Raw genomic sequence first — 576,716 nt, forward strand, 5'->3', positions numbered from 1 at the left:
AGAGTATCCAACTTCTCTGACATCAGTGGTGTGTATGAGGGAGTTGGTTTGAGGGGAAGGGACAGAATACAGCAGAGCTGAAGGCTCCCCAAACGACAAAGAAGGTCTCATACATATCAGCTCTCATATGAAAATAACTTCTCTAATCCTCGCCCATCATTTTCATCCCTCTCCCAACATAACATCCTCTGACATCTCCCGGGAGAAGGTCAGTAGTGAGAGGATGGGACCTGGTAGGACCAAAGGGCTCCCTGCTATCACTTTAGCTCTTCATTTAGTAGGAATAACAGGGAAAATGGGGGTGCTTTCAGGAGCTGCAGGTAAAGACTGGGGCTTCTCCAGGGTTTCTCAGTCTCAGCACTGCTGACAGTTTGGACTAGACTGTTCTTCGCTGTGGGGGCTGTCCTGTGCACTGTAGGTTGTTTAGCAGCACCTCCAACCTCCACCCACTAGGTGCCAGGAGCAGTATCCCCTGACGGCCACTGCTGAATGTCTATGGGCATCCTCCAGGGAGAAAGCACATCCCTGATGAAAATCCACTGCTCGAGACCTGACTGGAATCACATGGGGCGCCTCCACTTACCAAGTGCTTGACATTTGCTTTGTAGTGTATTTCTAGCGTCATTTATTTTGGGCTGTGCTGGATCTTCGTTGCTGCGAGAGCTTCTCTCTAGCTACGGCCAGTGGGGGCTTCTCACTGCAGCGCCTTCTCTTGTTGCAGAGCACAGACTCTAGGGCGTGCGGGCTTCAGTAGCTGCAGTTACCAGGCTCAGTAGTTGTGGCCTGCGGCCTTGGTTGCTCCCTAGCGGGTGGGATCTTCCCGGATCAGGGACTGAACTAGTGTTTACCCCATTGGCAGGCAGGTTCTTTACCAACTGAGCCATCAGGGAAACCTTCTCACTTTTTGAAGCTACTGAATGTTTTTGAAACCATGACATGAAAGAATTTCACAGACATTGTATCGGGCGAAAGAAACCAAACAACTGATGCCATTGATGTGAAATTCAAGACCAGGCAAACAAACTAAAGGTTATAGAAATCAGAGTAGTGATCACCCATGTGGTGGGGTGCATGTTAACTGGGTTGGGGTTAAGGAAACCTTCTGTCCTTTATCTCGATCTGGGTGGTGATGACTCGAATGTGTGATGTCAAAATTTATCAAGCTGAGGACTTAGTTTTGTGTACTTATCCTATATAAGCTCACCTCAACATATAATGTAAAAACAACAGTTTTCAAATATTTAGTCCTTTAAGTCTTATTATTATTTGGATTTCGCATCATCTAAAATCCCTCCACACTTGAGTTTCTTTTTTGAGGTTTTAAATATCTTTCTGTCTACAACTCATAGCAGGTGGGATCTTAGTTCCCCGACCAGGGATCGAACCTGTGTCCCCTGCATTGGAAGCATGGACAGAACCTTAACCACTGGACTGCCAGGGAAGTCCCCAGACTTGAATTTCATACTATTTCAAGGACCCTGCAGTAAACTTGTTTTCTGTGTCTCCACCCAGAAAATCCTTTGAGCCGTGGTGACAGCTCTCATTCTCCCACGGACAAAATGAGCATGGATTTGGTGCCACAGAACCTGCTGGACAGGCAGGCAGGGAAAGCCTGCAAGACTGGTGTCAGTTTGCAAAGGTAATACAGAGCCCTGTGTCCCTGGGAAAAGGGTGACTTCTGCAGAAATGCTTAGGCATTCTCATGACATGTGACGAACGTGTTCCAGGAGTTCAGTTCCAGGAGAACAGCCATAAATGAGGCCTGCCTTCTCACTGATCTCCATTATGTATGTGAAGCTATGTCCCTGGGAGAAAAATATTCCATGGTTTACACTATTTTGGAGCACAAGTCAAGTTATTGTTAGGTACCTGACCCTGGGCAACAGGACTCCGAGGGCAGAAATTGTCCCCTTGGACCTCACCTCTGTGAGGTTAATGTATCACCAAAAAACCCCTTTAACATTGCCTCATTCATGAATTTAAGCTCCAGTGTGCGTTTATCAGCAGACATAGCATTGCCAGCCCTACACAGTCCATCAGCCAATGTCTCCTGAGGGAATTAGGTGAGCTACACATGTGTAACAGAATTAGATTGTAGTTCTCTCTGTGTCAGGAGGCATTGCTGCCTAACGTAGGATGCATGCATACTCAGCCATTCAGTCATGTCCGACTCTGTGACCTTATAGACTGTAGCCCACCAGGCTCCTCTGTCCATGGCAACCCACTCTAGTATTCTTGCCTGGAGAATCCCATGGACAGAGGAGTCTGGTGGGCTGCAGTCCACAGGATGCCAAAGAGTTGGACACAACTCAGTGACTAACACTTTCACGTTCCATCTGGGCTTCTGCTTCCACCCCAGAAAAGTAAAGGAGGAAGCTTAGATTTTCCTCAGGGCTCCTTCCGGCTCTGATATCCTCCTGTGGGCCAGGGAATCCCTGTCCTCATCTGGCCTCCTCAGCTCGCCCTGAAGGAGTTGCACCCAGGACCCTGAGCTTGAGGAAAGCACCTGAGGGAGCAGGCTTTCCTCCTCACCCCTCAGACTGCTCTCCCATGAAGGCCACATCGGCCGAGCCGGTGAAGATCCCTTGGTACTGCCTAAGGACACGGAGAGGATGGGGGAGGGGGAGGGGTCCTCTTGTCCCTGACTCCTTCCGTGAAGAATCAATCTACTTAAGAGAGGGAGGAAAGTCAACCAAGTGCCAAGGAGAACACTCGGAACATTAGCGATCATTACCTCAGCCCTCTCAGTGGGCGGCTCCTGAGGGAAACAAAGGCACAGCAGAGCAACCGAGCTCAAGGTCATCAAAGTGAAGGATGCCCTGTACAACAAGGCGCCTCTTCCTGCTGACTCACCGCTCCCTGTACAGGGCTCCCAACCTCCCGCCCAGCACCTGATCTCCTCTTCCCCCCACTTTCCTCAGACCTTTCCCTGCCCCCAGTTAGTCCCAGGTTCCTGATCGTGACTAGGATCTTAGCGTCTCCCACTGCCCCACTTCAGTTACATTTTCACAGCCTCTTTGAACAAGGTGGAAAAACTCCCTTGGCGCTAATCCGTTTCCTCCATCTCTTTGGCCAAGGCTCCATTTCTCTCATTTCCCTCCAGATGCCCCTCTTACGTGTTTCTTCTCTGAAGCAAATTAGCAGCTGCTAACGATGCTCTGGGACTTTTCTTATTAATAGTTGGGTTAGAGGTAACAGAGATGCTAGGAAGATGAAGGGACAATGTAAAGTCTGGAGTGGCAAGAAGACCCAGAAACCACATGGGCTTGGCTAAGAATTTGGCTTTCCCATCTGGGGGACTGGAAATCTTTATTTCACTCATCCACAGGGACGCGGATGACATTCTTCCATGTGACGATGTGAAGCCGCAAGATAGTGACCTATCAGCTGAAGAGAGAATATTTTTGGAAGAGTTTCCCAACCTGAAAGGGGAGCTGGAACTGGACATCCAGAAGCTCCATGCCCTTGCAGACTACATTGACTCAACACACAAAACACTCACCAAGACCAGCGTGGTGGCCAATTCTATCACCGTGGTCTCCAGAGCCATGAGCATCCTGGGCTTAGTCCTTGCTCCGGCGACAGCAGGGGGAAGCCTGGTGCTCTCCACTGCAGGTAGAGTTTTGGGGACAGCCGGGGAGGTCACCAGTATCTTGACCAACGTTTTGGAACGTTTTCGCAGTCAAAAAGCCCAAGCTCAGATCGGTAGCCTAATGCCCTCCCATGGCCGAAAACTCAGGCCAGCCGGGGTGGACTACATCATGGCCGCTGGAAAGGTGATTCAGAATTGTAGAAGCGCCATTGAGGGTGTTCAGAAGAGCATCCGTGCCTTTCAGATCACCAAGGCCCACCCACGCCTGGCCACTGCTGCCAAACGTCTCCTGACCATTGGCCAGGTCTCAGCCCAAAGGAGCAGGCAGGTGCAAAGGGCCTTTGAAGGTACCACACTGGTGATGAAAATCAAGGCTCGCTTGCTGGGCAGTGCGATGGCTGGCTTTTCCCTCAGCGTGGACTTGGCCTCCCTCCTTAAGTACTGGAAGCAGCTGAAGGAGGGAGCCAGAACAGAGCTTGCAGAAGAGCTAAGGGCCCAGGCTCGGGAGCTGGAAAGGCAGCTGACACAACTCACCCAGCGCTATGAGAGCCTGCAGCAGAGGGTGAGGCTGTGCGGTCCCTCGTGGGTGGCACAGAGCAGGGGAAGCTTTAACTGGGCACTGGGGTCTATGGGAAGGGTGATGAGGAAGCCAGTGTGTGTACAGTTTGTCTACCTATTCCCGAGGATGTAGGGTGTCTGGTGGCCCTGGAGGTCCAAATGGTATCAAATACATCTTGATACTGTTCTGGACAGACCTGTCATGCCTTCTGTTTTCCCATCAATGATGCTTCTTTTTGTTTTTTAACTTTTCTTTATTTAGAAAAACAGCTTTGTATTTTGTATTGGAGTATAGCCGATTAACTACGTGATAGTTTCAGGTGGACAGCAAAGGGCCTCGGCCGTACATACACATGGACCTGTTCTCTCCCAAATTCCTCTCCCATCCAAGCTGCTACATAGCACCCATCAATGCTTCTTGACTTCCATGTGCTGGGAAGAGTGTCTTCTCAGTGGTACAGAAGACCCTGAGTCCCAGGGAGCATTAGGGATTGAAATGTATCCCCCTAACCTGTATACATGGAAGTGCTAAGCCCAAAAGTGGCTTTTTGTTGCTGGGGTCTTTGTGGGGGGCGGTGACTGGTGTTGAATGAGGTTGTAGGACTGGGGCTGTAATCCTTGGGGACTGGTGTCCTTATAAGAGGAGGAGGGAACACAGGGGGCTCTCTCTTTCTCTGTCTACACTGGCACAGAGGAAAGGCCATGTCTACAAGCCAGGAGGAGTCCTCACCAGGAACCCAACCAACCAGCACCTGAGTGTAGGGCTTGCAGCCTCCACAACTATGAGAAAATACATTTCTGCTGTTTAACCTCCCAGGCTGCGGTGTTCATAAGGAGCTTATGTAACTTGCCAAATGCTTGCAGCAACGTGGAGGGAGAGTCAGAATGACAGCCGGGGAGCCTGACCTAGGAGCCTGGGCGTGTATCTCCACGCTGAGCTGCCCTGGTAGCTTCACTCTGATTGGTGTTTTTATGGCTTTTTTGTTTTTTTTCCCAGAAACTCTTGCAAGAAAAAAAGCCTATGAGCTCCCCTTTGGAGGGAACCGTAGGGACTGTGCCTCTGCCACCAGCCAGGCGTGGGGAAGCCAGATCCCAGGTGACAGGGGAAGAGGAAGGCAATTGAACACGGGGTCTCTGAGTGGAATCAAAGGGGATCAGGGAGGGGGCGGGCAGGGTTGGCAGAAGCAATGCCCGGAGACTTACTAGCTGGCAGGCCCACGAGGGTCCCCAGGGCACTGGCAGCTGGTGGGAGTCAGTTGGTCCCCCTCTTCCCACATGTAACTCCCTGGACTCCAGCGTCTCCTCCCCTCACACTTACTCTCTTGCATTGTTGACGCCAGGCTCTAGGTTAAGTGCTGATGTCAGACACAAGGGCTCCTGGGACTGAGGGGATGTTGTGTTCTCTCTGCGTACAGGTCGGGTTGCCCTTCTCTGTCCTTCCCCTCCCCCGCCTGGGCAGTAACTGCCAGAGAAGTTCCTGGAGGTTTGCACAAAAAAAGGATGTCACTGGAACCTGCTCAACCAGATTCGCCTTAGAAAGGGGCCCCTCTATCCTCCTCACCAATCCCAAGTTCTTGGAGCTCCTCAGGACCTCGGAACCTGTAAGGACTCTTCTCAATTCCCAGTTCACCCATCTTACATCTTTTTTCTTTTCTGTGTTTCAGTTGCTATTTTAGAAGTCATGCGTGGATGTTCAGCACAACTTTTTAAAATTCGGGAAAGTAATAAGGGAAGAAAATAGTGTCTCAGTCAAGGCTGACAACTGCTGGTTATTTTGCTGGAGAATTTTCTTTCTGTGCTTTTCTTGTTTTGGGTGTTACTGCCTGCTGGAGACCCTTCTTCAAGGTTGCATTGTGAAATCGATTTTTCCTATAACCCACTGAGCTTTCTTTTTCATTCTCAATTCCCTCATTTGCCTGCAGAGCTATAACCTTCCATTTTGCTGTTTCCACTTAGGAATATTTTCTACCATTCCATGTTTCCCTGCGTTTTTATAGACATTTTTTTGTTGTTGTTGTTTTTACAAACTATTCTTTTGACTGTACCTATAACCTTTTAAGATATATATTAGTCATCACTGTTAAGTGGCCAAAACCAATTTAAACAGTCTTATACAAAAGAAAAGAATTTATTGGCTCATGTACTTTAAAACCTTAAGGGAATAGTGAGCTTCAGGTGTGTGTGTGGACCCAGGGGATTAAAATGATGGCATCAGGCATCTGTCTTTCCATTTCTCAGAAAGATTTCTGTCAGGTTCAGCCACCGTGGCCTTGTCACCCCCAGGTGTGCCTGCTGCTGGCTGGGGGCTCCCACGTGGAAAGGGGCGGGGCAGTCTAGAGACCCACTCTGATTGATCAGGACTGGTTCATGTGCCTGTGCAGGCGCCGGTTGCTAAGATGGGCTATGGGAACTCTCTTATGAGCCACGGTTTTTAAATAGTTGTCTCCCAGGCTATGGTTCCTGCTTTTGTTGCTGTCATCCCCTTTTTATAATTTTTTCATGAGCCTGACAGTAAGTAAACAGCTTTTACCCCATTTAATATTGTTCTGTAAGTGTGCATGAACATTGTTCAAGTTCTGAATAAATATTATCAATAATAATCCTGCATAAAATACTGCTTTCACAAAACCTGGGGTTTTGTTTGCTTTGTGGAAAGCTTGGAATGAAAGAAAAGTAAGAATCAGACAATGGAGACTGGAGATTCACCTCTGAGGCTTATTGGCCTGGTCACATTTCTGAGCTTTGGTTTGTTGAGCCACAAAATAAGCGTCACCTGAATAAAATCCAGGACTCCATCTGGGTGCAGATATGCAGCATCCAGCTCAGTGCAATCTGGGAGAAAACACCTTGAGATAAGCTTGAATCCTTACTAGTACTCTGAGTCAGCATGCAGAGAGGATGGGGGTGCAGGCTGGGAAAGGGAGAGGTTCTCTGGTTCCTCCGCTGGGGCAGAAGCTTCTGGAAAGATTTTCCTCTTCCCTCCTGCCCCTTTCTCGATCTCTTCCTTCCTTCCTCATAGCCCAAGCAGCTTCTGCGCCATCTTCTTCCCTGAAATACCTTCAGCAGGCAGCACCCCCACTACACACACACTTCCCTATCAGGGTCTATGTCCCGAAAACATGCTCGTCTACATCACCTGGAATTCTGGTGAACAAATGCCTTCCTGTCATTTTATCTCCCCACTGGTTACGTCTTTGTCCTCTTTGTCAAGAGAAGCCCATCGACTCCTCCCGTTACTTAGGGCAACCCCCCCGCCACTGTCCTCCTCTCCCTTCTGGACTGAGTGGGGTTCTTCACGGGTGCCCCGGAGATGGCACATGGCCCTCCATCACAGCCAGGAGCCCTGAGGCACCTCTCAGTTCTGAGGCATTCTCTGTAAGATGAGGAAGGTGCAGTTACATGCCCCACTGAGATTGGAGCCATCCACAGATGTCCCTTGGATGCCTACCCCTCTCCTCAGGGTCCTCTGCCTGCCTCTGGTCTGTAGAAAAACGTTAGCCTCCTACGCCTTTCCTGAGTTCCAAAGAATAAATTAGAGAAGTGAGAAAATGCAGAAAGACAGGAAAACAGCCAAGCAAGACAAAATAATAACAGTCTAGCCCACTAAACGAAGTCAAGAACCTTTAGTTCTCCCTCCAGGGCTATCGAGAATACTCTCAGCCCATCCTGAGTTGTTTTGCAGATACTGAAACCCCCACTAGGGGAGGAAGTTAACTGTTTGCTGCCCGCAAGCCCACAAGTGCATGAATCCCAGGCCGGTCGGCACCAGATGGTTGACGATGTTGACAGTTGATTACCTCACCACCTGCCAATCAGAAGACTGTCCATGAGCTGGTCATGCACCCCACAATCCCCCTCCCTCACCCTGTCTTTGAAAACCTTTCCCTGAAAGCCATCGAGGAGTCGGGGTCTTTGAGCACTAGCTTCCTGGACTCCTTGCTTGAAGCCCTGCAATACCCTGAACTTTCTGTGGTGTCTGTACATTGTCTTTATTGCATGCAGGTGAGTGGACCCAAGTTTGGTTCCTTCCATTACTTCCTAACCTTCTTTTAGAAAAATTAAAAGAGGGACTTCTCTGGCGGTCCCGTGGTTGAGAATCCACCTGCCAATGCAGGGGACTCAGGTTTGATCCCTGGTTGGGGAACTAAGATCCCGTATGCCACAAGGTGAATAAACCAGCATACTGCAACTAGAGAGAGCCCTCGACCTTCAACTAGAGCAGCTTGAATGCTATAATAAAGGCCTAGCACAGAGAAGAAATATAAAAATTTTTAAATTAAAAGAAATAAAAATCTTTTAAAGCTCAGAAGAATCAAAGACCAAAATCAAATTCTCTTCTAGAGTCCAGTGGAATTTTTTAAATCAAGAAAGCATCCTCCCCAACATCTTATTTTGACCAATTTCAGCTAATGGCGTTCTCCTAGTATAGTTTTTAAATTTAGGAGTAATTTCAAACATATAGAAGTGTTCAAGAGTAGTGTAAAGAACTCCCGATTCATGACCATTATTTGCCCCTGTGCCAGTTTTCAACGTATTGCCTCTCCGCTCCAAATCCAGCCTTGAGTGCACAGCCTGTGAGTGCAATACTAGACCCTCTTGATGGTTCTCTGCTGCCAGCTGGCTCCAGTTAAGCTTTGTCAAGGGTGCCCCGCAGGGGAAGGGGTGTGGGCTCGTGTCCTTGTCCCCCTGCAGCTCAGTCATTAGGTGGACCAGTGAATTTAAGATCAGCCCCAAGGCAACTTTCTGTGGGTTCTATGGATGCAACTTCCCACCTGAGGCTTCCCCGGAAGGTGGCTTCTGCCCAGTTGGATTGAGAAGGTCAACAACAGCCCCTCCACCTTGTAGTTTTTGTCTGCCCCTCAAATGGCAAGCATAAGATGCCTAGTCCAGTTTCATATTCATTTTTCTATTGGACTGTTTGTAGTTTTTTTAGTGGACTTGCTGGAGTTCTTTAAATTTTCTGGATATGGGTCTTCTGAGGATCAGGGGACCATGCAGTAATGAAGATGGAAATGGGGGTCGAGTCAAGCAGACCATAGGAGCCGCTGTAAAAAGCTTGGACTTGGACTTGAAAGCCAGGGGCATCCTGAGAAGGGTTTCTTGTCACTGAGTTTCTTGCCTAGTTTGGTCTAGGACTGGGGGCAGTAGTGCTTCCTGGGAGTTTGGTTAGAAATGCAGAATTTCAGCCATCTGAAACCTAGTCAGCCATCGGACAAGACCCCAGGGGACTTGTGTGCATGTTATGAGAAGTGCTGCCCCATGAGGAACCCTCAGCATCTCTGCAGCATCCTCTCTCAATGGCCGAAAAGGAGGAAGTGAGCAGAGTTGTCCTCAGACATGGTTTCTGGTCCGAGGTAAATGCCCTCATTTCTGTGAGCTGTTCACTAGCTGAGCACTTTTCCTGACCAGAGGGCTGAAGTATGTTGATAAGCAGCTCCTCAGTTCCCGAGAGCTTTGTTTGCTGCCCAGGCAGCACTGAGACAGCAGTCAGCCGTGGTCCAGACCCTTGGAAACCCAGCTCAGAGCTGCCTCATCTCATCTGCCTCTTTCCAAAGCGAGAGATGTGCCTTCAAGTTGTGGGGACCCAGCATAGAAGCAAGAAGTGGGCCAATCTGTGTCCACATGCTGCACATACCAGGAGAGACGCCAGGAGAGCACACTTCCTACTGAGCCGGCCTTCCCTTGGCTATAAGATGCGAGGAACATAAATGCACTGACCTTATGTGTTATGTGGAGCAATGTGGGAGAAAAACGGATGTAAAGTCCTTTATTAAATAATACACCCTTCAAAATACTCGTTTGTACGGTGGCTGTCATGGGTGGTGGAAGCAAAAGAGATTCGTGTCTTCCCTCTTGCTTATCTGAGGGGTTGGCATCTTTTATAAAAAACAGGTAAAAGGTAAATCGGTTCTGAACACAAAGCTGAAAAGATGCATCCTTTGTCAGTTTCCAGATGATTTCTGAGTAGACCTAAGCTATCGTGAGTCAAAACATCTTTTCTTCTATAATCCTAAGAGCTAATAGCATACCAAAAATTATCCTGGAAAATGAGAATTACAGAATTGTCACATGCACCCCCACCCACTTGCAGAACCTCTGAAGATTTCTATGTGTTCCGTTCCTGTAGCTGCTGCTTGGTTGTTCTTGTAATGGGGGTTATTATGGAAAGATTTTTTTTTTTTGCATTTTATCTTTAGATGGGGTTTTCCTGGTGGCTCTGATGGTTAAGAATCTGCCTGCAATGAGGGAGACCTGGGTTCAATCCCTAGGTCTGGAAGATCCACTGGAGAAGGAAATGGCAACCCACTCCAGTATTCTTGCCTGGAGATTTTCACAGAGAGTTGGATACCACTGAGTGACTAACAACACCATATCTTTACATATTTTTTCTGTTCACACTTCTCGGTTTCCTTCTTCGGGGATTCCAATGAGCATAGGTTGGAGTTTTGCCTTTATTTCATATATTTTTGCCAAATCTTTTCAGCATTTCATTTTCACTTCATTTTGCTCAGTATTTTCATCTCTGTCTTTTGTGTGGCTTTTTTTTTTTAAAGTAGTGTCTCTTCCCCCTTGTATGAATTCCAATAAGCATTTGCTTCTGTGACAGATTTCTTTTTCTTTTCGTTTTTTGGGGGGTTGCATCAAGAGGCATGTGGGATTGTAGTTCTCAGACCATGGATCTAATTCAGGTCCCCTGCAGTGGAAGTGCAGAGTCTTAACCACAGGGCCATGGGGGAAATCTCTTATTTTTCTCTTCTTTTCCTTCCCAAGTTCTACCAGTTGCCAGTGAATTTCCTCCAGCTGTCTGGCAATGCCCTCCCTCAGCCCTCAGATCTCTGTTTACAACCTTGCATCGTAGAGGAAATTGCTTCAGTAATTTTTTAAAAAATTAATTGCAAAATAATTGTTGACAATTTTCATCAGCTTTTGGCTTTTCTGGTGGAGGATTCTTTATCTGTCATCTGCTTTTGTTGTTGCTGTTTACTATCTTCCTTTTTATCATCAATTTTTTTATTGTGGTAAAATATATAATACCACAAAAAATCGATCATTTCATCAGTGGCATTAAGCAAATCTACATGGTTGTACAACCATCACCACCATCCATCTTCAGAACTTTTTCATCTTCTCAAATGGAAACTCTGCTCCCAGTAAACACTAGCTTCCCATTTTTCCTGCCCCTCAGCCCCTGGTAACCACCCTTGAATTTTATTTTTTTAAAAAATTGCATTGTGTAACTTGCGGCATCTTAGCTCCCTGACAAGGGATCAAACCCAGGCCCCCTGCAGTGGGAGCACAGAGACTTAACCACTGGACCGCCAGGGAGGTCTCCGAATGGGACTCTCCTAGGTACCTCAGATAAATGGAATCACACAGTATTTGGCTTTTGAAAGTGAAAATCAAAGTGTCAGTCGTATCTGACTCTTTGCGACTCCATGGACTATAGCCTGCCAGCCTCCTCTGTCCATGGGACTTTCCAGGCAAGAATACTGGAGTGGGTTGCCATTCCCTTCTCCAGAGGATCTTCCAGACCCAGGGATTGAACCCAGGTCTCCTGCATGGCAGGTAGATTCTTTGCTGTCTGAACCACCAGGGATTTGTGACTGGTTTATATTCAATTAGTTTTGTTAAAATAACTTTCTAGGCTGAAGTTGCTTCTGCCTAGTGTGCCATGTCAGTAAACCTAAACTTAGACAATTTCCCTGTGTCTGTAAATGGTCTGCTGACCAGAAACATAGTGTATCCAGTCAGCTGAACCCTAAACACCAAGCCATTCTGGGCCTTCTCATCCCAAATAAGGTTGATTATATGGCCAAATAAGGTTGATTATATCTTCCCTGGTGGCTCAGAGGTTAAAGCGTCTGCCTCCAATGTGGGAGACCCGGGTTCGATCCCTGGGTCGGGAAGATCCCCTGGAGAAGGAAATGGTAACCCACTCCAGTATTCTTGCCTGGAGAATCCCATGGACGGAGAAGCCTGGTAGGCTACAGTCCACGGGGTCGCAAAGAGTTGGACACGACTGAGCGACTGAACGGAACGGAATATGGCCCCAGCCAATCAGATAGTTTGCTTTTCTCATCCTTGTTCTTTATTCTATAAAATCTTCTTGCCTCCCACCCTGTTTTACACTCCTCCAAAAGGACACTGTCTGCTTCATGAAGTGTTAAAGCTTATTTGTATCACCTAAAATTTTTTCATTAATCATTTTTTAAACAGTATCAATACAATGTCCTCAGTGTTCATCCATGTAGTTGCCTTGTCAGAAAATCATTTCTTCTTATGTCTGAATGATATTTCATGCTACGGATACACCACTTTTTATTCAGCCATTCATCCATTAACAGACATTTGGGTTGTTTCCACTTGTTAGCTATCGTGGGTAGTGCTAATATGAATATGCATATTCAAATATCTGTTCTAAACCGTACTTTCAATTCTTTAGGATATATAACAGTCAGAACTGTACATGGAACAACAGACTGGTTCCAGATAGGAAAAGGTGTACGTCAAGGTTGTATATTGTCACCTTGCTTATTTAACTTATATGCAGAGTACATCATGAGGAACGCTGGGCTGGAAGAAGCACAAGCCGGAATCAAGATTGCTGGGAGAAATATCAATAACCTCAGATATGCAGATGACACTACCCTTATGGCAGAAAGTGAAGAGGAACTCAAAAGCCTCTTGATGAAAGTGAAAGAGGAGAGTGAAAAGGTTGGCTTGAAGCTCAACATTCAGAAAACAAAGATCATGACATCTGGTCCCATCACGTCATGGGAAATAGATGGAAAAACAGTGGAAACAGTGTCAGACTTTATTTTTTTGGGCTCCAAAATCACTGCGGATGCTGATTGCAGCCATGAAATTAAAAGACGCTTGCTCCTTGGAAGGAAAGTTATGACCAACCTTGATAGTATATTAAAAAGCAGAGACATTACTTTGCCAACCAAGGTCCGTCTAGTCAAGGCAATGGTTTTTCCCGTGGTCATGTATGGATGTGAGAGTTGGACTGTGAAGAAAGCTGATCGCCGAAGAATCGATGCTTTTGAACTGTGGTGTTGGAGAAGACTCTTGAGAGTCCCTTATACTGCAAGGAGATCCAACCAGTCCATTCTAAAGGAGATCAATCCTGGATGTTCATTGGAGGGACTGATGCTAAAGCTGAAACTGCAATACTTTGGCCACCTCATGCGACGAGTTGACTCACTGGAAAAGACTCTGATGCTGGGAAAGGTTGGGGGCGGGAGGAGAAGGGGACGACGGAGAATGAGATGGCTGGATGGCATCACCGACTCTGTGGACATGAGTTTGAGTGTACTCCGGGAGTTGGTGATGGACAGGGAGGCCTGGCGTGCTGTGATTCATGGGGTCGCGGAAAGTCGGACACGACTGAGCGACTGAACTGAACTGAACCCAGAAATGGAATTTTGGGATCATATGGCCATTATAAATTTTAATTTTTCAAGTCACTGATGTACCGTTAGCAGTGGATGCACCATTTTATATTCCTGCCAACAATGCACAAGTGTTCCAGTTTCTTCACAGTCTTGACAATATTTGTTGTCCTCTGGAATTTTTGCTTTTTGTTTTCATTTTTTCTGAATCATATTGTGGGTATGAGATGCTATCTCATTGTGGTTTTACTTGGCCTTAATGATTAGTGATGTTGAGCATCTTTTCATGTGCTTGTTGGCCATTTGTGTATCTTCTTTTCATCTATTTATTCATGTTTGGTTTTGCTGGGTCTTCATGGTTGCTTGTGGGCTTTCTCTAGTTACGGTGAGCTGGGGCTACTCTCTAGTCGTGATGTGTGGACTTAGTATAGTGGCTTCTCGTGTCGAACAGCGCAGGTTCTAGGGCATGAGGACTTCAGTAATTATGGCCCGCTGGCTTAGTTGGCTTATGGCATGTGGACCCATCCCGGATCAGGGATGGAACTCACATCCCTGCATTGGCAGGTGGATTCTTAACCACTGGACCACCAGGGAAGCTCTCTATATCTGCTTTTGAGAAATGTCTATTTAAGTCCTTTGCCCATTTTTTAATTCGATTGGTTGTTTTTTGTTGTTCTTGGCTTAATATTTTTTGTGTAGACTTTGTGTTTGGTTGCTTTTTTTCCTGAGCCAGCTTTTTGTGAGACATCCAAATAGAGACGAAGCCTGGGCTGTGTGCTCAGAACTGTTTTTTCTAATCTAGGACCTTCTACATTTCTGATCTGAAAGTGAAAGTGTTCATTGTTCATTTGTGTCCGACTCTTTGCCACCCCATGAACTGTAGCCTGCCAGGCTCCTCTGTCCATGAAATTCTCCAGGAAAGAATACTGGAGTGGGTTGCCATTCCCTTCTCCAGGAGAGCTAACCAATCCAGGATCGAACTTGGGTCTCCTGCATTGCAGGCAGATTCATTAACATCTGAGCCACCAGGAAAGCCCATATTTCTGATCTAGGGCCTTCTATTAATACCTTCTACCTTCTGTTTCTCCTCAGGCAATGGAGTTGGCCAGTTTTCAGACCGTTCACAATGCGGATTCTTTTTCTCCTTCCTGTCTTGAGGACAAACTGCTTCTAAATAGAGCTTCTCTTACTGTTTCCTCACTTAGTCATTTAAAATTTTTAATTGGAGGATAATTGCTTTGCAGTGTTGTGTTGGTCTCTGCCATACAACAACGTGAATTGCTTGTAAGTATCTTCAATGCTTCTTGGAACCAATTCAGATTTACTGAAAACCTTATTCTTACTATTTTTTTAAAAGGGATTTTTTTTTTTTTTTGTAGTTTTGTACTTTGGGAATGCCCTCCCCTTGAAGAGGCACATTTTTCCTGAAATCTTCAGTCATCACCCACTTTTTCTGCAATCTGCAGTTATCGGCATCTTCTCCCCTTTCCTCTCAAAGCCCTGCTCCTTCCCATTGCTTTTGGCTTCCATTTTACCTAGTTTCCCTATTTTCTAATAGATGGTGCCTAAATCCTTTCCTTGCTGCTTTGGATAATTGCCAAGAAAACAGACACCAATAGTTTAATCCATTCTTCTTTACACAGAACCAGTTGTGGAGCATTATGTCAAAATGGAGATAGGAAAGACTTGACATCAGAGGAAACACCCTTCCCCCTACTTCTCCTGCTTCTTGGGCAACTTCCTCTGAGTCTTTAAAGGGTTCCTTTCATTCCTGATTTCCCTCCCTAGGGTTTCACCCCAAGCTTTCTTCCCTCACAGTTATGAACTTCCAGGCCTGAGTCACTGGGTCTCAGCACTGGAGGAAGTCACCGCCTCTCTGAATGACTGTCAAGTCCGTTTTCTCCTCTCTGGGGTGAAGCCACATCTCTGGTCCAGGACCCACTGCCATCTGTAGAAAGAGAAGCATCCAGCAACCTCAGAGGCTCCATGACTGCAGCCTCGACTGGACTCCACGCAGGAAACCCTCTCCTTTTCCTGGCACGTTCTTTTCAACACAGTGCACTGTCTTGGCCGACAGGGGATGACCTGGAAACGGGAGTGACCAGGCCCTCAGTGTGGGTGATCCCAACTCCTCAAGTGAAGGTGAGGGTCTGACGTCCCGCTTCTGCCCTATTTCCCTGAGACCCAGCTCCCACTCCTCCTACAGTTACAGACATCTCCTCCTGGGTCCTTTAGCTACAGGGACTGTGTTTTACAAACTGAATCAGAAGGTATCAGAGCAGGACACAACATCTGTATTACTCCCTCTGGGCCCTGCCACTCTCAGCTGGCAGGCTTCTGTGGTCAATTTGGGGGTCATCTCCTGGTTATGCAATCAGAACCCCCAAGAAGTACCTGAACTTGGCCTTGGTCCAGCCATGCTTCCTTACTCGGTGGTCCTTGATGGAGGTATTAGCAGAAGTACATTGGTGGCGGGAAGGCAGAAAACACATCCTCTTCTGGTTTGGACCTGAGCTTCCAGAGCAGAGTCTCTGGCAAAATGGATTTAGTGGTGAGGCTTTCAGTCCAAGAGAGCCTCTCCTTTGCTTTAAATCCAAACCCAGGTCTCAGGAGCATGCTGGCCTCCAGCTAGTGAACAGATATGGAAGGGAGGAGAGACGAGGGCGCGAGGCAGAGGAGCTCAGCCAGGGACCACATCCTGGCTGAGGATGGAGGAGGAAGCAGAGAGAGCTAGGGTTCTGAGCATTTGTGAGTGGGTCTTGAAAAGAGTGGCCGTGGTTGGGGCTAGATGTGGCCCCTCGGTGTCAGGGAATCTAAGCCAGAGGACTATGATGCCGTTCTTGGGGGAAGTGAGAAAAAGCAAGCTTCTTCCTAGGTAGTGGAGTATTCTGAGCTTTCTCAGCAGAAGATACACTGTAACTGCAGAAAAGGTATGGAATACAAAATAGGATGACTCCTGAAACCAGCTGGGAAAGTGATGAAACACGGTCAGGGTTCTATCTCATCTCTAATTCTATGTGTCAGTCACAAACCTCTCAGAGAGTGTTTACTAAAATAGGGAAGGAAACAGCCTGGCCTGTCTCCTGGAGACCGGAACCCCACCCCTACCATTTGACTTGACTCTGCCTTTTCTCTGCTGTAGTCCTGTTCATTCCCCCATCACCCCTTCCCCAAAACAAAGCAGAGTTCTCTCTCCCCAAGGCCTCTTCTAGGCCAGGACAGGGGAGACTGTCAACCATGCTAGCACCATGAACTATGAGCCCTTATTCTAACGTCTCCCCAGTAGCTGTCATTTGCCAGAGGAGGAGATGGTTGGATGGCATCACTGACTAAACGGACGTGAGTCTGAAAAAACTCCTGGAGATAGTGGAGGACAGGGAGGCCTGGCTGCCGCAGCCCATGGGGTCACAAAGAGTTGGACATGACTTAGCAACTGAACACCACCACCACCAGGTACATGTAGATAAGAAGGCAGAGAGAACGTCTTTGGTAGTCCAGTGATTAAGAATCTGCCTGCCAACGCAGGGGATGCGGGTTCGATCCCTGGTCAGGGAACTAAGATCCCGCGTGCCACGAGGCAACTAAGCCTATGTGCTGCAGTTACTGAGCTCTCACCAGTGCTCTGCAACTAGAAACCCCAGTGCAGTCAAAATTTAAATAAACAAACAAGAAAACAGAGCCATTTCTACCTTCCAGAAGCTGTTCTGGGCAGCATGCTAAACCATTCACTACATCAGTTGAAACCTACTCACCATGTGCCTCTGTGAAGCATATAAAAACCAAAGAAATAAAAAGCAGGATTCTTAAAATAGGGTGACTTGAATCAAAGTGGAAGAATTATGACCATCAGTTCAGTTCAGTTCAGTCACTCTGTTGTGTCTGACTCCTTGTGACCCCATGAACCTCAGCATGCCGGGCCTCCCTGTCCATCACCAACTCCCAGAGTCCACCCAAACCCATGTCCATTGAGTCGGTGATGCCATCCAACCATCTCATCTCTGTAATCCCCTTTTCCATCAGGGTCTTTTCCAATGAGTCAGCTCTTCGCATCAGGCAGCCAAAGTACTGGAGTTTCAGCTTCAACATCAGTCCTTCCAATGAACACCCAGGACTGATCTCCTTTAGGATGGACTGGTTGGATCTCCTTGCAGTCCAAGGGACTCTCAAGAGTCTTTCCCAATACCACAGTTCAAAAGCATCAATTCTTCAGTGCTCACCTTTCTTTATAGTCCAACTCTCACATCCATACATGACCACTGGAAAAACCATTTTTTTATGACCATATGTAATAATAATAATATTAATAGCACTAATAAGTAAAGGGTATCAAATTGGGTGAAAAGCAGATTGGAATAATTTTCTGCCTACAAGAGATATCCTGAAATAAAATGCCACAAAAGTCTAATAGGAAAACATCACAATGTAAATTTTCAAAAAGATGACAATATTAATATTTAACAACAATTTATCCAAACTTTGTCTTACTAGGTGCTCAGTTGTGTTCCTTGCACTAAATGCCTTTTATCGAAGTTGGAGACTTTCTAGTGATAAAAGAATGAGTCATACAGATGTCACATTACTGTTTTTACTTTACTGGTTTTTATTATGAAAGCAGGACATGATTCTTGAGTGAAAGTTACAGGTGTGTGTCCCCCTCCCCCCAACCTCAACACCTCTCTCCCAAGCTGAGCCTGCTCAGCTGTATCTCCTTCCAGAATTTTCCCTTAGTCCTATACCACACATTCAATACTTAAAAAAAACGGAGATTATATTCAACTTTTTTTCATTTCTTAATATATTCTGGGTCTTTTTCCAGGTCACTTTATGTAGATTTGCCTTTTTCTTTCTGTGTCTGTGTAAGCCTTTATTATTATTATTTTTAACAATATATTTATTTGGCTATGCCGAGCCCTAGTTGCAGCACCTGGGATCTTCAGTGGATCTTCAGGCTTCCTTTTGGTATACAGGATCTAGTACCCTGACCAGGGATAGAACCCAGGCCGCCTGCACGGGGAGAGTGGAACCTTATCCACTGGACCACCAGGGAAGTCCCAAGCCTTTATTTTATATTGTTGTCTTTTAATGTAAAGAGTTCCCTGCTGCATGCATATTTCAGATTGCTTCTATTTCTTTTTACCAACTCAAGAAACTGGTGGACATCCTTATATGTGTTTCTCTGTGTACATACCATTGCAGGATGAATTTCTAGAGGGAGGGTGTTGACTTGCAGGCATACGTACTTTCTATGCTATGATCACCATTCCAGAAATCACATCATTTTATGCTCCCACAAGTGTTTAAGAAGGGACACTCTGCTCTTTCTTTCTCAGCAATATAGGTCACTTTCATTCTTTTTACTTTTGCCAAAGTGATCAAAAAGATGGGGTCTTGCTGAGGTCTAAATTGCATTTTTGGGCAGACTCATGATGTTAAGTATCTTTTCATATATTTATCGGGCATTGTATTTCTTCGGTAAAACACCTTTTCAGTGGGCATGATAAATACCTATTTACAGAAAATGAGAACCAAGTGCAGTTTGAAATGTCAACGGTTTTGTTATTACTTCTTAAGTCTTTAAAAAAGAACAAGCGTGGAGACAGGGTGGGAGAGCCAGGTTTCAGGAGAGGGGAAGAGAAATGGAGTCACATTTATGAATCACACTAAAATCATAAAAAATAAAAAGTTTCCCATGAAGATGTGGTGAACCTAAGCAAGTCTGTAAGTTTTTTTAAGCTTTCAGAAAATAAGCAGTTTTCATGTTAGGAAAATTGTCCCAGAAACAGAAAACACAATATGCTATTGAGTTTGTTTTTATGAAGCAAATATAACAGTAATAATAAACCTTGATTACCAAGAAAGACAACTTATTATCATTTGTGGCTCTAAGATGAACATATTAAACACACTGCTAGAAAATAAAATCTATAACATACTGAGGCAAAATTCTGCAATAACAAAGTTGAGGTTTTCATGAACTATAAGGAAAATTTGATATATGGAAATTTAAGCACATAATATACCATATTCACGGGCTAAATAGGAAAGGAAAATTATGGTCATCTCATTGGAGTCTGAAAATTAAGCACCTAAACCTAATACAAATCTAGGAATAAAACATAATGCCTTTTCATGAAGAAAAGTAGTTTTGTAAACCACCTGCCAATCAATTTCATAAAATTAAATAGTTTAGGAATCAAGCTAACCCAATAAGGTATGGAACCAAAATAAGAAAAATAAATATTAAAAAATAGAAAAGAAAACCAGTATTATGTATTCATGGAATATTCATTTCATAGTTATTATAATTAGTAAAAATTCAGCAAAGCACAAGGGAGGTATTTAAAATGAATATTTCTACAGAGTAACAAAACAAGTTAGAAAACATGACCTTATAAGATATTACTCATAGTAGCCTCAAAACAATTCAAAGTACCAAGGAAATAACATTAGCACAAATGCAAAAAAGCAACAAATCTTAAATGAAAAATTTAAATGAGAAGCCCTGGGGAGGCCATACCAAGAGACTATTGTTAATCACACTATATACAGAAATTAAAAGATGACTGCTCCTTGGAAGAAAAGCTATGACCAATCTAGACAGCATATTAAAAAGCAGAGACATTACTTTGGTGACAAAGGTCCGTCTAGTCAAAGCTATGGTTTTTCCAGTAGTCATATATGGATGTGAGAGTTGGGACGATAAAGAAAGCTGAGTGCCAAAGAATTGATGCTTTTGAAACTATGGTGTTGGAGAAGACTCTTGAGAGTCCCTTGGACTGCAAGATCAAACCAGTCAATCTTAAAGGAAATCAGTCCTGAATATTCATTGGAAGGACTGATGCTGAAGCTGAAGCTCTGATACTTTGGCCACCTGATATGAAGAATTGACTCATTGGAAAAGACCCTGATGCTGGGAAAGATTGAAGGCAGGAGGCGAAGGGGATGCCAGAGGATGAGATGGTTGGATGGCATCACCGACTCTATGGACATGAGTTTAAGCTGGCTCTGGGAACTGGTGATGGACAGGGAAGCCTGGTGTGCTGCAGTCCATGGGGTTGCAATGAGTCAGACACGACTGAACGACTGAACCGAACTGAACTGATATACTGAAATCTTCCCAATGGCCCACATTTGCAAATACAACAGTAAATAACTTCCTGCATCAAGTTTAAGTAGAAAGATAAGCTGTCCCCAGCCCCTGCATGGGTGTCATTGTCCACAGAAGTGCATGAAGCCAGAAAACAGAGGGGGACGAGGAGCTGACCACTGGCCTGGCCACTGGTCAGAGTGGAGACATCAACCAGGACAGAATCAGTGCCATTTTATAAAAAACCTGAATACCCCAATGGGCCACAATAAAGGAGTGTTTCTATAAACACAAAGGTACATCCTCTCCTGTTGAAACTGCATAGAGTCATCAAAAATATCCTCATGATAATTGTGTAGCAATATGAAAAACACTTGTCTTACAATATTACTACACTTAAAAAATAAGACATACAGGGACTTCCCTGGAGGTCTGGTGGTTAGGACTTGGAACTTTCACTGCTGGGGCTCAGATTCGATCCCTGGTCAGGGAACTAAGATCCCACAAGATATGCAGCATGGCAAAATAAAATAAAGACACAAAATGATAAGTCTGTAATAAAAGTCATGAGGAAAAGAATATGCACTGGAAAAACAGGTTAATAAATAAAATCAAGAGTTATGTTGTGGTCTTAGGAGTGGATCTTTAATTACATTGAAAATATATTTAAAGTGATTTCTGAGCAACAAAAGGTGCAACAGAAGAGTCTTTAAACAAGGATGACTATGCAACCCTGCCTGTGTTGGGGAGGAAAAATAATTTGCCCTCTACCATTCAGCATTTTGGAGTGAAATCCCTGTAATAAGAGACAGGTTAACCAGAGAGAAACAGACAGAAGTTAAGGAGGGGGAGGCTTCTGGGAAGCTGGAATCCTAGGTTCTTAGGCTAATTCCATTACTACTTGGTTTATAATCTGGGGAAGTCACCCTGCAATTGGGACCAGTTTTTTCCTCTGTGATGAGGAAGGTGGAATTCACTGATGGTACGAATGTGGTAGATAAGCACTTATCTTAAGTTTTGGGCCTGCAGAAAGCATCACAGGCCAGCCACAACATTCTTTCTCAAACAGCCTGGATGCAGTATCCCAGTTCTCCTCGTGAAAGTGGTCCAGATACCCTCACCAACAGTGGCAGGGGAGTTCATGGCTCTTTGCTATCTATGTGCAGATGAGATCTATGATGGAGCCTGGAAAGGAGCTGAACTCCTAGGTGTATGGAGATGTCCAAAAGAAAATGCTAACTTAGCCTTTTTTAAAATTTGAAGTATAGCCAATGGATCAATCTTAAGGGAGATCAACCCTGAATACTCACTGGAAAGACTAATGCTGAAGCTGAAGCTCCAGTATTTTGATCATCTGATGTGAACAGCCGACTCATTGGAAAAGTCTCTGATGCTGGGAAAGATTGAGGGCAGAAGGAGAAGAGGGTGTCAGAGCATGAGATGGCTGGATGGCATCACCGAGGCAATGAACATGAACTTGGGCAAACTCTGGGAGATAGTGAGGGACAGGGAGGTCTGCCATGCTGCAGTCCATGGGGTCGCAAAGAGTCAGACATGACTGGGCGGCTGAACGTAGCCAATGGACAATAGAATGTTAGCTGCACAAATACAATACACTGATTCACAATTTTTAAAGATTCTATTCCATTTATAGTTATTATAACATATTGGCTATATTCCCTGTACTGTACAATATTCCATGTATGTTATTTATACATAGTAGTTTGTTCTCCTCAATCCCCTCTGTTTCTTGCCCCTTCCCCTTTCCTCATTTATTTGTTCATTTAACAGATTTTAATTAAATGAGGACTGTGACTGGACATGGAACAACAGACTGGTTCCAAATCGGGAAAGGAGTACGGCAAGGCTGTATACTGTCACCCTGCTTATTTAACTTATATGCAGAGTACATCACGAGAAACGCCGGGCTGGATGAAGCACCAGCTGGAATCAAGATTGCCTGGAGAAATATCAATAACCTCAGATATGCAGATGACACAACCCTTAGGGCAGAAAGTGAAGAACTAAAGAGCCTCTCGATAAAAGTGAAAGAGGAGAGTGAAAAAGTTGGCTTAAAACTCAACATTCAAAAAACCAAGATCATGACATCCGGTCCCATCACTTCATAGCAAATAGATGGGGAAACAATGGAAACAATGACAGACTTTATTTTTTTGGGCTCCAAAATCACTGCAGATGGTGACTGCAGCCATGAAATTAAAAGACGCTTGCTCCTTGGAAGAAAAGCTATGACCAACCTAGATGGCATGCTAAAAAGCAAAGACATTACTTTGCCAACAAAGGTCTGTGTAGTCAAAGCTATGGTTTTTCCAGTAGTCATATATGGATGTGGGAGTTGGACTATAAAGAAAGCGGGGCGCCGAAGAATTGCTTTTGAACTGTAGTGTTGGAGAAGAGTCTTGAGAGTTCCTTGGACTGCAAGGATATCCAACCAGTCCATCCTAAAGGAAATCAGTCCTGGATATTCACTGAAAGGACGGATACTGAAGCTGAAACTCCAATACTTTGGCCACCTGATGCAAAGAACTGACTCACCGGAAAAGACCCTGATATTAGGAAAGATTGAAGGCAGGAGGAGAACGGGATGACAAAGGATGAGACGGTTGGATGGCATCACCAACACGATGGACATCAGTTTTGGTAAGCTCCAGGAGTTGGTGATGGACAGGGAAGTTTTGCGTGCTGCAGTCCATGGGGTCGCAAAGAGTTAGACACAACTGAGTGACTGAGCTGAACTGTGAGAGGGCCCAAGGATTTGTGGCTCAGAGGATGAAGAGTCTGCCTGCAATGCAGGAGTCCCAGGTTTGATCCCTGGGTTGGGAAGACCCCCTGGAGAAGGAAATGGCAACCCACTCCAGTATTCTTGCCTGGAGAATCCCATGGACAGTCCATGGGGTTGCGAAGAGTCAGAGACGACTGAGCGACTTCACTCACTCACTCACTCCCAAATGTTGGAATCACCTGGCAAGGCTTTAAGAAAAAAAAAAAAGGAAAAAAAGAAATACTGACGAGTGGGTGGGTCTTACTTCCAGTGATGGGGATTTCATTGATATGCAACATGACTCAGTGAGGGAAGTTTTCAAAGATCTGCAAGTAATTCTGTTGAGTTTGGGAATGGCTGCATTAAGGCGTGAGGTCTTTTTTCTGACTCTACTACGTAATATACTTTTACTCTGTGGATACATGTTCTAGCTTCTTAATAACCAGGGGGCAGATTTGGGGGGTAAACCATGAGACACAGCATTCATCTTCTGAAGGGTCTTGCCAGTCTCTTCCTTTGCCTGTCACGGAGCACAAGTTTAGGGTAGGTCCCACAGGGCACTGAAGACATTATGGGAGAAAATACAGTCTCTGTTCTACTGGCGCTGGAGGCTCAGCAGGGGTACGTACCCCAGAAAAGCTTTTAACAGGAGAGGTCAGTGGTAGGAACAAGGGGAGGCCAAGGGGGATGGGGTACCGTGGGAGCCCCTCAAGGGGCATCTTCTCCTGGGATGGGCGGGCTCTGCGGGAAGGGGAGGGAGTACCTGAGGGTGAGAAGCTGGTGCCTCGCCATTCTGTTTTCACCACATGGAATCCTGGGCCTGGGCCTTTGCCAATCGCCTCACTGAGCACTCTCTACCCATTACCTACATGCATTTCCAGCCAGAGAGGCCATTCATTAAGTTATTTGATGCAGTGTTACTTTAATTGAGTACCTCTGTGCTGGGCATCACACCAGATCCAGCTGTGAACTAGGCAGGCAAGGACAGGGTGCGTGAAGGGAGAGCATTCCCTCACCCAGCCCTGTCATCTCTGGGCGAGCAGGCGAACCTTGAAGGAGACGGCAGTGATGCTGCAGAGGTGAGCACACTACTTCCTTCTCCTTTATGTCAGTCACCCTGTCCCAGGAAAACCTTGTGTGCCAGAGGCAGAATGACAGTTTTTGACTATGCCCGCAGAGACCCTCCCAGCAATGGCAACACAGGCAGATCTGCCATAGTTCCTGACTGCCCCTGGGGACACCAGGAACACCTGGGATGGAAGGAAAGTTTGTCAGAGACCAGATTTTCAGTGTGTACAAGAGGGGCTGGAGACCAAGACGACCTAAATATTCATGTGAATTTCAACTGACATTGGGACATATTCAGAACACATTTTCCAAATTGTATAAAACCACACAGTATACTTATGACTAAAATGAAAAAAAAAAATCTTTTAAAATCAACTATGTTCTGCAACTGGTCTACATCCTTCCTTGCCCTGCCCCCGCCCCAACTCTCATCACAGCCCGCAGCACTGCTGAGATCTGATCTACTTTCCTGGTACCCTGAGAGGAAAAGTCAGCAATTTGAGAGAAGCCATTACTGAGAGACAGTTATCCCTTTATCTCAGCGGAATTTAGAAAAATTGGACACAGTTGAAACATTTCAACACGAGGAGTCAAGACTTGTTAAATACAAACCATTCGTCCACTGGAGAGAACATAGTGTAGTGATCAAGAGGATGTTCATGAGAGCCATTAACTGAATTCACATGGAAAATGTTTATTTTAGTAAGTATGGTGGACAAAGCAGGGTGAACATTGCATATGCACTTTCTCACTTAGAACCTAACCAGGGGAAACACATCTTTCAAACCTGGGAGTAGAGAAAAGAAAACAAAACCTTGCAAGGAAGGTGAACAAGGTCACACTACAGCTATGGTGGTGGCTGTTTAGTTGCTAAGTTGTGTCTGACTCTTGTGACCCCGTGGACTGTAGTCTGCCAGGCTCCTCTATCCATGGGATTTCCCAGACAAGAATACTGGAGTGGGCTGCCATTTCCTTCTCCAGGGGATCTTCCTGACCCAGGGATTGAATCCGCATCTCCTGCATTGCAGGCCAATTCTTTACCACTAAAGGGAAGCAGGGAAGCTATGGTTACTTAGAGGTCATTCGGTTCCTTTTTCCCTTTGATGTGATTCCTATGGTGTGAATTAGTTTTATGAATTGGAAATAGATAATACATCAAAAATACTTTTCTAAAAAAAGAGGAGCAACTCAGGGTCTGCTGGTCTTAACTCAGCTTCCTCCATCAGTTGAACAGTCTCACCCTCACTAGTGTTGGAGGTCACAGTGGGAGAAGCACGAGTGTGTCTTCTTGGGAGGCCACGCCCACAATGCTCACCTTGGCTGAAAACCATGAAGCCGAGTCTCTCGGGTTTCTGGATCGAATTCTAAGGAAGGGTGGCTGAGGAAGCCCAGGGAAGAAGGAAAAGGCTCCGGAGCTTGCGTGGCAGCCAGGGTGCCAGGGGAGAGGGGGCAGAGGGACACCACCTGGTGGCAGCGAGGACACTTGGAGAGGATGGAAGAGCAAGAAGGGAAGGGGAAGATTTCAGAGGGAGGAACAGGAAGGCAGCTCCTGAGGGGCTGGAGAGCAGGTCTCTCATTCAGGGAGCATTGCATTTGCTGCCTGCCTTTTTCCATCTTAGAATTTCAATCCAACCTCTATCTCTGGAGCCTCAGGGGGAGGCAACAGCAGGATCACTGAGGATCAACACACGCAGGCCGAAGAATGGTGTTTCTTTCTTTTATTTAAAAACAGTGCTTCATTACCATTTGCAAAGGCAGAGGCAGTGCTCTTCCTCCGCTTAGAGTTTATAAAAGCCAGCAACATGATCAATAATTTATACACATGGATAGTAATACAAAAAAAAAATATAAGGAATCAAAGCTAAAGATCTAACTACTCCGACCTTCACAATTCCAGCTACTTGATAATAATAGGAGTAACCCAATGAATACTGTATGGTCTAAAAGCTACTATACAATATGATTCTTAACGAGAGGGGAGGGATTAGAGACTGTCACAAAGCCCTGGGTGCTTCTCTGGAGTTGGCAGGGAAACAGGACCCTGGGCAAGCAGCTCGGGTGTCCTAGGAAGTGCTTCCGGGGGGCGGGGAGGGGAGGGAGAAGAGGCGAGGTGGTGGATTATACAGGTATCCCATGGGAGGCCCCATGCCCTGCAGGCACCCGTTTTGCCATGGCAACAGGAGGGGGCCTGAGAAACTGCAAGTAGGGATGGTTCCGTCCCTGCCAAGGGGAGCGGGGAGAAGAGGGGAGGTTTGCTGGCGATTTTAGCCTTGCAGAGATTTGGACTGAAAAGCTCAGAGATTCAGGTGGGTCGGCCTGTCGGGGACAAGCCAACCTGCTCTGCTCTCTCAGCACTTTGCAGCCCTAGCTTAGTGTGTCAGCCCCAGGTTTGCTCCAGCTGTTCACAAGCAGGATTATAACACAAGGAGAAAACAATTCATATCCCTTAGGGGGAAAAAAAGGATCAATTCATCACTCGATATATAATACAGCCAAAATGAGCTGCCAAAACTTTGCACACACACACACAAAATACTGTGAACAGAAAAATACAAGAAAAATGAAGAAGCTGGGGGCCTGGCAGGGTACTGATGTCGCTTAAAGCACTCATCGGTCCCCAGAAAAACCAAACCAAAAAACATTTTTTAAAAAATTCAAAAACATATGTACCCCCTGGGAATCTGGCATTGGTAACAGGGGCAGGGAGCAGGGGTGCGGGGTTGGGGGGAGAAAAAGAGAATCGCTGTTCCCTTTTTGCTGGCGGGTGTGAGTTGAGCCCTCACCACACCGGCTGGTGTGTGAGTCACTGCCAGGCGGGGCCCTTCCAGCTGGCGGTCCCCTTCAAGGCCAGGTCTGAGTGGTGGCCGATGAGCAGTTCTCTCTGTTACCAAGCCCTGCCAACCAGCACTACCATGGCTGAAGTGATCGACCGTTTTCCTGAGTAAACTGTAACTGGCTACAGTTCTGGTAACTTGGAGAACTCAGCTGCTGCGGCCATAGGCCCACGGGCCCCCTTGGCTCCTTCTTCTTAGTGTATTGGAGTTGGGAATTGGAGAATTTGCTGTGGCCTGGTCTGTAAGCCTTATTTTAAAGATGGGGGCCAGGGACTTGACGGCAGCCGCTGGACCAGAGGGCACCCCCCGGTTGAGGACACCCAGAGTCTACTTGGAAAGGGCCCTGCTCCTCGCTCCAGCTCCTGGATGGCTACTGCCTGGTTGATCAGTCAGGTGAGGATGAAGGAAGAACACAGGAGAGGGGAAAGGGAGGGAAGAGGCTTTCAGACAGTAACATTTCCAAAAAAATAGTGTTTTATGCAACAGAGCATCAGGCTTCACCGGTGGATTCTACAAACGGTCAAACATTTTCAAGAGCATGACAAAAGAAAAACACACAAGCTTACGTTGGATGTTCACCTTGCCCACTATATATTTTTTTCCTATCTTAAAACAGTGCAAACAGTAACTTATGCTTTTAAAACACCACTACCCCTTCCCCACCCACCAAAGTCCCTTTCCTCCTATCTTCTGGGGGAAACAAGTCTGTGATTTTGCACATGTTACTGTGCTATAGGGGGTTGCAAGCAGCAGAGGGTTTGGTGGAAGGGGGGCGGTCCCCAGGGCTCCCCCTTGCCCTCCCCACGGCTCTGCCCTGTCCTCTGTCCTCACCCTCCTGCCAGAGAGAAGGGGGCTGTCCAGCCCTTCCTGCAGATAGATCTGGAGGGTGCTCCTGCCCCGAGTTCACACCTCCCTCCTATCTGGAAGTTATGTGACTAGTTAGAAGGTGACTCAAACTTCTCTGCCAGAACTCTCGGAAAGTAGAACCTAAACTAAGAGCAGTTCAGCCCCTGAGGAGTCACTGGCAGGAAAAGCTGCTATCATTGATTTCTACTGAATAGAGCCCCACTAGCTCCCCTGAAACTAACAGCTAAGCCCCAGTTCCCTTCTTTTTCAAGGAAAGACAATATTGGCTCAATTCCACCCATGGCTGCTAGAGGAGGATGGTGCCGGTAGGTTTTAAAAAACCTGAGAGCCTTAAAAATGAGAATCACAACAGCTGATCAGGGTCAGTGGGAGCTGAATTATGTAATATAATGGAGTCTGGAGAAGCTCTGAGGACAGCTTTCTGGGCTGAAAGACAGATATTCAGATAAAGGTGTTTACTAGAGGATTCCTGGAAGGAGCCCGGCTTCTAAGAGTAAGAAGCATGATATAGAAGTCTACGTGGTGACCTACAGTAAAGCTGTCAAAGTCATTCACGTGACTCAGCATGCGTAAGTTTTCTAGACTTATCCACCAGCATCCTCTAACAAACTCACGAGATGCTGACTCTCTTCTGACTTTATTTCTGAGTCCACTGGGAATGAGAGTTAGGAAGAAACAAGCACTGATGGTTCGAGGAACCTGCCTCTGATGAAGTTGCCTGTGTGGAGTCTCAAAGTTCAGAAGCTGATGGGGTAGGTTGATGCTAGTAAACTGACGTGCTTCAAGAGCCCCAGTCAGTGTTGACACTGAAAACCAAAGACCCTTTAATAACTATTTAGTCTTTCTTAGTAAAGGGAGCTGAAGGAAGCAGTGTTAACACCATCCCTGGAAGTACAGCAGAGGCCCGCTGGGAAACACAGAGCTTGCCTACTGAGTCCTCAGCCAGAGCCAGCTGAACTGAAATATACGAAAGCTCAGGCCTCTGCCTCCTTTAAAAAGGGCTGTGGAAGCTGCCTTCCCTGCCTTTCCCATCACCCTTCCCTCTTTCTGGAAAAAAGAAAAGAAAATCCTTGAACTCACTGCCCTGTTCTCTTCTGTCACGGATACGCCTTGTCTCCACTGAAGCAGTGGCTCACCATTTTAAGAATGGCCCCTGTGTGAACAGGACACAACATTTCTCTCAGATTCTTTAGTCAGTAAAAGCTCTCCCTCAAAACAAAAGCGAAAGAAAGAAAAATCCTCTCTGCCCCCAGTCCCTTGGACTGTGAAAGCCCCACATCCCATTCCCCCCACCCCAAACTGAAATATTTATATACACACAAGAAAAACTGTCTTAACAGCAACAAACCAAACTTTGGCTTGGGGAGGAGAACCCTTAGAAAATGGCCAATGGACTGGGCAGTCTGGCGTACTCTAATCGTGCATTCCTCCCCAGAATCAGTAAGATTGCATCGAGGCCTCTAGCTTCCTTGATGTCTCCCCTAGCTTCAGGGTAGCCTCTCTTCCAATTAGGAGAGAAAGGATTCTGAAGGGGGAGAAGATATGTATTACACATAACAGGTCAGCCCCCCGACCCCCACCCCAAGACAGATCCCTCTGCTTACAAAGAATGCTTGATGCTGTCATACGTCAGTCATTTTAATTCAGGGACAAGAATCGGGATCAGGCAAGAACATGTGTGGAGGCAGGAGTAAAAAAAAAAAAAAATTAAAACAACAACAAAAAAACAACAAACCAAAACAAACCCATAACAAACCAGAAGCTCCATGTCTCTGAATTGCTCCCTTTAGCAGCTATCCATGGGTGAAAAGTCACCCTAGTACCAATGTGAATAGACCAGGGAGCCAAATGGACCGTGCTTTTCCATTTGCTAATGCCTTCATTTTGGAAATACTGCAGGACCCTTGCCTTTAACAGCTAATAGCTAGAAGAGAAGCACAGCCCCAGTGCCCTGATAACAGACAGAACTGAAGCCGGGTAGTGTAGCAGGGACTCACTGTGTGGCCACATGAGTGGCTCTTTCTGGCAACATGTGAGGTCCTGGCCATTTCAGACCCTCCTTCCTATACAGAAGGGAGGGGAGCAGCCTCAGGGGCTTCAGTTTCACGTCCTGTAGTGTTCACGAATACCAAGTGGTCCAGGTGCTCAGCTGGCTGTCTTTGGAGGATAATGAGAAGCTGGGTGAAATGGCCATGAGGGCTCCAGACTGTGGACAGAGAAGTGACTTGTACAGGCTCTGGAAGATGAAAAGTCCTATGGCTTTGGAGCTTGTACAAAGTGCCTTTGCCTGCCCTTACATGCCCTGCTCACCAAACCTCCAGGGACAGTTGATCTTGGGCTCGGTGCTTTATCTTTTGTCAACAGAGCCTATATTACATGTTTTACACTCTGTGCTGACTTTCTGATGCAAGAGAAAGACTGGGAATACCAGGGCACCTTGTCAGACATCATCTAACACCCTTTTTCTTGCCCTCATCCTCTTCGCTGGCACTCGACAATTTGGACTTCTAGCCCGCAAGCCGTGCCCAGACCTCTGGGGAAATCTGGCCACTGGCTATTTATTCTTTTATCCCTGGGTCCTAAATTCTTGAATCTTGAAGACATGGGAGCAGGGTGTTAGTAAACGGAGAGATGAGCTAAATGGTGGTTCAAAGAAAGGGAAGAAGCCCAGCAGGAATGCTAGGGTTTATAGGAAAGAAAAGAATGATCTTTCTCAGACTCCAGAGTTCATTCTGAGACCGGATGCCTAATGAGGTGTTTATTATCCACAGTCTGAGTGCATGTTTGGAAATATTAATACTATAATTCCAAAAACCATGCCAACTATCTCAGGCTGTGCATGTTAAGATGATTATAAAAAGAATGGAGAAGACAGGAGGGAAGAGGAGAGGAAAGTGTCTTTGTGATTCTCCTGCTTTGCAAGCACACATTCCTATCATTTATTAGCATGTGGATTCCAGCCACAGCCAATCAGAATGGCCTGCCAAAGACCAGAAACTCAGAAGACTAGAAGGATATCCTGTTGCAGAGAGGTCTCATCTACTTCTGCTTGTCCCCCAGCCAGTCAGCACCAGATTCACTTTGGTAATCCTGTCTGCTGATTTCTGATCAGATGCATTTATCAGCTCCTAATGTCTCTCCTTCCTCATTAACTGCCTCTTCCGTGATTGATAGAATAAGCTAAGCACGGACATACAGACATGGAAATGCATTTTTTTTTTTTTACCACAGTTAAAAAAAAAAGAAAAAAAAAAAAGAAAAAAATGCACAATCTTTGGAACAAAAGAATTAAAGGCAGAAATTTAAAGGAAAAATACATATTCAAAGAACATAGTGAGGTATAAAAAAGTATTCTCTCTTTTTTTGTGTTTTTTTTTTTGTTTGTTTGTTTTTCCTCTTCATCTTGCTATAGAGTTCCTCTACTAGTAAATATTGCAATAGCCAGGCCTCATGAACTGGGGGGCTGTCCCACTTGCAGGGGTCTCACGTCACTTCAGTAGGGGGCAAATCGGCTGTAGCCACCTCGGTATAAACTCGCCTGCAGTAATTAAAGACACAAAAATTATTAAAAGGTTGATGAGAGAAGCATTATGAAAGAAGACATATGTCCTGAGAAGAGATTTGGAAAAACAGCTTACTTAGAAGCTTCAAAGCAACTGGTTAGATAGTGTCTAGTGCATGAGGTCAGGAAACCAACTTCTGTCTCTAAAATGCCCAAATCGGGACCCAAATATTTATTGCCGACCTGATATTTTCAAGGGGAGGGGATCATAACAATTCATTTCATTATTCACATGAATTAGCACAGAAGAGAAACTGCAGTTTAAAACCAGGTCTGTAAATAGGTGGATTTTGAAAAGCAAAATCTTGTTTACTTGTCTTGTTTCCTTTGATTATTTCAACATAATCACGGCCTAAAGCAGATTGCTGACTTTACCTTCCTACCCATTATCTGACAAGGAGAACATGGTACTTCCGATCACTATCACTGTCATATCCTATGCTTAAGATGGTGCTGGATTTAAACCTGAGTTAATCTTTCAATGAATAAAGCCTATTGCCTCAGTAATTTATAAAAAAAACAACAACCAGGTTGTTTCTTGACATACCGATTTTTATCTTTAGCTGGGGTTTTAGCTGGACTTTATTCCTTTAATCATTATCAAAAAATTTATCTTTTTCAATCAAAAGTTCCTCAGGACCATACCACTCCTCGGGTCATTCTTTTAGTATAGGATTTATAATATGTGGGCACTAAATAAAACCTTTGGAATTCCCATCCCTTTCTTTATATTTTATGTTTCTACCTCAATTCTGACACCTCCCACCGCTCCCACCCAGACCCTATTACTTCCTCCTACAGATCCTCATCAGTAGATGCAGTGTAGAAAATGACAGGCTCTCGAACATCCTTTATGTCTTAACTGGGACCCATCATCTGCGTCCCTCTCAGACATGGTCACCCATGTTCCCAGGCCCTTGCCTGGTGGCACTGAAGATGGCAAGAGAAACTCTGGCACAAGGTGGCATCTCTGTGGACTGGAAACTGCTGAACCCAGTAAGTCCTGGTCACTGGACCTGGAGGTGTCCTGGGGGATTATTCTAGATGAGCTCTATGGATGTTTTGTATACTTCTAAGAAAATACTGTATTTTGCCAAAATGTTACTAATAAAATATCTTTGGAAGGCAATTGCTTGGTTATTTCAAGTACTATCTACTGGAAGGCTTAAGAATAGGGACATCTTTCGGCATCTGCATTTGAAACAGGTAAAGTTTTCTGAAAACTTTATTGTGAAAACTAGAGTCCTACGTCCCCAAGTCTTAGCTAACACCGATTAGTAAAACTCTGCTCAGGCATGCATCTAACATCTGAGGCAACATAAAACAGCAGACTTGTTTCTGCTGTCTTTACCCAGGCTGGGGTTCACAGGAGCACACAAAGGAGGCATATGAAATTTATAGGTAGTCCGACTGGATTTAATACTTTGGCAATGGAAACAGGGCTGAATTTATCACCTCCCTAGATCTTCTATAATCTGTAGGTAAAAGTCAGAAGAAGTAAAATGTTTAAAGAAAAAAAAAAAAGGCACATCTACTTACCACAGCGCCAACTCCATAGCTAGCGGCAGGGGCAAGGGCATGGTAGGGGTCGGCTGTGTACACCCTGCCATAACTGGAAAAAGAAATCCAATCAGGGATAAAGAGAAAGGAAAGACAGTAATAAAAAAAAACCCAAAAAACAAAAGAATTTAAAAGTGTGTTTGACTGTCTAAGGATTTGTGAGTAACTTGGTCTTGGAATCCTATTAGGAAACTAGCAGAATGGAAAAAAAATCTCTGTCTGCTCCTAAAAGCAGTAACTGAAAATTTCTGAAGTACATCTATAAAACGGAAAAGAAGGGCGTTGGTGATGAGGAAGTGGGAAACCGGGGTCAGAGCCAGAATGGCCCAAGAACAAGAGGGAGGGAAGGGTCTGAGCTGGTGGGTTTCTGGCAGGGCAGGGTCTGGGGAGAAGGCCTGCAGAAAACCCAGGTCAGCAGCAGCGCCATGGCCCAAGTGCCCTTCTGGAAAGGGTGCATGCAGGGAAGGGGTGGCGCAAGGCGGCAGGGCTCGCCCTCCCTCAGTACCTACCCGTCGCTGTAAGCGGCTGCAGCGGCGGCAGCGGCGGTGGCTGCGGTCGCAGTGGCGGGCTGTGCGTATCTGTAGGCTGCGTACCCACCCTACAGGAGAGAAGAGAACTCACTTTACAGACACCTCTCCCCCCGGGGGACAGGTGAACACACACCCGCCCACACGCAGACAGACGGGACGCAGAGACAGACATGGACACAGACACACACGTGGGGAGAGAGTGTTTCAAACTGCATCAGTCTGCATGTTGCTCCTCAGTGCAAAATTAAGCTCCGTGCGAGACAGGGATTTGTTCTGCAATTTGTAGTAGTAACATAAGTAAACTACACTGGGGTACCTGTTCTCAAATTTAAGAGGTGAAGATATGATTTAAAATACTTTTTTAAAATTAAAATATAGTTGATGTACAATGTGGTGTTAGTTTCAGGTATAACATAATTCAGTTATATATCTAAGTATCTATTCTTTTTAGGATTCCTCCCTATTATAGGTTGGTTATCTATTTTTATATATAATAGTGTGTATGTTTTAATCCCAAGCTCCTAATTTATCCCTCTTTCCCCCAAATGAAGATATATGATTTTGGATCTAATTTTGTTGGAACTTTCAGCAAGTAAAATATTTACAGTAAGTTGGGAGAACTTTATCTGACAGGAAATGGAAACTTTAGAATTAAAACATGTAAGTTTATATGTGCTATCTTCAGATTCTCTGATGATGTGTACTCAAACTGATCTACTGCTAAAAGACAGCAGTTTATAGAGAAAGGGCCCATACAAGTGCTTTGCTCCATGTGACCTAGCATGTTTGCTAAGAGGCTAGGACAACCAAATGACATTTAGAAAGCAGAACCAGTGTAGACCAGGGGTTGGCAAACCTCCATATGTGGGCCAGTGTGGTTTGCCACCTGTTTCTGAAACTAGCTGTAACACAGACCGTATGGCCAATGAAGATGAAAGGCTTGGCCCCCTACAGAAAAAGTATGCCAACTTCAGTCTATATTTCAGACTCAGGCACATCAGATTACAAAGGGCTGGGGGCTCCTTGGGCTAAGTTCAAATAGATCAGGAAGCCCTTCCCACCTCCCCCAAGCATTTAACCGCATTTGCTTTTCTTTCCTAAAAGGTTTTGGGATCCTTACATCCCAATCTCACAGAAGGCTCTGGAGCTTTTCTTCCATGAGTTCAAATATCCTCTTAGTCCCAAAGAGCTTCCAGCTCCCCTGTCCTGCTACTTTACCTCTGTTTAGATGAATCGAATACTCAAAAGGTTTTTACTGCCAGGGGGAAGCATGTGTATTTCTTCACAAAGTATTTCAAAGATAATCACAACAACAAATGGCACATGAGACAGGCTACTGGAAAAAGTAGAAAGCCCTATTTTCCTTTTTTTTCTTTACCTTTTTAGAATTCATCTATTTTGCCTAAACCTAATTCAGTTGTGTACTTATATTACTGTCTTAGCTCCATCAGATATAGCAAAATATAACTATGTCCACTTGGAGGGCTTCTCAGCAGTGAGCCACAGCCCATTTCATTTCCGTAGATTAGTATGTCTGTTTCTCATGGACATCTGAAGCTTTCTGCCCTGTGCTTTCTACTTTCAATCTCTTCAAATGTTCAATTTTTGCTAAGTCTACAAAAAAATTTTGAATTTTTCTGTATCGTTTCTTAGGATTGAAAACAAGCATTTTCTAATGGGACCTCTGGTCTTCTTAACCACCTTACTGGGCAGCTTCTAGCTTGCTGCTTTTATTTCTGTCCAAATCTTCTGGAAATACCTGTAATTTCTTCTTATGACTTTCTGCTTCTTTCTTATATAATTTATGCTTTCTCTAACTGAAGACACTGTACTGTGGGGTAAAGTATACTCCTGCTCTTTAAATTTATGCTCCTCAAATTCATCAGAAGTAGCTGCAAATGTACATTGAAAAAAAAAAAATCCCTGATTGGTTTTCAAGGCTTTTGTATTATTCCTTCCTTGTTCAAGTGAATGATTTGAACATTGCTTCAATTATAGATCTTTCCGTAGATATAAATAAGAAAATTCTCATTAATATTACCAACACTGGTAATGGGATGGGGCCATGGCAGGAGTACCCTCTGGGGCTAGCTGTGATCCACAAGCTTCCTCTGAGTTGTAGCCAGGTCTATCAGGACAGGCAGGGCAGACTGATTTGTGTAAAGCCCTATATCCAGGCTGCAACATACACCCTGTCATACATACATGCCTAAGTATCTACATTATATATAAATTAACTAAAGTATCTCCTTCCTTCACTTTTTAAAAAAACTTCTAAAGAAGAAATGAAATAGTGAAAGCAATTGTTAAATAAAATAAGATGTTAATCATTGTAGTTGAGATTTTAAGCTTTGTATGAATCTTGAAGGTTCACTTTTTCCATATCATTATAAATGGTTCCACTTATTTAGAATTAAAGTTTGCTAGTGCGAAGTCTAGAGCAGGGCCATGTTTAGGAAAACCTTTTTGTAAATGAGGATGATGTGGTAAACAAGACATCAGGAAGTCTGTCCCTTCAGCAGGTCTTCAAAATCCGAAATAATCTCTAAAAATGGAAAAAGTCAAGGTAATAAAAGCAATTAAAGCCCAATGTATACTACACCTGGGTAAAACAACTAAAAACTTAAAGTTCCATGCCACAGGGCAGAGGTATACGTTCCCATAAAAATACTAACTAGATTCTCAGAAAGTCCTGGTATGTCAGATATACTGGGGATTGTATTCAATCATTAAATTTGAGTGGCAGTGCACTAATTCTGGAAAGAAAGAGGTTCTGAATGAGGTTACTGATAGACATTTCCTCTTGGTTTCCTCAGCCTGCAAGAAACCAGGGGAACCTCAGTGGTTTGGGAGCAATGCTATTGTTTTATTTATTTATTTTTTAACTTTTTATTTTGTATTGGGGTATAGCCAATTAACAATGTTGCGACAATTTCAGGTGAACAGCGAAGTGATTCAGCCATACATATACATGCACCCATTCTCCCCCAAAGCGGTAATGTTACTGTTGATCAAGACAATTTTAAATGGATCAGGCTGTGGGAAAGAAGCCTCCTTCCAAAACAGAAGGAAATGCAGATAATCTACCTCCAGTCCTTTCCTTTTGCTTAAAGTGAACTCTGACTCTGGAGCCTGAATTTGATGAAGGTCTTTTGCCATTCAAAATCAGGAGCGCAGGATAGAGATGCAAATATTTTATTGATAACAAAAGGCTCAAGAAGAATGTCAACAGAATTTTAAGAAAACTACATCAATTTGTTTTTTTTTTTAAAGTAGATAATATTTCCACATGTCTACTCTTCTCATTACGATAATGGCGCTATAGACAGGCTCTTTTAGGAGGAGGGATCTACCTTTAGGACAGAAAATAATATCCTAATTAACTTGTTAATTTCATTGATGACTAACCCCAAATTAGACAAGCTAAATTGCATGTCACGGATTTACTCCTCTTAGATGTATTCTTAGTCCAAAGTATTTCTGATGGTGCTTTCAGTTGGTTATTCAACAGTGTGTCTCACCATAATATAAACCAATGAACATTCAGGTATATTTATTTCCAATTTGGATGCTGGAAGGCATAAAGCATCCAGCCGGAGAAACCATTTTCTCAACTTTCACTTCTATAAGCAAATCTGAAGTTGTTTATGGAACATGAGAACAAAGTGCAGTTTGAAACACCAAGGGTTTCGTTGCTGTTTCTTAGGTTTTTCAAAAAGAACAAGGGTGGGGGAAGGGGTAGGAGAGACAGGGTTCAGGCGTGGGGAAGGGGTATGGCGCCACATTTATTAATCACATTAAAAACTAAGCATGCCAACATCTGGAGCTAGAACGACCAGCAAAATCACCACGTTCAGACTCGGATTGGCTAACTCTATCTATCCCAGCATTCTCTTGGGACAGCGGTTCGCCCTAGGCTCTACCACAAGCTCGGTGAAGTACACAGCCTCAATTACTAGAGCGTGCAGCCACAACGACCTGGTATTACGGAAACAGTCAGTCACCACTCGAGTTAACATTCCAGACCCTAACGACTGGCCCCTCCCAGCCCAGAGAAAGAGTCAATCTGGCCCGCCCGAGCCCTGGCCCACACCACAATGTTAATAATTATAACAAGCAGTAACCCATCTGTTATATCAGAGAAGGGAACAGAGACTCCACTGAGAGATTTAGAGTGAGATGTTAACATTTCTTCAGCTGACTGCACAAACAAACAAACAAAAAAAGAGGAGAAATAATTCATTTGGAGATATGAAGTCATGAGATAGCTGATGTGTATTGCTTTGAACCATGCACCAATGCAAAACTGAAGCAACCATTAATAATAAAAATTAAAAAGGACATATGTATTTACACACAATCAGACCTGTTTGATCTGAAGCAGTTTGCAGATTCTATCTGTGTGTGATTTGAAATAAAACAAAAAATGGGGATTAGCATGGCCACAGCACACCCTAATGTCGGAGGGCAGACACGGACAGCTTTTTGGAACCTGACAGCTGGATAAATCTGGCATGGCTAAGCCTGGTCCAAATATTCCACACGCCCCTTTACAAACAATTACTTTTATTCCTTTGTAATTCATTCTGAATGACTCCTCATGCTCCCAACTGGGACAGCCCAATGCTATACCACTCCCCTAGTCAATCTTCCTGATTCACTTCTGACCCGCAGTGCTCACTTGTATGCTTGCCCTCTGTCAACACCCAGACATACTGATCCAGTGTTCTAAAATATTTCCTGTGTTTAACCATTCTATCTTTTCACATTTCTGTAACACATCCCCGCCTTCAAATTCTAGCTTTTTCAAATGAAAATGTTGTTACCTTTAAGATCCTTTTGTTGTTGTTGTTAAACTCTCACTTTTCCACTGCTCAATGTCACCTAGGGACTCTGTTCTGAACCAATTTTGCTGTCTAGTGAACTTTAGAGTGCTGCCACGCCAACCACGTGACTCCTCTGCACAGGCCTGAGCTGTGTTTTAATTAGAACAGAGTGGAAGGGGTCTACAGAACCTCTCCTCTTACACCTGGCCTATTCTCTGTCTCCATTTAACCTTCCCTTGTCTTGATTTTAACCTGTAAGTATATTACTACATTTTTGTTTTAGGATTTACATTAAAACAGGACTTTGGTGAGCATGTGATGTCAAGACACCTTCTTTCTACCTGGAAGACAATGACATTATGTGACACTGAGGAGAAGAATGTATATTTCAAGACCAGCAGACGAATGAAAGCTTGTTCCCTGCATGTGGTGTATGGATTTACAGAGCAAAGGCAGTGGAGGCGGGGGTGGGCAGGCAGGTGGGGAGAATGGCAGGTGTGATGCTTTGAATCACTACAGCAGAGCAGAGATCTAGTCCAACTGGCTCGGGCCTAAGGCTGTGCCTCTGGGGATCACTGTCTTTACACGATTCTAACTCCTTCCTTTCCCTCACCTCCTCCACTGAGATCCACGGCTCTGGACTGAACTTGTATGAGGAAGGGCTCTTTAGGAGAACAAAGATTCTTTGGTGGCAATATGGCACACTGGATTAAACGTGAGTAATACAGATGTGGATGCAAAACTTGTAATAATGATAATATTGTTACTGCTTTTGACTGGGAGACCTTATCTACTTGGAAGAGTAGATAATGAAAAATTTTTAAGGAAAATATTTTAAATTTCTATTATTATTAAAATTGGGGTTAAGGAAAGGAATCTTTATGACCGATTTGGTATCTTCCACTTACTACCTATATGATAGATGAAAGACGATCTTCAACTGACTAAGGCTTTCAAACACTTTTCTTCCGCATCTCTATAATTGGTTCACCTCCAGAAGCTCACTGGGTGGACACATAAATAGACTAACTGAATCGTGACAAGTTACCTGCTGCTTCCCCTTTTGCTGAGTACCCAGCTACCAGCAAATCGAACAGGGCATCATGATCCACTGCCCTCACTAATCTGGTTTGAAGGTGAAAAGGAGAGAGGGCCCAGGAAACATATGCTTCCATTTTAGAGTTCTAGTATACCTAGATTTTTAGGACAACTTCAAACTTACATAGCAGCACAGCCAACTACTACTATGATTTCACAACAGGGGCCAATTTGGGATTCAGAAATCCTGTCTAGATGGATTCTACTTTCTCTCTTTTCTCATTTCTTTCACAGAAGTAAGATCTCCCAAATGGCTAAGCTCTTCAAAATATAAAAGACCAGTTTCAACACCATGGATAAATGTGATTGACAAACTAAAAGAGGTGGCAGTGATGGGACAGTGCGTGTAACACACCTGGTGCGGATGTGTGGCAATGGGGCGGGAGCACGGAATTTTGGAGGAGGTGCCCTCATGTAAGGAGCTTGACTGGGTGCACTGCTGAGGTAGCAGGCCTTAGATCACACGCTCACAAGTCTTGATTGTCCAAAAAAGCCTCTGTTCCCATCTCTAACGTGGAGCTGGAATGGTTAGTATAATTCAATTTTTTCACTGCAATCCACAATCTGATTGATTGGCAGGTCACACTGGCACTCCTACCTGAGGTATTTTAGCGCTAATGATTGGTTCCTGTAAGACTATTCTATAACAGAACACAGGAAGAGCAGTTCAAAAAACACAGCTGTGGAAGGAAAACAATCATACAAAAAAGCCCGCGAAGGGGCCCACCAGCCTTTTCTTTCCTTTGGATGCAAGCATGCTTTTCACAGGGTGAGAATTAGGAGCAGTTGTTATCCCATTAAAAAAGTGAATTAGGGTGAACAGTGTCTTTCCTACTGATCAGAAAAAGAGGGGGCAGGCAGACACATCATCTACCTGTGACACTCCCAAACCTTAGTGTGGGGAGTCTCTTTACAAGTCATGGGCACGATTGCTAGATCAGTTCTCCAGAGAGGAATGTGCCATGAAAGACACGGGGAGGAAGAATGTGGCCAGCAGGGGTTATGGCCTAAGAAGAGGACAGGGACAGATTACAAACAAAACCAAACCAAAAAAACCTACAAAAAACACCTTTATAGTTAATAGCCTAAATTAATGTAGCTTAAATAAAAGCCAGCAATTTAAACTCTTTTCCCTCTTTTCCCTCATGTTGTCTCCTCAAGTTCAGGTTCAGGGAACTTTTTAGACCATTTCTATTTCTGATCTTTCTGAGATAACAAGAACTAAACATACAATAATAGATTTTCACAGAAGGGAAAATGTACAGAGAGAAGCAGAAACAAATTCAACATAAAATGATAGGGGTTTTTATTGTTGCTATTTGTGTGTTTTCTAAAGAAGCCTCCTTTGCCACCTTACACATGGGGTGGGGAATGTGTAGTTTTAAAAGCTATATTTAAAGTTAACTCTAAGCCTCACTCAACAGTTCCCACCTCATATTTTCTGGTTTTCCATTTGTGGGTTTGGGTATTATTTCAGCACTAGTAACCAACTTTTTTCCTCTAAGTAACTAACTGGTTTAAGATAACTAAGAAATAAAAATACCATTAGTATTCAGTCTTTTCATCAACTAGGGGCCACGGGTCAAAAATATGTTTTGGCAAGGTTGCTGAATTACTTCTGTTCAGCTTGATAAGGTGGTCCAATTCGGAGATTAAAAAAAAATTGAGTATTTTCTTAACAAGTGCAGAAAAATAATTTCTCTCTTAATAAAGTCATATAGTGTAAACTAAGAAAGTGACTCGGTTGGATGACTTAAGAAGGTGGAAGGAGGCGAATCTTAATAAGGTAGAAGTACATTATACTTAAGAAATCCCCAAAATAAGATACCAGAGAAAAAAAACAAACCCCAATTCAAGAGGAAGTGTACTCTAATAGACCAGATTTCAAGAAAACTTAAATAACATAAAGGTGAGCTTCATGAGACGATGGATACTGATGTATATGGGAGGATGTACATGCTTATCAGAGCTTACGTAAATTATTAGAATTAATTACGTAAAATATTAGAAAAGTGAACTCTGGTGTAAAAGTAGGATATATTAATAGTTTCTGAATCCTCAAGTTTCACCATGATCATAAGAAAAAAAGATCTTTCATTTACTTCTTGAAGACCATCAGAGGAAAGATGTAGATTTTAACTAAATTACTATGAGAGGTAATGAAATAGTGATTAATTGGGTTTTATGCTTGGATAAACAAACAATCTGGTAATCTGGGTGTCACAATCTAAGACACATATCCACAAAGTGAGGAGGTTGGACCAAATCATGGCTAAGGTTCCTTCAAGCATGTATTCAAGTCTACTTTGAAGGTGTGCTCTAAATGGCAGACCCCACCGTATCTCAGAGAACTGCTCTCTCCTGTCTACTTCCAGCAATACAGAATGCATACTCCACATGCATTCTGAAAGGGCATTAATGTTTAAAGATTGCTGGGAATCTCTGGCAGACTGTGGAAACAGTTCATTAAAAAGGTACCCTTACTGACTTTGGAGAAATCAGGGTGGAGAAAGCATTTCCAGACAATTCTACACTGTGCCCAAAGAATCATTTCATGCTGACAAGGTTTTCTCAGGAAACTATTTCTTAACAATGTGGGTAGTTAGACTAAGCATGCATTCAGAAAGAGATCTTTGGAGAGAGGTCCTAATAAAAGACTTGCAAAACTCAAAAACTTGACTCTTTTGTCAGGTTAGATCATTTTGTCCGTATTTTAAATAACATGTGACCACCAATCATGAGACTCGAGCTATAGCTAGACAGTTTAAATAATGGAGAGTAATAAAGATGTTACCATGGCTGGTCAAATCAACAAATCTTGTATGAGTCAAATGTTTGTAGAAGACTGTAGGTTGCTAATGATGCCATTTGTTTCCTTCTAGATGGCGCTAAAAGAAAGAGCCCCACTGGCTGTGGACCTTCTGATACAGAAAGGCCTTATGCACTGAGTATTTGGTTTCCTCTCATTCCTACCCACTCTCCACTGGCATCAATTCCTCACCTCACTCTTACAAGACAGTGCTCTCTCAAAGTACGTGAAACAGGAAAACACACATTTCAGGAAGCTTCTTGCCACCTACAGAAATCAAAGCCCTAATGATCTAAAGAGGGATGTGAAATGAAAAGAAAAGCAGAAAAGGGAAAGAGCTGGTTTCAGGCTATGCTGGTCCTGTTATTTATGTATGCACATGAGACGACAGGAAGAAAAGACTTTAAACCTGCTGATCATCTCTCCAGTATATTTGTGATACACAGAATATCTGTGGGCATAGGGAAGGGAAAAGAATATGTCCAGTAGACTGATTCTAGCAATGACCAGGAAACCCAAAGGCTTAGTTTTTGCACCCAGGGGCAAGCGCAGTGGCAGAGAAGCATGCTTGCATTCTTAAATATATAAATATATATATATCCACAAGGAAAAAGAAAATAAAAATTAAAAAAAACTATATTAAAAAAAACAAACAAACAAACCAAAGAAACAGAAAAAAAAAGGCTGGCTTGTCAGGGGATGGGGACGAGAAGGCCCCGGTGTGTGTACTTACATAGAGGTCAGCACCGTAAAATCCGTCCTGGTAAACCACACTGCAGAAAATCCACACAAAAACAAAAACAAAAAAACAAAAGAACAGAAACACATTCCGGTTATTGAGGACGGCAGCATGCACATGCGCTCTACACAGGCAGGTGATGTATGCATACGGACCCTGGGCTGGAGAGGTTGGGGTGGCTCTGGGACAGGCAAGGCAGGGGAGGGTTGCAACCCTAGAAGGAAACGCCTGCCAATCTAGTAACGAGAGTGGGATGAGAGCAATAAAGAACATCCCCAGGGGGCCAAGTATAGCTATGGAGAACCTGCTAGATTGGAAACACCAACCTTTCATATTGAGAGTATTAAAAAAAATAAGCTTGTCCTAAGAGGACGTTTTTCTTCAAAAGGGGTGTGTGTATGTGGGGGGTGGGGTCAGGGTTTGTGCAGAGAGGGGTTAAATATGAAAAAAAGAAAAAACAAAAACAAAAAACCCCCCAAAGAATCCCACTAGGGCAGGACCTGTGTGCAAAGTATGCTTCAACACTATGTTTAGTATTTTGTTATCAGTTTCAGAGTAACATGGAAATTCTTTTCTGATATCCATACATCACCTGCTTTTCACCCTGCACATTAGACATGCGATAAGATTTGGCTGATCACACAAGCATGCAAAGTATTATTATTCAGCATTTTAAGAACCAATGCAACACCTCAGAAAAACAAGTCAATCAATTCTGACCAAAGTAAACAGAGAAATGTAATTAAAAAAAAAACACAACCAAAAATACCCACAATGCATTGCTTTCACAAGCAGAGATAATGAGCTAAAGGTTAAGGTGATTGGTCCAAGGTCCAAGAATTGAAAGGTGCAGTGGGGATCCCAGATAGTAACAATATAATCCAGAGTGGGAGGAGTAACTGGAAGACTTTAAGGGTTCTTTTTTGACCATAAGAATTATTTACGGAATTTTGAAAAATACAGTTGATAACTGAGGTTCTGGGCATGACCTGTTTTATTTAAGAAGGTAGCTTGATTAGGAATAAAAAGATTTATTTTCCAGTTTAGAAAATAAATTTGTATTGAACAACAACAAAAAAAAATACATGATTCTGTTTTTAATCCTAAGCAACTCTAAACTCGGAGAAGGCAATGGCAAGCCACTCCAGTACTCTTGCCTGGAAAATCCCATGGATGGAGGAACCTGGTAGGCTGCAGTCCGTGTGGTTGCTAAGGGTCGGACACGACTGAGCGACTTCACTTTCACTTTTCACTTTCACACATTGGAGAAGGAAATGGCAACCCACTCCAGTGTTCTTGCCTGGAGAATCCCAGGGACGGGGGAGCCTGGTGGGCTTCCGTCTATGGGGTCACACAGAGTCGGACACGACTGAAGTGACTTAGCAGCAGCAACACTAAACTATTATAATGAAGATATAGATTTCAAGCCTTCTGAGGTATTTTGTGCATATAATTTCCCCAAAACGTTATTTTGGGACCAAAAGACAGAATAGCAGTAGAGAAAAAAAGATGAGTTTTTTCACTAAATCAAGATTTGGCTATTTAAAATTAAAAGACCTGTTTATCATTTATTCAACTAAACAAGCTGGAAATTTTCACTACTACCTTCTCCGCTATAATAAACAAGCTAGCAAGTGAGGTTATCAAGTCATAGTTTTAATATGAAAATAATTTATTTTTTACAGGCAGCTATAAAGTTTCTGAATTCTACTCCCAGTGAGGTTCTGTTGTATTTACAGGATAGTATGATCACACTTTGTGATGCCCCAATTATTCTGTGCCTTTGTATTATTACACAATAGGCAAATCAAACTCATCTCTGAGGTCATTTAGGTAAATTTTGTCCATTTTGAGTCTCTAATTGCAGCTAAAATCTGAGGTAAGAAAATAATCCGCCTCTCGATTGCATTTATTACAAAGAGACTTGTTCATATTGAGAAGGCTGATAAAATGCCAAAGCAGTGATGCCAAGTGGTGACTAACCTTCAACTATTTTAGTAAGGGGAAATAGGCAAAGATCGAAAATAGTTCTTCTATAGAGAAGAGTGGTGGCATTAAGAACATGAGTAAATTTTATGCTAAACTGTATCACTCATTGGGAATATTCACCTAAATTCTAGAAGAATTCCAATATTCCCTATATCAAATGCCATGAGGAGGCTAGAACACAACGATTAATGATGATAGTTCACTAAGCTAAAAAGCAATTTTAGGCCATTCCCCATAAAATACTGGACTTATTCCTTGCCATCTTCCATGTAAACAGGTGGTTTAGTTAATAAAAAATAAAACATGGGAAATTAGTGTTCAATGTAATGCACAGAAATTGATGTGATTAGACATAAAGGTAAAATATCTTTGAGCAAATATATACCTGACACTAACTTGGTAGAGAATGGGTTTTCAAGTTGGGCCAATATACTGAAATGACCTATATTGAATAGGAACGAATTCAACCACTTGATGAAGTAACTCAGGAATATTACAAAATACAGTCCCATGTTTCTGGTGAGCAGTATCTCTGCAAACATGACAATACAATCTTTTGGATTGAAACGGAAGACGCTTTGTAAACAATTTTCCTAGTGTGGTGAATATCCAAGGCTCAGTTTTATGTTTTACTTGAATATTTCTTGATGAAACAATACTGTATCTTTAGTCACTTCTTTAAAAGGAGATGTCAGAGGTTGAAGGTCAAAGGTCAAGTTGAGAGGGAAAAAAGGATAAAATTAAAAGTAAGTAATGGCAGAAGATGGAGATGATGGAATGCATGGGATTTAAACATCTATAAACTGCAAACAGAGGTTTATTTCTAAAGTAGTTCCCTTCCAGTGGCTTCTGGAGCCTGTCAAATTCAACGCCCATATTTGTCTTGTCTGATAAAAATGCTTTAATTCTGTGTAATTGAGGACCCCAAATGGCATGTCCCTTTGGTCTATGACTGACCATTAAATTAGTACACCTCACAGTCAATTATGCTGTCAGAAAAGGACCTACAAAGGAGGCTCTTTCCCTTACATTTTTACTAAGTAGCAATGAATAGGCTGCTCTGCCACTGTTTATTCTTCAGTAAGTATATGGGAAAAAACCTGTCACAGGCAGAATAAAGATGAGGAACACAAACGTCACATCTTTGAAGAAAGAAAGTCCTGATACAACTAACTTATAAAAGTCCACTTTTTATATAAAAATATACATTGTAGGCTGACCTTGAGAAACAACGGAAATCAAAACCTGCCATCTTCACTCCTTCTCCCCCATTTAGTAACAAAGGATTTATTTGTTGCTATGGAATCATTCCACTGCATGAGACACCCTCCATACAAAAATCAAAGGGTGAAGGATGCTCAGCTCCATTAGTTGTTTTACCATCATTCAGAAGCCAACTGTAGTTTAATTCTTCCTACTTCTCCCTTTCTCCCTTGATTCAATTGGACTTGGTTCATCTTTGAATTAACCTCTTTTAATCCGTCTCCTACAAAGAAAGCAAATCCATTGTGGGTAACTAGCTCTGCTGCTCACCACCCAGGCAGTGAAACCACAGGGAGGGCACATGTGAGAGCCTCAGCCCCAGCAAGGGTGGTGGTGAGGGGTGAGCCCAGCAGATGCAGTCTTGCACTACGATCTTGAGCTCCTAGCTTGGTTCTCTGCAGGAGTGTTAATCCAAATTCGTGCGATGCTGAGTGAACTCCATGCCAACACACTGCTAGTGAACACAAGACAGTTCTGGCTACTGTCTTAAGCCACTACTGTGAGGGCTTAAGGTGGCCAAGATGAAGATTTATATAATGCATTGATATTCTGTTACATTCTGACAATGGTATGGTTCTTCCCATCTAATCTGTTAATTTGCAAATATTCAAAGAATCTCTACTATGTGGCACGGCAACATCCCAGAAGTTATAAGAGGGCCATGATATTCTGGTTTTATCCAGTTGCTTATTTGGGAATATACTGCTTACCCTGGATAGGCGGGAATGGCTGCTGGAGGTACCGCTCGGACTGCGCCATATACCGTCCGCCCTCTGCCCCTCAGGTGGGCTCCTCTGAAAGCGGCCGCCGTGGTGGCTGCAGTTGGGTAAGGGAAGCCAGGAACTAAAGGGAGACCCAAAATATGACAGAAATGTCAACTTGCAGTCAGCAGCATGTGTAACATCACAACCTGCTTTGCAACTATTACAGGAAAGATGAAAAGATACCTCCACATCACAACTTTTCTCAAAAAGAAATGGAAATATGCGATATGCTACAACTCATTGACACCATGCCACACTTATCACAAATCATGAGTTTTCTTTGTTTCTTCCTAATTTTGGCCTTACAATGCAAGCTGATGAGAAACGGGTCAAGAAACTCAAGAACTGCTGCCATAATGGAGACGAGACTTTTCACTTCTGTAGGCAGTTTAAGTTGTCTGATATAAACTCTTTCACTGACTGATTATTAATCTTATTTCCAGATGTTATACCCATTTAAATAATTATTTTTCATAAGACTCTCCTTTTGTGCTTTGACATGCCATCACATTCCAAGGCACACTAGTCTTCAGACACGTCATGAGTCCACCTTACTCTTTATCTAACATGTTTCAATCCAGAAATGAGAGGTGAGAAGGAAACTGCCTCTCCCCTGCAGCCCTGTGTCCTTTAAAGAGGCAGACATTCTCTAACAGCCTGTTTTAAGTGTGCTATCCTCTGGAAAGCATGCGGGGACATTGATTCCGTATCCACTAAACTCTGTTTAATTTTATCTCTTGCTGGAGCTAAATAGCTCAGGTCAAAATGACTTTAGAGATAGCAACAGAGCTGAGAATAATCAATAAAACTAGAGCAGCATTTGAGTGGTATTCTACTCAAGGGCTCAGAGCTGACTTGCAGATAGCATGTACAACACGTTCCACCAATAATCCCTTCTTTGCTTGCTTCATTACAAAGTGCAGAATTAAAATGTTCTTTACATGTCCTCATCCTCTTCTACCTTTTCTATTTGTGCTTTGTGGCCATCTTAATATTTGATCAAAAAGATTCTAGCACAGGTTAATAAGATTCTAGCATAGGACAGGGCATTAATGATAGTATTTAACTCTCTTGTGAATGCCTCCTTTTCAGTTACGTGTATTTGAGGGGACAAAAAGACCAATACATCACTGTTTACTCACAACAGTCAAACTCTCAAACTCCATGCCAGGTCAACATAGGCTACTTACTGATTAAAGGAATGTAAGTGTTGATGCCCCCTCTTCCTGACAGGGGCACGGCTGCGTCGTTGCCTAGGGACACATCTGCTTGGAAGCTGGATGCTGAGTGCATTTAGGAAATGAAAGGGTGCAAAAAGATTACCAAGGAGTAGGAAAGTGAAAAACAATAGATTTATATATATATAAATACATATGTAAATAGCACAAATGGAAAAATTAACTTAAGTACTACCTGCATACAACTCAGGGCCATATACAGCTCCAACTACTGGGCTCAATTTCCAACCTGAAATGGAAGAGGACAGTGAGCAAATGTTTAAGACCACATGAGGAACAGACAGAAGGCAAAGGAGGGCTTCAGATGCTCTGGACTCACTTTTGCCTGGTACCCTCTTCTCTTTAGGATGCCGGTGGGGGTTTACATGAGAGGGTGATGACATTTTGGACCTGACTCCGCAGGACTAGCGGAGAAGGCAATGCAAGCCACTCCAGTACTCTTGCCTGGAAAATCCCATGGACGGAGGAGCCTGGTAGGCTGCAGTCCATGGGGTCGCTACGAGTCAGACACGACTGAGCGACTTCACTTTCACTTTTCACTTTCACACATTGGAGAAGGAAATGGCAACCCACTCCAGTGTTCTTGCCTGGAGAATCCCAGGGACAGGGGAGCCTGGTGGGCTGCTGTCTGTGGGGTCACACAAAGTCGGACACGACTGAAGTAACTTAGCAGCAGCAGCAGCACAGTGAAGGGATAATGAAGATTTGGCAGAGGGAGAGGCAGTAGGGGAAAGAGGAGGTGAGAAAAAAATTGGGAGGGAGGAAAGAAGGAAGATGGAGAGGGAATGAGAGAAGGAAAGGGAAATACAAATAAATCCTGGGGGTTTTGTATACTGTCTCTCACAGAACTGCTAAATGACCCAGTCCTTGTTTAGAAGGGAAAAAGGCACAATATATGTAATTTGGTAACCCACTGTGATGCACTGTCTTCTATATCATCTTGACATTGTTTACTACTCTAGCTGTTTTATTATAAAACAGTATCCTCTGATTGAATTCAAATGTGACCTGGACCTCTGAACTCCATGTTCATTTATAGCATGCTAATGGTATTCTGGGTAAATGGAAATCTTCTTTCATTGGGATTTCCCATTGGGATTTCACTGGAGTTTAACCAAGTCACCAAGGAGAGACATGCAATGATAAAATTCAAGGTATGTTCCTAACTTTGGTGCATGCTTTCTGAGATTTTAATTTGTAAGAAGCAAATTTACATTAATCAGACTTTTAAGCTAACGAATACAAGACCACTACAGAACATTAGTGTAAACATTTTAAGTATTTCTAAACAACATTAGGTTTGATGTCACTTTAATTTCTACATTCCCTTTTTTATATGTATAGGAATATGGTAAGTGGTAAAAAAAAAAAAAGAGAGAAATGTTCTATTGCCCACTGATAGAGTAGCATTCCACATGAAAAATCTTAACAAATATTTCTTGAATTTTATCATTTTATTAAAATTTATAAAATTTTTATAAATAAATAAAGCCATTTTATTTTTCTGAAAAATTGGCCCTTTGGTTTAATTCTTTTATATCATTGTAACAGTGTGTCACTGCTACTCTATAAATATGTGACTGGAAAGATGAAAAGGCCAATCACCAGATTTAAATGACTATAAGCAAAGACATTACTCAAGAGAAAACCCATTCATTTGGAATCATTCCAATCCCCCATTCATTATTTAATGTGCTTACAGACATGTCTCTTCATTATTCTGCATGAAAATTTCAAAATTTGTCTTCAAATCCTACTGGAGTTGTAAAAGCACAAATGTTCTGCATTGTTAGACAAGTCAGGAGACTCAAAGCCAATAAGAACATGCTGAGAATTCACCAGAAGGCACCTAGCATGCTCTTTGCAGAATCTCTTAACATAGCAGCTGAAGGTTTCTAAAGTCTGCCCCCAGTAGGCTTGAGGAGTGATTTAGAATAATATTAAAAAATGAACTTTTCCTTTTCTATCAGTGGCTCTACTACTTAAGCACTCCCTTTAAATGCATACAATGGATGCATATGATAATAATGGAATACTGTCAACAAAAGCTTGAATATGTTTAGTTTTGTACACTTTACAATGTATTTTTACGGGGGTTTATGTCACTTGATTTTCACAAAACTGAAAGAGAGTGATAAGAAAGGCACCACTTCTGGTACAATGAGCAAGTATCAATATTGTATTTTCCTGGGCTTTATTTCCTAAAGAATAAGTTAAGAGGGCTGGATTTTGATGACTTCGAAAGAAGAGCCTGGTGGTGCTAAAATTCTTGCTGCCACTTGATAGAGGTGAAAACAGAAATGGGTTAGGAAACTGGCCCACTGTCACAGAGTAAAATGAAGAGACAGATTGAGTGGGAGAATTCCTGTCTTCTCAATTCCAGTCAGCAGCTCTGTCTGTCCCACTGGATCTGAAGGAAATCCGACATACTTTGCCTCTCCTTATTTTGTTAAAATTTGATTTTTTAAAAATCAAAATTGCAAAAACTTATTTTTGTGAAGCAGTGAAAAGAAGAAAACAAAAGGTAACTTGGAAGGTGATGGTGTCCCAAGATACACCACTAGTAAAATGACTAAGGAAAATGCAAGTTATGCTAATAAATGCAAATTATGCTATACTCTATTTGAAAAGCTGAGCTACACATATTTATTGAAGGACAACTAATACACTTCTTCTTGACTTAAGACATTACCAGCACATACTGTCATACGCTAGCAATAGAGGGAGAAACTCTTCTTTTTACTCTAGATAAAATTTCATGCAGAACTCTAAAATATACAACAGTGAATGAGGTTCTTCAAAGTAGAGCCATGGGCCTCAAGACCAGACCCAGTCCATTCAGCTTTCTTTTCCCCCCAAAGATGGTCCTGTGGAACACAGTGTGCAAAACCACTCTTGTACTATAGATTAAAATTATATCCTCTTACTCAGGCAACATGAATCTAGATTAACTTTGACAACCGAAGCACAAGTTCTGTTTTTGTTAGACAAAATATTTACAGAAAAATTCCCCCTTAATGAGAAACATTTATAAAACTCACTACATAATATGTAACCATCAAATATAAAATATTTTTATTTTTACACACACACATACCCCGTGGCTATTACCTCTAGAGCATTCTTTTAAAAGGAGACCAAGAGGTCAAGAATTAGTCCACTCATGTTCAGATAAGTAAGATCTTGAACAAGCCTAACATATTACAAAGAACTTCAACAGCTAAAAGAAGGTTTTGAGCAGAAATCTCAAATGACATGTTCACACTATATAACATGGATTTTACTGAGACTAAGACTGTAATAATTTAAAAAACCAAAAAGGTAATTTATAAAAATTAACTCTGCCAGGTAAAAAAAAATACTTCAATGTACATGAAAAAAATTGAAGCCTGAAATCAAGAAAGTCTCTGAGGCTTGTGAGAAGTTCATATACCTATACAAGAATAAATGGCATAAGTGACATTTTTCTGAAGATGATTTGTAACCTCTTACCATTTGCATATGGTGTGACCATCTTCTTATTGGTCATTACACGTGCTGTAGCATTATTCACCTACAGGTTCAAAGCAGAAAGGGGGGGCAGGGAGGAAGGAGACCACATTAGGGAACATGGAGGTGCTTATTCAGTAGCAAAGTATTCAGTTTACAATGCAAATTCCAGAGATAATTTATTTAAATAATTAATATAGCAATATAAAATATTAAAATATAGTATTTTAATTAAAGTGTTCATTAAATGAGGCTAACAAGAGTAAAATACAGTTTCTTGGTCTTCAAATGGAAAACTAGGGCAACTTTACCATCCAGGACTCCAAAGAAAAAGTACATTTGCAAGTTCTTTGGAGATCTTTTAAAAGAGAAGTCTCTGCACTGAGGAAAATGTGGAAAAAATTGGAAAGAACCCTGTTTGCATGTGAACTTTGAAGTTCATTCATAAAACAGAGGCTTGCTACATTGGTTCAGGAAACAGATTTACAGGAAGATAGGAGAAAAAAATCTGTGGATCTGATCTGTTCTTATGTTTATCATTGTTTACATGCTTGTATAAAATTTTACTGTTTGAGGTCACTAAAAAAGTACAGGAACTTAGATTCCTAAAGGACTATGCAGTTAAAAATAGGACTATTTTCTAGATTATGTGCCCTACTCACTTAAGAAGAAAGTTTTCAGAAGGCCGTTAAATCAGGCACTTAAAAGAACTGGAAAAAAAAAAAGGCTTTATGTTTATTTTGTTTTATGGTACTCTCTACCCTCATTACAGAACTGCATAATTAAAGCATTCTCAGTGCTAAGGTAAGTAGGCATTATAAAGATGGTGCTGATAAAGAAAAGATGAATGGAGCTTAGAAGCCAGGATCCTGTAGTCAGTCCAGTGTCAGAATCAGCTTCAAAGTTCTTGCGAGGAGGGTAGAACCTTACCATAGAACCTGGTTATATACTTTGTTGTCAGGTACGTAGAAACAGACCAGTTTTTAAAAGAATTATAAAACGTAAAAATTATACAAAATGTTTTATTTCACTCTGGGGATTTATATTATGTTAAATTTGAATAGCAATAAATTTGCTACCAAAAACTACACCAATTTTAGGTGGAGTTGGAACCAAAAATGTTTTGTGTTTTTTTAAGATTTGTATAGTGATCACCTTCCTATGTGAGGAAAAGAGCTTGAAACTTCATTTACTCTAGTTTGCCCACAAAATCATATCAACATTTCACATTTAAAAAGAAAGAATGGGATACAACAATGATGAGACTGAGAGCATGCAGTTAAAAAACACACACACACAAATAAAAGAAAGAAAAAAAAACAACCACCAATTTTGGAAAGACGGGAGAAAGTGAAGAGCGAGGCTCTCACAGACAAGGATTAGAATGGGGCAAGAGCTTCTACTAGCTGCTAGAGCAGAAAGCACCCAAGCACTTAAAGGAAAAATGGCCAGAACCAATCAGAAACCACCAGTCAGCAAAGAGACCAATAGCTGCACAGAACACAGAAGGGGTGGGATGACTAGGGCGGAGGATAGGAAGAGAGCGTGGGTCAGGAGAACAAAAAGCAAGGGAAGAGAAGAGAGAAAGTCAGGAAGGCTGTCACGCGCAGGAGAGAGAGCTGTCAAGGGCAAAGAAGGGACAGTCATAGCTACAAACAGAGGTCTGGGAAAGAGGAAAAGGAGGGAAGGATGTAGGGGCAGGAAGTGCATTAATAAAACCAGCCAAACTGGAGTTCAGTAACTCTGAGTAAGATGTGCAAGGGGAAAAAAATCACCATGACGTCAGTACTCAAACAGCTCAGACGGCTACAAAACAATATGTACATCCAGAGTCCAGGCGGCATTACTCAACAGCATTGAAAATAAAAGGGGGAAAGGAAAAGGAAGAGGAACAAGTCAAATCACATTTTGTAGTGTTAATGTGAGATGGCAGATGGACTTTTTCTTTCTTATTTGTTTGTAATTACATTTTTAAAAAGCTTCTTCTCTAGTGCTTTGGTTTCACTTACCGCCAACGGGCACCATCGCCAGCATTGTGTATAGTTACCATGGAAAGAGTGAGTCAAGTGAAGGGCCCTAAATGCTAAACCATTGGAAAGGGAGGGGGAAAAAAAAAGCAAAATATGCAGACATCTTACTCAAAATGGTGGCTTTTATATTTCATACTTTTAAAAACTGGGAAAGGGGAAAGGAGCCAGTTAACCTTCACTGCGTGATGAAAAGGGCCAGTGAGCACCAGGTGGCCAACTCAGTCTCAGTTTTAGTACGTGCTACAGGTGGCCACCCAACCCTCTGCTTGAGAATTTTATCCAGTAATTGCCGAAATTCTGGATATTAAATATATTTAAAAACCACATGAGTTTTGGATTCTTTCCTCCCCACCTCCCAACCTCTATGATCTTTTATTCCTTACTTATTACATGCAGGTGGAGGCAAACTGGACTCCCAAGAGAGAGAGGATACTGGTTGGTCCCTTGATTCATACAGGACACATTTCTAAACTGGACAGTTTTTAGATGTTTTCAACGTTAGTTTTATTTTGGCCTGATTACAGGACTTCAGAGTCTCGCAAACCGAAGCAAAGGAAAAAAATCAAGAGAGTAGAAGGATGAACATTTCAGAGGAAAAAAGTAAATGAAATCAAATACATATACATTCGCACACAGGTAAATTGAAAGGAAAACCCCCAAACAACCAAAAAATGGGGGGGGGGATAGAAGTGTTACTTTTACAGTACTTTAGTGCAAGAAAGTGAAGGACACAGAGACACAATACACACACCACAAACAAGACAGGGCTCCAAATGTGAAATAAGTGAGGCAATACATAAAAAGAGAAATAAAAATATAAACCAGAAGTTGAATTATTGAAGACATGCACCTCGATTTTACGGCCCTCTACCACGGTGCCGTGTAATTTCTCCCTGGCCCTGTCTGCATCAGCACTATTCTCGAAAGTTACGAACCCGAATCCCTGCATGCAGCGGGAGAAGGGGGGAAAACATGCACATCGTTATATTGAAGTACTCATCTCTTGGTAAATAGAAAAAAAAAATATCACAGTATGAAACTGACATCAGCAACAACTCAGCAATACTCTCCCAAAGTCACATTGTTGGTCCATGCATATTTTGTAAAGGGAAATGAAATCCAATAAAAGGATAAAGAACTATAGTAGTAGTGACAATAGTAATAATGTGATTAACAACAATAATAATAATGAAATAAAACAAAAAGCATGTGAGGCCAGACCAAAACTGAGGTATAGAGTTACTCGGGTCAAACTAGTCAACTGAAAATCAGAACATTTAAAAATAATCCTATCTTTCTCATTTCATGCTGTTAATGTACATGTCCCTTTATCTAATACTAAAAAATAATCAAATCTATTATTCCTCAGCAACTTCTATATGAAGCTTGATATTTGGGTACCAGCTTCATAAGATGTATCTGTTAGGAGGTCTAACCATTTTAGCTCCACTTGGCCTATGGCTTACAGCACCATCAATTCCTCTGGGAACAGAATAATTTAAGACATAGTGTGGATATTTGATTCGTGGGTACTGGGTGTGGGAAAGGAGAGCACTCATGTTCGTCTAAGCAAATGAAAAGACCATTAGGCAGCGGTCAATTATAACTTTCTTCAATGTGAATTTTAAACGAACAGATTGACACAAGAGTAAGAATATGTTCAGCTGGAGTTCAGAAACTGCTTATCCAGATCTGCCTAAATTATACATCTGTTGAAGCCTACTCAATGTGTTTGTTTTTTTCCATATGTAGAGAGAAAAGAAATAGTCAAAAGACAGTGGGAGTGAGATCTAGTTAGTGACATGAACTGCATACTATTCAACAGGAAAGAATACCATAGAACGGCAATACAGTTGCTACTGAGTTCAGTTCAGTTCAGTCGCTCAGTCGTGTCCGACTCTCCGCGACCCCATGAATCACAGCACGCCAGGCCTCCCTGTCCATCACCAACTCCCGGAGTTCACTCAAACTCATGTCCACAGAGTCGGTGATGCCATCCAGCCATCTCATTCTCCGTCGTCCCCTTCTCCTCCCGCCCCCAACCTTTCCCAGCATCAGAGTCTTTTCCAGTGAGTCAACTCGTCGCATGAGGTGGCCAAAGTATTGGAGTTTCAGCTTTAGCATCGTCCTTCCAATGAACACCCAGGATCGATCTCCCTTAGAATGGACTGGTTGGATCTCCTTGCAGTCCAAGGGACTCTCAAGAGTCTTCTCCAACACCACAGTTCAAAAGCATCAATTCTTCGGCGCTCAGCTTTCTTCACAGTCCAACTCTCACATCCATACATGACCACGGGAAGAACCATAGCCTTGACTAGATGGACCTTGGTTGGCAAAGTAATGTCTCTGCTTTTTAATAAATTATCAAGGTTGGTCATAACTTTCTTTCCAAGGAGTAAGCATCTTTTAATTTCCTGGCTGCAATCAGCATCTGCAGTGATTTTGGAGCCCAAAAAAATAAAGTCTGACACTGTTTCCACTGTTTTTCCATCTATTTCCCATGAAGTGATGGGACCAGATGCCATGATCTTTGTTTTCTGAATGTTGAGCTTCAAGCCAACCTTTTCACTCTCCTCTTTCACTTTCATCAAGAGGCTTTTGAGTTCCTCTTCACTTTCTGCCATAAGGGTAGCGTCATCAGCATATCTGAGATTATTGATATTTCTCCCGGCAATCTTGATTCCAGCTTGTGCTTCTTCCAGCCCAGCTTTCCTCATGATGCACTCTGCATATAAGTTAAATAAGCAAGGTGACAATATACAGCCTTGACGCACTCCTTTTCCTATTTGGAACCAGTCTGTTGTTCTATGTACAGTTCTGGCTGTTGCTTCCTGATTTGCATACAGGTTTCTCAAGAGGCAGGTCAGGTGTTCTGGTTTTCCCATCTCTTTCAGAATGTTCCACAGTTTATTGTGATCCACACAGTCAAAGGCTTTGGCATAGTCAATGAAGCAGAAATAGATGTTCTTCTGGAACTCTCTTGCTTTCTCCATGATCCAGCGGATGTTGACAATTTGATCTCTGGTGCCTCTGCCTTTTCTAAAACCTGCTTGAACATCTGGGAGTTCATGGTTCACATATTGCTGAAGCCTGGCTTGGAGAATTTTGAGCATGACTTTACTAGTGTGTGAGATGAGTGCAATTGTGCGGTAGTTTTAGCATTCTTTGGCATTGCCTTTCTTTGGGATTGGAATGAAGACTGACCTTTTCCAGTCCTGTGGCCACTGCTGAGTTTTCCAAATTTGCTGGCATATTGAGTGCAGCACTTTCACAGCATCATCTTTCAGGATTTGAAATAGCTCAACTGGAATTCCATCACCTCCACTAGCTTTGTTTGTAGTGATGCTTTCTAAGGCCCACTTGACTTCACATTCCAAGATGTCTGGCTCTAGGTCAGTGATCACGTTATCGTGACTATCTTGGTCATGAAGATCTTTTTTGTAGGATTAATTTATTTGTCCACCACAGATGCTGGAAAACAAACCATGAAGCTTTAATTCAAGTAGAAAGTGCAGGAGACCAGGGAGCGAATCCGCTTTACTCCTCCGCGTGTATGTGCGTGTGCTGTCGCTTCAGTCGTGTCTGACTCTTTGCCAGACTCCTCAGTGCATGGACTTCTCCAGGCAAGAACACTGGAGTGGGATGCCATTCCCTTCACTTCCTTTGTTCACACTGCATCTAAAAGCCAGCCTGGGTCATCCTCCTACCACCGATTCCAACACCGGCAGGATTTACTCCATACTGCAGGACTATTTATAAAAGCACTACATCAGCTTCATTCTAGGTGCTTTGTCCTTGTCTCTCTGCTGCTGCTGCTAAGTCACTCAGTCGTGTCCGACTCTGTGCGACCCCATAGATGGTGGCCCACCAGGCTCCGCCGTCTCTGGGATTCTCCAGGCAAGAACACTGGAGTGGGTTGCCATTGCCTTCTCCCCTTGTCTCTCTACTTAGCAACTATAACAATTTCTCAAGCTATTTACCTCTGTAGAGTGGTAACTTCTTAGAATTTTCGGAGATAGTCCTCATTTCTCAATAGCTTCACTGTCCCTCTAGCATTCTTTGAATATCCCATTGTAGGATAACCTGAACCCTTTATTTTTACTGAAGTTCTGCTTTGCTGCTTAATCCATGAGCACTCCTATATATATGATGCATATTCTTAACTGAGATGGCCAACAATGTGCGCTGTTTGATAAGATTTTATAAAAGCAACTCCATCATTCTGAAGGATATGATGACTCAGCATCTAAATGATTATACGACTGGGTAGCAATCCGTGGAGGATTCCAATGGATTACCTCCACCTTCAATCTGGATATCTAGAAAGTGAAATGCTAAGCCGAAAAGAATTTTTTTGTAAAAAATATGTAGCTTAGGATGTAATACTATGGGTAACTTTAATTAAAAATGTTCCTTTAAAATGTATATGTGTTGAAAATATCAATGGGAACTCATTTTCAGAAACAAATTTTGGTATCAAGATGTTATAGCCACTTTGACAACTCAATTTGTACAAGGACAAGCTACTAATTAATTATTCCACTAGCATCTGATAAAGGCAGGAAGCCAGTTCTCCAATCCCAGAGAGCCCTCCAATGGGAAAGTCAAACCTTTTAAAAAAGGTTGCAGATTGTGATGAGGTTTTGTATCACATTTTAGAAGTACTATAAGCTGTATTTCAACTGATTGTCACAGCCTCATACATTGGATACCTTCGGTTAAATTAGTGAACTATAAATTAGCAGTTGAACAATAGATTATATAAAAACTAGCACCTAAGTTTTTAATTCTAGCATTGACTATCTGTATCTATATACCCACATGCATACAAACATTACTTGTCTTTTAAATACACCGATGGGTAGAAAGGATTAACTTGTTGGTCTCCTTTTGAAATAAAGACATGGAGTCAACCTGAGGTTAAGGACTCAAGCATCAACAAGGCCCAGAGTAACAGCAAGGCCTTCTTCCTTCTGTGCAGCTTTTTATCTATAGCTAATGGTGAGAAAATTAGAAATTATGCTTCGAAATCTAAGTTCTGAATTCCACTGACTAAATTACATTAGTTCCACAGTTCTTCTCATTTCTGCTTTCAAATCTAATGGTAAATGTGTTCTATGATCCTCCTTTCTGTAATGTGTTGATGGGCCATCTGTGACACAGTGGCTGCATGGTATCATAAGCATTGGCAGCTCATGGTCAGCAAATGGCAAAGTTTAACATTGAAGCCTACATGTGTAAGATTTTTTTCAATATGACTTTGGTATTCTGGAACAAAATTTCACTTTTAAATGTTTTTAAAAATGTTTTATAAGGAAAGGTACTTATAAACTAAAGGAAATTCTAATTAAGACACCAAAGACTTAAAAATGAAGCCATCTTTACAGGCATATTTACTAGCATAAGAGGAGGAAGAAGGCCTTGTTGATAATTTTGGGACTTCTTGATAAGAAACACAGAGGTAAGAGGATTTCTTTCTTTCCTTCGAAGGTAAACAGACCTTGTGTCAGGCAGAACAGCCCCCAAGCTGTCCATGTCCTAATCCCCTGTGAATGTGTTCCTTACAGTGCAGAAGGGGTTTTGCAGATGTGATTAAATTAACGATCCTGAGATAGAGAAATGATCATGGATTATCCAGGTGAGCCCAATGTAATTGCAAGGGTGCTTACAAGTGAAAGAGGAAAAGAGGAGAGTCAGAATTGAAAGGCTGGGCTGGCCATTGCTGACTTTAAAGGTGCAAGGGGGGCTTACAGGCCAAGGAATGTGGGCTGCCTCCAGAAGGTGACCAAGGCAGGCAGTGGAGCATCCACTGCTTAGTGCCACCTGAAGGAGAACAGCCGTTGACACCTTGATTTTAGCCTAGTGAGACCCTCTTTGGACTTCCAATCTCCGGAACTGCAAGATAATAAATCTGTGTGGTGTTAAGCCACTGTGTTTGTGATAATTTGTTCAAAAGCACTAAAAAATTAGGATACACCTCTCAGGATTAAGGTCTGTGATAAGGAAGGGGAGAAGCATCACCAGCACTTTTGGAGTATTGTTCTTAAGTTCTTTTGTCTTGAGTGGAAATTTCAAACAGGTGATTTTCCATCAACTCAGCTTCCTGCCTGCTTATCTGTCACATTTACAATTTGGCTTTATGAATATTAACTCAAAGTTTGAAAAAAATTTAAACTACTGATCCTTTAATAAAATTTACCCATTTTTGAAAATGTGCCAGGAATTGAGCTAAGGATATTCACAGGCTTATAATAAAGTTACTAACAGTAAAACTCACTTTCATGAAATTATGCTTAATGTCTCTTTATTCTTAGAAATATAATTCATATTAAGTCTGGTTATTTGGATCTCTTGCTTTGAAAAAATAATTCATACAGTCTAAACCCAATGGTTTCCTTAGAAGAGCTTCAAAATTATCATACATTTATCAAATAGGAAAATGTAATAACTTTCCGAATAGTCACAGACTCTTAACAAGAGTAACTATTTAAGGTATGTAAGAAGATAAAGAACAGACAAACAAAAAGTAAAGTTTTATTTTTAATTAAAAAAATTATGTTGACACATTTGGGTGTACCAGCACTATCTGATAGAAATGGAACATAAGCCACATATATAATTTCAAATTTTCTTCTAGCTACCATAAAGTAAAAATATGTGAAATGAATTTCAATAATGTATTTTATTTAAGCCAGTATATATGACATAATTGTAACACGGCATCATTATAAAACCGCTATTAGTGAGATGTTTAAGATTATATTTTTTATCTAAGTCTTTGCAATTGGCATCTATTTTGTACTTAAAGCATATCCTCAATTTAGACTTCCGTTCCGTTCCGTCGCTCAGTCGTGTCCGACTCTTTGCGACCCCGTGGACTGAAGCCTAACCAGGCTTCTCCATCCATGGGATTCTCCAGGCAAGAATACTGGAGTGGGTTACCGTTTCCTTCTCCAGGGGATCTTCCCGACCCAGGGATCGAACCTGGGTCTCCCGCATTGGAGGCAGACGCTTTAACCTCTGAGCCACCAGGGAAGCCCTTTGCCACATGTCAAATGGTCAGTATGGCCACTGCACTGGACTCTTACTTAAGGTTCTCGGCTCCCAAAGTTCTTCTATGTTAATAATTTAAAAATATCAGTGTTACATTCATGATTTACCAGCTATCTTAGCTGTCTTTTGGAAATTAAGAGATGCTGTATTTATCAGGCATATGGTTGTGGTTAAAACTTCAACAGAGTGTGACAAAAATTTTATTATCTGCCTTGACATCCATTTGTCATCAAGGACACACAGGAGCCGAATAACTGTCACCTTTTTAGTCTGGCCTCAGACTGCAATAAATAACAAGCAATAGGATAAGCATTGTAAAAATATCTTAAAATGTGTATAATCTTTGAATTTTTCCATCTCAGAAGAATGAGAAAGAAAATTTACCATGTAACTTTTAAGGGAGAAATCAAAAGCAGATGGTTCTCCTGGGTATGGCCAGAACACAGAAATTAAAAAATAAATAAAAGAAAAATAGAACTAAAACCCATAAAATGGTAACAAAAGAAAATAAACTAAGACTTTTGGAATTACATGCACTGTTAATTCGGTTTTAAATATAATGAAAACATTTCATTTCAGCATTACCCATCAAATTTTACCAAAAATAACAAAGGCCTACTTAGTGCAATTTCAAAGACAGTCTTTCGACCATATTTAGAAATAAATAATTTCCCTTTGCATAAAATCAAGAGCCAGGGAAATAGGAGAGAAATTACAGCACACTTATGTCTGAGAAATGGGAATAAACATTTTATCTTCCCAAACTCCAGTCTAGACTATAGCTTAACCCAAACCCAGATTCCCATCATTCCAGAAAGCCACCTGAGAGAAGTAATGAGATTACTAAAAATATTAACTAAAAATCCACTGCTGCTGCTGCTGCTAAGTCGCTTCAGTTGTGTCTGACTCTGTGCGACCCCATGGACAGCAGCCCACCAGGCTCCTCTGTCCCTGGAAACCTCAATAATTGTTGCTGTGCTCTATTTTGCAGTCCTTTAGTGGACTTAATAATCAACACTGTCTGAGGAAGTGCAGAGCTTCTACACAGTCAATATTTGTAAGACATGTCCCTTCAAAAGTGACAACTGTACTTCAAAGTATGTTGACAAAACTCTATGGAAAATCTAAACGTTAGAATCTGTGTATTTCTTTTAAAATAAGCTTGATAATTATCACAAATGAATTGCTATAGGGCTGGGTGATGATGGACAGGATTGTGGAAGGTCTGAATTTTAACAATGGAAGAAACTTTTAAAAAAACTGCTCAGTCATTGAAAGTGTCTAACAGACAACTAGGTGACCTTTAAGAGTTCTGTTTAAGATTCTATGTGAGACTGCTATATTTAAAATGGCTAACCATCAAGAACCTACTGTATGGCACAGGAAACTCTGCTCAATGTTACATGGCAGCCATATTCATTCAGGGAGATGAGTTTGGGGGAGAATGGATACATGTATATGAATGGCTGAGTCCCTTCACTGTTCACCTGAAACCATCACAACACTGTTAACTGGCTGCACTCCAATACAAAATAAAAAGAAGAAGGAAAAAAAAGATTCTATGCTAAGAAAAACGACTGGAAGGAGATACATGAGAATATGGTGAATATTCTCTTTAATGAACTATGTATGCCCTCCTTCTCATTAAACATCATGTTTTCCTTTTATAATGATTTTTTAAAAGGTGTTTTTTTAAAAAGTTGTTACTTAAAGGATCTATGAGGAGAGTGAAAATACTGTTCAAACTAAGACACTTTGAGGGAGAAAGGGGACATTAACAATTATGCTGAAACAACATGTATAAACTAGAACAACCAGGTATAAACTAGGATATATGGCTGCTCTTGCCATACATTATCTTCTTATTGTTTGTATTAATACTTTATCATGACTGGTGAAATCTGGAGGATCAATAAAGTTATGCATATCTGTATAATCATTTTCTAGATTCTATTTGAGTACATTAGTTAATTTTTTTGGTAGGGGTACCATTTTTCATCATATATCTTAATTGAACATTTTCAAAAGGATAGTCTATCTTTATTTCAGTTAATCACAGAAAATTAAACACAGGTGACTTTGTACAAAGGAGTAGGGGGTAAAAGGAAGATTTTAAAAAATCACATGAAATAATTTAAATAAATATGTATGTATATGCATGTTAATGAAATAAATTCATTTCATAATAGCCAAATTCAGAATATGCAGGTCAAAGGAGGAAAAAGGAAAGTAGTCAACAACAAAGAAGCAACTACTTTCTGGAACACAGAAATCCTACTGCCCAGGCAAGCTAAAAAGGTAGGTTACTGGTAGGCAGGGAAGAAACAGCCATGGCAGCAAAAGTGTTCATTTTGTTTTTAAAGGGGTATATTCTCAAACCCGGGTCCAATATTCTCATAAAAAATAAGACATGGCAATAAAGAGATGCTTTTTGTCTTGCAGCCATTTGGTTAAATATTGTTTTACATGTAAGTATTACTTATGTCTAAAAACTTGTCAGTTTTTCCATTATTGCTTCAGAAAAAGTTCAATAAAGCTAATTTCTGTATAGAAAAGCACTCTGTTAAAAGACTGAGCAATTCTGAGCTAAAAATATAAGTCTCCTTTTCTCTGGTTCCTTCCAAGACATGTGGTAATTTTACAGTCAAATCCAGACACAAAAGAAATGAGAAACTAAACTTAATTTACAAAAACCAAAGTACTCATTACTTTATCTTAGGTGGATCCCAGAAGAGGCATCTAGGTTTTGACTCCAAAATAAATCTCTATTAATAAGCCTATTCCATAAAAGAACTCTGGGTAACAGTTAAGAAGGGAAAAGGAGAAAGCCAGGTTTTGTATCAGTTCTGGAAGGCAAGTGCAAGGCAATTCTGAATTTTGTTCTTTAACACATTTTCCAATCAGTACGTAGTCTGTCTACCCTTCAGTAGCCCAAAGAAAAAGGGGCAGTGAGGACACAGCATCAAGCTGAGAGAAAGAGCATATACTTTTAGATTCCCCAAAGAGAAAAGGAAGGCTTGTGTCATTTTAAATGAAAACTACAGGGCAGAAGCAATTGAATCGGATAAATTAAAAAATTTTTGGTAGTAGGCAAATCCTTGAAGTCAGTGAAAGAAGCCTTAGAAAGATCAATTTCCTTTGCTTCACAAGAATTCAAATTATTTTCTTGGTAAGGAGCAAGTCCTCAATGCCTGATAGAATTTTATTGGGCTTCTGGCTATTAGAGTCTAGCAAAGAGTATTTTAAGTGCACACACTTAAAACCAAAAACATTTAAACTACTGGTTTAGATAAACAATGTGGTCAATAATCTTCACGTATTTATTTCACATTCACATGCTTCTCATCTCTAAACCATCGTCATTTTTCCACCTTGTATCTAAAAAGTTCACAAAAATAACAGCAATCTATACAACAAAAGCATAGAAATCCACTGTGAGGCAATTACAAGCATAAATAGTTTTACTGGTTACGGTTTGAATAGATTTCTCTTCAAAAATACTTACCAAGTTAAGTGCTGGAGAAAGTTCTGTATAGGCATATTAATCTTTAATCTTTTTTTGTTTTAACTGAAAACTAAAAGCTTAAGAGTATAATTACCTCTTTAATAATCAACAAATAAATTACTATAGTCAGAATTAAACACTTATAGTGTTGATGCATTCTCTAAAGGAAGGGAATAATAATCAGGAACATAAGGAAAGTACATACATTTGTATTAGCACAGATGGGGGCAGAAAGTATTAATACATACAACTCTGTAGGTATGTTATCAGTTCCCAGAGTATGGTGAACTTGGAGTAAGAAACTGAAGAGAGGTAAATATTAGCTCATTTACTTACTTTAGCTTTTCTCAAACTACATTCTTAGAGATTAAATCATAGAGAAGGGCTATGTTCAAAGTTTAGCAGAGATGACCAAAGGAAAATTAATTTAAAAAATTGGTCTAACCTAAAAGTGCAAGTAGAATGAAATGTATCAAGGTAAATATTTATAAGACTGGCCCACGTCTGATTGTGTCTGTGGTGTATATTCCATTTGCTGAGAAGGAAGAAAACTCTCAAATAAAACTTTATGAAATTCAGTTCAAATATTTTTTCAACAACACCACTTTACCATTCCCTCATTTCTAAAAGTGCTGCTGCTTATTTTAGGGAATAAAATTCTAAATCATATAGATTGGGAATTTAAAATAGTAAATTATTATGCCCATTCTCACGTGAAAAACTCTCAACTCATTTGTAACTGAACTAACGTGACTCTCAGTCTCAAGTCTCAGTCTTGAAGCTTGCATCTGGGTATAACTTAAAGGAGGAAATCCACAGTGAATACCTGAATCTCTTCTCCCTGTGTTTAAGCTTTGTCAAAATTTCCTGAACAGAGAGAGCAAGTCAACTGAATAACTGAAATATTAAATTTCTTCTAAGTATGTAATTTTGAAGTTCTATTTTTCGAAGCTGAATTGTTCCGGTAGAATTCTGACTAGAATTCTCACAGAATTTAACTTTTTTTCTGTCATCTCTCTCTCTCGTCCTTTATTATTTTTATTTTTCTGGCTGTGTCCACGGCATGTGGGATCTTAGTTCTCTGACCAGGGATGGAACCCATGCACCCTGCAGTAGAAGTGTGGAGTTTTAAGCACTGAACCATCTGGGAAGTCCCTCTCTTGTCCTTTAAAATAAGAAGCTTAGGCCAAATTTAAATCTGAGAAAGAACTGGTGTCTCTGGCATACTTTCTTCCTTACAGCCACACTCTGCCCTCAAACTTCTCACTTTTATCCCATCACTCTCCAATTTAAGATTTAGGAAAAAGTATGGCCACTTGGTGGTTTCTGTTTAGAGGTAATCTAATCAAGCTAGATTGCTGGGATACTTTTTGCAGGATTAAAACAACAACTTAAGTTTTCTGACTACTTATTATTTTAAATAAAACTAAAAGAAACCAAGCACACAATACTGAAATTGAGCTTACCTTAGAGCCACGTTCGTTAAAGATTATTTCTACATCTAGGATTTTGCCAAACTGCTGCAGAGACAAAAATAAAAGCATTTACTTATGGTCAGCTTTTTTTCCCATATACTTTACTTTCTTCTGAAAAAAAAAGAGGTGTTTTTTTCTTTTTTCCTTTACTTATTTAACTTCCATATTTTTATTTGTTCTAAGGTTCCAATACCAGTTGATTTTTCCTCATCATTGAGCTGATAGTTCTTTTAAAATTCACTCACACATGTATCATGTATTTAGGTAATACAGGGGAAGCTATTTTCAGAAGATATTCAATGTGTCACCCTATTACATGCTTCTTCACATGGACAAACTGGAGGTTTTCCTATCTGCAACTCTAACTTCTGAAATGCCCGTTTTAAGAAGTAAATCCTAAAAAAAAAAAAAAAGAAGTAAATCCTAAATAGAAAGATAAACTATCAAAGGTTGTTTTTCTTCTCTTTCTTTTTTAAAAAAATTAATAAGTGAATCATGTTCACCGAAAAAACAAACAAAACAAAAAACCCCCAGAAAATATAGATAAACAAAAAGGAAAAGGGAGCACAGAAAATTAAGACCATCTTTAATCCCATCATCTTAACATTTTAAAAAAATATGTTTTAAAATGTTTTTTATTTTTGGCTGTGCTGGGTCTTCACTGCTGCGTGGGCTTTTCTTTAGTTGCGAAGAGTGGGGGCTATTCTCTAGTGCAGTGGGTGGGCTCAGCAGTTGCGGCTCCTGGGCTCTAGAACAGAAGTTCAACAACTGTGGCACTTAGTTGTCCTGTGGCATGTGGGATCTTCCAGGACCAGGGATCAAACCTGGGTCTCTTGCATTAGCAGGCAGACTCTTTTATCACTGCGTTGGGGGGTGAAACCCCATCTTAACATTTTGGTATCATCTTCCCAGCTTTTCCTTAGGCATGTGTGTGTTTGTATAAAACTATAGACCTCTGACATACTGTACATATTGCTTTTATTACTTTCCTTAAACTTAGTATACTTTATATTTATAAACCTGAGTAACTTTCCAAATCAATAAATATATATTTGTGTTATTTCTGTTTTCAAGCATACCAAACATTCATGGACATTATGAATGATTCTATTCATTTGCCACTTTATGTGTGGCATGTGGGATATCAGTTCCCTAACCAGGGATCGAAACTGTGCCCTCTGCAGTGGAAGCACAAGTCTTAAAACACTAGACTATCAAGGAAGCCTCTTATCAAGAACATCTGAAATAATAACTGTATTTTGTAATTAGTTAAGTACTTCAACATTAGGAAAATCAAACAAAGCTAAAAGCACAAAACCTAAATAACATTGCTAGATAGCCAGATAGCTGAGGAGGGGCATACACAAACACAGCAATTCTTTTGAGGAGAGGTGTATATATATATAAGGTGACAAACCTATCTGTTTTAATCAATACCTGAATAAACTGAATTGAGGGATGGGAAGGGAATTATAGATTTTAAGAAATCACTGACAACTGGTGTAGGCAGATCTTCAGTAGACACTATTTTTCTGCCTCAAGAGAAAACACATTGTACCCATTTTCACAGATCTCCAGAGACTATGGTTCCATACCATCTCTGATAATGCAGTAGAGAACCTAAGAACTCATACTCCTGGGAAGTTTCTTCTTAAATGTAACCTAAAATCTTTATGTTATCCCTTATATTTTCTGTTGCTCTTTTTTCTGTAGAGCTGGAAAACAGCTGGCTACCATTTTCTGTCAAAAAGCTCTTTCAGTGCTTCAAGAATATCATTAAATCTCAACCCAGGCCTTGTATCTGGTATAGAAAACACTTCCAGGAAGTCGTCTGTAAGTGACAGAACTCTGCTCCAGGGTCTTGTCACCTTGAGGTGGCCACAAACAAGTCTTAGATAAGGGTATCTGCTTTTCTGACAAAGCACCTGACTGCCACACAAATATTCAGGAAAAAAAATTCCAATCATTTCTTATTCTTAGTTCAAGTTAAGAGTTTGATCAAATCAAAACAGGCAACAACAAATTAGCCCAGAAAAAAATTAAGATTCTCAGCAGCCATTCACTTTTGAGTGATTTTGGGAGGAAGTAAACAGCTGGAAGAACATGTCAGGTAGCAAACTAACCCCATATACATGATCTGAGATCACAGATATTATTTCATTTAATTCATTGCCCTTTGAAAGGCAGGAATTACTATCTGGTTCTGATTTTAGCACCTGAAGTCTCAGGTCCCAAGAAATCCCTCAGTCCCAGGCAAACTTCATTCTGTGGTCCTTACGTGTGTGAGAACTTGCAAGGCTAATGTCCAGAACAGGCCGGGTGATGGGAATGTTTCTAAAGGCTGATGAAAATACTGATTGAGCTTACAATCCTCAGTGGATTTTCAGTTTTATCCTAAAGTATCAATACTAATGATGAATTTTACATCAGCAGCAGATTATATTTTCATTGAAAAGCCAATAAAAGGACTTCAGAGACTTACCCCAAACATCTGCCGGAGGTCAGGGTCCCGGAAGCGGAAAGGAATATTAGAGACATGCAGTCGTTTAGGGGTAGATTTACTCTCTGAATTTTCACTACTTTGTGTCTGTGACTGCTGGCCGTCTGTCTGTGCGCCTCCTTCTGTCTGCTAAGCAAAGAAATAAACAACATTAAAGAAAAAATGCAATTATTTCACAGGAATTACATAAAATAAGGTCCTTTCCCATCCTGATCATTTTCAGTGTTTCTTTAAGTAAAAATTACAACTGCCCTCTTCAAAGAGAAAAAAAACACACACACAAAGATGTTCAGTTCAGTCGCTTAGTCGTGTCCGACTCTTTGCGACCCCATGAACCACAGCACGTTATCTGTGTTTAAAATGCTACAGTCTACCAAAAAATTTAGGTTCTTGCATATTTATGTTAGTAAAATGGGAGACAGAAGAAAAATGAAATGACTTGAAATATCACGTGAAAATACATTAGGAAAACAAGATATAAGAAGAGTATGTTATTCCTAGACTCTGTATCACTGACTCAATGGACATGAGTATGAGAAACTCTGGGAGATGGTGAAGCACAGGGAAGCCTGGCATGCTGCAATCCATGGGGTCGAAAAGAGTCAGACACGACTGAATGACTGAAAAACATTTTGAAAATAAAGAGTCTGTTATGAAGATTCTAGCATTTCTGGTTCTTCATTTCAGGATGTGAGGGAATATTTTTATATTTCATTCCCTCTAGTAGTTTCAGAATTTATGGCTACTAGGTTACCAATGTACTCTAATATTATTAAGAAGGTCACTATTACCTAGTGACCAAGGGCATTCTGATTGAAAACTGAAGAAGCTTCTTAATATGAAACCAATCTGTACTCTCCTTCCCAATTTATGCACTTCCTGCTATTTTAGTAGAGGGAACACTCCTTCTGTCGCTCAGAGCAAAGCTGCATTTATAAAGTCTGTAGGGAAAGGCTTGACGGGACATTGATGAATCTACTACACACAAATACATGCTAGGTTTGTATATATCAGCAGTGAAAGAATAAGGGTGAGTGTGGGTTGTTTAATTTTTTATGGGTCAATCAATGATTAACAATGATGTGTTAGTTTCAGTTGTACAGCAAAGTGATTCAGTTATACATATACATGTATCTATTCTCCAAATTCTTTTCCCATTTAGGTTGTTACATAATATTGAGTTGAGTTCCCTGTGCTGTACAGTACGTCCTTGTTGGTAATCCATTTTAAATACAACAGTGTGTACATGTCAATCCTAAACTCATCACAGGTATGAATTTTTAATCTTGAATCCCTTTTGCGATGTCTTCAGTTCAGTTCAGTTCAGTCCAGTCGCTCAGTCGTGTCCGACTCTTTGCAACCCCATGAATCGCAGCATGCCAGGCCTCCCTGTCCATCACCAACTCCCGGAGTTTACCCAAACTCATGTCCATTGAGTCGGTGATGCCATCCAGCCATCTCATTCTCTGTCATCCCCTTCTCCTCCTGCCCCCAATCCCTCCCAGCATCAGGGTCTTTTCCAATGAGTCAACTCTTTGCATCAGGTGGCCAAAGTATTGGAGTTTCAGCTTCAACATCAGTCCTTCCAATGAACACCCAGGACTAATCTCCTTTAGGAGGGACTAGTTGGATCTCCTTGCAGTCCAAGGGACTCTCAAGAGTCTTTTCCAACACCACAGTTCAAAAGCACCAATTCTTCGGCACTCAGCTTTCTTCACAGTCTAACTCTCACATCCATACATGACCACTGGAAAAACCATAGCCTTGACTAGACAGACCTTTGTTGGTAAAGTAATGTTTCTGCTTTTTAATATGCTATTTAGGTTGGTCATAACTTTCCTTCCAAGGAGTAAGCGTCTTTTAATTTCCTGGCTGCAATCAGCATCTGCAGTGATTTTGGAGCCCAAAAAAATAAAGTCTGACACTGTTTCCACTGTTTCCCCATCTATTTGCCATGAAGTGATGGGACCAGATACCATGATCTTAGTTTTCTGAATGTTGAGCTTCAAGCCAACTTTTTCACTCTCCTCTTGCACTTTCATCAAGAGGCTTTTGAGTTCCTCTTCACTTTCTGCCATAAGGGTGGTGTCATCTGCATATCTGAGGTTATTGATAATTCTCCTGGCAATCTTGATTCCAGCTTGTTTGCATGTGTTAATTTAATTCCTTTTCAATAAATCCTCAAAAAAATTGCTACGTTGAGAAATACTTTTGACAAATATCTAACTGGTGCAATATACTTCAGGCATTCAAATAACATTTACTCTGAAGTATTAATCTGACAATTCAAGAACCTTATGTTTTTACTATTCCCTATGAAGTGCATGCCAAACTGGATGGCTCGCTGAGATAATTTAACAAACATATTTTTTAAAACAGGAGAGGAGACTGCTGTTCTTATTGTTTCAATTGAAAGAGCACTGAGAAACTCCAGCAGATTCTGGGTGACATGGAATGGATTCCCCTCCTCCACTTTAACCTAGTATTCAGCTAAAAAAAACTAACCAGAGATACTGCTGGCTCAGAGATGTTTGCAACCATCTTGAAATGAAGTTTGAGACTTTATAAAAGATAATCAGGAATGTACTCCAAATGAACACCAGCTTTTCAAGTGTCAATCTAAGCTTTTATCTCCTATTCAGGCCTTGCAGATGGCTTCACTGTGCCATGATTCACATGGTACAAAAATAGCAGAAAAGGGAAGAGCTGTATACAAAGCCATGTTCTGAGAAAGTGCAAGGTTTTTAGTCCTCAATCTGGGCACAGTGCAGACTAAACAAAACACATTCCACTCAAAGATGAAACTCAGTTACTAAAACAGCATCATGGATGCCAAAGCAACTAGCACAAGCATCAATTACAACTGATGCTCATTTGAGCATCTGCCAACTTGCCTCTCACATCTCACAGCTGGATCACATAAAACTCTTTCTTCAACCAGTCTCTAGGACCACCAGATCTGAACTGCAGGTGAATTACTCCGAGAAAAGTAAAAAAAGGCTGATTCTAACTTAAAATCACAGTTCTATAATTTATATATAGAGTCCATGTAGTCTGTTAAAGAGTATGTAAGGTGGCGGGATACATGAAAACTAATCATTACTTCCAAGTATGTTGCCTGAGGTACTTATTTGTTGTTCCTTTTTTTAACAGTCCTGAAGATACAACTTATGAAGAAGAAGCCAGACTGGTTAATTTTCCAGCCTTGCGGTAAGTACTTAACATTATTCAAAGGTATGAAATCTTTAATTCTCAGAAAACTTGGCAAGTAGAAAAAGTAAACCCATTATTTCCAAAATAATAATCTTAAGCCTTCTGATTTTAAAAACATTTACAAATGGAAGTTTAACATATCTAGCTACAAATACATAAACCATAAGCATAGAGCTGCACAAGTTTTCACAAAGAAAATACACTCATGTAACACCATCACTACAAACAAAAGCTAGTGGAGGTGATGGAATTTCAGTTAAGCTATTTCAAATCCTAAAAGAAGATGCTGTGAAAGTGCTACACTCAATATGCCAGCAAATTTGGAAAACTCAGCAGTGGCCACAGGACTGGAAAAGGTCAGTTTTCATTCCAATCCCAAAGAAAGGCAATGCCAAAGAATGCTCAAACCACTGCACAATTGCACTCATCTCACACGCTAGCAAAGTAATGCTCAAAATTCTTGAAGCCAGGCTTCAGCAATACGTGAACCATGAAATTCCAGATGTTCAAACAGATTTTAGAAAAGGCAGAGGAACCAGAGATCAATTTGCCAACATCTGCTGGATCATCAAAAAGCAAGAGAATTCCAGAAAAACATCATTTCTGCTTCATTGACTATGCCAATGCCTTTGACTGTGTGGATCACAAAAAACTGTGGAAAATTCTGAAAGAGATGGGAATACCAGACCACCTGACCTGCCTCTTGAGAAACCTGTATGCAGGTCAGGAAGCAACAGTTAGAACTGGACATGGAACAACAGACTGGTTCCAAATAGGAAAAGAATACGTCAAGGCTGTATACTGTCACCCTGCTTATTTAATTTATATGCAGAGTACATCATGAGAAACGCTGGGCTGAATGAAGCACAAGCTGGAATCAAGATTGCTGGGAGAAATATCAATAACCTCAGGTAGGCAGATGATACCACCCTTACGGTAGAAAGCAAAGAGGATCTAAAGAGCCTCTCTTTATGGCAGAAAGTGAAGAGGAACTCAAAAGCCTCTTGATGAAAGTGAAAGAGGAGAGTGAAAAGGTTGGCTTGAAGCTCAACATTCAGAAAACAAAGATCATGGCATCTGGTCCCATCACTTCATGGGAAATAGATGGAAAAACAGTGGAAACAGTGTCAGACTTTATTTTTTGGGGCTCCAAAATCACTGTGGATGCTGATTACAGCCAGAAAATTAAAAGACGCTTACTCCTTGGAAGGAAAGTTATGACCAACCTAGACAGCATATTAAAAAGCAGAGACATTACTTTCTCAACAAACGTCCGTCTAGTCAAGCCTATGGTTTTTCCAGTGGTCATGTTTGGATGCGAGGGTTGGACTGTAAAGAAAGTTGAGTGCTGAAGAATTGATGCTTTTGAACTGTGGTGTTGGAGAAGACTCTTGAGAGTCCCTTGGACTGCAAGGAGATCCAACCAGTCCATTCTAAGGGAGATCGATCCTGGGTGTTCATTGGAAGGACTGATGTTGAAGCTGAAGCTCCAATACTTTGGCCACCTGATGCAAAGAGCTGACTCATTTGAGAAGACCCTGATGCTGGGAAAGACTGAGGGCAGGAGAAGGGGATAACAGAGGATGAGATGGTTAGATGGCATCACTGACTTGATGGACATGAGTTTGGATAAACTCCAGGAGTTGGTGATGGACAGGGAGGCCTGGTGTGCTGCTGTCAATGGGGTTGCAAAGAGTCGGACACGACTGAGCAACTGAACTGAACTATCATATTAGGTCAAGCCACAGAACTCCAGAAGCACCCATGGGCCCCACTCTAGTCCCCACTCCCCTGCCAAAGGATCACCACTATTCTGACTTCTAACTCCAGAAATTAGTTCTGTTGTTTTTGAACTTACAAAGGAAAAAAAAAAAAAAGGAATGACACTGTATGTACTTTTTTGTGTCTGGCTTCTTTTACACATTGTAACACATGCACTGTTGTACATTTTATAAACATGGAATTTTTATCTGAGTGGCTTCCAGTTTTTAGCTATTATGGATAATGTTCCTATAAACATTCTTGTTACACGTCTTTGCGTGCATAGGAGCAGGCATTTCTGTTGGATGAAGACATCTAAGATTGGATTTTTGGGGTCAAGGATATATCTCAATTCAGCCTTGAAGTTACTGTCAGTTTTGCAAAGTGGCTACATTAACTTACACTCAGTCAATGGTGTATGCAACTTCTATCTGTTCTTAGTAACTTCGTCTCATTTTAACTATTCGGGTGGGAGGTAGTGGCATCCTACTGTGGCTTTCACTTGGTTTCTTCTCTTTCAGCCTCAGACCTTTTTTTCTTTCCACTTCTATATTTTTGAATTTTGTTGAAAAATGAGAATTCCCTGTAAAACAATAGCTATTAAAAAAAAAAAAAAACAGCAAGGAGAGACTTTTTGGCTCAGATGTTAGCAACCACCTTGAGGAGTCTGAGGAATAGAAAGATGGCTGAAGTAATGGATCAAGGACTTGAATACAAGCAGCCTGGTTCCAGAGTACATGTTCTTAATCACTGCATTATATTGTACTTCACATGTATTATTTTCTTCAAATCTCACAGCAATCAATGAGGCAGGTACTGTTGTTGTTTATTTGCTGAGTTGTGTCTGACTCTTTCGGGACCCCATGGACTGTGGCCCACAAGTCTGTTCTGTCCATGGGATTTCCCAGACAAGAATACTGGAGTGGGTAGCCATTTCCCTCTCCAGGGATCTTCCCAACCCAGGGGTCGATCTGCATTGGCAGGTGGATTCTTTACCATTGAGCCACCTAGGAAGCCCATCAGTACTATTACTGTCCTCCAATTGACAGAGGCAGAAACTGAGGCATGGTGAAGTTAAATTTACTGCCCAAGGTCACAGATTAAGTGGCAGTGTAGGAAGTCAAAACTAGGCAGCCCAATTTCATATGCTAAACCACCCCTTTTTAGCACTGCACCCACACTCACTGTTTTTCTCATTAGATTGGAGAACATGCTCCATTTTCTCAGGAACCCCACTTGAAGGAGCAAGGTTTCTCCTGGGGTGGAGGCAGGCGTGAGGTTATGGGCCAGGGAAAGCTATTCAAGAGGTGATGTGACTTGAGGGCACAGGAGCAGGTCAGACGATGAAGGGAAGGAAAGAAACCAGCAAAGGCACACAGACATTTAGGAAGGAAAAAAGTCAGAAAACTACTAAACTGATACTCAAAGGGGCTGAAAAGATTTCTGTACATAGTGGAAATAGGAACATGAAATATACATTGAATATAGTTAAATGAGATATTTCCCATTTGTCATTCTCAACTTTAAGTTTACTTCGCTATAGATTACTAATTGTTGAAATACACAAATCAGAGCAAAAGTAAATAAAAGTTTTAAAGCTGTATCTTTATAAGAAGTGAACAGTTAAACCATTATGAGAAAAATCTCAGTCAATGCAGTGCTGTTTTGCTTTATTTTCTATTGGTAGCTGCTGAGTAACTTTCAGTTCAGTTCAGTTCAGTCGTTCAGTTGTGTCCGACTCTCCGCGACCCCATGAATCACAGCACGCCAGGCCTCCCTGTCCATCACCAACTCCCTAACTTTACTAACTATATAAATAACCTTTCGAGGTTCTGTTTCTCCCTTCTGTTTTTCTGATCTAATTGATTCATGGGGCAGAGGATGCAATGGAAAAGGCTGGAGTCCGTGGACTGTTTACAGTGAGGCCTGACAGTGGTCCTGATGGATGTCACCATGTGACTAAAAGCCTATACATCCACTCTCCAGATATCCTGGCCTCCTCCCCAGCAAGGGCCACTCCACTTGAGGGCAAGCCAAGGGCACCTGACACTGAAAAGCAAATCAGATTTTTAAAGCCTCATTCAAGAAAAGAGGACTAAAAAAGTTTTAAATAAACTTTAAAAATTCCTGTAACTAGAAAATGGATTTACCTGACTCGCCTATGAAACAATGGAAATATATTTTAACTATTTACACATTGTGAACAAATGTTCTGTTATGGACTGAGAAAGAACCCTGGGGAATACAAGATGAAGTAGTACTTTCTAAGTCTCTGCTTTTGAACTGTGGTGTTGGAGAAAACTTTTGAGAGTCCCGTGGACTGCAAGGAGATCCAACCAGTCCATCCTAAAGGAGATCAGTCCTGGGTGTTCATTGGAAGGACTGATGTTGAAGCTGAAACTCCAGTACTTTGGCCACCTGATGTGAAGAGCTGACTCATGTGAAAAGACCCTGATGCTGGCAAAGATTGAGGGCAGGAGGAGAAGGGGACGACAGAGAATGAGATGGTTGGCTGGATGGCATCACCGACTCAATGGACATGAGTTTGGGTAAACTCCGGGAGTTGGTGATGGACAGGGAGGCCTGGCGTGCTACGGTTCATGGTGTCGCAAAGAGTCGGACATGACTGAGCAACTGAACTCAAGTGAACTGATCATATACTACATAACCTGAGATACGAAGTAATCTCTTGATTAATTCAGGAATAATATTTTGATTTATGGATTATCTATTTTCCTCAATTTTTATAATGTTTTAATTTCTTATTTCCATCTCTGTGAGGATGAAGGGGAAGAAAAAGAAAAGAGGACATTCAATTTAGCAAAGTTTCTTGAGAATCTGATTCATGTCCTAACTATCCCAGCTTAATGACAGTTTGGGTACAGAATTCTAGGTAGGAAAAATTTTTTTAATTTTTTAAAATAAGTTTAAAATTTTTTTTAATTAATTAATTAATTTTTGGCTATGCTAGGTCTTCGCTGCTGCTCATGGGGCTTCTCTGGTTGTGGTGTATGGCTTCTCACTGTGGTGGCTTCTCTTCTTGTAGAGCATGAGCTCCAGGGTATGTGGGATTCAGTAGTTGTGGTGCTCGGGCTTAGTGGCCCCGAGGCATGTGGAATCTCCAGACTAGGGATCGAACCTATGTTCCCTGAAATGGCAGGCAGATTCTTAACCCCTGGAACACCAGGGAAGTCCATTCTCCTACAGAACTCTGAAGGTAACTCTCAACTGCAGCCTAGCTTCCAGTGCTGATGTTGAGAAATCTGGACACTGTGACTCTGTCTCCTTGTCTGTGACTTTTCCCACTCTCCTTCTCTGGTTTGTATACTAACCAAATATATCCAGTGCTCTTAAAATTTCACAGTGATGTGCCTTAATGTGGGTTTATTTCAGTCTATTTTTCTGAGGTCTCTTTTAACGTGGAAATTTAGATCTCTCAGTCCTGGACCTTTTTTTGAATTACTTTGCTGATGAATCCCACTCTATATCATTTTGTCTCTCTTTCTGAAACCTGTATTATTAGACACTGGATCTTCTGAACTGATCCTCTAATTTTCTTATTTCTTGTATTTTCCATCTCTCTGTCTTTGGCTCTATTTTCTGGAATACAGGTCCTTAATGCCTCATCTGAAAACTTTGGGTATGTCAGAATTCAGAATTTTTAGAAAGGCAATAATGGTTTAAACCCATATATAACACTATCAATGAAATGTGAGGCAGTGGTATTTCTGTAGCAAAATGTAAGCATATTCACATAAATGTAATGAAGGCTGTACATAAAGTTGTGTGCTTTACTGTAATCTTTTTTTGATTTTCAGGACTTCAAAGATTTTGGAATTGTGGATAAGAGATCAGAGACTTCTGTATCTTCTATCTCATCTTTCAATGATCCAATAAAGTTTCTTTATATTGTTACCATGCTTTTAATTTCGAGGGCATGTTTCTCTTCTCTGAATCTCCCATTCCCCAACTTCCTTTTTAAAATTATATTTATTTACTGGGTCTCTGTTGAGGTGTGCAGGCTCTAGAGTGTGTTGACTCCGTAGTTGGGATGCACATACTTAGTTGCAGTATGTGGGATCTAGTTTCCTGACTGGGGATTGAACCAGGGCCCCCTGCATTGGGAATCTTAACCACTGGGCTGCCAGGGAAGTCCCCCAGCCCTTTTAAAATAGCATTTCATTCTTGTTTAGTGAATGCATATCTTCCCTTATTTCTCTAATGATATCAATTATTGTTTTGATGGTTTTTGAGGAGAAAGGGAATTCCTTTTCTTCCAAATTTCTTTTTTGTTTTTATTCGCTATCTTCCATGGTGAGGTTTTCCCCATGTATCTAGTAATCTATGGCTGTCTTGTTTATAATTAAGAGCTGAAGGGAGAAGGGTAGCTAATAAACTAATTAGAAGTTCTGAGTGGGTGGGATGGAGTGGCTTGATGACTTTGTGATTCATTCTAAGTTCAGTCAGGTAAGCAATTTTTTGAGAACCCCCTTGATTTGTACATCTTTAGGTCTTTCCTCTTGAGTTAGGTTTTCCAGAGAAGAGTTTTCCAAATCTTCTAACTAGAGTAATGTTTCTGAAACTCAAATTTTTGTAGTATAAACTGAATCACTTGTCAACTTTCCTCCACTACTGGCCTAGCAATAAACTCATTTTGGGCTTATTCAGTTAGTAGTTAATTGGCCATCTGCTTTCTTGCTTCCAAAATTATTAATTCTCCTGTTCTTATTTTTTATATTTCTGAAAACACACAGACACAAACACCATTTACGGCAGTTTTGGAAAAAGCAATTAGATGGATGTATTCAAAGTAACCTGAAATTAATAAGTGTTCTAAATAAACTCCTGTAATACGGTATGTACATATTTTATTGAAGGCAGCAAAATAGGGCAACAAAGTCTATATTTGCTTTGAGCTGACTCCTATACAATACTTTGGGAAACATGGATTGCTTTAGAAAATAATCTTCGTATTTCAAGAAGAGCCTTATTACAGCCCTTCTTCAATGAAAGGCTGAGGTAGAATGAAGGCCTCAGAGATGAGACACTGTTATCAGCTAATAGCAAATCTATAAACACAACTACTTCAGATATAAGCTGAGGATGATTAAAACATTTTGGGATGGCACTTCCCTGGTGGTTCAGTGGTTAAGACTTAGCCTTCCAACGAATGGGATGCAAGTTTGATCCCTGGTAGGGTCGGACATGACTGAGCGACTTCACTTTCACTTTTCACTTTCACACACTGGAGAAGGAAATGGCAACCCACTCCAGTGTTCTTGCCTGGAGAATCCCAGGGACGGGGGAGCCTGGTGGGCTTCCATCTATGGGGTCACACAGAGTCGGACACGACTGAAGTGACTTAGCAGCAGCAGCAGGGGAGCTAAGATCCCTCAAGCCTCATGGCCAAAACCAAAACAGAAAACAGAAACAATGTTGTAACAAATTCAACAAAGACTTTAAAAAGGTTCACATAAAAAAAAATCTTTAAAAACAAAATACTGTGGGATAAGGAGACATGACAACTTAACTGCAATGCGGGATCCTGGCTTGGATTCAGAAAAGAAAACTGGTGATTAAATCAGATCTGTATTTTACCTAAAAATATTGTACCAATGTTTCTTATTGTCTGATTTTGAAAACTGTACTGTACCTATGGAAGATGTTCATATCAGGGGAAGTTAGGTAAACAGTACGCAGAAACTTTCTGTACTATTTTTACAACTTTAAAATTATTTCAAAACAGTTTTTTAAAAAAGAAAAATAGATTTTTGGTTTGTCAGATTCTAAACCCTACAAAATATTAGAACATGGCAAAGAATGTTTTGTTGGTTTAATGATTATTGTTGCTGTTCAGTGGCTAAGTCATGTCTGACTCTTTGAGACCCCACGGACTGCAGGATACCAACCTTCCCTGTCCTGAACTCTCTCCCAGAGTTTACTCAAACTCAAGTTCATTGAGTTGGTGATGCCATCCAACCCTCTCATCCTCTGTCCTTCCCTTCTCCTCCAACCTTCAATCTTTCCCCGTGTCAAGGTCTTTTCCAATGAATCAGTTCTTCACATCAGGTGGCCAATGTATTGGAGTTTTAGCTTCAGCATCAGACCTTCCAATGAATAGTCAGGATTCATTTCCTTCAGGATTGGCTAGTTTGAACTCTGTGCAGTCCAAGGAACTCTCAAGAATATTCTCCAGCACCACAATTCAAAAGCATCAGTTCTTTGGCACTCAGCTTTCTTTATGGTCCAACTCTCATATCCATACATGACTACTGAAAAACCATAGCTTTGACTATACGCACCTTCATCAGCAACGTGAGGTCTGCTTTTTAATATACTGTCTAGGTTTGTCATAGCTTTCCTTCCATGGAGCAAGTGTCTTAATTTCACGGCTGCAGCCACCGTTCACAGTGATTTTGGAGCCCAAGAAAAGAAAATCTGTCACTGCTTCCACTTTCCCCCCTTCTATATGCCATTAAGTGATGGGACTGAATGCCATAATCTTAGTTTTTTGGGTATTTTTTGAGTTTCAAGCAAGTTTTTTTCATTCTCATCTTTCACCCTCATCAAGAGACTCAGGCTGTTGATATTACCCCTGGCAATCTTGATTTCAGCTTTGATTTATCCAGACTGGCATAAGCAGGGTGACAACATGCAGCCTTTCATATTCCTTTCCCAATTTTTAACCAGTCAGTTGTTCCATGTCCGGTTCTAACTTGCTTCTTGACCTGCACACAGCTTTTTTAGGAGACAGGTAAGGTGGTCTGGTACTCCCAACTCTTTAAGAATTTCCCACAGTTTGTTGTGATCCACACTGTCAAAGGCTTTAGTGTAGTCAATAAAGCAGAAGTAGATACTTTTTTGGAACTCCTTTACTTTCTCCACAATCCAACGAATGTTGGCAATTTGATTTCTGGTTCTTCAAAGAGCCTGCCTCTTTGAAATCCAGCCTGTCCTAGAAGTTCTTGGTTCACATACTACGGAACCCTAGCTCGAAGGATTTTGAGCATAACCTTGTTAGCATGTAAAATGACAGCAATTGTATGGTAGTTTAAACATTTTCTGGCACTGTCCTTCTGTGGGACTGCAATGAAAACTGACCTTTTCCAGTCCTGTGGGCACTGCTGAGTTTTCCAAATTTGCTAACGCATTAGTACAGCACTTTAACAGCATTATCTTTTAGGATTTTAAATAGCTCAGCTGGAATTCCATCACCTCCTAGCTTTGTTCATAGTGATGCTTCCTAAGGCCCACTTGACCTCACACTCCAGGATGTCTGGCTCGAAGTGAGTGATCACACCATCATGGCTATCTGGGTCATTAAGATCTTTCTTGTATAGTTCTGCTTCTGCTGTGTATTCTTGCCACCTCTTCTTAATTTCTTCCATGTCTGTTAGGTCCTTACTGTTTCTGTCCTTTATCATGCTCATCCTTGGATGAGATGTTCCCTCAACATTTCTAATTTTCTTGAAGACATCTCTAGTCTTTTCCATTCTACTGTCTTCCTCTATCTCTTTCCAATGATCATTTAAGAAGGCCTTCTTACCTCTCCTTGCTATTCTCTGGAATTCTGCATTCAGTTGAGTATATCTTTTCCTTTCTCCCTTGCCTTTTGCTTCTCTTCTTTCCTCAGCTAAAGCCTCCCAGACACCCATTTTGCTTCATTGCATTTCTTTTTCTTGTAAATGGTTTTGGTCACTGCCTCCTGTACAGTATTACAAACCTTCATCTATAGTTCTTCAGGCACTCTATCAGATCTAATCCCTTGAATCTATTTGTCACTTCCACGGTATAATTGTAAGAGATTTGATTTAGGTCATACCTGAATGCCCTAGTGGTTTTCTCTACTTTCTTCAATTTAAGTGTGCGTTTTGCAATAAGGAGATCATGATCTGAGCCACAGTCAGCTCCAGGTCTTGTTTCTGCTGCTGTATAGAGTTTATCCATCTTTGGCTGCAAAGAATATAATCCATCTGATTTTGGTATTGATCATCTGGTGATGTCCATGCATAGAGTCATCTCTTGGGTTGCTGGAAAAGGATGTTTGCTATCAGTTCACTTCAGTCGCTCAGTCGTGTCTGACTCTTTGCAACCCCATGGACTGTAGCACACAAGGATTCCCTGTCCATCACCAACTCCTGCAGCTTACTCAAACTCAAGTCCACTGAGTCAGTGAGGCCATCCAACCTCATCCTCTGGCGTCCCCTTCTCCTCCCACCTTCAATCTTCCCAGTATCAGGATCTTTTCCAATGAATCAGTTCTTCATATCAGGTGGCCAAAGTATTGGAGTTTCAGCTTCAGCATCAGACCTTCCAGTGAACACTCAGGACTGATATCCTTTAAGATGTACTGGTTGGATCTCCTTGTAGTCTAAGGGACTCTCAAGAGTCTTTTCCAACACCACAGTTCAAAAGCATCAGTTCTTCTGTGCTCAGCTTTCTCTATAGTCCAACTCTCATATCCATATGTGACCACTGGAAAAACCATAGCTTGATTACACGGACCTTTGTTGGCAAAGCAATGTCTCTAGAGCTTGTTAATATGCTGTCAAGGTTGGTCATAACTTTCCTTCCAAGGAGTAAGAGTCTTTTAATTTCATGGCTGCAGTCACCATGAAATTAAAGATTTTGGAGCCCCTCCAAATAAAGTCTGTCACTGTTTCCACTGCTTCCCCATCTATTTGCCATTAAGTGATGGGACCGGATGCCATGATCTTAGTTTTCTGAATGTTGAGCTTTAAGCCAACTTTTCCACTCTCCTCTTTCACTTTCATCAGAGGTTCTTCAGTTCTTTGCTTTCTGCCATAAGGGTGGTGTCATCTGCATATCAATAACTGATATTTCTCCCAACAATCCAGCTTGTGCTTCATCCAGTCCAGCATTTCTCATGATATACTCTGCATATAAGTTAAATAAGGAGGATTTTTTTTTTGACAAATTAAGTTAAATAACCAGCATATTCTCTTGACAAAACCCTGTTAGCCTTTGACCTGCTTCATTTTGTACTCCAAGGCCAAGTCCTTGTTTTTCTGGGCATCTCTTGACTTCCTACTTTTTCATTTCAATCCCCTATGATGAAAAAAGACATCATTTTTGGTGTTAGTTCTAAAAGGTCTTGTAGGTCTTCACAGAACCGGTCAACTTCAGCTTCTTTGGCAGCAGTGGTTGGGGCATAGACTTGAATCACTGCAATGCTGAATGCAAACAAACTGAGATCATTCTGTTATTTTTGAGACTGTACCCAAGTACTGCATGTCGGAGTCTTCTGTTGACTATGAGGGCTACTCCATTTCTTCTAAGGAATTCTTGCCCACAATAGTAGATATAATGGTCAGCTGAATTAAATTCATCCGTTCCCATCCATTTTAGTTTACCGATTCCTAAGCTGTCAATGTTCAGTCTTGTCATCTCCTGCTTGACCATGTCCAATTTACCTCGATTCATGAACCTAATATTCCAGGTTCCTATGAAATAGTTTTTTTTTTTTTTTTTACAAAATCAGACTTTACTTTCACCACCAAACATCCAAAATTGAGCATCATTTCCACCTTGGCCTTCTTTCTGGTGTGCTCAGTCCCTCAGTCGTGTCCAACTCTTTGCGACCCTACAGATTGTAGCCCACCAGGCTCCTCTGTCCATAAGATTTTCCTGACAAGAATTCTGGAGTGGGTTGCCATTTCCTCCTCCGGGGGATCTTTCCAACCCAGGGACTGAACCTGTGTCTCCTGCGGCTTCTGCACTCACAGTTGGATTCTTTACCACTGAGCCTGCGGAGAAGTCCCGTTCATTCTCTCTAGAACTATCAGTAATTACCTTTTCTGTTTCCCAGTAGCATACTGGACATCTTCTGATCTGGGGGCTCATCTTCCAGTGTCGTATCTTTTTGCCTTTTCATATTGTTCATGGGGTTCTCCAGGCAAGAATACTGGTGTGGGTTGCCATTTCCTCCTCCAGTGGACCACATTTTGTCAGAACTCTTCACTGTGATGTCTTCATCTTGGGTGACCCTGCATGGGCTCATGGCTTCATTGTTACACAAGCCCCTTCTGCCACCACAAGGCTGTGATCCATGAGGGGGTGAATTTGTTAACAGCTTAAAATGTACACAAAAGTGAAATGAAATTAATTTTCCTATATCATACTATTTCTGTTCTGAACCATTCAAATTTGTATTAAATAAGATGGTGATACATTTTAAATCTGAGAAAACCTAATTGAAAGGTCACTGCCCAAAACAGCTTTAACCACATCTAAAGGATACATATGTGTGTGTACATGCTTCAGAAATTATACAGCAAGACTTCGCAAAGGGTAGAATAACACTTCTGCAGGATGCTAACTGGTATTCTGTAGAAAATGAGTTTCATGGTCAAACAAATTTGGGAAATACTAGACTAATAAAGTTAAAAGGTTTCCTGTGAATTTTGAATAGAGAAAACTCACCTCTCTCCCTAAACCTATACATATTACCATTCATTCATTTTATAGAAAGCAATCTATAAAATTCACTTTCAAAAATACCTCTTTTATCAGAATGACCTTTAGGGCACTGGTTCCCCAGAGTATGAAGGCAAACAATGGCAAAAGAGAAAAGACATATATAACTGGATAGCTTATTAATTTGTATTATTTTAAGTCAAGAACTGCCTATAATTCCTTCTTTGAAATGAAATAATTATACACTAATAGAATTATAACTAATACTTACTGAAGATTTATTATGTGCCAGGTATTTCACAAAGTATTTGTTATTCATTTTCTCACTTATTGCTAAAACCAACTCTATGAGTCAGGAACTAGTATCACCAGTTTTACAGGTGAGGAAAATGAGCATGAGTTGTCATTCTCTCACGGTTATACATTTAGCAAATGGAAAGGGCTGGGAGCTAACCCTAACACAATCTGGTTTCCAAGCTTAAGCTCCCTCACCAAATATGATATAATAAAAACAGTTTTTTCAAGACTGCCTTAAAATAAATTCAGTTTCTCCTAATAATATTTTAGAAAGTTGGCTGGGATACTTTTCATTATGTCATCTTGCACAGCCTTAAAGGAAAATAAGATACTAAAATCCCTGTTGACCTATGAACCAGACTTGGTAGCATTTAAGATTTAAAAGATTTTAATGAATGTTTATAATGCAGTACATATTGGGTTAAAACTGGCAGAATTATATTTTATGAATTTCTTCTTAAAGAGTAAAAATCTAACATGACAGAATATCTAAAAAGTGAAATCTTAGCTTATATACTTAGTTACCAACAATCAGGGTAATTTCATAATGCTAGAATAACATATCAAGAACACCTGTGCACAAAAAATTATTTACCCAATGCAACACCAAACACAATTTTGAGGGCATAAAAAATTGGATTTACATCTATGTAGAGCAATTCCATGAGCTAAAGTACATATAGATTTAGTTATTTTAAAGATTAATGCTTAAGTATTTCTTCTGTGTATTTGAATGTTGCTATAAGTCAAATTCTGAGAATCTGGTCTTGCTTGGGCACTTAGATGTAAGCTAACGTTTCCCCCCAAAACTAGTAACTCAAAAAACTAGTAACTCAAGTTTCTTCAGAAAATATCTAATTCTATTTTATCAATGGGTCAAAGTGTTATAAACCACAGCAAATCATTTATTTTTTTAAAACCAAGAGTCAGAATTATGTAAAAATTATTATGGAGAAATAGCAGAAACAATAACCTCAATTTCTAAAAGCTTTATACTTAACTGAATGATTCTTTTATATTTCAGAATGAAAGAAATCTGTAAGTATATTCTCATTGGAGTTTTTGCATTTAAAGTTGAAGAGCAAGTGGAAGCTAAGAAAACAAGAGGGCTTCCCAGGTGGCTCCATGGGAAAGAATCCACCTGCCAATACAGGAGACGCAGGAGATGTGGGTTTGATCCCTAGGTCGAGAAGATCCCCTGGAGTAGGACATGGCAACCCATTCCAGTGTTCTTGTCTGGAAAACTCCATGGACAGAGGAGCCTGGAGGGCTACAGTCCATGGGGTCACAAAGAGTTGGTCATGATTGAGCGACTGAGCATGAATACATAGGAAGTATAGATGTCTTTTATTTTCTATAATTTACATGGGGAAGCAAAAAAAAAAAAGAAAAAACAAAGAACACCTTGACTGAAAGCATTTTTCCTGTGTCCCAGCTCTGCTACGAGCTAGCAGCAATCTCGTTCAAATCACTTAAAATTGCTGGTTTCCGCTGTAAAAGGAAGGCGTGAGATGATTTCTAAAATCCATTTGAGCTTTAAAATCCAGTGATTCTAGTGAGTTTACTGACTTCAAAAGACAGTACAAAACATTTATGGAAAATGCACACCCCCTGTAAACAGGTTAAGAAAAACCATGCCACTGAATTAATCATTGGTGCTTCTTCAGCCTCATCCTAAGGCACAGGGGAGTAATAAGGGCCAGTAGAGTGGAGTAGGAGTAGTACTGTCCCCAGAACATTTTAGCTCTAGTTTCTGTTTTTGAGGGCTTCCCTTGTGGCTGAGCTGGTCAAGAATCCGCCTGCAATGCGGGAGACCTGGCCTCAATCCCTGGGTTGGGAAGATCCCCTGGAGAAGGGAAAGGCTACCCACTTCAGCATCCTGGCCTGGAGAATTCCATGGACTGTATAGTCTGTGGGGTCGCCAAGAGTCGGACACAACTGAGCGACTTTCACTTCACTTCACGTCTGTTTTTGAGGGGTGGGGTGGGTAATAATCAATAATTAATAAGTAAATAAATAAATGAAGGCATGCAAAGGAGAAAAAGCAATAATCTAACAATATTAACAATTTGCTGAAAGGGTGTCCTGAGTCTTACATGAACCAAAGGGCATTTTTCTCTACTGAAAAACATGCCTGCCTGCCTCTGAGTGTGGTCTTCTGTAGCAACGTTTACATTTCAGGTCAGGCTATAGTTTCCTCATTAACCCAGCTGTGAACCTGTCCAACTGCTCACAGGCATCAACACTCCCAAGCTGGAGTGTATAAGTAATTGCCTTTTAAGGGTCAATTGGTAACAAGTGTGGGTAATTTGTATAGGCTCATCATCCTCTACTATTTTTTTTTTTTAAATTTTGGGGAAAAATCAGGACCTCTCCTGGAAAAGTGGATGACTGCATATATGAATCCCCTGTTGTCTGAGGCCTCTAATTCCAGCCTGGAGATGGAAGATGCTAATGATCATACTTACACGGTAGGTCAAAGGGAATACGACCCAACAATACACAACATGAAGTAAGGACTGGGCCCTATTTTTACCATTATATTCCAGAAGTCCTCCTTTGGGGAAATGGACCCACTGTTCAGGGTTAGAGCTGCTTGGCTACATTTGAGTGGATTATCAATCCACAAGGCATCTTCAAGTAAGGGTTAGTGGGCAATTCCAAGTGAGGATGATTAGACTGATCTTCTGACAGAAGAAATACAAGAAAATCTGGCTTTAACTCCAGAGAAAGGGTGTACAAAAAAGAGAAGAAATTGAGGATGATGAACAATATGGGGTCTAAGTCATCTTTACTTGGAGGAGTGCTCAAAGACCCACCAATGAGGAGGGCTGTAAAACCTACAGTGGACTATGACACAGTAAGGCAGGCCACTCATCTAGTCCTCCAATCTCTGCTGTAAAGGCACCAGCAACTTATTTGGAATGTTGTTACTGACTGGTGTTTACTCTGCTTTAGAAGCTTTTTTTTTTCCTATTCAGAAATCATTTACTAAATGTCCGTTATATACCACTGGGAATAATAAGAAGAGGGACTAAGTAGTAGTTCCTGCCCTCAATAGGTTGCAATAGGTCCAACAGGTTGGAAGAATGTGTACCCAAGTGTAAATCTCGTATCTGAAGATCACTCACCAAAGTTCGTCTACTTCAAATACTTGGGTTATTTATTCCTGCTGGCATTTGGAAAAATATCTAAACATACAGGAACTGAGAACCTTTCTTCTCCGCAGGCAGGCTCAGTGATAATCAAGCCTCTGCAGACACAGGTGGGAGACCCCTAACTGCTATCTCTCTTGCTCATGCACAGTATGGAACCAAATGACTGTCAAAACAAGCTCTCACATTAAGAGCATGAGACACTTCTAGCCCAATGTTAATACCATCTAAAACATTCTGGAAACAAAAATTCCAGATTTCATTGCTTATTTCTAATTTTTATGTCAGAAATCCTTTTTGTTTTCTCCATCAACAAGATGGAACTATCTAACATAAACAAGATCTATATTAAAATACAGCAGTTCAGTTCAGTCACTCAGTCATGTTCGACTCTTTGTGACCCCATGGACTGTAGCACACCAGGCTTCCCTGTCCATCACCAACTCCTGGAGATTACTCAAACTCAAGTCTACTGAGTCCGTGATGCCATCCTACCATTTCATCCTCTGGTATCCCCTTCTCTTCCCTCCTTCAATCTTTTCCCAGCATCAGGGTCTTTTCCAGTGAGTCAGTCCTTTGCATCAGGTGGCTAAAGTATTGGAGTTTCAGCTTCAGCATCAGGACCTCCAATGAACACCCAGGACTGATCTCCTCTAGGATGGACTGGTTGGATCTCTTTGCAGTCCAAGAGACTCTCAAGAGTCTTCTCCAACACCAGTTCAAAAGCATCAATTCTTTGGCGCTCAGCTTTCTTTATAGTCCAACTCTCATATCCATACATGACTACTGGAAAAACCATAGCTTTGACTAGATGGGCCTTTGTTGACAAAGTAATGTCTCTGTTTTTTAATATGCAGCAGTAGCTCACAATAATAAAAAGCACAGATAAATGACATAAACCAGGACAAATGATTTTTTAAAAGATGATAAAAACAATTAGTTCAAAGAACTATTTAAACAAGCAATCTCCATAATTTATTCTCCCTATAATACTACCAAGTAGGTATTATTACCTTTGTTTGATAGATGAAGAAACTGAAACCTGGGAGGGTAAAATGATTTTATTCAAGATATATTTATTGCAATAAGGATGAAAAATCTGACTCTGATCTCATTTGACTCATCCAACCAGCTGTCAAATTCTGTTTATTCTACCCTCATAATTTTTCTTTAATGTTACTTCCTCCTTTACATAATCACTGCAGCCCCTAGTCCAGAACTCCATTATCAACTCCAACCACAGGACCCTTTCCTAACCAGTCTTCCTGCTTCTCTCCTATCTTGTATATGCAAGAGATCAATTTTCTGAAGCACCATTCTACTCGCTTCCATTTCCTGCTCAAACATCTTTAACAAAGTCATTTCTCAGTCAGGCACTCAAACACTTCCCAATCTGTGCTCTTAAGTGACCTTTCTCCCACCTTACTTCCCATCCGTCTCCACCAAGCACCCAAGCTTCAATCAAACAGAAACCCATGCTTTTATTCAAAGACGTTTTGATCTTTTTTGTCTCTCCAACTTTGCTTTGAGAAATGCCTTTCCTAATTCTTCTCACTACAGTGAAGTTTGTCTGAATTCCAGGCACTCATAGTACAAGGACCAGGTCTATGCCTTCTCCACCAAGGAACCTGAGCTTCTCTCTCATCAGGCTGCCCATGGCACACCTCTATCTTCTTTTTTTTCCCCCAATAAATATTTAGTGTGTAACTATTATGTGCTAGTTACTACGGTAAATCAAGCAAAAAAAGCTTACACTTTAGTTAGGGAGTCAAAAGTGAACAAAAAACCATCGCATCTTATCAGGTCCACAGAAAGTGGTCAGCTCAGGAGTCTACCTGAGCCTAAATGAAGGGTACATGAATTTGGCTTTGCCTAGGAAAGTCAAGCAGGGCTTCCCAGGAGAGCTAACACTTGAACTGAATGGGAAAAGCCGCACAAGTTGTCTGCTCAGAAGACCAGTGCATATATATAATCAAACGCATTGAGCTGGAGATGCAGAGTCACAGTGGCAGACTGGAGTCCCCTAGTGTAAAAACAACAGCATACCACCACAAAGGGCTATTTTATGAGCCACAATAAAATGTTTGTAGAAGCAAGTTTTAAACTGAAAACTGTTATACAAATTTAGGATATCATTTATTTATAAAGTGAAAGAAAGTAAAGTCACTCAGACATGTCTTACTCTTTGCAACCTCATGGATTGTAGACTGCCAGGCTCCTCCATCCATGGGATTTTCCCAGCAAGAATACTGGAGTGGGTTGCCAGATCTTCCTGACCCAGGGATCGAACCTGGGTCTCCTGCATTGCAGGGAGACTCTTTACCATCTAAGCCACCAGGGAATCCCTCATTTATTTGTAAATAACATATAAATGCTTCTCATCTACTTTTTGAATGTAATTGGCCACAGGAATTATCAGACTCTTAAGAAACATATAAGTAGAAGGTAAAGGTTTAACAGTATGAACATTTATGAAGTTGGCAAATCTAGGTTTCACAATATACTGCTCTACTGCTCAATTTTTCTCTATGCACACATCCCCTCACATGAGAAACACACCCATACACAACTTCCAAAGGTAAAGGGCTTAAGAGCAGTGGATCTACACTCATATTTTAAATGTACACTTAAAAACATAAGCAGAATCTTCAACTAGAGCTTCCAGATAATTTCCCTTTTTACTGTTAGCAACTTCCTAACATGACAGACGGAGAAGGTAATGGCACCCCACTCCAGTAGTCTTGCCTGGAAAATCCCATGGACGGAGGAGCCTGGTAGGCTGCAGTCCATGAGGTCGCTAAGAGTCGGACACGACTGAGCGACTTCACTTTCACTTTTCACTCTCATGCATTGGATAAAGAAATGGCAACCCACCCCACTGTTCTTGCCTGGAGAATCCCAGGGACAGCGGAGCCTGGTGGGCTGCCGTCTATGGGGTTGCACAGAGTTGGACATGACTGAAGCGACTTAGCAGCAGCAGCAGCAACATGACAGAACCCGCGCTCGGTTTCTAGGCACAAGTCAAGGAGTTTCCATTTTCTCCACAGCACTAATGAATTCACAATCTATTCACAAGGATTCCTAGTCTTACTTCAATATATCTTTAGGAACTCAAATTGGTCAACATAATATAAAATAATATAATAAATAGTTTGTAATATGGATGAGGAACACAAGTCTAAACCGTATATATTCATATGAAGGAACAGAGCTCACTGTCATTAGAAACACACACTCTGGGATTCTGAAACCACAGGAAACTGTGGCAATAAGAGAGAGAAAGAAAGAGAAATGGGCAGGGGTGAGGAGAGGTGTATTGTGCCTTGTACACGATCAGGAAATGATTCAGGGAAGGGACTTCTGGCTCTAATGGCATGAACGGGTTAGTGAATCCTCTCTTCAAAACAGTAAGAAAACTTATCAGTCATTTCAGGGTTCCAGAAATCAATCAAAGGCAGATAACAAATAGAGAAATTTCATGAAAAGTTGCTATAGCTTTAGGGTTAATACCAGCAGGAGGCTACAAACCTACTTCCTGGGGCTATTCCAACCCAAGAACTCCACCCTCTAATCCTCAGCTCTGCCAGGAGAACTTTTAGGATACAGTTAGGCGAAGACTCTTGAGAGTCCCTCGGACAGCAAGGAGATCAAACCAGTTAATCCTAAAGGAAATCAATCCTAAATATTCATTGGAAGGACTGACACTGAAGCTGAAGTTCCAATCCTTTGGCCTCCTAATGTGAAGAGCTGACTCATTAGAAAAGAACCAAACACTGGGAAAGACTGAAGGCAGGAGGAGAAGAGGATGACGCAGGACAAGATGGTTGGACGCCATCACCAACTCAATGGACATGAGTTTGAGTAAACTCCAGGAGATGGTGAATGACAGTAAAGCCTGGTGTGCTGCAGTCTGTGGGGCTGCGAAGAGTTGGATACGACTGAGCACCTGAATAACAACAAAGGCCATGAAAGCCAGTAGTTTTTCTGTCAGGAGGGGTAGACTCAGCTTGGGGTACTGGGGTGGATGCAGTAGAAAGCCACGGGTTTGTCAGCTAAAACTGGCAAACTTGGCAGGAACCTAACTGGTTCTTCTAGCTTGAGGTTGTGGTCTGACTGGTGTGAGTGGCAGATCAGCTAGAAATATGAAGGGAAGATCCTGGAAATGAGAGAATCGTAGAATAACTAGTTATATTCTCCTGATATTCCTGACTGACTGAAAATACTGGGATGGGGAGGGGGAGACAAAAGGGTGCAACAAAAAGAAAAAGCGAAGGCATTCTTGAGAACTGGCTGGATTCTAAATGCACTTCCCAAATCACAAACAGATCAACAGAAGGTAGAAGCTTTCCATACTCCAGGTGCTTAAGCACAACTTATGCCCAAATCACTGTCTATGAAGAGAGAGGAGTGACTCCTAGTCAGGATAAAAAGTAAAAAGAAGAATAAAAATCATCAAGCAGACACATCAGTGACCACGGAGGAGTCACAGTCCACAGTTTAATCCAGGTAAAGTACTAAAAACACACACATAAACACTCATCTCTATGTTTCTCAAAAACAAACCAACAAACTTCAGAGTGTTGAAATATATTACTAAAACATCCAATTTACTAAAAAGTTACAAGACATGCAAAGAAACAGGAAAAGTGAGGCCCTGACTCAAGTAAACAAGCAGTAACTAGAAACAGGCTCTTAGCAGGCCTAGATGTTGTAGCACATGACTTCAAAGTAACAATTACAAATGTATCGAAACAATTAAAGGAAACATGACAAGAATTAAAGGAAATATTCCGAAGTCAAGTAGGGAATCTCAACAGAACTATAGAAATTCTAAATGAAAATTCTAGAGTTGAAAAGTACATTAACTAAAATAAAAATTCACCAGATGAGCTCAATAACTGACTTGACCTGGTGGAATAAAGAATAAGTAAACTGAAACAGATTAATCGAAATTATTCAATCAGAAGAAAAGAAAGAAAAAACACTTTAGAAAAATGAACAGAACTTTAGATCCAGCTTAAAAACAAACAGAATCTGAACCTGCAGGGAACAAACAAGCATCCCCATATACTTGTGGCAAAAGTCGCAGAAGAAGAGAAGGAAAGAAAAAATATTCAAAAAAATTACATTAAAAAATTTCCCAATTTTGATGAAAACAATCCACAGACCCCCAAATTTCAATAAACTGCAAGTATGATAAAAACAAAAATATCTATCCTAGATCTATCAGTGTCAAACTGCTGAAAGCCAAAGATAAACCAAAAATCTTGAAGACTGCAAGAGAAAAACAGCTCATCGTATACAGGGGCACAACAGCAGGGTTAACAACTGACTTCTCGCTGAGGTCATAGGGCTGAGGAGACAGGAAGAAACTGTCAACCAAGAATTCTACAGCTAGCAAAACTATCCTTCAAAAATGAAGACAAAAGAAAGACATTCCTAGGTAAACAAAAACAGAAAATTTGTTTCAGGCAGACCTAGCCTCCAGAAAATCCTACATGATGCACTATTAGCTAGAAGGAAATGACATTAGAAAATAACTCAAATCCACAGGAACATATGAAGATCAATGGAAATGGTAAATTTCTCTACTATAAAATAACTGTACTACTATATTGTTTCATTTCATATAACTATAACCCTGCAGAAAGGATGATGAGGGACAGAACCCCACTGGACCAAATTGCTTTATTTTACCAGCAGCATAACACATACATACAAACACACACACACACAGCCATCAGTAGGTTGTAATGATTTCAAGGTGTAATTCTTGATTAAGAACTAAGAAAATACAAAAATAACAACAAAAATAAATAATTTAAAAAATTGCAAAGGCATTCAAAAGATACAGAAAGAATTTATTTAACATAAATCAGTAAAGAAGGAATAATAAAGGACAAGAGACATATAAGAACAATTAGTAAAATGGCAGACATAAATCCACCTATATTAACAATTATATTAAAAGTAACTAGACTAAATACTCTGATACAAAGGCAGTAATTTTCAGACTGCAAAAAGAAGTAAGATCCAGATGTATGTATGTTTGTTTTTCTTTTCCCCAAGAGATATACCTCAGATTCAGAGTTTGAAACTAAATGAAGGAAAAAGATGTCATGCAAATAGTAATTAAAAGATAGATGCAGTGGTCATATTAATATCAGACAAAACAGACTTAAGACAGGAACTACTAAGAGAAACAAAAAGGGACATTTCATATTGATAAAAGGCCTAATTGGTTAGGAACATTCTGTAGGACAGACCGTCTCATCTACTAAGCTGTAAAATAAGTCTCATTAAGTTTAAAAGACTGAAATCAACAAAGTATATTCTCTGAGAACAATGGGATTATAAAGAGAAAGACTTGGGTCACACTTAGACATCCGGAAATTAAATAATACACTTCTATATAAACTAGGACCAAAGAAAAAATCATAAGGAAAAATTTAAGAATATCTTGAACTGAATGAAAATTCAAACACAATATATCAAACTTTATGGGATGCAGCTAAAGGGAAACTTAAGGGGTAAAGTGTAGCTTTAAACATATATTAGAAAGGATAAAATTCTAAAATCAGTGACCTAAGATTACATGTCAAGAAGCTAGGAAAATAAGACCAAATCAAACCCAAAGCAAGCAGAAGGAAAGAAATAAAAAAGATCAGAATGGAAATAAGTGATATACAAAACAGAAAAACAATAGATTTTAAAAAGTAAATGGAATCAAAAGCTGGTTTTCTGGGAAAAGCTGCAAAATCAAAAAACCTTAGCTAGATTAACCAAGAGAAAATAGAAGACATAATTACCAAAATCAAGGATGAAAGGGTGGGTATCACTACGAACGCAGTAGAAATTAAAAGAATCAACGGAATTATTATTAGAATAACTTTATACCAACAAAATAGCTAATTAACAGGTAACAGAAAAATTCTAGAAAAACAGCAATTACCAAAACTGATTTAATAAGAAATAGAAAAAAGAAAAACACTGATAACTAGCAAAGAAATAGACTTAGTGATTAAAATACCTTGATAAAGCCTCTGATTTATAATATTTCATTCTTTTTCCTTTTTTTCTAGTACTTCTGTTAAATCTGTAAGTTCATCGTCATTTGTACATGATTTGAAAATGCAGCCAATACAGCAGCCTGTGTATTTTAATTCTAGAATGGATGCTATAGAAAGCCTCGTTTGTTACCACCATGCCCAGACTTTTCAAATAAATTGTCTATTATAGTCCATTACTTATGAAGTATAAAATTATGTGCTTCTATATAACTCTTGATGAAAGTGAAAGAGGAGAGTGAAAAGGTTGGCTTGAAGCTCAACATTCAGAAAACGATCATGGCATCTGGTCCCATCACTTCATGGGAAATAGATGGGGAAACAGTGTCAGACTTTATTTTTTTGGGCTCCAAAATCACTGCGGATGCTGATTGCAGCCATGAAATTAAAAGACGCTTACTCCTTGGAAGGAAAGTTATGACCAACCTAGACAACATATTAAAAAGCAGAGACATTACTTTGCCAACAAAGGTCCGTCTAGTCAAGGCTATGGTTTTTCCTGTGGTCATGTATGGATGTGAGAGTTGGACTGTGAAGAAAGCTGATCGCCGAAGAATTGATGCTTCTGAACTGTGGTGCTGGAGAAGACTCTTGAGAGTCCCTTGGGCTGCAAGGAGATCCAACCAGTCCATTCTAAAGGAGATCCATCCTGGGTGTTCATTGGAAGGACTGATGCTAAAGCTGAAACTGCAATACTTTGGCCACCTCATGCGACGAATTGACTCACTGGAAAAAGACTCTGATGCTGGGAGGGATTGGGGTGGGAGGAGACGGGGACGACAGAGAATGAGATGGCTGGATGGCATCACCAACTCGATGGACATGAGTTTGAGTGAACTCCGGGAGTTGGTGATGGACAGGAAGGCCTGGAGTGCTGGATTCATGCGGTCGCAAAGAGTCGGACACGACTGAGCGACTGAACTGAACTGAACTGATATAACTCTTATTGACACTGATAAGATAACATGTCTTCAAGGGAAGAATGGATTTTTCTTGGTGGTCCAATAAAAGAAAATGGAAAGTATTTGCAGGTTAAATCTATCCTTATGCAACAAAAGCTTCCCCTCCAAGGCTCTTTCAGTTCAGTTCAGTTCAGTCGCTCAGTCGTGTCCGACTCTTTGCGACCCCATGAATCATAGCACGCCAGGCCTCCCTGTCCATCACCTACTCCCAGAGTTCACTCAAACTCATGCCCATCGAGTCAGTGATGCCATTCAGCCATTTCATTCTCTGTCGTCCCCGTCTCCTCCCACCCCCAATTCTTCCTAGCATCAGACTCTTTTCCAGTAAGTCAACTCATCGCATGAGGTGGCCAAAGTATTGCAGTTTCAGCTTCAGCATCAGTCCTTCCAATGAACACCCAGGATGGATCTCCTTTAGAATGGACTGGTTGGATCTCCTTGCAGTCCAAGGGACTCTCAAGAGTCTTCTCCAATACCACAGTTCAAAAGCATCAATTCTTCGGCGATCAGCTTTCTTCACAGTCCAACTCTCACATCCATACATGACTACTGGAAAAACCATAGCCTTGACTAGACGGACCTTTGTTGGCAAAGTAATGTCTCTGCTTTTTAATATGCTGTCTAGGTTGGTCATAACTTTCCTTCCAAGGAGTAAGCGTCTTTTAATTTTCTGGCTGTAATCAGCATCTGCAGTGATTTTGGAGCCCCAAAAAATAAAGTCTGACACTGTTTCCACTGTTTCCCCATCTATTTCCCATGAAGTGATGGGACCAGATGCCTTGATCTTTGTTTTCTGAATGTTGAGCTTCAAGCCAACCTTTTCACTCTCCTCTTTCACTTTCATCAAGAGGCTTTTGAGTTCCTCTTCACTTTCTGCCATAAGGGTGGTGTCATCTGCATATCTGAGGTTATTGATATTTCTCCCAGCAATCTTGATTCCAGCTTGTGCTTCTCCTAGCCCAGCGTTCCTCATGATGTACTCTGCATGGAAGTTAAATAAGCAGGGTGACAATATACAACCTTGACGTACTCCTTTTCCTATTTGGAACCAGTCTGTTGTTCCATGTCCAGTTCTAACTGTTGCTTCCTGACCTGCATACAGGTTTCTCAAGAGGCAGGTCAGATGGTCTGGTATTCCCATCTCTTTCAGAATGTTCCACAGTTTATTGTGATCCACACAGTCAAAGGCTTTGGCACAGTCAATGAAGCAGAAAGGCTCTTTACAGGGAAGTGAATCTTATCAAGTGGTTTAAAGGTTGAGTAAAGCTCTCCTGACAATCTGATACAGAAAGGCAAAAAGAAAGCTAAAAGCTAGAGAGAGACCTTTCTATGCGGAGTATAGGATATTTTTATCTTAGGAAATATACCACAAACAAAATGATTTCCTGTATGATGTGATAGCATACCTATTGTAATTTATGATGCTTCCTTTACTCGCTTACTAAGTTAGTAGTAACAGGTAAAGTCAAAGAGGTAGGCTGGGGCCAAGGATTAGTAAACCAAGTACGAGTTTGGATTTTATTCTAAGTATGACTCAAACAGGAAAATAGCATTATTTGCATTAAGAGAAAAAGGATCTTGGCTGCTACATGATAAATTAGGCAATAGTAACAGAAACAGTGAAAAGATTTGGATTAGAGTGTTGACAAAGATGATGAACACCTCACATGAATTAAATTCTTTTAAGTCTCCTAAAAGCCACTTGAAATAGGTGCTACTGTCTTCATCTTGCAGATGAGCATGCCAAGGTAGAGAGAGATTAAATAATTGGCCAAAGGTCATACTACTAATTAGAGACGATATTAGGACTCAGACCTAAAAAATCTGGCGGAAGTGCTGAGCTCTTAATTATGGACACTATCCCGCTATGGTCTTAGGATGAAGAGAAGAGGCTGAAGTAGGAAAATATTCTAGAGTCACGGTGACCAAGACTTGTTAATGGATTGGATGCAGAGATGATGGAAATAGAGAAAAAAAATCATTCATAGGTTTTGCTTGAGCAACTAGGTGAATTTAGTAGTATCATTATACAGCAGAGACAGGATAGAAAACGGGAGGGAAAGGAGTCCTGGACCCAGCTCTGGAGTACCACATTTAAAGGCTGAATAGAGAGAGATGAACCAGCAAGAAAGACCAAGAAAGGAATTTCAGTGCCTAAGAGGGAAACAGGGAGCATCATGAAAGCCAACAACTCAAGTGTTTCAAGGAGGATGGAGGAGGCAATGTGTAAAATATCGCTGACCGATTGTGGACAATGAAGACAGAGAAGGACCGTGAGATTTTTGCAGAATGAAGGTAAAGCTGAAAAGAGCAGCATCCTGCTATGTTAACTATCATCATCACACTTACCTTGTTTTACTGTTTGTCCCATGTCTAGACTGTAAGCTCCTGGGCAATGACCATGAGCTTTATCCTAAATCCTTATCTTCTAATTACAATGCTTGGAGTAGAATGGAAATTACATTAGTGCTATGCAATGTAATGTAAATGCAAAATTAATTCAAAGGGCTTTTGGGTGTGATGATTAAGAAGATTTCAATAGGACGATGACATGCCTCCTTCTATTTCACCACCTCATCACTCACGTACCGTCAGAGATCCGTTCTGTGTGCTGGGTGAGTTGCTGCTCTGCTCCCCATGGGCTTGCGTGCTTCCGTAGAGTGTCAGGTTATGCTCACTGGTCTGGCCGGCATAGTCCTGAGTGTGTGGCACTCCATACTCTGTGGGAATTCCATTCTGTGGAGGTGGTGGAAACGGGATGGTAGTAAAAGGCTGAACCATTGCGTCAGGAGTTGTTGTTGGCTCCTGGTTACCCTGGAACAAACAAAGAAAGAGAAGATGAGACTAAAAAAAAAGTTGACTAGTTACCAAAGGACCAAAGATTTTCCTTTAAACCAAACTTTTGTAAATGCAAGGAAATTTGTTAAAGAAGATAAGTTACAAGATTTGAAATTCGTTTGAGCCATTACTGTTTTCTTTAGTACACTCTATTCCTTTAGTGATTCTTAGGGGAAAACAAATTAATTTCACTAAATTACAATTATTTGTAATTTGTTGTAAACTCCAATACTTTGGCCACCTGATGCAAAGAACTGACTCACTTGAAAAGACCCTGATGCTGGGAAAAGACTGAAGGCAGGAGGAGAAGGGGACGACAGAGGATGAGATGGTTGGATGGCATCACTGACTTAATGGACATGAGGTTGAGCAAGCTCCGGGAGTTGGTGATGGACAGGGAAGCCTTGTGTGCTGCAGTCGATGGGGTCGCAAAGAGTTGGACATGACTGAGTGACTGAACTGAAATTACAATTCATAGTAACAGGTAGAATGACAGTATAAATTAAATTCTCAAAACCAGATGATATATACCTCTAGATTTTAAGAACACAGAGTTCAGGAGAAAGTACATTGTTAACAAATTAATCTTTGAATTTCAAGGTAGAGATTTATTTAAGTCCTGGCCACTAGGTTAATTAAAAAAAAACAAAACAAGCCTTTCCTTAAATTAGAAACTAGACAAAAAAATTTCCTAGACAAAAACCTTGAGTTTTTCATAATTACTGCCAGCATTTCAAGGCTAGCAGATACTTTTCCACATGGGGTCCATCCCCAGATGCTTATTACTTGGGATCTCATGTGATATCTCAAATATCACTACAGAACATACAGTAACAGCAGGAACCTGTTAGAAGCCCTTTTGATTCCATAGCCCCTGTCTTATTTCTGTTGAGTCTTTAAGTTCAGATACAAATGAGGAGTTAAATCTTGTGTAAGAGATTTTGTAAAATCCACCTTTCTCAACAACTTAGTTTCTGACCTCCCATTTTAGTCCATAAAAGGCAGAGTCATTATTTTACTAAAAACAAACATGTTTTCAAAGTCCGGGGCCACTATCCTTTTGGAAGTAGCTGAAAGAGATGGTCAAATGCTTCAAAGTGGTAGCACTTTGATAAACCCCTTCCCCATATTTTAGACATCATATCATTAGGGATCAAAGAAAATCTGGGTTTACATCACTTGGATTCCTCCTAGTCATAAGCATCATTTCCTTCAAACAAAAAAGTAATTATTCCTTTTTCTTCCTCAGTTCAGTTCAGTTCAGTCTCTCAGTCGTGTTCAACTCTTTGCGACCCCATGAATCATAGCACGCCAGGCCTCCCTGTCCATCACCAACTCCCAGAGTTCACTCAAACTCATGTCCATCGAGTCAGTGATGCCATTCAGCCATCTCATTCTCTGTCGTCCCCTTCTCCTCCCACCCCCAATCCCTCCTAGCATCAGACTCTTTTCCAGTGAGTCAACTCGTCACATGAGGTGGCCAAAGTATTGCAGTTTCAGCTTTAGCATCAGTCCTTCCAATGAACACCCAGGATGGATCTCCTTTAGAATGGACTGGATGGATCTCCTTGCAGTCCAAGGGACTCTCAAGAGTCTTCTCCAACACTACAGTTCAAAAGCATCAATTCTTCCGTGCTCAGCTTTCTTCACAGTCCAACTCTCACATCCATACATGACCATGGGAAAGACCATAGCCTTGACTAGACGGACCTTTGTTGGCAAAGTAATGTCTCTGCTTTTTAATATGCTGTCTAGGTTGGTCATAACTTTCCTTCCAAGGAGTAAGCGTCTTTTAATTTCCTGGCTGCAATCAGCATCTGCAGTGATTTTGGAGCCCAAAAAAATAAAGTTTGACACTGTTTCCCCATCTATTTTCCATGAAGTGATGGGACCAGATGCCATGATCTTCACTTTCTTCCTCAGTTATGGTTATATATATCCTTCTTTCCCCTCAATTTAAGAAGGGATTCTCTACCCACTGAGAGCTACAGGAAACTGAACTTCCAGCAGCACTGTCTAACACCATTCCAGGTTTTTAGCATTAATTTGATGGCCATTAAACACATACTAATGCAAACAAAATGAATCCAAAACCGGAGAAAGATCTCACATTACTTTTTAAAGGAAGGTTCAACTATCCTTTAAAATCTGCCTAAAACAAAACAGAACAAATTTACAAAGGCTGTTATAAATAGAGAAATTTATGATCATAGATTGGAAAATTGGATATTCTGAAAATGACAATGCACCCCAAATTCCACAAACCCAATCAAAATCTCAGCAGGTGTTTTTGTAAAAATTACAAGTTGTTATTAAAATTTATATGGAAATGCAAAGGATCTAGAGTAGTCAAACAATAACACAAACTGGAGGACTTACACTACCTGAGTTCAAGACTTACAAAGTGAGGATAATCATAATAGTGTGACACTGGTTTAAAGACACACAACAGATAAATGAGACAGAAAAGAATCCAGAGACAGCAGATTTACAGTGAATATTAAGGCATCAAGTCAGTTCAGTGGGGGAAAGGAAAGACTTTTTATAAATGAAAAACTGAATACCCAATGAAAAAAAATAAACCTCAACTTTCATCCTGTATTTGTAAAAGTTACCCTGAAAGAGATAATAGACTTAAGTGTAAGAGCTAAAATTATAAAACTTTTAGAAAAGGCAGGAAAATCTTCACACCTCTGCGATAAACAAGAAATTTTGGGGATACAAAGAATTGTTCTCCAAAAATCAACTTAAAATAGTAAAGAGATAAGGCAGAGACTGCGAGACAAAATTCACAATACATATATCTGGTAAAGGACACTAGAATCTATAAAGACATGTTACAGATCACAATGAAAAGGACAAGGCATGTTTGAAAGAAAGCTAAAAACTTTTTAACAACCATGTCCCACAGAAAGATATACCAATGGGCAGAAAATACTTGAATAACTATTTTAAAATACATGAATGGCTATTTTAAAACCAGCAATAATTATCTATTCAAGAGTACCCAAATTTAAATTATAAAACATACAATATATAATATCTGAATAAATAGAAAGGTATATTTTATTTCTGAGTAATAATAAATATAAAAGGTTAACCGTTCCCCAAATAAAATATAAACCTAGTATAATTTCCAATTAGAAGCAAATCAAATGGTGCCTAAAGAAGGAAACAGGACCAAATCCTTTTCTAACTTGCATATGAAAAAATACTAATAAAGTCTGCCAAAGGAAAAACCATGAAGGAGGAGATGCTCTGTCATATATTAAAACTTGCCATAAAACTATTATGATTCAATAGTAGGAATATACAAAATGATTAAAGGAACACTGATAATCCTGATTCAAGTTTATATGGAAACTCAATAGAAGATGAAAGTGGCATTTCAATTCAGTGGAGGGGATGATTATTTATCATATGGTATTGGTATTAAAGAGGCTTCCCTGGTGGCTCAGATGGTATTTGTATTGAATAGAAGTTGGCTACCCACCAAAAAGAAAATACTCATGCTCCATGCAAAAAAAAAAAAAAAAGGAATAAAATATAATTAAAACTATGAAAATATAAGAAATATTGGGAGTGTTACTGGGTTGGGGAGATTCTTAAGTAAGACAGGAAACCTAAAAACCTGAAAGGTTTAAAAAAACACAAAAAGATTTGGCTAGGGAAGACAGGAAGAAAAGAAGAGAGAGGAGGGGGCGGAGGGGAAAAGAGGAGAGAAATGGATTTTAAAATCAAAAGAAAAACCAACTGGGGAAAACATCTACAAAGACAGACACACACACACTGGCAGCCATCACTAAGTGCAGGTTATTTAAACTGATGAGAAACACACACACAAACAGAAAAAGAGGCAAAGAATATAACAACAGTTCACAGAAGATGACATACAAACGGCTGTATGATAAAAACACTTTATGAACGGCAAAATAAGTCCAATTTCTTCACCATCAAATCATAAAAAAAAAAACATTTTATCAACATAATTATAATTGACATATACAGTTGGCCTTCTCTATCTGTGGGCTCTGCAGCGTGTATTCAAATAACCACTGATTGAAAAATACTAGGGGAAAAAAAAATCCCAGAAAAGTAAAGCTTTACTTTGCCATAGTCCAGCAACTATCTACATTGTATTTATAACTATTTACATGACATTTACATTGTACTAGGTATTATAAGCAATCTAGACATGATTAAATATATATGGGAGGATGTGCACAGGTTATATGCAGATACTAGTTATGCCATTTTATACAAGGGACTTGAGCATCTGTGGATTTTGGTATCTGCAGGGGGTCCCGGAAACAATCTCCTGTGGATACCGAGGGACAATTCTACAATAAGCCCCACTGATTTATTTATAGTGTACACTTTGATAAGTCCCAGTGGATACCAAGGGACAATTCTACAATAAGCCCCACGGATTTATTCATAGTGTACGCTTTGGTAAGTTTTGACATATATATGGACACTCATGAAATCATCACCACAATCAAAACAGTGAACATACAACCCCCTGCCAAATTTCCTCATGCTCCCAATAAGTTTATATTACTTTTGTAATAAAGCCTACAAAGTATTTTTTAATATAAAAAGAGAATGATAACTAGTGTAATCAGTAAAGGGAAGCCAATATACTGAAGCATTGAGTTATTGTGCTGTTCTCAAAAAAAATGGCACTGACATTACCTACAGAAGTTATACAGCATCAACATTCAGCGGTCTCTAGTGTCTAAGAACCACGTCTACAAAGTAATAGGAATGCTTTACATAAAAATCCTTCCCTTTATTTAGTTCTTAAATATTATGTTAGTTTTTACCCATAGTTTTTAGGAAAGAAAATCCTTGTCATTCATCACTATATAAGTTCTTTTCATGATCTCAAGGTCAGGGTACTGTAAATGATTTCTCTTTAGCTATTTTGGGTGTCCTAAGAAGGACAAAGATCATGGCATCTGGTCCCATCACTTCATGGGAAATAGATGGGGAAACAGTGGAAACAGTGTCAGACTTTATTTTTTTGGGCTCCAAAATCACTGCAGATGCTGACTGCAGCCATGAAATTAAAAGACGCTTGCTCCTTGGAAGGAAAGTTATGACCAACCTAGATAGCATATTAAAAAGCAGAGACATTACTTTGCCAACCAAGGTCCATCTAGTCAAGGCTATGGTTTTTCCAATGGTCATGTATGGATGTGAGAGTTGGACTGTGAAGAAAGCTGATCGCTGAAGTGAAGTCACTCAATTGTGTCCGACTCCTTGCTACCCCGTGGACTGTTGCCTACCAGGCTCCTCTGTCTGTGGTATTCTCCAGGCAAGAGTACCGGAGTAGGTTGCCAGAACGCCGAAGAATTGATGCTTTTGAACTGTGGTGTTGGAGAAGACTCTTGAGAGGCCCTTGGACTGCAAGGAGATCCAACCAGTCCATTCTAAAGGAGATCAATCCTGGGTGTTCATCGGAAGGATTGATGCTAAAGCTGAAACTAATACTTTGGCCACCTCATGCGACGAGTTGACTCACTGGAAAAGACTCTGATGCTGGGAGGGATTGGGGGCAGGAGGAGAAGGGGACGACAGAGAATGAGATGGCTGGATGGCATCACCGACTCGATGGACATGAGTTTGAGTGAACTCCAGGAGTTGGTGATGGACAGGGAGGCCTGGCGTGCTGTGATTCATGGGGTCGCAAAGAGTCGGACACGACTGAGCAACTGAACTGAACTGAAGAAGAAAATAAAATAATCCTGTCCCTTCTCCTTCAAATTATTCAGTGCTATCTAACTATCTACCTACCTACCAATCTACATGAAGCATACTACTTCAGAAGTCCTCATGGGATTTACTGGCCTGAAGACAGATAAGAAAAAAATTCTATTTCAGGTGGGTTGGTGAATAAAAGGGAATAAGAGCACCAAAGGTATTCACAGACCTATGCTCCAACTCCAGGCACAAATAGGGACACTGGACAGGTCTACTAAATAACCCGTAAAGGCTAAAGACACAGTTGTGCGGTTTATGAACACAGCAAGGGGGACTTCTAATACCCTACTGGGCTCCTCTCAGACTGTTCTCTTTCAGGGCAGCCTCCATTCTCCATTTCAGCTCTGCTGGGAAGGATGCTCTGGCACACAAAACACAATATTAACTCTCCCCCAGAGACAGTCTTGACAAAGCTGGCTCAGTCAACTGAATAAACCTGTCAATTAGCAGTGGGAGATGGGGGGAAGAAAGGTCAAAACTTCTAAGATTTGTTTGTGGCCTTTGTACCATGTGCTTCAAAGTAATGCAAGACAGGTAGAGGCTGAACTATTTCTCCCTCAAAAGGGAAATGTAAACCCTTATCAAGAGATCAAGAAGAAACTCTTGATAGTTTATTTTGTTACATACAGGAATTTTTTTTTTATGTTGTTAAAAAACACTATGTTTATACACGACAGGTAAGAAACTGGAATAGGAGTGATTTTGCATTTTACCTCATACACTCTGTAATGTCTAAAAACTTCCCCAGGTAAACATTATTATAATTTAGAAATGGTATATGGTTTTCAGACTTCCATTAAATTTCCAGGCTATAATTCCTAAGTTTTAAGTTCAGAAGAGAAGTACTACAGCCTGCAGACAAACTGTGAGATAATAGTCAACATGATTATTTCTAGGTAAGAATTTACCTGTTAAGTTTGTATGAAAATCTTTTCATATCACAGACTAAACAGTTTAAGTATATCTCATCTGACAAAATAAAATAACTTTTTCTTGTAGCCCACAAAACTAGACATAACTTCTTTTTCTTAATTTAACAGTCTATAAACTTTCTCATCCACAAGATTAAAAAATTGTCCATAAGGAGTATGATGGAAATAAAATTTCTACCTTGCCTAACAAGACTCTAATAAAGATTTATCTACAACTCCTTTCTTTCCTAGAATGTAAACTAAGATTTTACGTGAAAGATGAGAGGAAAAATAAAGGACAGTTACTCACTGGAAAAGACTGATGCTGGGAAAGGTTGGGGGCGGGAGGAGAAGGGGATGGCAGAGAATGAGATGGCTGGATGGCATCACCGACTCTATGGACATGAGTTTGAGTGAACTCTGGGAGTTGGTGATGGACAGGGAGGCCTGGCGTGCTGTGATTCATGGGGTCGCAGAGAGTCGAACTCGACTGAGCGACTGAAATGAACTGAACCTTTTAGTTCTTATCAGTGTAGCTCATTAAAATGAAAGAGAGTTACTTTGTATTCTGCCCTGCCTCTCATGGTGCCACAGGTACTCCAGCATTTGCTGACTTGTACACCTCCCTCTTCTTTTCACAGCTATTTGTAAGGCCTCCTCAGACAGCCATTTTGCTTTTTTGCATTTCTTTTCCATGGGGATGGTCTTGGTCCCTGTCTCCTGTACAATGTCACGAACCTCCGTCCAGAGTTCATCAGGCACTCTATCAGATCTAGTCCCTTAAATCTATTTTTCACTTTCACTGTATAATCATAAGGGATTTGATTTAGGTCATATCTGAATGGTCCAGTGGTCTTCCCTACTTTCTTCAATTTAAGTCTGAATTTGCCAATAAGGAGTTCATGATCTGAGCCACAGTCAGCTCTTGGTCTTGTTTTTGCTAACTGTATACAGCTTCTCCATCTTTGGCTGCAAAGAATATAGTCAATCTGATTTCGGTGTTGACCATCTGGTGATGTCCATGTGTAGAGTCTTCTCTTGTGTTGTTGGAAGAGGGTGTTTGCTATGACCAGTGCATTCTCTTGACAAAACTCTATTAGCCTTTGCCCTGCTTCATTCCGTGCTCCAAGGCCAAATTTGCCTGTTACTCCAGGTGTTTCTTGACTTCCTACTTTTGCATTCCAGTCCCCTATAATGAAAAGGACATCTTTTTTGGGTGTTAGTTCTAAAAGGTCTTGTAGGTCTTCATAGAACAACTTCGGCTTCTTCAGCGTTACTGGTTGGGGCATAGGCCTGGATTACTGTAATATTGAATGGTTTGCCTTGGAAACGAACAGAAATCATTCTGTCGTTTTCAAGATTGTATCCAAGTACTGCATTTCGGACTCTTTTGTTGACCATGTTGGCTACTCCATTTCTTCTAAGGGATTCCTGCCCACAGTAGTAGATATAATGGTCATCTGAGTTAAATTCACCCATTCCGGCTATGGTTTTTCCCGTGGTCATGTATGGATGTGGGAGTTGGACTGTGAAGAAAGCTGATCGCCGAAGAATTGATGCTTTTGAACTGTGGTGTTGGAGAAGACTCTTGAGAGTCCCTTGGACTGCAAGGAGATCCAACCACCATTCTAAAGGAGATCAACCCTGGGTGTTCATTGGAAGGACTGATGCTAAAGCTGAAACTCCAATACTTTGGCCACCTCATGCGACAAGTTGACTCACTGGAAAAGACTCTGATGCTGGGAAAGGTTGGGGGCAGGAGGAGAAGGGGATGACCGAGAATGAGATGGCTGGATGGCATCACCGACTCTGTGGACATGAGTTTGAGTGAACTCTGGGAGTTGGTGATGGACAGGGAGGCCTGGCGTGCTGTGATTCATGGGGTCGCAAAGAGTCGGACACAACTGAGCGACTGAACTGAACTGAACACCTCCCTCACGACTCTCTGCTCAAATGTCAACTCCCCTGAGCATTCCGTTTAGAACTTCAACCCCTATTTCTCCCTAACCCTTCATAACAACACTGTTTTCAATAAAGCAGAATGATGTCCCCATTTTGTGAAAAGCTATGAGGATAGGAAAAGCAGGATGTATCCAATCCTCCCACCATCCACATGAATTCACTACAGTGGCTGGCAGGATATTATAAACAAACAAACAAAAAATGCTTTGGTTTTCCAGAAGCAACATAATTTACAATTATACTAAAAAGTCAGTTCCAAATTTCAGAAAAACCTACCCACATTTCTAATTCTCTGGTTTAAAAAGTAAGAAGACATAAATGAGTGAGAAGAGTTTTTCTAAAATTATTTTCAAATGAGTGGGGGAAAGAAAAATCCTGAAGGGAGGTACACGAAACAGACAAATCTGGGCTATATTTGATATTTCAACAAACTGATTCAAGACTGTCATCTCATCATCATAATATTATCTACACAGAAGTTTAAGGAGAGAAATTAAATATTTAGAAGATAAGAATAGTATTTATTTCACATAGAATGCAGAACACTGCGACTCAGTGATTTTAGGATGCCATCTTTGAGTAAAGTTCAAGATGATAACCACAAAGGAATGTGTAAGTTATGAAGACTGATAATAATTCTTGAAAATGTATTATTTGCCAATGCAAACAGATTTGTTTATTCCACAACTTACACATTACCTAAAATTTTATCAAATTCATCTGAGACCCAACAAATTTTGTATTTCACAAAGAGGAATGCTGGAGTGTATGGTCAGAACATAATTTCAACCTCAGTTCTGTCATTTACTATAGCTATAAACAAGTAAATATGCTACAACCTACTTTCTCTGTGCCTTATTTTCTTAATCTATAAAACAGCAATGTTAATATACTGTTGTGAAGAACTGGTAACATAAAATGTGAAGCAATTAAAACTCTAGACTCTCAATAAAAGTTGTTTTCAACAAACACAAGCACCAGGTAGACCAGTGGGGCCAAACTTCCACAACTTGATAAAATATTAAAATCCTACTGGATGCCATTGTAATGGTTGTCATGTGAAATAAAAAAAAAAAAAAAAAAAACAAAAACAACCCTCATATGCAGACTCTAATCCAAATCTAAGCCGATTCTATAGCTGGGGTTGCTAGTCACTACTCCTCGTAGCATCTCCAGCAGGGTTCTCAACACAATACATATATGTCTGTATTGCATTGAATCCAGAATATTCCCTAAATATAATGCTTTCCCGAGTCACAGCCAGATTGCAACAGTAAGGATCAGGGTCTTTCCCAATGCTGTCTCCCCTCTATCAAAAATATTCATTATACTGAAAAACCAAGCAACTCAAGTAATACCTTCCTCCGTGAAGCCATCCTTAGAGGAGATGGGAGAAAGCAGGAGTCAGCGGCAACTCCTCTGCTGTTACAACTGAAAAGCAGCCAACAGGTAACACGCAAACAAAAGAATGTATCTGTGTTCCAGGAAAATCTCCTTCACGGACACTGAAATATTACTCCTCTTTTGATTTTTTTCAACCATTTAAAAATGTGAGAATATCACGAGCCTTACAAAAGCAGGCAGTGGGCCCAATTTGGCCCATAGGCCATAGTCTATTGACATCAGGTGTAGAAGAGAGAGATTACACTTTAGATCTAAATAAACCTGGGATAGAACCCCTAACTCTGTGATCGGTTACTTGTGTGACTTTGGACAAGACACTAAGCCTCAGTTTTGTCTACTATAAAACGGACATAACAGCACTGACCGTGAGGCTGAAAGAAAAAAAAACAACAACAGCACCTCATACAATGTCTAATACAGCAGACCGTCAGTGAGTGACTGCATTCACCCTTTCCAGTTGGAAACAAATTCTCCTCTCCTGGATTCTCATAGCATTTAACTTGCACAACTAAGGTCTACAGATATTTAAATTCAAAGCCTTATATTTAACATATCTAGATACGAGTTCCATCTCTCCTATTAGATTAAAAGCTTCATCATAATGAGTGGGGTCAGTTTTGCACAATGAAGAATTACATATGATACCTAATAAATATTGTTAATATTTTTTAAATAAATGAAGATTAAGAGGGATGGTCACATGTATGTGCACAGCAGTAAATTCTTTTGTTTGGCTAGAGTAGAGAGCCGGCAGGAAGGATAGTACGAAATGAAACAAATGTTATCTTCGGTTGATATCAAGTGGGGAAAGAGTGTTGGGAAAGGAAGTGAGAACTGGTGGAGTATTGTTAGTAATGAGAGGAGTCAACATTTACATGCTTATGCTTCAGGCATGTGGTTTTGCAAATACAAGAGTTAAGGATGATATCTTTCTCCTTTAAATTACATGGAGTAACAGAGGTGAAACATTATCTCCGGTCTTCTGGTGTACAATGTGAAATATGTCTAATGTCTTAATTTTAAATTTGAATGTACTACCACAGTGAACAGGCCCCATCAAACAGGAAAAATGTATATCCTAAGGATCAAGCAAGACTCAACCATTTATCAGTCAGTCTACTCTCCCACATCAGTCCCAGAACTCCAACAGTCACCTGCCTAGGAGTGACTTCCATGTATTTTTTAGGTCCAGCCATGCCCATTCTCCCAAGCTTTCATTGAAGAAACAGCCTGACCTGACCCTGAAAGACAGACCTTGGTTCAAATCCTAACCATATCTCTTACCAGATATGGATGAGTCACTTTAAGCATTTCTAGCCTGTTTCTTCAGCTTTGGCATCAGTCCTTCCAATGAACTGAACTGAACTGAACTGAGCCTTCATCTGGTTTATTTACTTAGAAAGTTGTGAGGATTACATGAGAACAAGTAAAACTATTGACCTGGGGCCCAGCTTCCCAGCTGATCAGTCCAGGTCTTCTGGGTAAACATCCCCTCTTAGCATCCCACTAACATGACAAACTATCGAAGAACTGAATCTGTCACTTCTTTTCAGATTTCTGCTGATGAGTTAACCACCTTTCCAGTCCAAGACTTACTTGGAATCTCTCCCTCATCCTTTGTGATGTTCTGTTCTGTGTACTGAGTATCCCAATATCCCAATACTTAGATATTGATGATTTTAACTATTATTCCTTGGCAGTGAACAACTGTTCAAATAGGGGAATAACAGAATCACAGCTTTTAATATTAGCAATACATGGAATGTACTAGAAGAGGGGACAACAAGGAGGCTTTTGTAACATATTGGAGAAGATAGGTGGGCCTAGACAAATGTAGTAGAGCAAAGGAAATGGAATCAAGAGATGCTGTTTGATGGAATTACAAGAACTTGGAGACCAACCAGTTACAGAGAAGTAGGCAGAACAGGTGATTTTTTAAGATTTATAGTGGCAGACTCACTATTCATGACCTATTAACCCACTCACCTTTATCAATACTTTAAAGAAAAAATTTTTTCACTCTTTACAAGTTACACTGCTTAGGGTAAATGAGTCAAGTTTTGTTATCATTCCTTAAACATATTCTCTGTTCTTAATGAATTATGGTGAAGAAGGCTGATCGCCGAAGAAGTGATGCTTTTGAACTGTGGTGCTGGAGAAGACTCTTGAGAGGCCCTTGGACTGCAAGGAGATCCAACCAGTCCATTCTAAAGGAGATCAATCCTGGGTGTTCATTGGAAGGACTGATGCTAAAGCTGAAACTCCAATACTTAGGCCACCTCATGCGACGAGCTGACTCACTGGAAAAAAGTCTGATGCTACGAGGGATTTGGGGTGGGAGGAGACGGGGATGACAGAGAATGAGATGGCTGGATGGCATCACCGACTTGATGGACATGAGTTTGAGTGAACTCCAGGGGTTGGTGATGGACAGGGAGGCCTGGCGTGCTGTGATTCATGGGGTCGCAAAGAGTCGGACACGACTGAGTGACTGAACTGAACTGATTGTTTGAAAAGATTACTTACCGACATTTAAACATTTATAACACTCTATCTTCAACACGGTGGGGAGGGGAGATAAAAATAAGATTTTGCTTTCGTAGGACCAAACTTAGAAACTGAGAAAGGCACATAAGCTAATAATTACATCAGTGTTATCTGTGCTACAAATAAAGCTGCACAAAGTACTATAAGAAAGGCCCCAAATATAATCACCTTCATTTTCCTAGGGTATTTATAAAAGTCTAAGTAATCTTAAGGAGAGAAAGGTATTTTGTCCGTATCTTCCAATTTACTTTTCAACTTCATTCTAATTTTTTCAGCTTGGTTATCGTGAATCCCATTTTGATACTACTAATCTGCTGTTGTGTTACAAATCACTGGCTACAAATCCTATCTTAAAAGTTTCCCAATTCCCACATTACATCTGTGCTCCGAATGGATCACGGACAGAAACAGATCAATATTAATTTTATTTAAACCATCATAAAAAGAATCACTTAGTTTTTTAGATAGAGCATCTTTATCAATGCCAATGTCACTAATCATTTTCCTAATGCTATAGATAAACGGACATTAATTCTCTAGGTTTGTAATAGAGGAAAAATATTTTTATATTAAGTATTTTATAAATTATATCATTTTTATCCCTTGGGATTTTTCAGACAGGCTCAGATTTCAAACTCTACCTGCTTCTGTAAAATAAGTTTACAAAAAGCTCTCAGCTGAGAATAACTGAGCAGAGGGCTGTCACTTTTCTCAGCTCTTGTACCAAAGCAGTGACTTCTGCCCAGATGTTTGTGACCAAAGGGAAGAAAGAGCTATAAAACTAGTAATGCAGAAACATAAGGACAGAACACTGGATTTAAGATGATCCAAAGTAAATTAAAATAATTTTTAAGAACTCTGTAGAGAACTGACAGGCCAAGAAGAAAACCCAGAGAAATAAAACAGATGAATAAACATGTACAAAGACAAAACAACACCAGTTTACTAAGCAAAAAGTGAAATTCATTCTAGATTCTCAATTTACCTACACGCTTATGGCAAAAGTTAGATAAAAATAATGTATTTTCTCTCTTACAATAAATATAAATTATACCCAAAGCCATAAGATGTCAGACAATCTGTAGGTTAGTTAGAAATAGGGAGGAAAAACCTATACTTGAAGTTTCCATGCAGCTTCCAATTTTTATGGTCAGTTCAATTTCAGCAGTTCATTTTTCATTTGGTTGTTTGTAGCTTAGTAGATGGCTGGGACCCCAAGGAAACTCACAACAACAGATTTAATGATTATATGATAATGACTACACTAATAAAAGTCCAATCACCAACTGAAATATTAATTTTAAGGGAAAGTATTTCTGATTCCAAGAAAGGAGTCCAGGGCCACATCTATTCCAAATGTGGTCTCAACGATAAGATCACCAACCCCACACAGTAGGGACCCAGCCCCTCACACCCACAAACTCATCTTTTACCTGGTTCCTTGAAAGTAGAGATTCCATATTTTATTGTGCATAACAACCACTCTGGGGACATATCTTTAACAAATCATGATACTGATAACTACTCCAGTAGGTGGTTTGGATATCACACTGAGAAACAATGCTTTTAGAGGCTTTGGCTGGGCAAAATGGAAGAGAATGACAGTGGTGGCAGGTGCTTATAGAAAACACCCTGAAGCATCTAAATCTCTAGAAGGGCAGAACTTAGGGAGGGAGTAGGCTATGAGAAGAAGGTAATAGTGGCCATAAATGTAGGTTACCTGAAAGGAGACAATTACTTTATATGGAATCCACAGATAAGAGAATAAGCATCAATTTTTTTTTTTAAAATGCAAACCTACTGAAATGCAAGCCTAACAATGGGCCCTTGCTCTGGAGTGGGTATAACTGAGGGACCAGGACCCAAAGAGAGAGTGTTCTGTAGCCACATGAAGGGGACATGGAGTGTAGGAGGGGGCTGAGGGCAATTCTGAGCTCTTGCAAACAGATGATAAATAAAAATAAAACAGGAAACACGATATACTTTACCTTCATGCTTAGACTAAAAGTCAATTTCAGGATCTGGTACTAAAGGGAGGTACAGGCTTGGCCAACAAGAATATTGCAAAATGTGTGTTAGTTGCTCAGTCGTGTCTGATTTTTTGCAACCCCACGGGCTGCAGCCTGCCAGGTTCTCCTGTCCATGGAGTTCTCCAGGCAAGAATACTGGAGTGGGTTGCCATTCCCTTTCCAGGGGAATCTTCCTGATCCAGCTATTGAACCCAGGTCTCACGCATTGCGCAAACTTGCCATGAAATCATCTGTCTTCAAAATACACACACACATCCCTCTTTCAAATTAGTAAGAGAGAAAAGCCAGGCTGACCTCCCCGCTGAGGCTGAGTTCTGCCATCTCAAAACAATAAATATTTAAACAGAAAAATATTTTAGAACAAAGTCATTCAAACCAATAGTCTATTAGGCTAAAAATGACAAACCCTGTAATAGTCTTAATGTCTCCAACCTCTCAAGAGCTCTTTCTTCCAGATCTCCTTAAAGCAGTATTGAGAACCTCAAACCTCTGTGAATCACGTCTTCTACTGGCAACAAGAGACCACAAGAGATACTCCGGGTCGGCTACCTGCTTCCTTGGAAATGAAAGGATCTTACACACAAATAATGGTTGACTGTCTATTCTATCCAATGCAATTGGTGATTTATACAGTGCATGGATAATTATTCTTTTTCTCAACAAAACTTTTCACTCCAATTTAAATTAATTTAGTCTTTACTGTGTCTTCATGGGCAATTAAGTTTTGTGTCTTCTCTATGTTAAACTGAAATATCCTTAAAATTATCCACAACTTGCGTTCAGAGTAAGTCATTAGCAAGATTTTGTTGTGTGTGCTGAATAATAAAATATTTAATCATTCTTCATAGATTTTTGCACTGAATGTTCTATTACAGTCTACCTCTTTAAAATGAGTAATTTGTATGATATGTATATACAATAATAGACAAAAATTTTCCCCATACCCTTTACAGGACAAAACTGCACTTGCCTGGCAACCATAGTTAACATGATGGTTTATATTTCCTCTAGTCATTTCAAGAGTAAAGCCCCTAAACAGATCAGGGACTGAGTCATATACTACTTTACAGTAGCTTCCTCACCAAACAATAAGCACACTGTAATTGACGTTTAAAAAATACATGCTAAACTGAATTAACCAGGTAGTTGAATATCTGCTTCTGAAGTTGTCTATAAAAAAAGATAGGGATCTTTCTCTCAATAGCTTACGAACTCTGAAGGAAGTTCACTACAACGTAATCACTCACAAATATTTACTACAGAAGGAGTTATTCATATATATACATATTAACTGAGAAGCTACATGTGAGAGTACATGCTATGTACTGTGGCAAATGAGAAGAAAAATGAGCCTCTGCTCTCAACAATTCTCACCCAGGATGACCCAAGAATCTTCCTTTTAATAGTTCTTTCTTCTAGCTTAACCTCAACCTAATGAATTTTCCAAGCAGCTGCCAGTGAACTTTCTAAAATAAAACCTAAATCAGGTATTGCTAATTACTTCTCTTCTTAAAATCCTAGATTCCTCAATGACTACAACTCAAGTCCCAATACTTCTGCATGGAAGTCATGCTCCCTGCAAAATTCATCTATTCGGCTTCAATTCTTGCCATCAAATTATTTACTGGGTACTTACCATGGATGATCAGACACTCTGTTCTAGGTGCTGGGGAACAGTGATTAAAAATACAGGGTTCCTGCCCTTACGGAGTCTACCTTCTAGTAGAGAGACGGATAATGAACAGGTGAGTAAAACAAGAAATAGAAGGAGTGGTGCGGAGAGAAACTAAGCAACAAAGTGGTCAGGGAAAAAGCCGGTTGGAGGGGTAGAGAACCCTCTGAACTACTGATTAGATTTTATCTTTCAATATTTTCCCCCCAAATATATTCTAAAAAGCTTTTGGTATTTATTTCCAGGGTATTCTGGGTAATCTATTTTTTGTTTTTAAAGTTGATTTTTATTTTTAGGAAATTATACATGTACATGATAGTGAACCCAATGGATACAGAAGAATTTATGACAGAAAACGGCAGTCTCCCCCCACCCCACTTCCCTTCACCAGTCCTCTTGGGAATGATCCTCTGTTAACGGTTTCTTAAAAGGCAGAGGCTCCAAGGCTGGAGGCTTCCTAGAGTATGTGCTCAGTTGCTCGGTTGTGTCCAACTCTTTGTGATCCCATGGACAGCGGCCCATCAAGCTTCTCTGTCCATGGGATTCTCCAGGCAAGAATACTAGAGTGGGTACCTCCTCCAGGGGATCTTCCCAACCCAGGGATCAAACTCAGGTCTCCTGAATTGCAGGCTACCGTAGGGTTATTGACTCCTCTCAGCTTTCCAGACTCAGATGTCATATCAATCTGCAGATCTGTGCACACAGAGAGTAGGACTTGGCCTCCCCAAGAGGCCACTGAAGGGGTCAGGTGTGGTAACCGTTTGAACAGCAAACTTTGACCAAAATGCGGGATGAGCCGTAGGTGAGAGGAAACCAGTAGATAAAAACATGTACCCATACTCAGGACAACTGGCAAGAGGAGCAGTAATCTATACAATGTCTCTTAAGACTTCTGCTGAAGCCAAGGCATCAGCAATGTCTTTTACAAAGCTTTGTCCAACCTTTCTCCTTTGTACTCTCTCCCCATTCCTTGTCCTGCTTTCCTGAGATTGTATTCCCCAATAAAGTACTGTCTCAGGCTCTGTTTTTAGGGCACATGGGCTAAGGAAATCATCTGAGACTTATCTCTTGTGTTTTCCATCTCTGCATCTTGAAGCTTGCATTTTGGGAAATATCTTCACTTTCTTTCCTTCTATGGCCTGTTTTGTTTTGACTATCAGATTCTTAATCTCTTACACTCTTTCACATTCTCAAATTGGTCCCTTCTCATTGTACCCAGTACTGGTTTTAGGCATGCCTTCTCTTCTTTAACCTTACTACGTTAGTTAGAATGCTTCTTTAAATTCTCCTCTGCCCCCTGGATTATGTTTCTGTTAGGGTTAGTTCTTCTTTTTGTTTCTTCTCTTCTCTTTCATGCTGAAAGTGCACTGGTGACCCAGGTACAAAACTTGGTTAGCTGGTGTGGGTCTCCTCTGCTATCCTATAAGGAAATCTGTTCTCTTACTGGGTCTCTTCCTAGAATTAAAATTCTAATTGGGAACTCAGTATGAGATAAGGAAGAGCACGTCAATGGTTTTCAGGCTCGTTTCAGTGTATGCAACGACCTCTTCCTAGGCCCCAAATATCAGATTAAAGAAGGGGTGCCAATATTTAATACAAAAAGTTAAATTTCACCAAACATTTTTGATAAATTTATTTGGAGTTAAACAACCTGGGGGTTTTGGTTTTTCTTTTTTTAAATGCTGGAGAAAAGAGGCAGCAATAGTAAACACTGGCTACTTCCACTGGGAAGGGGCTGGAAAGGCTATCGAGGCCAAGCAGTTGAATCAAACCTTGCAGAATGGACACGAAATCCGTTGTCCATCCCTTCTTCACTCCTGCTCTGAACCCCGAGCCTCTTGGGGTTCCCGCAAGGCAAACCAGCTTTCACAACACTCACAGCCTCCTGGTAAAAACTGGCAGGCTTTAGCTTCTCCTCCATTCATCCATCAACTGGTTCCTTTTTGTTTTCTTTTAAAGAAATATGTTTAACTTTTGTTCATAACAACTCTTCACCCTCTTCCGTTGTGTTTGCTGTTCTTGGTTTATTTCTTTTTGCACTTCTATATTGCTATTTCAGTGGAGTCTTATAAGAGATGTAAGGCAAGTAAGGTATCTATCATTCTGACTCAGAGGTCATAATTTATTTCCTGGAAAGGATTTCAACCATAAGTAAATTACAGAATTCCAGGTTCCTTTTTCATTTTTAGATAAGACATTGGTTTAATGGACTTCTATGTTTCTTTAACCATTTAACAATACTAAGATTTATTAAAGGCAAATGAGAGAAGTTAAAGGAAGATGAGAAGTGTTTAGCACAATTCTAAAAACAGCCCTTTTACTTACACTTTAGGCAATTACATACATCTAGATTACACGAAGTAAAAAAAGAACTCAAAGAAGAGCAGAAATAGATGTGTACTTTACTTCTAGTCCTAGTCCAAGTGCCATGTACAAGTACATCCAACACTATGAGCTAAACATTATTCTAAGTCCTGAAAAACAAGACTTTCAAGGGTCTAATCACTCTCAAAATATAAACAAAAAGCAAGTATTTATCAATTAAAATGTGTAACTCTTCATCTTCCTCCTTCTTCACAAATGTAATAGTGGCCAATATCAGAATGCAGTTTAAAGGAAGGAAAACAATTCCCATTATTCTATTGATCTCTAACACACAAATCAATAAGGCATACTACAGACTCCAACCCCTCAATGGCAATGAAATAGAAACTAGTGGCTGCAATATTTATTCCTTCCTCAAAATGAGGCAAGTAAATCTAGAAAAGAAATTAAAAGTCCTATGTTGGGAGAAGTCATGAAAAAAATCTATCATGGAGAAACTGTCATTACTAACCAGGAAAACCTAGTCCTATCTCAAAGAAAGGGAAGTTATTCAACTTCAGAAAGGTGGCATGCAGAAAACCAAGAGCAGAGATCTAAAATCAGTTCCTAAGAGCACTAAAAAGAAGCTATCTATATGGATGTGAGACTTGGACTATAAAGAAAGTTGAGTGCCGAACAATTAATGCTTTTGAACTGTGGTGTTGGAGAAGACTCTTGAGAGTCTCTTGGACTGCAAGGAGATCAAACCAATCCATTCTAAGGGAGATCAGTCCTGAATATTCACTGGAAGGTCTGATGCTGAAGCTGAAACTCCAATACTTTGGACACCTGATGTGAAGAACTGAGTCACTGGAAAAGACCCTGATGCTGGGAAAGATTGAAGGCAGGAGGAGAAGGGGATGACAGAGGATGAGATGGTTGGATGGCACCACTGACTTGATGGACATGAGTTTGAGCAAGCTCCGGGAGTTGGCAACGGACAGGGAAGCCAGGTGTGCTGCAGTCCACGGGGTCGCAAAGACTGGGACGTGACTGAGCAACTGAAATAACAGATTTTAATGATTGGTTGGTAACAAAAACGCTCCCAGGTTTCATCCACATTTCCTGTTTCCAAGTCAAGACAAATGCTCAAAAAGCAAACAAAGCCAAAAATCTTCAAGCACTTCAAAGGGCACATTTATTTCTTCTGACTTATAATCTTTCTTCCTTAGAACTTCATTATATTATCACATCAACTAGACTATCCAGCTTAATTCAAGAATAATTTTCCAGCAAAGAACACTCAAGATATCTGAGTTCACCTTTTAACTCATTTTCATATTTTTCTCTCTAGGAACAAGGGGCATACAGACTTCACATTTTAGCCTCGACAGACTAAACATCTTTTATTAAAGGCCTGGAGGTTTCTAAGAAGATGTACTGAACTGGAGAACTAGCTCCAGTTCTTCTGTACTAAGCTGTATGACCTTGGACAGCTCACTTCCTCTGGGGTTCTGTTTCCTGATTAGTAAAGCTCATTACAGCTCTTAGAATCTGATTCTGTGAGAAAGAGACCTTACCCAAGGGACAGAATATAGTGAGAAAAAGAAGAAACTTTAGGTACACCATGTGAAACTGCGTTTTCTTCTGTAATAGTCAGCAAAGTGCCATTAAAAGCTTCTCAACAGAGCCAGTGCTTTGATTTCTCTCTTACCCTGTACAAATGCTCCCATATGATATACTAAGCCATCAAACTGTAAGAGCTGAGATAAAATTTCAGGAAATGAAAGTTATGTATAGAATAGTTAAATCGATCAATTCGGTACTTAGCCCAGAGGAACCTAAGGCTCTAAGAAAATTAGCAGACATTTCTCAAGGTTCTGTCTAAAGGTAAATTACAGAGATTTTTCTTACGTTAAAGAAAAAGTTAAATAAATATTAAGGCCTGTATCCTTTATATGATACTTAAGGTCAGTCAGTTCAGTCGCTCAGTTGTGTCCGACTCTTTGCGACCCCATGAATCACAGCACGCCAGGTCTCCCTGTCCATCACCAACTCCCGGAATTCACTTAGACTCATGTCCATCGAGTCGGTGATGCCATCCAGCCATCTCATCCTCTGTCGTCCCCTTCTCCTCCCGCCCCCAATCCTTCCCAGCATCAGACTCTTTTCCAGTGAGTCAACTCGTCGTATGAGGTGGCCAAAGTATTGGAGTTTCAGCTTTAGCATCAGTCCTTCCAATGAACACCCAGGACTGATCTCCTTTAGAAAGGACTGGTTGGATCTCCTTTCAGTCCAAGGGACTCTCAAGAGTCTTCTCCAGCACCACAGTTCAAAAGCATCAATTCATCGGCGATCAGCTTTCTTCACAGTCCAACTCTCACATCCATACATGACCATTGGAAAAACCATAGCCTTGACTAGACGGACCTTTGTTGGCAAAGTAATGTCTCTGCTTTTTAAAATACTATCTAAGAAGAGGTGGCAAGAATACACAGAAGAACTGTACAAAAAAGATCTTCACGACCAAGATAATCATGATAACATGATCACTGAACTAGAGCCAGACATCTTGGAATGTGAAGTCAAGTGGGCCTTAGAAAGCATCACTACAAACAAAGCTAGTGGAGGTGATGGAATTCCAGTTGAGCTATTTCAAATCCTGAAAGATGATGCTGTGAAAGTGCTCCACTCAATATGCCAGCAAATTTGGAAAACTCAGCAGTGGCCACAGGACTGGAAAAGGTCAGTCTTCATGCCAATCCCAAAGAAAGGCAATGCCAAAGAATGCTCAAACTACCGCACAATTGCACTCATCTCACACGCTAGTAAAGTCATGCTCAAAATTCTCCAAGCCAGGCTTCAGCAATATGTGAACCGTGAACTCCCAGATGTTCAAGCAGGTTTGAGAAAAGGCAGAGGCACCAGAGATCAAATTGCCAACATCCGCTGGATCATGGAGGAAGCAAGAGAGTTCCAGAAAAACATCTATTTCTGTTTCACTGACTCTGCCAAAGCCTTTGACTGTGTGGATCACAATAAACTGTGGAACATTCTGAAAGAGATGGGAATACCAGACCACCTGACCTGCCTCTTGAGGAACCTGTATGCAGGTCAGGAAGTAACAGAACTGTACATAGAACAACAGACTGGTTCCAAATAGGAAAAGGAGTACATCAAGGTTGTATATTGTCACCCTGCTTATTTAACTTCTATGCAGAGTACATCATGAGGAACGCTGGGCTGGAAGAAGCACAAGCTGGAATTAAGATTGCTGGGAGAAATATCAATAACCTCAGATATGCAGATGACACCACCCTTATGGCAGAAAGTGAAGAGGAACTCAAAAGCCTCTTGATGAAAGGGAAAGAGGAGAGTGAAAAGGTTGGCTTGAAGCTCAACATTCAGAAAACAAAGATCAAGGCATCTGGTCCCATCACTTCATGGGAAATAGTTGGGAAAGCACTGGAAACAGTGTCAGACTTTATTTTTTTGGGCTCCAAAATCACTGCGGATGCTGATTGCAGCCAGGAAATTAAAAGATGCTTACTCCTTGGAAGGAAAGTTATGATCAACCTAGATAGTATATTAAAAAACAGAGACATTACTTTGCCAACAAAGGTCCGTCTAGTCAAGGATACTTAAGGTAATGGCTATCATTTAAAAAAAAAAAGGACAGAAATAGCATAAACGCAGGAATAAGCTAAATGTGGATTCAAACCCAGGCTTTGCCATGTACGATTGTGTGACTGTGGACAAGTCACTTAACTTTTCAATTCCTCAATATTTTTATTTCCAAAATGAAGATAGCTATCCAGTGGGGTATCTGCAAGAATTAACTGAGAGCATGAATACAAAATTCTTTGCTTTCGGCTAAAAAAAAAAAAAACAAAACTGGTAGAAATAATAACTACCTATTGTGAAGGAAGAAGAAAAATGGGGGAAAGAATATACAGTCCACAATATAAACCTAAGAGTTGAGCTTTAACTTTCAAGTTCTTCAAGTTCTTTTTCACACAATAGCAATATCACTACCAATGTCGCGGGTGGTGGTGTTTGGTTCATATTCTTCTTACTAAAAGCTTTATATAAAATATAGGCTAAGTGAAATGAACTCAAACACAACACATACATTTCCAGTTTTTCCAAAATATCTCCTGGTTCCTCAAGAGAGAAAATGTTAAAGCATATACTTGGCTGAACTTCTGTTCACAGTTACTGCACAAGTAAGTGACAGGCAACCATTCCAACTCAAGAAAGCTCCACCCAGAGCCACACCACTCACTTTCTCTAGCAGGTACATGTTTAGTTCAACAGCGCCCCTGCCCCACTTAAATGTCCAGATAACCTGAAAACCATTTAAATAGCAGTGGCTGAAGGGTTTCTAAAGATTCATAAATCTCAGACCAATGCTCATCATTTTCACTGTCCACAGTGCCCTGTCTTCTCCACTGCTGAAGTAAGCAGAGGGTACTCGACTTTTCTCCCTTCCTCTTCTGCAGGACTACAATGACAGGGAATCCACAGGACAAAGGCATCTCTCTCCTTTTCCACAACAGACCACAAATCATGCTCAACTACAAAAACACGGAAACCCTCTTCTTCCTGTGATCTTATCCATGTATTCTTAAAAAACTATTTTTAACTGTGATTAGATCAGTCCTAGACTCTCTCTGAAATTATTCTACCACTGGGTCTCACTTAATACTCAAAAATTTGCTTCTAGATCCACTTAATATCTTACCTAACACACACACACAATATGCCATAGCCTTTTCTCACTCCTTCCCTTTCTGTCAAATTCCCCAAACTAATTCTTTTCTCATCTGAACTTCTAAAGGTACTTTATGGACATCATATCCATTTAATTTACCATATTCTACCTTGGTATTTTAATTATTCTTTTGCATCATATGCATTCTTCTCCAACACTGCTTGAAATTATTGTTCAGCTGATTTTTCATTCATAAATTAGGAATCCATTATATGAAATATCATGCAATTTTTTTTTAAAATAAGTGTTCTCATTTCTGCTTTCAATTAGGATGGAATAACGAGGACAAGATTTATCTTGCCACCTCAAACAACTAAAAACAGAAAAAGTACATGAAGCCTGGAGAACGTTCTCAAGCCATGGCACAAAGAGGGAAGCCAGGCAGCTCTCCATGAGTTGAGGAGATAAAGCTTCAAGTCCAGGGAAGTCAAGACAGCTAGAGGTCACAGGGGAGAGCACTGCAGGAGACAGAACTGCACAGAGAGAATTCTGAAGACCCACAGAGGGTTCCCCTCAATAACTCAGTTAAATGATAGCATATGTAAGAAACTACTGAAAGAATTGAAGGGAACAGTGCTAAGAGCTCACACAGTGTCAGAAATAGAGCCTGTTCTCCAAAATGAGAGCAGAAAATCTGATAGTTTAAAAAGCATCAGTTACAGTACTAAGAAGAGTCTTGCCTCAAAAGCAAGATAGACTAATAAACACAGCTCTGGTCCTATCTAACAAAAATAAGTCCTGAAAGGATTAAACTATTTCCAAGAAAGTCAGCTGTGTTGTACACAAAGCTCAAGAATATTTATAAGCAGAAAACAAACAAACAAACAAACAACCCATCTAGCATCTAACAAGGTACAACTCACAACGTCTGGTATCCATTCAAAAATTATCATGCATTCAAAGAAGCAGAAAAATACAACCCATAATGATAAGAAAGATCAACCAACTGCAACTGATCCAGAAGGAATATAGATGTTAGAATTAACAGATAATGACATTAAAACGTCTGTATTCCACATGTTCAAGAAAACTGAGCGTGTGTTAAGAGGCATGGGAGGTACAAAAAGATCTGCATCAAAATTCAAGAGATGAAAACTATATTATCTGAGTGTAAAAAAATTCTATTGGACTAATAATAACAGACACTGTAAAAGATCAGTACACTAAATACTACCACAACAGATCCGCAACATAAACTACCCAAAGGAAATACACAGAGAGTAAAAAAGACTAAGAGTAATGAACAGAAAGCCTTGAAAATAACATGGGATGGTTACGGTCTAATATATACTGGTGATGACAGTTTTTTTCAAAATTGAAGAAGAGCTGATTTACAATGTTGTGTTAGCTTCAGGTGTACAGCAAAGAGACTCAGTTTTATGTAGATTCTTTTTCATATTCTTTTCCATTATAGATTATTACAAGATATTGAATATAGTTTCCTGTGCCATACAGTAGGTCCTTGTTATTTATCTCTTTTATATGTAGTAGTTACGAATTTATCCCTTCCCTGCACACCACCTGCATCCTCCCCCTCCAACTTCTCCCTAAACTTTTTAAAAGAATCTACTCCTGGTCATCTTGAGTGGAAGGAAAAGGGAGAACGAGATAGCTTGCAGTCAATATACCATATTTGGTATACTTATTATGGGTTATCAGTCCCTAAACTTTCACTGTCACCTTTTCACATTCTTTGCCTTTCTACACTTATTGGAGTCATACTCTCTTTCCTTTCCTCTTTCCTGACCTCTCAAGCCAGAGCTCCTATGCCACTTACCCACATTCTATCTTCTGGATATATGCAGCCTTCCACTGGAAGATCTACAAGAGATTTGTGTGTTCCCCAAACAGCTGTTTGTGCCCAAAAGTCCTCCTTTCTTCTTGTCAAATAAAGCGTCCATTTCCAAAATGAAATTATATTTTAAGTATTAACTGATTTAAGTAATAAACAGGAGAATATATGTGACTTTAACTCTTCTGGTTTGAAATTGTCATGAAGTAACAAGTTAAATGTCATTAATCCAATCAAGATTAAATTGAACTAGATATGATGACAAACACAGGAGATACAGTCTCAATCCTAAAAGAAACTACAGTCTGATGGAAAAAAACAGACAAATGTACTCACAATTAGAGTAATACATACTATGGACTAAGAGACCAATACATACATAATGCCAAGGAAGCACAAAAAAGGGACAACTCTATGAGATAGGAAAGTTTTCTGAAGTGGGTGACATCTAAGCTGAATCTTTAAGGCAAGAAATAAATCATGTGGGGGAAAGTAATAATATATGAAAAATAATAAATTAATACGAAGAATTATATGAAAAGCAGGAAGGTACAAAATATGACCTATTTGGGGAATTGAAAGTGGTTCAGCAGAGTGGAGGGAGAAAGCAATTGAGAAAAGGAAAAGAATCGTCAAGATTTCTAGGAGGAAAAATGAAAGAAGCAAACCTTAATAGGGATTGAAGATGACCTGTCAAAGCTACTAGAAACCATGTCCCCATCATCAAGTTAGATGGGAAAGCTTCACCTCTTCTAAATATCAGGGTGAACTGCATCCCTCCAAGTCAGGGGTTGGCAAGCTACGGCTTTTGTCCAAAGCTGGTCCACCACCTGCTCTGGACAATCTGAAAGCTAAGTGTAGTTTTTACATTTTCAAATAGTTAAAAAATTCAAAAGAAGAATATTTTGTGGCACATGGAAATAATATGAAACTAAAATTTTAGAAATGTTTATAAATAAAGTTTAACAAGAACATAGCCACTCCCATTCACTTACCAATCCTGGATGACCACTTTCATGTCACAACAGTAGAACTGAATAGCTGTAACAGAGACAGCATGGCTTGAAAAGCCAAAAAAATTTACTATCTATCTAGTCATTAATGGAAAAAGTTTATGGATTTCTGCTCTGAGTCTTTCAATCTCCCATCTCCTTCAATTAAATCTCAGATTACCTGTTAAGTTCTTATAAGAAACCTCCTAATATTAGATAAAAGACTAATTATATTATTTGTGGATATAAGAGTATTATTTTTTAATTTCATGAAGTAATTACTGATTTCCATTTCCATATTTTCTTCTTAAATATTCCTTTACTATGACATATCAAATTCTAATTGCAGAATTTTATCCTGCAATTCTAAATGAATTAAATATCTCTAGTTATAGGATTTCAAGTTAAAAATTTTAAAACTGTATTTCCTTCTGTTATAGCAGTCGAGCTGTACTTATTTCTTGGGTCATTAATTAAATAAATGTTATTCTAATATTCCGAAACTGATAGATAGCCTTTGAAAAAATTCAAGAGGAATGATGGAAAAAATAATATATCAAAATATGATAATCTAAGATTATTTCTAAAGCATTTGATTTACAATAAGTGTTATTAAATAAAAATAATTTCCCAGGATTTCTTTTTTTGGTTGTGTTATGCTTCTATTCTCAATAGAAATAGAACATTATGATTTACTGTTACTATCGATTTAAAAGACTCTATAATTCCTAATTTTGGCTCTTCAACACTTTTTTGATACAATTTCAACATCTCAAGGAAGGTGATCAAATTTATTTTTGCTGATTTTTAATATGTCATTTGTTGGTCCAATTGGCATCTTCGAAACAGAATTTATAAAACACCAAGTTTAAAAAGTGAAAATTTCAGTGTTAGTAACCTTTGAGGGATCTGGGCAAGACCTAGAAGTTAGAAGGCAGGTAGATTCTCACCAATCAGCTGACAATGTGCATTAAAATGGAGAAGAAAACAAATATTCTACTTTGAGGTGAGGGGAATAAGTCCTTATTTTTGAAGTTATGAATTGCTGACATTATTACAAGGTCAATAGGTTTTGAAAACTGAGTAAACTCAACATGCTGTCAAAAAATAAAACCTATAACAACGATACGCTACTTAATAATACTCACAACCACTTAGTAGTTAGATATAAATGATAAACCATTCATATAAATTGTCATAATTAGACTGGAACAATAAAGACTCTAGAAACCATATGGTTTCATATCTATGAGGAGTAATTCAAGGAGGCAGGTAAGATGAGCACAGAAAACAGAAGACTGAAGGGAACATGTTAGCAGTTATTTTCTTTTTTTTCCCCAGAATTTTTTATTAGAAAACTGAAATTTACAATGTGTTTATATCACTCACTCACTGAGTACATGGCATTTAAAAACAACATCATTACAGAAAGATAACAAAAATACAAAGTCTTAAAACCTACGGGATATGGAAAACATTATCCACTGAGGCCTTAAATGTAGTAGACTTTATATAAAAAGGAAAAGCAATGAGTATACAAGTATACAGCCAGTTTAAGAAATTAGCAAAATAAACAGAATAATCATAAAGAAAAGAACACAACTAATACATACCAGGTATTAATGCAATAAAAATAAAGATAAAATTGAGAGGCTCAATAGAGTCAAAGCTGCTTTAAAAAGCTTCTCTAAAAAGGGAAACATCAGGTAACAATAATCAACAAGAAAAATCTTGCAGGTATTTTCAAATACCTGGGTTTTATGAAGAAGAGAGATGAAACCCCTCTATGTGAGTCTGGATGACAGAACAATGAAGAAGGAGAAGACAAGAATGGAGACACACTTGAGCTCACCATGAGGAAATGAGAAGACAAGAATGGAAACAGATTTGACCTCACCATGAGGAAAGTATTTCAACTCTGTAATGGCCAACAATGGAGCGATTTATCTATGAGGTTTGTGATATAATGGAAGAATACGCAAATCTGGAATTAAAGGCATCTCAAATCTGAAGACTATTCCTATCCGTTCCCAGAACTACCAAGTTGCTTGACCTCTTGAATCTCAGTTTAATGCACAGGAAAAAAATGGGAAAAACACCACCTACCTCAAAAAGAGATTGGCAAGTGATATATGATATCAGTAAAACAATTTTATATATGTAAATGTGCACACGTGCAGGTATGCTAAATCTCTTCGGTTATGTCCAACTCTTTGTGACCCTATGGGCCATAGCCCACCAGGCTCCTCTGTCCATGGGATTTGTATATAAAACTGGTACAAAGTAGGTATGCAAAAACAAAAGGTTATTTCAATAACAGTAATTATTAGTGGTGGTCAAGAACAGGGAAGCTGAAGCCAAACTCTGGTTTAAATCCTAGAGCTGCCAACTTAACTTCTCTGTATTCCTGTTTCCTGATTTCTACAACATGGACATAACAGTAGTTATAAGGCTGCTGAAAGGAATTACATAAGGCACTGATGATAGTGCCTAATGCATAATATATACATGCTATAATGTTATTGCGTGTGTGCTCAGTCACTTCAGTTGTGGCCAACTCTTTGTGATCCTATGGACTATAGCCCGCCAGACTCCTTTGTCCATGGGACTTTTTCAGGCAAGAATACTGGAGTGGGTTCAGCCATACCCTCTTCCAGGGGATCTTCCCGACCCACGGATCGAACCTGCATCTCCTGCCTTGCAGGTGGATTCTTTACCAATGAGCCACTGGGGAAGCTCAACCTATTATTATGTAATATCAGAAAAATAAATTCATTTAGTGAATTCGTTGTTATTGCAAGTATTCTTTCAAAGCCTTGAACATGTAAGAGATGGAAATTTCAGAAGTAAATGTAAGAGATGGAAATTTCAGAAGTAAATAAGAGAGTTTCACCTAAATTCATTCATTTACAGTCAACAAGTATTATATGAATATGTAATACTTACAAGGGGCATTAGAGCACAATGGTTAAGAGTACAGATTCCTAAGCCAGTCTGTGGATATGAATCCCCACAGTATCTCTTGCTGTTGCTGCTGCTAAGTCACTTCAGTCGTGTCCGACTCTGTGCGACCCCATAGACGGCAGCCTACCAGGCTCCCCTGCCCCTGGGATTCTCCAGGCAAGAACACTGGAGCGGGTTGCCATTTCCTTCTCCAATGTGCAGTATCTCTTAGTAGCTTATGCTGCTGCTGCTAAATCACTTCAGTCGTGTCTGACTCTGTGACCCCATAGACGGCAGCCCATCAGGCTCCCCCGTCCTGGGATTCTCCAGGCAAGAACACTGGAGTGGGCTGCCATTTCCTTCTCCAATGTGTGAAAGTGAAAAGGGAAAGTGAAGTCGCTCAGTCATGTCTGACTCATAGTGACCCCAGTGACTGCAGCCTACCAGGCTCCTCCGTCCATGGGATTTTCTAGGCAAGAGTACTGGAGTGGCTTGCCATTGCCTTCTCCGCTTAGTAGCTTATAAATTGGGGCAAATTACCTAATCATGGTATTTCTCAGTTTCTTCTTTTGTCCTATGAGGGATAATTACAGGGCTGATGAGAGGATTCAATGATCTCATGTAGGGACTTCCCTGGTGGTCTAGTGGCTAAAACTCCACACTCCCAAAGCAGGTGGCCTGGGTTCAATCCCTGCACAGGGAACTAGATCCCACCCATATGCCTCAACTGAGTTCCCAGGCCACAACTAAAGATTCTGCATGCCACGACAACGACCAAAGGTCCTGCATGTTGCAACTAAGACCCAGTGCAGCCAAATAAATAAATATTTTTAAAACATGAATGTAGGTAAAGTACTTAGCACAGTACTTGACAGTAATACATCATATATAAAGATTAGCTGACTATTCTTTTTTTTTACTACATGCCAGGCACAGTTCTAGACACAACAGATTCTGACAGGGTCCCTGCTTCAAAGACTTTACATTCTTTGGAGGGGTGGGGTAGCACTGATGATAAACAAGCAAATAATAAGTAACGACAAAATTATCACAAATAAGAGAAAACAGGTTAAGGGGAATAGGGAGAGATTGGGGAATTTGAGTTTTGAGTTAGGAAAGTTAAAGGAGAGTTCTTGAGAAACCTCGATGATGAGCATTTCTATGACTAAAGAGAAAAACAGAAGGAAAAGTTCTGAGCAGAAGGATGTTAAAGGCATGTTAAAAGGAATAGTAAAGATGTCAGTGTCAAAGGGCAGCAGGAGATAAGGCTGTAGAGAGACAGCCAGGTTTCCAATCACTCAAGGGCCTTAAGAGATCAGAGTGAGGACACTGGATTTTATTCAGAGTCTGAAGGGAAACAAGGTTTAAAGCACAGGAGTGACAAAATCCAACGTGCACTTCAAATGACTCACTTTGCCAATGACCTCTGATGAATTATTTGGCTCCAAGGCTTTTTGAATTTAATCATTCTACTGCTAATGGTGGTTTAGTTGCTAAGTCGTTTCCAACTCGTACAATCCCATGGACTGTAGCCTGCCAGGCTCCTCTGTCCATGAGATTCTCCAGGCAAGAATACTGGAGTGTGTTGCCATTTCCTTCTCCAGGGGATCTTTCTGACCCAGGAATCAAACCCGGGGTTCCTGCATTGCAGGCAGATTCTTTACCAACTGAGCTAGGAGGGACATTTTGCGTATTTGGGAAATGGAAAATATACGTCATGACAGCAGACTGAAGCATTTCTGACTGCTTGGAAGTCAAGCATCCAAATCCAATAATGAAATTGCTACATTTAAAATGACAAAGCATTTACTGCAGGAGAGCATTCCATTTGTGTTTGTTAGATTTCACATATGAAGTACTGTTTAGAAATGTTTGAGAAAGATTTGATAGTGGTTTTGGAATGTTGGGGAAAAAGAAAAAGATTGAGAAGTTATGATTCCAGAAGGGAATGCTTGCGATATCAACAACATAAGATTCCAGGGAGGAACTATACACCAGAAGGAGGGCCAAGGGGGCTGTATCATCACCATGACAACACAGAGATGACCAAGAAACAAACCAAGGTAAGAGTGACATGAAGAGAAATTAAAATGTGAGCACTCCGTGAACCAAAAGTCTGAAGACAAATGAGACTGTTTCCATATGGCACGCAACCTTTTAGAAGTGAGTCTGAAGATTTTCAGGGAGAGATCAGAACAATGGAGGAACAAAACCAGGACTCTGAGCTGAGCCACTGACCAGGATGAGGAGTGGCATCTCCTTTTCAATAGGTAGGTGTCCTCCACAGCAAGACAAACTTGAACAGCAGACTGTGAAACACTAAGCTTTCCTAGTCTCAGCTGCAAAACTAAGTAGAAGGATAAAGGGAAAAAATTTAGAGAAAGGGTCAAAAAAAAGGTGTGTATTTTGGGGTATGGGAGGTGACCGAGAAGAAAAACCATTCGTTAAGTCAAAATTGCTCAGATTTATGGGATTCTGGGTATCTTTTCAGGGGAGCTGACTAATTTTTAGAATAGCAGTGTTTTTCAAGAGCCAGCCTTGGCTATGGCAAGGAAATGGTTATAAGTGAAGATATGTAGCAACGGAGAAGAATTCTGAAAGAAACCAAAGCTCTGGAAAAAGTGAGGCTTTTTTTGGGTTCATTGTAAAGGAACATAAATTAGTCTCAAACCCGCAACCTCCGCCTACCCCCCAACTTCCCAGAGTCCTATGCAGCCCACAGCAAGTGGAAGTGTGCCAAGACCAACAGTGTGGACTGAAGCTCTGTGGATGAAGGGTGTGATGGGCTCCGGTGGACCTGGCGGGCAACCCAGTGGGAATCGCTGAAAAGCGGTGCCACAAAATGGAGACTAAATAATCACTGAGGACAGTCAAAACGCAAGAAAACAGGACACGCTTAGCAAAATCAGAGGACAGATTCCCTACTCCAACTCATTAAAAAAAAAAAAAATCCAGATAAGATAGGAGAAAATGAAACAAAGCAAAATATACCTGCCCCCTTACCTGCCTTTAACACCCTCCTCCCTCTTCTCTCCTCCCAGTCACCCTGGAACAGAATAGGGAACTAGCCACAGCTCAGGTGAAGACTTAGGCCATCTAGCTACACAGAGGGGAGATGGCAGACAATGGAAGTGGTGATTCATTACAAAAGAATACACTCCTAGCGGCCTGCTGCCTCGTGGGCTCACTGCACTATTTAAAGGAACAGCAACCCCCTTTCCAACCTCCCTTATTCTTAACACCTTCCCTCCTCTTGGTCCTGATGGAAAACAGATTTTGAAGAAAATGCCAGCAAAGCACTGAGCTGTCCAAGAAAGGGAGGGCTTTGTGTTCCACAGACACTGGCAGTCTCACTCTAGAGAAGAGGACAAAAATGTTCTTTCATGTCCACACTGTGAACATCTTCCTCTCTGTCTAGTATACTTTCCCTTTCGATAGCAAATAGTATAACCTTTTCTTATTAATTGGAGTTGAGGTCATTTACAACTTTGCCTGATATGACACACATTACAAGGATGATTTCTCTTCTCCTTCCTTTTATTCCACACTGTTATTTTCACAGACGAGAGGAGATGCAATATTTTGGTTCCTAGGCTCTGAAAGAAGAGAGCATCTCAGTGAAATACTCCTATAACATATACAAGAATGACAAGGAAACCTAAAGTTATTTTTTTTTAAATCACATGAGCATGTGTGTCTACTATACTAGACTTCTATAATTAAATGGCCATCTGCTTTTTTCTTTTTAAAGCAAAACTTCGGTAACTTATTGCAAATAAATGAGCATTATAAACCAAAAACAGGCCTTATAAAACCAGAGCATATATAATAACAATGAGTGCACACCATGCAGCCACTGATGCAGATCTAAATATGTGATGAAAATTTCATCCACTGAAGGCCCTTTACCTTCTCCCACCAAGCGAGGGGTGGAAATGGGATACAGATCAAAGATGCAAAGAACCTAGGTGACAAAATAGTGAAAACATACCTAAATGCCTTTCCTAATATACTTACTGAGATATTAAACACCACAATGAACTGTTTGGTAACTTGAACCGTAAACAATGCAGACATTTTCTACTCAGAAAGCTTTACGTGACAGATCATTATCAAATACTGGGATCCTATGTCTGGCTCGAAAAACCAAAAACTAGCCCTTCACCCTCCCCCCAAAACTCCCATAGAACAAATAAAGATTTGGCCTGTTTGGCTACTTGCTTCATTTTTTTCTTAGACTATTAACAACTATGTATGTTACATTACATAGAAAGTGTATACAAAAAACAAACACATTGGAATATCAAAACTTCCTAAGTGTGACATTCTGTATTTTCCATTTGTATACATTCAGAACGGGAAAAACTGAGCTCCTGCTTTCCCTTCAGCATTCACACACACTGAGAAAATCATTAATGAGTTTCCCTCATCTATTAGAATTCTTAACTACCCCCAAACTCCTTCTTTCCAGTTTCTACTTATCTCTTCTGCTTCATTCCTAAAATTATAGTTTCCCTAAATACTGATTATTAAGACCAAGTTATTAAGTGTGCAAACGCTTGTGCATTCTAACTTGGGCTTGCACATTCTAACTTGGGCTTGCACATGCTTACTCAGCTCCTCTAGAAACTAAGGGGACAGGCTCCAAGAGGTCACGGAAAACCTCTGATTATAACTAGTCCTAGTTTAGGTAACTCTTCCACTGACTTAAAAATATATATAACAAAAGTCATATTTACATAAAAAGTATATATATAATGAAAAGTCAAGTAGTTGAAAAGGTTCCAGTAATAGCTGAAAAAGAAGAGAGCTGGTACCGTCTAATATGGTCAGTTAATGAAAATTCAGTGAGGGCTCCAAGGTTAAGAAGTATCATCTACCAAGCAACAAAGAGAAACCAAAAACAGGTTCTCTCTCTCTCTCTTTTTTATTATTTAAGCATAGCATATTTCAAAAGAGTTAATCAGGCTCATGATGAAGGGATAAGAAGTGCAACAGAAAATATTTCAAGGGTTTCTCCCCTTTCCAGAAGAGGGAGGGGTCTCTTAATAATCTCCAAACTTAAATCTGTTGAAAAATTATTTTGCAGAGACATATTCTTTGAAACTTCCCTTTCATCCAGGTCATGTTGGGAAAACCTCCCTAAAGCTTTACCTCCTTCCAAACAGCACTGCGGGGCATTATATAACATTTAACGGAACAGGGCTCCAGCTCCTAAAATCATGCCTCTATACAGATAGCCAGCTGACTCTCTCGCCCTCCGGTGGTGACTTAGAGAGGAAAAGAGACAGGAGAATACAAAAAAGGGGGGCAACCTCCTTAAAAGGAAAGCACTGTCCAGTGATGAAATTTCCCTACAGAGCATAAAACCTGGAGTGAAACGCATCCTAAGTCTGAGACCAAAGGATATGAAGTTCTACAATGCAAATGATTGTAATTGATAAATCACAGCCTCATCATTTTCTCTCAACCTATATATAAAGAAAAACGGGTAAAAGGATTATACGGAAGGATGCCAAAAGGAAAAACAGCACCGCCAGGGAAAATCAGGGAAGAGTATTCACCTTTCTGTTTGTCAGGAATGACTTGCTAAAATGCAGGCATTGCTTGGCACAAGTAAAGACAGGCAAAGAGAGGGAGGGAGGGAGGGAGGGAGGGAGGTCTTCCATTTCCAACTCCCTCTCCTTCAGATGTCTTTTAATGCCCCCGTGACTGTCACTTATACATTCAGACCTGCTCTTCTGCCAGGGAGGGCTCTAACCTGCCTGTGCTGCACCTGGATGCTTCTACAGTTCTCATGGAAAACAAACCATGCAGTAACAAAGACATGAAAATCACACCTATTTTTTCAAGCCTTCATTTTTAATAAGCCCTTTAGAGCAAAGGCAGCAAAACTGCAATTCCATCGCCTGTTTGTAGACACTGAAGCGAACCTGAAATCGGATTTCCCTACAACACAGATTCTTCTGCTATTCTTAAAAGGAAGTCAGTCCCGCTCCCCTCTTTTTGGCCGTCTACAAGACTCTCTTCCTACCTCTGCAGTCTCTCTCTCCCTCCCTCTTCTCAGAACCAAGACAAAGAGGTAGACAAATCCCCACAGGGTCTTTCCTGAGCCACAGCTGCACAGTACAGGAAACAGGAATCTGCTATGGAGCCAAGGGAGGGGGAGAATAAAGGATACGCATACAACACACACACACACACTCTCTCTCTCTCTCTCTCATGGACCCACAACAGGCACAGACTAGCTTTCCAGTTGATAACAATAATTTTGACCCTTTCTAAAAAGACAATAATAATTAAAACTCTGGTGACTCTGCCCCACCCTCACAGCTCTTTTTAGATCTCGGAAACGAGAAAAGAAACGAACGGAGCAAACACAGATCTTACCTGAGTTACCATTTTCTTTTTCTCCATAAACCAAAGGGAATAGATGATGAACACTCAGAGCAGTTGCGCTGGGGGGACAGCTTTCACGGCTTTCTTTCCACCCCCCTCCCCCCCCAGTCTAGCTTGTTAAGGGCGGGTGATTGTTCTCCCTTTATCTCGTTTTCCTTCCTTTTTCTTTCTAGTGTTTCTTCCTTTCTTTTCTCTTCCTCTCTGGCTGTCTCTCCCCCTCCTTTCTCCAGCTCCCTCCCATATCTCAGGCAGATGGCTGAAGGAAGCCCCACCCCTGAATGCCTAAGGTAATTAATCAGAGTAGAGCCCCACCTCTTCCTCCTCCCCCCACCCCCTTCTGGCTGGCTGACATCTCCCAACTCCAGAAACAGGCCTGCTAGAGAATGGCAGTTTGGTGTGTGCTTTGCGCACGCGTGTGTGTGTGTGTCTGTGTGTGTCTGTGTGTGTGTGTGTGTGCGCGCGCGCGCGTGAGGAGAGGAGGGAAGGAGGGGGAGAGAGGCAAGGGCAGGCGCCATGTGCAGGCATATTTTAAGGAGTGAGATTCTGCGATGGTGGCATTAATTATATAGCACAGGAAGTATTCAGGGCAGCTTACCATAGTTAGTATATATTTAAAATGTTCCATCTAAGAATACCTGATAATATGAAATAAGACAGAAATTGTTTTTTAAAAAAACATTTCCACGGATGTATAGTTTATAGATGCAGTGGATTTAATAAAAGATGAGAAAAACTGCTCAGTGACAGTTGACTGGAAGGTTTTCAAGGAATGGAAATATGCAAGAACCTGCTTGTCCTAAATCAGCCTAAAGACTTCAAAGGACCAAAAGAGAGAAGGGAGGTAATTTAAGTGCATATTTTTTCCACTGTAAAACACCTGGGGATTCTGAAAAAGGTGTCTACAAACACGATGGCTTATGAAACGTAGGGTGGATACTAATTTGACTGTTCAAGGCCTCCAGCTTCATTACAAATTCTGGTTAACTGAGACTTCACCTTTTGTGTTCCTCAGTCTTCTGCAACTCAGCCTCTAGTGAAAAACGTAAACCTTTCTTATACACACATTGGACAACTGTGTCATTGCTATTACTAGTTATTGTTACTATACAGTCCTAGAGATACAGGAGATGTGGGAGAATGTTTATTAAATATAAGAGTTTCTTTTCAATTCTCTTAGTAGAAAATCAGGTTTTATTAAAGGGCTTCCAAGGTGGCTCAGTATTAAAGAATCTTCCTGCCAACACAGGAGATGCTGGAGATGCCAGTTCCATCCCTGAGTTGGGGAAGATCGCCTGGAGGAGGAAATGGCAACCCATTTCAGTACTCTTGCCAGGAAAATTCCATGGGCAGAGGACCCTGGAGGGCTCTAGTCTGTGGGGGTCACACAACTGAGAGACTGAACACACACACACAGTAAAAAGCCATAATGAAAAAAAGCATCAGAGGGGTGATTCAGTTCAGAAGCCCTGGTCAGAGTCCTAATTCTGCCTTTTATAAGTGATCTTGGAAAAGTCTTTGACCTCTGAACATAAATGTCATAATCTTCCTACTTCCCTACTTTCTATTATTAAATATTCAAATAATCTATGTGAATGTTTGATGAGTTCATGATATTTGTCTCATAACAGTAACAATTTTCTATTTTTTAGTATTCTAATAAATAAGATCCTATATTAAGTTTTTTATTATATATTTTAAGTTATGCTATATTTATGTTATAATCTCTAATAGATGACCTGAAGGGCAAACAGATTAATTCCAAAGTTAAGCTTCCTATTTTTAAAATAAATGCATAAAAAAATCAAAATTAAAAGTCACAAATCACACTGAGAATATATTAAGTTTTTTCTGTCTCAATGAGGATTATTTGGCAAAATATATAACCAGGCTTTAAAAACAATGTACATATAACAATGTCAGTTGGCACACTGCCAATATAACATCATCATAAAATTTTAGTCACTCAGACGTGTGCAACTCTTTGCAACCCTATGCTCCCATCCAAATTAGTAACCACTTTAACAATTCGGAAAACAGAAACTATCAAACAACCTGAAGAACCTGGCACAGTCATAGCTATTTACTGAGTACCTACAATACACCAGGCACTATTCTGGGCATGTTACAGATACTTGAATACTTTTAGTATATATGTAAAGAAATACATACAAAAGAATGGGATCTTTTAACATTAGGAAAAACAACATTAAGAGAAAAGTGATGAATCAGTTCTGGACTTGTTCTTATTTAACATTTTTAGAAATGATCTAGAAGATAGTACATATTACATTCTCTGAATCTGTGAATGAAAAGCCAATCGAGATAAAATGCAGACAAAAAAATTTAAAAGACAACATGAAAGTGAAAGCCGCTCAGTCGTGTCTGACTCCTTGTGAGCCCGTGGACTTTACAGACCATGGAGTTCTCCAGGCCAGAATACTGGAGTGGGTAGCCTATCCCTTCTTTAGTGGATCTTCCGGACCCAGGAATCAAACCAGGGTCTCCTGCATTGCAGGCGGATTCTTTACCAACTGAGCTATTAGGGAAAGACAAAGTAAGGGAAGCAGAAAAAGAGTTCACTGGAAGCAAGGGCAATGCAGTGTGCTTTGAGGAAAATCTAAATCATATTCATGAGATAATTATTTATGCTTTCAGTTCTAATATAAGAAATAAACTGAGAATCATTGTATACCATTCTCTGAATCTGCTGGCCCAAGACAGTCTTAGGGGCCAAAAACCCGGAGCACTAAGAAGACAGAGTCCCCCATTCTGCACCACACAGACACACAGAAACAGACAGACAGACAGACACACACACACTCACACTACTCTTATGAAAACCATAGCTGTCTTAAAGTCTGCGACCTCCATACATACGGAAAGACAACAAGCCCCAAGAGATTTTTTTTTTTTAATAAAAATGAGGGATTCCCACATGCAAAAAGCCTAGGATATAGGTTTCCTTAGGTCTGGTATTCATGCCTCTTTTCCACACTTAGGACCAGTATTTTATGTTGCAGATAATAAACTTGAAAATATTAAAATAATTTTCATAAACTCACTGATTCTAGTGGGCACTGCACAAACTCAAGGTTATTCTGATGCACGTCCCTGACTTTAAAGGCTGTAGTTATAGAGGACAACCTGCTCCCTCGTGCCCAAGAGAGAGAAGAGCAATTGAACAGCCTGGATCTGACCCAGCAAAATGCCTGAAGTTCCCTGGTGGCTGAGTGTGCCCAGTGGTGTACCAAGGAGAAACTCATTTCAGGGCACTTTCTGGGCAGGAGGGAGGGGTTTGGGGAGCGAGGCAGGCAAACAGACAATCAATGTCAGCTAAGGGAGGAGATGATGTCCACCCTCAAGGATCAACCCTCAGCTTCCAGCACAGGGCCTGATATATGGCAAGTACTCAATAAATATCTGGTAAATAAACAAATGAACTTCTCCTAGTAGTCTCAATGTCTTCATTGTTTCCTAGGGGCTTCATGTAATCCCCGGAACTCTAACTTCCTTTCCCCCATAACACTCAGTGGAAATTGATCTTATCAAAGTCACCAAAGAAAGACCTCAGATGGCCAAATTCAGTGGACAGGTTATATCTTCTTTGGAGTCTGGCACTCCCTCCTTTTGGAAACTTTTACTCTCAGCTTCAAATGAGGCCAGTCTTTCCTAATTCTCTTTCCCTGTTCACTCGCTTCCCCATCTTACTCTTCTTCCTCTGCTGTTGTTGGTGTCCAGTCACTAAGTAGTGTCTGACTCTGGGACACGGTGGACTGCAGCCCACCAGGTTTCCCCGTCCTTCACTATCTCCTGGAGTTTGCTCATCATATCATGTCCATTGAATCAGAGATGCCGTCTAACCATCTCATTCTCTGTTGCCCCTTCTCCTCCTGTCCTCAATCTTTCCCAGCATCAGGGGCTTTTCCAATGAGTCAGCTCTTCAAATTAGGTGGCCAAAATATTGGAGCTTCAGCATCAGTCCTTCCAACAAATATTCAGGGTTGATTTATTTTAGGATCGACTGGTTTGATCTCTGTGCTGTCCAAGGGACTCTCAAGAATCTTCTCCAGAATCACAATTTGAAAGCATTAAATCTTTGGTGCTCAGCCTTCTTTATGGTCCAACTCTCATATCTATACATGACTACTAGAAAAACCATAGCTTTAATTGCCAACCTTCAATGTTGGTATTGCTCGACAGGCCATCTTCAGACCTCTTTAACTACATACCACAGGTCCTTAACCAAGGTACTGAGTATATAGTTCCTCACACAGGTAGCCCAGTGGAAATTTGTTTTCTTATGTGCAATTCTGTGCAGAGAGGATTTACGGTATTCATCAGATTTTCAAAAAGGTACACAACTCAAAAAAGTTAGGCAATGGCCCTTAATTCCCAAGGCCTCCTGTTGACCAACACGCTTGCTCTGGGTGGCGTAACCACTCCACCGCTTCAACTACTACCCATTGACCTTGGTGACCCCTACATTGCTGCGTTCATTCCAGACATCTCTCCTGAACTCCAGACCAAATTATTCAAATGCTGAACAATGGTTACTACAATTTAGATATCCAACAAATTTCTCTATTTTAAAAGTCCAAATTAAATTCTCAAAATGGAATCAATAATTCATTTAGCAAACATCTGAGTGTCTATCATGTGCCAGGCACTGGGGGGCGTACAGTAATCGACAAAGGAGATAAACGTCCCTGTGTGTGTGAAGCCTGGATTCTAGGACTCACTCTGCCACATCGTACTTGGTGAAATGTGGTTAAACTTCCTAACTGGTAAGAGGTATCATTTCTTGAAAACTTACTCTGTGGTGGCTTCTTATCAGGCCACTACATATATTCTTAGCTCACTTCATCCTCAGGACAAGATGTTTTAATCTCCTTTGCAGAGAGGAGGGAACTAAGACAAGGTGAGGCTAAGTATCTCGCCCAAAGTCACACGAGCTGGCAAGCTGAAGTGCCCAGATTTAAACCCAAATCTGATGGAAAGTCTGGAAACCTTTCAGGACTCCTCCTTCTCACCTGACACCACACCAAACCAAATTCAAGTCCTTTTGATTTCTCTGAAATCCGCCCTTTCTTTTCACCCTGGCACTACAAATTTGGCTCTGACCTTATTATTTTGCATTTAGCCTCCTACTAGGTCTCTGCCTTTGGTCTATCCCTCTTCCTGTGCAGGCCTCTCACCACTGCCCGAGCTTGATCTTTTAAACACAAATCTCATCATGCCACTTCCCTGGTTAAAATCCTCAACTACTGCCCACAGCCTAACAAGCAGGAGAATCCTAACAGTTTAGGAGGCACCCAACACATACAACGTGGCTTCAGCTCACCTGTCCAGAGCCCCTGCTTTCCCTCTCCTCACCCACCGGCTTTCTCTGCTCCTACCACACTTCACTGTGTGGAGTTAGTTCCTCTACAACTCCTCTGTTCTTTTCTGTTTCTCACTTCAGGCATCCCAAGCTCCAGAAAGCCTTTGCTGCCCTAACCTGCACCCACACGAGGGTTCAGTTCAGTTCAGTTCAGTCGCTCAGTTGTGTCCGACTCTTTGCGACCCCATGAATCACAGCACGCCAGGCCTCCCTGTCCATCACCAACTCCCGAGTTCACTCAAACTCATGTTAAGGACCCCTTATCCCTGTGCCTTGGCACCTGAGCCACAGTTCATATTGTTCCTGTATAACTTTGAACAGACTGTGAGCAATCTGAGGATAGGAACTGTGTTTCACAATCTTAACTCAGTTCCTAACCCAGCACCTAAATATCTAGTAGATGAATGAATGTCTGATGAAATCAAACTGTGTAATGCTTTGATTTCTACTTCTTGCCATTTATATATCCATAGAGGGTACCTAAGAACAAAAAGCATCTCTGAGGTTATCAATATACTATAAAAGCAATCTTTTCTTCCCAAAGAGTACTTGGAAATATCTTTAAATTTATAAATTTACTTTAGTATTTTAGAAGTCTGAAGGGGAAAGGAAGATGTACAAGATGAGAGAATGGGAGAAAGGTCTTATTTTCAACTTTATTAGAATAGGTTCTAGACAAAACAACAATCACTGATTTAAAAAAAACCAAAAAACTCATGACTTCAGGTATCTTGCTCCTCACAATTTTACACAGACAGGATGCAACCTCCCCACCTCCCACCCATATACCAGCAATGCTCTAAAACCAGGCCCGAGAGTCCCTGACCAGAAGGCATACTTTCCCAGGCTGCCGCTAACACCCAGGTGAAAAGCAACATTAAAGGGATGGCATTTCCTGCAACAATAAAAACTTGTTAGTGTAAAAGCTCTTCACTACACAGCCCCCTCACCCATAATCCTAAGTGTAAATAACAATTTACACCTAACAGATATAAATACCTTTGCAGAAGCATCTCTAAGACAATACTACTTTAATATCACTTTCTCCAGCATTCCCTTTAATATAAATGATGTCAAATTACAGATAATTATATTATATCCTAGCTCATTTTCTCTGGCTTAGGCAGTGTTCAGTTATATATAACTCATTCTAGAACAAAAGGTGAGAGCAAAATTTGAAGTCAACCGCTTTAGACCTTAAATGCTTATAAAAACCAAATAATCCTCAATTTATTTCCTGTCTCCCAAAAATCAAACCTTTAGAACAAGATCACAAGTAGTACACACTAAGACATAAGTGAGGCCAGAGAAACTAGAAAACATAACTTCATAAACTATTAACTTAGAGTTGCATAACATATTCTTTAAATCTCTTTAAATTATCCCAAACTCTAGACAACTGAGTCATATATACAATTGAAATTACGTGTACATTCTCTGTATTCTCTGAGATTAAGGAAATGGTTCTTAGACAAATACTAAAAGAGATGGAACATAAACACATTTATTAATAACCAGATTAACAAGAAAATACATTATTAATCTGTGAAAACTGAACTGTACTGTTTTTCCAATAATAAAATATGCCACGTCTCTATTACTAAATTACTGGAGATTCTGCTGGTTTTCTCCACCACTAAATCCTTGTGCCTGGCATAGTATCTGGCACATAGTATATACTCAACTAATTCAGAATGAGAAATTAAAGTGTATGCATATATCCGTCTACATCAAGATCATCTGCCCACAGGGAAGTGGGCAGTCTTTGGTCTAGCTCACTCTACAGCATTCTATACAGTCCCCAGCTTTCTCTAACATTCTCTAATGTATTTATTAAACAGGTCACTTCTGTCTCTCCATCTTCCAGAGGCCTAATATCCTCAAGCTGCACTTTACTCTCCTAAACTCTCAAACCACGATACACAGCTGCAACCCCCAAATGGAAGACTCTGCTTCTTCTCCCTCCAGCTGCCCTGTTCACTTCAAAATGACAATCACTGCCAATATGGGTGATTGGTAGGTTAAGTACAGTGGCCTCAGGAAAAACTGTGATAAAAGATGAACCCCTAACTTGCAACCAGTTATCACATAACATGAATTTACCATCTTAGTCATTTATACGGTTCAGTGGTATTAAATACAGTGGGGCTCTGCAGAACACAAGTTTGAACTATTGTAAATTCACCTACATGGGTTTTTTTTTTTTACTGAACATGTGTACAATCAGTAGTTGGTTGAATCTAAAGAGGCAGAACCACAGATATGGTAATTCTATCTTTAATTTTTTAGGAACCATCAAACAGTTTTCCACAGTAGCTATACATTCTTATAAACAAATGCACAAGGGTTCCAATCTTACCACACCCTTGCCAACACTTGTTATTTTCTGTTTTTCTTCCTTTTTTTTTTTTTTTTAACAGTAGCCATCCTAACAAGTTATATTTTAACCATTCAGTCAGAGGTGGTAAATGTACAATCCAAAAGACTAATTTCAAAAACAGTTTCTCAAATAGATTTCCCTCTGATTTGGCCACGCTGTGAGGCTTGAGGGATCTTAGCTTCTGGATCAGGGATTGAACCCAAACTCTTGGCACTGAAGTATGGAGTCCTAACCACTGGACTGCCAGGCATGCATATGTGGTTCAGTCGTTCAGTCATATCCAACTTTTGGTGACCCTATGGAACTGTTGCCAGCCAGGCTCCTCTGTCCATGGGATTTTCCCAGCAAGAATACTGGAGTTGGTTGCCATTTCCTCCTCCAGGGGATATTCCCAACCCAGGAATTGAACCTGTGCCTACTACACTGTAGGTAGATTCTTTACCACTGAGCCACTGGGGAAGTTCCTGGACCGCCAGGGAATTCCCTCAAATAGATTTTTTATGGGTAAGGAGACTATACTTACTATCCTTGAAATCATGTCTAGCAACCCCCTACCTACTTACTCTGCCTGTATTTTAAACTGATTTGGCCCAGATTTGGTTCTGCAAAAATTATAACTAATAAAATAACTAATTTAAATTGCACACTCTTAAGACAGGCATGATTTTATGAACCATAGGAGCAATAAAAGGTCAAGTACCTAAAATACTTCATTGACCTATGTTGAGAATTCACTTTGTTTCATTATTTTCACATTAGCAAGTCTAGAAATTTAATCTAAAAAGACGTGTGCAAAACTTTTAATTTTTTAAAAATACTGTTCAATCACCTCCTCAATAATGTCCAATTGCATAAAGCACTGGCACAGAACCATAAGCGGCAGGCAACAAAGAGCTTTGATTTAACTAAGTACAAGAATATAACAGAAGCTAAAAAGAAAATTTTATAACTATAGTGGAGATAAGAGTTTGGAGAGTAAACAAACATCATAAATGCACCAATATTTATAAATGTACTGGAAGAACCTGTTACCCTAACAGAATTAAGAAATAAGACTGTAAGACAGTTTGGGATCCTTTAACATAAAGTTCATTTTCAATCACATTAATTTCCCTAATGTGGTGGAGAGTGTACTCTTAAATTTTAGTATCCCATTACCTGCATTTCTAAGCTATCTTAATTTCAGATAGAATGACCTAATAAATGGAGCAAAGTCGGGAAAGTTCAGTTTTAAATCCTGAGTATCACATTTATCAGTACTAAATCTTAATGACTGAAAAGATTTGGGGTGGAAAGTTCATTTTATCATAAATGAATACAATTTTAGCACAAAGACTATCAAATATGTCATAATTTCTAAACAACAACCTTTAATCCACTCTACCATTTTTATTTTTTGGGGGAATGGCCAATTTTCTACATTGAAAAATTTATTTACAAATTACAATTATTTTTCTCATAAATCTTCAACACCTCAATCTTCTTTGGAAACATTTTTGCCTTTTCAGTTTTTTTTTTTTTTTTACATTACTTATAGTTATTACAAGTCCCTTAATTTACTAGCTAGGTCTCAGAAATTTACTGTTCACAGATGTTTGTCTTCAAAAGCACATCAATATTTACTTGTAAGAAGTTTTGCTTTTAATCTAGTCTCACGACGCTTTTTACACTGACCAATCAACTGTGTTATGCCAGAAGAGAAATAGATCACACATAAATGATACATAAATACTTTAAAACCTCATTATGGAAAATACTTGCTCAATCTGAATAACTCAAAATCACAGAAGATTATATAGTTAATACAAAACATATGGTATAGACCAGTGCACTAGAATATAGTTAAAGAAACATAACCATATCCCCTCCCACATGACGTCCATACTGGTAGCTCACAACTTGAACAAGAGCTGTGAGTTTACACTGGAGCACTTATCCAATAGGTCCAATTAAAAATAGCTTGTTTTAGCCTTTAGGCCCAACCTATCTAATAAGATAAACTGGGGTTTTTCACTTCCTTTAACCCTAAGCATTTCTGTTGAAACCACAACTTAGGAGCTAATTGCTAGAGAAATGGCTGTCTGAAAGAAAAAATTAAGTGCAATGAAAACAAACCAAACAAAACTGAGAAACCAAATAGTATTGATAATTCAGAATTAATTGTATTGACCACTTTTGTTTTCCTAGTCTAGATTTTCAGCACAATCAATATTTCAAAGAATCATGACATATGAAAAATAACCTAGTTCAGTCTCTTTATTTTATATACAAGTAAAGTGAAGTCAAGAAAAATGAAGTTATTTGAACATGAATATGGAGGTTTAATACTATAGCTTGAATCAGAATCCATAATTCTTAACTTCAACTTCATTCACTATACTGCTACTAACTTAAAGGCAAATAGTTATTCAAGAGTATGGCTGATAAAGGCCTAAATTTTTATGATTCCAGATTTCAACAAGTAACTAACTAAAATGGCAATAATATCACAGAATAATCTGAAATGCTCAGTGTGGAGCGCGCCCTCTGCTGTATATGACCTCCCTGACAACTACGGCAACAGCTGGAGACTGCCATCTGTGCCTCCAGTCTACACCAAACGAGCCTGAAGTTACTGTAATACACTGTGGCTTAGTTATGTTACAACTATAATGCCAAGCCAGTATTTAAAACATACATACATACACGTGGGTTGGGTAACCCCGCTCTGGGTAACCCTCCCCCTGCCCGCCCCCCACACCAATCTCTGAAGCTTCAGAACTTCTAGGACTGAAAGAAACCACCCCCCTGCCCAGCCGTCAATACTACAAATATCAAACTTCCTGTTACAGCAAATTAGCAAATAGCTTTGGGAAATCTATGCTCTGAATGGTACCAGATCAGAAGACAGGAAGCTTATAAGCATTTCATCCCACCATAAAGTTCTCACATCAAATCAAGTACTATCTAGAAAACAAGTTATAACCCTCAGCTTACCTGGACAACAGGATATTGATAATCCATACAATATACACCATACATAGCAAAGGGGAAAAAGATCTTCAGATAAAGACAGTACAGAAAGTATTTAAGCTTCTGCCTTGTTTGATGTGGGTGTCCTGTCCAAAGGAACCTGGAAACACGAAAAAATCCTAGGCTGATTTCCAGACTACGCAGATAAGTATGTTGACTCAGATGACGAGGAAAGAGCTTGGCTCAGCCCAGGCTTCCACCCCAATAAGACTCAACACTACACAAAAGAAATGTTCAAGGAAAAGCACAGTTCCAACGGAGTTAACTAGTTATAGACTGAAAACTACGCTAGAGGTTTGCTGTTACTGTTGGTTTTAAACTGACAACTTCTCCAGAAACTCAAGAGGTAGAGAATGACAGCCAAGGAAGGGATCGTAGGCTCCTTAAAGTGGCACAAAAAACGGTAGGAAGCACAAGGTATCCAGGATCCAAAGTGATATATATATTCCAGGCTTTAAGTACGTCAGAGGGAACACTCCCAATCCAGGAGGTGGAAAAGCAAATGGGACTCGTATTATTTCCCCACTTCTTGGGCGGGGACTGCGCACACGCGCATGCACACACACGCACGCGCACACACACACACACACAAACACCCTTCTCACTGTCTCCGGCACAGACAGGTGTTAGGATTAACAGTATAAAATCCTTCTGCTGTGGAAAGAAATGGGAAAGAAATGAAGTCACACTGCTACAGGCAGTGAAAGGAGCTCTTTCATGACATTGTATGTTTTTGTATCATTTAACATCTCCTCTGCTGGGCTCCAGCAGAAGCTGGGACAGCTGGCAGGATCAGCACCAGAAAAGAGGAAGGTGGCCCCGACTCTGAGGCAACATGAGTCCACTGGAGACCTTCAGATATGCCAGAGACTCTCTCAGCTGTTCCAGTCAAACATGGAAGGATTAAGTGCGGCTGCCTGTAGAAAGGTGGGGGTGGAAAGGTCTTTTCAGAAAAGCCAGTTGCTTTTCCCCTTTTAGGAAGCTGCTATACCCACCCTACAATTATATACAAACACACATGTGCACACATATTTCTATAACAGATATTAAAAGCAGTAACAAACACAGACAGGTGTTAGGTCAGTCTGACAATGTAGGGCAGGTTAAAGAGTTGGCTTTCAGAGCCTAAATGGCCCTTGTAAAACCAGGGAACTGCTAAGCAATTCTTAGAAAATTGAACGTAGAGTGAGCAGAAAGTAAAGATAAATGAGGCACATTTGTAACTATCATTGCTAAGAAATCCCCTAGTTGGGGAAACATTCAAAAGTTCAAAATGATAAATAATTCTAAATTAGTTTCAGGGGCTCTGATCTCCCTAATCTTGGAGAGAGAGTAATATTGTAACATGTTTAGTAAGATTAACCCATGAGGATTATCTGCAACTGTGAGGCATTTGTAAGAGTCTAAGTCTTACCAAGTCCACTCCACCCCCAGTGCAGTTTTTCTCCTTTTATGGTCACTGCACTTTATTTTAGTATTGTTCAGGAGAAATTGCTTTTTAAGAGTCAAAATGGTCTTAGTACGTTTAAGAGAGACCTCTCGGTTAGGCATTTACATTAATTCCATTCTTAGAGATCAGATGGACCACTGCAACATACTAGATTATCTTTGCATTGCTGGTACTGATTCTATGTGTATTACACATAAGGGACAATAATAAACCAATCCAGTATAATTAAAAAATTTACTGATTATACACAAGGTACCGTGCTAAGCAATGGAGAAATGAATAGGCACAGTTTTGTTGTTGTCGAGGAATTTGCAGCTTGTGGGAGAATAGACGAGTACACAGGTAAAACCAAAAGGCAAAACAATGCTACAGCTCCAAAATTAAACATCATGAGCAATTTCTCACTCAGGGAATGATATTTTTTAAATGCTGCTCTTATTGAACACTTCCACAGTGTCACTTTCTTACCACTATGAGACCCTGCTTCATCAATTCTTAAAAGAGATTGTCTGAGCCTGGCCTGTAACATACATTCTACTTGTCTCAAGAGTCCCTTGGACTGCAAGGGGATCAAACCAGTCAATCCTAAAGGAAATCAACCTTGAATATTAATTGGAAAGACTGTCACTGCACTTGAAGCTCCAACACTTTGGCCACCTGATGAAAAGAGCTGACTCACTGGAAAAGACCCTGATGCTGGGAAAGATTGAGGGCAGGAGGAGAACGGGACAATAGAGGATGAGATGGTTGGATGGCATCATTGACTCAATGGATATGAGTTTGAGCAAACTCTGGGAGACAGTGAAGGTCAGGGAAGCCTGGTGTGCTGCAGTCCACGGGGCTGCAAAGAGTCTGACACAACTCAGCAACTGGACAACAAAGAAATAACAAAAGGGATGTTTCTATAATAAAACCTTATACTAAATTTTCCCTGGGGTCTTCCCTGATGATCCAGTAGCTAAGACTCCATCCTCCAATGCAAGGGCCCTGGGTTTGATCCCTGATCAGGGAACTAGATTCCACATGCCACAACAAATTCATATGCTGCACCTAAAGATAGGTGATCCCGAGTACTGCAACTGAAGAATGAAGATTTCATGTGCTGCACCTAAGACTCGGTGCAGCCAAATAAATAAATATACAAAATATTGTTTAAATAAATACAAATAAATATTACAAATAAAAACTAAAATTTCCCTTCTAATCAAATCAAATAATCCTCCAATCCTTCTTCTTCCTGTCCATTCTGCTGTCCCTCCTCCCTCCACTTTAGTTCATATTAAGCAGTACAGTAGTACTGGCCACACAACCACTTGTAAACTAGCATCTTAATCACTATTACACCTTCTTGATATGACTGATATCAAGATTCCCTTGATATAAAGACTGGAAAATGATGATACTCATAAACCATAAGAGGGCATTGTTAACCATGAACTACAAATGATAAACTTAACTTTCATGAGTTAATAACTCAGTTCAATATCTGATGAATTAACCATAGAAGATGCATTTTTCCCAAACTGTACTATATTTAAGATGACAGACTGTATCGCAAACTCTGGAACAACTAACCTAATTTCAACCTGAAAGTGTCCCCAAATATGTTATTGAAGGCCTTATCAATCTCTGTACCTTTAAGTTCTTCTTGTGGATAGATCTATATGGACAGGGTGAAAAGATATGACTGATATATTTTTAAGTGAGAAAAATTATATTGTTGAATAGTGGTTAAAGTATAATTCTGTAGTTCCATATTTGTAAATGCATATATATATATCTGTGTTTGTGAATAAATTATATATGTAATTTACAAGCTTTATGTGTCTCACATATAAGTTATATGTTATATATTTATATACACATATAATTTATTGGTTAACATGCACGCCAATATATGCCATAAATAGTTCATATCTACATACACACATATTATAGGCATAGGACAAAACCACAACCTCTAGGGGGTGGGAGAGTGGTTTTCATTTATTACCTTAAAATAAACTTCGAATTTGTTTAAATATATTTAAATGAGCATTTAATGTTTCTATAATTCATCTTTTTTTAAGTTTAAGGGAATCAAAGCAGATTTTATTTTGAGTATAAGTACTTTAAAAACTGGGCTTCCCTGGTAGCTCAGCCGAAAAAACTCTACCTGCCAATGTAGGAGATACAGGTTCAATTCCTGGGTTGGGAAGATGCCCTGAAGAAAGGAATGGCAACCCACTCCAGTATTCCTGCCTGAAAAATGCTATGGACAGAAGAGCCTAGCAGGCTACAGTCCATGGGACCACAAAGAGTTGGACACGACTTAAAGATGAAACAACAAAAACTTTAAAAATTAGTAATATTCTCTATGTTATCACATTTGCTTTACCTAACATGATGACATAAATATAAACTCTCATTTAATATTGGAGGATTTAGATGATAAACAATCAGTACCCAGGTATAGTTTAAATAATGAGCCCTTTGAAAAAATGTCAAAATATTTCAATATGTGAATTATAACTCCTTGTACTTCCGCTTGTCCTTTTCCTTACCTCTTTCTATAGATATTTTGAAATTATAATTTAAGGCCAATAATTTAGTCAAACAAAAATTCTAAAAATTCCTTACAGAAAGAAAGGTGAATCTTTCACCAGGAAGAAAGCATACTACAAAAGATCTAATTACAAATGTTAGGGTTAAGAGTCAAGCTTCTCTCTTTTCCTGACATACAGTCTTTCTGTAGACTAACGGAGCCTTAGTTACTAATAGAGATTTGTCGTGTGTGTCAAAAGTTGAACATTATTTCAATATTTTTCTCCCATTTTCAAAGATTTAAAAGAAACAAAAAATGTGAACATTTTCAGTTTAAATCAGTGCTTAGTACTAAGTGTGTCCCTCCCTCAGAGTAAACAGTCTAGGTATTGCCTTTAGAGTTAAATACTATCATATTTATTAACAATAAAATTCCAAAAATAGACTATTCTCCACAATAAGCTCAGTTATTTGCTGACAATCCCAAATCACACCAATAGAAAATATGCAAATGAATTGCTTTTTAGTGTTAAAGTTTTTGTGTACTCATCAATTAGAAACATGAATACAGAAAATGGTCTCCATATACTTCTATATATTTCATTAGCAGAGACATGTAGTCTATAAATTTCAACACTTGGTACACCTAAAACGTGTCTGTTAAATAGAATGTAACGATATATAGAGAAAAAGACTTAGTGAGGGAGTGCACTATCTAGAAATGATCTCGAGATTTAGGAAATTTAAATTTAGCTAAAGACAATCTGCAGTCCCATGCCAGAGGGAATAGCTGGTAACTGTAGTGTAAACTGTATTATCTACAACCCTAGGGATCTCAAGACTTACTCAATACTGGATAATCAGAAAATATCTGAGATTCTTCATATTTCTACTCTCTCATTCTTGTTTTCTTCTCTCCTTTTCTTTCCCTTCTGCCTATGTCATAAACCTACGGCATAGGTGTTCAAAGATGTTCAGTGTTCAAAGATAACTAGCTAGGCCTCTGGGTAGAATGCTTTGGCAAACACTGTAAAGACCTCTGCCCTAAGGTATAAATGATTTTAGTAGCAAGCTAAGAAGGTTCCAAAGATTGCTGTGTAGTGGAATAACACATAAATTCAAAAAGAGATAAAGCTTAAGATAGACGAGGGTGGAGGGGATGTGACAAAGAAAGATACATATGTAGGCAAAATAATATAGTTAGATATATCTAAGACTTATATAGGGATCGGTGTGGCCAGTCTATTGGACTGTGCATAAACAGTGGCAAGCAAGAGGAGTAGGTCAGGGTCACTGTGGAGGGTTTAGGCCATCAAGCTATGTATTTCAGACCTTTAAAGACTGTTTGAGAAGGAAAGAATGCTACAAAAGTAACTTTTTGTGAAAATGGCCTTTGGTGGCTGCAGGAAGAATGGGAAGGGGACACAGGTGGAGAGGTCTATTAGTGTTACCATTACAGCAGTACCAGTTCAGTTCAGTTCAGTCACTCAGTCGTGTCCGACTCTTTGCAGTATACAGATTTATTAATGTAAAACACACATGCTACCAGGAGGAATAAAAAAAGAACAGATGTAGGAGACATTACAGGAATTGGAGACTGTTCACTTATAGTTGGATGGCTATAGACATCCGACTTAATAGACATGAGTTTGAGCAAACTCCGGGAGATGGTGAAGCCTGGCATGCTACAGTCTATGGGGTCGCAAAGAGTCTGACACGACTTAGTGACGAAGCAAAGCACAGAACAACAAGTACTCAGAATTGTAGGTGGCAGCCCCAGAGAGACGTCAGGGTTAGAAATGAAGATCCAAGAGGAATATGGAAGGAACAGTTACGGCCATAATGATTTAGTCCACAACATGTCCTGAACATCAAACATAAGCTTCAAAAAGGGAGGAGGGGACGGGGAGGGAAGAGGGACAGAGGAAAAGAAGAGAGAAAAAGACAACAGTTGATACAAGGCAAAGGTCTGAAAATAGAATCTTAAGGAATACACACTTCTAGAAGGCAGAAATAGCAACAAAGGATTAAAAGATTAAGCAGGATTCTGTACTATTCACAAAAGCTAGGACACAGAGGACATGTGTTACATTTCTTCTATCCTGTGTCTCTTACAGTAGGGAAAGCATTTAATAAATTGATACCAGGTATGAGTATTTAACAATGTCAAGCAGATATAGAAAGGTTAAAGAGAATGTAGAAAAGGTGATTGAATTTAGCAAATAGGAGACCAAGAGAAGTTTTGAGAGAGCTATTTCAGTAATATCAGTAAAAAGATGACAGCAAAATTGATAAATACATGATCAGAATGAAAAACAGACATGATGTCTGCTTCAACAAAAGTTTCTACCTTGGGCGGCTTCTTTGTCTTCAAGTGGCACGTAAATACCAAAACTATTATCGATACATTCAACTCTCCACTGTTGTCTCCGTCAAGGCAGACTTTTATCTTGTTTTGTTTCTTTGATTATATTGTTTCTTTACTCATTTCAAAATATTCACATCTGAAAGTGACTCCTTCAACGCCTACCTTAAATGCTATCTGTCCCAGGAAGCTCCTCCTGATTACTTCCAGCTAGAAATCATTTTTCTTTTGTCTGAACTTCAAGATGCTTTAATCTGTAGCCGACTTAACATCACTTAGCACTTTCTATACATTTTAAGGCATACCTTATTAACTGGATGAATTCTTTAAGAATGGGACCTGTCTATTCATCTTGGTATTTCTCTCAAAGGATGAAGTCAGTACCTTTTACACAGATACGGCCATCGGTATATGAAAAGGGAGGGTCTGCATTTTATTACTTGAGAATACACACCAGAGGTAAATGAATTAAACACCAGGCACAGACAATCTCTTATCTGTTCAGTCAACTTTCACTCATTCAAGCAAGATGTCCCCAGCAGTGAAGTCCTAGGAATACAGAAAGCTCTCAGAGAACTGACAGTAGGGGAGAGAAAGTAGAAAATAATAAGTACCAAAGTACCATGTGATTAATGCCATACCTATCAGAACAAGGCTCGGGAGAAAAATTAAGAGGCAACTGCTGCTGCAATCACCACTGCCACCATCTAACTTCCCAGGGTGGAGTCACTCATGAATAGCTCACAAGCAGTTAACGCTGGAAAAGAATTGTGGAAAGGAGCCTGGTGGGCTGCAGTCCATGGGGTCGCTACTAGTCGGACAAGACTGAGCGACTTCACTTTCACTTTTCACTTTCACACATTGGAGAAGGAAATGGCAACCCACTCCAGTGCTCTTGCCTGGAGAATCCCAGGGACGGCGGAGCCTGGTGGGCTGCCGTCTATGGGGTCGCACAGAGTTGGACACGACTGAAGCGACTTAGCAGCAGCAGCAGTAAGAGTCTTCCAGATGGATTGGAGTCGATGGTGGGGAGCTTGGAGGCAGTAGGACAGCATTCCAAATGCACAAACCAGCATAATAAGCAAAGTCATACTTAAGGTGCTTACAGAAAGGCAGTCAGGTAAACATATGCAGAGAGTCAAATGCCTATTCAAAAATATTCATATGAGTTCCACTGGTTCTCAGGTCCTGTAAGAATCATTGAGTCTTCTATACCAATGGAAATACTTTGAATTATATCTGCCAGAGAAGAGCAAATCAAAATGAAGTACAGAAACACTCCTTTGTGTCACACATGGTACAGAAGAAGGATGGGTAATAACAGGGTGTGCCATGCTATGGCTGAAATACATTCTTTTATTGATATTTGGAGTGACAGACATGGCATACAGTCTGTGAGGCTAGGAATTAGTATCACTTTTAGAAGTGTCTTTCAACTGATCTTTCATTCTAAATCAGTATTATTAAGAGGTAAAATGTATCCATAAATCATGGGACAACAGACATTCACTTTAAATCCGTAAAGACAAATAGTACATAAAAGATAAGGGTAAAAAGATATTACCTTTAAGACAGAAAATAATTGTAAATATTCTCATACTGTTAGGGAAATAAGTCTACAAATGATTCTACACAATTATCTTATATAATAGAGACTTTTACTCTCCACAGAAACTTTCGTCTCAACTAATTGATAATATCTCTGTGGTAGATTACAAAAATGGTCGCAACATTGCACAGCCCCCTGTTTAAGAGATGGAACTCTCCCTCCAGCCCTGGAGTTTGGTCTCAGCTTTGTGACTCGCACTGGCCATTGGGACATCAGCAAAATGTGACACAAGCAGAGAGCTGACAGGTGCTTGTCCCAGGGGCTGGCCCTCTCCTCCTCTCTAGAACCCTGAGCTGACCAAGGGAAGACCTGTGAAGAACGAGAAACCAAGTAGAAAAGGGCTGAGCTGTTCCAGTTGAGCCTCCCAACCAACTAGCTCACCAACTGCCAGACATGAAAGTGAGGTCATCCTAAACCACCTGTGCCCAGTCACCCCAGACAAGAAGAGTCACCTAAATTCCTGACCCACAGAATTGTGAGCAAATAAATGATTAATGTGGTTTTAAACTATTAAGTTTGGGGGAGGTCTGTTAAGCCACAAAACCTAACAGACACAATCTCACTGCATAACATTAAAAGGGATATCTCAATATTGGCACTAATATAACATCATCTTAATTACTGTCACTTGAAATTAGGCTGTGTTAGTCCTCCAACTTTTTCTTTTTCAGAGTTGTTTTGGCTCTTCTAGGTCCTTGGCATTTCCACATGAATTTAGAATCAGCTTACTAATTGTTGTAAGAATCCGGCTTGGATTCTAATTGGCATTACCCTGAATCTAAGATCAGTTTGGGGAGAATTATTATCTTAAGAATATCAGGTCTTCTAGGCCATGGACATAGTATATTTCTTTACTTCATTCTACTATTCAAAAATAGGTTTTAAAATATTATGATTATCTTTTTTTTTTCTAGTATGTGCTAAAAGCAAATGCTATGTCTGAGGTACAGCATATCTTATTACCACTTTCCTGAAGTCTGCTAAATCCCATAATACTCACATTCCTATAAGACAGTGAGGTATTGGTGTCAAGATAGAAAAATAGATCAATGGAACCGAAGAACCAAAAATAGACCCACAGGTGCAAAGGCAACTCAGTGGAGAAAGAATAGTCTTTTCAGCAAATGGTACCAGAACAACTGGATATCCACATGAGATAAAAATGAACCTAGATCTGTACTTTATGCCATATACAAAATTTAACTCAAAATGAACCACAGACCTGAAATGTAAAACACGAAACTACAGAGCTTCAAATAGAAAACTTATGTGACCTTTGATTAGGCAAAGATTTCTAAGGTATGATGCCAAAAGCACAATTCACAAAAAAGCAAGTTAATAAACTGCATTTCATTAAAAACTTCTGCTTTTCAAAAGACACTGTGAGGACAATAAAAAGACAAGTCATAACTGAGAGAAAATATTTGCAAAGCATGTATGATAAAGGACATCCAGAATACGTAAAACCTCACCAAGCTCAACCATAAGAAAACATGCAACCCATTTTTTTTGGGCAAAAGATTTGGATACCTGACCAAAGACAAGACAAGGATGCTATAAACACACTCTTGGAAAGGTGCTCAATATCACTACCTATTAGGAAATTAAAACCACAACAATACTACTACCTTCCTATTACACTAAAATTTAAAAAAGACTAACAATACCAAGTGTTGACAAGAGTACGGAGGAACAGAAAGTCTCAAAAACTGCTGGCAGGAATGTCAAATGGTACAACCAACGTGGAAATAGTTTAAAAATGTCTCAAAAAGCTAACTACACCCCTATCATGTGATCCATGCATTCCACTTCTAAGTATTTACTCAAGAAATATGAAAACATATATCCATATAAAAATTTGGAAATGAGTACTCCGAAAGGTTTTATGTGTCACAGTGTAAAACTGAAAATGAACGCAAACATCCATGAACAAATAAATGAAGAACAAACTGTGGCATATCCACATGGACTATTACTTGGCAATAAAAATAAATGAACCACTGGTATATAAAATAACATGGATGAATTTCAAAATAACTACACTGGGTGAAAGATGCCAGGCAAAAAAGAGTATTTATTACATTATCCCATTTTTATAAAATACCAGAAAATGAAAACTAAGCTGCAGTGTCTGAGAGCAGATCAGAGGTTGCTTGGAAATGGGTGGGGATAAGAAGGATTACCAAGGGGCACAAGGAATCTTTTGGAGATGTTTAATATATTTATTGTCTTGGTGGTGGGGATGATTTCATAGGCATATACATATGCCAAAACTTAAAATAAACTTTACACATTTGCAGTTTATTGCATATTAATTATATTTCAATAGAGCTGTTTAAAAATTAAAATAAATGAACTGCTGCCTTATTTACTGAAATGAATTTGCAGAGGGCTAGTTATTTTCTTTTGAGGGAGACATGTAGACTGGTAAGGGGCTGAAGGGGAAGTATGCCCTAAAATATTACAGAAAAAGTCTTATCAAAAGGAAGATTATGGGTATGGTGGTAAATTAGGTATAAAATATAAGCAGAAGCAAAAGGACAGGTTTTTCTGAAAATCACCTTGGATTAGTCTAGGTTAGACCCCTGCTATATGCCCCCTTAGGACTTGTATATGTCCTTTCCAACTTTGCATACATACAATTTCTGCTTCTCCCAGTCCAGGAGGGCAGGCACTACAGAATCTATCTTATTCCTTAAAATATCCCTAATGCCCAGGAGAGGATCTACTGGGTTACATAAGCAACACACTGTGTAGTCAGGAGTCCAGGGTTCTGAAGCCAAACCCCTGGGATTCAAATCACCTTGAGCTGTGTAACTGGCTCAGAAGGTAAAGAATTCACCTTCAATGTGGGAGATCTGGGTTCTATCCCTGGGTCAGGAAGATCCCCTGGAGAAGGGAATGGCAACCCACTCCAGTCTTCTTGCCTAGAGAATCCCATGGACAGAGAAGCCTGGGGGTCTACTGTCCATGGTGTTGCAAAAGTTGGACACGACTGATGACTAACACCTACACTTCTAGCTGCATAACTTTGGAAAAATTATTTAACATCTCTGCCTCAGGTCCTTCAGGTGGAAAAAGAAAATAAGAAAAACTACTTCAGAGGGTGGATGTGATTATATTACAGCAGGTAACGTATGAATGCACCTAGCGTATAGCAAACAGTTACTGTTATTGTGGTGGTTGTCGTCATCGTTTCCAATAATTTAAGAAGGGCATTTAAAAGAGATTCAGAATTACCTGATTTATGAAGCCAGATGGATATCTGAGGAAAAGCAGCCTCAACAGGAAGCAGAAAGTACATAAACGCCAGATGATTGTGTCAGAAAGAGGAGCGGGTGCTCCTTGGCACAGGCAGTGAAGGGCAGTACATTTCTTTTGAATGAATTTCTCAAAGTGAGAAGACCATGCCTGACCAAGAAGGCAATATTAGTAAGTTAAACAGCAGAGACAGTACATGTGATTTTTATCTCAAAGCAAATCTCCTCAAGTGGAAGGCAGGTAACAAATTCTCTGACCAGTAGTACCAAAACAATGAGAAACTGTACTCCTGTGCTCAAAACAAAAAGCTAAGCAAAAGGCAAGGCCATGAGGTCTTGAACATGTAACTGGCTCTCTTCTCAGATTATGTTCGTCATGCCTACGCCTTCTAGATGAACTGTCAGGCATCACTTGACGCTTGGCCCCACTGGGGATGGGAGCAGGGCTCTGACAGCAGCGATGCAGCAGTGTGGGAATCCCTGGGTTGGCACCAGCCCCTTGCTTGATTCAGACCTATAATCTCTTCTGACTTTGATTTAATACAGCAATTACTGGTAATGTGTTTTGAAGGAGATAAATGCCCAGTGTAGCCGCCTGTCGCTTACTCTGCTTACGATGCAAGAACATTCTTTAATTAAAATTCTCTTTATGATAAAAGAGCTGCTTCGCTGAATGTTTCTGTATAGTTCTGATATGGAGCTTTCCCCAAAGCGGATTAGAAATCAGGTTGCCCCTGCTCACTTTTGGCAAAGCATCTAGATACACAAACACTCCATCACCTAAAGTGAGTTCCTTAACCCCCCAATTCTCCCATTTTTATAATTAGATCCTGGTAAAGAACCCACCTGCCATTAAAGATCTAAATGTAAGACCAGAAACTATAAACTCCTAGAGGAAACATAGGCAAAATCACAGCAAGATCCTCTATGATCCACCTCCCAGAGTAATGGAAATAAAAGCAAAAATAAACAAATGGGACCTAATTAAACTTAAAAGCTTTTGTACAACAAAGGAAACTATAAGCAAGGTGAAAAGAGAGCCTTCAGAATGGGAGAAAATAATAGCAAATGAAGCAACTGACAAAGAATTAACCTCAAAATTATACAAGCAGCTCCTGCAGCTCAATTCCAGGAAAATAAACGACCCAATCAAAAAATGGGCCAAAGAACTAAACAGACATTTCTCCAAAGAAGACATACAGATGGCTAACAAACACATGAAAAGATACTCAACATCACTCATTATCAGAGAAATGCAAATCAAAACCACAATGAAGTACTATCTCACGCCAGTCAGAATGGCTGCTATCAAAAAGTCTACAAACAATAAATGCTGGAGGGGGTGCAGAGAAAAGGGAACCCTCTTACACTGTTGGTGGGAATGCAAACTAGTACAGCCACTATGGAGAACAGTGTGGAGATTCCTTAAAACACTGGAAACAGAACTGCCACACGACCCAGCAATCCCACTGCTGGGCATACACACCGAGGAAACCAGAACTGAAAGAGACACGTGTACCCCAGTGTTGATGGCGGCACTGTTTATTATAGCCAGGACATGGAAGCAACCTAGGTGTCCATCGGCAGACGAATGGATAAGAAAGTTGTGGTACATATACACAATGGAGTATTACTCAGCTATTTTAAAAAAACGTATCTGAGTCAGTTCTAATGAGGTGGATGAAACTGAAGCCGATTATACAGAGTGAAGTAAGTCAGGAAGAAAAACACCAATACCATGTATTAATGCATATATATGGAATTTAGAAAGATGGTAACGACGACACTATATGCAAGACAGCAAAAGAGATGCAGATATAAAGAACACACTTTTGGACTCTGTGGAAGAAGGCAAGGGTGGGATGATTTGAGAGAATAGATTCAAACGTGTATATTACCACATGTGAAATACATCAACAGTCCAAGTTCGATGCATGAAACAGGGCACTCAAAGCCAGTGCACTGGGACAACCCTGAGGGATGGGATGGGGAGGAAGGTGGGAGGAGGGTTCGGGATAGGGGGACACATGCACACCCATGGCTGATTCATGTCGATGTATGGCAAAAATCACCATAATACTGTAAAGTAATTAGCCTCCAATTAAAATAAATTAATTAATTAAAAAAATCTTCTTGCCAATGCAGGAGATGCAAGTTTGATCCCTGGGTCGGGAAGATCCCCTGGAGAAGGACATGGCAACCCACCCCGATTTTCCAGTAATTTTCCAGTATTCTTGCCTGGGAAATCCTATAGACAGGGGAGTCTGGTGGGCTACAGTCCATCGGGTCACAGAGAGTTGGACACGACTGACTGACTGAACAACACTACTTCTCACAATCACAATGTCAGCATTACACTATTTCCAGTAAGACTCATTTCTCATTTTTGCAAAGAAGATCCTCTAATTTTCTTCTTAATAAGTATGCAAAGTAAACATTCATAAACATACATGCATAAAAAGACTTTGGACCCATTTCATTGAAAAATAAAATACAGCCAAATATACCAACATATATACAAATATACCAATATATTCTAAAGTCTGGTTTTAATTCGTAATGCAATGGTTTGCTCAGTTCAGTTCAGTCGCTCAGTTGTGTCCGACTCTTTGCGACCCCACGAATCACAGCAAGCCAGGCCTCCCTGTCCATCACCAACTCCCGGAGTTCACTCAAACTCACGTCCATCGAGTCGGTGATGCCATTCAGCCATCTCATTCTCTGTCGTCCCCTTCTCCTCCCGCCCCCAATCCTTCCCAGCATCAGACTCTTCCAGTGAGTCAACTCTTCGTATGAGGTGGCCAAAGTATTGAAGTTTCAACTTTAGCATCAGTCCTTCCAATGAACACCCAGGACTGATCTCCTTTAGAATGGACTGGTTGGATCTCCTTGCAGTCCAAGGGACTCTCAAGAGTCTTCTCCAACACCACAGTTCAAAAGCATCAATTCTTCGGCAATCAGCTTTCTTCACAGTCCAACTCTCACATACATACATGACCACGGGAAAAACCACAGCCTTGACTAGATGGACCTTTGTTGGCAAAGTAATGTCTCTGTTTTTTAATATACTATCTAGGTTGGTCATAACTTTCCTTCCAAGGAGTAAGCGTCTTTTAATTTCATGGCTGCAATCAGCATCCGCAGTGATTTTGGAGCCCAAAAAAATAAAGTCTGACACTGTTTCCACTGTTTTCCCATCTATTTCCCATGAAGTGATGGGACCAGATGCCATGATCTTTGTTTTCTGAATGTTGAGCTTCAAGCCAACCTTTTCACTCTCCTCTTTCACTTTCATCAAGAGGCTTTTGAGTTCCTCTTTACTTTCTGCCATAAGGGTGGTGTCATCTGCATATCTGAGGTTATGGATATTTCTCCCAGCAATCTTGATTCCAGCTTGTGCTTCTTCCAGCCCAGCGTTCCTCATGTTGTACTCTGCATTACAACCTTGACGTACTCCTTTTCCTATTTGGAACCAGTCTGTTGTTCCATGTACAGTTCTGACTGTTGCTTCCTGACCTGCACACAGATTCCTCAAGAGGCAGGTCAGGTGATCTGGTATTCCCATCTCTTTCAGAATTTTCCACAGTTTATTGTTATCCACACAGTCAAAGGCTTTGGCATAGTCAATGATTTGTTACACCTTTTATATATAGGAATCCTTGTATAATTGTCATAAGTGAAATAAGCAGAGAAAGAGTAACAGTCTATCACAGTTGTCTTTGCCCACAACATAAAACCATCATGTTCGAGGAGTTTAAGGAATCGACATCAGATATTCCAACTGTTAGTTAGCCAACAATAGCAACAACTACCCAACAGCTAGAGGGAGAACAGTATCCACATGGTGCCTCCAGAAGGATTATCTGGTACAGGTTTATTAGCTCCTGAATCAATCAGTATAACTTTTGACCCAGTTATAAGACTTTCCACTCCTAAAAGTAGAGATTAAAAAAGAAAAAAAAAAAAAAGAATTTACAGTTAGCTAGGATCTGTTATTTCGATTGCCTTGGAGAGAATGGTCATTGATAATTATTCTTTTCCTTTAAATAAAGGAGAGAAAGAAACAGAGAACACAGGTCTAAATCATTTCTCTTCCGCAAAGTGGAAGCAATGAGATCCAAGACCAAACATGCACTTTCTTTTCCCATAACACAAGGTACAATTTCAAGGTGAAGGTCAAAACTTGAGAACTATTTTCTGTTCTATTACGGGGGAGTGGTGTCTCAATTACAATCAATCCAACGAATATATTCTGACTAAGAGCCTCTAAACTCAAATAATATCTTCAGAAGAGTGCCATATGCCTCCCTCAGGACATATAAGAAGACAACTAGATCCCCCTCTCAGGAGGCCATGCCAAGACCCACTTTCATCTATGTGTATGAACACAGGACTGACGTCATCCTTGCAATAGCACTAATGCTACTTCAGAGAAGCATGTGTTTCTCTCTAGTTCTGCGTGAGAAAAGTGATCTTTCTGAGAGAGAAGGGGCTGGTGGAGAGAGATATCTTGGAGAAACAACTATATGAATATATACACTATATTTACCCAAGCCCTTGGGAAAATGGCCTGGCATAATTAACCAGATTAAAGAGGGATTTAGGATAAATAAGATGAAAGTTAGTCTGATCCTTACAGGATTAAACTCAAAATCCTAATTCGAATCCAGCAGAATTTTAAGATCAACACTATATAACAGGATTAAACCAATAGCTGCTTTTGTTTTTGTACTGGAAACAATCACAGTTGGCAAATCCAGGCCTAGAGCAGTACCTCAGCAGTCAGACAGTTCAGGTCTAAAAATAGCGGCCTCTGCTCTAACTGGGCTTGCTGAGTGTCTGTTTCCACAGGTCCACAAGCCCTTCTGTGTAAAATAAAGTCCAAAGAGCTTGGAAAACTTTCCTTCTTTCTGCTCCCTCTCCCTACCTATCTTTTTTTTTGTGTGTGGTGGTGGAAGAGAGATCCATTAGGTGATGAAATGGGACCCAACACTGTAACAAGAGTGAATATTAAAAATCACTTAGCTGTAAATATATGAATGAGTGTGGTGACTAGCTAGCATCCCAACTAGGGGTGTGACCCTAACAGAGAGTACATGTACTGCTTTTCCTTTTTAAAATCTAAGATTCCAAATTATAATAGATATCTGACTCCAAAGGTCTCAGATAAGGACTGCGGGAACTGTAATTGCTTTCTAAATGTGTAGTTCTTTAACTTTAAAAAGGTGGCCATGACATGAACAATGGCACATCCAGGGAAACAAAACTGCTGACACACTAAGCAACAAGATGTCAAATAATGGCTGTCAAACTGCAGCCAGTGTGTCTAAGATAGACATGCGCTGGGGATAAATTAGAAGACACACAGACCTAGTGGAACCAAATATGTTACAGACTGATGATTACATTTTAATAATGGCCAGAAAAACAGTATATTCTGAGGAAATTTTTTCAAAAGTCTAGTTCAGGGGTAAGTTTTTAAAACTTGCCATAAAACAAAAGAAACAAAGAAAAATTTTGGGGGGTGGGAGGTGGATCGAATATCAGAAAAGATACCATGAAGGCTCGATTCAACAGCATTATTAGGTAATTATATATTTTCAGAAAATCTCTGGATTCCTATGATTTGTAGAATTTTAATTCATAAGAAAAAATGTAACAAAGAAAGACAGTTTGGAAGATAGCACACAGACCATTTATTTCTCTTGAAACATTTATATTGATATATATGTTTCTCTTTGACAGAAATACTATCAGTTAACATAAAAAAAAGGAGTGACATCTGCTTCCCAGAAGGAGTACATACATTTATCCCTATTCCTTCCACTAGACACAATTTAAGACCCTACACATTTTATATATTAAACAAACATAAGACACCTCTTAGAGGTGGAGAGAAGACAGCAAACTGGACTGGGACCTCAGAACATGGTGGTGAGTTCCCTGGGTTTCCCATATGCCTTCTAGAACCCAAACTTGTAGCTGAACAACCTGGAAATGGCAATGGTTCAGACAAAAGAGGTCCCAAATGAAAGCCTGCTCTCTGTAAGCAAAGAACACAGAAACGGCCACCCTAGCAAGACGGAAAATGTTAAGACTGCTCTAGTCCAGCCATACCCCCATCTTACTCCCACACACAGCAGAAAAGGTCAAGTGGAGAGCTGAGACTTCCACCCTCACTAGGGTATAACCAGGCTTCCCAACACCTCTGCCCAAGTAATATTCTAGTGTCGAGAAAACAGAAAGAGCCTTCAAAACTCAACAGTGAAAAAACAATCCAATGAGAATGCAGGCAAAAATCACTGACACCACAAAATGGTTACGCTTAACATTTATAATTATTATATCATATGTTCCTTCCTATGGAGTTACCAAAATATTATGGGCTTGCTTTACAAGGTATTCTTTGTGCTCACTAGACACACAGTTGCCCTTATCAGAGGACAAAAGCAGTATGCGGTCATTGTCGCATAAGAGTCATGTTTCTTAAACATACTAACTAAAGGTTTTGCTTTGGAAAGCACTATCAGAATTTAAGTACAGGCAACTGTACTCAGTATTTTATAACTTATAAGGGCAAAGAATTTGAAAAAGAAAAAATATATATTTCTTTTACAGAATATACATATTAATATATGTTATTTTCAGGTATACATATATATAGTATATATAACATTGCAAATCAACTATATTTCAATTTAAAAAAATTTTAAGAAGAACTTAAGAGATGTTTCTTTGGTTAACATGTTTGATAAGCTTTTTTCCATTACACTTCTTGAAAATTATTTTATGCAGAAAAGTAATAAGGATTCAGATGTTCCGTTTGATCGTCAGTTTCCAAGTCAAAATTTTTTTTCTTTATTACCTACAGATTAAGTTCCCTTCAGTAACCTTAGCTAAAACAAAACACAAATATAAGAAAACACACTTTTAGATATGATTATTTTACCAATGTAATATCCAACACTGTATATCACACCACTTTTTTAAAAACTATTTTTTGTATTACTTATAAAAACCATTAAAACTGAAAGGAAGAAAGGAAGAATTAAAACAGAAGATCTGGTTCAAATAAATAAAGGAACAATATGTAGAATCTTTTCTAGAAAAGTCTTGTAGTTAGTATTACGGTACTCATTACTTCCCACTTAAGACAACAAAAGGAAAAGATCTATCATAAAGACTTTGAAATCACCTTTTAAAACCAAAATACCATGCATAAGATTCCCCCTAAATATCAAAAACTATGATATTATTTACCACCAAATCAAAAGAATTAAGGAAAATCAACCCTTAAATTCTAAAATATTTGCGAGGGCGGGAAGGAATAACTGTTTTATTTACTGTCTCCTTCCTTTCATTCCAGCCAGACTGTCTCGCTCCAGACTCTGCCAAGCTTTAGGCTAATAAGTTTAGGAACTCATTCCTACTTTTACCAAAAACATATAAAAATAGTTCTTTGATGAAGCACTGGTTTGACTGATTCAGCATCAAGTCAAAGATGCTGCATATTCCTAGAACAGACAGCAGTGCTTGGCCCACAGTAGGTCTGCACAATGTATTTGCTGAATAAAAGACAAATTTAAAAAAGGAATAAATGGTGTACAAAACCTATTTACTAAAGAGGCCTTGAACCCCTAGTGCTCAGGTACCTTACTCAAGAGTGGACTCTCTAACAGTCTGCCTGGGCTATTTGCCTCAGCATGAAAATTCACCTGCCTCGGCTAGTACCCTTGGGTTCCAGACTTTGGCACATGAAAGGTCAATATCACCCGACCTTTCAGTTCTTAGCCCCAGTGAGTAAGCCCACCACAGCTTCAGTTTTCTTACATACACAGGAAAGGAAAGTGAAGTTGCTCACTCGTGTCCAACTCTTTGCGACCCCATGGACTGTAGCATACCAGGCTCCTCCATCCATGAGATTTTCCAGGCAAGGGTCCTGGAGTGGGTTGCCATTTCCTTCTCCAGAGGATCATCCCAACCCAGGGACTGAACCTGGGTCTCCCACATCGCAGGCAGACGCTTTACCGTCTGAGCCACCAGGGAGGCCTTTACATATACAGGACCTCACTCTAAATCTATGACCTGATCCAGCCTGCTATCTTCACCTTAACTACAAGTTGCCACGCACAGAGTCTTCAATTTTGTATTAGCCTCTGAGATCTTGATTCCCTGGCTTGTAGTTCTATGATACCTGTGGTTTTAACATGGAAGTTATATTCCTTTTGTTGTCTTAAGTGGGAAGTAATGAGTACCGTAATACTCATGAAGTTACTCCTACAATTTAGTTTTCTAGCATTATCTACGATGTATGTTTTTATCCAACAGGATAAATGACTTACTCAGAGTCACAGTGAATGACAAAGCCTGGATTGCAGCTGATTTTCTAGGATCTTATGTCCAGCCCATTAAATAATATATATACCCCCTACTGATGCTGGGAGCGATTGGGGGTAGGAGGAGACGGGGAAGACAGAGAATGAGGTGGCTGGATGGCATCACCGACTCGATGGACATGAGTTTGAGTGAACTCCGGGAGTTGGTGATGGACAGGGAGGCCTGGCGTGCTGTGGTTCATGGAGTCGCAAAGAGTCGGACATGACTGAGCGACTGAACTGAACTGAACTGATACCCCCTACTTCAGTTGTATCAATTACCTTCTTTTTTTAATTTTAAGGACTAAACAGACATGAAAAGAAAGCAAATTCTTTAAAATCCAGATTCTATTACTGCCTGGCACAAGAGTACGGGTCTAATGCACACATATACTTTTTACTTTGAATTTAATCCATTCTTCATCCACATGCCAGCAGTATTAATCATGTTACAGCATCCAAATACTTCCTATGGCACCAAGTTCACTACATTTTGGCTAAGTCTGGGCAGCAGCAGCTGACAGAAAAGTTAATATGTTCTTAATATGGTTAGGCTTCACAGGACCTGTTTTTCCTCTGAAAACTGTGTACAAAAAGCTGTAAAAATATACATTGTTCTGGGGACCTGGTCTAGAGCTTTCATTTGATTCTCAAGAGGTTCAAAATCCAAAATAAAGATTAAGAACCCAAAGGCCAGAAAACTAACAGGGTTGTGATAATTCCTTAAGAAGCTGTTCCATTCAAACACTCCTATTTTTCCTTGGTGAACAATTAATATTCTAATTTACGTATTTTCTCCAAGTTCACATCCTAATCCTAACTCTGATGTTTCCTTTTGATTAAAGGTCCTTTACTTTCATTTATAACCCTCATTACCTTTCACAAAAACCCCAAGCTCTTTCTCTCCCAAGAGTTAGGCCAGAGACCCAAATCCTAGGCCCACTGTAATTTTTTCAAGTCAGGGACTAACTGACAAAAAACATTCCGGCTCCAACACTCGAACTGTCTTACTAAGGGGCTAAAATAGTAACAGAGACCTTTGTTGTGTGTGTGTATGTGTTTTGCTTTTTATTAAACAGTTGTTTAAGCCAATCTGGCTACATATCCTCAAGGGAAAATCTGGGGTCAAGAATCTATTACCCTTTTCTGGTTGGGCCTGAATTTTCCTCAAGCCATCCCACATCTTCTGAGTTGAACAGGCTCTAATGACATACTTTACTGCAGGCTTACAAGCGGAAATTCTTCCAGTCACTCTGAGAAAATCAGAGACTCTAAATGTTTCTTACTCACTTTAAAAACACTTGTACTACACTATTTATTGACTTTTAGCTTCTGAATCCTCCTTCATCAGCCCAGATTATTACACACAGCCCTACCTGCATAAAATGTTCATTATGACTTGGAGGTCTGAATACTCTGCTTTGAACTGTACAGTCTCTCACCCCAGCTCTGAGATTCTGATTTATATCTCCTTCTCATTTCTAACTGAGATCATGGCTCTAAACACACTTCTGGACTTTTGTGACAAGCTTTTTGCCAATGGTTCAAAACAGTAACCTATATGTAAAAGGAGGACACCAGAAAAGGGCTTTTCAACAACTTCTGTGCCTTACAAGAATTAGTAAAGTTGAATTTAAAAAAAGATACAAAAAAACCCCCACCACGACAGAACTTTCTGGCTAACTGAGAACTGTTGTACATGAGAATCAATAACACAGAACTAAACTGAAGATATCTGGATCATGTTATGAACACCAACTATACTACAGATAATACGCCAACAGTGCAGGAGACTCGGCTGGACTTATACAGAGTATACGCCTTTCTGGAAAAATGGTAGATAAAAGCAGGTCTCAATTTCCTCTTGAAATGGTAGGATGTGTTATGTTTTTAGGCACTGACTTCCAGATATTTGAACTGTTAGGCTTTGTTTGCAGGCAACAAGAGTTTAATGAACTGTATTCTTTTGACCTTTTATTTAGAGATGTGTAAGGAAACATGGTTTAGTCTCCTTAACAATACAAGGAGGGACGTGGCCACACAAAATGTGGAAATTAAGGAAAATCACTCACTGGGGTTCTCCGCGTATTCTGGATTGCCTTTATTATCTTCACAATAAATCTTATCCGCATCTGAGTCTCCCCCTTTCCCCTGCCTTCCCCCTGCTTCTTTGGCTTCCATGAGCTCTGGAGTTTTGATCGGTGATTTTAATGGTTTACTCTCTGTGCTCTTCCTTCTTCGTGCCACTTGGCTCCCAATCGGCAGCATCCTAAGGGAGCTGGTACGTTGCTCCCTCCCTTGAAAGCTACTCTAAGAAGTCATTATTTTCAATAAGGTGAAGGGGAGGTAAGATGAAGGGAAACTGAACTTTGGCGATGCATAAACATGTTTCAAGACCCATACTCTGAAATACAACTGGGTTTCCCTAAGTAATGTGTATTGTGTGGGTGGAAGAGAGGGGACAGAAGAGATGTGGAGGGAAGAGAAAGGCAGACAAACAGGAGGAAGCAGTGAGGGCCCAGTGCAGAGGGGATGGAGTTCCGAACAACAGTGAAGAGAGACTCAGGGTGAGGGTAACATCAGCAGGCAACATGAACATATAGGGAGACGGTGAGTGAGTCCCAGGAGCAAGGAATTATTACGTGGAAATAAACAAAGCAGTATAAATGGGGAAAGATGTATCTTACAGAAAGAGGCCGAGATCCAAATGATTCAGGCTTCCAGTCTTTATCAAACTAGCCTAATCTGAGCTGTCCTCATTCATCGGGTGCAGAGTGAGAGGACAGGCCAAACCTCATTTTTCCTAGTCACACAAGGAGGAATGCCATCCAACTCAAAGAAGAAAAAAGGAATCAGGATCCAATATATCAAAGAAACATATGAGTCAAGGGAGTCCTCTGTAAACTGAACTGGGGCTCAGTGCTGGGTTCAGGCCCCAAGAAAAACTAGGGCATCATCACATACCAGAATAAAAAGACCAGGCGAGGAGATAATCCACTCTAACAAGGGTCATGTTTAAACCCTGGCACATCGGTAAGGAAGCAAGAGATTATTTAAAGACTGTGCTGAGCAGTGGGAAAGTGACTCTGTGATATAAGGCCAGGATAAACTCTCTAACTCAGAGATTTGAACTTGCATGCTTTCTGTGGCCATGGCTGGGCAGGGCAAGTGCAGGTAGAGACCGACAATTCTAAGCAAGATGGTATGCCAGAGTTCAAGTCGATTCAACCTTTACCACTGAGTATCTGATATATATTCAATCCTGAGCTAAGTGCTGGGACACAGAGAATTCAACCCCGACTTGAAAGAGTTCACAGGGAAAACTAGAAGAAACAGCTTGAAATTGTGCAGAATTTGTTTCAGAATAATTTGTTTCTTCAGATTCTGCCCATCAGACTAAGAATTTATATTACAACTAGGGTACGACCTCTCCCCACTGACGATCTAGTTCTTATAATAGTCCAGGTAACACTGTTTCTGGCAAACTTTCTCCATCAGTCATGGGAATGTCAGTGCCAACACAGTCTTGCACCCATGTTACCCACATTTTTTTATAACCTGTGAAGCTGACTTCAGAGATCATTGCTGATCCTCACAAAAGAAGACTGTGGAACAACTACATTCTTTTGTCACAAATCAAAAGGGAGAGATTGGAAGGGCTAGCACAGGTCATTCCTTCCCCTGAAAGTGAAAAGTCCATTGCTGTCATCATTGTTAAGTCATACTGATCTCCCACAACGAATCTGAGTAAAAGGTGAGAAACAACACCTCTAGCCTCCATTAGGCTAAATTCTAAGAAAAATAGGAAAACAATCCAAAAATGTCTTGAAGTGGCTAAAAAGCAATTTAATTCAGAGTTGATCTGATTTAAAGATTTGCAGTATATTTTAACAGAAATAAATATAAGACATTCCATCTACTTGTTAAATTTTTGCACCAATAAATACAGTAAACTTAAAAGTTCTTACAAAATATGTCCAATTCAGGGAAGAGTGGATGGAGATAGAAAGCAGAATATGAACACAAAAAATACAAAGAAACAACAGCAGAGAAAAAAAGGGTTAAAACAGAGAGGATACCTGAAGCAAAATCCTAAATGTACCAGGGAAAGAGGAAAATAAGAGCAAATGAAAATGGAATTAGTATTGATGGAGGTTGAGTGAATCATGGCTACTGACAGGTTTGACCCTTTGTTTTACAGATAAGCTGTGGCCTAGTGAGGCTGAGTCACTGGTTTGAGTTTACATAGTGACACTTACTTTCTTGAGTTCCAAAATCATTGCAGATGGTGACTGCAGCTATGAAGTTAAAAGATGCTTACTCCTTGGAAGAAAAGTTATGACCAACGTAGACAGCATATTAAAAAGCAGAGACATTACTCTGGCCAACAAAGGTCTGTCTAATTAAAGCTATGGTTTTTCCAGGAGTCACGTATGGATGTGAGAGTTGGACTATAAAGAAAGCTGAGTGGCAAAGAATTGATGCTTTTGAACTGTGGTGTTGGAGAAAGATTCAACCAGTCCATCCGAAAGGAAATTAGTCCTGAATATTCATTGGAAGAACTGATGCTGAAGCTGAAACTCCAATACTTTGGCCACCTGATGCGAAGAACTGACTCACTGGAAAAGACCCTGATGCTGGGAAAGATTGAAGGCGGGAGGAAAAAGGGAAGACAGAAGATGAGAGGGCTGGATGGCATCACTTACTCGATGGACACGAGTTTGAGCAAGCTCCAGCAGCTGGTGATGGACAAGGAAGACTGGCATGCTACAGTCTATGGGGTCACAAAGAGTCAGACACGACTGAGCAACTGAACTGAACTGAACTGAGCTGGACAGTGGCAGGACTAGAAAGGAGGTCAGTGCATAGTAACTACTCAAATTTGGGATGAATTAAGAAAATAAGTGAATGGTCTGAATGTTGGTGGGTCCCTCCCTGGCAAAATTCACGTGGTGAAGTCCTAATCCCCAGGGCAGCTGTGTTAGAAGACAGGGCCTCAGGGTCCCCAAACTGATAGAATGAGTGTCCTTACTTTGGAAAGTTGACCTCGATGAGCACCCAAATTCCTTCTCTTGCTCCCCGACAAGGCATGCACAAAAATGACGTCAAGTAAGTACATGGGGAGATGGTGGTAGCCAACGAGCCGAGGGGACTACCTGGTAGGCACCTTGACCTGGGACTTCCCAGTCTCCAGAACAGTGAGAGAGAAACTTCTGCTGTTTAAGTTACGGGTCTCTGGTTCTCTGTTACAGCTGACCCAGTGAACTAAGACAACAGAACTGAAGTCCTTTGGCAAGGTACTCAAAAGGAAAGCTCAACTCATTTGTTAAATCTAAAATATAAACACATCTTACTCTCCTCCCTCTCACCTTTTCTTTCAGTTGAAAAATGAGAATGGGGCCACTGGCTAGCTTTAAGCAAAAATTCAGGTAACATTCTGAGAGGCAAACTACAGGACACCTACACATAGGAGAAATTAAATAACATCAGTCAAATAATGGGTGGTCAAAAAATGATTCTGTGCTTAGGAAAGTAACATATCCTTCACCTAGTCTCCAAACTATGCAAATAACAAATACTCAAGGTAGGTCTGTGCACATGTCTGTTCTGCAGCCAGCGCCATAAAGAGGCAGACCGCCATTTTAAGAATCTGGCCAAGCCCCAAGCACCCCTTTCAACTTGCCTACTCTCTGAGCCCCTTCTTATGCCATGGGAGTCTATGACTTGACACTTACATTTTTACATATTATTAGCAAAACAAAATAGAATTTTTCATTACCAGAAATTTGCTTAATATATTTCTGTTTGGTGAAATAGTAAAAATAAAAGTAAAAAGCTTTACTGCCCAACTTGAGCATATATTTTTAAAATTTATTTATTTGATTAATAAATTAGGCTACTTCTTGGTGAAAAGAGAATCTTAAGGGTTCAAAGGAAAATAAAAACTAGTGGAGGAAGGGAGAAGGGAGGAGGTTTAAGAGGGAGGGGACATGTGTATGCCTGTGACTGATTCATGTTGATGCATGGCAGAAGCCATCACAATATTGTAAAGTAATTATCCTCCAATTAAAAATAATTTAAAATAATAATAAAAACGAAAACACAACAAAAAAGTTACTGGAAAAATGCAAATTACCAATATATAGAAGTAGAATTCAGCAGTTTTCATTATGCTTTACAGTACTTCCCCAAAACGGTCACTGTCAATCAGCATGGATGAATGAATGGGCTAACTGTGTAACAGAAAAACAGTAAGAAGAACCCAGAGTTCATACATACAAACAGGACACTTTTAATTAACATTTTAATCGTATTTGTTTATGAAATGTGCCCAGAAAATGATTAGACCAAGAAAAGGGAGCAAAAAGAGTACTGTTTTCCTTGTAACATGAATTAGGTAAAACCACAGCATACCTCACAGATGAAAGGCCCATAGAGTTTCAAAATAAAACCTCTTTAAATAGATGCCTAGATGGATCCTTCTTGTCAGCTCTGAAAAGAATTTTATAGCTAATATACAATCTGTCCAAAATTTATAAAGTGGGTCACAGTCTAAAAATTCATCTTTACTTCAGAATGTTCAGAATTGATCATATTTCCCCATTAAAAGAAACACACACACATATTTATAAATGGTGGCTGGGTTTCCAGACCAGACCATGAGAGCCCAGTAATGTAATCAGGGAGGGGTGGAGGGGTGGAATGGGGAGAACACAGGAGTCCATGGAACCAGTAATGGACATAACTACCGTACATCTGAAATAAACAGGAGGACAAGATAGCTAAAACAGTAGCAAATTACAAGTAATGCCAATGTAATTAAATAAGAAATGATGTGTTTTTTTCCAAATCATCTTGCATATTGGTTAGAAGTAGAAAACAAATTTAATCCACTAAGAAAGGGGAGACTTCTATGGAGACTTAGAGGAAGGAGTAGGAGTACTTTCAAGCCTTTTAGTGACGGGTGCAATTTTTTGGGGGGAGGGTGCAACTTTTAAAAATACAACTTAATTTCCATCTACATTTCCATTTTCCTTGATACAAATGCATTTCTAATCAATTAATCTTAAGGAAGGTAATCTGTTTACTATGAAAACGGGATAAAAAGATGGAGACAAGGAAAAGGAAACATAGGAAGATTTAGAACAGAATGGGGAAGGGAAAGTAGTACTTAATTAAATACTTGCTGAAAGGAGAGGAGGGAGAAATCTAAGAGTGTGCTGGCAGTGGGAACAACTAAAGTTTAAACAGTAAAAGAAAAAGAGGTAAAAAGGAGAAAGACAGACCCAACACACCCATACTATTTTCAAAGGGGGAAGAATAAAGATGTTAAGCAAACCTTGAATCAGAGTGCTCAGTACTGCCATCAGAAATGTCACTGACTCAGAACAGTCCGGATGGGTCTAACCAGGTAGTAATCATGGTAACCAACATAAACATTTATCATATACCAAGAACTGAGAGCTTTTACAGGCTCAAAACAACCTTCTGAGATACATACTATTTTTGATATTCTAATTTTATAGATGAAGAGACACAGTAATATACCCAATGTCATTAAGACAGAATGCCAGACAGCCAGGTTTGAAAACGCGTCAATTTGGTTCCAAAGCTGGCACTATGAAGCACTACTGCTTCTAGAGTATAACCATCAGAGAGGGACAAATGGCCCTCGTATATGAGAGAACAGGAAAAATACAAAGAGAGTTCTGCACTAAAAATTTCTATAGTTAGTAAATATTCCCTTGTCAATGAAAGAGTAGTAAGTAGAAAGGGCTTCCCAGGTGGTGCAAGTGGCAAAGAGTCCACCTGCCAATGCAGGAGATGCGGGTTCGATCCCCGGGTTGGGAAGATCCCTTGGAGGAGGGCATGGCAACCCACTCCAGTATTCTTGCCTAAAGAATTCCATGGACAGAGGAGCTGGTGGGCTACAGTTCACGGGATTTCAAAGAGTGAGCACACACTCTTTCAGTGACTGAGCACACACACACACACCCAGGAGGTAGAAAACCTCTGGAATTTACCACCCACGTGACAAATAGTTATTGAGCATCATTCACTATTCCAGACACTAGGGAAACAGCAATAAACAAACCTGACAAAAACCTCTATAGGTGAGGAAAGCAGTAAAAGAGATGTTTTTATAATATACTAGAAGCTGGTGAGGGCTGTGGAGAATCTGCAATAAAATGACTGAAAAAGTACTAAACGCAAAGGTAACGTGAGCCAAGATGTGAAGGAGCTGAAGCTGCACACATGAGGTATCTGAAAAGAGCACAATCAGCAGAGGAAAGGAGCACTGTTCCAGAGTGCCTGGCAAGTCTGAGGAGCAGCAAGAAGGCTAGGGTGGCTGGAGGAGTGTGAGGAGCGGGAAGAACAGAAGGAGACAGATATCAAAGTGGTACCCAGGGGCCAGTTCAACAGAGCCTTATAGGGACTCTGCCTTTTCTTCTGAGTGAAATCCATGAGTGGATTTTTGGGCATCATCAGATTTATATTTTCAAAGGTTTAAGTCAGATGGTGTGCTCAGAATAAATTATTTGGAGTCAATGGTGGAAATGGGGGAGACCAGGTAGGAGACTTCTGCAATAAAACAGGCAAGAGAGGATGGGGTACTGAGCCAGGAGAGCCACTGCAGAGCTAGTAAAAAGAGATCAGATTTAGGTGATTTTTGAAAGGCAGAGCTTAAAGGATTTGCTGATTAATAAGACTAGAGTGAGGGAGAAAGAAGAGTCCAAGACAACTCCAAGTTTTTTTCTGGCCCAAGGAACAGAAAGATGTCATCTGAGAAGGGGAGATTGTAGTGTTCCCACAGGTATGAGACTCAGCGAAGGCAAGTGGAGACCAGGAGTCCGGCTTGGCCAAGTTAAGTCTGAGCTAACGATGAGGTATGGGACTGTCAAGTAGGTAGGTGGACGTAAACTTCCTGGGATGGGGCTTCTTTTAGAAGGTGACAAAATTTACTAACACCTGAAACAGTTAATAAGCGGCCAAATGCTGAAGGTAGATACATGTATAAAGGAAGCTGGAAGAAACAGACAACATAGAAATAAAAAAAAGGTTCTGGATTGATCATTCTAAATACTGCTTTTATAAAAATAAAAACGTTTTGCAATTATGAAGCAAAGAAGATCATCTTGTCAACACAATTATGTATTGTCAAAGGATTTCAAAAAAATCTTTAAATACTGCATTTAGACTATGTAAGTATGGGAAGAAGAACCAGAAGCAATAATTAACTAGAACCTATTAGAGGTTATGTTTGGAATCTGGAATCGGAACTTATAGGATGGATATGTTCCACATTAGTGAACAACTGTTCAAAAGCAATTCGATTATATTCAAAGGAAGCTGCCTTTTTAATATATGCTTTCAAAACTAAGGAAAACTGGGAATAAAAACTGGGACAGTGCATGTCGGTGAAACATCATAGATTTGGAAGATACAGATCTACACAGACAGAGCTCTACAAAAGGACCAGGAGCAGAACAAAGGGTCAAAACAGTACAAACACTGACACAAAACCTAGAACTCATGGCATAAATATAACTTGTGACAATTTTAGAACAAGTTTGGGATTGGCTTGAGTACTACTCAGCAAAAAACTCGCTTCAGTTAGTGCTATGAGGAAGAACAGGGCTGAATTTCAATGTATTTTCACAGACGGAAAAGGAAGAGAAATCAAGAGTACATTATTTAGATTTCAAAGAGAGCAATGATTCTTTCTGTGCTTAAAAAAACTGTAACATTCTTCTCAGCTCAGTGTATTAACTATTAATAGATTCAAAAACTGCTTTTTAAAAAATATCCAGAGATCTTGTACTATTAACAAGGCTAAAGAAGGGGTAGACACAATGATGAGTTAAAATCTGTACTTGCAAAAGAATGGCTGGAAGACAGCTTATGTCTATTTTCTTCAATATGATATTAGTACAATAAATGCTTTCATTTTACAGGAGAAGCTGCAATTACAAGACTGCAAATTAGAAAGACAATTCCTCACGCAGCTAGGAAATGAACTTGGGAGGAATAAATACAGAACTAGGAAGAGAACATCTACCCTCTCAACCATAAGCATGAGTCTTGGAGAACAGGAAGAAAGGGAGAGGATACAAAAAGGACAGAGACACATGAAGCACTGCAAAAAGGATTTTGTAAAAAACCATGAATAGTATTCAAATGAGACTTGTGGTCATTACAGGAGAGATATGGAATTAGTTGCATGAATGAATTTTTTCTTATCTCTAATAAAGCTGTTTATCACTCTCAATTCTTAATTTCTTAAGGCAGATTCTTTACCATCTGAGCCCCTAGGGAAGCCCTCATAAAGAGTTAAACAAGATAAAACATCAGAGCGCCCACTGGACCCAGATGATAAATGGTTTTGGCTATTTGTCCTGATTAACTGAAGAGCTAAATCTATGAGACTAGATGAAATCACTAAATAAAACAATCAAGAAAAGTGGTCTAAAGACTTGGCCCAGAGTATGACAACTTTAAAACAGAAAAAATCACCAAATAGGTAAGAAAGAAACCAAGAGAGTATAATGTCCTGGAAGTCAAGTACCCAAGAAAGTGTGTCACAGAGACGGAAGTAATCAACCATGTTCTGTTCCACAGGTGGGTCAGGTAAGAGGTGGACTGAGGCCCGACCACCGGACTGAGCAGCATGCTGCTGCTGCTAAGTCACTTCAGTCGTGTCCGACTCTGTGTGACCCCATAGACGGAAGCCCACCAGGCTCCCCCATCCCTGGGATTCTCCAGGCAAGAACACTGGAGTGGGTTGCCATTTCCTTCTCCAATGTGTGAAAGTGAAAAGTCAAAGTGAAGTCACCCAGTCGTGTCCGACCCTTAGTGACCCCACGGACTGCAGCCTACCAGGCTGCTCCATCCATGGGATTTTCTAGGCAAGAGTACTGGAGTGGCTTGCTATTGCCTTCTCCAGAGCAGCATGCAGCTACTGGTAAAACTGACAAGAGCCATTTCAGTAGGATGGTGGCAATAAAAACCTATCTGAGTGGGCTTAAAGGGAATGAGGAAAAAACTAGTACGTACAAACAGAGACAACTCTAAGGGAAAATAAATTTATCAGTAGCTGACAAAAGTGAGGTTAAGGGCATTAAACTGGATGAAAGAACACCTTAATTGTATGTTAATAGAACTAATCTAGAAAAGAGAGAAAACCTGATGATCCCAGAGAGGGGGGAGAGAATTGCTGGGTCCAGGTCTTGAACAGACCAGCAGAGATGGGACCCACTACACAACTGAGGGGTTGGCCTGATAAGGAAGGCAACTGTCTCACGTACAGTAATAGGAGAGAGGCCAAGTTCACTGACACCGATGGGACAAAGTGGGTCAAGTGTGGGGATGGGAAAGCTGATTGCTTCAGCTTTCTCATGGATACTCTGGCAACTAGACCGTCTACAAACTAAAAGAAGGAGTGATTCAGCAACGGATACAGCATTCTGAGGAGATTGGCCTAAATGGCACGGTATCAGGGCACCCTTCTCACCTGCCCTCTAGGCTTCTGGAACTCTGAAATCTCTTGTAATCTCCAAATGGCATAACTTCTGCAAAGGGGAGAACAAAGGAGTCACTGGTCCACGGTGATGCTGAAATCTCACTGGGCAAATGCTGAGAGTTCCTTGATCAGGTCTCAGGCTCAGCTAGGAATTCTCTGTGGCTCTTGACTTTGAATCATCCTTCCCTTTTCACGAAAGGTAGCATGTGTTAGCAGCTGAGTAATTTTCTCAGCCTGCTTCCTGCCAGAACAATTTTGGGGGTTCAACAGCCTCTTTTGTTCTTTCTCCTTTTCAGCTGTAGCTGCAGTGGACCTCCTATGACTCTTGCTGAGATTACAGCAACAGACAAAAGCTACACCCACAGACACCTTCAAGATAAGCCCTTCTCTACCCTCTCTCCTGCTACAATGGCTAGAAGTCCTAGTGCTTGACTGAGAGGTCTTCTGTGTGACTCTTAAGGCACTACCTCTGGTTTTTCTCAGGTCTTAATAAAAGGTTTTACAGCCACACCCTCAGCTTCATCTTTAGACTACCATTCTCCTGATAGTGCCCTTGAATTGACCTTTGCTAGAAATCTATGTCTTAATTTTACCATCATTTGCTCTGCATGAAGTCCGAAAATCTTCAAAACCATCACGTCCTGGCTCTCTTTTTTAACAGTCCTTTCCTCAATTTATTTCTCTCTTCTTACTCTCTACTATAAGCAGCAAGAAGAAAGCAATGGGCACCTTCAATGTTTTGCTTGAAAATTTACTTAGGGACATCTCCCAGTTCCTTAGGCACGTTTCTACTTTCCACGCAACTGCAAACAAGAGTGCTGCTAATCTTTCTGCCACTGCATAACAAGGATTCCCCTTCCTCCAGTTTCCTTTCCTTTGAGCCTTCATGGCAATCTCCTCAAGGTCCCCAACTTTAGAAACAACATAGGTACTCTGGTCTTTCACCAAAACTTCCCTCAAAGGCCACTGCCCCATTTCAAAGTCACTCCCCCATTTTACATTTCCTGTGCAGAAACACCCACTTTGGGTACCAAAATCTACAGCTGTCCGTTTCTCTTTAACGAATCATTCTCAAACAACAGCTTAAAACACTACTTTTGTCTTGAAGTTTACGTGGAACAGGAAGCCAGGTGAGTTGGAGCTGGGTGCCTCTGGTTCGGGGTCTCTCACTTGGTCTCTCTGTCAGCCAATCTCAGCAGTGACATCCTATCACATTCACCACATTCTGTTAGTTCAAAGTGAATCACTAAGTTCAGCCTACACTCAAAGGCAAGAGATTGTGTAAGGGGGTGAATACCAAGAGGCAGGAATCATGGGGATTATCTTAGAGGCTGTGTATCAGAGATGAGATGGAAAGCATGGTAGCAGGCTGATTAACAGTATTGACTCTGAAACAAAACTACGGGGTTTGACTTTGGCTTCCATATCACAATGTGAAAAAAGGATCATAAAGTAAGACAAGAGTTGAAAAAGGACCTGACTTCATAAACACGTTGCACTTGGGAATTTCTGTTCCACTCTCTCTTCCAATCCTAACTGTCTTAAACCACCTTGAGAATTTCCCTGGTATTAGATGTAATCTGCAAGCACCCGGTGCCAGAAAAACATGCAAAAACATGATTTTGACTTTCAATGAGCCCAAGAAACTTATTTTTAATAAATTTAATAAAAACAAACAAGAAGACAAAACGATAAAAAGAAAGATCCAGAATTAATAAAACAGAGCAGAGGGGAATCTACACACAACAGCACAAGGGTGGAGGTTTGTCCCTCTCCCCCAACCCCCTGCCCTAATTCTGGCATCTGCTTTTAAATTGTAATGCCAGTCTTAATCAAAAAATACCATACCACCTTTTCTCTAATTGGCAAACAAAAGTACAAAATAAGCAGAAGAAATAAATCATTAAGAATGATTTAGATGCTTTTATTTAGATGTCAGTTTATATGAGGAATACAGCATTCAGCATTAACACTGGGGAGTGACATCATTCCCATTTTACAGATGAGACACAAGAGCATGAAGATCGTATCACGTGTTCTAATGACACAGCAGCAGTAACAACTGAGCAAGAGCAGAACCGCTGCCAGCATGTGATGTGACAGACAATGGAGCTACACTTGATTAGCTTTGATTTTCACGGATATGGTGATCTGGCTGAGACGGCCGGTGATTAAGTGTTCATTTCACAGTCAGGAAAAATAACTGACACTTATTTTAAGTACTGAAAGTCAGCTTTTGATTTCTTAACCTCTAAATTAATGGTCTAAATCCAAATAAGCAAATAAAACACCATATGAGCTAACATGCAAATAAGACAGCACAGACCCTACAGATATGAATTAAGTTGGACACTGTACTACACAAATTGTTCATTATACTAAGAATATCTGATTACTCTTTCAATTAATGTATGTGGAGTGTCCATTCTATGCAGGTCTTATATTACAGATACTGTATGTTATTTCATTCAATATCATTAATAATAAAGAATGCTGAAAAAGCGTTTGGGAAGAGGAGCCACAAGCTTACCTTCAGAGAAGGAATAAGAACGCAGTGCTTAAAACCAGCTCAGGAATTTTATTAAAAACAGCACATACTTCTAGAACCAAAATGAGGAAAGGTGGCACAACTCCTAACATGTAATTTCTTCATTGCAAGAAGAAGTGAAAGAAAATGCGTCTTGGGAGTTACAGGCTCCGCTTCCCTCCCCTCCCCATTCCCATTCCTAAGCCAGTAGGTGTGTTTTACCACATTGATTTTCTACCCCTTCAAGTATACAATTAAAATCTTTAAAAAATGAATGTTTGCTTAAATGGTTTCAACGTTTTATCCCCTAATTTATAAATTTTACAACAACAAATTTCCACGTTATGGTTTGAAAAATAATAAAGGACACCTGCTTGAGATTAAATGCCACATTTAAGACAAACAGCATTGAAACATACATACTAAGATAGGCAACTTTCTTATATAACTGGAAGCACTTCTCTCAGCTTTCTCGCATCCGGCCATCATCTCTATCTAAACATGGTATTCTCACTTCCAAACCCTGATCCTAAGGCCTTTTACTTCAGACCTGTACAACCCTATAGTTGCTACCCAACAAGTGCCCAATAGTAACTGATCTTCCTGCTTCTAGTCCCTCTCCAAACTATTCTATCCACAGAATCTTAACAGCAAAGCACTCTTGAGAAGGTTAAATACTACTGTACTGAAAAATTTCAGAATTTCTTATTTTCTATAGAATAGTGATCTACTATTCAAGATCTGCCAGGTTACCATCAAGCCATTTCTTTCCTTCCTGTCTCTCCAGTAATACTGGACCTTTCACTATTCCCCAAACTTTCTTTCTTCCTTTCTTTTCACTACACAATGTCTGGCCAGTGCCTACTCTACACAGGCACAGAGGACACACCAGTGCCTTCATGGAGTTTACATTCTGGCTGGAGGAGAAAAGCAATAAACAGACACAGCAAGTCAGTTGGTGGTAGGTGCCCGGGAGAAAAACAAAGACCAGGAAAGGGAATGGGAAATGTTGGACAAGGGAGTAGGGAATTACTATTTATCTAGGATGCTCCTGATAAGGTAACCACTGAGTAGAGATTTCATATAAATAAGAAGTCAAGCAGATACCTGCAGAAAGAGCAAGCCAGTGGGCAAAACCTAAGGCCCGGGGGCAACGGTGTTGTTTGAAATGTTCAAAGAATAGGCAGGAGTACAAAAAAACAGGAGGTCAAAGATAGCCAAGGGAACAAGTCATATAGGGCTTTACAGACCAGTGCAGGGCACTTGACTTTTATGCTGAGTGAGATATGAAGCCTCTGGAGAGTTTCACCAGAGGAGCAATATAATGTGACATATGAAAGGATCACTCTGGTCGCTATGTTGAGAACAGACTTCAGAGAAGGGGTTGAAGAAGAAGAGGAGAAGCAGGGAGGCTAGTTAGATAATTTTTACAATAATACTTCTTGCCTGGAAAATTCCATGGACAGAGGATCCCGGCAGGCTACAGTCTATGGTGTCGCAATGAGTTGGACATGACTGAAAACTGAGCACACTCAGACTGGCAGCATGAAAGCACTGGGACTCAGGAGTACCTAGCTGTAAGGCTTTCTGGTCATTCTCGACACCATAGGTCTGCTTATGCCAGTTCTCCATCTCTTGTATTTATTTAGTTCTCCCAGAATCTAGCTTAAATCACATCTCCTTCAAGAAACCTTCCCCTATCAATTCCATCTTCAATGATTAATTTTTCAAGCTCCTGTTGACAACTGCCCAAACCACCTACCAGTGGGCATGTCGTCTTTGCTACAACATATGGTTGTTTATCAATTAACTTCTCTGTCCCTATTTTGTCCCATTATCCTTGAGAAAGAAAATACTGTATAACTCTCAGTATCCTCATTTTGCTGCATAAAACAGATATTCAATAAATGTTCACTAATAATCAAACTGCACCACCTATTTTGAGGGATAAATTACTATCCCTCAAAAGAAATGATCACAGACCCACTTTGTCCTTTAACTGCCAAAGTCAAAAAGAGGCCTGACACAGCTCTGCTATCACCAGGCCACATAACATCTGGAGCTGCAATCTGCTGGCTGACTTACCCACAACGAGATTCTCTGGACCAGTGGTTCTCAAAGAGTGGCCTCTGGCCCAGCAGCAGCAGCAGCATCACCTGGGAATTTATTAGAAATGTAAACTCCCGGGTCCGCTCAGATCTCAGCAATCTAAAACTCTGGAAGTGGGCCCAGCAATCTGGGCATTCTGATGCACCATAAAGTTTGAGAATTCCTGCTCTGGCTTAAAGGTTTAAGTAATTACCCTGTTTTTCCACAAGATTTCTGGAACGATTCCATCCTGGCTCACATCCTCACTCACCTCGACCATCCTGAGAAGCCCCAGCCTTCCAGATGGCTCACCCTGTGCGACCCTGCACAGCCACTTCTCTGATCCCCACTCCTGCCCTCCCTGCCCTCCCAAGCCCTCATGGTCATGAGTGAGTAAACTCTTCTCTACGATGTTCCTGTCACCCTTCTGCTCCAAAGGAAGCCTGACTGCTTGCGAGAACACTGCTGCTTCTTCAGTAGAAGCTTTCCTTTCCTCAGGCCGGGCAAACATCCTCCATCCTCTGCACTGCCATCTAGTGCTGAACCTCACAGGTATCTTCCTACCTTCTTCCCAAGACTACTTCCACTCTCTGTCCAAACTGCAGACCCTCTGAAACAGGTATCGCCCACCCATCTCCTCAAGTCTTAGCACGGGGCTCCGTCTCTTCATCTCCTTTAATACTTTTATAATTCTTGATGACCTCAAAATCCACAAAGATTATTCATTAACTACTCTGGCCTCCGAGCTGTTGCTGTTATTGTCCTAATGTGTATTTTTTCCACAACTTCACTGAAGCCACTGACCTCACACCATATCCCAGAACTGCCATGTCATTACCAATAACTGTGTCAACATCTCAAGCGTTTCAAGCCTTCTCCTCTCATACCACACCTATGAGTTTTCTCACACCAGCATTTCTCCAGCCTCCTTCGGATCTCTAATCTGCGAGTCGATCCTACCACTTTTTCACCACTCCTACTCTTCTCTTCCTCATGTTCTTAATTCCCTCTCAAGCCAGTTTAGATTCTAGGGTCCAACACTATACATAATCTTTTTCAAAACGTCTTAACTCCCGTGCCCCCTTTTCCTTAGTCTAACTTACCTAGTAAAATCTCAATTCCTGGTTAAGTCCAACTGTTTACTTAATCCTCTCTTGCATCTAAAAGATTGCCACCACTAACTCAAGTTTATGACCACAGATTTTAAGCACCCTGCCCTCTCTCCTCAAACCAGCAACACTTCTCCACTCCCTGCTCTAACACTTTCAGCTATGCTCATCTTACATGTTAGAAAGAAAGCAGACATGCACAGAAAACTCTCTCTTCTGCCTGAAGCTAATGCCACCAGCCTACCTGGCTCTAAACCCATACACTCATCCCTCCTTCATATTAAGAAGAAAAAACCTGCTTCTGGCCAATTCCTCTTCCATGTGCGGGTTATAAAAGACTTTGTTCCTGCAATCAGCCTCTTTCTTTTTCTTTTCAGCACTCTCCATTTTCCCCTACTTGATCTTTCCTACTGACATAAGATATGCCTTCACATCACCTATCTTTTCAAAACGGTCCCTTGAACACACATGAAAAAGCTGCCCCAATTCTTTGTTCCACCCTACAACTATACATGAGAAACGCTGGGCTGGAGGAAGCACAAGCTGGAATCAAGATTGCCAGCAGAAATATCAATAACCTCAGATATGCAGATGATACCACCCTTATGGCAGAAAGTGAAGAAGAACTAAAGAGCCTCTTGATGAAAGTAAAAGAGGAGAGTGAAAAAGTTGGCTTAAAGCTCAACATTCAGAAAACTAAGATCATGGCATCTGGTCCCATCACTTCATGGCTAATAGATGGGGAAACTGGACACAGTGGCTGACTTTATTTTTCTGGGCTCCAAAATCACTGCAGATGGTGATTGCAGCCATGAAATTTAAAAATGTTTACTCCTTGGAAGGAAAGTTATGACCAACCTTGACTGCATATTAAAAAGCAGAGACATCACTTTGTCCACAAAGGTTGGTCTAGCCAAGGCTATGGTTTTTCCAGTGGTCATATATGGATGTGAGAGTTGGAATATAAAGAAAGCTGCGTGCCGAAGAATCGATGCTTTTGAACTGTGGTGTTGGAGAAGACTCTTGAGAATCTCCCTTGGACTGCAAGGAGATCCAACCAGTCCATCCTAAAGGAGATCAGTCCTGGGTATTCATTGGAAGGACTGATGCTGAAGCTGAAACTCCAATACTTTGGCCACCTCATGCGAAGAGTTGACTCATTGGAGAAGACCCTGATGCTGGGAAGGATTGGAGGCAGGAAGAGAAGGGGACAACAGAGGATGAGATGGCTGGATGGCATCACCGACTCGATGGGAAATGAGTTTGAGTGAACTCTGGGAGTTGGTGATGGACAGGGAGGCCTGGTGTGCTGTGATTCATGGGGTCGCAAAGAGTCGGACATGACTGAGGGACTGAACTGAAATGAATCCAAACCCAACAAGCCCTCCCCAGAGTCTGTGGTGTCACATACTTGCCTTTTTTCCCCACCACCTTACCCAATTTCCAGTATTCTCTGACCTCTAGTGACCTCCTCAGGGCTTCAGCCTCAGCCTATTCTCCATTTACATTTTCTCCCAAGGCTTTAAATACGCGCTGATAAATTTTGACCTTACGCTTTCAACTCACATCTCTCTTCTGAGCTCCAGACCATATCAAATTGCCACTGAATTTCTCCACTTGGATATCTACTACACATTTCAGACTAAACAAGACCAAACCATAAATATTGTTTTGTTTTTTCTTCTGTGTACTCTCCATTGTTACAAGGATAAGCCCCTTCCATCCTAATTCCTTCAACCCCAAAGTTGAATAACCCAGATTCCTCTTACATCTAACCCATACCCAAACCATCTTTAATCTTATCAAATTGCCGTCCCAAGTCTAAGCCATCACCTCTCACTTCTTGATCTCCCTTATCACTTTTCCTACAGAAAATCAACTCTTCTGCTGAAAATCTCCCAATACCTTCCCACTTTAACCAGAACAAAATTCTAATCTCTACCATGGGAAATGGTCCGGCCCTCACCTACCAGTCCAGTCTTATCTTCCTCCATGCATTTTGTTCTCTACACTCCAACCACATCCCCCCTTTCTGTCCTTTAAAAGCCCCAAACTCATCCCATCTGAGAACTCTGGATTTACTATTCCTTCCGCTTATAAAGCTTTCCTCCCATAGTGAGACAGGTTGGTGTCTCTTATCACTCAGGCCTTTCTCATTCTAGATAAAACTTTCAGGGTCGAATTACCTTTTCTCTGTAGCACATATTAACTCCAGAATCTATCTTGTTTGCTTACATGTTTACAACGTTCTTTTTCCAGTTTAAAAACACAGACTCCCTGGGAAAGAACTTTGTCATGCTCTCTTCTCACCTCTTAGAAAGTGATCAACATACAGCAGTCATCAATAAATGCGTTAACTGCTCGAGTCTCATTAATATAATCCTTTAATTAGTTCCTTACAGTTTCCTGGGCTTTTAAAATGTACATCAAACCAATTTCATTCAAAGTGTAAACATAAATTCTGCAACAATAATAGAAGCCTCTTGTTATCTCTCTATATACAAATCTGATCATACTTGATCCTGCCTAAAATCCACCAACAGCTTCTATTAGAATAAAAAAACATCTTAAACTGTTCAGATAATCCAGCTTCTAAATTTTTTTTGTAACTTTAGCTTTTAGAAAGAACTTAATTGAAATTTGTATGCAAACAAACCAAGAATCCATACTGCCTATCTTCTCATTAGGTCTTTGTCTATATATATATATATTCAGTGAACGCATACTTTTAGTTATGTTATAAAGTTCTCTGTTACTTTTCCACTTGACATACAGTACATATCCTAGCCTCTAAAATTTTAATTTTTCATCCATCACTATCTCACTCATCTCACACGTACAATTATATATGGTTCCCAAACATATTTCTGAGATCCCAAAACTGTTTTACCAACCTATCCCTTTGAGAGAAAGCAATGACCCTTTCCACTCCTCAGTTACTCTGCCTGTCTATCTCCTTCTCTGTAAAGTCTCTTCTAAACTCCTAGACGCTGCAGGCTCTTCTGTCCTTTATCTGCTTTGTCTCTTGTTAAATAGAAGAGTTCTCCCTACTCCTAAATCTAATTCCATCTTCTTAAAGCATAAGCGCAATCCTTTCTCCTCCCATATACTCCACTTTTCCTTCTCAAATGAATTTGTTCAGTCAGCTTTTAAACATGACCAGGTCTCTTTTATTTAAAATAGAACATAAAACTTTTCCCTACCCCACATACTCTTCAAGCTTCCTCTATATTCCTTTAAGTCAGTCAAGTTTTTCCAACAATTGTCTACAGTATTTCTCTCTCCATTTCCTTCTCCCATCCCTTCAATCCCCCACCATGAACTCCTGAACTGACTCCATTCCCAGGCTTCTGCCCTCATTAGTCCATCAAAAGAACTCCTGCAAAGGTCAACAATGACCTCCATGTCGCTAAGCCCACGGACATATTTCAGTCTCTCTTCCTGCCACTGTTTTATCTTAGTTTCCTAATGTCCTGGTTTTCCTTCTGAAGAACAAGCTCTCTGGAATCTGGCTCCTGGCCTCCTCTGCAGGCTCATCTCCTCTACCAGGCATCAACTTCTCTTCTTGCTCTACTCCTTAGGCCAGTGTCGTCTTCAGCCACTGAGTCTCCACATCATCAAACATTCCCACATCTTCAATTACTACTTCACGAAGATTCCTCACAAATTTATAGTTTAAGCCTCTATTTTTCCCTTGTATTTCCAGACCTGGATAGCCAACTATTTCCCCTTGAACATCTCAAAGTTACCTAAAAGTACTAAATCCAGAAATCAAACTCATGAGACCCTGCATCTCCAAGCACACTTGGCCCTCTCCCACACCATGACGCCAGCCTGCTGACTATACCTGGGGCATCTCTTTCAGGAAGTCCGCTTTCCCTAGCACGTGCTACCACTGCCACTCTCTGCTCCTTGAACTATTCCTCAGCCATCACCTAACCTCTCCCTACACGCCTATCCCTCTCTAACCTGTGTAGGTATCATTCTAAAAATCAAATCTAATTATAAACTCCACTTCAACCTATTCCCAACCCTATTTAAAATCGTTTAGTGACTTTTCACTGCCAAGCATCTATTCACAGTATCTGGCCTCCAATGTTAACTGAACTGAACTATGTCTACATTTTGTGATAACTCAATTTACTAAGTTTAGTTTTCTCAATGTGTAAACCAATTAGAGTGGCAAAATAGAGATTAAAAAGTGAGCATTTAAATATTAGCCTGACTACAACCTGAGTAACAACCTGAATTGCTGCTGCTATTATTATCATTATCTTATATTTGCTTAGTACAAAATAGCTCCCCAAAATAGATTATTTCAATAATCTGTTAGGTATTAGTTGTCCCATTTTAAAGATTAGAAAACCAATATTGGAAGGTTCAGTTCAGTCGCTCAGTCATGTCCGACTCTCCGCGACCCCATGAATCACAGCACGCCAGGCCTACCTGTCCATCACCAACTCCCGGAGTTCACTCAAACTCATGTCCACAGAGTTGGTGATGCCATCCAGCCATCTCATTCTCGGTCGTCCCCTTCTCCTCCCTCCCCCAACCTTTCCCAGCATCAGAGTCTTTTCCAGTGAGTCAACTCGTCGCATGAGGTGGCCAAAGTATTGGAGTTTCAGCTTTAGCATCAGTCCTTCCAATGAACACCCAGGATGGATCTCCTTTAGAATGGACTGGTTGGATCTCCTTGCAGTTCAAGGGACTCTCAAGAGTCTTCTCCAACACCACAGTTCAAAAGCATCAATTCTTCAGGGATCAGCTTTCTTCACAGTCCAACTCTCACATCCATACATGTTGGAAGGTTACACACTGACAAATGGTGCTACTATTTCTCTGTTGTATGATAAAACTTTCACTCACTGACTAGTTTGTTTCTAAAATGGCTACATGTGCTCTTCTAAGATTACTCCATTAATGTTCTCAAGATCTATCATATCCTTCTCACAACCTGGAAAATCAAGATACATACAATTAATAACTTGTCTCAAGCAGTTAATGGAAATGGAAACAGAATTCAGGCTACCTTATTTTCATTTCCCTTCTCCAGCCTGTATCAGGCTGAAGGGCAGCAGTGATAAACTGGACACTACTGAACAAACAGTGTCAGACTTTTTTTGAAACAGTGTCAGACTTTCTTTTCTTGGGCTCCAAAATCACTGCAGATGGTGACTGCAGTCATGGAATTAAAAGATGCTTACTCCTTGGAAGAAAAGCTATGACCGACATAGACAACATATTAAAAAGCAATACTTTGCCAAAAAAGGTCCGTCTAGTCAAAGCTTTGGTTTTTCCAGTAGTCATGTATGGATGTGTGAGTAGGACTATAAAGAAAGCTGAGCGCCAAAGAATTGATGCTTTTGAACTATGGTGTTGAAGAAGACTCTTGCAAGTCCCTTGGACTGCAAGAAGATCCAACCAGTCCATCCGAAAGGAAATCAGTCCTGAATATTCATTGGAAAGACTGATGCTAAAGCTGAAACTCCAATACTCTGGCCACCTCATGAGAAGAACTGACTCATTGGAAAAGACCCTGATGCTGGGAAAGATTGAAGGCAGGAGGAGAAGGGGACAACAGAGGATGAGATGCTTGGATGGCATCACTGGGGAGTTGGTGATGGACAGGGAAGCCTGGCGTGCTGCAGTCCATGGGGTTGCAAAGAGTCAGACATGATTGCGTGACTGAACTGAACCGACTGAACAAATAAAAGAAGATGGTACTTGCGGTGTAGGAAGCGTTGAGGCCAGACAGACCAGGGTTCAAGTCCTACCTCTGCCAATTCTAAACTGTGTGACTTTCACAAGTTACTGAAATTTCTACTTCCTCCTTTGTAAAATGAAGATAACAGCTAATTCTCACATGAGTGGAGGACTAAGTGAGGTATATGCCTACTATATATGTTATTACTCAAAAAAAGAGTTTAAACAAGATAAAAGTTAGTTTCTCAAAAATAAAAAGTTAGCTTCTCCCTTCCAATAAAATAGAATTAAAAAAAAATCATGAAATTGAGTTTCCAGCCTTGCCACTTACTAACTGTCATGTACTCTTTCTTGGTCTCTTTCCTCTTCTGTACAATAGAGATATGATTCTGGGCCCTGAGTACTGCTGTGACGATGAAATAAGATGACATATAAAAGTACTTTCTTCATTGAACAGCACCATGCAAAAATCATTATCTGTGTACACACATTGACTACCACTGTGTTATAAGTTCTTTAAGGGCATGAGACTCTTTAATCATCTTTGTATTTGTAACAGCTAGTAACATAGTCCTCTGCCCCCCTAAAAGCATAATCATTATATGCTGGCTGAACTGATTTATTGAGATGATAGGACTGAACTATGACAAAGCAATAGTTCAAAATGAAATCCAGAAGTTCATCCACACAGAATATGAGTAAGAGAGTCTGAGACCAGTCTAGCTAAGATCATCTCAGACAGGGAGACTATATCCTGACTTCTGGGAATTTAAATAAGTGGTCTATAATTTTGTTTCCCTGGACTTAAATTGTATAATTATTAAACAAGTAAGCTCGCTCAGCCCAGGAATCATGTGTCTCCCTCCCTCTCCCCTGCTTCTGCCCCCTACTCTCTGCTGCCTCCCTGTTTTGGACACTGAAGAGGAGATGGGGAGAATAAATGACACAGTAAGTGCCCAGCAGTACTGCACCCTTTCAAAAACAAGTTTGGAAAAAGTAACAGGGAGGCAAACTCCGGATATAAATCAAATAAATAAATCAAACTCTCTTTGAGGAGAGTTTTCTAGTTGCAATTACTTAAAAAAAAACAAAACTGATTAATGGGAGATATTAACATAAAACTAATTTGTGTTTATCAAAGTTCTCCCTGTATGCATTCAAAGGCATCCTTTAAATGTTATAGAAAATGCTCTGGAGTAAGGAGTGGTCTGCTGAATGTTCAAAGCAAAAAACCCAGCTTACACTGGCTATTTACTGAGCAGCTACTCTGTGCCATACATCATGTGAGGCACATTTCGTAGCTTATCTCAAATCTTTACTGTAACCCTGTATGACGGGCATTATTTTCCCTATGGGACAAATGAAGAAATTGAGGTTCAGAGATCTTAAGTACTTGTTCATGGTCATACAACTGGGAGTAAGAGGTGGAATTTAGACCTAGTAAAGTCTTTAAACTCTTTAAAGACTTTACTAGGAGAAGACTCCTGACAGTCCCTTGGACTGCAAGGAGATCCAACCAGTCCATTCTAAAGGAGATCAGTCCTGGGTGTTCATTGGAAGGACTGGTGCTGAAGCTGAAACTCCAATACTTTGGCCACCTCATGCGAACAGCTGACTCACTGGAAAAGACTCTGATGCTGGGAGGGATTGGGGGCAGGAGGAGAAGGGGACGACAGAGAATGAGATGGCTGGATGGCATCACCGACTCGATGGACATGAGTTTGAGTGAACTCCAGGAGTTGGGTGATGGACAGGGAGGCCTGGTGTGCTGTGATTCATGGGTTCGCAAAGAGTCGGACATGACTGAGCAATTGAACTGACTGACTGAACTGAATGTCTTTAAAAGCTGTATTCTTTGTGCCATATCATGCTGCCCCCAATGATAGCAATTTCACTATAAAGAAGGGTGGCTGACAGGAAGGTGGGGAGGAGATCTGACAAAAAGACATTTATAGAGCAGAAGACAGTTCTATCTCAGAGTTTTAGATGAACAGGAGCAAATTAATGAGCGGTGTCCAATTGCACAACCCAAAATGCTAGGATGAGCTTTCCCCATTACTCTTCAGCTTTACATGTTCTAAGAATGTTCACACCCCTCAGAGGTACTGACAACCAAACACAGTGTGGCAATTTTTCTAGAATGCTTAGAACAGTGCCTTTAAGCCACTGCTGGTACCAAACCAGGCAGGTGATGAGGGTGACATGTTTCATATCTCTCTCATGCTTTCCAGACTCTCAACTTTCTTGCATAACGGAGTGCCTTCCTGGAACATCTATAAAATATCTAATTCTTTAGAATTAGAAGGGATATCTTATAGATGTGGACTGAGGTAAGAAGACTTCAATGACTGTCCAGTATCCCGTAGCTGGATGCTGGCCTGGACAAAATTATGACCCCCCCCACCCCCCGTTCCTCGTCCAGTAAGTTTTCTCTGCAGCAGCCCCTCAGGGCCTCCCACTAATTGCTTGACCCCCTGGGGTTCCTTTTCTAAGGAAAGGACCTGGATGTCACGCAGCTATGGCTCCTCCTGGACATTTTCCTGGAATCTGGCAAGCGAGTGAGGCACAGGGCAAGTGTGTGAGGCACATGTGACCATGAACAGAGCTGGCACGCTTCGCCCTCTACACAGTGCCATCCCATCTTCAGGCATCATGGCACACACAGAAAATGGTAGTATTTTTATGGCCAAAGTGGCAAACTAGAGTGCACACAGACCAAGTGATCGGGGGATCCCAAGTCCCTCCTGGCTGCTCCTGGGGTAGAAGGGAACGGTTATCTTGGTGTACGTGTAACTCAGCCTCGCATGTGGTATTATGGATGCAAAGTCCTGTTCTGGGGCTAAATAAAGGGGATTGAGACAAATTTACAAATAAGGGTAATATAAGCACAAAGGAAATAATTGAGGAGACTGTCACTGTCTGCTTTCATCAAACATGAACTGAGTGGAAATGAGACTAATTCAACTTGCTTCCTTTCATAATTCCTCTTCCAAACAAATCGAAAGACATAATAACCAATCCTCTGGCCAACAGATAGCCATCAGTCCCACTAACAAGGCTGCAAAGACCCTGGACACAGACTCTTCGTTCACAGAGATGAAAACTACTTCAAGGAAGTAAGTGTGTCAGAAAAGTTTTTTGACTTCTTCAAAATACCACAAAAATAAATCAACAGAGGGGAGGAAATAAGATTTTAAGGTCATATTCAAATATGAAGGGGAAAGCAGGAAAAGCAATCCTTACATACATGCACACATGCACGCACGTGCGTGCGCGCGTGCGCGCGCACACACACACACACACACCCCTTTCTGATCAAGCTCCATCACCATAAACCTAGTTAAGATTCTGCTGTCTGATATTTATAATTTCGTCTGCCTGAGCCAAGTAGGTTTCTGCAATTCCAGACATCTAGGCTGAAGGGCAAAGGGCAAAGGGAAACTTTCAAAAGCTGGCCAGTAGCCAAGGGCATCACATCTAGGAGGCTCCCTTAGCAACACACAACTGTCTCCTCAAGAGAAGACACCGCCATCTTTGCAAGGGATTATGGATGCTCTTGTTTTCACAACTAACAGCAGGACTTTTCCCCCTGTATTATTTTCCCGGTCATTCTCCTAAAAGTTATCACATTTCATAATTTAAAAGTCTCTCTAATTCCAGTGTGGTTTCCTCCATCCCAAAGTACAACACGGGAGTTAACAAATTAAAATAATGTGTGGTACTAAGTTCCTAGCAAATAGAAACTGCTTTGTAACGTTTGGTTATGAATTACTATTCGAGCCACTACAGACTTGGTTCCTAACTATGGGCAAGTCACTCTTTTTGACTTAATTATTTCCCTCATAAAATTTTAATAACAACAGTGACCTACTTCACATCTCTATTGTGAAGGACAATAAAAATTATTAGATAAAAACTTTCAAAGGCTTATTCCTAATTAAGAATCATGCCACCTACTGGCTCTCAATATCTGAAGAGATGCTTTGGCTATCAAGGTCAGTGTCTCCCAAACAGGACACAGGCAGGCCGTGGCCCGCTGAGAAACCTGCTGCTCCTAGGGTGACCAGCTCACTTTCCTGCCCCATGTGCCTTCTCCAAACCTCCCAAGCCCTGGTGATGGCGCTGCACTGGGAGCTCAGCCCCAGTGCCTAAGTCAAACAAGGTAAACAACATTCAAAAAAAAAAAAAAAGCGCAGGCCAATGTCACAATCCCTGCGAGGTTTTAAAACCTTCACACCTGTGGGCAGAAGGGGCTGCGGCAGCCCGCGCGCGCTCCGTGGGGAAGGCCATTCGTGCGGGAGCAGAATCTCACAGCTTTCCACTCCTTATATGTGCAAGTGCAAGCCCTCACCCGCAGCACTCTGTACTCACCCAGAGGTACATCATGTCAGACCCAGCTGCTCAAACTCAGCGGCCAGTTGATCTTGGACTGCAGAAAGGCCCTTCAGTGGACTGGAGGAAAGGAGGTGCCAGAATCGGGGGCTGACGTGCAGAGTGGGGAGAACCCCCCCAAAATCACTTGAGTTTAAAAAGCTAAAACGACCGGTCTCCTCCCCCCTCCTCCCTCCTCTCCAGCTGACTGTTCTGTTGTTCTCTCCTCCCTCTCACCCTCCCTCCCTCCCTCTCTCTCCCTCTCTCTCCCTCTCTCTCTGGGAGTTCCAGCCCTGTGTGTCTGAACCCGAGTGTAAAGCACACTCTCTGTGTATCTGCCTTCAGGGACTCTCTCTGTGTCATTCTACTTTGAGAAACACAATCATCGCTCACAAAGATTACTGCAAAAGGCAGGGAAGGGTGGGGTTCCTAATAAACTACCGGCACTGGTTTCTAGTAGCCAGACAACTAGAATAAGACGGTTTTTTTAAAATGTGAATGGAGCAATCAGAAAACCTCTACCCTCCAAGATCAAGGGGCGTGAGCCCAGGCTGCCCTCTGCCTCGGTTCTTCTGGAGCCCCACGCAGAGGCCGAGCCTGCTCAGAGCCTGCGTCCCTCCCTGCCAGGTCAGCCTTACGCCGCAATCCTATAGTAACTGTCAGTCGGCCGGTCGTAATTCTCGTAATTCTGAATCTTAGAAGATTTTAAAACATGGGGATATTTTCAAATAAGCTTTACAAGGTTTTCATCTTATTACTACCGTCCTAGTTCAAATCAAGAGAGCCTCTCCTGTTGCAGATTCTTTACCAGGCAAGGGGATGGGGCAGGGTACAAAGCCTGGGCTTGAAATCTGGTCTATAATTACTGTCACCATGGCCTGGGGCAAGTTATTTAACCTGTCGAGGCCTCTGTTTCCTGAAGCAAAAACCGGATATAAAACTCCTTTTGGAGTTGCTTAGATCTAGTGATAACACCATGTAAACTGTCTGCCATGTCCCTGGTGGCCATGATTTCTGAGTTCAGTTCAGATATTTACTGAGTTTCTCCTGTATGCCAGGCATATTTTTGGCCATTATGTTCAGTGGTGAATGACAAGTACTATCCAGTCACCTGTCCTGGTGGTTTGCCTACAATAGGCCAATGCTCTTTCCTTATTCCCTCCCCATTTTTCCATGTTCATATCCAAAACCCATCCCAGCTGGAAGTGACATCTCCTCCTCTGAAAGCCTGGTGTTTGTAAAGTGGCATTCACCAACCCCGCCAGTTACTATCACAGGTACTTACCTGTACCTACCAATCTTACCCCCTTTATTCACATTTTTCAGGGTACAGTTCATCTCTTTTGAGCCATGGCATCTTTGCACAGTACCTTGCACACAGTAGGTGCACAATACATTCTCAGAAGGTTGTATGCCTTGAGGAATATTTTACTCCTTTAACTCCTTAAAGGAAAAACAAAATAAAACAAAAACAAGAGATCTTCCGCCTTTCAGCTGCCTCAGGGCTCTGTTCCCCTCACACATGTTGAAACAGCTCTCTCCTGTTCATAAAATCTCCAAGTACGGTCTGTGAGTCTCACAGTCAAGGCGGGCCCAGCACAGGTACTAAGCACCTTCCCCTTCCTGTATAATGCTTCCGGCTGCAGAGAGAGCTCTGTCTTAGTTTGCTGTGGTGGAATGTCTTTTTCCCTCAGAGTAGAAGTGAAGTCACCTGTTCTCTTCCACACTAAACATGTGCCTTTCTCAAGAGAGCTTATACCTTGTCCCTCCTCCCACCTCAGACTCCCACTCGTTTAAACCTGGAGAGGCAGGGCAAGTATTCCTCTCAGCCTCACCCAAATCTTTTCTTTTTCTTTATGCAGAACTTCTTTGCATCTTCTGAAGTCAGGAATACCTCAGTTCCAGTACAAAACAGAAGAAAGAACTTCCAAGTCTACAACAGAGACAACCTTCTCTCTAAAATGGGAAAACAAATCTCGGCTTTCTATAAACTGCTGCTTGGCATCTGTTATATAATCAATGTTCATAGGCAACTCTCCGCTCTAGTCTCACAGCACATGCCCTAAATCATAAGTCACCAGACTTTCCTATACTCCATTCTAAACAACTACACTAAAATCACGCCATGAAGAGATTATAGTCGTTTCAAATTCTTTGAAGACACAAAATTGCAGGACGCTTCCCTGGTGGCTCAGATGGTAAAGAATCTGCCTGCAATGCAGGAGACTTGGGTTCTATCCCTAGGTCAGGAAGCTCCCCTGGAGGAGGGTATGGCAGCCCACTCCAGTATTCCTGCCTGAAGAATCTCATGAACAGGAGATTAGTGGACTACTCACAGGATTCCATGGATTCACAAAGAATCGGACATGACTAAGCCACTTTCGCATTCCCTGATGGTCCAATGGTTAGGACTCTGTGGTTTTACTGCTCTGGGCCTGGGTTTGATCCCTGGTCAGGGAACTAAGATCCCACAAGCTCTGCAGTGCACCCAAGGGAAAAGAAAAAAAAAAAATTGTTACTACTCATTCTTAATCAAGCATCAAAAACAAATACAGTAAAATATTACTGTCATTTTATGGTTTTATCTTTTAATCAAATTTGGGATGGTATAATGGTACCCCTGTTCTCCTGGAGCAAAGCAGGAGAAAAATACATAGAGAAATGAGATCCCTGAAATGAAATAAGAAAGGACTAAATATGTCACAAAAACCTAAGAACTACCTCCAAAACTTCCATGAGTGGAATCACTGTAAACTTCCTTGGAACCTCAGGAAATTCATAAACTTCTACTCTCAATGCACGTCTTTCTTTTCTGATCATAATCTTAATAATCAGGTGAACAGTCTGTTCTATGTGTTTTCTTCACATTAAAAACAAATAAACAAAAACCCTTCAAAAACCCACAGGCAAAAGAAGTGGATCATGCTCCTGCACGTCCACATTTCCCTAATCTTTAAAAAAAAAAAAAAGAAAAGGAAGAAAAGGAAACAAAGAGGTAGGAGAAAACAAAATTCTTTCCAATCAAGTCAAATAAGCTTTGCTTTATCGCTATGCAGGATTTAGATTAAGAGACACAAACGTATAACAACTGCACATGATGAAGACCCTCTCAAAAGGATCCCAGTCTTACACACTGGATGAGGACGCACGTATGCCTCCTTCTATCAGGAGAACACTTTATCAGGCTACATAACGGTTCTCTGAAGCTTATCAGCCTCTATATTAGTTTGGAGGAAAGAACGTGTGAATTAAAGTATCAGAGAAGGCACTCTTGTCGGGAGTGCCCACAGAGGAAGTCTGGCACGCTTGCTTCTGGGAAAGAAAAATCAGATTATCTGGGATAGCAATATGGGTGCTGCCAGTAATTCTAACCTGATAATGTATCTTGAATTCCTGCTTCTGAAAGCACTGGATGTTGTAATGTGAAGAGTCTGGTGGGTAGAAAGGGTTTAAAGCCACATTTCTGACTCTGCCTCAAGGTCTAACAATTAAAGAGGCTGCATGTTGTTTTTAAAGTTTAAAAAATTTTTATTTTATATTGGAGTATAGCCAATTAACAATGTTGTGGTAGTTTCAGGTGGACAGCAAAGGCACTCAACCATACATATACATGTATCCATTTTCCCCCAACCTCCCCTTCCACCCAAGCTGCCAAATAACATTGAGCAGAGTTCCCTGTGCTACACAGTAGGACCTTGTTGGTTATTCATTTTAAATACGAGACTGCACGTTTTATGCCAGTATTTCTGTTGGTGTAAAAGGCTGATTGTGGGAAAGTGCATACAGCTGGAGAACCAACACAATTTTGCAAAATTATTCCTGAGAAGTCAGACACTGAAAATTTTTCTAAAGAAATATGAAGCAACCCTCTCTACGTTATTTCTACTCCTTTCACTTCCAGGACCTGCAGAGATAACACAGACTCACCACAGCAATGAGCTATAGAAATGGGCCATATGAAGTCCAACTGAATTTGACTCAAAAAAAAAGTTTAAAGAATGGGGCTCTTTTAACCTCATTTCCTCTCAGCTTAAAATAGCAAGGATTCCCACAGGGCAGTTCTCTAATAGAATCTTGCTACTCAAAATATGACCCACGGACCAGCATCAGCAGCATCAGTGTCAACTGGGAGCTTCCCACCAGATAAGGGAGAATCTCCAGCACCATCCGAGACTTTACAGAGTTAACATCAACATTACGACAAAAGCCACAGCTGGGTCACAAGCACACTGAAGTCTGAGGTGTGAGTCCTCATGCAATAGCACAGACTTAGGCAGGACAGCAGAGCCGTGGCTGTCAATTTCCAGTGACAGCATCTAAACCACTCTGGAGCACTAACTGGAGAGAGAGTGTTCCATCGCCGCCTGCTGATTTCAGTGTAATGCCACCTGTGCTGTGCTCAGTCGTGTCCCCCTCTTTATGACCCCAAGAACTGTAGCCAGGCTCCTCTGTCCATGGGATTTCCCAGGCAAGAATATTGGAGTGGGTTGCCATTTCTTTCTCCAGGGCATCTTTCTGACCCAGCACAGAACCCTTGCCTCTTGCATCTCTTGTACTGGCAGGCAGATTCTTCACCACTGCACCACCTGGGAAGTCCCCATAATGCCACCAACAGCTACTATTTGCTGAGAACATACTATGTGCCAAAACTTTCCTTGCATCATCTCACTGCATCTTCATGCCATCTCTGTAAGGAAGGCCCTACTTTAACTTTCTCACACATGGAAGAAAACTGGGGCTTAAAGTGGCTAAACACTTTGCCCATGGTCTCACAATCAGTGAGTAAGGGTGCCATAAGTTAAACATAAATTTATAAGACTCCAAGATCAGTCCTACACTATACTTTTTCACTGATAAAATCAAATCAAGACTGCCAAGATCACAGGAAAATTTTCCCTGGATAATACCCTTGCGCTCTTATCTCGGCTCAATATCAAGACTTCAAACAATAAAGGACAGAGATGAGGTTTGGAACCCAGTGAACACACACTGTGAGTGAGCTTCCGAAGGCTGTGGCTCTGGTTGAGTGCTGCTGCTACAACAAGTGTCATTACAAGAACGGTTCTGAAAACCTCCTCTGATCTGTGGTTACCTTCTATAATGTCTGGGGAACTCTAGATGCATACACAGAGAAAAGGGGACGTTCCTTTTTCACCTCTCGGAAAAGTTACCAGCAAATAGATGTGTCAGAACTCTGACTGCCAGGTTTAGGGAACCCAGAGAGATTGTCCCTAAAAGATGAAAAATGAACACTATCTTAAGAGCTGTGTTCTTCCTCACTGTGTTTCAATCATATTCTCAAATAACCTCCAATCCTTCCAACCAACTTGCTCTGGTATCCCCTCCGCTACAAGCTCCGACCTCCTCAATGACCTGTTCATTATCTATCCACCTCAGTCCTATCTTTTTTTTTTTACATAGACCATTTTTAAAGTCTTTATTGAATTTGTTAAAATGTTGTTACTGTTTTTATGTTTTGGTTTTTTGGCCACAAGGCATGTGGGATCTTACCTGCTTGACCAGGGATTGAACTGGCACCTCTTGCGTTGGAAGGCAAAGTCTTATCCACTGGACCACTAGGGAAATCTCTCCATTCCTGTCTTCTACTCTGTCGTATGTTCAACTCTGACTTTATGGTCCATGATTATAATCCCTCACTTGCAAATATCCTCAATCATTTGCCTGCTCCATCACTGGCATACAGCAAAACTCCAATCCTGGTTAAATACAGGTATCTGCCTTCTCTGTACCTGTTCCCAACCAGCTAAACGTTGCCAGACAAAAGTCACATGACCAAGCTGACTGACTTCACTATATCTCAACTGGGCCCCTGGCAATGCCAAATAGTCTGACCAAAGCTGCCCCAGAAGCTTTCTCACTCTCCAAAATGACTGTTTCTTACCTTCTCCTGAAAACTACTTCATTCTTTTCCCACAACACAACCATCAGCTGTTGCTGAAGTACTTCACTTTAAAAGAGAAGCATTCAGTCTCATCTGTCCACCAAATCCACAATCCTACCTAGAAATGCATGCATTTCCTCCTTCTTACCTCCTGTTACAATGACAGAAGTGTGCCTCGTATCAAAGGCCTGTTTCACTACTTGGACTCACATCCCATCTGCCAGCGTCCATGTAAGAACCAGGCTGCTCTGTTGATCACCTCCTCTCTCCTGCCTCATAACTCTCCCCTTTCCACTCACTGTCAGGCCAGCAATAAACATATGGCCATCTTCAGAAAACCTCTCCTCTGCCCTCGCACACTGACAGAGAAAGTGTACGTTGGCAGCATCACTCTGGGAGTCTGTTTGGCCACATTCATCAGATTCTGAAACTTTCATGGCCTGTAGCTCAGCAATTCCACCTCCGAGTAACCTATCTTAGAAAATCCTCACAAGCGTAGAAGGAAGTTCACTGTAGCAATATAAGAGCAAAAACCTTAAAAAAAAAGAAAAAAGTCTGATAGTAGTTCAGTTCAGTTCAGTTGATCAGTCGTGTCCGACTCTCCGCGACCCCATGAATCACAGCACGCCAGGCCTACCTGTCCATCACCAACTCCCGGAGTTCACTCAAACTCATGTCCACAGAGTCGGTGATACCATCCAGCCATCTCATTCTCGGTCGTCCCCTTCTCCTCCCGCCCCCAACCTTTCCCAGCATCAGAGTCTTTTCCAGTGAGTCAATTTGTCGCATGAGGTGGCCAAAGTATTGCAGTTTCAGCTTTAACATCAGTCCTTCCAATGAACACCCAGGATTGATTTCTTTTAGAATGGACTGGTTGGATCTCCTTGCAGTCCAAGGGACTCTCAAGAGTCTTCTCCAACACCACAGTTCAAAAGCATCAATTCTTCAGCTATCAGCTTTCTTCACAGTCCAACTCTCACATCCATACATGACCACGGGAAAAACCATAGCCTTGACTAGACGGACCTTGGTTGGCAAAGTAATGTCTTTGCTTTTTAATATACTATCTAGGTTGGTCATAACTTTCCTTCCAAGGAGTAAGTGTCTTTTAATTTCATGGCTGCAATCAGCATCCGCAGTGATTTTGGAGTCCCAAAAAATAAAGTCTGACACTGTTTTCACTGTTTTTCCATCCATTTCCCATGAAGTGATGGGACCAGATGCCATGATCTTAGTTTTCTGAATGTTGAGCTTCAAGCCAACCTTTTCACTCTCCTCTTTCACTTTCCTCAAGAGGCTTTTGAGTTCCTCTTCACTTTCTGCCATAAGGGTGGTGTCATCTGCATATCTGAGGTTATTGATATTTATCCCGGCAATCTTAATTCCAGCTTGTGCTTCTTCCAGCCCAGCGTTCCTCATGATGTACTCTGCATAGAAGTTAAATAAGCAAGGTGACAATATACAGCCTTGACGCACTCCTTTTCCTATTTGGAACCAGTCTGTTGTTCCATGTACAGTTCTGACTGTTGCTTCCTGACCTGCATACAGGTTTCTCAAGAGGCAGGTCAGGTGGTCTGGTATTCCCATCTCTTTCAGAATGTTCCACAGTTTATTGTGATCCACACAGTCAAAGGCTTTGGCATAGTCAATGAAGCAGAAATAGATGTTTTTCTGGAACTCTCTTGCTTTCTCCATGATCCAGCGGATGTTGGCAATTTGATCTCTGGTGCCTCTGCCTTTTCTAAAACCTGCTTGAACATCTGGGAGTTCACGGTTCACATATTGCTGAAGCCTGGCTTAGGCAACTGACTAATTCAATCAAGGTGCAAATATCCTCTGTGGGCCCCTCACCTCCCGCCAGCCACTCTCTCCTTTTCCCTGCTCACTACTTCACAGTGAATGAAAGTATCTCAGTCAAGTCTGACTCCTTGCGACCCCATAGACTGTCCATGGAATTCTTCAGGCCAGAATACTGGAGTGGGTAGCCTTTCCCTTCTCCAAGAGATCTTCCCAACCCAGGGATCGAACCCAGGTCTCCTGCATTGCAGGCAGATTCTTTACCAGCTGAGCCACAAGGGAAGCCAAGAATACTGGAGTGGATTGCCTATCCCTTCTCCAGCAGATCTTCCTGACCCAGGAATCAAACGGGGGTCTCCTGCATTGCAGCAGATTCTTTACCAACTGAGCTATCAGGGAAGTCCAACTTTACAGTAAATTTTCTCATAAAAAGTATCTATACCTGCTTCCACTTCTTCACCTCTTATTTCTTCTTCAGTCTACTCAAAATAAAGTTTCGAAGCCCTCCACTCCATTAAACCAATTGGTCAATGGCAACTAGCGGGCTGGCCAAAAAGTTCATTCAAGTTTCTGAACCATCTTACAGAAAAACCCAAACGAACTTTGTGGCCAATCCAATATATCCATGCTACTCAACCTAATGGACATTTTGCTGTCCTCAACTTAAGTGACCTCTTCAACAGAGTTGGCAACCTTCTCAAAACATTCTCTTCTGCTAGTTTCTGAGTTGCTACAATCCTGCTTTTTTCCCCGCATCGATGATTACTTCTGCTCAGCCTCTTTTTCAGCTTTTCCATTAATAGACCTTTAAAAAGGAAGTGTTTCCTGGGGCTCAATCCTGAGTCACCCTTTTCTTTTCGAGTTCTTTGAACCTATCCCATTGCTTCAAATACCATCACGTTAATAATTACCAAGTTAGAGCTCTATACTAGAACTCTTCTCATGCTGCAATATGACTACTTCACAAGCATGTGCAACAAAACTCTCCCCAAACTGGCCTCTTAAACACCACCACTTAACACCACCCTTGAAACTGGTATGTCCTACTACCTGGCAATTACGGAAGTGAGAGACCCTCCCTTTACCCCTCACCCCTCATATCAAACCCCTCAGCATGTTGTGTGTGTCTGACTCATCTTGGTCTCCACTCTACCACTGGAACCCAAGTTCCAATCACCTATTTCTGGAACATCACAGGAGTTCCGCCACTTTCACTGCTGCTCTCCTTCAAAACACACATCACATAGTAGCCAGAGGGACGTTCTAATCCAATCATATCACGCCTTTGATTCTGCAGCTTCATGTTATGCCTAATTTTTTTCTATCAGAAGTCCTTACAATGGCTCTGAAGGTGCTACATGATTTATTTGCTAACTGCCCACCTCTCCAACCTCATTTCATATCATTACATCCACTTCAGTCACTATGCTCTAAATACACTGATCCTGTGCCAGTTCCTCAGAGAGAAAGTCCATCCTTCTCCTGAGCACCCTTGTAGTCTCTTTATCCCGTTCTTGAAATCCCTTCTCAGGATGCCTTCATTCTCTGTAAGCCTGGCTACTTCTTATTGTTCAGATCTCAGCTTAAATAACACCTCCTCAACTAATGCTCTCCAGACCACTCTCTCTAGTTGGAAGGCCTTCCCCACAGCCCTTATTCTCTATATCACTGTACTCCGTTTATTTTCTTCCTAATAGTTACCAAAATCCGTAATTAGTTAATATACTCATTTGTTTTCTTATTTGCTACAGATTTCTCCATTAGAAAGTAATATTTTTCTTATACAGCATATAACTGAGATCTTCTGCTATGGGTCATTTTATTCTTTGACTTTTTGTTAGGGAAGGTCAAAGTTATTTGCAGGAGTTTCTGGCACTCTGGTTAGGCAAGTGTCTAACCACGTCCTATAAATAAAGTTAGAGCGCAACTAATATCACCCTAGTTACAAAGAGGACTCAAAGTCTTATCACAGCTACAAACCATAAACACAGGCCAGCACCAATGGTTTTAGAATATTACAGCTTGAAATAACCATAACATTAACATGAAAAGCAATTTCAATTTAATTATTTACTTTAAGCTAATTTGAGTTGCTGTTGTTCACTCAGTCATGTCCAACTCTTTGCGACCCCATGGACTGCAGCAGGCCAGGCTTCCCTGTCCTTCACCATCTCCCAGAGCTTGTTCAAACTCACGTCCATTGAGTCAGTGATGCCGTCCAACCATCTCATCCTCTGTCATCCCCTTTTCCTCCTGCCTTCAATCTTTCCCAGAATCAGGGTCTTTTCTAATGAGTCAGCTCTTCGCATCAGGTGGTCAAAGTATTGGAGCTTCAGCTTCAGCATCAGTCCTTCCAATGAATATTCAGGTTTGATTTCCTTTAGGATTGACTGGTTTGATCTCCTTGCAGTCCAAGGGACTCTGAAGAGTCTTCTCCAACACCACAGCTCAAAAGCATCAATTCTTCAGTGTTCAGAATTCTTTATGGCCCAACTCTCACACCCATACATGACTACTGGAAAACCATAGCTTTGACAATACGGACCTTTGTGGGCAAAATAATGTCTCTGCTTTTTAATACGCTGTCTAGGTTTATCATAGCTTTTCTTCAAAGGAGCAAGTGTCTTTAATTTCATGGCTGCAGTCACCATCTGCAGTGATTCTGGAGCCCAAGAAAATAAAGTCTGTCACTGTTTCCATTGTTTCCCCATCTACTTGCCATCAAGTGATGGGACTGGAATGCCATGATCTTTGATTTTTGAATGTTCAGTTTTAAGTCAGCTTTTTCACTCTCCTCTTTCACTTTCATCAAGAGGCTCTTTAATTCCCCTTTGCTTTCTGCCATAAGGGTGGTGTCATCTGCATATCTGAGTATCTAATCTGAGTATTACACTCTAAATCGCCTTCTTTCCAATACCATAAGTATGCATTTTGCTCAGTACAATAACAGCATCCCAACCCAAGATTTCCTATAATCAAGCTCATCGTTAATTATTTAGTCTAGAACCATACATCCAACACAGTAGCCACTAGTCATGTGTGGCTATTTTAATGAAGATTAAAATTTCTGTTCTCCAGTCTCACTTGCCTCAGGTCTCAAGTGCTCAAGAGCCACAAGAGCCTAGTGGCTAATAATAATGGACAAGGCAGATATAAAATATCTCCATCATCATAGAAGATCCACTGGACAGAGCTATTCTACAACATGGTAATAATCAGGAAACAAAGTGAAAGCTGCTTAGTCATGTTGGACTCTTTGCGACCCCATGGACTGTAGCCCATCCAGCTCCTCTGTCCGTGGGATTCTCCAGGCTAGAATACTGGAATGGGTTGCCATTTCCTTCTCCAGGGAATCTTCCCAACCCAGGGATCGAACCCAGGTCCCCTGCACTGCAGGCAGATTCTTTACCATCTGAGCCACCAAAGGCCCTCTAAATATCCTGAATATCAAAATGCTCATGCACTTTCATCAGCAGGAAAGCTCTGCCAGGCCGCCTTTTCATCTTTTTTTTTTTTTTTTAAAATTTTAGAAATACTTCTCTCCTGATTATCTGGCGACTTACCCACTGAACATTTAAGAAGCAAATTAGGAAAGGGAGCTAAGAAATAGTAGGGAATAAGTACCAGAGGAAAGAGAAATATTACGTGAGAGGCAGCCACATCAGGTGCAAGAGACCAAGAGAAAAAAATCTAAAAAGCAGATAAGTTATCAAAAAGCAGACATATTAAAATAAGGTTATTTAGCAAGGCAAAAACCATGAAAAGCTCTTAGATATCACTCTTTTTTAGTCATAAGCAATAACTGATGTTGACAACCGTGTTAAAACCATTAAGAAAAGTATAACTATTAGAAAAACTGTAATAAAGTAATAAATTTTAGAATGACTAAACTATATAGCTAAGTAATACATTTAAGAAGGACTTACTTCCAAAATAATTCTTAAACATCCTGATGCTTAAAGAAGGGAAAATCCCCTCAGCTAGTTGGAATACTCAACCACTAAAAATAACTCATTTCTAAAATATTCTGCACAGTCAAATTCAATTGAAGAGTTTGGTTTAACCAATATGAATGAATACTGCTTACAGAGCAGGTACAGACATAAGAACAAAACAAGGTTCTTCTGTTAATGAATTATGGTTCACCCAGACAATGGGGCACTATATACCCTTGCGGGGTGGAGAAGGGACATGGCAACTCTTCAGGTGATAAAAGAAAGGTTCAGAACAATGTATAGCACAGTGCCACTGAATTTCTTTCTTTTTTAAGTAGGAACTATGTACAAAAGGGAAGACATCCATTGCTTCTAGGGGAAGACACTGGGGACTCAAGGTAGGAACTGGGGAGCAACCGTTCACTATATGGCCATTTGGTACCTTTTGAGTGTTGAATCATATACATGTATTATTTGTCCAAAAAACATAAAATCTTAAATTAAAATAAGCAAGTTCTCTATCCCCAAGAAACATATAATTTAATAGCTGATCCAGGCTTCAAAAAACTGAAGGAAAATTTACACTTTTTCCTTTACTAACGACTAAATACCTAAATATTAAACACTTCATTTTATGCTTACTAAAAAGCTCACTTTATACTATTTGTAGTCCCAAAAAACTGGTTTCAAAAAACTCAAAGTTGAACTTAAATGGAAATTTCAATGATCCTTATTATCTTCTACTAACTTTTTAAAAAAAGTGTTTACATAAAGGTATATACATCTCAAGGGAAAAATCACTTTATTGGACAACACAGCAAAGACTGACTGAAGAGGTCGCAAGGAAGCTACAGAATGGTCTTTTGCACCATATGGGCGGTAAAGTCATATCATTCTGATGCTCCCCGAGGTTGAGAATGCTAGTGGTTTCCCAATATCCTTTCTTCTCCTTCAGTAACTAAACCCCAGTTTTCATCCAAGGATTAATACACACACCCTCCAAGTAAGGGCTGTATCTCCCAACCTCCGCTGCTGCTGGGTGTGGCGATAGGTTAAGTTCTGGCCAAAGAGATATGAGTAGCAATGTTATATGGGACTTTTTGGAAGGTTTCTTAAGTAGGGGAGGGGAGTTCTCTTCCTCCTCTAAACTGTTCCGTGGAAATGAAGGAATGATGGCCGGAGCCATAGCAACCATCTGGGTCACATCCTACAGGCAGAGAAGCAAAGAGCAGTGAGGATCCTGGATCCTTGATAACCACTGAGCATGACACCAGCCCTGAGCTGCCTACTTCCAGACTCTGTTTTCATCAAAGACAAAGTCTTGTTTAAGCCACTTTGGGGTAAGGGTAAAGGAGGAGGGGGATTCTGTTACATGTAGCTGAACTTAATCCTAAGTGATACCTTTAACAATTATTTTACTATAACTTTACAAATCAAAGTTCAACGTCTCAGAAAGCTCTATACACATTAATAGTGTACACACCTCATGACAAAGACAGAGACTGTCAAAGAATCCCGAAATGTCTGGGCTGAAAGTCTCAGCCAAAAGTCAACTTGTCTATCCCCATAATCTGCTGCTCCTGACCATTCTACACCAGTGTGACAGAAATGAAAATTCAACTTAACAAGTCCTAAATTTTAGTAATGAAAAAAGTCAAATATATATACTTTCATTTTTGTCATCTGTAAATGATAGTAATGACACAGGGTTTTCTTCAGCCCCAGATACAATAGAGTATGCTAGCTATTCTGTAAACAGAGCATGATTCATATCAATGCCGTTACCACTGTAACAGCTGGCTGATAAGTGTGAGACACAAGAAAAATTAGATGAAAGCAATCAGACAGAATCCTGGGTTTGGGACGCAAGGAATTCCACGAACTTGTCGAACCTCTTTCACCAACTTTCTTATCTCTTTATCTATCAAAAAAATACTACATCAGGAACTTCAGTTTCCTTCTTAAAAGCACTGGTAGAAAGAAAGGAATTGAGTGGTTATGAAGGGAAGAAAAGAGACCAGTAGTAAAGGGTTTAAAGCAATTCGTGACTATGGCATTTAAAATATATTACCATGTTTTTAGCATTTCACGAGCTGTCATTAAGTAGTTCAACAATTTATAAATTGATGCTAGTAATATTTCTTCTATTTGATTTATTTATTCTAAAGAAAAATACTGAACACACGTATACAGTTTCTAATGAGTATGCAACAACCTATCATTTAAGAGTGAGACGCCGCCTTTGAGAAATAAGGGTAAAATGTGAAGCGCTACAAGCGGGAAGAAGATGTCTAACGCACACTAAGGCACGGCAGTGTATTAAAACAAAACAGCTTAACTGAGTTCATTTTTTAATTGCTTTTATTTTTGCACTTAATGATTTAACTTCTCCAAAGCTAGTTTTGAAGTCTGAAAAAAAGTAAATGATTTCACTTTTTGAAGGCATTAACTCAACTTTGAGACCATGTCTGGTGACTTAAACACAATGTACATGAGTCACACTGCGCTCTGTTGTTCATGTCATTAGATTTCAAAAAGAATCCCACGGTCACATAACTTTGAGAAATATGCTTTAAGCAGTTTTACTATTTACTGAATTTCAGCTTTTCCTAGTCTTCTCACAGGATACTACAACTAACAGATGCTTCTTACTAATTTCAAATATACTCACAGGAAGAGAACAAACTATCCAGAGGCGTCAGAGACTGGCTGACAGGCAGCTAGATGCCAAGTATTTGCTGCACAATTTAAAGGACTACAATCAGGATAAGGAGAGTGTGAGAAACAAACTCAGACAGCTTGAAGGATTTTTTTGTTCCCCAGAAGGGATACCAAAGGTATGGCCAATTCATAGGTTTTTCTGCTCTGAATGGCCATAGCCAAGCAGCTTTAACTAAGCGGTAGGATTTCTGAAGAATTAGAACTACTCTGTCTTTCTTAGATGATACACTTATCATCTATTTATGCCCATTTATGAGTCTGAATACGTAGCTAGGGTTTGAGGGACTTCTGGACTATCAGAAATGAAATAACACTATCTTCTGAGAAGGCAACCTACCTAATAATCCACACTAAACTGGACCAGACCATTTGATCTCACATCTAACCGATGGATGGCTTCAATATCCAAGTTCTCTCAACAGTTAGTATGCATCAACCTCTATAAACTTATTTTCAGGCTATGACTACATTTTTAATAACATAAATGAGTTCAGTGGGACTTACTTTAATCGCTTCTGAAACACAGTTTATTTTTAGTAAATATAATAGTCCCCCACAAGGGAAGCTACAACCATGCCAAAAATGTCCTAAGAGGAGATAAAATCCTATTTATAGGCCTATCAGTTGCTCCTTGCTTAGGTTGTAACATAGTTTCCACTTTAAGCCTGATATGACCTCCCCTGACTTCTCTAGTCTCTAATGTTCTTTTCATCCTGAAGTTTCTCACATTTATCTTTATCTCCACAGGGTACTTAAATTAAGCTACTATGGAGTAGGGGGAGGGAGAAGGAAGAAACTTCATTCTCTACACCTTCTCCCGCCTCAGAGTTTTAAGTAAGTTTCAGGAACCTAAAAAAGGAAAAAGAAGAGCTCTTCCCTGCGTGGGCTTTGTGGAGGGACCCTCATAAATATTCAGCAGTCATCAAGGACAAGGCCACCGTGAGCCAGGCACACAGCAAACAGGCCTACTGATGTCTCTGTGTAGGACTCAGCTTGAAGTCTTCCAACTTTTAAAAACCCAACAAGAGTAAATGGCAAGGGATTTCTAATATAGAGAATACTGTATTACAAAGCTAAGGGGCAGGGGGCGGGAGGATGCTAACCCGGGAACCAAAATATAAGAGACCTAATTTTTTTTTCCCCCCAAAAAAATGCAGTTTCAGCAGGGATTAAACTTGTTGTTGCTTACATTGGCTCCTGTCACCTTTACCCTCCCCACTTAGAAGGCTAACTGTGGAGTCTTCCTTCCCCAGTCTCTGGCGACAGTTCCATCAACAATGTTAGGATACTTACCTTAATTCACTGAACCATTTCTATTGTCTTGTCACAAGACCCAAAAAACCTCATCTCACCCTAGCTCTGCCCCGTTCCATACACTGGATGAAACTGTAAAGGAACTCTGTCTTTACTACTCTGGCAAACCCCTTTCATCTCAGAACCCCAATAAAATCTGCTGTCCCTAGTTCATTTATTTTTTAAATATTCTTAAGCATATACTGCCTTTCATTATTAATTCTATGTTTATATGTCTTATTTCCTAAATGAGACTGTAAATTCCACTCCACTGTGAGATCCTAAAGGGATGTCTTATTCATCACAGAATCATCAGTGTTATGCCAAGCAACTGGCATATACAGCAGACACACAAGCAAATGCTGCTGAAACATTTGTTAGGCTGATATGGATGGCAGAGACTGTGTAGTGAACATACTTCTTTTGTGTGAATCTCGTTGCACACAACTGGCAAAGCCCAACATCACCGTGGCAGAATGGAATCATAAGCAGTTCTTGAAAAGAGTTAGGGCGAAGCGAATGGCCATTAAGTAATACCCACCCATCTTCCTCTGGATTCTCAACACCATCTTAAGGTGCTCAAAGAGATGGTAGACACAGGCTGCACCAAATGATGGAGCAAATGACAAATTCCTTACCCCAAGAAAATTCTGCTTTTCTCCATCTACTCATACACAGTTCACCCTCTAAGGTCCTCTTCTTCCTGTGCACCCCAAACCACAGTGGAAACCCCTAACTCTCTGAAATCTGATGATAAACAGCCATCAACTTAGCATTTTCACTTACAATTAGATGTGACGAATTTAAATTTTAGTAAAAATAATTCAAACTAAACATTAGTAAAAGTTATCTGATTATAAAAGTTGGCAAAGACCAGAAAATACTTCCCTTAACTTTTTCCCAACTGTGAAGTTTATCATCTAAAACAGTACTTCTCTTTTAAAAAGAAAGCATATGGATTTTCTGGGGTGATCAGAGCTGAGGAAAGGGCATGGATGATTAAATCAACTCTCAAGATCATCTTCCAGAAGCAGCATGGTACTGAAGAGAGAGCTTAGGTTTGGAAGTGAAACAGACCTGGAATCAAAGTGCCAAACCAGTCACTAGCTGTGACCTGAGCAAGTACTATAACCATTCTTAACTCTGTTTCTTCACCTTTATGTGCAGGTTTATCATTAAAATTAGAAATTATGTACATAAAACACCTGGGTCAGTGCCTGGCTTCATAATTGACAACTGTTAACAGACTTGCTTATGGTCATTTTTCTTAACCCACAACAAAAAGAAAAAATGACTCCTTAACAATTTGACATTTTAGGGTTACTACTATAATTTATTTTAAATCAGCAGCAATAATCAATAGAAACACACCTAAAGAAAGCTATTTTCTCTGTGGATTTAAAAGTATTAAACTGCAGGAAGAGAAACACAGCATGTTTCATGGGGCAAGATGTCCCTCAGCCAGATAGCTAGGATAATTTGTAAGAAACTGCACTGAAAACCAAGCTCTCGGATAGAGGGAGCTCCTGACAGGGCTATATATATCACAGTGATTCCAGGTAGGGGTAAACGCAATACTGTGTCTCTACTCACAGAAAAGCTTTGAATAAAGGGGATTTTAAAAAATCTCCGCAAAATTTCACCCTTCCCTTAAACCAGAGATCCTTACCCGACTATCAAAACAAAAGGCAAAGAGAAAAAGGAAGTATTAATACCTATATCTGCATGAGGAAAGGGAATGCTGAGGAAGCAGGAGATGCTGGTCCTCATCAGGACTCCCCAAACTCTGGGATCTAATGCCTGAAGATCTGAGGTGGAGCTGATGTAATAATAATCAAGTGTACAATAAATATAATGCATATGAATCACCCTGAAACCATCCCCCCACCCTTATCCATGGAAAAATTATCTTCCATGAAACCAGTCCCTGGTGTCAAAAACATTGGGGGCCGCCGCTCTAAAGGATGAGGACTTCCCTGTGATGCAAAGAGAAAACTGATGGCTGTACCATCTTCTTTTGCTGCTTTCAGGAGATGGCAGAAATGTCATCATTTCTGAAAAGCTATTCACCTGCTCTACTAACAGGGCTGTGGAAAGGGAGACAGTAGTCCCTCTACAGGGCAGAACAAGAAGCTACTAAGGAGTTAAAACTTTCAGAGTATTAGAATGAAAATGCTAGAAGGACTTTGAGGGCCTTTTGAGCCAATCCAGTGGCATGCAAGAAAGTGTGGGCATTAGAGCCAGATGACCCTTCCTAGCTATTTGACCTTGGGCAAGTTGGACAGACTCTAGCCTCCACTCTTCTCATCTATGAAACTGGGTGAATACCACTTGCCCTGCAGAGGGCAAACTATAAAAAAACAAACTGCTTCAAAATAGGCACTCAACAAAGGTTAAATGCTTTTCCCCAGACCTCAGGCTAGCTGAACATAAAACTGAGAATCTGGCTGGTGACTTGTATATACAGCTATATCATCCATGTTCATCCTGTCCTCCTTTCCCTCTAACTTAGCAGAAAGGGGATCAAGTCCAAGTAGGGAAAGTAACTTGCCCAAGGTCATGCTGCTGGGTTTTGGCAGAACTAGGGCTTCAAAAACCAGCTTCTTCAAGCTCAAAGCACTGCACTGTGCCTAACTACGAGCCTTCCCTTGGGGACAGGGTAAGCTTACTTAACATTAGATGGGCTCAGAGAGGCAAGGCGAACAACAGAACGAGCTAACTGCTATGGCAGGAGCTCACTGCAAGTCAGACACCCAGGAGTTAAACATCCTGTTGGCGAAGGCTGAAGGCTCCAGAGAACTGCTGCTGGGCACACTCTTCTGGGAGGAGGCCTGAGAGGCCCTGAAATCCATTCCTTGGTGTGATTGGTTAGTCCCCAGAGGGGTGGGGAAGAGGGAAGGGGAGAAGAATGTCACCCGATCCCCACGGGTAAACAACAGCAGGAGCATCTGCTCAGGTTTTCAACTAAAACTGTGAAATATTTCTGAACAGTTGACCACCAAACTCGGAAGACTGGGATCTCTAACCTTCATGAACAATCCCATTCTTGTTCTCTAACGACCCGATCCTTAGTGATACAGTCTGGGTGAACAAATGCAAAGACAATTGACCATTTCTCTAGCACAATCTTAGCACCTGGTGCTCACACTAGATGCTGGAAATCACCCGCCACCCTCCCTCCTGCCCGCCTGCCCTTACAGAGAGAACAGAGCCTGCTCCGTGCTACTCAAACTCTTGAGTGCTGCTAACGTTCCCTCCTCTGAATTCCTCTCTTTCTTCTTTAAGAGGATCCCCCTCCTTTGTAAAAAGGCTATCTTACTGCAAGATGCAACCTCTCTCTAATTGTGTTAGCACACATGTGCAGAGCAGAGAGAAGGGAGGGTCTGGGGAAAGAGAAACCTAACACCGTGCCAAATCCACTGGGAAGTCTGCCCGAGTTATTAAGCCAGGACGGGGCCACTTAACTGAATTGGTTGAGGCGATGCCCTTCAATCCTGGCTGCATTCTTCCCCTCAGGGAGAATGCAGGAAGGGCTGTCTCCTCCAAACCTTATTATCCCAACAACTCTCTGCCCCTCAGAAGTTTCTCTCTCCCATTTTAGGATATACACAGAATGTTTACGTTCTGAGCAGAGAAAGAGAGAAAGCCCCTCAACCCTAGAGTCCCTCTGGGGACTCCACAGGACTGACACTAAGAGCTGCTGAAAACTGAATTCCCTTTGTTCTTAGGTGAACCACAACTAAATCCTCAGGTCCCAACGACTAACAGGGCATGGGTGCAGGACTCAAGAACTGTCGAGAAAGCCTCCTGCTGAGTGCCTAAAATAGGAGGACCTTTAAGAAGCCAAGTCAGTCCAGGGAACAACCGGAGCCCACCCAAGTGGCCCAGGGAACCAAGGCTAGGCCCACCCTAAGCAATCTGGAACTACTGGACAGGCCCGTGTCTCAGGAGCGACCTGAAACCACTGTGGGCTCAAAGAGCAAGGATTCCTCCACATTGGGCCAAAGTAAGCCAGCTTCAGGAAGTGGCCGAGGATCCTGAAGGCTCCCCTTTGTTCCAATCCTGTAATCCCAAAGCCAAATCTAATCTAAACTGTGCTCCGAATGCCCTTTGTGAACCAGACATCTCATTTATAAGTCCCAGGGAGCACAAGTGACTCAGCTCTTTCTTGCAGGAATGTTCAGCAAATTAACTACTCAAGAAGGTTCCACATGGTTATTAAAAACACAGGCTTTGGTGTCAGAAAGGCCTAGATCTCGATACCGTTTCCCCATTTCCTAGCTAAACCTCAGTTTCTGCAGCTGTCAATGTGGCTTCTGCCATCTCCTGACAGGGAGAGCTATTGAGAACAATGAGGAATTCAGGGTGTGTGTACATGAACACTGAGCGCAGTAAGCATTCAATAAATAGTAGCTGTCACTATAACTTATTACCGAGGACCAGGAAACAACTTCTATAGAGAAGCCATGCTGCCAGTTGTCAGCTGTATTAGCCTTCCCGCACCTCACCAGTCATCAGAGGGTGGTCAACAGCGTGAGGATGCCAAAGATTATTTCTGACTATCTGTGGAGCACTGTGCAGGGGAAGCAGGGGTGACAGTGAAGGACACAACCTCTCCTATGGAGCAGCTCCTGGCATTGAGGGTGGACGTGACAGAGAGGAAGTGATGGGGAGGAAGGGAAAGTTCAGAGGGGGATCTCACCATGGGCCTTCTACTCAGCTTCTGTGTGCCACTATGAAGGAGCTGCTTTTACTTCCAGTCCCAGCAGTTAGGGTCCGGCTGACTGCTGGCTCTGTCAGGGTCCCAGGCAGGGGGCCCTGGGAAGCGAGGCCCCCTCCTCCAGTTCCACACCAAGAGGGAGATGAGGGGGAGGGGGACGATGGGACGGTGGAGAAGGGTTTCAGTCTTTCCACATGATACCAGGTAAACGTCGCCCCAAGCATGGGGGCGGCAACCATGAGCCAACTACAAGACAACTGCTTGATGGGTTACTGCAGCAGCATAGATATTTTTGGGTGAACAGACATGGGGGTCTCAGGAATTACAACCATGTGATCAGAAACATGTACACTCACTGGAGAGAATACATGGGGAGGGCCAGAAGAGCTGTGTTCTTTGGGTCAGTGGCCGCCAAACTCATTACCCAGTGCTCTTGCACAGATTTCTACTATCCCAGTCTTCACCTGCCGAACTCTTGCAGACACTTTAAGCCTGAGCCGCAGATGCATGGAGCAGGGCTGGGCCCCTCACCGGTCAGGAAAGCACTCGCCCTTCAGGTAACAGCATGACACTGGAAAGAACACTGAGCTAAATGTGAGGGCTCACGCCACAGCCGCAGCTCTGCCCTGGCAAGAGCTCTGAGAATGCAAGCCCTGGGACAGCTGTTTGGCCTCTCTCGGACTCAGTTTCCCCAACTGCACTGCCAGGGCAACGTGATGAAATCCTGCTCTGACATTCGAAGGACCTGAGCACCACACTGGTGATCCCGTCCTTGGGTTCCTATCTCCGTGTTAGGGCACATGGGCCTTGGAAGAGTCAGGGTATTAAGACAAGGGAGTACAAGTCACTCTTTAAACTATCTGAAAGCTCACACACGGTAGAAAGTCAGCCACAACTTCTCTGGAATTCAAACAGAGAAGTTTTAGAACTTAACAGTTCTGGCCCCAACCATTCACTTTATGAGGTCAGGACACTCTGTTCTTGGATAGCAAGTCAGGAAAGAAAGCACAGAAGCCAGCAATAGGACAACAGTACGGTTACCTGGCACCTGGAAGGGCCCTCCAGACACTATACTGAGAAGGACACGTAGGGGACCTTTGGGTAAGTGTTCATTCTAATAACACCGGCATGACAGTGGCTGTTTCTGGCCAATGGATCAGGACCTGAAAGATGGGTGCAATCTCCGCTGCACAAATCGTACCGTCAGAAATAACCTTGCAACTGCCAGCACTCAACACACTGGTGGCTCTTTAGAGAGGACTCTCTGGGGACTCAGAGCTGTAGTAACCAAGGGAAATGGATCCAGATTAGATCAGCGAAGGCCTCTCCGTTTCCTCACGGGGTATTGTAGGGGGCAATGACACCAGCCAATACACAAGATTTACACAATGAGCTCCCTGAATGCTGCACATGTCCAGGTCAGGAGAGCTGCTGCTGAGCAGCAAATGGCTCCTGGAGCAGCCAATGCCAAGTGTACTATTTACCTCTGCCTTTGGTTACAATTCCTCAAGAGGGCCTGAGAGGTTTGCTTTTCAGAGTATTGCCTGTTTCGTCCATTTTAAATTAGGAAGAAGAATTTCTGGTTTTTTCATTCCCTTTACTTGTCTCTTCCCAACATAAAAAAATAAATAAGAGGTGGTATATCCATACGATAGGATATTATTTAGTAACAAAAAAGAATGAAGTACTGATGCATGCTACAACAAGGAGGAACTTGGAAACATCATGCTAAGTGAAAGGAGCCAGCAACATAGGACCGCGTACTATACTGAGTCTATTTATAGGTAATATCCAGAACAGGAACATCTGTAGAGACAGAAAGTAGACTAGTGGTTGCCTAGAGTTTGAGGGGCAAGGGAGACAGAGAGACTACAAAATGATGACTAAGAGGTACGTGGTTTCTTTTTGGAGTGATGAAAACTCTGTGAATACACCAAAAAAGACTCTGAATTGTATACTTTGAATGAGTGAATGGTAGAGAATCAAATGATATCTCAATTACAACCTCCTTCAGGAAGGGCCATTTCATGAGTGAGCTCTGACTCTCCTGGCCATCGCTGCTCCTTCATACCAGTGGTCCACTTCACTAGTCCACCCGCAGTACATGGCAGTGTACAACACAGGCTTCCACCTTTCCCGAGACAACTGGGTGGGTGGTAGCTTTGCTGGATCTTCAGGTCTAATCCTGCTCTGCTATGACTTCAGTGTCCTTCCTCCCCCATCCACCTTCCCTCTGTCCCTGAAGAGACAGTGAAACTACCCCCCAGCTCCCAGCAGTGGGTGATGACCCGCCACGTCGTGAAAAAAGAATGAAGATAAATGACACTATCACAAGTTTGCGAGTTTGATCAAATCTGGGTTCCAATGGAAGCACTTAAACAAGTTACCTTAAAGTCTCAATCTCAGGTTCCACTTCTGTAAAATGTGGGAAACACTGCCTAATGTATTGAATGCATATTGTTATTATAAAAATTAAATGGTAAAGTCTATATAAATGATTAATATGGTACCTGGCATACAGATGGTATGCAATAAATAATAACTGTTATTTATGAAAGCTTTATGCCAAGACTTCCCTTGAGGTCCAGTGACTAAGACTCTGCACTTCCAATGCAGAGGGCAAGGGTTTGATCCCTGACTAGAGAAATAACAGCCCACATGCCATGTGGTGCGGTCAATAAATAAATAAATAGCCTTATGCTCAGTTTTATCATGCTGTCACCTGGCAGATCAGTTTCTATATCAAAAAGGCAGTAATAAAAGTAGGCCACTGGCACCCTCAAAAGGCTTATAATCATTTTCCTATTTGTTTTAATCCACCCCACTCAACAGATCCCTAGTCCATTCCTACTACTTCTGTGTTTTTTACTTGAATTTTGTCTTCCTGTTTCTGGGCTCAATTTAACCCATACGTTAGGTTTATTATTGCCTCTCTAGTTGCATTTTCCCTCCTCAACTTTAGTCTGTATTTATCACTTTAACTGCAATACTTTAAGGCACTCAGTTCAGTTCAGTTCAGTTCAGTTCAGTCGCTCAGTCGTGTCCGACTCTCCGCGACCCCATGAATCACAGCACGCCAGGCCTCCCTGTCCATCACCAACTCCCGGAGTACACTCAAACTCATGTCCACAGAGTCGGTGATGCCATCCAGCCATCTCATTCTCCGTCGTCCCCTTCTCCTCCCGCCCCCAACCTTTCCCAGCATCAGAGTCTTTTCCAGTGAGTCAACTCGTCTCATGAGGTGGCCAAAGTATTGAAGTTTCAGCTTTAGCATCAGTCCCTCCAATGAACATCCAGGATTGATCTCCTTTAGAATGGACTGGTTGGATCTCCTTGCAGTATAAGGGACTCTCAAGAGTCTTCTCCAACACCACAGTTCAAAAGCATCGATTCTTCGGCGATCAGCTTTCTTCACAGTCCAACTCTCACATCCATACATGACCACGGGAAAAACCATTGCCTTGACTAGACGGACCTTGGTCGGCAAAGTAATGTCTCTGCTTTTTAATATACTATCAAGGTTGGTCATAACTTTCCTTCCAAGGAGCAAGCGTCTTTTAATTTCATGGCTGCAATCAGCATCTGCAGTGATTTTGGAGCCCAAAAAAACAAAGTCTGACACTGTTTCCACTGTTTTTCCATCTATTTCCCATGAAGTGATGGGACCAGATGCCATGATCTTTGTTTTCTGAATGTTGAGCTTCAAGCCAACCTTTTCACTCTCCTCTTTCACTTTCATCAAGAGGCTTTTGAGTTCCTCTTCACTTTCTGCCATAAGGGTAGTGTCATCTGCATATCTGAGGTTATTGATATTTCTCCCAGCAATCTTGATTCCAGCTTGTGCTTCTTCCAGCCCAGCGTTCCTCATGATGTACTCTGCATATAAGTTAAATAAGCAAGGTGACAATATACAACCTTGACGCACTCCTTTTCCTATTTGGAACCAGTCTGTTGTTCCATGACCGGTTCTAACTGTTGCTTCCTGACCTGCATACAGGTTTCTCAAGAGGCAGGTCAGGTGGTCTGGGATTCCCATCTCTTTCAGAATGTTCCACAGTTTATTGTGATCCACACAGTCAAAGGCTTTGGCATAGTCAATGAAGCAGAAATAGATGTTTTTCTGAAACTCTCTTGCTTTCTCCATGATCCAGCGGATGTTGGCAATTTGATCTCTGGTGCCTCTGCCTTTTCTAAAACCTGCTTGAACATCTGGGAGTTCACGGTTTACATACTGCTGAAGCCTGGCTTGGAGAATTTTGAGCATGACTTTACTAGCGTGTGAGATGAGTGCAATTGTGCGGTAGTTTGAGCATTCTTTGGCATTGCCTTTCTTTGGGATTGGAATGAAGACTGACCTCTTCCAGTCCTGTGGCCACTGCTGAGTTTTCCAAATCTGCTGGCATATTGAGTGCAGCACTTTCACAGCATCATCTTTCAAGACTTAAGGCACTCAGGGTAAACTATTTACCCAGAGCAGACAGCACTCGGTATCCATGTTGTGGCTGTTCAATCGCCCAGTCATGTCTGACTCTCTAAGACCCCATGCACTATAGCACTCCAGGCTTCCCTGTCCTTCACTATCTCCTGGAGTTTGCTCAGATTCATGTCCACCACTGACTCAACGGACTCAGTATCCTAGTCCTCTTAAAAGCCTATAACAGGATCAAAACAACTTAAGACAGGCTTGGGAAAGAATTATGACAGAACCATAAAATGTAATACTAGGCAGCTATGTAAAACAATGCTGTAGAAATATTTAATGACATGGAAAGATATTTACAATGGAATAGGAAGACACTATTCCTATGGAGAAGGAAATGGCAACCCACTCCAGTGTTCTTGCCTGGAGAATCCCAGGGATGGCGGAGCCTGGTCGGCTGCCAATCTATGGGGTCGCACAGAGTTGAACACGACTGAAGTGACGCAGCAGCAGGAAGACACTAGAAGCATATTACAAAGTTTGTACCAATGATGAGATTATGTAATTTTATAATGCATGTATATGCAAAAAGAGCTGCATAGAAATAAAAATAGAACAATAAACAATAAAAAGTTGACATAAAGTTAATATATTAAGGCAATTTTATTTTATTCTTTTGGCCTACTGTATTTTCTAAATTTTCTTTGGTCAATGTATGTTTTTTCCCTGAGAAAAAGACTGACAAAAATATCAATTTAAACAATACAGAACCTCTTTGCCTTTTCTTAGCAGACGCTTGGCATAGCTCTGGAGTCAGAAAGACCAGGACTCAAATCCCCCCTCTACCACTGGTTAAAAGTCTCACTTTGGCAGTCACTGAGTCTTTAGGTGTGGTGTGGTTACCTGGAAAATGAAGATGCACATCCTAGCAAAGTGCCAGTACCTGGTCTTCAGCAGCCTCCATGTCTTACTCTTTGGCAGTGGTCCTCAACGTGAATGTGCGTCAGAATCACCTGAGGAGCATGTGGAGCCACATGGCTGGGCCCTGACTCCAGAGTTCCTGATGCAATGGGTCTGAGGGGAGGAGGATATCACGTATTTGCATAAGTTCCCCGGTGACACTGACGCTGCTGGTCTGGAACCACGCTTCGAGGACCACTGCTCTAGGCAACAATATACTACACAGATATTACATGCTCTCTCAGAGAAACATTTCCAGAATATGCGCTCACTGGAAACTGAATTATATAAGAGCCTGATACCACAGTTCAGTTCAGTTCAGTCGCTCAGTCGTGTCCGACTCTCCGCGACCCCATGAATCACAGCACGCCAGGCCTCCCTGTCCATCACCAACTCCCGGAGTACACTCAAACTCATGTCCACAGAGTCGGTGATGCCATCCAGCCATCTCATTCTCCGTCGTCCCCTTCTCCTCCCGCCCCCAACCTTTCCCAGCATCAGAGTCTTTTCCAGTGAGTCAACTCGTCGCATGAGGTGGCCAAAGTATTGGAGTTTCAGCTTTAGCATCAGTCCCTCCAATGAACATCCAGGATTGATCTCCTTTAGAATGGACTGGTTGGATCTCCTTGCAGTATAAGGGACTCTCAAGAGTCTTCTCCAACACCACAGTTCAAAAGCATCGATTCTTCGGCGATCAGCTTTCTTCACAGTCCAACTCTCACATCCATACATGACCACGGGAAAAACCATTGCCTTGACTAGACGGACCTTGGTCGGCAAAGTAATGTCTCTGCTTTTTAATATACTATCAAGGTTGGTCATAACTTTCCTGCCAAGGAGCAAGCGTCTTTTAATTTCATGGCTGCAATCAGCATCTGCAGTGATTTTGGAGCCCAAAAAAACAAAGTCTGACACTGTTTCCATTGTTTTTCCATCTATTTCCCATGAAGTGATGGGACCAGATGCCATGATCTTTGTTTTCTGAATGTTGAGCTTCAAGCCAACCTTTTCACTCTCCTCTTTCACTTTCATCAAGAGGCTTTTGAGTTCCTCTTCACTTTCTGCCATAAGGGTAGTGTCATCTGCATATCTAAGGTTATTGATATTTCTCCCAGCAATCTTGATTCCAGCTTGTGCTTCTTCCAGCCCAGCGTTCCTCATGATGTACTCTGCATATAAGTTAAATAAGCAAGGTGACAATATACAACCTTGACGTACACCTTTTCCTATTTGGAACCAGTCTGTTGTTCCATGACCGGTTCTAACTGTTGCTTCCTGACCTGCATACAGGTTTCTCAAGAGGCAGGTCAGGTGGTCTGGGATTCCCATCTCTTTCAGAATGTTCCACAGTTTATTGTGATCCACACAGTCAAAGGCTTTGGCATAGTCAATGAAGCAGAAATAGATGTTTTTCTGGAACTCTCTTGCTTTCGCGACGCGAGAGACGCCGGCCCCGGCGGCGCAGACGCGACGCGAGAGACGCCGGCCCCGGCGGCGCAGACGCGACGCGAGAGACGCCGGCCCCGGCGGCGCAGACGCGACGCGAGAGACGCCGGCCCCGGCGGCGCAGACGCGACGCGAGAGACGCCGGCCCCGGCGGCGCAGACGCGACGCGAGAGACGCCGGCCCCGGCGGCGCAGACGCGACGCGAGAGACGCCGGCCCCGGCGGCGCAGACGCGACGCGAGAGACGCCGGCCCCGGCGGCGCAGACGCGACGCGAGAGACGCCGGCCCCGGCGGCGCAGACGCGACGCGAGAGACGCCGGCCCCGGCGGCGCAGACGCGACGCGAGAGACGCCGGCCCCGGCGGCGCAGACGCGACGCGAGAGACGCCGGCCCCGGCGGCGCAGACGCGACGCGAGAGACGCCGGCCCCGGCGGCGCAGACGCGACGCGAGAGACGCCGGCCCCGGCGGCGCAGACGCGACGCGAGAGACGCCGGCCCCGGCGCAACGAACCACGCAAAGAGGTGCGGCGGTGAGGAGCTACCCCACGCCTGAGGCCAGGGCCGGCGGCCGAGAGGAGCTACCCCACGTCCAACAGGCGGTGGCTGCGCGGGCGCAGGAGGGCCGAGAGGAGCTACTCCGCGTTCAAGGTCAGGAGGGGTGGCCTTGAGGAGATACCCCTCGTCCAAGGTAAGGTACAGCGGCTGCACTTTGCTGGAGCGGCTGTGAAGAGATTTTCCACGACCAAGGTAAGAGAAACCCAAATAAGACGGTAGGTATTGCTAGGGGGCACCAGAGGGCAGACAAACTGAAATCATAATCACAGGAAACTAGCTGATCTAATCACATGGACCACAGCCGAATGTGGTCCCCTGGAGAAGGGAATGGCAAACCACTTCAGTATACTTGCCTTGAGAACCCCATGAACAGTAACAAAGGGCAAAATGATAGGATACTGAATGAGGAATTCCCCAGGTCGGTAGGTGCCCAGTATGCTACTGGAGCTCAGTGGAGAAATAACTCTAGAAGGAATAAAGGGATGGAGCAAAAGCAAAACCAATACCCAGTTGTGGATGTGACCAATGATGGAAACAAGGTCCGGTGCTGTAAAGAGCAATATTGCATAGGAACCTGGAATGTTAGGTCCATGAATCAAGGCAAATTGGATGTGGTCAAACAGGAGATGGCAAGAGTGAACGTCGACATTCTAGGAATCAGTGAATTAAAATGGACTGGAATGGGTGAATTTAACTCGGATGACCATTATATCTACTACTGTGGGCAGGAATCCCTTAGAAGAAATGGAGTAGCCATCATGGTCAACAAAAGAGTCCGAAATGCAGTACTTGGATGCAATCTTAAAAATGACAGGATGATTTCTGTTCGTTTCCAAGGCAAACCATTCAATATTACAGTAATCCAGGCCTATGCCCCAACCAGTAATGCTGAAGAAGCCGAAGTTAATCGGTTCTATGAAGACCTACACTTTTAGAACTAACACCCAAAAAAGATGTCCTTTTCATTCTAGGGGACTGGAATGCAAAAGTAGGAAGTCAAGAAACACCTGGAGTAACTGGAAAATTTGGCCTTGGAGCACGGAATGAAGCAGGGCAAAGGCTAATAGAGTTTTGTCAAGAGAATGCACTGGTCATAGCAAACACCCTCTTCCAACAACACAAGAGAAGACTCTACACATGGACATCACCAGATGGTCAACACCGAAATCAGATTGATTATATTCTTTGCAACCAAAGATGGAGAAGCTGTATACAGTTAGCGAAAACAAGACCAGGAGCTGACTGTGGCTCAGATCATGAACTCCTTATTGCGAAGTTCAGACTTAAATTGAAGAAAGTAGGGAAAACCACTAGACCATTCAGATATGACCTCAATCAAATCCCTTATGATTATGCAGTGGAAGTGAGAAATAGATTTAAGGGACTAGATCTGATTGATAGAGTGCCTGATGAACTCTGGACGGAGGTTCGTGACATTGTACAGGAGACAGGGACCAAGACCATCCCCATGGAAAAGAAATGCAAAAGAGCGAAATGGCTGTCTGAGGAGGCCTTACAAATAGCTGTAAAAAGAAGAGAGGCGAAAAGCAAAGGAGAAAAGGAAAGATATAAGCATCTGAATGCAGAGTTCCAAAGAATAGCAAGGAGAGATAAGAAAGCCTTCCTCAGTGATCAATGCAAAGAAATAGAGGAAAACAACAGAATAGGAAAAACAAGAGACCTCTTCAAGAAAATTAGAGATTCCAAGGGAACTTTTCATGCAAAGATGGGCTCGATAAAGGACAGAAATGGTATGGACCTAACAGAAGCAGAAGATATTAAGAAGAGGTGGCAGGAATACACAGAAGAACTGTACAAAAAAGATCTTCCCGACCAAGATAGTCACGATAATGTGATCACTGACCTAGAGCCAGACATCTTGGAACGTGAAGTCAAGTGGGCCTTAGAAAGCATCACTACGAACAAAGCTAGTGGAGGTGATGGAATTCCAGTTGAGCTATTTCAAGTCTTGAAAGATGATGCTGTGAAAGTGCTGCACTCAATATGCCAGCAGATTTGGAAAACTCAGCAGTGGCCACAGGACTGGAAGAGGTCAGTCTTCATTCCAATCCCAAAGAAAGGCAATGCCAAAGAATGCTCAAACTACCGCACAATTGCACTCATCTCACACGCTAGTAAAGTCATGCTCAAAATTCTCCAAGCCAGGCTTCAGCAGTATGTAAACCGTGAACTCCCAGATGTTCAAGCAGGTTTTAGAAAAGGCAGAGGCACCAGAGATCAAATTGCCAACATCCGCTGGATCATGGAGAAAGCAAGAGAGTTCCTGATACCACAGATTCACCCAAAAGCCCAGACTTTGTAACACGGGATCATTCACAAGGACAGCGAGGAAACTGGGTTTCCACTATAGGTGAAAGCAAATAACAATTACTAGGACTGCATTTAGGTAGGAGACAACATCTGCAAATGTGGACAGGATCAAGCAATACGCAAGAAGCAGACACGGTGTGGATCCCCTGCTCCCCTGCTCGCTGACCTGTGCCTGTGTGGGGAGGAGGGCTGTGTACAGTGTGGCACAGAGGGCTTGCTTTGCTCTGAGCGCCCTCTGTTGACAAAAATAGACATAGCCACTAGTTCCACTGCCCCCTCCCTTTTCTCCTCCCACCCCAGGAGAGCCAAGAGTCCTACGTGTGACTCAGACTTGAGGTAAGGTTTCCACTTAGGAAACTGTCCTAAACCCACACGAAGTCAGGACAGGTCTTTTCTTCTTCCAGTTTTCCTAGTCCCCTTCTCCCTGTGTTTGCACCTCATCTCCAGATGGGTTCACAACTATGGCAGCATGACAGTCATCTTAATGGCATGTGGAATTTATATCTCAATTGTTGGGCTGGCATTAGCAGTGGGAATAAACAGTCTTTAATACTCTGTGAAGTCCGGTTGGTAATTTTGAAAATACACTAACTGGTGAAGTCCTTAAGAGTATAGATGAAAATTGTTCTTCAGCACCCAGACAACTAAAAGCAGAATGAGAGAATTTTAGAGCTGGCAAAGATCTCTAACACTATGATCTCCAATCTCCTCACTTTTATGAGGAAACTGAAGGGCCCAAAAGGTAAAGTGACATATAAAGTCACAAAACTAGTGACAGAACCACGTATCCAGACTCCTCATGACTCATCATCTTTATTCCGGTTTTATTCAGAAACCTTATTCATTAGTCATTACCAAGACAAGTGTAACTGCGTTTTAATCACTTCATGGAGGGTAAAGAAACTAATGAACATGTAATGATTCCTGTTCTACCCTTTTTATTACAAAAAGTAAGCCTTTCCTAGTATCAATATTTTTTTTGGCTGCACCATGTGGCTTGTAGGATTTTAGTTCCTCAACTAGGGATTGAACCTAGGTCCTTGATAGTGAAATTGCAGAGTCCTAACTATTGACTTTGGAGAAGGAAATGGCAACCCACTCCAGTGTTCTTGCCTGGAAAATCCCAGGGACGGCGGAGCCTGGTGGCTGCCGTCTATGGGGTCACACAGAGTCGGACACGACTGAAGCGACTTAGCAGCAGCAGCAGCAGCAACTACTGACTGCCAGGGAATTCCCTATTGATACTTCTTAATAGCAATCACTTTAATTCACAGGATCAAATGCTGCACTGATGACCAACAAGCAACGTCTAAACTAGGCATCGCCAAATTTTAGGCCATGGACCAAATCTAGCCTGTGCAACCCACATGTAGTCCATGAGCTAGGATGGTTTTTACATTTTTAGTGATTGAAAAAAAAAAATCAAGAACATAATATTTTGTAACATATGAAAATCATATGAAATTGGAATGTTAGTGCCCACAAAAAGTTCTATTAAAACATAAGTCACGCTTAGTCGTTTCCATACTGTCTGTGGCTGCTTCTGTGCTACAATGGCAGAGGTGATTAGCTGCAACAGAGACTGTGTGCCCCAAAGCCTAGAATATTTACTCTCTGATCCTTCACAGAAAATGTTTGCCTATCCCTGTTCCCTCATAGCTCAATTGGTAAAGAATCTGCCTGCAATGCAGAAGACCCTGGTTCGATCCCTGGGTCAGAAAGATCCCCTGGAGAAGGGATAGGCTACCCACTCCAGTATTCTTGGGCTTCCCTTGTGGCTCAGCTGGTAAAGAATCTGCCCGTAGTGCAGAAGACCTGGGTTCGATCCCTGGGTTGAAAAGATCCCCTGGAGAAGGGATAGGCTACCCACTCCAGTATTCTTGGGCTTCCCTTGTGGCTCAGCTGGTAAAGAATCTGCCTGCAATGCAGGAGACCTGGGTTCGATCCCTGGGTTGGAAAGATCCCCTGGAGAAGGGAAAGGCTACCCACTCCAGTATTCTGGCCTGGAGAATTCCATGGACTGTATAGTCCATGGGGTCACAAAGAGCTGGACACGACTGAGTGACTTTCACTTTCATTCCTGTTCCCAGATGGTGCTAGTGTTAAAGAACCCGCCTGCTAATGCAGGAGATGGAGGAGATGCAGGTTTGATCCCTAGGTTGGGAAGATCCCCTAGAGAAGGGCATAGCAACCCACTCCAGTATTCTTGCTTGGATAATACCATGGACAGAGTAGCCTGGCGGGCTACAGTCCATAGGGTCTCAAAGAGTCGGACAGGACTGAAGCAACGTAGCATACATCCCTATTCCAAACTATTGATAAATGTGATGTGTGAGCCTTTGGTCAAGTACAAAGTTCTGGGTAGTAAGTCCTACGGAGGCCCAGGCTCCCCTGGGAACCTCCCAGGTTTAGCAGGAGGCCCTCACAGGGTGAGTGGCTGACCTATGCTGCCCTTCGACCTGATCTGTCCTCTGCAGAAGTCGAGGGCACTGTGCTAGGCTTGGCCTGTTTTTTAATTGATATTTATCAGCAATCCTATGAAAAGAGCACTGAACATGAGAAGCGTACCCATTTTACAAATGAAGAACCAAACCTAAGCAAGGTTAACTATCAGGCCCAAACAACAATTTGATCCAGATCTATCTGGCACCAAAATTCTTTGTTCCTTCCCCAGTGGCTTTCAACTGTGTTCTGGTCAGCTGAGGGGCCTCATGGACACAGGAAGTCCAGAGGTGGGGCCCCAGGCCTTTCCCATCTTTTCTACTAGGATGGACCCACTTACATTTTTTATACTGTATCCATATAATTTGTTTGAAAAAGAAAATTTCCTGCTACAAAATTTAGCCTGAAGATCAGTGTTCCTCTTCAAAACAAAAACCAATTTCAGTATCACTTATTATTACCACCTTCAACAAATCTCTCACAAAACTGGAAATCTCAATTTCCTCATCTGCCAGTCACGATTAGAGCCCTGCCTCCCTGCATGCAGACCAAACTGGTTGAGTGGGGTCTCACCACTCCCAAGATCAAACGAGACTAGATATGAAGCCATGTGTAAATGAGAGGACTACAGAAATATAACACAGAATTTTCATCCCCTCCCTAAAGGGCAAGGAGAGGACCAAGTTGGGAAATAACATTTGCTGCTAACCAAAGAAAAATCAAACATGCAAGTAAAATGTAAACAAAATAAATGTTCAAATAAGAGTAAATAAATAAAAGACATGTGCATGGTGGAAATATCATCAACTCTGAAATCTAACACATTTGAAACCCAGCTTCCCTAGTTAACAGCTCCATGCTGCTGCTGCTGCTAAGTCACTTCAGTCGTGTCCGACTCTGTGTGACCCCATAGACGGCAGCCCACCAGGCTCCCCTGTCCCTGGGATTCTCCAGGCAAGAACACTGGAGTGGGTTGCCATTTCCTTCTCCAATGTGTGCAAGTAAAAAGTGAAAGTGAAGTCGCTCAGTCGTGTCCAACTCTTCGCGACCCCATGGACTGCAGCCTACCAGGCTCTTCCGTCCACGGGATTTTCTAGGCAAGAGTACTGGAGTGGCTTGCCATTGCCTTCTCCGTAGCCATGGGCAATGGCTTAAACCTCTTTGACTCAGGGTTTTCTCACCTGCAAATGAGATGAAATAAAATAATACTTGTTCAATGCTTTATACAGGGACTGGCACCTAATGAGTCAGTGTTTGGTACAGGTTAGCTCTCTTTTCATGGGGAACTGCCATTTATTACTAAGACCCACCTGCTAGAATTAACGAGTGAGTTCCCTGTAAAAAAGTAATGGAATTAAGGCACTAGGAGTATCTTTAGCTGAGATGATTCTATGAGCCACGAGACAATACAAAGCTTGTGTGAGCACAGGCTGAAGGCACTCTAAAGGAACAATGAAAGGTACTAATAACAGGAGATACACAGACCATCCCCTGTTGGAAAGTTCTACTAATTCAATAAGGTTATTTATTGAGTGTTTTAAGAGCCTTCTATGGCTCCATAAAATGACAGATTTACATTGAACATCCACTTCACCAAACCCATTAAACTTGTAAGAGGCACTCTCCTGCTGAAGATTAGATACCTAGCTTCTTAAGTATTAATTTTTCATACTGCTTTGGTAAAACAAAGGCAACAAATCTAGTTAAAGTCTGAACAAAGTTTTTTTTTCCCTTTGTCCACAGGAAAAATATCACAACAGAGTAGTCTATTTCTAGAAGGCTGAGATGACTTTACTTTTTAATTTGTCCATTTACCAAATTCTTACTGAGCACTTACTTTGTAAAAGGATTCAGGAATATCAGGAAGTACCGAGAGGATAGGGTGCTTGTCCTCACAGGACTGTGTGAGTCATCCAACTTGTTTACCATCGCACAACAGGCAGTAGTAAAGTGCTGTTACAAAGTAGGCAAAATGTGCCTGTGGGGTTCAGTGGGCATTTAGTAAGAGTCTGTACGGAAATAAGTGCACTAGGCAAGACTTCATGGAGCGGGGACCATCTGAAGTGGGATTTAAAGAATGAAGTGTATTTAAACAGAGAGAACACAATAAAGAAAAAACTTAGAATTAAAACCCATTATTTGATTTCAAAACTACATTATCCCACCCCATTATGTGCCTAAAACACAGAATACCTTACATGAAACAAAAGGAAAAAAACGAAGGCCAGATCATGGAAGGCCTAGAGTAACCATTAAACTGTCTTCAGCAGATAAAAGGTAAGCAGAATATAAGCTCCAGTGAAATCAGAGTTGTGCCTTTAAATGCATGATCACACAGAACTTGCTGAAATTATTTTTTGGTTGCACCAAATTTTATAACACAAGATCTTAAGTCATCTGTTGCATTCCCCTACCTCTCTAAGTCAACCCTAAATCAGCTCAGAATAATGGTATACAGCTAATGCTACTAAGAAAATAAAAATATTTGACCTATCACTGAAACGCACAACTATATTATCCAACTACAACACCTTTGGCCTTATCTTATATGTGACTAGTTGGTTTCATTCTAAATCACTGGTCACGGTTGTCTGTTGAAGAACAACAGGTTGAGGAGATATACCAAGCTTCTTAAAAGTAACTTACAAAATGTAACCAGGGCTGGTTGAAGGAAGACCACCTGCTGCTCAATGGTACTAACTAACAGAGCAAGAGAATCCTACTAACTACTTGGCCACTCTAAGCAATTCTAGACCGGACCGGTGAATCCCTCATACTGAAAATTGCTAATAAAGGAAATTCTATAATTTTCCTTTTATAAATAGTCCCAGTGATTGATAATCTTTAGTCATATAATTGTTTTTGATGGCCACGTTAGATCTTTCATCATAATATACATCAACAGTATACATAGTATTAGGTCAGTCTACTACAAAGTCAAGCAGTGAAATTATGATCAATCTGTTTGCAAAATACATACTAAGCATTTGGGTCAAGAATGCATACAAACTGTTCTAACAGACTGAAATCACAGCAACCCCAAACTGAATGAAAGGAGGCAAAGTAGGGAAAGAAGTCAAAGTCCGGCATAAAAGACAGGATATGTCAAGAAACCAGGTACAGAAGAGGGGTGAGGAGGAAAGACAACCACACTTTTCATTCTTTGGACTCGAGTCACTCCCTCATCTATCCTCAGAGCCACAGCAGCTCTGTAGATTCAGAGGGGAGAAACTAAGGGACAAAAACTGCCACTGTTTCCACAATAAAGCGTGACACTGCCGAGCACCACAAACGCAAACCCACCACAGCCAAAACAGCCCTGAAAGGAAAAGAGGGAAGTGGAGCCCAGAGATGGGAAGAGTTTTTCTAGATTCTAAGGAAAGCTAAAGGTAGAGGTTAGTAAACAACATCAACCAATAAGACACTTTTTACCTAAGAAGCTTTTAAAAATTTAACCTTTACAATCACCTTACAGACGTAGACACTCACCCTCACTTTCACAGATGAGAAAACTGAGCCTTAGAGAAGTTAAATAATTTGCTCACAATCTTCACAGTATTTCCCAAACTTCCTTGATCTGAAGCTCATGGAAATGTTCATATAGACATGTTAAAATGAGTTCAAATGATTAGCGGAAATTAGGAAAGATTTCACAAAGCAGGTTAAGTTGTGGCCAGACATTCTAAAGGATACATAGGACTCTGCTGGGAAAGGAGGAACATTTCAAGCAAAGGGCACTAGGAAGAAATGTCCAGGAGAGAGAATCAAAGGATTGAAAGAAGACACACAGAGTAGAAGAAATATGTGGGTAGGATAACAAGGAGCAAGGTGGTTGCAGAGAGGCTTCAGTGTCTGCTCAATTTGAACCATATTCTGTCCAAGACATAAAAGTCTCAAAAATGACTCCCTCTTTCTATTTATGTTGCCAAGACCCGTAATAAGTGAGGTAAATAAACTTACACAGATTTCATTTCCCTCACATTGACATATTTGTTCTTGGAAATATGGTAAAGCTATGTTCCTGCACTAGAAATTTCAAATCGATCCGTGTAATTCTTTTCACATGGTGAATAACTAAGACTCAAAAAGAAAATGAAAAACAGACTTAAATCAGAGACTGTGAGAACTAATCATTTCCTTATAAAGCTTCCTTAAGGCCTCTTTCCCATAAAATAGACAAGAAAAATGATTTACTGACCCTATTACATGTCAAGAAACTTACATATGTTATCTCAAATCCTACAACAACCTTTCATAGTAGATACTATTCCTATTTTACAGAAACTGAGACTCAGAGAAAGCTCAAGAAAAAACTTGCCCAAGGTCATCTAGCCTGCAATGGCAGAGCTGATATTTAAACCAAACGTCAGGGATGTGGGTGTGTGTGTGTTGGGGGTGTGTGTGGGTGTGTGTCTACAGAGGAATTTCCATGAGATAACTTTACACAGAAGCTACAGTGTCTTGATTGGGGGTGGGGGAGAGCCAATGAACCTGGCTGATCCCTTACCATATCACATCCCTTCAGACATGCAGAAAGTAGCATAATTTCTCTTGACTACATTAAGGGCTTTCTTGCCCAAACATGCCTGCCACTAAGGATCTGGAGAAGGCTCTCAGCCAAACACAAAGCCACTATAAACCTTCCAATCTTTTTGGAGCAATTACCAGGCCTGCAAAGAGGTAATCAAATGCCTGTTTTCATAGGATGGTTATGCAGAGTTTATTCAAACTTAGCACATAAGAATCAGTTTTGTTTTATTGGGAGAAGGAAGATTTGTCTTGCAAAATGCATAACTGGGAAAAAGTATTTCCAAATTGTAAATATGACAAAGAACTTGTATCAAGAGTATATAAAGAACTCTTACAATTCAACAGTAAGAGGACAAACAAATATTTGTATTACCAAATAAAACTAAATAAATGGGCAAAAGACTTGAACAGACATCTCAACAAAGAAGATACATGAATAGCTAATCAGCACATGAAAATGTACTCTACACTGTTAATCATCAGGGAAATGCAAATTAAAACCACAATGAAATACCAGTATATACTCAGTATAATCAAAGAGATGGATAAAACCATGCCACTTTGGAAAACAGTTTGTCAGTCTCTTAAAGTTAAGCATAATACTTTTTATAATTTCTTCTATCATATTACTGCATTGAAATTTTTATAAGGTTCAGTCAAATATTTAGAAATATTTTCCTTTCAAATTAGATTTAACTCTTTGTCCAGATATTATTTTGATTTGTAATAGAAAGATAATGAGTTACTTGAGTAGTTTTTATTTTTATTTTTTTATTTTTTTAAAAAACTTTATTTTAAAATTTTGGTTACAGTTTCATTTTTGTTTTCTTAACAAGTCTACTGTTTAATCTCTCAGGATTATTGAGTAGTTTTTAAAAATAACTTTCATTAGAATTGTTCAGTGACTTCCCCCAAAAAAACCTAAGCATAACTTTACCATAAAACCCAGCTATTCCACTCCTAGAAATCTGCCCGAGAGAAATGAAAACATACATCCATACAAAGACTTGTGAGTATTCATAACAGCATTATGTACTCATAAAAACCAAACTGGAAATACTCCAAGTATCCATCAACTGGTAAATGGATTAACAAAATATGTACACCCACTCAACAGAATACTATTCAGTGAAAAGTAATGATATGGTGAAACATATGACGACATGGATGAATCTCAAAAACACTATGATGAATGAAAGAAGTCAAACAAAAAACATTACACACATATTATACGATTGCATATACGTGAAATGTCCAGAAAAGGTAATTTTATAGAGTCAGAAAACAAGTAGATGGTTGTCTGGGGCTTGGGTGGGAGTAGGGGTTGACTGCAAACAAATTTAGCGGGATAATGAAAATATTCTAAAACTGGACTGTGGTGATGGTAATATAAATCTATAAAATTTGTTTATAAATTTAATAAAAATTCTTGAATAAATACACTTATACTGAGCAAACTTCATATATTATATCTCAATAGTGCTTTTCTGGCCTGGAGAATTCACAAAGAGCTGGACACGACTGAGCGATTCTGTTTTGAAATTCCCTCATAGTTCAGTTGGTAAAGAATCCACCTGCAATGCAGGAGACTCCGGTTCAATTCCTGGGTTGGGAAGATCCGCTGGAGAAGGGAAAAGCTACCCACTCCAGTATTCTGGCCTGAATCCCATGGACTATATAGTCCATGAAGTCGCAAAGAGTCGGACGTAACTGAGCAACCTTCACTTTCACTTCATGCTTTTTAAAAAGTAATTACTAAATCACTGACTCGATGGACATGAGTGAACTCTGGGAGTTGGTGATGGACAGGGAGGCCTGGCGTGCTGTGATTCATGGGGTCACAAAGAGTCGGACGTGACTGAGCGACTGAACTGAACTGAAACATACGTATGTATTTTCTATACATATATACATATGTATTAAATAACTCCAGGGAAAACAAAAAAGTATATAAGAAAGGGAATGTAATCATAATATTTTATGGTTCAGCTATATTCACTCATAATAATGTATATATTATGTAAACATAAATAATGAACACTGATTTAACAACAACAAAAAAAGGCTTTGTTAGAAGGAAGGGGAGAGTGTCTATAAAACTGCTAATTTCTCACCTCCAATAGTAAGTAGGAAGCCAAAGGATAGAGTTTCAAAATGATAAATCAAAAAATATCAGAACAAGCATGTGATTTAGGCGCATGGTTGTAAGTAACAAAATACATAATATGGTCTTTCCTAGGAGAGAGAAAAGTTATGAACTTTCTACAGGATGGAATGAAGGCAATATTAAGTCTGAAGCGGGTGAACAGTTTGAAGCTGCAGCATTGACCAGCCCTTCATCCACTAGAGGGTGTAAGGCAACACCACACAAGGACCTGAGCCACTGACGGATGACTCGAAGTCTGATACTGAAGAGAAGCAACATTTGAATAAATTTTGCATGAGGCTGAAAGCAGGGTTCTAGGTAACCGACTGGGAAGAAAAGAAAGCGACTGCATACTTTTTGTAATTTAAAAGGAAAGTAAATGTATTTTTAGTTTAAAACAAAGGTGGGGCAGTACAATAATTACTCTTGATTGTGAGATATAAGAGAGGTATGAAGGAGGAAGGAATATAGGCAACTTGGGATGGACATGCACACATTGCTATATTTAAAAAGGATAACCAACAAGGACCTACTGTACAGCACAGGAACTCTGTTCAATGTTATATGGCAGCACAGATGAAAGAGGAATTTGGGGAAGAACGGACCCAAGTATATGAATGGCGGAGTCCCTTCACTGTTCATCTGAAATTATCGCAACATAGTTAACTGGCTATACTTAAATACAAAATTTTTTTTTAAGAAATTTTAAAAATTTTTAAAAAGAGGTATGAAACATCTTATTTCTGAATCTGTCATTTTAATCCAGTCTCCAACTGGGAAACGGAAGTGGGGTAAAATTTCTCATTCAACAACTAAGTGCTAGCTGGAACTGATACGAAACACAGCAAATGAAAAAGTTGTTGTCTAGATAGTTCTAATGTTGCCTTTTTTTGTGGGGGGCGGGGACTCTAAGTATTCATTCTTTACAGCAACCACAATGTAGTTTTGAAAAATGGAAAGCAAATCATGTCATTCTCTGCTTAAAATCTTTCAAAAGCTTCACATTAAACTGAGAATATTTTTCATTTATTCATTCAACAGATACTTATTGATCTCCTCCTACATGCCCAGCTCTGCTCTAAGCAATGTCACAACTTGCATAGAACTTATATTTTAGTGGAAGAGACAATGAAGTATACACACTAGATAATTTAAGATAATAATGAGAGAGAGTGAATGATCAGGCTATGTATATGTGGATAACTTTAGACTGGTGTGGTCTGGGAAGCCTTCTTTGAGAAGTAAACTTTGTCCCTGTGACCTGAATGAGAAGGTGAAGATCTGGGTCAAGAGCACTGCAGATCTGACAGTGATCCCACACCTGAAGCTGAGATCAAGCTCCACAAGTTAAAAAATGGAAAGAATGCCCAATGCAGCTGAAGCTGACAGTAAGAGAGGAGTAGGAGATGAATTACAGAGGTAGGCAATAAACATAAACATACTCCTAAATCCATACAATGAGATATTATTCCACCAAAAAAAGAAAGTACTGATACATGCTACAATATGTATGAACATTGAAAACATTACACCAAGTGAAAGAAGCCAGTCATTAAAGACCAGATACTGTATAATTATGCTTTCATTAAATGTCCAGAACAGGCCAATCAGAAAGCAGATCAATGGCACATGTGTGCAAAGGATGATAAAGTGACAGCTAAAGGCTATGTATGAGGTTTCTTTAGGGTGGCATTTTTAAGAACAATAATTACTCGAATCTTGTTTTTCAAAACTGCAAACTGCAATCTATTAGTGAGTTCAGGAAATCAATTCTGGACAATCAAATGTTAGTCACAATCAACAGTTTGTTGTTTTATTTAATGGAATAGAATGGAAAATATCACAGAGCTAAGAACACAGTATGGATAAGTAATTTTGGTAAGACTAATTTAACTCTTATGTTTGTGTATGTGCACGTGTTGAGTGTACTGGGTCATGATGTAAAAGGTATTGTTTACTAAAAACTGCCATCCTTTTTAAGCTTGAAAGCGCTGAGCTAGATTTTGAACACCCTTACTATGTCCTCCATTCCAAATCTCCCCAAGGAAAGAAAAACAGCCATCATTTCTTTGCCACCAAAACGAATGAGTATGACAAAACGCAATTGCTATTGCCCATGGCTCCCAATCAAAATAAGTCCTAAAAGTTCATTTGCAAAAAACTGGACAAAAATAAAGTTCATTCCAGGGATAACAAAAAAAAAAAAAAAAAAGATAACTGGTGAGAAAAGGGGAAATTAAAAATCCTTAAGAAGAAAGAAAATACTTTGGGGATAAAAATTTCTTAGGTAAATTTATAATCTTCCCTCTAAATTAAAAGTAAGGCTGCCACTCCAAATTTAAACCCCTAATTATCTCAGTCACATCTGTCATCTTCTTTGAAATTCCCATTTTGTTGGAATCACTTTATCACATCCATATAATAGCTCTTCCGCAGATTTTTAGAAAATTGAAGGACAAAACTCTAAGGAGCCACTGACTAGCACTTAAAAAATCAGACTCTAACACCGTGACATTAATTTTCCTTATATTAAAAATCCAAAATTATAACAGGAAGTTTTATTTCATTCTTCATGGGCTTGTTCTTCTTGACTCCCACGAAAGCAGTGTTCTCTAATCTAAACAGCAAACCACAATCATAGTCCATAGTGTAGCTAGCAAGCAAAAGTAAGTAAATTAATAAAATAAAAAAAGATAAATTGTAGACCATAAGTTATTTTAACAAACAAAATAGGAAGAAAACTTGACAGAAGTAAGTTATGCAAGGAACTTCCAGTTCATATGAAGACTTTTCGTGCTGTTACATTCTCCAAACATTTTGTAATATCTTATCTTGCCACAGGAGGATGAGAACATCCCCATTTAAAGAGGAGAGAACACTGACAGAAGAGTACAAGAGGAAACAGCAAGACACGGAGGCTAAAACTCCACGGCTCAAGTCTAATTGTGCCGCTAACTATGTGACAAGGGGAAATTCATTTAAAAATCTCTGCTTTGAGGGACAGGGTGGGTAGGGAGGTGGGGGAAGGGTTTCAGGATGGGGGAACACATGTATACCTGTGGCTGATTCATGCTGAAGTATGGAAAAAACCATCACAATATTGTAAATTATCCTCCAATTAAAATAATAATTAAAAAAAAAAGTCTTTTCCTAGTAAGTCCAAAGCTAGGGGATTCCTCAAAAAAAAAAAAAAAAGAAATTTCTACTTTGGTTTTCTTAGCTACAAAATAGGGATAATAAAGCCTGACCTTCCTAGCAGAGTTATTGTGAAGATCAAAACTGAATATACTGACACATGGAAGTACACACTGTAAACTGCAAAATAATTTACTAATATTCTGGTTCCTTAGCTGACTCAACACCTGAACCCAACCAAGAGTCTGTGCTCTTATCTCCAATGTGAATGGCAATGCTTCTGCCCACAGGTCGAGTGTGGGCAATGCACCAAGCCATAATCCCAAACCTTATCACCCCAGTTAAGGGGTGCTTAGTTGCTCAGTCATGTCCAATTCTCTGCAACCCCTGCCAGGCTCCTCTGGCCATGGGATTCTCCAGGAGAGAATACTAGAGTGGGCTGCCACACCCTCCTCCCAGGACCAGTTAAGGGGATACTCACTGTATTTCTTCAATCATAGCTAGGATGACCATACATCCCATTCATCAAGATCTGCCTCAGACTATTTCAACACTAGCATCCCTTTTCTCTCTCAAAATTGCCCCAACTTGAATGATAAACTATATACAGTCACCCTAATTACAGCAGATATAACGTTGTAGCACCAAGAGGAGACAGGCAAGGTCTAGGTTTAGGACTCCCACTGTAGTTCAGAGGGGACCCTGTAAACCATTCCAAATAAAAAAAACAACATCAGCAGAAATAATAAGTTTCCTATGCAGAACTAAGGCCCCTTCTAATCAGTGTGCTGTTCCCAGGTCCCTTCTGAATAAAAACTCTCGTGCTAATGCACACAAATATTCTCTCACTCAGAGAACATTACAAACCCACAAAATATTCCAGCCTTAATCAACACTGGGGAACTCTATCATAAGCACGTGCATATACACATAAATCACAGAGCTAGGAATCTAAACCACGACATTGTGTCATCAACCTAAAATTCAGCGCAGCCTGAGATAAAACATTCAGCCTTTCTGAGCAGGTTTTCACTTCTGCTAATCTGGAACATGTCTGTCTCCTCCACTTCCACGGAGAGACCACATCAGCAAGCACTGTGATACGCTCAGAGTGCTTTGTGAAAGCAATGGAGGTCTTCCTTGAAAGCCTGTTAACTGACTGGGAAAGAAGGTTGAGCTGAAATTGCATAAAAAAGCAAAACCTCTACAAGGTGACAGGTGTATTTTTCTCCCCTCCTTTCCTTCTCTGGTTTTTTATTCAAATGTGTTACCAGGGGTGTGTGTAACAGGGTGAACAGGGTCACCGTAACAGTGAAATGCTGGCCCACTTAGTGCTAAGGAACTTTGTTGTTATAATTCTTAACCAGGGTCATGGACTCAAAGATTTATAGTTCAGTGTCAAGGGATCTATGAAGCCCCCAAATGATAAATAAATAGAGTGAGCAGAAATACCGCATATGACCACATTTTTCTTTGGTAAGTCAATAATGGCCAGTATAGAGGAAAGGACACTCAAAAACAAAGGACAAATTTCAGTGCTAATTCAGCTACAAACTTGTACTGTTACCTTGGATAAGTCACTGTAATCTCTGTGTGCCTGTTTCCTTATTTTTCCAAAGGAAGTACTTGCCTTATCCATTCAAGAGGTGGTGGTGAGGATAAGAGGAGAAAATACTGATGAAAGCCCCACTCTGCAAGAGTCAAAAGACTGTCATTTTTATCTCTTTTAAAATCACCATTAGATGCTGAGAGGAATTCTGTCTGGAGATGGTTCCTGTTTATTTAGAAAGGAAATGCAAAAAAATAAGGAAAAGCAAATAAAGATTCACATAACTAAAGTTCACCTTCACCTTCACTCTCTGGTCTCTGGATGTGCTCAGCCAAAGTACTCTGGGGAGGTGTAAAGACCGCAAGTTCAGTTTCTGCCAGCTCAGGCTGCTCGGTGACCAGTGATTCACACTGATAAATGCCTCCCAAATCTCAGAGCACAAAGTGAGAGTTCACAAGGTTAGGTGCATTAATTAGCGGGATTCATTTGGATTCTGTATTCATCAAATGCAACAAGCAGCCATTCAATATTTGCTGTCTGCACTACACTAAGGTCTCTAATTCAAAGATCCAGACAGAAAAACAAAACAAAACCCAAGAAAGTAAACTAAACCTGTCACCATCAGAATGTGCCTCAAAGTAAATTAAGCAACTTTAAACCACAGCAAAGGGATCTGCATAGGCCTATAGTAGAGACAGTATGAGTAATAAATGTGCAGGCTACAGAAGTGGGTCCCGCTGCAAAAGAAAGGAAAAATAAATGCTTTAACAAATTCCTCTTAATTCCTTCTGCTTAATTCCTTATTGATCTGTAAATCCCCACAAGACGACACATTATACAGTACCTTTTCATATTCCTTTAAACTTCGTAAGTCTATTCCCCATACTTCAATTAGTTTTACCTTCATATCTCTAAAATAAGCCTATATCCAAAATTAACAATATTTTATAAGCAAATATTTGCGTTAGTATACAAAAGTAGATTCAGAGACTGACCACGATCCCTTATGTTTTCAGGGTCCTAGGTGGAAAGTACAGGGTGAAATAGAAAATGTTTCAAAGCAGTCCAGAGGATTGCAGTTTTTCATTTTGGCTGCAAAAATCACCTGGAGGAATTTCTAAATACCTGAATGGTTAAGCCCAATCTTAGACTCACTCAATCAGAATCTCTGGGGCCTAGATCTCCAGGCAATGGTACTTTTTCTGTTATATGGCCAGGATATAGAACTGCTATCAAAGGACATGAATTTCACAGGTTACAGAAGCTCTAGGGCAAATCTAAACCAGAAAGAAAAAAGGAAGACCTTCTACATTATCTTTAAGTCTGGGGTAAATGACCATCTCTTTCACCAAAAGCTCCCACAGGAACGACCTTCAGTGCCAACAGGATCCCACTGGGAGATGAACACAAAGAAGAACAGCACTTTCTCTCCCCTCCTTTTTGCCATACCCGACTTGGAACAGTCTGATGCCTACTCAACACCAGAAATCCAAGAAATGAGCCAATACTTTCAAATCTGGAAGGCACTCAAATAGTGACTGCTGATTATGGCGCCATCCTGGTTTTTAAGCTCAGCTTCAGGGGTTTTGATGAGATTTAATTAAGTTGTAGGAAGGGAAACTAGGCCAACCCCTTTATCTACCATTCTGATGATGCACATCCCTTAATGGGCACTAATGGACAAGTCTAATAACGATGACGTTTTTGGACAACCCTAACACAAGAGAAGAAGGCAATGGCAAGCCACTCCAGTACTCTTGCCTAGAAAACCCTATGGATGGAGGAGCCTGGTGGGCTGCAGTCTGTGGGGTCGCTAAGGGTCGGACACGACTGAGCGACTTCACTTTCACTTTTCACTTTCACACATTGGAGAAGGAAATGGCAACCCACTCCAGTGTTCTTGCCTGGAGAATCCCAGGGATGGGGGAGCCTGGTGGGCTTCTCTCTATGGGGTCACACAGAGTCGGACACGACTGAAGTGACTTAGCAGCAGCAACAGCAACACAAAAGAAGACTCTACACATGGACATCACCAGATGGTCGACACTGAAATCAGACTGATTACATTCTTTGCAGCCAAAGATGGAGAAGCTATATACAGTCAGCAAAAACAAGACCGGGAGTTGACTGTGGCTCAGATCATGAACTCCTTATTGTCAAATTCAGACTGAAATTGAAGAAAGTGGAGAAAACCACTAGACTATTCAGGTATGACCTAAATCAAATCTCTTATGATTATACAGTGGAAGTGAGAAATAGATTTAAGGGACTAAATCTGATAGAGTGCCTGACGAACTATGGATGGAGGTTTGAGACACTGTACAGGAGACAGGAATCAAAACCAGCCCGAAGAAAAAGAAATACAAAAAAGGAAAATGGCTGTCTGAGGAGGCCTTACAAATAGCTGTGAAAACAAGTGAAGCTAAAAGCAAAGGAGAAAAGGAAAGATATACCCATTTTAATGCAGAGTTCTGAAGAATAGCAAGGAGAGATAAGAAAGCCTTCCTCAGCGATCAATGCAAAGAAATAGAGGAAAACAATAGAATGGGAAAGACTAGAGATCTCGTCAAGAAAATGAGAGATACCAAGGGAACATTTCATGCAAAGATGAGCTCAATAAAGGATAGAAATGGTAGGGACCTAACAGAAGCAGAAGATACTAAGAAGAGGTGGCAAGAATACACAGAAGAAGTGTACTGGATCTTCACGACCCAGATAATCACAATGGTGTGATCACTCACCTAGAGCCAGACATCCTGGAATGTGAAGTCAAGTGGGCTTTAGGAAGGATCACTATGAACAAAGCTAGCGGAGGTGATGGAATTCCAGTTGAGCTATTTCAAATCCTAAGAGATGATGCTGTGAAAGTGCTGCACTCAATATGCCAGCAAATTTGGAAAACTCAGCAGTGGCCACAGGACTGGAAAAGGTCAGTTTTCACTCCAATCCCAAAGAAAGGCAATGCCAAAGAATGCTCAAACTACTGCACAATTGCACTCATCTTACACGCTAGCAAGGTAATGCTCAAAGTTCTCCAAGCCAGGCTTCAGCAATATGTGAACTGTGAACATCCAGATGTTCAAGTTGGTTTTAGAAAAGGCAGAGGCACCAGAGATCAAACTGCCAACATCCACTGGATCATGGAAAAAGCAAGAGAGTTCCAGAAAAACATCTATTTCTGCTTTATTGACTACATCAAAGCCTTTGACTGTGTGGATCACAACAAACTGTGGGAAATTCTGAAAGAGATGGGAATACCAGACCACCCGACCTGCCTCTTGAGAAACCTGTATGAAGGTCAGGAAGCAACAGTTAGAACTGGACATGGAACAACAGACTGGTTCCAAATAGGAAAAGGAGTATGTCAAGGTTGTATATTGTCACCTTGCTTATTTAACTTATATGCAGAGTACATCATGAGGAACGCTAGGCTGGAGGAAGCACAAGCTGGAATCAAGATTGCCGGGAGAAATATCAATAGCCTCAGAAATGCTGATGACACCACCCTTATGGCAGAAAGTGAAGAGGAACAAAAGAGCCTCTTGATGAAAGTATAAGAGGAGAGTGAAAAAGTCAGCTTAAAGCTCAACTTTCAGAAAACTAAGATCATGGCATCTGGTCCCATCACTTCATGGGAAATAGATGGGCAAACAGTGGAAACAGTGTCAGACTTTTATTTTTTGGGGCTCCAAAATCACTGCAGATGGTGACTGCAGCCATGAAATTAAAAGACGCTTACTCCTTGGAAGGAAAGTTATGACCAACCTTGACAGCATGTTAAAAAGCAGAGACGTTACTTTGCCAACAAAGGTCCATCTAGTCAAGGCTATGGTTTTTCCAGTGGTCATGTATGGATGTGAGAGTTGGACTGGGACAGTGAAGAAAGCTGAGCGCCGAAGAATTGATGCTTTTGCACTGTGGTGTTGGAGAAGACTCTTGAGAGTCCCTTGGACTGCAAGGAGATCCAACCAGTCCATCCTAAAGGAGATCAGTCCTGGGTGTTCATTGGAGGGACTGATGTTGAAGCTGAAACTCCAATACTTTGGCCACCTGATGCGAAGAGCTGACTCATTTGAAAAGACCCTGATGCTGGGAAAGACTGAGGGCAGGAGGAGAAGGGGACGACAGAGGATGAGATGGTTGGATGGAATCACCAACTCGATGCACATGGGTTTGGGTGGACTCCGGCAGTTGGTGATGACAAGGAGGCCTGGCGTGCTGTGGTTCATGGAGTTGCAAAGCGTTGGACTCAACTGAGCGACTGAACTGAACTGATAAGGAATAGTGGATAGGCATTCAAAGATACAAATGATGGCTAGAAATTCAGAGATATTTCTATGAGCTACCCTTTTAAATCTCCTAAAGAGTATCAGTATCTCCAAACAGCAGGAGGTAAATTCCAGAGGCTAGGTGTCTTACATCATTTCTCTGAGGCAGCCTAACCAGTTTTACCCTAACTCTGTCAGCCTCACCAGATCAGAAAAGCACACAGACAGGGAAGGCATTTTACACCCTTGCCTAAACCATACTGAGGATGTCTTGGCAGGAGACAGTTTCACTCTAACCCATAAATGGGGCCCGGGCTTTCTCCAATCATTCTGCCTATCTAACAAAGAAAGGTAGCAGAAACTTCCCTGATTAAAACCATAAGGCTTGGTTTGGGAGAATGGCATTGAAACATGTATATTATCATATGTGAAATGACTCACCAGTTCAGGGTCGATGCATATTACAGGATGCTCAGGGCTGATATGGGGGGATGACCCAGAGGGAGGATAAGGGGAGGTGGGAGGGGGATTCGGGAGGGGGAACTCATGTACACCCAGGGCGGATTCATGTCAATGTATGGCAAAACCAACCAATATAATATTGTAAAATAATTAGCCTCCAATAAAAATAAAAAATAAATTAATTAATTTTAAAAATGTACATAAAAAAAAAAATAAAACCATAAGGCTGAATTCCCCCAGGGACAAGAATGGAATTTTCTTGTTGCTGATTACTACAGGGACTCCAAAAATCTGTGCAGGCAGGGGCTAAGTGGCTGGGAATAAACAGACAAGTCCAACACAAAATTATGAGACATCAAGAAAACCAGGTTTAAAAATTATCATGAAGCTTGTATAAGAAAAAACAAAAGTAATCATAACTGTGCTTGAGTGACTTTCCCCCTATAATATCCACAATTTCAATAATGTGATTATAATACCTTTAGGGTTAAGAAATATGTTTTATATATTGCTAAGGTAAATTCATTGCTGAAACTAACCAAATCACTCTCCAAAATAAATAATTCCAGGAAATGCTCTCTATCATGTAGCAGTCTTAGATAAAACACACACACACCACATCTGAGTTATAAACAACTTATACCAACCTGGCTGTCCCGTGTTGGGAATCCATGATAACCTGGGGTCAGAGGCTCGTTCTGAGACAAAGAAAAGAAAAGAAAACCATAAGACAAAAGACAGTGTTAAGAATCATCAGAATCATCCAAAATGATCAGACAGTAATTCCTGCAGTAGTTCCTAAGGTGTTCCATTGCTCTACACCACTCTACCTATATTCATCTCTGAGTTCAGCATGCAGGACAGCAAGAAAACCAAAAACAAATAAAAAACAGTACTTGCTTAGAAGCACTGTGTTCCTCCTCGTCCAGCTAAATGTTTCCTTCTCAGTGCCTCTCCAACAGAGCACTCTAGGGATTTGGGGCAGATCAACTCCTAACTTCTCACTATGGGACTCCAGCATGCCTGGCCCCTGAACTCTAAAAGCCAGTAACACTCCCGAACACTGGACAATGGAAAACCTTCACATATTTCCAAAAGTACCGTCATTGGGAAGGGGACAGCATCACCCCTACTGAAAACTGCCTCTTGACCTGGACAAGTTTTGTCCCTTCCCTCTATCAATCTGCTTTCTTTCAGTTTTGCCCCTGTTCCAGACTTCCTCTACCATCCTACATCCTATGGCCTCAAGTGACTCCTAATACGTATATGTGTTAAATTTATTAGGTTATTTGCACAATTTACTTTCCATATTATTTATAATTAAATTCATCTTTTTGTAAAGGTGTATCATATTGAGTAGGTCTTCCCTGGTGGCTCAGTGGTAAAGAACCCGCCTGCCAATGCAGGAGATATAAGACACATGGGTTCAGTCCCTCCGTCAGGAACAACCCCTCGAGGACGGAATGGCACTATTCTTACCTGGAGAATCCCATGGACAGAGGAGCCTGGTCGACTACAGTCCATGGGATCGCGCAGAGTTGTACACAACTGAAGTGACTTAGCACGCACACACACGTTATACTGAGTGTCTGATCTTCACATTAACCATTAAATCAAGAGCCTTGAGGGCTAGAATGGTGGCCAACAGAAGCCACGCAAACCCTCATTAAGTATAAGGTCATGCAGCATGAGCACTCACTAACGGTTCACTTGACTCATTCAGTCACTCAGTTTACACACACTGAATAGCTAATATTTTGAAAGAACTGCTTAATGACTGACAGAGTAAGAAAGATGAATAAAACAAGACCCTTGCCTCCAAGGGAACTTTAAAATGGGAGGTGATACACATGCACATAAAGATGTAAGTGAGAAAATAGTGTTTTTGTAGTTTTTTCAAGGTGCTCAATACAGCTACCTGAAAGATATTCATCCACTTCTTCAATTCATTTCTATTTCCACTCCTACTAGCAGAAGCTAAGTTAAGAAGAATTTTCATTGATAGGCCTTCTTTTATGACAAGAGAGTGAACCTTCCATCTAATGGTACATCTGCTTTGATTTTATCTACATCTTTGATCATCAAAAGTCCACACTCCTTTCAAAAACACGAAAGCAAGGTGTCAACTTAAGCTCCCTGCATAGACCCCATGTCTTGTTCATCATGATTTCCCTACAGTCAAGCACAGTATCTAACACATGCTGGACATTCAAAAGAATATGTAAATAAATAAACGAGGTTCAATAATCAGAAATTATTAGGCATCCATTGGAGCATAGAGAAAGCAAGAAAATTCCAGAAAAACATCTACTTCTGCTTCACTAACTATGCTAAAGTCTCGGACTGTGTGGATCACAATAAACTGTGGAAAATTCTTATAAGAGATGGGAATACCAGACCACCTTACCTGCCTCTGGAGAAATGTGTATGCAGGTCAGGAAGCAACAGTTAGAACCGGGCATAGAAAACAAACTGGTTCAAAACTGGGAATGGAGTATTGCAAGGCTGTATACTGTCACTCTGCTAACTTAACTTACATGCAGAGTACATCATGTGAAATGCAGGGTTGGATGAAGCACAAGCTGGAATCAAGATTGCCAGGAGAAATATCAATAACCTCAGATATGCAGATGCCACCCTTAGGGCAGAAATAGAAGCAGAACTAAAGAGCCACTTGATGAAGGTGAAAGGGGAAAGTTAAAACATCTGGCTTAAAACTCAACATTCAAAAAACAAAGATCATGGCATCCAGTCCCATCACTTCGTGGCAAATAGAGGGGGAAACAGTGACAGACAGACTTTATTTTGGGGGGCTATAAAATCACTGCAGATGGTAACTGCAGTCACAAAATTAAAAGACGCTTGTTCCTTGGAAGAAAAGCTATGACAAACCTGGACAGCGTATTAAAAAGCAGAGACATTACTTTGCCCACAAAGGTCTGTACAGTCAAAAGCTATGGTTTTTCCAGAAGCCATGTACAAAGTGAGAGTTGGACCATAAAGAAGGCTAAATGTCAAAGAACTGATGCTTTTGAGCCGTGGTGCTGGAGAAGACTCTTGATGGTATCATCAACTAAATGGACAAGTTTGAATAAGCTCCGGGAGTTGGTGATGGACAGGGAAGCCTGGCATGCTGTAGTCTATGGGGTCACAAAGAGTCGGGCACAACTGAGTGACTGAACTGGACTTCAAGGAGATCAAACCAGTTAATCCTAAAAGAAATCAATCATGAATATTTATTAGAAGGACTGATGCTGAAGCTGAAACTCCAATACTTTGGCCACCTGATGCAAAGAACTGACTCATTAGCAAAGACCCTGATGCTGGGGAAGATTGAAGGCAGGAGGAGAAGGGGACCACAGAGGATAAGATGATTGGATGGCATCACTGACTCAATGGACATGAGTTTGAGCAAGCTCCAGGAGATGGTGAAGAACAGGGAACCCTGGTATGCTGCAGTCCATGGGGATCACAAAGAGTCAGACACAACTGAGCGACTGAACAAATTAAGCATTCAGTTGCTGACTCATAGACAATTCAAGTTCTCTTTTTTTATTCCTAAGTCTCTATTTTGGACATTTATAAATTTTCTTCCCAAAGAGAGTACACCAAAGATAACTGCCTTTAAAAATGATAGGTGCCATAAAAAAAAAAAAACAAACAACTGATAGGTGCCAAAACAATTACGAGAAAGAACAAAGTTGAAGGGCTCACATTACAAAGCTACAGTAATCAAGACAGTGTAATACTTTTAAGAACAGACAGACAGAGCAATGAGGTACAACTAAGAGTCCAGAAATAAACCCTTGCAGTTATGATCAACTGAGTTTTAAAAAGTGTGCCAAGAAAAACAATAGAAGAAAGAATAACCTTTTCAACAAATGGCACTGGAACACCTGGATATCTTGTACTGAAGAATAAAGCTGTAACTCTGTCTTACACCATATACAAAATTAACTCAAGACAGATAATAGACCTAAAATCATGCAACACTTAGAAGAAAACAAAGGAAATCTTCATGACCTTTGATTAAGTAATGGTTTCTTCGATAAAACTACAAAAAGTGACAAAGGAAAAATAAATGAACTTCATCAAAACTTAAAACTTCAGTACTTCAAAGGACACCATCATTTTGGGGGACCTAATACACACACAGTGATTACAGTTAACAAGACTGTGTGATATACTTGAAGTTTGCTAAGAGAATAGGCTGTAAATGTTCTCACCTCACAGACACACACAAAAATAATTATGTGACATGATGCAGGTGTTAGTTACAGCTATGGTATTAATCATTTTGCAATATACAAGTCTATCAAACCAACAAGTTGTACACATTAAACTTACACAACGTTAAGGCCAATTATGTCTCAATACAGCTGGGGAGGAAAAGATACCATCAAGTTAGACAACAGAATGGGAGAAAATATTTGCAAATCCTTTGTCCAACAAGGGACTTGTATTCAGAACATAAAAGAACTCTTAGACAAATAATCCAAATTTTTAAGTGGGCAAAAGTTGTGAACAGGAAGTTCTCCAAAGAGGATAAACAAATGACCAATAAGCACATGAAAAGATAATCAACACTGTAGGTCAATAGGAAAATGCACATCAAAACCATAACGAGATAACACACTCACTAGGATGGCTACAGTCAAACAGTCAGACAATAACAAGTATTATCAATGATATGGAGAAACTGGAATCTCACACACTGCTGTTGGGAATGCAAAATGGTGCAGGCACTTTGGAAACAGTTTAGAAATCCCTCAAAATGTTAAAAAAAAAAAAGTGACCATGTGATCCAGCAATTCCACACTAGGTGTAACCAAGAAAACTAAAAACATACATCCATAGAAAGCCTTGTACACAGATGTACATAGCAGAGTTATTTCATAATAGCCAAAGAGCAGAAATAATCCAAATGTCTATCAACTGATGAATGGAGAGGTATATGTATAACTGAGTATTATTTAGCAACAAAAAAGGAATGAAGTATTGGTAAAACAAAGATGAACTTTAAAATCATCATGCTAAGTGAAAAAAATCAGACAATAGCCACAAATTATCATTTAATTTATAGGAGATATTCAGAATGGGCAAATCCATAAAGAAAGAAGATTAGTAGTCTAGGGACTAAAGGGAGTGACTGCTAATGGGTACTCCATTTTACTTTTGGTGATGAAAATGTTCTGTAATTAGTGATGATGGATTCACAACTCTGATTTTGCTGAAAACCTCAAAACACTAAACACCACTAAAAACACTTTAAAAGGGTAAGATTTATGGTCTGTGAATTTTAGGTTAATAAACTTGTTATTTAAAAATAATAATAATAGGCAATGTTGGCTGGCTATTCTCACACTAAATTTTACAGGGGAGACACCTGTAGCTTTGTTGTTGTTACTTAGTTGCTCAGTCTTGTCCAACTCCTGTGTGACCCCATGATTAGGTTCCTCTGTCCATGGGGATTTTCCAGGCAAGAATACTGGAGTGGGTTGCCATTTCCTTCTTCAGGGGATCTCTTCAACCCAGGGATCGAACCCACATCTCCTGCATTGGCAAGCAAGTTCTTTATCACTGAGTCACCTTGAAAGCCTACCTGCAGCTTGGACCAGAACAAAAAGAATAGGGCTCCTTCCAAAATCCCCAAGAGCCTTGTTTGTTCTGGAGTCCATACATTTACTTCATCACCATTCCCTCCAAATTTTAACAATGCTGATGATAAAGTTGTATGATACTGAGCAATCAATCAGGCATGGTTTTAGGATGATGGGGAGAGAGGGAAGAGAAAGTGGCAAAGAGAAGAAGATAATAAAACACACATAATAGGTGGGAAAGTTAAACTTTCAACCCAGGTCTGCTGGACTCCAAAGCCCCTGTTCTTCTCATTTTATCAAATTATCTTTTCTAATAATCATACCATATTACTCCTTTACAATAAATTTCAAGACTGTCTGAGAAAGGAATCAGAGGATTAAGAAAGTCATCAAAAACACCCAAAAGCATCATTAACAAAGATTCATCACTCCCAGAGACTATCCTGTATATATATACTCTTTGAGTTCAACAATGCACAACACTTTTATAAGGGAAAACAAAACAATCCTCTTACAAGCGAGCATTGTCCAAAACTTTAATAGCAAAGACAGATGTAATAACAGGTGCACAGAGATGTGCCAGAGGAAATGGACTTCCTCCTTCACCTGCTTAGCAAAGTGCTTCTCCTTTCTTCCCCATCTCTCACTCTTAGAACTCTCCAGCCCTCAGACACATCTTGCCTCACTGAAGGTGGGCTATACTTAATGACACAGGTTTGCTTTCTTTTTTAATTTTACTGTATACATACCGGTCCCTTCAAACTGCATGAACTTTCCATGTTTTTGAATTGTATAGAAATCAATCCTATTGCATAGCAATTTCCTTCTTTTCTCAATATTCTGAGATTTATCTCCACTTATGCATGTCACTCTATTTCACTAATTTTGACCACTGCTTAGTTTTCTCTCTTATGACTATGTCACCATTTATTCATCCCTCTTGCTTTCCTGTTAACAGACTTAAATTGTTCCCAGTTATACTCACAAACCACGCTGCCTATAAACATTCAGAGCTGAGGTATCACCTTCCACCCATACACTGGCAAAAATAAAAGTATGACAAATTGGCAAGACGAGTCAACAGACATCTTCACATCTAACAGTAGGATACAAGTATATTAGGACTACTCTTTTGGAAAGTAACTTTACAATAATTATTAAAATATTAAATACTCATCAGTTCAGTCAGTTCAGTTCAGTCATTCAGTCGTGTCCGACTCTTTGCGACCCCATGAATCACAGCACGCCAGGCCTCCCTGTCCATCACCAACTCCCGGAGTTCACTCAAACTCATGTTCATCGAGTCGGCATACCTTTTTGTAATTTCATATCTCTGATTTCTCTATCTACTCTATAGAATCATCTGAACTTGTGCTCAAAGAAGCATGTTGGACCATAACAAAAAGAACAGGGATCCTTCCAAAATCCCCAAGAGCCTTGCTTATTCTGGAGTCTATACATTTACTACAACACCATTTCCTATAGACTTTAACAATGCAACTGCAAAGATTTTTTAATTCAGTGCTGTTTGCAACACTGGAAAACTAAAAAGAACCTCAATTACGGAGAAGGCAATGGCACCCCACTCCAGTACTCTTGCCTGGAAAATCCCATGGATGGAGGAGCCTGGTAGGCTGCAGTCCATGGGGTCGCAAAGAGTCGGACACGACTGGGTGACTTCACTTTGACTTTTCACTTTCATACATTGGAGAAGGAAATGGCAACCCACTCCAGTGTTCTTGCCTGGAGAATCCCAGGGATGGGGGAGCCTGGTGGGCTGCCGTCTATGGGGTCGCACAGAGTCAGACACGACTGAAGTAACTTAGCAGCAGCAGCAGCAGTGTTATCAACTATTGTACTGTTTCAACATCCTCTGTTGAACTCTGTAAGCTTTTTAAAAGGTAAAAAATCTCAATGAACTATCTCAAGTCATACTGCTGCTGCTGCTAAGTCACTTCAGTCATGTCCGACTCTGTGTGACCCCATAGACGGAAGCCCACCAGGCTCCCCCATCCCTGGGATTCTCCAGGCAAGAACACTGGAGTGGGTTGCCATTTCCTTCTCCAATGTGTGAAAGACAGCAAAACAGTAGGTGTGCCATTCCTTTAAATCACAATACAAAAGAGGTATTTCTACATGAATATAAAATGTAGAAGGATGTACAACAAAGTTCTAACAGTGGTTCCCGCTAGGGAGAAGAGTAAGATTTGTGGAAGGATGACAGGGCATTCTCTATGGGAATAATATTTGAATATACAGAATGTAAAATTCATGTATTAAGAACCAAAACAGTTACTATTACCAGTGTTTCAAAATGGTTTATACAACCAGGTATTATGTGCAAAAAACACCTTCATATAATCTTATTAAGTCCTCACAATGCAGAAAATGGGTTTCATAACCCTCATTTTACAGATGACAAAACTGAATTTCAGAATGATTAAGTGGTTTGCTGAAAGCCAAACAGCTAATGATAGTGGTAGAGCTGCCTTCAGATTCAGGTCTTTTAACTCTATACCTAGTAGTCTATTACCTCATGACAACCTGTAAAAACCAGTACTGGTCCTGGGAGAGATTGATATAATTGTCTAAAAACATGCAGATCTGAGTTTTTTTTAATCAGAGTAAAAATAATTGCTGAAATGTATTATTTTTTAAATTTTTTATTTCATATTGGAGTACAGTTGACTAACAATGTTGTGTTAGTTTCAGGTACATGGCAAAGTGATTGAGTCATGCATTAATAACAAATTTAAAGCAGAGATGAAATTACACGGAACAGATGGGACAGAAATCAGATGTGTTTAAACTCCAAAGAGGAAAGGCTTTAGCAGCTGTATTGCCACAAGCAAGAGTTATTGACCTAGTAAGACTGGAAGACTTAGAAAATGACTGCCAAGACATAGAAATTGCTCAAAAAAAAAAAAGAATATGTAAGAAATAAAATACAAACCGTAAGAATTTTACTACAGGTCAACAATTAAACCTGTTTAGAAGCTTCTGATGAATTAATATATGTAACTGACAGAGTAATTGTGATGGATCGTGCATGTACAATGGACATTGAAAGAAATGAAGAAAAATATTACCTGATTTTTATATTCTTCACTGGCTGCTTAGAAGCTCCCACTGCATCTATGTTTGAAGAATCCATTTAAGCAGAAGCATCCTTCATTTAGTCAGTAAAGGTGGATTTAACAACTGCTTTATGACAAGTATTGTGCTGGTATCCCTGCCCTTGAGGAGTTCTAAGTCATAATAATAACAAGATAATGTGACTGATAACACAACTACCATCTATAAAAAGAACTACAGGACTCCATAAGATCTTTTGGAAATCTGTGTACTGGAGTGGGGGGTGGGCAATAAGTGGGTAATAGCTTCTAATCTTGTATCGGAGGAGAGGATTTCCATACGGTCAAGGACCGAGGAATGCTGAAAAGACACAGTGGAGTTTAAAACCACTCCTCTAAATGCATTCTGAAAATCATCATTTCTAAATGATTAGATACTTACAAAGGGCCAATAATATATTTGCATGTTCCAAATTAAAATCACCTAGAATACTGTGCCTATGAGATACAACAGACCAGCTTACTTAAACATGTTGTTTAAAGGAGACGCACTGAGAGGACTGAGTAACGCAGAAAATCAAAACAGGCCTGCTTTCAGCACAGAAATACAGGAGTGACGTAACATGCTAGTTATAAATCCTAAGCAACGATCAATAAAACTGAGCAGTCTAAGGAAGACACAGCTCTGCCTGCCTCCTCTGGTTCCACCCACTTAACAGGCCATGTGTTCAGCAGCCAGAGATTTATCATAATTTTTTTTACTGGCTTCTATCAGTGATGAAGGTTTTCTAGGAACAGGAGCACAAAACTGAAAATTTACAAGAAAGCTACACTAAGCAATTAGAAAAAAAAAAAAATTTAACCCCACTTTACCGTCTTTCTTTTGTATCTAACAAAATCAAACCCGCTTCACAAAATGGAAGAGGAAGAAAAATACTGAGACTGGAACAAAATAAGTCCTTGCCATCAGGCAATTTGGGAAGAGGAAAGGAAAACGAAGCAAAGGAAAGTAAGAATGAAGCTGTCCTCTAACAAACAAGCCTGGTCAATGGTACTAAGTTTTTCATTGACTGACTTACTCTCAGTTGAAAATTAATTTCATATTACCTTATGTAACACTTAACAATGAAAGGGAAAACTGATTTAGACCATATTGGCTAGGGAAGAAGAGCAAATCAAGTTTCGCAGGGTATTTCAATACCTTTGTTTTGCAGCCCAAGTTACGTAAAGCAGCCTGTTTCTGAATGGGGACACGGAAGGGAACACCACAGGAACTGGAGAGGCGGCTAAGCTCCACGTGTTATCACGGACAAAAACCGACCCTAGCATCAAGTACTTCTGAGTCAGGAAGAGACTGCTTAACAACCACAGTTCACTGTTCTGTGTCCAAACCATACAAGGCTCAAGGTACCCAACGATAAGAGGACTTATAAGGGATATGAACCTGGTAGTATCTAACAACACAGTCCCAAAAGAAAGTGCAATGGGTAAATGGCAAACTAAACTTTCACACTACTACATGCTGTGCTGTGCTTAGTCGCTCAGTCATGTCTGACTCTTTGCAACCCCATGGACTGTAGCCACCAGACTCCTCTACCTATGGTGATTCTCCAGGCAAGAATACTGGAGTGTGTTGCATTTCTTTCTCCAGGGTATCTTCCCAACCTAGGAATTGAACCCAGGTCTCCCACACTACAGGAGGATTCTTCACCATCTGAGCCACCAGGGAAGCCCATAATAAAACAAAACATAGAGTAATTCATCCCACATCCCCAACAAGAAAACTGACAGCCAATACCTCTTTGTTACATTCACCACTTCCACCCTAAATATCCCTTTTTAAAACCAGTTCATTCTGGGGGTGCTTTATCTCAGCCCTCGGGCTGGTTGCTATTATAATTTTTATAATATTAATTTAAATATTCTGTTCAGTTCAGTCGCTCAGTCATGTCTGACTCTTTGCGACCCCATGAATCACAGCACGCCAGGCCTCCCTGTCCATCACCAACTCCCAGAGTTCACTCAAACTCACCTCCATCAAGTCGGTGATGCCATCAAGCCATCTCATTCTCTGTCATCCCCTTCTCCTCCTGCCCCCAATCCCTCCCAGCATCAGAGTCTTTTCCAGTGAGTCAACTCTTCGCATATTAAGTTAATATTAAAATTAATTTTATATTAATGATATATTATCATCTATCAATCACATTATTACAGTATATCTGTTACATCTGTTATTCCTTAGAGTTCACTCTACTCCTTACAAGCCAATCCCTTATTACTTCGATCTGCTGTTACAGTATATAATTCTTTATGTTACATTCCTTGTTTAAATTATTTATAGTCTCTTTGTCCTGATTGGACCCAGACTGGTACAGATGAGCTGAAACAAAATGCTAATAGCCACTGATTTCATACAGGACAGACATTATGTTTCATATTTTCTATACATTATCACTCTGTATTCTCACCAAAACTCTGTAATATTATATTACAATCTCTCAACAGTAAGAAAACAGGCTTAGAAAATGAAGCAATTTGTTTATGAGAATGCAAATCCACGTTGGTCTGATATTCCAGTCCCTGCTAGTTCCCTACTATAACATTTATTTTTCTTCACAGAACCTAGCAACACATTTTAAAGAACTAAATATCTATGTCCTGGAGAAGAATGAACAAAGGAGTTCTGGCTGCTATACTTAGAAAGGGCAGCTTCCAAGGTTGGCCTTGACTGGTGCCTGGGACCTTAGGATTTCAGGAGGGTTCTATTCCCAGAACCAGTTAAGAGTGGCTCACTGAGCCTAAATTGTGCAAACCATATGGCTGATGCCGAACACTGCTTTCCTTCTGAGAGTCGAGAATCCGAGCACATGCTAGGCAGAGGGTGCCTAAGTGTACAACCCTTCCCAGCCATGCCCCAGAAAGAAAAATTCCCCCACTAAGGCTCTAATGAGCTTCCCTGGTAGACATCACTGCCACCACTGGCTGAAGCAGAGAAGCACACCCCGTGTGACTCCACTGTGAGGAAAGCTGAATGGAGCCTGATTTCTTTTGCACTTCACCACCATGCACTTTTTCCCTTGGTGATTTTGCTTTGTATCCTCTCACTGCTATAAATCATGGCCATGAGTATGTCTAGACACTGAATTCTGTAAATCCTAGCAAATCACTGGAGCTGGGGTAGTCTTGGGGACCTCCTAATACAGCCTGTGACATGCCAAGTATTTTATTAAATGCAGAGGACACAAAGATGAACGGGGCCTTTGCCCTCAAGGAATTTTACAGTCTATTTAAATTTCCCTTCTTTCACTTCTCTGATCTTCACTTCTCAGTCTGTTCACCACTTAAAATAGATGAGATACATTTCCTTGAGCTAAATCTCATTCTTGGTACTGAAATGATGCTAAATATTTAATAAGTCCATCAGGCAAAATCTGAGATACAAAGCTCTAATAAACTCAAAGGCCACACATATTTTCTTTTTACTTTCCCCATCATATTGTGTTCCTCATTAAAAATAAATTGACAAACCCTTGTACACTGCTGGTAGGAATATAAAATGGTGCAGCTGCTACAGAAAATTGTTTGGCTGCTCCTCAAAAAGCTAAACATAGAACTACCACATGGCCCAGCAATTCCACTCTTAGGTATATTCCCCAAAGAATTAAAAACAAGTACTCATGCAAGCACTTGTACACACTATGCAAAAGAGCTGAAAGGTGGAAATAATAAATGTCCATCAATGAACAAATAAATTATTGTATATACATACAAAGCAATAGTATTTGCCTATAAAAAGGAATAAAGTGCTGAAATATACTATAACAGGAATGAATCTTGAAAATATGATGGTATATGAAAGAAGCCAGAAACAAAAGATCATGTATTATACAATCCCATTTATATGAAATATCAAGAATAAGCACATTTCTAGAGACAGAAAGCAGATTGGTGGTTTTCAGAGACTGGAAGGAAGGGGAAAGTGACTGCTTTAACAGGTGTGGGTTGTTTTGGGGGTGATAAAAATGTTTGGAACTAGAAGGGATGGTGGCTGCACCACATGTGAATGCACTAAAGAAAACCAAACCATTCACTTTTAAAAGGTTAATTTACATGTTGTATGAATCTCATCTCCTAAACAATTTTTGCAAAGCAATACAGTATACAGTATGACAATAATGATGTTATTTGACTGGGTACTTGTAGCTTGAAAAAAAAAAATCAACAGTGACTACAATAGACATAGATTCAAAACGGTGCTGTATCTCCATATACACCCTAGAAAACGATCTGAAAACTCAAGCTGGTTCTAAGATATGATAGAGTAGAGTATGTATAAATTTTCTTCCAAAACCCATAGAAAATAAAATTATAACATTACATTATAGTTATTATAACTATATTATTATAATTATGAAATAATATCATTATATAATAATGTATATTACTTTGAATAGCATGCATGCATAAATAAAATCAATATTTTAAAGACATTTGCCTATTTCATCAACATCCCTAAAAATTTATATATTTTGGTAGGCTGGTCTTTTCAATGGAAAAACAATTTAAAGTTTTATATTCAGAGTTTCCTCATATTCAGGCATTTACAGCACAAAAACATAACTTTTTTTTCTCTTTAAGTCTAGAAGGATATATCCCAAAATGTTTAGTGATTATACGTCTTGGTGTTGAGGTGGGTTTATAGAGTGGTATATATTTTTTTTTCTTTTCCCTATCCATATTTTCTAATTTTTCAAAAATGAATATATATTATTTTCACTCAAAACCATCAAAAAATAGGCCATTTTATTTGAACCAATAGGCTCACTAATGGTGTCTCAGACCGTGAAGAATCTGCCTGCAATGCAGGAGATCTGGGTTTGATCCCCGGGGAGGGGAAGATCCCCTGGAGGAAGGAATGTCAACCCACTGTAGTATTCTTGCCTGGAGAATACCATGGACAGAGAAGCCTGGTGGGGTACAGTCCATGGGTTGCAAAGAGTCTGACATGACTGAACAGCTAACACTTTGAAGGGTTCTGTAAAAATTAAATGAGATAATACACATGAGGCCTTTAACGCAGTACTCAGAATGTTATAAGTATGCAACAAACATTAAGTAAAACGGATACTATTAGGTTTCTGTTTCTGAAAATATTCCTCAGGAAACATCTTTCATTACCTACAGCAAAAGCGTTTACCTTAATCCGGGCCTGGGTTGCCTGAGTCAAGACTAAATAACTAACAGTTTCTCACCTGGTCCAGCAGCCTTCATCCACCTCTTCCCAGTTTTCTCACCAGGGCCAGGGTTAATTCAACAAACACCACTCACAGCCCTCCCATGCTAATGGCTCTCCACTGCGTACATGATCAAGTTCCAAACACTCTAAAATCTGGCCTCACCTGTTCATTTCTTTTTTCTCCCTATTTATTTATTCCCTCAACAAACATTTACTGAGGGGCATTCATGTGTCTGGTACTATGGTAAAAACAGAAAGACAAATAAGTTACTGATTCTTTTCTCAAGGAACTCGTAGTCGAGTGAGAGAGACAGGTATATGTAAGCAAGCACAACATGAATCATACAATAAAATGCAAATATTAGGCCCAGAGGGAACAAGTGAACAAGGCTGACAAGGGAGTGAGAAAAGCATGAATAAATCACAAAGAAGGGACACATCACAGGAGGCAAGATCTGGATGGGTTTGAAGATCTAAACTTCACTCAAAAGACTTCATACCTAAGGGTGTTCTCCCACATCAACTCAAGTAAAATCGAGCAAAGTCCTCCTTGCCTTCACAATGCAATTCCTATCTGGCTCAGTATACTTTCAAACTGAGTCAAGACCCATTCATGATTGATTTAAGAGATCTCAATCATTATTATAAAATCAAAAGTTAAAGCAGCAGTTCTCAAACTTTTTGGTCTTTGAATGTCTTTTCACTCTTAAAAATTACTAGAGATCCCAGAGAACTTTTGTTTATGGGAGTTAATAAAGATTAGTATTTGCCTATTAGAAACTAAAACTGCAGTTTTAAAACTATTTGTTAATTCATTTTAAAATACCAGTAATAAACCACTATGCTAACATGAAAGCTTTTACAAAAATTAACTATTTTGATACAGCCACTATAGAGAACAGTATGAAGATTCCTTAAAAATCTAGGAATAAAACTAACATATGACCCAACTCAGATGGTTAAGAATCCATCCGCTATGTGGGAGACCTGGGTTCGATCCCTGGGTTGGGAAGATCCCCTGGAGAATTACATGGACTACAGTCCATGCAGTTGAAAAGAGTCGGACACGACTGAGCGACTTTCACTTCACTTCACTTCACTTCATGACCCAACAAACCCACTCCTGGGCATTTAAACCCTGAGGAAACCATAATTGAAAAAGACACATCTACCCCAATATTACTGCAGCACTACTTACAATAGCTAGGATATGAAAGCAACCTAGATGTCTATCAACAGATGAATGGATAAAGAAGTTGTGGTACATATATACAGTGAAACAGTACTCAGCTATAAAAAGGAACACATCTGAGTCAGTTCTAATGAGGTGGATGAACCTACAGCCTATTATGCAGAGTGAAGTAAGTGAGAAAGAGAAAAACAAATATCATATATTAACACATATATATGGAATCTAGAAAAGATGGTAGCAGGGCAGCAATGGTGATGCAGATAAAGAACAGACTTGCTGGACACAGTTGGGGAAGGAAGAGGGTGGGACAACATATACAATGTATACTGAAATATACACATTACCACATGGAAAACAGACAGCCAGTGCTATGTGACAATCTGCAGGGGAGGGAGGGAGGTCCAAGAGGGAGGGGACATCTGTACACCTATGTCTGATTCATGCACATGTATGGCAGAAACAAACACAATAGTGCAAAGCAATTATCCTCCAATTAAAAATAAATTTAAAGGAAAGAAACACAAAAAAATGTAGTGAGAACAGTGCTATTGTAATACATTTTTCTGCAAATATCTTTCACAGCCAACTTAATAGAAGATGGCTAAGATACCTGCTTCTGCTTTCAATCTGTTGTGATATTTTATTTTGATGAAAGTATATGAAGAAAATTTTGCCTCCTACAGATATGTGTTTGTAAAAAGTAGGAGTACTTTCACATATCTATGGATATTCTTCCTTAATATAATATCAAAACTTGCAAAGTGACAGTTCCTTAAAAGTTAGTTTCAGTGTGGCAATGCATATCAGTGAATTTTTCATAAAATCCATTGGCCTGTCCTGTATTTTGAACGATTTTTTTACCTATCATGATTATGTAACAACAAGCATTGCTCATTTATAAAATACTTGTTCACTAAATTATAAAGATCTTCTCAATACTGACACATTTCATTATATGACAGCAATGAAACTGCTTCCCCCCTCTCTCCTTTAAGTGCAAGACTGTGGTGGTGAAAAAAAAATAATGACTACTAACCAGTACAGTTTGGTGCAGGGGCCTTGACTCACACTAGGATGACCCATCATTGCTTATACATCAGTGCAAATGTCAACATAGTAGGAAAAGCAAAGAACATCTTAATGTTATGAAGAGTGTTGACCTTGAATACCTCCTAAAAGGTTCTGGTGCACCTTGCGGGGCCGGGGGTGGGGGTGCTGTCCATGGACCACACTTTTCAAGATGAGTATACTGGACTATAACAGAATTTTGAAACAGAAAGAATCAAGTATGTCATGCTTTAATAATAAGGGCAAGAATTACTCCATGAAACGTGTTTTGGTCATATATATACAGATAAACACCTAACTACACTAGTCTGTCATGTAAAATGGATCTCTTATCATGGGTCAAGGTCAAAATCCCATGGTCAAACAACTCTTATGTTGTGATACTCAGTTGAAACTGCTATTTCACTGAACTGAAGACTGAAAAAACAAAAACAAACAAACAAAAATCATCTAAATTAGCCTCAAGAGTATAAAGGAAATATATCCCAAAAGGATAACTCTGCAGCATTCCAAATATCCTTTGAGACAGGCTAACATGTCAATCCTTTAGCCCAAAAGGTCAATACAGACATAATAAATTGTATTTTAACTGGCATACAATAGCTATTAAAATTTCACTTTTATAATCATTTCATCGCTCACGTTACTATTCAACATGATTCAGCTCTGTTGCTATTAGCTGAGTGACTTAGGGCAAATTACTCAACCTCGCTGATCTACTGTGCCTGTAGAGACATTAAGATCAGGCATAATATATACAAAGCACCACGCCACCCTCTAGAGGAAAGAGGAAAGCTATTATAACAATTCTTATTATATACTTTGAGTTCACAATCCTCTCTTACCCCTCAGTCCCCTAAGATATGTATGGCTGAGTGACAATGGGCCTTTCTGTTTCCTACTCTTGCTGTTGCTTCCAATGCCCTTCTGTCTACAACTAACAATCCTCTGACCTAAACTCTCCCCCATCTACTTCTGGTGTCCCCAGTGTAAGTACCCAAACTTCCTCTTATCCTATAAGTCTCCTGGTCAGAAAGGAGACAATGCTCATTACAATTCAAAGATCTTCTGATAAATGCCATGTCAATTCTTGCTTGGAACTAGCCTAAAAGACTTCAAATGAAATCATCTGAATTTGTGGTGGGTTTTTTTTTTTAACAGCAATTTTTAAAAAAACACACACTTAAATTAAAGCATATGGTCAACTACTATGAATTCATGAGAGGGCTGTCTCTATCAGATCTCATCACACCTTAATTCTTGAACAAGCTCCACTCCATTATTTCATGGGCTAGGTGTTATTTCCATGATCAGTTGAAGACGCTGAGATTCAGAGAGGCTGAATGACTAGATCGAGGCCAAACAGCTAATAAGTGGTAGGGCCAGAGGCACAATTATAGCTCTATTCTTTCCATTATTCGGTGATTTAGTCCAGAAAAGCGTTTATTTTCAGGCTAGGCAACAGGGAAGGGAAGTGCAAGCTCAAACTGGCTTAGCCTGACTGTTTCTCTTCTACCAATGAGAGTAACAGATAATCCAGTTTTTGGGGGGAGGAAGGGACTTCCCAGGTGGCGCAGTGGTAAAGAATCTACCTGCCAATGCAGGAGATTTAAGAGAGGCAGGTTTAATCTTGGGTTGGGAAGATCCCTGCAAGTAGGAAATGGCAAATCACTCCAGTATTCTTGCCTGGAAAATTCCATCAACAGATGAGCCTGGTGGGCAACAGTCCATGGGGTGACAAAGAGTAGAATATGACTGAGAAGAAGCATGAGCGCAATCTACCTTTTAACTTGGAGTTATCACCCAATTACCCTCATTGGTAGAAGAAAATCAGTGTTTCTTAAATTTTAACATGCATACAGGTCACTGCAGTGTACCCTGTTAAAAATGCAGATTCTTATTCAGTGGGTTTGGTGGGGTACCTGAGACTCTGCATTTCTAATAAGATCTCAGGAAATGATGACACATCTAGTGCTGGGGCCGTACTCAAAGTAGATTAAACGCAGTGGTTCTCAAACCTGGCTGCTCATCACAATCATCTGGGAATCACTGAACAATTACAGATTCCCAAGGCCCTCCCTCCTGGACGTTCAGTGGTGTCTGAAATCATCTACTTCATAATTTTGTAATCCAAAGAAATGTATAATTGTTAATGACAACAGCCAAAGCAAGCACTGACTGAGCATATACTAAATGTTTAAGTGTTTTTCATATTAGTTTACTTACCCTCAGCACCACACTGTAAGGTTGGTATTCATAGCACTACCATCCCTGTTTTAGACATAAGGAAACCAATGCACCACGAGACTGCTAGCTGTCCAAGGTCAGTCACTGAGTAGGAGAACAGGGTGCAGACCTAAAGTCAATCTGTGCCCTCAGACACACCACAGAACACTCTTCTTCCTCATATGCTTTCATCAATCATGTAGCCACTGCCAAACTACATAATCTAGGAGCTCTTGATCTGAAAATGAAAACGCCTTCAGAAACTAAACCTATGACTTTAAATATCCTTAACTGGGACAAAAGCTCATCGTTTGAACATAGATTTGATTTCTTGACAACCCCAAATCAGGAAAAGTCAATTCAAAGAAAGCCAGTGTCTGATCAAGCTAGGAATTCTTTTTAAATAAAAAATGCGGTGTCAGGTATTAAAAATGTTTTCCTCATCACTCATCTCTGAAGCTGATTCCAAAGGAGAGTTCTTTATGTTTTGCACAGTGGTTATATCACCACAGTCAAAGTGGCTATTTTGAAAGACAATATTCACCTGGATGCACATATTCAGTTGTATTTGTTTTTTAGAATATTTGGCCCCTCAGTCATTCCAAAAGAAACACATTTGCCCTTCAGCATCAGTCCAGACACGCACGCGTATGTTCAGAATGACTGTCCTGAAGCATGCCGTTTTCTGCTGCAAAAGCAACGCTTTTTCTTTCAAATTTTTAAAAAATAAAAACCGTGCTTTATTTATACACACCCATTCATAGAAAAATAAACACAACAATCAAGCATTAATAATAAAGCACTGAACTGCATGCAGTACCATAAAAGGCATCCTACAAAGGCAAATATAGATCCAAAATAGGTGCACAAATACCCTCACATACAAGGGATAAAGGCACACACAAATACTACAGGGAACAGAACTCTAAGAAGGTACTATATTTCAACATCTAGATTAGCTCCTTTGTTCCTTTTGACAAAGAAAATATTCTGCAAATTCAGAATGATATACAGATTTTTAAAAAGCAGGCATTAACGCAGATCAGCACGATTCCACACAACCAACCTCTCTGCTTGAACTGGACTCCCCACACCTTAGTGAAGCCACAATTCCCTTGCACAAACTCCCATCCACCACCCCCCACGCACACCCAACTCCCCACCAACCTCACAGGGGTTCCTGGGCTGGTCCATGGAATCTGATGACATCACTCTCTCTTCCTTCCTGGAATTCTAAACCCTGCTGCTCTCCCCTTGCACACAGCTACCATCTCCATGGCAACCTCACCTCCTCCTGCTTCCCTATTGGCTTCATGGAGCAGGATACACAAAAAGGTTTTCCGTTCTCCCCTCACCACCCGCCCCCAAAAAAATGATGCTTTCAACAGGAACCTGTGCTAAATTTAGCTACTTGGGATTCAGAGTCCTATGACTAAGAAAACACAGAGAAACGTCCTCCTTCCTACATTCCACCCTCCTCCTTCCAACCCCACCCCAAAGTGGCTGCTTCACCTCCTCCTCTCTGGCCCCCAACCTAAAGCAAGTAATGGTATCTGCTGAGCATTAAAAACATCTGGACTGTCCCACATATAAGGCTGGCACAGAGAAAATTCTCAGCCTCCTCTTCTCGCAACAAGGGGGGAAAAAAGAACAAAAATAAAAGTACGCACTGGTCAAAAAACCAGTTAGGACATGTCACGGAGTATCAGTCTTCTGTTGTTTCCTTCCATCCCAAGCCAAGGATCCGAAACTCTGTGCCTAGAGGCAGAATTCCTAAGTCTCTAACCACTTAGAAGACCAATTCTCTCCCTATTTGCTTGATATTATTTCCTCCAGCAGAGGGAAAACAGGAGGAAGAAAAGGGGAGAAAAATGAAGTTGAAAGACTGCACACTTCAGGGACCAAACATGCTAATCCTAGAACCACAAATCATGGGTCAAATTTTCCATCCCAGAGACTGACCTGCTACGTAAACTAAAGCAAGTTCTGACATCCCTCATGTCAAAAGAAGCTTCCACACAGGATGTTTTAAGAATTACTGACAAAATTAATGTAAAGTAGTTTAAGTCCCTGGGCCAAAGGGACTGAATAAAGTGTAAGCTGACATCTCAGTAGTAGTGAAATTCTTGTGGACATTAACAGAAATCAACTATCCACAAAGGAAGAACATGCCAACTTCTAAAAAATAATCCGTTCATAATCACAGATATAGCACAAAGTATACATAACTTCTTGAATCACAGAAAGCTCCCCCAAAGGTCTCTACTTCTAGTAAAATCCAGCTGATTTTTGACTAGTTCTCAACTTTGGAGCTGGCCCCGCCCTTTCTTTGCCTAGTCCTAACTTTAATTTTGAACTGCCACTCACTTTCCCTAAATGACTCAGTATGGACCAAGGTTTCATTTTCCAGTGCAGCTGCCCATTTCTAAGGACATAACTTTTTCTCAGAGCCATATTTGATAGCTAAATGCTGAGTCAACCCAGTGGCCAGTCATATATGACTCTAAAGGACAAAGCATTAATTGTAACCAAGTATAAGGCTCCAAGCAGGTCAGAGCCTTATAGTATGAAAAGGATTGGATTAAAATAAGACACACCCAGAAAAACTGTGTTTTGGGTTTGCAGGGCGGAGACTCTGCTCCAGGGCACCAACTCTCCAGTGAAAAAACAGACATGAAAGGAAAATGATTTCATGCAATAAGAAATAGTCATTTGCCCCAAACAGAACTTAAAAAATTTGGAACTTTCAGCAAAGTCCAAATGCCCCACTAGTTAACACACAGGCATCCAGAATAAGCTTCACAACTGCTATAGAAGACAGCAAAGGACACAGTATTTGCTAGTAAACAACTGAAACTCACATGGGGAGGCAGATAAGGGGAGGAGGAGATGGAGGAGGAACACAGCGCGACATGTCCATCTCTGAGACCTCTGCTTCCTTATCGCACTCCACGTGGACTCCGTAACAAACCATTCCCTGTGTGATACCACTGGTCAGACGGTTCCACAGGCTAAATATGATGAACGCTCTTCTAACAATTCTCCTTAATAAACAAAGAGAAGGTCACTTACTTTCCTCCACAATAGGAAGACTGAAGCAGTTTCCAAGATTGCCCATCCAATCAACTACGGAGCTTGACTTACATTAGCTATCATCATGAAATCTATCAACAGTGGCCTGGACTAAGCTGACTGCTGCAAATAAAACTGTATTTATGTGGCTCAGATGGTAAATGCGGGAGACCCAGGTTCAATCCCTGGATCGGGAAAATCCCCTGGAGAAGGAAATGGCAACCTACTCCAGTACTCTTGCCTGGAAAATCCCATGGATGGAGGAGCCTAGTAGGCTACAGTCCATTGGGTCACAAGGAGTCAGACACAACTGAGCGACTTCACTTTCATTCAAACACCCATTAAAGTGCACTTATCATATTGCCAGAAGTTTCGTATGGAATGTTATTAACTCTCAAAAATAAATAAAAAACTACAATTTGCATATATTCTTACCTCTCTTAGCACACAGATAAACAACAATTCCAGAGAAGTCAATGTGACCACAATCATATAACTCATTATTTAATTTTTTTAAAAGCCAAGATTCTAACCTGGGTCTGTTTGAACTCACAGCCTGTGTCTTTTCTGCTTGGCCTCCCATTTATAGACAGTTTGGGGTGGAAAGAAACAGTCAGAAATCACTATGTATCTGTGTTTTCTTATATCATCAATAAAATACAGGCTGCTTAACATCAAGGTCAAAGTCACACTTTTTAGGTAACACTGAACTGAACTGAACTGAACAGTTTTAAATCCCGAGCAGGCACTCCATACTTATTCATTTCTTAATCTAATCCTATTAGTCTAAACTTCTGGACAAATGGCAACGATTCTACTCACATCTTTTAAAATTAAAATTGGCTTGAGAAATTATATGCTGAAGTGAAATGATAAAACTTCAGATAACATATTCTGGAATTTAACTTTATAATATTCAAGATGAACAAAATTATCACTGGCTAATGCCTACACAGGCCCAATTATAACATCCTGATGCTGACAGAGTCTCATCTGCTGGTTTTAATCTGTAAACCCTGTGCAGTCAAGATCTATATGTTAGATTTACGATTTCTAAATTCTGCACATAGAACCAGAATATTTCAAAGTGTTTCTCCAGGGATTCCACTAAAATTGTATCAGCTGTTAGAGGACAATGCTAAAGAGGCCAAGGTCACATGTCTGATACCCATGTGAACCAGTTAGCATCACTCTCTCCTCCTCTCACAATATGCCCTCTGCTGTAAATACACACTCCTGTATCTAACAATATCAAATATTATAACTGACTTCTAATCTGCAGAAAACAGCTATCGTCTTTCAGAAAATATGCCCAATCATTCATCCTTTCAATATTCATTGAACCTCTACCACAGGTCAATTGATAAATCTCAAAAGGCTAGTACTAGAAGACAAATAAACAGTTATGTGTGGTATGTGACATGGCAGAGACGAATATATATGGTAAAATGAGAGGACATGAGAGACATGGGGACCTCCAGCAAGCGTCATGGGAAAGGAATTTCAGGAGTTCCCTAAGATAGGTAAGGGCCTTCCAGGGATAGAGAATGAATTTTTACGATGGTATGGTCAGAAGACAAGATGGAAAACTTAGGAGGACTTTCAAGTACTTAACTAAGGCCAGGCTGAGAGCTGAAAGAGATGACCTGTTGGGAGAAGTCAATGCAACAGGATTCTCTACCTCAACAAGGTTAGGTTTTCCTAAACTGCCTTATTTTGAGTTAACTTCCAGAGTAAAGGAGGGAAATTTTTTTAGTATCATGTGAAGAGTTCCTATCTTTTTAGTTGCCATGATAAAGGTCAATAAAACGCCTCTCCACAGCAAAAGAAACCACCAACAAAATGAAAAGGCAACCTACCGTATAGAAGAAGAGATTTGCAAATCATGTATCTGACAATATACAGGATCAGATGAGGTTAATAACCAAAATACACAGAGAACCCATATCAGGTGGGGTTAATATCCAAAATATAAAAAGAACCCATACAACTCAATAGCAAAACAAACAATCTGATTATAAAATGAGAAGGGGATCTAAATAGACATTTTTCCAACAAAAACCTACAGATGGCCAACAGGTACACGAAAAGCTGCTAAACATTCACAGATCATCAGGGAAATGAAAGTCAAAACCTTAATGAAGTATCATCTCACACCTGATAGGATGGCTATTATCAGAAAGACAAGAAATTACAAGGATGTGGAGATAAGGGACCCTTTGTGCACTGCTGGTGGGAATGTTAAGTGTTGCACGCACTATGGAAAACAGTATGGAGGTTCCTCAAACAATTAAAAATAGGACTACCATATGATCCAGTAATTCCATGTCTGGGTATTTATCCGAAAGAAACAAAAGCACTGCACTAATTCTAAAAGTATCCACACACCCAAGTTCACTGTAGCATTATTTACAAAAGCCAAGACATGGAGACAACCCAAGTATCCACTGATGGACGGATGAATGAAGAAAATGTGGTGTATAAATATACACAATAGAATATGATTTAGCGATAAAAAGAAGAAAATCTTGATGTCTGCAACAACAAAGATGAATCTTGAGGGCATGAGGATAAGTGAAAAAATTCACACAGAGAAAGATGAACACTCTAAGACCTCATTTACATGAGCAATCTTAAACAAACAAAACAAAAAAATATCCTAACAGAGAACAGACTGGTGGTTGGGGTGAGAGATGGGTGAAGATGGTCAAAAGGTACAAACTTCCAGTTACAAAGTAAATAAGAAATGGGGATGTTAACAGACAGCATGGTGACTACAGTTAATAATACTCTACTATATATCTGAAAGTTGTTAGGAGAGTATAGATCTTAAAAATTCTTACCGCAAGAAAAAAATTTTGTGTGGTGATGTATGTTAACTAGCCATATTATAGTGATCATTTGCTATGTACACATATTTCAATGTTATATTTCAATTACATCTTAATTTTTTTAAAAGAATAAAGCTTAAAAGGAGGTGTATTCTTCTGAAAATGAAGCCTTTAGTGACTGAGAATATTTAATGAAGAGGTTCTTCTATTTGTAGAGCAAATTCCCAATTTGCTGTTCTGTGAGGCAGAGTGAAAGTTTCCTTATTCCTCTCAGAGAACTGGTTTAAACAGTGATCAGCGGAGTTGATTCATCATTTGAAACTCGATAGGTTGACTATTTGACAAGCATATTTACATTAATAAAAGAAGCATCTTCACGTCCATACAACATCTCTAATACATAAACACATAAATGCATGTGGGTTCCCACAACCTAAGCATCCCAGGTGGCACAGTGGTAAAGAATCCACCTGCCAATGCAGGAGACTCAAAAGACATGGGTTTAGTCCCCAGGTGGAGAAGATTCCCTGGAGGAGGGCAAAGCAAACCACTCCAGTATTCTTGCCTGGAAAATCCCATGGATGGAGGAGCCTGGTGGGCTACAGTCCATGGGGTTCTAAAAGTTGACTACTGAGCGACTGAACATACACACAACCTGCCAATTTTGGCAGGCAAAGGAGTAGTGTATGTATGAGAGAACCTGATGCTGAGAAAGACTGAAGACAGGAGGAACAGGGTGGACAACAGAGAACAAGATGGTGGGATGGCATCACCAACTCAATGGACATGAGTTCGAACAAATTCAGGGAGATGGTGAAGGACAGGGAAGCCTGGTGTGTTGCAGTCCATGGGGTTGCAGAGAGTTTATACAACTTAGCAACTTAACAAAAACAGCAATGTATGAGAGAGAGAAAGCCATCTATAGGCTAAAACACTCACAGGTCAAAAGTGGAATCTAATTTTTAAGCAAACTTTTTAACGAAGTGACTATATATACAGAAATGGGAAAAATAATCAGAAGCATACAACTCAGTGAATTTCCACGAAGTGAACCCACCCATGTAAACAAGTTTCTAGGTTTAAAAAAAAAAAAAAAAAGAACACTATCAGCACCCTGTATAGAGCAGCTCTATACAGTCAGCAAAAAAACAAGACTGGGAGCTGACTGTGGATCATGAACTCCTTACTGCCAAATTCAGACTGAAATTGAAGACAGTGGAGAAAACCACTAGACCATTCAGATATGACCTAAATCAAATCCCTTACAACTATACAGTGGAAGTGAGAAATAGATCGAAGGGATTAGATCCGATAAGAGTACCTGATGAACTACGGACAGAGGTTCGTGGCACTGTACAGGAGACAGGAACCAAGACCATCCCCATGGAAAAGAAAAAAGCAAAATGGCTGTCTGAGAAGGCCTTACAAATAGCTGTGAAGAGAAGAGAAGCAAAAGGCAAAGGAGAAAAGGGAAGATACACCCATTTGAATGCAGAGTTCCAAAGAATAGCAAGGAGAGATAAGAAAGTCCTCCTCAGTGATCAATGCAAAGAAATAGAGGAAAACAATAGAATGGGAAAGACTAGAGATCTCCTCAAGAAAATCAGAGGTACCAGGGGAACATTTCATGCACAGATTGGCTCGATAAAGGACAGAAATGGTAGGGACCTAAGAGAAGCAGAAGATATTAAGAAGAGGTGGCAAGAATACACAGAAGAACTGTACAAAAAAGATCTTCACAATCCAGATAATCATGATGGTGTGATCACTCACCTAGAGACAGACATCCTGGAATGCAAATTCAAGTAGGGCCTTAGGAAGCATAGCTAGCGGAGGTGATGGAATTCTTGTTGAGCTATTTCAAATCCTAGATGATGATGCTGTGGAAGTGCTGCACTCAATATGCCAGCAAATTTAGAAAACTCAGCAGTGGCCACAGGACTGGAAAAGATCAGTCTTCATTCCAATCCCAAAGAAAGGCAATGTCAAAGAATGCTCAAACTACCGCACAACTGCACTCATCTCACGCTAGTAAAGTAATGCTCAAAGTTCTCCAAGCCAGGCTTCAACAGTACATGAACCGTGAACTTCCAGATGTTCAAGCTGGTTTTAGAAAAGGCAGAGGAACCAGAGATCAAATTGCCAACATCCGCTGGATCATCGAAACAGCAAGAGAGTTCCAGAAAAATATCTACTTCTACTTTATTGACTAAGGCAAAGCCTTTGACTGTGTGGACCAAAACAAACTGTGGAAAATTCTGAAAGAGGTGGGAATACCAGACCACCTGACCTGCCTCTTGAGAAACCTGTATGCAGGTCAGGAAGCAACAGTTAGAACTGGACATGGAACAACAGACTGGTTCCAAATAGGAAAAGGAGTATGTCGAGGCTGTACTGTCACCCTGCTTATTTAACTTCTATGCAGAGTACATCATGAGAAACGCTGGGCTGGAGAAAGCACAAGCTGGAATCAAGACTGCCAGGAGAAATATCAATAACCTCAGATATGCTGATGACACCACCCTTATGGCAGAAAGCAAAGAAGAACTAAAGACTCTTGATGAAAGTGAAAGAAAAGAGTGAAAAGGCTGGCTTAAAGCTCAACATTCAGAAAACGAAGATCATGGCATCTGGTCCCATCACTTCATGGCAAATAGATGGGGAAACAGTGGGAACAGTGACTGACTTTATTTTTTGGGCTCCAAAATCACTGCAGATGCTGATTGCAGCCAGGAAATTAAAAGATGCTTACTTGTTGGAACAAAAGTGATGACCAACCTAGACAGCATATTAAAAAGCAGAGACATTACTTTGCCTACCAAGGTCCGTCTAGACAAGGCTATGGTTTTTCCAGTGGTCATGTATGGATGTGAGAGTTGGACTATAAAGAAAGTTGAGCGCTGAAGAATTGATGCTTTTGAACTGTGGTGCTGGAGAAGACTCTTAAAAGTTCTTGGACTGCAAGATCAAACCAGTCCTAAATATTCACTGGATAGACTGATTCTGAAACTGAAACTCTAATATACTGGCCACCTGATGCGAAGAACTGACTCATGTGAAGAGACCCTGATGCTGGGAAAGATTGAAGACAGGAGGAAATGGGGACGACAGAGGATGAGACGGTTGGATGCCATCACTGACTCGATGGACGCCATCACTGACTCGATGGACGCCATCACTGACTCGATGGACATGAGTTTGAATAAACTCCGGGAGTTGGTGATGGACAGGGAGGCCTGGTGTGCTGCAGTCCATGGGGTCACAAAGAGTCAGACACAACTGAGCGACTGAACTGATCAGCACCCTGGAAGCCCATTCAGGGCACTGGCAAAGTCACTCCTACCAGCTCACAGGAATGACTGTAACACCACAGATTCAATCTGCCTGTTTTTAAGTTTCATACAAATGAAATCACACATTATATACTTTGGGGCTGGCTTCTTACAGTCCACATCATATTTGTGAAACCATTTCATCCGTTGAACAGAGCAACAGTTCATTCATTGTCAATACTGTCAAGTATTCTGTTTTATAAATATAATTTTAACTTACTGAAAAATATTTTAGTACCGTTGAAAGGCAACTGTGTTATTTCTAGTTTGGGGCTATTACTAAAAACACTGCTATGTACATCCTTGCACATATTGTTTGGTGCACATGTGTACACATTGCGTATATCTGCAGTGGAATTGCTGATCACAGGGCACACTAACATTCAGCTTTGGCAGATATTTGCAACTGCCTGTTTTCCAAAGTTGTTCCAACAAACATCCTCAATAGCAGTGTGTGAGGGCTCCTGATGCTGAACAACCGAATTAACACCTGGTAACATCTGTCTCTTTCATTTCAGTCATTCTGGAGACTGTAGCAGCATCTCACTGTGGTCATTTGCTTTATCCTGAAGATTAATTTGATGATAACCACTTCAGGGGCATTTGGATATCATCTTTTGTGAAGTACCTACCTACTTTTTTTTTTCCTGGCCTGTTCAAAGATTGATTTATAGGACCTCTTTTATATATTGATTTATTTATATGCTGTGGATCTGAGCCAGACACCTACATTGCAAATATCTTCTCCTACTCTGTGGTATGCCTTTTTACTTTCTTAATGGTGCATTTAAATGAAAAGATGGTGCTAACCGATTCAATGGACATGAGTTTGAATAAGCTCCGGGAATTGGTGATGGACAGGGAAGCCTGACATGCTGCAGTCCATAGGGTTGCAAAAAGTCAGACACAACTGAGCGACTGAACTGAACTGACTGACGTCAAAGCTCAAAAATAACAATCCTCCACCACCCACAACTCTCCAAGCACATTTCTACTTCACTAAGGAACAGTGAACTGTGGTGCTGGAGAAGACTCTTGAGAGTCCGTTGGACAGGAAGGAAATCAAACCAGTCAATCCTAAAGGAAATCAACTCTGAATATTCACTGGAAGGACTGATGCTGAAGCTCCAATACTTGGTCACATAATGCAAAGAGACAACTCGTTGAAAAAGACCTGATGCTGAAAAGATTGAAGACAGAAGAGGGTGGCAGAGGATGAGATGGTTAGATAGCATCACCGACTCATAGGACATGACTGAGCAAACTCTGGGAGAGCGTGAAGGGCAGGGAAGGGTGTGTGCTGCAGTCCATGGGGTTGCAAAGAGTTGGACACAACTTAGCAACTGAACAACAAGAAGGAACAGAAGGACAAAGAATTACTTTATTACAGCTACTGCTTCAATGTGCTGTGCTGTGCTTAGTCGCTCAGTACTGTCCAGCTCTTTGAGACCGCATGGACTGTAGCCCGCCAGGCTCCTCTGTCCACAGGGATTCTCCACGCAAGAATACTGAAGTGGGTTGCCATGCCCTCCTCCAGGGGATTTTCCCAACCTAGGGATCGAACCCAGGTCTCCCACATTGCAGGCAGATTCTTCACCATCTGAGCCACCAGGGAAACCCATGAATACTAGAGTGGGCAGTTTCCCGGGAAAACAGTTTTCCAGGGAATCTGCCTCACCCAGGAATCGAACGTGGGTCTCCTGCATTATAGGCAGATTCCCTACCAGCTGAACTACCCAGGAAGCTCTACTGCTTCAATGCACACATCTAAAAACCATACCATTTACCAACTTTCAAAAGTGTAGACCAAATGCCCTAGTAAGATTCAGTTCAGTTCAGTCGCTCAGCCATGTCCGACTCTTTGCGACCCTATGGACTGCAACATGCCAGGCTTCCCTGTCCATCACCAACCCCCGGAACTTGCTCAAACTCATGTCTATCGAGTTGGTGATGCCATCCAACCATCTCATCTTTTATCGTCCCCTTCTCCTCCTGTCTTCAATCTTTCCCAGAATAAGGATCTTTTCTAATGAGTCAGTTCTTTTCATCAGGTATACAAGGTATTGGAGTTTCAGCTTTGGCATCAGTTTTTCCAATGAATATTCAGGACTGATTTCCTTTAGGATGGACTGGTTTGATCTCCTTGCAGTCCAAGGGACTCTCTAATAACTCTCATAAGGTTAACAGCTATAGTTTCAGTATTTTATAGCTCAACTACCTAAAAGAAATAACTGAATCCAGAAACCATGCAATATTTTCCAGAATGAAAAAAAATATCATTCTAGTTACAGAAGAATGTGGCAGAGAAGGGGAAAATAAATATATACATGTATATACAAACACAGGCTTCTCAGGTGGCACAGTGGTAAAGAATTCACCTGTCAATGAAGGAAATGCAGGAGACTCCAGTTTGATGCTTCAGTTGGAGAGATCCCCTGGAGTAGAAAATGGCAACCCACTCCAGTATTTTTGCCCGGAAAATTTTATGGACAGAGGAGCCTGGTGGGCTACAGTCCATGGGGTCGCAAAGAGTTAAACACAGCTGAGCACACTCACACCCACACATACACACTCACACACCCATAGAACTCTACACTTTTTTCCTATACTGTTTTCTAATTTTCTTACCCACTGTTACTTAACTTTTTCTTCCTGGACTTGGGGACAAAGATTACTTAAAAAGGAAAAGCCAAGTGTGACCCCTTCATCAAGATAAATTTAAGAAAGGTCAATTCCAGGATAAGAAGTTAGAACCAATAAACCAATTAAGACGAGCAGAGAGTTTTTAAACCAGAGTCATCGAGTTTTCTTTATTCTCTTTTGTAACAAGCATTAAAACAGAATTATGCTACTCTTCTGAATATGTAGAACAGGAGAGAAATGAGGAAGTCTGCTAATTTTAGAGGTCAAGGTAGACCAGATGCTTCATGGCCTGGAATTCTAAGCCTTAAACATATTTTTTGAAATGATGCAAGAATCCATTAGCAGAACTCAAGTGATGACCACAAGATAAGATGTTTTACTAATTTATGACAAGAAGAAAAGAATACTAAGGGATTAAAACTCTTTTATCCAGAAAGTTTTCAAGTCTCTACTCTGACCTAAAATAATAGGCAAAATAAAAGGCAACTAAGATTTAAGATTTTCAGCAGGAACTATAATTTCCCATGATAGTTATTCATTCAACAAACTTTTATGATAGGTACACCTACTAGCCTAGTTTCCATGTACACAGTATTAAAAAAAGGGCACAGTCCTTGCCTTCATAAGTATAGCCAAGTTGGGGGAAAATATTTTAACCAAGTAAACAAACAAATATTTAGCTACAAATTACAATAAACGCTTAAAAAAAAATGGTGGTAGATGTACTTTGGGTTAAAGACAGCCTCCTCAGGAAGATGACATCTAAGCTAAGAGGAAAACAATGAAAGAAGTCATCCTAGTGATCCTAACCAAACATGCCTGGTTGATTCACCCCTATCAGTTCTAACTCACTTCTCCCAAGGTCTATGATAACTCCACACCTCCCACCCCTGCAATCTAGCCCTCCATTCTGAGTTCTGTCTCTGCCCAAACACATCAGCAAGGCTTCATGGTGTGGCCTGCTTGAACCAAGGACTGAAACTGGGTACTTCTCATGCTAAACTACATCCAGTGTTTGACACGTGTGCAAACCAGAGAGTGGACAGCCACCAAGGTGAGCAGAGGGCTCAAGGGCCCCCCATCTAGTTTTCCTCCACTCTGCCTCAGAAGACCAGTTCAGTTCAGTTCAGTCGCTCAGTTGTGTCCGACTCTTTGTGACCCCATGAATCACAGCACACCAGGCCTCCCTGTCCATCACAAACTCCCGGAGTTCACTCAAACTCATGTCCATCGAGTCAGTGATGCCATCCAGCCATCTCATTCTCTGTCGTCCCCTTCTCCTCCCACCCCCAATCCTTCCCAGCATCAGAGTCTTTTCCATTGAGTCAACTCTTCGCATGAGGTGGCCAAAGTATTGGAGTTTCAGCTTTAGCATCAGTCCTTCCAATGAACACCCACGACTGATCTCCTTTAGAATGGACTGGTTGGACCTCCTTGCAGTCCAAGGGACTCTCAAGGGTCTTCTCCAGCACCACAGTTCAAAAGCATCAATTCTTCGGCGATCAAATTAAAAGACGCTTACTCCTCGGAAGGAAAGTTATGACCAACCTAGATAGTATATTAAAAAGCAGAGACATTACTTTGCCAACAAAGGTCCATCTAGTCAAGTCAAGTGAGAAGACCAGGAAAGGCGTCTATCCGCCTCTAAATCAGAACCTCTGCCTTCTCACCATTTCAGAAGCAGCTTTCATACAACTGCATGTGAATCTACAAAACCCTCATAAAAATTCCAATTAAAAAAAAAAAGCAGCTTTTTAAGACTCAAAGTCTCTCTATGAATGTAAACAACTGGTTCACCTCCTTCCTCTCTCCAGTGTCAGCTTTACATCAAAGGCATGAAGTTAATTGGCATGCCTAAAAAGGCAATAGGATGATAATAAAAATAAGTTTAAAAATGATCTTTAAGGACCTGTCTCTCTGACACTAGCTTTGTGACACTGGGCAAGTGCGGTCTCCCCATTTACAAATGAAATTAAGGCCACTTCATATTAAATGTGGGACTTCCCTGGTGGCTCAGTGGTAAAGAACTCGCCTGCCAACGCAGGAGACCTGGGTGGCGAAGATCCCCTGGAGAACTAAACAGCAACCCACTCCAGTACTCTTGTCTGGAGAATCCCGTGGACAGAGGAACCTGGTGGGCTACCATCTCTGGGGTCGCAAAGAGTCAGACACAACTTAGCAACTAAACAACAACAGAAATTCATTAGTTTCAATGTTATATTGCTAAGACTCGCTGACCAGAAGGGTGACCACGTGGCCTATCTTAAGAAATCCCATTTTCAAACATTATTCCTACTAACATCAAAATATTCCAGAAATGCAAATATTTTCATTTCCAAACTACATCTCCCAGACAACCTTGATACCTAAAAACAGCACAAAACTTTTTCATTAGACAATACAGCCCACATTTAGCACAAGAGAAATACGTGGTCATCACATTTACAGGAAGACAAAAGGGACACTAAAAGGGCAGGTCAGGAAAAGCAATGTTGTTGAGAATTTTATTCTTACATAGAATTTTACAAATTTACAAGAGCAATAAATTCAAATTTATATAGCAACATGAATACAACAGCCAAATGGATTGGGATGAAAGTGCAAGGACCTAGATGAACCCCTGAGCCCACAGTTTCTGCACTCATCAGCTAGATCCAGGAGACTGAGATTCAAACACCAAGCATACGTTTGAACCAAAGAGTTAACAGGCATCTGCATAAAAAGAGGAAATCCAGTTTATACATAAAATACTAACACAGCCCCAGGTGGAGTCGGGAGGGCCCACAAGAACGACTCAGTAGCTAGAGCTGAGCATCACCTCCTCTCTGCCCTTGTGCAGAGTGCCTGAGATGCCCTACAGTAGCTGAGGAGCTGGCCAAACGCAAGCCTATGTCAGGGCACAGAAGGAGGCATCCTCCCCTGGCAACAATGCCATAAGAGATGTAAGCACAAGATACCTCTCTGTCTCTGCTGGGGCTTAAAGTCGCTGTCAAACTCACCCTGTGGCACACAGCCAGAGAGGGCCAGGGGTACTCAGTTTATAACATAAACAAACCACGTATTATTCTGAACCCTTTGCAAAGGATATTGGGGTTGAAAAAATTGAAAAATGGAGTTGGCTTGGTTTTCCCTGCCTGCTTCACGTTCTCATGTTCCCAATACCCACTTCCAGCAAACAGCTCCCAGGTCCAGAAAAAAAGCCTTTCAGCATCTGTCTTTAATTTGGCCGTTCCACCCTCCTCCCTCCTTCCTCTTCCTTCCTCTCCTTTCCCCTCCCCCTCCTCCCCACGGCTCCCACCCCATAAGGAATATATATGTCCCCATATATATTCGGAGAAGAGATTAGAGAGGAAAGGAGACGAGGACGGGGAGATAAACGGGGCAGGAGAAGAGGGCAGTTCACAGAAGCGGGCACAAAGACAGACCGAGATGGCTGCTCGCAAGGCCCCACAGTAAGGACTGTTTCTGATTAGGTGAGTACAATTGCCGAGCTGCACAGGAAGTGCTCAGGGGGCCCTCTTGGTCTGCCCCATCCCAAACACACTGAAAACCTTTGTACTGGAGCAGTCCCATCTGGAATCAGTTAAGACCAGGCTCCTAGCAGGCTTTTCCTTAAAAAAAGAAACAACCCTCTCTAAAACCACTAGGCTGAGCTTTCCCGCCTGCAACTTTCTCATCCCTTCCCCCCAAGTCACCCTTTAGAGAACATTTCTCCGGTTCTGGGGTCACCACACACAAAAGAGGCATATAAGAACATAAAGCATTCAGAGAGCCAGCATCTTCCCCCAACCCAGACGACCCCTCCCCACCCTCCCGCCAGAAAAGTACAGAATTCGTGAAACTAAAATCCCTTTTTACACAATTTTGGGATTTTTTTAAATGTTATTTTTGGGAATCCAAAGTGGCCTACTTTTTCCTTTATGCATTTAAATGAAGCATGCATTTGATGAAACTTTTATCTTTTTGTCCTGTCTTCTAAATCATCCAAAAAGCAGAGAAAGAGAAACTTTGGGATAGTTATAGCATTCAAAAGGGGATAAGGTTTTGTACTCACATTCCTAAGTTAAAGTGCCACTATTCATTTCTGCAGAAAGTCGGGTTTTATTGATGCTTTCTATTAACAAAAAATTTAAAAACAAAAACAAAAAAACAGGCCTTCTCTGGTAGAGTGATAAATGCCTAGAACTAGGACTTAGCAGACCTGGAGGACAGTCTTGGTGGCCAACTAATAATTCTCCACGTGGCTAGGAACTAGTTGACCTTTCTGGGTCTCTATTTTGTCACTGGTAAAACATGGGGTTGAGGAAGAGTCTCTAAGATTATGTCCAGCATCACTACCCCATCAAATTCCACATACGTAACAAAAATATGAGTACATATACAATTAGCCTCCAGGTTCACCTAGGAATCATACCTTTAAGGTATTTTTTTTTTAATTGTCCCCAAAGGCCATACAAAGCTTCCCAAGCTCAGTGGTAAAGAATCTGCCTGCCAATGAAGGAGATGTAGGAGACGCGAGTTTGATCCCTCAGTCAGGAAGATCCCCTGGAGGAGGAAATAGCAACCCACTCCAGCATTCTTGCCTGGAAAATCCCATGGACAGAGGAGTCAAGGGGGCTACAGTCCATGAGGTTGCAAAAAGTTGGACAAAACTCAGCACATACACACACAGGTCAGATGGAAAGGAGTTAGGTAGGTATGTGGTAGGGGAGAATGGGCTGAGTCTCAGCTAGATGTACTTTTGACTCTTCTATAAACCACATTCCTGTCTTTACTTTGCTTAGTGATAGCATAACCAAGGCAGAGGATAAAAACTTTAAAGCCAAGTACCAGGCTAGTCATCTGCGCCCAGCAACCTGATCAGAGAAGTATGGCATGAAGACCTGGAGAATCAAATTCAAAAACTACCGAATTAGCACTCTGTCCTTTGTGCTTAGTTTAGAAGCTAAGCTGCTTGTTTATTTAATTGATCTCAACAAATATTTATTGAATCTATCAGGAAGACCAGACTCTCTGGGCAATCCAAAACAGAATCAGAAACTGCTCTCTCCTCAGGAAATTTATAATCTACAGAAGAGACACAGAGATGTTTGGACATAATTGTAGTTCCAGACTTGATAACCCTGGGGTAATTATACAGTACTGTGAAAGATCCCCGACTGCCGCTTCCTCCGCGTGCCTCATTCTCTTATCTCTTATCTGCCTCCTTCTGCTCAAATGTTAAGAGGGTTCTAATAAATCTGAAAATTATCAAAATTACTTCACTATGAAACTGAAAAGCTAGCATTATAAACTGCCTAAACGTATCACAGGGTTCAATAAATGTTAAATAAGTAGTTTGTACCCAGAGAGAGAAGGGCAGACCTATACAAGCCATGCCCCAATCCTCGCTGACACCAGCACAGGAGCTCTGAAAGCTGTCTCAACAGTCACACCCAAGGCAATCCAGAACCCAGTCGTGACCCAAGCCTGGGTTCCAGGGATTAAAAGCCAGTAGAGCAAGTGAAAGGTTTGCAACAGAACGGTCTCAGGGCTCAGCCTTGTCCTCGGCCACAACCAGAATGGCAGGAAATACTATAGACCACAGGTAAGAGATGTGTGCCACACAGGATCACCAGCCTTCACCTTATGTCAATGTGAACAATGTTTCCTCACAACCAAAACTGGACAAACAAGGGTCCAGTTAGAGGGCCTATTTTGCCATTTCATAAAAAGAATCCCACAAAATTGATACTTATTTCCTTAACCTCATATCCTAGGTAACCTGAAGGACATAGATTCCTTTTCCTGGGTCACTGGTCAGGGAATCCCATTCTGGGCCAGTTCCCTAAAAACATACTCCGGACAGTGAGTTAATGTCCCCCCTTCTCTGAACTGGCAAGACTTCAAAGGCATTCAGAGAGAAGGAAGAATCTGTGACCCAGGGCTCCAGAAACAGCAAGGTCACATTTCCTCCTGAAACAAGCTGAACTGTAGGAGGCGCATCCGAGGGCCCTGGCCCACACCCTCAACACTAACACATTTCGAGATGGATGCAGAGAACCTGGCAGCTCAGCTGACTCCTGACCAGCTCCAAACAAAACCGGACCGGTCAGGATTCTTCATGGCAAACAGCCACAGAGGGGGCCAATCAAAACTCTTGGCCTTGCCAAAACACGGCAGCCTTTTCCTTAAAGGGAAACCACTTCAAGGTGAGTATTCATGTGTGAGTATGTTGCTGTGCAGAGAGAAGAAGGTTTGAGATTTTCTGAATTCTTTCCTTTGGTTAACTTTATATCTATAAATTCCTTTTCCTGTATTTGTTCTCCTCTATGACAACACCAGCATTGCTGCAGACAGTAATAAAAAGCAGGTAAGGGCTCTACAGAAAGGTGGCCACAATCCAAACACTGCATTTCACCACAGGAAGCACAGCATCCACCATAATCTTAGCAGAGACCTGAGAGTCACCTTCCACTACTTCAAGGCAAGGTCTAGAGCCTTCTCCCAGAGTCTCCCTAGACCTTCACCTTCCCCTCCTGCCTCTTCCCCTTCAATTGACCCTGTCCCTGGCTCCTGCCTCTTCCCCTTCTATTGACCCTGTCCCTGCTGCCACTCAGAACTCAAGAGTCAGCTAAAATGCTGAAGCAAACTGCCCACTGACGCAGTATCACCAACAGGCAGCATGGCACAGTGCAGGCTTCTCAAACTAGCCGCAGTGACCCTTTTCTTTTCATAACTCCCAAACCATCAACAAAATGGTACTTTTATAACAATGCAATAAAATGAGCTAACAGAAACAATGAAATTAAGGACATCTACACACTGCTATATTTAAAACAAATAACCAAGAAGGACCTATTGTATAGCACAAGGAACTATGTTCAATGTTATGTGGCAGCCTGGATGGAAGGGGAGTTTGAGAGAGATTGGATACATGGATATGTATGGCTGAGTCCGTTCACTGTTCACCTGAAACTATCACAACATTGTTAACCAATACAATACAAAATAAAAAGTTTTTTTAAAAAAGACAAACTATGACTAAAGAAAAGATGAAATTAAAAAAAACAACAACAAAAACATCTAAAATAAAGCCCAAATGTTTTAATTATCAGACTCAACACTCACATAATTACTTCATCAAAATGTTATGAAAAGTCACTATCATGTAATAACCTATGATGGAAAATAATTTCAAAAACAATATATGTGTGTTTGGATAACTGAATCACCTCACTGTGCACCTGAAATGTTAAGTCAACTAGACTTCAGTAAAATATATATATATATATATATATATATTTTAATGTTATGAAAGTTTCCACATACTCACCATCAAGCTCTGTCCCTATTCTGTAGTGAGTCGGTAAATCAGTGGACAGACTAACACCAGTGTTCAAATTACACTGATCAGCAATGGCACAGTAAAAAAAAGAGCGCATTTTGACACCAACCAGTCTTAGGGAGGAATCCCATCCACTAGGTACGTAACTTTGGACCTATCATTTAATTTGTCTCAATCTCAATTTCTGCATTTATAAAATAAAAATATAGTATCACCAAATACTTTGCAGGATTATGAAAGGATTACAAAAATGTAATGGCATGGAGCACAGCACAGTGCCGGAATTAGACTAGGACTCCAATACTATTATTATCAGGCTTTCCCAGGTATTCCCCAGGTATTTCCTTCATCATTCTCTTTTAATCAAAAGGCAATTCCAAGTCCAGTAAATCCTAACCTTGGGAGCTACTATTATCATAACTAACTGTAACTAGCAAAAGCCAAACCTATGATTTCTTATTGTCTTTAGCATCCTCTTTCTTTTTGATGTCAGGAAAAACCAAACATTCCTGTTGTGTCAAAAAATGCATTCCCATTTGATTTCTAACATTTTCTGTTTAATCCAAAATATATTACAGTTTGATTTATGGTCAAACTCATACCAGCTCCATCACCAATTCTGCTGTCATTCTAGCTTTCTTAATATGCTTTACTGAATACTGAGTAGATACAAGAAGAATATTTATAAATTATGTAAAGGATATAAAGAATAACAAAACCATGTCACCCAGCTTAACATTCTCATTTTCTCCCATCTACCCCCTACTCATCATGCTGCCCTTCTTCATAGCTGTTCTTAAAGATCTTAGTGTAAGGCCCAGTTCTTCAGTAAGTGGGCTTTCCCAGGGGGCACAGTGGTAAAGAATCTGCCTGCCAGTGCAGGGGCCACAGGAGACATGGGTTTGACCCTGGGTTGGGAAGATCCCTTTAAGGAAGAAATGGCAACCCACTCCAATATTCTTGCCTGAAAAATTCCAAGGACAGAGGAGCCTGGCGGGCTATAGTCATGGGGTTGCAAAGAACTGGACATGACTGAGTGACTGGGCACACGCACACAGAGCTTCAGTAAGTGACACCCTCTCCCTAAGCCTCTCTCTTACTACCGAATGAAGCTCCCTGTTTGATTTCATTTAGGTTTAACACTCCATGTTAACCCCCTGGCTCCTTACCTGAGAATCCTTATTGTAGACAGGTCTAACAGCCATCCTCCCACCCCTGAACTGGTTATACTGAATTCCCCTACCAAAGGCCCTGGCCACCACCACCACTCTTATTTTTCCCTCAGATCTTCCTTCCTTTTCACAAGCACCCTTCGGTCCTTTTGGGGAGGCAATTCCATATGATCCTCCAAGATCCCCATGTCCTCTCAAGTCTAGATTCATCCTCTTACATACACTTCTCTCCGGTATTCACAATAGGGAGGCTCTATGGAAAGCCCCAAATAATCCAATCCAACATTTTGATGCACTAAAGAAGCTAACTTTATCAGTTATAATAACAGAATGGGAGAAAATATTTGCAAACATGTATCTGCCAATGGACTGGTAACAAGAATATATAAAGAACTCTCAAAGTTCACCAAGAAAACAACCAACTCAATTTTTAAAATGAGCAAAAGGTTTAACAGACTCATCACCAAAGATATATGAATGGCAATTATGTAAATGAAGAGCTGCTCAACACCACTGGAATTTAGAGAAATACCAAGTAAATTCAGACTTCCCTGGTAGCTCAGCTGGTAAAGAATCCACCTGCAATGCAGGAAACCCTGGTTTGATTCCTGGGTCAGCAAGATCCCCTGGAGAAGGGATAGGCTACCCACTCCAGTATTCCTGGGCTTCCCTGGTGGCTCACATAGTAAAGAATCTGCCTCCAATGCAAGAGACCTGGGTTGGGAAGACACTCTGGAGGAGGGCATGCCAACCCACTCCAGTGTTCTTGCCTGGAGAATCCCCGTGGACAGAAGAGCCTGGCGGGCTGAAGTCCATCAGGTTGCAAAAAAGTTGGACGCAACTGAGCAACTAAGCGCACACCAAGTAAAACCACAAAGAGACAGCACTACATACCTAATGGAATGACTCAAATGCTTTTTAGAAAAAGAAAGAAATTAACAATATCAGATAGTGTAAAGAATGTGGAGCAACTGGAACTCTCTCATACATTCCTGATAGGAATGCAAAAACGGTAAGATCCTCAGTTTAGCAGTTTCTTAGAACATTAAACATATACTTAAGACATGACCTGGCAATCCCATCCCTATGTATTTACACAAGAGAAGTGAAGACATATATCCACACAAAAATCTATAGACAAACATTTATTGCAGTCTTATCGATAGTTGTCGAAAGCTGGGAACAACTCAAGTGTCCATCAACTGGTGAATGAAAAAAATATTGTGGTATAGACATAAATAAGTGCTCAACAATAAAAAGGAATGAGTTACTAATCCATAAAATAGCATGGATGAAACGCATAAGAACACAAAGTGAAAGAAGTCAGACTCCAAAGACCACCCAGTGAGCAGAGCTTAGATCAGTGATTGCCAGCAGCTGGGGTGGAAGGAAGCCCTGACTAGAAAGGGACCCAAAGGAACTTTCTGCGGTGGTGAAAGTATTCTGTATCTTGACTATCTATGGCTATCACTACATGACTATGTTACACTTGTCAAACCGATAGAAACGTATACCTTAAAAGGATGAACTTTACTGAATACTAATTATACTTCAATAAACCAACAAAAAATATATATAATCTCCCTCAGAAAAGAATAATAGCTCACCTCCAGCATACAGGAGTTAACGCAACAGGTAAGGACATGGGTTGGGTAAGGAGGTGAGGAATTTTAAGAAGGCACAGGCCAGCAGGCCCAGAAGCCAAGAACACAGGGCACCTGGGGGAGGCAGGGAACCACCAGGAAGGCTGGAAACTAGAGGGGACACTGGGAGGCCCAATGAAAGATAGAGCGGAGGGCCTACTGGCTGATGCCATGAGGAGTGGGATAAAGAGTTGGAGAAGACAGTCACACCAAGCAAATAAGTAGAAGTAAGTAAATATACCGAGGATAAGAGTAACCCAATTTTCTCCCTAACTGGGAATGTATTTCCAATAATGGAAAGAGGTTGGCTGGATTTAAGATGGAGTTATAGATGTGAACTTTGGTTTTTACAATATAAATAAAACTCAAGGTTTTATAATATAAAATACATAATATATATACACATTTACACACACCTATAAACATCATACATTTGCACATACTACATATATATACAGACAAATCTAGAAATTACAGATGGACATGTATGGTGTGTGTGTACATATTTACTTACACATATTTTCTAGCTCTGTCTGCTGAGAGAGCCAAGAGGCAATGACATCCCAGTAGCACCCAGACTATGGTCTCTAATCTCTCTCATCCACTTAAAAGAACCAAGCCTCCTTGGAAATGGCTGATTCCAGGGCTAGTGCAGGAAAAGGATAAGATAAGTTTGGAAAATCTTCTTGTGCCAGAATGTCAAGAGACACTGAAGAAGCCAGTATAAATTGCGTCCTACTGGCCAAACTGGGAACAGCCTGAAGATTAAGAACAATTATAGAAATGGATTTCAAACCATAGAACACAGTAGGAATCCATGAGTTCATACTGACAGAAATAAACAAATAAAGGAAAATTCTTCTTTACAGTAAAATGGTAACTGATAAATATAGACAGATTGATAGAGAATCACAATTTGGCAACTACTACAGAAGTGGCTGGTTCAGGATGTTAGACAGAGCTCTGATGAGGAATAGGCTAGTCGTATAACCTCAAAGTATCTTGCCACAGATAATAATCATTAACTGTAAGAGAAAAACTGGTGAACTTAATGTGGAGAAACTTGGCAAATACCAAGTAAACCAGGAGATCAAGGTTAACATCACCGGTGGCAGGATGGGTATACACTGTTTGCCTCCAGGTCTGATGCACTGGGAAGAGCACAGAATGTTTCTGTGCCATTCCTGCCAAAAGTGACATGAACTGTTATCATGGAGAACCAGAGACAGACCTAGACACGTCAAAAATGTCAAGGACATGAAAGAAAGGCAAAGACTAAAGAACTGTTCCAGACTGAAAGACTGAGAAGATACTAAATGTAACGCACACATTCCTAGAGAGGATCCTGGACCAAAAAGGAAAACGAGACACTATAAGGACAACTGTCAAAGTGTTAACGGGGCCATGGATGGATGGTAACATATCAATAGTGATTTCCTGATTTGGAGAGTTATATACTGGTTATGTGAGAAAGTCCTACTTGGGGGAATACACATTGAAGTGTTTGGTTCAAAAAAGTTCAGAAAAGGAATAATGATAAAGGGTATATGTTCACATACACACACATACATGAAGAGTGGGCAATGAACCAAAAGCAATAAATTACTAACAACTGGGGAATCTGAGTAAAAGGAATATTGGATTTTTTAGCTTTTGTTTTGGCAACTTTTCTCTAATGGTGAAATTATTTCCAAATAAACTATTAGAGGAAAAATAATAGCCACCTACTGCCCGGAATTGTGCAGTGTGCAATAATTTTTATCTTCACAACAAAAGCTGATCTTAAAGCTCAGAAAGTTGAAACCTGGTCCGAGGTCCTCCAGCAAACAAGTGCTGGACCCATCCTAACCCAGGTCCACAAACTCTAAAGCCTTCAATCTTCTGCCACACCATGCTGCCTCATTCCACAAACAGGCAACCACTGTTTACCGAGGGACACGCCAGCATCTGTGCTGATCACTGAGAATGTGAAATGAATCAGACCGTTTCGGCCCTCAAGGTATTCAGCCTAAAGACACAGACAGATTTGTGAAGTAGTAAAGGGTTATAGACACTGTCTGTCATTACTTGTCCAGCTGGCCCTCACTCTACCCCAACAAAAGTATGACCCATTAGAGGGTGGAAGGTTACTTTTGAGATGTATAGGACAAAGAGACCATGGCCACATGGAGCAGGCTTAGGTCACACAAGGGAGAGGTCCCTACCTGACCCGACACACACACACTCCCTCACTCGCTCTCTTTCACTCTTTTTCTCTACTCTCTCCCTCCTCCAAGGCCTGAACTGCCCAAAAGAAAAAAAGGGGGAAGGGGAGCAGACATCCAAGTATATTTAGGAGTCTCAAACTATTCTTCCCCTTAGGTTTTCATCATCCCCAGAGGTAGTCTGTGTTTTGTTTCAGCTCAGTTCAGTTCAGTCGCTCAGTCGTGTCTGACTCTCCGCGACCCCATGAATCACAGCACACCAGGCCTCCCTTTCCATCAAAAGGGGTCCTTTTAATAATGAGTGGTAGCTGTGGTGGGCAGAGAAGGCAATGGCAAGCCACTCCAGTACTCTTGCCTAGAAAATCCCATGGACGGAGGAGCCTGGTAGGCTGCAGTCCGTGGGGTCGCGCAGGGTCGGACACGACTGAGCGACTTCACTTTCACTTTTCACTTTCACACATTGGAGAAGGAAATGGCAACCCACTCCAGTGTTCTTGCCTGGAGAATCCCAGGGACGGCGGAGCCTGGTCGGCTGCTGTCTATGGGGTCGCACAGAGTCGGACACGACTGAAGTGACTTAGCAGCAGTAGCAGCAGCTGTGGTGGGACTAGAGCTGCTTGGCCCAGCTGACTGGAAAGGATTACTGCCAAGTCATACCCTTGCTTTCCAGTGGTTTTCTACTCAAGAGCAAAAAACAACTCGTGTGTGAAAGAGACCAAAAGTCTGAATCTCTACCAAAGTACAAGAATCAGGTTCAGGAGGATCCCTACTTCGCTGACTCTGAAAGCCCAATTTACCCCCACAGGAAGTGGGTTTTACCATCAATTATGTGCAAATTAAGTGGTTTTCTTCTCTGGTTATAAATCAAGTGAGGGAGGGTGTGAATGGGGACGGGGAGGGGCGAGAGGGTAGAGGGGTAAGGAGCGAGAGAGGGTAGAGGGGTGAGGAGGTGGAGGGGTGCGGGGGTGCTGTGCCTCTTGGTACTGTTATGAGTTTCACAATGGCTTGGGTTCAGATCACACATCACCTAAGTCAAGGGGAGGAGGGAGACACAAAACACACACTGGTTACACAACAGTATAAAGGACAGTCACTGCCCTCAGAAAACTTACTGTTTAGCTGTTGCTGCTGTTAAGTCACTTCAGTCGTGTCCGACTCTGTGTGACCCCTTAGCAGGGGACGATAAATTTTTAAAAAGAGTACTGTGGAAGATCCGCAAAGAATACCTTCTAGATTGCAATAGGACCAGGATTAGGGAAGGCTTCCTTGAAAAGGGATCAACACCGAGATGAGATCCAAGGAACAAAAGTGGACTGACCTAAAACTGCCAGGTCTGCACATGTATGTGTTTTATTTGCTAGAGAATTTTCTAAGAAGGCAGGTAAAAAGAAATATAAGAAAAGTATATGCAAAAGCAAAGAGGGAAAAGAAATAGCAAGTGATGCCATCGTGTTGGGACATAAATACAAAGAAAGAAGCCTGGGAAAGGTTTTTAGTAGTTTCATAATATTTGATCACAACAATTCTATGGTAGTTATTATTAGCTTCAGTTTACTAATGAGAAAACTGAGGCTTGAGAAAATTTAGGTCAATTGGACAAGGTAACACAACAAATGAGTGGCAGGTTTGCTGTAAAACCCATCCTCTCTCTCTTCTACTCCCTTGAGAGTTTTACCCAGAACATGGCTAACTCCTTGGATTTCCAGACAAACCACCTATTCCCTGGATATTCAACCCTTGCTATTTAACACTTTCAAAATCCGAACCGTCACCAAAGTTAATGTTAGCTCCATTTAGAGGACAATCCTTTCTTTAGTTCAGTTCAGTCGCTCAGTCATGTCTAACTCTTTGCGACCCCATGAATCACAGCATGCCAGGCCTCCCTGTCCATCGCCAACTCCCAGAGTTTACCCAAACTCATGTCCATCGAGTCGGTGATGCCATCCAACCACCTCATCCTCTGTCGTCCCCTTCTCCTCCTGCCCTCGATCCTTCCCAGCATCAGGGTCTTTTCCAATGAGTCAGTTCTTCACATCAGGTGGCCAAAATACTGGAGTTTCAGCTTCAACATCAGTCCTACCAATGAACACCCAGGACTGATCTCCTTTAGGATGGACTGGTTGGATCTCCTTGCAGTCCAAGGGACTCTCAAGAGTCTTCTCCAACACCACAGTTCAAAAGCATCAATTCTTCGGCGATCAGCCTTCTTCACAGTCCAACTCTCACATCCAAACATGACTACTGGAAAAACCATAGGCTTGACTAGACGGACCTTTGTTGACAAAGTAATGTCTCTGCTTTTTAACATGCTGTCTAGGTTGGCCATAACTTTCCTTCCAAGGAGTAAACGTCTTTTAATTTCATGGCTGCAGTCACCATCTGCAGTGATTTTGGAGCCCCCCAAAATTAAGTCATGCACTATTTCCACTGTTTCCCCATCTATTTGCCATGAAGTGATGGGACCAGATGCCGTGATCTTAGTTTTCTGAATGCTGAACTTTAAGCCAGCTTTTTCACTCTCCTCTTTCATTTTCATCAAGAGACTCTTTAATTCTTCTTCAGTAAAATCTAGTAATACTTTTTGTTTTCACCAATGCAGATTTCAATACAAAAAAATAAAACATTTTCCCCCTTATGCTGCAGAGACCTCAAAAGCTTAAGGCAGCAGTAAGAAGACAGCCCACGCAGAATTCATTGTATACTCTGTAATGCACAACACATCAGCATCTATTTTATCTGGCAGCAGGAAGAGATATAAGTTAGGGCCCCACAATTATCCCTGTAGAAAGGCACAGCAAAGGGAATGCAGGCATAACAGCTACAATAATGGTAACACAAATAGCCATCTATACTTAGAGCCAGTCACGCCAAGAGCTCTCAACCACCCACATCCCTCATGCCGCCTCTCCCCCCATGCAGGTGGGCCAATTCCTTGCCATTCTTCTCCATCCCACATAATTCCACAGGAAGAGAGACTCTGCTGCCAGGAGTGGGAAGCAAAGTAAGCTGCTGTACTTCTGAACACAAAAGCCCAAAAAGTAATGGTCCTACCTCCCTATCCTGTGTTCTACCCATTAAAGCAGGGTTTCCCTATTTCTTCTAGAACTGTCTAAAACACAGAGACTTGCAGCTCCCCTTACAGCCCCCAGGTCCCGTTCTCTGACACTCTCCCATCCCAGTTAGACTGGGTACCCTCTCCTCCACACCAACATCTACTCACCTCTCTGCACTGAGCACATCACAGGTCTGCCTGGGATCAGTCTCCCCATCACACCAAGAGCTCCCAAGGACAGGGGCTGTCCTTCAATCTGCCTCCCTGCACATGGGCAACAGCTAGCACAGTGCTGGCCGAACAGGGGCTGAATTAGGTTCACGGGGTACATACAAGGACTGCAGAATGAAACAGGAAGTGGGCAGTGGAAAAGGAAATGGTTCAACAATAATCTGAGGTCTGAGGATCCAGGATGTCTCAACAGACAGCATGGTACGGTCTATACGCTGGACCGATAGGTTGAGTGCAAAATTTACATTAAAAAAAAAAAAAATCAGCCTTTCATTGTCTTTAATAGAGTGCTCTAGAACAAAAGATACCACAAAGAGTATCATTTAAAGAAGGAAAGAAAGAAAAACCCTAACTAACCATAATTATTAGTTTGTCCCTCAGCAATAAGAGAGTGTAGCCTACAAACAACGACCACAGCCCTACCACTCTGCCCCAGTTCCCAGCACACACAGCTTTTCAGGGTTCTTTGGGAGGGTCGGTAGGGAGGTACTTTTTGCCCACCGCTTCCTCTTACCTTCCCCACTCTTCCTTCCTCCTACAACCTACCAAAGAAAACAATGACTGTACTGCAATACCTAAGAATCTCCAGAAAGATATCTCCCCAGTTCTCGTAAGCTCTCCTTGAGGGCTGCTGGCAAGATCAGCAATTTGTTCCCAATTATAACAGACTTCATCTGGGTGATGAATGTACTCAGCAATTCAACAAAGTGCTGGAAACGATGGATGATCTCAAAACCAGGCTCTGGCAGCACATTCCCAATCCGCCTGCAGCTCCACAACTGCAGGGTTTAACCAGACTCTTCCTTTGCTCTAATCCATAAGCCACTTCCTCCCCCAGGGACATCTGCTCTCCAGTATTCCTTACCCATTCCACTTGTCAAAATCAAACAGAACCTGCTAAAGAGCTAAGATGGGGAAAGGATCTAATAAGGTCCTGAGGTTGTTTCAGTTTAAACCCTGTGGCCATATTTTCTTGGATTTTTTTTTTCCTATTGAACAAAAATTACAGTAATTACCTTAGAGAGGTGCCAAGTTTTACTAGATTTTACTTGGAATCATTGTAATGAGATATCTGAGACAAAAGCAACCTCAGAAATAATCTCATCATAGCCTCCCATTTCACAGAGGGAGAAAGGCTCAGAGAAGTTAAGAACTGCTGAACTACAGTTACACAAAGGAATTCCCTGTAATGTCAGATCCTAAAAGGCAAGAGTTGTATCTAATTCATCTCCAGGGCCGACAGCGCTCAGGGCTTGATAAGTGGCTGGCGAACTGAACCGAACAAACACAACTGATTAGTCACAGGACTATGACCCCATGACATTTCACTTCAAGTACACTGTGTTCTCATCGTCTGTGACTAGAAAGCTAGGATCTATGGATGATGGTTTACACACACAGCAGACTCTATGGAATTCAGGCTCTCTCCTTCCTCAACCACTAGGTACACTCCCTTCATCTCTGACACCATTTGTAAGATTTCCAACCTCTTTACGTTCCAACTGTTCTAAAAAGCATATACATTTCTAAACCGATTTCCTAAAATTATCTTCCACTCCGATACTTTTAGTTCTCTTCAATTGCCTTCTTAATCTCCTTAATGACTATCCTCTTTGGGATTCCTCCTCAGGTCTTCAGCAAACCACAACCTGTCTCACCTCCCATGCCAGGCCCCCTAAGCCAAAGGTTCTCAACTTTGACTGCATACTGAAGTCACCTGGGGAAGTTTTCATAAAACTGCTGATTCCTGGGTCCCTCCCTCAGAGTCCCTGATTTCATTGGTCTGGGTTTCAGTTCAGTCCAGAAAGCTCAGTGGTGTCCCACTCTTTGAGACCCCATGGTCTGGGTTGGGTATGGCCTTTAAATAAGCTCCCTAGGTGATTCTAATGCACAGCTAGCTAACACTGAGAACTTCTGCCTTGCACCCTCAGAAATTCACTGCCTGGTCCATTACATACTCCAAAAATAACTACTGCTGACTGTCCTAGACTTGCAAAATGTTAGACTGCCCTGTGCCTGGCACATGTGCTGCTAGACGAAAGGTACTTTAGAATCATGCCCTGGATTCACATCTGTCTGATAATAAAAATGCTTTGGTAAATATGTCGGCAAAGCTCTATAAATCACTAATGACGATGAATGGCCAGATCCTGCTAAGACTACACAGGGGAAAAAGTTGTATTGGAGTTTTCTGACTCAGAAACACATTTAATTTCTGATCTTTTACCAAGAATTCAAGGTCCTTCAAATCCAAATGGTCTTTAGGTATCAAAAACAGCCTTCTGTGGCCAACCCCAAGAAGCACAAGATATGTCATGTATTTTCATGCCTCCATGCTTCAGCACATATTAATCTCTATCTGCTTGAAAAACTCCTATTCATTCTTCAAAGTTCAGTACAAATGCCTCCTTTAGTCATTCATTCAACAAATACTGAGAATCTACTAAGTGGCAGGCATTTCTCTAAGCTCTGGAGATACAATGTTGAACAAGACATAGTCACTAGTCTCACAGTGCTTATATTCTACTTGGGAAGCCAGAGAGTAAACAAGGAGACAAATTAAAATAATTCCAGATGGTGGTTAAGTGATATGAAGAAAATAAAATAACATACCATTATAGAGTAATAATGGGCGCTAACTTTCCCCAAAGGCAGACTCACTGTGTATCTCAAGACCACATCAAGAACAAGGGGCTTTACCATATTTCTTTTACACTCCCAGCATGCACTCTTAGTACACACACAATGAATATCTTGAATGAATTAAAAAACCCAGGGTAAGGAAAAAGGTAGAAGTTAAAAAAAAAAAAAGTTTCATAATCAACTAAGAGTTAAGAAACATGAACCCTCACCTAAGTTTCTCCCACTACCTACAAGATTTGGGGCAAGGCCCTTCCTCCCTTGTATAAAATAAGTAGACTGGATTAGACTGGGGCTGTAACACTCACCAGAGGAAACAGAAAAGAGAAGCATGCAGGTAGAGCCCTGTAGCGGTGGGGCTAGTAAGTTGTTTCTAAAGCTCCAGTAGAGTGGCCCTCACAGGACCCCAGGGCCAGTATGGTGGAGAGAAGCCAGAAATCTGTATTTCATGTGAGCTCTGATAGTGTTTAAATATTACATCCAAATGTCTTTAAAATACTGTGATAACCAAACAAAACCCCTTGTGGAAGGGCCAGACCATAGACTTACAGTTTGCAACCTCTATACTAGATTGCCTCTGAGTCCTTCCTGGTTCTAACAGTCCACGGCTCTAGAATGAAATGTCCTTACAGAAAAACACTAAAGACGACACAACAGGATTAGAGGACGAAGAGAGAAAAGAACACGTTTCTACTTGTGTTCTACTTAGATCACAGAAGAGCCTTCTTCATAATCCATCAGTCAGTAAATCCTCGTTACTTGGAAAGAAAATATTGCATCCTGGACAATAAAAAGACTGACTCCAGCCTTTCCTTTAGGTTATAAGAGCCACGCACATGTGCTTAATAAATATTCCTATCCCAAGCAGTCAGGAGTGCTTAAAGAGGTACAACTCATGTGCGCACACACAGACACACACACCCCACAAAGCAAGGAAATCAATTATGCTGAAGACTGGCAAGATGCCCCAAAGACACAGCAGGAATTTGATACGAACAGCGGGATGAGGAAGGAGAATGAATAATTCACTCTCCCTGATTCACTTAACCAAGTGCTGTCAGGCCCAAGCTGAGGCCCACAGCTCTCAGGCTGGGCTCCCTCATCTGCAAGCAACACGAGCTCCTGTCTGAATGGAAAGCCAACCATGCTGGCTCAGAGGTGGGAGAGGGAAGACACGACTGACTGGCACCCAGAATGAGTCACGTTCTCTTTCTTTGCCCAATTCATCACAAAAGACCACACTTGAAAGCGAACAATGTTTTCACACTGCCATTAGCAAAGGAAAAAGAACATGCATATTTTATTCATGCCCACCCTCCTCAAGGAGGCCTCCATTAGACGAGAAAGTCAAAGGAAATAAGACAATGGGGAAGGACAAGGAAAAAAGTACTGGCCAGTATATACAATATGGCTAAATGGCTGACAGTATATACATACATCTTCCTTGTGGCTCTGACGTTAAAGAATCTGCCTGTAATATGAGACCTGGGTTTTTGATCCCTGGGTTGGGAAGATCCCCCTGGTGAAGGGAAAGGCTACCCACTCCAGTATTCTGGCCTGGAGAATTCCATGAACTGTATAGTCCATGGGGTAGCAAAGAGTCAGACACAATAGAGCAACTATCACTTTTCCTTACCCCTACTGTCCTGCTTCCAAGGATGAAGAAAGTTCCCAATGTTAACTATCTTTAAATTACCGATTATAACTGGTTTATGAACTGCTTATCAATAGATTAACCTAAGCTCCACAGTATTTTTAGACACACGCTATTCTGAAAACAGATACAGAACTATCCTATCAATCAGTCATCACAAAATCTGTTGGAAACCAGGACTTTGCACTATAGATTAAAAAAAAAAAAAAAAGTTGCTACAGAAATGACCTAGGGAAGAAAAAAGAAAACAGCCCAACTTGTTTTCATGTGTCTCTATGACAGGTTTGGTGTTTTAGCTTCCTTTTTTGTTTGTTTTTAATGACAAGGATGAAATATTTGTAATCACTCAACATTTAAGGCCCTCAGATCTACAATACTCACCAAGGCAAGTAATTTTTTCAGCCTTGCACTGGTGAACAACACAAGAATGTATTAAATTCTGAATACCACAGTACTAACATCGTGCTGGTATAAAACTCAAGGGAAGAAAACAAATATGTGAGGTTCCTCAAATCCTTCTAAGGCTGTGTGTGAAGATATACAGGTTCTGTGTAAGAAATGGATCTTAAATATTATACTAGTTGAGTAGCAGGAAACAGATTTTATTAAGCAATTACTACCACAGATAAGCTGAAACTGCAATACTTTGGCCACCTCATGCGACAAGTTGACTCACTGGAAAAGACTCTGATGCTGGGAAAGGTTGGGGGAGGGAGGAGAAGGGGACGACAGAGAATGAGATGGATGGATGGCATCACCGACTCGATGGACATGAGTTTGAGTGAACTCCGAGAGTTGGTGATGGACAGGGAGGCCTGGCGTGCTGTGATTCATGGGGTCGCAAAGAGTCAGACACGACTGAGCGACTGAACTGAACTGAACCACAGGTAAGTGCACTTAAGAATGAGCTCACATTTTTAAAAACCATTTAAAAAATTAACCTGACTCCTCCTAGTTACCAAAAGCAACCACTTCTCTAAAAATCAAATGTCTGAAAAAGAGATGATCTAGCCCTGAAAGCAAAGATGAAACAGTATTTCTTTTTAAAGGGGGTAATTAAGTAACAATGTGTTCCTTCTGGTGCTAATAACCAAATTTTCCTGTTTACATCAAGTCAATCCCTGGGAATTAGTCTGTGAGCCTGTCATAAAGAGGTGTGTGATACAACAGCAGTGACTCAGATCACAGACCCTATCAGAGGACACGGCGACTAGACCGGACAGAAACCTTCTGCTCACATCCCACGTTACAGATCACAATCCGAGGGTTCACAAGGCAAGTTCCTGAGGGTAGCAGACAGAAAAGGGCCCCTGATTTCAAAATGATTAACAACTGGTGCATCTAGAAATTAGATAACACAAAGTCTTACCTGCCATTTCTCTTGTCTTGTCAAAGAGTAAGTAGTAAGGCTACTGTTGATTAATTTTAATAAGCTGGAAATGGATGACAATCTTACCAGAATAAAAATAAAATTTATTCTTTTATTTGGTGAGTTAAGGGCAATGGAATTTATTTTTAAAGCTCCCCAGAAGATGGACTTCCCTGTGGCTAGGTTGGTAAAGAATCCACCTGCAATGTGGGAGACCTGGGTTGGGAAGATCTCCTGGAGGAGGGCATGGCAACCCACTCCAGTATTCTTGCCTGGAGAATCCCCATGGACAAGAAGCCTGGCAGCCTACAGTCCATGGGGTTGTAAAGAGTCAGACACGACTGAGCAACTAAGCACAGCATCCTAGAAGATGCTAGTGGGCAGCCAGGACTGAGAAACATGGGCCTACCTCAACATGGAAACTAACCACTTAGGGTTACTTAACTAGTGGAACCAAAGGTAACACATTAAGAGGAGGTTTGGCTTCTGAATACAACTTAGCTTGAAATGATTATCTCCAGCAAAAGAACCAAATGCCTCACAGTGAGCATTCACCCTGAAAATCCAGGACATGTTTTCTATACAGATAGGGTTCTTTGAGTTCTGAAATCCTATCATCTATCTGACCATTAACCATCCAATAAATATTGGCCCTTCTACATAGCTTGTGTTGTGCTAGAAGACGATAGTTTAAAAAGGAAAAAAGACCAAAGCATCGTCCTTACCCTCAAGGAACCTACTAGTACCAGATCAAAGTAGGTGGGCATTTATAACACAGTGAGATAAAAGCTAGAGAGGGAAAAGTACAAGATACTATGACGGCAGGCAGGAGAGTCCCTGCCCCATTTAAGACATTTGACAAAAGGTTTGCAAAGAAAACTGACCTCTAAACCAAGAGCTTAGAGATGAGGGTAGGCAAGTACAGGTGGAAGAGAAACTTACAGCAGTACCTTCAAGCAGAGGTGCATGGTCTATGTATGAGTGGGTGGAAGGTTTGGGAGATGAGGTAGGAGCCAGATCACCAGCATCATTTAATGGGACTAACGGCAACAATGTGATGACAGCTGTTGTAGAAGGATCACTCTCAGAAAGATCCCTGCGATGCAGTGATGTGGACACAAAAGGCAAAACTAAAGGCAGAAAGACCACTGTGGAAATGGTGACACGAGTCACTGACTTACACCAGGGCAGAGTTCTGCAGAAAGAGCAGATGAGGAGAGGTCAGTTTTAGACACGCTGGCTCTGAAGGAACTATGGGGCATCCACTCGGAGATGCACCTAGGCATCCGGAGACAGACACCTGAAGTGCAGAGAGAAGATGCAGGCCATGTGGAGGCTGTCAGCATAGAGACGATCAATAAAGCCTTAGCAATGGAGACCCAAGCCCACAGAGAACATGTATAACACAAACAGAAGAAGGCCTCAGTTCAGTTCAGCTCAGTCGCTCAGTCGTGTCCAACTCTTCGCGACCCCACAAATCACAGCACGCCAGGCCTCCCTGTCCATCACCAACTCCCGGAGTTCACTCAAACTCATGTCCATGGAGTCAGTGATGCCATCCAGCCATCTCATTCTTGGTCGTCCCCTTCTCCTCCTGCCCCCAATCCCTTCCAGCATCACAGTCTTTTCCAGTAAGTCAACTCTTCGCATGAGGTGGCCAAAGTGTTGGGAGTTTCAGCTTTAGCATCAGTCCTTCCAATGAAGAGAAACCTAAATAACAGCAAGTTTTAAATGGCAGGTTGAGGAAAAGATTAAGAAAGAGGACTGGCAGAGAAAGAAACATTTTTTAAGGATGGTGCCAGAGAAGCTTGGGGGAAGAGGCATTTCAGGGACACAGAATATAGAAAGAGTCACTGGATTTAGCCACAAGGGAGTTACTGGTGACACTGGGGAAAGAGTTTCAATATTGTGGTTGAGGAAGAAACCTGACTACAATGGGTTCAAAAAGTACAGATAATTATTTCAAGAAGTTGGTTTGCAGAAGAGAGAAGAATGAAAAGGAGCTGGAAGGTGAAGGAGACTGAAGGACTAAATATGGTAGATCTTATTTCTTTTTAATGAGATAAGCATGCATAAACTTGATAAGAAAAGATACAGAAGAGCAGATTTTAAAGTCTAAAAAAGAGATTCAAGTAGGATTCACCATAAAAAGAAAGAAAGATACATCTTTCACTACAACAGATGAAATTTGTAGGTTTGGGGGCAGGAAGTTAAAAAATTTCCAATTTCATAGCTTTTATTCCATCCACCTGCAATGCAGAAGATGCAGGTTCAGTCCCTGGGTCGGGAAGATCCCCTACAAAAGGAAATGGAAACCCATTCCAGTATTCTTGCCAGGACAATCCCATGGACAGAAGAGCCTGGTGGGCTACATATAGTCCATGGCATTGCAAACGAGTCGGACATGACTTAGCAACTAAACAACAATTTCATCTATAAATTAAGAGGCAGGATTTCTTTCTGTAAATGAAAAGACAGTGAATGTAGGATAATGAGGAACATCTGAAACAGCCATTGTGTCAAGTTCCCAAGAGAGGTCACTCAAAAACAGAAAGACTACCAGACAGGAGTCAAGTGTCCAGGAAAGGTTGGAAATCACAAAGGCAGACATCTATATCGATCTAGGCCTGGGGTTTACTAGGTAGGGAAAACCAAACAAAAACAAACAGAGGATACCGGCCAAAGAGCTATTTAAGCAAAGAACCCTGAAATCCAAGCAAGATAAGGAAGGAAGCAAAAACAAGGGAGTCAAAAGACAGAGCGAGGGCAGAGAAGACCAAGGCTGTGCATTACTCAGTGACATTTTGGAAAAAGACGTGGTGGGCGTAAATGAAAGCGAGAACTGGAAGAGTCTTCATGAGAAATAAGATGCCCGTCTAAATTTTCAGAAATGAAGCAGCTCCAGACTGACAGGACCCAAAGTGCATCCTCAGAATAGGTGCTAAATGGGCAACTCATGGCAGGGGAGCTGATTTAATTAAAGAACCGAAAGACTGGGACTAACTAAGGTGCTGGGTCCATCTGGACACTCTCTGAAGACAATACCATTACGTGAGGTAGGGCCAAGGTACCAAGATCCAAGAGTCAAGGTAGTTTTCTTCTCTTTTTCAAATAAGGAAAAGTAATCAATAAGCCACAGTACCTAGTAAGGGAAGAGGGCAGATTACTAGCCAGATTACTAGAGTTTGAACGCAGCTTCACCGAAAGGTAGGCGATTCGATAGGAGCGCGGGAGAGGGAAGAGAGTGGACAGGATTCTGACCTCCCCACTGCAGGGGGACAAGAGGGACATGCCAGGTCCTTGGAAAGAAACCACATGAAGTCAAGAGAAAAGGGCAGAAATAACATGCAGTTAAAAGGCTGAGGGTGAAGAAATCTGTTTACTATGCAACAGAGAAAATGGGATAGTCGATGAGGGAAGAAGTCACTGGAAGGTCAGGTCAGGAGAGAAAAACCATCAAGTCAGGCCTGAGATCACAGGGATACACAGATGGCCATCGCTGCTGACATTCTGGATGCTGACCAAGGAGTGCAGAGTTGAGAGGAATGATCTGTTTGGCTGCTGCAAGACTTCTAAAAAAAACTAAAAACAAAAGAGTCCCAACAATTCCTTAATAGAAAACTGGAGGGCGCAGAAGGGCTTGGGCTTTTTGAAAGGAGTCAGCATTAGCCAAGTTTCAGTGACCCAGAGGCTAAGCTGTAGGCCGAAGGCAGGCTCTGTGAATCCCACGTGGGCAGCCTCTGATGGTGGGAGAAGGGGGGTGGCCTTAGGCTCTTCGAGGAAGAACCTGGCCTGGAATATCTATTTTACCACAGCAGACAAGGAAATTCTCTGAGTGGAGTCAGTTATGACCTGGACCCACGTGGGCTGACAAGAACAGGCACGAGAATCAGGCTGCTGCTGCTTCCAATAAATAATGTCAAATAAATTTTATGAGAGGCTCGAGATTCAAGAATTTTGATGCCTCTAATTAAACAAATGAATAAGCTAACCGATTAATTTTTTCACAAATCTAACATATGTAACTGCTCCTGTGCTAAGTGCTTTACTTGCAGTATCTCATTAGTTTTCACAACCCTATGAGGTGGAAACTATTATTAACATTTTACAGATGAAGGAATCAAGTCTCAAAGAAATTAAGAAACTTGCCCAAGGTTATAAATGTATTAAGCAGCAGAGCAAATAGGACTCTAAACCCCAAATTCTTACCCATGAGCTCTATGCCTGACTCTCACCACACCAGTGGATGCTGACAATATATCTAAGTACAAAGCTTGCAATGTGGGAGACCTGGGTTCAATCCCTGGGTTGGGAAGATCTGGAGAAGCAAAAGGCTACCCACTCCAGTATTCTGGCCTGAGAATTCCATGGACTGCATACTCATGGAGTCGGAAACAACTGAGCGACCTTCACCTCACGGAGCCTCTCGAATACACAACTCAAAATACAGTTACTAGTAGGGAGATTATAAAGAATCAAAAGGCATAATCCTCAAGAAAATTAAGTCTAGTAGAGAGACAAGAGGCTTCCCTGGTGGCTCAGATGGTAAAGAATCTGCCTGCAATGCGGGAGACTCTGGTTCGATCCCTGAGTTGGGAAGATCCCCTGGAGGAGGGCATGGCAACCCACTCCAGTATTCTTGCTTGGAGAATCTCCATGGACAGAGGAGCCTGGCGGGCTGCACTCCATGGGGTCGCAAATAGTTGGACACGACTGAGCGACTAAGCACAGCACACAAAGAGACAAGAGATAGTCACCAAAAAAAAAAAAGGGAAAGCAACAATTCAAAACTACTTAAGTACCAAGATCATGATAAGGATAACAAAGGTTTAAAAGATAGCTAGATGAAACAGATTTTTAATTCTCTCTCCAAAGCAATAAACTCTCTAACAGCCCATTCATCTAAGCTTTCAGACTTCCCAAACTTGAGAGATAATGTTAAATTCTTTAGGAAATACCTGAGTAAATCATACCAAAATACTAGAAAAAAAATGAAGTTAAGTGGACTGAAATGAATACTTGCTCTCCTAAATCTTGAACCCTCTACTAACCAACCATTTTCCACTAGCATACTTAGTTTCCATGTACTAAAGCTCCGTTTCGACCCAGAGCAGGCAAAATCGACCTTCACTGATTATGTCTAATGGATCACTGATATCCTACATCTTACATCTTGACACAATCTAAATTTGAGAAGTTTGAGGGTGAGCCCAAAACAAAACAGCCAGCAGGAGGGGAGGCACGGATGAACCCACCACTGGAAACAGCAGCGTGCTCAAAGCACACTCACTCATACAGTGTCTTAGTTCCCATGCTACAGTTTAAGCTACCTATGAGCATCATCTATGTTTTCACCTGGGACACCTCTAAGCCCCTCTCAACACTTTCATTTCGTCTCAAAGGCAAATGAACTCACCTCCTTTTCCCCACTTGAGTAATAAAAAACAGAATGGTACCCTGCCTTCTGTTCGGACCTCTCAGAGGTAGAATGAGTTATGGAATAGTTCTTAAGTGCTCTGAATCTCACCTAAGAGGAATGTGTTATACAAATACACAAGACATTCACCAAGTAACACCCAAACAGCTTATTCCACTACTCAAAATTGCACACATGAACACAGGTACACACCAGTGCTCAAAGTTCAGGCAAAGCTAAACTCATCCTTGCCCCTGATCCCTGAAGGGTCCAATTTGATTATTAGGTCAGAATTTGCATTTTCAAAATGAATCGAATTGTTCCAAATTATACTGTGAAGTAGCAGTTGAGGGTAAAATGGACTTCAACCACTGGACTGACCATCACCAGATGCAGTCAGTGAAATATGGGTATGCCAACAGGGGAAAACAGAAGAAAAACAGGTAAGTGGAGTGGTTCCAAAATAAAACCACAAATTCTTTGACCCTATTCCCTTCAAGAGGTGGAGAATAATTCTCCTCCCCTTGGGGGGAACTAGATTTGGACACTTGCTTCTAACAGAAACGACAGTGTACACCTCAGGAACGCAGTCACAGAACTGCGCTTCTTCACCTGCTCTCTCTCTCTTCACCTGCTCTCTCACTTGATCCCGCCAAGGAAGTTCTGTCATGCAAGGAAGATGCTCAAAGAGCCAAAGAGACAGTCATGTTGGGGCAAGAGAGGGAGGGGGACCCACGCCTCCTGCCAACAGCCAGCGAGGAACTGACAGCCATGAAATGAGCCATCTCGGAAGTGGCTCCTCCGTCCCCGGTCCAAACTTCAGATGACGGCAGCAGCCCAGCCAGCAGCCTGACTGAAACCTCACGAGGAATTCTGAGCCAGAACCACACGGCTAAGTTGCTCCCAAATTTCTCACCCACAGAAACTGTGAGATAATAAAACATTTGTTGTGTTAAGTCAGTAAGTATGAGGTAATTGGTTACACACGCAGGGAAAAATAACTGTAGCACACCAGGCTGTGAATCCCAAACTATCATTAAAGTCCCTCCAAGGTTCTGGAAACAGACACCACCAGAGAGAAGCACACCTGTACTCAAGCAACTTCCTCTTCTCTTCAAGCATGACATCTAACAAATATCCTGAGAGCCAGAAATATGGGCCACTTATGTAATTTAACACTTTCCAGTAGCCACACTTAAAAGGAAATAGATGAGAATAATTTTAACAATATACTTTACTGAAACTAACATCAAAATTTCAACATGTCAGTATAAAATATAGTCAGTATTTTAAAAATTCAATGAAAATTTTTTTGGACTGAGTCTTTATAAACCTAGGGTATATTTTACACTTCCAGAGCATCTCACTTTGGGCAAGTCACATTTCAAGTCCTTGACAGCCACAAGTGGCTACTGTGTAAGACAGAACAGGAGCCCTCCACAGTGGCTCAGTGGTAAAGAATCTGCCTGCCAGTGCAGGAGACACAGGTTTGATCCCTGAACCAGGAAAACCCCACAGGCCACGAAGCAACCAAGCCTGTGTATCGCAACTCCTGAGCCTATGCTCTAGAGCCTGAATGCTGCAAGTACTGAGCTTGTGCGCCCTAGAGTCCATACGCTCCACAAGAAGCCCACGCACTGCAGGTTGACAGCAGCCCTCACCTGCTGAAACTAGAGAAAAGCCTGCACAGCAACGAAGACCCAGCATAGCCAAAAATAAATATATTATAAAAGTAAATAAAATCTTAAAAAAATAGCAGGTCTAGGATTTCTTCTACAGCTTGTTGCCCTTTCAGGAACATGACTGATCAGAGGTAAAAGTAAGAATTTTTTAAAATACCTAAAGGATTCTTTTTTTTCTCTCTCCCTGCTGCTGCTGCTAAGTCACTTCAGTCGTGTCCAACTCTGTGTGACCCCATAGACAGCAGCCCACCAGGCTCCCCCGTCCCTGGGATTCTCCAGGCAAGAACACTGGAGTGGGTTGCCATTTCCTTCTCCAATGTGTGAAAGTGAAAAGTGAAAGTGAAGTCGCTCAGTCGTGTCTGACCCTTAGCGACCCCACGGACTGCAGCCTACCAGGCTCCTCCATCCATGGGTTACTGGAGTGGCTTGCCATTGCCTTCTCCATCTCTCTCCCTACTGAGGTCTTATTTACATTAGGCTCCCGAGCTAGGAAGGAGTGGTCTTCACAGAAGGAAAGAGGGAGTGGACTGTTAAGAAAAGGAAGGACCACCCTGAAAAACTGAAAAGAAACTAATTCCACCAACAAAACATCAACACCAAGAAGCAGGGTGAGTACAGAGCACGTCACAACAATTTTTGATTGCTATTTCCCTCATCATTCATTTACCCTCCCACTACACACACAATCCTAGATCCATCTGAAAAGGAAAGATGCAGTTTGCTCTGAAATGGAAGGTCTGAAAGGGGTGGGTGGGAGCAAAGTAGAAGAACATTTGGCTTTCTCCAAAAACACTTTCTCCAGCACACATTTGCCTCCCCTCCACCGCTTGAAAGGAGGACAAATCAAACCCAGAGCGTTCAGCAGACAGGAATCTCAACAAGAAGATCTGCTCCAGTGCAACCAGAGTCACCCTCTTCCTCCTCCCGCTCCTCCTTCTTGAGAAGCTAGATTCAGACCACTGTGGAAAAAAGCCCAGTTGTGTGAGTCACCGCAGCCATTCCAAGCAGCCTGGGCAAAATCCAGCGGACAGCTGGAAACAGCTGCTGTGAGATCAACTGCAACTGGGCGGGAAGGAGGAAAAAGAGGATGAATTCATAGTTTATCACACACGACCCCATTCTCGCTTCAGAAAAGCTGGCTTTTATTTTCTCTCCCAAACAAAAAGTTTCTTCTCCCTGCTTACTTAAGATTCTTCTCCTAATGAAGGAAGCAACAACAGGCTCACCACCCTGAGACAATGATCCAGTGTGGGACACCACCTCCACCGCGAGTCTCCCACAGTACAGGGTAACCAAGAACCCATCAGGCGAAGTGAAACGAGTGCAAGTCACTCAGTTGTGCCCGACTCTTTGCAACCCCATGGACTATACAGTCCATGGAATTCTCCAGGCCAGAATGCTGGAGTGGGTAGCCCATCCCTTCTCCAGGGGATCTTCCCAACCCAGGGATTGAATCCAGGTCTCCCGCATTGCAGGCAGATTCTTTACCAGCTGAGCTACAAGGGAAGCTCAGGTTCAAGAAACATCAGGTGCGTAGCTGTAAAGGCAAAACACCGTCGACTTGAACAAAACTCTTAAAAAAAAAAAAAAAATCACCAGGAAATAAGAGACTGCTGAAATCTGTCAGAGAAATAGCCCCAGGAAAAGAGGAATTCCACTCTCCTTACACGATAATGATGTCATAAACACTGTTGATTAAGGGAAAATGAAAAAGTGCCAGAGGCAGAGTGTTTCTCTGCACAACCAGAAGGCAACAAGCCTCTAGACCTCTAATCCACTTTCCTACTAGCCAAAAGGATGCAGATCTTCACACATTAGTAGTTGAAGAAAAGGCAGCTGACCCCTGGTCCAGAAACTGTCCTAAAATGGGCAGTGTACCAACAGGTACCTTTCCTAAACCAGAACTTCTTAGAATCTCATGGCTAAGGGAACAACAGGGATTCACTGGCATCTGACACATTTGAACGATCAGTAAGGGGCTCTGGTCATGAGACCCAGGCAACTCGTGAGCACCCTCCTCTACTGGGTCTCTGAACCCCCAGCCATCCTTCAAAAGCCCCATGCCCACAGCTTGTGGTTTTTTGTTTTCGTTTTTTTGATCAACATACACTCCAGGGTGATCAGTCTTGGATTCTTTAGTCACTTTAGACATTCACATGGTAGAAGTAGTGCTGCTGCTGCTGCTGCTAAGTTCCTTCAGTCGTGTCCGAGTCTGTGCGACCCCAAGGATGGCAGCCCACCAGGCTCCCCCGTCCCTGGGAGTGCGTTGCCATTTCCTTCTCCAATGCATGAAAGGGAAAAGTGAAAATGAAGCCGCTCAGTCGTGTCCGACTCTAAGCGACTCCATGGACTGTAGTCCATGGCTCCTCCCAAGGGATTTTTCCAGGCAAGTGTACTGGAGTGGGTTGCCATTGCCTTCTTCCAAAAAGTAGTGCATATCCTCCTAATTCACCAGGCAGATCATCCATGAGTACAGAAGAGCTGCAGCCTTCAGAAGGGGGCTCCAGAGATTTTAAAAACCAATGAAAAGCTCCTTCAGCTCTCCCTGCTGCCCACCTGCCAGCAGTAACGCTGTTTCTAAAGTAAGCTACAAAGACTTAAAGCATCTCTATACCTTCTCCTCCTAGTGTTGTTTTTCACTACAGGACTTTAGTTATTTCTTCCACAAATATTTTTAAGTATTTAAGATATTACATCATACACAGGACCGCTTGCAACTAATTGCTGAAGCCAGTCATTGGTGAACCTATAAATCATGGAAGGAACTGAGTTGGGGAAGGAGCACAGAGGGAAGTCTGAGTCAGCTTCCAGGACCAAGCGAAACTTTTCCTTGGCCTCCCACGTTTAAGATTAAAATAATTAGTATGACAACTTCATAAAAACTTCTTCAGCTGCCATAGCTTATATTTTGGAGCCCCTCTTATTCTCCTTTATGTTTTGTCTTTTCAAGCATACAGCAAATCCAGAAAGACAATTATGGTACAATTTTGTAACAAATACAGACTTTCTTACCAACAAATTAGCGTATGTGACACCATCAATTTCAACTGTTATTTAATTTTGGCTGAGTTTATACAGCACCTACCCAAGTGAATTGAAACCCTTGACAGAGCACCTGAGGATCTTCCTGCTCATACTACCTCACAAGAGCAGAACCTCAAACCACCACCTCTTGATTACGTCTCACCCGAGTGCAAGAATGAGATGGAAGACTGGATCTAAAATGCACAAAACGAAACAACAAAAGTGATTCTTTCGCAAAGAAACCATCCTCCAGAAGAGGAAAAGAAAGCTTTTAATCAAATCTGAAAGATGACAGTGAGGCCTCTGCAGCCTCCCATGAGAACCCATCTACCAGCAACACGGCTAAGCTTCCAAAGCCACTTATAGCTGCATCCCCTTCTCCTTCAGTACGTATTTCTGGTAACTTTCTTTCCAATTAGCCCACAGTGACAGCCTCTGCCATGATAGCCAGTTGCGATTTTAATAAATCTAGTCATCTGTTTTCCAGGGCAACCTGAAAAAGCAAAAAAATAAGCATGGCCGAGGCCAGCTCTGGCGGGATCCATGAAGCTAAAAAGGTAGAAAAGGGTTTATAAGAAGATTACCGTCAGATAAAAAGTCAAGAGTGTATTCAATTCAAATGTGTGCATGGTAATGATCACAAGATTTTTTTTTTCTTTTCCCCCAACCAAAGCAACAATGGAAAAGAATCATACTTGGGGTCTAAGGGGAAACTGATTTTTAAAAAATAAGAGGTGGAAACAACTGAACACTATACTTCGAAGGAACTTGTCATATTAGAATTTTGGTTACCTATGCATTGCTGGATGGAGAAGGCAATGGCACCCCACTCCAGTACTCTTGCCTAGAAAATCCCATGGATGGAGGAGCCTGGTAGGCTGCAGTCCGTGGGGTCGCTAAGGGTCGGACATGACTGAGCGACTTCACTTTCACTTTTCACTTTCACACATTGGAGAAGGAAATGGCAACCCACTCCAGTGTTCTTGCCTGGAGAATCCCAGGGACGGGGGAGCCTGGTGGGCTGCTGTCTATGGGGTCACACAGAGTCGGACACGACTGAAGTGACTTAGCAGCAGCAGCAGACAGGTAATAAGTTAAACATCTCAGTGCAATGTCCAAAGACAGAAATTCAATTACTTAAAGGCACAAATTACGGGGAGAACTTCTTAGACATGGAATATAAAACATATGGGAATGTATTATTAATTTTACACACTTACTATCTAAAAACAGGATATGCAAAAGTTATAGTCCTTTTAACAATGCTAAAATACATACACTATATTTAAAGACAGAATTTTAGAGCTGGAAGGGATTGCTAGACAATAAATCTGTATAACAGCAATTCTAAAAGACACTTATGTCCAAGAAGTTCAAAGCACTTGGCTTTAAATGCTATATAGGTGCACCATGAGTAAGACTTTGAAGTGTTAACTTTTGTACTTTATGATCTATGCTAATTTATAACCTCTGTATTACAGTCAACGTTATTTTATATAAAAAAAAAAAAGAAGGAAGGAAAACAGGCAGAGATACGAGGAAGAAAGAGGAAAAGGGAGGAAAGGAAGAAGGGACAGTGAATGAATAAAAGTGCCCAAAATGTTTTAGACCTCCTGTAATACGAAAAATACATCCCACTGGGGTTCTAGGTATCTCCCTTCCTTGTGTCTGTTTTCTTTTGCTTTTCCTCTATTTCTCTAGGTCTTTTGTCTCTCATTGGCAGCCCTGGTTTCCTTCTCATCCTCCTTTGTACTTCTGCTCATCGCCCTTCCATGTCTGCCTGCCTGCCTCTTTATATCTTTCCCTGACTCCAACTCCACATCTCCACAATTAAGAAGTTTAAAAAAATTCTTTACAATGTTACAAATCAACAAATCAAACCCTTCCATCTTAGGAAACGGAGGTTCTAGGAGATTATACCATTTGCCCAGTGTCACAAAACTAATAAGTGACAGAACCGAAACTAAAATCCAGCTTTTCCCATTAAAGTACTAAAAGAAAGCATAGAATGTTATTTTTAAATCTCAGTAGATAAGGTCTCTCTCAGAAAGAAACAAGATCCAAAAACTTAAAAATAAATACCTTATATAGTTAATTACACTAAAATTTTTTATCTGGCTTCAAAACACACATAAACACATATACTTATATACTATAAACAAACTCAAAAAACCAATGACAAATTAAGAATTTTGTAACGTGAATGACAAAAGCTAATTTCCTTAATTTTATAAAGTTCTTACCACCACCACCACCACCACCACAACCTCACCATTCTTCCTAACCTTAGTTTATGACAAAGAAATACAAATGACTTTTAGATATCGTTTTAAAAACAGATCCTTTTTATTACAGAAAAACAAAAAGATCACGGTACCAGTTTTCATGTATCAGAGGACTGGTTAAAATCAGAGTATGGTAACATACAGTTTGCCAAGCTGATAGGAAAAAGTCACTCCACTATACACGCAAGTGTACAATTTTGAAGGCTGCTTGGCGATACCTATCAAATGTTTAAATGAATATACCCTTAGAAATCCAACAACTCCACATCTCAGAATCTGTCCTCGTGTACTTACTTATATGTACAAGGAGATATTATATATAAGCAGCATGGCTTATAGTAACAAAAGATTGGAAGCAACCTAAATGTCCAGCAATAGGAAATGTTTAAACAAATCATAATTTTAGAACTACAACAAACCTTACTAAGGAATACTAAATGGTCATTTCAAAAGAATGAAGTTGATCTGTACAAACTGAAACAAAATGTTCTTCAAGATGTTCTGTTCAGTGAAAAACAATGAAGAGACTTCAGGTACATAAAGGAGTGTACATACATGCATAGAATTTCCCTGTAACATAACAGAAACTACTAAGGTTTCTATCACACAAACTTTGCAAAAGGAACTTTAGGGCCCTTCTAGTTCCAAGAAGTCCTACATTTTAAGTTCTTCCTGACAGCTAACCTGCAGTAACTCTCCTAGAAGACCCATCCCCACTACCTCTCCTGGAGCTCTTAAACCCTGGATAGAACGATGACTCTCTTCTCTGCCATTCAACCAGTTCAACTGGGCACCTTGGTAGCCCCCTTTCCACTTCTCTATAGTTTTGCAACTTTCTTCACTCTCTCAATACTTCTCCTATATCCTACCATTAATTCATTTTCCCCATAAATATATCTCACAGCCTTCCAAAGCCTAAAGGCCACTGCTAGCAACTGGCATTCTTTCTGCTTCCCATTGCTGCTTTTCTATCAATTTCATTTGCTACTCAGCAAACACTTATTGGGTAACAACCGTATTCCACATATAGTAAGTTCTACCTAACAGGTAGTCCGTTTTAAGAAACTTGCAGCCTCGGACAAATATTCAAAAGCAAACCTCTTGGCATAGCATGTAAGAGGGAGAGGAACTAGATGAAGAGGAGGTAACCTTCCAATGTTTAGCTACATATACCAAGTTCAGAGCTCTGGATACCTCTAAGGAAGGAAGAGAGATTGGGGTTGGTGGCCAAAGTGTCCACTGGCTTTTATGTGTTTCAATTTTTAGGTTTTTTATCTGTAAGAATATATTTGTATATTAATTTATAATTAAAACATAAGACTTTACAATGGAGGCAATAAACCCAAGCATGGTGCCTGGCAGATAAATGGAGCTCCATAAACGATCACTAAACATCTGTTCAGAGTTCCACAGAGTGGAGTGGAAGGAGAGAGAAACCATATTCTGTTGCCCTTACTCAACAACTCCTCTTTTAAAGTTAACACAGGGTTTCTCAGCCTCAGCACTACTGACCTCCTGGGCCAGACCACCCTTCACTGTAAGGGCCGCCCCATGCATTTTCAAACACGACAGCAGCATCCCTGGCTTCTACCCACGAGATGCCCACGGCACCTCCAGTTGTGAGAATCAAAGATGTCTGAAGACGTTGCCAATGTCCCCTGTGGGCAAAATTTCTCCAGTTGAGAACTACTGAATTAATGCTTACACATTATGCTACTTCCTCAAACTCAAATTGACAGCCCTTCCAAAGCCTCCAAGCTCTTCAAATCACTTATTTCCAGGGGACTTGACCTTTATCACAATCATCCATTTGATTACCATTCCTTAGGAATCATCACTACCTAAACTCTTCTAACATCAAGATCTCAAACTCCAGTCACAGGCCCCTTCTCTTTTGTCTTCTCCCACTTTTTTCCTCCAGCTGAATCTGTCAGTCCCAGTTTACCAATGCTCAGTCCAGGGTAATATGCACTTGGTCACACTTGTGGACTCCTGAGTACTGTTTGATAGATTTAAGAAATCACCAAGACCACCTCAATGCAAGCTGGCACTTAACTGAGACTTAGCAATCTTTTTATTCTACTTTTTAATGAATGCTTATTACACTGGAATAGCACTTACCTCTAAAATGTCCTTACCTCCTCAAAGTGTCAACACAACCCCTGCCTAGAGGTTATTATTCTTTTCTACCTGAAGGAAGACAGAGGTCTTCTGACATGAGCCTGGTCAACTTCCCTTCTCATTTCCTCATATGCAACAGGCGCTCAATAAATATATGTTACATTTAGAAAGGAAAACATCATGGTTTTATATTGGCTCTATTTAAAAGAACAATCTTTATGAAGGGAAAAACGCTCTAAATTTCATTCTAATTCAAGACTTTATTCTACAATATTAAGCAACCTTAAGAAGGGTCAACATGCCTTCTCAAGGCTACCAATAGCAATCAATGGTGTAAACTGCTGCTGCTAAGGGAAGGGACCCTCTACATAATCATCAAGGCACGCTAAATATAAACTCCAATGACAAGGAATCATACTGCAAATAAAAAACGCTGCCCCTGATTGTCAGTGATTCTTAATTCCACAATTCAGTGAGATGCAGAGAAGTACCTTAACAGGACGACAGAGCATCAATGGCAGTGCCACGTGCTAAAGACCTGGCATTCAGCTCTCTGGGAAGACCAACAAATATTCTGAGAGTATAAACTGCTCTGCCACAGGAGAAAAGGGCTTTAAATAATTAATCAGCATAGGCAACTGTACAATATCTTTAGAATTAAGTGTCCCATTTTCACCTAACCCTAACGCCTCCCATAAGTAGGAGTTTACTGTCAGAAGAAACAGGCAGCCTCTATGTTCCACTTAAAGAATTTTGAGGTCCTCACTGAATCTAAGGCATAACACTTTCCTCCAGCTTTTGTCTTCCAAGGCAATTAGAGAAAAAGAACCTTGGCACTAGCTTTGGCAAAATAGAGCCAATCATTTCTCAAAACGTGTTCTAAACCTTTTTCTTGACCTTCAGCTTATGGTAGCTTAGACAAGTATCTTAAAAGCATTTCCAGTCAGCCATTTTTGGTAACTTGTGAGCAAAATTATTTTTAGCTGAAAAAGTTTATTTCAATCCCTCTCTCATAACTCAGAAGCATCTGACCAGGTTTGGTTCAAGCTTTCCAGAATAATTTGTCTTTGAGTGGATTCAAAGCATAGGACAGTTCAGCTCCAAAGGGGAAAGTTTCTCCTTAAGAGGCATGAACCACCAAAACATGAGAATATGCAAGATATGAGAGAAAAAAAATCACTCGACTACCTGCCACCAACCCTGCCACTGGGGAGATTAAGCACTGAAACGCTCATAAAATGTTCAGAAAGCCTCTGATGGACAAAACATTTGTTACAGCATTCCATGCTATGAAGAGCAAAATGCTTGACTGCATGGTAGACAGTGCTTCACATAAATTTAAATATAATGAAATGGAATATAAGGTTCGAGTTGTTTCCATGCAGCATTCAAACTGTGATTCCAAATAGAGGGAAAGTTTCTTCTAGGATGAAGAGAGCTGAAAAGAAAATATCAGTAATTCTGCTAGAAGGCACGTCTACATATATACAACATATACAATTAAATACAGGTTTTCTTTGTTCTCTCTCACAATTGTTTTCTTTCTGTTTTCCCTGCTGCGGGATGAGCTAAGGCAGTGTCTCTACTCTCCTCCCACCGTGAGATTACGCTCCAAGAGTGGCAGGATCATCCATTACCGTCACCCAGTCAGCCTCGGGAACAACGGTACATGATGCAAAGGGGTGGCTGTCTGGGGACGGACTGACTGCGAAAGACTTTGGGAAAACCTGTTGCCCTCACGTCCTCTGTGCCAACCCCACCGACCCACACAGTTCCTCTCCTACCTGCTCCTTGGATAGTGTGCTTCTCCTGCCCAGATGGCCTGCGCCTCCCCTTCCTGTGCCTGCCTAGGCCCTGCTCACCAATGGCTCCTGCAGAATGCTCTCCTTGCACCCATCCCAGCCTGGCTGGGTAAGAATCCCTCTATTATGCTGCCATAGAAACCCTGTACTCATCCTATCAGGGTACAGAAGCTCCTTTATCTACCATCAGGTTAGGTCTGGAATGAAAAGCAGTTCCTAAGTCCATTAGTTCATAAAATTCCAACATGAAAAAAATCCAAGGAATCCATGGATGCACCTCTAGTAAGGGAACATTTCTTAAGAAAACTAGAGAGGCTTATGGCAGTGGTTCTGACTTGTTTTGTTTCTTAACTCACTTTATAATTTGGACAATCATCTGCTGTTGAATGAATCATCCCATACACATATTAACATTTATATCATCTCCTAATTTCACCTCCATTCTTATTCATCTCTATATTTATATACTTATTCATATGAGCACTTTCCTTACAATCAGGTTTTACCCTTACTGAAGACAATTAATAATAAATGTAATAAGACAGAGTTAATAAGCACTGGAAACATTCCATACAGCAATAAACAGTGTGACGGACAAAATCAAAATGGCCATGTGCCACCACCAGTACTACTGCTTCTTTGCTTGTGGTAAGCAGAATTGGCACACTTGTGTTCTAACGTGAACTTTACTCATTTTTCTCAGAAAAGTAGCAAGTTTAAGGATCATAAGTAAAATAGCTCCTGTGTTTATTCCTATAAAATTTCAATAAACTATTTTATTTTTAAAACAACCCATGCATGTAATACAAAATTCAAAAGGCACAAAAGGTATACAATAAAAATAAAATCTTTACCTATACCTGCTTCCTCCATCACTTGTTAGCCCTCCCGACAGGCAACAAGTGTTAACCAGAACCTTGCATTTCCTGGCAAAGAGATTCGATGTGTACATGGATATATACTTTTTTTCATTACACAAACAGTAACAAACTATACCCTTTTCAGCACCTTGACTTTTTATACTTGATGTATTTTAGTGTCTTCTAAATGCATTCATCTAGAGCTAATTCTTTTTAATAGCTGCATGATATTCCATTTTATGAATGTACCTTATTTTAATTCACAGTTATCCTGTCAAACAGCATTTTGATTTTTTTCAACCCTTTGCCATTTCAACTAATGCTGTACTATATATTCTTATATAGAGAAACAACAGTATCCCTAGGACCAATTCCTAGAGATGGAACTGCTGGATCAAAGAAAACATGCATTTTACATTTTGGAAGCCATTGCAATAGTTCTTCATGGAATATATGTGACTTTTCATCCCCCAGCAACATGAGTACCTATTTCTCTACCTACACCCTTACCAATACACAGTGCTACCAAATTTTTCTTCCCATGTAGAGTTATTCCAGAAACCTCCCCAACAAGCCTCACACATTCCATACGAATTTCCTTTAACTCATAATCCTGGCATCTAGCATGTTGTAAGCATTCAAATGTTCAATGAATGAATGAGCAAAAGGGGAAATTATCTTTTGCATAATATGAAAAATTTACTTTTAATATAAAGAACAAGGAAAGGGATTTAAATACTAACAATTTTTCCCTTTTGAAGGAGAGAGAGGAAAGTAAGAAAGGATGGATGGATGGATGGATTCTGCTCTAAAATGCTTTCTTCTAGAGGTTTCTAAAAAGCAGGAAAGATGCCTGTCTGAAACAGTCAAGTATTGTCCTACCTTAAATGAAGGTATATAGTCTTATTCAAAATGTCAAGAAAGCTGAAGGGCCTAAAAAGGAATAGCAAAGATCCCTTCTCTGAAACTGGCAGTGGATACTGAAGCCTCTCACATCAGTATTCCTTCTACAAGCTTTCCAAAGAATTGACTCTTATCATGTATTGTATACAGTCACACACCAGTTAACACTTCATCTATCTGCTTCTGTGCAGTACTTGGCAGAGTCACTGCTAAAAATCTGTGACTAAATACAGTAACACCGACCTCTGCACTGCCACCCGGGGTCCCCAGTGCGCTGCCAGGTGCTGTAACAACCACTGTAGCAGACAGCACTTACAGAGTGCTGACAGTGGACCAGGTACTCTTCCAAGCGTATTATAGTCACTATATTAGCTCATCTAATATTCACAGCAAGTTTGTAGGAGTTATTATTATCCCTATTTTACAGATGAAAAACTGAAGCACAGAGGAGATAAGGAACTTGCCCAAAGGACACACAGCTAAGTAGATGGAGAGAAAAGAATTTGAATCAAGGCTGTCTGATAGCAGAATGGCATCTCTTACCCCAGTATTTTAACACAGTGTGATCACCGCTCTGAGAGAGTTGCACAGAATGTATGCTACCCAGAGCACCAGGCTGTGACATGTGCACAGTTAAGCCGCTATCAGAGCAATGGTCACACTGTGTGAACACCATCCGCACACACATCCGCTTCCCCTCTGCAGGTTCAAGCCTTAGTCCTCACTGTGCCCAGCACTACCTGACAATAAATCCTTCAACTGGGTTTTAGGTTAAGAGGTGGAGGAATAAAACATCACCCTATTCCTCGGATTTGCATTTCGTATTTTCAGTGCTGATGCTTCTCCTGCTGTGAGCCACTATTTCCTAAGACCCATCTCCTCTGACGTAAGATGTGCTTCCTAAATCGCGCTACTTCCCTGAGATGCCAGCCAGACCTCTCAAACTGCCTCTGGGTACCTTCTTGGAGTCCTAGAACACTAGATACCCACAACACCATTCCTGCTGGGCAGGGCACTGGCAGTCCATCTTCCATCCCCACCCCCAGCAGCCACGAGTCTGCATCAGTGGCTCTTATCAGGAACATGGAGTAATTTGAACCACCTGCCAACCCATCTCTCAACTGCTCATATGGGCGCTTTCTGCTCTCAGGTTGCACAAATGCCTGGAAACCTTACACCGTGTGTGAAAGAAGAAGCAAATAGGAGAATCAACACAGCATCTGGTGCCCTTCCCTGCTTCCATTCACTTTGTGGGGCCACAGAGACCTCAGCAACAGAAAGACTGTATGGTGAGATGAACATAACCACACAGTGGAGGTCAGCATCCATCTAGGATGCAAGACACACGCCCACTGGCCTCATGCTCCAAACAGCTGGAATGCGACCTCCTCTATGATATTTTTGTGGAGACAAAGGACCACTGCAGAGGCCAATTTTGAAAAGCATGGTTTTTAGTTCATATCTTTAAATGCAGACATGTAGACAGGTTAACCGAGCTAGAATCAAAGCCTTACCTTAAAATCTTTAATTCTATATCTGAATCAGAATCCACTACTGTCCAGTAAACAAAAGAAAAATATGCCCTGTTTGTTGACCCATATCTGTTTACCTCTCATTAAGTCTGACTCACAGAGTGGTCATATTAAAGGGATGAAGAGCATTGCCTCAATCCTGAGCTTTCCACAAACAGAAGAGTGAAGTGAAACTAACAGCAATTATGGCTGCTGAGACACAATCACCTATTAGCAACCAAATCTTTCTTTCTCACAATTCAGCACCAAGCTCGGTTCACTGAACATCCTCCTAACAGCAGTAACATTCAATCAGGATAAGCCTGGGCATTCTGGATATGTCTGGTATAGAAGGTGTCATAATGAATAAAATCACCTTGCAGTTAAAGTTTAAACGCAATGACTCAAGGCAGACCCAGAGTATCATTACTAACTCAATGACACACGGAACATCTGACCCGAAATGGGCCCTACAACCACAAAAAGACAGGACCAGGAGCAGCTGACATGGGCAGGTGGAGAGAGGAGGATGCCCACCTTGTGCTCAACCATCTTTAAAGGGTATCGTACATCAAGAATTTATGGGTATTCACATGAAAGAAGAGAGACGCACATTAGGTCTCTAACTGTGTGATTCCATAAAAACACAGGCTCAGACTTTATGAGATCCCATACTAATCAGAGTCATTCTTACCAGACATTTAGCTATAGTTATCTCAGTAGACCAGAACACAATAATCCTAATTCCAGAAACCTAACAAATGGAGAAAAATGTCAATATAAGCTGATATAAAATGATCTCCAAATACTTCAGAGAAAATTATATGAATATTAACACTACCATTTGAGTTTCTAAAATGGAAGGGGTGGGGGGAGAAAATATCATGCAAGTACTATCTCTGGACAGATACTGAGAAAACTAACCCTACTGGTTACTTTCAAGGAGAGAAACTAGGTAGCTGGGAAAGGCAGAGATGTTTTACTCTTCAACCTTTAGCACAGTTTGAATCATCACCCATGTGAATACATTATGTGTTTAAAAAAATAAATGCAAATGATGGAAAAAACCCTCCATATAAGAAACTCCCAGAGAAATCACATCCAAACACTAGAAAATTAAAGAAATGAAAGATTCTACTTAGTCCCAAAGTTGAAAATCTGAGCATATTGCTTGCTCTCTCATACTTCCTCTGAGCCTGAAACAACTTGTCCATAAAAATGGGCACAGTTTCTACTTCATCTCACTGAAGCAGAGAGCTGATCCAGGAAACTTTGAGATGACCTCAGCTCTCATGATTTCATACTATCCACCATTACCAATCTACTGATTTAGCTATTGTTCACCCATTATTTGATCGGTAATAAAACTAGAGACTGATAACTTTAAGGCAAAAAGATAAAAGCAAAAACCATTACCAAATTATTAATATATCCCTGGTACTGATGGAGAAGCCAAGAAAACACAGATTAAGAGACTGTTCCTGCCTTTAAGAAAGTGAAAAAAGTACTGAGATATAAGAAAACAGGGCTTGGTAGGTACACCTACTCAGTGTCAGGCTCTGAACTAAGCACATTACATACATTCTCTCTTTTAATTCTTACACCAATTCTATAACATATTTTATAAGCAAAAAAGTTGAGCCTTTTCCTAGGCTGTGTAACCAAGACCTGTGTAACCAAGATCACACAGCTATGATGTGGAAAAGCTAGGGCTCCAACTCAGGTCTCTCTGTCTGCAAGTCCATCTGGTTTTTATACTCATGGAGCGGGGAAAACTTTCCTAAGCATCACACACACACACAAACCCAGAAATCATTAATGAAAATGTTAATAAGCCCTGTTACAATAAAAAAAAAAAAAAACCTCTGATAAAGTAAAGCAAGGTGCAAAAAGAATGTACGGAGTATACTAGTGTTTGTGTAAAAAGAAAGAGGGTGGAATAACAAGAAACTAACAAGGGGAAGCGGGAAGAGAGGAAGATGCTTCACTGAGCATGTTTCTATAAATTTAGAGTCATAACACCTGCTTATGAGAAGCAAAATGAGATAGCTTAAATTCTGTTTAACTCTATTCCAAAGTTATGTGACTTTGTGTGTGTGTTTGTCAGAATGACACCAATGATCATTTCTCAAAGGACAATCAATAAAAAAAAAAGGCTTGGGATAATATGAATTAGACCATTTCCTTGCTTAAAACAGGATGCTGGACCAATCTATTTTTTTTAGGTTTCTTCAAACTCTGGGATACTGTAAAACCAAAGAAATATTTACTGTTTGCCTAAAATGAACACTGCCGAAAACAATTCATAGTGAAGCTAAAATTCAGTAAGAGTGAATGATCCCCTACACCAACCTCAAGAAAATCAAATATAAAGGTTTCTTGAAACAGGCTTCCAAGGATTAAAATGCAAAGCCTACTGGGGAACACTTAATCCAAACTACTGCTCGAGAGAACAGTGCCAAGTAAGCATAAAGGAAGACTGCTCATCCACATGGACACATGGTTATGGGTTAATCACAGCATTTTTACAAAACTGACAAAAATCATGAATGGTCCATGGTAAGTATCTCTTTGAAAGGGTTCTGCTTTCGTGGACACCACATGTCAGTTAGCCAACTGATCTCCAACAATGTAAAACAGTCAGCTCAGAGCCAAAATGCTGCAGCAGAAAGATCTATTTAGTACCACAACAAACAGCTAAAGACCTGTAACACAAAGTGCAGGGACAAAAGATGTGTCACTAATGCACAACAAGTGGAGGCTGGGGAGGGGAGGAGGCCACCAACAGAAACAGCAACCTCTAAGCCCTGACACGGACCTTTTATTGGTAAATATGACCAGCATCACTTCAAAGTCCAGGATGATACCAAGATTAGCCAAATCAGTTTACTAAAAATCACAGTTTACTAAAAGTCAGACTATGGCTTCAAGTGTAAATGCAACATACAAAATATGCCATAAAATCTGGACGTGAGATAGCAAACACAAACAGGAGACAGGACACCTCAGTGACAGCTGTAGAGCACGACTCTCCCTTCTTCAGACAAGGCTGCCTCTTCCCCTCTCACTGAGACAGGCAGTCTAAGATCAGCCACATTTTCAAAACAAGTGTTACCGATTCCCCTTAGCCTTGCCAATGTTCCCACTGTGAGACACTGCCATTGTGGAGACTTCCTGAAGCGCCAACAAAGTCCCCAAGGCCACCACGCCAGCCACTGATAGTGTTCCTGGAAGTTCATATGAGGTGCAAGCCCATGAGCTCAGCTTTGTAGGTGCTGGGAGCCACCACAAAAACACCTTCCCATTTTGCCAGCTCTTACTTTGAAATCACAATCCTACTATCTCCCATGCCCTGAAAACCAAGAAATAGCAGGGGAAAGCTGTGAAAGCCACAGATTCAGATGGATCAGGGACCAGGGGACGGGCCAGTCTGACTAGGGGATAAGCGACCTCCTTTGCAGATTCTTCTGCAAAGGATGGGGTGGAGGAGGGCTGGGCAAGAAAGGGAGGTGGGGTAGGGAGTCAAACAATTCTTGTCTTCTACCCCAAATTCTCCAGTGTCTCAGTGGTAAAGAATCTACTTGCCAATGTAGGAGACGCGAGTCTGATTCCTGGGTTAGGAAGATCCTCTAGAGAAGGAAATGGCAACCCAGTCCAGTATTCTTGCCTGGAGATTCTCATGGACAGAGGAGCCTGGTGGGCTACAGTCCATAGGGCTGCAAAGAGTTGGTCACGACTAAAAAACAACAACACCCTAAATTATTACCCACCTTCCTCAGAATTTTTATGGAGCACGAAACTGTAGAAGGAAAAAGGGGGGAGGGGAGAGGCAAAGAAAATCTTAAGGCTGTAAATATGACTGTACAAAAATCCCCAAGAGGATGACCTACGAAACGAAGCTCCTGCAACAAGGGCTAACTGTGCAGCCGTTTTTCTACTTGCCTCCCTGTCCAAGATAAATAGAGCAGCTCACAGAAGCCCACCAACTTCCAGGAAAATGGAACCGAAGTCCTCTTGACTCCCAACAAGCCACATACCCCTGAAATAAATGCCTAAATGAAATCCATACGGGTCTGCTCTGGAAATCATCCTGGCTGACAGCAGCTAACGCCCCCTCCTCCACACAGCTGCCAACACGCGGAGGAAAAAGCTGCTCAAAATAAAGCAATTGGAAGAACTTCCCGTGAGCCTCGGCTTCAAAAGTGTTCCAACTCAAGCAGCGACTGGGGCCCACACGCAAACCCCACGGTGCCCCCAGACAATGTCTGCAGTTCCTCTAGTCCTACTGGCATGGCTCCTGCTCCCCGCCCCCAACCCCAGAGCTAAGAGAGTCCCTTGGGTACCCCCCCTTCCCCCCCTTACAGTAAATCATGCTTTGCTTGTGGTATTTACAATTAGGATCTGACAAAATCGATGCAGCCCTGAAGAAAAGTAAACAGTGTGCCTCCTCAAAAACCACATGCCTGGAAAAAAATATCCAGTGCTCAGAGCAAAATCTCTTTCCCTTGGCAAAGGAGAAACCAGGGAACCAGCCTCTCCGCGGGAAAAATCCCACATACCAGGATATTATCTGGGGACTTAGGTCCCTAAAAAACCTGAGAATTGTGGCTGAACACACCCATGTGGAAGCCTAAACTTCAAAGGCTCGGTTTCCACCCTTGGGAAAATAGGTTTTTAAGCAGTCACTCAACCATTATCATTTGGCAATTCAAAACTGTCATCTACTTCATAAGTGGTATTTATCATGTGTGCTGTGCCTTAAATCCTCAACTGAAATTTCTAGATGCCACGTATGTGCAGAACACGTCAGAAGGAAGTGATATAACTGGTTGCTCTCGCTCTCACTCCTGTTTTAGAATCTGCTTTATTCACCCAGCATCTGAACAGTCAACAACACTATAAAGTATGCCCATTTTGCCTTGAAAGAGGCCCCAACTAAACTGGCAAGGGTAGTCTCGAGGCAGGAGAACAGGCGAAGATAAATAGGGGAAACAAATCAGAGGACGAAGGGAATGAGGTGGGTATGACGAGGGCCAGAGAGAGAAGATTCCTGCAAAATATTTCTATGAACCTGTCTCCAAAGCTGAGATTTACAAGAACTGTATTAAGTTTCCCTGTTTTCAAACATATCCAATGAACCACCTGAAAAAGAGTGTGCATTCTGTGAGGTGTCTCAGGTATTTTTCTGCATCCATAAAAACAAGCTGTAAGAGCTTATGAAATTCATTGGTTGAGAAGGGAAAGGTGAAGGTCCACAGTTGATCAAATGGGCTTAGTCCCAAGTGGTGGTAATACATCTGAACCACAGCAGTGCACAAGCTCTCAGCAGTGCCACCACTGAACGGCAGACCAACAGACTGCTCCAATGAACTGGCACAGGTTAGCTCTAACTGCCCTGTCCTAGTGTGGTTCTTCTAGTTCCTCAGTCACAAAGGTACTTTTTATACACACATGTGCTCTCAATTAACATCTGAGCACAGGAAACCTAAGGTCAGGTTGCCATGCCCACCCGACACATTCAGCAGTTAAACTCCACCCCCTCTAGAGTCACCTTTAACCCTGATATCAATGGAAAGATCAGACACCATTCACAAATCCCACAACACCTAATCTTTGCAGGAGCTGGAGAGCAGACCAAGGGCCAGACCCCCCAGGGATAATCTGGAAAAATAATTAAAGCCATCTGCTGGCTCCAACCGAGGAGCAAGAAGACAAAGTTCAGTTCAACAAGAAAGACAGTTTCTTGATTAGTCAGGCCAGGGCAGTGCTAGATCCTATGGATCCCAAAGGCTCCCTTGATCACACAGTGGTGGGGGGAGGGGCAGACAGCTGAACAAATGTTAATCTAAAAAGTTCTAAAACAAGAGCTCTGGACACGACCTTCTGGAAAGCAGCAGGAATGCGGGAGGGATGAAGCATAGACAAAAGGCATCCAGGAGGAATCAGCATCCCAGCTTATTCCTGAAGACAGCCTTACCGATGAGATGAGAGGTGTGAGGTAGGAATTTCGGACACAACAGAAACAAAAGCACCGAGGTATGAATGAGCCTGAGCTCAGGAAGCTACCAGTCCCTTGCCACAGACTAGAAAGAAGCTAATAAGGAAGGCACAAATCAGGCCAGAAGGACCTGGCAGGCCAAACAAGAGAATGGACCTTATCCATTTGATAAGCTCTCAAATGATTTTAAGCTCTCTGAGATGGATAACGATGTTAATAGCCACAAAGGTGGGTTTGAAGAGACTGGAAAGAGAGCACAAGAGACAAACTCATCCCAGATCAATTTCCACAAACAAAAATGAGAACAAAATGCCATCTATTAGATGCAATACATTTAACCAACAAACCTTACAAAATCTGGAACACAAATGACATTTTCACTCCTGCGTACCATGTGCCATCAAAACAGCCAGTGCCTCTGTCATCCACACTCCCAGGAGAGATCTCACTGATTCCTGAAATGTCCACACGCCCCATGCAGGAGCCCTCTTAGTCCTTAGCAAGGACGTGAATGTCTCCTCTAACTCTCACTGGAGGGACCACCACAACCAGGTTCATACACCTCTTCACCCACGTCAAACCAGTTAGATGTCCCAGTTTAGTGCACTGCTCATCTGAGGCAGCTCCCAACTCTGTCACTTAATCAATCAGAAGCACCTTAACCACTCCATGCTGATGGAGCAGTGAGCAGGAACTCCTGGAATACTGTGTAGCAGGTTATAAAGGAGGCAAGAATTTATAAACATTTACTGCTGGGTTCCATGATGGGAACTTTAAATAATCTCAGTCTGTGATTATAGCAGCTCATGAGAGGATGCAGTAATTCCTCCAGTTCACAGATCTGTAAACAGGAGCTCAGATGGTAAATATCTTACCAAAGGTCATTTCAGTTGGCTGGCAATGGGAAGAACCAGGATTCGAACCCCAGTGTGAGAAATTCTAAATAGTGTTTCTTGCACTACACCATTCTTCAATATATATGGATAACAAACATAATAATGCATCAAGGTTGGTAATAATGATAACAACAACATCTCCACTTTAAAAACTGAGAGGCAACGCACATAACAGTCTCAGATGAAGGGATCACTCAGAGAAGACACAATTGAGGGATCACAACTGGAATCTCCAAATGTTTCCCAAAATGTCACTCCTGAGCATGAGAGACCAAAAAATGTTCAGAATCAAATAATCAAAACAGCCTGACTATACTCCAGAGAAATGTGTCAAATCCTCCATCCACTTCCCCTCAGGGTCCCCAGGACAACATGCGGAAACACTCCAGGCTGATGGTGAGCTCTGGCTCCTAAGTGATTTCCCAAACCGCTTTACCACCCAAATTACAGAAATATGTCCAGGATTCACAAGGCAGTTCTGATCCGATTTGCCCCAATCCTGGCTCAAGCGGCTTTGCACTACCCTTCTAACTAGATCAGCGCCAGCCAATGGGTTTATTCAAGCCGATCTGTGATGGATTAGATAATGAAACCTTAGCCATGTAAGCTGCCTGCTTGCACTGGGGCTGGAGGGGCAATGAATAGGAAACTGGATACTCGGAGGGGCCACCTAAACACCACACACACCCGTCATCCCGCCTCCATCTGTCTGCTCACGCTCCAGTTACTACCGTTTCCTTTCCATCATCTCGAGGGCTCTTCCCTCCTGTCTTTAAAGGGTACATTAGCCTCAGAAAAAAAGATGTGCACTAAGCTTTACAAACATGTATCAAAAAACAATTCAAACAAGTCCACTCACTAAAATGACCAGCTTTATTGGGTCTTCCCTGGTAGCTCAGCTGATAAAGAATCACCTGCAATGCAGGAGACCCCGGTTCGATTCCTGGGTTGGAAAGTTCCCCTGGAGAAGGGGTAGGCTACCCACTTCAGTATTCTTGCGCTTCCCTGGTGGCTCAGGTGATAAAGAATCCGCCTGCAATGCGGGAGATCTGGGTTGGGAAGAGCCCCTGGAGGAGGGCATGTCTACCCACTCCAGTATTCTTGCCTGGAGAACCCCATGGACACAGGAGCCTGGCGGGCTGCAGTCCAAGGGGTCGAAATGAGTCGGATACGACTGAGTGACTAAGCACAACACAGTTTCCACAAATTATTAAAGCCTGATACCAAACTGATGGCCTGAGAGATGTCAAACCAGAGATTCACTAGCAACATTCTTGTTTACAGCAAGCAGTACACTGAATTTCTTTCTCAGCCCTGTAATCTTGAGGCCTGTCCACACCAGTCTGCTTTATATCAAAATGAAAGTTAAATATCTAGTTAGCTTCTGTTGTGTTCACGTATCAGTGTGATAGAAAAAAAAAAAAAAAATGACAGTGACTAGAAAAATGGGAGAGGAAGTCAGGAGACAAATTCAACTCAGGATAACCTCTTGAGTCACCCTGCAAAATAACTCTATTTTGAATTCAGATCTTTCAGCCTCTCAGACATTCCCAGTTATACACTCACAAGCTGCCTTGTGAGTCTGGGGGAAAAAAATTAGTCATTTTTACATGACTGTGCTACCTCAGTTTCTCCAACTATAATATTTACCACTCTGGTGGTAAATTATGGGCTATATTATGGGCTGAATGTCTGTGTCCCCTCCCCCCACCCCTATCGGCAAACTAATATGTTGAAGCCCAAGCCCACAATCTGATGGTAATTGGAGGAGGGGCCATTGGGAGGCGACTAGGTCATAAGCGGAGGATCCCACCACCACCACTGCATCCCATGATGGGAGCCCTTATGAAAAGGAGACTTTCTCTCTCTCTCTGTGTGTCCACTAGCATACATGGAGAAAAGCCCATGTGAGCACACAGCAAGAAGGCAGCTGTCTCTAAGCCAGGAAGAAAGCCCTCATCAGACACCAAATCTGCCAGCACCTTCATCTTGGACCTCCAGCCCCAAGAACTGTGAGAAACAAATTGCTGGTGTTTAAGCCACCCAGTCTACAGTCTGCTTGAGCAGATTAAGACATGCAGAAATGAAAATTTCAGTAATTTGAGAGAGAGATTGTTCACGGAATCACTTGGAAAGAAAGCATATTGGTAAGTCTACTCAAATGGTAGCACTCATGTTCAGTTTCAACACCAAACACTCAAAGTCCAAAGAGACTTCCACCAAGGAGGAAAGAAACCCAGAAACAAGCAAATGGGAAGATAAACTAAGAAATACAGTGTCTACAAAGCAATTACAGGCTACCTGCAAACCCTTCCCTAAGACCAGAAAGTCCTCCTCCTACTAGAATCAAACAGTAACATGAACTTCTGAACTCACTTAGCTATATTAGACTTACGATTCTATGGTCAGAAGCAGTCAGTGAGCCATGTAATAACCACATTCCAACATTTCACTACCATAAAGAATATTGCTGAAAGCTATAAATAATAATTAAGGTGCAACTTGCTTTATGAAGGTGAACTTTCTAAGTTCCTAGAAAGCTGCACAAAAATCTGAATTTTTGCTCATCAAATTGTTTATATTCACTAGAGGAGCTGACCAAAAGAATTCATTCCCCTGGATGTTTCATAAGGCCTGAGTTTTTCACACATATCAGACTTGCTTAAAGTGAAACAAATCTCTAATAACTCACTTAACTTTCTACCAGGTTAGAGTACAGTATTTCCAAATACCCTCTTTAACAACTCACTACATTTCTCAAGCTGTGTTTCAATTTTCACGTGGAATGTGTCTCTTCCCTCCTCCGCAGTTGAGGGTTCTCTACACTGTTTATAGGGCTGTGCCGACTCTGCTGCCACCCATGTAAAGCTTCTGGATACTGGCCTAGAAAGGAGCGACCCTTCCTCTTCCCCCCCTCACCCCAGGGGTCCTTCTTAGCACAAGGATTATAACATAAGCACCACAGACTCTCTCATGTCCCCACTGCTCCATTTTGGGAAGTAATGATTTATCCCCAAAAGCTTAGTGGCTATAACTCATCAGGGTTCAGCCTTGGAATCTGCAGCTTAGAGCTGTATCTCCATTTAGTCTGTGGTCTTGGAAAATTAACCCCAGCAAATGACTTCTGTTTAAAAATGGGTTAATCCTTTGACACTCAAAATGTTAGGATATTTCCTGAAATATCCTAACTCTCACCCTTAAATTTCATGGTATTTTTTCTATCCCTTAATTATTTTAAAAAGGCAAAATTTCAACTTCAGTTTAACAGGCATTGAGTACTTACTATATATCAAAACTGTGAGGTATTATAAAGGATAAACACAAAGAAAATATAGTTCTTGGCTTCTAGAAGCTTACAGTATCACTAAGGAAACAGGAATAAAACAATGACAAGACAATACAAGATGATGCATAATTAACCACCCATACAACAGGTGGCAAGAGGTGGGTCTAACTGATGTGAATTAAGCTGTCAGGAGGGAAGGCTTCCCAAAAGGAGCTTTGACCTCCAAGAAATGTCATTTGTGCTACGATATAAGAAAAAAAAAACAAGTGCTGCTTCAAGACAAACCCATATACCAAAAAGCAAGCCACTCTAGAATTTTTAAATGTCTATTTACATGAACCCATAGACATGTCCACACCACTGATATCACTTCCTAAAACTGCTTCGCCCCCTGCACGTTCTCCTCCAGCTCCACTGGTCTCTTGTTCTCAAACACATCAAGTGTACTTATCTCTCAATGCCTCTGCACCCACAGTTCCTCTGTCTGAACCCCATTCCCTCAAATTCCCTCAGGTCACCCAAAGGTCACCTACCAGAGAGGCCTTCCCTAACCATCCTCTTCACCACTCTTACCCCTTTGCGTGCTTTATTTTTCTTCTTAGCACTTAAAACCACCTAATAATAGTTGATTTCTTTATTGTCTGTCCCTTTCAATTAGAATCTTAGTTCCATGAGAGCAGAGTCTTTGTTTAATTTACTACTGTATATCCTAGGCTCTAAAACAGGGCCTGGCACTTAGCAGCTGCTCAGTAAACGTCAGTTAAATGAATATTAAATATCCTATCATAATTATCAGAATGATAGGAAGGTCCTTTAGAAATGTAGGTGACCAAGGCTTAAATTTCATCTTTTCATGAACATTATCTTTCCTTTACTCCCGATTAGACCTCAAATTTCAACTTCTCTATAAAGCCTTCCTTGACTATTTCGGCAAGAACAACCATCTTTTGCTTCTGACTCCAATGGCACAAATCTTCAGCATACTTTGGTTTTAAAGTTTGCAAAGCCTTGTGACAAGGATCTACCTTGTAGTATCCCTACTCTTGTTCCTCTGGAACTTACCAAAAATTCATATATATATATATATATATATATACATAATATACATACATACATATATATGACACATATACATACACACTTTTTTTCCCCCAACTTTTCACCCATTCTGGCTCCCTACCTAGATTGCAGACCCCAAGTTCTTTAAAGTCAAGGAACTTTCTGTATCTTTTTAGAGGTAACTTATAAATCATCCTTTATAAACACTGTATTTTACAACTATGATAATAGAGGCCCCCAAAGAAGGGATTTTCCCAGAACCATGCAGATAGTTGTGGGCAGGAGGCTAAGTAAATGATGACATGAATACCTGTGTGACATGGTGTACTGGGAACTACAACAAAGAGAATGCATAAAGTGAAAAATAAATAAAGATCTACAGATCCACAGAGTGAAAAAAGCTTTCTCTGTGGGATAGTTCTAAGGTGCCCATCTGTACCCAGAGGACCTAATCCACAGCTTCTTCTGCATACTCCAAAGTCCCTATACACTGCTCCATTTCCAAATACTGCTATCCTTAGCCAATTTGAAGGCAACCAGCAAATAATGGGCCCCAGGAGGAAAGAGGGAGAAGGCAGTAGGAGACTATTAACTGTGATTAACAGAAACAATAAATGGACAAAGATATATGCACACACCAAACGGACACGCTCACCAGCACCCACACCCAATCTTCTCTCATCTTCCAGTGTCAACCCAGCTCACCTTAAGTCTCCCCATATTCCTCTATATTTTTTCCGAGGCCCCGGGCGTTTACTTTGCACAAGTCCCCTGCCTGAGGGAGTTCAAATGGAGAAGAACAAAAGCAGGCAAGTGAAACAAAAGAATTCAAAAATAAACACCAGGAGGGTCACTTTACCCAAGTCAACACAAGTAATAGAGTGGCCTCTGCAAGGGAGACCAAGATGCACAGAGCAAACACGCCAGGCTTAAATACAGCTCCGTCTCTAACACAGGAAGTCAGACAGAGCCTTGAAAAGCAGCGAGAGCAGAGCACAGGAAGTCTTTTAGCACTGCAGAGATTTCCAAGAGTGCTGTAATGGAGAGAGCACAGGAATAGGAATTAGAAGACCAGGATTCTAGCTTCAGTTTCACTACCAGCTAACTGGGTGGCCCTACACAAGTCACTAGTCTGCTCCAGATTTTTTGATTCCTCATCTACCTAATGAGGTTGAAACATTTTTGGGACTCGAATAAAAAAGATGAAAACTACTGACTTTCTCGCACCAGAGAGTACCCGTAAACTATTCTGCAGAAGAATCTTTCAGGTCTCTCCAAGTTAAGAACTTCAGTCAAAGATGGTATCTCTGGTTGCTTCTCTAACATTCTAAGATGCTAAGAGAACTGGGCAGATTGTTGGTAGGTAAACCCACCATTTCACAGCAAGTATATTCTGAACAGAGACCAAATCTAAAATCAAATCAAGGAAGGTTTCACGCTCTTCCCCCAACTACAAAGTCAACTGACATGGTCACTACATTTGGCAGTCCGTTTCCAAACCAACCAGCTCCTCCTTGAGTCCACAATTCAGAATCCAATCTTCTAACAGTCCTATAAATTTTCTTTTATATTCCAGGACAATAAAGATCTAGTCAGTGTCCTAAGATACAACTGGCCAGGTCCTGTGTCTCCAGGCTCACCAGATGCTCCACGAAGTTAATGAGCTTGAGCACCACGGTGTAGCCACAACGCTACCCAACTCCTCGTACTTCTCACACTCCTCGTGTAACTGATTTAACCCACAACCTAAGCCACATCCCCTTTGGGCTCTCGAGGAGTTTTCTCGCTCTTCACCCCTCCCTTCTATGCCGATCCCGTTCTCCATCCCAGTTGTGTGTCCAGGGCTGCCAAAAACAGTACTCCCTCTTTTGGGGAGGTGTCCCACCACTGCCCCCCCCCCAGCCCCCACAGTCTTCGATTCGGTCCCCAGCTCTCCGGGCAACGGACCAGGATCTCTCGGCTTCCACTCCCCGCCAAGGAACTAAAGAAGGGTGTAAAGAAATGGAATCCATCTCAAGCACGTTCGATTTCCTCTCAACACCTATTCGTGCTACGTGCCCCCCTCGTCCTCTCAGAGATCAGGACCCTCCAGGGCACACCAGGCTCCTCCTGCACCCTTAGCTTCCAAGTCGGGGCTCGCCCCACCTTCCACGCAGGCCCCGACCGGCCCCCTCCCACCTCCAAGCCGGGACCCCGGGCAGCCCTCCGCCCTCCAAGCCCCGCAGCCCCGCGCCGCTTCCACCGCCCCCCTACCCCGCCACGGTAACGGGGCGCCTGCCCCGCGCGGTCACCTGCATCCCGCCGCCGTCGGCCGCCGCCTCCTCGGTACGCGGCCGCTTGCTCAGGCCGGGCTCGGCTCCGTCTCCTCCCCCTCCGGGCACCGGCAGCTCCAGCTCTGACTCCCGCTTCATCCCCCGGGCAGCGGCGCCGGGCCCAAGCTGAGGCGGCTGCTGCGGCTGGGCGCCTTCCGCCATCCGCCCGAGGCCCCCTCGCCTCCGGGAGCCGGGCGACCCGCGACAGGCCACCTCCCCCTGGGCCTCGGCCCCGACTGTCGCGACAGGCGGGCGCGCGCCTGCACCCGCCCCCGCGTGCGTGCGTACGTGCGCGCGCGCGCGCGCGGGCCCGCTGCCCTCCTCGGCGGCGGCGGGCGATAGCCTCTGGTCTCTCGCTGGCCGCCTCCCCGGCTCGGGGCCGCCGGCGGGTCGCGACGGGCACTCGCTCGCGCCCCCACGGGAACACGCGACCCCCGGCCCGGCCCGCCGCGCGCCCCGCCTCGCTCACTCACGAAGCTGGCCCGCCGGCCCGCGCTCACTCCCTCACACTGGCCCTCGCCACACGCCGGGCTGAGGGAGGAAGGGGGCGGTCCGAGCTCCTGAGGATTGGGGAGGGGTGTTTATTTGGGGGGAGGAGGGGCTCGAGGCCGGAACGAGCTGACTGGCCGAGATCCTCCGACCCGCCACTGTGGCAGCACCGGGAAGGCGGGGAGAGAGAAAGGAGGAGGGAAGGCCCGGGATCTGGGACTCCAGCCCGCGCGGGAGGCCGGGCCGGCGGGGGCGAGGGGGCGGTGGCGGCCGAGCCCGCGGAGGGGGCGGGGCCAGCGCCCCTCGGCAATCTCCGCCGCCTCCGCTCCCGGAGGCCGAGAGAGGCAGGGTGGAGATCGAGGGAGTTCGGGAAACTCCGGCTCGGACGAGGGATTATCCTGGAGGCACCGCGCCTCTGGAGTTCCAGGGCGGAGGGGGCGGAGTCTGTTCCCTGAGGGCGGGGCCACAGCCTAGAACGGGCGGAGCTTGAGTGGCCGGAGGGCAGTGTAGCAACTCCCTCTGGCGGGACTCGCTGTTCGGAGTTGTACGGTGAATTCGCCGGTCTGACCGGGTCGGTTCCAGGCTCTGAGGGAGGGAGTTATTTACTTGGTCCCTTTCCCGAAAAAAAATGGGGCTCTTGAGTTGGAAGGTCCAGGAATGAGGCCACCGCTACAGGGCTATCCCCAGTCCTGAAAGCCTTTAATCATAATTTCACATTTCTGGTCATCTTACTAATAATACCTGATGTCTGTAAGAGCGTCACAGTTTGCACAATGAATTCGCAGACCCGTTTTGGACCGGGTGGTATAAGCAGAGTATATATGAGCTCTGTTTCATTGGTTGTGAACCTGAACCTTGGTTAAGTCCCGCAGATGAAAACTGGCAGATCCAGATCTCAGGAAACCAGATCATACTCTCTTTCTCTGGACCTTGCTGCCTAACACTTTCTTGCTTATCAGCTTCGTACAGTTAGAGCTATTTGTGTAATTGCTTTTCTCTTCTAACAGACTGTAAGGACTAAGATAGCATCTAATTTCTTCAGGTATGTTGTGCCCTGTATATTATAGGGACACGGTGATGTTGCATGAACAACATGGATTCTGCTAACTAGCTTAAGCCAGTTGCTTCATCACTTTGGACCCCTACTCCATTATTTGCAAAATGAGGAGAGAGTTCAGATCAGTGGTTTGAAACCAGGGACGATTTTGCCCCTTTCCCACTCTGCCCGGACATTTGTCAACATCTGAATATGTTTAAGTGAACTCCGGGAGTTGGTGATGGACAAGGAGACCTGGCGTGCTGTGATTCATGGAGTCGCAGAGTAGCGACTGAACTGAATTGAACTGAATATGTTTTTGGTTGTTACACCTAGGGTGGGGTGGGGTGGGAGTGCTGCTGCTGGATAGAGACGAGAAGGGTTGTTCAACATCCAACAATGAACAGGACAGTCCCCACAACAGTTATCCAGCCCAAAATGTCAGTAGTGCTAAGATTGAGAAACCCCTGGTTAAATGATTTCTAAGTCCTTTTCAGATAGGTCTATGACTTGTCTTTTGTACTGGGGTTTAACCCAAGTTAAAAGTTAGTGCTGAAACAGTGCAATGATAAAGATCCCTTCTTTGAAGTCAGAAACCAACCAAGCTTTGAATCCAGTCTTTACCACCTACTGCACATGTGATGCTGAACCAGCGATGACTTAAGAATTTTCAAATTGAAGGGAATTAGAACCGGCAGACTGGTTGCAAGGGAGGACTGGTGGCCTTACCTTGAAGCTGAGTTTTCATAGCAGGCACATTGTTTTAACTACGCTGTGTTATAGACAAATAAAAATAGTCAAGTTTTAGCTCTGCCACTCACAAGTCATGGTACTTTGTAAAAGCCACTTAGTCTTTCTATGTCTTCATCTGAAAACTTAAGACCTTCCTAAAAGGATTATTGTGAGGGTTTAAATGAGTTATCTTTATCACACATTAAGAACTTTGAACAGATGGACCTATGAGAAGCTCTCAATAAGTAGCAAGAATATATCAGTATCACTACCATTGTGTGCATGCTAAGTCACTTCAGTGGTGTCCAACTCTTTGCAGCCTTACGAACTGTAGCCCATCAGACTCCTCTGTCCATGGGAGTCTCCAGGCAAGAATACAGAAGTGGGTTCCCATGCCCTCCTCCAGGGTATCTTCTTGACCCAGGGATCAAATCCATATCACTTATGTTTCCTGCATTGGCAGGCAAGTTCTTTACCACTACCGCCATCACTACCATTGTTTTTTAAATTTTTGTCTTATTTTTGTCTTGGCTGAATTGCAAGGTATGTGGGCTTAGTTCCCGACCAGGGATCAAACCCATGCACCTTGCAGTGGAAGTGTGGAGTCTTAACCACTAGACCGCAAGGAAAGTCCCATCATTGGGTTTTTTAAATCCTTAAGGTGACTTTGTGAGGATGCTAGAGATCAAGATGGGCAGACCAGGCTCCTCAAATCAACCTTAAGTACAGTGACTGTTGGGCAAATTGAGTCTTTTCACCAAGCCTTCAATTCCTTGTTTGCAGGTGACAATAATAGTGACAGTGTTGTTCTAAGGATTAAACGAGACAAAATAAAACACTTAGCATAGCGCCCAACCAATAGTAACTGTTTAATAAATGGCAAATATTTATCATCTAATTTGTTTAGTGATAGTAAGCTACTGGCAGGGACGCATGGGGTTGGAGAGAGGAGCCTAGAAATCTCTTCATACTGCTGGTTGAGCCATTGTGTTGGGAATCCAAGTGCCTGCAAGCTTGTTCTTGAGCTGAGTTAGGCAACTCCACAGCAGATGGAGCTTCGTCCTGTCCAACCTAGTGTTCTGAATTTGAAAGAAAACCAGGATGTTTTCTGATGGCCTATGAAACAACAGATCTACTAGTTTTCTGTGATTATGATTTCAGAGTGTCTGCCCTCTGATATAACGCTGAAGAAGCCGAAGTTGAACGGTTCTATGAAGACCTACAAGACCTTTTAGAACTAACACCCAAAAAAGATGTCCTTTTCATTATAGGGGACTGGAATGCAAAAGTAGGAAGTCAAGAAACACCTGGAGTAACAGGCAAGTTTGGCCTTGTAGCACGGAATCAAGCAGGGCAAAGGCTAATAGAGTTTTGCCAAGAGAAGGCACTGGTCATAGCAAACACCCTCTTCCAACAACACAAGAGAAGACTCTACACATGGACATCACCAGATGGTCAACACTGAAATCAGATTGATTATATTCTTTGCAGCCAAAGATGGAGAAGCTCTATACAGTCAGCAAAAACAAGACCAGGAGCTGACTGCGGCTCAGATCATTAACTCCTTATTGCCAAATTCAGACTTAAATTGAAGAAAGTAGGGAAAACCACTAGACCATTCAGATATGACCTCAATCAAATCCCTTATGATTATACAGTGGAAGTGAGAAATAGATTTAAGGGACTAGATCTGATAGATAGAGTGCCTGATGAACTCTGGACGGAGGTTCGTGACATTGTACAGGAGACAGGGACCAAGACCATCCCCACGGAAAAGAAATGCAAAAAAGCAAAATGGCTGTCTGAGGAGGCCTTACAAATAGATGTGAAAAGAAGAGAAGCGAAAAGCAAAGGAGAAAAGGAAAGATATAAGCATCTGAATGCAGAGTTCCAAAAAATAGCAAGGAGAGATAAGAAAGCCTTCCTCAGTGATCAATGCAAAGAAATAGAGGAAAACAACAGAATAGGAAAGACCAGAGATCTCTTCAAGAAAATTAGAGGTACCAAGGGAATATTTCATGCAAAGATGGGCTCGATAAAGGACAGAAATGGTATGAACCTAACAGAAGTAGAAGATATTAAGAAGAGGTGGCAAGAATACACAGAAGAACTGTACAAAAAAGATCTTCACGACCAAGATAATCATGATGGTGTGATCACTGACCTAGAGCCAGACATCTTAGAATGTGAAATCAAGTGGGCCTTAGAAAGCATCACGATGAACAAAGCTAGTGGAGGTGATGGAATTCCAGTTGAGCTATTTCAAATCCTGAAAGATGATGCTGTGAAAGTGCTGCACTCAATATACCAGCAAATTTGGAAAACACAGCAGTGGCCACAGGACTGGAAAAGATCAGTTTTCACTCCAATCCCAAAGAAAGGCAGTGCCAAAGAATGCTAAAACTCCCACACAATTGCGCTCATCTCACACATTAGTAAAGTAATGCTCAAAATTCTCCAAGCCAGGCTTCAGCAATATGTGAATCATGAACTTCCAGATGTTCAAGCTGGTTTTAGAAAAGGCAGAGGCACCAGAGATCAAATTCCCAACATCCGCTGGATCATGGAGAAAGCAAGAGAGTTCCAGAAAAACATCTATTTCTGCTTCATTGACTATGCCAAAGCCTTTGACTGTGTGGATCACAATAAACTGTGGAAAATTCTGAAGGAGATGGGAATACCAGACCATCTGACCTGCCTCCTGAGAAACCTGTATGCAGGTCAGGAAGCAACAGTTAGAACTGGACATGGAACAACAGACTGGTTCCAAACAGGAAAAGGAGTATGTCAAGGCTGTATATTGTCACCCTGCTTATTTAACTTATATGCAGAGAACATCATGAGGAACACTGGGCTGGAATCAAGATTGCCGGGAGAAATATCAATAACCTCAGATATGCAGATGACACCACCCTTATGGCAGAAAGTGAAGAGGAACTAAAAATCCTCTTGATGACAGTGAAAGAGGGCAGTGAAAAAGTTGGCTTGAAGCTCAACATTCAGAAAACGAAGATCATGGCATCTGGTCCCGTCACTTCATGGGAAATAGATGGGGAAACAGTGTCAGATTTTATTTTTTCGGGCTCCAAAATCACTGCGGATGCTGGTTGCAGCCATGAAATTAAAATACACTTACTCCTTGGAAGGAAAGTTATGACCAACCTGGATAGCATATTAAAAAGCAGAGACATTACTTTGCCAACAAAGGTCCATCTAGTCAAGGCTATGGTTTTTCCAGTGGTCATGTATGGATGTAAGAGTTGGACTGTGAAGAAAGCTGAGCCCTGAAGAAGTGATGCTTTGGAAGTATGGTGTTGGAGAAGACTCTTGAGAGTCCCTTGGACTGCAAGGAGATCCGACCAGTCCATTCTAAAGGAGATCTGGGTGTTCATTGGAAGGACTGATGCTAAAGCTGAAACTCCAATACTTTGGCCACCTCATGCGAAGAGTTGACTCAGTGGAAAAGACTCTGATGCTGGGGGGAATTGGGGGCAGGAGGAGAAGGGGATGACAGAGAATGAGATGGCTGGATGGCATCACCGACTCGATGGACGTGAGTTTGAGTGAACTCCGGGAGTTGGTGATGGACAGGGAGGCCTGGCATGCTGTGATTCATGGGGTCGCAAAGAGTCAGACACAACTGAGCGACTGAACTGAACTGATGAAACAACAGTGGCTTTTTTTTTTTTAAAACCTAGGGACACCAGTGTTTGATTTTCCAAAAAAAGTTTATTGTCTAGACTGGTATCTTAAGAATTCTTTTCCCCTCTCAACTCACCTTTATACCGGAATCTAAATGATGCTAGGTCCTTCCTGGGCTGCTCCATGACCCAGAAAAAAAAATAAGATTTGGCATCTGGGCTATTTGTGCCTCAAATTATTGTTATTCCAATAGTGTGCATGTCCCTAAGAAGTAGAGCACTGTGGTACGGTTATGTTTGAATGACCAGGCAGAATAAAGAGGAATTGGACCCTGCTCTGTAAACACACATGAAGCATTTAGGGAGGGAGAGAACAGAAGCCTATAAATAGTGAGCAAATGCACCCATGGCGGCACAAAGACCAGAATCATACTCTCGTATTCGTATGCAGCTACCTGTTGGTGAACAGGTGGCTACAAACCGTTACATAGAAAGAGGAAAACTTTTTAATATTTTCCTAGGAAGAATTTTGAGCTGCAGAAACTACTGAAGTCCTAACATTTACTCATTTATCTATTCAACAAACTATGGGCAGGAGTCTGGGATACCAAAACAAATAAGTAGCTCACAGTCCAGGGAAGAACAGATGAACAAATAAAAAGACAATTGCAATGCATCACGTTAAGGAAGTAATCTCTCATAGTTGTCAAGATCATGGACTCTGGCATCAGACATGGGTTTGAATCTGACATGGCCGTCTATCTGATCTTGGAGAAAAAAGATCCTTAGCATCTCTAAGGCCCAGTTTTTTCATTTATGTGACAAGCAGAGGTAGCAACCCAGTATTCATTCTCTTCTTATTCTTTACTAGCAAAACCTTAATTTTGTTCAGGGCAGAAACCTGCCTAGCTTAAAAGAAAAAAAGGCGGGGGGGCTTCCCTTGTGGTCTAGTGGTTAAGAATCCACCTGCCGATGCAGGAGACACAGGTTCGATCCCCAGTCCGGAAAGATCCCACATGCCGTGGAATAACTAAGCCTGTACACCACAGCTACTGAGCCAGAGCTCTAGAGCCCTCAAGCTACAACTAACGAGCCCACATGCTGCAACTACTGAAGCCCAACACCTACAGCCCATGCTCCGAAACAAGAAGCAATGGGAAGCCCAAGCACTACAATAAAGAGTAATACCACGTTTGCTGCTACTAGAGAGAAAGCCCGTTGCGAAGCAGCAAAGACCCAGCGCAGACCAGGGAAAAAGAGAGAGGGAGAGAGAATTCTCAGGCTCCCCGACAGGTAAGGTGGCCACATGACACAGTTCTGGTCAGAGAGATGTAGATAGGGGATAAGTATCCCTTCTCGACTAATAAAAACCACAAGAGGGAAAGGCTCTTTGCCCTTCACCTTTTGCTTTTTGTCATTTATCCTTCCTCCCTCCTGGAACACAGACTGGCAAAATGACAGCACTCTGGTGTCCACAGTAACAAAACCCAAAAACTACATGTTAAGAATGGTACCATGGAGTTGCCATAGTAGCCCTGCTGCTGCTGCTGCTGCTGCGTCACTTCAGTCGTGTCCGACTCTGTGTGACCCCATAGACGGCAGCCCACCAGGCTCCCCCGTCCCTGGGATTCTCCAGGCAAGAAGACTGGAGTGGGTTGCCATTTCCTTCTCCAATGTGTGAAAGAGAAAAGTGAAAGTGAAGTCGCTCAGTCGCGTCTGACTCTTCGCGACCCCATGGACTGCAGCCTACCAGGCTCCTCCGTCCATGGGATTTTCTAAGCAAGAGTACTGGAGTGGCTTGCCCAAGCCCATTGTTATTTGAGCAAAATAAGTTTCTATTCACTTAAAGGACTATGGACAGGTTTCTGTGTGCAAACTCAACTCCTCACTGATACAATCTGTAAACTGAAGATAATAATAGGATCTCCCCCGGGGTTCTTTTGAGCATTAAATAATATATGTAAAGCACTTAGTATGACACCTGGCTCATAGACACACTCAATAAACTGTAACTTAGACCTTTTTACTACTATTGTTACTCCTATTATCCTTATTAATATGGTTAGTAAATGTGCCAACAGCTACAGGCGCCTATGGGAAGATGTAACTCCCCCTGCCTGGGGGAAACAGAACAAGTTTCCCCGATAATGTTTGATCTGATAATGTAACAAGTTTCAAAATGAGGAGTTTCCCATGATGTGGCTTCTGATCAAAAGTGAGCACATTCCTGGGTGCCTGCAAGGGCTTAGGAGATGGTCATTAGTGTTCAACAGGAGAAAACTCTGATAAGGGGGTAATAGTGCTGGGCAGGAGATCAGAGGGCCAGAACTAGAGTCAGTGGTCTTCAAACTGAGACTGGGAGAGGTAAGTGGGTGCAGGAGTACCCAGCCACATATCATAATTCAAATATCAGTTATTATTAACCCTGTACCCTGGTTTCTGACCACCATCAGAGGAACTGGTGGCGCAAATCTCTGTATTTATACGCTCTTTGAGAACACGAGTGCTTTCTTAATCCTCTCCTAGATGTCTGTATATCCCTAGCTCCAAGCACACAGCTTGACACAAAACATGTGGCTATTCCAACAACCTTGCAAATATTCAGAACCGCAGCCCTACATCTCACATCCCTCTGAAGACCAGATAAAGACCCAGAGCAGAGCAGAGGCTCTTAGAAATGCTGTCTTAACCATGCACTTTCTAAATAGAGACCTGAAGTCCATCCCCAAACTGTATCATCTCTTTAATCAGAGGGAAAAGAGTAGATATAAATAGAAGAGAACGTTTTCTACTTCAAAACTTTCCTTTCCCAAAAAAGAAAGGTAGAGAATACCCTTGATAATTCATCAGCCGGATGAAGGGGAAACCACTCCTGCCATGTGGCTGGCTGATCCGGGAGCAGATATGGAGCCTAATGAGAAACTGAGTTCATCGCAGGAGGAACGTGTGATGTTTAAGCCTCATTAGGACTATAAAACCAGCGGTCCAGACACAAACCCCACCGTTGACTTTGACCTTACTTCCCTGCCTCCCCCTGCTCGTGGCATTATTGAACCTGGGTTTTTCCTATAGGCCAGAACCTTGCCAACGCTTCTGCCCTTCACATAATGTGTTTGTCTGGTTTCTATTTCTGTAGCCCGATGAAGGGTGATAGCAGGGTATTGAATGTTTTTTTTTCATTTAGTGCTGTCACCAGCGTCACTCTGTCCCCTACCCCCCGCCCTCCTCTCAAGTTGGCCTTTCGTTGTCCATTTTGTGCCTTGTCCTTGGTTTTTATTGTTTCCTTACAGAGTAGGGAAGGCACTTTATTTTATTTTCCAGGCCCTGGTATACAGAGCCTCCTGTATGCATCTTTCCCACAAAGAATTATCATGTTTTGAAACTGTAAATGACCTCAGATGGGAAAGACAGGAAAGGTTCAGATATTCATTGGGCCCCTAATGTGTGCCAGGCCTTGAACCAGGCTTTTTTTTTTTGTTGTTGTTGTTCTTTTAATCCTCACAAGTCTGTGAAGCAGGTAGTATTACATCTCATTTCACAGATGAGAAAACTGAGATCCAGAGAGGTGAAATGACAAGTTCAAGGTTGTACTGAATGGTTACTGACAAAGGAACTCCCATTCCGCCTATTCCAAGCCCAACCCCCTTCCATGCCTCAGCTTGTCTTTGAGGACTTTTTAGGGTGTTTTAAATTGCTAAGGTACACATCTTATAGGGAACAGGGAACAAAAAATAGTATAACTTTTTTTTGTTTTCTGAAACAGAAGGCAGCTATCTTAAGCCTGCATTCACCCAGGGTATAAACTCCCAGACCTCTGTTGGCCAATCAAGACATTGGGTCTTCACTGTCTCTGGCATCTGCTCTGGCATCTCTTCTTCCAGATCCTTGTCTGCCTGTGGATACCATTTCAGCTGGCCTCCGCGGAGCTGTCCTGTCTGGTCCTCCATGGTTGATCCACAGACAGGGCAGTTTACCCAGGGCCTCTCCAGGCAAGGCTCTGTCCTGTCAGCTTCACATCCTCTGTCAAGGGCAATGGAAAACCTCAGCTGTTCCCACACTGCTCCAGGGCCTTGGGAATCTCCCAGAGGCTGTCTCAAGTCCCTGCTGTGGAAACATAGAGGAGGCATCCTTACCTCTCATACCGTTGCTGGAGATTGTTGGTGTTTAGTCGATAAGTCATGTCCAACTCTTGCAACGCTATGGACTGCAGCCCACCAGGGTCCTCTCTCCATGGGATTTCCCCAGCAGGAATACTGGAGTGGGTTGCCATTTCTCCAGGGGATGTTCCCAACCAAAGGATCAAACCCAGTCTCCTGCATTACAGGTAGATTCTTTGCTGCTGAGCCACTAGAGAAGCCCCCACATTTTCTGGAGGGGAACCCTGCAAAGGAGACAAGACACAGACCTCCTCTCCTATCAGATACCGCAGTGACCCAGAGCTGCTTCTCCCTGTCTCTCACCTAGGACTCCATCCAGGAGGAGGCAGGAGGCAGGGATCCTAAGAACCCACATGAGGCTCCTGCTCTGATCTCCTCAGGGTTAGCCTCTCTCTTCTCAACCCTTAACACATTTGCTTCTCATGGGTTAGGGCGAAAGACTAGTCCTGGCTGATTCCAATTCTGGAAAAAGCCTCTAGATTTTGCAGGGTACAGATTTCATTACTGAGTCATTCAGGATTTAGACTTACGGAATTAAAAAGACTAGGCTTTTAAGTCACTGAGATTTTTTTTCTCAAGCTGTATGTTTCAAAAGTCTTTTGAAGTTCAAAAGCTTAGTCTGGACTTTTATTTCTTTTTGCTTTTCCACTGAAACAGCTATGTTCCTGAAAGGAAGGGAGGGTGGGAATAGTGGAAGATATCAGGGAGCGGGGGGAGAGAGAATATGAGTTAATATTTCTGTGGCAAAGACAGTGTCTGCACTGTGCCTTCATCCTGGGAACCCAGAAACTGAGCTCAACCTCTTCTGCAGTTAGGATGGGGACATATGACAGATAACATTCTGGCCAATGGAATGTGGGTAAAAATTTCAAGGCTGGCCTCTGAAAACATCCCAGTCAATGCTGCTGACCCTCCACAGCAGCAGTGGAGACCATGAGCTAAAGAGAGTAACCTCAAAGGACAAAAAAGGAGCCTGATGCCCAAGTCATCAACCGGAGGAGAGCTGCAAAAGAATGCAATGTGAGCAGAAATGAAACTTAATTGTATTAAGGCACTGAGCTTTACTTAGGTTTGTGTGTGTGTGTGTGTGTGTGTATCTTTTACAGCAGCTTAAGTTACTCATCCTAATAAAATAACTAAATGTTGTTCTACCTCAACACCGATGTGGAAAAAGATCAGAGATGGAGAATCAAAAATTTGAGCACTTTGATTAAAATCTATGAAGCTGAAGGTATTTAAAATGATGCCAACGCTAATAAAACATTATCTCTGGACAATATGCAAAGCTTGACATTGAAGGAGAAGTGATGGGAAAGAAAATAAGAATGATATAGATTAATAGCAAGGACTAACTGCTTAGCACAGGGAACTATATTCAGAATCTTGTAATAACTTATAATGGAAAATAATCTGAAAAAGAATGCATATAATATATATAGTATATAATATATAATACACAATATTACATATAGCATATACATATTGTATATGCATATATTACATAATATAATGTATAATACACAATATTCCATGTACAAATTATTATTATATGTGTTGTGTATATTATATATAGTATATATCTTATAATGGGCTTCCCTGGTGGCTCAGAGGTTAAAGCGTCTGCTTCCAATGAGGGAGACCCAGGTTCGATCCCTGGGTTGGGAAGATCCCCTGGAGAAGGAAACGGTAACCCACTCCAGTATTGTATAATACACAATATTTCATGTACAAATTATTATTATATGTGTTGTGTATATTATAGATAGTATATATTTTATAATAGGGCTTCCCAGGTGGTGCTAGTGGTAAAGAACCTGCCTGCCAATGCAGGAGAAGCAGGAGACATGGGTTTAATCCCTGGGTTGGGAAGATCCCCTGGAGGAGGGCATAGCAACCCACTCCAGTATTCTTGCCTGGAGAATCCCATGGACAGAGGAGCTTGGTGGGATATAATCCACAGGGTCACAAAGAGTTGGACATGACTGGGAGTTTAATTGCTAAGTCATATTCAACTCTTTGTGTCCCCATTGACTCTAGCCCACAAGGCCCTCTGTCCATGGGATTTTCCCAAGCAAGAGTACTGGAGTGTGCTGCCATTTCCTTCTCCAACACAATATAATATTATTAATATATTGTATATTATATACTATATTGTATTGTATATATTATATACATTATAGTGTATATATGTATATTATATATATATATATATATCACTGAATCACTTTGCTGTACACCTGAAGCATTGTAAATCAACTACACTTCAATTTAAAAAGTTTTCTTTAAATACCACAGTAAAAAAAGTGATATCTTGAATACTTTCTTTTGACCAGCCTGGCATAAAACCTGGCATACTGAGATGCTTAATAAGTAATGATTGAGTGAATAAAAAATCCATTAACCTGTCAACTCTGCTTACATCAAGAGTTTGACAGGGAAGAGCAAAGGAGGTAGAGATAAAGAAAACAGATGAAGAGGGGAAAAAAGTTGGGACTAGTGAGAGGGTGAAGTGGAAATAACTTTCCACAAGGCAGGCATCCTCCCCATCCCCGCTTTTGTGACTCAACATACTGCTTATCATCCAGAACTCCCTGTAATTTTGCTCTCTTCATGCTCACAGACACAAAAAAGTAAGGTTACAGTTCCTGTGTATTATTGATGTTAACATACAAAACGGCAAGTGCCACAATGAAAGGCAGCCAGAAGCTGTGGGTGGGTGGGTGGGGGGATCTATTTTATCTCTGAGACTTGGAATCATGCACAAAGGATTCTGAGGTTTGATGTAAGTGCAAGTGAAAGTCACTCAGTTGTGTGTGTCTGACTCTTTGCGACCCCATGGACTACACAGTCCATGGAATTCTCCAGGCCAGAATACCGGAGTGAGTAGACGTTCCTTCCTCCAGGGGATCTTCCCAACTCAGGGATCGAACCCAGGTCTACCACACTGCAGGCAGATTCTTTACCAGCTGAGCCACCTGGGTCTCCTACATTGCAGATAGATTTTTCACTGTCTAAGCCACCAGGGAAACTCTTCCCTATCAAGTTAGGAACTGATTCACAGAAACATAGAGAAGAAATTAAAACCTTTATTACTGATAAACACTAGGTTTGAATGTGCAGCCAAACCTAGGGATTGCTGGGAACCTCCACCCTTGAATTAGACAGACTCAACCACCAAGCCACTGGCATAGCTGGAAAGCCACAAGCTGCCCTCAATAGGGACAGGCTTCTTACTGCATGGCTTGAGTCTCTCAGACTCAAGCAGATTTGAAGAAAGAGTAAGGAAGTTGCTGAGCTGAGGCGTGTCCAGTTCTTCTTCCCAAATCACTAATCAGAGAAATCAGTCTCTGTCCAGTCAGCTTTGGCTAAGATATGTGACAGGAACAAATGCCTCTGATTTCTCAGTGGTGTAGAATTACAAGGATCTGTTGTTCACACATCCCTATGTGAACTATACTCATTGGAAAAGACCCTGATGCCGCGAAAGATTGAGGGCAGGAGGAGACGGGGGCAACAGAGGAAGAGATGGTTGGATGACATCATCGAGTCAATGGACATGAGTTTGAGCAAGCTCCAGGAGATGGTGAAGGACAGGGAAGCCTGGCATGCTGCAGTCCATGAGGTCACAAAGAGTCAGACACAACTGAGCGACTGAACAACAAAGCTGATTCACTTTGATGTGCAGCAGAAACTAATACAACATTGTAATTCCCTGGTGGCTTAGAGGTTAAAGCATCTGCCTCCAATGCGGGAGACCCGGCTTCGATCCCTGGGTCGGGAAGATCCCCTGGAGAAGGAAACGGTAACCCACTCCACTATTCTTGCCTGGAGAATCCCATGGATGGAGAAGCCTGGTAGGCTACAGTCCACGGGGTCGCAAAGAGTCGGACACGACTAAGTGACGGAACGGAAAGCAATTATATACTCCAATTAAAAATAAAATTTAAAAAGCTGAATATAAACTCAATGTAAACAAAAACTAAAATAACCATGTGAGGCTGGTACCATTATTATCATCCCCACTTTGTGGATGAGGAAACCGAGGCTCGGGGAGGAGAGCCACCTCCCCCAGCACTTGCAGGGAAGCTTCTGACGCCTTGTCCAACTGCCATGACTTTGTGGCCATCTCAGCTGGTGTCAGCTGATCTCCGACTTAGACATCTTGGTGCCTCTCTTTCTTTCCAGCCTGTAATTTAGGATTTCTCAATTGTCTCTGTGCAGCCACCATCATGCCCCAGACATAGTTCATTCACGTTCAGCAAGTGTTAGGCAGCTCCTAAGTGGCAGGATTGTTGTAAACACAGGGAATATGACAGTGAAGGTCTCTGCTCTAATAGGGCTTATTTTCTGGTGAGGAGAGAGGGGAAATCAGCTATAGAAATGTTCAGTCAGTTCAGTTCAGTTCAGTCGCTCAGTCGTGTCCGACTCTCCACGACCCCATGAATTACAGCACGCCAGGCCTCCCTGTCCATCACCAACTCCTGGAGTACACTCAAACTCATGTCCACAGAGTCGGTGATGCCATCCAGCCATCTCATTCTCCGTCGTCCCCTTCTCCTCCCGCCCCAACCTTTCCCAGCATCAGAGTCTTTTCCAGTGAGTCAACTCGTCGCATGAGGTGGCCAAAGTATGGTAAATGCTACTCAGAGAATCAGACCAGGCTGATGGGATCAAGGGAGAAAAAAAGGTGGCTAATTTTTTGCTGGGAGACCAGAGAAGGCTGCTTTTCTGAGAGGGTCACTTTTAAGCCAAGAGCTGCATCACAAGAAGGTCCATACAGACAGTACAGCATAAGAGAACTTCCTAAAGGGACTAATGGCCCAAGGAGGGTGTTAATAAATAATAACCACAGACTCTGGTGCCTTAGCAGTCAAGAATCCACCAGTCAACACAGGAGTTGCATGTTTGATCACTGGGTTGGGAAAATCCCCTGAAAAAGGAAATGGCAATCCACTCCAGTATTCTTGCTGGGAAATCCCATGGGCAGAGAAGATTGGCATGCTACAGTCCATGGGGTTGCAAAAGAGTCAGACACGATTTATGGACTGAACAACAACAATAAATAATAACCCTTGTTCAGGGCATATATGTTCTTTAAAATTTATTTTATTGAAGTCTAGCTGATTTACAATGTTGTGTTAATTTCTGGTATTCAGCAAAGTGATTATATATATATTTCTTTTCATATTCTTGTCCATTCTGGTTTATCACAGGATATTGAATATGGTTCCCTGTGCCATACAGTAAGACCTTGTTGTTTATCCATTCTATATATACTAGTTTGCATCTGCTAATCTCAAACTCCCAGTCCCTCCCTCTTCCACATGCTTTGGCAACCACCAGGCTATTTTCTATGTCTGTAAGTCTGTTTCTGCTCCATAGAGCTTCCCAGGTGGCACTAGTGGGAGATGCAAGTTCGATCCCTGGGTCAGGAAGATCCCCTGGAGGAGGGCATGGCAACCCACTCCAGTATTCTTGCCTGGGGAATCCTCATGGACAGAGAAGCCTGACAGGCTACAGTTAATAGGGTTGCAAAGAGTTGGATATGACTGAAGCGACTGAGCATGCACGCATGTAAGTGATGTGGAATTTGCCTTCTGTTTCTTACTTCACTTAGTATGTAATCTCTAGGTCCATTCATGTTGCTGCAAATGGCATTATTTCATTCTTTTTTATGGCTTTGTATACATATACTACATCTTCTTTATCCATTCCTCTGTCTATGGGCATTTAGGTTGCTTCTGTGTCTTGGCTATTGTATATAGTGCTGCAGTGAACATTAGAGTGTATTTATCTTCTCAAGTTATAGTTTTGTCCTGATATATGCCCAGGAATGGGATTGCAGGATCACATGGCAACTCTATTTTTATTTTTACTTTTGAGGAATGTCCATACCCTTTTCCCTAATGACTACACCAATTTACATTCCCAGTAATAGTGTAGGAGGGTTCCCTTTTCTCCATACTTCAAGAGGGTCACTTTTAAGCCTATAGCTGAATCACAAGAAGGTGTGAGCGATGTGGGGGAAGAGTATTCCACACAGAGAGAGGAGCATCAGCGAAGGTCCTAAAGGGAGTACTAGCTTGAAGAGGATATAACCAGGTGGATGTTAATAAATAATAATACTTGCCTTCAGTGCGTATATGTTTATCAGAGGCAAGCCACACTGGAGTCCTGTGCTTTGAAGAATTAACACAGAGAGGGTGGACTCCCAGCTTAATCTCCTTCCCAACCCCTCCTGGTTTCCCCACCTGTTTCAGCTGATTCTCTGTCAATTCTCTGCTTGGAATCTGGTCCAATTGCTAGCTTAGGTGAAATGAACTGTTTCTTCAAGACTCCACCGGGGCACCGGAGCACATGCCATGAACAGGGCACTGGGCTTCTACATTAACTCCCTGCTGCCCTCCTACACTAGGGGCTCGGAGGGGGCTGGACTCTCTCCTTCCCTTCTCCTCTTCCTCCCTCCCTAGCCTTTCTGGTCGGGCAGCACTCACAGAAAATGTGCTAAGCATGTCCCCTTAGCACTTTGCAGCAGTTCCAGTGAGTCTTTAACACATGGTTACTTATTAACCTAACTTCCTCTCCAGCTGTTCATCAAGGGTGGAGACCCAAATGCCCAGAGGGACCAGGCAGGGAACGGACGTGACCGTAAGGACTGCAGGCAACTGGGAGGCAATGGCAAACTCACTTTCCTGGAATTCTGGAAACTTGGATTCTTAATGTGAAATCTCCAGATATTTACATGTTGACAGTTATTTATTTGGAAAAGAAATGAGCTCTCAAGTGCATTTTAAGTGCATTTAGAATAAAATGCATAAGGGTTTTCTCAGTATCTCACGTACCAGATGACAAATAATATCTGCTCAATAATATTTGTTGAATGAATGAATGAAAAAGATAAACTTAATGGGAATTAATCAGATCTGCTCTTCTCATTGGAGTCCAAACTGTCACTGACAATTTGTCACTGACACTCAAATTGTCATCAGCTGGCTTAGTCAAAACTGGATTCCAGATGAAATGTACGGTGGGCTTTGTTTTCTTTGTTACATCATGTGATGGGATCCAGTATGTTTACTTGATTGCTTTACTATACTAAACGACTCCAGTGGCCCTGGGCTTTCGGGACAGGAGATCAAATGTCTCCAAAGCAGGCTTATTTCCACACATGGCTCAGCTGGGTTCACACACTAATCAGAGAGACAACTGATAACTAAGTGCTCAGGATCCAGAAATGTTGACATTAGTAGAACCGTAGAATATTAACACTGGAAGCATCACCTAGGGTCTAGCCTCTAGTCAAGGAGCCCCATTGAACAGAGGAAGAAACTCATTTGAAAACACCCCCTCAAGGTCACATGCTTCTTGGGCCTGAGGCATCCCTCTTCTTTCTGCTTTCTTTGGCTCTGTTCAGAAGCCCCATGGACTCATCTTTCCCCATTTCTAACACAGTGGCCATTCTCTGTGAGAAACACCCATATATGTCATAGTCCTCTGGACTGGTTAACAGTGTGGACTGGCTGGACTAATCCCAGGACTGCTGCCCTAAGAGTGTTTCTAGAGAAACAGAATTAGACTGAATGCAAATATTCTACCATCAGAAGCCCAGAAGGCATCTGAGAGATGTGATTCAAGAAGGTTAGGTCTTTCCTACTTTTGTATCCCCAGGAGAACCTAACAGAGGGAGTTCTGTGTAACAGACACTAGGTACATATTTGAATGGTGCCTACTTTGTGCTGAGGTTTCCCAGGTGACTCAGTGGTAAAGAATCCGTCTGCCAAGCAGGAGATGCAGGTTTGATCCCTGGGTCGGGAAGATCCTCCAGAGAAGGAAATGGCAACCCATTCCAGTAGTCTTGCTTGGGAAATCCCATGGACAGAGAAGCCTGGTGGGCTACAGTCCATGGGGTAGAAAAGAATCAGACATGACTTAGCAACTAAACCAACCAACAACTCTGTGCTGGGCATTGTTCCAAACAGTGGTTCTCAAAGTAGAGTTCTTGGCACTGTGGGGGCCGCTAAAGCCATTTCAGGGGGTCCTCAAGGTCAAAAGTATTTTCATAACAATACCAAACGATATTTACCTCTGCATTCTCATTTTTTTCATGATTGTACAGTATTTTCCAGAATTTACATGATGTCTGACAGATTATAGAATGTGTGCTTGTGATCCTTGGGTTTTGAAAACTTCTCAGTATTAACTTCAAATATAGTAAATATCAATAGATACAACCCAAATAAGAGTGTTTTGAAGTTATAATATTTAAGAGCATAAAACAGATCTTGGAACCCCAAATTCTGAGATTCACTATTCCAGAGAATGTAAGAAGCTAATAAGAACCATGAAAAAAAAGAAAGAAAAAATAGAGCAGGGTAAAGGGAATTGGAAGAGCCTGAGGATGGGGGTGGGTGCAGGTGATGGAGGCAAGGAAGTGGTGATGGGGGAGGAGGGGCAGCTTCCAGTATTAAATGGGAGTGATACAAGTTGGCCCAGTTGAGAAATAAATCTACAAATCAAACATTTGACAACTCTGAGTTGCCATTTAAAATCCCTTAATTTACCCTGAATTTAAAATCTTTATTGCAAATTGAATCATGAATATAGTACTTCCCTGATGGCTCAGCAGGTAAAGAATCTGCCTACAAAGCAGGAGACACATGAGACTCTGGTTCAATCCCTGGGTCAGGAAGATACCCTGGAAGAGGAAATGGCAACTGATTCCAATATTCTTGCCTGGAAAATCCCATGGACAGAGGAGCCAGCAGGCCACAGTCTTAAGGGTTGCAAAACACTGGACATGACTGAGCCATTAAGCAGCAATTATGTGCATGTCATTTAAAGAAATTGGTTAAGAAATAAGAATACTTCCAGTAGCTTTAAGATTCCACTGTGAAGACAGTGTCAGTCTCCTCACCAGGGAAAGCCTTATCCTAATTTTTTTTTTAATTGAAGTATAGTTGATATACAAGGTTGTGTTCGTTTCTGATGTACAGCCAAGCGATTCAGTTATATATGTACATATTCTTCTGATTTTTTAGTTAAGTATTCTTTCATATATTTTGGCAGTGTTACCATCTGCATAGGATATAGGATCTAGACAATAAAGGAGGTCTTGTTTAATTTTGGAAAACCAAGACGCAAACCAGCCCAAACCACTGTAAGGGAAGAGCAGTATTACTGCTAATAGATGAAGTCTTCAGGGAGAAAATGAACTGGATCAAACAAGGCATCACAGAGTATTTCCTGTTATTTACAAGAGCTGCTTCCAGAGAAAGAGAGTAACATCAGGGTGTCTGCAAGGACTGTAGGGCAAGCCATGCACCGTAGTCTGGCAAAAATACATTCACAGGGAGAGGGCTACTCCATTTTTCACTCTATTTTGTTTTGTTTTTGCTTTTAAGCTCCATGATCTATTTCTGGGAGTGGGTCAAATCTGAACACATGCAGAGTTGAAACAATTGCAAGGCACCATTGGGAGGGCAGGGACTCTACCAACACCCAGTCAAGACAAGGTCTAGAAAAGAATCAGGGCTCTGCGTATCTGGGCGGACATTCTCTTCCTTCAGCTAGGATCTTGGTAATAATGCCCCAAACCTATCTGTCTTTATGCTCTAAGTTCCAGGTCTCCCTTGGGACTGGTTAAACTGATTGCCTGCTGAGTCTGAAGCACAGCTGTCACTCAGTAGACTTTTGATTTACTGAACACACATCTTTCTATTTAGTGATTTACATTCCGTTTCGGTGGAATTTAGCCTCCATCAGCTTGCTGAGCAGAGAAGGCACTGGCGACCCACTGCAGTACTCTTGCCTGGAAACTCCCATGGACGGAGGAGCCTGGTAGGCTGCAGTCCATGGGGTCGCGAAGAGTCGGACATGATTGAGCGACTTCACTTTCACTTTTCACTTTCATGCATTGGAGAAGGAAATGGCAGCCCACTCCAGTGTTCTTGCCTGGAGAATCCCAGGGACGGGGTAGCCTCATGGGCTGCCATCTATGGGGCTGCACAGAGTCGGACACGACTGAAGCAACTTAGCAGCAGCAGCAGCACCAGCTTGTTGAGAAACGCTGCAAGGAAAAGAATTGGGATCTTGGCAATTTGAAAACGTTTCTGCCAAAACATCATATGTGGCTAATACCTTCACTGAGAATAGAATTCTAGTTTGAAGATTATTTTCATTCAGACTTCTGAAAGCATGGGGCCATCAGTACTGCTATGAGAAGTCTGAAGCTGTTCTAATTCTGTTTTCTTCTTTTATTATGTTTTTTTGTTTCTCTCCTGAAAATCATGAATCTTTCTTTTTTAAATCTCAGTGATCTGAAATTTCAGCAATATGCCTTGATCTGAGTGTATTTTCATCCATTATAACAAGCTCTTGGCACTTTCATTTTGGAAATTGCTTTCTGCAGGATTTCTTGAGTATTTTGTAAATAGTTTCTTCCTTTCCATTTTCTCTGTTCTCTTCTTCTGGAATCCCAATTATTCTGATGTTAGGTCTCCTGGTCTCTCCTGGTCTCGGCTTCCTTTTTTTTCTTTCCTGTTTTCAATCTATCTTTTTGCTCTAATTTCTAAAGTGTTTCCTTAACTTGATTTTCCAAGTCTTTTATGGATTAAAAAAAAAATTCAACTATCATATCTTTAGTATCTGAAGTTCTTCCTAAATCTTGGAATGTTTTCTGATGGTATCCTGTTTTTGCTTCAGTTCAGGGATACATGAATGCTTTCTTATTTCTCTGAAAACAAAATATATTTTTAAAAATTCCCTGCACGTTATGTTTCTCCCAGGTTGCTTTATCCTGTTTGTTTTGGTCTCTCTCTTGCATGTTAAAGGTGTTTAATCTGAGGCATTTCTTAGGTCTACTGTCAATGAAATACTAAAAAAAAAAAAAAAAAAATTGGAAGCTTTGATTGCAAGAGAGATCGTCCACTTGGAGCTTCCCAGTAGGGTGATCTGCGGGTCTAGGTAGTGGTAAATCCAGTATGTCAGTGTTTTTAAGTCTTTTGTTTATGCTAAACATCTTCCAACCTGCTCCCTGGAGGGGAAGGTTTGGTTTCAGAATTCTAGGAACCTAGCTGAGGGTGAAGGTTGGAGCCATGGGGGTGTGCTGTTTCCACATTCAGCGTAAAAACACATGCTGTGTTGTTGTTGTTTAGTCTCTAAGTCATGTCTGACTCTTTTGCAAACCTCTGGACTGTAGCCTGCCAGGCCTCTGTGCCCATAAGATTCTCCAGGCAAGAATACTGGAGTGGGTTGCCATTTCCTTCTCCAGGGGATCCTTCTGACCCAGGGATCAAATCCCTATTTTCTGTGAAATGCCCACGCCCTCGGCTGTGCCTGGCATCTACCAATCCAGAGAAGCTGTGCTTTACCATCTTCCAGGTGGCACTATTGGTAAAGAACCCGTCTGCAAATGCAGGAGACGTAAGAGACACAGGTTGGATCCCTGGGTTGGGAAGATCCCCTGAAGGAGGGCATGGCAACCCATGCCAGTATTCTTGCCTGAAGAACCCCAAGCACAGAGAAGTCTGGTGGGCTACAGTCCATGGGGTCGCACAGAGCCAGACACCACTGAAGCGATTTAGCATGCACGCCCCTCTCCTGAGAATAATCTTGCAGACTTCTTCCAGTATGAGGGAAAATCAGCTGCAAGGAAGTTGGGGGTGGGGAGGTTGGTGTGGAGTGGATCTAATTTCTTCTTAGATACTCCCCCAGTCCTTCCTATCTAGCCTGCGCCCCTCCCCCGCCTGTTCATCCACAGAGAAACCTGGTACAGCCAGTTTCTTTGTCTTGGGCTGAGTCTACTGTGTAAATCTGTCTTGTGCTCCACCCTCCCTTTGACTGCCTTGGACTCTGCTTTCCCAGGATTGCACAGTAAGTTACCACTGTCCTTTTCTTGCGGCTGTGGTTTCTGTTTTCTCAACATTGTGGGTTTCTTTTAAATTTTTTTCAAAAATTCCTCTTCCGGAAATTCTAATGGGGTTTCAGGAAGGAGCAAAATTGGAAGCGTGTGTTCAATCTGTCCTTGTAACCTGAACACTACCCTAGACTTCTGAAGTCCAATCTGCTCCTTAAAATTTGGTGTGGGAGCTCCCCATAGAGTTTATGGAAAAGTCATAAATTCCACTTATTCTGCAGACTTTGCTGTGTGTGACCACATAGCAGGCACTCTGTTGGAATCTGGGAATACAAATGTGTTTAGGACATGGTAGCATCCTCAGAGAATTCATACAGGCAAAAAATCTTACAAATGTAAAGACTGTGATAAGGCCTTTATCCAACGTTCCCAACTTTGGGGTCATGAGAGAACTCACACTGGAAAGAAACCTTACAAATGTAATGAGTGTGGCAAAGTTTTCACAGTGCGTTCATACCTTACTCAACATAAAACCATCCATACTGGAGAGAAACCTTACAAATGTCATGAATGTGGCAAAGCTTATACCCAATTTGCAAGCCTTCAGTTCATTTCAGTCGCTCAGTCGTGTCCGACTCTTTGCGACCCCATGAATCACAGCACACCAGGCCTCCCTGTCCATCACCAACTCCTGGAGTTCACTCAAACCATGTCCATCGAGTCGGTAATGCCATCCAGCCATCTCATTCTCTGTCGTCCCCGTCTCCTCCCACCCCCAATCCCTCCTAGCATCAGACTCTTTTCCAGTGAGTCAGCTCGTCGCATGAGGTGGCCAAAGTATTGCAGTTTCAGCTTTAGCATCAATCCTTCCAGTGAACACCCAGGGTTGATCTCCTTTAGAATGGACTGGTTGGATCTCCTTGCAGTCCAAGGGACTCTCAAGAGTCTTCTCCAGCACCACAGTTTAAAAGGATCAATTACTAGGCATCAAAAAATGCATACTGAAAACAGACATAAATCCAACACATGTGGCAGTGCTATTATTCAGAATTTGAACTTTATGGATCATCCGACAATTCATAGTAGAAAGAAACCTTAAAATGTAATGCCTGACACAAAACTTGTGCAAGTATTCAAGCCCTACTCAGGTTGAGAGACTCCATCATGGAGGAGGAGATATACAGATGGCCAATAGGTACATGATATGATGCACAGCATCAGTAATCATCGGGGAAATTCAAGTCAAAACCACAATGAGATGCCACCTCACACCTGTCAGAATGGGCTGGCATTGAAAGGACAAGTCACAGTGTTGGTGAAGATGGGGAGAAAAGGGAACCCTCAAGCACTTTTGGTAGGATTGTAAATTGGGAGCTACTATGGATGGCAGAAAGTGAAGAGGAACTCAAAAGCCTCTTGATGAAAGTGAAAGAGGAGAGTGAAAAGGTTGGCTTGAAGCTCAACATTCAGAAAACAAAGATCATGGCATCTGGTCCCATCACTTCCTGGGAAATAGATGGAAAAACAGTGGAAACAGTGTCAGACTTTATTTTTTGGGGCTCCAAAATCAGTGCAGATTCTGATTGCAGCCATGAAATTAAAAGACGCTTGCTCCTTGGAAGGAAAGTTATGACCAACCTTGATAGTATATTAAAAAGCAGAGACATTACCTTGCCAACCAAGGTCTGTCTAGTCAAAGCAATGGTTTTTCCAGTGGTCATGTATGGATGTGAGAGTTGGACTGTGAAGAAAGCTGATCGCCGAAGAATTGATGCTTTTGAACTGTGGTGTTGGAGAAGACTCTTGAGAGTCCCTTATACTGCAAGGAGATCCAACCAGTCCATTCTAAAGGAGATCAATCCTGGATGTTCATTGGAGGGACTGATGCTAAAGCTGAAACTGCAATACTTTGGCCACCTCATGTGACGAGTTGACTCACTGGAAAAGACTCTGATGCTGGGAAAGGTTGGGGGCGGGAGGAGAAGGGGACGACGGAGAATGAGATGGCTGGATGGCATCACCGACTCTGTGGACATGAGTTTGAGTGTACTCCGGGAGTTGGTGATGGACAGGGAGGCCTGGCGTGCTGTGATTCATGGGGTCACGGAGAGTCGGACACGACTGAGCGACTGAACTGAACTGAACTGAACTGATGGCAAACTATCGGAGAAGGCAATGGCAACCCACTGCAGTACTCTTGCCTGGAAAATCCCATGGACGGAGGAGCCTGGTAGGCTGCAGTCCATGGGGTCGCTAGGAGTTGGACACGACTGAGCGACTTCACTTTCACTTTTCACTTTCATGCATTGGAGAAGGAAATGGCAACCCACTCCAGTATTCTTGCCTGGAGAATCCCAGCGATGGGGGAGCCTGGTGGGCTGCTGTCCATGGGGTCGCACAGAGTCAGACATAACTGAAACGACTTAGCAGCAGCAGCAGAATCCTCATGGATGTCAGTTAAGCAGAAGAGACATACTCACGGGAACATAATGCTAGTCCACAGTTCCTCACCCCAAACCCTTAGGGACCCAAAGGGTTTTAGATTTCAGAATTTATCAGAGTTTAGAAAGATGCATGCATTCTAAGTCACTTCAGTTCAGTTCAGTCGCTCAGTCGTGTCCGACTCTCCGTGACCCCATGAATCACAGCACGCCAGGCCTCCCTGTCCATCACCAACTCCCGGAGTTCACTCAAACTCATGTCCATCGAGTCGGTGATGCCATCCAGCCATCTCATTCTCTGTCGTCCCCTTCTCCTCCCGCCCCCAATCCCTCCCAGCATTAGAGTCTTTTCCAGTGAGTCAACTCTTCGCATGAGATGGCCAAAATATTGGAGTTTCAGCTTTAGCATCAGTCCTTCCAATGAACACCCAGGATGGATCTCCTTTAGAATGGACTGGTTGGATCTCCTTGCAGTCCACAGGACTCTCAAGAGTCTTCTCCAACACCACAGTTCAAAAGCATCAATTCTTCGGCGATCAGCTTTCTTCACAGTCCAACTCTCACATACATACATGACCATGGGAAAAACCATAGCCTTGACTAGACGGACATTTGTTGGCAAAGTAATGTCTCTGCTTTTTAATATGCTATCTAGGTTGGTCATAACCTTCCTTCCAAGGAGTAAGCATCTTTTAATTTCATGGCTGCAATCAGCATCCGCAGTGATTTTGGAGCCCAAAAAATTAAAGTCTGACACTGTTTCCACTGTTTCTCCATCTATTTCCCATGAAGTAATGGGACCAGATGCCATGATCTTAGTTTTCTGAATGTTGAGCTTCAAGAAAACTTTTTCAGTCTCTTCTTTCACTTTCATCAAGAGGCTTTTTAGTTCCTCTTCACTTTCTGCCATAAGGGTGGTGTCATCGCATATCTGAGGTTATTGATATTTCTCCCGGAATCTTGATTCCAGCTTCAGTCATGTCCAACTCGCCAGGCTCCTCTGTCCATGGGATTCTCCAGGCAAGAATACTGGAGTGGGTTGCCATTTCCTTCTCCAGGGGATATTCCTGACCCAGGGATTGAACCGGCATCTCTTGCTTCTCCTGCATTACAACTCCTGCTTTAACAGGCGGGTTCTTCACCACCAGTGCTACCTGCAATAATACAGGGCATATATCGTTATTTCCATAGAACCCTAGTGGGTCCTGCAGCACTATCTGGGAATCAAACACGTGTGTATCGCTGCCATGAAGCATGCTGGTATTTGTATTAAGTAGGGTAAAATAATAAGACTATAAATAGTCTCATGTACAACCAGGGCAGATTTTAAAAGTGAATGATTTAACAAACCAAGTCCAGTTTTAAGTTTGGGGGTTTCTGAGTTGTTGATGAGGCCCTGTGACCCTCTACAATGTACTGAGTTCTATAAATGAAGTGTACAAAGTACTATGGATACAGGCTGGAGGGTTCAGGGAAGGCTTCACTGAGGAGGTGATATTTGAGCTGGACCTTGAAGAATGAATAGGAGCTCCCCAGAAAAGAAAGTTGCTCTCACACTGATGGTGGGAATGTAAACTGGTACAGCCACTATGGAAAACAACAAGGAGGTTTCTCAAAAAACTAAAAATAGAGTTACCAAATGATCCAGCAATCCCACTCCTGGGCATATACCCAGACAAAACCCTAATTCAAAGAGATATGTGCACTCCTATGTTCATTGCAGCACTATTTACAATAGCCAAGACATGGAAACAAGCGAAATGCTCATAGACAGAGGAATGGATAAAGAGGATGTGGTACATGCATAATGGAATATTACTCAGCCATAAAAATGATATAATGTCATTTGCAGGAACATGGATAGACCTAGAGATTATCATACTAAGTGATGTAAGTCAGAAAGAGAAAGACAAATACCATATGATATCACTTACATGTGGAATCTAAAATATGACACAAATGAACATATCTATGAAGTAGAAACAGACTCACAGAAAAAGACAACAATTTTGTGGTTGCCAAGGGGAAGAGAAATGGGGAAGGGAAAGGTTGGGAGCCTGGAATTAGCAGATGCAAACTAGTATGCAGAGAATGGATAAACAAGCTCCTACCGCACAGCACAGGAAGCCATATCCAATATCCCGTGACAAACCAGAGTGGAAAATACATATGTATAATAGAGTCACATTGCTGTATAGAAATTAACACTATATTGTAAATCAGCTATACTTCAATAAGTTTTTAACACATACACACACAAAGGTAAGGGAATTCTAGGCAGTGAGCAGTTCAAGCAAAGGCCCCAAGGTTGGAAGCATGAAAGAAATCACTTTGTTTCCTGCTCCAGGAGAAAATGAGCAGCTAGGCAGCTTGGTTTGGGTTCTAGAGCCAGGTCTCTTCCCCTCCAGGATGAACCCACTCTTTTTAGCTGAATTGTGAACTTCAGCAGGGGTGGAACAATATGAGAGGGGTCTGACGTCAGCAGGGGCAGTTCATGGACAGCTGTCTGGGCCGCACCAAGAAGTTCAGGCTTCACACTATAGGACAGCATTTCTCAAAGTGCTTCCCAAACCCTTTCAAGCTGTCTAAGAGGTCAAAAGCATTATCATAGTAACACTAACACATGATTTGCCTGTTTTGGGAAAAAAAAAAATGTTGACATGTACAATGATGTGAAACAATGTTGGGTAAAGTTGCTGACACCTTAAGCAGGAATCAGGGTACCAAACTGCACTGTTAGTTATTCTACGGTTCACCACAGGGCCCTTGCAAATATCATCATCATCATCACCATCATCATTATTATTATCTTTTTTTGGTTGTGCTATGGCACGTGATGTCTTAGTTTCCTGACCAGGGATTGAACCAGTCCCCTTGTAGTGGAAGCTTGGAATCTTAACCACTGGACCAACAGGGAAGTCCCTGGGTCCCTTGCAATTAAAAAATAACAAAAAAGTTTCCTTTACTTACAAATATCCTTGCTGAAACAGTAAAATTATCATTTTTTATTAAGGCTTGACTCTTGATTTTATGACTTTCCTAAATTGTTTGATGGAATGGGATATATCCATCAGGTAATTCTGTTCCATTAAAGTACCGTGGTTATTTCTAGGAAAAGCACTTAGACAGTTGTGTGAGTTGCACATGAAACCAGCTGTTTTTCAGGGAACACCATTTTTACTTGAAAGAACAACCACCAGTTTGGGTATTTGGCAGACATTTTCTTGAAAATGAAGGCAATGACTCTGTCACTTCAAGGAAAAAAAGTGACAGTACTTGTTGCCAATAATAAAATTCAAGCTTCTGAGCAAAGATTAAAATGTTGGAAATTTCACAACATGGATTTGACAGCTTCCCAATTTTAAAAGAACTTGCTGATGAGATCAATGGTAATAATATCAGTGGTAATATTGAGATTTTTCATTATAGTATAAAGAAACATGTCAGTATTTCAAAGATTTGCATATGTCAGTAAGCCAGTATTTTCTACAGGATCGATGTATAATGTTACAAAATCATAGAGGGATAAAAGATCTATTGAACATGCAAGATAGATCAATGGATTTTAATGTAACAGAATAAAAAAAGTTCATCCATATAGTTTCAGATTCCACATTACAATCCTTAAGAAACTATCACTCATTGAATTTTCATGCAGTATTAAAGAAGAATATTCAAAATTATTTGAAAGGACTACTAAAATACTCCTTTTCCCATGTACATAGTTGTGTGAGGTTTAATTTTCTTCATAAAATTCAACTGAAACGATATACTGCTACATACTAACTGTGGAAGCAAAGATGAGAATCAAGCCGTTTTCTATTTAAACAAGCCAGTAAAAAGATTTGCAGAGCTGTAAAACACTGACACATTGCTCATTGGTAATTTTTGTTTGGGGAAATTCAGCCATTTTTCCCCTAAAAAAAAAAAAATCATATGTATTGGGTTTGCCACTTTTGTTTTTTAATTACCAAAAAGTATTTTAAATATTCTCATTTTTAATTTCTAATATGGTAACTGTTGAGACATATAACCCACATAAACAAAAGCTCTTTGGGGATCTCACTAAATTTTAAGACTCCAAAGAAGACCTGCCTGAGGCCAGAAAATTTGAGAACATTGCCACAAGCCAAGAGAAGTCACTGGCAGATTGGAACAGAGGAGAGATTTTGTTAGAAAGATCCTTCTAAAAGCAATGTGAAAGTGGGTTAGAGTGAAACCAGGTTGCAGGTAGGTGCTTCTGTCACGGAGTCAGAAGTAATAAGAAGAGAATGGGTGTGGCAATGGGGATGGGAGAGGAAAGGGTTTTTGCAGGAAACATTCCAGAAGTAGAGATATCAAGATGTGTTGATTATCTGCTCACCCTCGCCCCACCACTTCTCCTACCTCGGTGAGCATCAATTTCATCTCCATTCCTTTTAGTCTTGGCTGATCGGTCTAATGGGCATCACGTTTCATGTTCTGCAAAATAGGCTCTTGATTTCCCCAAACCCCGACCTGCTTGTCTTACAGATGAGGAAACTGAGGCTCACAAAACTTAAGAACTAGCCAGGATCATGGGTATAAACAGAAACAAGATTCCACTCTAGTTTCAGGTCAGCTTGTTTCTGAAACTCCAGTTAACTCCTTCCCTGACCCCAGCCTGGCTCTCTTCAAGCATAGAGTGTCCTCTGGGATCTGACTGGCTTGCACGATTCTCCTGAACTCATTGAAAGCCCCCTAGGGTCAGGGAACCCGGGCTTCCTGTTGATCTCCCAGGCAGGACTGGAGTCTGAGGAGAACAACTTGGTCCAGAAACGCTGACTGGGGAGTTGGTAAAGGCGGAAGAATTTTTAACATAATTCCAAGTAGTGTCCCTTTTCATCCTGATCCTTTCCTTCCCTCCAGCCTGCTCTGGCCAGTGTCAGTCACTGCCAAGTAAGTTAAACCTCATTAGTAGAGAGGCCAGCCAGAGATCCCCAAGTAATTTAACATAATAGCAGAGTCCTTTAAACCATGAGACCCTGCGACCTGAACTCACAAGGGCTGCTTTCCAATCAGGCATCTCAGAGTGGTCTGCAGAGGCTAAATGAAGCTCCCTCCTACATCAGGGAAAAGGGAGACAGGCACAATCAAATCTAAAGACGTGCTTATTCAGGGACTAAAGAGAAGTGTGGCAGAGGTCCAGCTATCCAAGAAACTCACAGCCCAGTTGGGAAACGGGACAGACTCCCGTGACTGGTGTCCGCCTCCCGCCCCCGTCCCCCACGCCGCCCCCTTCCCACTCCGCCGCCTCCCCTCCCCGCTGGCTGCCAGTGCAATGAAATCGCGACCACAGTAATACTCTGAATCACAAGTTCTCGAGGTCTCCACCCATTCCATCACAGGAAACGCAGTATTTTCCGTGAGGTTTCCAAGAACGCACAGGCGTGCGGACACGTGCCCGAGTCCTGCGAGCGGCGCGCCCTCTAGAGGCGACCGGCTGACGGCTCCTTCCCACTGTGGACAGAGGTGCTGGGGCTCCACCTCTGTTTAGAGCGCCTGGTAGCCCACAAAGCACCTTCCAGAAGGCATCTTTTAAAGCGAGTGGGAGAAAAAAAGTCTTCCCTTTATGTTACTCTCTGTCCCATAGCAAAGCGGCCAGGGTCTCAAACCACTGCTTCTTTTCAGTTCCCTCTATTTCCTCTGGGGGGCGCGCGCTGCCAGGATTGGTTTGAGGGTGAGCTGTCCACTTGCTTAATGTCCAGGCTTCTGGACTGGCCTTGTGATGCTCAGACAGGGAAATCTACAGGCTCCTCTTAAAGGTGGATAGAGATCTGGGAGCAGCCATCTCAACCACGCTGAAAGGCCCGAGTTCCTGCATCCAGCATGGGGAGAGAGCGTGAGAGAATATTTCCTGAACCCTCGGTGTCCACCATCATTCTAAGCACTTTTACATGTTCTTGCCACTTTGATCCTCATAGTAACCACATAGGCAGACACTATTATTATCCCCATTTCACAGACAGACTTGAGAAGGTTTAGTTACTTGCCCAACGATCTACAGCTACTGATGGCAGAGGTGTATTCAAATCTAGGCCAGCTGGCCCTGCAGGCCACACTGTGCTGAGTTGTGAGGAGGTGCACTGGCCTGAGACATCCCAGGAGGCTGGTGGGGAGGATGGCTAGAATGGAAATGATAGTGGTGATGGTCAGATTTCTGTGTCAGTGGAAGGTTGTGGTCTCCGGTTAACCAAACACTAGATGTTGCTGTGAAGGTATTTTGTACATGTGGTTTGTCTATAACCAGTTTACTAGAGGAAGGGGAATTTACCCTATGTAATCTGAATGGACCTGACTTGATTAATTGAAAAGCTTTAAAAGCAGAACTGAAACTCCCTGAAGAAGAAATTGCGCCTGTTTCTGCTCACACTTGAGAATTTCAGCCTTTCTGACAACCTGCCCTGCAGATTTGGGACTTGCCTATCAGCTCTTGCAGACTTCCCAGGTGGCTCAGTGGTAAAGAACCCACCTGCCAATGCAGGAGATCTGCACTTGATCCCTGAGTTGGGAAGATCCCCTGGAGAAGAAAATGGCAACCCACCCCAGTATTCTTGCCTGGGAAATCCCATGGACAGGGAAGCCTGGCGGGCTACAGTGCATGGGGTAGCAGAAGAGTCAGATACGACTTAGTGACTGAACAACAGCAACCAGCTCTCACAATTGCATAAACTAATTTCTTGCAGTAAACCTCTTAGTATCTTCTACTGGTAATGTTTTTACGGTTGAACTCTCACTGATACAATGAAAGAAGACCAGGCAGAGGCCTGCAAGGGTGGATAATGATGCCCCTCCCTAGGACTTGGTTCAGTGTGAGTCCCCTTCAATGGCTAGCTGCCATTGGGAGAGCTGGAAAATCCCAAATCAAATGAGATAGAAAAAAATCTAGCTCAGATATTGCATGATGAAGAAAGAGACATTTTTGCACTCCCAGGTGTATGCGTGAAGTAGATCCACACCTATGACACTATTTTAACATCCTAGATCTCATTCAGGGAGCAGCAGCAGAACAGACACACAATAACACTAACCAAACTCTCATACTAAGAGTCATAACTGCCTTATGGTAAGAGGTTATTGGGTGTCTGTTATTGTACTTTGCTTACATTTTCTAACTGAATGCTGACAACGACCTTGTGAACTAGGGATGGTTGTGTTGTTACTTAGTTGTTCAATCACATCTGACTCTCTGCTTCCCCATGGACTGTGGTCTGCCAGGCTCCTCTGTCCATGGGATTTCCAAGGCGAGAAAACAGAAGTGGGTTGCCATTTCCTTCTCCAGAACTAGGGGTGCTTAGGAGCCCCGTATATAAAAGACAAACTAAGACCTGGAAAGATGAAATGATTGCCCCAATGTTCCATGACTGGTGAATGAGAGTCAAGATTCAAGACCTTGCCTGTTTGCCTCCAAAGCTGTACTTTAACTCTGATGCTATGCTGGTCTCTGGCACAAAGGATTGGAATTCCCCCTTTAGAGCCACCATTTCTCCTTCAAAACTCCTGGAGACGCACAGGTTTTCTTCAGCTACTACCAGAGCCCTCTTTTTCTCCCTCTTGTCTTCTGTCCTGTGTCCTTTGGTCATCCCCACTAGGATGTGACCAGACTCTGTCAGTGTCTCTGCTCCAAGCTGAAGATGCTGTTTGTGTCATTGCCTATAGGCTGGGTTCCTGCCGCTGCTCAACTGGACCCCAGCAGTCGTAGCCAGTGATAATTCCCTCCTCATTCTTCCTGGCTAGCAGCATTATTCACAATAGCCAAAAGGTAAAGGAAACCCAGACATCCATCGGCTGATGAGTGGATGAAGAAAAATGTGATCTATTCACATTATTCAACCATAAAAAGGCATGAAGGACAGATACATGCTACAACATGGATGAATCTCAAAAACATGGTGCTCAGTGAAGGAAGTCAGACCCAAAATGTCACGTATCATATGATTCCACTTGTATGAAATATTTCAGAATATATACATCAATAGAGAAAGAATGTAGACTAATGATTGCTAGATACTAGCAGAAGGAGGATATGGGGTGTGATTGCTTCATGGTTATAAGGTGTCCTTTAGGGGTGATGAAAATGCTTTGGAACCAGAGATGATGGTTGCACAATTGTGATCATACTGAATGCCACTCAACTGTACATTTTAAAAATGACTCATTTTATGCTGTGTGATTTTGCCTCAGTAAAAATACATGCACATAGAAATAAATCAGTAATGCTAGTGCATATCCAGTTATATCACCATGTCATCTGACTTTCTTTTGTCTTCATGTCAGCCATCCTTACAAGATCCTGAGCTGGGGCTGGCCTGGCAGCATTGCCCTGGTCAGCCTGATGTTTCCCTGCCCTCTAGTCCCCATGGTGTCATGTGAGGAAAACTGCCCTTTCAGGGGACCTCTCCCATCTGGTGCCTGCCAAGGGTACCAGAATATCTATTAGCCTGGGCTCTTTGCTGCAAGTGGTAGAAACACACTCTGGCAGCAGAGGAGCTTATTAAAACGGTGTGAACTCACAGAATTGGTTGAGGGGCTGGCAGACCTGACTTGAGGCTAAGTTTCCCGGATCGATGCCCCAAAATATCCACTGCTGCAGTTCCTCAAGGACATTTCTGCACCAAGATTTCACCCTAAAGCTGAGCATCTGGAGCCACTCACCACTCAGAGGATCCTTCCTTAGCCCCATCTCCCCAGGTGAATCCGATTGGTAGAAACAGGTCACATGCTGGTACCTTAGCTGCAAGGAAGGCTGGGAAGTCAACATTTCTGTCTTCCGCCATGGGGGTGTTGGGGCTCATAAGGCTGGAAATTTCTCAGATATTGCAAGGTGTTGAAAATGTGGCAGAAAATGTGACAAACAGCAGACACAGTGTTTATGATTCCTGAGCTGTTTGAAGGACCATGTGGCAGCCATAGCTCATTGGACAGCATCTTGAGGCAGCTGCAAGCTGAGACCCAGCCTGGCGCATTCTGGTTTTTGACTGTCCAAAAACTTTACACCTTCCCCTTCACCTCCCATGAAGGGAGGTCTCATGGGCCTGTCAGTTATAAAGACCACTCACGTCACTGACCCCTAGTTTTGGGGTAGGTAAATAACTCAGACTGGATCAGCCGTTGTATCCCATTTCCTAACAAGAGTGGTTGGTCTAAGGGGGCCCATAATCAAAATCCCTAGGATTGATACGATGATGCGTGTATGGGTGGAGAAGCTCTCTTTTGCCCTGGAGTTGTTAATCTGGGAGAAATTTATTTATTGCAGTTGGTGGCTATCTTCCCTGGCCATGAAAAAACTATATGCAATAGGAGAAAATTAGTTCAGCCTCGAGTCAAGCAGAGATGAGAGATGATGAGACAGCCAGGAAAATATGGTTTCATCTCCTGGATCCAGCTAAGCCTGAAGTCATTCCATCTCTGTTTTTTAATTAAATGAGCCCATAAGTTCCTTTATATAGCTTCAGCTACTTGGAGTTGGATTTCTATCATAACTGAGTCTGTAATAAACCACCTATTCCCTAGTGGGAAATTTACTATGAAGCACTTTTCTGTCCATTATATTATTTGATTATGGATTTTAGAGTAAGGAGGAGAGAGTTTTAGTAATAAAAAATAATATTATTATCATCTCAATTTTACGTAGAGGAACATATGAGCTCAGAGAGGTTAAGGGACCTTGGGGTCACAGAGCTAATTGTGGTCTGACTTGAGTTTGAACTTGGTTCTTTCTGCCTTAGTGTTTAGCACTTGTCCTAGAATGTCTAGAGTCAAATTTTATTTTTAGAACTAATTCCACTTCTCACAGTTTTCTCTAATCCTTGGTACACTTGGGCCTTTCAAAGTCAGATCTCAGCTCTGGATAACGTAAAAAACTGAAAGAACTTATGGAGTTATTCTTCTTGGGGTGTTTTTATTTTCAAAATGTGTAAAGGCCAAGATATAAAGCTTCAAAAGTGAAATTTCAGTCATTGATTGTGTGTGGACAACAGGGACTCAGAGCCTCCAGAAACTCATTCCCCATATCAATAATTACGGGACATCCTGACCTTTTCCTTAGGCCTTTTCCTAGATTGAAGATTTTTTTTTTCCTGGCATACCTAAGACTTTCTAGACAATGGGAAGACACAGTGTCAACATGTCTTTGCAGCCTGATATAATTCCTGGGACCCTACTCTCACTAAACCAGGTCATCGCCTGGAGGTTAGTTAGTTATTTGGGAAGGAAAGGTGATAGAGAAGGATCATGGGAATTAATATTCATTGAGCTCATGCCAAGGATGGCAAACAGAGTTCATTTCCACCCTCAACTTCACTCATGCATTAACAAGAATGCCAAAGCAGCCTCCAGGCTCAATTAGTAATGTCTGCCCTGGGTGCAGAAAAGGACCTGGTAGCCTGGCTGCCAGTAATGTGCCCTTTCTGGCTATAAGCCAAGCGCTTTACCTCATTAACCCCACGTTCTCACAACAGCCTCTGAGCTGGGAGTTACTTATTTTCTAGAGGAGGAAATTTGAGGTTTAGAGAGGTTGTTACTTACCCCTTGGGAAAGCTGTTAAGTGGGTGTGTCATTAAGAACTCACGAATAAACACACCACCCCAACACAAACAGCAACATTATGTGTCCTTGACTGTGCCTTTCTATGCAAAACACTGAAGTAAGCCTGTATTATCTTAGTTCGTGTCCCAGAAGGTTGATGGGGTAATGTGCTATTTGACAGATGAGGAACCAGAAAACTGAGAATCCAAGTGTCACGTCTGATGTCACCGGCTCATTGGAAGCAGAGCGGAGGTGGATGCGGGTGTGCCTAAGGCTCCGTTACGTCGAACTGAGTGATTTTCATCATGAGTTGGGGTTTGGTTGGGGAGGGATTTCTGAGAATGTGATGGACTAAAATACAACAATCTTAGCAAAAGCTGGCTCAAGTCACCCCTGGAGAGGTTTTCTAATAAATCCTACTGTAGGGACGGTTGCTGCACATCAGGCTTGTTCAGAACCCATTCCTTGTGACCAGCTACCCCTTTAGGTTTTTCGAGCACCCGACTCCCCACCATGGTGCCCTCTGCTCTGCCTGCCCCGGCCTTTCCTCATCTGGGTGAGTCAGAGGCCTCTAGAACTTTCTGCATGAGGAGCGTGCCTTGGGAAAAATCTTCCAGCATTTTGTATCCAAAACATGCAGCAGCTTGGTACTGTGGCAGGAGCGTGGCCACTGCGCCTGGCTGAGTGAGCTTGAGCCAGTGGAAGTCTCCTCATCTAGAAAGCAAGAAGGATGGCCTACATGACACACAAGTGACTCGGTTTCTCTAAACTGTGTGAAAGGCCTGAGTCCATGGACCCTCTCTGTGGTCACACTCAGACCCTGTTCACCTTTGTTCTCTCTCCTTCTCCCCTCCCCCAACACATGCTAATTTTTCCATCTTATTAAGAAACTTTTCAAATGAACACCAGAATTGAATCCACTTTACACTAAGCACTCATAGACCCACCCGCCAGATTCCACCTGGTTCTCTTTGGTTCGTTTCCCTGGTGATCACAGAGGCAGAAAGCCCCCCACATGCACCTCCCTGAGGACAGGGAGGGATTCAGAATCCCTTCTTCCCCCAGAGCACATGCCTCACACATCCCCCTTGCTCCCAACTCCCTTCTCTGATGGTAGCGTCTCTGCCTGCTGAGTCGCTTCAGTCGTGTCCGACACTTTGCGACCCCGTGGACTGTAGCCTGCCAGGCTCCTCTGTCCATGGGATTCTCCAGGCAAGAGTACTGGAGTGGGTTGCCATTTCCTTCTTCAGGGGATCTTTCCGACCTAGCGATTGAACCTGAGTCTCTTATGTCTCCTTCATTGGCAGACGGGTTCTTTATCACTAGCACCACCAAGCTTCTCTCTGGCCCTACACATGACCATGACCAGCAGCAGTGACTTTGGATTAGACCCTGGGGGCCCTTCTCGCCGGACTTCAGAGGGAAGGGCTTGCCAGGTGGGAGGTGGGGCAGGGCACCTATTTCTTAAGAGGTTACTTAGCACCAGGCACCTTCCCTATGCTTTTATTTGTATAATGTTTCTCCCCCAGAGATGCAGAAGTAATACATAATTGATGTAGAAACTTTGGGAAATTCCACAAAAATCTGATAAAAACCTGAAAACCATCCATAAGCACTGTCCACAGACAGCGGTACTAGCGGGCCCCTTATTGAGGGCCTACTGTGTGTTGGGCATTGCGTGTTTTACATGTATTTCCTCAGCAGCCATATTCAGTAGGTTGTTGTAGTTGTGTAGTCATTAAGTCATGTCTGACTCTTTTGTGACCCCATGGACTGCAGCCCCCCAGGCTCTTTCTGTCCATGGGATTTCCCAGGCAAAGATACTGGAGTGAGTAGCGTTTCCCTTCTCTATTTCTATTCATATATTAATCCTCAAAGTAACCCTCTGAAAATAGTGTTATTTACATTTACAGATGAGAAAATGAAAGGCTACAGAGTTACAGATGGAAAGTAGAAGTTCAGAGAGGAAAATGCCTTTCCCAAGGCCATGGTAAGGGGTGTGATGGGATTCAAACCTTAGACTAAAGCTGGTAACCCCCACCCTTGCACCCTTGCCTCCCACACCCAGGGGTGGCATGCAGCCTGCTGGTGTTTGAGGAATGCAACCGCAAATCATTTTCTTCAAACCTCCCTATATCAGATCACACTTAATTGCCAGCTGAAGCCTGACTGCTTGCTTTCTCCTTCTCTCTGGAAGCGGGGTCTGCTTTGCTTGAAGTCTGTCCATCCAGGCGGGACACTTGCCTATCCATCTAGGGAGGACACTTGCATGTCTGCCAGAGATGGGAGGTGGGTCATTTCCCAGCAGAAAAAAGACGAATGCAAAAATTAAATGAAGGAATGTATCTATAAGTTCTAACACTGTTCAGTTCAGTTCAGTTCAGTTCAGTCGCTCAGTTGTGTCCGACTCTTTGTGACCCCATGAATCACAGCACGCCAGGCCTCCCTGTCCATCACCAACTCCCGGAGTTCACTCAAGCTCATGTCCATTGAGTCGGTGATGCCATCCAGCCATCTCATTCTCTGCTGTCCCCGTCTCCTCCTACCCCCAATCCCTCCCAGCATCAGAGTCTTTTCCAGTGAGTCAACTCGTCGCATGAGGTGGCCAAAGTATTGGAGTTTCAGCTTCAGCATCAGTCCTTCCAATGAACACCCAGGATTGATTTCTTTTAGAATGGACTGGTTGGATTTCCTTGCAGTCCAAGGGACTCTCAAGAGTCTTCTCCAACACCACAGTTCAAAAGCATCAATTCTTCGGCGATCAGCTTTGTTCACAGTCCAACTCTCACATCCATACATGACCACGGGAAAAACCATAGCCTTGACTAGATGGACCTTTGTTGGCAAAGTAATGTCTCTGCTTTTTAATATGCTATCTAGGCTGGTCATAACTTTCCTTCCAAGGAGCAAGCGTCTTTTAATTTCATGGCTGCAATCAACATCCGAAGTGATTGGAGTGCAATAAATGATATCTAATCATCCTTATCATCATCATCATCACTGTGACAATAACAAAACTAGTCAAAACTGTATCCCCAAGGGTGTCTTTATAAATTTCACCACAAGGTGGCAGGTTGCTATCAGACTGCATATTTGCAGCAAGATAAGCATGTGTGCATAGCAATCTCTATGGGTCATCTGGGAAAGGCTGGCGGGGGTGGGCATACAAAAAATAACCCCACAATTATTATGTTGGGATTTAGCTCTTACTTCTCTTGGCCTGACCAGCTCCCGCTGGCCCCACATCATGTAGTTTTGAAAGCTTTCTCATGCCTCCCTGCCTTTTCTTAAGCTTTTCCTCTGCTTCCATTCTACTCTTGTCAGGTCTGACATCATTCTGGAAGCTTTTCCTGACCCCTCCACCTAGACCCCAGGTAGCAGATCCCAGGTAGCATAGCCTCTGTCATCCATGCTGTCCACTATCACAGCCTTTGATTCCACCCCCTGTAGACTCCGATCTACAGGAGGACTTGGGGGACTGATGGTCATTCTATAAATATTTATTGTTCTCCCTCTCTGCACCAGGAATTAGGTGTCAGGGATCTGCTGGTGTTTTCTTTGAATAAAACAAAGCAGACCTGAAAAAGAGAGACTGCCAAGGGAAATCATCAGTGTTTGAAAATCAGAAGGACTCTGATCCTCTTTTCACTTCTTTATAGATGCAATATATAAGACATATTAAATAATAAATAAAATGATAGGTCCTAAATATTTTTTCTGTATAATTAAAAAGAACCTTTTGCATTATATGTAAAATGTGCGTAAGATTTACCATTTTAACCATTTTCAAGTGTACAGTTCAGAAGCATTAAGCACATTCACTTTGTTGTGCAACCGTCACTGCTGTCCATCTCCAGAACCTGATTTCATCATCTCAAACTCTGTACCCATTAAACAGTAACTCCCCATTCATCCCCCCTCCCCAGTCCTTGGTAACCACTATTCCACCTTCTGATGTGTATTTTATGACTATTCCACACACCTCATATAAATGGAATCATGAAATAAATATTGTATATATTCCATATAAGTGGGAAAATAAGTAAGTATTACATATATGTCTTCTCGTGTCTGGCTTATTTCACTTAGCCTGATGCCCTGGAAGGTCATCCATGTTGTAACTGTCTCAAGATTTTATTTCTTTCTAAAGCTGAGAGTGCTTCATTGTTTGTATATGCTACATTTTATGTATTCTTTCATCAGTTGATGGATATTTAGGTTGTTTCCACTTTTTGGCTATATGAATAATGGTGCCATGTACCATTATTGTACAAGTTTTTGTGTTCAGACGTATGTTTTCATTTTTCTTGGGTTTATCCCTAGGAGTGGAACTGGTTAGTCATTTGGTAACATATGTTTTGCTTTTTGAACAACTGCCAAAGTGCTTTCTGTAACAGCTGTATTATTTTTCTTTCCCACCAGCAGTGTAAGAGAATTCCAATTTCTCCACATCCTCACCAACATTTGTTATTGTTCATTTGTTCCCCAGTGGATATGAAGTATTATCTCATTGTGGTTTTGATTTGTGTATCCCTGAAGACTAATGAGAGTCCCTTGGACTGCAAAGAGATCCAAACAGTCCATTCTAAAGGAGATCAATCCTGGGTGTTCAATGGAAGGACTGATGCTGAAGCTGAAACTCCAATACTTTGGCCACCTCATGCAACGAGTTGACTCACTGGAAAAGAGTCTGATGCTAGGAGGGATTGAGGGTGGGAGGAGACGGGGACGACAGAGAATGAGATGGCTGGATGGCATCACCGACTCGATGGACATGAGTTTGAGTGAACTCCGGGAGTTGGTGATGGACAGGGAGGCCTGGCGTGCTGTGATTCATGGGGTCGCGGAGAGTTGGACACGACTGAGCGACTGAATTGAACTGAACTGAACTGAATGGAACTGAACTGAAAGACTAATGATGTTGAGCATCTTCTCATATGCTTGTTGGCCATTATCTCAATTAACATTTTAATTTTCTTGCTGATTTTTTGTTTGCTACATTTTCAAAGTCTTTTTTTTTCTTTTTAGCATTTCTTCTGAGGATTATATTTAACATCTCAAAAACAATCTGGTTCAGATTAGTAATAACTTAATTTTAATCATACACAAAAACTTTACTTCATTGTAGATCTGTTCTCTCTCTCCACCCTTGTGGCATTGTTGTCATACAAATGACATCTTTATGCATTTAAAATCAGTCTATAAACATAGCTTTATAACTACTGTTTTTGCATTTGTCTTTTAAGTCAATTAGAAGAAAATTGTTAGAGATGAAAAAGTATGTATGCTCTCTTTCATATTCACCTACAGTTGGTTGTACTGGTGCGCTTAATCTTTCCTGCCTGCTCCAATCTGCTGTTGAGCTCCTCTTGTGAAACTATTTCAGTGATTATGCTTTTTAGCTCCATAATTTCTATTTGTTTCTTTTAAAAATATAATTTCTATTTCTTTAGTTGATTTTATTCTCTTAATTTCCCATACTGAATTTTTAATTAAAATTTTAATTTATTATTTTTAAAATTTGTTATACAATTAAAAAAAATTGTTGTTGTTCAGTCACTCAGTTGCGTCCAACTGTTAATAACCCCATGGACTTCAGCACACCAAGCTTCCCCTGTTCTTCACTGTCTCCTGGAATTTGCTTAATTGAGCTCATATCAATGGAGTTGATGGTGCCATCCAACCATTTCATCCTCTGTCACCCCCTTCTGCCCTCAGTCTTTCCCAGCATCTCTCTTTAAAAGATTATACTCCATTTACAGTTATTGCAAAATATTGGCTACATTCCCCCTGTTGTTCAATACTTCCTTGTAACCTATCTTACACCCAAAAGTTTAGTTGATATTCTTTATTTGGTAAGACATCTTTCTCATACTTTATCTTTGGACATGGTTTTCTTTAATTCTTTGAATACATTTATAATATAATAATAGCTGATTTAAAACTGACAGGTAGCTCTAACATCTGGGCTTCCTCAGGGATGGTTTCTATTGATGGTCTCTTCCTGGGTACGGTTTCAGTTCAGTTCAGTTCAGTCTCTCAGTCGTGTCCGACTTCTTGCAACCCCATGAATTGCAGCACGCCAGACCTCCCTGTCCATCACCAACTCCTGGAGTCCACCCAAACCCATGTCCATTGAGTCAGTGATGCCATCCAACCATCTCATCCTCTGTCGTCCCCTTCTCCTCCTGCCCTCAATCTTTCCCAGCATCAGGGTCTTTTCCAGTGAGTCAGCTCTTTGCATCAGGTGGCCAAATTATGGGAGTTTCAGCTTCAACATCAGTCCTTCCAATGAATACCTAGGACTGATCTCCTTTAGGATGGACTGGTTGGATCTCCTTGCAGTCCAAGGGACTCTCAACAGTCTTCTCCAACACCACAGTTGAAAAGCATCAGTTCTTTGGCACTCAACTTTCTTTATAGTCCAACTCTCACATCCATACATGACCACTGGAAAAACCATAGCCTTGACTAGATGGACCTTTGTGGACAAAGTAACATTTCTGCTTTTTAATATGCTATCTCAGTTCACTTCAGTTCAGTCGCTCAGTCGTGTCCGACTGTTTGCGACCCCATGAATCACAGCACGCCAGGCCTCCCTGTCCATCACCAACTCCCGGAGGTCACTCAAACTCATGTCCATCAAGTCGGTGATGCCATCCAGCCATCTCATTCTCTGTCGTCCCCTTCTCCTCCTGACCCCAATCCTTCCCAGCATCAGACTCTATGCTGTCTAGGTTGATCATAACTTTCCTTCCAAGGAGTAAGCGTCTTTTAATTTCATGGCTGCAATCAGCATCTGCAGTGATTTTGGAGCCCATAAAAATAAAGTCAGCCACTGTTTCCACTGTGTCCCCATCTATTTGCCATGAAGTGATGGAACCGGATGCAATGATCTTAGATTTCTGAATGTTGAGCTTCAAGCCAACTTTTTCACTCTCCTCTTTCACTTTCATCAAGAAGCTCTTTAGTTCCTCTTCACTTTCTGCCATTAGGGTGGTATCATCTGCATATCTGAGGTTATTGATATTTCTCCCGGCAATCTTGATTCTAGCTTGTGCTTCCTCCAGCCTAGCGTTTCTCATTATGTACTCTGCATACAAATTAAATAAGTAGGGTATGGTTTACATATTCCCATTTGTTGTTTAGTTTGCAAGTCTCCAATGTTTTTGTTGAAAACCATACATTTAATATAATGTAGAAACTGTAGTGGAGAAGGAAATGGCAACCCACTCCAGTGTTCTTGCCTGGAGAATCCCAGGGATGGGGGAGCCTGGTGGACTGCCATCTATGGGGTCACACAGAGTCAGACACGACTGAAGTGACTTAGCAGCAGCAGCAGCAACTGTAGAAGTCTGCTACTCTCTCCCTCCCTAGAGTCTATTGTTGTTACTATTTTGGTTGTCACTGTATTTGTTGCAGTTGCCCTTGTTTGTTTAGTGACTTTCCTGGACTAATTCTGTATAGTCTGTATTCTGTGTTATGTGCATCCATGGACGTTTCTGCTGGGTAATTAATCTAGTAGTTGAAGTGGTCAGTTAATGATTAGAGATTCCCTTGAAATACTTTAACCAATAAGCCTCATATCCTCTGTTGAAGGTCTCTCTGCTCTATATGTTGGGCATGTGTTCTGTGCTCCATCCAGCAAGAGGTTTATAACTTTGCCTTGGCATCCACTTCCTGGTAGGTCAGCCAGAGGTGAAATATGAGTGTCTTCTCAGGTCTTTTTGAGTATATGTATTTCTGTACATGCCTGCGGCCCTCTGGATTCCCAGGGTCATGTTAGAGCTTTTCAAAGCCCCTATGAACATTGTATCCCCAAAGGAAATGGCAACCCACTCCAAAATTCTTGCCTGGAAAATTCTACAGACAGAGGAGTCTGGCAGGCTATAATCCACAGTGTCGCAAAGAGTTGGACATGACTGAGTGTGCATGCACACACAATCTTTCTTTTAGGTTTTTCAAACACTCTCTCCACCCCAACTGGAATCGGCACCTCAGAGAGTTGTGATATTAAACAATTGCCACTGATTGTTCCAACAACAACCTCCCCCCGCAAAAAAAAAAAAAAAAGTCTCCCAAGACACAGGGTTTTTCTCACTTAGTGAGCTCTGAGTCAAATCAATAAAGACAGACCAAATAGGGCTTTTCCTGGGAGCTGCCAAACGGTAGTGACAATCTTCTCGGTAGCTCCAAACCCATTCTGCCCCCTGTTGTGACTATTAATTAGGCTGCTGGTTTTCACAGCTATCTTGGTTACAAGCTGCTAGTTTTCAAGGCTATCATGGAGCTGAGGGAAGTAGATAGAAACAGTACAAAGTTCATTGTTCTTATTGAGATTCAACTGTTTTTCTTGACTAAACACTCATCAGATTGTTACAAGCCTTTGCTTAATTTCCAGAATTCTAAAAAGTTGATGTTTTGCCAGTGTTTTCACTGCATTTATTTTCAGAGGTCCTTATTCTGCTATTCTGAAAGTGATCCTCAGGCTATACATTTTAAATACATTAAACCAATTAGCTGTCATTAAGCTAATTTCCTAAAAGTAGTACTTGAGAAAATAGGGAATATCTAGTCTATACTGGCTTGAAGGCAGGAACTCTATTTTATTATCTCTGTATATTAATACAGAGGCCTGAAACAGTGGCTGATGCAGAGTAAGAAATTATTAACAATTTAAATGAATAACTACAAATGTTTTATTTGAATTGTGATTTGAAATTTATAAAGTGCTTTCTTACAGTCTTTTTTAATATAGTGCAATTTAATTCACCTATATTTCCTGTTCATTAACTACATACCAGTCAGTGTATCAAGTATCAAGAACAGAAAGATAAGTAAGATAAAGTCTTGTCCTATAAGGTGTTTTCAGGCTAGTTGAAGACACAAGATGCAAATGCATATAATAAAACAAATAATAATATGGAATGTAAATTCCATGGGGCTTTCCTGGTGGCTCAGTGGTTAAGAATTCACCTGCAATTCAGGAGACATGGGTTTGATCTCTGGGTCAGGAAGATCCCCTGGAGAAGGAAATGGAAACCAACTCCAGTATTCTTGCCTGAGAAATCCTATGGATAGAGGAGCCTGGTGGGCTGCAGTCCATGAAGTTGCAAAAGAGTAAAACACAACTGAGCCACTAAAGTTCCAGGAGAGCGGGTATCATATCTGTCTTGTACTACACTGTATTTTCAGAACATAGAAGAGTATCTGATATCGTGAAGATGTTTCTGAAGAGAAAAAGTGGGTTACCTATAAAGAAACATGTTTTGATAGGGTCAGTAATTGAGTCAGCACCCCTGAATGCTAAGGGACCATGGAATGATCCCTTCAAAGTTCCGCAGGAAAAGTATTTGGAACTTACAAGCCTCTGCCTAGCCAAAAATCATTTATAAGAGAGGGGGAAATAAAGACATTTATAAACATGCCAGAGCCTAGATCCAGAGTCGCTTTCAATCGAAAGGAAAAGTGGATCTAAGAGTGAGGTCTGCAGTGCGGAAAGCAGGCAGCTGAGACCTTCCCGCACCCGGGACGTGGCTCAGTTCCTCTCTCTGTGTGCTGCTGGCCCCTGCTGGTCCCCAGCCATCTTGCCTCCCTCCGAATTCTTTAATTTCCCATCTCACCAACCTGACATTGGCCACAGCATACCGTTCCCCTCTTGCTCTGCAGGTTCACTGTTCATGTGTTTGCTTGGCCTTCCTGCCTGGATTACAAACTTTCATTAATAAGAACCGTATTTTGTATGTAATCAATAAATATTCACCAAAATTTAACAAAAGCCATCTCACTCATTTCACACAGTTTTGTGATTCCCTTGGCTCCCAGCCTTTCTTTTCCCATCTAAACTGCTCTAAACACCATCTCGAAACACAGTCTGCTGTCTTTTCCTCTCTCTTTCCCTTCTTTTCCCTTTCCAGCTCCATTTTTCTTTCTCCTACCCCTCAGTCCTTTCTTCTGCACACTGGTCTCCGTGATTTCCCAGGTGTTATGCAGTCATTCTCCTGATCAGTGTCAATTAAAGCCAAGAGCCAAGGAGGTAGAAGGCTAATCAGGAGGCCGCCATGTGCCAAGCAGTGTTTTAAGCTCTTTGGGTGGGTTAATGAATTCCTGTCTCACAGTTGTCTTATGGGATAAGGACCATTATTCGTCCCATTTTTCAGATGGGGAAACCAAGGCAGAGAGAGGTGAAGTAACTTGCTTGAGGACTCACAGAAGTTCATACATGAAACTGGGATTCTGAATCAGGCAATCTTGCTTGCTTTTAACCGTAATAAATCTCAGAAGCGTTGCTATGTCTCACCTCTTGTCAACCAGTAAAAGTCCAGAGATTTAAAAACAAAGGGGATAGGGACTTCCCTGGTGGTCCAGCAGCTGACTCTGTGCTCTCAATGAGGGGGATCCAGGTTCAGTCTCTGGTCAAGGAACTAGATCCCACATGCTCCAACTAAAGATCCCTTGGGCCACAACTGAGACCCAGAACAGCCAAATAAATACGTAAATAAATACTTAAAAAACAAAAATAAGTGGGATATATTCGTGGGGCAGGGAGTGAACAAGAGAACAGAACTGGAGAATTAGAATTGGTGCTAATGGGTGACAACAAGTGGAGAATTAGTTAGAAGATGGGATATACAACAGAGTGGTAATATGTGACATGTGCCAGATATACAGTTGTAGTGTTTACAAAGCATATGCTCATTTCATTGATCCTGATAATAATATTTGGAGAAAGGATTCAAGGGGATCATTGTTCTTGACATTACAGATAAAAGTCTGATGCTCAGAGAGGTTAAGTGACTCCTTCAAGGTCACACAGCCAAGAAATGGCAGAGCAGGCACTTGGACACTACAAATTCCTGACTCCAGGTACGGATAACTGGAGCATAAGGTGCTGAGTAGAGGTACAGAATGCCGGTCAGGGCTCATGCAATATTTAACTGATTCTCTGCAGTTATAAAACATGCTGCTTCTATTAATATACCTACTGTTTGTCTTCTGGGGGGAAAAATAGTATTTTTGGTTAGGGTTCCACAGTGGAAGGATTTCTGTCTCTGCCCGTTCAAGCTAAATCGCTCCTGCCTAGGTGGCTGCCCACCCCTCTCTAAATAATCTGAGTTTGGAACATATATTGGACAGAAGAAGGCAGAGAAGAAAAGGGAGCCAGAAGCCAGGAGACAGTCTCTGGAGAACTATCTCCATGATGCGGTAGTAACTCCCACTCCCATCTCATCAGGTAGGTTTAAGATGGTCCACATCTTTTTCCAGTTACCTGGCGGTGTGGGTAGGTGGGGGCTTCCCTGAGAGCTCAGTTGGTAAAGAATCCACCTGCAATGCAGGAGACCCTGGTTCGGTTCCTGAGTCGGTGGGAAGGGAGGAGGGAGCCGGCGTGGCGAGACCGAGGCAAGGCCCCACCTTGACTTCTAAACATACCACGGGAGGCTTGTGTTTGCACAGAGAAGCTGCTAGAAAAATAAACTGTGACCTGCACTCCCCCTGGAGCCAGAAAGCGTGCACCTAGAGCTTACCTTGGCCCTTTGTTTCCTCTTGGCCATGGGACAGGGTCCTGTAAAGGATGAAGGCTGGGAGGCTAGGCCCCAGTGCTGCGGGGCCCAAGCAGCCCCTGGTCCCATGTGCCTTCTGAGCACACTGGAAGGCCCCTTCAGCTGGCACTTTGTGAGTGTCTGTGCTTGCCTGGCCCTGGGGAGGTGGAGATGTATAACACCTGGTCTTCATCCTTGCCAAACTTGTCGTTGACCAGGGAGGCACATATGCATCTCATGGTTCTTATTTGGCCTCATGCTTGAAGAAGTGCCTCACAGGGGCCTGTGAGGTACAAGGAGGTGAGGCCGGGCTACCCCACAGGACAGACTTCTGCTGTCTTTGGGTCTGGAGTTCTGGCGAGCCAGCTTCCTAGTGATGTGACCCAGAGAGAAGCATCTGACTTCCTCAGTCTGGGCTGCCCCTGCTCTGAAATAGAAAACGTAATAATCCTCACCCTGCAGGTTGTTGAGAGAAGAAGCAGTACTGTAGGGGTGGGGGTTGGGGGGCTATTCACTACCCGGAGCAGAAAGGGGGACAGGGAGCCTGGGGAGAGAAGGGTTAAGCCAAAGAAAGCACCCTCCCCCTAGTGGCTGGGAGCCAAGGAAAGGTTTGGAAAGGAGGGGAGCTGTGTTGGGCCCAGAGGGCAGGGGATTAGGGTCGGGGCCCTCGTGTGTTGCTGACTGTGGACCCATCTCTGGGCCCACACTGCCCTCCCACCTCTGCCCAGGCAGGTGGCTTCCTGCCAGGTTGGGAAATCGCTTTGGCCTGGAATTTTTCTGCTGGGGTCGGATGGGGTGGGGAATGCTTTTGGAGACGGTTTCAGAACCTGCAGTTACCAGCATTCCTGAGACAGATCCAGAGAAGGCGGGACAAGGATTGCGCAGTCTCCGGTGGGAGTGGAGGAGGAGATGGCCGTGCCAGACACGCTTTCGCAGCTCCGGAGCCACCCCGGGCCTCTCCCGTGGCCATCGTCTCTCCTTTCTCCCATGCCGCTGGTGAGGACAAGGCTAGGGCACATAACAGGCACCCTGAATCCTGGAACGCTAGGGTTGGGAGAGTTTCTGATCAGCCCACTCACCTTACAGGCGAGGAGGAGAGAAAGGACCACACGAGGTGAGGCTCTCCTCCACCCTCGAGGGTCCCCACCGAGAGCGGATCTCATTAGCAAGCTGATGGAGGTCCCAAGTGCTCCCTGGAACCTGACATGTCACCTCTGGGGGATGTGCTAGACTCAAAACAGCACCGACGCTTAAGATAGCGTGTATTATCTTCCCCAATTTCCTGATGAAGAAAGTGAGACTCAGAGGCTGGCTGACCTCGCTGAGGTCATGACTGTAGTTTATGGGACCCAGGTTATTTTGCCTCAGGGACCCTGCCCACCCACAAGCTCCAGGAGCCTCTCTAAGGAGAGGGGTCACCATGCTCCAACCTTGGAGGCTTTTCTGCCTTTTGAAAGCGGCTGGAACCCCAGCAGGCCGCTGAGGACATCCCTTCTGGGCTGCAGGTGCAGGTGTCTGTGTCTTCCCCTGGCTTTCTTCTGTGTCCCAGCAGCAGCCCTGGAGCGATTCAGGTTAAAACCACAGATTTACAGACCCTCTTGTGATGCTGGCAAAGGAGTTCAGGCTCATGGCTGCAGATCTGGGTTTGAGTCCTGTCTTGGCTCTCGCTAGTGAGTAACCCTGGTTAGGTCTATTTCAATATCTGTTTTTGACCAAGTCATAAAAGTCCATGTTACAAAATTCAAAAATGTACAAAATGAAAAATAAAGCAGTCTCTCAGCCTTACTCGCTCCCCTACTCCCCACCAAGTTTGTCAGGTGGTTCAGCTTGAAGGTCTGCTGGGTTTGGAAGGTGGGTAGTGCTCCTTTGGAGACAAACCCTCGCCAGCACCACCCCTCCCAAAAGGCTGATGGTGCCACTCACTTCACCCCTCCCCTAGCCTTACTCTACCCCTATGATTAGACTTCCTTATGCAATGGTTCCTGGTTTTCCTACCCAAGCAGGATTATCTCAGACAGTTGCAGCGGAGACTCCATAATCCTAGACATAGGGGTCTGGGTGGGAAAGCAAAAGCAAAAGGATCAATTGAGGTATCAAAAGCTGGCTTAAGAGGAATGCAACAACTAAACACAATGTGTGATCTTGGGTTCATTTTTCCAAATAAAAATTTTGGCAGAAAAGCAAGAGCTGACTTAGGAAGCCAGGAAATCTGAGAAAGAACAGGAGTGGAATAAAAGCCTGAGGGGTTGGATAACTGCTGCAGAGATAGCATCTCTGCAGTTGGTCTCAACATTCTAGGAAGGGTATGGGGTATGGTCCAGCTAGGACACAAACCAGCCGAGTGCTGAAACTTTTTCCAGTAAATCCATCACTAGGTTCCTTACCCCTCTGTCTTGGGTGGCCCTACATGGCATGGCTTATAGTTTCATTGAGTTAGACAAGGCTGTGGTCCATGTGATCAGATTGGTTAGTTTTCTGTGATTGTAGTTTTCAGTCTGTCTGCCCTCTGACAGAGAAGGATAAGAGGCTTATGGAAGAGAGTGGAGAGTTCTGACAAAATGTGGTCCACTGCAGAAGGGAAAGGCAAAACACTTCAGTATTCTTGCCTTGAGAACCCCATGAACAGAATGAAAGGCAAAAAGATAGGACACTGAAAGATGAACTCCCCAGGTTGGTAGGTGCCCAATACACTACTGGAGATCAGTGGAGAAATAACTCTGAAAGAATGAAGAAAAGGAGCCAAAGAAAAAACAACACCCAGTCGTGGATGTGACTGGTGATGGAAGTAAAGTCGGACGCTGTAAAGAGCAGTATTGCATAGGAACCTGGAATGTTAGGTCCATGAATCAAGGCAAATTGGAAGTGGTCAAACAAGAGATGGCAAGAGTGAACATCGACATTTTAGGAATCAGCTAACTAAAATGGACTGGTTTGGGTGAATTTAATTCAGATGACCATTATATCTACTACTGTGGGCAAGAATCCCTTAGAAGACATGACGTAGCCATCATACTCAGCAAAAGAGTCTGAAATGCAGCATTTGGATGCAGTCTCAAAAACGACAGAATGATCTCTGTTCATTTCCAAGGCAAAGCATTCAATATCACGGTAATCCAAGTCTATGCCCCGACCAGTAATGCTGAAGAAGCTGAAGTTGAACGATTCTATGAAGACCTACAAGACTTTCTGTAATTAACACCCAAAAAAGATGTCCTTTTCGTTATAGGGACTGGAATGCAAAAGCAGGAACTATCAAGAGATACCTGGAGTAACAGGAAAATTTGGCCTTGGACTACAGAATGAAGCAGGGCAAAGGCTAATGGAGTTCTGCCAACAGAACGCACTGGTCATAGCAAACACCCTCTTCCAACAACACAAGAGAAGACTCTACACATGGACAGCACCAGATGGTTAAAACCGAAATCAGATTGATTATATTCTTTGTAGCCAAAGATGGAGAAGCTCTATATGGTCAGCAAAAACAAGACCGGGAGCTGACTGTGACTAAGATCATGAACTCCTTATTGCCAAATTCAGACTAAAATTGAAGAAAGTAGAGAAAACCACTAGATCATTCAGGTACGACCTAAATCAAATCCCTTACCACTATACAGTGGAAGTGAGAAATAGATTCAAGGGATTAGATCTGATAGAAAGAGTGCCTAAAGAACTATGGATGGAGGTTCGTGACATTGTACAGGAGGCAGGGATCAATATCATCCCCAAGAAAAAGAAATACAAAAAAGCAAAATGGTTGTCTAAGGAGGCCTTACAAATATCTGTGAATAGAAAAGAAGTGAAAAGCAAAGGAGAAAAGGAAAGATATACCCATTTGAATGCAGAGTTCCAAAGAATATCAAGGAGAGATAAGAAAGCCTTCCTCAGCAATCATTGCATAGAAATAGAGGAAAACAATAGAATGGGAAAGACTAGAGATCTCTTCAAGAAAATGAGAGATACCAAGGGAATAGTTCATGCAAAGATGGGCTCAATAAAGGACAGAAATGGTATGAACCTAACAGAAGCAGAAGATATTAAGAAGAGGTGGCAAGAATACACAGAACTGTACAAAAAAGATCTTCACGACCCAGATAATCACGATGGTGTGATCACTCACCTAGAGCCAGACATCCTGGAATGTGAAGTCAAGTGGGCCTTAGGAAGGATCACTATGAACAAAGCTAGTGGAGGTGATGGAATTCCAGTTGAGCTATTTCAAATCCTGAAAGATGATGCTGTGAAAGTGCTGCACTCAATATGCCAGCAAATTTGGAAAACTCAGCAGTGGCCACTGGAAAAGGTCAGTTTTCATTCCAATCCCTAAGAAAGGCATTGTCAAAGAATGCTCAAACTACCGCACAATTACGCTCATTTCACATGCTAACAAAGTAATGCTTAAAATTCTTCAAGCCAGGCTTCAACAGTACATGAACTGTGAACTTTCAAATGTTCAAGCTGGATTTAGAAAAGGCAGAGGAACAAGAGATCAAATTGCCAGCATCCGTTGGATCATTGAAACAGCAAGAGAGTTCCAAAAATCATCTACTTCTGCTGTATTGACTATGCCAAGTCTTTGACTTTGTGGATCACAGCAAACTGGAATATTCTTCAAGAGATGGAAATACCAGACCACCTGAGCTGCCTCCTGAGAAATCTGTATATATGTCAAGAAGCAACAGTTAGAACTGAACATGGAACCACAGACTGGTTCCAGATCAGGAAAGGAGTGCATCAAGTGTCCCCCTGCTTATTTAACTTACATGCAGAGAACATCATGAGAATTGCTGGACTGGAGGAAGCACAGGCTGGAATCAAGATTGCCAGGAGAAATATCAATAACCTCAGATATGCAGATGACACCACCCTTATGGCAGAAAGCGAAGAAAAACTAAAGATCCTCTTGATGAAGGTGAAAGAGGAGAGTGAAAAAGTTGGCTTAAAGCTCAACATTCAGAAACTAAGATCATGGCATCTGGTCCCATCAGTTCAGTTCAGTTGCTCAGTTGTGTCCGACTCTTTGCGACCCCATAAATCACAGCACACCAGGCCTCCCTGTCCATCACCAACTCCCAGAGTCTACCCAAACCTATGTCCGAGTCAGTGATGCCATCCAGCCATCTCATTCTCTGTTGTCCCCTTCTCCTCATGCCCCCAATCCTTCCAAGCATTAGGGTCTTTTCCAATGAGTAAACTCTTCGCATGAGGTGGCCAAAGTATTGGAGTTTCAGCTTCAACATCAGTCCTTCCAACGAACACCCAGGACTGATCTCCTTTAGGATGGACTGGTTGGATCTCCTTGCAGTCCAAGGGACTCTCAAGAGTCTTCTCCAACACCACAGTTCAGAAGCATCAACATCACTTTATGGCAAATAGATGGGGAAACAATGGAAACAGTGAGAGACTTTTGGTGGGGGGGCTCCAAAATCACTGCAGATGTGACTGTAGCCATGAAATTAAAAGATGCTTACTCCTTGGAAGAAAAGTTATGATCAACCTTGACAGCATATTAAAGAGCAGAGACATTACTTTGTCAGCAAAGGTCCATCTTGTCAAAGCTATGGTTTTTCCAGTAGTCATGTATGGATGTGACTGGATTTGTCACTGTGACTGGATGTGTATGGATTTGGGCTATAAAGAAAGCTGAGTGCCGAAGAATTGATGCTTTTGAACTGTGGTGCTGGAGAAGAGTCTTTAGAGTCCCTTGGACAGCAAGGAGATCCAACCAGTCCATCCTAAAGGAAATCTGTCCTGTATATTCATCTAAGGTCTGATGCTGAAACTGAAGCTCCAATACTTTGGCCACCTGATGCAAAGAGCTGACTCATTGGAAAAGTCCCTGATGCTTGGAAAGATTGAAGGTGGGAGGAGAAGGAGACGACAGAGGGTGAGGTGGTCGGATGGCATCACCGACTCAGTGGACATAAGTTTGAGTAAACTCTAGGAGTTGGTGATGGACAAAGAGACCTGGTGTGCTGCAGTCCTTGGAGCTGCAGAGTCGTACACAACTGAGTGACTGAACTGAACTGAGGTTCCTGACAGCCACCAGGGGGCAGCAGCGAAATACAAGGATCAGGCTGTACAAGGTCATATTGTGGTTTTAATGAGCATTTCTCACTTTTTAGTGATCTCTGTTGGTCATTGTCTCTGAATGTCTCTTTGTGCCTTTTGTCTGTCCATTAGTTTGTCTTTTCCTAATGATTTGAAGAATGCCTTTTATATTTTAGAGATTAATCTTATGTCACTCAAGTGTTGAAAATATCTCCATCTAGTTTGAAATTTGTTTTTTTTCTCCTTTCTTTATGGTGGGAAATTCATCTTCTGATTTATTTGTGTGCATTCAAAGGTATTGATCTTGAATGATTTGTGCTTTCATGTCTTCAGAAATCCTTGCCCTGCCCCAAGAGCATAGAAATATTATTCTGTATTTTTCTTCTAGAAGTCTTAAAGTTTTGCCTTTCACATTACACCTGTAACTGATTTTTTTATGGTGTGAGGTGGGGGTCTGTTTTCATTTTTTCTTTGGGTACTCACCACATGTTTGTTGACTTGCTGGGAAACAGTCTCATTTTGGAGAAACCAAGCCAGGGGAGCCTGGGACACAGGGCTCCAGCAATGAGCTATGGGAGGGGAGGTATAGGTCATCCAAAGTGGTCCTGATGTAAAGGCTGTGGAAGCATCTTCCCACCACACACAAAAGCAAGAGGTTTGACCAAGCCAGAGGTGGTCCTTAGGTTAGGCTGCAGGGAGATAGGAGGAGCTGAGTGAAGAGTGGACGATCCATACAGGAGGAAATATGGCTTCAGTCTCCGTGATGACCCCACGGTGGCATCTCAGATGCTCAAGATAGTCGGTGAACTGAGCTGCTTTCCAAAGGCAGCCAGGAGTCAGGCTGGACAACGCCTGGGGTCTGAGCAGAGACCACTGCTGCCTGCCCCTGCCCCAGTTTAGCACTGCCTGGACTAATAGGCTCTTCATCTTAATAAGGTTCCCACCTTGTCCTGGGTCTGAGCTCATCCATGCAGCTCGGAGCCCCCTGGACCTGGGGCAGGTCGGCTGGGAGAGAAGGATCTAATCACTGAGAAGGGGCCGTTAGAGAAGGCAGGTGTGGGGGGAGGGCTCATCACTTTGTACAGAAGGAAGCCTGACCTCCCACAACTTGCCGGCACAGAACACGGGCTCTGGGCCAGACTCCTTGGCCCTACGGGTTGTATGACTGGGGGAACTAACTTCATCTCTGGAAAGTGAAAGTGAAAGACGCTCAGTCATGTCCGACTCTTTGCGACCCCATGGACTGTATAGAATGGCCTGAATTCTCCAGGCCAGAATACTGGAGTGGGTAGCCCTTCCCTTCTCCAGGGGATCTTCCCAACCCAGGGATCGAAGCCAGGTCTCCCGCACTATGGGTGGATTCTTTACTAGTTGAACCACCATCTCTGGGCTTCACTGTAAATGGAATTCTAATGGCAAGCTCCCCAAGCAAGTCATTGTAAGTTCTACAGATAATGAGGTAAACAGTCAATACTCAATACGGGAGTGAAATTCACCACTTGAATGAAGTTGCATAGCTGATAACCAAGTCTGATAGCAATTTCCCCACAACCTGTTTTTGTGGACTTATTTCTTATAACTTTCTCCATTTCCGCTACACTGAGCCACACTCAAATGCTGCAACCATCTACTTTTGGGGTCTGGTTAGACACCTTATGGCTCATCCATAGAATGGAGTACCAGGTCGCCATTAAAAAGAGGGTACACCTGAATCAGTTGATGAAAGATGTCCAGATATGTTATGAATTGGCTGAGACAAGGCACGCAACCTATGTAAAGTAGGATGATCTAGTCCCATACTTGCAAGGATATTGCTCAATGTATATGGGTGTACATGCACACAGACACACATGTGTGTGTGCCGGTGTATGAATGGGTTAACTCCTGTATAGTTCCATGGGGAGCTGTTAACACAGATCCCTTTTGGGGAGAGGGCCCAGTAGAGTAGGTAGGCACTCGCTATTCTTCTTACTCTTTCTGTTAAATTGACACCCCCGCCAGAAACAACAAATAGCCTCTGATGAATTGCTTCATTATCTGTAATTCTTATTGTCCTTCCATCCCTTCCTGCCCACAGCCTGATGGGAGGCACAGGTGAGGGAAGAATGGGACTTTGGAAGTCCGGTGACCTGCATTCTCAGCTCAGCTCCACACAAGGTCATCTCAGGATGACCTTGGCCCGGCCCCACCGCCTCCCTGCCCCCAGCCTCCATCTGGAGAGCTAGGACGATGCCAGAGCCGATGACCTCCACGGGTCCGCCTGCTCAAGGATTCTCCGGCTTTCTGTGGTCTATTTTTGCCTGACACCTCTCCCAGGGGCCCGTGGGTCTGAGCTAATTTCCCTGGCTGGCCCCAATCCAGGCAGCTCAGGTGGATAGTGCCGAGCTAATGAGGCCAAGGTCATGGGCCAGTTAGCGGCTCTTGGAGGAGCCCGTGGCCAGACTGCAGCTGGACTGCAGCTCTCCCGCCAGTCTCTGGGGTCAGGCTCAGGGGGAAGTGATGAGAGCTGCTCTGGGGCCCAGTCCAGTTACCTTTAGTGGCTGCAGCACAGTGCCCCCCAGTCATATGACAAAGAAGGGGATAATGTAGGGTAGGGGTGGGGAGAGGACCAGGTGCTTTAAAAAAGTGCATTCCCCTGCCTGCAAGCAGGCCACACCTGATCAAGCCAGGAGGATGAGAACCAGTTTTATTTCTTTAAAGCCAAAGCAAGAGGACCCACATTCTCTTGGGTCCACCCACAGTGTATCTTTTCTCCCTCCTTCTGAGTCACATCCTTGCCTCCTAACCCAGGGTGCGGGAGAGGAGGGCTTCCTCTTTCATTACCTGTCACAAGGACAGGGGTTGTCTGTTTCATTCAGTGCTGCATTCCTAGCACCTAGATGAAAGCCTGGCATGCACAGTAGGAGCACAATAAATATTGCTCAAGTGCATCAACTCACCTTTGTTCAGAGAGGCTGTGGACAGCATTCAAAAGGACCTGGCATTGCCAATGGGTTCTACTTGATAGTTTTCAAATATTTCTGTTTCAAAGAATCTGTGGAGGCTTGATATTTACAGAAAAACCCTATGAAGCCTCTAGGAAAAAAAGAATAATTCCTTTTACAGTAGGCCACCCCTTCCTAACTTGAATATTTGGCAAGTTTGAATTTTACTCTTCCAGGTTTTTCAGCTCAGCTCAGTGACTGTTTATTATTCGTTATTGTACTATATTATTAATTTTTTAGTTCATCCCATCAGCCAGGCTTTGGGCTAAGCACAAAACAAGTATTGATTTATTTAATTTTCATAACAATTGTGTAAGATGGGCACTGCCATCATTCCCATTTTACAGATGAGAAAACTGAGGAAGACAGAGGTCAAGGAATTTGGTCAAGCTCATGTGTACAGTGAATCAAACTCCAGAACCCATGCTCCTGATCACAACTAGTGCTGGGACTTATTTTGCATGCAAGTATCCATCTACGAGGTACTGGTGATTTAACAATGAATGAGGCCTTTGATAAGTGAGAGGTTAGACAGACAGTGATACATCTACACTGTGGAATACAGCTCAGGAATGAAAAGGAAGGGATGGTTGGTACACGCAGCAGTCTATGTGACTCTCAAGAGAATTATGCTGAGTGTGAAAAGGCAACCCCCCAAAGTTTCATACTGCATGTTTCCACTTATATAACATTCTCAAAAAGACAAAATTATGGACATAAAGAGGAGACTGGGTAATGCCAAAGACTAGGGAGAGATGGAGTTGACAAAGAAGTAGGCTATGAAAGGGTACCACGAGGGATCCTTGAGGGGATGAAAAGACTGTATCTTGATTCCAACAGTGTTGATATCCTGGCTGTGATATTGAACAGGAGGCAAAAGAATCTGTATTTGGTACAGTAAACGACAGCAGCCTTTAGTCCCAAAGTAGAGAACTGGCCAGATGCGTGCTAAACTTTGTGAGTGTGTGTGTTTGCATATATAGCATTTAAACGTTTATCTGCTAACATTTAAACATTTTGCAAGATGTTACCATTGAGGGAAACTGAGTAAAAGGTACATGGGATCTCCCTCTATTATATTCTACAGATGTGAAATAGTTTCATTTTAGAAAAGAATGAGTGCATTCCTGCCTGCAAGGAGCGCTCCTGTGTAGGGAGTGAGACCCCCATGCCACATGCCCAGGTAACTTCTATACCTCATGGTAGGGTGATGTGGCGGGCCCGAGAGGGCTTCCAACGCAGCAACGGTGGAGCTGAGTTCTCAAGCGTCAGCAGCTCAGAGGGGAGAGGAATGGCATCTGAGGCAGGCAGGAGAGCATGAACAAGCAGGGCACCTGGGTGTTCTTTTCCCAAAGTTCCCTCTGGGGCCACAAGATCTCAGAGCATCCCATTGCAAAAACGCATACAGTGGGCTATTTCCCACCTAGTACATACAAACATGAAGTGATGGACAGAATTATTGCCTTAAATTTTTTGTTCAGCCTTTGGTGCCTGCTGAATTATTATCCAGTAGAACCCAATCACAAGAGAAAATGACTCCCTTGTCAAACATCACACCAGAGAACAAGCATCTTTGTTAAGCCTGTCAATATCAGCTTTCATGTTCAATTTAGTAAAAAGGCAGATGTTAATGTTCTTCCTATTAAGAGATAATTTCTTTGTTAAATGCGTGGGTTTTTTTTTTTTCCTTGACAGGTCTAATTCTATTTTACATGTAATAGCAGCTGAGTGGTGGAAAAAGTGAGGGCTTTGGGGTCAGAGGACCCTGCATTTGAATCTCAGTTCTACCGCTTACTAGCTATGGTCTTGACCTTCATTCTCCCTGAACCTCTGCCCCCTGATCTCTGCAGTGAGACTAATTATACTAAACAGCCCCGCAGTACTGAATCCATAGTGAGGATTAATGAGGACACATTTGTCAAGGAGCCTAGTATAATGCCCGACACATAGTAAGCACTCTATAAATGACACTCATTACTATTAATAATTATACTTTATGTAGAAATTTAAAAATAGGTACCTTTTACAGTGCTCTGCAAATAGTACTGTATCTCCAGGCGCTGTAGTAACAAACAACCCACGAATCTCAGTGGTTTACAACAACGTTAATTTCTTGCTCACACTACATCTCCACCATGGGTCAGGTGCAAATCTGCTCCTATAGTCTTCTCTCCTGGACCCAGGATAAGGGAGCAGCCAGTTGCTGGCACATCTCTGGTGGGCAAAGTAGAGGAAAAGGGTCTTCTAATCAGCATTAAATGCTGTGTGGCTTAGAAATGACACATACTATTTGCATTCAAAACTCATAGGTCAGGGACTTCCCTGGCAGTTTAGTGGTTAAGACTTGATCTTCCAATGCAGGGGGTATGGGTTTCATCCCTGGTTCAGGATGCCATATGCCTGGGGGCCCAAAAAATCAAAACATAAAGCAGAAGCAATACTGTAACAAATTCAGTAAGACTTTAGAATATGGCCCACATTAAAAAAAAAAATCTTGAAAAAAAAACTCATTGGTTAGAACTGGAGACATTCCCACTGCACCATAAGTAAGACAGGAAGTAGAATCCTGTCTGGTGTCTGGAAGGCAGGGGAGTAATCACAAGAATGTAGCCAACAGCTCTGCTGACCACCACAAAGCTTTTGAGAACCACCACCCTGCCCAGAGGGACAGCCGGACATTGAGAAGGAGGCAGGAACCACGGGAAGAGGGTGGAAATGCACAGAGGGGTCCTGCTCAGCAGGGGATGGGGGGGTGCGGGTGACCTCAGGTCAGTGGGCAGGTCTGAGGCCAGAGGAGCTCTGGGTGCCTTTCTCATCTGGACCCGATTCAAACGGAACGTGGCCTGTTCTCATCTCTGGGCAAACCAGCCTACCAGCTGGGAGGTGCAAGTCCCACATGCCCAACATGGATGGTAAAGCTGCAGGTAACCTGCTTCTCTGGCTCTCCAGGACTTCCCTGGTGGCTCAGATAGTAAAGAATCTGCCTGCAACGCAGGAAGCCAGAATTTGATCCATGGATTGGGAAGATCCCCTGAAGGAAGGCATGGCAACTCCCTCCAGTATTCTTGCCTAGGAAATCCCAGGGACAGAGGAGCCTGGTGGGCTACAGTCCAGGGGGTCACAAAGAGTCAGACATGACTGAGCAACTAACACTTCACACTTCACTTCCAGTTGTGGGCAAGACAGAGTCACAAAGCAGTATTTCCCTGGCTCCATTTCTCCTGTTTTGCTGGGTCCCAGGACCTATCAGATTCTTCTAAGAGTTTAGGGGAGCCCCCAGATAGGGTCTCTCGTGTGCCCGCATCCTGCCTCTGGGGCTCCTTACCGGTGCCACCCTGGGTCCCCCCATGCCCTACCTCTCCTGGAATGGCTAACATCAGAAGCAGCCACTCAGCAGGCTTTGTCCTGGTCCCCTGGGGCTGCAGACAAGCGGCTCCAACAGCAACGATGTTTGTGCCGACAGTGCCACCTCCCGTCCCTTCAGAGGCTGCTGGCAAAGTCCGGTGCTCACAAGGCAGCCCCTGCAGAGGATTCAGCACGAGTCCTGGTGTAGGGAGGCTGGGGTGGCCTGTGCGGCAGCCCCATCCATTCCCTTTCTGCCCCCCATGAACTGTCTTCCAGATTCCTGATCTCGGGTCTTCTTCTGATCTTAACAGGTGCCGGGCCTCTGCCTTGAAACCTCTAATCACCACTTTCTTCTTCATCCTCCTCCACCCTCGCTCAGTCTTCAAATGTGAGCCCAAATGCCACTTCTTCAGGGAAGACTTCCTTGATTTCTCAAACTAAATGGAGTTCCCCAACTTGAGATCTTTCCCCTACATGCTGGATTGGCAGGTAATAATGAGGGACCAAAAGAAGAGACGCCACTGGTTAAAAGTATTTCCAGACAGCAAATTCTCCATATTTTCGTGAGACTTGACACCTTGTTGGTGACAAGCTGCTCACACGTCCTTCACAATCTTCAGGGGAGAGTTGTAGACCTGTCAGATGCATTGGCCTTGGTGAGAAGCCTCTGTGGGTTTCTAGTTTGCCCCCATACCCTAATGCAGGTACATGGACGTGTTGACCTGACCGGCTGGGAAAGGAATCTTGTGTTCTCTGTTTGCCATCCATCTTCCCTGGATCAGGGACAGCAGCTATTTTCTTGCCAATGGGGAATCCAGCAGAGACCAGGAAAGGCAAACCCAGTGCTCTGGGGCACAGCAGTTTCCCAAGAGGCCCTTGGTCTCCCAAAGCTGATTGTCATTCCAGCATTGTTCCTACTTTATTTTTAAAAATTGAGGAAACTCAGTAACAATACACACATTCAGACATAGGAAGGTAAATTAGGTGTGGGCTTCCCTGGTGGCTCAGTGGTAAAGAATCCACCTGCCAATGCAAGAGACGCAGGTTTGACCCCTGGGTTGGGAAGGTTCCCTGAAGAAGGAAATGGCAACCCACTCCAGTATTCTTGCCTGGGAAATCCCATGGACAGAGGAGCCTGGCGGGCTACAGTCCATGGGGTCACAAACAGTCAGACACTATTGAGCGACTAAACAACAACAGGTAAACTAAGGTCCATCCTTACTAGGGAATACTGTTGCCTGGAGGAAAGCATGAATCTCATGGTTGCTGTCTTCTGGGGTCACCTGTCCATGCCCTAGGTGGTCTGGGAACCCATGAGGAGCCTGGGCATCTCTTAGTCACCCCCCACCCCTTTACCCTTCAGAGGAATGTTCTTGTGCTTAGTGGCTCAGTCATGTCTGACTCTACAACTCCATGGACTATAGCCCACCAGGCTCCTCTGTTCTTGGAATTTTTTCAGGCAAGTATACTGGTGTGGGTTTTCATGCCCTCCACCAGGGATCTTCCAGAACCAGAGATCAAACCCATGTTCCCTGTGTCTCCTGCATTGCAGGTGGATTCTTTTACCTGCTGAGCCATCGGGGACATGGAAAGAGTAGTTCTGAATCCAGGCTCAGCTATCTTGGATCTGTTACCCAATCTTTCTGCGCCTCAGTTTCTCCATTTGTCAAATAGGGACAATAATCCTGCTTTCAAAGGCCATGTTCCTCCTCCCCCTGTCTCCATGTCCCCAGGATCACTGATCAGTGAGGGCTGGCTGTTATCACTTCTGTAGATCCCAGTCCCTGGTCTGAGATCGTGGGTCACTGAGTTATAACCCCACCCTCCCTCCAGTATCCAAGATACGCCCGAAAGGAAAACTGAGCTCACACAGAGTAAGTCCCTGGGCACCAGCCTCAGTGTCAGCCCCACCCCTAGGCTGGCCAACACAGAGGACAGTCCAGGTTCAGAACCACTCTTCAGACCTAGTTTCAGTGAGTTCAGATCAGCGGGGGTTGCAGAAGCCCTGGCACTTCGTGACCGTGCGACCTTAGTTACTTGTCCCCTCTGGGCTCGTTTCCTGCTGCCCCTTCTCCAACCCCAAACCCACTTCATCCCTGGCTCTTGGCTTGCAGCCTGGGATGTAAGAGGTCCTCAGTGACACCATACATGACCTTTGTTGTTTGGGCTTTTTATTTGTTTTTTGTGGTTTTTTACTCAAGTACCTCTAGTAGAAAGATGTTGGTATAAAGTGGGTTTCCCAGTGCTCAGTGACAGCCTAGAGAGGAGGGATTGTATTTAGGTTGGGGTGGGAGGAAGGTTCCTGAGGGAGAGGACATACGTATACCTATGGTTGATTCATGTTGATGTATGGAAGAAACCGACAAAACATTGCAAAACTATCATCTTCTAATTAAACGTACTTTTTTTTTTTTAAGAAAAAGGAATAAAGCTTATTTTATACCCAGGGAAAACAATAAAGTGGGTTTACCCAGCCCATTCAAATTTTGAAAGCAATCTGGGGCAAGTTTTCACACGATCAAACAGAAAAACTTTGCAAAAGCTGACAATCTGCGGGACATGGCAGACCATCTTTTCCTGTCACCCTACAGACCTGAATCGTTCCTGGCTGCCCCCTTCTGTACAAGTCGTGGCTGGTCGAGTGGCTGCAGACATTCTGAGGTTTCTACGACTGAAACTCTTCGGTGAAGCTGGGAGTACAGATTCAGAGGCTGAGTAGTCATTTCCCACTGCACTAAAATGATGGGTTAATCCAGAAGGCTACACCCAGGATCTGATTTTTATTTTGGAATAGTCTCCATGAGAAGCAAAACTGACCAGTACTTATATCCGGAAGAAAAAAATCAGGAGCCCCAGGACTTAAGGCTGCAAAGCATTGCTGGGTGGTGATGCTAGATACATGTTTGTGTGGAGGTTTAACCAGGGAGGAACTTTCATCAGGATTGTTATGATTCTGGTTAGTGTGTGTCTTGCTGTATCTCACGGTTCGCTTGACCCAGGGTAGGCAAGGCGCGAGCAGGGAGGCTGGAGGAAGAGAGGAGCTGTAGGAATGGCAGACGTATTTGTCTGAAGCAGCAAGGTAGACATGCTTTGCTCTAATGGCTGAGAGTAGCAATGACGATGATGACAACTCCACAGAGCTCAAGGTGCCTCGACTCGCCACTCCTCAACGACAAGAGTGTTTCAGGTGGTGCTTACGCAGGACCACACCGTGATGTGTGTGCGCAGTGCTGCAAATGATCCCGGCTGTGGGACAGGAGCGGAGTGGGGCGAGGGAGCCTTACCACCGCCACCTGGCCAATTGCTCTCTCCCTACAGTGTGCTAGTCATGAAATTCCATAGGTTTGGAGGTATCTTTCCCAACCCCTCTTTCTCATAAGCCCTGTTAGCTAAGGTGCAGGAACACACGTGGGTGTCAGACCAGAAACAGCTGTACTGATGGTTGTGTCGGATGCTGTTTACTGACTGAGTGCATCCAGGGGTTTGCTCATGCCATTTCCTCCACTGGAAACACGTCCGTAACCTGGAAAGACCTAGGTCCTCCTCCAAAGCCCAAAGCAGACAAAACCTACTTAAAGAAACCTTCCAGAGTCCTCCCCGGATGGTTCTTCCTGGCCTGTATCCTTCTACTAGACTCTGATGACTAGACTGTGCCTTTCCCAAGTACATTCACATATCCTCAGTGTCCTGAGCGAGACCTAGACTTGAGTGGGCAGAGGTGAATTGCGTTTTGAGTGAAACGCAAATTTTGAGCCTGTTTACAGGAAGCCTGGATTTTTCTGCAGTGGCTTATCCCTGTTTGACCATATATCCTTTTCTCAAAAACAGAGGAAGCTGAGAGAGTGGCAAGGATTCAACTCACAAGGGACTGGAGAAAGGAAAGCAAATCCTGTTTCCTGCCTGGTGATTGTGGAAAGCAGTGATTCACTGTGGAGGGCTTGTGATGCTAAGGTTTTTTTTTTTTTTTTTTGGTCACTCTTTGCGGTGCGTAGGATCTTATTTCCCCGACCGATGATCGAACCCATGCTCCCTGCACTTGAAGTGCAGAGACTTAACCACTGGGTCACCAGGGAAGTTCACTGAGGTCTTTATAAGCAGTTACAAATTTAATTTTTCATCCACTCCAGGAGGGAGGTACCCATTTCAGAAATGAAGACATCAAGGCTCAGGGACTTCACTGGATGAGCCACAGGTGGTCCAGTGGCTAAGACTCTGCACTTGCAATGCTGGGGGGCCAGGGTTCAATTCCTGGTCACGGAGCTAGATCCCACATACTGCAGCTAAGAGTTCACAAGCCACGGCTGAAAATCCCCCATGCCATAGCATCTAAGACCCAGAGAAGCCAAGTAAATATATAAAAAAGAAAGAAATCAAGGTTCAGAAGAGAAACAACTTATCTAAGATCTCAAGAGATATAAAGAAAAATAGAAGCCCAGGTCTGACCCTAAAGTCCTTTCTTCACCATTCTGACTTTTGTCCAAAGGGAAGGAGATGAGAAGGGGGCTGAAACACCAAGGTCCCAGTTCTCCCTCCCCATAAGGGCCTGCTTCCCTAGGATAGAGGTCATGGGGCACCCGGGACCCTGGAAAGCCTTTGGAAGGACAGGAGAAGCAAAGGGTATGATTCTATCAGAAGAACACTTGGCCATTTGCAATTCATTTACTTTTTTATCATGTGATTCTTCTGAGGAGGGACAGAGTTATTATTTTATTATGTAGATAGGGAAACAGGCAAAGGCAGGGACGAGACTTTGTTCCAGATCACACAACAAGTCAGCGAAAGAAGTAAGGCTCAAAAATCATTTCAGATAAGCTCCTGACAAGCAGCCTGTTCTGCAGGCAACAACCACACACTCTAGACCTGGTACAAAGAACAAAGCACAAAAGTACAGAGTGCAAAACTGCCACGCGAGGGCTCAGAAGAAGCAGAACAGGAAGATAACCAGAGAGTCAATAACCCTAAATATTCACTGGAGGAACTGGTACTGAAGCTGAAGTTCCAATACTTGGTTACCTGTTGCAAAGAACTAACTCACTGGAAAAGACTCCGATGCTGGGAAAGAGTGAAGGCAAGAGGAGAAGGGGGCAACAGAGGATGAGCTGGTTGGGTGGCATCATTGACTCAATGGGCTTGAGTTTGAGCAAACTCTGGGAGATAGGGAAGGACAGGGAAACCTGGTGTGCTGCAGTTCTGCTGCTGCTACTGCTAAGTCACTTCAGTCGTGTCCGACTCTGTGTGACCCCATAGACGGAAGCCCACCAGGCTCCCCTGTCCCTGGGATTCTCCAGGCAAGAACACTGGAGTGGGTTGCCATTTCCTTCTCCAATGTGTGAAAGTGAAAAGTGAAAGTGAAGTCGCTCAGTCGTGTCCGACCCATAGCGACCCCACGGACTGCAGCCTACCAGGCTCCTCCGTCCATGGGCTTTTTTAGGCAAGAGTACTGGAGTGGCTTGCTATTGCCTTCTCCGGTGCTGCAGTTCACGGGGTCGCAAAAAGTTGAACACGATGTGGAGACTGAACAATGAACAACAACAAAATATGGATCGAACGATGGGCAGAGGACAAGTTTGTCATTTTTTGTGTGGCTTTCCCTTGAAGGAAGCTGCAGTTGAGACAGATGGAAGGGACTGAAACTATGATAGAAAGCCTGCTATTTTTCTGGCCCCCAAACAACCCCAGAGGACAGAACCCAGAGCAACCAGGACTGTGGGAGGAGGAGAAATGGTTAAAGCAGAGAAAGAAAGGCAAGACCAAATTCTGTGCACAATTTCTACACCAGTGTCTGATGGATCCTTAGTCATAGCTTTATACAGACTAAAAGAAGTCTAAGCTAAGATGATAGTTGCCTCTCATCACAGACAAGCCAGATTTGCAATTTCAGTCTAATCAAGTGAATTGCCTGCCCAAGGGGAAAAAAATGTTATTGGAGGAATATAATTGGGTTGGCCAAAAAGTTTGTTTAGGTTTTTCCATACCATCCAGGGGAAAAACCCAAGCTGACATTTTGGCCAACCCAATAAAAGAATAGGGCTACCCAGGTGACTCAGTGGTAAAGAACCTTCCTGCCAATGTGGGAGTCACAGGAGACACAGATTCCATCCCTGGGTTGGGAAGATCCCCTGGAGAAGGAAATGGCCACCCACTCCAGTATTCTTGCCTGGGAAATTCCATGGACAGAGGAGCTGTTGGGCTACAGTTCATGGGGTTTCCAAGAGTAAGACATGACTAAGCAACTGAGCGCACACACACACACACACACACACACACACACAAAGAATCCATAGCCTCTTCAAAATAATATTCATAACGTCCAGGATATTTTAAAAAATCACTTGACCTAAAGCAAGGAAAATGTAACCCATTCTCAAAAGAAAAGACTATCAACAGAGGCCAACACTGAATGATCCAGATGTGGGAATTAATAAACAAAAATTTAAAGGCAGTTATTACAACTACGCTTGACAAGATAAAGAAAATTACACATGTATGAAAAGATAGAAATCTCAACAGAGGAATAGAAAATACCAAAGGACAAAAAAAGAGCAAGAGAAAATTTCAGAACTGAAGTATATGGTATCTGAAATTCTAAAATGAAATGTTTGCATTTAATGGCAGAATGGAGATGGCAGAGAAAGAGTGAGCTTAAACATAGATTTTAAAAGAAATTATCCAATCTGAGGAAAAAAAAGAAAAATATTTAAAAAAAGCCTCATGGACTTGTAGGAAAACATTGAAATGTATAAAGTTAATAGGTAATTGAGGAATTGGGTTCCAAACTGGAGAGAAGAACGAAAGGAGTGGGGGAAAATATTTGAAGAAATAGTGGCTGAAAATTTTTCAAGTTTGGTGAAAGGAAAGGAGAGGGTGGGATGGATGAAGAAAGTGGCATCGACATATTTACACTTTACTGTGAAGCCTGAAGGAGGAAATGGCAACGCAAATCCCATGGACAGAGGAGCCTGCTGGGCTACAGGCCATGGGGTTGCAGAGTCAGACATTACTGAGCGTGCACACATGTGTGTGTAATATAGATAAAGGGTGGGAAGGTGCTGTATAACACAGGGAGCCCTGCCTGGGCCTCTGTGAGGACCCTAGTGGAGTGGGATAGGAGCAGGGAAGGTTGCTCACAAGGGAGGGGATATATATACAGTTAAGGCTGATTCTTGTTGCTGTAAGGCAGAAACCAACAGAACATTGTAAAGCAACTATCCTCCCACTAAAAAAGATAAACGAAACCATTGGAGATGCATTTTACAGAAAAAAAACAGAAGAAGAATTTCTGTAAGGGACTTCCCTGGTGGTCCGTGGTTAGGACTGTGCTTTCACTGCCGAGGATGCAGGTTCAGTCCCTCGTCGGGAACTAAGATCCCAAAAGCGGTGTGGTGTGGCTAAAAAAACAGTTGTGTGAACCCCAAAGAATATAAGACAGTCCTTCCCCAGACAGCCTACCACTTTCAAAATGGTCTCTGTAACAAAGCGGCTGGCAGGCAGACTATGTCTAACCATACATCATGGACTGTCCTTCATCAAAGTTGACTTGGAGCCTAAAGAATTTAGCCCTCAAAGCAATGGCCTGAGATACCACTGAACTGTCCTGAAGGGGACTCAGCGCCATGTCTCCTGGAGAAATATCTTGAACGCTTGAGTTGTGGTCTCGTGGAATGTGTCATGCTCTGAATCCACACCCAGTGTTTAGTGCATTTGCTCCCATACCCGTGTTTCATGGATCTAGGAATTAAGAAGTTAAGACAAGGCGGTAAATTTCATGATTACACATTATAAGCCCATCTCAAAGTTTTTGTTTTCAATGCCCATGACTCTGGAACCTTCTGGCCTAGAGGTTTTGGTATTAAAGAGGGGAATACCTCTGCGAAGGCAGAACAGAAAGTTTCGGTGAAATGCCATATCTGACTCCTCACGCCCCTTGATTTGTGGATAACAATGAGGTTATGGGTCAGATGTGGTAATGACCTTGGTTATCAAGAGAGGTTTATACGGTTGCTACACAGGACGGTGGTAGGAACATGAGTAGAACTCCAGAGATCCTTCTACTCATGGACCTCTTCTAGAAATCCTTCTTGGACGACCGTGACAGATGATACAGGTTAACAGAAAACTCCACAGTCTTACTGAACTGGGACCAACAAAGGGCTCAGGCTCCACAGGAGTGAATTTTCCTGCAGGAAAGAGGGGCACTGAGTGGAATCACCCTTAAGGACTGGAATCAAGGGAGCAGTACTCCTGGAGGCTGGGGTCTCTACTGCACCTCCCTGTTGCCTGCACGTATATAATATACATGCAGAATACTGAGAGAGGAGCCCAATGGAGCAGGAGAAGCACTGGAATCGCGCTTCACCCCTGACATCACTGCAAGATGCTGCAGATGGAGGTGATTCGTGTTTGCCTCCAGCTGGGGAAGTGAGCGGTGCACTTACTGTTGTGTGTGGGGTGCTTGGACCCAGAACAGGGTGAGGAGAGTCATTTCTGTTGATCTAAAAGGGCACATGTACATCCAGGAAGCACTAAATCTGGAGCCTGTTGACCTGAGACTTTCTCTTAAAGGTTCAGGTCCCTATTACATTCTTCTTCCTCATCCTTCAGCCTGACCTATTTGTCCAAGAATACAGACCTCTGACCCAAGTTATTCTGTGTTGTGGGAACTTGACACTGGGATTTCTGGTGCCTGGACCTAAGACCCTGCTGGCAGGGGCCTCTGGGAACAGACCGTGAGCTCCTGCAGGGGGACCTGTCCTGCTTCCTCTCCTTCCTGAGCTGTGCGCATTTGGGGCTTCTTTCCATTCTCTGACCTGGCCTGCATCCCTCCACTGCACCCTCTTCTGTGTTCACTTAGCCAGACTCAGTTTCTCTTGCTCAGACACAGGGACCTCACCTGACACAGGGGTCACTGTGGAATTGCATCAACCACACATTGAGCTCAATGAGGTCCAGCTCTAAGGATTCAGAGGACATGGGGGTGAACACTGAATAGTTGTATCACTCAGTGCCTGAAACCCTGCCCAGAAGAAGTGTGTGCAGGATGGGAATTCTCCAGGAACTGATGAAGAATTGACAAGGAATGAACTCCTATTTCTGAAGGTCGGGCAGGCGACAGCCATGACTTCTGACATGTCCAGGAAGGAGTGGAAGGGCTGGTTGAAGCCTCAGGGTAACAGTGGCTGAGAGGGAATCAGAGGCACTGAGGAAAGTCTTCCGAGGGAGGTTTGGACGAAAGCATGGAGAAGGCTCTGCAGCACGTGGGGAGGGACTTAGGGGCTGTCCTGGGATCGTTTCTAGGTCCCGGGTCTCTGGCTTCCTGCCCCGGGCTCCAGGCATGGGAGCCTGTTTGGTGCTCATCTGCTCCACGTGGAAACCCAGAGAGTTGGTGTCCCATGGAGCAGGCTCGTGGGGGTGAGAGAAACACCCAGATGCTCCCCTCTCCTTCCCAGAGAGGAGGAGCCTGAGGCATCCCATGGAGGCTCCTCAGAAGGTCCTGTCAGGTGCAATCCCAGATGGCTGACCAGGTCAGAGCATGCTTTCAGATAGACTTTCCCTCCTCCCCTGACCACTTCCCCCAGGCCTTCAGTCCTGCTCCTGGGGATGGAGTGAGCCTGGCCTCCAGCTCTGCCCTCAGGGGACCCCAGGCCCCAGCAGAATACTTTGGGCTGCACGTTTTATTGAAAGTATGTCCATTTGCCTGACGCACAGTGTGGTCAAGCAATACAAGAATGTTAGAGTTTGGAGCAGAAAAATTTTATTGCAGGGCCCCTTTCCTATTAACCTCCAGCAAAGCAAATTCTCTGCTCTGACAAGAAAGGGCAAGGTCCCAAGGCTCAACTTTAACCCTGAGGTCAGGTCTTAGCTAAGAGGAGGGTTTCCCTGTGAGGGCTGGCTACCCTGCCAGGGACCCTTCCTCCAGCACTCAGTCTAACTCCTCTTGCCAGTACCCAAGCCCTGCTGAAAAGGCAGATCTCAGCCGCTGGAGCCCTTTGGTCTCCAGAGCCTGTTCAGCCATTACCACTGAGGGAGCAGGCACCCGGCACCGAGCCAGCTCTCAGGCTTCACATTTAACCTGGAGAGATCATTATATAGGATCCATAGGAATATGTGTTGCAGCAAATGCCCTGCAGGTTAATCCCTAGCTCCCAACTGTTTCCCTTCTTAGAGAACAGCCCCCACCATAGAATGGACTTGAAGCAATGCTGGGCAATGTCCTTGCCACTTTACCCTGACCTCTGGCACCTCCTCAGGTCAACAACAGACCTCAGCTGGACCAGTTCTTGGAACGTGAATGGAGTGACTGAAGGTGGTTAAAGCTGTCACCTTAATGACAGTGTCCAGTTACTCCAGTTGCTGAGGCCTCCCTCTGTGGACTGGGACCCATGGAGACCTCCACCTCCTCAGGGCTCAGAGGTGGGGATGGATGAGAGGTTCACTGTCTTCTCAAGGATGGGCCTGGCCAGTTGGCAGCCAAGTGAATGCTCTGGAACTCTGCAGGTCACCATCCCCAGCCTGTCCTCCAACCTTCAGCTCACCTTCAGGCCTGAGGCTGGAAGGCCTGGAGGGGCGGGGAGAAGGTGGCCATCCCCTTCTTACCACACTCCGCATTGAGGGGACACCGCTGCCAGGCTGACTATTGGTGGGGTGGGACCTGCAGCTACACTGCTCCCAGGTCTCCTGCCAACAGTCTCCTAATTGTCTCGAGCTCATGCGACGAGTTGACTCACTGGAAAAGAGTCTGATGCTGGGAGGGATTGGGGGTGGGAGGAGAAGGGGACGACAGAGAATGAGATGGCTGGATGGAGTCACTGACTCTGTGGACATGAGTTTGAGTGAACTCCGGGAGTTGGTGATGGACAGGGAGGCCTGGCGTGCTGTGATTCATGGGGTCGCAAAGAGTCAGACACGACTGAGCGACTGAACTGAACTGAACGGCTGTAGGACCCTGCCGCTATTACACCGGGAGGCTTTGGGCATCTGTGCTCAGAGTCACGGGTGCCAGAGAAGAGCTGAAGGTGGGTGCTGCTAAGGTCTATATTCTTAAGGGTCATTCTAGCCCCATGGGGAATAGATGGTTGGGGATAGGGCAGTGCCCCAAGGTAAACACAGGAAGATGGTTCTGGAAGCTCCTGCAGGAGTCCTGGTGAAATGTGAAGGCAGCCTGGGTGAGGCGTGTGCTGTCTCTCTCTCCCCTCTGTTTATGGATGACCCCCCCTCACACCTGCACACAAGCCCTCTGCCCTCAATCACCCTTGGGTGCCCTGTGTCCATGCTTGTCCCCGGGGCTGGAGGAGGAGTATCCCCATGCTCAGCCCAAGTCAGATGACATGGACTCCCCTGGGTGTCCCATGGGGCCTGGGGGCTCCAAGGTCTGAGGGAAACGACTGGCTGGCAGGTGGGAGGAGCCATGGAGGACACGGGCCCTGAGATCCTGGGAGACAGGCTCATGGGGAAGGAGCTCAGGCATTTGGAGCCCTGGTGAGCCCATCAGTCAACACAATGAAGCCTCAGTGAATCAGCTCATATTTATTGAACCAGAGTCTAGAAAACACTAGGTAGGGAGAGCCAGACAGACTTGGAATATCTCATCAAGCACCAAACCCACCTGAGGAAGAAATGGATGCTCCAAGAGGCTGTGTCCGTTGGCCCCAGGCTGGTTGACTTCCTTGACTCACTGCAAAGTTCGTGACCTATTGCTGCCTATTGCTTTAATTTTTCTTCCTTTTTTTCTAATCAACCTCAGTTCCCACGCAACATTTGAAATATCATGGGAACTTCACTGGTCTGTTGCTTCTCCCTGGACCCAAAGAGCCCCTGGCAACCTGTCAAATGTTTTCTCTACTGTGTTGTCATCATCATCATTGCGGCCGCTTCCATCGTTGCCGCTATCATTATTCAGGAGTCACTGCCTGAAGACCTACATAGATGTTTCTTCAAAGAAGACATACAACAGGTGACCAACAGGCACATGAACAGATGCTCAACCTCATTAATTATTCAGTTCAGTTCAGTTGCTCAGTCGTGTCCGACTTCTTGCGACCCCATGAATCACAGCACGCCAGGCCTCCTTGTCCATCACCAACTCCCGGAGTTCACTCAAACTCATGTCCATCCAGTCAGTGAAGCCATCCAGCCATGTCATTCTCTGTCGTCCTCTTCTCCTCCTGCCCCCAATCCCTCCCAGCATCAGAGTCTTTTCCAGTGAGTCAACTCGTCGCATGAGGTGGCCAAAGTATTGCAGTTTCAGCTTTAGCATCTGTCCTTCCAATGAACACCAGGATTGATCTCCTTTAGAATGGACTGGTTGGATCTCCTTGCAGTCCAAGGGACTCTCAAGAGTCTTCTCCAACACCACAGTTCAAAAGCATCAATTCTTCGACGATCAGCTTTCTTCACAGTCCAACTCTCACATCCATACATGACTACTGGAAAAACCATAGCCTTGACTGGATGGACCTTTGTTGGCAAAGTAATGTCTCTGCTTTTTAATACACTATCCAGGTTGGTCATAACCTTCCTTCCAAGGAGTAGGCGTCTTTTAATTTCCTGGCTGCAATCAGCATCTGCAGTGATTTTGGAGCCCAAAAAAATAAAGTCTGACACTGTTTCCCCATCTATTTCCCAAGAAGTGATGGGACTAGATGCCATGATCTTAGTTTTCTGAATGTTGAGCTTCAAGCCAACCTTTTCACTCTCCTCTTTCACTTTCATCAAGAGGCTTTTGAGTTCCTCTTCACTTTCTGCTATTAATTATTCAGTTCAGTTCAGTTCAGTCGCTCAGTCATGTCGACTCTTTGCGACCCCATGAATCACAGCACGCCAGGCCTCCCTGTCCATCACCAACTCCCGAGTTCACTCAAACTCATGTCCATCGAATTGGTGATGCCATCCAGCCATCTCATTCTCTTTCGTCCCCGTCTCCTCCCACCCCCAATCTCTCCTAGCATCAGGAAGTGCAAATCAAAACTACAATAAGGTATCAGCTCACACCAATCAGAGGGACCATTATCTAAATGTCTACAATAATCAATGCTGGAGAAGATGTATAGAAAGGGAACCCCCCTACACTGGTGGGAAGGTAAATTGGTACAGTCACTATAGACGACAGTATGGAGGTTTCTTGAAAAACTAAAAATATAGTTATCATATGATCCAGCAATCCCACTTCAGGGTAAATACCTGGAAAGGGGAAAGCTCAAATTTGAAAAGATACATGCACCCCAATGTCTATAGAATGCTATTGACAATAGCCTAGACATGGAAGTAACCTAGATGTCCATCAGCAGATGAATGGGTAAAGGCAATGTGGTACATATATACAATAGAATATTACTCAGCCATAAAAAGGAATGAAATAATGCCCTTTATAGCAACACGTATGGATTCAGAGCTGATGATACTAAGTGAAGTAAGTCAGACAAAGACAAATATATGAAATCACTTATTAGAGGAAAGTTAAAAATACTAGGGGAATTCTCTGGTGGTCTTTTGGTTAGGATTCAGTGTTTTCACAACCGTAGCTCAGGTTCATCCCTGGTTGGGAAAACTGAGAGCTCCCAAATGGCTTAGCGTGGCCAAAAGGAAAAAAAAAAAAAGAGTTCAAATGAACTTATTTACAAAACAGAAACACTTACAGAAAACAACCTTATTATTACCAAAGTGGGGAGGGATAAATTAGTATGGGATTAACTGATGCATATTACCATACATAAAATAAACGACAAGGACTGACTATATACTACAGGGGATAGAATTCAAAATTTTTAACCTGTGATGGAAAAAAAATTAAAAATAATATAGATATAAACAAAAATACATGTATAACTGGATCACTTTGCTGTATACCTGAAACTAACAGAATATTGCAAATCAACTTTGCTTTTATAAAAAACCAAAAAAGAGTAATCACTGCCTAATTAAGATAAACCTGCTGGGATCAAAGGTGAGTTGATGCTGGAGAAGGAGGGCTAGAAGCCATCACTCTTCCTGCTGGGGCATCAGACCCTGGGGAGGGTGGTAGGGAGGGACCCTTGCTGCTTCTCCTGGACCCCAACTGTCCTAACTCCTGGCCTTTTCCATTTTCCATTTTTCCTGGTCTCTCACTGCTAGTTCCCATGCCTCTCCCATTATTCTGCCCCCAGTGTCTTCTTTAGTCCAAAATAAGTGGTTTCTCCCCCGACCCCCACCTCCCAGTTCAGGCCCCTTCCTACTCTCTCTCCATCTACCACCCGCATGCATCCCTCCCCCGCTGTGCTCAGCTACAGAAACACCAAATTCCTAACAGTCAGCTCGGAAGGAAAGTTATGACCAACCTAGAGAGCATATTAAAAAGCAGAGACATTCCTTTCCCAACAAAGGTCCATCTAGTCAAGGCTATGGTTTTTCCAGTGGCCACATATGGATGTGAGAGTTGGACTGTCAAGAAAGCTGATCACCGAAGAATTGATGCTTTTGAACTGTGGTGTTGGAGAAGACTCTTGAGAGTCCCGTGGACTGCAAGGAGATCCAACCAGTCCATTCTAAAGGAGATCGGTCCTGGGTGTTCATTGGAAGGACTGATGCTGAAGTTGAAACTCCAATACTTTGACCACCTGATGTGAAGAGCTGACTCATTTGAAAAGGCCCTGATGCTGGGGATGATTGAGGGCAGGAGGAGAAGGGGACAACAGAGGATGAGATGGTTGGATGGCATCGCCAACTCAATGGACATGAGTTTGAGTGAACTCTGGGAGTTGGTGATGGACAGGGATGCCTGGTGTGCTGTGATTCATGGGGTCGCAAAGAGTCGGACATGACTGAGTGACTGAACTGAACAGTCAGCTCCATCAATATTATTTTGCAATCTTACCCTCTAGCAAGTTGCCTCTGGGGCTTGGCCACTCACGTATCCCTGGTCCCTGCACTACCCTGGGGTGCCTGAATTGAGGCCTACTTCACACGCTCATAGATCTGGGTGAGCACCTCCAAATTCATCTCCAGTTTCTGGGCCTGTTCTCTCAGTCTCTCTGCAGACTCTGTCTTTGCCCCACCCTGCAAGTCCTGTGAATCTTTCACCAGGGACCATATGTCGAACGGGAGGAACAAACCTGCAGAGACTCCACAATACATGTGAGTTCTTCTGGTCATTGCAAGAGCTGTGCCTCCAAAAGCTGCTCTCACCAGCTGGGTGCTTTGGCCAGAGACTCGCCCAGCTACTAACTGAGGGTTGCCTTTGGCCATCCTGATGGCATGGATATGCTTCCTAAAATCTTTCGCTTCATAGAGACTTTTTCCACTGGAAATCTTCTGGGCTATGCTATGGAAATTGAGTTGGTTCTACTTACGACATGTTTACGAGTTCCACGATGCTGGTGGACACACCTGTCACAGCAGCTGCTGCTCCCAGCCCTAATCCTGTGGCTTAGAGTCCCAGACTGATGCCCCCTGTAAAGGGAGCCAGAACCAGGCCAAGGATAGTCAGGATGCCAGATGCAATGCTGGTGGAACTGGCTACCACACTGGAGATGATGCAGTCCCTGTGCACCTCGTCAACACTGTCTGTGCATTCACGCAACATTTTTATGGTCTTCTCCAGCTTCCGTTTAATCTGAGGAAACTCCTAAAAACCTCTTTCTGTCTGGCTGGTCCAGATATTCACATAGTACAACTGCCTCTTCCCTGTAACAGTGAGCATCAAAGGATGCTGGTGCTGCTAAATCACATCAGTCGTGTCCAACTCTGTGCGACTCCATAGACGGCAGCCCACCAGGCTCCCCCATCCCTGGGATTCTCCAGGCAAGAACACTGGAGTGGGTCACCATTTCCTTCTCCAATGCATGAAAGTGAAAAGTGAAAGTGAAGTCACTCAGTCGTGTCCGACTCCAAGCAACCCCATGGACTGCAGCCCACCAGGCTCCTCTGCCCATGGGATTTTCTAGGCAAGAGTACTGGAGTGGGTTGCCATTGCCTTCTCTGTCAAAGGATGAAGAAAGACAATTTGCTTGTCTGTAAAATAGACTCAACAAGATCTACCACAGAGATTATGAATTAAGTGGAAAATTTATTGTATAAATTGTGTATGTTGGTCGCTCAGTCATGTCCGACTCTCTGCAACCCCATGGACTGTAGCTTGCCAGGCTCCTCTGTCCATGGGATTCTCCAGGCAATAATACTGGAGTGGATTGCCATTTCCTTCTCCGGGGGATCTTCCCAACCCAGAGATCGAAGCCGGGTCTCCCACATTGCAAGCAGATTCTTTACTGTCTGAGCCACTTATTTTCAATATATTCAAAGTCTCCCTCCTCAGTGTAGACTATATTAGGAATGAAAATTTGTGGCAAATTTATGTCCCAGGGTTCCTGATTCCTATATAACGAGTCATCACTGTTCTAGGCATCTAAAGGAAAACGTCCACCTTCGATCAGTCTTGTCATAATCACTGCATGGGATGATTCTTCTCCAGAAATTCTTTGTTTTGGGACTAATTCCTGATTTTCTGAAATTCTCTCTCTGTCAAAAACAGCTGTTCTTGGGATTTCTTGCTCCATTATCCAACTTTCTTACTCTCCAACTTGGAGGTCTCAACTGGTTTGGAAAGTAGATGCTCTTTGTGCAGTGAATTCAGGTTCCTATAGTTCCCCAGCATCACACGCCTGTACAGGCTCTTTACAGCAGGGTCCAGTTGCCCCCACTCTTCTTTGCTGAATTCCACAACCACATCTTTGAATTTCACTGTTTCCTGGGATTTGCCTGTTATCAAGTCAGCTTCCATTTTCTCTTTCTTGAAGCTCCTTTTCTGATGTAAGACAGAAACCTTGCAGGTTATACCTTCATCTTCAAGCATATCAATCACATCCTGTATGAGGCTCACCACTTCTTTGCTATTCTTCGGATGTTGTAAATTCACCCAAGTCCTGACTTCTTCAGGGAGAATTGTCAGGAACTGCTCCAGCACCAATAGCTCTAGAATCTGCTTCTTTGTATGAATTTCTGGCCTCAGCCACTGAAGACTGAGCTCCCAGAGTTGGCTCAGGGCTTCACGAGGCCCAGACACTTCCAAATACTGGAAATGCCTGAATTTCTGACAAGAGGCCTCACAGTCATCTGTCTCCATGACTGGGATGGTTTCCTGCTGCCAAGATGTATCTGTTCTCAGGACCTCACTTTGTCCATGAGGAGCCAGGTTATGAAGTTTTGAGATAGTCATTGTATAAATTAAATGGAAATAATTATACAAATTAAAATTTTTTTCAACATTAAACCCATGTTTGGACATTGTTGATGCTCCGTATACTTATTCAATCATGGAAAAAATAAGTAAAGGATCTTAGGATACTCTTGACTTCAGAGAGGCGTTTGATAAAGACATCTCAGAGGCAGGTCAACACCAACACTTACGAAGAGTTGGTAGAGTAGGAACGCCACAGATAAACTAAGAGAAGTGGGACTAGAGCAGAAAACCTACATTCAAGGGACTCGGCATGTTGTGAGGAGTCAACCTGTTCTTTGCCCTTGGCTACTGGGAAGTGGTTCCTAAGCCCCTAGAATAGTCTGGCTGATACGAGTGTCCTCATCTGCGTGGGCCTTTGGCCACTGGACAGTCTGACAAAGTGACGTAATGGGGCCTTGTGTCATATGGTATCAGTTCCGACTGGTGGAGAAGCTGGACTCTAGGGCACTTGTCTGACCTCGGGGAGGGGCTAGAGATGACAGGTCACGGTAATTTGTTTTTAAACAGGGTGAGCATCCCTGGTGGGCAGTTCTCTGTGTGTCCTGCCACACACTGAATTCAGGAAAGTAACTCATCCTGAGGACAATGGAAGCTTCATGTGTGAAACCCGCCCAGCCTGCCCTGTGGCTGATGGGAACCTGAATCCTGTCCTGTTATAAACTGGAGTCATGAAGCTTCCAGTGATCTCTAAGCATCCCTCTAGGGAAAACTCGAACCTGAAGGTGGTTTTTTGGACCCCAGAAATTTACCGTTGGTGTCAAACGTAAGGACAGTCCAGGGGACTGTACCTTCTGATTTTGCAGACTGGCTACTTCAGTGTATGGAGAATATTTTTAAAATCAAAACTTAGAGCTAGAAGGACCTTTAATGATCATTTTGCCTGGCATCTATCTGCTCTCCCCCAAGCCTGACAACCTTGGCTTTCACAGAAGGTCACTGGGTCCACCCACTGCCCCAACTGACAGGGAAGCCAGAGCTGTGCTCTGAGCCTTGGTTCCCCATGGCTCTCCAGCCCACCTCACTGACTCCTGACCCATCACCCAGCTCCCTGACCTCTCAGGGGTCACCAGCTTGCCACCTTAGCTGTAACTCGTCCTGAGGACAATGGAAGAAGCTTCGTGTGTGAAACCCGTCCAGACTCTGTCCTGTGGCTGATGGGAACCTGAATCCTGCTCTGCAATAAACTGTAACTGGAGTTCTGACATCTTTCAGTGCTCAGCACCCCTGACCTTGCAGGTGTCACCAGCCTAACTCACACTTTACCTGTGACAGCTTCACCTGACTGCCCCCCAAGGCCATGTGCAACTTTATGGAACCTCTAAAGATTCAAGAGACTTTAGGAAACACCCATCTGAATGGCTCAGCCTGAAGAAATCAGCACTTGCACAGCTGGTGGAGGAAGTGTTTTTCTCTTGTTGGGGATGCATGAGGCTCCTCAGAATCCTTCAAATGACACGCAATCACAGCCACTCGTGACCCTGGAGGGCTCACTGAGCCACATGGAATTCCCACTGTGAGGGCAACTCCACGTAGATTAGAAGAGGGTCCCAGATGGAGTGAGAAGCCAGGTCCCAGGCAGGGTGTGGAGGACACGACCACCACAGGACCCTCCACCCAGGGCCCTCTAGCCCAGCATGAGGGGATCCCATCAGGGAGGAAAGAAATGTCCCCCCTCCCATTCAGGGGACCTCTGCTAGGGTCACAGCCCCTTCAGTTTGTGTCCTTGAGGCCCACTCTCCTCACTCTAGTCCTGGCCCTGCTGCCCAAGCCTGCCTACTAGTCCTCCAACCTGGACCCTCTGCTCCACCCTGACCCTGGGTCTGACCCTGGTCCAGGCCTCCCTGGCCCTTATGATTGTACTTGGTTCCCCACGTCTGACCCTGCAGTTCACTGTGAGGCCATCACCATAGTCCATCAGATTGACTTGCTATTCCCAGTTGGAAACAGGACAGATCTGGGGCTCCAAGACATAAGCCCCAAGCCCCAGAGCTGGGCTGGACTAGAGCCAGGACCCCACCAGCTCCATCCAGTTCCTTTCCAGCCTCTCTGTCTTATTGGCCAGCAGGATCCTGCAGGGTTGATACAGTTCCTAATCAAAGGGCTCAAGTCAGAATCCCTGGGAATGCAAAATGATGTTGATGTCAGGATTTCCTGACTTTTCACAAAGGAAGTTCTACTTGGTTCTCATCTCCTGGAATAAGGCCATTGGCCCCTGACTCTTTCCAACAGGTTATTTTAAAAGTTAATATTAATTGAGCACATACTCTATGTCAGCCATCATGCAAAGCACTTTGCATACATGATCTCAGTGTCCTGTCAATAAAACTGAACAGATGAAAAAAGTAACGGCAAGTAGATCAGTAATTTGTCCAAGGCCACATAACCTGCTCCTTCCTTACAAGTTTCATCTCTTCTTGGTCTGAGACCATTCACTGGCAGTGAATGACATGGAGGAAACATTCTTCATGGATTCTTGAGAAGGAACATTCTCAACCCCACCACACCATAGGATCCTGCCAGGAAGAGGTGTGCCTGCCAGGAGGAAACCAACCTGGGGCCTGAAGATCTGTGTGACCTTCCTGGTGCACTTGTGCAGTTTACCTGGACAAGTTGACCTCAGCCACAAAACTCTCCAAGGCTTTGTCTTGAGCAAGCAGTTGTTGCAGTTTTTCCCTCGCTCCGTTGAGCAAAAATATTCTGAGTGCTAGGCAGAAAAAAAGAAAATTGGAGAAATTATGGTGTAAGGTAAATGGTACTGAGGATCAAGTGATTAAAGTTCGTCTTTCTGAGCAGCGATGACCTGGGGTACTTTTGGTGGAATCACCTGGGGTTATAGATGGAACTGTTTTCCCTCCACCCCTCAGTTCATATGTTGAAGTTTTAACACCCTGGTGACTGTATTTGAAGATAGGGCCTTTAAGGAGGTAATTATGGTAAAATGAGGTCATAAGTGTGGGGCCCTAATCCAATAAGAATGGTGTCCTTATTAGAGGAGACACCAGATCTCTCTCTCTCTCCTTCTCTCTTTCCTGCAACATGAAGTGTTCTTAGTTTTTCTCTTTTTCCTGGGTCATTAAGGGAGAAAGGAACCTAGGGCTCACATGGAGGGAAGCCAGAACACTAAATCTGTGTATTGATTGATTGGGGAGGGGTGGGGAGGGGTAATAACTGAGCACCTGGGGATCTGCAGGGATATTTGAGGTCAAAAGGACCTGCATGAGGCAATCACTTGGTAAGCAGGTGCACTGTACAGGTGCCCTAACACAGTTAGGGGAAGGGGTGATCCTGGGGGAGGGGAGAAATTTCCACCTGGAACTAACATATTCCAGGTAGAGGGGACAGAACCTACTGTGTGCAGGCACTGGCCCAGGCCATGAACACACATTACATTTCATCCTCATAACAATAAAGGGATATTTTATTCCCATTTTATAGGTGAGGTCAGATAATTGTGCTCCAGGTCACACAGGTGGGAGGCAGAAAAGACCAGATGGAGGTTCAGTTCAGGATCCGCTGACCCTCGCAGAGCAGCTGGGTGGGTGGTAGGGCAAGAGTTGGAGGAAAGGCCTCTGTGTTGACGCCCCAGGGTCTGAGAGCAGGAGGAGGCTCGGACCAAGGGAGAGGGCAGGAGAAGCTCCAGGGACCCTGGGGGACCTCCTCTTCCTGCCCCGTCTGGCCTTCAGGACTTCCTCTGCTGTCCCCCTCCCTATGGGCTGTCCTGGCCTCACTTCTGAGTCACTTGCTAGAGGGCAGTGGGGGAGGAAGTGATCACCTTGCAAGTGGCTCCCTAAGGAGAGGACTGAGAAAGAGGCTCTGTGGACACACCCCCATTGGAGGAACTTCATGTGGCCCCTCTGGGGGGCTCCAGGATGCATATCCATCCCCTTCTTGGTTCTTGACTCCTCTATATGTTAACTCTGCCTGGAGCCACGACCCTCAATTCTAGGTCACATAGGAACCATCCAGAAAAGAGGCAGCCAATTACCTGGGTGGGGGGGGGGGTAGATGTTAAACCTCATGGTGGCAGCAGCAGGGTTTCAGAGATGTCCCTTCAGCTTCTTGTCTGAATCAGGTTTGAAGGAGGTGTGGCTTCATCCTTGAGGATGAGAGAACAGATGGTTGCCTCCATCACCAGTGAGCAGTGGCTGCAGAGAGCAGTGAGGGGCAAAGTCTCTGGTGGGTTCCCTTGGGACGGCCACCGGTGCCACCAGGGACTTAACCCAGCATGGTTCTCTGTCTCCTGGGCTCTGCTGGCTACTAGTTAAGGAAAGTTGCTCATCTCCCACCAGCTCTCTCCAAGTCAGAGTCCTGCTCTCCTGTTGGGGCACAAGGAGAAGGTAATCAGAGAGGAGACAGCCATTTATGAAGTCATAGGAACAATAAAATCAAAGACAAGAACTGATAGGAAGGAATACTCTAGAAATTCCATGAAGTTGGGGACATTTTCTTTATTCTTCGGTAATTACTACTACTGATCCAGAGTCTATGACATGCAGGCTCCTGAAATTCACCTAAACTTCAGTTAGTCAAAGTTTTCATGCTGGTGCCAGAGCCTGGACTTGAACTATAGCCTTTCTCATCCAAAACCCAGGTTTGTGATGACTATACTCTACTCCCTTTAATGTGGGCTTCCCAGGTGGCCCAGTGGTAAACAATCTGCCTGCCAACGCAGAAGATGTAAGACTCTCAAATTGGATCCCTGAGTTGAGAAGATCCCCTGGAGGAGGAATTGGAACCCACTCCAGTATTCTTCCCTGGACAGAGGAGCCTGGTAGACTACAGTCCACAGATCACAAAAAGGGACTGAGTTTGCACTCCCTTTAATATAGAAAAATATTTGTTTGTGGATAGCTGTTAGTTGGCAAGTGACTCTTTCTATTCCCAAATGATGTGTTCCTTCCTTTGCTTGAGTCCCTGCCTTGATAAAGTTCCTGGTGCCACAGCTCTGACAGCCCACACCCTCCTTGCTTCTGCAAAAGCCTCTATGCCACAAGGGCCTGGAGTCCACCCAGCCCTGCCCTGGACGGCCCTGAACCTGGATGGGGCCAAGTCCTCTCTACTGCCCTCTACTGAGTGTTGAACTTTAGGTTGTTTCTAATTCTTTATGTAAATAATAGTGTAAGCAACAGTCTTCTTATATAAAACTTTGCTTGTATTTTTTTTCTATGTCAGATTTTATTATTCCCAAATTAAATGAAAGGGAATATAGCTCCTCAAGGGCAATTCGTTCCTTGTTTCATCTACTCTGATCTCTAATTTTCTCCAGGCTCCTTTCTAGAAAGTTCCATGTGTGTTTAATTGGGTATGGGACTTAATCTTCCCCACTCTCTCAGATGTTTGTACCTTCATCTTGCTGGATGGGAGGAAAACCCAACTAGCTCACAGGCCCCAGAGAGGGAAATGAGGCTCTCAAGGAAAAATGGCCAAGACGGAGATGGGAGAGAAAACAGGGGAGCTAAACCAACAAGAAATAGGAGTCAAGAAAAAAAATTAACAACAAAGTGCGTTTAAAACAGACTTCTCCAGTTAGCATTTCGAATAAAATAGCTAACAGTTAACTCCAACCCTTTGTACTGTGTCTGTGCTCCTGGAGTTCTCTTGAAGCTGTAATTCTTGAAACTCTGGCGGCAGCACCAGACATAAATCTCATATTATTAAACCTTTTGGTGGTCATTTTTTTCTCAAAACAAATGGACAAATTCGTAAGCCCTGTTACCCATTTTGGCTTCCCTGGGGCTCAGTCAGAAAAGAATCCACCTGCAATGCAGGAGACGTGGGTTCGATCCCTGTCTCTTCTATGCTACTCCTCCTGTCTAGGACTAGCAGGGCACCCCCTGCCCTCCTGGATTACAGCCTGGCTAAAATATGAGGTGTGGGGATCCCTTATGGAGACATGAAACAACCAGCTTCTCAAAGACACAGCACAATCCCCGTTTTACCTGCAGTGCAGTAAGTCCATCTGTTTTCCTTGTCTGTCTGGATGAAAAGCTCTTTCTGACAGACAGTATTATCAGATTTCTGAGTGTACTCCCTTTATAGGCATCCCCTGCTTTCCAAAAGATTAGCCTCTGCCAATAAACTGTGATGTGAGAGCTAGATTGTCTATGCTCTATGCCATTTTGATTTGTGAAATTTTCATAGGAACCCTGTGCATTCAGGTGGCAGGAAACACCTGTATTTCCTCACGTCTCCTTACTCCAGCTATGATATTATTAATGAGGAGAGGAAGAGAGAATTGTGGGAAAACAATGGGACTTATCTAAAATCTGATGCATGCCTGACCCTTGATTCAGACATTCCAAAGCCTGGGACAGGCTTCTCCAAAGTCCTCCTGTTTCCCAGAAACACCCTTTCCAGGAAGTGGCCTATCAGAGACTGACAGAGGAGAACGCCCCATATTGTAATCCAGGGCCAAGCGTGGCTGTGGGGCCCAGCTCCCTCCAGCCTCTCTCTCTCTGGTCCCTAAGTGCTGCTGGGAACTCTGGGGGAAGAGAGTGGAGTCATACCCTGACTGCCACGGAGGCTGCTTTGAAGACACAAGAAAAGGTGTGCTTCTTTTTGACTGAGTGCTGGAGTGGATTGCCTTGTCCTTCATCAGGGGATCTTCCAGACCCAGGGATTGAACCCATGTCTCTCATGTCTCCTGCATTCGCAGGCGGGTTCTTTACCGCGAGCACCACCTGGGAAGACCTTGACTGAGAAAAGTACTCATTAAATATGTACCGTTAAATATGTCCTGCTTGAAAGAGAAGAAGGAGAAAAGGAGAAAGGGGAAGGAGTAGAAGGAAGAGGAAGAAAGAAAAAGCTTCTAGTCAATCAATCAGTGAGTCCCAGAGAGACCTAAATGTAAACCTGAAAGAAAACACTACAAAGGCCCTAGAAAAAAAAATGTTAAAAATAAGATTGATTTGATGAAACCTTGCTAGTCAAGACACAAATCCCATAGGTCATAAAGAAAAGTCTGATTTATTTGTCCTCTAAATATTAAAACATGCAAAGGACACCATAAACCAGGTCAGATTATAAGGAGAGACCAGCAGACACTGTTTGCAACACCTAGAGTCAACAAGGTGAAAATCCACAGAAAAAGACTGAAACCAGTTTTTAAAAATTGAGTAACAGGGACTTCCCTGGTGGTTCAGTGGTTAAATCGCCTTGCAATATAGGGCACCCGGGTTTGCTCTCTGGTCAAGGAACTAAGATCCCACATGCCATGGAGCAACTCAGCCCATTTGCTTCAACTAGGACCTGACAGACTCAAATTTAAAAAGTATATATATATATATATATATAATTTGAGTAAGAAGCTGAAGAAACAATTCCCAGGGAGGTGACTTGCCCAGGGTGACACAGCTCTCCATGGGCAGAGTGGAGGCCAAGACCAGATTTTCTGACATGGATATGTGAGAGAGGGAACATGGTTTTAGTAACCCAAAAGTTTCCAGCATTGTCTTTGCCTGTAAAACACATAGATCAAAGCCCATGTCCTCCTGTTATACTGATGTGTTCACAGCTTGACTTTTTGTCTTAAAATTATAAAACCGAAATCATAATGTGGGCATTGTAAAGCAAGCCCTGCGTCTCCCCACTGGTCTCCTGTTCCTCTCCCCTCAGGCCTCAGTTCCCCCTGCACGGACTGCCACTGAGCAGGCATTCAAGAGACAAGGCGATGATAAACCTGGATTCCTTGTATCTCAAGAAGAAACCAGAATTGAAAGAAACACATGTACTCCAATGTTCATCGCAGCACTGTTTAAAATAGCGAGGACATGGAAGCAACCTAGATGTCCATCTGCAGATGAATGGATAAGAAAGCTTTGGTACATATACATAATGGAGTATTATTCAGCCATTAAAAAGAATACTTTTGAATCAGTTCTAATGAGGTGGATGAAACTGGAGCCTATTATACAGAGTGAAGTAAGCCAGAAAGAAAAACACCAATACAGTATACTAACGCATATATATGGAATTTAGAAAGATGATAACGATAACCCTGTATACAAGACAGCAAAAGAGACACAGGTGTATAGAACAGTCTTTTGGACTCTGTGGGAGAGGGCGAGGGTGGGATGATTTGGGAGAATGGCATTGAAACATGTATATTATCATATGTGAAACGAATCGCCAGTCCAGGTTCGATGCATGAGACAGGATGCTCAGGGCTGGTGCACTGGGATGACCCAGAGGGATGGGATGGGGAGGGAGGTGGGAGGGGGGTTCAAGATGGGGAACACATGTACACCCGGGGCGAATTCATGTCAATGTATGGCAAAACCAACCAATATAATATTGTAAAGTAATTAGCCTCCAATAAAAAAATAAAAATAAAAAAAGAGGGACCCTTTCCTCCATCAGCTGTGGTGCAGCATCTGCGGGCAGCCTCAAGGTGGCCAGTCCGCAGCAGGAGAAGCTCTGACTCCTCTTTCCTCCTCCACCTCCTCCGTTTCCTTCAGTTTCCCAAAGGGCTGAGCACCTGCAACCTACATCTTCCTTCTGGGGTGTCAGCTCTGGTGTCAGGAGCACATATTCCAAGCTGAGCCCATCTGAGCAGGTGTCGCCCTCCCTCTGCACTGTCCCGGGGCCCAGGGGGTGGGAGGAAGCTGCCAGACCCACCTGCCTCCACACACAGGCTCTGCCCCTGCTTAACCTGCTGCCTCGGCCATGACCTCACCTCTCTGAGCTTCCTTTCCTTCTTCGGTCAACTAGTGACAATCATCCTTTTCTCAGACAGTTGTCAGGATGGGGAGATGGGTGGGGGTCTTACCTCCCTGCTGACCCAGGAATCTTCTCTGGCCGAGTGTGAACAAGATCCAGTTGTTCTCAGCTTTGCAAATGCAGCCACAAGCTGTGTGTCTCTGCAATAAACCACACATCCTGTGGGTCCAGATAAACCCAGAGGACTGAAAGGGGAAATTGAACACCCTCAGTTCTGAGTCACTTGGGTCAAATACTCTGCCCACCAGGCCCCACCCTGGGCTTTTCCCACCCTCCCACTGCTTCCCTTAGAGGAACGAGCCCAATCTTGACATTCTAGGTCATTCTTGGCTCAGTTCACCCTGCTCTGCACTCCTTGAAAAAGGACCTGCCACCAACACACTGGAGGCCCTTGGCCTCAGCCCATAGGCTTCTTCCCAGCCCCTTCTGCCTTCTCTGCCCACCCACACTCACTAGCCTGCTTGCCTTATTCACCTTCATGCCACCAGCATGTGACCCAGTCCCAGAAAATGCCACCTGCTCACTGCATACTGGTCATACTGCTGCTGCTGAGTGTCACGTCCACGCAGATTCTAGGTACTTACTTACAGAGGACCTTCTGCCAGGGTCACCTGCTGAAACCACCTGGAAGATCATATTCATGCAGCAAAGCCCAAATCTGACATCACCTCCTCTGAGAAGCCCTCTAGGACATTCCCCTGTAGAGTCCACAGTCCCCTGCTCTGCTTCCGTGGCACCTGGGTGAGGAGCCTAAGGCCACTCCTCTGACACTCTGTCTATGCCCCTCCCACTCCTTTTGATCAGGTCCCTCTAGACTTAGCCTGGCTGGCAGGGACGGAACTAGTGTCTTTGGTCCCAGTGACCCACAGGAGGAGGCCTGCTCTTGGTGGTCACTGCCATTAGGTGGATGCAGAAGTTCGTGGGGACGGCTGAAAGCATGCTGTCTTTTTCTCCCCTGGCTTATCTCCACTTGACAATTTGATATTTTCTCTCCAAATGGAGGACTTTTATCAGAAAATCAGTGTCCTTGGTGACTCAGATAAGTCTACAACAGAGAGTTGGCCCTGTCTCCATTTGGTTTCTGAGCAATGAGCCTCTGTGAACGGAGGGCTGAGCGTGTGCCAGGTGCTGTGTTCACACCATCCATGCCTTTCCTGTGGAACTCTCACATCAGCTCTAGGAAGTACTGGCTCCATTTTACAAAGAAATGGAGAAGAAAAGGTAACTCAGCCTGAGAGTCTTGCAACTCAACTACTGTTGGGCTTTTTCTTCTTTGCGCCTAAGTGGAAGATGCTGCAGTGGGCCTACGCCCTTCATGGAGGCCAGCCTGACCTTCCACTGGGTTGCTTCATCTCAGGAAATGTCCCTGGGCCATCATGGTCACCTCCCCCTAGGTTCTAAGGGATGGACAGAAGAGTGATGGGTGTTATTCCATGAGGACCAGACACTGCAATAGGTGGTCTTACAATCACCCATAACAAAGACCAGGAATTTGATCTGATTTTGCAGATAAGGCAGCCATGGCCTGGGGAGAGGCAGGGACTTTCTTCAAGCAACTCAGAAAACCACTGCTGTTGGGCAAAAGAATATCAGCAGCTCATGTCTGGCAAACGTCCATCTGTCCAAACACCACACTCTCACGCCCTCTCCCCGGTGCTCAGAGCTTAGGCTGAAAGCACTGACAGAGGGGTCAAGGGGCAAATGTGCAGCTGGCCCGCCCACTGTCCTGCACAAGCCCGCCCCGACCCCACCCCTGGAGCTCAGGGTCCTCTGGGGACAGCCAGCTCTGCTGTCTCCCCTACAGAAGGGACACAGGCAGGAAAGGCGGTGGCCAGGGGCTTTCCTGGAAGGAAAATCTGAGCACAGTCACCCCTCCCTCCTGTTCACTTTAAACCTCTGGCAGAAATCCAGGAAGCAGGGAGCAGGGAGAGCTACGTGGGTCTCCCCAGGGGACACCTCCTGCCATTAGGGTGCCCAGGCCCTGCTTCCCCAGTGCCCTCCACTGCAGGAGATCTGGGGGGTCACAAGCAAGGTGTGGGTGTCCTGGGACTCACTTCCTGGCCAGGCAGCCCCTGCAGCAGTCCTGGAAGCCAATGATGATGTCTGTGATCTTCAGGTCCCACTCCTACTCCAGGTGGGCCTGGAGGAAGACCCTGCTCTGGCCAATGCAGTACAGGTTGCTGCAGAGCTTCAGAACTTCGATCCAGAGGATGAGAACCGCCTGCTGACCATGGGGCCACCATGGAGCCCTGGAATAAGGCCAAGGCCGGGGGAGGAGCCTGGAGCGGGCATTGGCCCTGATGATCAGTGGGTAGCCTCCTCCTGGGGCAGGAAGAGTGGGAGTAGGGGGACGCCAAGAGGGGGAAGGTGGGGGCCAGCAAGGGGCAGGTAAGGAGTCAGACTTGCAGAGAAATGCAGAAACTCAACCCTGAAGGACCTTACCTGTGGGCGTCTCTGCCCACGTGCATTTCTCACAAAGGTGGCAGTGGACATGGGGGCTCAAGTAACATTGCTTTAGGTGACTAGAGAAACAGGGTTTCTTTTTTTTTAAAGAGGTAGTTCAAAGTCAAGGGTGACATAACATACTTAGGACCCAGAGGAGCAAAGAGCAGGAGGACAAGCATTGCCAGGCCAGATGTGGAAGCAGAGGGCAAGAACCGCACGAGCCTTTTGAACAGCACTGTGTCAGCAGAAGGGTCTCCCCATCAATGGGGAGGCAAAGGGCAGCCTTGCTCGTCAAGGAAAGGGAAACGCCTTATCTGAGATCTCAGAGATGTAAAGAAAAATAGAAACCCAGGTTTGACTCTGAAGTTGGGATCTTCACCATTCTGATTTATGTCCAAGGGGAAGGAGATGGGAGAGGGGCTGAAACACCGAGGTCCAAGTTCTCCCTCCTCATAAGGGCCTGCTTCCCTAGAATAGAGGTCATGGGGCATCCTGGACTATGGAGAGCCTGTGGAAGGACAGGAGGAGCGAAGGGTATGATTCCATCAGAAGAGCACTTGACCATTTGTAATTCATTTACTTTTTTTTATCATGTGATTCTTCTGAGGAGGGGCAGAATTATTATTTTACAATATAGGTAGGGAAACAGGCAAAGGCAGGGACGCGGCTTGTTCCAGATCACACAAGTCAGCAAAAGAAGTAAGGCTCAATCATTTCAGATAAGCTCCTGACAAGCAGCCTCTCCTGCAGGCAACAACCACACGCTCTAGACCTGGTACAAAGCACAAAGCTCAGAAGTACAGAGTGCAAAGCCGCCGCGTGAGGGCTCAGGAGAAGGAGCAGAACAGGAAGATTTTGAGGAGAGTCAAACACAGATTGAATGATGGGCAAAGGATGAGACAGTCATTTTTTGTGGATTTCCCTTGAGGGCAGCTGCAGTTCTTGGATGGATAGAAGTGACTGAAATTCTGATAAGGCTGCTACCTTTCTGGCCTGAAAAAACCCCAAGGACAGAGCCCAAAGTAGCCAGTAATCCTCAGTCTTCCCCAGCATCAGGCTCTTTTCCAATGACTCATCTCTTCATATCAGGTGGCCAACATATTCTTGCGGCAAGAACCCCATGAACATGAACAGTGCGAACCGGATGAAAAGGTGGTGCACTTACTGTCGTGTATGGGGTGCTTGGACCCACAACAGGGTGAAGAGAGTCATTTTGTTGGTCTGAGAAGAGGGCACATATGCATCCAGGAAGCACTCAATCTGGAGCCTCTTGACCTGAGACTTTCTTCCCAGGGTTCAGGTCCTTCTTACCCATTCGTCCTTCTCATCTTTCAGCCTGGCCTATTGGTCCAAGAATATAGTCTCCCAACCTAAGCTCTTCTGTGTCCTGGGATTTGGGCTCTGAGATTCTAGGTGCCTGGACCTAAGCCCCCTGACTGGCAGGGGCCTCAGGGGACAGACCGTGAGCTCCTGCAGGGAGACCTGTCCTGCTTCCTGTCCTTCCTGAAATGTGCAGGTTTGGGGGCTTCTTTCGTTCTCTGGCCTGCCCCGGTTCCCTCCAGTGGGCTCTCTTCTGTGCTCACTTAGTCAGACTCAGTTTCTGTTGCTCAGAACCACAGGAATCTCACCTGAGACAGGGGTCACCATGGGATGGGAGCCTGTTTGGCACTCACATGCTCCACACGGAAACACAGACAGTTGGTGCCCCATGAAGCAGGCCCATGGGGGTGAGAGCAGCACCCAGATGCTCCCTTTTCCTCCCTGGAGTGGATGAGCCTGAGCCCATTCCATGAAGGTTCCTCAGAAGGTCGTGGCAGGTGCAATCCCAGATGAGTGACCAGCTCAGAACATGGCCTTGGATGGACCTTCCCTCCTTCCTGCCCACTTTCCCCAGCCCATCAGTCCTGCCTCCAGGGATGGAGTGAGCCTGGCATCCACCTCTGCCTTCGAGGGACCTGAGGCTACAGCAGAACACTTTGGGCTGCTTGTTTTACTGAATGCAAGTCCATGTTCCCAACACACAGTGAGGCCATACAATACCAAAATGTTGGAGTTTGGAACCGAAGAAGGTTCATTGCAGGACCATGTGAAGAGACGGGTCGCTCATGCCCTAAAAATCCCGAACTCCCGGAAGCTCTCAGCAAAGTCCTTTTATGAGAAAGGTAAGTGAGGGGCCTGGTTAGTTGTCGCAACCTTCTTGGTGTCAGAGCCTATTTTCTTGATGTCAGGTCATGATATTCCTGTGAACCTCCAGCAAAACAAACTATTCTCTTTTATGATAAGAAACAGCAAAGTCCCAAAGCTCAACCTTCACCCTCCAAGGTCCAGGCTCTGGCCAAGAGGAGAAGGGAAGCTCCTGCAGGAGTCCTGGTGAAATGTGAAGGCAGCCTGGATGAGGGATGTGCTGTTTCTCTCTGGCCCTCTGTTTATGACTGACCCCACCTCACAGCTGCACACAAGCCCTCTGCTCTCAATAACTCTCAAGTGCCCTGTGTCCATCCTTGTCCCCGGGGCTGGAGGAGGAGTATCCCCATGCTCAGCGCAAGTCAAATGACATGGGCTCTCCTGGGTGTCCCATGGGGTCTGGGGGCTCCAGGGTCTGAGGGAAACGACTGGATGGGAGCCCAGTGGGCAGGAAGGAGGAGCCATGGAGGACGTGCGCCCTGAGATCCTGGGAGACAGGTTCATGGGGAAGGAAGTCAGGCATCTGGAGCCCAAGTGAGCCCCTCAGTCAATGCAAGGAAGCCTCAGTAAATCAGCTTGTATTTATTGAACCTGAGTCTGGAGAACAAAAGGTGGGGAGAGACAAAGGAACCTGAAAGTCTTGTCCAGCCCCACCCACAACTGAAGAAGAAACTGAGGGTCTGAGAGGCTGCCTTTCTTCACTCCAGGATGGTTGATCTCCTCCTTGACACACCACAAAGTTCCTTGATAGGTTGTTGCCTTCTGATGTCATTTTTTCTTTCTTTTGTAATTAAAAAAAAAAGTTAACCTCTGTTTCACACAGCATTTGGAATTGCACACGAACTTCATTAGTGTATCCTGGTCCCAAATATCACCTGCATCTCGACAAATGTTCCACCCACTGAGTAGTCATTGCTGCCACCACCACCACCACCACCGCCATCATCAAGAAGTCACTGCCTAATTAAGATAAACCTGCGGGGATCAAAGGTGAGCTGATGCTGGAGAAGGAGGGCCAGTCTCCCACCAGTAGGAGACCCTTCTTGCTGGGACAGCAAACCCTGGAGAGGGTGATGGAGGAGCCCAGGCTACTTCTCCTGGATCCTAGCTTTCGTTCCTTTTTGACTTCCTCCCATTTCAAACCCTTTCATATTCCTGGCCTCTCGTTGCTAGCTTCTCTGCCTCTCTGTTCTGCCCCCAGTGTGTTCTTTAGTCCAAAATAAGTGGTTTCTCCCCTCCCCTCACTCTCCTCCCTTAGTCCAGGCTCCAGGCTCCTTGCTTCTCTCTCCCTGTCTTCCACCTGCATGCCTTCCCCCCTGCTGTGCTCAGCTACAGAAATGCCAGATTCCTAGCCCCCAGCTCCATCAGTGTTGTCACCCCTCCTTTCCCCTCTAACAAGGTGCTATGAACCTTGGTCGCACGTGTGTCCCTGGTTTCTGCACTGCTCTGGGGCTGGGGAAGTCAGGCCTTGCTTCAGCCTCTCATAGGTCTGTATGACCTCCTTCAACCTCTCCTCCAGCTTCCTGGCCTGCTGCCTCAGCTTCTCAGCCAACTCTGTCTTTGCCCCCTCATGCAAGTGCATTGACTCTTTTACCAGGAAGCCCACATCCACTAAAAGGAAGATTCCTGCAAAGCCTCCAGCAATGATCTGGGCCTTTTTGGTCATTGCCAGAGCCGTGCCTTTGAAAGCTTCTTTCACCTCCTTGCTGGTTTGGACAGAGACCTGCCCAGTGCTTGTGAAGCTTTTAGCATGGGCTGCTAACTGAGAGTTGTCTTTCACCAGCTTTGCAGCATGGACATTTTTCCTAACCTCTTGCATGGAACTGTAGACTTTTGCTATAGAAAAAGTCATCCTAAGTGCACACAGACATCGAGCTCCCACAGACACCTTTTCTTTGATGTTAGTTGACAACAGGCCACTGGCTTCTGTTTCTGCTGATGACCTACTAAAGTGTTCCATGATGCTGGTGGACATAGTGGTCACAGTAGCTGCTGCTCCCAGCCCTAACCCAGTGGTCGAGAGCACCAAACTGGCCCCTGCTGTCACAGGTGCCAGAGCCAGGCCGAGGATGTTCAGAACACCAGACACAGTGCTGGTAGAGTTGGCCACCACCTTGAAGATAGTACAGTCCCTGTGTGACTTGTCAACCCTGTCTGCAAGTGCGTAGAGCTTTCTTATGCTCTCTTCCAGCTCCTTTTTCACCTGAGGAAACTCCTTTAAAAAGCTCTCCCTGTCTAGCAGGTCCTGTTGGAATCTTTCTTGGTCTTCTATAGCCAAGTCTGTCTTCAATTCATTCAGAAATTCACGTAATGCCTCCATTTCTTTCCTGTAACAAGGAACATCAAGGGATTAAGAAAGACAATTTGCTTGTCCGTAAAATAAGCTCAATGGATCTATTCTGCATAAACCACAGAGATTTTATTATAAATCACAAGGGAAGAATTTTGCAAATGTAAATTATTTTCAACATTAAACACATGTTTGTACCTCATGGATACTCCGTTATTCAATCATGAAATTAACAAGCAAAAGCCATTTTAAGATAGTCTTAAGAGAGGTATTTGATAAAGATGCCTCAGAGGCAGGTCAATACCATTACTTCCACAGGACTGGTAGGGTGGAAAGTCCACAGAGAGACTAACAGAAGTGGGATTGGGGGAGAAAACCTTTATTCAAGGGCCTTAGTGTGTAGTGAGGAGTCAACCTGCTCTTTGCCCTTGGCAACTGGGAATTGGTCCCTAAGCTCCTGGAATATTCTGGCTGATAGGAGTGTTCTTGTCTGCCTGTGCCTTTGGCCACTGGACAGTCTGACAAAGTGACATATGATGGTGCCTTTGGGCCATGTGATATCTGCACTGACCTCCAGAGGAGTGGGACACTAGGGCATTAGTCTGACCTCTGGGAGTAGTCAGAGACAACAGGTCAGCGTATTAATAATTTGTTTTTAATTTTTTAGCTTGGAAATAATAACAGTAATAGACAAACAAAATACCACCATAATAAATAAAAGATTGAAACCTGGTCCTATTCTCACTCATCACAAAAGGCTTTTTGTTGTCATGCATTTAAAACTCTTTAACACCAAATTAACTTACTGGCAACTAACAAACAGGAAAGACTATCACAATACAAAGAGAAACACAAATTGAGCACTGTAGATGTTACATGAATAAGCAAAATACGCAGTAGTGCACATATCCAGAGCTTTCTAGAAATCTCATCCTATGGTAACTCACCAATTTATTTGATGTTATATTTCAGGCAAAATGAACATTTAAAAAATTATAATTTGTTTTTAAACAGGGTGAGCATACCTGGGGGTAGTTCTCTGTGTGTCTTGCCACACACTGAATCCAGGACAGTAACTCATCCTGAGGACAATGCAAGCTTCATGTGTGAAACCTGCCCAGACTCTGTCCTGGAGCTGATGGGAACCTGAATTCCACTCTTCGATAAACTGTAGCTGGAATCCTGACATCTTTCAGTGCCCAGTATCCCTGACCTCTCAGGGGTCACCAGCCTAACTCACAACTTAGCTGGTGACAGCTTCACATACCTGTACCCTAAGGCCGTATGCAACTTTGTGGAACCTCTAAAGATTCCAGAGACTTTAGGAAACATCTATCTGAATTGCTGAATCTGAAGAGACCAGCACTTGCACAGCTGGTGGAGGAAGTGTTTTTCTCTTGTTGGGGATGCATGAGGCTCCTCAGAATTCCTCAAATGACACACAATCCCAGCCACTCACTGTGACCCTGGAGGGCTCACTGAGCCACATGGCCTTCCACTGTCAGGTGGCTCCACGTAGACTAGAAGAGGATTCCAGATGGAGTGAGAAGCCAGGTCCCAGGCAGGGTGTGGAGGACACGGTCACCCAGGGCCCTCTAGCCCAGCATGAGGGGATCCCATCAGGGAGGGAAGAAATGCCCCCCTCCCACTCAGGGGACCTCTGCTAGGGTCACAGCCCCTACAGTTCTGTGTCCTCGAGGCCCACTCTCCTCACTCTGGTTCTGGCCCTGCTGCCCAAGCCTGCCTACTACTCCTCCAACCTGGACCCTCTGCTTCACTCTGACCCCTGGAGGAGGCCTGTCAGGAGGAAGCTAGCCTGAGGTGCAGGGATGTGGGTAACATTCTTGATGCACCCATGTAGGTTAGCTGGACAAACCAGCCTCAGTCACAAAATTCTCCCAGGTTTTGCCTTCAGTGAGCAGGTTTTGCAGCTCTTCGTTGCTTACTCTCTTCTGGATATACTCAATGATATCCTCAAAAAAAGTTTTTACCCCAGGTGGATAAAAGACTAAGATGAGAGGAAATTATGGTGTAATGTAAAAGGTAAATTGTAATGATTATAAAGTGATTATCTGCATATCTGAGGTTATTGATATTTCTCCCAGCAATCTTGATTCCAGCTTGTGCTTCCTCCAGCCCAGCGTTCCTCATGATGTACTCTGCATATAAGTTAAATAAGCAGGGTGACAAAATATAGCCTTGACGTACTCCTTTCCCGATTTGGAACCAGTCTGTTGTTCCATGTCCAGTTCTAACTTGCTTCCTGACCTGCATACAGGTTTCTCAAGAGGCAGGTCAGGTGGTCTGGTATTCCCATCTCTTTCAGAATTTTCCACAGTTTATTGTGATCCACATAGTCAAAGGCTTTGGCACACAATAAAGCAGAAATAGATGTTTTTCTGGAACTCTTGCTTTCTCCATGATCCAACGGATGTTGGCAATTTGATCTCTACCTTTTCTAAAACCAATTTGAACATCTGAAAGTTCACGGTTCACGTATTGCTGAAGCCTGGCTTGGAGAATTTTGAGCATTACCTTGCTAGCGTGTGAGATGAGTGCAATTGTGCAGTAGTTTGAGCATTCTTTGGCATTGCCTTTCTTTAGGATTGGAATGAAAACTGATCTTTTCCAGTCCTGTGGCCACTGCTGAGTTTTCCAAATTTGCTGGCATATTGAGGGCAGCACTTTCACAGCATCATCTTTCAAGATTTGAAATAGCTCAACTGGAATTCCATCACACCTCCACTAGCTTTGTTCATAGTGATCCTTCCTAAGGCCCACTTGACTTCACATTCCAGGATATCTGGCTCTAGGTGAGTGATCACACCATCGTGATTATCTGGGTTGTGAAGCTGTTTTTAATACAGTTCTCCTATGTATTCTTGCCACCTCTTCTTAATATCCTTCTGCTTCTGTTAGGTCCCTACCATTTCTGTCCTTTATTGAGCCCATCTTTGCATGAAATTTTCCCTTGGTATCTCTTATTTTCTTGAAGAGATTTCTCGTCTTTCCCATTCTATTGTTTTCCTCTATTTCTTTGCTTTGATCTCTGAGGAAGGCTTTCTTATCTCTCCTTGCTATTCTTTGGAATTCTGCATTCAAATGGGAATATCTTTCCCTTTCTCCTTTACTTTTTGCTTCTCTTCTTTTCACAGCTATTTGTAAGGCCTCCTCAGACAGCCATTTTGCTTTTTTGGATTTCTTTTTCTTGGGGATGGTCTTGATTTCTGTCTCCTGTACAATGTCACAAACCTCCGCCATAGTTCATCAGGCACTCTGTCAATCAGATCTAGTCCCTTAAATCTATTTCTCACTTCCACTATATAGTCATAAGGGATTTGATTGAGGTCATATCTGAATGGTCTAGTGGTTTTCCCCACTGTCTTAAATTTCAGTCTGAAATTGGCAATAAGGAGTTCATGATCTAACACTTATGGCAGAAATTGAAAAAGAACTAAAGGGCCTTTTGATGAAAGTGAAAGAGGAGAGTGAAAAAGTTGACTTAAAGCTCATCATTCAGAAAACTAAGATCACGGCATCTGGTCACATCACTTCATGGCAAGTAGATTGGGAAACAGTGGAAACAGTGGCTGAGTTTGTTTTACTGGGCTCCAAAATCACTGCAGGTAGTGATTGCAGCCATGAAATTAAAAGCTGCTTACTCCTTGGAAGGAAAGTTATGACCAACCTAGACAACATATTTAAAAGCAGAGACATCACTTTGTCAACAAAGGTCTGTCTAGTCAAGGCTATGGTTTTTCCAGTGGTCATGTATGGATGTGAGAGTTGGACTCTAAAGAAAGCTGATTGCCAAAGAATTGATGCTTTTGAAATGTGGCGTTGGAGAAGACTCTTGAGAGTCCCTTGGACTGCAAGGAGATCTAACCAGTCCATCCTAAAGGAGATCAGTCCTGGGTGTTCATTGGAAGGACTGATGTTGAAGCTGAAACTTCAATACTTTGGCCACCTGACGCGAAGGTTGACTCGTTTGAAAAGACCGTGATTCTGGGAAAGATTGAGGGCAGGAGGAGAAGGGAACAACAGAAGATGAGATGGCTGGATGGCATCACCGACTCAATGGACGTGGGTTTGGGTGGACTCCGGGAGTTGGTGATAGACAGGGACCCCTGGCGTGCTGCAGTTCATAGGGTTGCAAAGAGTAGGACATGACTGAGCAACTGAACTGAACTGATAAAGTGGTCAAAGTTAATCTTCCTGAGCAGCAGTCATCTGGGGGTACTGTTGATGGATTCACTTGGGGTTATCGGTGAACTGGGTCCAACTGCCCCGATCATATGTTGAAGCCATAGCCTCACCCCCACCTCAATGAGTCTATTTGAAGATAGAGCCTTTAAAGTGGAAATTACAGTGAAATGAAGTCATAAGTGTGGGGCCCTAATCCAAGAAGATTTGTGTCCTTATTTGAAGAGGAAGAGATACCAGCTCACTCTCTCTCTGTCTATCCTGCAGCATGAAGGGTTGTTAATTTTTTTCTTTTTCCTGTTTTAGTAACAGTGAAAGGAACCTCGGTCTCATAAGGAGGGAACCAGGGCACTAAATCTGTGTATTTGTTGATTAGGGTGTGGGTGGGTGGGGGAAATAACAGAGCACTTGGTTGTCTGCAGGAGTGTTTGAGATCAGTAGAGCCAGTACCTGCCTGAAGTATCAGACCTGGTAAGCACATGCTTATATATGAGATTCCTGGGCGGGTGTGGTGACACAGCATGGAGGGAGAGGTGATTCTGGGGGAGGGGGGGTTTTCCACCTGGAACTAACACATTCCAGGTAGAGGGGACAGCAGCACATTCAGCAGGACCTACTGTGTGGCCCAGGCCACAGAGCACATTTCAACCTCGTAACAACATAGGGAAATATTCTTCTCATTTTACAGGTGAGGTCAGATAACTGTGCTCCAAGTCACACAAGGTGGGGCGGCAAAGGCCAGACGGGTTCAGCTCAGGCTCTGCTGATCCTTGCAGAGCAGCTGGGCAGGCAGCAGGGCGAGAGTTGGAGGAAACAGCCTCTGTGGTGATGCTCCAGGGTTTGGGAGCAGGAGGAGGCTCGTACCAAGAGAGAGGGCAGGAGAAGTTTCAGGGGTGCTGTGGGACCTCCTCTCCCTGCCCTGTCTGATCTTGGGGACTCCCTCTGTTGTCCCCTCTATCTGTGGGCTATTCTGGCCTTACTTCTGAGTCATGAGCTGGGAACTGGGGGGCTGGGAGGGAGAAACTGAGCACCTTGGCCATGGATCCCGGAGAAGAGAGCCAGAAAAGAGGCTTTGAGGACAGACCCCAGGGTAGGGGAAGTCCCCTTGGACTCCATGGGACTTGAGGATGCTTATCCATTCCCTCCTTGATTCTTGATTCTTCTCTAGGTTAATTCAGATAGTTGGCAGCATTTCAGTTCTGGGTCATAAGTAGGAACCATCCAAACAAGAGACAGCTGACTACCTGAGCAGTCCTGGAGTTCTTTTGGGTTCATGGCAGCAGCAGGATCTCAGAGATCTCCTTTCAGCTCCTTGTCTGCATCAGGCAGAAAGGAGGTGTGGCTTCACCCTTGGGAAGGGAAAACAGAATGTGGGCTCCATCATGAGTGAGCAGTGACTGCAGGAAGCAGTGAGGGGTTTGGTTTCCAGTGGTTTCCACTAGGACGGCCACCAGTGCCACCATGGACTTAACCCAGCGTGCTTCTCTGTCCCCTGGGCTCTGCTGGCCACTAGTTAAGGAGAGTTACTCATCCTCCCACTGCTCACTCCACCCTGAGTTAGAGTCCTGCTCTCCTGTTGGGGTACAAGGAGAAGGTAATCAGACAGGAGACAGCCATCTGCGAAGTTATAGGGGAAATAAAACCAGAGACAGAAGAACAGATAGGAAGGGATACTCTGGAGATTACGTGAGGGAACACTTGTGTATACTAATTGGTAACAACTAATACTGATTCATTGTCTATGACACGCAGGCTCCTGAAACTCACCTAAAATTAGGTCAGCCCAAGTTTTCAGGCTGACGCTGGAGCCTGGTCTTTCCGATCTACATCCCACATTTGTGATAACTATGCCCTATGCCTTTTTTAATATAAAAATTTTTATTCATAGATATGTTTATTAGCAAATGAGTGTTTTCGTTCTAAAATGATGTCTTGCTCCCTGTGCTCCAGTCTCTGCTTTGATAAATTTCCTGATGCTGCAGTTCCCACAGCCCACGCTCTCCTAGCTTCTGCAACAGCCTTTATCCCACAAGGGCCTGAAGTTCCTCCGACCCCGCCCAATCCCTGAAGCTCTGCCCTGGGTGGCTGAGAACCCCTGATGGTGCCCAGTCCTCTCTGCTGTCGTCCCCTGACTGTTGAACTTTTAGACTGTTTCTAATTATTTATGTAAATAATAGTGCAAAGAACACATTTCTTGTAGAAAAGTTTGCCTTCATTTGATATTATTTCTTTAAGCTATTTCTGGAAGTAGAATGACTGGGTCTGAGGGTATCAACACCTAAAAATTTTTCATTTTGCCACATGGTTATGCAAAGAAACTGCCAATTTAATTCATACTCATGATATAGTAGAGTGCCATCCTTTCAATCTTGTCAATTCTCAGTTGTCTTTTTTTTTTTTTTTTCTTTTTAAGCAGATCTTTATATTGAGAGGTTTTCTTTCGGTTCTGGTTGTGACTATCATGTGCTGGGAGGTGAAGAAAGAAAGCAAATGTTGATTATGTTTAACCCCTTTTTAGAAGGCAAAAGAGCATTTATAAACTACCCCTCCTGAGACCTGACTGAAATGATAGTAAAGATCCTTATAGATATAGCAACAGCTATTGATGACAACCTCAAGTGTTTCTGATTTTGCTCTACACTTCAGCTGCTAAGATTTTATAAATTATAATGTATATTATTCCAATAACCTTGAGGTATATACTATTGTATCCCTATTTGAAGATAAGGAAACTGAAGCATAGCTGTTATATGATTTGCCCAAGGTCAGAAATTTCGTTCATGGTAGACTGGGCTCCAATTTACTCTATGGGCTCAAGATCCCATACCTGGCCTCTCCTCTTTGCAACCCCGTGGACTGCAGCATCCCAGGCTTCCCTGTTCATCACTAACTTCCAGAGCTTGCTTAGACTCATGTCCATCTAGTCAGAGATACCATCCATCCTCTATTGTCCCCTTCTCCTCCCGCCTTCGATCTTTCCTAGCATCAGGGTCTTTTCAAATGAGTCAGTTCTTTGCATCAGATGGTCAAAGCATTGGAGCTTCAGCTTCAGCATGCTGCTGCTGCTGCTGCTGCGTCACTTCAGTCGTGTCCGACTCTGTGCGACCCCATAGACAGAAGCCCACCAGGGTCCCCCATCCCTGGGATTCTCCAGGCAAACACTGGAGTGGGTTGCCATTTCCTTCTCCAATGTGTGAAAGTGAAAAGTGAAAGTGAAGTCGCTCAGTCGTGTCCGACCCTTAGCGACTCCACGGACTGCAGCCTACCAGGCTGCTCCATCCATGGGATTTTCTAGGCAAGAGTACTGGAGTGGCTTGCCAACATAAGTCCTTCCAATAAATATTCAGGACTGATTTCCTTTAGGATGGACTGGTTTGATCTCCTTGCAGTCCAAGGGACTCTCAAGAGTCTTCTCCAGCACCATAGTCTGAAAGAATCAGTTAGTTCTTCAGTGCTCAGCTTTCTTTATGGTCCAACTCTCACATTCATTCATGACTACTGGAAAAACCGTAGCTTTGACTCGACGGACCTTTGTTGGCAAAGTAATGTCTCTGCCTTTTAGTATGCTGTCTATGTTGGTCATAGCTTTTCTTCCAAGGAGCAAGCCTCTTTTAATTTCATGGCTGCAGTCACCATCTGCGGTGATTTTGGAGCCCAGGAAAGTAAAGTCTGTCACCGTTTCCATTGTTTCTCCATCTGTTTGCCTTGAAGTGATGAGACTGGTGCCACGATCTTAGTTTTTTGAACACTGAGTTTTTTGTTTGTTTGTTTTTAACTCCTTTAATTCACTATTCAGACCACCAAAACACTTACATCCTAAATGTGATGCTTGACATTGTAATCCAATTCAGAAATCTTTAACTAGTAGAAATAATATCTGCCCTGGTAAAGACATAAAAGTTAAATGAGCTTCCTCATAAAATCATGTTCCAGGGTTGACATGGTCTTGTGGCGTGCAGAGAGTTATCATATAAACTGACAAGCAAGACTAACTAGGTGGGAGAGATTGTTCCAAAAAAATTTCCAGCCCCAATCATTCTAGTTAATTGAAGAACAAAAATAGGGTAACTTCTCTTCTGTATCTAAAACTAAAGCTTTATTGTTTGAAAGCTTAAAGCACCCATGATCTGTGTCTGTTGCAATCATTTCAGAGTCACTGGAGGGGAACAGGAAAGGGTGAATACTATACCAGGTACTTTTCTGGCTTCTCAAATATGGGATAAAATGATAATCAGCTCAAACAAACCTAGAATAGACTAAAACTGGCCTCTCCTCCAAGGGAATTTCCAGTTTGTGTTGCCCTAAGTGATAAACAAAAACAGCATAGTCTGGGAAGATAATTTTTGTCAAGAATTTGAGATTTGTAGAGGTTCTAATTAACTGTAAAATTATCGAGATTATCACTTTAATTGATGATGTGGGCTTCCCTGGTGGCTCAGAGGTTAAAGCGTCTGCCTCCAATGCGGGAGACCCGGGTTCGATCCCTGGGTCGGGAAGATCCCCTGGAGAAGGAAACGGTAACCCACTCCAGTATTCTTGCCTGGAGAATCCCATGGACGGAGAAGCCTGGTAGGCTATAGTCCACGGGGTTGCATAGAGTCGGACACGACTGAGTGATGGAACAGAACGGAATGGAAAAGGATAAAGAGATATACTCAAGGTCAAACACTAAGTTGAATAATGAGAATTGCAACTATAATTTTTCTTGTTTTTGGTGAGACATTCTTGGGCTTTAGTTTCTGCCCCAAACCTGCATTAATCTGAGTAACTGTACGCTGTCCTGTTATTCCTTCAAGCCCTTTGTCCTGGTGCTTGCAGGTCACTGGCTGATATCTACATTGCTCTTTGAATGGAACTTGAATCAAATTTGGGATGTGGTACTATTTATCCATGTTCTTTCGACATAAGAGGCACAGACAAAACAAATCTTTCAGCTTATTTTCTGCCATCAGGAAGGGACTCAGAACTAACACCTCATAAAGGCTATTTGCTTTCACACTAAAGTAAGGAGGCCCTGCTGCTGCTGCTGCTGCTGCTGCTAAGTCGCTTCAGTCGTGTCCGACTCTTCGTGACCCCATGGACTGCAGCCTACCAGGCTCCTCCATCCATGGGATTCTCCAGGCAAGAGTACTGGAGTGGGTTGCCATTGATTTCTCCAATGTGGCCCTAGGCTAGATATATAGCTATATCACAATGATATAAATCTATCACCAGAAGTACACATATTGAAGAAAAAATTTCTATAAATTTCAGCAAAATATATGAAAGGAAAAAAAAAATACAACCCTTTTCCAGATTTCCATATACTTACAGAATAAATAGATAAGAGAAATAAAATTAACAGATAAGGATTACAATAAATATAAAATAATCAATTCTCCTCTCCTAAAAATAGACACTTTTGAATTTGGTAAAATCAGGTTAATAAGTTAATGAAAAAACTAACAACCAAAAAACCCAATTAATTAAACATTATTCTGAAGAATACTTATAACTTTTATTTATTTATTTTTTTTAATTTCTAATGTTATTTAATAGGTAATTTTTAGGTAATTTTTAAATTTGTTAATAGGTAATCTTTAATAGGTTACAGCTACAGTATCAAATTTTAATTGTATACATGTATAAATAGTTATAGACCATAAATATCCAAGTCAAAACATTCTCCTCTAGGCAGACGCTGCCCCCCACCACCCCGCAAAAGTCTTTGCAACTAAATAAACTAACAGCTTTAAGTAATACTGAAGAAAAAAACATGCTGAGATAATTTTTCATCTAAAGTGACTACAGCCTATATTAAAACATTCTTCCCATAAGAGTTCAAGTAGTTATGAAACCCTTGCCTCAAAATTCCAAAATGCAACTTTATTATCAAACGAAACAAAAATAGTTTAATGATAAATAAGTAAAACAAATAAGATTATTCCTGCTGAAATTCAATCATGACAGTATTATTTATTTTTTATATATTTGTGGAGTTTTGTTGATAGCCTGGCCTTTTAATAATTGAAAACAGAATTCATGAAACCCGTCTCAGACTGTACCTATTACTCTAACACTATATAGATAGATAGATAGATAATATAACGGATGAAGTTATGCCTATGTATGTAAATGGAATTTTCATTCTGGATGAGCAATCTGTTCCTTTTGAAAAATACATGTATGTATCTCAATCATGAAAACATGCTTAATCTCTCTTAAAAGATCACTCTTATACAATATACACTGAGTATAAGAAAGGACATTTTATAGATTTTAGAAACTTCTTTAAAAATATTCATTTTCTTATCAACAGTTATATTAGAATATTCATCTTACCAAGTTTTAATTACAGCAGTTAAAAAAATCTATCGCTTTTTAAATGATTCAGAGTTAGGCAAAATCCCATGCTTCTTTTTCTCTTCTGCAAGAATTTCACTGGCACCAAGGAACACTTCAAATTTTTTCAAAGTATATCACTTCCCAGGTTAAGGCTCATGGGAACACACTTAGTGAAAGGCCTTATGAACAGAAACAACAACAATACATCTTACCTCAAAGGAAACTTTCAAATTAGTTTATATTTTGTAGTGACCTATGAAATTAACATTCACTATCACATTCAGTGTTCTCAAAAAAAAATTTTACTCTTAACAAAATAATATATATAAACCAAAGATTACACATTGTCCTGGCGTTGTCACCCAGAAGTAGAAACAGTATATTCTGCTTCTCAGCCCCTGGCCTTAGTCTATAATCATCTGTCAGCTCCTCTTACGCTGGGCAGCAACCTTCAGCAAAAATACTAGAACAAGTCTCTAAACAAAACCAAAATGTATAAAGAATTGATTCCCTATGTTCAAAGCTCCTCCATTCTTGTTTTAAAATAAACAAAGTGGATTTTTAATGTTCTCAAATCCCAAACAACAACTTCTGGCAAACCGACAGAAATTCATGTGTGATGTATCCATCTTCGTTTCCAAGAGCATTCAAAAGCAACGGAGAGTTCCTTCACACTCTTCTCCATTACAAGGCAGTCTCTCCTCTAACTGATGAAATTTGCACCTACTGGGGAACCTTCCTTTGAAAGGAGTCTCCTCATTCGAAATCTTAAGTCAAGTTCCGGAGCGGAGGAGTTTGGATATCAGATTCACAAGTTTCTGCCGGAAATTCAGTTTGTCTCCAATTCTCCTCAACTGAAGGGCACACTCAACTTCAGGATCTGCCGGGACCCGAGCGGGGCTCGGCTGGGCGCTCCTGCGAGCCCTCCTTCCAGGCATCTCTGCAGACGGCCGCCGGCAGACCCGGGCAACTCAGGGATGCAACTCGAACACCGCCGGGCTGCAGGACGCAGGCCGCGAGCGGGGCGAACGGGCCGGAGCAGACAGGCCGCACGGAGCCGGATAAAGCGAACCGCGCGCCTGCAGGGACCTCGCCGCTCTACTTATAACTTTTAAAAAGTTGAAAATGAAGTTAAAATATAACAGTGTGTGTGTGTGTGTGTGTGTGTGTTAGCCTCTCAGTCATGTCCCACTCTTTGCGACCCCATGATTGCAGCATGCCAGGCTCCCCTGTCCATGGGATTTTCCAGGCAAGAATACTGGAGTGGGTTGCCATTTCCTTCTCCATGAACATTGAGTTTTAAGCGAGCTTTTTCACTCTCCTCTTTTACTTTCATCAAGAGGTTCTTTAGTTCTTCTTTGGTTTCTGCCATAAGGGTGGTGTTATCTGCATATTTAAGGTTATTTATATTTCTCCCAGCAATCTTGATTCCATCTTGTGCTTCATCCAGCCCAGCATTTCTCATGATGTACTCTGCGTATAAGTTAAATAAGCAGGGTGACAATATACAGCCTTGATATACTCCTTTCCCAATTTGGAACCAGTCTGTTGTTCCATGTCCAGTTCTAACTGTTGCTTGTTTACTTGCATACAGATTTCTCAGGAGGCAGGTCAGGTGGTCTGGTATTCCCATCTATTGAAGACTTTTCCAGTTAGTTGTGATCCACACAGTCAAAGGCTTTAGTGTAGTCAATGAAGCAGAAGTAGATGTTTTCTGGAATTCTCTTGCTTTTTCTATGATCCAATGAATGTTGTCAATTTGATCTCTGGTTCCTCTGCCTTTTCGAAATCCAGCTTGAACATCTGGAATTTCTCTGCTCACATACTGTTGAAGCCTAGCATGGAGAATTTTGAGCATTACCTTGCTAATGTGTGAGATGAGTGTAAATTGTGCGGTAGTTTGAACATTCTTTGACATTGCCTTTCTTTCTGATTGGAATGAAAACTGACCTTTTTGAGTCCTGTGGCCACTGCTGAACTTTCCAAATTTGCTGGTATATTGAGTGCAGCACTTTCACAGCATCATCTTTTAGGATTTGAAATAGCTCAACTGGAATTCCATCACCTCCACTATCTTTGCTTCTAGTGATGATTCCTAAGGCCCACTTGACTTCACACTCCAAGATATCTGGCTCTAGGTGAGTGACCACACCATCGTGGTCATCTGGTTCATTAAGACCTTTTTTGTATAGTTCTTCTGTGTGTTCTAGGCCAAAGGACTAGAGCACCTCTAAAATCCCTTTCCTTCTCAGGTTTCCACTCACATCTTAGGAATCCACATCCTGAGCTGAACCCACGTGAGCAGGTGTTACCCTCCCTCTGCACTGTTTAGGGGCCCAGGGGGATGGGAGGAAGCCATCAGACACACCTGCCTCCCTATCCAGGCTCTGCCCCTGCTTAACCTACTGCCTCGGGCCCTGACCTCACCTCTCTGAGCTTCCATTTCCCTTCTCCTGTCAATTAGTGGCAATATCCTTTCTCAGCCATTCATCCTGAGGATGGGGAGTTGGGCGGGGTCTTAACCCCCTGCTTACCCGAGAGTCTTCCTCTGCCTGAGTGTGAACAAGATCCAGTTGTTCTCAGCTCTGCAGATGTAGCCACCAGCTGTGCATCTCTTCAATAAACCACACACATCCTCTGGGCCCAGATATACACCAGAAAATGAAAGGGGAAGTGAAAGCCCTCACATCTGAGTCACTCAGGCCTGCCCACCCACCGGGCCCCACCCTGGGCTATTGCCCCCTCCCTGTTAACCCCTTAGAGAAACAAGCTCAGCTCTGACATGCCAGGTCCTTCTTGTCTCAGCACATCCTACCCTGGATCTGTGAAGGAAGACCTGCCACCAACAGACTGTGAGGCCCTTGGCAAATCACTCTCCCACCCCATGGGCTTCTTCCCAGCTCCTTCCTCTCCCTGCCTTTCCCACTTGATACCTGCCTGCCTTGCTGATGTTGCTCTGGCCAATGGGCTGAAAAGGTTGCTGTCCAGGTCTTTGATCTAGAAGAGGAGGGCTGGATGCTTATCCCATACCACACCCCACTCCCCACACCAGCACCCACCACTGAGCTCTGGAGCAAGGCCAAGGCTGGGCAAGGAGCCTGGAGTCAGGGTCAGTCCTGCTGCACTGTGAGCAGGCTTTTCCAGATACAGAGAAAGCAGGACCTGGGGGTACAGTGGAGAAGGGGTTGGGAAGGGGACAAGCTGCGGTCAGCAAAGGGGAAGTAGTGAGTTAGACTTGCAGACAAACACAGAACCTCACCCTGAAGGAATCTTACAGCTGGGTGTCTCTGCCCATGCGCACATCTACTGAAGGTTGCAGTGGATATCGGGGTTCAGGCAGCTTTACCTTAGGTAAATAGAGAAAAAGCTTTTTTTATTTTTTATGTTTAACAGGTACTGTAAAGTCAGAGTGGGTTTAGCAGCCTTAGGAGACACAAGAGCTAAGCAGCAGAGGCTGAGCAGGGTGCGGCCATAGGCAGGAGAGCCGGCTAGGACTATAAGTGCTTTGGAAGCAGGGCTGTGACGGAACAACTCTCTTATCACCAGTTGTCATTGACAGGAAGACAGGGCCTAGCCCAGGTCATCACTCCTCTGAGTGTAAACCCTTGGTAGATATTCTGTGCAAGCAACACAACTTGCTGAAAAGAAGCAGCTTTAGTGTAAATACTGACCTCTGCAGACTTAGCACAACACTGCTCAGTTAGGTTTAAGCCCCAAGAACAAGCCAACAGGAGGTTGTGTGAAGCTGGTGTGAAGGCGGCTCTGTGAATTGCAAGGTACCTTTGAGATATGGGAGCAGCAGCTTAAAACCACCCAGTGCCAGGGCCTGCAGAGAAACTAGAAACCACCACAGAAGCCCTGCTGGGAGGGACTCAGGTCCTGGGTGGTGGGCACGTGCGTGCAGCACAGACCCCTGCCCGTCTCTCCCCACGTGGGACGGGACAGCAGGTGGCGACAGACAGCCGGGTGACCTGGGCTCCAGGAAGGCAGGTACACTGCCCCGGACCCAGGACAGTTGTGCTACAGAGACACCACGTGCTTGCTTCACTTCTTCCTGGGACAGGACATCCCATGTCCTCCCGACCAATCAGCTCAACCTGGATGCAGGAAAGAGGCTGGAAGCACACAGAGGCCCCATCCAGGACAGTCCTTCCTAGGCAGGGGTCGTGGCCACATTCCTGGACCCTGGGCCCAGTTTCCTCCTGTTCTCCGTGGGGGGATACCACCTGCTCTCAGAGGTGCAGTGAGGATCCGATGAGGATCCCGGGGACAGTGCTGTCACAGTGATGGCCCAGTCCAGGCTCCACAGGAGTGAATTTCCCCGCAGGAAAGAGGAACAGGGAGTGGGATCCCAGTGAAGACTGATATCAGGGGAGCAATATTCCTGGAGGTTGGGTCTCTACTGCACCTCCCTGTTGCCTGCACGTATATAATATATATGCAGAACACTGAGAAAGGGGCCCAACGGAGCAGGAGAAGCACTGACATCGCTCTGGGCCCTTCACCCCTGACATCACTGCAAGATGCAGCAGGTGAAGGTGATTCGTGTTTGTCTCCAGCTGGGGAAGTAAGCAGTGCACTTTCTGTCGTGTGTGGGGTGCTTGGACCCAGAACAGGGTGAGGAGAGTCATTTCTGTTGGTCTAAGAGGGCACGTGTACATCCAGGAAGCACTTAGTCTGGAGCCTCTTGACCTGAGACTTTCCCCCCAGGGTTCAGGGTCCCTGTCACCCATTCATCTTCCTCATCCTTCAGCCTGACCTACTGATCCAAAAATATAGTCCCTGGACCCAAGCTATTCTGTGTCCTGAGAATTTGATACTGGGATTTCTGGTGCCTGGACCTAAGCCCCCTGCTGGCATTGGCCGCAGGGGACAGACCGTGAGCTCCTGCAGGGGGACCTGTCCTGCTTCCTCTCCTTCCTGAACTGTGCGAGTTTGAGGGTTTTCTTCCTTTCTCTGACCTCCCCTGCTTCCCCCCAGCACCCTCTTAGCCAGACTCAGTTTCTGTTGCTCAGAACCACAAGGACCTCACTTGACACAGGGGTCACTGGGGAATTGCATCAACCACACACTGAGCTCAGTGGGGTCCAGCTCTAAGGGTTCAGGGAGACATGGGGGTGGACTCTGAATGGTTCTGTATCCAGTGCCTGAAACCCTGCCCAGAAGTCTGTGCAGAATGGGAATTCTCCAGGAACTGATGAAGAAATGAACTCCTGTTTCTGAAGGTCAGGCAGGCGATGGCCATGACTGCTGATGGTTCGATCCCTGAGTCAATCCTTCTCCAGATCCCCTGGAGAAGGAAATGGCAACCCACTCCAGTATTCTTGCCTGGAAAATCCCATGGATGGGAGAGGCCGGCAGGCTACAGTCCATAGGGTTGCAAAGAATCAGACATGACTGAGTGATTTCACTTTGCTTTTTTATTTTCTGACGTCTCCAGGAAGGAGCGGAAGGGCTGGTTGAAGCCTCAGGGTAACAGTGGCTGAGAGGGAATCAGAGGCACTGAGGAAAGTCTTCCGAGGGAGGTTTGGACGAAAGCGTGGAGAAGGCTCTGCAGCACGTGGGGAGGGACTTAGGGCTGTCCTGGGATCATTTCTAGGTCCCGGGTCTCTGGCTTCTTGCCCTGGGCTCCAGGCATGGGAGCCTGTTTGGTGCTCACATGCTCCACGTGGAAATCCAGAGAGTTGGTGTCCCATGGAGCAGGCTCGTGGGGGTGAGAGCAACACCCGGATGCTCCCCTTTCCTCCCCAGAGAGGAGGAGCCTGAGGCATCCCATGGAGGCTCCTCAGAAGGTCCTGGCAGGTGCAGTCCCAGATGGCTGACCAGCTCAGAGCATGGCCTTGGATGGACTTTCCCTCCATCCCTGCTCCCATCCCCCAGCCCCTCAGTCCTGCTCCTGGGGATGGAGTGAGCCTGGCCTCCAGCTCTGCCCTCAGGGGACCCCAGGCTCCTGCATGCTGCTTTGGTCTGCAGTTAAGGTCAGGCATCTGTGCTCAGAGTCATGGGCTGCCAGAGAAAAGCTGGAGGCGGGTGCGGCAAAGGTCGATATACTTAAGAGTCATTCTAGCCCTGTGTGGGGATAGATGGGTGGAGGGCAGGGCAGTGCCCCAAGGTAAACACAAGACCATTCCAGAAGTTCCTGCAGGAGTCCTGGTGACACGTGAAGGCAGCCTGGGTGAGGCGTGTGCTGTCTCTCTCCCCTCTGTTTATGGCTGACCCTCTCTCACACCTGCACACAAGCCCTCTGCTCTCAATCACCCTCGGGTGCCCTGTGTCCATCCTTGTCCCCGGGGCTGGAGGAGGAGTATCCCCGTGCTCAGCCCAAGTCAGACAACATGGGCTCCCCCGGGCATCCAACAGGGCCTGCAGGGCTCCAGTGTCTTAGGGAAACCACTGGCTGGGAGCCCAGCGGGCAGGCAGGAGGCACCATGGAGGACGTGCTCCCTAAGATCCTGGGAGACAGGCTCACGGGGAAGGAGGTCAGGCATCCGGAGCCCAGGTGAGCCCATCAATCAATGCAAGGAAGCCTCAGTGAATTAGCTCATATTTATTGAACCAGAGTCTAGAGAACACTAGGTGGAGAGAACCAGAGCAACCTGGAATATCTTATCCAGCCTCACCCCAGCTGAAGAAGAAACCGAGGCTCAGAGAGGTGTGGCTGTTGGCCCCAGGCTGTTTCGTCTCCTGATGCACTGAAAAGTTCCTTGACCTGTTTCTGCCTCCTTGTTTCATCCTTCTTTCTTTCTTTTTAATCAACCTCTGTTCCTACTCCACATTTGAATTTTCATGAAACATCACTGGTCTCTCAGTGCTCTCTGGACCCAAAGAGCACCTGGCAACTTGTCATGTGTTCCATCCACTGTGTTGTCATCACCACTGCTGTCACCAACATCACCACCATCATTGTCATCAAGAAGTCACTGCCTGAAGATCTACATAGACAATTCTTCATGAAGACGTACAGACGGCCAACAGGTACACGAAAACATACTCAACATCACCAATTATTAGAGAAATGCAAATCAAACTACAATAAGTTATCTCCCCGACAGCAATCAGAGGGGCCATCACCTACATCCACAATGCTCCAAGGCTGTGGAGAAAAGGAAAGCCTCCTACGCTGTTGGTGGGAATGTAAATTGGTGCAGCCACTATGGAAAACCATATAAAGTTTTCTTAAACAACTAAAAATAGAGCTACCATATGATTTAGCAAATCCCACTTCTGGGCATATATCTAGAAAAAATTAAAGCTCTAATTTGAAAGATACATAGCAGTACCATTCATAACAGCCAAGACATGATATTAACCTAAATGTCTGTTGTGGTACATGTATACATGCCATGGACTACTACTCAGCCATAAAGAAGAATGAAATACTCTCTGTAACAATATGTATGGATCTAGAGATGATCATACTGAGTGAAGTAAGTCAGACAAATATGTGATATTAACTTATATGTAGAATCCAGAAAATAATACAAATGAACAGATGAACAGAAACAGGCTCATAGACATAGAAAACAAATTTTTTACCAAAGTTTTGGGGGGATAGATAAATTAGGAGATGGGATTAACAGATACACACCAGATAAACAAGGGCCTGCCTACTGTAGTAGCATAGGAACAGTATTCAATATTTTGTAATAAACTATAATGGAAAAGAATAAAAAAGAATACAGATATACACATGCTCAGATGTTCTGTCATGTCTGACTCTTTGCAATCCCATGGACTGTAGCATGCCAGGCTCTACTGTCTATGGGATTTCCCAGACAAGAATATTGGAGTGAAATGTCATTTCCTCCTTCAGGAATTCTTCCCTACCCAGGAATCAAACCTGTGTCTCTTGCTTAGCAGACACATTCTTCACCACTAGCACCACCTGGGCAGCCCAGATAAATACATAGATACCTGTATAATTGAATCACTTTGCTGTATACCTAAAATTAACAGAATATTGTAAATCAATTATTCTTCAATAAAACAAACAAAAGAAGTCACTGCCTAAGTAAGACACATCAGCTAGGGCCAAAGGTGAGTTGATGTTGGAGGAGAGGTATAGAGACCACCATCAGGGGAAGACTCTTCTTGCTGGGACATCACAGCCTGTGGAGGGCGAAAGAGGAGCCCCTGCTACTTCTGAATCCCAACAATCCTAACTCTCTGGCTTTTTCCCATTTTCAATCTGTTCGTATACCTGGCCTCTCATTGCTAGTTCGCCTGCCTCTCCCTTTATTCTGCCTCCAGTGTCATCTTTAGTCCAAAGGAAGTGGTTTCTGATGGGAGGGGAGTTTGGGGGAAAATGGATACATGTATATATGCATGGCTGAGTCCCTTTGCTGTTCACTTGAAACTATCCCAACATTGTTAATTGGCTATACTCCAATACAAAATAAAAAGTTCTTAGTATGAAAAAAAAAAAAGTGGTTTCTCCTTGCCTCTCATTGTCTAGTCCCCCCTCCTCCCTTAATCCAGGCTCCAGGCCCCTTCCTTCTCTCTCTTCATCTATCACCTATATCCATCCCTTCCCTCCTGTGCTCAACCACAGAAAAGCCAAATTCCTAACACCCAGCTTCATTAATGTGGTCTCCCTCTCTTTCCCTCTAACAAGCTATCTCTGCACTTTAGCCCCTCACATGTCCCTGGACCCCGCACTGCTCTGGGGGTGGCTAAATCAGGTCCTCCTGCAGACTCTCATAGATCCGGGTGAGCGCCTCCAACTTCCTCTCCAACTCCCATGCCCGCTGCCTCAGGCTTTCAGCAGCTACTGTCTTGGCACCATCATACAAGTGCTTTGACTCCTTCACCAGGAAGCCCACATCCACCAGAAGGAAGACCCCTGCAGTGGCCAAACCCGCAATCCGGGCTCCTTTGGTAATTGTTAAAGCTGTGGCTTTGAAACCTGCCTCTATCTGCTGGATGGCTGGGTGTGAGATTCTCACAGGGTTCATGAAGATGTTTGGATAGGCTGCAGATCCAGGGTTGGCTTTGCCTGTCTCCATGGCATGGATATGCATTTCAATGCATTGTATAGCTTCTGTGACTTTCTCTATTGTGGGGTTGCCTTTGAGTACCTCTAGGAGAACCTTCCATTTCTTGACGACGGTTGACACCATGCGACTGGCTTCGGTTTCTGCTGATGACCTCTTCACATGTTCGATGATACTGGTGGACACGTTGGTCACAGTAGCTGCTGCTCCCAGCCCTATCCCAGTGCCCAAGAGCACCACACTGGCCCCCAATGTCACGGGTACCAGAGCCAGGCCAACAATGGTCAGAATACTAGACACAGCACCGGTGCTGTAGGCCATCACGTTGGAGATGGTACATCCCTTATGGACCTTGTCAAGCTTGTCTGCGAGCTCGTGGAACTTGCCTATGAACTCCTCCAGCTGCCGTTTCACCCGCGGAAACTTAATCAGAAACCTCCTCCTGTCCAGCTGCTCTTTGGGGAGTCTTTTTTGGTCCTCCTCAACCAAAGCTCTTTTCAATTCGTTCAGATATTTGTGTAGTTCATCCTCGTCTTCCCTGTAACAATGAAGGTCAAGGGATTAGAAAGGCAGTTTGCTTGTCTGTAAAATTGGCTCCATAATGTCTATTCTGCATTAATACAGATATGTTACTATAAATCAATTAGAAAAGAATTTTATGCTCCTTCAACCTTAAACACATTTCATACTTTATAGATGCTCCATCTTGAAATAGCTAAACTTGGAATCGGTAAACAAAAGTCACCTTAGGATACTGGCAACTTAAGAGAGGTATTTGAGAGAATTCCCAGGTGGTCCAGAGTTTACGACTCTGCACTTTCACTGCCAGCCTTGACTCAATACCTGGTTGGGGAGTGAGGATCCCACAGGCCATATGGCTCAGCCAAAGAAAAGGTATGCGGTAAAGATGTCTCACAGGCAGGTCAACACCATCACTTTGGAAGAACTTTTGGAGTGGGAGCTCCACAGATAAACAAAGACAAGCAGGACTGGAGGAGAAAACCGTCATTCAAGGGCCTTGGTGTGTAGTGAGAAGTCTCCCTGCTCTTTGCCCTTGGCTACTGGGAAGTGGTCCCTAAGCCCCTAGAATTCTGGCTGATAGGAGTGTCCTTGCCTGCTTGGGCCTTTGGCCATTGGTCAGTCTGACAAGGTGATGGGTCTCATGGTATCAGTTCTGCCATCTGGTAGAGCTGGACACTAGGGCACTAGTCTGACTTCCAGGAGGGGCTGGAGGCGACAGGTCAGGGTAATTTGACTTTTAAGCAAGGTGAGTGTCCCTGATGGGCAATACTCCGTGCATCTTGTCACACACTGAATCCAGGTCAGTAACGTGTCCTGAGGACAATGGCAGCTTCATATCTGAAACCTGCCCAGACTCTGCCCTGTAGCTGGTAGGAACTTTTATCCTTCCCTGTAGGAAACTGTAGCTGGGATCATGAAGCTTTCAGTGAGTCCTGTCCATTCTATAGGGAATTCTTGAACCTGAGAGTTGTTTTGGGGATCCCCTAAATTTGCCATGAAGTCAAAGTAAGGGCAGTCCTGGGCACTGTGCCCTTATACTGCAGAGTGGCTGTCTCTATGACTTAGAATTTTTTAAACCCCAAAAATCAGAGCTAGAAGGCACCTTATAATCATTTGGTCTGCCATCTGCTGTCTTCTAAGCATTGTGCCCATGACCTTCTCAGCAGAAGGTCACTGGGTCCACCCACTGCCCCAGTTGACAAGGAAGCAGGAGATGTGCTGTGAGCTCTAGTTTCCCTTGGACTCTCCAGCTCACCTCACTGACTCCTGACCCAGCACCCTCAACTGCTCAGGGGCCACCAACCTAACTCACAATTTACATGGCAACAGCTTCACCTGCCTGCACCCCAAGGCCATGTGCAACTTTGTGGAACCTCTAAAGATTCAAGGAGCTTAAGGAAACACCCATCTGAATGGCTGAGCCTGAGACCGGCACTTGAACAGCTGGTGGAGGAAGCATTTTCCTCTTCGGTGGGGATGTGTGAGGCTCCTCAGAATCCCTCAAATGACACAAAATCGCAGCCACTCATTGTGACCCTGGAGGGCTCACTGAGCCATACGGCCTTCCCACTGTCAGGGGGACTCCATGTAGACTAGAAGAGGATCCCCGATGGAGTGAGAAGCCAGGTCCCAGACAGGGTGTGCAGACACGGCCCTCTAGCCCACTGTGAGGGGATCCTGTCAAGGAGGGAAGAAATGTCCCCCATCCCACTCCCAGGACCTCTGCTAGGGTCACAATCCCTTCAGTTTTGTGTCTTCGGGGCCCTCTCTCCTCACTCTAGTCCTGGCCCTGCTGCCCAAGCCTGCCTACTAGTCCTCCAACCTGGACCCTCTGCTCCACCCTGACCCTGGGTCTGACCCTAGTCCAGGCCTCCCTGGTCCTTTGGACGAGATGATTGCACTTGGTTCCCCACCTCTGACCCTGCAGTTCACTCTGTGGCCATCACCATAATCCATCAGACTGAACTGCTATTCCCACTGGACACAGGACAGATCTGAGATTCAAAGTCTTAAGCCCACAGCCCAGGAGTTGGGCAGGGCTAGATCCAGGATCCCACCAGCTCCTCCAGTTCCTCTCTAGCCTCTCTGCCTTATGGGCCAGCAGGATCCTGCAGGGTTGGTACAGTTCCTAACATGGGGAATAGACTGTAGGCAGAAGTCCAGGACACAAATGGTGGTGTCAGGATTTTCTAACTTGTCTCAAAGGAAATTCTGCTTGGTTCTCATCACCAGAAAGAAGACCCTTGACCCCTGTCTCTTTCCAACAAGTTTTTAAAATGTTGATTGAGTCCTTACTCTGTGTCAGTCATTATGGGGAGCACTTTACAAGCATGGTCTCAGTGTCCTCACAATAAAAATGAACAGATGAAGAGCCGAAAGCAGAGAGTAGTTCAGTAACTTGTCCAAGGTCACATAACCTGCCCCTTCCTTGCAGGTTTCATCTCTTCTCAACCCAAGATCACTCACTGTTAGCAAATGACATATGTTAGCAAATGTTTCCATCAGGAAACATTCCTGATGGATCTTGAGAAGGAACATCCTTGACCCCAACAAAAGGGTCATGCCTGGAGGAGGTGTGCCTGCCAGGAGGAAGCTAGCCTGGTGCTGAGGGACATGGGTGACCTTCCTGGTGCGCCTGTGCAGGTTACCTGGACAAACTGGCTTCAGCCTTAATTCTCTCCAGGAATTCATTCAGCAGGAGAAGCAGTTCCTCTTTGCTCAGTATGTCCCAGAGACATTCAACAACCTCCTCAAAAAAGATCTCAATATCTAGATGAAAGAAAAGGGAATAAGATTAGAAGAATTTGTGGTGGAACATAAACGTTATTGAGTATAAAGTAGTTAAAATTCATCTTGCTGAGCAGCAGCCACCTGGGGTGATCTTGGTGAGGTCACCTAGGGTTATGGATGGACTGTCCCTCCACCCCCCAATTTGTGTTTAAGAGTTAACCCCCAGGTGACCTTTTAGAAGATAGGGCTTGTAAGGAGGTTAGATGAAATCAGGTCCTAGGTGGGATTCCCAGGTAAATGGAGGTCATAGTTGGGATTCCCAGGGAGTTCTAGTGGTAAAGAACCTGCCCACCAATGCGGGAGATGTAAGAGAGGCGGGTTTGATCCCTGAGTCAGGAAGATCCCTTGAAGTAGGGCATGGCAAGCCACTCCAAAATTCTTGTTTGGCGAATCCCATGGATAGAGGAGGCTGCAGGCCATGCGGTTGCAAAGAGTTGGAAATGACTGAGCAACTGAACACACACACGAAGAGAAGAAAGAGCAAGTGTGATTTGTTGGTTACCACCTCCAGAATAGACTGGCAGCACCCTATAAAGGAATGCTCTCATGTTTGGGCAGTGAAACAATTGAATACTCATGTTAAATAGGATAAAGAATGTAATGACTATAAATAGCCTCAGATCACTACAGGGTAAGATTACTCCTCAATGAGTTATCAAAATCCCTGTGTGATTTCAGAGATCTGGAGGTTACGGAATTGTAGGTAAGATATGGGTGGCCAGGCTAGATATGTGTGTGTGGGCTGAGACTTGATATAAAATGTGTTTCTTGGTAAATCCACACAAAGAGGCATTATTCTTATTTCACAGCAGAGGAAAGTGAAACTCAGACAGGAGAATGGACAGCCCAAGGCCACAGAGCCGAAAGCTCTGAGGTTGAATCCCAGGTCAAGTGTCAGACATTTCTTGGACAAGACTTTGAATCCTCCTTACATTTAAAACTCCTGTGATGCGTTCATTCTACTCTAGAGCACACAATGGGGATGCTTTGCAACTCAGTTTTGGTGGTGAGCATGCAGTAGTGTATATAGAAGTAGAAATATAGAAGTAGAAATATAATGTTGTGCACACGAAACTTAGGAAACATTACACACTCATGCTACCTAATTTTAAAAAAGACTTTAGGACCACACGCCATTGAGTAAAACTACCATGTGAGAGGATTCCTGCTTCTGAGCACAGACTCTAGGATGGGCAGGGGAGGGGATCAACCGGGTGGAGGAGGGATGGAGCCAGGTGTGATCCTCATCACCCCTCCCCTCCAGGTGGGAGGTGGCAAAGGCCAGACTGGGGTTCAGTGCAGGGTCCACTGACCCTTGCAGAGCGGCTGGGTTGGTGGCTGGGCAAGAGCCGGAGGAAATAACTTCTGTGGTGATGTCCCAGGGTCTGGGAGCAGGAAGAGGCTTGGGCCAAGGGAGGGAGCAGGAGAAGCTCCAATGATGCTGGAGGACCTCCTCTCTAGGCCTGCCTGGGCTTGGGGACTCCCATCTGCTGTCCATACTCCACATGTGCTCTCCCGGCCTCCGTTCTGAGTCAGGAAGTCAGCACCTTGGTCATGGCTCCCTGAGGAGAGGGCCGGGAAGGAGGTCTGTGGGCAGATCCCAGGGTGAGGGGAACCTCCTGGTCTCTCTTGAAAGCTCAAGGATGCTTATCCATCCTCTTCATGGTTCTTGATTCCTCTGTAGTTTAACTCAGCCTGGAAACACCTCCCTCAATTCTGGGTCACAAGTAGGAACCTTCCAGAGAAGAGGCAGCTGACTACCTGAGCAGTGTCCGAAGTTTTCTGAGCTCATGGTGGCAGCAGGGGGTCTCAGAGATCTCCCTTCAGCTCTTTGTCTGTGTCAGGCTGGAAGGAGGTGTGACCTCACCCTTGGGGAAGAGAAAACAGACTGTGAGCTCCACTGTGAGGGAGCAGTGGCTGCAGGGAGCAGCAAGGGACAAGTTCTCTGGTGGGTTCCCCTGGGATGGCCACCAGTGCCTCCAGGAACTTAGCCCAGTGTGGTTCTCTGTCTCCTGGGCTCTGCTGGTTGTTAGTTAAGAAAAGTCATTCACCTCCTACAGCTCCTTCCAAGCCAAGTTAGAGTCCTGCTCTCCTGTTGGGGCATAGGAAGAAGGTAATCAGACAGGAGACAGCCATCTGCAAAGTTATAGGAACAATAAAACCAGAGACTAGAAGAACAGATAGGAGGTGATACGCTGGAAATGAAGTGAGGATGGGACACCTGTGTTTTTGAATTGGTAATAACTAATATTAATAATAACATTGATCCAGTGTCCTTGACATTCAGCTTCCTGAAACTCACTTAAACTTAGCTCAGTCCAAGTTTTCACGCTGGTGCCAGAGTCTGGACTAGAACCTGAGTCTTTCTGATCCAAATCACATGTTTGTGATGACTCTTCTCTACTCCCTATAATATACAAAAATATTTGTTTGTGGATATATGTTAATCGGTAAATGACTCTTCATTCCAAAATGATGTCTTGCTCCCTATCAAGGCTCTCCTCAATAAAGTTCCTGGTGATACAGCTCCCATAGCCCAGGTCCTCCTTGCTTCTGCAAGAGCCTTTTTTCCCACGAGGGTCTGGAGTACCCCCAGCCCTGCCCCAATTCCTGTATCCCTGCTTTGAGTGGCTGAGAACCCCTTCAAGTGTTCTGTCCTCCTTGCTTTCCCCTCCTGAGTATTGGACTTGATGTAGTTGCTAATCCTTTACGTAAATAATAGTGCAAAGAATATTCTTCTTGTGTAAAACTTCACCCTACATCTGAGACTATATCCTTAAGCTATATCTAGAAGTAGAATTAAGATCAGAAGGCATCAACACCTAAAAAATTTCCATACCTAGAGCCACAATGCTATGCAAAAAAACTGTAGCAATTTATGTTCACACTTATAAATGTAAGAATGGGTTAGCATAAGAACGGCCATCTTAGAGGCCGGAAAAACCATTTTTACTGAGTAGGTGACTTGAGGGAAGAAGAACTAGATAAAACCTAGGAGACAAGTTAATCTTAAGTACCAAGAATGTGGGCGGCTTCGACACTGAAAATTAGGTAAACAGGTCTGATAAGTTTATCTCATTAAGACACCAGGATAGAGATATGCATAGCTGTGTGTGTGTGTGTGGAAAATTACTGTGAGTTAGGTAATTTAGAAATATCATGCTTTGAAAATGCTATATAACCCCTTGGTTCTGAGTGCTCGGGGTCCTTGTTGAAACCCGCTGCGTCGGGCAGACACTTGGACCCCAGCTAGCTGGAAATAAACCTCACTGTGTGTCTTGCATTATCGTGAGTGTCCTCTGTTCCTTTGAGGGAAGGGCGACTCCGGACCCTAACAATAATATATGATGGTGTCCATCCTTTCAGATATACCCATTCTCAGTGGTCTTTCTTTAAAAAAAAATCAAATCTTTATAATTAAATAATTTATTTTGGTTCTGCATGTGATTATCTTGCCATGGGAGATGAGGATGGAAAGCAAGAGTTGATGATGTTTAGCTACTATTTTTAAGAAAGCAAAAGAGCATCTGTCAGCTACTCCTCTTGAGACTTGACTGAAATGATGGTAAAGGTATATATAGGTATAATACCATCTACTGATAAGAGTGCGTGGTTTCCATAGTGTTGTGGTTATCACATTCACCTAACACGCAAAACATCCCCAGTTCAAAAGCAAGTGGAAACAGCTTCACCTGGGCTTCCCTTGTGGTTCAGTTGGTAAAGGATCCACCTGCAATTCAGGAGATGTGGGTTCAATCCTTGGGTTGCGAAGATCCTCTGGAGAAGGGAACCCACTCCAGTATTCTGGCCTGGAGAATTCCATGGACTGTGTAATCCAAGGAATCACAAAGAGTCGGACACGACTGAGCAGCTTTCACTTTCACTGATAAGAGCAACTTGTGTTTGTGATCATTGCTCTGCACTGGCGTTGGCTCTGAAACTTTACCAACGGTACCTCATATGTTATTCCTTCAGCTCTTGAGATGTGTACCATTGTATCCTCAATGGGACACATTGATCTTTACAAGTAAGGAAGCTGACACATAGATGTCACCTGACTCGCCTAAGGTCAGAAGTCCTGCCCTAGGTACACTGGTCCCACCCCACTCACTGGGTCAAGAACCCATAGCCTGCCTCTCCTCCCTCTGCTGCTAATAAAAACAAGCATGGGACAATAGGAGACCAGAGTCTTTAACAAATGTCTGAAGACTCACTGGATGGAGAAGTGGTAGCTGAATGAAGAGGAGCGCAGTAGAGGGAGAGAAACAAGGAATGTGTTCACAGGAGAGAAGAACGGTCTGCCGGGCAGAGCCCCAGAGAGGGAGCAAGATGATCGGGGGGCCGAGGGGAGCGCAGCGGACAAGCTCACCAACCCCGCATCCCATCCCATATTCACAGCAGCCTTCACTCTTCACCAGACTTTTAGAAGGTTACTTGAGAATGAGATGCAGGGAAAAAAAAATAGATTATGTGTTTGTTTAATTATGGAGGAAGGTAAAGGATACCCATGAAAGAGATAGACGTGGGATCCAGGAATCAGGAACGTCAACCCAGAGGAAAGGAAATCCAAGGATCCCAGCTGGGCGCGCAGCAGACCTAGAGAGAAAGTAGTTCAGAATGGGATAAGAAGTCCAGAGTCTGTGGGGACAGGGGACTTGGTATCACATGAGGCACAGTTGGAAAGAAAGGGAGGAAATGTTGGAGATAAACGGTGCAAGGGGTGAAAACGAGGCCAGTTAGAAACATCAGGAAAAACTAAAGTGCAGGAGGAGAAGGGGACGACAGAGGATGAGATGGCTGGATGGCATCACTGACTCAATGGACATGAGTTTGGGTAGGCTCCGGGAGTTGGTGATGGACAGGGATTCCTGGCGTGCTGCATTTCATGGGGTTGCAAAGAGTTGGACACGACTGAGCGACTGAAATGAACTGAACTGAACTGCTGAGAAGCATGTGCAGCTATATGGTACAAGTTAGCTCTTAAAAACTGTATTAAAAGATTACAAAAAAATGTAAACTCTTCTGTTTGATTTTTTCTTTAATCTGAAGTAAATATATCTATGTCCAAGTCTTTGGAGACTTTTAAAACTGAAGTAATATTAATATATATAATTCACATTTGTATAATATAGTGATTCAAAAATCCTAGTTTTATTTCATTTATAGTCCTTATAAAATAACCTTTATCTTTTAAAATGAAGCAGAGTATTTAAATATGTGAAGTAAATGTACTTGTTAATATAAAAATCAAAATACACTTCTAGAACTTGGGAGCCGAAGCACTGATGGGAGGAGGAGGATTAATATCCCAGTTTACAAAGCTGGGAATCAAGAAATAGTAGGTCCAGTCGAGAGCATAAGAAACAGAGATGTAAATAAACTGCTTACAAGTATAAAGCTCCCTACCAGAGGACATGCAATTCATGGAATAATGATATAAGGCGAAGAAGGGGAAAGGCATAATAGAAAGTATGAAAATAAATGAGATCCTTATTTTTCCCAATAAGAAGTAAATAAATACTATCAAATTTAAGTCAAGAAAAAGCAAAATGCAATACCTATTACTTATTAGCTATTGTGGTTGATGACTTCCCACTTTGCACCAGGCAGTTTCCCAGTTGCTTGGTATGAATTCACTTCCTTTTGGTGTTCACAATGATCCTATAAGAAAGGAAACTGAAGTTAACCTCAGAGAGGTTAAGTAATTTACTCAAGGCACACAGCTAGTGCTCGAGCCAGAATCCAAATCCAGGTTCCTGTCTCCTGAGCACACATTCTCACACTACTCCACCTCCCAATGTAGTAATATCATTTAAAGACATTGACTAACTATCTAAAGAAGAAGCTTTTCCTTGGGAAGGGAAGAGCAGAACCCTCTGTACAAATCAATTTGTTTTAACCATATGCACTTAGGACTGGATTGTTTTAACTCTAAGACAACAGAAGTCACTTCATAGCAGTCAATAACTCACAAGAATGGGGTGGTTTCTAGTGCCACCACCTTAAAGATGATGGAAGCGGCTGAATTAAATCCAACAAGAAATGTGTGATTCCTGCTGTGACAACTGTCAGTGTAGCAGACGTGTTTGTGTTGATGAAACCTAGTTCTCCAGAAAAGTAGGCATGAAAACAGAGTTAAACCTGAATAATGAGAGTGAACAGTGACCCTAAACAGACACGCTGTCCAGTAGAATCGTGCCCCCCCCCAGATGTGCACCCATGGGCTTCCATCCATCAAAGAAAGGAAGACCGCTTGCAGAGGAGGTGAATTCCAGAGACTGGCGTCTCTGCTCCTGCAAAGACAAGGATGCTCTTGAAGATGATCAGAGAAGTGGTCATAAGGGGGCATCCACATATAATAATAATAAAAGATAATGATTGCTATGAATCGTTTCATTGAGACAGGCTGAGTCTGTGAAAGGCCATGAGTTCATAGTAATATTCAAATAAGAGGACTTTAGAAAAGTGTGGCCAAAAAGAGAGACATAAAGGTTAGGAAGAATGCTAGTGGTTATGCAGGAGACGCAAGACGAAAGAGATATGGGATCGATCCCTGGGCAGGAAGGATCCCCTGGAGAAAGAAATGGTTGCGCACTCCAGTATTCTTGCCTGGGAAATCCCGTGGACAGAGGAGCTGGGAGGGCTACAATCCATGAGGCTGCAAAGAGTTGGACACAACTGAGAAACTACCGCACAACTGTACTCATCTCACACGCTAGTAAAGTCATGCTCAAAATTCTCCAAGCCAGGCTTCAGCAATACGTGAACCGTGAACTTCGAGATGTTCAAGCTCGTTTTAGAAAAGGCAGAAGCACCAGAGATCAAATTGCCAACATCCGCTGGATCATGGAAAAAGCAAGAGAGTTCCAGAAAAACATCTATTTCTGCTTCATTGACTATGCCAAAGCCTTTGACTGTGTGGATCACAATAAACTGTGGAAAATTCTGAAAGAGATGGAAATTCCAGACCCCATGATCTGCCTCTTGAGAAACCTGTATGCAGGTCAGGAAGCAACAGTTAGAACTGGACATGGAACAACAGACTGGTTCCAAATAGGAAACAGAGTACATCAAAGCTGTATATTGTCACCCTGCTTATTTAACTTATACGCAGAGTACATCATGAGAAATGCTGGGCTGGAGGAAGCACAAGCTGGAATCAAGATTGCCAGGAGAAATATCAATAACCTCAGATATGCAGATGATACCACCGTTATGGCAGAAAGTGAAGAAGAACTGAAAAACCTCTTGATGAAAGTGAAAGAGGAGAGTGAAAAAGTTGGCTTAAAGCTCAACATTCAGAAAACTAAATCATGGCATCTGGTCCCATCACTTCATGGGAAATAGATGGGGAAACAGTGGAAACAGTGTCAGACTTTATTTTGGGGGGCTCCAAAATCACTGCAGATGCTGATTGCAGCTGTGAAATTAAAAGATGCTTACTCTTTGGAAGGAAAGTTATGACCAACCTAGATAGCATATTAAAAAGCAGAGTCATTACTTTGCCAACAAAGGTCCATCTAGTCAACGTTATGGTTTTTCCAGTGGTCATGTATGGATGTGAGAGTTGGACTGTGAAGAAAGCTGAGCACCAAAGAATTGATACTTTTGAACTGTGATGCTGGAGAAGACTCTTGAGAGTCCCTCGGACTGCAAAGAGATCCAGCCAGTCCATCCTGGGGGAGATCAGTCCTGGGTGTTCATTGGAAGGACTGATGCTAAAGCTGAAACTCCAATACTTTGGCCACCTCATGAGACGAGTTGACTCGTTGGAAAAGACCCTGATGCTGGGAGGGATTGGGGGCAGGAGAAGAAGAGGACAACAGAGAATGAGATGACTGGATGGCATCACCAACTCGATGGATATGAGTTTGAGTAAACTCCGGTAGTTGGTGATGGACAGGGAGGCCTGGTGTGCTGTGATTCATGGGATCGCAAAGAGTCGGACACGACAGAGCGACTGAACTGAACTGAAGACACCGCCAGGCATGATCACAGAACAAAGGACTGAGCAGAGCTAGCCGGCTGCGGACTGGCCCATCCCCCGCTGGAGACAGGCAGACGAGGGCAGCCAGAGCCAGAAGGGGGCAATCGCGGCCCCAGAGAGGCATCTGATACCAAACTACAAGCAGACTTAGTGGCTAACCAAGCTTTCTTGGGATTCTGGACGGTCGACATCCACCGGGAGGCTCGCAACCAGAGATCAGCTCCCCAGAAGAGACAAACGGCACACCTGAGAAGGCGCACCCAGTTGTACACCCAGAAAACCGAATGGCTGGGACAGGGGAGGGGATGAGTCGCAGCCTTCAACTGGGGGCTACTCCGCGCGCCAAGCACCTGGTCACCTGAGCTGCTCAGACCTGGGACACGCGCAAAACTCAAGCCCAACCAAGTCTTCGCCGTTGTGGCGTACCCAAGAACCTGAACCTGAGTGGCTTAGACCTGGGAAGTGCATGCAAACCAGGGCCCGCATCAGACAGTTCCCGGCAGAGCAACCTAGAGTCTGAGCAGTGTAGACTGGGAAAGCACACACGCCCTGAGCAGGGGCAAACCCAGTGTGGCTGAATCATTGTGAGCACACGCCAGTGATATTTGTTTGCAGTGTTCCTCCCTCCACAAAGCACGACTGAACAAGTGAGCCTAAAAAATAAAGTCACCACCACCACGCCCCTTGAATACTAGAGTGGGTTGCCATTTCCTTCTCCAGGGAATCTTCCCGACCCAGGAATCAAACCCAGGTCTCCCACATTGCTTGCAGAAGCTTTCCTGTCTGAGCTACCAGGGAAGCCCTAAGACAGCAGAAGTCACTTTATAGTATTGGCTCAGAGGTTAAAGCGTCTGCCTCCAATGCAGGAGACCTGGGTTCGATCCCTGGGTTGGGAAGATCCCCTGGAGAAGGAAATGGTAACCCACTCCAGTATTCTTGCCTGGAGAATCCCATGGACGGAGAAGCCTGGTAGGCTACAGTCCACGGGGTCGCAAAGAGTCGGACACGACTGAGCAACGGAATGGAACCCACAAGAATGGGGTGGTTTCTAGCACCACCACCTTAAAGATGATGGAAGCAGTTGTATTAAGTGCCAACAAGAAATAAGTGTCACTCTTGCTGTGACAACTGTCAGTGTAGAAGGCATGTTTGTGTTGATGAAACCAAGTTCTCTAGAAAAGTAGGCCTGAAAACAGGGTTAAACCAGAATAATGAGAGTGAACTGTGACCTTAAACAGATATTGTCCAGCAGCCCCCCGACATGTGCACCCATGGGCTTCCATCCACCAATGGAAGGAAGACCCCTGGCAGGAGAGGTGAATCCCACAGGCTGGCTTCTCTGCTCCTGTAGAGGCAAGGATGCTCTTGAAGGTGTTCAGAGAAGTGGTCAGAAGGGGCACCACATATAACAGTAAAAAAAATAATAATAATAACAGCTAATGTTACTATAAACATATTTCATTGGGCCTTGTTGAGTCTGTGAAATAATAATAATCAAACAAGAAGACTTTAGATAAAGTGTGGCCAAAAGGGGGATATAAAGTTTAAAAACTGCACTGGTGGTAATGCAGGAGATGAAAAATGCAAGAGATGTGGGTTCAGTCCCTGAGTCGGGAAGATCCCCTGGAGACGGAAACGGCAACCCCCTCAAGTATTCTTGCCTAGGAAAACCCATGGAGAGGAGCCTGGAGGGCTACAGTTCATGGGGCTACAAAGAGTTGGACAGGACTGAGCTGGTATCTTTCTTTCTTTTCTTTTCATGATGTAAAGAAGAGTCAGTATAATAGGAAATATTTTGTTATGAAATAAATTTAATAAGAAGAGCAGTCTTGAAGTCTGTGGGGGATATTCCCTTCTGTTTATCTACACGAATGTTTATAAAGGATTGAGAAAGAAAGAACCCCTGACATCCCAAAGCTGGCCTGGTATCACAACAGGGTGATGTTCTTTTCCTCTTGGATGTAAAGGCTCTCACAGAACTCCAACTTCACACAGGGTCACCCTGAGAGCAGGAGTGAAGGAGACAGCAAACATGCATCACTGTGCCCCCACCAAGAAAACACTCCCTCCCTTGGTTGAAAAGCATGACTGCTCCTTCTTTACAATTGCACCTTTATCCTCACTCTGGTCCCCAATTCCACAGATGGAGTTACTGAGACTCACTGGTAGAACTGACCCCATTTCTCGGCAGCATCCAATCTAGAGTTGCCCCATATCTTTAGAGCCTCCCCCAAATCCCCTCCCCTAAGCCCCATCCTAGAATCTATCTTTCTACCACCTTCTCTCTGTGATGCCCAGGGTTGTCCCTCAGGAAGAGTAACCATCAGCTTGTCCACTAGTGAGTGTGCCTGGTAGCAGAGGCTAGAGGCACTGACCTTGTGGATGACAGAGTATTCACAGAGCTAGGCCTGCCTCCAAGCAGGTGGGAGAAGAGAACCAGCTGCTCCCCTGCCTCCTTCCCTGCCTCAAAGCTGCAGGACCCCAGGAGCCAGGACAGCCAATAGAAATCATGAAACATGAGAAGGAAAATTCAAGCCAGAAAGAAGAGGAGGGCTCTAGTAGAAGGGCCAGCTCCTGGATGATGCCAAAGAATTGTAAATGCATCATGATTCTTGACTTACCTTCTGTCCTTCCCTCCCATTCTTGTCCTGATCCTGACTCTTGTCTTGGGCCTCAGCCGGGTATGGATGTTGGATGGTGCTCCCTTCTGCTGGATTTCTATTGTGGGCGTGTTCCTCTTTTAGCCTCCAGTTCACTTCCTGGAAAGGCTGTTTCTGGGAAAAGGCAGGATTGTGGGGAAGCCTGTCCCCACCCAGCTACATGGCCAGACACAGAGCCTTTCCCTCCACGTGGGCAGACAGAGATACAACCAAACATCTCCCTCCACATGGTACAGCTCATACTCTATGCGCAGGGATAGGAGGGGTAAAGGCATTGTCAAATTCAAGGTCCTCAGCCCATCACCAGGCCCTGCTGATGCTCCTACTCCTGTCTTCCGCACCCTCCTGACTCCACAGGGCCTCGTCGAGGGGCCTGGAGGACTCCCAGCTCCCTGGACTCTGCTTCCCCAGCAGCCCCCAGGCCTTCGCTCAGGTTGCTGCTCCCCCTGCAATGCCTTTCCGCACCTGCCTCCCCAGGTAAAATGTTACCTGTAATTAGAGTTCCCACTCCACAGCCTCCTCCCCCTGCTGTCTCCCCCAGTTCCTCTCCAGGCCCCCTTGGAATCTTGCACTTCCCTGGTTGTGACTCTCTTTGGGTGGAGTTTCTGCAGCTCCCAGCACTGGGCAGGGGCCCTCTCTCTTCTCTGCTGCTCCTCCTGCTCCAGGGCCTCCAGGGCTCCCTTCACCCTCCCAGGCACAGCCTGGCTAGAGTACAAGGTGTGGGCCCCGTTACTGGGACATGAAGCAGCCAGCTTCGTGAAAACACAGCACCACACTTCTGTTACCTGCGGTGGAGTACTTAGATTTGTTTTCCTTGTCTGTCTTGATAAAAGTTTTCCTGATAGACAGTGTCATCACATTTCTGAGTGTTTCCATCTATGGGCATCCTGCACTTTCCAGAAGATCACCCTCTGCCAGTAAACTGCAATGTGAGACCTACATTGTCTCTGCTCTGTCATCTTGGTTTAGGAAAGCTTTTGTATGCACACAGACACACCTGCCTCCACATCCAGGCTCTGTCCCTGCTTAACCTGTGCCTCGGGCCATGACCTCACCTCCCTGAACTTCCATTTCCCTTCTTCTGTAGTGACGATCACCCTTTTCTCAGACAGTCGTCCTGAGGATGGGGAGATGGGCGGGGGTCCTACCCACCCCTTGCTTACCCAGGGGTCTTCCTCTGGCTGAGTGTGAACAAGATCCAGTTGTTCTCAGCTCTGCGTGCAGCCGCCTTCTGTGTGTCTCTGCAATAAACCACGCACACCTTCTGGTCCCAGATGTATTCAGAGAACCAAAAAGGAAGTGAAACCCTCACTTCTGAGTGGCTCAAGTTACCAACACTCTGCCTACCAGGCCCCACCCAGAACTATTTCCACCCTCCTGCTGCCCTCTTAGAGAAACAACCCCAGCCCTGACATCCCACGTCCTTGTGACACAGCCCACCCTGCCTCGGCTCCTTGAAGGAGACCTGCCACCAACACACCGTGAGTCCCTTGGCCAACCACTCCCCCACCTCATGGCCGTCTTTCCACCCCCTCAGCCCTCCCCACCCATCCACTCATCAGCCTGCCTGCTGTATTCACCCTCAGGCCAGCAGCACGTGGCGCAGTTCCAGAACACACCAGCTCCTCACCGCATACTGGTCACACCGCTGCTGCTGAGGGTCACATCCACGTGGCCTCTAGGGTTTGTTCATGCAGGTCCTTCTGCCAGGGACACCTGCTGCATCGAACCTGGAGAAACCATGCTAAGTCACTTCAGTCGTGTCTGACTCTGTGTGACCCCATAGACAGAAGCCCACCAGGCTCCCCCATCCCTGGGATTCTCCAGGCAAGAACACTGGAGTGGATTGCCATTTCCTTCTCCAATGTGTGAAAGTGAAAAGGGAAAGTGAAGTCGCTCAGTCATGTCCGACCCATAGTGACCCCACGGACTGCAGCCTACCAGGCTCCTCCATCCATGGGATTTTCTAGGCAAGAGTACTGGAGTGGCTTGCCATTGCCTTCTCCGGGAGAAACCATACTCACCCTGTAAAGCCAAAGTCTGGCTTCACCTCCTCTGAGAAGCCCTCCAGGACCTGCCCTGCAGAGTCCCCTGTCCCTGCTCTGATCCCTTGGTACCTGGGAGAGGGGCCTTGAAGACATTATGCTCAGTGAAACAAACCAGTCACAAATGACTCACTGTATTTTCTGTTTTGATTAGGTATGCGGAGCAGTCAAATTGATAAAGACAGAAAGTAGGGTGGTTGCCAGGGGTGGTGGGAGAGGGGAGTGGGGCGTTATGGTCTAATGGAGTTTCAGGTTTTTAGGATGAAAGAATATGGAGATGGATGGGGTGATGACTGCACAACATTTGAATGTATTTGATACCACTCACCTGTACACTTGAAAATGGTTAAGTCGTAAATTTTATGTGGTATATATTTTACCACATAAAAATGTAAACAAGGATGTAAACAAGAAAGAAAATCTCGTCACAAGGGACAAATACTGTATGACTCCACTCACGTGAGGTCCTGAGAGGAGCAGGTTCACGAAGACCAGGGGCGCAGTGGTGCCTGCCAGGGAGGGAGGGAGGGAGGATGGGGCGTTAGTGTGTGATTGGGACAGAGTTTCATTTTTGATGTAAAACATTCTGTGGATGGTGACGCTAGTTGTACAGCTATGTGGGTGTCCTTAATACCACTGAACTGAACACTTAAAAAATGGCTAAAATGGTAAGTCTGATGACTTGTAAAATTAATAAAAAGTTGTTAAAAAGCTGAAACTTTGTGGGAAAAACATAGCAGCACCTGAACCCTTTCTAGTCTGCAAAACACTTTCACACACATCATCGTGGATGCTATCACAACCTTGTGATGAAAATATTTATTATCCCCGTATCACCCAGGAAAACTAAGGTTCAGACTTGCCCTCCAAATGGGGAAACTGGGCTGGTCTTTCTGCCTCTTGTTTGGTCTATTTTCTAGACTATGTCATTTCCTTAGAGGAAGAGAAATCCTTAAACCCTCCAGTAGTCTAAAAATGTAATTTTCTTTCATAAATGATCCCCATTAGCTTGAGATGAGTCATAAACATCAAATATTGCTTGGTCTAAGAAGTGAGTCCAGAGACCCTAATCCCTAGTGGGCATAGGGAGCCTGGCTGGGCCCACAGGGACTCACTGTGACTGGTACAAAGTGTTAACTCACTCCTGGAACACTCCACCTCAGGGAGAAAGCTGCCTGAACTCTTCTGTCACAGAGGCTCTGAGGAGCATTCTGCTGTGTGCATGTCTCCCCGTCTTCTGTGAGTGACAAGAGGATTTGCCATCACGCAGCCCTCCTGGAATTCACCTCCTCTACCTTTTTGCTGTGACTTGGTGTCCTTGCTCATAGAAAGAGTGTGTAGCCTGCAGAGTCACCGAGAGGACGAGTGAGACAAGGCAGGGACCAGGCTTGGCGAGCGGTAGGTGCTCAGTCAACAGGAAGAGCTGTTTTCTGGGCTCACTGTGTCGGCATTACCTCCTTTTCTGTTTCAAAGCCCCGGTGACTTGTCTGCTGTTCTTATCATTCCTGTGCATGGATGAGAAAGCAGACTTAGAGGACCCATTCATTTCCCAAGGTCACAAAGCTGGCTTCCCCTCCTCTTCTTTTACCCACTGATCCGCGCCTCCAAAAGTCAGCTCTTGGAAAAAAAAAGTAAGTATAGACTCACACACAAAACCACACAGTTGCAAAAGTACTACAGAGAGGTCCTGTGTATTCTACACCACTTTTCCCACAGTGGTGATAACTTATATAACTACAGTCGCTATCAGAACACAACTAACTAGACTACAGACCTCACTTGAATTTCACCAATTGCTGCATGCTCTTGATTTTATGTCTTTGGGATGATCCTACGGCAGTTTACCACATGTGCAGATTCCCCATTTAACCAACATGGCAATCAACATACAGAGTGTTCTGTCGCTACAAACTCTCTGTGCTGGGCCTTTAAGGTCACCCTTCCTAGGTCTTCCCTAACTCTTGGCAACAACTGGTCTGTTCTCCACCCCTAGAATTTTGGCATTTTAAGAATATTTTATAAGTGAACTCAGGTATTGTGTAACACTTTAAGACTGACCTTTTAAAGCATTCACTCAACAAAACTGCCCTTGTGACCCACCCAACTGGCTGTGAGTATCAGTAGTTCATTGCTTTTCGTGGATAAGTGATCCTGGAACCATAAGAAAGGATCTTGGAGGCCTCTTCCACCTCCTCCACTCCACTAGGATTCCCTCCAGAGCCCCTGAATGTGCTTCACCTCCTGGAACCAGCAGCTCCATGCATGACCCCTGTCACTTGTCACTTTGCTTTCTGCAGTAAGAGATTTGGTCACGGCTTCCTCCTTTCTGCCCTGTCCTCTCTCCATCTGACCCTTCTGAAAGGTTGTTGCTGAGCCGTGAAAGACGCCGGGATTCTTGGCCTCCAGAGGAGAGGAATTCAAGCCGGGGCCAGTGACAAGGGTTGTTCACTCAGAGCTTTTGTGTTATAAGGTTTTATTAAAGTATAAAAGAGATAGAGAAAGCTTCCGATACAGACATCAGAAGGGGGCAGAAGTAGTAACCCCCTGCTAGTCTTTAGCAGGAAGTTATATAACTACCAGCAGGCTGCTAATTAGAGAAAGGAAATGTCTCAAAACTCAGAGACTGGCACCAGGCTCCTCACCCACAACATGCATTTTGAGATAACGGTGGCACGAGCTGAGTTGTCCTGGACCATAAAACAATTGACATGAATCTTGAAGAAAGGCAGATTTCCAAGCAAAGACATAGTCTCATTACCATAGCTTAAGAGAACATTTGCATGAGTAAAACATACTGGTTTGTAATGTCATTTTCGAGTCTTAGGCGAACTGGAACTGGAACTGATTTGAAGAAAGACAGAGTCTAGGGTAAATACACAGTTCATTAACATAGCTTCAGAAAAACATTTCCATGAGAAAAATGCACTGGTTAGTTCAAGGTTTGAGAAAAGTTAAGTTCAGGTGGAACCAGGCATCATCATGGCAACACAGAATTTTAAAAGAAACCTCCTTTTAAATTTGTATAGAGAAGGGAAAAAATCTGACACTTGTAGTTTAAAAAATGCCTGACACTTGCAGCCTATTTCCTCCATTTGGAGACCCCTAGCCTTCCTGCCTGTTACCCTCTCACTCCCCGTCCCTTCTCAGGATGTACTCTTCTGAATCTCTTCCCCTATCATCTCCACAGCTTTCTAAAATGTAGCATTTTTAAATATTGAGATATAAGTCACATAGCATATAATCACAATGGAAAAGTAGCTTGTAGTATATTCACTATGTATAAACATCACCGCTACATAATTCCAGAACTTTTCCATCACCCCAGAAAGCGTGCCCATACTTATTACAAGTTAGTCCTAGTTCCTCCTGACCTTGCCTTGGGAAGGCTGAGGGATGGGAGTTTGTAGGGATTGGCTCTTAATCTTGTTTGATACCAGGGCTAGGCTGGACCAGTCTGGGAACTGAGTCTTGGAAGCCTGAAGAGATCACTGATTCACAGGCCACAGTGTTGGGATCCCCAGGAGAGGGGAGGGCTCCGATGAGAGACCTGGGAGAAGTCAGTGTCACAGCCACAGATGATCCAAGCAGTGGTCAATTCATAGGGTCTGAACAGAGAGACAGAGTTCTGAAAGGATGAGAAAACTTTAAGCCTAGAGGAGGGATGAAGCCTAGGCAAGGTCTAGTATTGGTTGGGATGGGGATGCTGAGCTGCTGTAATGAAGGGCTTACAAAATATATTGGTATTATCAACAAACAATGTAGACTTTTTCATTTCAGATATGAAAATCCAAGTTGCTAGGTATTTGGGAGGTAAGTGGTAGGTAGGTTGACTGTTACTGCTCTGCCATCATTCCCAGGGGTTGTACATGGAAGCTGGTTCTCGTCGCACATTCCAGCCCAAAGGAAGGACAAAAGAGGACATGGAGCACAGGAATTTCCCTTCAGCGACATGTTTTAGAAGATCCACACATCATTTCCCTCACCTGTGATTAGTTTTAGCAATGAGGTTACATGGAGCTACAAGGGAGTCTGGGCTGCCAAGAACCCACCAAAAATTCAGTGCTTTCTCTGTAAAAAATAAGGACACTAAAAATGATTAAAGTATCCAATTTTATGTTATGTATATTTTACTACATTAAGAAAAAAGTTTTAAGCTTTTTTATTTTTTTAAAAAGGAGGGAAGGATGAAATTTTGGGGACAATTATAAGTCTTTTCTACAGCCACCAATGCAGAAAAAGCATGGCATTTTTGTGGGGAAAAAAACTACAAGATATTACCTGGTCAGTGTTCAAAAATTATTCAAAAAGCACAAAATAAGTGTTACCTTTTTTGTTGATCTCTCTAGATTAATCTCTATTCAATATTTTAAAAACCTTACAGGAAACTAAAGCTTTTTTATTTGCCCAACAGTCAGATAGTAAAGTTCAGTGACCTGCCGCCACCTCGTCCTCTGTCTCTGAATGCCCATTGTTGTCATATACAGGGGAGATGCTGTGACACAGCGTCAGATGTGACCTCTCTCAATCTCTTACAGTTCTTTAATCTCAATGGAGCCCCTCTGAGCATCTCACCTTCACCCCAAGAGGACCACAGCCAGAAAATGATCATAGACATTTCTGGGTTTTGTATTCACAACCACAATCTGAAAGTAAGATTTGGAATTACTTGGAAGAATAAGCAACAGGGCAGAACTAGGAATGAGGAGGTATCTAATGCCAGCAATCAGAGACCAGTAGGAAGTTGACTGCTCGGTGGAGGCAAGTGAAGAGGTGAGCACCTGCTGGGACCAGGGTGGACGGTCCACCTCAGGGGCCAGCAGTGAGGCGGGATGAGCAGGGGGAACAAGAGAGGCTGGACGAGGATGGGCGTTAGCATTTAGGCTCCACGGACACACATGGCCAGCTGGAGAGGGAGCAAGGACCCCTCCCTTCCACAAGGACTCTGGGATCAGTGGCCCCTGGGCTCTCATGCTCATGCATGGTGGGTGGTCAGGCAGCCCTGGGGACTGCTCCCTCCCCCTTGGTGGGCAGACATGGGCACCCTCCAGCACTTCTCCTACACAAGGTGAACATCAGTCCAGAGGACCTTAAGGGGGAAAACTGATATTTGTGGGTCCTGTAGTGGGTTAAATGGTGGCCCCCCAAAAAGTATGTCCATGACCTAATCTCTGCAACTGTGTATGGGACCTTATGTGGAAAAGGGTCTTTGAAAATCCTTTAAGTGAAACATCTTGTAATAAGAGCATTGCAGCTTATCTGCGTGGACTCTAAATCAACTAGCATCCTCGTCAGATACACACAGAGACAACAGAGAGTAGGGGGAGAAGGCCATGAAAAGATGGAGGCAGGATGCAGGGATGCAGCCACAAGTCAAAGAAAGCTACAGCCACCACCAGCTGGGAGAGGCAGGGAACATCCCCCCAGAAATTCTATGGGAGTGGGCCCCTGCTGACAGAAGGCAGCACCCCAGACTTCAGCACTGGCTCCACCCACCTCTCCCATCACCTCCTACTGCTCCCTCCCAAGGGCCTGAATGTGCACCTGCTTGGAGGCTGGACAGGTCAGCTGCTGGAGGCCTGGCAAGTGTTCTGTCTAGGAGCTTGCAGCTCTCCTGAGCAACCTTGAGATGTTAGTGGTGACTTCAGAAGGAAAGTGTGTGTTGAAGGTAGACAGCCTGTTGGGCAATTTGTAGGAGGCAAAGGGATGGAAGAAGTCAGACCCTTTCCTCCTGTGCATTGGCCACCCTGAGGCTGTCCCTGGGTGCTGTGCTGAGGCTGATGGGGAAAGGGTTCTTTCTGAGATACAAGGAATCCAGGTTCATCACCACCCTGTCGCTCAGGGCCTGTTCAGTGCCAGGCTCTGAGGGGACACTGAGACCCGAGAGGGGAAGGACAGGTGACCAAGTGGGGAGACCCAGGGCTTTGTCTTCCTGTGCTCTCTGGGCCCTCAGTTCAGGACTGTGGGTGATGGGTGGTCCTGTGCAGGGGAGGTCGGCCCGGATGGAGGAAGTGAGAAGGGCTTACTGCACTATGTCTGTGTTGCAATCTTGGTTTTGCAATATTAAGATTAAAAAAAGCCAAACTGTAGACATGTCAGTATAACAGGAGGGGCATGACCTTAGATCTATGTGTTTAGGCAGGCAGAGACCAAACCTAGAAACTTTGGGATTTTTAAATTCGCATTCCTAGGACTTTCCTGGAAGTCCCATGGTTCAGACTCTATGCTTCCACTGAGGGTATTGTGGATTTCATTCCTGGTCAGGGAACTGAGATCCCACATGCCAGGAGGCCCAGCTGAAACAAAATATAAATAAATAAATAAAAAAGAATAAAATGTACAAGTTGATCAGTTAAAAAAAATATAATAAAATCACATTCCCCACCTATTTACCCATGTCTTAAGGTCTGGACTTGGCCTCCACTCTGCCCACAGAGAGCTATGCGACCCTGGGCAAGTCACCTCCCGGGGAATTGTTTGTTCTGATTTCTTGTTTTTGAAAGCTGATTTCAGTCTTCCTGTGTGGGTTTGTAGTCCCTATGTGTGTTGAGGATATTCACTCGTATCTACTGTAAATATTGCAAACACTGTCTCCAGGTCTCTTGTATTCTGATTTGGTTTATGGTGTCCTTTGCAATTTTCAATTTTTAAGAGGTTCAGTGGTTTCTGGGATTTGTGTCCTGGTGAGAAAAGTTTCAACTCAGCAGCGTTTTTCCAGTATGTTTTCATTTTGTCCAGTGCGTTTACAGTTAGCTTTTTTTTTTTTTTCCTTTCAGGTTTACATTTAGGCCACTCTGGGATTCAGGATTGATTACAATATTTTTGTTTCTTCTTCCTAATTTTCGTCTACATCCTACCTTCTCCCTCCTTCCTTTGCCTTCTCCTTCTCTCCTGCTCTCCCTCCCTCCTTGCCTGTCTCTTTCTTCTCCTTAAAGGAGAAGGTACTCCTTAAAGGAGTCGGTATTTAACAGGTACCTACTGCAGTCAAAAAGGAACACACTCTTCTTTTGTGAGGCTCTGCATCTGGCCCTACAGTTGGGCAGGGACAAGTTTCTCCAGGGTCCTCCCTTCTCTCTCCTACCAGCAGCCTTTCCAGGAAGTGATCCCTCAGAGGCTAACAGAGGAGGACACTCCGGATAGGAATCCAGTAGAGGGAGCACTGTCCAGCATCCACAGGCAGCTGAGGCCCCAGACAAGGGTCAGGACCAGGACAAGAATGGGAGGGAAGGGCGGAAGGATGAGGTCAAGGGTGTAGCCACATTTACAAGTGTTTGGCGTGATCCTCGGGCAGCCTTTTCTGCTGATGCCCTCCTCTCTCTGCCTTGGCACTTGGTCCTCGTGTTTCATGATTTCAGTTGGCTGCCCTGGCTCCCGGGGTCATACAGCTTCCAGGCAGAGAAGGAGGCAGGGTACCAGCCAACTCTCCTCTCCCACGTGCTTCAAGGGGGGCCTGCTTGTATAAATTCTCTTCCATCCACATGTCAGAGCCTCCAGTCTCTGACACCAGACACACTTCCTAGCAAACAAGCTGAGGGTTAGGTTACTCTTCCTGAGGGAGAACCCTGGGCATCACAGAGGAAGACGTAGAAAGAAAGATTCTAGGGTGGGGCTCAGGTGAGGCAATTTGTGGGAGGCTCTAAGGAAACAGGGCCACTCCAGGTTGAGTGCTGCAAAGAATGGCGGCAGTGGGGAGCGGGGGAGTCAATGAGAGTCTCAGTAACTCCATGTATGGAGACCAGAGTGAGGATAAAGGTGTGATTGGCAAAGAAGGAGCAGTGTTGCTTTTCGGCCAAGGGAGAGGGTGTGGTGTTGGTGGGGGCACAGTGATGGGTGTTTGCTGTCTCCTTCGCTCCTGCTTTCAGGGTGACCCTGTGTGAGTCTGGAGTTCTGTGAGAGCCTTTACATCCAACCGGAGAAGAGCATCGCCCTGTTGTGACAACAGGCCAGTCTTGGGATGTCAGGTATTTTTCTTGTTTTATTTCTCAAAACTTTATAAATGCTCACATGAATAAACAGAAGGGAAAATAGCCATAGAATGCAAGACTCCTTTTCTTATTAAATTCAATTAAGAATTAAATACTTCCCATTATACTAATTCTTATTTGCAACAAAACCACTATTTTATATATAACTTTGGTGGTATATTTATATAATTGAGTACAATTGATTAACAGTATTGTTAGCTTCAGGTGTACAAAGTGATTCAGTTATACATATATATGTATCTATTCTTTTTCAAATTCTATTCCCATTTAGGTTATTAGAGAACACTGAGCAGAGTTGTGTGTGCTATACAGTAGGTCCGTGATGACTATCTAGTCTACATTTAGCAGTGTGTACATGTGAATCCTTTTTGGATATATTTTTTCTAAAATGTTCTAATTTTAATATTATTATGGACTAATGTCCTTTAACACACTCAGCCTGGTCCAATTAAACAAGATGATATTTATTTTCCATTATGATTCTATGTGGTGCCCCTGGGAACCACTGCTCTGAGCATCTTCAAGAGCATCCCTGCCTTTGCAGGAGCAGAGATGCCAGCCTGTGGGATTCACCTCCACTGCAAGGGGTCTTCCTTCCTTTGATGGACAGAAGCCCATGGGTACACGTGTGGGGGGGCACGATGCTGCTGGACAGCGTGTCTCTTTAGGGTCACAGTTCACTCTCATTATTCTGGTTTCTGTGTGTCATCATCCCTACGTTTTTAGAGAACTTGGTTTCGTCAACACGAACATGTCTCCTACACTGACAGTTGTCAGAGCAGCAGTTAGGCTTCTTATTTGTCCTTCATCTGATTGCTCCCACCATTTTAAGGTGGTGGCACCGGACACAATCCCATTCTTGTGGATTACTGACTACTATAAAGTGACTTCTGCTGTCTTAAAGTTTAAAAAATCTGAGTGCTGAGTGCATATAGTTAAAATAAATCAGTTTCTACAGAGAATTCTGCTCATTCCTTCCCAAGGAAAAGCTTCTTTCTTTAGATGATATTCTTACATTGGGGGACAGAATAGTGTGAGAGTGTTTGCTCCGGAGATAGGAACCTGGACTCGAACTCTGGCTGTGGCACTAGCTGGGTACTTTGAGTACGTTCCTTAACTTCTCTGAGCTTCAGTTTCCTTTCTTAAAGGGTCATTGTGAGAACTAAAAGTAAGTGAAAGCCTACTACGCACTTGGAATGCTGCTTGGTGCAAAGAGGGGAGTCATCAGCTACAATAGCTAATAAATGCTAGGTATTACATTTTTCCTTCTCTTGATTTAAAATTTTTGATATTTAATTACTTACCAGGAAAGAATTTCAGTTATGTTAATCCATTTTCTCATACCTTTCCCCATCTTCTCATAATATCATTATATTACTAAATTTATACCCTGTATTAGAAATCTTTGTAGTCATAAGCACTTTATTTAAACTTTTATTTCTGGGGTCCTCAGGTGCAGCCAGTATTTCCTGACTCCCCTCTGGTGGAAGAACTTTGAAAATGGAAAATTTTTGAAAACTCAAACCCACATCTCAAGATTAGAAAGATATTTTATTCATAAAGTGAGAACAAGATACATGGAAAAGGGACATAAATAATAAAACAAAGAAGAAAAGGAAATATTAATCCTTTCCTTCCTTCAGGGCTTCGTCTCCCTACTTCTAGCGGTGTACTATAATTTTCATATTGATTGACAACAAATCCATTAGTTCTCATGTTTAAATGCTCTGTTTTGGGAATATTCTGGCAGTCCAATGGTTAAGATTCCACTTTTACTACCATGGACCAGGTTTGCTATCTGGTCATGGTATTAAGATCCCACAAGCCACGTAGTGCATCCAAAATATATATATATATATATAAGTAAAAAGTCATATGGTAAAAAATAAATATATATATATGAAGGTGAAAGTGAAGTCGCTCAGTCGTGTCCGACTCTTTGCGACCCTGTGGACTGTAGCCTACCAGGCTCCTCCGACCATGGGATTCTCCAGGCAAGAGTACTGGAGTGGGTTGCCTTTTCTTTCTCCAGGGGATCTTCCCAACCCAGGGATAGAACCCAGGGATCCAAACCTGGGTCTCCTGCGTTGGAGGCAGATGCTTTAACCTCTGAGTCACCAGGGAAGCCCATATATAGATAGATAGATAGATAGATAGATAGATATAGATATATATAGATAAGTAATGGCTCAGTTCTTTTCAAAAAGTTAAAAATCAAACAAGAGTGTTAACAGGTTTTATCTCCAACATTTCCTTCATTTCTTTCAAACTATTCCTCGTATGATATCGTGTCCTCTGTCCCCACAGATTCTGGACTTTTTATCCCATTCTGGACTGATTTCTCTCTAGGTCTGCTGCGTGCCCAGCTAGGATGCTTGGATTCCCTTCTCTCTGGTTGATGTTCCTGCTTCCTGGATCCACACTTTTCATGGTCGTGTCTTTTCTCACTCCATAAAAACACGCACACCTCTCTCTCCCCTGCAGCTCATCCCCAGATAACTTTCTCAGAAGCAACTATGATGGCAACCTTTCCATTCCCTTTAGCTCCATTTCTTCTGTCATTTCTTTATTCCGTTTTCTGGAAGCTTCCTTTGATTTTCTTTTCCTTCCTTTCTTCACAGTCATTTTGTAAACACTTTATTAATTTCCACGATCTATTTTTGTTTGTTTCATTATTTATTTCCCTTTTCCATGCATCTTGTTCTCATTTTATGAATAAAATATCTTTCTAATCTTCATGAGACATGGGTTTGAGTTTTCAAAATTTTTCAATTTTCAAAATTCTCTGTTTTGTGACTTCTTTGGTGGTCCAGAGGCTAAGACTCCACGCTCCCAATGCAGGCGGCCCGGGTTCCATCCCTTGTCAGGGAACTCGATTCCACAAGCTCAACCAAGAGTTCTTATGCCACAGCTAAAATATGCCATGTGCCACAGCTAAGATCCAGCTTGGCCGAATAAATAAATAAATAATTTTTTAAAATTATCTGTTTCTTCTGATGTCATTTTAATCTTTTTTTTTTCCAGGTTGTCATATTTCTCATATGTCTGATCCAGGATTGCCTATTCAAATTAAAATGGATAAGGGTTGATGGGCGCATTTTTGTAGAGTGCTTGGACCAGGACCTGTGATTTCCATAAAACAGAAATTTTTTTCTGCTGTCTTTCCATTCTGATTTCCCCACTTTGCTGCAGACTTAAGGCTGCTGTGAATATGGGATGCACCATGGGACTGGTAAGCTTGTCCCCTGCTCTCCCCTCTGGCTCCCTCTCATCTTGGTCCCTCTCTGGGACTCTGCCCAGCAGGCCATTTTTCTTGCCTTTGTTCACTCTTGCTGTTTCTCTCCCTCTACTCTTCTCTGTTCAGCTATCACTTCTCCATTCACTCAGTCCTCAAATATGTGTTGAAGACTCTAGGCTCCTATTGCCACCATTCAGGACTTATTTATTTTTTTTTAATTAGCCACAGAGTGAGCAGAGGCAGAGTATGGGTTCTTGAACCCAAGGGTGGGTTGGAACCCTGTCTGTGCTGAACAAGGATTCTGACCTTGGGCAAATCACAAAGCATCTATGCTTCAGCTTCCTGGCTATCAACAGGGATACATGGGTACAGACTTCCAGCTTGTCAGTAAATACGCTTTATAATTTGTGAAATCTTAGAGCAAATACCAGTGTGGAACAAAATCAGAAACACAAACCACTCTCATCAATAGCTGTTACTGTAACTATAAGGACCTTTACTATCATTTCAGCCAGGTTTCAGAAGGGGTAGTTAATAAGTGCTTGTTTTAAATTCTTAGAATAGCACATAAACATAAGCAACATTTGCTTTCTTTCGCTATCTCCCAGCACAAGATAGTCACAACCAGAATCAAAAGAGATTCTGTCAATATAAAGATCTGCCACTTAAACAACTGGGAACTGGCGAGACTGAAAGGCTGGACACACCACACAGCATGAGTGTGAATGCAAACTGGTGCAGTTTCTTTCCAAAGTGGTGTGGCTCTAAGTATAAAAGAATTTTAGATGTTGATCCACTCAGATAGTTATTCTACTTCTGAAATAACTTAAGGAAGCAGTCAAATGCACGCAAAGTTTTCCACAAGAAGGGTGTTCTTTGCACTATTATTTACATAAATAATTAGAAAGAGCCCCAAATCTAACAGTCAGGGGAGGACAGCAGAGAGGATGGGGCACCATTCAGGTCCTCAGCCACCCAAGGCAGGGCTGCAGGGATGGGGGTGGGGCTGGTGGGACTCCAGGCCCTTGTGGGACAAAGACTCTTGCAGAAACAAGAAGGACATGGTCTGCGGGAGCTGAAGCACCAGGAACTTTATCAAGGCAGAGACTTGAGCACAGGGAGCAAGACATCATTTTAGAATGAATGAGAAGAGTTATTTACTGACAGACATATATCCACAAGTATATATTTTTGTACATTAAAGGGCACAGAGCAGAAAGACTTGGGTTGAAGTCCAGGCTCTGGAATCAGTGTGAAAACTTGGGCTGACCTAAGTTTAGGTGAGTTTCAGGAGTCTGCACGTCATAGATGCTAGATCAATATCACCTATTACCAATCAGATCGATCCTGGGTGTTCATTGGAAGGACTGATGCTAAAGCTGAAACTCCAATACTTTGGCCACCTCATGCTACGAGTTGACTCACTGGGAAAGACTCTGATGCTGGGAAAGGTTGGGGGCGGGAGGAGAAGGGGACAACAGAGAATGAGATGGCTGGATGGCATCACCGACTCTGTGGACATGAGTTTGAGTGAACTCCGGGAGTTGGTGATGGACAGGGAGGCCTGGCGTGCTGTGATTCATGGGGTTGCGGAGAGTCGGACACGACTGAGCGACTGAAATGAACTGAACTGAACACAACTGAACACAAGTGTTCCCAGCCTCACGTAATTTCCAGAGTATTCCTTCCTGTCTGTTCTTCTTTCTCTGGTTTTATTGCTCCTATAACTTTGCAGATGACTGTCTCCTGTCTTATTACCTTATCCTTGTACCCCAACAGGAGATCAGGACTCTGACTTGGCCTGGAGGGAGCCGGTGGGATGATGAGTAATTTCCTTAACTAGTGGCCAGCAGAGCCCAGGAGACAGAGAACCGTGCTGGGTAAAGTCTTTGGTGGCACTCGTGGCCATCCCTGGGGAATCCACCAGAGACCTTGCCCTTCACTGCTTCCTGCAGTCACTGCTCACTCATGATCAAGCCAACAGTCTGCTTTTTCTTCCCCAAGGGTGAAGCCACACTTCCTTCCATCCTGACACAGACAAGGAGCTGAAGGGACATCTCTGAGACCCCCTGCTGCCACCCTGAGCTCAGAAGACCTGGGGACTGCTCTGGTAGTCAGCAGTCTCTTATCTGGCTGGTTCCTACTTGTGACCCAGAACTGAGGTGATGCCAACTGACTGAATTAACCTAGAGAAGAATCAAGAACCAAGAAGGGACTGGATAAGCATCCTCGGGCCCCCCAGAAGAGTTGGGGGTTCCCTCACCCAGGGATCCATCCACAAGTCCTCCTTCCAGGACCTCTACTCGGGGAGCCAAGTCTAAGGTATTCACTTTCTCCCCCTGTTGTCCAGTAAGTGACTCAGAAGTGAAGCCAGGACATCGGGAGTGGGGAGAGCAGAGGGAGTCCCCAGGGCCAGGTGGGGTGTGGAGAGGAAGTTCCCCAGCATCCCTGGAACTTCTCCTGTCCTCTTCTTTTGTCCAATCTTCCTTCCAGATCCGGGAGGATAACCACAGAGGGCATTTCCTCCAGTTCTCTCCCTGCCTCCAGCCCAGTTGCCCTTCAGGCGTCAGCGGACTCTGAACTGAACCTCAGTCTGGCTTTTGCCACCTGTCACTTGTGTGATGTGGAGGGCCTTACCTGACCTCACCTGTAAAATTGGAAAAGTATTTCCCTATGTTATGATGAGGATCAAATATAGTGTGTGTCCATGGCCTGGGCCACACAGTAGGTCCCGCCTATTGTGGTGCTATCCCTTCTACCTGGAATGTGTTCATTTAGGTGGAAACCTCTTCCCTCCTCCTGAATCCCCCCTTCCCTGTTCTATGTTTAGACACCTGCCAAGTACTCTCATATATAAGCACCTGCTTATCAGGTGTGATACCTCAGGCAGGTACTGACTCTACTGATCTCAAATGCTTCCCTGCAGACACCCAAGTGCTCAGTTATTCCCCCATCCACCCCCACCCCAATCAATCAATACACAGATTTAGTGTTTTGGATTCCTTCCATGTGAGCCCTGTATTCCTTTCTCCCTTAGTGACACAGGAAAAAGAGAAAAATTAATAAGTCTTCATGCTGCAGGACAGAGAGAGGAAGAGAGATTTGGTTTTTCTTCTAAGAGGACACTGATCTTACTGGATTAAGGGCATATACTTATGGATGGCGTCATATCATTATAATTACCACCTTAAAGTCCCTATCTTCGTATAGTCATTCCAAGGCTGGAGGGACATTCAGGGCTTCATCGTATGAATTTGGGAGGAAGAACAGTCCACACAAAGCCCCAGGTGAATCCATCATCAGTACCTAAGATGACTACTGCTCAGGAGGATGAATTTTAACCGCTTTAAACTCAGTACCATTTACCTTCCATCATAATTTCTTCTGATGTTTTTATTTTTCTGTCTAGAAGGCAAAAGCTTTTTTAAGGATGTCATTGGACATTTTCGGAAAGAGTGAGCAAGGAAGAAGTGCATTTCCTACTCACTGAAGAGAAACCCTGAGAGAGTTCTGTGGCTGAGGCTGATTTATCCAGGTAACCCCCAGGTGTGACAAGAACGTCACCTAAGTCACCCAGATCTCCCAAAAAAGATCTCACCCAGGATAGCTTCCTCCTGGCAGGCACATCTCCTCCAGGCAGCATCCTATGAATGGGGTTGAGGATGTTCCACCTCAAGAATGCATGAGGAACATTTCCTCCACGTCATTTGCTGGCAGTATATAGCCTCAGGTTGAGAAGAGATAGAAACCTGCGAGAAGAGCAGGTTATGTGACTTGGGCAAGTTACTGAACTACTCTCTGCTTTAGTTTCTTTATCTGTTCAGTTTTATTGTGAGGACACTGAAACCATGCATGCAAAGTGCTTCATATGATAGCCGGTATAGAGTAGATACTCAATTAATGTTAAAATTTTAAAGCTTGTTGGAAAGACACAGGGGTCAAGAGCCTTTTTCCTGGAGATGAGAACCAAGAAGGATATACTTTGGAACATGTCAGGAAATCCTGACACCAGCATCACTTTGTGTTCCTGGGGATTCTGACTAGAGCGCTTTCATTCCCCATCTTAGGAACTGTACCAACCCCGCAGGATCCTGCTGGCCCAGCAGAGAGGCTGCAGAGGAACTGGATGGAGCTGGTGGGATCCTGGCTCTAGCCCTGCCCAGCTCTGGGGCTCTGGGCTTATGTCTTGGAGCCCCAGATCTGTCCTGTGTCCAATGGGAATAGCAATTCAATCTGATGGATTGTGGTGATGGCCTCAGAGTGAACTGCAGGGTCAGAGGTGGGGAACCAGCTACAATCATGAGGCAGGCCTGCACCAGGGTCAGACCCAGGGTCAGGGTGGAGCAGAGGGTCCAGGTTGGAGGACTAGTAGGCAGGCTTGGGCAGCAGGACGAGGACTAGAGTGAAGAGAGTGGGCCCCGAGGATACAGAACTGAAGGGGCTGTGACCCTAGCAGAGGTCCCCTGAGTGGGAGGGGGGAGCATTTCTTCCCTCCCTGACGGGATCCCCTCATGCTGGGCTAGAGGGCCCTGGGTGACCGGGTCCTCCACACCCTGCCTGGGACCTGGGTTCCCACTCCATGTGGGACCCTCTTCTAATCTATGTGGAGCCATCCTGAAAGTGGAAGGCCATGTGACTCAGTGAGCCCTCCAGGGTCACAATGAGTGGCTGTGATTGTGTGTCATTTGAGGGATTCTGAGGAGCTTCACGCATCCCCAACAAGAGGAAAACACTTCCTCCACCAGCTGTGCAAGTGCAGGTCTCTTCAGGCTCAGCCATTCAGATGGGTGTTTCCTCAGTTCAGTTCAGTTCAGTCACTCAGTCGTGTCCAACTCTTTGTGACCCCATGAATCACAGCACGCCAGGCCTCCCTGTCCATCACCAACTCCCGGAGTTCACTCAAACTCATGTCCATCGAGTCCGTGATGCCATCCAGCCATCTCATTCTCTGTCATCCCCTTCTCCTCCTGCCCCCAATCCCTCCCAGCATCAGAGTCTTTTCCAGTGAGTCAACTCGTCGCATGAGGTGGCCAAAGTATTGCAGTTTCAGCTTTAGCATCAGTCCTTCCATTGAACACTCAGGACTGATCTCCTTTAGAATGGACTGGTTGGATCTCCTTGCAGTCCAAGGGACTCTCAAGAGTCTTCTCCAACACCACAGTTCAAAAGCATCAATTCTTTGGCGATCAGCTTTCTTCACAGTCCAACTCTCACATCCATACATGACCACGGGAAAAACCATAGCCTTGACTAGATGGACCTTTGTTGGCAAAGTAATGTCTCTGCTTTTTAATATGCTATCTAGGTTGGTCATAACTTTCCTTCCAAGGAGTAAGCGTCTTTTAATTTCATGGCTGCAATCAGCATCTGCAGTGATTTTTGAGCCCCAAAAAATAAAGTCTGACACTGTTTCCCCATCTATTTCCCATGAAGTGATGGGACCGGATGCCATGATCTTCATTTTCTGAATGTTGAGCTTTAAGCCAACTTTTTCACTCTCCTCTTTCACTTTCATCAAGAGGCTTTTGAGTTCCTCTTCACTTTCTGCCATAAGGGTGGTGTCATCTGCATATCTGAGGTTATTGATATTTCTCCTGGCAATCTTGATTCCAGTTTGTGCTTCTTCCAGCCCAGCGTTCCTCATGATGTACTCTGCATATAAGTTAAATAAACAAGGTGACAATATACATCCTTGACATACTGCTTTTCCTATTTGGAACCAGTCTGTTGTTCCATGTCCAGTTCTAACTGTTGCTTCCTGACCTGCATATAGGTTTCTCAAGAGGCATGTCAGGTGGTCTGGGATTCCCATCTCTTTCAGAATTTTCCATAGTTTATTGTGATCCACACAGTCAAAGGCTTTGGCATAGTCAATAAAGCAGAAATAGGTGTTCCCTCAAGTCTCTTGAATTTTTAGAGGCTCCACAAAGTTGCACGTGGCCTTGGAGGGCAGACTGGTGAAGCTGTCATAGGTAAAGTGTGAGTTAGGCTGGTGATACACAAGATGTCAGGGTGCTGAGTGATGGGTCAGGAGTCAGGGAGGTGGGCTGGAGAGTCCAAGAGGAACCAGGGCTCACAGCACATCTCCTGCTTCCCTGTCAACTGGGGCAGTGGATGGACCCAGTGATCTTCCTCTGGGAAGATCAAGGAAATCAGGCTTGGGGGACAGCAGATGCCAGGCGAAACGATCGTTAAGGGTCCTTTTAGCTCTGAGTTTTGATATTTAAAAAAATTCCAAGTACAGAGAGTTAGCCAATCTGAAAATTCTGAGGGCACAATTCCCAGGACTGTCCTAACATTTGAGACCAATGGCAAATTTGGGAGATTCCCACAACTTACCTCAAGTTTAAGAATTCCCTCAAGGGATGCACAGACTCACTGAAAGCTGTCATGATCCCAGTTACAGTTTATTACATGGAGGGATGCAGTTTCCTGTCAGCCACAGGGCAGAGTTTGGGCGGGTTTCACACACGAAGCTTCCACTGTCCTCCGGACACGTTAATGTCCTGGATTCAGTGTGCGGCAGGGCACACAGAACACTGCCCTCCAAGGACACTCATCCTATTTAACAGATCATCCTGACCGATGGTCTCCAGCCCCTCCTGGAGGTCAGACTAATGCCCTAGAGTCCAGCTTCTCCAGAGGTCAGAACTGATACCATGTGACCCAGAGGCCACTCATCACCTTGTCAGACTCTCCAATGGCCCAGGTGACAAGGATGCTTGTATCAGCCAGAATATTCTAGGGGCTTAGGAACCACTGCCCAGTAGTAGCCAAGGGCAAAAAAATGTTGATGCCTCACTACACACTCAGGCCCTTGAGTGACAGTTTTTCTGCTCTAATCCCACTGGCCTTTGTTTATCTGTGGAGTTCCCACTCTACACACACTTTAGAAGTGATGGTGTTGATCTGCCGGTGAGATGTCTTTATCAAATACTTCTCTTAAGAGTATCCTAAGGTGACTTTTGCTGCTTTATTCCACGATTGAATATGTACATGGAGCATCTGCAATGCCCAAATATGTGTTTAATGTTGAAAAAATGTTTGCATTTGTAAAATTCTTTCCTGGTGATTTATAATAAAATCTGCAGCTTATGCAGAATAGCTCTTGCTGAACCTATTTTACAGACTAACATAGTCTTTCGTAATACCTTGACATTCGTTGTTACAGGGGAGAGGCAGATGCACTGCGTAAATATCTGAACAAGCTGCACAGAACTTGCTGTGGGGGACTAAGACAGGCTCCAACGAGGCCAGTTGGACAGAAAGAGGTTTCTGGAGAAGTTGCCTCAGGTGAAACGGAAACTTGAGGAGGGCATAAGAAAGCTCCGTGCACTGGCAGGCAAGGTTGACAAAGTGCACAGGGACTGCACCATCTCCAAGGTGGCAACCGCCTCTGCTGGCTCTGTGTCTTGCTTCCTGGGCGTCCTTGGCCTGGCTCTGGCATCCATGTCAGAGGGGGCCAGTCTGACACTGTGTTGGTGGGATAGGGCTGGGAGAAGTGACTGCTGTGACTGCTGTGTCCACCATCATGGTGGAAAGTAAAAGCAGGTCATCAGCAGAAACTGAAGCCAGTCGCCTTGTGTCAACTGGCATCAACACAAAGGAGGTGACTTTGGGGCTTCTACATAAGATCACACCCCAGATTGTTTCCTGTACAAAGAAACTCTACCAAGCCATGAAAGGCATTGGGAAGAATGTCCAAAACATCTTAGCAGCCCGTTCTTAGTGCTTCATGACCACTACTTAAGTCTCAGTCCAAATTGGCAAAGTCAGGAAAGCTTTTGGAAGCATAGCTGTTGCAATGTCCAAGGGAGCCCAGTGGTGCATGCAGTCACTGTAGATGTCTTCCATTTGATGGGTGTGTCCTTCCTGGTAAAAGAGGCAAAGCACTTGCATGAGGGGGCAAAGACAGAGTCAGTTGAAAGGCGAGGCAGCGGGCACAGATCCTGGAGAAGAATTTGGAAGAGCTCACCTGCACCTATGAGAGCCTGCAGTAGGGTCTGACACCCCCACCCTGGGACAGCGCAGGGACCAGAAACACATGTGAGGTGTAGGTTCAGAGCACCTTGTTAGAGGGGAAAGGAGGGGAGACAACACTGATGGAGCTGGGGGTAGGAATCTGGCATTTCTGTAGCTGAGCACAGCAGGGGGGAAAGCATGCAGGTGGAAGATGGGAGAGAGAAGCAAGGAGCCTGGGGCCTGGACTAAGGGAGGAGAGTGACAGGAGGGGAGAAACCACTTATTTTGGACTAAAGAACACTCTGGGGGCAGAACAGAGAGGCAGGGAGCTAGCAACAAGAGGCCTGGAATATGAAAGGGTTTGAAATGGGAGCAAGTCAAAAAGGAACAATAGCTGGGATCCAGGAGAAGCATCTGAGGCTCCTCCATCGCCCTCCCCAGGGTTTGCTGTCCCAGCAAGAAGAGTCTCCCCTGGTGGTGGTCTCTGGCCCTCCTTCTCCAGCATCAGCTCACCTTTGATCCCAGGAGGTTTATCTTAATTAGGCAGTGTCTTCATTCTTTCTTTTATTTCTAATTGAAGTATTGTTGATTTACAATATTCTGTTACTTTCACATGTACAGTAAAGTGATTCAGTTTTACATGTACCTGTATATGTATACATGTGGGCTTTGCAGGTGGCTCAGTAGTGAAGAATCTGCATACCAATGCAGGAGATGTGGGTTTGATCCCCGAGGAGAAATATCAATAACCTGAACTATACAGATGATACCACCCTAATGGCAGAAATTGAAGAGGAACTAAAGAGCCTCTTGATGAGGTGAAAAAAGAAGAGTGAAAAAGCTGGCTTAAAACTCAACATTCAAAAAACTAAGATCATGGCATCTGGTCCCATCACTTCATAGCAAATAGATGGGGAAAAAAGTAGAAATAGAGACAGACTTTATTTTCCTGGGCTCCACAATCACTGCATATGGTGAGTGCAGCCATGAAATTAAAAGAAGCTTGCTCCTTGGAAGAAGTTCTGTTCAGTTTAGTTGCTCAGTCGTGTCCGACTCTCTGTGACCCCATGAATCACAGCACGCCAGGCCTCCCTGTCCATCACCAACTCTCGGAGTTCACTCAAACTCACCTCCATCGAGTCGGTGATGCCATCCAGCCATCTCATTCTCTGTTGTTCCCTTCTCCTCCTGGCCCCTATCCTTCCCAGCATCAGAGTCTTTTCCAGTGAGTCAACTCTTCGCATGAGGTGGCCAAAGTATTGGAGTTTCAGCTTCAGCATCAGTCCTTCCAGTGATCACCCAGGACTGATCTCCTTTAGAATGGACTGATTGGATCTCCTTGCAGTCCAAGGGACTCTCAAGAGTCTTCTCCAACACCACAGTTCAAGAATAAGAAAATCTATGACAAACTTAGACAGCATATTAGAAAGCAGAGACATCACTTGGCCGACAATGGTCTGTATACTCAAAACCATGGTTTTTCCACTAGTCACGTATGGATGTGAGAGTTTAACCATAATGAAGGCTGAGTGCCAAAGAATTGATGCTTTTGAACTGTGGTGCTGAAGAAGACTCTTGAGAATCCCTTGGACTGGAAGGAAATCAAACCAGTCAATCCTAAAGGAAATCAACCTTGAATACTCATTGAAAAGACTGATGCTGAAGCTAAAGTTCCAATACTTTGGCCACTTGATGGGCCAACACATTGGAAAAGACCCTAACACTGGGAAAGGGAGAAGGAGAAGGGTGCAGCAGAGGATGAGATGGTTGGATGACATCTTGGAGTCAGTGGACATGGGTTTGAGCAAACTCCAGGACGTAGAGATGGACAGGGAGGCCTGGCATGCTGCAGTCCATGGGGTCGCAGAGAGTCGGACACAGCTGAGCAACTGAACAACAACAAATGACCCATCAGCCCCACTACTGGGCATATACCCTGAGAAAACTGTGTCGAAAAATGCACATGTACCCTGAGGTACATAGCAGCACTGTTTACAATAGCCAGGACTTGAAGCAATTTTGATGTCCATCGACAGATGAATGGATCAAGATGTGGTCCATATATACAATGGACTATCACTCAGCCATAAAAAGAGTGAATTTGAGTTAGTTCTAGTAAGGTAGGTGAACCTAGGACCTGTTATACACAGTGAAGTAAGTCAGAAAGAGAAAAACAAATATATTAATGCTTATACATATGAAACCTAAAAAAATAATGGTATTGAGGAAGTGACTTACTAGGAAGGAATGGACACACAGATGTAAAGAATGGACTTGTGGACACAGTGGAGGAGGGAGAGATTGGGAGGAATGGAGACAACAGTGTCAACGTATGTACTCTATCAGGCATAAGATGGATAGCTGGTGGGAAGTTGCTGGGTAGCACAGTGAGCCCAGTCTGGCGCTCTGTGTTGACCTGGAGGGGTAGGATGGGGGGAGTCGATGTATGTTTAATTATGGTGATTTGAATGGCAGAAACCAACACAACATTGTAAAACATTTTTTACATATTTAAATAGATTTTTAAAAAGAAAAAAAATAAAGTGAGTGGGTGGGAGGGGTTACTATGCTAGAATTTCCCACCAAGAAAGCGCCTGCCCACCACTGTCCCTCTTTCAGGGACGACACCCAGACCCGGCTGTGTCCAGAGGACCCCATGCTCCAGGGAGGAGGCGTCCTTGAGTCCCAGCAGCTCCTGTGAGGTCAGGGACTACAAGACGGGGCAGGGGGTGGGTGTAGCTGCACATTTGCCCTCTGACCCCTGTGTGTCTGTGCTCAGGGGCATCTATTTCAGCCTGAACTCTGAGTTCTGGGGGACGGAACATTGAGTGTGCAGTATTTGACCAAATGGACATTTGCAGGACATGAGCTGCTGATGCTGATGTTTGCAGGACAAGTTCTGCTGCCAAGCAAAAGCCCCGAGGTTGTGGCTGGCCCAAGGGTGGGGAGCTGCAGTTGACAGATGGACTTGATGACTACTGTCTGGAGTATTTTTGCAACTGTGCTTTTTTGTCTTTTGAGTCTGCAATTACTAATTTTTAGATGTCTCTGATTCAAGAGCTGAATGATGGGGGTGAGAATTAGTGGGTAAAAGAAGGGGAGGTGGTAAGCCCAGCTTTGTGACTTTGGGCGCAAATGATTCAGTGACTGAATCCTCTAAGTCTGCTTTCTCATCCTTGCACGGGAATGAAGAGAACAGCAGACAATCCAATGGGGCTTTGAAAGGAAAAAGAAGGAAATGCAGACACCTGAAGCCCAGAAAGTAGCGTTTCTTGTTGACTGAGCTCTATTGCATGCCAAGCCTTGTCTCTATTTGTCACCAGAAGCTACACACTCTTTCTATGAGTAAGGAAACCAAGTCACAGCAAAAACCTGGGGGAAGTGAATTCTAGGAGGACTGCGTGATGGCAAATTCTCTCCCCACTCACATACAAGGTGGAGACATGGACGCAGCAGAATGGAGCCCAGAGTCTCTGTGGGCAGAGACTGTGGGAAGAGTTCAGGCAGCTTTCCCCCGAGGTTGGGGCTGTTCCAGGAGTGAGCTGACACTTGGTGCCAGTTGCAGTGGGTCGCCATGGACCGGGAGCATATCTGCTCCCTATGGCCACTAGGGACTCGGCCCACCAGGCTCACCTCGTATGCCAGATACATTGGACAAGTTTAGTGGTATTTAATGTTTGTGACTCAGATCAAGCTAAGGGAAGATTTACAGAAGAAAATAATATTTTTTGCATATCTGAAAATTTAAGAATTTCTCTTCTGCTGGGGAAATAGCATAGTCCAGAAAAGATACCAAAATGAGATTCAAAGAAACCAGTCAGCTTCCCCGATAGCTCAGTTGGTAAAGAATCTGCCTGCAATGCAGGAGACCCCGGTCCAATTCCTAGGTCGGGAAGATCTGCTGGAGAATGGATAGGCTACTCACTCTAGTATACTTGGGTTGCCCTGGTGGCTCAGATGGTAAAGAATCTGCCCACAATGAGGGAGACCTGGGTTTGATCCCTGGGTTGGAAAGATCCCCTGGAGAAGGGAAATGCTACCCACTCCAGTCTTCTGGCCTGGAGAATTCCGTGGACTCTATAGTCCATGGGGTTGCAAAGAGTCGGGCACAGCTGAGCGACTTTCACTCACTTCATTTCAGCCAGCTTCCCCACTTTGGGTCAAGTCTGAACCTTAGTTTTCTCTTGTGACTCAGGACTAATAAATGCTTCCACCACTGGGTGTTGTACCATGTATCGTTATGTGTGCGAAAATGTTTTGCAAATTGTAAAGGGTTGAGGTGCTGTTGTATTTTTCCACAAATGTTGGGTTTTTCAAGGATTTTTTTAAAAATTTGATTATGATACAATATACATAACCCCAAATTTACCATTTTAGCCATTTTAAAGTATACAGCTCAGCAACCAGCCCCACCACCGCTCCACAGAACATATTACATTTTGCAGAACAGAAACACTGCCCCCATTAAACATTAACTCCCTCTTTCCCCCTCCCACAACTCCTGGAAGTGGCCACACGAATTTTCTCTTTGGACCTGCTTACTCTCCGGGACCTCACATAAGCAGATTCATACTGTGCTTATCATTCTATGGCTGTCTCATTTCACTTAGTGTAATGTCCTCAAACTTCATCATGCTGTAGCATATTCAGAATTTCCTTCTTTTTCAATGTGACTAAAATTCCATTGTATGTATTTGAAAGTGAAAGTCACCCATTGTTGTCCGACTCTTTGTGACCCCACGGACTATACAGTCCATGGAATTCTCCAGGCCAGAATACTGGACGGGGAAGGCTTTTTCTCCCAAGGATCTTCCCATTGTATGTATTTATGGCTTTTTTTCTTATCTATTCATCCCCTGATGGACCCTTCGGTTGCTTCTCCCTTTTGGTCATTGTGAATAATGCTGCTATGAACAGGAGTGTACAAATATCTCTTCCAGAGTCTTTTTTCAGTTCTTTTGCTGAAATTGCTGGATCATAGGCTGAAACTAAATTTAATTTTTTAAGGCACCATCACACTGTTTTCCACAGTGGCTAGATGTTATTTTTTAAGACTGTATCTTAGCACAACAGTGACAGCAGACAAGAATTCCCTTGGTCTCCTGACTGCCAGGAGGACAGAAGTGGCTGGTGCTCCCTGGCACATGTCCCAAACGTCTGGAGTGGCTTTCGGGGCTCCTGCTCCACCCCCACCCACTACTCCTCACCCCTCTTGTTTTGGGATCTGCTGAACTTGAATCTGCTTCCTCTCTCTAGGTAAAGCTTATTTGCAGTATCTTTAAAACCTAGTAGAGTGCCTTTCAGCTTCAAACCTCTAGTCCAAATCAATTACTCAATTACCTGTCTTAAATTAGGATCCAAAATCTTTTTTTAACTAGGGAGAAAAATTAGGAAGAAAGGAGTTTACAGGAAAAAAAAAAGACAAGATTCAAACCAAATCTGACACTGGACATTTAACACTTGCAAACGCCACGCCCAGGCCCAGGCCCTCCTGATGCTCCAACTCCTGTCTTCCTCACCCTCCTGCTTTCTCAGGCCTGATCCAGAGGCCTGGAGGACTTCTTGCTTTATATTCTTGGGCTCCAAAGTCACCACAGCAATCTCTTTTTAGCAAAGCAAAGACTGGGTCTCAGCCTGGAACCCTTGGGCAAGAGTTCTGACGGGCAGCTGCTCCCACTAGGGTCACAGTCAGCCCTCCTCTTCCCCATAGTTTCGTGCTCCCACATGATTGCCAAAGACCCCCTTCAGATCATTGCGGTGACCGCCACAAAGCATCTTTTAATTTCACGGCTGCAGTCACTATCCACAGTCTTTGGGTCTTTGCTCAGGCTGCCCCTCCCCTGCATTGCATTTCTCCACCCACCTCACCAGGTGAAAGGTTGTTGTTCAGTCCTTCAGTGGTGTCCAACTCTTTGCAACCCCATGAACTGCAGCACACCAGGATTCCCTGTCCTTCGCTATTTCCTGGAGTTTGCTCAAGTTCATGTCTATTGAATCAGTGATGTTATTGAACCATCTCATCCTCTACTGCAACCTTTTCCTTTTGCCTTCAATCTTCAATGATCCCAGCATCAAGATCTTTTCCAATGAGTCGGGTCCTCGTATCAGGTGGCCAAAGTATTGGAGCTTCAACTTCAGCATCAGTTCACTGGAGTGAATATTCAGGATTGATTTCCTTTGAGATTGACTGATTTGATTTCCTTGCTGTCCAAGGGACTCTCTAGCACCACAGTTTGGAAGCATTGATTCTTTGGCACTCAGCCTCATCTCTCATGCTGCGGCTGCTGCTGCTAAGTCGCTTCAGTCGTGCCCAACTCTGTGCTACCCCATAGACAGCAACCGACCAGGCTCCGCCATCCCTGGGATTCTCCAGGCAAGAACACTGGAGTGGGCTGCCATTTCCTTCTCTGTCATCTCTCATATCCATACATAAATGCTGGAAAAACCATAGCTTTGACTACATGAACATTTGTTGGCAAATCGTTAAATGTCCAATGTCAAATTTGGTTTGAATCTTGGCTCCTCTCTCAACTCCCTTCCTGTTGGCTGTCTTATCTGCAAAATCAGATCAGGTTCCTGGCCTGCATTACGGGAGGGAGCCACAATGCCCCAGGGTCACGTCCTGGAATGAAGCAGCCCTGATGAAAGGTCAGATTGACCTCTGGTGGTCCAGGCCCACCCCAGCCCCTTTTTATGAGGCAAAGCAGAAAAGTAATGGCAGTTCAACTGCATGATTTATAAGGTATGGACATTTTCAACCCAGTTTCTTTAACTGCAACATGAAGCCAACAGTTCCTAGAGCTGATGTGAGACTTAAATAGGAAATGTGTGTACAGTGCCAACTCAGACCCTGACACACACTCAACCCTTTGTTTATGGTGGTTTTTGCTTGGGAACCAGGCAGCACACAGGACTGACTTTCTGTTTTAGGGTTTTCTGTGAGATCTGTTTTCAAGGGAAAATAAACCAAGGTCGAAAAGAACAGCATGCTGTCAGCCTCTCCCACAAGCTTCTACATTGAACCAAACGGCATTAACCACCAAGGATTCGAGCCTCGGGGGAGTCACAGGGACCTGAAGGTACTGGTTCTGATGACCCTGATATAAGGGACAAGCCTAGAAATATCTGATCAAAAAATGGACACAGTGGCTGAGAGGTGGACTTAGGTCCCTCTCCCAGGTACCATGGGAGCAGAGCATGGAATGGTGTTCTATGCATGGGAGGGTCCTGGAGGGCTTCTCAGAGGAGGTGATACCAGATTTGGGCTTTACAGGATGAGCGTGACTTTTCAGCTGGTAGGGCCAGGTGTTTCTGGCAGAAAGACCTCTGTGAGCAAATGTCTAGAACTGGCATGGATGTGGCACTCAGCAGCAGCAGTATGACCAGTACAAAATGAGCAGCTGGTATGTTTGGGGGCTGTGCCATCTGCTGGTGGCACAAAGGTGAACGAGGCAGGCAGGTGGTGAGTAAGGATGAGAGCAGAGGGCAAAGGGGCCTGGAAAGGGGCTCATGGGGTGGGGGAGTGATTTGCCAAGGGCCTCACAGTGTGTTGGTGACAGGTTTTTGTTCATGGAGCCCAAGACAGGATGTGCTGAGCCAGGAAGGATCTGACATGTCAGGGCTAGGCTTGTTTCTCAAAGTGGACCAGCAGGAGGGTGGGATTAGGCCAGGGTGGGGACTGGTGGGCAGGATGTTTGTTTGATATGAATGATTTAGACGTGAGGGCGTTTACTTCCCCCTATTCTTCTCTGGGTATATCTGGGCCCAGTGTGCGTGGTTTACTGCAGAGACACACAGAAGGCGGCTGTATCTGCAGAGCTGAGAACAACTGGATCTTGATCACACTCAGCCAGAGGAAGATTCCTGGGTAAGCAGGCAGCGTAGGAGCCCCACCCATCTCCCCATCCTCAGGATGAATGTCTGAGAAAAGGATGATTGACACTAATTGACAGAAGGAAATGGAAGCTCAGAGAGGTGAGGCCATGGCCCGAGGCAGCAAGTTAAGCAGGGGCAGAGCATGGATGTGGAGGCAGGTGTGTCTGAGGGCTTCCTCCTGCCTTGGGGCTCCTAAACAGAGCAGAGGGAGGGCGGCACCTGCTCAGGTAGGCTCAGCTCAAGATGTGGACTCCTGAGACATAAGCCCTGACCCCAGAAGGAAGGTGTATATTCAGGGTGCTCAGCCCTTTAGGAATTTGGAGAAAGCAGAGGGGGTGGAGGAGGATGAGGGAGTCACACCATCTCTTCCCGTGGCCACCTTGAAGCTACCCTCAGGGTGCTGTGCTGACACTGATGTGGGGGAAAAGGGTTTCTTATGAGATGCAAGGAATAACGGTTTATTCACACACCCTGTCTCTGAAGAGGGACACGAGACCAAGCAAGGAGATGCAGGGCTTTGCCTTTCTACACTTTCTGGGTCCTCTGCTTAGGATGTGATTTTGAGTGATGGGAGGTCCTCTGTGGGGAAGACAACTCAGATGGAGTGTTTCCAAGCCAAATTTGGGTCCTCTCAGCCATGCACCTTCAAGCCAACCTACTGACACTGGGTTGTGATAAAAGAAACGGCAACATTTATTGCGGGGCACCAAGCAAGGAGTCCTGTCAGTTCAGTTCAGTTCAATAGCTCAGTCATGTCTGACCCTTTGTGACCGCATGGACTGCAGCACGCCAGGCTTCCCCGTCCATCACCAACTCCCAGAACTTGCTCAAACTCATGTCCGTGGAGTCGGTGATGCCATCCAATCATCTCATCCTCTGTCATCACCTTCTCCTCCTGCCTTCAATCTTTCCCAGCATCAGGGTCTTTTCAAATGAGTCAGTTCTTCTCATTAGGTGGCCAAAGTATTGGAGCTTCAGCTTCGGCATTAGTCCTTCCTATGAATTTTCAGGACTGATTTCCTTTAAGATTGGCTAGTTTGATCTCCTTGCCTAGAAAATCCCATGGATGGAGGAGCCTGGTAGGCTGCAGTCCATGGGGTCGCTAAGGGTCGGACACAACTGAGCGACTTCACTTTTCACTTTCACACATTGGAGAAGGAAATGGCAACCCACTCCAGTGTTCTTGCCTGGAGAATCCCAGGGACGGGGGAGCCTGGTGGGCTTCCGTCTATGGGGTCACACAGAGTCGGACACGACTGAAGTGACTTAGCAGCAGCAGCAGCAGTTTGATCTCCTTCGAAGGGATTCTCAAGAGTCTTCTCCAGCACCACAGTTTGAAAGTATCAATTCTTTGGATCTCAGCTTTCTTTGTGGTCCAACTCTCACATCCATATATGACCACTGGAAAAACCATAGCTTTGACTAGATGGACCATTGTCACCAGAGTAACGTGTCTGCTTTTCATGTGCTATCTAGGTTTGTCATAGCTTTTCTTCCAAGGAGCAAGCTCATTTTAATTTCATGGCTGCAGTCACCATCTACAGTGATTTTGGAGCCCAAGAAAATAAACTCTGTCACTGTTTCCATTGTTTCCCCATCTATTTGCCATGAAGTGATGGCAAATAGACTGGACTGGGTGCCATGATCTTAGTGTTTTGAATGTTGAGTTTTAAGCTAGCTTTTTAACTCTCCTCTTTCACTTTCATCAAGAGGCTCTCTAGTTCTTCTTCTCTTTCTGCCATAAGGGTGGTGTCATCTGCATATCTGAGGTTATTGATATTTTTCCTGGCAATCTTGATTCCAGCTTGTGCTTCATCCAGCTCGGCATTTCTCATGATGTACTCTGCATATAAGTTAAATAAGCAGGGTGACAATATACAGCCTTGACGTATTCCTTTCCCAATTTGGAATCAGTCCATTCCATGTCCAGTTCGGACTGTTGCTTCTTGACCTGCATACAGATTTCTTAGGAAGCAGTTGAGGTGGTCTGGTATTCCCATCTCTTTAAGAATTTTCCACAGGAATCCTGGTAGCTAGTGCTTAAAGGGCCCAAATTCCTGAATACCTTCCAAAAAAAGGTTTTCAGAAACAGGGTAAGGGAGACCATTGTGAGTGTGAGATCAGCTCATGGATATTCTTTTGACGAGTAAGTGATGAGGTAACCAGGATCAGCATCATCAAGCTTCTGGTTTCAACTGGTCTGGGGTCCACATCCTTGCAGTTAACGTGCAGTAAGCGTCTTCCACTTGGTGGTGCTTTTGGTATCTGCAACACAGCTCAAATGACATGATTGAGAATATTATCCATAGCTCTTGAGAAGGAAATAAAAGTTCTTGAATTTGTTTAATGGCTAAACAATTATTATTTTGTCTTGCTAACTCTCTTGTTTTGTTTGTTTCTACATTTTCTCACCTCTCTGAATTAGTTTATTCTTTGGAACTTGGGGGAGGCCTAGGATGCTGACATGTTTTTATGTAAATAAGGTAGGCAGAGGACATAGGGTGGAGGAGAGTTCTGTCCCGGGAAGGTCTCCTTGGGTTCTGCTAGGTCACATCCCTCTGTCCCGTGCCCCCTTTTTGAATACTCAATTATGAGGAGGAACAGGAATGGAAGTGGAAATGGAAATGGAACAAAATTTTAGAAATAGAAGTTAATTATAAACCTGCCAGAGGAACTCATTTTTAGTTTCCATTCTCTTCTCACCTCTCCCCAGATTTTGAGGTAATAAAGCAGTGACCGCTCTGGCTGCTTCCTAATGAAATGCGGTGTGGTCCTGCCACAATTTGGGGAATGGACACAGTGTTGGAAATAGTCCCCAGACCCAAGTGTAGCACCAATATTTTGTCTCACAAAAACAAAATACAGTTCTCTTTGATTGCTTCGTTATAGCACCTGAACAAATACGTGTAAATTAGTAGGTAAGGTAAGGATAATGATCAAAATGCACTATGTGTTATTTTCTAGATATATTCTCCTATTTTAGATGTCAACAAGGAAAGTAATTTTTCAGTATTTTCTGTTTATGCACCTTCTAGTAACCAAGTAACATCTTTAGTTCAGTTCAGTTCAGTTGCTCAGTCATATCCAACTCTTTGCGACCCCATGAACCGCAGCACGCCAGGGCTCCCTGTCCATCACCAACTCCTGGAGTTCACTCAAACTCATGTCCATTGAGTCGGCAATGCCATCCAACCATCTCATTCTCTGTCATCCCCTTCTCCTCCTGCCCTCAATCGTCCCCAGCATCAGGGTCTTTTCAAATGAGTCAGCTCTTCACATCAGGTGGTCAAAGTATTGGAGTTTCAACTTCAGCATCAGTCCTTCCGATGAACACCCAGGACTGATCTTCTTTAGGATGGGCTGGTTGGATCTCCCTGCAGTCTAAGGGACTCTCAAGAGTCTTTTCCAAAACCATAGTTCAAAAGCATCAGTTCTTCGATGCTCAGCTTTCTTGACAGTCCAACTCTCACATCCATACATGACTACTGGAAAAACCATAGCCTTGACTAGATGGACCTTTGTTGACAAAGTAATGTCTCTGCTTTTTAATATGCTGTCTAGGTTGGTCATAACTTTCCTTCCAAGGAGTAGCGTTTTTTACTTTCATGGCTGCAATCAGCATCTGCAGTGATTTTGGAGCCCAAAAAAGTAAAGTCAGCCACTGTTTCCACTGTTTCCACATCTATTTCCCATGAAGTGATGGGACCGGATGCCATGATCTTAGTTTTCTGAATGTTGAGCTTTAAGCCAACTTTTTCACTCTCCTCTTTCACTTTCATCAAGAGGATCTTTAGTTCTTCTTCACTTTCTGATATAAGGGTTGTGTCATCTCCATATCTGAGGTTATTGATATTTCTCCTGGCCATCTTGATTCCAGCTTCTGCTTCTTCCAGCCCAGCATTCCTCATGATGTACTCTGTATATAAGTTAAATAAGCAGGGTGACAAAATACAGCCTGGACGTACTCCTTTTCCTCTTTGGAACCAGTCTGTTGTTCCATGTCCAGTTCTAACTGTTGCTTCCTGACCTGCATATAGGTTTCTCAAGAGGCAGGTCAGGGGGTCTGGTATTCCCATCTCTTTCAGAATTTTCCACAGTTTATTGTGATCCACAAAGTCAAAAGCTTTGGCATAGTCAATAAAGCAGAAATAGATGTTTTTCTGGAACTCTCTTTCTTTTTGGATGATCCAGCAGATGTTGGCAATTTGATCTCTGGTTCCTCTGCCTTTTCTAAAACCAACTTGAACATCTGGAAGTTCACGGTTCACGTATTGTTGAAGCCTGGCTTGGAGAACTTTGAGCATTACTCAAGTAGTGTGTGAGATGAGTGCAATTGTGTGGTAGTTTGAGCATTCTTTGGCATTGCCTTTCTTTGGGATTGGAATGAAAACTGACCTTTTCCAGTCCTGTGGCCACTGCTGAGTTTTCCAAATTTGCTGACATACTGAGTGCAGTACTTTCACAGCATCATCTTTCAGGATTTGAAATAGCTCAACTGGAATTCCATCACCTCTACTAGCTTTGTTTGTAGTGATGCTTCCTAAGGCCCACTTGACTTCACATTCCAGGATGTCTGGCTCTAGGTGAGTGATCACACCATCGTGATTATCTTGATCATGAAGATCTATTTTGTGTAGTTCCTCTGTGTATTCCTACCACCTCTTCTTAATATCTTCTGCTTCTGTTAGGTCCATACCATTTCTGTCCTTTATCAAGCCCATCTTTGCATGAAATATTCCCTTGGTATCTCTAATTTTCAAGAAGAGATCTCTAGTTTTTCCCATTCTATTGTTTTCCTCTATTTCTTTGCATTGATCACTGAGGAAGGCTTTCTTATCTCTCCTTGCTATTCTTTGGAACTCTGCATTCAGATACTTATATCTTTCCTTTTCTCCTTTGCTTTTCACTTCTCTTCTTTTCACAGCTACTTGTAAGGCCTCCTCAGACAGCTATTTTGCTTTTTTGTATTTCTTTTTCTTGGGGATTGTCTTGATCCCTGTCTCCTGTACAACGCCACAAACCTCCGTCCATAGTTCATCAGGCACTCTATCAGATCTAGACATTTAAATCAATTTTTCACTTCAACTGTATAATCATAAGGGATTTGATTTAGGTCATACCTGAATGGTCTAGTGGTTTTCCCTACTTTCGTCAATTTAAGTCTGAATTTGGCAATAAGGAGTTCATGATCTGAGCCACAGTCAGCTCCGTCTTGTTTTTGCTAACTGTTTAGAGCTTCTCCATCTTTGGCTGCAAAGAATATAATCAATCTGATTTCGGTGTTGACCATCTGGTGATGTCCATGTGTAGAGTCTTCTCTTGTGTTGTTGGAATAGGGATTTTGCTATGACCAGTGCGTTCTCTTGGCAAAACTCTATTAGCCTTTGCCCTGCTTCATTCTCTACTCCAAGGCCAAATTTGCCTGTTACTCCGGGTGTTTCTTGACTTCCTACTTTTGCATTCCAGTCCCCTATAATGAAAAGGACATCTTTTTTGGGTGTTAGTTCCAAAAGGTCTTGGAACACAAAGTGATGTTGGTGTCAGGATTTTCTGACCTATCCCAAAGGAGGTCCAGCTTGGTTCTTATCTCTATGGAAAAGAACTTTGATCCCATCTCTTCATAATAAGTTTTTTTTAAGTTAGCTTTAAATGAGCACCGACTCTGTGTCAGCCATCTTGTGAAGCACTTTGCATGCATGATCTCAGTATTCTCCACAATAAAACTGTGAAGAAACTAAGGCCAAAGGTAGTTCAGTAACTTGTCCAAGATCACGTAACCTGCCCCTTCCTTACGGGTTTCAACTTTTCTCAACCTGAGGCCACTCACTGCCAGCAAATGACATGGAGGAAACATTCCTGATGGGATATTGAGAAGGAACAACCTCAATCCCAACCTTAGGATCCTGCCTGGAGGAGGTGTGTCTGCCAGGAGGAAGCTAGCCTGGGGAGATCGTCCCAAGAGGATCTGGATAAAATTCCTGGCACACTTGTGTGGTTCACCTGGACAATTTGGCCTCAGCCTCAAAACTCTCCTAGGCATTGGCTTCAGTGAGCAGGAACTGCAGTTCTTCCATGTTTACTCTCTCTGGGAAATACTCACTGATATCGTCAATAAAGTTTTGGCTCTCTACACAGAAAAAAAAGAAAACAGATTAGAAGAAATTATGGTGGAACATAAATGGTAATGAGTTTAAAGTGGCTCAGCAGTAAAAAATCTGCCTGCAATTCGGGACACATATGAGTCGCAGGTTCCACCCCTGGATCAGGAGTATCCCCTGGAGGAGGAACTGGCAGCCCACTCCAGTATTCTTGACTGGAGAATCCCATGGCAAGGGGAGCCTGGACACAACTGAGTGACTGAGCAAACAAGAACACACGTAAAGTGGTTCAAGTTCACCTTCCTGAGCAAAAGTCAGCTGGGGTACTATTAATGGATTCACCTGGGGTTACAGGTAGACTGTTCCCCTGCCCCTAATTCATAAATTGAAATCCTGACCCATCCTTCCCCCTGCAATGACTGTATTAGGAGATAGGGCCTTTAAGGTAGAAACCAGGTAAAATGAGACCATAAATGCAGAGTCCTAATCCAATAAGATTGGTGCCCTTATTAGAAGACACATCAGATTTCTTTCTCTCTCCCTCTACCCCCTCAGCAGGAGGGCTTCTAAATTTTTCTCTTTTTCCTGCATCACTAAGGGAGAAAGGAAACTAGAACTTGCCTGGAGGGAACCCACAGAATTAACTCTGTATTGATTGATTGGGGGGGAGGTGGGGGGGGAACATTTGAGCACCTGGGTATCTGCAGGGGTGCTGGAGATCAATAGGACCAGCATCTGCCTGAGGCAGTCACACCTGGTAAGCAGGTGTTTATATTTGGGAGCACTGGGAAGATGCCCTAACACAGCATGGTGGGGGGATTCTAGAGAAAGAGATTTCCACCTGAAACTAACACATTCCAGGTAGAGGGGACAGCGGCACACTAGGCAGGACCTACTGTGCGGCAGACACTGGCCCAGGACATGGACACACATGATATTTCACCCGCATGAGCACATAGGGAAACATCATTTCCATTTCACAGGTGAGGTCAGTTAAGGAGCTCCAGGTCACACAGGTGGGATGTGTAAAGGCCAGACTGGGGTTTAGTCCAGGGTCCGCTGACCCTCACAGAGCAGTTGGTGGACAGCAGGGCAAGAGCTGGAGGAAACAGCCTCTGTGGTGACGCCCCAGCGCCTGGGAGCAGGAGGAGGCTGAGACGAAGGGAGAGGCAGGAGAAGCTCCAGGGATGCTGGGAGGCCACCTTCCCAGCCCCTCCTGGCCTTGAGGACTCCCTCTGCTGTCCCACCCCCTGTCCTGCCCTCACCTCTGAGTCAGTTGCTAGATGACAGTGGGAGAGGAAGTGAGCACCTTAATGATGCTCTGTTGAGAGAACCAACCCTACTTCCTTTTAGGTTCCCTGGCCTCGGGGACTCCCTCCTGGCCTTGGGGACTCCCTCTGCTGTCCCACCCCCTGTCCTGCCCTCACCTCTGAGTCAGTTGCTAGATGACAGTGGGAGAGGAAGTGAGCACCTTAATGATGCTCTCTTCAGAGAACCAACCCTATTTCCTTTTAGGTTCCCCAGAAAGGAGTCATCATGGGCAGAGAAACAGGGTTGGCCCTCTCTTGTAGACTCTCCTGAGTTAAGACTCTGGACTTCCTGTAAAAGTCCTCCAAAACAGACCTATTGTCAAGTGGAAATAAGTTGAGGTAGAAAAGAGCAGTGTGTTCTCAGCCCTTCCTGTGAACTCTGCATCCATCCAAATGGCCTTGATCACCCAGCCTGGGCCACTGGGACCAAAGTCACTGGTGTCATTGTTGCCCTCATGGACAAGACTACAGGGACCTAGACATCACCAACTCAATGGACATGAGTTTGAGCAAGCTCCAGGAGTTGATGATAGACAGGAAAGCCTGGTGTGCTGCAATCCATGGGACTGCAAAGAGTTGGACAGACAACTGAGTGACTGAACTGAACAGAACTGAGACTATAAGGGTTGTGGGTAACATGCACAAAATGGTTAAGCAGTGGACTTAGGGTCCCCTCCCAGGTACCATGGGAGCGGAGCAGGGGACTTCTGGGGATTTCTCAGATGAAGTGATGCCAGGACTGGGCTTTGAAAGATGAGCATAACTTTGCCACGTGGTAGGAGCAGGTGTTTCTGGAAGAAGGATCTGAGGGAGGAGTGTTCTCTGGAACCCGCATGAGTGTGCCCCTCAGCAGCAGGAGTATGACCAGTATGCAGTGAGCAGCTGGTATCTTCGGGGACTGTGCAAAGTGCTGGCAGTGCGAAGGTGAATAAGGCAGGCAGGCTGGTGAGTGAGGGTGGATGGAGAGGGTGGAGGGGCGAGGAAGAAGGCCGTGGAGTAGACAGAGCACTGTTGGCAAAGGGGCTCACAGTCTGTTGGTGGCGGGTCTTCCTTCACAGAGCCCAAGGCACAGTATATTCGGCCATGAAGGACTCCACAGGACAGGACTGGACTTGCGTATCTAAGGGAGTCAACAGGGAGGATGGAATTAGCTCAGGGTGGGGCCTGGTGGGCCGGGTGTTTGTTTAATCTGAGCAACCCAGATGTAAGGATGTTCACTTTCCCTTTTGCTTCTCCAGGTATGTCTGGGCCCAGAGGGTGTGTGTGGTTTATTGCACAGCTGGTGGCTGCATCTGCAGAGCTGAGAACAACTGGATCTTGTTCACACTCAGCCTGAGGAAGACTCCTGGGTAAGCAGGAGGGGTAGGACCCTGCCCATCTCCCCATCCTCAGGACAGCTGTCTGAGAAAAGATGATTGTCATTAGTTGACAGAAGAAGGAAACAGAAGCTGGAAATAGAGCTCAGAGAGATGAGGTCATGGCCAGCGGGGCAGATTAAGCAGGGGCAGGTGTGCCTGATGGCTTCCTCCCACCCCTGAGGCCCCTAAACCGTGCAGAGGGAGGTCGACACTTGCTCAGGTTGACACTGGGCTCAGCTCAGGATGTGGACTCCTGAGGTGTGAGCGGTGACCCCAGAAGGAAGGTGGGTGTTGGGGGTGCTCAGGCCTTTGGGAAATCTGGAGAAAGCAGATGGGTAGGGGATAGGAGAATCAAAGCCTCTTCTTCTATGGCCTGGCCACCTTGAGGCTGCCCCCAGGGTGGGGAAAAGGTTCCTTTTGAGATACAAGGAATCCAGGTTCATCAGCACCCTGTCTCTGAGTGCCTGCTCAGAGGGAAACTGAGGCCTGAGGGGAGGGGCAGGAGACCAAGTTGGGAAATGCAGGGCATTGCCTTCCTGTGCTCTCTGGGTCCTCAGCTCGGGGCTGCCCGTATGGTTGATCACATGTGGGGAAGATGGTCCAGATGGAGGAAGTGAGAAGGGCTTGCTACACCATGTCAGTGTTATGATCCTGGTTTTGCAATATTAAGATAAACAGTCACACTGTAGACACGTTAGTGTAACAGGAGGGGTATAGGCCTAGATCTATGTGTTTAGGCAGGCAGAGATAAACTTAGGAACCTTGGAGTTATTGAAACCATATTCCTGGGCCTTCCTTGGTGGTCCAGTGGTTAAGACAACCTGTGTCCACTGAAGGGTTGTGGGTTCAGTCCCTGGTTGGGGAATTAAGATCCCACATAGTGGGCAGTGCAGCTAAGAAAGGAAAAAGAAAAAAAGAAAAACAGGGCGTACAATTTGATCAGTTGAAATAAAATTTTAAAAAATCACATTCCCTACTTACATACCAGTGTCAGAAGGCCTGTTTGGCCTCTACCCTGCCCATGGAGAGGTGTGTGGCCCTGGACAAGCCACCTCCCCAGGGAGTGTTGTTCAGTTCTCTTACCCAGTTTTGAAAGCTGGTTTCAGTCTGCTCATATGGGTTTGTAGCTTCTCTGTGTGTTGGGCATAGTCACCGTTTTTTTACTCTAAGTATTGCAGACATTGTCTCCAGATCTCTTGCATTTTGATTTGGTTTACGTTGTCCTTAGCAATTTCTAATTTTTAAGAGGTCCAGTGGTTTCTGGGATTTGTGTCTTGGTGAGAGTTTTCCTCAAGTGAGCAGAATTTTTCCAGTGTGTTTTGCATAATGTTTTCATTTCTTCCAGAATGTTGTAGATTTTTTTTCATTCTGGTTTACCTTTAGATCCCTTTAGGTTTCATTAATTGATTAGAGCTTCTTCTTTCTTCTCCTTCCGCCTTCGACCTTCTCCCTCCTTGTTTTTTTCTCCTCCTCCTCTCTGCTTTCCCAGACTCCCTACCTACCTTCCTTCCTGCATGTCTGCTGCTTTATCTCCTTAAAGCAGGATTTACTTAACAAACAGGTACCTACTGCAATCAAAAAGGAATACACTGTTTATTTTCTGCCTTTAAAGGAGCCTCCAGAGCAGTAAGGCATTATTCAGATTTGAGCAGGAGCCCATGTCTTTCCACAATTCTCTCTTCCTCTTTCTCCTCCTGTAAAAATATCATGGCTGGAGTAAGGAGACATGAGGAAATACAGGTGTTTCCTGCCACCTGAAAGTACAGTGTTCCTACTCCAGCTTTCCTAAACCAAGATGGCGTAGTGTGAAAAGGATGTAGGCCTCACTTCACAGTTTACTGGCAGAGGGTGATCTTTTGGAAAGCAAGGGACGCCCATAAATGGAAACACTCAGAAATCTGATGGCACCCTCTGTCAGAAAGAGCATCTTTCAAGACAGACAAGGAAAACTAATGGAATTACCCAACTGCAGGTAAAAGAGGTGTGGTGCTGTGTCTTCAAGAAGTTGGTGGTTTCATGTCCCAGGAACGGGTCCCACACCTTGTATTTTAGCCAGGCTGTTCCCAGGAGGGTGAAGGGAGCCCTGGAGACCCAGGAGCAGGAGAAGCAGCAGAGAAGAGACATGGCACCTGCCCAGTGCTGGGAGCTGCAGAAACCCCACACAAACAAACCCGCAACCAGGAAAGTGCAAGATTCCAGGAGAGACTGGATAGGAACTGGGGGAGACAGCAGGGGAAGGAGGCTGTGGAGTGGGAACTCTAATTACAGGTAACATTTCACCTGGTGAGGCAGGTGCGGAAGGGCATTGCAGGGGGAGCAGCAACCTGAGCGAAGGCCTGGAAGCTGGGGGGAATCAGAGTCCAGGGAGCTAGGAGTCCTCCAGGCCCCTCGACCAGGCCCTGAGAAGCAAGGAGGGTGAGGAAGACAGAAGCAGGAGCATCAGGAGGCCTGGTGATGGGCTGAGGTCTCTGCACTTGATCCTGCCCTAAGCCCTCCTTCCTGTCCAAGGTGGATAACTTGCAGCCACAAGAGGGAGATGTTTGGTGAGGATCTCTGCCCACATGGAGGGGAGGCCACTGCATCTGGCCATATAGTTGGGAGGGCACAGTCTTTTCAGGGTTCTCTTCTCTCCCACTGATAGGCTTTTCGGGCAGTGACCAATCAGAGGCTAACAGAGGAGGACACCCCAAGTAGTAATCCAGCAGCGGAAGCACTGTCCAGCATCCACAGCCAGCTGAGGCCCCAGACAAGGGTCAGGACCAGGGCAAGAACAGCAGGGCCGGATGGAAGAATAAGCCATGGGGCATGACGCATTTTCAAGTGTTTGGCGTCATCAGGACCAGCCCTCTCTGCCTCACCCTCCTCCTCTCTCTGCCTTGGCTGTTGGTCCTTGTGTTCCCAATTTCAATTGGCTGCCCTGGCTCCTGGGCTCCTGCAGCTTCGAGGCAGAGAAGGAGGCAGGGACCAGCCAGCTCTCCACCCCACGTGCCTGGAGACGGGCTTGTCTGTGTCAATTCTCTCCCATCCACAAAGTCAGTGCCCACAGCCTCTGTCACCAGGTATACTCCCTAGTAACCAAGCTGATGGTTACTACTCTTGAGGGGAACCCTGAGCATTGCAGAGTGAAGGTGATAGAAAGATTCTGGGATCGGGGCTCAGGTTAGGGAGTTTGGAAACTCTAAGGGAAAGTGAAAGTGAGGTCCCTCATACATGCCCAACTGTTTGCGACCCCATGGACAGTAGCCTGCACCAAGCTCCTCTGTCCATGGGATTTTCTAGGCAAGAGTACTGGAGTGGGTTGCTGTTTCCTTGGACAAATTACAGAACATCTATGCTTCAGCTTCCTTAGCTGTAAATGGGGATACAGTGGTACATACCTCCTGGTTATCAGAACAATATAGATTATAAATTATAATTTATAAAGTCTTAGAGTAACTACCAGTGCAGAGCAAAATCAAAAATACAAACCACTCTCATGAGTAGCTGTTACTGGAACTATAAGGACCTCTACTATCATTTCAGTCAGGTCTCAGGAAGAATACTTAAATAAGTACTCTTTTACCTTCTTAAAATACTGCCTAAGTGTAATTAACATGCTCTCTTTTCTCATCTCCCAACACAAGATAGTCACAGCCGGAACCAAAAGAAGTTCTCTCTCTATAAAGATCTGCTATTAAAACAAGAACAGAGACGAGACAAAGGATGATCAGCATCACATATGATATGTGTCAATGTAAATTTGTACAGTTTCTTTGCATCACAAAGTAGCTTAAGTATGAAAAAATGTTAGGTGCTGATACACTTGGATCCAGTCATTCTACTTCTAGAAATAGCTTAACAAAGGAATCTTAAATGTAGGCAAAGTTTTATACAAGAAGAGTGTTCTTTGCACTATTATTTACATAAAGAATTAAAAACAGCCTGAAGTCCAACCATCAGGAGTGGATAGCAAAATGACACCATTCCGGTCCTCCGCTGACCAGGGCAGGGCTGCAGGGACTGGAGTGGGGCTGACGGGACTCCAGAAAAAAGGTTTGTGGGCTGAAGGCTATAGCAGAAGCGAGGAAGATGTGGGCTGTGGGAACTACAGCAGCAGGGACTTTATCAAGGCAGAGACTCGAGCATAGGGTGCATGACATCATTTTGCAATAAAAAGAGTCATTTTCCGATTAACATACATCCACAAATAGGCATTTTTGTACATTAAATCAAGTAGAGCATAGTCATAAAAAACCTGGATTTGGATCAGAAAGACGGGTTCAAGGCCGGGCTCCACAGGAATGTGAAAACTTGGACTGACCTAAGTGTAGGTGAGTTTCAGAAGCCTGCACGTCATAGACAGTGCGTCATAACACCTATAACCAATTAGTAACACAAGCGTTCCCAGTCTCATGTAGTTTCCAGAATATTCCCTTCCTACCTGTTCTTCTGTCTCTGGTTTCATTGCTCCTATAACTTCACAGATGGCTGTCTCCTCTCTGATTATCCTCTCCTTGTGCCCCAACAGGAGAGCAGGACTCTGACTGGGGAGGACGGTGGGAGGATGAGTAACTTTCCTTAACCAGTGATCTGCAGAGCCCAGGGGTCAGAGAACCACGCTGGGTTAAGTCCACGGTGGCACTGGTGGCCGGCCCAGGGGAAACCTCCCAGGAGCTCACTCCTCCTTGCTCCCTACAGCCACTGCTCACCCATGATCAAGCCCACAATCTGTTTTCTCTTCCCCAAGGGTGAAACGACACCTTCTTCCAGCCTGACACAGGCGGGTGAGATCTCTGAGACCTTGCTGCTGCCACCATGAGCTCAGAAGATCCCAGTAACCACTCAGGTAGTCAGCCACCTCGTCTATGGCAGGTTCCTACTTGTGAGCCAGAATCGAGGGTGGTGCCTCAAGGCCAAATTAACCTACCGAGTAATCAAGAACCAAGAATTGCGTGATAAGCATCCCCCAGAGAGGCAGTGGGGAGTCCCCGAACACTTGGCGGTCTGTCCCCATAGACTCTGTCCTGGTCCTCTTCTCAGGGAGCCATAGCCAAGATGATAACTTCCTCCCCGTGCCTCGTAAATCCCAGTTAATGACTCAGAAGAGAGGCCAGGACAGCCCATGGAGTGGGGTGGGCACAACGGAGGAAGTCCCCAAGGCCAGGCGGGACAGGGAGACGAGGTCCCCTGGAGCTTCTGCTGCCCTCGCCCTTGGTCCAAGCCACATTCTGCTCCCAGACCCTGGGGTGTGAACACAGAGGTAGTTTCCTCCACTTCTCGCCCTGTGGCCCACCCAGCTGCTCTGTGAGGGTCAGCGGATTCTAAACTGAACCCCAATCTAGCTATGCTGCCTCCCACACCTGCCTCCCAGATCTGGAGCACCTTACCTGGCCTAACCTGTAAAATGAGAAGAATATTTCCCTATATTGTGATGAGGATCAAACATGTGTGTCCATGGCCTGGACCAGGGCCTACCACATAGTAGGTCCTGCCTAGTGTGGTGCTGTCCTCTCTCCCTGGAATGTGTTAGTTCCAAGTAGAAACCTCTCCCCTTCTCTGGAATCCCCTCCCCCGAGCTGTGCTAGGCACCTGCCCAGGGCTCCCATATAGAAACACCTGATTACCAGGTGACTGCCTCAGGCAGGTGCTAGCTCTATTGTTTTCAAATGCCCAGGCAGATGCCCAGGTGCTCGTTATTTCCTCCACTCACACCCACCCTAATCAATCAAACCCTAATCTAGTGCTGTGGGTTCCCTCCATGAGAGCCCTGAGTTCATTTCTCTCTTAGTGATGCATGAGAAAAAGAAAACCTAAGAACACTTAACACTTCAGGGAAGAAAGACAGAGGAAGAGATCTGACGTCTCTTCATTTGATAAGGACACTGATATCACTGAATTAAGGCCCCACACTCAAGGCCTCACTTCACCCAATTACGGCCTTAAAGCCCCTATCCTCTAATGCAGTCATTGCAGAGTGGGAGGGTCTGGGCGTTAACTTATGAATTGGGGCTGGTGCATACAGTCCATCTTCGACCCCAGATAAATCCATCAACAGCATGCAGATGAGTGCTGCTCAGAAAGGGGAACTTTAAACATTCATACTCGATACCATTTACATCACACCACAGTTTATTCGAATCTTCAATTTTTATTTGTCTGTCTAGAGAGCCAAAGCTTTTTTGAGGATGTCACTGAGTATGTCCAGGAGAATGTGAGATGGGAACGCCTGCAGTTCCTGCTCACTGAAGACAAAGCCTGGGAGAATTTTGTGACTGAGGCCGATTTGTCCAGGTAACCATGCAGGTACACCAGGAATGTCACCAACATGCCCCAGGAAGATTCTCCCATGCTGTTTTCCTCCAGGCACATCCTATGGGTGGGGTTGAGGATGTTCCTCCTCAAGATCCTATGTGGAATGTTTCCTCCGTGTTATTTGTTGGCACTGAATGACGTTGGGTTGAGAAGAGATGAAACCGGCAAGGAAGGGCAGGTTATATGACCTTGGACAAGTTACTGAGCTACTCTCTGCTTCATCATGTGTTCAGTGTTATTGTGAGCACTCTGATCATGAAGCAAGTGCTTTTCACTATTGCTGACACAGAGTAGGTGCTCAATCAATGTTAATTTTAAAATAAACTTGTAGGAAAGAATCAGGGACCTTCTTCCTGGAAATGAGAACCAAGAAGGATTTCCTTTGGCTCAAGTCAGAAAATCCAGACCAAACATCATTTTGTGTTCCTGGGGATTCCAACTAGAACTCTTTCATTCCCCATCTTAGGAACTATACCAACACTGCAGGTTCCTGCTGGCCAATAAGGCAGAGAGGCTGGAGGGGAACCGGTTAGACCTGGTGGGATCCTGGATCTAGCCCTGCCCAACTCTGGGACTGTGGGTTTAAGACTTTGAGTGTCAGATTTGTTATGTGTTATGTGTCCAGTGGGAATAGCAATTCGATCTGATGGATTGTGGTGATGGCCTCAGAGTGAACTGCAGAGTCAGAGGTAGGGAACCAAGTGCAACCATCTCATCCAAAGGCCCAGAGAGGCCTAGACCAGGGTCAGACCCAGGGGTCAGGGTGGAGCAGAGGGTCCAGGTTGGAGGACTAGTAGGCAGGCTTGGGCTGCAGGGCCAGGACTAGAATGAAGAGGGTAGGACCAAGGACACAGAACTGAAGGGGCTGTTTCTCTAACAGAGGTCCCAGGAGTAGGAGAGGGGACATTCCTTCCCTTTCTGGTGGGATCCCCTCAAGCTCTGCTAGAGGACCCTGTGTAACCATATCCTCCATACCCTGCCTGGGACCTGGCTTCTCACTCATCTGGGACCGTCTTCTAGTCTACGTGGAGCCGCCCTGACAGTGGGAAGGCCGTGTGGCTCAGTGAGCCCTCTAGGGTCATCGCAAGTGACTGCAATTGTCTGTCATTTGAGGGATTCTGAGGAGCCTCACGCATCCCCACCAAAGAGGAAAACACTTCCTCCACCAAATGTGCAAGTGCCAATCTCTTCAGGCTCAGCCATTCAGATGGGTGTTTCCTCAAGTCTCTTGGATCTTTAGAGGTTCCATAAAGTTGCACACAGCCTTGGGGTGCAGGCTCATGAAGCTGTCACAAATTAACATGTGACCCCTGAGAGGTCAGGGGTGCTGGATCAGGAGTCAGTGAGGTGGGCTGGAGGGGCCACGGGGAACAGGGCTCACAGCACATCTCCTGCTTCTCAGTCAATATGGGCAGTGGACAGACCCAGTGTCCTTCTGCTGAGAAGGCCAAGGTTATCAGGCTTGGGTAAGAGCAGATGCCAGGCAAAATGATCATTAAGGATCCTTCTAGCTGAGTTTTGATAAAAAATAAAATAAAATTCTAGGCGCACAGTTAGCCAGTCTGAAAAGTATGAGGGCAAAGTCCTGGGACTGTCCTTACATTTCCCATCATGGGCCAATTTGGGGGATCCCACAACCACCCTCAGATTCTAGAACTCCATAGCAGGATGCACAGACTCTTAAAGCTTCAGGATCCCAGTTGTGGTTTATTACAGGGAAGGATGCAGTTTCCCATCAGCCACGGAGCCGAGTCTGGGCAGGTTTCACATAGGAAGCTTCCATTGTTCCATTGTCCAGGATGCATTACTGTCCTGGATTCAGTGGGGCAGTACACATGGAGCACTGCCCGCCAGGGACGCTCACCCTATTTAACAACAAATTACCCTGACCTGTCCGGAGAAGGCAATGGCAAGCCACTCCAGTACTCTTGCCTGGAAAATCCCATGGATGGAGGAGCCTGGTAGGCTGCAGTCCATGGGGTCGCTAAGGGTCGGACACGACTGAGCGACTTCACTTTCACTTTTCACTTTCACATATTGGAGAAGGAAATGGCAACCCACTCCAGTGTTCTTGCCTGGAGAATCCCAGGGACAGGGGAGCCTAGTGGGGTTCCGTCTATGGGGTCACACAGAGTCGGACACGACTGACCTGTCATCTCCAGCCCCTCCCAAGGTCGGACTAATGCTCTTCCAGAGGTCAGAACTGATACCACGTGACCCAGAGTCCCATCACGTGTCAACTTGTCAGACTGTGCAGTGGCCATAGCCCTAGGCAGATGAGGACATTCTTATCAGCCAGAATATGCTTGGGGCCTAGGGACCACATCCTAATAGTCAAGAGCAAGCAACAAGTGGACTCCTCACTATACACTAAGGTCCTTGAATGAAGGGTTTTCTGCTCTAATCCCACTTCTCTTTATCTGTGAAGTTCCCATTTCACATACACTCTGGAAGTGATGGTATTGGTCTGAATTTAAGGTATCTTTATCAAATCTCTCTCTGAAGTTAAAGGTATCCTAAGGTGACCTTTGCTCATTTATTCCATGATTGGATAAGTCCATGGAGCACTAACAATATCCAAATGAGCGTTTAAGGTTGGAAAAGTTTGTACATTAGTAAAATTCTTGTGATTTACAATAAAATCTCTGTGGTTTATGCAGGATAGAGCTTGCTGAGCCTGTTTCATAGACAAGCAAACTGTCTTTCTAAGGCTTTACTGTTCATTGTTACAGGGAAGAGGAATATGCACTACGAGAATATCTGAGCAAGCTGCAAACAGTCTTGGCCAGGGAGGACCAAGACAGCCTCCAAAAATGCCAGCAGGAAAAGGAGAGGTTTTTGAAGGAGTTTCCTCAGGTAAAACAGGAGCTGGAGGAGAACATAAAAAAGCTCCGTGAGCTCGCAGACAGCGTTGACAAGGTACACAGGGACTGCACCATCTCCAATGTGGTAGCCTCCTCCACCGGCGTTGTGTCTGGTGCCCTGGGCATCCTTGGCCTGGTTCTGGCTCCCTTTACAGCAGGCCTCAGTCTGGGACTCTCAGCCACTGGAATAGGGCTGGGAGCAGCCGCTGCTGTAACAGGTTTGTCCACCATGGTGGTGGAAAGTGTAAACACGTCATCAGCAGAAACCCAGGCCAGTCGCCTTGACACAGCCGAAATAAAATCCTATAAAGGGCATCTCTACAAAGTTAAAGACTTTGGGAGGCATATTCGTGCCATCAGGGTGGCCAGAGGCAACCCTCAATTAGTAGCCACTGCTCAGCGCTACATAACCAACGGGCAAGTCTCTGTCCAAAGTGCCCAACAGGTGAGAAGACATTTCCGAGGCACAGCTCTGGCAGCAACTAGAACAGCCCGCATCGGGAGTGGAGTGGTGTCAGGTTTATTCATGGCACTGGACGTGTACTCCCTGGTGAAAGATGCACAGCACTTGCAGGAGGGGGCAAAGACAGCATCGGCTGAGAACATGAGGCAGAAAGCCCAGGAGCTGGAGATGAAGTTGGAGGAGCTCACCTGGATCTATGAATGTCTGCAATACGGCCTGACTGGGCCACCCCTAGAGCAATGCAGGGACCAGGGACATGGGCAGGATCAAGGGGAGAAACCGCTTATTTTGGACTGAAGAAGACGCTGAGGGCAGAATAAGGGAGAGACAGGGAGACTAGCCATGAGAGGCCAGGAATAGGCGAGCTTTGAAAGTGGGAGAAAGAAAAAGAGTTAGGATTGTAGAGACCCAGCACAAGTAGCAGGGGCTCCTCTATCGCCCTCCCCAGGCTTTGACATTCCAGCAAGAAGGGTTTCTCCCTGGTGATGGGCTCTAGCCCTACTTCGCCAGCATCAACTCACCTGTGAACTCAGTAGGTAGTGACTTGTTTGTTTCCGTGTTTTATTAAAGTGGAGTTGATTTACAATATTGTATTAGTTTCAGGTGTACAGCAAAGTGATTCAATTATCTGTGTATCTCTGCACATATTATCCTTTTTAAATTTTTTATAAGTGCTTCAGTTCAGTTCAGTCGTTCAGTCATGTCTGACTCTTTGCGACCCCATGGAATACATCTTGCCAGGCCTCCCTATCTATCATCAACTCCCGGAGTTCACTCAAACTCATGTCCATTGAGTCGGCGATGCCATCCAACCAGCTCATCCTCTGTCCTCCCCTTCTCCTGCCACCTTCAATCTTTCCCAGCATCAGGGTCTTTTCAAATGAGTCAGCTCCTCGCATCAGGTGGCCAAAGTATTGGAGTTTCACTTTCAGCATCAGTCCTTCCAATGAATATTCAGGACTGATTTCCTTCAGGATGGACTGGTTGGATCTCCTTGCGCTCCAAGGAACTCTCAAGAGTCGTCTACAACACCGCAGTTCAAAAGCATCAATTCTTCAGCTTTCAGCCTTCTTTTTGGTCCAACTGTCACGTTCATACATGACTACTGCAACAATCACAGCTTTGACTATATGGCGCTTTGTCGGCAAAGTGAGTCTCTGCTTTTTAATACACTGCAGAGGTTGACTATAACTTTTCTTCCAAGAAGCAAATGTCTTTTAATTTCATGGCTGCAGTCACCATCTACAGTGATTTGGAGCCCAAGAAAATGAAGTCTGTCACTGCTTCCATTTTATCCCCATCGAGGAGGGCTGCATGATGCCAAATTCTCTCCCCACTCATGGAATATGAGAGATGTGGGACACAGCAGAGTGGGCCCCAGAGTCTCTGTGAAGGAAGAGTTCAGGCAGCTTTCCCCATGAGGTGGGGCTGTTCCAGAAGTGAGCTGACACTTGATACCAGTTGCAGAGGGTCCCCATTGGCCCCACCAGACTCAGCTCTCTGTGGCCCCTAAGGAATCAGGCCTTGAGCTCACTTCTTTGACAAGAGGTAATTGATGTTTATGACTCATCTCAAGCTAACAGGGAGCATTTATGGAAGGAAAGTACATTTTTAGATTACTGGAAGCTTTAAGGATTTTCTCCCTCTAGGGAAACTGCATGGAGAAGGAAATGGTAACCCACTCCAATATTCTTGCCTGGAGAATCCCCTGGACGGAGAAGCCTGGTAGGCTACAGTCCACGGGGTGGCAAAAAGTCGGACACGACTGAGCGACGGAACGGAATGGAAGGAAACTGCATAGTCCAAAAAACAGACCGACCAGCCAATTTCCCCATTTGGGGGCGAGTCTGAGCCTTAGTTTTCTCAGATGACATTGAGACAGTAAATGTTTTCATCACAGGGCTGTGGTAGCTTGCACAATGGTGTGTGTGAAAGTGTTTTACAGACTTCAAAGTGTTCAGGTGCTATGTTTTCCCACAAAGGTTCAGCTTTTTAACAAATTTTCGATTTTGAAAATCATCAAATTTACCATTTTACCCATTTTAAGTGTACAGTTCGGTGGTATTAAGGACACTCACATCATTGTACAACCAGCATCACCATCCATCCACAGAATGCTTTACATCAAAAATGAAACTGTCCCAATTGTATTAATACCTCATTCTCCTCCCTCTCCACCCCTGGCAAGCACCAGCGTACCCCTGATTTTTATGAACTTGACTCCTCTCAGGACCTCATGTGAGTGGAATCATACAATATTTGTCCTTTGTGACGGGATTTTTTTTTTCTTTCTTTTTTACTTCCTGTGGTAAAATATACACAACATAAAATTCACCACTAAACCGTTTCTAAGTGCACAGGCGAGTGGTATCAAATGCATTCGTATGTTGTGCAGCCACCACCCCATCCATCTCCATATCCTTTCTCCTGAAACCTGAGCTCCACTAGACCAGACCTCCCGCTCCCTCTCCCCCAGCCCCAGACAACCACCACCCTATTTTCTGTCTTAATTGATTTGCCTACTCCGCAAACCTAATAAAAACAGAAAATACAATAAGATTTTGTAACTGTTTTATTTCACTGAACATAATGTCTTCAAGGCACATCCAGGCTGTGGCATGTGTCTGAATTTTCTTCCTTTTAAAATAATTTTTTAAAAAGAATATTCTTCCTTTTTTAAGTGATTCATAGTCTGTGGTATGTATAGACAGATTTTTTCTTATATTATTTTGCTTTCTTGCACACTTTGGCTATTGTGATGAGAGCAGCCTGGCAGTGAGTGGCCAAGACCAGTTCCCCTGAGGTCACCTGTGCTGTCAGCCTGGAGAGGATCCCCTGTGCTCTTCCCCAGATGCCCATCTCCATCAGCAACTCTGATGACTCTAAAGCCCTCTGGTCACATGCTCAGTCTGAAGCTCCCTACTCCCTCCCACTGATCCTGTGCAAAGCGACGAGGACAGGCAGGCGGGTTGCTGCAGCCATCCTGGGTCCTTCTCTTGTGATGCCGGGGTCAAGTGGAGCCCAAGTTTATCGTCATTGAATCTTTAGGATCTCCACATGGGGTGGTCTCAGCTCACGTCCCTGGATTGAAGTCTTGCTGCATCCTCACCTTGATTTGAGTCTGCAGCTCCCATGGTTGCTCTCCCTGAGCTTGTATTTATTGAGTCCATGGTGGTCTGGCGTCTGTTAGGCATTCTCGGCAGAGGACCTTCATGACAACTGGACACAGCTCCTCTGGATTAGCTGAGTTCTGCATCTCAGGGTGGTTTTGCTTAACTTCCAGATAAACTCATGTTAGTGGAAGAGAGAAGAATCAGTAGGAGGAGGGTTACTGGGGGAAAAAATGACCTAAAGAAAGAAAAAAGGATCTTTAAAGAAGGAGTGGCATTTACAATAGGCAGTGACAATCCTGGCTTCAATCTTGGCTCCTCCCCTGAGTAGCTGGAAGAAGCCCCTCCTCGCCCCTGCCATCAGCTGCTGCTGCTGCTGCTGCTAAGTCACTTCAGTCGTGTCCGACTCTGTGTGACCCCATAGACAGCAGCCCACCAGGCTCCCCCGTCCCTGGGATTCTCCAGGCAAGAACACTGGAGTGGGTTGCCATTTCCTTCTCCAATGCATGAAAGAGAAAAGTGAAAGTGAAGTCGCTCAGTCGTGTCCGACCCTTAGCGACCCCATGGACTGCAGCCTACCAGGCTCCTCCATCCATGGGATTTTCTAGGCAAGAGTAGTGGAGTGGCTTGCCATTGCCTTCTCCTACCTTCCTGCAAAAATCAGGTCAGATTCCTGGTCTGTGTTCCGGGGTAATTGTTAGACCAAACTGTAGAGTGCGGTCCTCATGGAGTAACACCCATCACTCCTCTGTCCCTCCCTCTAAGATGGGGAAGCTGACCATGATGACTGGGGCCATTTTCTGGGGAAGCACCCCTGATGAAAGGGCAGGTGGGCCTCCATAGGTGGTCCAGCCCCACTGCTGTCCTTGTGGTGGGGGCAAAAAATAAAAGTCCACCAGGACTCTCAGGCAGTAGGACCTTTTCTTCTGTTTCTTTATCTGAAAAATGGACCCGACACTTCCTAGTGCTGATGTGAGAGTAAAGCAGGAAAGGTGTGGACAGAGCCTGCCAGAGGGTGGCTAATGCTCAGCCCTCCAGATGCCTTCGCTCTTTGCTCAGGAACCAAACAGAAAATGAGACTGGTTCTCTGTTGCTGACTTTTCAGTTGCCAGATCACCAGCCTTCCGGGAAAGGTCCTCCGTTTCGAGAAAAGAAACTGTGCAGCAACTAAAAATAACCCAGGGTAGAAAGTAGCAGCATGCTCTCAGCCCTTCCCATACACGGTGTATTCATCCGAATGACCTTGACCACTAAGGCTGGGCCTCCTCAGGCGAGTTGCTGGGACCTGAAGGCACTAGGTCTGTGCCTGTCAGCAGGGCCAAGTCTAGAAGGACTTGATCAAAAGGAGTGGGGGTGGGGCGTGGACAGAGAGGCTGAGGGGTGGCCTTCGGCCCCTCTCCCAGGTACCAAGGGAGCAGAGCAGGGACAGGGGACTCTGCAGGGCAGGTCCTGGAAGACTTCTCAGAGGAGGTGAAGCCAGACTTTGGCTTTACAGGGTGAGTATGGTTTCTCCAGGTTCGATGCAGCAGGTGTCCCTGGCAGAAGGACCTGCATGAACAAACCCTAGAGGCCACGTGGATGTGACCCTCAGCAGCAGCAGTGTGACCAGTATGCGGTGAGGAGCTGGTGTGTTCTGGAACTGCGCCACGTGCTGGTGGCCTGAGGGTGAATACAGCAGGCAGGCTGGTGAGTGGGTGGGTGGGGAGGGCTGAGGGGGTGGAAAGACGGCCATGGGGTGGGGGAGTGGTTGGCCAAGGGACTCACGGTGTGTAGGTGGCAGGTCTCCTTCAAGGAGCCGAGGCAAGATGGGCTGTGTCAGAGGACGTGGGATGTCAGGGCTGGGGTTGATTCTCTAAGGGGGCAGTAGGAGGGTGGAAATAGGTCTGGGTGGGGCCTGTGGGCAGGGTGTTGGTAACTTGAGCCACTCAGAAATGAGGGTTTCACTTTCCCTTTTGGTTCTCCCAATATATCTGGACCAGAAGGTGTGCGTGGTTTATTGCAGAGACACACAGAAGGCGGCTGCACGCAGAGCTGAGAACAACTGGATCTTGTTCACACTCAGCCAGAGGAAGACCCCGGGTAAGCAGTGGGTAGGACCGCTGCCCATCTCCCCATCCTCAGGACGACTGTCTGAAAAAACCTTGATTATCACTGGTTGACAAAAGAAGGGAAATGGAAGCTCAGAGAGGTGAGACCATGGCCCGAAGGACAGAGCGTGGATGTGGAAGCAGCGGTATCTGACGGATTCCTCCCACCCTCGGGCCCCCTAAACAGTGCAGAGGGAGGTAGACGCCTGCTCAGGTGGTCTCAGCGTGGGATGTGGACCCCTGAGACATGAGCAGTGACCCAGAAGGAAGCTGTATGTTGTGGGTGCTGAGTCCTTTGGGAAGTCTCAAGAAAGTCGAGGGGGATAGAGGACGGCAGGGGGGCTAGAATCCTTCCTCCTTGTGGCCTGGCCACCTTGAGTCTGCCCCTGGGTGCTGTGCTGGGGCTGATGGGGGCAAACGGTTCCTTTTGAGACACAAGGAATCAGGTTTCATCACCCACCCTGTCTCTGAGTGCCTGCTCCGTGCCAGGCCCTGGGGCAAAACGCAGGCCTGAGGGAGGAAGGACAGGAGACCAAGTGGGGAGACGCAGGCCTTGCTGCACAACGCCCGCATCATGATACAGGTTTCACAATCTAAGACAAGAAGCCAAACTGAGGATACATCAGTGTAATAAGAGGGGCGTGAGATTAGATCTGTGTGTTTATAAAGGTGGAGATAAACCTAGACATTTCTGGATTATTAACTCATGTGCCACTCCCCTCCCTTATATACCCAGGTCAGAAGGTCTGGACGTGGCCTCCATCTGTCCACGGAGAGCTGTGTGACCCTGGGCAAGTTGCCTCCCCGGGAATTGTTTGTTCACATCTCTTACCCATTTGTGAAAAACTGCATTCAGTCTTTTCATGTGGATTTTAGGCGCTCTCTGTGTTGGGAATGCTCATCTTTGTCCACTATAAATATTGCAGACAGTGTCTTCTGGTCTCTCATTATTTCTGACTTGGTTTGTGCATCCTTTAAGAGGTGTTTAAGAGGTCAAATAAATCAGACCTTCCTTATGGCTCCAGCAATTGTGTCTTGATGAGAATGGTTTCCCAACTCAAAATTATTGTTAACATTTTTTTCCAGTAAGCTTGCATTTCTTTTCCTTTTCCATTTTCATTTAGATCCTCTGGAATTGATTGGTGATTACAATCTTATTGTTTCTTCCTCTTTCTCTTCGCCCCTCTTCATTTTTTTCCTTCTTCTCCTTCTCCTCATTCAAGCAGGACATGTTTAAGGGGTACTTTTCTCGGTAGGAGTAGCACACCCATTTCTGTGCTTTCAAAAGTGCCTCCATTGCAGTCAGGAAATGACTCCACGCTTCTGCCCTCAAAGTCCCAGGCAGCAGTTTGGGAGCAGAGAGCGAGAGACTGGAGGAAGCTGGGCCCCACCCCCAGACCGACCTGGACTGGACATCCTGTGGGAGGGGAGGCTTAGGAATGTCCTGCTCAAGTCTTCAAGTCTCAGGATAGTATATCAGATTTCAGGTAGGCCTCGTGTTTTGCTACAGTTCTCTCTTCCTCTTTCTCCTCTTATAATAACACCATGGCTAGAGTAAGGGGACATGAAGAAATGCAGGTGTTTCCTGCTACCTGAGAGTACAGTGTTCATACCAAAGCTTTCTTAAACCAAGATGGTGGAGAGCATAGACCATGTAGGTCTCACATCCTCTTTTACTGGCAGAGGGTGATCTTCTGGAAAGCGTGGGATGCCCGTAAATGGAAACGCTCAGAAATCTGATGGCACTCTCTATCAGAAAGAGCTTGTATGAAGACAGACCAGGAATACAAATGGAATTACTCAACGGTAGGTAAAAGAGTTGTAGTGCTATGTCTCTGAGAATCTGGTGGTTTCCTGCCCCAGTAAGAGATCCCACGCCTCGTGTTTTAGCCAGGCTGTGCCCGGGCAGCTGAAGGGCCCAGAAGCCCTGAAGCAGGAGGAGCGCAGAGAAGAGACAGAGCCCCCGCCCAGTGCTGGGAGCTGAAGAAACGCCACACAAATAGCCCCACAGGCAGGAAAGTACAAGAGTCCAAGGGGGACTGGAAGGGAAATAGAGGAAGACAGCAGGGGAGGAAGCCTTTGAGACGGGCCTCCAAGTGCAAGTAACATTTCACCTGGCAAGGCACGTGGGGAAAGGCCTTGGAGGGGAAGCCTGAGCGAAGGCCTGAGCCTGGGGGAACCAGAGTCCAGGCAGCTGGGAGTCCTCCAGGCCCCTCAACCAGGCCCTGTGGAGTCAGGAGGGTGAGTGAGACAGAGTTGGAGCCTGAGGAGGGCCTGGTGACGGGCTAAGGACTTGAATTTGACACTGTCTTTACCCCTCCTATCCCTGCCCATGGAGTGAGCTGTACCACGTGGAGGAAGAGGTTTGGAAGCATCTGTGTCTGCCCACGTGGAGGGAAGGGCTCTGGGTCTGGCCATGCAGTTGGGCAGGGACAGGATTCTCTAGGGTCCTCCCCTCTCCCACTGGCAGCCTTTCCAGTTAGTGACCAATCAGAGGCTAACAGAGGAGGACACCCAGATAGGAATCCAGCAGAAGGGAGAACCATCCAGCATCCACAGCCAGCGGAGGCCCCAGACAAGGGTCAGGACCAGGACAAGAACGGCAGGGCAGGATGGAAGAATAAGTCGTGGGGCATGACGCATTTTCAAGTGTTTGGCGTCATCAGGACCAGCCCTTTCTGCCTCACCCTCCTCCTCTCTCTGCTTGGCTGTTGGTCCTTGTGTTCCCAATTTCAACTGGCCGCCCTGGCTCCTGGGCTCCTGCAGCTTCGAGGCAGAGAAGGAGGCAGGGGAGCAGCCAGCTCTCCTCCCCACGTGCCTGGAGACGGGCTTGTCTTTGTCAATTCTCTCCCATCCACAAAGTCAGTGTCCACAGCCTCCGTCACCAGGCATACTCCCTAGTAACCAAGCTGATGGTTACTTTTCTTGAGGGGAACCCTGGGCATTGCAGAGGGACGGTGATAGAAAGATTCTGGGATCGGGGCTCAGGTTAGGGAGTTTGGGGGAAACTCTAAGGAAGTTGGGCCACTCTAGATGGGGTGCTGTAGAGAATGGCAGGGGCAGTTTTCCCAATGATTGTCTCAGTAACTCTTATCTCCTGAGAGTGGAGACAGAGCAAGGATAACGGTGCAATTGGTAAATAAGGAGCAGTCATGATTTTCAGCAAAGCGAGGGAGTGTGAAGACCTTGGGTTCCTGTTGCCGCCATCCCTGCTTTTTATTTATTATTTTTGTTAGCAGCAAAGTGAGAAGCAGCCGGGTATGGGATCTTGAGCCCAGGGAGTGGGGTGGGACCCAGTTCTCCATGAACAAGGTTTCTGACCTTGGACAAATTACAGAACATCTATGCTTCAGCTTCCTTAGCTGTAAACGGGGATACAGCGGTACACACCTCCTGGTTACCAGAACAATATGGATTATAATTTATAAAGTCTTAGAGTAACTACCAATGTGGAGCAAAATCAGAAATACAAGCCACTCTCATGAGTAGCTGTTACTGGAACTACAAGGCCGTTTACTATCATTTCAGTCAGGTCTTAGGAAGAATACTTAAATAAGTACTCTTTTGCCTTCTTAAAATACTGCCTCAGTGTAATTAACACGCTTTCTTTTCTCGTCTCCCAACAAAAGATAGTCACAGCAGAAACCAAAAGAAGTTCTCTCTCTATAAAGATCTGCTATTAAAACAAGAACAGAGATGAGACAAAGGATGGACAGCATCACATATGATATGTGTGAATGTAACTTTGTGCAGTTTCTTTGCATCACAAAGTAGCTTAAGTATGAAAAAATGTTAGGTGTTGATACCCTTGGATCCAGTCATTCTACTTCTAGAAATAGCGTAATGAAAGAATTTTAAATGTAGGCAAAGTTTTCTACAACAAGAGTGTTCTTTGCACTATTATTTACATAAAGAATTAAAAACAGCCTGAAGTCCAACCATCAGGAGTGGACAGCAAAGATGACACCATTCCGGTCCTCCACTGACCAGGGCAGGACTGCAGGGATTGGAGTGGGGCTGGCGGGACTCCAGAAAAAAGGTTTGTGGGCTGAAGGCTATTGCAGAAGGGAGGAAGATGTGGGCTGTGGGAACTACAGCAGCAGGGACTTGATCAAGGCAGAGACTCGAGCATAGGGTGCATGACATCATTTTGCAATAAAAAGAGTCATTTTCCGATTAACATACATCCACAAATAGACATTTTTTACATTAAATCAAGTAGAGCATAGTCATCAGAAACCTGGGATTTGGATCAAAAAGCTTGGGTTCCAGGCCGGGCTCCAGCAGGAATGTGAAAACTCAGACTGACCTAAGTGTAGGTGAGTTTCAGGAGCCTGCATGTCATACACAGTGGGTCTATATCACCTATAACCAATTAGTAACACAAGTGTTCCCAGTTCAGTTCAGTTCAGTCGCTCAGTTGTGTCCGACTCTCTGCGACCCCATGAATCACAGCACGCCAGGCCTCCCTGTCCATCACCAACTCCCGGAGTTCACTCAAACTCATGTCCATCCAGTTAGTGATGTCATCCAGCCATCTCATTCTCTGTCGTCCCCTTCTTCTCCCACCCCCAACCTTTCCCAGCATCAGAGTCTTTTCCAGTGAGTCAGCTCGTCGCATGAGGTGACCAAAGTATTGCAGTTTCAGCTTTAGCATCAGTCCTTTCAATGAACACCCAGGACTGATCTCCTTTAGAATGGACTGGTTGGATCTCCTTGCAGTACAAGGGACTCTCAAGAGTCTTCTCCAGCACCACAGTTCAAAAGCATCAATTCTTCGGCGATCAGCTTTCTTCACAGTCCAACTCTCACATCCATACATGACCACGGGAAAAACCATAGCCTTGACTAGATGGACCTTTGTTTTCCAAGTGATGTCTCTGCTTTTTAATATACTATCAAGGTTGGTCATAACTTTGCTTCCAAGGAGTAAGCGTCTTTTAATTTCATGGCTGCAATCAGCATCTGCAGTGATTTTGGAGCCCAAAAAAATAAAGTCTGATACTGTTTCCACTGTTTTTCCATCTATTTCCCATGAAGTGATGGGACCAGATGCCATGATCTTTGTTTTCTGAATGTTGAGCTTCAAGCCAACCTTTTCACTCTCCTCGTTCACTTTCATCAAGAGGCTTTTTAGTTCCTCTTCACTTTCTGCCATAAGGGTGGTGTCATCTGCATATCTGAGGTTACTGATATTTCTCCCAGCAATCTTGATTCCAACTTGTGCTTCTTCCAGCCCAGCGTTCCTCATGATGTACTCTGTTCAAGTGTTCCCAGTCTCATGTAATTTCGAGAATATTCCCTTCCTACCTGTTCTTCTGTCTCTGATTTTATTGCTCCTATAACTTCACAGATGGCTGTCTCCCCTCTGATTATCCTCTCCTTGTGCCCCAACAGGAGAGAAGGGCTCTGACTGGGAAGGACGGCGGGAGGATGAGTAAATTTCCTTAACAAAAGATCTGCAGAGCCCAGGGGACAGAGAACCACGCTGGGTTAAGTCCACGGTGGCACTGGTGGCCGGCCCAGGGGAAACCACCCAGGAGCTTGGCCCTTGCTGCTCTGTACAGCCTCTGCTCATGAGTGATCAAGCCCACAATCTGTTTTCTCTTCCCCAAGGGTGAAACGACACCTTCCAGCCTGACACAGGCGGGTGAGCTGAAGGGAGATCTCTGAGACCCTGCTCCTGACACCATGAGCTCAGAAGATCTCAGGACCCGCTCAGGTAGTCAGCCACCTCGTCTCTGGCAGGTTCTTACTTGTGACCCAGAATTGAGGGTGGTGGCTCCAGGCCAAATTAACCTGCCGAGTAATCATGAACCAAGAAAGGCGTGGATAAGCATCCCCCAGAGAGGCAATGGGGAGTCCCCTAACACTGGTGGTCTGTCCCCACAGACTCTGTCCTGGTCCTCTCCTCGGAGCCACAGCCAAGATGCTAACTTCCTCCCCCTGCCTCCTGACCCCCGGCTAATGACTCAGACGTGAGACCAGGACAGCCAATGGAGTGGGGTGGGCACAGCAGAGGAATTCCCCAAGGCCATGTGGGACAGGGAGAGGAGGTCCCCTGCAGCTTCTCCTGCCCTCGCCCTTGGTCCACACTCCTTCCGCTCCCAGACCCTGGGTGTCAGCACAGAAGCAGTTTCCTCCACCTCTCGCCCTGCTGCCCACCCAGCTGCTCTGTGAGGGTCAGCGGACTCTAAACTAAACCCCAATCTAGCCTTTGCTGCCTCCCACACCTGCCTCCCAGCTCTGGAGCACCTTCCCTGACCTAACCTGTAAAATGAGAAGAATATTTCCCTATGTTGTGATGAGGATCAAACATGTGTATCCGTGGCCTGGGCCAGGGCCTACCACATAGGTCCTACCTAGTGTGGTGCTGTCCTCTCTCCCTGGAATGTGTTAGTTCCAAGTAGAAACCTCTCCCCTTCTCTGGAATCCCCTCCCCCGTGCTGTGCTGGGGCACCTGCCCAGGGCTCCAAAATAGAAACACCTGATTACCAGGTGACTGCCTCAGGCAGGTGCTAGCTCTATTGTTCTCAAACTCCCATGCAGACGCCCAGGTGCTCCGTTATTCCTCCACCCACACCGACCCTAATCAATCAACACCCAGATCTAGTGCTGTGGGTTCCCCTCCATGGGAGCCCTGAGTTCATTTCTCCCTTAGAGATGCTGAGAAAAAGAAAACCTAAGAACACCTAACACTTCAGGGAAGAGAGATAGAGGAAGAGATCTGTCCTATCTTCATTTAATAAGGACACTGATATCACTGAATTAAGGCCCCACACTTAAGGCCTCACTTCACCTAGCTACTGCCTTAAAGCCCCTATCCTCTAATGCAGTCACCGCAGAGTGGGAGGGTCTGGGCGTTAACTTATGAATTGGGGCTGGTGCATACAGTCCACCTGCGACCCCAGATAAATCCATCAACAGCATGCAGATGAGTGCTGCTCAGAAAGGGGGAACTTTTACCACTCACACTCGATACCATTTACATCACACCATAGTTTATTGGAATCTTCAATTTTATTTTTCTGTCTAGAGAGCCAAAGCTTTTATACGGATGTCACTGAGTATGTCCAGGAGAGTGTGAGATGGGAAAAACTGCTATTCCTGCTCGCTGAAGACATACCCTGGGAGAATTTTGTGACCAAGGCAGATTTGTCCAGGCAACCAAGCAGGTACACCAGGAATGTCACCAACTTGCCCCAGGAAGATTCTCCCATGCTAGTTTCCTCCACGCAGATCCTATGTTTGGGGTCGAGGATGTTCCTCCCCAAGCCCTATGTGGAATGTTTCCTCCGTGTTATTTGTTGGCAGTGAATGACATTGGGTTGAGAAGAGACTAAACCGGCAAGGAAGGGCAGGTAATATGACCTCGGACAAGTTACTGAACTACTCTATGCTTCATCGTGTGTTCAGTGTTATTGTGAGGACACTGAGATTATGCACGCAAGTGCTTTTCACTATTGCTGACACAGAGGAGGTGCTCAATTAATGTTAATTTCAAAATAAGCTTGTTGGGATGAATCAGGGACCTTTATCCTGGAGATGAGAAACAAGAAGTTCTTCCTTTGGCTCAAGCCAGAAAATCCTGATCCGAACATCATTTTGTGTTTCTGGGGTTTCCAACTAGAACTCTTTCATTCCCCATCTTAGGAACTATACCAACACTGCAGGTTCCTGCTAGCCAATAAGGCAGAGAGGCTGGAGGGGAACTGGCTGGACCTGGTGGGATCCTGGATCTAGCACTGTCCAACTCTGGGCCTGTAGGTTTAAGACTTTGAGTGTCAGATTTGTTATGTGTTCAGTGGGAATAGCAATTCAATCTGATGGATTGTGGTGATGGCCTCAGAGTGAACTGCAGAGTCAGAGGTGGGGAACCAAGTCCAATCATCTCGTCCAAATGCCCAGGGAGGCCTAGACCAGGGTCAGACCTAGGGGTCAGGGTGGAGCAGAGGGTCCATGTTGGAGGACTAGTAGGCAGGCTTGGGCAGCAGGGCCAGGACTAGAGTGAAGAGAGTAGGCCCCAAGGACACAGAACTGAAGGGGCTGTGACCCTAGCACAGATCCTAGGAGTGGGAGAGGGAACATATCTTCCCTTCCTGACGGGATCCCAACAAGTTGGGCTAGAGGGCCCTGGGTGACCGTGTCCTCCACACCCTGCCTGGGACCTGGCTTCTCACTCCATCTGGGAGTGAGAAGTCTCACTAGTCTCTTCTAGTCTACGTGGAGCCTCCCTGTCAGTGGGAAGGCCGTGTGGCTCAGTGAGCCCTCCAGGGTCATCATAAGCGGCTGCGATTATGTGTCATTTGAGGGATTCTGAGGAACCTCACATATCCCCACCAAAGAGGAGAACACCTCCTCCACCAGCTGTGCAAGTGCCGGTCTCTTCAGGCTCAGCCATTCGGATGGGTGTTTTCTCAAGTCTCCTGAATCTTTAGAGGTTCCATAAAGTTGCACACAGCCTTAGGGTACAGGCTCATGAAGCTGTCACAAATTAAGATGAGACCCCTGAGAGGTCAGGGGTGCTGGGTGCTGGGTCAGGAGTCAGTGAGGTGGGCTGGAGGGGCCACGGGGAACAGGGCTCACAGCACATCTCCTGCTTCTCAGTCAATATGGGCAGTGGACAGACCCAGTGTCTTTCTCTTGAGAAGGCCAAGGGTATCAGGCTTGGATGAGAGCAGATGCCAGGCAAAATGATCGTTAAGGGTCCTTCTAGCTGTGTTTTGATAAAAAATAAAATTCTAGGCACACAGTAGGCCAATATGAAAAGTATGAGAACACAGTCGTGGGACTGTCCTTAGATTTCCCATCATGGGCCAATTTGGGGCATCCCACAACCACCCTCAGATTCTAGAACTCAATAGAAGGATGCACAGACTCACTTAAAGCTTTAGGATGCCAATTATGGTTTATTACAGGGAAGGATGCAGTTTCCCATCAGCCACAGGGCAGAGTCTGAGCAGGTTTCACACACGAAGCATCCGTTGTCCCCAGGATGCATTACTGTCCTGGATTCAGTGGGGCAGGACATGTGGAACAGTGCCCGCCAGGGTCGCTCACCCTATTTAACATCAAATCACTCTGACCTGTCATCTCCAGCCCCTCCCAAGGTCAGACTAATGCCCTAAAGCCCAGCTCCTCCAGAGGTCAGAACTGATACCACACGACCCGGAGGCCCATCACATGTCAACTTGTCAGACTGTCCAGTGGCCAAAGTATCAGGCAGACGAGGACATTCTTATCAGCCTGAATTTTCTTGGGGCCTAGGGACCACATCCTAGCAGCCAAGAGCAAAGAACGAGTGGACTCCTCACTATACACTAAGGTCCTTGAATGAAGGGTTTTCTGCTCTAATCCCACTTCTCTTTGTTTATCTGTGAAGTTCCCATTTTACACACATTCTGGAAGTGATGGTATTGGTCTACCTTTGAGGTGTCTAGATCAAATATCTCTCTGAACTTAAAGGTATCCTAAGATGACCTTCGCTTATTTATGCCATGATTGAATATGTACATGGAGCTCTGCTAACTGCTAAGTCACTTTAGTCGTGTCCGACTCTGTGTGACCCCATAGACGGAAGCCCACCAGGCTCCCCCATCCCTGGGATTCTCCAGGCAAGAACACTGGAGTGGGTTGCCATTTCCTTCTCCATGGAGCACTAAAAATATCTAAATAAGGGTTTAAGGTTGGAAAAGTTTTTACATTAGTAAAATTCTAGTGATTTACAATAAAATCTCTGTGGTTTATGCAGGATAGAGCTTGTTGAGCCTGTTTCACAGACAAGCTGTCTTTCTAAGGCTTTACTGTTCATTGTTACAGGGAAGAGGAATATGCACTACGAGAATATCTGAGCAAGCTGCAAACAGTCTTGGCCAGGGAGGGCCAAGACAGCCTCCAAAAATGCCAGCAGGAAAAGGAGAGGTTTTTGAAGGAGTTTCCTCGGGTAAAACAGGAGCTGGAGGAGAACATAAAAAAGCTCCATGAGCTCGCAGACAGTGTTGACAAGGTGCACAGGGACTGCACCATCTCCAATGTGGTAGCCTCCTCCACCAGCATTGTGTCTGGTGCCCTGGGCATTCTTGGCCTGGTTCTGGCACCATTTACAGCAGGCCTCAGCCTGGAACTCTCAGTCACTGGAATAGGGCTGGGAGCAGCAGCTGCTGTAACAGGTTTGTCCACCATGGTGGTGGAAAGTATAAGCACGTCATCAGCAGAAACCCAGGCCAGTTGCCTTGACAATTCCGGAATAAAATCCTATAGAAGGCATCTCTACAAAGTTAAAGACTTTGGGAGGCATATTCGTGCCATCAAGGTGGCCAGAGGCAACCCTCGATTAGTAGCCACTGCTCAGCGCTACATAACCAACGGGCAAGTCTCTGTCCAAAGTGCCAAACAGGTGAGAAGACATTTCCGAGGCACAGCTCTGGCAGCAACTAGAACAGCCCGCATCGGGAGTGGAGTGGTGTCAGGTTTATTCATGGCGCTGGACGTGTACTCCCTGGTGAAAGACGCACAGCACTTGCAGGAGGGGGCAAAGACAGCATCGGCTGAGAACATGAGGCAGAAAGCCCAGGAGCTGGAGACGATGTTGGAGGAGCTCACCTGGATCTATGAGTGTCTGCAATAGGGCCTTAGAAAACATCACTACGAACAAAGCTAGTGGAGGTGATGGAATTCCAGTTGAGCTACTTCAAATCCTGAAAGATGATGCTGTGATCATGCTGCATTCAATAGGCCAGCAAATTTAGAAAACTCAGCAGTGGCCACAGGACTGGAAAAGGTCAGTTTTCATTCCAGTCCCAAAGTAGGGCAATACCAAAGAATGCTCAAACTACCGCACAATTGTTTTCATCTCACACGCTAGTAAAGTCATGCTCAAAATTCTCCAAGCCAGGCTTCAGCAATACGTGAACCGTGAACTTCGAGATGTTCAAGCTTGTTTTAGAAAAGGCAGAAGCACCAGAGATCAAATTGCCAACATCCGCTGGATCATGGAAAAAGCAAGAGAGTTCCAGAAAAACATCTATTTCTGCTTCATTGACTCTGCCAAAGCCTTTGACTGTGTGGATCACAATAAACTGTGGAAAATTCTGAAAGAGATGGAATTTCCAGACCCCATGATCTGCCTCTTGAGAAACCTGTATGCAGGTCAGGAAGCAACAGTTAGAACTGGACATGGAACAACAGAATGGTTCCAAATAGGAAAAGGAGTACGTCAAGGCTGTATATTGTCACCCTGCTTATTTAACTTATATGCAGAGTACATCATGAGGAACGCTGGGCTGGAAGAAGCAGAAGCTAGAATCAAGATTGCCGGGAGAAATATCAATAACTTCGGATATGCAGACGACACAACCCTTATGGCAGAAAGTGAAGAGGAACTAAAAAGTCTCTTGAGGAAAGTGAAAGAGGAGAGTGAAAAAGTTGGCTTAAAGGTCACCATTCAGAAAACAAAGATTATGGCAAATGGTCCCGTCACTTCATGGGAAATAGATGGGGAAACAGTGGAAACAGTGTCAGACTTTATTTTGGGGGGCTCCAAAATCACTGCAGGTGCTGATTGCAGCCATGAAATTAAAAGACGCTTACTCCTTGGAAGGAAAGTTATGACCAATCTAGATAATATAATAAAAGCAGAGACATTACTCTGCCAACAAAGGTCCATCTAGTCAAGGCTATGGTTTTTCAGTGGTCATGTATGGATGAGAGTTGGACTGTGAAGAAAGTTGGTCACCGAAGAATTGACGCTTTTGAACTGTGGTGCTGAAGAAGACTCTTGAGAGTCCCTTGGACTGCAAGGAGATCCAACCAGTCCATTCTAAAGGAGATCAGTCCTGGGTGTTCATTGGAAGGACTGATTCTAAAGCTGAAACTCCAATACTTTGGCCACCTCATGCGAAGAGTGGACTCACTGGAAAAGACTCTGATGCTGGGAGGAATTGGGGGCAGGAGGAGAAGGGGACGACAGAGAATGAGATGGCTGTATGGCATCAGCGACTTGACGGACATGAGTTTGGGTGAACTCCAGGAGTTGGTGATGGACAGGGAGGCCTGGCGTGCTGTGATTCATGGGGTCGCAAAGAGTCGGACACAACTGAGTGACTGAACTGAAGTGAACTGGGCCACACCTAGAGCAATGCAGGGACCAGGGACATGGGCAGGTTCAAGGGGAGAAACCGCTTATTTGGACTGAAGAAGACGCTGAGGGCAGAATAATGGAGAGACAGGGAGAGTAGCCATGAGTTGCCGGGAATAGGGGAGCTTTGAAAATGGGAGAAAGCCAAAGAGTTAGGATTCTAGAGACCCAGCACAAGTAGCAAGGGCTCCTCTATCGCCCTCCCCAGGGCTTGACATTCCAGCAAGAAGGGTTTCTCCCTGGTGATGGGCTCTAGCCCTGCTTCGCCAGCATCAACTCACCTGTGAACTCAGTAGGTACTGACTTGTTTGTTTCCATGTTTTATTAAAGTATAGTTGATTTACAGTATTGTATTAGCTTCAGGTGTATAGCAAAGTGATTCAATCATATGTGTATCTCTGTACATATTTATCCTTTTTAAATTTTTTATAAGTTCTTCAGTTCAGTTCAGTCGCTCAGTCGTGTCCAACTCTTTGCAACCCCACGGACTGCAAGACGCCAGGCCTCCATGTCCATCACCAACTCCCGGAGTTCACTCAAACTCATGTCCATTGAGTCGGCGATGCCATCCAACCAGCTCAGTCTCTGTCGTCCCCTTCTCCTTCCGCCTTCAATCTTTCCCAGCATCAGGGTCTTTTCAAATGAGTCAGCTCTTGGCATCAGGTGGCCAAAGGATTGGAGTTTCACTTTCAGCATCAGTCCTTCCAATGAATATTCAGGACTGATTTCCTTCAGGATGGACTGGTTGGATCTCCTTGCACTCCAAGGAACTCTCAGGAGTGTTCTACAACACCACAGTTCAAAAGCATCAATTCTTCAACACTCAGCCTTCTCCATGGTCCAGCTGTCACATCCGTACATGACTACTGGAACAATCACAGCTTTGACTATAGGGGACTTTGTCAGCAAAGTGATGTCTCTGCTTTTTAATACGCTGTAGAGGTTGACTATAACTTTTCTTCCAAGAAGCAAATGTCTTTTAATTTCATGGCTGCAGTCACCATCTACAGTGATTTGGAGCCCAAGATAATGAAGTCTGTCACTGCTTCCATTTCATCCCCATCGAGGAGGGTTGCATGATGCCAAATTCTCTCCCCACTCATGGAATATGAGAGATGTGGGACACAGCAGAGTGGGCCCCAGAGTCTCTGTGAAGGAAGAGTCCAGGCAGCTTTCCCCATGAGGTGGGGCTGTATCAGAAGTGAGCTAACACTTGATACCAGTTGCAGAGGGTCCCCATTGGCCCCACCAGACTCAGCTCCCTGTGGTCCCTAAGGACTCGGGCCTTGAGCTCACTTCTTGGGACAAGAGGTAATTGATGTTTATGACTCATCTGAAGCTAACAGGGAGCATTTATGGAAGGAAAGTACATTTTTAGACTATTGGAAGGTTTAAGGATTTGTCTCCCTCTAAGGAAATGGCATAGTCCAAAAAGCAGACCGACCAGCCAGTTTCCCCATTTGGGGGCAAGTCTGAGATAGTAAATATTTCCATCACAGGACTGTCGTAGCTTGCACAATGGTGTGTGTGAAAGTGTTTTACAGACTGTAAAGGGTTCAGGTGCTATGTTTTCCCACAATGGTTCAGCTTTTTAACAACTTGCTTTAATTTTTGAAAATCATCAAATTTACCATTTTACCCATTTTAAGTGTCAGTTCAGTGCTATTAGGGACACTCACATCACTGTACAACCAGCATCACCATACATCCACAGAATGTTTTACATCAAAATGAAACAGTCCCAAATGTATACTTTTGCCTCATTCTCCTCCCTCTCCACCCCTGGCAAGCACCAGCGTACCCCTGATTTTTATGAACTTGACTCCTATCAGGACCTCATGTGAGTGGAATCATACAATATTTGTCCTTTGTGACGGGATTTTTTTCTTTGTTTTTTACTTCCTGTGGTAAAATATACACAACATAAAATTCACCACTAAACCATTTCTAAGTGCACAGGCGAGTGGTATCAATGCATCATATGTTGTGCAGCCACCACCCCATCCATCTCCATATCCTTTCTCCTGAAACCTGAGCTCCACTAGACCGGAACTCCCGCTCCCTCTCCCAAAGCCCCTGACAACCACCATGCTACTGTCTGTCTTTATCAATTTGCCTACTCCGCAAACCTAATAAAAACAGAAAATACAATAATTTTTTGTAACTGTTTTATTTCACTGAACATAATGTCTTCAAGGAGGATCCAGGCTGTGGCATGTGTCTGAATTTTCTTCCTTTTAAAATAATTTTTTAAAAAAGAACTTTCTTCCTTTTTTAAGTGATTCATAGTCTGTGTATGTATAGACAGAATTTTTCTTATATTATTTTGCTTTCTTGCGCACTTTCGCTATTGTGATGAGAGCAGCCTGGCAGTGAGTGGCCAAGACCAGTTCCCCTGAGGTCACCTGTGCTGTCAGCCTGGAAGGGATGCCCTGTGCTCTTCCCCAGATGCCCATCTCCATCAGCAACTCTGATGACTCTAAAGCCCTCTGGTCACATGCTCAGTCTGAAGCTCCCTACTCCCTCCCACTGATCCTGTGCAAAGCGACGAGGACAGGCAGGCGGGTTGCTGCAGCCATCCTGGGTCCTTCTCTTGTGATGCCGGGGTCAAGTGGAGCCCAAGTTTATCGTCATTGAATCTTTAGGATCTCCACATGGGGTGGTCTCAGCTCACGTCCCTGGATTGAAGTCTTGCGGCATCCTCACCTTGATTTGAGTCTGCAGCTCCCGTGGTTGCTCTCCCTGAGCTTGTGTTTATTGAGTCCATGATGGTCTGGCATCTGTTAGGCATTCTCGGCAGAGGACCTTCATGACAACTGGACACAGCTCCTCTGGATTAGCTGAGTTCTGCATCTCAGGGTGGTTTTGCTTAACTTCCAGATAAACTCATGCTAGTGCAAGAGAGAACAATCAGTAGGAGGTAGGTTACTGGGGGAATAATTATTTAAAGGGGAAAATAAAGGAATTTTAAACAAGGACTGGTGTTTACAATAGGCAAATGACAACCTCGGTTTGAATCTTGGCTCCTCCCCTGAGTTGCTGGAAGAAAGCCCCTCCTTACCCCTGCCATCAGCTACCTTCCTGCAAAAATCAGGTCAGATTCCTGATCTGTGTTCCGGGGCAACTGTAAGACCAAACTGTAGAGTGCGGTCCTCATGGAGTAACACCCATCACTTCTCTGTCCCTCCCTCTAAGATGGGGAAGCTGACCATGATGACTGGGGCCATTTTCTGGGGAAGCACCCCTGATGGAAGGCCAGGTGGGCCTCCATGGGGGCTCCAACCCACTGCTGCACCTTGTGGTGAGAACAACAAAGAAAAGACCAGGACTCTCAGGCTGTAGGACCTTTTCTTCTGTTTCATTTGCTGAAAAATAGAGTTGACACTTCCTAGAGCTGATGTGAGAGTAAAGCAGGAAAGGTGTGGACAGAGCCTGCCAGAGGGTGGCTAATGCTCAGCCCTCCAGATGCTTTGGCTCTTTGTTCAGGAACCAAACAGAAAATGAAACTGGTTCTCTGTTGTTGACTTTTCAGTTGCCAGATCACCAGCCTTCCGGGAAAGGTCCTCCGTTTCGAGAAAAGAAACTGTGCAGCAACTAAAAATAACCCAGGGTAGAAAGTAGCAGCATGCTCTCAGCCCTTCCCACACACGGTGTATTCATCCGAATGACCTTGACCACCAAGGCTGGGCCTCCTCAGGCGAGTTGCTGGGACCTGAAGGCACTAGGTCTGTGCCTGTCAGCAGGGCCAAGTCTAGAAGGACTTGATCAAAAGGACTGGGGGTGGGGCGTGGACAGAGAGGCTGAGGGGTGGCCTTCGGCCCCTCTCCCAGGTACCAAGGGAGCAGAGCAGGCGACAGGGGACTCTGCAGGGGAGGTCCTGGAAGACTTCTCAGAGGAGGTGAAGCCAGACTTTGGCTTTACAGGGTGAGTATGGTTTCTCCAGGTTCGATGCAGCAGGTGTCCCTGGCAGAAGGACCTGCATGAACAAACCCTAGAGGCCACGTGGATGTGACCCTCAGCAGCAGCGGTGTGACCAGTATGCGGTGAGGAGCTGGTGTGTTCTGGAACTGCGCCACGTGCTGGTGGTCTGAGGGTGAATACAGCAGGCAGGCTGGTGAGTGGGTGGGTGGGGAGGACTGAGGGGGTGGAAAGACGGCCATGGGGTGGGGGAGTGGTTGGCCAAGGGACTCACGGTGTGTAGGTGGCAGGTCTCCTTCAAGGAGCCGAGGCAGGGTGGGTTGTGTCATAGGACGTGGGATGTCAAGGCTGGGGTTGATTCTCTAAGGGGGCAGCTGCTGCTGCTGCTGCTGCTAAGTCACTTCAGTCGTGTCCGACTCTGTGTGACCCCATAGATGGAAGCCCACCAGGCTCCCCCGTCCCTGGGATTCTCCAGGCAAGAACACTGGAGTGGGTTGCCATTTCCTTCTCCAATGTGTGAAAGTGAAAAGTGAAAGTTAAGTCGCTCAGTCGTGTCCGACCCTCAGCGACCCCACGGACTGCAGCCTTCCAGGTTCCTCCATCCATGGGATTCTCCATGCAAGAGAACTGGAGTTGCTTGCCATTGCCTTCTCCGAAGGGGGCAGCAGGAGGGTGGAAATAGTTCTGGGTGGGGCCTGTGGGCAGGGTGTTGTTAATTTGAGCCACTCAGAAATGAGGGTTTCACTTCCTTTTTGGTTTCCTGAATACATCTGGGACCAGAAGGTATGCGTTGTTTATTTCAGAGACACACAGAAGGCGGCTGCATCTGCAGAGCTGAGAACAACTGGATCTTGTTCACACTCAGCCAGAGGAAGACCCCTGGGTAAGCAGTGGGGTAGGACTCCCACCCATCTCCCCATCCTCAGGACGACTGTCTGCGAAAACCTTGATTGTCACTAGTTGACAAAAGAAGGGAAATGGAAGCTCAGAGAGGTGAGACCATGGCCCGAAGGACAGAGTGTGGACATGGAAGCAGCTGTATCTGACGGATTCCTCCCACCCTCGGGCACCCTAAACAGTGCAGAGGGAGGTAGACGCCAGCTCAGGTGGTCTCAGCTTGGGATGTGGACCCCTGAGGCATAAGCTGTGACCCGGAAGGAAGCTGTATGTTGTGGGTGCTGAGTCATCAGGGAAATCTCAAGATAGCTGAGGGGATGAGGACAGCAGGGGGGCTAGAATCCTTCCTCCTTGTGGCCTGGCCACCTTGAGTCTGCCCTTGGGTGCTGTGCTGGGGCTGATGTTCATCTTTGTCCACCATAAATATTGCAGACAGTGTCTTCTGGTCTCTCATTATTTCTGACTTGGTTTGTGGCATCCTTTTGAGATATTTAGTCTTTAAGAGGTCAAATAAATCAGACCTTCCTTATGGCTCCAGCAATTGTGTCTTGATGAATGGTTTCCCCAACTCAAAATTATTGTTAACATTTTTTTCCAGTATGCTAGCATTTCTTTTCTTTTTCCATTTTCATTTAGATCCTCTGGAATCGATTGGTGAGTACAATCTTATTGTTTCTTCCTCTTTCTCTTCGCCCCTCTTCATTTTTTCCTTCTTCTCCTTCTCCTCATTCAAGCAGGACATGTTTAAGGGGTACTTTTCTCGGTAGGAGTGGCACACCCATTTCTGTGCTTTCAAAAGTGCCTCCATTGCAGTCAGGAAATGACTCCACGCTTCTGCCCTCAAAGTCCCAGGCAGCAGTTTGGGAGCAGAGAGCGAGAGACTGGAGGAAGCTGGGCCCCACACCCAGACCGACCTGGACTGGACATCCTGTGGGAGGGGAGGCTTAGGAATGTCCTGCTCAAGTCTTCAAGTCTCAGGATAGTATATCAGATTTCAGGTAGGCCTCGTGTTTTGCCACAGTTCTCTCTTCCTCTTTCTCCTCTTATAATAACACCATGGCTGGAGTAAGGGGACATGAAGAAATGCAGGTGTTTCCTGCTACCTGAGAGTACAGTGTTCATACCAAAGCTTTCTTAAACCAAGATGGTGGAGAGCATAGACCATGTAGGTCTCACATCCTCTTTTACTGGCAGAGGGTGATCTTCTGGAAAGTGTGGGATGCCCATAAATGGAAACGCTCAGAAATCTGATGGCACTCTCTATCAGAAAGAGCTTTTAAGAAGACAGACCAGGAATACAAATGGAATTACTCAACAGTAGGGAAAAGAGTTGTAGTGCTATGTCTCTGAGAATCTGGTGGTTTCCTGCCCCAGTAAGAGGTCCCACGCCTCACGTTTTCTCCAGGCTGTGCCCGGGCAGCTGAAGGGCCCAGAAGCCCTGGAGCAGGAGGAGCGCAGAGAAGAGACAGAGCCCCGCCCAGTGCTGGGAGCTGAAGAAACGCCACACAAATAGCCCCACAGGCAGGAAAGTACAAGAGTCCAAGGGGGACTGGAAGGGAAATAGAGGAAGACAGCAGGGGAGGAAGACTCTGAGACGGGCCTCCAAGTGCAAGTAACATTTCACCTGGCGAGGCACGTGGGGAAAGGCCTTGGAGGGGAAGCCTGAGCGAAGGCCTGAGGCTGGGGGAACCAGAGTCCAGGCAGCTGGGAGTCCTCCAGGCCCCTCAACCAGGCCCTGTGGAGTCAGGAGGGTGAGTGAGACAGAGTTGGAGCCTGAGGAGGGCCTGGTGGCGGGCTAAGGACTTGAATTTGACACTGTCTTTACCCCTCCTATCCCTGCCCATGGACTATGAGCTGCACCACGTGGAGGAAGAGGTTTGGAAGCATCTGTGTCTGCCCACGTGGAGGGAAGGGCTCTGGGTCTGGCCATGCAGTTGGGCAGGGACAGGATTCTCTAGGGTCCTCCCCTCTCCCACTGGCAGCCTTTCCAGTTAGTAACCAATCAGAGGCTAACAGAGGAGGACACCCAGATAGGAATCCAGCAGAAGGGAGAACCATCCAGCATCCACAGCCAGCGGAGGCCCCAGACAAGGGTCAGGACCAGGGCAAGAACGGCAGGGCAGGATGGAAGAATAAGTCATGGGGCTTGACGCATTTTCAAGTGTTTGGCGTCATCAGGACCAGCCCTTTCTGCCTCACCCTCCTCCTCTCTCTGCTTGGCTGTTGGTCCTTGTGTTCCCAATTTCAACTGGCCGCCCTGTCTCCTGGGCTCCTGCAGCTTCAAGGCAGAGAAGGAGGCAGGGGACCAGCCAGCTCTCCTCCCCACGTGCCTGGAGACAGGCTTGTCTGTGTTAATTCTCTCCCATCCACAGTCATTGCCCACAGCCCCCGTCACCAGGCATACTCCCTAGTAACCAAGCTGATGGTTACTACTCTTGAGGGGAACCCTGGGCATTGCAGAGGGACAGTGATAGAAAGATTCTGGGATCGGGGCTCAGGTTAGGGAGTTTGGGGGAAACTCTATGGAAGTTCGGCCACTCTAGGTGGGGTGCTGTAGAGAATGGCAGGGGCAGTTTTCCCAGTGATTGTCTCAGTAACTCTATCTCCTGAGAGGTGAGACAGAGCAAGGATAACGGTGCAATTGGTAAATAAGGAGCAGTCATGATTTTCAGCCAAGCGAGGGAGTGTGAAGACCTTGGGTTCCTGTTGCCGCCATCCCTGCTTTTTATTTATTATTTTTGTTAGCAGCAAAGTGAGAAGCAGCCGGGTATGGGATCTTGAGCCCAGGGAGTGGGGTGGGACCCAGTTCTCCATGAACAAGGTTTCTGACCTTGGACAAATTACAGAACATCTATGCTTCAGCTTCCTTAGCTGTAAATGGGGATACAGCAGTACATACCTCCTGGTTATCAGAACAATATGGATTATATTTTATGAAGTCTTAGAGTAACTACCAATGTGGAGAAAAATCAGAAATACAAGCCACTCTCATGAGTAGCTGTTACTGGAACTATAAGGACTTTTACTATTATTTCAGTCAGGTCTCAGGAAGAATACTTAAATAAGTACTCTTTTGCCTTCTTAAAATACCGCCTAAGTGTAATTAACGTGCTTTCTTTTCTCATCTCCCAACACAAGATAGTCACAGCCAGAACCAAAAGAAGTTCTCTCTCTATAAAGATCTGCTATTAAAACAAGAACAGAGACGAGACAAAGGATGGACAGCATCACATATGATATGTGCGAATGTAAATTTGTACAGTTTCTTTGCATCACAAATAGCTTAAGTATGAAAAAATGTTAGGTGTTGATACCCTTGGATCTAGTCATTCTCCTTCTAGAAATAGCTTAATGAAAGAATTTTAAATGTAGGCAAAGTTTTATACAAGAAGAGTGTTCTTTGCACTATTATTTACATAAAGAATTAAAAACAGCCTGAAGTCGAACCATCAGGAATGGACAGCAAAGACGACACCATTCCGGTCCTGCACTGACCAGGGCAGGACTGCAGGGATTGGAGTGGGGCTGGCGGGACTCCAGAAAAAAGGTTTATGGGCTGAAGGCTATTGCAGAAGGGAGGAGGATGTGGGTTGTGGGAGCTACAGCACTGGGGACTTTATCAAGGCAGAGATTTGAGCACAGGGTGCATGACATCATTTTGCAATAAAAAGAGTCATTTTCCGATTAACATACATCCACAAATTTTTGTACATTAAATCAAGTAGAGCATAGTCATAACAAACCTGGGATTTGGATCAGAAAGCCTTGGGTTCAAGGCCGGGCTCCACAGGAATGTGAAAACTTGGACTGACCTAAGTGTAGGTGAGTTTCAGAAGCCTGCACGTCATAGACAGTGGGTCATAACACCTATAACCAATTAGTAACACAAGCGTTCCCAGTCTCATGTAGTTTCCAGAATATTCCCTTCCTACCTGTTCTTCTTTCTCTTGTTTCTATGCTCCTATTACTTCACAGATGGCTGTCTCCTCTCTGATTATCCTCTCCTTGTGCCCCAACAGGAGAGCAGGACTCTGACTGGGGAGGATGGTGGGAGGATGAGTAACTTTCCTTAACCAGTGATCTGCAGAGCCCAGGGGACAGAGAACCACGCTGGGTTAAGTCCACGGTGGCACTGGTGGCCGGCCCAGGGGAAACCTCCCAGGAGCTCACTCCTCCTTGCTCCCTACAGCCACTGCTCACCCATGATCAAGCCCACAATCTGTTTTCTCTTCCCCAAGGGTGAAACGACACCTTCTTCCAGCCTGACACAGGCGGGTGAGATCTCTGAGACCTTGCTGCTGCCACCATGAGCTCAGAAGATCCCAGTAACCACTCAGGTAGTCAGCCACCTCGTCTATGGCAGGTTCCTACTTGTGAGCCAGAATCGAGGGTGGTGCCTCAAGGCCAAATTAACCTACCGAGTAATCAAGAACCAAGAATTGCGTGATAAGCATCCCCCAGAGAGGCAATGGGGAGTCCCCGAACACTTGGCGGTCTGTCCCCATAGACTCTGTCCTGGTCCTCTTCTCAGGGAGCCATAGCCAAGATGATAACTTCCTCCCCGTGCCTCGTAAATCCCAGTTAATGACTCAGAAGAGAGGCCAGGACAGCCCATGGAGTGGGGTGGGCACAACGGAGGAAGTCCCCAAGGCCAGGCGGGACAGGGAGACGAGGTCCCCTGGAGCTTCTGCTGCCCTCGCCCTTGGTCCAAGCCTCATTCTGCTCCCAGACCCTGGGGTGTGAACACAGAGGTAGTTTCCTCCACTTCTCGCCCTGTGGCCCACCCAGCTGCTCTGTGAGGGTCAGCGGATTCTAAACTGAACCCCAATCTAGCTATGCTGCCTCCCACACCTGCCTCCCAGATCTGGAGCACCTTACCTGGCCTAACCTGTAAAATGAGAAGAATATTTCCCTATGTTGTGATGAGGATCAAACATGTGTATCCGTGGCCTGGACCAGGGCCTACCACATAGTAGGTCCTGCCTAGTGTGGTGCTGTCCTCTCTCCCTGGAATGTGTTAGTTCCAAGTAGAAACCTCTCCCCTTCTCTGGAATCCCCTCCCCCATGCTGTGCTAGGGCACCTGCCCAGGGCTCCCATATAGAAACACCTGATTACCAGGTGACTGCCTCAGGCAGGTGCTAGCTCTATTGTTCTCAAACGCCCAGGCAGATGCCCAGGTGCTCGTTATTTCCTCCACCCACACCCACCCTAATCAATCAAACCCTAATCTAGTGCTGTGGGTTCCCTCCATGAGAGCCCTGAGTTCATTTCTCTCTTAGTGATGCATGAGAAAAAGAAAACCTAAGAACACTTAACACTTCAGGGAAGAAAGACAGAGGAAGAGATCTGACGTCTCTTCATTTGATAAGGACACTGATATCACTGAATTAAGGCCCCACACTCAAGGCCTCACTTCACCCAATTACGGCCTTAAAGCCCCTATCCTCTAATGCAGTCATTGCAGAGTGGGAGGGTCTGGGCGTTAACTTATGAATTGGGGCTGGTGCATACAGTCCATCTTCGACCCCAGGTAAATCCATCAACAGCATGCAGTTGAGTGCTGCTCAGAAAGGGGAACTTTAACCACTCATACTCGATACCGTTTACATCACACCATAGTTTATTTAATATCCAATTTTATTTTTCTGTCTAGAGAGCCAAAGCTTTTATAAGGATGTCATTGAGTATGTCCAGGAGAGTGTGAGAAGGGAAAAACTGCTATTCCTGCTCACTGAAGACAAACCCTGGGAGAAATTTGTGACTGAGGCCGATTTGTCCAGGTAACCATGCAGGTACACCAGGAATGTCATCTACATGCCCCAGGAAGATTCTCCCATGCTGTTTTCCTCCAGTCAGATCCTATGGGTGGGGTTGAGGATGTTCCTCCTCAAGTTCCTATGTGGAATGTTTCCTCCGTGTTATTTGTTGGCAGTGAATGACGTTGGGTTGAGAAGAGATGAAACCGGCAAGGAAGGGCAGGTTATATGACCTTGGACAAGTTACTGAGCTACTCTCTGCTTCATCATGTGTTCAGTGTTATTGTGAGCACTCTGATCATGAAGCAAGTATTTTTCACTATTGCTGACACAGAATAGGTGCTCAATCAATGTATATTTTATAATAAACTTGTTGGGAAGAATCGGGGACCTTCTTCCTGGAGATGAAAACCAAGAAGGTCTTCCTTTGGCTAAAGTCAGAAAATCCTGACCCGAACATCATTTTGTGTTCCTGGGGATTCCAACTAGAACTCTTTCATTCCGTATCTTAGGAACTATACCAACACTGCAGTTTCCTGCTGGCCAATAAGGCAGAGAGGCTGGAGAGGAACTGGTTGGACCTGGTGGGATCCTGGATCTAGCCCTGCCCAACTCTGGGACTGTGGGTTTAAGACTTTGAGTGTCAGATTTGTTATGTGTTATGTGTCCAGTGGGAATAGCAATTCGATCTGATGGATTGTGGTGATGGCCTCAGAGTGAACTGCAGAGTCAGAGGTGGGGAACCAAGTCCAATCATCTCATCCAAAGGCCCAGAGAGGCCTAGACCAGGGTCAGACCCAGGGGTCAGGGTGGAGCAGAGGGTCCATGTTGGAGGACTAGTAGGCAGGCTTGGGCAGCAGGGCCAGGACTAGAGTGAAGAGAGTAGGCCCCAAGGACAGAGAACTGAAGGGGCTGTGACCCTGGTAGAGGTCTTGGGAGTGGGAGAGGGAACATATCTTCCCTTCCTGACGGGATCCCAACAAGTTGGGCTAGAGGGCCCTGGGTGACTGTGTCCCCTACACCCTGCCTGGGACCTGGCTTCTCACTCCAATTGGGACGCTCTTCTAGTCTATGAGGAGCCTCCCTGTCAGTGGGAAGGCCGTGTGGCTCAGTGAGCCCTCCAGGGTCATCATAAGCGGCTGCGATTATGTGTCATTTGAGGGATTCTGAGGAGCCTCACATATCCCCACCAAAGAGGAGAACACTTCCTCCACCAGCTGTGCAAGTGCCGGTCTCTTCAGGCTCAGCCATTCGGATGGGTGTTTCCTCAATTCTCTTGAATCTTTAGAGGTTCCATAAAGTTGCACACACCTTGGGGTGCAGGCTCATGAAGCTGTCACAAATTAACATGTGACCCCGAGAGGTCAGGGGTGCTGGGTGCTGGTTCAGGAGTCAGTGAGGTGGGCTGGAGGGGCCACGGGGGAACAGGGCTCATAGCACATCTCCTGCTTCTCAGTCAATATGGGCAGTGGACAGACCCAGTGTCCTTCTGCTGAGAAGGCCAAGGGTATCAGGCTTGGATGAGAGCAGATGCCAGGCAAAATGATCATTAAGGGTCCTTCTAACTGAGTTTTGATTAAAAAATATATAAAATTCTAGGCGCACAGTTAGCCAGTCTGAAAAGTATGAGGGCAAAGTCCTGGGACTATCCTTACATTTCCCATCATGGGCCAATTTGGGGGATCCCACAACCACCCTCAGATTCTAGAACTCCATAGAAGGATGCACAGACTCTTAAAGCTTCAGGATCCCAGTTGTGGTTTATTACAGGGAAGGATGCAGTTTCCCATCAGCCACAGGGCCGAGTCTGGACAGGATTCACACATGAAGCTTCCACTGTTACATTGTCCAGGATGCATTACTGTCCTGGATTCAGTGGGGCAGGACACATGGAGCACTGCCCGCCAGGGACGCTCACCCTATTTAACAACAAATTACCCTGACCTGTCATCTCCAGCCCCTCCCAAGGTCAGACTAATGCCCTAGAGCCCAGCTCTTCCAGAGGTCAGAACTGATACCACATGACCCAGAGGCCCATCACGTGTCAACTTGTCAGACTGTGCAGTGGCCATAGCCCTAGGCAGATGAGGACATTCTTATCAGCCAGAATATGCTTGGGGCCTAGGGACCAGATCCTAACAGTCAAGAGCAAGCAACAAGGTCACTATACACTAAGGTCCTTGAATGAAGGGTTTTCTGCTCTAATCCCACTTCTCTTTATCTGTGAAGTTCCCATTTTACACACATTCTGGAAGTGATGGTATTGGTCTGAAATTAAGGTATCTTTATCAAATCTCTCTGAAGTTAAAGGTATCCTAAAATGACCTTTGCTCATTTATTCCATGATTGGATAAGTCCATGGAGCACTAACAATATCCAAATGAGGGTTTAAGGTTGGAAAAGTTTTTACATTAGTAAAATTCTTGTGATTTACAATAAAATCTCTGTGGTTTATGCAGGATAGAGCTTGTTGAGCCTGTTTCACAGACAAGCAAGCTGTCTTTCTAGGGCTTTACTGTTCACTGTTACAGGGAAGAGGAATATGCACTACGAGAATATCTGAGCAAGCTGCAAACAGTCTTGGCCAGGGAGGACCAAGACAGCCTCCAAAAATGCCAGCAGGAAAAGGAGAGGTTTTTGAAGGAGTTTCCTCGGGTAAAACAGGAGCTGGAGGAGAACATAAAAAAGCTCCGTGAGCTCGCAGACAGCGTTGACAAGGTGCACAGGGACTGCACCATCTCCAATGTGGTAGCCTCCTCCACCGGCGTTGTGTCTGGTGCCCTGGGCATCCTTGGCCTGGTTCTGGCTCCCTTTACAGCAGGCCTCAGTCTGGGACTCTCAGCCACTGGAATAGGGCTGGGAGCAGCCGCTGCTGTAACAGGTTTGTCCACCATGGTGGTGGAAGGTGTGAACACGTCATCAGCAGAAACCCAGGCCAGTCGCCTTGACACAGCCAAAATAAAATCCTATAGAAGGCATCTCTACAAAGTTAAAGACTTTGGGAGGCATATTCATGCCATCAAGGTGGCCAGAGACAACCCTCAATTAGTAGCCACTGCTCAGCGCTACATAACCAACGGGCAAGTCTCTGTCCAAAGTGCCCAACAGGTGAGAAGACATTTCGGAGGCACAGCTCTGGCAGCGACTAGAACAGCCCGCATCGGGAGTGGAGTGGTGTCAGGTTTATTCATGGCGCTGGACGTGTACTCCCTGGTGAAAGATGCACAGCACTTGCAGGAGGGGGCAAAGACAGCATCGGCTGAGAACATGAGGCAGAAAGCCCAGGAGCTGGAGATGAAGTTGGAGGAGCTCACCTGGATCTATGAGTGTCTGCAATACGGCCTGACTGGGCCACCCCTAGAGCAACGCAGGGACCAGGGACATGGGCAGGATCAAGGGGAGAAACCGCTTATTTTGGATTGAAGAAGACGCTGAGGGCAGAATAAGGGAGAGACAGGGAGACTAGCGATGAGAGGCCAGGAATAGGCGAGCTTTGAAAGTGGGAGAAAGAAAAAGAGTTAGGATTGTAGAGACCCAGCGCAAGTAGCAGGGGCTCCTCTATCACCCTCCCCAGGCTTTGACATTCCAGCAAGAAGGGTTTCTCCCTGGTGATGGGCTTAGCCCTACTTTGCCAGCATCAACTCACCTGTGAACTCAGTATGTAGTGACTTGTTTGTTTCCGTGTTTTATTAAAGTGGAGTTGATTTACAATATTGTATTAGTTTCAGGTGTAAAGCAAAGTGATTCAATTATACGCGTATCTCTGCACATATTATCCTTTTTAAATTTTTTATAAGTGCTTCAGTTCAGTTCAGTCGCTCAGTCGTGTCTGACTCTTTGCGACCCCATGGAATGCATCTTGCCAGGCCTCCCTATCTATCATCAACTCCCGGAGTTCACTCAAACTCATGTCCATTGAGTCGGCGATGCCATCCAACCAGCTCATCCTCTGTCCTCCCCTTATCCTGCCACCTTCAATCTTTCCCAGCATCAGGGTCTTTTCAAATGAGTCAGCTCTTGGCATCAGGTGGCCAAAGTATTAGAGTTTCACTTTCAGCATCAGTCCTTCCAATGAATATTCAGGACTGATTTCCTTCAGGATGGACTGGTTGGATCTCCTTGCGCTCCAAGGAACTCTCAAGAGTCGTCTACAACACCGCAGTTCAAAAGCATCAATTCTTCAGCTTTCAGCCTTCTTTATGGTCCAACTGTCACATCCGTACATGACTACTGCAACAATCACAGCTTTGACTATACCGCGCTTTGTCGGCAAAGTGAGTCTCTGCTTTTTAATACTCTATAGAGGTTGACTATAACTTTTCTTCCAAGAAGCAAATGTATTTTAATTTCATGGCTGCAGTCACCATCTACAGTGATTTGGAGCCCAAGAAAATGAAGTCTGTCACTGCTTCCATTTTATCCCCATCTAGGAGGGCTGCATGATGCCAAATTCTCTCCCCACTCATGGAAGATGGAGAGATGTGGGACACAGCAGAGTGGGCCCCAGAGTCTCTGTGAAGGAAGAGTTCAGGCAGCTTTCCCCTTGAGGTGGAGCTGTTCCAGAAGTGAGCTGACACTTGATGCCACTCGCAGAGGGTCTCCATTGGCCCCGCCAGACTCAGCTCCCTGTGGCCCCTCCTTAGGCCTTGAATCACTTCTTTGGACAAGAGGTAATTGATGTTTATGACTCATCTGAAGCTAACAGGGAGCATTTGTGGAAGGAAAGTACATTGTTAGACTACTGGAACGTTTAAGGATTTCTCTTCCTCTAAGGAAACTGCATAGTCCAAAAAACAGACTGACCAGCCAGTTTCCCCATTTGAGGGCGAGTCTGAGCCTTAGTTTTCCCAGATGATATTGAGATAGTAAACGTTTTCATCACAGGGCTATGGTAGCTTGCACAATGGTGTGTGTGAAAGTGTTTTACAGACTGCAAAGGGTTCAGGTGTTATGTTTTCCCACAATGGTTCAGCTTTTTAACAATTTGTTTTCATTTTGAAAATCATCAGATTTACCATTTTACCCATTTTAAGTGTACAGTTCAGTGGTATTAAGGACACTCACATCATTGTACAACCAGCATCACCATCCATCCACTGAATGTTTTACATCAAAAATGAAACTGTCCCATTTGTATACTAATAACTCATTCTCCCTCCTCTCCACCCCTGGCAAGCACCAGCATACCCCTGATTTTTATGAAATTGACTCCTCTCAGGACATCAAGTGTGTGGAATTTTATACAATATTTGTCCTTTGTGACGGGATTTTTTTCTTTGTTTTTTACTTCCTGTGGTAAAATATACACAACATAAAATTCACCACTTAACCATTTCTAAGTGCACAGGCGAGTGGTATCAATGCATCATATGTTGTGCAGCCACCACCCCATCCATCTCCATATCCTTTCTCCTGAAACCTGAGCTCCACTAGACCAGACCTCCCGCTCCCACTCCCCCAGCCCCGGACAACCACCACTCTACTGTCTGTCTTTATCAATTTGCCTACTCCGCAAACCTAATAAAAACAGAAAATACAATAATTTTTTGTAACTGTTTTATTTCACTGAACATAATGTCTTCAAGGAGGATCCAGGCTGTGGCATGTGTCTGAATTTTCTTCCTTTTAAAATAATTTTTTAAAAAAGAACTTTCTTCCTTTTTTAAGTGATTCATAGTCTGTGGTATGTATAGACAGAATCTTTCTTATATTATTTTGCTTTCTTGCACACTTTGGCTATTGTGATGAGAGCAGCCTGGCAGTGAGTGGCCGAGACCAGTTCCCCTGAGGTCACCTGTGCTGTCAGCCTGGAAGGGATGCCCTGTGCTCTTCCCCAGATGCCCATCTCCATCAGCAACTCTGATGACTCTAAAGCCCTCTGGTCACATGCTCAGTCTGAAGCTCCCTACTCCCTCCCACTGGTCCTGTGCAAAGCGACGAGGACAGGCAGGCGGGTTGCTGCAGACATCCTGGGTCCTTCTCTTGTGATGCCGGGGTCAAGTGGAGCCCAAGTTTATCGTCATTGAATCTTTAGGATCTCCACATGGGGTGGTCTCAGCTCACGTCCCTGGATTGAGGTCTTGCTGCATCCTCACCTTGATTTGAGTCTGCAGCTCCCGTGGTTGCTCTCCCTGAGCTTGTGTTTATTGAGTTCATGATGGTCTGGTGTCTGTTAGGCATTCTCGGCAGAGGACCTTCATGACAACTGGACATAGCTCCTCTGGATTAGCTGAGTTCTGCATCTCAGGGTGGTTTTGCTTAACTTCCAGATAAACTCATGCTAGTGGAAGAGAGGATTAGTAGGAGGTAGGTTACTGGGGGAAAAATTATTTAAAGGGGAAAATAAAGGAACTTTAAACAAGGACTGGTGTTTACAATAGGCAAATGACAACCTCGGTTTGAATCTTGGCTCCTCCCCTGAGTTGCTGGAAGAAAGCCCCTCCTCACCCCTGCCAACAGCTACCTTCCTGCAAAAATCAGGTCAGATTCCTGGTCTGTGTTCCGGGGCAACTGTAAGACCAAACTGTAGAGTGCGGTCCTCATGGATTAACACCCATCACTTCTCTGTCCCTCCCTCTAAGATGGGGAAGCTGACCATGATGACTGGGGCCATTTTCTGGGGAAGCACCCCTGATGGAAGGCCAGGTGGGCCTCCATGGGGGCTCCAACCCACTGCTGCACCTTGTGGTGAGAACAACAAAGAAAAGACCAGGACTCTCAGGCTGTAGGACCTTTTCTTCTGTTTCATTTGCTGAAAAATAGAGTTGACACTTCCTAGAGCTGATGTGAGAGTAAAGCAGGAAAGGTGTGGACAGAGCCTGCCAGAGGGTGGCTAATGCTCAGCCCTCCAGATGCTTTGGCTCTTTGTTCAGGAACCAAACAGAAAATGAAACTGGTTCTCTGTTGTTGACTTTTCAGTTGCCAGATCACCAGCCTTCCGGGAAAGGTCCTCCGTTTCGAGAAAAGAAACTGTGCAGCAACTAAAAATAACCCAGGGTAGAAAGTAGCAGCATGCTCTCAGCCCTTCCCACACACGGTGTATTCATCCGAATGACCTTGACCACCAAGGCTGGGCCTCCTCAGGCGAGTTGCTGGGACCTGAAGGCACTAGGTCTGTGCCTGTCAGCAGGGCCAAGTCTAGAAGGACTTGATCAAAAGGAGTGGGGGTGGGGCGTGGACAGAGAGGCTGAGGGGTGGCCTTCGGCCCCTCTCCCAGGTACCAAGGGAGCAGAGCAGGGACAGGGGACTCTGCAGGGGAGGTCCTGGAAGACTTCTCAGAGGAGGTGAAGCCAGACTTTGGCTTTACAGGGTGAGTATGGTTTCTCCAGGTTCGATGCAGCAGGTGTCCCTGGCAGAAGGACCTGCATGAACAAACCCTAGAGGCCACGTGGATGTGACCCTCAGCAGCAGCGGTGTGACCAGTATGCGGTGAGGAGCTGGTGTGTTCTGGAACTGCGCCACGTGCTGGTGGTCTGAGGGTGAATACACAGGCAGGCTGGTGAGTGGGTGGGTGGGGAGGGCTGAGGGGGTGGAAAGACGGCCATGGGGTGGGGGAGTGGTTGGCCAAGGGACTCACGGTGTGTAGGTGGCAGGTCTCCTTCAAGGAGCCGAGGCAGGGTGGGCTGTGTCAGAGGACGTGGGATGTCAGGGCTGGGGTTGATTCTCTAAGGGAGCAGCTGGAGAGTGGAAATAGGTCTGGGTGGGGCCTGTGGACAGAGTGTTGGTAACTTGAGCCACTCAGAAGTGAGGGTTTCACTTTCCCTTTTGGTTCTCCCAATATATCTGGGACCAGAAGGTGTGCGTGGTTTATTGCAGAGACACACAGAAGGTGGCTGCACGCAGAGCTGAGAACAACTGGATCTTGTTCACACTCAGCCAGAGGAAGACCCCTGGGTAAGCAGTGGGTAGGACCCCCGCCCATCTCCCCATCCTCAGGACGACTGTCTGAGAAAACCTTGATTGTCGCTAGTTGGCAAAAGAAGGGAAATGGAAGCTCAGAGAGGTGAGACCATGGCCCGAAGGACAGAGCGTGGACGTGGAAGCAGCTGTATCTGACGGATTCCTCCCACCCTCGGGCCCCCTAAACAGTGCAGAGGGAGGTAGACGCCTGCTCAGGTGGTCTCAGCGTGGGATGTGGACCCGTGAGACATGAGCTGTGACCCGGAAGGAAGGTGTATGTTGTGGGTGCTGAGTCATCAGGGAAATCTCAAGAAAGCTGAGGGGATGAGGAGGGCAGGGGGCTAGAATCCTTCCTCCTAGTGGCCTGGCCAACTTGAGTCTGCCCCTGGGTGCTGTGCTGGGCCTGATGGGGGCAAATGGTTCCTTTTGAGACACAAGGAATCAGGTTTCATCACCCACCCTGTCTCTGAGTGCCCGCTCCGTGCCAGGCCCTGGGGCAAAACGCAGGCCTGAGGGAGGAAGGACAGGAGACCAAGTGGGGAGACGCAGGCCTTGCTTCACAACGCCCACATCATGATACAGGTTTCACAATCTAAGACAAGAAGCCAAACTGAGGATACATCAGTGTAACAAGAGGGGCGTGAGATTAGATCTGTGTGTTTATAAAGGTGGAGACACACCTAGACATTTCTGGGTTATTAAACTCATGTGCCACTCCCCTCCCTTACACACCCAGGTCAGAAGGTCTGGACGTGGCCTCCATCTGTCCACGGAGAGCTGTGTGACCCTGGGCAAGTTGCCTCCCCGGGAATTGTTTGTTCACATCTCTTACCCATTTGTGAAAAACTGCATTCAGTCTTTTCATGTGGATTTTAGGCGCTCTCTGTGTTGGGAATGCTCATCTTTGTCCACTATAAATATTGCAGACAGTGTCTTCTGGTCTCTCATTATTTCTGAATTGGTTTGTGGCATCCTTTTGAAAATTTAGTCTTTAAGAGGTCTAATAAATCAGACCTTCCTTATGGCTCCGGCAATTGTGTCTTGATGAGAATGGTTTTCCCAACTCAAAATTATTGTTAACATTTTTTTCTAGTATGCTTGCATTTCTTTTCCTTTTCCATTTTCATTTAGATCCTCTGGAATCGATTGGTGAGTACAATCTTATTGTTTCTTCCTCTTTCTCTTCGCCCCTCTTCATTTTTTCCTTCTTCTCCTTCTCCTCATTCAAGCAGGACATGTTTAAGGGGTACTTTTCTCGGTAGGAGTAGCACACCCATTTATGTGCTTTCAAAAGTGCCTCCATTGCAGTCAGGAAATGACTCCATGCTTCTCCCCTCTAAGTCCCAGGCAGCAGTTTGGGAGCAGAGAGCGAGGGACTGGAGGAAGCTGAGCCCCACACCCAGACCAATCTGGACTGGACATCCTGTGGGAGGGGAGGCTTAAGAATGTCCTGCTCAAGTCTTCAAGTCTCAGGGTAGTATATCAGATTTCAGGTAGGCCTCATGTTTTTCGATGGTTCTCTCTTCCTCTTTCTCCTCTTTTCATAACACCATGGCTAGAATAGGAGACATGAAGAAATACAGGTGTTTCCTGCTACCTGTTCATACAAAAACTTTCTTAAACCAAGACGGTGGAGAGCATAGACCATGTAGGTCTCACATCCTCTTTTACTGGCAGAGGGTGATCTTCTGGAAAGCGTGGGATGCCCATAAATGGAAACGCTCAGAAATCTGATGGCACTCTCTATCAGAAAGAGCTTGTATGAAGACAGACCAGGAATACAAATGGAATTACTCAACGGTAGGTAAAGGAGTTGTAGTGCTATGTCTCTGAGAATCTGGTGGTTTCCTGCCCCAGTAAGAGGTCCCACGCCTCGTGTTTTAGCCACGCTGTGCCCGGGCAGCTGAAGGGCCCAGAAGCCCTGGAGCAGGAGGAGCGCAGAGAAGAGACAGAGCCCCCGCCCAGTGCTGGGAGCTGAAGAAACGCCACACAAATAGCCCCACAGGCAGGAAAGTACAAGAGTCCAAGGGAGACTGGAAGGGAAATAGAGGAAGACAGCAGGGGAGGAAGCCTTTGAGACGGGCCTCCAAGTGCAAGTAACATTTCACCTGGCGAGGCACGTGGGGAAAGGCCTTGGAGGGGAAGCCTGAGCGAAGGCCTGAGCCTGGGGGAACCAGAGTCCAGGCAGCTGGGAGTCGTCCAGGCCTCTCAACCAGGCCCTGTGGAGTCAGGAGGGTGAGTGAGACAGAGTTGGAGCCTGAGGAGGGCCTGGTGACGGGCTAAGGACTTGAATTTGACACTGCCTTTACCCCTCCTATCCCTGCCCATGGACTATGAGCTGCACCATGTGGAGGAAGAGGTTTGGTAGCATCTGTGTCTGCCCACATGGAGGGAAGGGCTCTGGGTCTGGCCATGCAGTTGGGCAGGGACAGGATTCTCTAGGGTCCCCCCCTCTCCCACTGGCAGCCTTTCCAGGAAGTGACCAATCAGAGGCTAACAGAGGAGGACACCCAGATAGGAATCCAGCAGAAGGGAGAACCATCCAGCATCCACAGCCAGCTGAGGCCCCAGACAAGGGTCAGGACCAGGGCAAGAACGGCAGGGCAGGATGGAAGAATAAGTTGTGGGGCATGACGCATTTTCAAGTGTTTGGCATCATCCAGGATCCAGCCCTTTCTGCCCAAGCCCACCTCTTCTCTCTGACTTGACTCTTCATCTTCATGTTTCATGGTGGCAATTGGCTGCCCTGGCTCCTGGGCTCCTGCAGCTTCTAGGCAGAGAAGGAGGTAGGAGACCAGTGAGCTCTCTTCTCTCACCTGCTTGGAGGTGGGTCTGCCTTCTCTCCCACCCACACGGTCAGTGCCTCCAGCCTCTGCCACGGGGCACCCTCCCTAGTGAGCAACCAGATGGTTACTCTTCCTAAGGGTCAACCCTGGGGATTGGAGAGAGAAGCTGTTAGAAAGAAAGATGCTAGGATGAGGCTCTGGTGAGGGGATTTGAGGGAGACTCTAAGGAAATGGGGCCACTCTAGATTGGGTGCTGCCGAGAATGGGGGTCAGTTCTACAAGTGTGAGTCTCCGTAACTCCCTGTATGGAGACCAGAGCGAGGATAAAGGTGTAATCGGTAAAGAAGGAACAGTCATGCTTTTCAGCCAAGGGAGAGGGTGTGGTGTTGGTGGGGGCACAGTGATGGGTGTTTGCTGTCTCCTTCACTCCTGCTCTCAGGGTGACCCTGTGTGAGGCTGCAGTTCCGTGAGAGCCTTTACATCCAACGGGAGAAGAGCATTGCCCTGTTGTGATACCAGGCCAGCCTCGGGATGTCAGTGCTTGTTCTTTCTTTCTCAATCCTTTATAAACATTCATGTAAATAAACAGAAAGGAATATACCTATAGACTTCAAGAGTCCTCTTCTTTTTAAACTTAATTAACAATGGAGATCCAACCAGTCCATTCTAAAGGAGATCAGTCTTGGGTGTTCATTGGAAGGACTGATGCTAAAGCTGAAACTCCAATACTTTGGCCACCTCATGCGAAGAGTTGACTCACTGGAAAAGACTCTGATGCTGGGAGGGATTGGGGGTGAGAGGAGAAGGGGACAACAGAGAATGAGATGGCTGGATGGCATCACCGACTCAATGGACATGAGTTTGAGTGAACTCTGGGAGCTGGTGATGGACAAGGAGGCCTGGCGTGCTGTGATTCATGGGGTCGCAGAGTTGGACACAACTGAGCGACTGAACTGAACTGAACTGAACTGAACTGACTGAACAATGAAATATTTCCCATTATACTTACTCTTCTTGGCAACATAGAAAGAAAAGAAAGATACTGACTCAGTCATGTCCAATTCTTTGTGACCCCGTGGACTGTAGCCCACCGGGTTCCTCTGTCCATTGGATTTCCCAGGCAAGAATACTGGAGTGGGTTGCCATTTCCTTCTCCAGAGGACCTTCCCAACCCCAGGACTGAACCCATGTCTCTTGAGTCTTGCATCACCTGCATTGCCACTAGCCCACTTTTTAACCTTTATATCTCCCTTTTTGACCACACTTTATTTAAAGTCCTCTCAATGGAATATTATTTTGAACCCATGGCCTTTCACAGACTCAGCTTGGCCCAATGAAACATCTTCATAGTAATCACTATCTTTTATTATTAGTATTTATGTGGGTGCCCCTTCTGACCTCTTCTCTGATCATCTTCAAGATCATCCTTGCCTTTGCAGGAGCAGAGATGCCAGCCTGTGGGATTCACCTCCCCTGCAAGGGGTCTTCCTTCCTTAGAGTGGACAGAAGCCCATCGGTGCACATGTGGGTGGGCACGATGCTGCTGGACAGTGTGTCTGTTTAGGGTTACTGTTCATTCTGAGTATTCTGGTTTAACCCCAGTTACCATCCCTACTTAGAGTATTTAGAGGGCTTCCTTAGTGGCTCAGAAGATAAAGAATCTGCTCGCCATGCAGGAGACTTGGGTTCCACCCCTGGGTTGGGAAGATCTCCTGGAGGAGGTAAGGCCCCCTCCAGTACTCTCACCTGGAGAATTTTCTCCAGAAGAGCTTGGAGGGCTCCAGTCCCTGGGGTCGCAGAGTCAGACACGACTGACTGACTAACACTTCCACTTTCACTTTTGCTTTCTTAGAGAACTTGGTTTCATCAAAATGAACATGTCTCCCATACTGACAGCTGTCACAGCAGGAGTCACACTTATTTCTTGTTGGCATTAAATTCAACCACTTCCATCATCTTGAGGGTGGTGGCACTAGAAACCACCCCATATACTGACTGCTATAAAGTGACAGCTGCTGTCTTAGAGTTAAAACAATCCAGTCCTAAGTGCATATGGTTAAAACAGATCAATTTGTACAGAGGGTTCTGCTCTTCCTTACCAAGGAGAAGCTTAGATAGTTAATCGATGTCTTTAAATGATGTTACTACATTGGGAGGCGGAATGGTGTGAGAATGTGTGCTCAGGAGACAAGAACCTGGACTTGGATTCTGGCTCTAGCACTAGCTGTGTGCTTTGAGTAAATTGCTTCACCTCTCTGAGCTTCAGTTTATTTTCTTATAGGATCATTGTGAGAACTAAAAGGAATTGAATTCGTACCAAGCAGTTGGGAAGGTGCCTGGTGCAAAGTGGGGAGTCATCAACAACAATAGCTAATCAGTATTTAGGATTGCATTTTTCTTTTTCTTGACTTAAAATTTTGATATTATTCAATTACTTCTGACTGGGAAAAATAAGGATTTCTTTTTTTTTTTTTAACTTTTTCTTATACCTTTCCCCATATTCTGTTTATATCATTATTTCACTAATTTGATATCCCCTATTAGGAAGCTTGGCATCTGGTCCAATCACTTCATGGGAAATAGATGGGGAAACAGTGGAAACAGTGTCAGATTTTATTTTCTGGGGCTCCAAAATCACTGCGGATGCTAATTGCAGCCATGAAATTAAAAGACACTTACTCCTTGGAAGGAAAGTTATGACCAACCTTGATAGTATATTAAAAAGAAGAGACATTACTTTGCCAACAAAGGTCCATCTAGTCAAGGCTATGGTTTTTCCCGTGGTCATGTACGGATGGGAGAGTTGGACTGTGAAGAAAGCTGATCGCCAAAGGATTGATGCTTTTGAACTGTGGTGCTGGAGAAGACTCTTGAGAGTCCCTTGGACTGCAAGGAGATCCAACCAGTCCATTCTAAAGGAGATCAATCCTGGGTGTTCATTGGAAGGACTGATGCTGAAGCTGAAACTACAATACTTTGGCCACCTCATGCAAAGAGTTGACTCACTGGAAAAGACTCTGATGCTGGGAAAGGTTGGGGGCGGGAGGAGAAGGGGAATGACAGAGAATGAGATGGCTGGATGGCATCACTGACTCTGTGGACATGAGTTTGAGTGAACTCCAGGAGTTGGTGATGGACAGGGAGGCCTGGCGTGCTGTGATTCATGGGGTTGCAGAGAGTCGGACACGACTGAGTGACTGAACTGAACTGAACTGATTAGGAAGCTTTGTACTTGTAAGCAACTTATTTACATCTCCATTTCTTATGCTTTCAACTGGACACACTATTCCTTGATTGTTAACTTTGTAAGTTCAGTTCAGTTCAGTTCAAAACTGAGATATTAATTCTCCTCCTTCCTTCAGTGCTTCAGATCCCAAATTCAGAAGTATATTTTAATTTTTATATTGATTAACAAGTACATTGATCATGGAGGAAGGTTTTCTTATCTCTCCTTGCTATTCTTTGGAACTCTGCATTCAAATATTTGAATGCAGAGTTCAAATATCTTTCCTTTTCTCCTTTGCCTTTCGCTTCTCTTCTTTTCACAGCTATTTGTAAGGCCTCCTCAGACAACCATTTTGCCTTTTTGCATTTCTCATCCTTGGGGATGGTCTTGATCCCTGTCTCCTGTACAATGTCACGAACTCCATCCATAGTTCATCAGGCACTCTTTCTATCAGATCTAGACCCTTAAATCTATTTCTCACTTCAACTGTATAATCATTAGGGATTTGATTTAGGTCATACCTGAATGGTCTAGTGGTTTTCCCTGCTTTCTTCAATTTCAGTCTGAATTTGGCAACAAGGAGTTCATGATCTGAGCCACAGTCAGCTCACGGTCTTGTTTTTGCTAACTGTTTAGAGCTTCTCCATCTTTTGCTGCAAAGAATATAGTCAATCTGATTTCGGTGTTGACCAACTGGTGATGTCCATGTGTAGAGTCTTCTCTTGTGTTGTTGGAAGAGGGTGTTTGCTAAAACCAGTGTGTTCTCTTGGCAAAACTCTGTTAGCCTTTGCCCTGCTTCATCCCGTGCTCCAAGGCAAAATTTGCCTGTTACTCCAGGTATTTCTTGACTTCCTACTTTTGCATTCCAGTCCCCTATAATGAAAAGGACATCTTTTTTGGATGCTATTTCTAGAAGGTCTTGTAGGTCTTCATAGAACCATTTACCTTCAGCTTCTTCAGCATTACTGGTTGAGGCATAGACTTGGATTACTCTGATAATCAATGGTTTGCCTTGGAAACGAAGAGAGATCATTCTGTCATTTTTTCAGATTGCATCCAAGTACTGCATTTCAGACTCTTGTTTACTATGATGGCTACTCCATTTCTTCTAAAGGATTCTTGCCCACAGTAGTAGATATAATGGTCCTCTGAGTTAAACTCACCCATTCCAGTCCATTTTAGTTCACTGATTCATAAAATGTCGATATTCACTCTTGCCATCTCCTGTTTGACCACTTACAGTTTGCCTTGATTTATAAACCTAACATTCTAGGTTCCTACAATATTGCTCTTTGCAACATCAGACTTTATTTCCATCACCAGACACATCCACAACGGGGTGTTGTTGTTGCTTTGGCTCCGTCTCTTCATTCTTTCTGGAGTTATTTCTCGACTGATCTCCAGTAGCATATTGGGCACATACCGACCTGGGGAGTTCATCTTTCAGTGTCCTGTATTTTGCCTTTTCATACTGGACTGGAAAATCTCGGTTTTCATTCCAATCTCGAAGAAAGGCAATGCCAAAGAATGTTCAAAACCGCACAATTGCAGTCATCTCTCATGCTAGCAAAGTAACGCTCAAAATTCTCCAAGCCAGACTTCAACAGTACGTGAACCATGAACTTCCTTCAAGCTGGATTTAGAAAAGGCAGATGAACCAGATATCAAATTGCCAACATTTGCTGGATCATCGAAAAAGCAAGAGAGTGCCAGAAAAACATCTACTTCTGCTTTATTGACTATGCCAAAGCTTTTGACTGTGTGGATCACAACAAACTGTGGGAAATTCTGAAAGAGATGGGAATGCCAGACCATCTGACCTGCCTCCTGAGAAATCTGTATGCAGGTCAGGAAGCAACAGTTAGAACTGGACATGAAACAACAGACTGGTTCCAATACTGAAAGCAATACTTTTCAGATATACAAATATACAAAGCCTGTATATTGTCACCGTGCTTATTTAACTTATATGCAGAGTACATCATGAAAAACGCTGGGCTGGAAGAAGCACAAGCTGGAATCAAGATTGCTGGGAGAAATATCAATAACCTCATATGTGCAGATGACACTACCCTTATGGCAGAAAGTGAAGAAGAACTAAAAAACCTCTTGATGAAAGTGAAAGAGGAGAGTGAAAAAGTTGGCTTAAAGCTCAACTTTCAGAAAACTAAGATCATGGCATCTGGTCCCATCACTTCATGGCACATAGATGGGGACACAGTGGAAACTGTGGCTGACTTTATTTTTCTGTGCTCCAAAATCACTGCAAATGGTGATTGCAGCCATGAAATTATAAGACACTTATTCCTTGGAAGGAAAGTTATGACCAACCTAGACAGCATATTAAAAAGCAGAGACATTACTTTGTCAACAAAAATCCGTCTAGTCAAGGCTATGGTTTTTCTGGTAGTCATGTATGGATGTAAGACTTGGACTGTAAAGAAAGCTCAGCGCTGAAAAATTGATTTTTTTTGAACTGTGGTGTTGGAGGAGACTCTTAAGGGTCCCTTGAACTGCAAGGAGATCCAACCAGTCCATCTTAAAGGAGATCAGTCCTGGGTGTTCATTGGAAGGACTGATGCTGAAGCTGAAACTCCAATACTTTGGCCACCTGATGTGACGAGCTGACTTATTTGAAAAGACCCTGATACTGGGAAAGATTGAGGGCAGGAGGAGAAGGAGATGACAGAGGATGAGATGGTTGGATGGCAACACTGTTACAGCCACGCATTCTGGGAAACAAACTCACTCAGGAGGACAATGCAGATAGTGGAGTGCAGTTTATTACACCGGCAGACCCAAGGCAAAGTCTCCTCTTAGCCAAGGACCCCGACCAGCACTTGTGAAAATCTTTTATACCCCATGTATACATGTCCGAACCCACCACCCCAAATTCCTTGAGACTTACATAAAACAAAGGAAGGGTAAATACAATCACAATAACCCCATCATTCATGTGTTAGGTGTTCAAACAGTTAATAATCAGTAAGCCTGCGGTTACATTCTGATAGATACAGAAAGAATTTATGACCTGTCCGGAGACAGGGGTGATTAGAGTCCATTTTCTCTTAGGCGATGAGTAACCTGGATGTGATCTTCAAGATTCCCCTGGCAGCAGAGGAGGTCTTATCCTTCTATTGTAGTTTCCATAGGCACTAAGCACAGAGTTCAGGGTCCATTGGAGAGGTGACCAAGCATGATCAGCATAAACAGGCCTAAGATGGAGTCCAGGCGCTATGAATTCCTTCTTCATCACTGACTCAATGGATGTGAGTTTGGTAAACTCTGGAAGCTGATGATGGACAGGGAGGCTTGGCGTGCTGTGGTTCATGGGGTTGCAAAGAGTAGGATACGACTGAGTGAACTGAACTGATATATATCAACAACACTTCACTTCTTTTTTTTTTTAATTTATTTTTTTTAATTTTACAATATTATATTGGTTGGTTTTGCCCTACATTGACATGAATTCGCCCCAGGTGTACATGAGTTCCCCCTCCTGAACCCCCCTCTCACCTCCCTCCTCCCTTTATCCTCCCTCTGGGTCATCCCCGCACACCAGCCCCGAGTATCCTGTAACATGCATTGACCCTGAACTGCTGATTCGTTTCTCATATGACAACATACATGTTTCAATGTCATTCTCTCAAATCATCCCACACTCACCCTCTCCCACAAAGTCCCAAAGACTGTTTGATACAACTGTGTCTCTTTTGCTATCTCGTATACAGGGTTATATTTCCATCTTTCTAAATTCCATATATATGTGTTAGTATACTGTATTGGTGCGTTTCTTTCTGTCTTACTTCACTCTGTATAATAGGCTCCAGTTTCATCCACCTCATTAGAACTGATTCAAATGCATTCTTTTTAATGGCTGAGTAATACTCCATTGTGTATATGTACCAAAGCTTTCTTACCCATTCGTCTGCAGATGGACATCTAGGTTACTTCCATGTCCTGGCTATTATAAACAGTGCTGCGATGAACATTGGAGTACCTGTGTCTCTTTCAATTCTGGTTTCCTCCTCTTTTTTTTTAACACTTCACTTCTAAACAGTCTCCAAAATAATCAAAATGGGAAAACCAGGACTTGAACATAGATAAATTTACCTTATATTTTTAAAAAAAGAAACAGAAAAGTTTAGATTTTTGTGTTATTTTAATACGTTTTTAGAGCTAACCTGTACCTTGTAGCTGCACATGCTTTTCAGAATAGCTTTCGTTTTTCCTGATGTTTCTAACTGGCCTCATTTTCACCCCTTGCTCTGTTTATCTCCAACATTTCCTCCCTTTCTTTCCAACTGTGCCTTGTATGATACCAAGTCCCCTGTCCCCACAGACTCTGGACTTCTTATCCCATTCTGGACTGCTTTCTCTCTAGGTCTGCTGCACACCCAGCTGGGATCCTTGGATTTCCTTTCCTCTGGGTTGACGTTTCTGATTCCTGGATCCCATGTCTATCTCTCTCATGGGTATCCTTTACCTTCCTCCATAATTATACAAACACACCACCTATTTTTTTTCCTACAACTCATTCTCAAGTAGGTTTCTGAAAAGTCTGGTGAAGGGTGAAGGCTGCTGTGAATATGGGATGGGATGCGGGGTTGGTGAGCTTGTCCCCTGTGCTCCCCTCGGCCCCCCGATCATCTTGCTCCCTCTCTGGGGCTCTGCCCGGCAGACCGTTCTTCTCTCCTGTGAACACGTTCCCTGTTTCTCTCTCTCTACTGTGCTCCTCTTCATTCAGCTACCACTTCTCCATCCAGTGAGTCTTCAGACATTTGTTAAAGACTCTGGTCTCCTATTGTCCCATGCTTGTTTTTATTAGCAGCAGAGGGAGGAGAGGCAGGCTATGGGTTCTTGACCCAGTGAGTGGGGTGGGACCAGTGTACCTAGGGCAAGACTTCTGACCTTAGGCGAGTCATGTAACATCTGTACTTCAGCTTCCTTATTTGTAAATGAGGATACACTGCTACACATCTCAAAGGCTAATAGAATAAAAAACAAGTTATCATTTGTAAAATTTCAGAGCAAATACCATTGCAAAGCAAAGACCACAAACACAGGTGACTCTTATCAGTAGCTGGTATTATAACTGTAAGTACCTCTACTATCATTTCAGTCAGGTCTCAGGAGGAGTAGTTGACAAAGGCTCTTTAGCTTTCTTGAAACAGTAGTTAAATGTCATCAACATTTGCTTTCCTTCCTCATCTCCCATGGGAAAATAATCACAAGCAGAACCAAAATAGATTTTTTATATATAAAAATCTGAACTGCTCTTTTTTTTGAAGAACACTGAGAATGGGAAACTGAAAGGATGGACACCCTAATGTATCATGTATCATGAGTGTGAACATAAATTGCTGCAATTTCTTCGCATAACAGTGTGTCTCTAGGTATGAATATTTTTTAGGTGCTGATGCCTTGTGGTCTAGCCTAGATAGCTAGATCCTCGATCCTCCATCCTAGATAGCTACATAGCTATAGCCTACTCCTAGATAGAACTTAAGGGAACAGTCTCAAATGTAGTTTCATACAAGGAGAATGTTCTTTACATTATTATTTGCATAAGGAATTAGAAACAACCTAAAGTCCAGTAGTCAGGGTAGGACAGCAGAGCAGACGTGGCACCAAAGGGGTCCTTAGCAGGCCAGGGCAGGGATATAAGAATTGGGGTGGGGACGATGGGACTCCAGGCCTTTGTGGGATAAAGGCTCTTGCAGAAGCAAGGAGGGCATGGGCTGTGGGAGCTGTATCACCAGGAACTTTATCAAGGCAAAGAGTTGAGCACAGGGAACAAGATATTATTTTGGAATGAAAGCACTCATTTAACCGATAAACATATATCCACAAATAAATATTTTTGTATATGAAAGGGAGTAGAACATGGTCATCACAAACCTGGGATTTGGATCAGAAAGACTCAGTTCAAGCCCAGGTTCTGGAATCAGCTTGAAAACTTAGGCTGAAGCAAATTCAGGTGAGCTTCAGGAGCCTGCACATCATAGATGGTGGATCAGTATTCAGTTCAGTTCAGTTCAGTTCAGTCACTCAGTCGTGTCCGACTCTCTGCGACCCCATGAATCACAGCACGCCAGGCCTCCCTGTCCATCACCAACTCCCGGAGTTCATTCAAACTCATGTCCATCCAGTTAGTGATGTCATCCAGCCATCTCATTCTCTGTCATCCCCTTCTCCTCCTGCCCCCAATCCCTCCCAGCATCAGAGTCTTTTCCAGTGAGTCAACTCTTCGCATGAGGTGGCCAAAGTATTGGAGTTTCAGCTTTAGCATCAGTCCTTCCAATGAACACCCAGGACTGATCTCCTTTAGAATGGACTGGTTGGATCTCCTTGCAGTCCAAGGGACTCTCAAGAGTCTTCTCCAGCACCACAGTTCAAAAGCATCAATTCTTCGGCGGTCAGCTTTCTTCACAGGCCAACTCTCACATCCGTACATGACCACGGATGTGGTCAACAATAGCCTTGACTAGACGGACCTTTGTTGGCAAAGTAATGTCTCTGCTTTTTAATATGCTATCTAGGTTGGTCATAAATTTCCTTCCAAGGAGTAAGCGTCTTTTAATTTCATGGCTGCAATCAGCATCTGCAGTGATTTTAGAGCCCAAAAAAATAAAGTATGACACTGTTTCCACAGCTATAACTAATTAGTAAACACACGTGTTCCCAGCCTCATGTAATTTCTAGATTGTTCCTTCCTATCTGTTCTTGTCTCTGATTTTATTGCTCCCATAAGTTTGCAGACGGGTGTCTCCTGTCTGATTACCTTCTCCCTGTGCTCCAACAGGAGAGCAGGACTCTGACTGGGGGGACTTGGGGAGGTGGGGATGAGTAACTTTCCTTAACTAATGACCTGCAGAGCCCAGGGGACAGAGAACCACAGTGCATTAAATTCCCAGTGGCACTGGTGGCCATCCCAGGGGAACTCACCAGAGACCTCACCACCCCCTGTTCCCTTCAGATACTTCTCACTCGTGATCGAGCCCACTTCTGTTTTCTCTTTCCCAAGGGTGAGGTCACACCTCCTTCCAGCCTGACGCAGACAAGAATCTGAAGGGAGATCTCTGAGACACGGCTGCTGCCACCATGAGCTCAGAAAACCTTGGAAAATGCTCAGGTAGGCAGCTGCCTTTTTTCTGGCCAGTTCCTGCATGTGACCCAGAATTGAGGGTGGTTCCTCCAGGCAGAGTTAACCTACAGAGGAGTCAAGAACCAAGAAGAGGATGGATAAGCATCCTGGAGCCCCCCAGAGGGGCCATGTGCAGTTCCCCCAACGGGAGTGTGCCCACAGAGCCTCTTTCCCAGCCCTCTCCTTAGGGAGCCACTTGCTAGGTGCTCACTTCCTCCCCTGCTGCCCTCTAGCAAGTGACCCAGAAATGAGGCCAGGACAGCCCATGGGGAGGGGGACAGCAGAGGGAGTCCCCAAGGCCAGGCAGGGCAGCGAGGGGAGGTCCCCCAGCATCCCTGGAGCTCCTCCTGCCCTCTCCCTTGGTTTGAGTCTCCTTCTGCTCCCAGACCCTGCGGCATCACCACAGACAACTTTCATCCAGCTCTTGCCCTGCCACCTGCCCAGCCGCTCTGCGAGGATCAGCGGACCCTGAACTGAACCGCAGTCTCACTTTTGTCACCTCCCACCTGGAGAGGAGGGGTGATGGGGTTTTACACAGGATCACGTCTGCCTCCACCCCTTCACTGCCCATCCTGAGTGTCTCTAATCAGCAAGGTGAAGCCTCTCACATGGTAGTCTTACTAAAAGGCAGGTGGCCCAAAACTCTTTCTTAAACTTAGATAGCATCGGTGTACGGAGATGGCGATGGCACCCCACTCCAGTACTCTTGCCTGGAAAATCCCATGGACGGAGGAGCCTGGTAGGCTGCAGTCCATGGGGTCGCGAAGAGTGGGACACGACTGAGCGACTTCACTTTCACTTTTCACTTTCATGCATTGGAGAAGGAAATGGCAACCCACTCCAGTGTTCTTGCCTGGAGAATCCCAGGGATGGGGGACCCTGGTGGGCTGCCGTCTATGGGTTCGCACAGAGTCGGACACGACTGAAGCGACTTAGCCACAGCAGCAGCAGCAGCAGCGGTTTATAACATTCTGTAAGTTTCACGTGTACAACATTATATTTCTACTTCTGTATATGCTACAGCGTGCTCACCACCAAAAATCACTTGCAAAAATCCCTCTAGGGGTACTGCATGGTAGAATGAAAAAATCACAGGAGTTTAAAATAAGGATTCAAGTCATATCCAAAAAATGTCTGATACCTGACCTTGGATTCCACCTCTGAGCTATCTGCTCACTGGTCTTGGGCTGTCCCTTATCCTGTCTGAGTCTCACTTTCCTCATCCGTGAAATAAGAAGAATGTATCTGTGTGTGCATGTACCAGGAAACACATTTCACATTGTGACCCAGCCCCACCCTCCATATATATTAATATATAATATATATATCCTAGTTGCCTATATACATATATATCCTAGTTGCCTATGTCTTACCTACAATTCCATAACCCCTGGGCTTCCCTGGTGGCTCAGACGGTGAAAGAATTTGCCTGCAATGCAGGAGACCCAGGTTCGATTCCTGGGTTGGGAAGATCCTCTGAAGAAAGAAATTGCAACCCACTCCAGTATTCTTACCAGGAGAACTTCATGGATAGAGGAGACTTGCAGGCTACTGTCCATGGGGTCACAAAGAGTTGGACAGGACTGAGCAACCAACACTGAGCAATTCCATAACCTCTAGATCCCTGAAATCACACAGGGATTTTGGTAACTCATTTGAGCAGTGATCTTGCTCTGCACTGATCTGAGGCTATTTATTGTTATTACATTCTTTATCACATTTAATGTGAATATTCTTTTGTTTCACTGCCAAAACATGAAAGCAGTCATTTATAGGGTGCTGCAGCAGCAGTAGCAGCAGCCAGTCTCTGCTACAAGTAGTAACTAACAAAACACATCCGTCGTATTCCTTCTATTTGTGTGTGTGTGTGCTCAGTTATTCAGTTGTGTCCGAATCTTTATGGCCTCATGGATTGTTGTCTGCCAGGCTCCTCTGTTCTTGGGATTTTCCAGGCAAGAATGCTGGAGTGGGTTGCCATCTGCTACTCCAGGGGATATTTCCGACCCAAGGATCGAACTCATGACTCTTGCATCTCCTGCACCGGCAGGCGAATTTTTACCACTGCATCACCTAGGAAGCCCTCCTTCTCTTTCTGAAGGTTTAACATTGTAGATTCCTGAAGACACCTAAATCCCAGGATTAGATAATTATTTCCGGAGGTTTGGAAGTCCAAGATCAAGGTAGTGGTGGCTTCTGGTGAGACCTCTCCTCCTGTCCTCACATGGCCTTTCCTCTGGGGGAGAGGGAAGGAACAGAGAGAGAATCTGGTGTCTCCTTTTCTAATAAAGACATTAAACTTACTGGGTTAGGGCTCCACACTTATGACCTCATTTTACCATAATTACCTCCTTAAAGGCTCAGTATTCAAATACAGTAACCAGGGGGTTAAATCTTCAACATATGAATTGGGGGGTGGGGGCAGAACAGTTCCATCCATAGCCCCAGGTGACTCTACCCAGAGTGCCCAAGTGATCGCTGCTCAAGTAAATGAATTTTAACTGCTGCTGCTGCTAAGTCGCTTCAGTCGTGTCTGACTCTGTGCAACCCCATAGACGGCAGTCCACCAGGCTCTGCCATCCCTGGGATTCTCCAGGCAACAACACCGGAGTGGCTTGCCATTTCCTTCTCCAGAATTTTAACTAATTTATACTAAATACCATTTTTTTTAATGTGCTGTAGAATTTATTGCAGATACCATGTTATGATAACAAAAGCAGATCATCCTTAAGGCATCAAATTTGTTTATTAATTTAAACAAAAATATATGATCCCTGTCACACAAAGAGATAATTTTAAATTTACTTTGAAGTTGAGCCAATCAATACATATATACTTGGAAACTATGCACCTAATGCGCTAAGTCCTTTCAGTCACATCTGACTCGTTGTGACCCCATGGACTATAACCCATCAGGCTCCTCTGTCCATGGGATTCTCCAGGCAAGAATACTGGAGTGGTTGCCATTCCCTTCTCCAGGGGATCCTCCCGACCCAGGAATCAAACCCACATCTCCTACATCTTCTGCATTGTCAGGCAGGTTCTTTGTCACCAGCACCACCTGGGAAGCCCAGCTGTGCTCCTAGTATCATATCATACCAGAGACAAGGCTGCTGTCCTCACAGAGTACATGGATCACTGGTAATCAATCCTTAACCTAGTGAATAGCATAAAATATTGGGGAATATTGGAAAGCGAACAGATTTCTCTGGACACTGTTTATCTTGCCCCTCTGAGAGACTTGTAGATCTAGATGCGATTACTTTGGAAAAGAGGTCTTGTTTAGTTCAGAGAATCATCAAAGAGTACAATATAGTTGTGGGCTAATTAGAGACTAAAGAAACTTTATAAGGAGAAGTAGGCTTGGAAATCAAGCAGTCCTCTAAGCATCAGTGATTTCTGTAATGTCCTCCAATGCCAAGTGACCACTAGCCTCCTATTTCCCATTTTGATGATTCCTTGATGAGAGGTAGAAGGCATAAAGAATATTGCCAGCTATAAAATAAACTACACTCCAATGCCTATGGAGAAGGCAATGGCAACCCACTGCAGTATCTTGCCTGGAAAATCCCATGGACGGAGGAGCATGGTAGGCTGCAGTCCATGGGGTCACGAAGAGTCAGACACAACTGAGCGACTTTACTTTCACTTTTCACTTTCATGCATTGGAGAAGGAAATGGCAACCCACTCCAGTGCTCTTGCCTGGAGAATCCCAGGGACGGCGGAGCCTGGTGGGCTGCCGTCTCTGGAGTCGCACAGAGTCAGACACGACTGAAGCGACTTAGCAGCAGCAGCAGCAGCCAATGCCTATGATTGCTAAAAAGAAATATTTTTTTTTAAATAGAAGAAACTCACTGAATCAAATGAATGCTAAGCAGAGCCAACACAGTATACTCAAAACTGAGGTAAGAAACCTCTAATTACACAGGAAATCAATACAAGGATTAATCATTTTAAGAGAAGAATCATTTTCCCATAGCCCCACAGCTATGAATGATATCTTCATGAGCCGGGGCTGCCTTCTCCAGGGAATACTGGGGACCTATTACTGAACTGTGGTGTTGGAGAAGACTCTTGAGAGTCCCTTGGACTGCAAGGAGATCCAACCAGTCCATTCTAAAGGAGATCAGTCCTGGTTGTTCATCGGAAGGACTGATGCTAAAGCTGAAACTCCAATACTTTGGCCACCTCATGCGAAGAGTTGACTCACTGGAAAAGACTCTGATGCTGGGAGGGATTGGGGGCAGGAGGAGAAGGGGACGACAGAGAATGAGATGGCTGGATAGCATCACTGACTGGATGGACATGAGTTTGAGTGAACTCCGGGAGTTGGTGATGGACAGGGAGGCCTGGCGTGCTGTGATTCATGGGGTCGCGGAGAGTCGGACATGACTGAGCGACTGAACTGAACTGATTACTGGTCTCAACCAACTAATTTCCCTCCCGGCTTGGAGGGCTGCTGCAAACTGCTCAAGTGCCTCCTTGGAGAATGAATGGAGAGCTTCTCCTTTTATGCTAGATTCCTTTGTCATGGATCCCGTGGGTTTATTTCAATAGGACCTCTGCAGCCAACAACTATTACTCACCCTCCATGTGACAAAAAATTCAAATCATCACTAAGATTATTAGCAAACATTTCAATAATCACATCAACTTTTTTTCACCAACAGATTTCTTAATTTTATCAATACAATTAGCTTCTTTGTGATTAAGCACTTCGTGGGCTCCATTTGGAAAGCAATCTTTTGTTTTTCCTCGGTAGTAGCTGTGCCCCAAATTTTTTAAGCCATAAGTTCTAACCATTTGGCATGCTGCTCTTCCAGCTCCTCCACTAGCCCCAGAACACTTCCTCCAGCTTTGACAGGCACTGTGGAGCAGACTCAATAAGCAGTAAAACACGAGATCCTGATGGCAGCTCCTTGTTTAAAATCCAGTTTTTTCTGGCAGCGTGTGAACAGTATGATGGGCTCCCAGAGCATTCTAGGCGTAGCCCCCAGAGATCGTCCTGGTAGTGAATGTCACCTTTCTTGAAAGCAGATACATTCTCTCCAGCAGCTTCTACTATTCCAGCCACATCTCAGCTAGGAGTATAAGGTAGAAATGGTTTTCTACTGTGAGTGCCAGAGCAGACATATGCGTCCACTGGGTTTATACCACATGCTTGGACTTTGTTAGAACCTGGTGGTCTTTCAGAATTGGTACAGCAACATCCAACTGGAGTTTCAGCACTTCGGGTCCACCAAATTCAAAAACTCAAATAGCTCTCACCAACTTCTGTCCTGTCACCATACTGATCTAGATACCTGTTCTAGGCTGGAAAATCAAAATCTGCAAGTCCTCCCCCATATTCCACAAGGTTTAAAAAAAAAAAAAAAGCTACCACCACACATTTTTCTGGGCTTTTCCGGTGACTCAGACAGTAAAGAATCTGCCTGCAACATACGAGACCTGGATTTGATCCCTGGGTCAGGAAGATCCCCTGGAGGAGGGAATGGCTACCCACTCCAGTATTTTTGTCTGAAGAATTCCATCGACAGAGGAGCCTGGTGGGCTATAGTTCTTCAGTTCAGTTCAGTTCAGTTCAGTCGCTCAGTCGTGTCCGACTCTCCGCGACCCCATGAATCACAGCACGCCAGGCCTCCCTGTCCATCACCAACTCCCGGAGTTCACTCAAACTCATGTCCACAGAGTCGGTGGGGTCGCAAAAAATCAAAGACTGCTGAGCTACAAACACTTTCCCTTTTTCACTTCACAAGTTCTAACATTATTCCCTTTCCTTTCATTTAGATATTGAGATCTTTTTTGAGGATGTTGTTGAGTGTCTCTGGGACATACTGAGCAGAGAGGAACTGCTACTCCTGCTGACTGAATTCCTGAAGAAAATTAAGGCTAAGGCTGGTTTGTCCAGGTAACCTGCACAGGTGTATCAGGAAGGTCACCCACACCCCGAAGCACCAGGCTAGTTTCCTCCTGGCAGGCTCATCTCCTCCAAGGAGGACCATATGGTGGGGCTGAGGATGATCCTTCTCAACATCTCACGAGGAATATTTCCTCCATGTCATTTGCTGGCAGTGAACAACCTTGAATTGAGAAAAGATGAAACCTGCAAGAAAGGAGCAGGTTATGTGACCTTGGACATGTTACTGAACTACTCTCTGCTTTTGTTTCTTCATCTGTCCAGTTAAACTGTGAGGACACCGAGATCATGCATGCAATGAGCTTCCCATAATGACTGACACAGAGTAGGTGTTCAGTCAATATTAACATTTTAAAAACTTGTTGGGAAGAGACAGGGGCCAAGAGTCTTCTTTCTGGTGATGAAAATCAAGCAGAATTTCCTTCGGGGCAAGTCAGAAAATTCTGACGCCATCGTTTGTATTGCTCAGGCTTCTGCCTAGAGCCTTTCTACTCCCCATCTTAGGAATTGTACCAAACGATTGTATCAAACCAAACAGCAGGATCCTGCTGGCCCATAAGGCAGAGAGGCTAGAGAGGAACTGGCTGGAACTGGTGGGATCCTGGATCTAGTCCTGCCCAACTCTGGGGCTCTGGGCTTATATGTTAGAGTCTCAGACTTGCCTCTGTCCAGTGGGAACAGCAATTCAGTCTGATGGACTATGCTCATGGCCTCAGAGTGAACTGTAGGGTTAGAGGCGAGAAGCAAGGACCAGGGAGGCCTGGGCCAGGGTCAGACCCAGGGGTCAGGGTGGAGCAGAGGGTCCAGGTTGGAGGACTAGTAGGCAGGCTTGGGCAGCAGGGCCAGGACTAGAGTGAAGAGAGTCGGCCCTGAGGACACAGGACTGAAGGGGCTGTGACCCTAGCAGAGGTCCCCTGAGTGGGAGGGAGGACATTCTTCCCTCCCTGACGGGATCCCCTCATGCTGGGCTAGAGGGCCCTGGGTGACCGTGTCTGTACACCCTGCCTGGGACCTGGCTTCTCACTCCATCTGGGACCCTCTTCTAGTCTACGTGGAGCCACCCTGAGAGTGGAAGGCCGTGTGGCTCAGTGAGCCCTCCAGGGTCACAATGAGTGGCTGCGATTGTGTGTCATTTGAGGGATTCTGAGGAGCCTCATGCATCCCCAACAAGAGGAAAACACTTCCTCCCCCATATATGTAAGTGCAGGTCTCTTCAGGCTCAGCCATTCAGATGGGTGTTTCCTCAAGTCTTTTGAATCTTTAGAGGATCCACAAAATTCCACATCACCTTGGTGTGCAGGCTCATGAGGCTGTCACAAATTAACATGTGACCCCTGAGAGGTCAGGGGTGCTGGGTGCTGGGTCAGGAGTCAGTGAGGTGGGCTTCAGAGGCCAGGGGAACCAACAGCACATCTCCTGATTTCCAGGCAGTTGGGTCAGTGGATGGACTCAGGGACCTTCTTCTGGGAAGGTCAAGGGCACAAGCCTTAGAAGACAGCAGATGGCAGACTAAATGACTGTTATGATGCCTTCTAGTTCTGACTTCGGGTTTTTTTTTTTTTTTCTACAAACTCTAAGTCACAGAGACAGCCAGTCTGCAAAGGGTGAGGGCACAGTACCCAGGACTATGCTTTCATTTGAACCAATGGCAAATTTAGGGGATCCCCAAAACCACCCTCAGGTTTGAGAATTCCCTGTAGAACAGACAGGACTCACTGAAAGCCATCCTGATCCCAGTGTATTACAGGAAGCCTGTGGGTTTTCATCAGTCACAGGGCAGAGTCTGGGCGGATTTCACACCCGAAGCTTCTATTGTCGCCAGGATACGTTACCGTTCTGGAACTTGGTGTATGGCAGGGCACATGGACCACTACCTTCCAGGGACACTCACCCATTTAAAAAAAAAATTATCCTGACTTGTGGTCTCCAGCTCCTCCCAGAGGTCAGACTAATGTCTTAGAGTCCAGCTCCTTCAGAGGTCAGAACTGATACCACATGACCCAGAGGCCCCATCATACATCTCATCAGACTGTCCAGTGGCAAGAGGCCCAGGCAGATGAGAACATTCATATCAGCCAGAATATTCTAGAGGCTTACGGACCACTTCCCTGTAGCCAAGGGCAAAGAAATGTTGACTCCCCACTACACACTGAGGCCCTTGAATATAAGTTTTCTGCCCCAATCCCACTTTTCTTTATTTGTGGAGTTCCCAACCTACCAACTCTTTGGAAGTGATGATGTTGACCTGTCTATGAGGCGTCTTTACCAAATATCTATATTTTTCTTTTTGGCTGAGCCACGTGGTTTGTGTGATTCTAGTTTCACAATCAGGGATTGAGTCATATCCTGGGCAGTGAGGGTGCAGAGACCTAACCTCTGGACCACCAGGGAATTCCATCAAATACCTCTCTTAACTTACCAGAATCCTAAGGTGACATTTGCTTATCTGTTCCAGGATTAAATGGGGCTTCTCTGGTGGCTCAGATGGTAAAGAGTCTACCCACAATGCGGGAGACCTGGGATCAATCCCTGGGTCAATAAGATCCCCTGGAGAAGGAAATGGCAATCCTCTCCAGTATTCTTGCCTGGGAAATCCCATGGACAGAGGAGCCAGGCAGACTACAGTCTATGGGGTCTCAAAGAGTCAGACATGACTGAGCGACTTCACTTTCTTTCTTTCCAGGATTGAATAAGTATATGAAGCATCTACAAGGTACAAAACCTGTGTTTAATGTTGAAAGAGAAAATTTTACATTTGTAAAAATTCTTTTCTAATAGATTTATAATGCTAAATCCATATTTATGCAGAATAGACATTCAGTTCCGTCGCTCAGTTGTGTCCAACCCTTTACGACCCCATGAATCACAGCACTCAAAGTCTCTCTGTCCATCACCAACTCCCGAAGTTCACTCAAATTCATGTCCATCCAGTCGGTGATGCCATCCAGCCATCTCATTCTCTGTCGTCCCCTTCTCCTCCTGCCCCCAATCCCTCCCAGCATCAGAGTCTTTTCCAGTGAGTCAACTCTTCGCATGAGGTGGCCAAAGTATTGGAGTTTCAGCTTTAGCATCAGTCCTTCCAATGAACACCCAGGACTGATCTCCTTTAGAATGGACTGGTTGGATCTCCTTGCAGTCCAAGGGACTCTCAAGAGTCTTCTCCACCACCACAGTTCAAAAGCATCAATTCTTCGGTGATCAGCTTTCTTCACAGTCCAACCCTCACATCCATACATGACCACTGGAAAAACCATAGCCTTGACTAGACAGACCTTTGTTGGCAAAGTAATGTCTCTGCTTTCTAACATGCTATCTAGGTTGGTCATAACTTTCCTTCCAAGGAGTAAGCGTCTTTTAATTTCATGGCTGTAATTAGCAACTGCAGTGATTTTGGAGCCCAGAAACATAAAGTCTGACACTGTTTCCACTGTTTCCCCATCTATTTCCCATGAAGTGATGGGACCAGATGCCATGATCTTAGTTTTCTGAATGTTGAGCTTCAAGCCAACTTTTTCACTCTCCTCTTTCACTTTCATCAAGAGACTTTGAGTTCCTCTTCACTTTCTGCCATAAGGGTGGTGTCATCTGCATATCTGAGGTTATTGATATTTCTCCCAGTAATTTTGATTCCAGCTTGTGCTTCTTCCAGCCCAGTGTTCCTCATGATGTACTCTGCATGTAAGTTAAATAAGCAGGGTGACAATATACAGCCTTGACGTATTCCTTTTCCTATTTGGAACCAGTCTGTTGTTCCATGTCCAGTTCTAACTGTTGCTTCCTGACCTGCATATAGGTTTCTCAAGAGGCAGGTCAGGTGTTCTGGTATTCCCTATCTCTTTCAGAATGTTCCACAGTTTATTGAGATCCACACAGTCAAAGGCTTTGGCATAGTCAGTATGGAACCTATTTTGCAGACAAACAAACTGCCTTTCTGATCCCTTGACCTTCATTGTCACAGGCAAGATGTGGTTGCACTCCACAAATATCTAAACGAATTGAAAGGAGACTTGATCGGGAAGGACCAGGAAACACTCACAAAAGGGCAGCTGGACAGGAAGAGGTTTCTGAAGAAGTTTCCTCGGGTGAAGCAGCAGCTGGAGGAGCGCATAAGGAAGCTCCACGAGCTCGCAGACAAAGTTGACAAGGACCACAAGGAGTACACCATCTCCAACGTGGTGGCCCACACCACTGGCGCTATATCGGGCGCCCTGACCCTCCTTGGCCTGGCTCTGGCACCCGTGACGGTGGGGGGCAGTCTGGCACTCTCGGCCGCTGGGTTAGGGCTGGGAGCAGCAGCTGCTGTGTCAACTGTGTCCACCAGTTACAGGGAAAATGCAAGCAGGTCAGCGGCCGAAACCGAAGCCATTGGCCTGATGTCAACTGGCATCAGGAAATGGAAGGTGCTCCTAGAGGTACTCAGGAGCAACCCCCGAATTGTTGATTCAACAGAGAAATTGGCAAAAGCTGTGCGACACATTAAAAAATATATACGTGCCATGGAAACAGGCAAAGACAACCCTGAATTTGCAGCCGATGTAGGCGACTACTTGGGCCCTGGGAAAATCATAGTTCCAGGCACCCGGCTGGTAAAGAAGGCCTGTTCTGTTACCATGGCTCCGGCAGCTGTCACAGGAGCCAGGATCATGGGTACAGCCACCGCAGGTGTCCTCCTCCTGGTGGATGTGGGCTTCCTAGTGAAGGAGTCAATGCACTTGCATAATGGTGCAAAGGCAGAGTCTGCTGAAAATCTGAGGCAGTTGGCAAGGGAGCTGGAGAGCAATTTGCAGGAGCTCAACAAGATGTATGAACTCTTGCAGTAGGGCCTGACTCAGCCACTCCCAGCACAGTGCAGGGATCAGGAGACACATGGGTCAAGGTGCAGAGGTACCTTGTTAGAGAAAAAAAGGAGAGGGAGGGAAAAATTTCGGAGCTGAGTATCAGGAATTTGGGGTTTCTGCAGCTGAGCACAGCAGGGGAGGGATGGATGTTGGTCCTGGCTCGGGGAGAGTGAAGGAAGGAGCCTGGAGCCTGGATTGAGGGAAGAGGGGGAACTAGAGAAGGGTGGGGCTGGGGGGAGAGAAACCACTTTTTTCCCTCATACTATGAAATTTTATTTTGAAGAATAGCCGATTAACAATGTTGTGATGGTTTCAGGTGAACAGTGAAGGGACTCAGCCAAACATATACCTGCATCCATTCTCCCCAAACCCCCTCCCATCAGAAACCACTTATTTTGAACTAAAGAAGTCACCGGGGGCAGAATAAAGGGAGAGGCAGGGGAACTAGCAATGAAAGACCAGGAACATGAACAGGTTGAAAATGAGAGAGAGTTAGGATTGTTGGAATCCAGAAGTAGCAGGGGCTCCTCTATCACCCTCACCAGGGTCTGATGCCCCAGCAAGAAGAGTCTCCCCCTGTTGGTGGCCTCTAGCCCTACTTCTCTGGCATCAACTCACCTTTGATCCCAGCAGCTTATCTTAATTAGCCAGTGACTTCTTTTGCTTGCTTGTTTCTTTAATTGAAGTTCAGTTGATTTACAATATTGTATTAGTTCCAGACATACAGGAAAATGTTTCAGTTATCACATATCTATGTATATATCTGTTCTTTTTAATTTTTTCGTTACAGATTATTACAAGATACTGAATATTTTCCCCTGTGCTATACATTAAGTCCTTGGGGGTCTTTTAACTCTGTTTTATGTATGGCAATGTGCATCCTTTAACCCCATACTCCTAATTTACCCCTCCCCCTTTGGTGACAATAAATTTGTTTTCTGTGACTCAGTCTGTTTTGATTTGTTAGTAAGTTCATTTGTATTCCTTTTTTTTTTCTTTATTTTTGGCCATGCCAAGCAGCTTTTGGGATCTCAGTTCCCTGACCAGGGAATGAACAGGGCTTCCCTGGTGACTCAGCTGGTAAAGAGTCCACCTGCAATGAGGGAGACCTGGGTTTGATTCCTGGGTTGGGAAGATCCCCTGGACAAGGGAAAGGCTACCCATTCCAGTATTCTGGCCTGGAGAATTCCATGGACTGTATAGTCCATGGGGTCAAAAAGCGTAGGACACGATGAAACGACTTTCACTTTCAATTTCACAGCAGTAAAAATACCAAATTCTAAGCCCTAGGCCACCAAGGTACTCCCTGTGCTATTTTTCAGGTCCTCCATATAAGTGAGATCATATATTTGTCTTTTCTGTCTCAGTTACTTCACTTAGTATGATCACCTCTAGATCCATACACACTACTACAGATGGCATGATTTAATTCTTTTATGGCTGAGTGCTATTCCACTGCATGGATGTGCCACACTGCTTTTATTCCTTTGTCTATTGACAGACACTAAGTTACTTCCATGTCTTTCTATTGTACATAGTGCTGCTAGGAACACTGAAGTGCATGTATCTGTTTGAATTGGAGCTTTTGTCTTTTCCAGATATATGCCCTTAAGTGGGATTGCTGGATCACACGATAGTTTTATTTCTGGTTTTTAAGAAACTTCCATACTGTTTTCCATAGCGGCTTCCCCAATTTATATTCCCACCAGCAGTGTAGGAGGCTTCCCTTTTCTCCACATATTCTCCAAAATTGTTTATTTGTAGACTTTAAGACGATGGCCCTTCTGACTGGTAGGGGGTGATACCTTATTGTAGTTTTGATTAGCATTTCTCTAATTATTAGCAATATTGAGCATCTTTACTTATTCCTGTTGGCCATCTGTATGTCTTCATGAAGAATGGTCTATGTAGATCTTCAGGCAGTGACTTCTTGATGACGATGGTGAATATAATGGTGGTGGCCGCGGTGGTGATAACACAGTGGTTGGAACAGCTAACAAATTACAAGGTGCTGTTTGGGTCCGGAGTGCACTGAGAGATCAGTGCACTGGTCTGAAAATTCCCATGAAATTCCAGACATTGTGCAGTAACAGAGGATGATTTGGAAAAAGCAAAAAGAAAGAAAGAAAAATGAAACCAGTTGGCTGCAACATGTCAAGGAACTTCGGGGTGTGTCAAGGAGATCACATGCCTGGGGCAAACAGACGTAGCCCATGGGACATCCAGGGGAGCCCGTGTCATCTGACTTGGGCTGAGCACGGGGATACTCCTCCTCCAGCCCCGGGGACAAGGATGGACACAGGGCACCCGAGGGTGATTGAGGGCAGAGGGCTTGTGTACAGGTGTGAGAGAGGGTCAGCCGTAAACAGAGGGGAGAGAGAGACAGCACACGCCTCACCCAGGCTGCCTTCACATTTCACCAGGACTCCTACAGGAACTTCCAGAACCATCTTCCTGTGTTTACCTTGGGCCACTGCCCCTGCCCCCACCCGTCTGTTCCCCGTGTGGCTAGAATGACCCTTAAAAATATCGACCTTAGCAGCACCCGCTTCCAGCTCTTCCCTGGCACCCATGACTCTGAGCACAGATGCCCAAAGCCTCCCGGTGTAATAGGGGCAGGGTCCTACAGCCGTTAGCTCGAGACAGTTAGGAGACTGTCAGCAGGAGACCTGGGAGCAGGGTAGTTGCAGGTCCCACCCCACCAATAGTCAGCCTGGCAGCGGTGTCCCCTCAATGCGGAGTGTGGTAAGAGGCCGATGGCCACCTTCTCCCCACCCCTCCAGGCCTTCCAGCCTCAGGCCTGAAGGTGAGCTGGAGGGTGGGGAACAGGCTGGGGATGGTGACCTGCAGAGTTCCAGAGCCCTTGCTTGGCCGCCCACTGGCTGGGCCCATCCTTGAGAAGACAGTGAACCTCTCATCCATCCCCACTTCTGAGCCCTGAGGTGGTGGAGGTCTCCATGGGTCCCAGTCCACAGAGGCCTCAGCAACTGGAATAATTGGACACTGTCATTAAGGTGACAGCTTTAACCAGCTTCAGTCACTCCATTCAAGTTCCAAGAACTGGTCCAGCTGAGGTCAGTTGTCGATTCTGAGGAGGTGCCAGAGGTCAGGGTTAAGTGGCAACGACATTGCCCGGCATTGCTTCAAGTCCATTCTATGGCGGGGGCTGTTCTCTAAGAAGGGCAACAGCTGAGGGCTAGGGATTAGCCTGAAGGGCATTTGCTACAACACATGTCCCTATGGATCCCATGCAACTGTCTCTCCATGTTAAATGTGAAGCCTGAGGGACAGCTGGGTCTGGGTGCCCGGCTGCCTCAGTGATGACGGCTGGACCTAGGGACCTGACGGTGTTGTCGCTGAATTCTGCCTTCTTATCGGGGCCTGGGTATTGGTGGGAGGACCTAGGCTGGGTGCTTGAAGAAGGCTCCTGGGCAGGGTAAGCGGCGCATAAGGGACCCTCTTAGATAGGGCCTGGACCTCAGAGAGTGAAAGTTGATCCTTGGGAATTTGCCCTTTCTTGTCTGAACAGAAAATAACATTTCTTTTGTGGAGGTTTTGACAAACATCATGAGCTGACAGTGACCTGACCTTAAGAACAAAGGATCTGACAACAAGAGGTTTGCAAAAACTAACCACTCCCCTCCCACATCTTTCCTGTCCAAGGGCTTTGCTGAGAGATTTCAGGGACTTCAGGATGTTTAAGGAATACTTCTCATCTCCTTGCATGGCCCAGCAATATACCTTTCTGGGCCCCAAACTCTGATGTTTTGCTATTGTTTAGCTCACAGTATGTCCGGCTCTCAGACTTGCGTTCTGTAACACATGCAGCCCAAAGTATTCTCTGGACACTGGGGTCCCCTGAGGGCAAAACTAGATGCCACGTGGAGCCCTATACCACAGCCACAGATACAGAGCTCCACACCAAGGTCATCTCCCAAACTGACTGTGCCCCATAGCAACCGTTGCCATGAGCCCGGTAATCTAAACCGGCCAGCTCCCTGACCCCATAGTAGGTAAAAAAAAAAAAAAAAAAAACTCACCCTAAAGAATCACCTAATACCACCCCTCCAGCAGGAATTTTGTGTTGAGGGTACAAAAATTGGCCACTGGCCCACAAAGAGCATCAAGCACGCCGGCTGATCAAACGGTCAGCTCTCCCTGGTCCATCAGGAAGTCTGCCCACTGTCTGAGCAGCGCTCCTCACTCCCTCTGCCCTTTGTTCCCAATACTTTCTCTCTTCTAAATATCCTGTATCTGGAAATTCTTTCCAACCCTCACACAACCACATTTTTGTGGCCCATAGAGGGACTCTCAGAGGCTTTAGCAGCAGCCCTGGCTTCTCCCCACCAGAGGTCAGTAGCGCCCTCCCTACTTGTGACAACCAGAACTGTCTCCAGACATCCCGGAACATCTGCTGGGGGGGCGGGGGTGGTGACACAGTTCCCTGGGTGAGGTCACAGCACTGGATCTTAGCTCTGGAAAAAACCCTGGGAGCAAGGTCAGGACTGTGGGCAGGGAGGTTGACCAGCCCCTGCCTGGAGGTGCTGACCATGACCCTCGCCCCACAGGGCCTTCGCCAAGCGGCAGCAGCAGCTGACGGCCATGAAGGTCCTGCAGAGGAACTGCGCCGCCTACCTCAAGCTGTGTAACTGGCAGTGGTGGCGGCTCTTCACCAAGGTGGGTCTGGAGGGGCTCCGTGTGGCACAGGAACGAGTGGGCCTCACGCTGGCCTCCTGCGGGGCTCAGGCCCCGGGGCTGGCACTTTGCCCTTGTGTTCCCAGGCCCAGAACTTGAACCGGGGATGGTCCTGCCCTGAGGGATCTCTAGGGGTATGAGCTGGGGCGTGTGTCCAGAGTGGATGGCCGAGGTGCTGTCGACCCGTGTCCCCACGTCAGCTCCACGTAGAGACAGCACTGCCTACTCAGGAAATCTGGCTCGGGATCTGGGTCTGACTAGGTCCTCCCGAGGCTTTACAAGCATCCCTTTATTATTAAAGTGTGTCAGGCTGCTTTGTTCATAAAAAATCATCTGTGGTAGTTGCAAATTTTTAGATTTTTAATTTAAAAAAAAGCTTTCTTTTCTCCTCTTCCTGTAAAAATGGTAAAATTCCTGGTCTTTATCACTGTCCTTCCACGTCTGCACCCTTCAGAAGCTCAGCCGTAGAGCAGAGGACTGTAGAGGTGGTCAGCTGCTGTCATCCTTAGGGCGCTGGTTGGATTCTGGCTCAAAGGAAGTGCTTCAAGTTTTGGGCTTCCCTTGTGGCTCAGCTGGTAAAGAATCTGCCTGCAATGAGGGAGACCTGCGTTCTATCCCTGGGTTGGGAAGATCCCCAGGAAAAGGGAACGGCTACCCACTCCAGCATTCTGGCCTGGAGAATTCCATGGACTGTTCAATCCACGGGGTCCCAAAGAGTTGGACATGACTGAACGACTTTCACTTTCACGTCCACATCTAGAAGAGAGTAGCTTGTCCTACCAGGTCTACACTGGTGACTCAGTTTCCCTGTATTGCTCACTGTTTTGTATATGCTGGGTTTAGACTTATTTATAGCAAAGAAGGTATGTTTTGCACTCGGGCAGCAGGTCTGCAGACAGGCCCCTGGGTCACTGTTTGGCCAGCCTGGTTGCTCAGGGAGCTGTAGGCTCCTGGACCAAACACTTGCCAGGCCTCCAGCTGCTGACCCGTCCAGCCTCCAAGCAGGTACACTTTCGGGCCCTGGGAATGTAGCAGCAGGAAGTGATGAGAGACGTGGCAGCCAGCACTGGAGCTGGGGTGCTGCTTTCTGTCAGTGGGGGCCCACTCCCATAGAAGTTCTGGGGGGCGATCCCCACCTCTCCCAGCTGGTGGTGGCTGCAGCGTTCCTTGGCTGTGGCTATACCCCTCCATCCTGCCTCCGTCTCTTCGTGGCCTTCTCCCCCTACTCTCTGCTGTCTCTGTGTCTTACAAGGATGCTAGTTGATTTAGGGGCTACTCAGATAAGCCACCGGAGAAGGCAATGGCAAGCCACTCCAGTACTCATGCCTAGAAAATCCCATGGACGGAGGAGCCTGGTGGGCTGCAGTCCGTGGGGTCACTACGAGTCAGACACGACTGAGCGACTTCACTTTCCCATTTCACTTTCACACATTGGAGAAGGAAATGGCAACCCACTCCAGTGTTCTTGCCTGGAGAATCCCAGGGACGGGGGAGCCTGATGGGCTGCTGTCTATGGGGTCACACAGAGTCGGACACGACTGAAGTGACTTAGCAGCAGCAGCAGCAGCAGATAAGCCATAATGCTCTCATTACAAGATGTTTCACTTAAAGGGTTTTCAGAGACCCTTTTCCACATAAGGTCCCATACACAGTTGCAGAGATTAGGTCATGGACATACTTTTTTGGGGGCCACCATTTAACCCACTACAGGACCCACAAATAACAGTTCTCCCCCTTAAGGTCCTCTGGACTGATGTTCACCTTGTGTAGAAGTGCTGGAGGGTGCCCATGTCTGCCCACCAAGGGGGAGGGAGCAGTCCCCAGGGCTGCCTGACCACCCACCATGCATGAGCATGAGAGCCCAGGGGCCACTGATCCCAGAGTCCCTTGTGGAAGGGAGGGGTGCTTGCTCCCTCTCCAGCTGGCCATGTGTGTCCGTGGAGCCTGAATGTTAATGCCCCTCCTCGTCCAGCCTCTCTTGTTCCCCCTGCTCATCTCTCCTCACTGCTGGCCCCTGAGGTGGACCGTCCACCCTGGTTCCCAGCCAAGTGCTCACCTCTTCACTTGCCTCCACCGAGCAGTCAACTTTCCTACTGGTCTCTGATTGCTGGCATTAGAGAGCCCCTCATCCCTACTTTCATACAGTTGCTTATTTTTCCAAATAATTCTGAAGTTTCCTCCCAGATTATGGTTGTGAATACAAAACTAGAAATGTCTGTGTTAATTTTCTGGCTGTGGTCCCCTGGGGAGATGGTGAGATGCCCAGAGGGGCACTGTGGAGGGATAAATAAATACAAGAGCAAGCTAGATCACATCCGATGCTGTGTCCCAGCATCTCTCCTCTATGTGCCAGCAACAGGCATTTAGAGACAGAGGACGATATGGTGGCCAGGTCAATGAACTTTGTTCTCTGAGTGTTGGGCAAATAAAAAGGCTTTAGCTTCCTATGAGCTTCCCTGGTGGCTTAGATGGTAAAGCGTCCGCCTACAATGCAGGAGACCCGTGTTCAGTCCCTGGGTTGGGAAGATCTCCTGGAGAAGGAAATGGCAACCCACTCCAGTATTCTTGCCTGGAAAATCCCATGGATGGAGGAACCTGGTAGGCTACAGTCCATGGGGTAGCAAAAAGTCAGACATGACTGAACGATACTGAACCTTTAAAAAAAACCTTTAAAAGTTTTATAAAAGACTACAGTGAGATCAGTCTTGAGAGATCAACAGAAAAGATGACACAGATTCTGTTCTTTGAATAATTTTTCAACAGTGACCAGGTAATATCTTTTAGTTTTTTTCCTGTGAAAATGTCATACTTTTTTCTGAATTAGCGGCTGTAGTAGAGACCAGTAGAAAGGAAAGTGAAGCTATTCAGTCGTGTCCGACTTGCTGTGACCCCATGGACTGTAACCTTGTGGGATTCTCCAGGCAAGAATACTGGAGTGGGTTGCCATTTCCTTCTCCAGGGGATCTTCCTGACCCAGTGATCAGACCCAGTGATCAAACCCATGTCTCCCACCTTGCATCGGATTCTTTACTGTCTGAGCTACCAGGGAAGCCCCAAAGAGACCAAATAATCATTCCCAAATTTTCATCCTTCAGTCCTTTAAAAAAAAAAAAACTAAAAATTAAAAAAAGTTTCTAATTATAGAAAAAAAATACACAACATAAAATTAACCACTTAAGCCATTTTTAGTGTCCTTATTTTTTATAGAAAAGACACTGAGTTTAGGTGAGTATATGGCAGCCCTGCTCCCTTGTAGCTCCATGTAACCTCATTGCTAAATTTTGACTAATCAAAGGTGAGAGGAGTGATGTGTGGATCTTCTAGGTCATGTCTTTGAAGGGAAATTATGAGCTCTGTGTCCTTCTCTGCTCTATTTTGGGCTGAAATGCCTGATGAAAACCAGCTTCCACGCTGAATAAGACCCCTCACTGGAAATGATGGCTGAGCAATAACAGGCTGGACTTCTGGTCGACTTACCTACCACCTACCTCCCAAATACCTAGGAACTTGGATTTTCATGTCTGAAATGAATACATTTGCATTGAGTCAATATGTTAACATCCTGTGACCCCTTTGTTACAGCAGGTCAGCATCCACATCCTAACCAATACAAAACCATCCCTAGGCTTCATCCCTCCTCTAGGCTTTGAGTCTTCTCATCCTTTCAGAACTCTGCCTCTCTGTTCAGCCTCTGTGAGTTGATCATTGCTTAGATCGCCTGTGGCTTTGACACTGACTTCACCCAGGATCCCATGTCTGAGCCCTCACCTCTCCAGGGGATCCCAACACTGTGGCCTGTGAATCAATGACCTCTTCAGGCTTCTAAGACTCAGTTCCCAGACTGGCCCAGCCCAGCTCTTTTATTAGACAAAATTAAGGACCACCCCTCCACCCCCACACCCATCCCTCAGCCTTCCTGTTTACTTTCACACTTCACTGGTAAGATAGACAGACAGGAATGAGAGGATGACAACCATAGGACCAAATCAAGGGGGTAAGAAGATTTGGGACTCACTTCTAATAGGTATGGGCATTGTTTTGGGGATGATGGGAAAATTCTGGAATTATGTAGTGGTGATGTTTGTACACACAGTGAATATACTAAAAGCTACTTTTCAATGGTGAATTGTATGTTATGTGACTGATATCTCAATTCTTTTAAATGCTATTTTTTAGAAAGCTGTGGAGATGGTAGGCAAAGAGTTTCAGAGAGTACATCCTGAAACGGGACAAGAAAGGGGTAATGGAGAGTCAGGTAGAGAGAGGACAGGGGAGAGGGGAGGAAGCCGTGACCAGCTGTCTTCCTGCAGAAATCAAAGTGACAAGTGACAGGGGTCATGCGTGGAGCTGCTGGTTCCTGGCGGTGAAGCCTATCTGGGGGCTCTGGAGGAGATCCCGGCACAGTGGAGCAGGTGGTCGAGGCCTCCAAGATCCTTTCTTATGGCTCTAGGATTGCTTATCCACAAAAAGATCTGCTGATACTCGCAGCCCATCAGGTGAATCTCAAGAGCAGTTTGCAGAATGAATTTAAGAAAACCAGGTTTGGGACTTGCCTGGGGGTCCAGTGGTTAAGACTCTGCACTTCCTCTGCCAGAGCCACAGGTTTGATCCTGCGTGCCACATGGCACAACTGAAAAATAAAAGTAAAAAATGCAAAGGCCAGTCTTAAAGGGTTACATGCTACATGATTCCACTTATAAAATATTCACAAAATGCCACAATTCTAGGAATGGAGAACAGATCAGTGGTTGCCCAGAGTTAGGGAAGGCCCAGAAAGAGGTGACCCCAAAGGATCAGCACAGGGAATTCCTTCGTGGGGACAGAACACTCTGTATATCAGTTGTCATGATGGTTAAATGAATCTGCACATGTGATACAATGTGGTAGGACCATCCCAAAGACACAAAAATGAAAGCATGCAAAAACTGGGAAAATTTGAGCGCAGTCTATATTCTAGTTAGTTGTATTCTGAGAGTGACTGTAGTTACATAAAAGATCACCACTGCAGGGAAACTGGGTGAAGGGTACACAGGACCCCTCTGTAGCATTTTACAACTGTGTGATTTTGTCTGTGAGTCTATACTTATTAATAGTTTTTTAGTCTCTGATTCAAGAGTTGAATTGTGGAGGTAAGGATCGTAGGATAAAAGAAGGGGAGGCGAGGCCAGCTTTGTGACCTTGGGACATGAATGAATGAATCCTCTAAGTCTGCTTTCTTATCCACGCACAGGAATGATGAGAACGGCAGACAACTCAGGAAGGTTTTGAAAGAGGAAAGGAGGTGATGACAACACGGTGAGCCCAGAAAACACCACTTCCTGTTGACTGAGCACCTACTGTTCGCCAAGCCCAGTCCCTGCCTTGTCGCACGCATCCTCTCAGTGACTCTGCAGGCAACTCACTCTTTCTATGAGCAAGGACACCAAGTCACAGCAAAACCTGGGGTCGCCTAAAAGGTCTGCATGATGGCAAATTCTCTCCCCACTCACGGAAGATGCAGAGTCGTGGATGCAGCCAAATGGGGTCCAGAGGCTCTGTGACGAAAGAGTTCAGGCAGCTTTCCCCCTGAGGTGGGGCTGTTCCAGGAGTGAGTTAACACTGGGTGCCTGTCGCAGTGGGTGCCCATGGGCCCGGTCAGACCCGGCTCCCAGTGCCCGCTAGGGACTCTGGCAGCTGGGCTCACTTCATAGGCCAAGTGGTATTTGACATTGTGACACATCTCAAGCTAACAGGGAGCAATTGTGGAAGAAAATTACATTTTTAGACTATTCAAGGATTTAAAGATTTCTCTTCCTCTAAGGAAATGGCATAGTCCAGAAAACAGGCCAAAACAAGAGGCAGGGAGACCAGCCCAGTTTCCCCACTTGAGGGGCAAGTCTAAACTTTATTTTCCCTTGTGACTCAGGGATAATAAATGTCGTCATCAGAGGGCTGAGGTAGCTTACACAACAATGTATGTGAAAGTACTTTGCAGATTGTAAAGGGTTCAGGTGCTGCTATGTTTTTCCATAAGGGTTCTGCTTTTTAACGATTTATTTAAAATTTTTAAAATCATCATATTTACCATTTTAGCCATTTTTACAATTTTAATTTATTCACTTATTTGACTGTTCACTTGGCTGGGTTCTCCTTGCTTTGATGTGCATGCTTAGTCCCATCTGACTCTTTGTGACCCCATGGACTGTAGCCTGCCGGGCTCCTCTGTCCATGGGATTTTCCAGGCCAGAACACTGGAGTGGGCTGCATTCCTTGCTTGTGGCGGGCTTTCTCTGGCTGTGGCGCGGGGCCTACTTTGTTACGATGCTCGGGCTTCTCACTGCGATGGCTTCTCTTGTTGCAGAGCACAGGCTCTAGACACGTGTGACTCACGTACTCTAGAGCACAGGCTCAGTAGTTGTGGCACCCGGGCTTAGTGGCTCCCCAGTATGTGGAATCTTCTTGGACAAGGGAATGAACCTGAATCCCCTGCATTAGCAGGAGGAGTCTTGTCTGCACCACCAGGGAAGTCCTAGTTTAGCCATTGCTAAGTGTAGAGTTCAGCGGTGTTAAGGACGTCCACACTGTCATGCAGTTAGCATCACCCTCCATTCACAGAATGTTTTACATCAAAAGTGAAACCCTGTCCCCATTAAACACTGACACCCCACTCTCCCTCCCTTCCACGCCTGACAGGCACCTCTGAATCCTTGGTCTTTGTGAATTTGACTCCTCTTGGGACCTTATTTGAGTACAGTCATCATACAGTGTTTGTCCTTTTGTGACAAATTTTTTTTTCCTTTTGACTGTGGTAAAAGGGTGTGCTAAATCCTCACCTTGATTTGAGTCCACAGCCCTCTTGGTGGCTGTACTGTGAGCTGGTGTTTATCGAGTCCAGGAATGTCCAGTGTCCATTCTGCGTTCTCATCAGAGGACCTTTGATAACCTGCCCATCACTTAAATGGATGTTTAACTGAGTTCTTCTCATTGTGGTTTTGCTTGGCTGTCAAACTAGTTATGCTAGTGAAAGAGAGAAAAGTTTATTGGGGGAAAAAATGACAGAAAAAGAACTTTAAACTAGGAATAGTATTTGCAAGTGGCAAATCTCAAACTTGGTTGGAATCTTGGCTGCTCCTGACTTGCTGGAAGAAATCCCCTGCTTCACCCTTCCCCTCTTATTTGCAAAATCAGATCAGACTCCTGGCCTAAGTTCCAGGGTGATTGTAAGACCGAACTGTAGTGTGTGGTCCTCATGGGTAACACCCATCACTCCTCTATGCCTCCATCTAAGGCTGGGGGAGGTGACCACGACGACACAGGGACATTTCCTGGGATGAAGCAGCCCAGATAGAAGGTCAGGTAGGCCTCCATGGTGAGGGGGAATCCAGCCCCACTGCCGTTCCTTCTGCTTGGGGCAAAGCAGAAAAGTCCACCAGCAGTCCAGCTGCATGACTCTCGGGCTCTGGGACCTTTTCTTCTCCGTTTCTTTATCTGAGAAATGGAGCCGACACTTCTAGAGCTGATGTGAGAGTAAAACAGGCAAGGTGTGGACGGTGCCTGCACAGTGTGGCACACGTTCAGCCCGCCATACACCTTGGCTCTTTGCTGAATATCCAAACAGGAAAGAAGACTGGCTTTCTGTTGTAGACTTTTCTGAGTTGCCAGGTCACTAGCCCTCCTCCATTTGGAAAAAAGAGGTCTGTTGTCAAGTGCAAATAAGTCAGGGAACAAAGAGCAACGTGCTCTCAGCCCTTTGCACGAACTTGGCATCCATTCAGATGGCCCTGACCACCAAGACTTGGCCTCCTCAGGCGAGTTGCCTGAGGGCACTAGCGTCTGAAGATATCGTCGCTGTCAGCAGGGTCCAATCCAGAGGGACTTGATCAAAAAGGTGGGGTTGAGGTGTAGACAGAGTGGCTGAGGGGTAGACTTGGGCCCCTCTAGCAGGTACTCTGTGAGCAGAGCTGAGGACAGTGGACTCTGCAGGGAAGGATCCTGGAGGGCTTCTCAGAGGAGGTGATAACAGATTTGGGCTTTATAGGAAGTAAAATTTTTCTAGGTGGTAGGAGTAAATGTCCCTGGCAGAAGGAACTGCATGAGCAAATGCCTAGAACCCACATAGGTGTGGCCCTCAGGAGCAGCAGTATGACCAGTATGCAGTGAGCAGCTGGTATGTTCTAGGAGATTGTGCCAAGTGATTCTGGCCCAAAGGTGAATAAGGCAGGCAGGCTGGTGAGTGGGTGGAAAGGGTGGAAGGAGCCAGGAAGAAGTTCATAGAGTGGGGGAGTGATGGACCACCGGTTTCACAGTCAATTGGTGGCAGGTCTTCCATCATGAAGCCTGAGACAGGGTGGACCGTGCCCAGAAGGACCTGGATGTCAGGACTGGGCTTGTTTCTCTAAGAGCATCAGCAGGAGGGTGAGAAGAGCCCAGGGCGGGGCCTGGTGCGCAGGGTGTTTGTTTGACCGGAGTCACTCAGAGACAAGGGTTTCACTTTCCCTTTCAGTTCTTCAGGTATATGTGGGCCCAGAGGTTGTGTGTGGTTATTGCAGAGTCAAAACGCTGGTAGCTGCATTGCATAGCTGAGAACAACTGGATCTTGTTTACATTCAGCCAGAGAAGATTTCTGGGTAAGAGGCAGGGTAGGACCCTCCGCCCCCATCTGCCCGTCCTCAGGACGACAGTTTGATGATGGTCACTAACTGACAGAAGGGAAAATGGAAGTTCAGAGAAATGAGGTTATGGCCGACATGGTAGATTAAGCAGGAGCAGAGCCTGGTTGTGGAGGCAGGTGCGTCTGATGGCTTCCTCCCACCCCCTGGGCCCCTAAACAGTGCAGGAGGGAGCCCGCTCAGATGGGCTCAGCTCAGGATGTGAACTTCTGAGACGTGAGTGGTGACCCCAGAAGGAAGGTGAGTGTTGGGAGTGCTCAGTCTGTTGGGAAATTTGGAGGAAGCAGAGGGGGTGAAGGAGGGCAGGGGGGTCAGAAACCTTCCTCCTTGTGGCCTGGCCACCTTGAGGCTTCCCCCAGGGTGCTGTGCTGAGGCCGATGGGGCAAAGGATTTCTTTTGAGATATAAGGAATCCAGGTTTCATCACCTACCCTCTGACCCCTGCTTCCTAACTGCCTGCTCAGAGCCAGGCCCTGGGGGAAAACTGAGGCCTGGAGAAGGACAGGAGAGCAAATGGGGACATGCAGGGCACTGTCTTCCTGTGTTCAACAGGCCTCAGCTCAGGATGTAGGTGATGGGTGGCCCTGTGTAGGGAAGATGGCCCAGCAGACAAAGTGAGAAGGGCTCACTGCACGATGCCCACATTAAGACCCTGGCTTGCCATCTTAAGATAAAAACCCAAACAGTAGACAGGTCAGTATAACAGGAGGGGCATGAGGTTAGATCTATATGTTTTACAGGCAGAAACAATCCTAGAAACTTTTGGTTTATTAAAACCACAGTATTCCTCTCACATACCCATGTCAGAAGCACTGGTCTTGGCCTCCTCTCTGCCCGTCAAGAGCTGTTTGACCCTGGGAAAGTCAGCTCCTCGGGAATCATTCGCTCAGATCTCTTACTCAATTTTTAAAAACGGATTTCAGTCTTTTCATGTGGATTTTAGGCTGTGTGTTGGGGATGTTCACCTTTATGTACTGAAAATACTGCAATAAGTGTCTGCTGCTCTCTCATTGTATTCTGACCTGTTTTATGGTGTCCATGGCAATATTTAATTTTTAAGAGGTCAAATAAATCAGACTTTTCTTTATGGCTCTGGGATTTGTGTCTCGATGAGAAAGGTTTCCTCAAATCAACATTATTTTTAACATTTTTTTCCAGTACCTTTGTAGTTTTTTTCTTCCTGGTTTACATTTAGATCCCTTTTGGAGTCACTGATTGATTGATTAGAATCTTTTTGTTTCTTCCTCTTCCTCCTTCCCCTCCTCCTTCCTCCTTCCTTCCTTGGTATTTTCCTTCTTCTCTGTCTTCTTCTCATTCAAACAGAACATATTTAATGGGCACATTTCACAGTCACAGATGAACACACCCTTTTATGTGCCTTCAAAAGAGCATTCATTGCAGTCAGGATATGACTCCTCCCTCCTCCCCCTGCAAACTTCTAGGCAGCAGTTAGGGAACAGAGAGCAAGAGGCTGGAGAGAGCTGGGCTGCACACCCAGACCTGGCCCAGATACCCTGTGGAGGAGAGGTTTTGGAATGTCGGGCTCAAGGTTCAGGCCAATATCAAATTTTAGATAAGACCCATATTTTCCCCCAGTTCTCTCTTCCTCTTTCTCCTCCTATAAAAATATGGCTGGAGTAAGGAGACATGAGGAAATACAGGTGTCTCCTGCCACCTGAAAGTACAGTGTTCCTACAAAAGCTTTCCTAAACCCAGATGGCGCAGGGAATAGACCATGTAGGTCTCACTACAGGGTGATCGTTTGGAAAGCAAGGGATGCCCATATATGGAAACACTCAGAAATCTGATAGTGCTATGTGTCAGAAAGGGCCTTTCATCAAGACAGACAAGGAAAACAAACAGAATTACTGCCCAGCAGGTAAAACAAGAGCTGTGCTGCGTCTTTGAGAAGCTGGTTGTTCCACGTCCCTGTAACGGAGCCCACACCTTGTATTTTAGCCAGGCTGTGCCCAGGAGGGTGGGGGGAGCCCCAGGGGCCCTGGAGAGGAGGAGCAGCACGGAAGAGTCAAGGCCCTGCCTGGTGCTGGGAGCTAAAGAAACTCAATACAGATAGACCCACAGGCAGAAAAGGGCAAGATTCCAGGGGGCCCTAGAGAGGAAGTGGGAGAGACAGCAGGGGGAGGAGGATTTGAAGCTGGGCCTCCAAGGTCAGGTAACATTTCACCTGGTGAGGCAGGTGGGGAAATGTCTCACCACCTGCAGGGGGAGGGGCAGCCTGAGCGAAGGCCTGGAAGCTGCGGAGGAGGGCATCAGAGTCCAAAGAGCTGGGAGTCCTCAAGGCCCCCGGATCATGCTCTGAGAAAGCAGGAAGTTGAGGAAGACAGGAGTAGGAGCATCAGGAGGGCCTGGGTGCTGGGCTAAGGACTTTGAACTCGATCCTGCCATAACCGCTCCTTTCCCTGCCTAAGGATGATGCCCTGAAGTCACATGGAGGGAGGTGTTTGGTAGAATCTCTGTCTGCCCACGGGAAGAGAAGGGCTCTGTGTCCGGCCATGCAGTTGGGCAGGAATGGGCTTCTCCGTAGTCCTCCCTTTTCTCAGAAACAGCCCTTTGGGAAAGGGACCAATCAGAGGCTAACAGAGGAGGACGACCTGGATAGGAATCCAGCAGAGGGAGCACTGTCCAGCATCCACAGGCAGCTGAGGCCCCAGGCAAGGGTCAGGACCAGGACAAGAATGGGAGGGAAGGGCGGAAGGATGAGGTGGAGGGTCCACACGCATTTACAATTGTTTGGCATCATCCAGGATCAGCCCTTTCTGCCCACACCCTCCTCCTCTCTCTTCCTTGGCTCTTGGTCCTTGCTTTTCACAGTTTCAGTTGGCTTCCCTGGCTCTCAGTGTCCTGCAGCTTCGAGGCAGAGAAGGAGACAGAGGCCAGCCAGCTCTTCTCTCCCTCCTTCCCTTACAGCAGGAGCCCCCAGACCCCTCAGCTGTCTTCCCCTGTGTGTCCTTCAGCAGGACAGGGTCATACGGACACCCTTCACCATAGAGCAGCCCAGAAAACGTATCCCTGATGTCCAGGCCCTGAGACGAGAGGCAGAAGGGTCCAGGGTGAAGCCGAGTGTCATTGGAGGAGGTAGAATTTCAGGAGAGCAGGTGGGGGTGAGGAGCATTCAAGGCCAAAGGAACACTGGGTGTTACGATCTAGACTGAGAACAAAGAGCGGCAGCTGGAAATGGAGCAGCCAGGGAATAAGCAGAGCAGGGGCGGCGTGGACAGAGAAAGGAAGCTGCTTGGAGGTGGGCCTGCCTGCGTGAATTCTCTCCCATCCACACAGTCAGTGCCTCCAGCCTCCACCACCAGGCATACTCCCTAGTGAACAAGGCGATGGGTACTCTTCCTGAAGGATAACCCTGGCTATTGCAGAGAGAAAGTGTAAGAAACAAAGATGCCAGGATGGGGGCTCAGGCAAGGGGATTTGGGGGAGGCGCTAAAGAAATAGGGCTGCTCTAAATTGGATGCTGCAGAGAGTAGGGGACAGGCAAGAATACTGGTTCAGGTTGCTGTTTTCTTCTCCAGGGGTTCTTCCTAACCCAGGGACTGAACCCACGTCTCTTGAGTCTTGCGTCTCCTGCATTATCACTAAAAGTGAAAGTCTCTCAGTCGTGTCCAACTCTTTGCGACCCCATGGACTGTAGCCTGCCAGGCTCCTCGGTCCATGGGATTTTCCAGGCAAGGATACTGGAGTGGGTTGCCATTCCCTTCTCTAGAGGATCTTCATGCTTTTTAACATTTATGTCTCCCTTTCTGGCCACACTTTCTCTAAAGTCCTCTCCTTTAAATATCATTATGAATAATAATATTATTATTTTGGCCTTTCACAGACTCAACCTGGCCCAATGAAGCATACTTATAGTAATCATTATCTTTTTATTTATTATTATTGTGATATAAAAGGTGCCCCTTTTGAGTAGCAGAGATGCCGATCTGTGGAGCTCACCTCCCCTGCAAGGGGTCTTCCTTCCTTTGAGTGGATAGAAGGAAGTTCATGGGTGCAGATGTGGGTGGACAAGATGCTGCTGGACAGTGTGTCTGTTTAAGGTCACAGTTCACACTGATTATTCTGGTTAACCCTGTTATCATTCCTACTTTTCTAGAGAAGTTGGTTTCATCAACACGAACGTGTCTCCTACACTGAGAGTTGTCACAGCACGAGTCAGGCTTACTTCCTGTTGGCACTTAATTCAACCACCTTCAATTATCTTTAAGGTGGTGGTACTAGAAACCACCCCACTTTGTGGGTTACTGACTGCTATAAAGTGACTGCGGCTGTCTTAGAGTTAAAACAACCCAAAGTCCTAAGTGCATATGGTTAAAATAGATCAATTTGTACAGAGGGTTCTGCTCTTCCCTTCCCAAGGAAAAGCTATTTCTTTAGATAGTTAATCAATGTCTTTAAATGTTATTACTACATTGGGAGGTGGAATAGTGTGAGAATGTGTGCTCAGGAGACAGGAACCTGGACTTGGATTCTCGCTCTAGCACTAGCTGTGTGCTTTGAGGAAATTGCTTCACTTCTCTGAGCTTCTGCTTCTTTTTTTACAGGGTCATTATGAGAACTAAAAGTGAGTGAATGGCTACCAAGCACTTGGAATGTTGCTTGGTGCAAAGAGAGAAGTCATCGACCACGATAGCTAATACATATTAGATATTGCATTTTTCTTTTTCATGATTTAAAATTTTTGTTATTATTTATTTCTTAATGGGAAAAAATAATGATTTCATGTGTTTGTATACTTTTTCTTATACCTTTGCCCACTTTCTCCTAATATGATTATATCACTAAATTTATACCCTCTATTAGAAAACCTTGTAATTGTAAGCTCTTTGTTGACTCCTTTATTTCTTAAGCCCTCAGCTGAAGCCAGTATTTCTTGACTCCCTGCTTTGTAAAGTGAAATATTAATCCTTAGGCAGACACTTGGACCCCAGCTAGCTGGAAATAAACCTCGCTGTGTGTCTTGCATTATCGTGAGTGTCCTCTGTTCCTTTGAGGGAAGGGCGACTCCGGACCCTAACAATAATATATGAAGGTGTCCATCCTTTCAGATATACCCATTCTCAGTGGTCTTTCTTTAAAAAAAGAATCAAATCTTTATAATTAAATAATTTATTTTGGTTCTGCATGTGATTATCTTGCCATGGGAGATGAGGATGGAAAGCAAGTGTTGATGATGTTTAGCTACTATTTTTAAGAAAGCAAAAGAGCTTCTGTCAGCTACTCCTCTTGAGACTTGACTGAAATGATGGTAAAGGTATATATAGGTATAATACCATCTACTGATAAGAGTGCATGGTTTCCATAGTGTCGTGGTTATCACATTCACCTAACATGCAAAACATCCCCGGTTCAAAAGCGAGTGGAAACAGCTTCACCTGGGCTTCCCTTGTGGTTCAGTTGGTAAAGGATCCACCTGCAATTCAGGAGATGTGGGTTCAATCCTTGGGTTGCGAAGATCCTCTGGAGAAGGGAACCCACTCCAGTATTCTGGCCTGGAGAATTCCATGGACTGTGTAATCCAAGGAATCGCAAAGAGTCGGACACGACTGAGCAGCTTTCACTTTCACTGATAAGAGCAACTTGTGTTTGTGATCATTGCTCTGCACTGGCGTCGGCTCTGAAACTTTACCAACGGTACCTCATATGTTATTCCTTCAGCTCTTGAGATGTGTACCATTGTATCCTCAATGGGACACATTGATCTTTACAAGTAAGGAAGCTGACACATAGATGTCACCTGACTCGCCTAAGGTCAGAAGTCTTGCCCTAGGTACACTGGTTCCACCCCACTTACTGGGTCAAGAACCCATAGCCTGCCTCTCCTCCCTCTGCTGCTAATAAAAACAAGCATGGGACAATAGGAGACCAGAGTCTTTAACAAATGTCTGAAGACTCACTGGATGGAGAAGTGGTAGCTGAATGAAGGGGAGCGCAGTAGAGAGAGAGAAACAGGGAACGTGTTCACAGGAGAGAAGAACGTTCTGCCGGGCAGAGCCCCAGAGAGGGAGCAAGATGAGCGGGGGGCCGAGGGGAGCACAGGGGACAAGCTCACCAACCCCGCATCCCCTCCCATATTCACAGCAGCCTTCACTCTTCACCAGACTTTTAGAAGGTTACTTGAGAATGAGATGCAGGGAAAAAAAAATAGATTATGTGTTTGTTTAATTATGGA

General features: G+C 43.7%; 9 protein-coding genes, 1 long non-coding RNA gene and 4 pseudogenes across 51 annotated transcripts in view; 6 read left to right on the forward strand and 8 right to left on the reverse strand.

The window, feature by feature from the left end:
* LOC129537048 (apolipoprotein L6-like) overlaps positions 1–5,293 on the forward strand; it is a 6,007-nt gene extending 714 nt beyond the window's left edge. Inside the window, exons 2-3 of the mRNA XM_055396330.2 lie at positions 1,513–1,639; positions 3,329–5,293. Of these exons, the coding sequence (XP_055252305.2) occupies positions 1,560–1,639; positions 3,329–4,283 (1,035 nt within the window). The 5' untranslated portion in view covers positions 1,513–1,559 and the 3' untranslated portion in view covers positions 4,284–5,293. The remainder of the gene's footprint in view (positions 1–1,512; positions 1,640–3,328) is intronic.
* Positions 5,294–26,185: 20,892 nt separating this feature from the next.
* On the reverse strand, positions 26,186–325,381 carry RBFOX2 (RNA binding fox-1 homolog 2). Of its 25 annotated transcripts, none has more exons than XM_055396655.2 (15): positions 324,825–325,379; positions 240,772–240,822; positions 98,095–98,319; positions 68,596–68,739; positions 66,105–66,158; positions 54,931–55,023; positions 52,054–52,114; positions 48,737–48,790; positions 48,512–48,606; positions 47,270–47,412; positions 43,302–43,341; positions 38,202–38,233; positions 33,815–33,903; positions 33,285–33,357; positions 26,186–31,721 (listed from the first exon to the last, which is right to left on the reverse strand). In XM_055396655.2, exons 1-15 carry the CDS (start codon positions 325,005–325,007, stop codon positions 31,667–31,669), a joined length of 1,392 nt encoding a protein of 463 aa, XP_055252630.1. In that variant the 5' UTR covers positions 325,008–325,379; the 3' UTR covers positions 26,186–31,666. The 25 variants fall into 25 exon arrangements, 22 of the variants coding, with proteins under 22 accessions (XP_055252630.1, XP_055252631.1, XP_055252629.1 ...); XM_055396656.2 differs by having other exon boundaries at positions 47,270–47,402; positions 48,514–48,606; positions 68,596–68,742; XM_055396654.2 differs by having other exon boundaries at positions 68,596–68,742.
* Positions 325,382–396,505: 71,124 nt separating this feature from the next.
* LOC129536967 (apolipoprotein L3 pseudogene) lies at positions 396,506–399,246 on the reverse strand (annotated as a pseudogene).
* Positions 399,238–410,289, reverse strand: LOC129536966 (zinc finger protein 215-like). Its single transcript, XM_088837174.1, is given in 5 exon segments — positions 399,238–400,188; positions 400,191–403,567; positions 404,849–405,179; positions 409,631–409,766; positions 410,166–410,289. Coding segments are annotated over 2 exon segments (885 nt in total). The 5' UTR covers positions 400,909–403,567; positions 404,849–405,179; positions 409,631–409,766; positions 410,166–410,289; the 3' UTR covers positions 399,238–400,021.
* A 4,487-nt stretch (positions 410,290–414,776) lies between these two features.
* LOC129536855 (apolipoprotein L3 pseudogene) lies at positions 414,777–430,105 on the reverse strand (annotated as a pseudogene). Its single transcript, XR_016037646.1, has 3 exons — positions 430,087–430,105; positions 429,562–429,664; positions 414,777–416,537 (listed from the first exon to the last, which is right to left on the reverse strand). The product of XR_016037646.1 is annotated as an apolipoprotein L3 pseudogene (transcript).
* LOC148777653 (phorbol-12-myristate-13-acetate-induced protein 1-like) lies at positions 426,023–429,551 on the reverse strand. Its single transcript, XM_088837175.1, has one exon. It carries the CDS (start codon positions 427,963–427,965, stop codon positions 427,801–427,803), a length of 165 nt encoding a protein of 54 aa, XP_088693301.1. The 5' UTR covers positions 427,966–429,551; the 3' UTR covers positions 426,023–427,800.
* A 3,454-nt stretch (positions 430,106–433,559) lies between the features above and the next one.
* LOC129537168 (apolipoprotein L2-like) lies at positions 433,560–451,263 on the reverse strand. The gene is made up of 6 exons (XM_055396574.2): positions 451,143–451,263; positions 449,941–450,093; positions 444,891–444,993; positions 441,094–441,200; positions 439,191–439,311; positions 433,560–436,558 (listed from the first exon to the last, which is right to left on the reverse strand). The coding sequence occupies exons 4-6, from the start codon at positions 441,122–441,124 to the stop codon at positions 435,700–435,702; spliced, it is 1,011 nt and encodes a 336-aa protein (XP_055252549.2). The 5' UTR covers positions 441,125–441,200; positions 444,891–444,993; positions 449,941–450,093; positions 451,143–451,263; the 3' UTR covers positions 433,560–435,699.
* On the forward strand, positions 450,003–471,244 carry LOC148777654 (apolipoprotein L3-like; annotated as a pseudogene).
* Positions 471,245–473,516: 2,272 nt separating this feature from the next.
* On the forward strand, positions 473,517–499,963 carry LOC148777655 (apolipoprotein L2-like). Its single transcript, XM_088837033.1, has 5 exons — positions 473,517–473,536; positions 473,826–473,903; positions 487,303–487,413; positions 487,728–487,838; positions 496,871–499,963. The coding sequence occupies exons 1-5, from the start codon at positions 473,517–473,519 to the stop codon at positions 497,760–497,762; spliced, it is 1,212 nt and encodes a 403-aa protein (XP_088693159.1). The 3' UTR covers positions 497,763–499,963.
* LOC129537170 (apolipoprotein L3-like) lies at positions 479,058–516,919 on the forward strand. 10 transcript variants are annotated; one of them, XM_088837199.1, is made up of 10 exons: positions 501,555–501,873; positions 502,091–502,261; positions 502,555–502,654; positions 503,399–503,804; positions 503,998–504,149; positions 504,346–504,468; positions 504,557–506,701; positions 508,279–508,384; positions 509,699–509,837; positions 512,482–516,919. In XM_088837199.1, the coding sequence occupies exons 8-10, from the start codon at positions 508,354–508,356 to the stop codon at positions 513,287–513,289; spliced, it is 978 nt and encodes a 325-aa protein (XP_088693325.1). In that variant the 5' UTR covers positions 501,555–501,873; positions 502,091–502,261; positions 502,555–502,654; positions 503,399–503,804; positions 503,998–504,149; positions 504,346–504,468; positions 504,557–506,701; positions 508,279–508,353; the 3' UTR covers positions 513,290–516,919. The 10 variants fall into 10 exon arrangements, 9 of the variants coding, with proteins under 9 accessions (XP_088693332.1, XP_088693331.1, XP_088693325.1 ...); XM_088837201.1 differs by lacking the exon at positions 504,557–506,701; XM_088837200.1 differs by lacking the exon at positions 503,998–504,149.
* Positions 516,920–518,405: 1,486 nt separating this feature from the next.
* LOC129537174 (apolipoprotein L2-like) lies at positions 518,406–558,108 on the forward strand. 2 transcript variants are annotated; one of them, XM_088837198.1, is made up of 5 exons: positions 518,781–518,912; positions 533,186–533,263; positions 546,309–546,416; positions 552,214–552,334; positions 556,302–558,108. In XM_088837198.1, the coding sequence occupies exons 3-5, from the start codon at positions 546,386–546,388 to the stop codon at positions 557,161–557,163; spliced, it is 1,014 nt and encodes a 337-aa protein (XP_088693324.1). In that variant the 5' UTR covers positions 518,781–518,912; positions 533,186–533,263; positions 546,309–546,385; the 3' UTR covers positions 557,164–558,108. The 2 variants fall into 2 exon arrangements, 1 of the variants encoding a protein (XP_088693324.1); XR_016037655.1 differs by lacking the exons at positions 546,309–546,416; positions 552,214–552,334; positions 556,302–558,108 and adding exons at positions 518,406–518,523; positions 534,006–534,299 and having other exon boundaries at positions 518,742–518,912.
* Positions 518,775–530,912, forward strand: LOC129537166 (apolipoprotein L3-like). Of its 3 annotated transcripts, XM_088837189.1 has the most exons (5): positions 518,775–518,912; positions 519,520–519,599; positions 523,852–523,950; positions 525,268–525,394; positions 527,902–530,912. In XM_088837189.1, exons 3-5 carry the CDS (start codon positions 523,920–523,922, stop codon positions 528,791–528,793), a joined length of 1,050 nt encoding a protein of 349 aa, XP_088693315.1. In that variant the 5' UTR covers positions 518,775–518,912; positions 519,520–519,599; positions 523,852–523,919; the 3' UTR covers positions 528,794–530,912. The 3 variants fall into 3 exon arrangements, with proteins under 3 accessions (XP_088693315.1, XP_055252547.2, XP_088693316.1); XM_055396572.2 differs by lacking the exons at positions 518,775–518,912; positions 519,520–519,599 and adding an exon at positions 521,318–521,364; XM_088837190.1 differs by lacking the exons at positions 518,775–518,912; positions 519,520–519,599 and adding an exon at positions 521,948–523,112.
* Positions 550,375–551,715, reverse strand: LOC148777656 (zeta-crystallin-like; annotated as a pseudogene).
* A 4,180-nt stretch (positions 558,109–562,288) lies between the features above and the next one.
* The window catches only part of LOC148777657 (uncharacterized), a 24,037-nt gene continuing 9,609 nt past the window's right edge, over positions 562,289–576,716 (reverse strand). For 2 of the 5 annotated variants that reach the window (XR_016037661.1, XR_016037657.1), the window contains 2 exons: positions 568,689–568,872; positions 566,372–566,506 (listed from right to left, as the gene is read on the reverse strand). This is a non-coding gene — a long non-coding RNA (uncharacterized LOC148777657). Of the gene's footprint in view, positions 562,461–566,371; positions 566,507–568,688; positions 568,873–575,188 lie in introns of those variants that run through there. The other 3 variants (XR_016037660.1, XR_016037659.1, XR_016037658.1) reach the window with 3 other exon arrangements.

This window comes from Moschus berezovskii, chromosome 6 (genome assembly GCF_049115385.1).
Source record: "Moschus berezovskii isolate FMDL1 chromosome 6, NW_MosBer_1.0, whole genome shotgun sequence".
Taxonomy (NCBI): Eukaryota; Metazoa; Chordata; class Mammalia; order Artiodactyla; family Moschidae; genus Moschus; species Moschus berezovskii.

What these genes read in the sequence shown, in the direction of transcription:
- RBFOX2 (XM_055396654.2), bottom strand. Translation starts at nt 325,007, where the DNA reads ATGGCGGAAGGCGCCCAGCCGCAGCAGCCGCCTCAGCTTGGGCCCGGC. An exon ending in AACTGCTTCAGATCAAACAG is followed by an intron (nt 33,904 to 38,201) that starts GTCTGATTGTGT and finishes TCTCTCCTGTAG; the next exon opens with GGTGGGTACGCAGCCTACAG. An exon ending in GCAGCCGCTTACAGCGACGG is followed by an intron (nt 33,358 to 33,814) that starts GTAGGTACTGAG and finishes TTCTTTTTCCAG; the next exon opens with TTATGGCAGGGTGTACACAG.
- LOC148777653 (XM_088837175.1), bottom strand. Translation starts at nt 427,965, where the DNA reads ATGCCTGGAAGGAGGGCTCGCAGGAGCGCCCAGCCGAGCCCCGCTCGG.
- LOC129537168 (XM_055396574.2), bottom strand. Translation starts at nt 441,124, where the DNA reads ATGAGCTCAGAAAACTTCGGACACTGCTCAG. An exon ending in AAACTTCGGACACTGCTCAG is followed by an intron (nt 439,312 to 441,093) that starts GTAGTCAGCTGC and finishes TCTTTCATCTAG; the next exon opens with ATATTGAGATCTTTTTTGAG. An exon ending in GCTGAAGCCAGTTTGTCCAG is followed by an intron (nt 436,559 to 439,190) that starts GTAACCTGCACA and finishes TCATTGTTACAG; the next exon opens with GGAAGACGAGGATGAACTAC.
- LOC148777655 (XM_088837033.1), top strand. Translation starts at nt 473,517, where the DNA reads ATGGAGACAACAGTGTCAAC. An exon ending in CTTGAGTCCCAGCAGCTCCT is followed by an intron (nt 473,904 to 487,302) that starts GTGAGGTCAGGG and finishes GATCTGAGGGAG; the next exon opens with GAGTGTTCTCTGGAACCCGC. An exon ending in AGCCTGAGGAAGACTCCTGG is followed by an intron (nt 487,839 to 496,870) that starts GTAAGCAGGAGG and finishes TCATTGTTACAG; the next exon opens with GGAAGAGGAATATGCACTAC.
- LOC129537170 (XM_088837206.1), top strand. Translation starts at nt 508,354, where the DNA reads ATGAGCTCAGAAGATCTCAGGACCCGCTCAG. An exon ending in AGATCTCAGGACCCGCTCAG is followed by an intron (nt 508,385 to 509,698) that starts GTAGTCAGCCAC and finishes TTTTCTGTCTAG; the next exon opens with AGAGCCAAAGCTTTTATACG. An exon ending in TTGTCCAGGCAACCAAGCAG is followed by an intron (nt 509,838 to 512,481) that starts GTACACCAGGAA and finishes TCATTGTTACAG; the next exon opens with GGAAGAGGAATATGCACTAC.
- LOC129537166 (XM_088837189.1), top strand. Translation starts at nt 523,920, where the DNA reads ATGAGCTCAGAAGATCCCAGTAACCACTCAG. An exon ending in AGATCCCAGTAACCACTCAG is followed by an intron (nt 523,951 to 525,267) that starts GTAGTCAGCCAC and finishes TTTTCTGTCTAG; the next exon opens with AGAGCCAAAGCTTTTATAAG. An exon ending in ACTGAGGCCGATTTGTCCAG is followed by an intron (nt 525,395 to 527,901) that starts GTAACCATGCAG and finishes TCACTGTTACAG; the next exon opens with GGAAGAGGAATATGCACTAC.
- LOC129537174 (XM_088837198.1), top strand. Translation starts at nt 546,386, where the DNA reads ATGAGCTCAGAAAACCTTGGAAAATGCTCAG. An exon ending in AAACCTTGGAAAATGCTCAG is followed by an intron (nt 546,417 to 552,213) that starts GTAGGCAGCTGC and finishes CCTTTCATTTAG; the next exon opens with ATATTGAGATCTTTTTTGAG. An exon ending in GCTAAGGCTGGTTTGTCCAG is followed by an intron (nt 552,335 to 556,301) that starts GTAACCTGCACA and finishes TCATTGTCACAG; the next exon opens with GCAAGATGTGGTTGCACTCC.